The following is a 472,861-nucleotide window of genomic DNA, read 5'->3' on the forward strand; positions in this document are numbered from 1 at the left end:
TATACCTGATATAGAAACTGTATCTAGAATATATAAAGTCAAACTCATTAATAAGACAAAAAAAAACCCTCAGCCATCAAAAAAGAATGAAATCTTGCTATCTGCAACGACATGGATGGAACTAGAGTGTATTATGCTAAGAGAAATGTTAGTCAAAGAAAAAAATACCATATAATCTCACTTATATGTAGAGTTTAAGAAACAAAACAGATGAACATAGAGGAAGGGAAGGCAAAATAAGTAAGATAAAAACAGAGAGGGAGGCAACCATAAGAGACTCTTAACTATAGAGAACAAACAGGGTTGCTGGAGGGGAATTGGGTTGCAGGGACAGCTAAATGTGTGGTGGGCGTTAAGGAGGGCACTTGTGATGAGCACTGGGCGTTATATGTAAGTGATGAACCGCTAAATTCTACTTCTGAAACCAATACTACACTATATGTTAAGTAACTTTGAGTTTAAATAAAATCTTCTAAGAAAAAAAAGACAAAAACCCATTTTTTTAAGTTAATGGTCTTTTTATTGAAAAAAAGACTAGCACTTACAACTTGGAACGGACGTAAATTGCAATTTCTTGAACAGCAATGTTGATGGTTGCACTGACATCCACAGCCACAGTCTACTCTGCAGGCTCCAAGTCACAGTTCAGAAGGTTTTAAAAAGACAGAGTCCGAAGCTGCTCCCTTGGTAAAGGTTTCTTTCTAAAAATTTGTGTGAGGGGTGCCTGGGTGGCTCAGTTGGTTAAGCGTTCAACTTCGGCTCAGGTCATGATTTCCTGGTTCGTGAGTTCAAGGCCCACATCAGGTCGCTGCTGTCGGCGCAGAGCCTGCTTCGGATCCTCTGTCCCCCTCTTTGTCTGCCCCTCTCCCACTCATACTCTCTCAAAAATAAATAAAACATTAAAAAATAAAAATTAGTGTGAATGGTGACAGCCTGACACCTATTTCGCTTTAGTACAATGTGGACAAGGCTAAATCAACACATGCAGCATGCCACCAGGATGTGTGTCATCATCACCATGGATCAGGCACACGGAAGTACAAGAGGGCTATCCTGCTAAGTGGGGCTATGTCTAGACAGTTTATCCTTCACCCATTTTTCTGCACAGCATCCTGAGGTAAATCCATTTTAAATGTTTGCTTTCAATGAACCAGCTATGACAATTTATACTAGTAAAATGAACCAGAAACCATTCGAATAGGTTTTAAATTTGTTTTTTCATTTTTCAAAAAACACCAACTAAAAAAAAAGCATCTGAAAAGACATTTCTCCAAAGAAGACATAAACATACAGATAGACAATAAGCACATGAAAAAATGTTCTACATCTTAGCCATCAGGAAAATGTACATCAAAGCCACAATGAGATACCACTTCATAACCATTAGGATGACTACAATCAAAAAGACAGATAACAAGTGTTAGAGAGGATGTGAAGAATCTGGAACCCTTACACACTGCTGGTGGGAATGTAAGACGGTACAGCGCCTTTGGAAAATAATCTGGCAGCTCCTCAAAAGGTTAAACATAGAATTACCATATGACCTAGCAATTCCATTTTTATATACGTACTAAAAAAAATGAAAACCCTATGTCCATATAAAAACTTATACATGGGGGGCACCTGGCTGTTTCAGTTGGTACAGCGTGTGACTCTTGATCTTGGGGTTCTAAGTTTGAGCCCCTGTTGGGTGTAGAGATTACTTAAAAAAAACTTATACATGAATGTTAAAAGCAGCATTGTCTTAACATCGTCAGTAAGTGGGAAACAATTCAAATGTCCATCGGCTGGTGAATGAATAAAGAACATGTCATATCCATATAATGGAATATTATTGAGCAATAAAAAGGAAAGAAATGTTGATACATGCTTCAACATGGATAAACCTTGAAAATATGCTAAGTGAAAGAAGTGAGTCACAGGAAGGACACATGTTATAATGACTCATTTATATGAAATGTCTAAAACTGGCAAATCCATAGAGACAGAACGTAGATTAATGGTTGCTAGCAGCTGGGAGGATGGAGGAATGGATTTCTTTTTGAAGTGAAGATAATGTTCTAAATTTATAATAATGATGGTTACACAACTCTGTGAATGCACAAAAAAAAAAAAACCACTGAACCGTATACTTTAAAAGGGTAAATTTTATGCTATGTTAATAATATCTCAGTAAAGCTGTTATTTAAAAAAGTTAGTTTGAATGAATAAAAGTTTTACATGAGAAAAATTAAATTCACTTCTTTATGTTCTCTATAATCTCTATTATTACTTAACCATTTTTATGAATGAAGATGAATAAGAAAGAAAATAAAAGAAGTGTAATTTAAAAAGATTAAAAAAAACAACACACTTACGGTTTGTTGTCTGGTACACAGGGGTGACTCAGATTTGGGCTGGTAGCAAGAAGGGGGGAAATTGCAAGTGCAGTAACTACTGCTACAGAAACACCAGCAGTTTCTAATTTTATGCTGTCCTATATTTTGCTGTGACTTTCATAGCTTTCAATAATGCTATAGTAGAGGCCAAAACAGAAATGTCTTTTATATTTTATTATAACAGCTAAACTGGGAAATAAACTCACCAATTGCTTTTTTAAAAAGGAAATGAGCTAAAAACAACATAGATGTAAGTGGAGCTTAAATAAACCTTTACTCAGTAAAATGAATGTGTTCACAGGGGAGGGAGAGTTTGGTAGTAAAAATAGTTTAAAGTATTACATTATTTTAAAAAGCATTTTGTTTCATTTACTGTAGATGGTCAAACACTTTAAAACAGATGGTAAATCTGTTGGATAGTAAAAAGAAATGACATCTTGTTTCCATTTTCCTATTCCTTCCAGTTCATCTCTTTATTGTAAATCATTTTCCATTGTGGGAGGATATTAAATTTAAATCAAACTGAAAGGAAAAAAGCATGTGGCTATGTTCATAAATTCATGTTTCTTAGCACTTGCTGCCTCTTATAGCCATTTTATGAAGAATATTTCAAATTGATCTATTCTTTCTGGATCTGAACAAATTGAAAGTTTCTTGTCTTGAGCAAACAGCTCTTTCAAAAAAACCTATTTAAAAAATAAACAAAAGAATCAAGTAATTACCATATCAAAATTTAAAATAAATTTTAATACTTTCAGGAGAAAGATGTGGCACCGGTAAACATCTGAGGAATGGTATTAAGTTTAATTTGTAAAGACAAATAGGGGCACCCGAGTGGCTCAGTCAGTTAAGCATTCAACTCTTGATTTTCAGGTCAGGTCATGATCTCATGGTTCATAAGTTTGAGCCCTGCACTGAACTCCATGTCAGGCTCTGCACTCACAGTGTGGAGTCTGCTTGGGATATTCTCTCTCTCCCTCTTTCTCTGCCCCTCCCCCACTTACATGCGTGTGTGCGCCCCCCCCCCCCCTTTGTCAAAATAAATAAATTTAAAAAACAATTTGAAGGGGCACCTCAGTTGGTTAAGCATCCAACTTCGGCTCAGGTCATGATCTCACGGTTCACGAGTTGGAGTCCCATATCAGGCTCTCTGCTGCCAGCACAGAGCATGCTTCAGATCCTCTATACCCTTCTCTCTCTTCCCCTCCCCTGCTCATGTTCACTCTCACTCTCTCAAAAATAAATATAAAAACATTTTTTAAAAAAATTTGAAAAGATATATAATAGCAAAGATGTACAGTGCTTACTATGTTCTTAGATTGTTCTTAATGTCATACATGAGACAGTATGTATATGTTTGAACACATACATGTGTATATGTTTGTGTGTTGCTCACAATTATGTAAATAAACAAAAATTTCTCACAAAAACCACATTAAGATGAGGAAACTGAGAAAGAGCAAAGTTAAACAATTTGTCCAAGCTGAATCCAAGGAAGTTTGGCACCATAGTCCATGTTTGTTTGTTTTTTAATTATTTTTAATGCTTATTTACTTTTGAGAGAGAGAGACAGGGCATGAGTGGGGGATGGGAAGAGAGAGAGGGAGACACAGAATCCAAAGCAGGCTCCAGGCTCTGAGCTGTCAGTACAGAGCCCAGCTCGGGGCTCAAACTCATGAACTATGAGATTGTGACCTGAGCCAAAGTCAGATGCTTAACCAACTGAGCCACTCTGGCGCCCCACCATAGTCCATGTTTTTAATTACTCTGCATATATCAAGAGCACTGAGAACACATTAAAAAACATTTTTTTTAATTTTTTTTTTCAACGTTTATTTATTTTTTGGGGGGGACAGAGAGAGACAGAGCATGAATGGGGGAGGGGCAGAGAGAGAGGGAGACACAGAATCGGAAACAGGCTCCAGGCTCTGAGCCATCAGCCCAGAGCCTGACGCGGGGCTCGAACTCACAGACCGCGAGATCGTGACCTGGCTGAAGTCGGACGCTTAACCGACTGCGCCACCCAGGCGCCCCAAAAAACATTTTTTTTAATGTTTATTTTTGGGAGAAAGAGACAGAGCATGGTTGGGGGAGGGGCAGAGAGAGAGAGACAGAGAATCTGAAGCAGGCTTGGAGGCATCAGCACAGAGCCTGATGTGGGGCTTGAACCCACAATGTAACGAAGTCATGACCTGAACCTAATCTGAAGCATTATTCAGATGCTAAACTGACTGCATCACCCAGGCACCCCAAGAACACTGAGAACATTAAACAAGCCAATAGATCCTTCATACCTCCTGTACTGAACTTTCTTCTACAAAACACCAAATCCTTCTTTTAGACACAAGCCACATCTGAAACTTATTGAAAAGTTCTTCTACAAGAAAGGAGGTAACTAATTTATGTTTTTGAACCCTCTTTGACCTACAACAAAACTCTCTAGATATTTTTAAAAAAATTTTTAATGTTTATTTTTGAGAGAGAGAGACAGAGACAGAGCGTGAGTGGAGGAGGGGCAGAGAGAGAGGGAGACACAGAATCTGAAGCAGGCTCCAGGCTCTAAGCTATCAGCACAGAGCCCAAAACAGGGCTCAAACTCACTAACCGTGAGATCATGACCTGAGTCAAAGTCGGACACTTAATCAACTGGGCCACCCAGGTGCCCCAAACTCTCTAGATTTAATGAAACCAAACAATTTTTCAAGCTAAAGCACATTACTTTGGGATCAAATATAAATACATTATATTTTATTTTATTTTATTTTTACTTTGAGAGAGAGAGAGCAGGGGAGGGGCAGAGAGAGATGGGACGGAGGATCCGAAGCAGACTCCACACTGACAGCAACAGAGTCCGGCGCAGGGCTCAAACTAATGACCTGAACCATGAGATCCTGACCTGAGCTGACGTCAGATGCCTAGCCAACACAGCCACCCAGGCACCTGGAATGTAAATACATTTTAAAAAGATACACTGGAGAGGTCACTGAGGGAAGCAGGGCCAGGAAGGCATGGAGAACCAGGAAGCACAGGACCAATAGCTAGGACCTGGAGATACCCCTCTCACATGTGATACCACTCCAGTAACCTACCCGTCTCCTGAACAGGGATCTGAGAATGTGACAAGACTCCCCCTAAACTTCACCAGGTGAGCCTGAATAATGCGTCCATGTGCAATAAAGAGAGATGTCTTTTATTTTTTTGCTATCTTCTCCCTGCCCATTGTTGGGGCAAAGGGAGAAGAAATTTTCTTTTTATTTACTTATTTATCTTTTAACGTTTTTTATTCATTTTTTGATAGAGAGAGACAGAGCATGAGTGGGGGAGCGGCAGAGAGAGAGGGCGACACAGAATCCAAAGCAAGCTCAAGGCTCTGAGCTGTCAGCACAGAGCCCGACGTGGGGCTCGAACTCACAGACTGCGAGATCATGACCTGAGCTGAAGTCAGGCACTCAACCGACTGAGCCACCCAGGTGCCCCAGGAGAAGAAATTTTCAAGACAAAGCACAAGCAACACAAATAAAAGTTGTGAAGTCACAAAAAAATAAAAGGGCATTGATAATAGGCTAATATATCCATATCTTTTTTTTCATATGGTTAACCACTAAAGCACATGATACAAATAAACTTTTATATAAGAAATGTATCTACTCTGGAGCTTGCTTCCTATTCTGTGTCTCCCTCTCTCTCTGACCCTTCCCAGCTCCTGCTCTGTCTCTCTCTCAAAAATAAAAATAAAAAAATAAAAATTTAAAAAATTAAAAAAAAAGAAATGTATCTACTTTGGTAATTTGGGTGTTTAGCTAAAAAGGAAAACATATTTCCTTTTTTCAATTTATCTATATTTTTAAAAAGTTTTTTTAATGTTTATTTTGAGAGAGAGAACAGGTATGTATACATGCATGCACACAACTGGGGGGGGCGGGGGATAGAAAGAGAATCCCACGCAGGCTCTGCACTGTTAGTATAGAGCCTGACATGGGACTCAATCTCATGAACCATGAGATCATGACCTGAGCCGATATCAAGAGTTGGACACTCAACCAACTGAGCCACCCAGGCACCCTTCAATTTATCTATATTTTTTAAGTTGAAGTATAGTTGATACACAATATTGACATTAGTTTCAGGTGTGCCACATAGTGATTTGATAACTCTATACCTTATGCTATGCTCACCACAAGTATAGCTACCATCTGTCACCATACAACACTATTACAATACCACTGACTATATTTCTTATGCTATACATTTTATCCCTATGACTTATTCATTCCATGACTAAAAGCCTGAGTCTTCCACTCCCCTTCGTCCATTCTGCCCATCCACCTACCTCCCTCCCCTCTGGCAACCATTAGTTTGTTCTCTATATTTATAGGTCTGATTCTGCTTTTTGTTTTGTCTTTTAAATTTCACATGTAAGTAAAATCATGTGGTATCTGTCTTTCCCCGTCTGACTTATTTCACTTAGCATAATACCCTCTAGGTCCATTCATACTGCCAGAAATAGCAATACCTCATTCTTTTTTACAGGTGAGTAATGTTTCATTGTATATATACACCACATCTTCTTTAATCATTCATCAATCGATGAACACTTGGGTTGCTTCCAGATCTTGGCTATTTTCTTTTCTTTCATTTATTTATATTTATTTAAGTAGGCTTCATGCCCAGTGCAGAGCCCAATGTAAGGCTTGAACTCACGACCATGAGATCACCACCAGAGTTGAGATCAAGAGCCAAATGCTTAACCAACTAGAGCCATTCAGGCGCCCCAGAGATCTTGGCTATTTTAAATAATGCTGCAATAAACATAGGGGTGCATATATCTTTTTGAATTAGTGTTTTTGTTTTCTTTGGGTAAATACCCAGTAGTGGAATTTTTGGATCATATATTTCTATTTTTAATTTTTTGAGGAACCTCCATAGTTTTCCACAGTGGCTGCACCAATTTACATTCATATGCCCAACAGTGCATGAGGATTTTGTTTTCTCCACATCCTTGCCAACACTTGTTATTTCTTATCTTTTTGTTTCTAGCCATTCTCACTGGATTAAGGTAGTATATTATGGTTTTGATTTGTATTAAGGAAAACATACTTTTTAAGATTATAATCAACTTTATACAACTAATTACCTTATAACAAAGGTATTTTTATTTTGAAAGAGAGACAAAGATTACCTCCCTATATGCCAACTCTAAACCAGACTGCTCTATGACATTTTTCCTAAAAGTATTATTTAACACATGTTCACCTTGTATCGACTTCAACTGATTGATAGTGAATGGCTGGACTTACATATTACGAATGAATCTGAAGCTGAGTTCAGACTGAATAAGAATGAGTTTGGTATCACTGTCAATTATCTGCCATAGGTATAGGTAGGTAAAGTGATAACACAAGTACTATGTATTTACATCCCTGAATTAATGGATACAATTTCTATACCAAAAAACAAAAAAAGAATAAAACCCACATCATTTGTAATTTACACCAGGAGCTTAAAGTAAAACTGAGAATATATATATATATATATGTGTGTGTGTGTATATATATATATATATATATACACACACACACATATATATATACACACACACATATATATATATTCTACACTATGTATATGTATATATATATATACACCAAACCAATAAAGACCATTTAAAAAAATTTTTTTAAATATTTATTTATTTTGGGGAGACAGAGAGACGGAGTGCAAACAGGGGAGGGGCAGAGAGAGAGAGAGAGAGAGAGATACAGAATTTGAAGCAGGCTCCAGGCTCCAAGCTGTCAGCACAGAGCTAGATGCAGGGCTCAAACCCACAAAGCACAGAATCATGACCTGGGCTGAAGCTGGACGCTTAACCAACTGAGCCACCCAGGGGCCCGAATAAAGACCACTTTTAATAAAAATAATACCACCTTACTATACCTTAAAATAAAAAAACTAACACTCCTAAGTACTCTCTAAATGTTTAGCAAGTAAACTGAGGATCAGCCACATCACATAAGGGTGACAGAAGGAAGACGAAAAATTTGTGTTCAAAGGAAGCAAGATGGAGCCAAGATTTAAATAAAGTAAGAGAAATAACTGGGCACAAGGAAGGGAAAAAAAAAACATTCTGATGAAAAGGGGACCGGTGCTATAGAAAAGCAAAAGTAAAGTTTTCTTGTCAGGGTAAAGAGCCTTAAGAAAAAACATTCAAAACTTGGAAATAGGCAGAAATTACTGGGATCCTTCCACTGGAATGCAAGATATAATTTAGCAGACCCTCTGGGAATTACCTGATTGTATAGGGATGTGCATCTTGATTTGACTTTCTATTGCCTAGGCTATTTTACAACTTTACAGGGGTAGTGGTTAACTTACAGGTAAATGATAACAAAGCAATTGCAGATGAGCAATGCAAATGATTCCTGTTCTTAGTCATATAAATACAAATCTCCTGGCAGAGATTTGTTTTCCATCTAGAAAAAACATAACCTGAGATGTAACATTTTATATCTCTTGCCATGCAGAAATTTGCCTCTACTGACAAATTTATTTCAGCATTCCTTTGACTATATAAATTCTCTGTCCCTTGAATTTCTCTTTCAACCAGTCTTAATATCTTATATGTTCTCATTAATTAATGAGTTGAATAAAATATTAGAAATATCTTCCTTTTATATTTGAATGAGTAATGTGGGTTTTTTTGTTTATTTAGTTTGAGGGAGAGAATGTGAGTGGGGAAGGGACAGAGAGAAAGGGAGAGAGAGAATCGTAAGCAGGCTTTTCACTGTCAGCACAGAGCCCAACACAGGGCTCGATCACAAAACGTGGAATCATGACTTGAACCGAAATCAAGAGTCAGACACTGAACTGACTCAGCCACCCAGGCACCCCAAGAGTCATGTTTTTAAATTTTAGAAAATTATACTCTAGCAAGAATTTGTGTAGGAAATAAACTAGATAAGCAGGGGAAAAAAGAGTTATATGGGGCCTAGTAACAGAAATAAGATAGATCGCAAAGGAGGGCCACTATGCAGTTAACAAATATCTGTTTGGTTCTAAAATGATGAAATGGTGACTGAGAATTTATTAGTAAGAATTTATGTGTGCCTATATGAGCAGACTATGTAGGTGCCCCCTTTTCAAAAGTAATTTCTAAAGCTGCAAGGTTCATAAAGAAATAGCAACTTACCTACAAAGGAAGGCTAGACAAATGGGGAAACCAGTAGACTTTAATAATATGGGAGCCTAGGGAAAAAAGATTCCAGGTGAGAACAATCCATAGTGTAGAATGCTACAAAAACGTCAAGTAAGATGAGATCTGAAAAGTGTCCATTCATTCATATGTTCAATAAATATTTATTGAGTTCTTAGTTTATGCTAAGAACTGTACTAGTCATGGGGATACAGTAATAAAACCAAAATAGTCCTTATTGACATTGAGTATAGTAGAAGAGACAGATATTAAATAGCTAATTTAAGAAATAAGTATTCAGAGATTCCAGTGCCAGCCAAGGAATAGTCCACTAACACCTGTCTCCACTGCTGATTATAACTAAACACTCTGGATGAAACACAAAAGCCACTACCTGAGCATTCTGAAAAGGTAAACAAGAGCAGTATTGGGGACAAGAATCAAATTGGAAGAGGGGTCCATATTCACGTGTGTGTGTGTGTGTGTGTGTGTGTGTGTGTGTGTGTGTGTGTGTCGGGAATGGGGGTGGTTGGAGAGAATTTTACAGGCGGGTGGGTGCCCAGTGAGGCTGTGGCAGCTACAACTCCTAAAAAAAAACAACCCTGTCTTTATAGACAGAGAAACAGAAAATGGGTCCCTGGATTTTAAAGAGTTGTGGGGAAGAAATCCCCATTTTTCCCTCTTGCTGTGGCACAGGCAAGTAAAACTCCTAGAGAATAAAACCCATCATTCCAGCTGTAGGACAGAGGCAGGAGGCTGAAGAGAATCTCACAGAGGAGAGAGCTGGAGAAGGGTTCTCTTAGTTCTGTGCACAAATCAGAATATATCCAGAGCTCACTTCTGAAGTACACATACACAGAACACCCCAAAGCAGCATAGTAAACTCCTTGAGAACTGAACGGCAATATAAAGCAAAGCACAATTCCAAGACTAGCCCGAGTAGTACAAACGTAGGACAGATCCAAAAGAACACTGCATAGGCCTTGGAAACTGTCCTAACATTAGAATCCATAAGGGAAAAAAAGTCAAAATAGACTTTGCAGTCTCAATCCAACCAAGATAACTGACTGCTGAAGACAACAATAAAAATCAATATTCTTCAGAGGATTTTAATAGGATCCAGAGTATCAGGTTTTCATTGGCCATCATCCATTAGTTGGTAAAAAATGAAATACAGAGATTGTTATCATTCAGTGTTTAATTCTTCCACCACTGCTAAGAAAACAGTATACAAATCAGCCCACCTGGCTGATTTTTATCTTCCAGATCAGAGTGGTGGTTTTCCAAACAGAATGTTGTCCATTTACTTTACAACTACCATCCATGAACCAAGGAGATATTTGTTGGTCAGCTGAGAGATGTTTATTGGGCACAATCCAAGTGATGACAGAATCTGGCAGCTCCTCACACAGTTTCAAAGTCAGGCCTAGGGGAAAAGAGGCCCCCTACTTGTGAATACATCATTCTTGCATTCCACAGGTAGCCTGACCCTGAATAAACCATTTCCATTTTATTATGGAACTGTTCTGGGCACTGCCTTCCCCAGTATAGTGTTTTTCCAACATCAACCAAGACATCAAAGGCATTTTAGGTTTCAAGATTATTTTATGTCTTTAGTCACAAGGGCAGTGTTTTGGTTTTTTTTTCTTGAGAGAGTGAGAGAGCACACGTGTATGCATGAAGTGGGGTGGGGGGGGGGAGAGGGATAGAGAAAAAGGATCTCAAGCAGGCTCCACACGCAACATAGAGCCTGATACGGGGCTCGATCCCACCACTGTGAGACCATGACCTGAGCCAAAATCAAGAGCTGGATGCTTAACCATCTGAGCCACCCAGACACCCCACAATGGCCATTTTAATTAATGTCTGATAGTAACCTACTAATTGCCCTTCAAAGGGAAATTCTCCAGACCAAAGTCCCTATAGTCAGTGCTAAGAGGTGCTCCTAGGCTTTTGTGATAAGCCCCACTGAATGCTCCACATACAGTTACTGCACAAAGAATTTGTCCATATCAGCACTCCAGCTTCTACTTTATATTGTTTGGATTCATGCAAACATTAATTTTCATTTAGCATGTCCAATTAATATTGCTTGAAGGGCAGATTTATATGCCTTCTATTTTATAATAATAGGTAGCTGAAATATTCCCCAATCAGATATGATATTCATCCCCATAATGCAATCAGGTAGAGGCACAATCACTTCACATAAGGCCTGTTGAAACATCAATTCTCCTCCAAACTTTCACCTTAATCCCATCAGCCTTTACATTCTTAGCTGTAGCTTCCATTCAGATTTCATTAACAGGTTCTGGTTTTATAACATGAACTATGGAAGGTGTTCCCCAGTCATACCTAATATTCATTCCTATAAAACATTCAGATAGAGGAGACACAATTTCTTTACATAAAGGCTGCTTCAACACTCTAATTTTTATAATCCCATCAACTCTTATATATTTTCTCAATCTGACTGTAGTCCAAGTTAGGACTTCATAAACATGTTTCCATAGCACAGTGCATGGAGCTCTGTTGCAAAGGAGTACCAGAAATTTCTCTATCCCCTGATCACATTACTCACACAAGTCCATATGGCTTCAGGGGTTGGGCCAGAGGATTTGGGCCCCTAGAGTTAAATCTTCACCTTTATTAATACAGCTAACCATCACCCCAAGCAATTCTGGGTAGGGTTTTTCATTGTAATCTATACCCTCTAGCTTTTTAAGTTCCTCCAAATTGAGGTAAATGAAGCAGACTTGTTTGGGGCCTTTCAACATTGAGGGACTAATAGGGAATCCCACTGGTCCACCCAACTTTGATAGTGCTGTATCAACACCTTTGTTTCAACATCATCAGTGTCCACCACACTCCTCCCTTTTCTCAATAACCATCCATAAACTTCCACTCTGCTGAGACAAGTCCCCTGACTCTCCCCTCTGTCTTTCCCTGCTTTTCTTGTTAATTACTTTAAAGATCTTGTTTTCAGTAAAACTTACACTGGGAAGCTCATACAGCAAATCTGATAGGACTTTTTATCATGTTGTTTGATTTTTGCAACAGTAAAGTTACATGGAGTGCCCCTACAACAGAGGCCTCCCTAATCACAGCATCTACCATAACTTGAGTAATGAGCATATTCATCAAGTGAATATACCAGTCATCACAGATCCAGTCCCACATGGCTTGCATACAAAGCACATCAGCTGCTTCATTTGGGATTGGTTCCACTTGGCAATTATAGGAGGAGTTAGACAGTCCCCCGCTTTCTCAGACAAACACACTTCACAGTGGCTTTTAACCAGTCCACCAGGATGAATGTTCCCTTGGGAATAACCACCTGTGTGTCTGAATCATGTATAGCCATCTGTGATTGTTTAACAGTGAGCTTTGGGTCCTGTACCAGCCCAAACAAACTCTTCCACTCAGCAGTATTTAAAACCAAAGATACTTCTCCTAATTTAGTTACTCTTACAATCCATTTGAGTAAAGGTTCTTCAGAAAGCTGATGATACTGACCTACAAAATGAGACAAATCCTACACTATACCCACTGTTCTCAGTAGTTTCTTGGTTTTGCCTTCCCCCCATGTTGACTACCTTGTTGGCAACCAGAGGTATTAGAGGCAATTTCTTTTGTTCTGGCATATTTTTTCCCTTTGTGGGCAGCTCTGAGGCTAGTGGACGAAGCTCACACCAATCAAAATCTGAGCTTGGTCTAGCATCAAAGCCTAACTACACTTTCTTTCACTTTAGATATTACAGATAACAATAACCAAGGGATTGTACAGTTAATATGTTTCTTATTATTTTACATTTCCTTACATATCCACAGTAAGCCAACTCTACAGGGGTTGGGTCTACCATCATTTCTAAATTCCAATGGTAATTTTTACCTTTAGTAACTGATTGCAGTGCAGCTGCAGTTTCATACCATGGGTAATTAGGTAGCCATCCTGGGATCAGAGGTTCCTCATCCCCATCCTTTCATCCTTTCTCTTCATACACCACATGTTTCCTTGAGCCAAGGGCCATTTTAGCAAATCTCATTTCTCTAACACCAACTAAAGGAAAAACTGTTTCTCTGCCCAGAGAACACTTCTGACACCAAGTGTATGAAGATTTTTTTTTTTAAGCACATCACCTAATTTTCCAACTCTGGATAACAACTGGGTATCCTGTAACTTAATGTCAGACTCCACAGACTTAAAGACTCAGTCCCATAAGACTACCCTCAATTCAGATGCCAGTCACAAGTAACAAGTGAGTCCCCAAGGGGCCCAGAGTTTTGTCTGACTTGGCTACAAAGTTAAGGGGGCCTATAATCATCCCCTCAGAATTAGGAATTTGCTTGAATGGCTTACAAAACTCCAGGACAGATTTACTTATGTTTACCAGTTTTTTATAAAGGATGTTATAATGAATACAAGCAGCCAGATGAGGAGGTAAACAGGGTGAAGTCTAAAAAGGTCCCATGTGTAGGAGCATCTGCTTCCACGGGATTGGGATACACTACCTTCCTGGCAAGTGGATGTGTACAGCAACCCGGAAGCTCTCCTTGTAGTTTAGGGATTTGTATGGAGGCTCCATCATGTAGGTATGATTCAATGTTACCTCAGTCTCCATCTTCTCTTCCCTTTCCTGAGGATGGAGGGTAGGACTGAAAGGACTAAACGAATCATGGCTTGGTATTTCTGATGACCAGCCCCAATCCTGAAACTATCCAGGAGCTAACCAAGAGTCACCTCATTAGAACAAAGGATGCTCCTATCACCCAGGAAATTCCAAAGGGTTTAAACCTCTGTGTAAGATATTCCTATCACTCCCATCGGTCAGGAAATTAAAATGGTTTTAGAAGCTCTATCAGGAACCAGGGGCAGAAACCAAATATATATTTGTTATTATATCACATTGTTATTATCATTATGCTCTGTAAGATAGAAGTGAACATGCTTAAAAATGGAAAGACAGAAGTTCTCAGCAGAGAAAAAGAAATTATGGAAAAGAAACCAATAGAAATTATAAAACTGAGAAATATATCAAAATAAAAAATTTCACTGGATAAGATCAATAATAGGATAAAGGTGATAGAGGAACTGGAAGATAGACCAACAGAATCTAGTCTGAAGAATAGAGGGGGGAAGAAAGATTGAAAAGAAAATGAAGACAGCCTCTGGGTCCTGTGGGACAATATCACATGGTCTAACATTCATTCACTGGAGTTCCAGAAAGGTACATTAGTTTCTATGTAAAGGTACATTGGAGGTATATTACTTTCCCGTTGATGCTGTATCAAATTACCACAAACTATGTGCCTTAAAACAACAGAAACCATTTTCTCACTGTTCTGGAAGCCAGAAGTCTGAAATTAAGGTGTCAGAAGGGCTGCAATTCCTCTGGAGGCTCTAGGAGAGAATCCATTCTTTGTCCACTTCTGGCTTCTGGTAGCTATCAGCATTCCTTAGCTTTTGTGGTCATTTCTCCCTCTACTTCATCTTCACACTGCCCTCTCCTCTTTGTGTTACCTCCTTTGCTTCTCTCTTATAAGGACACTTGTGATGGCATTTAGGGCCCACTTAAAAAATCCAACGTAACTGCCTTATCTCAAAAATCCCTAACTTAATTACATTAGCAAAAACCCTCTTTCCAAATAAAGTAATATTTTAAGTTCTAGGATTAAGTCTTGATATCCTTTGGTAGCCATTAGTCAACCTACTGTAGGAGAGATTGGAGCACACAAAAAAAAATGTTGTTGAAGACATAATTACCAAAAACTCCACAAAATTTGGTAAAAGATGTAAATTTACAGATCCACGGAGATTCTTGAATCTGAGTGAATCTCAAACAGGATAAACTCACAAAAAACCACTCCCAAAGACATCATTATAAAATTGCTGGATATACAAATACTGAGTCATTGCGTTGTACACCTGAAACTAACAATAATCTCGTATGTCAATTATACCTCAATTAAACAACAACAAAAATTGCTAGAAACTCAAGATAAAGAAAAAAATCTTGAGACCAGCTAGAGGAAAATAAGACATAACATACAAAGGAACAAAGATTTGAATGACTATGGGTTTCTCATTAGAAACCTTGGAGAGTAAAAACAATGAGGTATCTGTAAAATGCTGAAACTATCTAACCAAAATTAGTTACCAACCAAAGTATCTTTCATTAATGAAAGTAAAGACATTATAAGAATAAGGAAAACTAAGAGAATACATTTCCGGGAGCCCTGCACTAATAGAAATAGAAGTTCTTCAAGACAAAGGGAAATGATACCCTTTTGATTCCCTAAGATTCCCTTAAGAAGAAAACTTAGAACTTTAGGAATGAAAGAAAAGCAAAATAAATCTAAATAGGTAGATAAATATAAAAGACTATTTTTTCACTAAATTTCTCTAAAATTTGTATGACTATTATAAGCAAAAATTATAACATCATTTGATGTAGTTTTCAAATGACAGAAATGCAATCAACATGATAATCAGAAGGGAGGAAAACAAAGGCACCTATATGGATATAAGATTCTGACATTTTACTTGAAGTAAACTGTGAAAGGTTAGGGATGTATAGTATAATCATTAAAAGAACCATTAAAAACAATTATCTCCAAGAACATATACAAATGGCTAACATAAGCATATGAAAAGATGCTCAACATCATTAATCGTTATGGAAATGCAAATCAAACCATAATGATTACATGTCAACTATATTTCAATAAAGCTGTATAAAAGAAAACAACAATGAGATATCACCTCACATCTAACAAAATGGCTACTATTTTAAAAAGGAAGGAGGGAAGAAATGAAGGGAAAAAATAACAGGTGTGGTGAAGATGTAGAGAAATTAAAATTCTGGTATACTGTTGGAGATAATGTAAAATAGTGTAGTTGCTAAGGAAAACAGTATGGCAGTTCCTCAAAAAATTAAAAATTGATACAATAATTCCACTTCTGGGGTATATCCAAAATAACTGAAAGCTGAATCTCAAAGAAATAGTTGTATACCCATATTTATGGCAGATTATTCAAAATAGCCTAAAGGTGGAAGGAACCAAGTGTCCATCAGCAGATGAATGAATAAACAAAATGTGGTATACAAAGTGGATTATTATTCAGCCTTAAAAAGGAAGTAAATTCTAATACCTGCTACAACATAAAGGAACTATGAGGATATTATGCCAAGTGAAATAAGCCAGTCACAAAGACAAATAATGTATAAGTCCATTTGTATGATGTATCTAGAGGAGTCAAGTTCATAGGAACAGAACGTAGAATGGTGTTTGCCAGAGCTTGGGAAGAAGGAAAATGGGGAGTTATTACTTAATGGGTTTCAGTTTCACAAGATGGATAAGTTCTGAGGAATGGTTGCACAACAGTGTGAATATACTTAACAATACTGAACTATACACCTAAAAATAGTTAATAGTTAAAAATAGTAAACTTTATGTTATGTGTATTTTACCACAACTAAAAATTAGAAAATGAAAAAGTGTTTCTAAACAGATAACCAGGGGCACCTGGGTGGCTCATTTGGTTGGGTGGCTGACTTCAGCTCAGGTCATGATGTTGTAGCTCATGAGTTTGAGTCCCATGTTGGGCTCTGTGCTGAGAGCTCAGAGCCTGGAGCCTGCTTCAGATTCTGTGTCTCCCTCTCTCTCTGCCCCTCCCCTGCTCACACTCTCTCTCTCTCTCTCTCTCTCTCAAAAATAAATAAACATTAAAAACATTTTTTTAAACAATCAAAAAACTAATAGATAAATTATAATGGAATACTAAAAGTATCCACACAATCTAAAAGAAGGCAGAAAAGGTGAAAGAGAAAAATTAAAAAGAAGACACAAACAGAAAACAATTAATAAAAGGGTAACCTAAGTCCAACAGCATCAATTATTACACTAAATGTAAATAGTCGAAACATACCAATTAAAAGAAAAAGTTGTCAGAATGAGGTTTTTTTTTTTTTTTTTTTGAAGATTCAACTAAAATAAAATAAGCAACCTATTGATAGATTAGGAGTAAAAGGATGGGAAAAACACTAGTCAAAAGAAGTGGAGTTGCTACATATCACCATGGATAAAGAGGGATATTATACAATGTTAAACAATGTTAAAAGGATCAATTTGCCAAGAAGACATAAGAATTGTAAGTGTGAAAAAAAAATTGTAATTGTGTATGGACCTAAAAATACGTCTTCAGGGGCGCCTAGGTGGCTCAGTCGGTTAAGCGTCCGACGTCGGCTCAGGTCATGATCTCACAGTCTGTGAATCTGAGCCCCATGTCAGGCTCTGTGCTGACAGCTCAGAGCCTGGAGCCTGCTTTGGATTCTGTGTCTCCCTCTTGCTCTGACCCTCCCCTATTCATGCCCTGTCTCTCTCTGTCTCAAAAATAAATAAACGTTAAAAAATTAAAAAAATATGTATCTTCAAAATACATGAAGCAAAAACTAAAGAGTTGGAAAGATAAACAGACAAATTTATTATTATACTTGGAGACTTCAATGTTTCTTTTTTTATTTTTTTTGAAAGAGACATAGGGTATGCAAGTAAGCAGAGAGAAAGAGGGAGAGAGAGGGGGAGAGAGAGAGAGAGAGAGAGAGAGAGACTCTCCCATGAGGGACAGAGAGAGAGAGAGAGAGAAGTGGGGCTCACCTGAAGCGGGGCTCATGTTTACATGAAGCGGGGTTCATGCTCACCCAAAGAAGGACCCATGCTCACGTGGGGCCCATGCTCATCTGAAGCAGGGCATGAGCTCACCTGAAGTGGGACTGGAGCTCACCCAACATGGGACTTGAACTCATGGACCGTGAGATCATGACCTGAGCCCAAGTCAGATGCTTAACTGAGCCACCCAGGTGCTGGAGACTTCTCTCAGCAATGGACAGAATAAGTAGACAGAAAGTCAGCAAAGATTGAGAAGACCTGAACAACACCATCAACCACCTTGACCTAAAACATTTGTAGAACACTCTACCTTAACAAGAGCAGAAGATATATTCTTTTCAAGTGTACCTGGAGCATTTACCAAGACATATGATATTCTAGGGGTGCCTCACTGGCTTGATTGGCACAGCATGTGACTCTTGATCTTGGGGTTCCAGCCCCGTGTTGGGTGTAGAGATTACTTAAAAATAAAATATTTTTAAAAAGACATATGATATTCTAGGTCATAATACAAAATTTAAAGAATTGAAATCATAGAAAGTACATTCACTGAATATATCAGAATTAAATGAGAAACAAATAACAGAAAGATATCTAGAAAAGTCACAAATATTTGAAAATTAACACACCTCTAGTAACCCATGGGTCAAAGATGACAACGCAGGGAAACTAGAAAATATTCTGAACGGAATTCAGATAAAAATACAACATATCAAAATTTATGAGCTTCAGCCAAAGCAGTGCTTAGAAGGAAATGCATAAAATTACATGCTCATGTCAAAAAATAAGGTCCCAAATCAATGATCTAAACTTCTACCTTTAGAGGGGTGCCTAACTGGCTAAGTCAATAGAACATGAGGCTCTTAATCTCAGTGTCATGAATTCAAGCCCCACATTGGGCAGAAAGCCTACTTAAAAACAAACAAACAAACAAACAAACAAACAAACTTCTACCTTCAGAAACCATATAAAGAGTAAATACAAAACAGATGAGAAATAATAAAGAGCAGAAATCAGTAAAGTTCAAAATAGGAAAACAACAGAGAAAAAGAAGTAATACCAAAATAAAACAAATTTTATTGAAAATACTAACAAAATCTAGAAACTTCTAGCTATACTGACCAAAAAAAAAAAAAAAAACCCAAAAAACAAAAAAAACAAGACACAAATTACCAAAATTAGGAATGAAAGGGTAACATCATCACAGACACTACAGATATTTAAGAGAATATTACACAATTCATCCATAGACACAAATTACCAAAGCTCACTTAGGAAGAAATACATAACCTGAATAATCCTGTAAGTATTAAAGCAATTAAATCTGTAATTTAAAACTTCTCTATAAAGAAAATTCTATGCCAAGTGGCTTCACCATCAATCTACCAAATCATAGTGTAAGAAATAATACTAAATCTATACAACCTTTTCTGAAAACAGGAAAAGGGGAAACATTTCCAATTCAGAAACACATCCCTGTTACCAAAGCCAGATAAACACATTATAAGAAAGGCAATACCTCCCATAAACATAGATGCAAAAATCCACCACAAAATATTAGTTTAAAAAAATGCAACATGTGAAAAAGATAATATACTACAACCTAATGTGTTTTATTCTGGAAATTCAAGGCTGAGTCAACATTTAAAAATTAACTGACATAATTCATCATATTAACAGACTAAAGAAGAAAAACTGATTTCTCAATAAAGGCAGGAAAAGCATTTGGCAGAATTCAACATCTATTCATGATAAAAACTCTTAGTAATCTAAGAAAAGAAGGGAACTTCCCTAACTTGAAAAAAATGACACCTACAAAAAAAAAACCCCAAAAAACTATAGGTAACACTTAATAGTAAAAGACTATTTTTCCTGTTTTCTCCCTAAAATCAGGAACAGGACTAGGACATCTACTCTCACCATTCCTATTCAACATGTAATGGCAGTTCAAACCAATACAATAAGAAATAAAAAGCATACAGATTAGAAAGTTAGAAGCTGTATCTGGTAATAGACAACAATGGACAACAATGTCTAAGTACAGAATATTAAGGAATCTACAAAGAAAGCTCCCAAAACTAATAAATGAGAATTGGTCAATGTCATTCAAAGCCACAGCTTTTACTCCAAAGTTATGATCTCCAGATCTTTATATCACAGTCACTGGATATCTTCACCTGTATATTCCAAGAACTCCTAAGATTCTATTTCCACAACTGAATTTATTGTTATCCCTCCCAAAACTTGTCTTTAAAAATACATATTTCTCATTATCTTTGGTAATACCACCAATTTACTTGTTCTAATATTCATAGCTTTCCAATATTGATTTATCCACCCACTCAAGCTACAAAGGACAGATTCATCTTAGATGACTTCTTATCCAATCCACATCTACGTGGTCATTTAGGGTATCAGTTAACTTTTGTTATGAAACAAACTGCTCCAAATCTGAGGGCTTAAAAGTAAATATTTATTATGTCCTGTGATTCTGTGGGTTGACTAGCTGATTCTTCTGTTCTGAACCATCTTAGTTGGGGCTGGACAGCCTAGGATGGCCTCACACATATGTTTGGGGCCTCAAATGGGAAGGTTGAGATAGCTGGGACACTTGGGGCCTCTCTCCAAGTGGTCCTTCATCTTCTAGGAAGCAAGACTGATTTGATTACATGGTGGCAGAAGGGTTGTCAACAATAAAACGGCAAGTCCCAAATGTGCAAACATCCTTCAAGTCCCTGCTAAATTACAACTGCTAATATCCCAATGGCCACAGCAAGTCACATGAGTTAGTCCGTCTGGGAGGGGACTACCCAAGAGTATGGAATAGGTGGGCATGAACAATTGGCTTGAGAAGGAAGGCATAACTGCAACAATTTACACTTAATCCTATTGATTCTATGATTCTATCTCCTTTTAACCCCTCCAACCTCATGAATCCCATTTTACTGAGGAGTTTAAGAGCTTCTCATCTCCTACTTCCAATTATTCGGAATAATCTCCTAACTGAGCTTGTATTGCTATAAATGATCAGCATGTGAATTTTTCAGAAAATGCATATCTTGTCACAAAACTCTGCTATTTCAGGGTGCCTGGGTGGCTCAGTCGGTTAAGTGTCTGTCTTCGGCTCGGGTCATGATCTTGTGGTCTGTGGGTTTGAGTCCCATGTCGGGCTCTGTGCTGGCAGCTCCAAGCCTGGAGCTTGCTTCAGATTCTGTGTCTCCCTCTGTCTCTGACCCTTCCAGACTCATGCTCTGTCTCTCTCTCTAAACACAAATAAAAACAAAAAACAAACAAAAAACATAAAAAACCTCTGCTGCTTAAAACTCAATAGTTTTCCTTTTGCCATTAGAATAAACTATGGAATGAATTCCTAAACGAGATCCACAAAATCTTACTTACTCTTACTATTAAAATGTTACTTACTCTTACTATTCCCTCATATGCACCCTGCTCTTTCAGAAACAAAAAACTAAGTCCTTCAAAGGGCCATAGTATTTCAATACCATGCCTTTCCACCTAATGTTGTTTCTATCTGGAATGTCCTGTTATTGCTTGTATCCTACCAAATTTCGACACATTCTTCAAGATTCATCTCAAACACCACAAATTTAATGAAGCAGGTCCTGCCCGACAAAGTTAAATGCTCCATTTCTTGCTTCCATTGCATCTCCTACAACCTTCAATTATAGTGTTTATTCCAGTACACTATAATTATTTGTTTAGAGTCTTGTCTACCTACTTACTTCACTGTGGGAGAGGGACTATACCTTTTAAAATATCTATCTCTCCAACATTTAGAACAATTATTGACATTTAGTAAGTATTCATTAAATGCTGTTTAATTGATTAATTCATTTCCAACATTCTAGATGCTAGTGGAAAGAAAATTTATGAGATAAGTCTTCCATTGTCAAATACTGTCATCAATTCAGTACTCTTCTTCAAACGTTACTTTTCAGTGAAGTTGTTTGAGTAGAATGTAGTTCCAAGTATACTAAACTTTCAATCTGTACTAATACATCTGTAATGTGTTATGAATATGTTAAAATGAGAATTTAACAGTGGGGTGTATAAATGTACTAAATTTAAAATGTACCTAATGTACTAAAACTATCAATGTACTAAAACAGATTAATGCCACATTGTAGCTATAGCTGGATTAAGTAAGACTGACTCTCTTTCTCTTTCCCTAAATTATCATACATTTTAAAATTTAAAGTAAAAATATCCATGTTGTATTGTCGCTGGAATGAGAGAATATATACACAAATAAGTCTCCTTGAAAAATTCACTGCAGTCCAGAGCCTGGCCCTCAGCCTTTGCTACAGTCCTAGTTTTTGTGTCCTTTGCAAAATTCATACATTGAAATCCTAACGCCCAATGTGATGGTATTAGAAGGTGAAGGTAGGTGATTACGTCATGAGGGCAGAGCTCTTATGAACGAGATTCCAAAGAGCTCCTTCTACCCTTCCACCATATGAGGACACAGCAAAAAGACTAGGAAACAGATACTGAAGGAAACAAGTACTTACCAGACACCAAATCTGCCAGAACCTTGATGCTGGACTTCGTAGGCTCCTGAACTGTGAGAAATAAATTTTTTGTTTATAGCTTTGCAGCTCAAATGGGCTAAGACAGCCATACTGACCCAGAAACCTAATTTGTCAGGAAGACTTTTGTTTAAAACACACACACACACACACACAACCCAGTATCTTAATCAACAGTAAGAAGCAGATCTAATGCCAATGGCAGGGGAGGGGGGAAGGGGGAGTAGAGAGTGCCTCTCTAACCAAGGCAAATACTTTGGTGATAGAACTAATCTGATTTATGTTACAGCCTCAAAGTGCATAATTGAGGTTAAACACTAGACTCAGTTGTATTCTGATACAGGAAAAAATAAAGTGCAAAGAAGCTCATGATTAAGGAGCCTCAGAAAGTACAAACCACTAAACTAACTTGGGCAAAGTTGTGAATGATTTTAAATCAGGTAGCGACCAATAAAAAGACAAAGTACCACTTTTTCCACTAGATGGTCAACTCATAACATATATATGTGCACATTTATTGTCTCTTGTAGTGAGGAAAGAAAAGCCCTTGCCAAGTAAGTTCAGTGCACTTGGTATGGAATATTTAATTTCGAGACTGGAGAAAGACTATTATTTACTTGACGTCAATTTCTATAAATTAAAGGTAAGAAGCTTTCGGTTCAGAATGTAAAGGCTTTTGATCGCTGTGAGGAGATGGGGGAGATTCACGGAATACATTTAATATCATTTAAGATATATTTTGGCCAGGGCTCAAGAGGTGGGCTTTTTCGTTTCTTTTGTTTTGTTTAAACTTTTTCTTAAAAAAACTTTTCATTTTAGAACTTAGAGCGAAAATAGCAGAGTTCCTATTATACCTCATACAAGACCGTTTTTAAATCTCCCACTTCCACCGCCAAATCTCTTTCCGACTTCTTTGCTTCTCTGCTCGGATTTTGGCAGAGCCTAGTTCACACAGTGCAACTTTAGGATCGTAACGAAAACCCAGTTCACTTAAAACTTCACCGCCCAGCCACAACTCTGTCAGGGCTTAAGCTCGCCAAACCCGAAAACTCTCGCTCCGCCCCGCTCTTCTAGAGACGCCCGAGCCCCTTGCAGACGTGGCTCCTCCAACTCAGGTCCCAGGAGACGAGCGCGAAGCGGACCAAGGGGGGTGGCCTGCCTCCAGAAGGGACGCGCTCAGGACCCCACGGGACTAGCTGGGGCCGGCCTAGGGCAACCATCAACGTCAGGCCTCTCCTCCGAGGGCAGGTTCCTGAAGCCAAAATATGTTTAATCTCAAAACGTCCAGATCTCTGAGGCATGTGGCGGATTACACAGAAATACGCACATAGGTGACGGCCGCTTATTGTTTAATGCAGACGCCTGCAGGAAGTCTCCAGGCAGCACCCACTCCTCTCCACAGCCACCACCCACAGGCGGCGTCGCTGGCGCAGCCAGTCCTAGGACGCGTTGCGCGGGGGGCGGGCACGCGCGCGTGAGGACGTCCGGGGAGCGCGCGCGCCGCCGCCACCAGCGAGCTCGGTTGGGTTTGCCGGTGTGGGGTTTGAAGGTGATGGCCTTGACCGAAGGCCTCGAGGAGGGGTCTCCCGCTGTTCCCGCAGTCGCTGCCGGGACTACCGTTCACTCTTCGTCATGAGAGGTAAGACCTGGGGGAAGCGGGCCGAGGAAGCGAGGGGCCAAGGCGAATGGGCTCTGGGAGAATAAGTGAGGTACTCGAAGCTCGAACGTGGGTGGTAAACTCTGTCCTGGGGATTCCGGAAGAGTTTTGTGCGTTTATTTTTCTTACTTTTTCGTCCCCTTTCTTGCTTGTGCTTGGAGGAAAGTGGGAAGGTTCTACGTTTTTATTTATGGGAAAAGATACAGAAATTGTCCCGTCCAACGTCAGTCTTCGGAGGTTTGAGGGAATAAATAGCACCTGTGGCTTCAGAGCATCGGTGAAAAGCTTTAGTGAAAATCATTTAAAAACCACACCACCATACAGTAATTGGAAAAAAAAAAAAAAAAGTTAGACTTCAGAAAGAAATAGAATGGCATAACATATCCTGACATTAATCCTAGCTTCCTCCTATAGAAACGGCAGTCTGGGATAAGGCTCAGCGTGTCGTCTGCTGTCATTACGACTCTGGCATCTTCGAAGACTGCCACACTGGTAATTTAGGGATCCTTTCCTGCCAGTGTCCTTTTTCTTTCCCGCCTCCCAACCCCCAATGATGGTGGCATTTTTATTTTTATTTTTATTTTAAAAAATTTTTTGAATGTTTATTTTTGAGAGAGACAGAGACAGAGCGTGAGTGGGGGAGGGGCAGAGAGAGAGGGAGACACAGAATCCTAAGTAGGCTCCAGGCTCTGAGCTGTCAGCACAGAGCCCGACGCGGGGCTCGAACTCACGAGCCATGAGATCATGACCTGAGCCAAAGTTGGACGCTCAACCGACTGAGCCACCCAGGCGCCCCAATGGTGGCATTTTTAATGGGCAGACTACATAATGATCTTTACACAGACTAAAGAGTTACCTACCTGGCAATTACTTAGCGACTCCCCAAGTGTCCCAAATTTAAAGGTGTTTGGGTAGCATTCTTTTCGGGGGGAAGATAATACTTTTGGTATTAATCATTAGAAATCTTTTCAGCCTTGGGAAAGCTATTTCAGCATAAACCGAAATCTGTAGGTCACTTAAGTGAAATGTTTATTATTAGTTCTCCATGATGATACTTAAAAAAAATTATTTTTTAATGTTTATTTTTGAAAGCGAGAGAGAGAGAGAGAGTGAGAGAGAGCATACGAGCAGCGGAGGGGCAGAGAGAGGAAGACACAAAATCCAAAAAAGGCTCCAGGCTCTGAGCTGTCAGCACAGAGCCCAACACAGGGCTTGAACTCACGAACCCATGAGATCATGACCTGAGCTGAAGTCCAACGCTCAACTGACTGAGCCACCCAGGCGCCCCATCCATGATGATACTTTAAAAGGCATTAAGATTTAATGTTTTTTTTCTCCTTAGCCTTTCAAAGCATTAAAAAATACTGTTTACTCTTAGGAAATGTAGAATCTCCACCAGAGATGAAACTGCTCCAGTTGGGCAGAGTAAATGTCCTGAAGTATCCAAGTATGAATGAGTATTAGTACATTATTAACATCTGCTGGGCACCCATACTTTGACTATTTTGCTGTTTCCTTCTGTCATTAGAGAAGGGGGCATCTGAAGCTCAATTTTGTTTGTAGCAGATGTTCCCTAAAAAATAGTTTGAGTACTGCAGCAGAGCCTTGACATTAAGGGAAGAGGGATGTCTAGTTAAAAGTGATAGACAACCTGAAGATAATTCATCTACTGGGACTATTGGCCTGTCCTGTAGTGAATAAAGGATTCCTACTGAACAATATATTGCCTGTATTTAATTGTTCACTTAGAATATTTTCTGATTTTTTATTTTTAGGAGACCAAGCCCTGAAGCAAAGAAATCTGGATCACAGAAAAACTATTCAAGGGTCATGCAAGCCAACTGTAGCCAACTGCACAGCCCTCCAGGAGCTGCAGGCAGTGAGGATGCCTCAGCTTCCCAATGTGTTCATACAAGATTGACAGGAGAAGGTTCTTGTCTTCATTCTGGAGATGTTCATATCCAGATAAACTCCATACCTAAAGAATGTGCTGAAAATCCAAGCTCCAGAAATATAAGGTCAAGTGTCCATAGCTGTACTCATGGATGTATACATAGTCGCTTACGGAGTCACTCCCACAATGAAGCAAGGCAGTCTGATGATACTGCCACAGAGTCTGGAGATCATGGTAGTAGCTCTTTCTCAGAATTCCGATATCTCTTCAAGTGGTTGCACAAAAGTCTTCCATATATTTTGATTCTGGGTGTCAAACTTGTTATGCAGCATATAACAGGTAGGGTGTAATAAAACATTGCATTGTTTCATTGCAAAATTCAGTTAATTTTATTTCCTTATTGGTAATCTCCTTGAACCTCTGTATTTTGTTAGCTTTGAAAATTGTATGTTTCCTGTAAATTCATGTTATTGTGTTAACTCTTGGATTTTTTTTTCTTTCAATTAACTGGAACTTATTTCCTAACAGGAATTTCTCTTGGAATTGGGCTGCTTACAACTTTTATGTATGCAAACAAAAGCATTGTAAATCAGGTTTTTCTAAGAGTAAGTATAACAAGTAACTTAAAAAAACATTAAATGTTTCTCTCTGTACATTTATTATATACTCACTTTTGAGAGAAATAGGAATTAAGATCATTTTCTTGACAAACATGTTATAGCATCCATGATATATTAAATTTTGTTATCTAAATGATCTGTCCTGATGATAAATTATTTCACCTTATTTTCTTTGTATGTTGAGTCCCTGATAGAAAAACTAGATAAGATTAAAAGGTTTAGAATGCACGATTTGATCTGATTTGTTAAGTGCCTTCATATTTTGAGTAAATTTTACCATCATTAAAAACTTCAACCTGTTGCCCTAGAAGATCTAAAATAGTTCAATAAAATGTACAGGTATCGAACTATTAGGGCTCCCTTTTTTAAAGAAAATTAAGCCCAAGAAGTTTTCTCATAATATAAATTATAAACTATTAGTCATATAAGTTACCGGAAAAAATAGGATTAGTTTATAAAATTTCACCTTCAAGCAACTTTAAAGGGCTGTATCTGTGTAAGGATCAGCATTCTGACCTGGATATTTGTAGTTAGAATCTACCAAACCATAAAAATTTAATTCGGGGTTTAAATTAAACTAGTAATTAAGACAATTTTAAAAGTGAGATTAATAGCAAATTACCTTGTTAAAATATTACTGAATTGAAAATTTTTAGTTATTTTTATAAGTCCTGACAACCTAGCATTTTTTAAAGTTCGGTTTTGTCAGGGAGGCAAAAATAGGGAGTAGAGGTAAAGTTTGTACTTGGATGGTTCTTTTATGTCATTTTGTAGATTTGGCTTCTTTGAAACCTGGGTAATGTGAGTATTGTTTTTACATAGTGAAGAAAACTGTAATTTAAAAATTTGTTTAAATATTCTGTTTTGTTCACTGAAGATTCATAGAGTGCAATGATGTACAATTTAACTATATTTTTATTAAGATTAATCTACTAAAATGTTCTAAGTTCACAAATTAGTCATTAAAGTAAAATAGTTAAATGATATTTATAACTCTGGCATAATTCATAATAACAAATTATAAAATTGTTTATTTTTCAGGAAAGGTGCTCCAAGATTCAGTGTGCTTGGTTACTGGTATTCTTAGCAGGATCTTCTGTTCTTTTATATTACACTTTTCATTCTCAGTCACTTTATTACAGGTAATTTGAGGTACAAATACACAATCATATTTTTTATGTAAAAATTTATTCCATAGCACTTTGTATATATCTTAACTTACACATACTTATTGTTAGAGTTCAATTTTTACCGGTCCCTCTCCTTCCAAGATAATAGCTCTAAGTGACTTACTCAGATTTGTATACTAAGTGCCTTGGCTCATAGCAGGTAGTCACTATTTTGGTTTTTGATACTTAAATTTTTACTTATATAATCAGTGGTTTTAAACACCGTTAGGTGTTGGTGGCGGTCTTTTTAAATTTTTATTTATTTTTGACAAAATTGTATGTATTCAGGATGTAAACATGTTTTGACATATATATGCATTGTGAAATGATTATCACAATCAAGCTAATTAACATGTCTGTCACTTCTCTTAGTTACTTGTGTGTGTGGGGGGGTGGGTAAGAACACATGATCTTTGTTTCTAGAAGCAAGAAGACTTACTAAAGGATAGTTGTTAAGTTTCCAGGTCAGATGGAAGTGTTCTTAATTTTTAGCTTTAATCCGATGATTAGAAGTCCTGGTTTTAGCAGAGTTGGGAGAGATGGGACAAATCTAGGAAATAGTGTATAGAGGGAACCAATACCACTCAAATTGGATTGGGTGTGTTGATGGGAGGTAAGAATCCAGGATGACCCCTGGGATTTAGTTTTAGCAACTGGCTGGGTGGTGGTTCATTTATGGGCTAGGAAACACTGGAAAGAGAACTGATTTTGAGGGGAAGATCAGTTTTGCTTTGAACATGTAAAGTTTGAGAGGCCATGTAGAACTCTTAAAGTGATTGTAGCTATATGTCATGAGCTCATTGTCAAAGTTAGGGCTTTAAATTTTGGTGGTATCCAGCATATGGTTGATAGACCTAAAAACCATGGAATTCACCAAGACTAATAAGGGAAAGAAAGTGTAGACAGAGGAGAGGGCCCAGGACTGGACATTAATCAGAGGAGGAGCAGCAAAGGATATTTAAGGAACCATCAGTTACATAATGAGAATAACTAGGAAAGTGTGATGTTAGAAGTCTAAGAAGAAAATAATTCAGGGAGGGAAGATGGAAAACGAGAAGTGACCTTTGAGTTTAGCAAGACAGAAGGAATTGGTGATCTTGACAAAAGCAATTCAGTGGAAAGGAGATGGAACCCTGATTGGAACTGGTTGAGAAGAGAATGGTGGACATCTAGTATTTAGTGAATTCTTTAGATTACAGGGTAGCTTTCCAGCGATGACATGCTAGAAAGACTGTTCTTTTTCTTTATTCTATGGAGGAAAGATTTGAAATTCAAACATTTGAAAAGTCCCTTTAAGCAAAATGATCTTCCATTTTATTTACATGAACTCTAACATCTTGCCAAACTCACATTTTTTACATATCAAAGTAAAATACTTGGTAGCAAATTTAAAACCCCTATCAAAACTTGACCTTTGTATATTGTTTTGGTAAGTTTTGATGTTTTTCTCTTGGTAGCTTAATTTTTTTAAATCCTACTTTGGACCATTCAAGCTTCTGGGAAGTACTTTGGATTGTTGGAATTACAGACTTCATTCTGAAATTCCTCTTCATGGGCTTAAAATGCCTTATTTTGTTGATGCCTTCTTTCATCATGCCTTTTAAATCCAAGGTAAGAAACATGTTTTATTGCAACAATATTAGCAAACCACATTAATACTATTTAATCTTTGTTGAAATGACTCTTTTATAACTTTTCGGTTTTCTAAATAACCTAATTTTAATTATCTGTATTACCTTAGACTAGAGATCATTTGTTTAAAGACCTGAATTTAAATAATCTATTCCAAATTCTGTAAAATCAGAATTACATTGCTTCAGAATAATCCTCACATCACATATAGAAAAATACTATTTAGATTTGTACTTCTATTCTCCTCCAGGGCTTTATCAATTAGTTATTTATAACTGACTACAGGCAGTTTTTCATGTGTTTTTTCTCATATTCAGTAAAAATTTTATAATTGAGTTGTGCTATATACTCATGATGATCTCAATCCAATATGAAATATTTGTGCTATGTAAGTAGCTTATATAGCCCTGTTTTCTTTTTCCTTTCTTTTTAGGGTTACTGGTATATGCTTTTCGAAGAATTATGTCAGTATTACCGAACTTTTGTTCCCATACCAGTTTGGTTTCGTTACTTTATAAGCTATGGGGAGTTTGGTAATGTGACTAGACGGAGTCTTGGGATATTGCTGGCTTTACTCTACCTCATACTAAAAGTAGGTAATGTTATAAATCTTGTCATTGTATTATTCATATGATGATGACAGATTTTACATACTACTGCTTTTCCCCTTGACTGTTTTATAGTTTATATCACTAGTTTGAAGTAATGACAGGTTCTGTATCTGTTTAGAAATGGAAAAATGGAATATATGTCTTTATCTTATCATCTAGTGGTTCTTACATTTAATTGGGACAGTGGAGCTCCAGATAGCATGGGTAGAATAGAACATATTCATCCCCAACAGTAGCATCTGTCATACACAAAAATACTATCCTCCTCCCCTCAAATTAATATGAAACTTTTAAAAAGCTACTTTAAAAGTGCCTGGTCTTTGACAGTTATATTTGTCTTAACTAAATTGTAACTCTATTCAAATGTACTTCATTTTGGTCAAGAGTTGACTGAAATCTATAAAAGGGATGGGAGGATGGGCAAATGGGTGGAGAGGAGTGGAAGATAAAAACTTGGCTGAAATCAGTAAATGGAGTAAAATATTCCATAATTGGACTTTACATATATTTACAGTGAAGTGAATACGCAATGAGCATTACGTTAATACCAGTATTTGATATGATGGGATTTGAGCTTTAATCTCTGGGTTTTTAAAAAAAAATTTTTAAATGTATATGTATAGATTAAAAAAAATTTTTTTAACATTTATTTATTTTTGAGAGACAGAACATGAGTGGGGGAGGGGCAGAGAGAGAGACACACACACAGAATCCAAAGCAGGCTCCAGGCTCAAGCTGTCAGCACAGAGCCCCGCGTGGGGCTCTGACTCAAGAACCATGAGATCATGACCTGAGCCAAAGTCAGACACTCAACCAACTGAGCCACCCAGGCGCCTTTTAATGTATATTTTTGAGAGAGAGAGAGAGAGAGAGAGAGAGCATGCGCATGAGAAGAGGGGAGAGGCAGAGAGGGAGGGAGACACAGAATCAGAAGAAGGCTCCAGGCTCTGAGGTGTCAGCACAGAGTCTGATGGGGAGCTTGAAGCCATGAACCTCCAGATCGTGGACTGAGCCAAAGTCAGGCGTTTAACTGACCAAGCCACCCTGGCACCCCTTTAGGTTTAACAGATAGGGCTCTTTGAATTCAGGAATTCTTACTTCCTCTTTCAGCTTTTGGACTTTTTTGGACATCTGAGAACTTTCCGACGGGTTTTGCAAATATTTTTTACACGACCAGTAAGTACTTTTTATCAGTTAAAAACACTTTTTACCTTTCTTCTTCTTCTTCTTTTTTTTTTTTAAGGTTTATTTATTTTTGAGTGAAAGAGTGCAAGTGGGGCAGGGGCAGAGAGAGAGGGGGAACAGAGGATCTGAACTAGGCTCTGGACTAACAAGAGCAAGCCTGATACGCACCTCGAACTCACGAACCATGAGATCATGACCTGAGCCAAAGTCGAACTGAAGTTAACTGCTCAACTGAGCCACCCAGGCGCCCCTACCTTTCTTCATTATAAAAATGTTTTAGTTCATAAATTTTACAAGTATGGATTTCATGGGGCACTTGGCGGGCTCAGTTTGTAGAGCATGTGACTCTTGATCTTAGTTCTTGAGTTCAAGCTCCACGTTGGGTGTAGAGCTTACTTTAAAAAAAAAAAAAAGGTGTGGATTTCATAATTACATGCTTTTTTAGTACTCTGGCACATGGGGCTATAATCAGTTCCTTTTTTTTTTTTTTAATGCTTATTTTGAGAGAGGGAGGGAGGGAGGGAGGGAGAGAGAGAGAGAGAGAGAGAGAGAAAACGTGTGCATATGGGGAAGGGACAGAGAGAGCATCCCAAGTAGTTCTGTGCTATCAGCATAGAGCCTGATGCCAGGCTTGATCTCCTGAACCCTGAGATCATGACCTGAGCCTAATTAAGAGCCGGATGCTTAACTGACTGAGCCATCCAGACACCCTTCTATGACTTGCATGTTGACAACTACCTTATAGTTGATGCAGTGCCTATATTTTCGAATATGCCTCTTGCCCTTCAAATGACTTGATGTAAGGATTTATATACATTCCCATAAAAATCTTGTCATGATTTTTTGTTCCTCTTCCTTTTTAAAAAATTCACAAGTGGTGGGTTTGTGTACTTCCATTAAGTTCTTATTCAGCTCCTGTAAGAGTACTCATTGTTAATTTGAGAAAAACTCATTACCAAAAATATCCCTTGAAATTTTCTTACTGAAAAAATTTCCCCACCAGTAGTCAATTCTGTATGCACAAGTTCTCAAGTAAGTTCTCATTTAACAGTAAGTTGAGACTCCAATGTCAACTATAAACTTGATTATTACGTGATTCCACTGATGTTGCAAATTGCAGAGAGAGGCTCATTTGCTATGTAGTAGTCTCAAAGATTCTCAGTACTTATATGTGGACACTCTTTGGCTAGATAGAACTAGTAATGTTTTTCATTTTTAAAGTGAGCTCACAACTCCAAGATCAAGAGTTGCATGTTCAACCAGCTAAGCCAGCGAGGTGCCCCTAGAGCTAGTAATTTAATAACAAGTTTTGCTGCATCCTATTCAGACTTCTCTCTTTAGACAAGATATAATAAAATTGAGAATTCCATTTTGATGGAGTTTATTCAATTGATTATAGGAGTACCAGCCATTTTACTATAATTTAGTAACGCTTGTGCTAAAATACTTTGATATTCTTTCTCTGTAAGGCATAAAGAGAAATCATAGTCATTGATACTCTTTGATTTATTCTTGAGTCTCTCAGGAATACACATATACACATGTTCCTTAACTTTGCCAGAGAAATGGCAATCACCATTAAGAGGAGTCTTCACCTGAAGGGAGTCTGCAAAATCCCAGACAGGAGTGCTGTTTTGTTTTTAAGTTTATTTATTTTTGAGAGAGCGAGCAGGGGAGGGGCAGAGAAAGAGGGAGAGAGAGAATATCAAGCCGGCTCTGCACTGTCAGCACAGAGCCTCATGTGGGGCTCGACCTCCATGAGATCATGACATGAGCCGAAACCGAGAGTCAGACACTCAACTGACTGAGCCACCCAGGTGCCCGAGGAGTGCTGTTTTAAAAGCTGTCAGCTTCTGTGTCTGCAGTGTACTCTGCTAAATGACATTTTAATGAAGGTAAATTGGCACCAGGAACATCACCAGACCCAAAACAGAAATCTTACTTTTAAATATTTTTATCCTTTGAGTTTTAGTTTGATTTTGTTAACTCTCAGTATTTAGTGAAAGAAGTTTAGATCCTAGCTTTAGGTTGTTGAGTCAAGTCATGCTTTGCTCTCATTACCGTAACTGAACTTGGGTGTACTTACTTCTCTTCAGCCACCCTTTCCTCATTTCTACAAAAAGGTGATCTCATTTGTAAAATCTTCTCACGTCTGGTTAATGACTACATTCTATTGAATTTGGTGAGGAAGTTATTAAGATCTTAAAGAGATCAAAAACTTTTAAGGACTGTAGTAGGAGAAAAGGAAATTTAAGAAATTGTGTTAGTCTGTTAGTTTTGACAGTACAACTCTGTGACATTTTGCAATACTGGTTCTTTTGTAAAATTTTATTTTTTCCTAGTACTAAGTGTTCTCTGACTTGTGATAATTAAGGATGACAATTCAAATTATTTTTAAATTTAGTAACAGGACATGTTCAGTGGTCCCCAAAACTTCTTTACGTTCAATTCACCTAGAGAACTTTAAAATATTAGACTCCTGGGTCTTATTAGAACAGTATGTTTGGACCTATTGAGTCAATCTCCAGTGTGGAGCACAGAAATCTATTTTTAAAGCTATCTCCACACGAGTTACATTCAGGCAGCCAAGCTCTGAATGGACTCTTTTGAACCACTGCTATAGGTAATATGTGGGTTATTTGGCAATATGGGCCACATAATACATGAATGTAGACTTTATAGTAATTATATTTCAGATTGCTTAGTCTCTTAAGTCCGTTTAATTTCTAGCACTATCATGTGGGAATCCAATAAATCTAACCATCTTCCAAGATCCTATTGTGTATCTAATGAGTTCATCTTGGTGCGTGCAGTCCAAGACACACATGGTTCTGCATACGTAGTTCAGTTTTGAAATGTTTGTATCCTTCAGCAGAGTTTTCAAATGCCTAGTTCAAGGGAGATTTGAGAAATACAGCATCACCTATGTATTTGAGGAACAGGAAAGAAAGATTTGTGGATAAACAGAACTTTTTATCTTCACAGAGTTATGGAGTGGCTGCCAGCAAGAGACAGTGTGCAGATGTGGATGATATTTGTTCAGTATGTCAGGCTGAATTTCAAAAACCAGTTCTGCTCATCTGTCAGGTAAGTAGATTTGTTAAGCATACCAAATACAGCATTTCTCTGTCATATTTATGTTAGCTACAAGGAAAAATCTGCAATGTTTAGCATAAAGTAGCATTCAGGGCACATGCTAGAAATTTCTTACCTATAATCAGGGGTTTGGTAGATTAGCTAAACCTTGTTCCTTATGTTCTAATGATTTGTATGCAGAGGAGGGTATGTGGGGGAAAAATAATTCAGAGGGCAGACTGGATACGAAAATAACTTGAAAACAGGCTACTCTTAACAACTGGTTACTAGTCTTTAAGAATACCAGCATTTGTTATTGGATTGTGTAAGTCCCTTTCCTATACTTTATGGCAGTTATTCTCAAACACTTTAAGACAGGAGGTCATAATACTTGATCTTAAAGTTATTACCCACGGATAGCTTGTATCTTATTAAAAGTAGTTGAATAGTATAGTCAAAAGAACACTAGTGGCTCTACCACTAATACCGCTTTGTGTTCTTGAATGTCGTTACTTTGTTTTCTCATTTGTAAAATGAAGGGATTAGTGCTCTCCAAAATTCCTTTCAGCTCTAAAGTATGATTCTATAATGTGATGATTTTAAAATTAAAATGTTAAGTATAAAATCTAATTCTTAATTCCTTTACAGCATATATTTTGTGAAGAATGCATTACCTTATGGTTTAATCGAGAGAAAACGTGTCCACTGTGCAGAACTGTGATCTCAGACCATATAAACAAATGGAAAGATGGAGCCACTTCATCCCACCTTCAGATATACTAAGTTGTATAAACTACAAAGGCCACAAAACACTAATTTTATTTGGTTACACTGACTATTGATAAAGACATTAGAATGGGTTTTCAGGACTAGACATTAAGGAAAATGTTTCCAAATGATTTTAGACTATTATAGTAAGACTTAAGTGTGTAATCTAATTTATCAAGAGATTAAATGAAAGGACCTTATGTTTTAAAAAATATGTAAGTAATGTTCAACCTAATGAATATGGAACATTTATCCTGTCCTAATTATTTGACAGGTGGTTGCAGTGTTAAATTGTGAATGTTTTCTCATTAATGTTACCAAAATGTCAATTGGGTAACTAAAACTAGTGATTTTAGAGGAACTCAGGTATTCTTTCCTGACATTGTTTTCAGAATAAAGAATATTTTTCATAATATTTTAAGATACACATTATCTGAAAGTAGAATTTTCTTTAGCATTGACTTTTATAATTCCCATTCTAAAAATTCTTAAATTTTCATAAAATTTGTATTTTTAAATGAAAGTTCTAAATACTATTTTTTACCTGTAAACAATCAGATTTTCTAAGTGAAGATTAAATTTACTGAGGATGATATATTTTAATATTGTATTGTTCTCTGTAAGATGATCAGCAATCGAGAATAGATTATTTGAACTCATTATTTGTGGACCTCATACATACAATCCTTCTGTCAGCTTTAATGTTCATGATCTTGCTTTTTGTATAGTGCCATGAACTATCTTGAAGTAACTATTAAAATAATTGACATGAATTACAAATAGCTGGCTCCACTGATGATTTCAATAATATGACAAATAAGACCCACTCAAACTCTTACAAAAGAATTCCCCTTATAACTAATCTTCTCCAAAGAGTTTTGGAATCTTATGCTTAAGTCACTGTTACTTGGGAGATTAAAGTTTGCACTCAGAGGCTTGCACCAAAAGCTTTCGATAGTGTGGTTTATTTGCCTCTAGGTATTTGTGCAGGGTAATGGAAAAGGGAATGAGGCATTTTCTCTCTCCCCATGAAACCTTTAAGGCAGAATCAAATCTATAACAGAAGTATGAAAGGCTAGTTACATCTAGAGTATAACTTCTGCCCATTTTTTCAATTACCATTAATCAGTTTGCACACAAGGAAAAGAGTAGAAAGGAGGAGCTGGGAGGTAGAAAACAAATCTGGCAGTATTAAGACAAAGTCTGAACCAGAATATGGATTAATATAAGGATAGTAACCAACCAGCTACAGATAAAGCCACTTTCATGCCTGTATGGCCACCCAAATTGACACAAGAACATTAGAAAGCCTGTAACTATTTTTCCTATAGGTAAATACTGCCAGGTTATAAGTACAACTGTTTCTATTCAGTGATGACATATTTAAACCTATTACCTAATTTGAGAACAGTTGCAAATATTGAAACAAGCTTATGTGGCCTTAAATCACCTTCTTGACTGTGGTGAGCCAACAGTTATTTAGGTATACAGTAGGAGATAGGTGAGAAAGACAATTTGAGATTAGAATTTGGGTGCGAAAGATAGGTGTGTTGAATTCCTATCATGAACACAAGAATAACATCTTACTACATGGGTTATTTCAACCCTATTAAAATACCTACTCTTCTTACTCTGTGGCTATATGGATAGCTTTGTTTCTTAAGATGATTTAATAAAAAGGAGGTCCATGATAGGCAGATGGATTTTTGTTCTTAATTAACAAGAAAGCAGTTCATATGAATTTAAAAGGGGGGGAAATGTAATAGGAGAGCTATGCCATCTACCAATAACACTGATGAACTGGAAGCATTTCTCTACTTAAACTCTTTCACCTCAAAAATGGGAATAGGGATTCAAAAACCCAGTTATTCTGTGAACTCAGATCACACCCTCTTAAAGATCATTTTATCAGCATTAAGAGCTGCAACTCTATGGGGCACCAGGGTGGTTCAGTCCGACTCTTGGTTTCAGTGCAGGTCATGACCTCACAGTTGGTGAATTTGAGCCCTGTGTCAAGCTCTGCACTGACTGCCTGGGATTCTCTCCCCCTTTTTTCTGTCCCTCCCCTGCTCACATTCTCTCCAAAAAAAAAAAAAAAAAAAGGAGCTGCAACTATGTTTAATAAAAAAGTCAGTTTGAGAACTTATATAGAGAAATCATCCAAGTGTGATAGAATTGCCTCAAATAAGTGGCTTATACAAAACACCCATCTTACACTAGATATGTTGAGACATTAGTTAACATGACATTATGTAGCACATACACACCCAATAATCAAATGTAGTTGACAAGTGTGGCTGAACAAACTTGTTAGGACAAGAAAGTCTTCCTAGTGTATCTGTAATGAAACTAGTTTCACATAATTTTTCACATGAGCTTTTTTTTTAAGCAACCAATTCAACTATTGGACAGAACTTGGAAATTACAAGTGTGTAACATCTAATATATATTAGTACCAAAACTTGTTATATATTTAAGTAGCTTCAATTTCTCAGCAGAAAGTTTTTACAACTGTTAGTCCTCATATATATAAGTAGTTTACTAAATATGAGAACCTGAACGTATCTGGTATATTAATGAAAATAATTATTGAAACCATTTGTGCACCTGATAGTTATTTCTTCCTATCTTAGGATTAAAAAAAAAAAATCACTTCTATTTTATGTTCATTCAAATTTGCATTTAATTTCTATTTACATTCATTCAATCCGAAATCAAATACTTAATACAGTAAACTAAATACAAGATGAAAAGCAGAAAAATGTGTTACCCTCATAGCACTCCTAATAAGGCAGCTTAATATTTACTCTGATAGATGCAAAGCCAACTTGGGACAGGAATAAAATAATTAAAGAACACAGATGAACCCATTTTTCAGATGTTACTTCAAATAATCCACTGAAATAACATTTGTGCTGTAGTGATAAATTAAGAATCACACACAAAAGTTTTATATCAATCAGTAACAGACCACAGGTCACGGTGTGACAAATACTTTTATGATTATCTTGTCCAGCTTGCTAGTGTCTACTCCTATGAAAAAGGGTAGATGTTTGGATACTGATGTTTTTGAGAAATTAACCATTTTCAAAGCCTCAAAATCCATTCTTCATAAATTCAACATTTCTCATGGGAATATTCTTAGATCTAACCCTTGTAGACTAGGAACCACATGACTGACTAACCAAAATAGGTCCTACATTAAATATAAAATCGAAGGCTCAGGGCGCCTGGGTGGCCCAGTTGGTTAAGCATCCGACTTCAGTTCAGGTCATGATCTCACAGTTTGTGAGTTTGAGCCCTGCTCAGTTTGTGAGCTCAAAGCCTGGAGCCTGCTTCAGATTCTGTGTCTCCCTCTCTCTCTGCCCCTGCCCCACTCGCACTCTCTCTCTCTCCCTCAAAAATAAACATTAAAAAAAAAATCTTTCTTTAAAATAAAATTGAAGGCTCAGTATATTGATACTATCGAAGATGCGTATTGCTTATAATCATTTATTAAAGAATGTTGAATTTATGGAGTATCATACATGCATTCTTACCTCCCACCCCCCCAATTATCTTCTATCTCAAAAAATAGTATGGAAAAAAGTCTCCTTGAAGGATTCAAATTACGTGAGACCATAAAGGGGAAAAAGAAATAATATAATTTTCCAAAATATCTGGTTCAAGTTCAATAATTCTTTACATTGTTAATCACAGCTGGTTTATAAATCCCAGTTTATTCTGTAATGCTACAAACCTTATAAAATCAAAATTAGTAGAGTTCAGTTCTCAGTGATTATATTTTAATTAAAAAACAACATGTATAAAGTAAAAAAATATCCTGTAATAGCTGGTTTTAAAGAAAATAATCGAGTGATGAAAGGAAAGCACTTAATCTCTTTTATACACTTACCTGGAATAATCATAAAGAATCCTCTTAGAAACTTAAGACTAATAATATTGACATCATACATTTTGAACTATGCTTGGATTTTTACAAATAAATATAGGGTAAGCCATATTGCATAGGTGTGTGCTTTCTGTCTGTGACACTAAAAGTGGCACTTGACATGTTTCACAGTCAGAGTAGGGATATCCATTTATGAAACAATGTTTCAGTGAACTTGCCTCAGCACAGGAAATTAATTTCACTCAATATTAAGTCTGAAAACTATTTGTATGGATGGTAAATATGTAATTAATGCATTTTATGCAGAAAATTTGCGGTGTGTGCCACTACTGCTGGCAGTGCTAATTATGAAAATAGTTTAACTATGGGGTGGTTATATAGCCAGCCAATCACAGTGCAAATGTTACTAGCAAATAGGACTGAGGAGGAATATTTTAGTGTAAAAATTTTGCTGGAATTTGGTTAGGCAGTCAACACTACAGTTAGTAAACACATTTGAAAACAAGTATCAGAGTAGCACAAGTCATTTACAGTCTGAAAGAAAGTCTATGCTTATCACCATAGTTTTTGGGTTCTGTTTTTTCAGACATCAACTGTCATAGAACAAAGCTCTGCACATTAAGTACAATTTCTGCCCTTATAATTTATTGTAGCTTCTAATTTACTAGCTACAGTTACAAAGTTCTCAGTAGGCTGCTGCAATAAGGGAGGAGGAGGTCTAGAGGAAGTGATAAAATAAAAAAAAATAATAAAAAAGTAAAAGGCTTTCTGTCCAAAGATGAACTGTTACCAATTTCTTCATTTATTGCCAAAATTGAAAAGGTATATTTCCAATCACTTTTCGTGGTTCTATTTTGCTCAGTGTCATAGGATTTCATCTCATCTCACTTGAATTGCCATTTAAATAAGCAAAGCTTTCCTCTTTTCTGACTGAATTCAACATGCATAAAGAATCTTATGGCTTGGATCCTATGGCTCAAAAAGGTTTGAAGAACATAGCAAGCAGCAACTATTTAAAAAAAGTATAGGGTTGCAAAATATTACAAATTGACTTTGCACACTCAGAAGACATTATAACAAAAGGAGGTGATAAGACTCAACTGCATGATCAACTATTATACCAGTATGCACTGAAATGTATTTTTATAAAGCTCTGCAGATATTAAACCCTTTCACCAGCTAAAGTCATGGAAATGCGCTCTTTAAGGCAGGAAGTATTTAAGAAAGGTAAAGTTACCTTTATTTTTATTCTTTGTACCTGTATATCACTTATGTAGATTTTGTTACAATTTCAAAAACATAATGTCTTGTTCACATGTTTCCTAAATTAAACCACTAAGTTTTCTTATTCACTGTGGAAGACATTCATCAAAAGGCCATCAAATGTTTTTACAATCAAAAAATGTAGCCCCAGTATAGAAGAAACTCTTTTTCCTTTTGAAACTGCTGAGGAAAAAAATGTAAGGAAGGTAGACAGCAAAAACAGTTAAAAGTAAAACTTAAAATCTTAACAATTTGCTGTAAAGAGATTAGACATAGAGAGTGGAACATGATAACACCCTCTTCCCCTGGATCTCCCTCTCTCCCTCACTTTACTGCCCTCAGTATGTATTTTATCCTCTTTTCCATTCTTCTTCAGCCATAGGCTGAAAATATTTGGCGTCTTGAACCAAATACTGGTATAAGAACAGGGGGCGATATTTTTCCAGTGCAATGCAGGCCCAGGTCAAGGATGCAATGTAGGACATACAAATTATGCCCATTCCAAAGCTTCCAGTTAAGCTTAGCACATAGCAGTACTGCAAGTAGAAATGATTAAATAGATTTTTTTTTTCCTAGTATTACAGACAGGTATTGCAGCTGGGTTACTGAAAATAAACCCCATGTCCACCCCAATCCCTCAAAATAGCCACAGCTGTGGTTAACAATGATTCATTTGCATTTTTATTGTTTCACCAAGAGAAGAAACAGAAGTTGTCTGGCTTTCTTCACACCAACCAATAATTTTGCATTTTAAAGTTGGGATGTTTTCCATAATGAGCTGAATCAAAAATCTATTTGAAAAATATATATTTATATAAAAAAAAGATTCAGGTTGTTTGCACGTAAAACATCAACTGTTAAGTTTCTTTTGTCTTTGATTCCATGTTGCTGGAAAAGTTTGAACAAGCTTGCATGCTAATTTGTCCTTAGTTGCAAGTATTACAGGCAATTTCATACTTTGCCTAATGAAAGGATAACCCTTCTTCGACACAATCAGAACTCAACAGTGATTCAGAAGCAACATCCTACCCTTAATACTGTCAGTTTTGAGCCATCAACATGAAAATCCTTGATAAGGTTGAGAAGATGTCGCTAGGAATCAATTGATGTGCCTAAGAGTTCCACAATACTATTATGCTTAAGTTTTTTTGTTTTTTTTTTTTGCACCATTGATTGATTTTTTTAAAATCCATGTTTATTTTTCCTCTGTCCAAAGTGTTCAATGTAATGACACTGACTCTTCAAGACTGTCATTTTGAGCTTTCTTGTTTCACTTTACAGGATGCTCACATATCCCTTCCTCACCTGTTTTTGCCTTAAATTCATTAAAATCATTGCTCTGTCATAGATTCATACGTAGGTGCTCTGGTCGTTTGGAGATCATGGGGAAAGCTTGTTTTTTGTATGGCCCAGAGTTCGGCTGTCGTATGGGAAGTGGTGCTGAAGCTTCCCCACTCATCGTCACATCCATCTGCTCTACTCCACTTGTTTCCATTGGATATTCCACAGGTGTCTGAGGATTTGCCGTGCTGGCTGAAGCACCTCTTCCCCAGAAATCCCCAGGAGAAAATTTGACTGGGCTTTAAGACAAGGAAGAGCTATCATTCATTTATCTCAAGGATTATCTCAACAGGAAATATTTCCCTTACATTTAAAGGGATGACACTTATTTTCATTCAATTTTATTTTTGTGTGAATTAGTACAAAGGCTAAATTTGAGCCATTGCTCCTCTAGACTAACTGCTAGAATTTCCTAACTGGTCTCTTTATCTCTGTACCTGCCTCTGTAAAATACTCAATGATACTTCTTATTTTTTTTAAAAGTCATTGTACTTCCCTACTTAAAACAGCTTCCCACTGCATTTAAGATAAATGTATTTAAGACAAACTCACATGTCAGGAATGTTGACCACCCTTTCATTATGAAGACCAAGATTTTTCCTCCCTTGGGGCTTTTGCATGGGCTGTTGCTGTACCTGTAACACCCTTGTACTTCTATTTTTTGTATGGGTGGCTTTTTCTCTTCATTCTTAGATGTTACTTCACCTGAGAGACCTTTCTCTGACGACCATGAATAGGAGCCCCCTTGTTATTATTCTCTGCTCTCTACCACCACACTCTATTTTTCTTCAAATAGTACTTGAACACTACTTGTGCTTACATATTTTTTGTATTTCCTTCTTTAGTTATTGTGACTCTCTTCTCACTCAATTGTAAGCTTCATCAGAACAAGGACAATTCCTATGTTAATCATGTGTCCCCAGCATGTAGCACAGCCCCTGGCACACAATAAATGTTGAATGAATGGGTAAAGAAGACATTTGCCAATACAGTAGCTTACTTTCTTTCACAGGAGGGAAGGTAAACTATATAGCATTCAATATACGAAGATGTAGATGCTGTTCTTATGTTAGCCAAATAGAGTATGACACCTCTTTTGTTTATGTAACTTGGCACACATTTAAGTGATGCTCTTCTAGGTTAAAAAAAAAAAAAGAAAGAAAAGAAAAGAAAGAAAGAAAGACAGTGAGAACAACAAACTCTGAATACCTGACAGGTGTTCGCGGGCTGCCAATAAATCTTCGAGGTGATCGGATTTTTGGTTCAAAGGAAAATTTTTCTTTCACACTTTCAAGTACAGATGGAGCAACATATGTAAAACCCTGAAAGACAGAAAAAGTAGACTACAGAATGGCATTTTGTTATATAAATCAAGAAAATGTAGTTTCAGTCTCTGACACACCAAAACAACAATGCACACCTAAAACCACTGCTCTGTATACACCCGTCTCCCCAGTCTCATTTCACATCTGTTAGCTTCTTTCCAACCATTTCTTGAGGCACAGACCTCAAGAAGGCAGAATTTAATTGAGCCTCGTATGCCAGCAAAGAATATTCTACTCTACTGAAAGGAGTAGAACAAAACAGGAAATTGTAGGCTCCACATTAAGATATTAAATATGATATATGCAAAGAAAATTCTAGGGTTTCTAGCCACATGCACATAAGCAACTAAGATTATCACTCCCCAGTTTCTCATTATTAGGACAAAGTAAAAATACAATTCTTTAAATTGGCATGTGTGACCTTCTGATTTTATACCAATGACTGGATAGATTTGATATTTTCATGATTAAAAAAAAAACTAAATTTTTTTAATTCGCAATTATTCAGTTTTGCTAGCTTTAGTTCTTTCTTGGACCTTGCTATTAGGCCACACCAGTTGTCCTTTCTCTTGCTGCCAATGTCCTATCAATTCCTATCAATCAGTCCTCCATCTATCTTCCCTTTTACTTATTATTCCAGTCATCTATATATAGGCATATGAATTTATAGTAAAACGACTCAACAAGGCTCTGGGTGAAGTCCTAAAGAGTGAGGTACATTCTCTAGTGCATATACTTTGTGACAGGTACATGTGGACTTCAGAAGCCATTTCCCCACATAGTCTAGTGAACTAAAGCCATAACTACCAAGAGGACCAGGCTGTACCTTGATCATCTTTGAATTTCCTTTAATTCTGTGAGAGGAATTTAAATAATTATTAAACTGAAGTTGTTATAACCACAATCCCCAAGTAAGTAGGATGTTACTGATTTTTATTAATTTCTTTTTTTTTTTTTTTTTTTTTTTTTCAACGTTTATTTATTTTTGGGACAGAGAGAGACAGAGCATGAACGGGGGAGGGGCAGACAGAGAGGGAGACACAGAATTGGAAACAGGCTCCAGGCTCTGAGCCATCAGCCCAGAGCCCGACGCGGGGCTCGAACTCACGGACCGCGAGATCGTGACCTGGCTGAAGTCGGACGCTTAACCGACTGCGCCACCCAGGCGCCCCTGATTTTTATTAATTTCTAAAGAGATTGACTTTATATACAGAAATCTGGCTACAACCTAACAAATGAATTATTCTTATGTTCATTAGTTGGCCAATTTAAGTAATTATGAAAAGTTCAACAATACTTTAACTGGCAATGAGAGCCTAGTTATGTAAATTTTGCCACCACAACTTTGGATTTCTTTGTAGTGAGATAAGACATTTCTAGACTTTTTTATGGGGGGAAAATTGTCAAACTAGTTGAAACTCTGCAATGCCCAACTGAGGAAAAGATCTCTATGTTAAATCAAAGGTATAAACTCCACATCAGTAGAAAACAAAATTCCACAGAAGAGGAAAAAAAGAAACTGATGCCAGAATTTAAATGAATCCTGTTGGGGTGCTTGGGTGGCCCAGATCATGATCTCATGGTTCATGAGTTTGAGCCCTGTATTAGGCTCTGTGCTGACAACTCAGAGCCTGGAGCCTGCTTTGGGTTCTGTGTCTCCCTCTCTCTCTGCTCCTCCCTCACTCGTGCTCTGTATCTGTCTCTCAAATATAAATGTTAAAAAAAAATTTAGAAAAGAAAAATAAAATGAATCATGTCTACTTCACTACCTGAACACAAGATATTTTACCAAGGAGTATACCATGACTTTGCATTGTGTAGATATAAACTTAACAACATTCATTCATATTTCATCTCTTATGTAATTAAAAAGACTGTAAAATTATATTTTGCATATATGCTCTATTCTTATAACACTATACAATCATACACTTATAATATTATTATTCAATGTTAGTTACTCAAAGCCATACTGTACTATGGTGATTTAAGAATAATTTTGACCATACACAATTTTTGCATTCCATGCTAACTTTAGAACTTACCCTCCACCCCAAAATATACAACACTGTGTATTACACTGTGAGCAGTATAAAAAAAACGGACAATTAAGTTGGTGGTAAATGTGGTAAACTCAGAAATAGAAAAAAAAGAAAAAAAAAACAAAAAACAAAACAAAAAAAACCTTCCAAATGCTTACTTTCTCCATATTCCACTCTCTCTAGATGTAGTCCAAAAAGAAATGACAAAGGATAATGACAAGTAACAACAACAAAAAAAGATACAAAATGAGGTTTTTGATCAAAATCTAAAAAATCTTTAAAAAAAATCTAAAAGCTGTTTTTCTACCTGGAGAGACAAGGTATAAAACAGTACAGAAACTTCTACAATGAGGATTAATTTATTTACTATTACATATGAACCAATATATTTTGATGCCAAATATTCACTATTGACAGGTTAAAAATCCCCTACAAAGTTACACTAAAAAGTACCAAAAATTTGTAGCTATTTCAGGAATAGAATAGTTACAGTGAGCTCTTCTCCTCCTACTGTTACAACTGTGTGACTTTCAATTGAGATTTGCTAAGCCAAACATCATTTTAAGTCAGTGGCCCATGTATACTCCAAAGAATCATACAGTCCTATTCTAATTGCTAAAATGGAATCTGGATTATGAGAATTTTTTAATTTAGCAAGTTAGAAAACTTAATAAAAAATAGCATCTCAGGTTATCTACATGAACTGCAAAGAAGTAAATTGAATTTTCTTATTGAAAAGGGCCCATCCTAATACTTAAATTTCTTGTGGCAATATGAAATTCTTTCACTTACCAGAAAGACCTGGTTGGCACTTTCACTGAGAGTTGAGTCATCTGGGCTGTCAACAGGTGTCTGACGTGTAAACTTTGAATCAAACTGACTCACATCCTCCTCAGATTGCTTTATGAAAAAACAAAATGATTAGAAAATGATGAATGTCTGTATTATATATATCAATCAAATGCATTACTTGCATTAGACAAGACTCTAGATAGAACTCTTTTCACAGGATTTGACTGTAATAAAATATCAGAATACTCTTAGTAGGCAAAGACTAAAGAATAAATACAGGTGGAAAGTATCAAAGGTCAAATTATATCTTCAAACTTTAGACATATATTAAAATAGATTATAGTACACCCTTACCATTCTTTATCATTCTTATTAAAAGTTTGTCAGATCACCTGGGTGGTGTCCAACTCTTTTTATTTTTTTTTTAACTTTTTTTTTTTTTAAGTTTACTTATTTTGAGAGGGGGAGGGTGGGGGGGGGGTGGAGAAAGAAAGAGAGAGAATTCCAAGCAGGCTCTGCACTGTCAGTGTGGAGCCCATCACGTGGCTCAAGTGAGATCATGACCTGAGCCAAAATCAAGAGTTAGACGCTTAACCGACTGAGCCATCCAGGCACCCCCCGCCACCCACACCCCAAGCATCTGACTCTCTATTTCCACCCAGGTCATGACCTCACAGTTGAGGGATCAAGCCTTGCTTTGGGCTCTGGGTTGGGCATGGAACATGCTTGGGATTCTCTTTCCCTCTCCCTCTGCTCCTCCCACATGTGCTCTCTCACATTCCCACCCCCTCCAAAAAAATCTGAATGTCAATCTTCCCCACTTACAAAGCTTCAGTGTGCCTAGTCCATTGGCTAAATTCCTTGTTAGATATAATTTGCTCAGTTGGCCACTGCAGGTTTATAATAAACCTGAGAAACTACTGAAGCAGAGATTTAACACAAAACACATTTGTAAATGCTCTAAAGTTTCTTTCTATAGCTTATTTCATCCCTTTAGACTGCTCAGGGAGAAATAACAACATTCTACTTTTTGAGTACATTTTCTTGTGAAAAATGTCACCCAAATCTTTTTTTTTTTTTTTTTATGAAATTTATTGTCAAATTGGTTTCCATACAACACCCACTGCTCATCCCAACAGGTGCCCTCCTCAATACCCATCACCCACCCACCCCGCCCTCCCACCCCCCATAAACCCTCAGTTTGTTCTCAGTTTTTAGGAGTCTCTTATGTTTTGGCTCCCTCCCTAACCATTTTTTTTTTCTTCCCCTCTCCCATGGTCTTCTGTTAAGTTTCTCAGGATCCACACAGGAGTGAAAACATATGGAATCTGTCCTTCTCTGTATGACTTATTTCACTTAGCATAACACTCTCCAGTTCCATCCATGTTGCTACAAAAGGCCATATTTCATTCTTTCTCATTGCCACGTAATATTCCATTGTGTATATAAACCACAATTTCTTTATCCATTCATCAGTTGATGGACATTTAGGCTCTTTCCATAATTTGGCTATTGTTGAGAGTGCTGCTATAAACATTGGGGTACAAGTGCCCCTATGCATCAGCACTCCTGTATCCCTTGGGTAAATTCCTAGCAGTGCTATTGCTGGGTCATAGGGTAGGTCTATTTTTAATTTTTTGAGGAACCTCCACACTGTTTTCCAGAGCGGCTGCACCAGTTTGCATTCCCACCAACAGTACAAGAGGGCTCCCATTTCTCCACATCCTCACCAGCATCTATAGTCTCCTGTTTTGTTCATTTTATCCACTCTGACTGGCATGAGGTGATATCTGAGTGTGGTTTTGATTTGTATTTCCCTGATGAGGAGCAACGTTGAACATCTTTTCATGTGCCTGTTGGCCATCTGGATGTCTTCTTTAGAGAAGTGTTTATTCATGGTTTCTGCCCATTTCTTCACTGGATTATTTGTTTTTCGGGTGTGAAGTTTGGTGAGCTCTTTATAGATTTTGGATACTACCCCTTGGTCCGATATGTCATTTGCAAATATCTTTTCCCATTCTGTTGGTTGCCTTTTAGTTTTGTTGGTTGTTTCCTTTACTGTGCAGAAGCTTTTTATCTTCATGAGGTCCCAATAGTTCATTTTTGCTTTTAATTCCCTTGCCTCTGGGGATGTGTCAAGTAAGAAATTGCTGCGGCTGAGGTCAGAGAGGTTTTTCCCTGCTTTCTCCTCTAGGGTTTTGATGGTTTCCTGTCTCACATTCAGGTCCTTTATCCATTTTGAGTTTGTTTTTTGTGAATGGTGTAAGAAAGTGGTCTAGTTTCATCCTTCTGCATGTTGCTTCCATCCAGTTCTCCCAGCACCATTTGTTAGAGACTGTCTTTTTTCCATTGGATATTCTTTCCTGCTTTGTCAAAGATTAGTTGGCCATACTTTTGTGGGTCTAGTTCTGGGGTTTCTATTCTATTCCATTGGTCTATGTTCTATTTTTGTGTCAATACCATGCTGTCTTGATGATTACAGCTTTGTAGTAGAGGCTAAAGTCTGGGATTGTGATGCCTCCTGCTTTGGTCTTCTTCAAAATTACTTTGGCTATTCGGGGCCTTTTGTGGTTCCATACAAATTTTAGGATTGCTTGTTATAGCTTCGAGAAGAATGCTGGTGCAATTTTGATTGGGATTGCGTTGAATGTGTAGATAGCTTCGGGTACTATTGACAAAAATGTCACCTAAATCTAACTACACTGTTTCCTTAATTCTTTCTCTCTGGTACAACAGACTTTGTGGTCATGTCAAAAGAGCTTAGGAACCAATATGAAGAAGCACCCGGTGTCCAAAGATGGTAAAAGGTGAGCATCACTAAAGATTAGTGCAATGGATTGAAACACAAATAAAAGGCATGAATTCATAATTATACTTAAAAAAAAATTATACTTAAAAAAAAATTCATTGGTCAATTGGGAAGATGTTACGGAATAATTTATTATTTTGAAAACTGGGAAAGAAACATTTATCCTTCCTTTTCTGTAGGAAATGTAAGAGTTTCTCTTTATGGATAAATTCAGTAATGAAGAATGAATAATAGTATTAAAATAAAACAATTTTGCAAACCCCTAATGAAATCTTGAAACTAGGCTAGAGTTTCTCAATCTCCGCACTACTGACATCTTGGGCTTCATAATTCTTGTTGTAGAGGCCTGTCCTGTGTAATATAGGATGTCTGGAGCATCTCTGGCCTCTATCCACTGCATTCCAGTAGTATCCCCTCCCCAAATTGTGACAACTTGTCTCCAAACCTTGGCAAATTGAACTTAGCTGAGAATTACTGATGTAGGCAATGATCAATGACCACTAACATTACTAAAAAATACAAATGACCAAAACATACAACATCAAAAGTTTAATCAGAATCAGATTAAGCATCTAAATCTAACTACTAGGTTTCAGAAATACAGGGAACAGATGAATATGGTCAATGACACTATGGGGTTAAAAATCAACAAAATCAAAATGTAAGGAACCCTACAGGACAAATAACCCAGTTTCTTCAGTAAGTCCTCAGGAGAGGAATTGAGCGGGAGTGGGTATTATCTACAGATGGAAAGAGAACTAAGAGACACAATAACCAAACTGTACATAGACCTTGATTGAATCATCACTGAAACAAACCAATGGGGAGCAAAACAAAACAAAAGAAACTGGGGAACTTGTCAGCTTTTTAGTTGTAATGATAGCATAGCAGTTATATTTACGTTTAAATAAGATGACCTGACAATCTGGACAATTGGTACATGAGGGTTAATTATCCTTACAATTGTATATGTGAAAATTTTAAAGCAAGTTAACCTGTGTTCCAGGACCACATTATCATCATCATTATCCTCCTCCTCCTCCACCTTCATTTCAAGAAATATAAACTATGTTTTCTCACATTCTGAGGTGGGAGAAAGACAAGAACACACTAACCCATTTACTCATAAACATATTGTAATGATCTGAGTTGTGTCCCCCTCAACATTCATATGTTGAAGTTCTAACCCCCAGGACCTCCGAATGGAACCTTGTTTGGACTGAGAGTCAGTGAAGATGAAATTAGTTAAGATGAGGCCATTCTGGAGCAGGGAAGATCCTAATTCAGTATGAGTGGTATCCTGATAAAAAGGGAAAATCTGGACACAGATCTGCATAAAAGGAAAATGCAAACATAAAAGCAGGGATCGGGTGATATGCCTACAAGCCAAGGATCGCCAAAGATTATTATTAGCAAACCACCAAAAGCCAGGAGGGTGGCAGAATGGAAGAGAAGTTTCTCAGAGCCTTCAGAAGAAACCAAGCCTGTCAACATCTTAACCTTGGACATCTAGTCTCCAGAGCTGGAATACAATAAACTTCTGCTTTAAGCCACCTAGTCTGTGGTACTTTGTTACAGCAACCCTAGCAAACTAATACACATATATGCTGTATTTTTAAGAAAAAATTTCCAGAAAATTCAATTCAAAATAAGGTTGAATCAGAGGGTAACCACACTTACCTTGATAACTATTTTGTTATGTATATAAATGTTAAATGATTACGCTATATACCTGAAACTTATATAATATTATACATCAACTAAACTTCAATTAGAAATAACAAATAAAATAGGGGCGCCTGGCTGGCTCAGTTGGAAGAGCATGAGACTCTTGGATCTCAGGATTGTGAGGTCAACCCCCATGTGGGATGCACAGATTACTTAAATAAATAAAACTTTTGTGGTGCCTGGGTGGCTCAGTCAGTTAAGCATCTGACTCTTGATTTCAGCTTAGGTCATGATCTCACGGTTCGTGGGATCGAGCCCTGCACTGGACTCTGCACTGACAGCAGGGAGCCTGCTCGGCCCTCTCTCTCTGCCCCTCCCCTCCTCACGTTCTTTCACTCTCTCAAAACAAATAAACATTTATAAGCAAATAAATAAATAAAACATTAAAATTTTTTTTAATTTTATTTTAAAATAAAATAGGGTAGATCTAAGCAAAAAAAATAAAAAAATAAAAAAATAAATGCAAAAAAGTTTCAACTACTAGGGGCACCTGGGTGGCTCAGTCTGTTGGGCAACCAACTTTGGCTCAGGTCATGATCTCGTGGTTTGTGGGTTCAAGCCCCGCGCTGGGCTCTGCACTGACAGCTCAGAGCCTGGAGCCTGCCTCGAATTCTAGGTCTCCCTCTCTCTCTGCCCCTCCCCCACTCATGCTCTGTCTCCCTTTCCTTCAAAAATAAATAAACATTAAAAAAAAATTAAAAAATGTTCCAACTACTTGAAATATTTAATTGTCTTTAGCAACCAACCTAAAAATAGTTAACATAGGGGTGTCTGGGTGGCTCAGGTGGTTTAACATACAACTTTGCCGCTGGTCATGACCTCAGAGTTTGTGGGTTTGAGCCCCACATCAGGCTTTGCATTGACAGCACAGAGCCTGCTTGGGACTCTCTGTCTTCCGCTTTCTCTGCCCCTCCCCCGTTTATACTTTCTCTTTCTCTCTCAAAAATAAACATTAAAAAAAAGTTAATCATCCTATACTCATCAATTGCTACTGGTAGTAAGTCCTTGAAAAGACTGCATAGAATAAAGATTCTGAAGAGAAGTCAAAGTTTTCCGAATTGTTAATATAAACAAAATGTTTCTGAATGCTCTGAGATTTTCTTATTCTAAAAAAGCACGAGGTCTTTCAAATAATATGCTTTCGTGTATACATACCAACAGAGGTTTAAAAGGGGGTTCCACCTTCCTAGCCAGCAGTTCTTCCCAATTAATATGCCTGAAGAATGGATGAGCCTAGAAAAAAGGAGCAGAAAGAAAAATCAAGGGAAACAGACTTCACTGGATTGACAAAGTAACTGCCTATTTGAAGTTACACCAATCACAAAATAAGCTGTACTTTAAACAACTACATACAAGCTTCACAAATACATAAAATTAGCACTATCTTCCACTCAAACCAAACAGATCAATCCCTACTTGAACTTCTCCAGCATCCCCAGGACCAGCTCCAAGACGAGAAGCAGCATTTCTTTTCAGCAGCTTTAGGGAGGGGGAAAAAAAATTGATGAACCTTAGTCAAATTGATTAGTTTTCATTTATAAAATTTGCTTGTCTATACTGCTAATCTATTTTGAGAAAATATGATTTATTAATTACTACTAAATACTGTTTAGGAACAAAAAGTAAAGAAAATCTTTAAACAAATTTGTACTTTACCTGCAAAAACTGTAGGCTTTCTTTTTTTAATATATGTGTATGATTCTTTATTCAAAACGTATATTCAATTATATCCATTTAAATCCCAGTAGTTGTGGCTTATTGTTTGGTGTCCTACCTTTTTAAGCAGATCTCTGGCTTCTTGTGTGAGGTAGGGAGGCAAATTGAGTTTACATTTGAGGATTTTGTCAATTGTTTTCTTTCTATTCTCCCCAGTGAACGGGGGCTAGGAGCAGAAGAGAGTGAGAAAAATCAGCATATAAAAAAAATAAAATCATCAATTTCCTGAATTAGTCAGTTATGCATAGACATCAGAAATATATGCTGTGATATGGGCTGCCTGCTAAAGATCTGTAGTTTTTAAGCAATGGGACAGAAGAAACAGCAACATCCTAGAAGAAACTGGGTTTCCACTATTAACTTTGTGTGGTAATATATGAGCCATGTGCTTATATTCTTTACTTTCTCTATTTACAAAATAAGGGCAGTACCTATTTTATACCTGTTTCACAGGACTGCCGTGGCAGATCATTTAAAAAAAATGTTTTTAAAAGTATAGGGGAAGTACTACTAATAAAGCATTATTAGCATGATTTTTTTAAATTTTTTTTTTACTCCATCAGTAACACTTTTAGAAGGCACAGAAAAGGTCTCTTCCTATAATGATTTATAACTACCCAGCACAGACCAGAATACATGCAGCTTTTAACTGTGCACCTACTGCTCCAGTCAGCATGTCATACATTAATGCTCCCAAACTCCACCAATCCACAGCACGATTGTGGCCACTTCTCATCAAGATTTCAGGGGCCCTACAATGAGAAAAATAATACTCCTAAAAAATTCACCCATTTGCATGTCATCTGAATTAGAATTTTAAAAACAATATACAGAGCCAATTGTTGCTATCGAAAATATAGCACACTATTATTACGTAGCCAGGTAAAAGTCAGCTATTACCCCCAAACCAGTTATATTTCTTTCAACATGCAGCTCACATGTATTCTATTGTTCCACAAAATGTGTGTGTGACTGTTCCATCATGAATAGATTCCTTGCATAGTCCAAAGTCTGTTAGTTTCACATGACCTACAATGAAAGATCATAGCATGGTTATTCTGAGAATTCTAAGTATGTACAGTGTTTGAATGTATCATACAAGACAATAATCTACAATAATGTAGATTATTAATTATTAACTTTTTCTGCCTTAAATATTTTTTTGAAGATACAAAGAACTAGCAAGGTGCCATCCATAAAATAAGATGCTAACTCCCTACAAGGCTAGTGTAGTCATCTTTTGCCAAAGGCTCCAGCTTTACCTATACCTAGAATTCTCTACCATCCTGAGAAAGTAAACACTGGAAAAATTCTCCGAAATCTGGCTTAAGTATACAACCCCTAATAAAAATATGCTGTACCTTTTAAACAGAGGTGTTAACCTGTACTTCAAATATGTAACTTTTACCACAGTGAACTGTGACTTGAGAGTTTTTAAAATGGTCTCAGAAAGTCACTGTAACAAGTTAGCTTATTCTGCCAACCCTGCCAGTTCAGAAAAAGAAATGAAATTGCTACATGGCATGGGACCGTCATCTCTTGCCCAGAAAGTAAAAAACTGACTACCTTACACAAAGAACATTTCAGTTCAAGTTTAGCTTTACTGAACTGTTATTAGATATCCCATGGTTCAACAATCCCAGGGACCCTACTATTCCAGGGTTGTTTCAGAAAAAAGAAAAGGCAATGGCCTACTGATTCAAATGTAAATGTGTACTTCACTATGACACAGAAGAAATATGACCTTTATTTTCACAGAACTACCTGACACTGACACACTCAAGTTTATGGATCAAAGAAGTTAACTAGTCACTTCCCTATTCTATCCTTTGCCTTAGAATTCAGAATCAGAATCCAAGTTTGGGGGGATGAGAGCAGAACTGGGAGGGAGGGAGGGAGATACATAGATTCTCATGATATACGTGGTTAAGTACAGCATTTCTCCAAAAAAAAAAAAAAAAGGAAAGAAAGAAGAAAAACACAGTTTGAAATGGATTTATACTAGTGTCAGTTGTCCACACACCATTTCCTGTCCAAGAATTTAAAACTCTTAACTACCTCGTGTATCATTTTGTAAACCTTGAAAGATCAGCTGTTGCTACCAGCACCCCAACAGCCTGGTTGGTTGATTGAACTGCAAAGTCTACATAGCCCATATTACTCTTGCATAAATCGAACGGTCTGTAGCAGCATGCAGTTGTAATCAAGACTCAGTCTACTCTACCTATAGCTGTACAGAATATTAGCCTTTCTAAATTTTTTTTTAATGTTTTTATTTATTTTTGCGACAGAGAGAGACAGAGCATGAGCAGGGGAAGGGCAGAAAGAGGGGGAGACACAGAATCGGAAGCAGGCTCCAGGCTCTGAGCTGTCAGCACAGAGCCCGATGCGGGGCTCGAACCCACAGACTGTCAGATCATGACCTGAGCTGAAGTCAGACGCTTAACCGACTGAGCCACCCAGGAGCCCCAAGCCTTTCTGATTTTTATGTTTGTTGTTACAAAGAGCAAGAATAAACCGATGCCTACAATAAACATTTTCTTTCCAAGGCTGTATCAAATATTTTTGTTCCATTCTAATCCTTTTTTTCATAGCATCAAGAAAATTTATCATAAAAAGTACTGATTCTAATATTTATGTATTTTTATCCTTAAGGAAAACCCAATTTATAGAGTTAAGATTTACTTTCCAATTTAAGGAACAAACCAAAATTAGAGTTGGACTGGCTTTTGATATATAAAGATTTCAAAAGAATTATAAGCTATACAGAGCAAGGATTAAACTGAAAGGGTTGGGTGGCCAATTATCCTTAACTCCCTTTAATCTCATCAATTACAAATACCTAAATACCTAAATTTCAGCAAGTATTATGATGCCATAAATTCTGAGGGAGGAATGTATAATAATAGATACGTGACTATGGGGCTTTGAAAAATGACCATGACCTGTGAGGGAGGATTTTAAGATGATTATTTACTATAGAATTGTTTACGGTATATCTCCACCTTGGTGATTTAGCATGATATTCTCCGGCTTCAGGTCTCTGTAGATGATCCCCTTTTGATGTAAATGCCCCAAAGCCATGGAGATTTCTGCCAAGTAAAAGCTGGAAACAAAAGTGATTTAATAAAATTAAAAAGAGTAATATACTCAAAGCAGTTTATGTATGGAGCAAAATTCCTTGAAAGAAATAGACATGCACCAAAGACCAAATTAGTGGGGATGGGGGTGGGGATGGGGGAAAGAGATGGCATAGGATGCTGCCAAAAGGCATGATGACATTTATGTTTCACTTATTTAGTGAAACTATGTTTAATTTCATCATTAGAACATACTGCTAAAATTGCAAAGAAGTCCAGAATATGCCAAACTGTCACTGGTTTTTGTTCTGTTTGTGTGGCAATTAGGCCAATAGTCATTCAGATCAAAGCAATTTTCTCCCACCCACCCCCAATTTTAAAATCCCACAGGACATAGGAACTTTGTTATTCTTAGAGATTAAGTCTTAGTTTCAAAAGATACCTTATAAATAACCTGACCCTTAGAAGCCCGCTCATCCCTTAACACAGCTGCTATTTATATACAGTTCATGCCCACAGTATCTGCCCTCCCTCTTGCCAGCCAGCCCACAACTATAAACTGTGTGACACTCAAATTTATCTACCTCAAAAGAATAAAGGGCTGAGTCAACCCTGTCTGGATTCGAAAAGCACAAGGCACTGCAATACTGGCTGCATAACAATGTTGCAATCCTGCAGATTACTCCAGGATGGAGAGGGTGTGTCCTAGAGGACTGAGGCAGTTTCACAGCCAGCAGGACCACAAACACAGCCTCCAACATGGCTCAGAGAGCCTCCTCCAAAAAAGGGCACTTCATCCCTAAGGCTCTTAAATGCAGCTTCTGTGTTAGAAAAGGCCTGAAATTAAACAATGGAATGCAGTTTGGTAATTAAGGTAGAAAAAACATTTAAGTGTTTTCTATTCAATTAATGTGTAGGATAAACTGATTTATTGTTACCCAATACTGTCCTCTCACAAAAGGATGTGTATATTTTTAATTTGAAGCAGATGCCATCTTAAGAAATATAAGGGTAGATCCCATCCTGGCCATAGAATCAATCCACAGATGATGTGTGCCGGTTTATCACCTCCCTAAGACTGCACCTTGGGAACTGGAAAGTCTAAAAAAAAAGAGGAGATGATTTCTGATACTTTCCATTGTTCCACACATAAAGTTTCACCGGAAAACCACACTCACCCACAGCCAAGGCAGGCAGCTTACCAATTCAAGGAAAGAAAGCCCCAGTGAGAATGGTTCTGTTAAGGACTGGCGTGAAGAGCGTTCCACCCAAGGCCTGGGGGCAAAGGAATGACGTGACCTCCAAAAGCTGCCCAGTCCCATAGATACTTCTCCCCCTTGAAGTTCTGAGTGACTGACTGGCTCCAGAACAATTTATTGAATCATTTGGCTGCCCACAGTGAGAACAGGGCTTTACTTTTAATTATGTGAATCATTACCTGAATCCATGCAACCACAAAAATTTCACTTACCAGGCTGTGTCTTCCATAAATATTCCTTCTCTTTCTAACTGCATAAATAATTCTCCTCCTGTAAGGAAAAGGAAAAGACATTAGAAATAGAACAATCTTCATTTCCTACGCATTTCTAATGAGGGCTGTGCTTTCCTTTTAACCACAATTAAAAGGCATCAGCTCCTTAAAAATAAAAAACAGATCCTAAAAACTATAGGTTTAAAACTAAGTCCTCAGGATTCTATTTTTAGCAGTGTTCTTATTCTTATGTGAAATATATAAGTTTTGTAATTCTAGGTTTTACATCTATAAACTTCAAAATAGTTATAGATTCCAGACCTGAGGTTAAAAGAAATCTTGGTTAAAGCTTCTCTAACAGTTTAACCTAAGCAGAAAAATGTCAGTATATAATTGAGCCACCCTTACAAATTAAAATTAGTAAATGCCCTTATTCCATATTTTCAGAATTCTTAATCTAGAGGAATCTGGCAGCAGCTTTCTTAAAAGCATGGCACTATTCTGAATATTAAAATAAATAATGATAATAAAGAATTATATCCCACTGAATAACCTTAGAATCCATGAGTCCACAATGATGTAAATCAAAGAAGAGATCAATAAATTTTTAAAATGGGAGAGAAGGGAAAGTTCTTCATTACAGTAAAATACCAAATAATAAATGAATGAGGTATGATGGAATAAGAAAAATCAGTTGGCAATCATCATAGTTAAGTGTTTCAAGCAAGAATCAATGAATGCTAAAACTGTATGTGAAAGTTTGATGAGAGACGAGATATTTAAATAATCCCGAAGTATCTCAAGATACTTATTCATTACAAAGGGAAAATTTCACCAGGGAAAAAACTGGTAGACGCCACCTCATACATGTGATCAAAGTTAACATCAACAGTAATGGGACAAAGATATAAATGTCATGTACCTCCTGATCTGACAGAGAAGGACACAGTGTCACTTCGATGGTCCTCCCAAAAATGCATGACCTGAACCTAATCTTGAGGAAACATCAGATAAGCCCAAATTGATGTGCTCTACAAAATAACTGCCCTGTACGCTTCAAAAATGCTAAGGTCAAGAAAGACAAAGAAAGAATGAAGAACTGTTACAGATTAAAGGAAACTGAGAGATATTACTGTATCAACGTTAATTTCCTATTTTTGATCCTTTTAGTAGAGTTAAGTAAGATACTGCATTGATTTCAGAAAATATACACTGAAGTATTTAGGGGCAATGGGAAATCATGTCTGCAACACTCTCTTGAGCAGTCCAGAAAAAATATATATATACAAATACATGTGTGTGTATATATGCACACACACACATATACATATATACACACACATGCATATGTATATATACACATAAAGAGAGAGAAAAAGAAGGATGAAACAAAACTGGTAAAATGTTTGGGATATCTAGGTGAAGGATGTGTGAGAAGTCTTTGTACTATTTCTGCAACTTTTCTGTGTAAATCTGAAATTATGTCAAAATACAGTTACTAAAAAATGAAAAAAATGGCAACAGTCAAATAAAAGCGAAATTCTGCAGCTTTCTCTTCCATGTTATAGACCATTGTGAAATCCGTTATTCAGAAAACTCACATGTGCTTGCTGGAAATAGATACTTGTGATCTAGAAATGATAAGGAAGCAACAAGTTTCTAGGAGGTGGTAAATCCTAGAAAGTGTGGATGTTTTCCAATGTAAACTTCATAGTCTATCAAAAAAGCTATATTAAACCAAAAAATTATTCTCTTTAGAGATCCAATTCCAAAAATATTCAATAGCTTAAACAATACTCTCAGTAAGTTTTCCACTTCAATTTAGAAAAAATGCTTTGATGATTCATGTAAATTATAGTATCTTACCCAAGTGCAGTCAATGTGATGGCTATCAATTAGGGGTTTGTTATTTATGTAATTGATTACAAAGGGATAAGGATTAAGATAAAATTTTACAGATGGGGAAAAAAACTTTAACCTTTAAAGTTTCCTTCACATTTTTCTGCAAAAAGAAACATTTGGTCATATCTGAATTCCTTATGTCAATGTATTTGTCAATTTTAAGAATATTTAATCACATTGGGGAAAGCATTTTTCCATTGGAAAATAATTTTGACCCAGTTTCTGGAGCAAATGCAAATAATTACACCAAACTGAGTGTACTGACCGCTGAGATACTCAAGGATGAGGTAGAGTTTTCCACCGGTCTGAAAGGCATAAATTAAATCCACAATGAAGGGATGCTTTACTTCCTCCAGAATATTCCGTTCTGCTTTTGTATGAGCTGTATCTTTAGCATTTCTTACTATCATTGCCTAAAGGAAAAGAGATGATCTATAAGAACATAACAGTAGACATTTTTATAGTATCTGGAAAATCTATTTTGTGCTTTTCTTGCCAATATTAAAACTATTAATCATAGTTCCCACTAAAGACAGAGCTAGGAATAATGGAAGCCATTCACTTCTTATATGCACTGTCTAGACTCTCTGCAGTGAACATGTAAATGAAAACCTAGATACCTTTTTAAAAAATGTAAACAGATCAAGTTTATTCATATATTCACTAACTATTGAATGTCTACTATGCTCGAGGCTCTGCAATAAGAAAGCAGAACTAACAGAAGTCTCCAGCCTACAGGAGTCCGAAGTCCCAGGGAAGAGAGGTAAGTCAATGCAGGTAAGCACAAGGTGCTATGGGAGAATGGAGAACTGCATCTGACCTGGCAAGAAGTGTTCCCGGAAGGGGCAATACCTAAAGTGTACAGTGAAAAATAATTAAAATGAAATGTAGAGGGTAAAAAAAGGCATTTCCAGTGCAAAAGAGGCTTGACAGGACATGTCTAAGGAATCTATAAGTAGCTCAGTATGGTAAGAAGGGCTAGAAATTAGGCTGGATATCTGGGTGGAGACCAGGAAATACAAGGCCTAGGCATCTAGACAAAAGCATTTGAATCTTAGAAGCACAGGAGAAATGTTAAGGTTAGACAAATGAAAAACCCTTGGCTTTAAGACAGACAGTTTTAGTAGCAGTGTGGAATTTTAGGGAAGAAATGAGAGCAATTAGGAGGCTAGTACAGTAAATTAAGCAAAGTAAGACCTTAGGTAGAGTCCTATTGTAACTAAGGAAATTAAGTTGAGAAAAAAATAAAAAGATAAAGATGCATCATCAGCACTTGCTGACTAACTAGGTATGAGAAGAAATGATGATACCATGGTTTCTGCATAAGTAACAGGATAGATGATGGTTATCATTCAATAACAGGGAACGGAAGTCAAGAAAAAAGTATTGGGGAAAATGATGCACTGTTTTAGACATGTTAAGTCTGTTTAGATTATAGGACTAAGTTCTGGTACATGTAACATGAAAAAGTATATACACAGGTTATCAGCTGCAAAGTAGAAGGTTGGAAATAACCGAAATGCCCATGCATAGAATATTGACTACCTAATGTGTAAAAGAATGGGGAATAGCTCTATGAAAGGAAGGTGCAAAAGAGCATAGCATAGCATAACACAGCATAGCAGTATCACAGTAGTATGTTACCTTTTGTGTAAGAAAGAGGATATAAGAATATATATCTGTATCTCCTTGTATCTTTAATAATGAACACAACTAAGATAAGCCAAAAGCTAATGACAAGTAGAAAGGTAAGAAGGGAAATCAGACTTCTCAGTATACCTTCCAAGTAAAACCTCAAAGGTTTTAGCATTAATTTTTTCTGTACCTAAATCATATATTACTATGACTATAAAATGGAGGTTTTTGAATTCTGAACCATGTTAATGTTTTATACATTCCAAAAGTAAAATTAAATCGACAAGGATGGGGGAGGGAAATAAAATTGAATAAAACAGAAATACAAAAATGTAACAGAAAATTATAGTGACAATTTTACCACAGGAGAAAAATATTTAAATAACTTTACACTGCAGTCTTAATGATGTATATGTAAGCATAACAAAAACTGCAAAGTTTAAACCACACTTAGTAGGTTTGTAGCTGCTGGTAGTATTGGTATTATATTTCTGAAACTATTATGCGTGTATTGTACAACTGAGCAAATAAGTAACTTTACTGATGTTGCTACCAAGCTTTTCACTGTGGAAAAACAGAGATACAAATATGGATTGAGAGAAGAAAAGCCCTATGGAACTGGACTGGAATTAGGGATATCAATTTGAAGCCATGATTTAAAAACAAAAACTTCCTTGCTCTATCCACTGAAAGAATGGATACCTTAGTAGTAAGAAGCATAGCTGGCACCTAGATCTTGGTTTCTCCACCAAAAGAAACCAGGGTTCCTTAGAGAAAAAGATCATTCTAAACCAGGGTCAGGGAAAGTGCAAGGTAAATCTGGAGCACTCTATTATACCAGGAAGTACTAAAAAACTGACAAGGATATGTCAAAAGGACATAGAACCCATCTTAACAGAGAGCTCTCTAGCAAAATTTGAGACAATTTGAGAACCAAAATGAATAATGAAATGGTAAAACACTGAAAATAAAAAGTCCATATTGACTCTTAAAAATTAAATTTAAAAAAGTATATAAGGGGCGCTAAGGAATCTACTCCTGAAATCACTGTTGCACTATATGCTATTTTGGATGTAAATTTAAAAAAATAAAAAATAAAATTAAAAAAAAATTTTTTAAGTATGAAAAACTCTTTATAGAAGAATGACAATATAGAAATAAAATAATAAAAATAGAAAAGTCTCCATTTTGTAATCACCCTAGTAATATTTGATTTGGATAAGAAACAAAGGATGATAAAAACCACTAGATAAAAGATTATTAGGATGGGGTGCCTGGCTGGCTTGGTTGGTGGAGCGTGCAGCTCTTGGTCATGAGTTCGAGTCCCATGTTGGGCATAGAGATTACTTAAAAAAAAAAATTATTAGAATAGACTATTCATATCGCTAAATATTAAAAACAGTATTAGAATAAACTATTCATATCCCTAAATACTATACCATAGATGCTTATTAATTTAGGGGTGCCTGGGTGGCTCAATCGATTAAGTGTCCAACTTCAGCTCAGGTCACGATCTCATGGTTTGTGGGTTTGAGCCTCGCGTCGGGCTCTGTGCTGACAGCCCAGAGCCTACAGCCTGCTTCGGATTCTGTGTGTCTCTCTCTCTCTGCCCTTCCCCTACTTGAGCTCTGTCTCTCTCTCTCTCTCTCTCTCTTTCACTTTCTCTCTCTCTCTCAAAAATAAAAAAAAATTTAAAAAAAAATTTTTTTTAGTAAATAATTTCAAAGGAAAGAGGGTACCTGTACTATGGCAAGCCTGCCAGACACTACCTTAACCAAGTGATCAAACTCAATTTCACCAAATAACAGAATAGAACATAATGTACTTCCTGAGCCCATGCACTGAGGACATAATACTCCTACAAAAAATATTTAACCTGTTTAAAATGTACAGGTTTTTATAAGTAAACAAGGAAATATATCCAAATTAAGGGATACTGTGTAAAACAACTGACCTGAGCTCTTACATATGAAACGCCCTTACTCTTAAGAGATACAGGGGCACCTGCGTGGCTTAGTCAGTAAAACATCTGACTCTTAATTTTGGCTCAGTTCCCATGGTTCATGAAATAGAGTTGACATCAGGCTGACAGCACGAAGCCTGCTTGGGATTCCCTCCCTCTCTCTCTCTCTCTCTCTCTCTCTCTCTCTCTCTGCCCCTCCCCTCACACTCCCTCTCTCTCAAAATAAACTTAAAAACCAAAGAGAGAGAGAGAGAGATTAAAGAAAATAAAGGTGAAACACCATGATGGCTAGAATTAACTTTCAAATTGTACAGCAAAAAAATAAAAATTCTGAATATACATAAATACACATATACATGGAAGGGATGAAGAAAGTGGGGGTAGACAAAATATGGCAAACTTAATTGGCGTTCACTGTACTATTCTAGCAACTCTTTGGAAAGTTTGAAAAATTTTAAAGATACATTATTTCTTAACTGCTCAGGAGGTTTGAGGTTTTTTTTTAAGTTTATTTATTTTGATAGCAAGAGAGATGGGGGGGTGGGGAGGGGAGGAGCAGTGAGGCAGAGAGAGAGAATCCTGCCAACAGGCTCTGCACTGACAGAGGCTTGAACTCATGAACCATGAGATGATGACCTGAGCCAAAACCAAGAGTCGGATGCTTAACCGACTGAGCCACCCAGGCCTCCCAGTTTGAATTTTTTAAATAAGAGATTTTGAGAAAGTCTGAGAAGCAAAAGACTAAGAGATAAGATGAAAAATTAGTAAAGTAGAATCACAGAAGTCAAGGAAAGAGAGTTTCAAAATGCTGTGGTCAATAGCTTCAATACAACAGAGCTAAATTAAAGATGAATTAAATAAAGAAAGACCACCAGATTCAGCCATTAGGAGATTAGTGGTGACTTAGGGAACAAGACTTTCATTCAAATAGTAGAGTCATTAAGTCAAAGTATGGTAAGTAAAAACAAACAAACAAACAAACAAAAAACAATAAAACATGACTTCTCAAGAAATTCAGGTATGAAAGGCGAAGAGGGTGGAAGCTATAGGGAGACTTTGTATGATCGAAGGGTTTGTTTTACTAAACATGGCAAAGACATAAATATATTTAAACAAAGAAAGAAGATAGGATAGAGGATGGAAAGAGAGAAAGAAGTGACAAAGACCCCATACAGGCAAAAAGGGATGAGATCCAAAACATAAAGAATGGGCTTAACCTTGGAAAGAAGGAAGAATACATTTCCCACTAACACTGGAAAGAAGGAAGTAAAGACAGGTGAAAATGCAGATTAATATGGTATTAGGGGTAGGGATCAGAACAGGAAGTAAAAGGAAATCACATGTGACAGCCTCAAATAAAAAGAGAGGCAGTCTATTAAAAGAGGAAAGAGGGACTGATAGCAAAGTTGTAGAGAATGGAACGAGTTGTCTAAGGACATGTAAAAAATAGTTGGTGAGTACTGGGGGTCCAAATAGGTTGGGGACTATGAATTTGTTTCAGCAGCAACCTATAAGTTTGTGTGATTTTTGCCAGCAATGTTCCAGCAGCTGACATACAGGAATAAAAGAGCATTAACAATGAAATTAATTAAGATTAGGACTTTCCTAAACATAAGGTCAATGGGGCTAGCAAGTGACTGAAATGGCAGATTATGCTGATTAGGCTGGATTCAAAACAAAGTGAAATTAGAAGGGGCTTAAGAACTTCAGGAAAAAAACAAAAACGTCAAAGGACTAAAAGGTTTAGGGTCAAAGACCATGCATTGTGGGAATAAAGAAGAAAGTTATTGTTCTATTATAACCCAATACTTCAGAGATGAAGAATACAGTCATGGAGACTGGTAAAGTGGAATGGAGGTGAAACCTGATGGAGTTAAGATCAAGGAATTAGAAGGCCAAGCTATGGATTACTTACTTAATACAAGGAGAATGAAGACATCCAGGATGACAAGGCTTAGGAGTGAAGAAAAAAATGATAAAAGGTGAGAGAGGCTCCAACCCCAAAGTAGAAAGGATTTTGACCACAGTATAGAAGAGAAATGGTAACAATAAGCTTATCAGTTTTTCCCTTGAATTATATAGTAAGCAGAGTGATAGGCAGAGACTATATCTGCCTCAAACACTAAATCCTAGTTTCTAGCATAATGCCTGGCACACTGCTGGTTTTCAATTGATTCAATAAAAGAAAGAATGGAAGAAATATGACCAGTCTGTGAACCACAAGCCTTTAACCAAAGGGTCTAAAATTTACAGTGTGGCCTGAACTAATGCCATAGGCAATAGTATTTTGCTTCCAGGATACATTTTTGTTGCAACTGGTAAGGAAGGGAAATAGTCTTTTCCTCAACATTCCACCATGAGAAAATACCCAAATGGTACCATTCCTGTAAAAAAATCCCAAGATAATTGATAAATTCAGACAGACTGTCTAAATGCACACCTCGGGGCGCCTGGGTGGCGCAGTCGGTTAAGCGTCCGACTTCAGCCAGGTCACGATCTCGCGGTCCGTGAGTTCGAGCCCCGCGTCAGGCCCTGGGCTGATGGCTCAGAGCCTGGAGCCTGTTTCCTATTCTGTGTCTCCCTCTCTCTCTACCCCTCCCCCGTTCATGCTCTGTCTCTCTCTGTCCCAAAAATAAATAAACGTTGAAAAAAAAATAAATGCACACCTCATTTAGATAAAAGACACCTGGTTCTACTTTGATTTCATCTTCAAGGAGGGAAAAAGAGATGTTCTTACCACATACTGAGTTCAAGAGCATTAGTATGCTCTGCTTCCAGGATAATAAAGTCAGAATAAAGAAACTCAAAGGCAGCATACAGTCATCTTAGCTAGTCAGGAATCAAAATTATGGACTTAATCCTAGCAACCTCTTTCATTATTTACCCTGTGAGCTTATTTTCAGGGGCAACAAGGGGGAAAAAATGAGACAATATCTGATTCTATAGCCAGGCTTAGGGAAAGAAAAAACCTTGAGAGTAGGAGGGAGTGCTAAGCAAAAGGAGAGGCAAACAAGTTAGGTTTTAGAAGCCTGGGCCCAAAAAGGAGGTCCGACATTTAGCAATAATTAAATCTATGGATTTCCCAATACATTGCACCCATCCACCATCAGTAGAAAAAAACAACATCCTCTTCTTTTCATTAAAGATACCCATGCCAGGGGCGCCTGGGTGGCGCAGTCGGTTGGGCGTCCGACTTCAGCCAGGTCACGATCTCGCGGTCCGTGAGTTCGAGCCCCGCGTCGGGCTCTGGGCTGATGGCTCAGAGCCTGGAGCCTGTTTCCGATTCTGTGTCTCCCTCTCTCTCTGCCCCTCCCCCGTTCATGCTCTGTCTCTCTCTGTCCCAAAAATAAATAAACGTTGAAAAAAAAAATTAAAAAAAAAAAAAAAGATACCCATGCCAGAAACATACTTCACTCAAGATAGAATTAGGACTAATTATGGTCAGCCCTGATTATAAAATATATCAAAAGGAATAAATTAACCTAAGAATCTTGACCAGTACTTCTTTCAACATTCCGAGAACAAGCATTACTACACCATCTCCAATTCTATACCTAACAGGTTTTACAGATCAATAATTAATCTAAAATGTTTCCAATGGGAAAGCCAGACAGTACATTAATTCTGACTTATTGATACAGAAACTGATGTTCAGAATATCTAAATTGCTGGAGCGCCTGGTTGCCTCTGTCAGTTAAGCATCCAACTCTTGATTTCAGTTCAGGTCACAATCTCACAGTTTGTGGGATCGAGCCCCAATGACAGCACAGAGCCTGCTTGGGATTCTCTTTCTCCCCAGAGAGAGAGGGATTCTCTCCTCTCTGTCCCTGCCCTGCTCACACACGTATGCACGCGCCTTCTCTCAAAATAAATAAAACATTAAAAAAAAAAAAAGAGTATCTAAATTGGTTCTTTAAGACAATCAGTGGGGAAGGGGGGTGGAGCACCTGGGTGGCCTAGTCAGTTAAGGGTCAGACGTCAGCTCAGGTCATGATCTCACTCACTGCTGGTGAGTTCGAGCCCCGAGTTGGGCTCTGTGCTGACAGCTCAGAGCCTGGAGCCTGCTTCAGATTCTGTCTCCGTCTCTCTCTGTCCCTCCCCCGATCTCTCTCTCTCTCTCTCTCTCAAATATAAACAAACATTTAAAAAAAAAAAGAAAGAAAGAAAAAAAAAAAAAGACAATCACCAGAAGCACCTGGCTGGCTCAGTTGGAAGAGTATGGTACTCTTGATCTTGGGGTCATGAATGCAAGCCCCATGTTATATAGAGATTATTTAAATAAACAAACAAACTTAAAAAAAAAAAAAAAGACAATCACCAATAAAGTTGTGGTCATAACATTTGTTCCTCACCTTGTAAAGTAAAGTCATGCATACCGCTTAAGTAAAAATCAGGAAGAAGATAAAGGTCAAAGTATTACAAACGCTGTAATTTTTGTTAAAAGTCATTTTGACTGTCTTTTAATAGTTTTCTACTAAGACTTGTTTTAAGACAGTGCGATCTTTTCAGAAATCAGTCCCAAACAAAAAGAACAAGAAACCAAACACACATAATCCTTTTTCAATAAAACTAGGAAATGCACCTAACTCCACACCTCAAAAGGTAAAAACAGAGCAGGATAAAGCAATAATGACTTGGTAGAGTAGGGTATTATCAAGCCTAAATGCCTGCACAAAGAAATAACTCAAAAGAAGTTGATTCCATCTATATAACCCTAACAGGTTCAAAAATCAGAGACAAAAATAAAAAGCAAGAAGGAAAAAAAAAAAAAAAGAATCATTAGAAACTACAGAAGATGGAGGACCAAAAACAGGTAGATTGCTACCACTTGGAAAGGTGTACTCTCCAGAAAAAGTGAAGGATCAGAGTGAAGTGCTAAAGTAAAAACTTGACTTCAGTGAAAGTTTGCATGCTGACAAGGTAAGATCTCCATCTCTTCTCTCTCATCCAGCTCCAGGATGCTTTTTCTAGGCAAAAGAATAGAGGATCTGTCTCAGTACCAACTGACCTACAGACAAATATTTAGAGGTTCTCAGTCAGTTGCCAGCCAACTACACGACTATCCTACATAGATGGAACTTCTGATCAGCTTCTCAGAGTTCTATTCTTAAATATGAACCATCAGTGAAGAACACCAGACATCTAAAGAAGGCCTTTGATATGGAAGAAAAAGACTAAATCAAACTGAAAGAAAACAGAAACTTAGAAAAGAGATACGATGCATAGAACAAAAGAACATTTCAAAGAATTATCATTAATACCTTCAGAGGAATAAGAAAAATACTCTGCTTATTAAAAAAGGATGCTATAAAAAGAAAAAACAGAGCTCTGGGGAACCACAAACATGATAGCTTAAAAAAAAATCAGTAAAAGGATTAGAAAATAAATTTCTAGAAAAATCTCAGAAAGTAAACAAAAAGACAAAGAAATGGAAAAGATAAGAAAAACAGATGACGAATTGAGGAGTTCCAACATCCAACTAACTATAAATCCAAGAAAATGGCAGAGGGGTAAATTATCGGAGACCATACAAGAAAATCCCTTAGGGCTAAAGGATTCAACTTTTAAGATTGAAAGAATAAAAATAAATAAAATAAGAAGGATCAAAAGCAAGATAATACATCACTGTAAAAAATTTAGAACAACAGAAATCAAAAGAAAATCTTAGATATCTTTAAGGAAAAATAGACCTCTACAGGAATAATGGGAATCAGTATGGCAAGGGACTCCTCAATAGAAACACTCAAGGCTAGATGGAAATAAAGCAAAATCCTGGATGAAAATGATTTTCAACTTCAAAACCACACCCAATCAAACAACTGTAAGGGTATAAAGAGGGAAATTTTCAAATATGCAATATTTCCCCAAAATTTTACCTTCATGCACCCTCTCTCAGGAAGCCACTAGTAGATGGTCACCAAAGGAGGGAACAACGGCATAAACTAAGAAAAAGGAAGATATGGGATCCAGGAAACAAAGAATCCAACACTGACAGTGCCAAGGGGATTCCAAGGATTTGATCAAAGTCCAGTAACAGCAGCTATGCCTAGAGAGCTACCAATATAGACAGGAACAGGGGAACAGAAGATTCTGATGGAATATCTACAGGAAAATAAATGGAACTGACAGACTACCTAATAAGTGGGACCATAGAACACTGGCTTGAACAGAGTTGTTGGAAGGTATAGAAGACAACAGTAGACTCAGAAAAAATGAAGCAAATAAGAGGATGGGAAGAAGTGATTGAGAGTAGAGTGGAAGTCAACACACAATTCTAAAACTGAAGTGATAGCAGAATATGCTTATTACTTAGAAATATGGAGACCAGAACAAAGAGCCAAGAGAGTTACCTCAGAGGAAAATTAAGAGCTCTCCTTTCCACCCTCACCAAGCAGAAACAAAACAGGAATAACAATAATGAAACATATCTTATATTCTACGAGGACTTATTGTGTTAGAATTACATTTTCTTGACTAAGAATTTTAGGCCAAAATGTGGGTTTTATAGCAATTAAGAATAAAGTTGGTGGGGGGAGGGGGGAACTCCTGCCTGGCTCAGTTGATGGAGCACGCAACTCTTGATCTCAGGGTCATGGAGTTCAACACCCACATTGGCTGTGGAGCATACTTTAAATTTAAAAAAAAAAAAAAAAAAAAAAAAAGAGAGAGAGACAACAAAGATGGGGGTAGGGGAGAGAGGAGGGAAGGAATCACCTTTTTAAGCACCTTCATGGCAAATATTTTCCCAGTATTTGCTCCTGTTACTTTCCGTACTTGAAAAACCTGGATAAAAAATATAAGTGTTTCTGTGTTATTAAAAGCTAAACTATGCTAGCCACACTCCCTTAATTCCTATTTATAGGAAACAAACAATACAATAGTTTATATTCTTATAAAAATTAGTAACACAAACACACAAAAATGAGCTGAAAGAACAGATTGTATTAAAGATTTAGTAGTGAAATCTCCTCCACAACATGGGGCCGTCCTATTTGGTCTGCTGACATCTGGTGGCAAAGCTGGTCAGTGACCATCCAATGATGAGCACTCTATTATATAACTTCATACATAAAATCCAAGTTTGCAGAAGCATAATACCAAAATTAAAAATTATAAAATATCTTATAAATTTCTTCCAGGAATGTCTCTGTCCTTGCTTCACATAAAACTTTAATAATAGTTGACAGGAATTACCATTTACCTATTTCTTAACTATATAGCTATATAAAACATCATCATGCAATACCTGAAATGATATGAGACTCTTAAGTGCACGTGTTGCACATTCAAGATAATTAGAACACATTAGAATGTGTCCTTAAGCTTAAGAATAAACTACAAATGTCATGCTATGAAAAAATTAACCTACCCAACAGCATAAATAGTTCTTAAACTTAATCCTAACTACTAAAATGGTATCCAAATTCTATCTTTTGATAGAGAATACCCAGGTATAAATTTTCTTGAGGAGAATATGCAAAGGTTAAGGTCATTTATTAGAAAGCCTTGAGCAGAACTATGAAACTAAGAAGTTCTCTTCATTTTTCTTCTCCCTTCTTATATTCTTCAGCTTCCCTAACTATTGCTCCAAATACTGCAAGTCAAAGAACACAAATTCAGATTTAGGTCTCAGTAACAGATAACAATTTAATGTGCCATGCCTGTTGAAAGGAGTGGTTTTTAAGAGGATACTTACAGGGGATACCATTTAACCAAAGGAAGGAAGGAATCTTCTAATAATAGACTTTGCCTGGCATAATTGCCTATTTATTTATGCAACAAATATCGACTGAATGCCTGTTATGTGTCAGTCTTTTATGTGTATGGTGGTAGGAAGAGAACTTCTTTACATCCCTCAAATAAAATCATGTGAAGTGATCATACCCTCTGCTGACAGCTAGCAAACAAAGATTGAAGAGGACTACTGAACCAGGGCGTAGCAATTAATCTACCAAAGACAGACAACAGCTCATTTCAAAAATACTTCCTACCTTTCCATAGCCCCCTTTACCAAGTACCCGAAGTAGCTCGAAACATTCTGGTCTGATTTTTTCTGGCCCTCTGTTCACACTAGTTTCCGAAATTTCAAATTTCTCACAATGTTCCATGCCACTGGGGAGAAAAGCAAAATCAAAAGTAAATTCTCAACAAGTTAAATTGTCTTTAATATACTGTAATTGTAATCCAAAGAAGTAAAAAGGAGAAGGCATATAACAGCAAATTTACTACCTGTGCTCTGTAAACTAATGATTCAGTGACATAGTAGGTCAAGATTACGATGGATTGATAACTGTATATCTATTTGTTTACAGAACGTGCTATTATTTATTTTTGTAAGCATTAAGCACCCTCAAACTAAGATAAATTAGAACAAGTTTATTATATTGACAAAGGAAAAAAGTCTTCTGGTTATTCTTATTTAGTTCATTCAAAATGTCCATAAGATTTAGGTATTATTCAACTTTATTTGGAAACTTCAGAAAATCTGGGAACTTTCTAAAAGTACCCAATTAGCTCAAGTCTCTTTGCTACAGAAAAATTCTTGCTAATAAAATGTATCCATGCATCTTTCCATATCTACTATTAGCTTGATTTAAAGACTCCAACACTGACATTTATTTTGTCACTTAAATGCTTTTTACATGAGTGATCTCAGTCTCCCCTCCAACCTATGGTTTTTACTTAAGGATGGGTACAGAGCAGATTAATCTGTTCTGTATTAACCACAGTCACCTAAAAGAACTTGCCTAAAATGACTTCTGAGATTACACAAATCACTTTATAAATGATGTATTACAAGCAAAATAAGAGCATTTGACTTTGGAAGACATTTCCAAAAATTTGATTTTTTAGTAAGAAAAAAAATCTCTATTGAACTAATAATAATTCCTAATCCACTCAGACTCATATTCAGTATACTGTAAGTCGGAATGAATACCTTTTCCTCAAAATCTATATATGATCTCAAAACACTAGATATGTTACTATATTGGTGCTAAACTCAATAAACCAAGTGCACGTGTGTGTATATATATATCTATATATATATGACTAGATAATTAAGAACAGGTTATTGCAATCACAGGATGGTTACAAACCAGAGCTGATAAAATCTACTTGTAAGAAAGGCAGCACAAGAAAATCTTTTCACATAAACTTACAGTTCATATGGTCCAACTCCCCCATGGTCCATGCTTTCATTTAACTGACCCTGAAAAATATGTTAAAGTTTTAAAAATAAATTATCTCATAAACAGAAAATCAAAATACTTAACGCTTCAGGGGTGCCTGGGTGGCTCAGTCAGTTGAGTGTCTGACTTCAGCTCAGGTCATGATCTCACAGCTTATGGGTTCGAGCCCCATGTAGGGGTCTGTGTTGACAGCTCAGAGCCTGGAGCCTGCTTCGGAGTCTGTGTCTCTGTCTCTCTGCCCCTCCCTGCTCACACTCTATCTCTCTCTCTCTCACACACAAAATATAAATAAACATTTAAAAAAATTAAAAAAAAAACTTAACGCTTCACCCTACTACTAAAGAAGAATTGATGAAATAAACCAGCTTAAAAATTCTCAGTACTTTAATAACAGGCAAATGTGATGAATAAAATACGGTTCACAAGAATATGGGGACTTCACTTTTAATTTTCTATGACAACTAAGCTACAGATGCTACTTATCAATGATCTACAAACAAAACCAGGTGATTGTTCCTTTAAAAATTACATTTATTGGGGCACCTGGGTGGCTCAGTCCATTGGGCATCCAACTTCAGTTCAGGTCATGATCTCACAGTCTATGAGTTCAAGCCCCACACTGGGCTCTGTGCTGACAGCTCAGGGCCTGAAACCTGCTTCAGATTCTGTCTCCCTCTCTCTCTGCCCTCCCCAGCTTACACTCTGTCTCTTCTCTCTCTCTCTCTCAAAAATCAATAAACATTAAAATTTTTTTTAAAAAATACATTTATTTAGAGGCGCTTGGATGGCTCATTTGGTTAAGCGTCTGACTCTTGATTTCAGCTCTGGTCGTGAGCTTACGGTTCTTGAGTTCAAGTCCCACATAAGGCTCCATGCTGACAGTGCGGAGCCTGCCTGGGATTCTCTTCCTCCCTCTCTCTCTGCCCCTCCCCAGCTCCTGCTCTCTCTCATGCACACAAGCTCGCTCACACTCTCTCTCAAAATAAATAAACTTAAAAAAGTTATTTATTCAAAAAATACATTTTGTGTATTATAAAACTAAAGCACCACATTCTGAGTTACTAGATCAAACAATTTACACCAAGTGGTACTCTAATATGCTTCTGAAGCACAAAAACTAACACAATGTTATAAGCTTTATGTAACTACAACCTAACTAAGCCTAAGGCAACCACAACCAGTCCACAATATCATAGTGTATGATGTGGCTGACCAAAGCAAAATAATTAAGCACTACCCTCAAATTGTCAGGAGTCATGTTGGCCAAATATTCATTCTAACCATAGTATAAAGGGATGCAAAATTTAACTAACCTTCTGTACACTAACAATGAACAATTCAAAAATGAAATTAAGATAACTCTGTTCAGGGGCACCTGGGTGGCTCAGTCAGATAAGTGTCCGACTTTGGCTCAGGTCATGATCTCGTGGTTCATGAGTTCAAGCCCCATGCTGGGCTCTGTGCTGACAGCTCAGAGCCTGGAGCCTGCTTTGGATTCTGTGTCTCCTTCTCTCTCTCTCTGCCCCTCCCCTGCTCACGCTCTGTCTCTCTTTCTCAAAAATGAATAAACTTAAAAAAAAATTTTTACTAAAAGATAACTCTTCAGAATAGTCAAGAATAAAATAGCATCAATTAGAAAAAATTTATCAAAAGAAGTGTAAGACTTGTACATTTGATAACTACAAAGCATTGCTGAAAAAAATTAAAGAAGGGAGCCTGGGTGGCTCAGTCAGTTAGGCGTCCAAATCTTGATCTCAGGGCCATGACTTCAAGCCCTATGTTGGGCTCCATGCTGGGCTTGGAGGCTACTTAAAAAAAAAAAAAAAAATTAAATACCTAACTAAATCAAAAGACACTCCATGTTCATGGATCTGATGACTTAATATTGTTTAAGATAGTTATACTAACCAAACTGGTCTACAGATTCAACTCAATACTATCAATATCCCAGGTTCCTTTCTTACAGAAATTAACAAGCTGATCCTAAAATTCATACAGAAATGCAAAGGACCCAAAGTAGCCAAAACAATCTTGAAAAAGGAGAACAAACTGGAGAGCTGACATTTCCTGATTTTAAAATGTACTACAAGGGTGCCTGGGTGGCTCAGCCAGTTGAGTGTCCAACTTCAGCTCAGATCATGGTCTCACAGCTCATGGGTTCGAGCTCTGAGTCAGGCTCTGTGCTGACAGCTCAAACACTGGAGCTGTTTTCAGATTCTGTGTCTCCCTCTCTCTCTGCCCCTACCCCCACGCACGTGCTCTCTTTCTCTCCCCCTCCCTCCCTTAAAAATAAATAAACATAAAACAAAATGTACTACAAAGCAACAGCACCTAAGACAATGTGGTACTGAGATAAGGACAGATATATAAATCAATAAAATAGAATTCAGAGCCCAGAAATAAACTCTTACATCTATGGTCAACCAATTTTTTACAAAGATGCCAAAAAAATTCAATAGAAAAGGGACAGTCTTCCAATAAATGGTACTGGGACATTTGGATATCCACATGAGAAAAAATTACTTTGGACCCCTACTTCACACCATACTTCCCCATACTAAAAAGTTAACTGAAAATTGATCACAGGTCTAAATGTAATAGCTAGAACTATAAAACTCTTAAAAGACACCTAGGATGGAATGAATCTTCATAATCTTGGGGTAGGAGATGATTTCTTAAGACACATCACCAAAAGCACAAAGAAAAAAATCAATAAATTGGACTTATTCAAAATTTAAAGATTTTGCACTTCAAAAGGCAAAACCCACAGAATAAGAATATATGAAGGGGCACTTGGGTGGCTCAGCCCGTTAAGTGTCTGACTTGATTTCAGCACAGATCATGATCTCACAGCTGGCCCCGTGTCAGGCCTTGAGCCGACAGTGCAGAGCCTGCTTGGGATTCTCTCTCTCCCTCCCTCTCTCTGCCCACCCCCCTGCATGCGTGTGTACATGAGTGCTTGCTCTCAAAATAAATATTTTATTATTTTTTTAATGTTTATTCCATTTTTGAGAGACAGAGAGAGAGCAGGGGAGGAGCAGAGAAAGAAAGAGAGAGAGAGAGAGAGAGAGACATAGAATCTGAAGCAGGCTCCAGGCTTCCAGCTGTCAGCACAGAGCCTGACGTGGGGCTCAAACCCATGAACTGTGAGATCATGATCAGTGAGCCAAAGTCAGACACTCAAACAATTGAGACACCCAGGTACCCCATAAATAAACATTTTTTAAAAAGAATGTATGAAAACTTCTGTAACTCAAAATTTAAAACAACCTAATTAAAAAAAAATCATTTAGAATTTGCATAGGTATTTCTCCAAAGAAGATACACAAATGGTCAATAAGCACATGAAAAGATGTTCAACATCATCTGCCATTAAAGAAATGCAAATGTAAACCAAAATTATGCTGAAATACCCCTTCATATCCACTAGGATGGCTATAATTAAAAAGACAGAAAAACAAATTTGGCAAGGAAGTAGAGAAACTGGAACACTTGTACACTGCTGGTGGGGAATGTAAAATGGTACAACCACCTAAATAGTTTGGCAGTTTAGGGGTGCCTGAGTGGCTCAGTTGGTTAAGCAACCGACTCTTGATTTTGGCTCAGGTCATGATCTCACGGTAGTGAGAATGAACCACGTGTCAGGCTCTGTGCTAACAGCGCAGAGTCTGCTTGGGATTCTCTCTCCCTCACTCTGTCCTTCCCCCAGGTGCAAGCGTGGTCTCTCTCTAAATAAATAAACTTTAAAAAAGTTTGGCAGTTTCTTCAAAAATTAAACAGACTTACCATATGACACAGCCAATCTACTCCTAGGTATCCGTCAATAAAAATAAAAATACGTGTTCCACAAAGACTTGGGCACAACTGTTCATAGCAGCACTATTCGCAACAGCCAAAAAATGGGAACAACTCCAATGAACACCAAATGGTGAAGTGATAAATAAAATGTGCTTGATACATACAATGGAATACTGTTTGGCCGTACGTATATATATATACTATGACATGGATGATTTTCAAAAACATTAAGTGAAAGAAGCCAGACACAAAACTCTACATACTGTATGATTCCATTTATACAGAATGTCCAGAAAAGGCAAATTTATAGAGATGGGAAATAGACCAGTGGTTGCCTAGGGACAGAGGTGGCAATAAGGAGTGACTAGTTTCTTTCAAGGGTGATAGAAAAAATGTTCTAAAACTAAATTGTGTGATAGTTGTACAGCTCTGTAAATATACTAAAAGTCACAGAATTGTTATAAAAATAACTTTGCAGAATTCAGTTATTAATATTATAAAACATAGATTTAAAATGAGTATTCTTGAATAGTCTGGTTATGAGTCTTTCAATATACACAAAAGGGCATAACTTAATTGGGCTCTCAAAAATGCTAACTTTTTGTAAATGTTGAATCACTAAATTGTACACCTAAAACTAGTATTACACTGTAGGTTAACTAACTGGAATTAAAATAAAAACTTTTAAAAAATGGTAAGATTTGAAGTTTTTATTTATAATTTTAGAACAATTCAAAAAATATTTAAGTGAACACATCTTTCTTCAAAGGTACCAGTCAGTGCAAACTACACATAGAAAACTGATAGTATTCTTAAACAAGGGATGTTTAAATGCCCCCTGAACCGCAAATTTCAGTGGAAATTTGCTCATGGTGTGAGCAAGTCAGAATGAAGTCTAACACTAGGGATGTATGTTTCAGTACGCAACTGAGGCAAATGGATAGGTCAGTATCAAGGGAAAAAAATTCTTGGCAGTTTCAACTTGATAGTTTCTTCTTGCGGGGGAAGGGTAGGGGTAGTTATGCTTAAAGGTTTTTTGGTTGTTGTGTTTTTTGTTTTTGTTTTTGTTTTTTTTTTTTGGTCTCTGGTACTTCACATAATCACCCACGATGGCTTCACTTTAAAGACAAAAGACTAACTTCTCTCACATGTGATAAAACTGGTAATATATAATTGTTTTTACTTTAATGTTAGTTTTACTTAATTTTAAATTAAAGACCACAGAGTAGTTAACACTAAACCATGACTTTGAAGCCACCTAGAAGGATATGCCCTGTGGCTATGTTTCATTTCCGGAGCCAGCCAGGCCTGTATTACCACCTGCATCTGTGTTTATAACTTCCTACCGTTACCTTCTGGAGAAGTATTTGAGGCACAATGCTTTTCTGCTACTCAACATTACCTTTAGAAAAGTCTTATATCAGAAGTATCAGGTTAACACTATGTAATATTTACTGACAACTCTCTTTCATAGGAAACTCTTTAGATTTTTTTAAGCTTTATGACCCATTCAATGCTTTTTTTGTGTGCCACTATGATTGACAAAGTGAATCCTGCTCATCTAAGGTACTATACATGATTCAAACCAGACCACCAGAATATTTCCACAGTTTTAAATTAGAATTGTATATAAATTCAAGTTAATATGCCTAAAATCCCAATGAAAACGAGCACATTTTATAAAAATGTAAATAAATTGTAACAATGGGTGAAATATCCTCAATCCAGTTATTCATTATACTGTTTATCCACTTGCTTGTTTGTTCACAGACATTTCCTTATAAAATAAGATTCAGTCATTAAAATGAGTTGGAAGAAAAGGAATAAACCTTGCTCAAAATCTTCAGCTACTTAAAAGTGCTCCATGGGACTCCCGGGTGGCTCAGTCGGTTAAGTGTCCAACTCTTGATCTTGGGTCAGGTCATGATCTCATGGTTCCTGAGATCGAGCCCTGTGTCAGGCTCCACGGTGTCAGTGCAGGACCTGCTTGGGTTTCTCTCTCTCCCTCTCCTTCTGCTCTTCCCAAAATCATATGCATGCAAGTGTGCACTCTCTCTCAAAATAAACATGAAAAAAATTTAGAAAAATAAAAATGCTTTATAGAACCTATTACAATGCAAGATAAGAACTGATGAGATGTTATTCTGTAATTTTTCATAGCTGCAAATATTTGCAATAGCAGTTTGTTCTCAAAGCACTAAAAATTTTTTGCTCACTAAAAATCTGATATCCCAACCTGAAACTCATGCAGTCTCTGTGACTACTTCAAATTTTGAATTAGTAGAGTAAAAGTTAAGGATTAGACTTTTCTATTACTCTTTTAACTTTGTTTCTCCACAGAAAACAGGTTTCCAACATTTTCATAACCTAATGAAAATCTCTAGAGGAAAACTTTCCCTTAGTTTCAACTCACTCTCTCCAAATTATACCATCACCAGTGAAAAACAGACAAACAAAAAAAGACCCAAATCCACCTATCCTCCTCCCAAAAAACCCTCTCACCCACTGCTTTTTAACATAGTCCTTTGAGGTATTCAGAGTCTTTTTCTAGTTAGGTAACGGATATTCAGCTTTATCCATAAATGCATTCATTTACTCGCCTCATCCTTTACACACTGAAGAAATTAACTATGCTGTGTAAATACATAGGTTTCCTAATACAAATTCACTGTAATACATCTAAAAAGGCATACATGTCTAAATAGGACCAATAATTTAAAAAAATACTACAGTTTCAAAAATGCACCTCTAGTATAACTGCATTTATTAAGTCTCTAAGCATAGATGAGGATAAACTTCAATGTTTGGTTCCTTGGCAACGAGTAACACTGACAAGCTATATATCCATGAACCACCTAACTGCTTAACATGCCAGAATATTTTAAGAGGACAGTAGTTTATATACTTTATCTCACATGATCCTCATTTTACAGAAAAAAAAGTGTCAGAGAGCTTAAGCAATTTATTCTAGGTCACACAGTCAGTGACAAGGCCTGGAGGGATGTGAATTAACTTCTGACACACTGCAAAGAGGTACATTATGAAAAAGACTAGTAAATGCAATGAAGCCATGCAATGAAGCTTGCAAGCTGAAAGGAGTCAGAAGATACTACCAGTAGTTACCAATGTGGCCTTGTGTAACCACCTCTCTAGTTTATGCCTCAGTTTCCTTACTATGAAATGAAGAAGTGAGGCTACTGTGTTACGAACCAATGTTTTAAAAGTTTGTGTACTAAAGGTAGCAAATTCACAAATGGCCAGATTTTCTAAGAATCTAAACTTCTTTCATTTTTCAGAATTTGTAAATTTGGGGGCACCTGGATGGTTCAGTCAGTTAAGTGTCCCACTTTGGCTCAGGTCACGATCTCACAGTTTGTGGATTTGAGCCCCGTGTCAGGCTCTGCACTGACAGGTCAGAGCCTGGAGCCTGCTTTGGATTGTGTCTCCCTCTTTCTCTGCCCCTCCCTGACTCATGCTCGTGTTCCCACAAGCTCTCTCTCTCTCTCAAAAAGAAACATTAAAAAAAGTGGGGGGGGGGGGGGGGCGCCTGGGTGGCTCAACTGGTTAAGCATCCAACTTCGGCTCAGGTCATGATCTCATGGTTCGTAGGTTTGAGTCCCACACTGGGCTCTGTGCTGACAGCTCAGAGCCTGGAGACTGCTTCGGATTCTGTGTCTCCCTCTCTCTCTGCCCCTTCCATGCTCATGCTCTGTCTCTGTCTCAAAAATAAATAAAACATTTTTTAAAAATTAAAAAAAAAGCTAACTTTAACTCCATAGGCAAATGTATTAAAAAGGACAACTTTCAATACCCACCTTATAAGCTGTGTGATTTTTATTTAGACTCATTTGATTATGAAAAGAACAATATATTTTAGCCCACTTAGTTTCTTAAGATGTTCAAAATTGTTTATGTATAACATCCCAATGTTTTTGGCAACCAGTAAGGTACAACTTACTTTCCAGAAGAGGAAAATCAGGTGAAAAATAGGGAAGCCACTTATATAGTTAAAGCAAACATCTGACACCAGTGGTTAACTCATGTACTGATCTAGACAGTGGGATTTAGAATTTAAATTATCATGAGGTTATCACTGATGATCATTTGCCCAGAATAAGTGATTTAGCATGACAACAGTATTTTTGAACATCAAGTGCAATTTGTGATCTTTCAATAAATTTATCTTGAAAAAAAGAATGACATTACACAAAGAATAACAAACTAATAGGGTGCCTGGGTGGCTCCATCAGTTAAGTAACCAGATTCTTGATTTCAGCTCAGGTCATGATCTAGCCATTTGAGTTTGAGCCCCCTGTCCAGCTCCAAGCTGACAGTGTGGAGCCTGCTTGGGATTCTCTCTCTCAAAATAAACTTAAAAACAAACAAACAAACAAACTATTAAGACAGCAAAAGTAAAAGCAAGCTATGCATTAGGAAAATTCTAAATTTAGTACCCTAAATTACAGCAAGGAAAGCCCTCACACCACCATTCACAAGTCTCAGTTCAAGCAATTTATTTTTGGCAAACCAAATCACAGCTGTCAACGCTGGGTTTTTTCCACCCCAAAATTACACGAAGTATTCTGAAAAAATGTAGACATCTTCAACTAGGGTAAAAGTTACAAATGCCGTGTGTCGTTAGAGATGCTTAAAAAAAAAAAAAGTCACACGGAAATGGGGATGGGGGGGTTAAAAAAAAAAAGCAAACAGACAAACCCTGGAAGATGCAGCAGAGCCCCCTTGCTCCCGAAATAAAACTCCTGGTGGCTGTAACAGCAGCGGCAGCGCTACTCCCGACAGAAGTTTTCAGCTGTCACTTCTAACAGCTGAGCGCTTCCTAGGAGAGAGCGACAGGCCGAGAAGAGAGGTGGTTGTGGGAGGTCTCAAGATTTTAATACTTGAAATTTACAGTCGAAGGAAAACCCTTCCGCACTTCACCTGCACTTACGGGACACCCAGTAAGCGAACACCCCTTCCCCCCAACATGCGCTTACACCACTCGCGCCCCGCCACATTCAAGTTCAACAGCTCAAGGAATGGACCACGCGCCCTTTTCGTTCACTCCACAAACAGACTGCTCCGGGCTGCGCTGATTAGGAGCTATGGGCGCGACCTGCACCTGCGAGTCCTGGAACGGCCTCACACCTAGGGCCAGATCCACCCCGCCCGCTCCCCTGTCTCGTACAGCGCGGCGCCTGTGCTCCTCCAAGAGACTACTCGCGCCCCCTCGGGTCTCCGCGCTCTCGGAAGCGCCAGGCTTCCAGGGCCCGCGCCGCCGCCCTGGCCCTGTCACCTCGGGCCCCCCGGGACCCCGGGCCTCACCCCCTCCTCCAGCTCATCCTCAGAGCCCGCGTCCTCTGGCTGGTCCAGGTCTATGTCAAACACTCCTGCCATGTCCTCAGCTTCCCTGTCTCGGAAGTCCGGCGCTGGGTAAAAGCCGTCCCGCCTCCGTCGTCGCCTCATGGGCCCGGACCCGCCGCAACCACCGCCGCTGCTGCCGCCATCACCGGCTGCTTGGGCTTAGTGCGTCTGCGCTTAGGCCCTAGACTGGCTCCTCAAGTTCAGCTCTAGAGCATGCGTACAGAGTTCTATGAAGCCGAACTGTGGGCAATGAACATGCGTAGAGCTTTCGCCTGGAGCCAGGTACTGGCAGAAGCATGCGCAGAACCCCAGCCGAAGCCTCTTATGGTAGGTAGCTAGGTCATGCGCATTGTGTGCTAAAGCCTTTGATGGACAAGGAGCATGCGTAGCATGTCTGTAGTTGATAAATTGAAATTGAACATGCGTAATTAACCTCTGAATACCGGGGGAGGGGGGAGGAACCTACAACAAAACTCTTGGTTTATGAACATGCGCATTCGTTCTCCGTAGCTTTTTTTGGTATTGAAAGGGAGCATGCGCATAATGACGGGATTGGCCCTCTGAAGTTTGAACAGGACCTAAACGGCTGGTTCTGGGTCTGTCAGTGAGTGGGGTTTATGGGGAACTCCTGGAGCTAGTGGGGAAAGGGAGAGCCTTGGTTTGCTATTCTAGTTCAGTGGCCTTGCGAAAATCACATAACTTTTCAAAGCCTCGGTTTCCTTATCTGTAAAATGAGAATAATGATACCTAGTTTGCAGGGTTATTTGAAAATTTACAAGTACAGTTTGGCTAGAAAGCCACTGTTCGTTCTAGTGCTGCACAGACCTGGTGTGAGGTCTTTACCAAAAATTGTCTTTTCATTGTTAAAAATAGAGAAGACTTATTCCCTTATTTCCTCTGGTTCTGTCTTTCCAAGCTTAGTATTCCTTGCTGTCTACCTGAGCTAAACTCTTCTAAGTGTTATTGTCATTACCAGGCCAGAAGGTGATTGGTAGAGAAAGAAAGTCATTATGTAGAAGAGAGAAAATTAACGTTAATTAAATGTACAATTGTTGAGCTAGCTTCTGCATTCTGTGTGTTCCTGTAGTGTGAAGTATATACTAGGAATTCCTTCAACTAGCATTCATTTTATTTTGTTTTGTTTTAAATGCATGCTTAGGGAAATAGTGAATACAAATCAGATTTCAGAAACTATTGAGCTGTCTGAATGCATTTGGGTACAGTAAATTCCAAATCCCAAAACTGTGTGTAGAAAGAGAACAACTTCCTTGAATGATTAAGCTGTTTCATCTATAACACCATATACATGGCATTTTAAAATTATACTTTTATTGATGTGTATTAATACATATGACATTCCTTATTAGTAATGTAGTGGTTCTCAAAGCCTATATTTTTCTATTACAGGTTGCTCACTTTTTTGAAGGAGGCCTAGTTTGCATCTCAGCATGTCAATAGTAACAGTGCAACTTGGTCAGTGTGGCAATCAAATTGGTTTTGAAGTATTTGATACTCTATATAGTGACTCACACTGTCCCCAGGGACTCTGCTCTAAAAGAGAGAATGAGGTGTATCAAGCATCTTGCAAAGAAAGGTTCTTCAGTGAAGAGGAAAATGGAGGTATGTGTGGTCAGTCTATCCATTGTCCTCTCCTTTTCTCTGACATAACCAACCTCTTCAAGGCCAAGTCCTCCATGTGGTATCTGAATCCCATCTCTTTTCATGACTTTGCTGTCAGCACTTTGTGTCTGTGTTAACAACCTTTGCCTCTCCAGTGGCATCTTCCCTCGGCACATGAGCATGCTCGGATCTCACCAATCTACAACCAACCAAACAACTTAGGACTATAGCTTTTTTTCTTTTTTCAAGATTTATTCCCTTTTGGGTGTGGGCACTGTGGGCTGGTACAGAAAGTACAGAGAATTTGGAATTTCATTTGGAATGAAAAAACATTTTTTTTAATAAACTCTACCCCCAACATGGGGCTGGAACTCACAACTCCAAGATCAAGCATCACATGCTCTACCGACTGAGCCAGCCAGATGCCCCAGTTTTTTTCCTTCTTATGTCTTTACCTTCTCAATCTCCTAATCACTAGATCCAGTGACTGTTTTTCTTTTCTTAATTCACTTAACTTTTCTCCTGGATTTTATTCCATTAACTATAAAATTCTCTTCTTGAAACTCCTTCTCCTTAGTCTCTGAACTTTTTTTTTCTCCAGTGGTTGCATCTCTGGCTCCCTCTCCTCTGTCCTCACTTACATAGCTCTCTCTGGGCCATTTCAGTTAATGTTGTAATTTGCTACTTCTTTGACACTAGTGACTCTCAAATCTAGCCTAGCCTCTCTTTTTTTTTCTTTAAAAATTTTTTTTAATGTTTATTTATTTTTGAGAGAGACGGAGACAGAATACGAGTGGGTTAGGGGCAGAGAGAGAGGGAGACACAGAATCTGAAGCAGACTCCAGGCTCTGAGCTGTCGGTACAGAGCCCAATGTGGGGCTCAAACCTACAAGCTATGAGATCATGACCTGAGCTGAAGTTGAACGCTCAACCAACTAAGCCACCCAGGTGCCCCATCTAGCCTCTCTTTTAAGCTGTAGACTGATTAGTGGACATCTCCACCTGCATCCCCCTGTGTACCTCAAACTGAGCATCTCCATATGCTAGGGTGTTTGTTATCTTTCCTTTAGAACTTGGGCTCTGATTGCCCACATACTATCAAACATAACCATCTGCTTAATTTACCTCCTACATATATCTCTTCTCCCCTTTCCGTCTTCACTGTCATTGGCTTAGTTCTGGCTCTTGTCCTCCCTCACCTGGACTGTCACCTGGACTGTTTCAAGACATTCCTTCTAGTTTCCCTGCCTTCACTTTTGTGTCTATCATATCTATTCTCCAGACTGCTGTATTTATTTGTTATGTTAGAGAGAGTGTGAGTGGGGGAGAGGGGCAGACCGAGAGAGAGAATCATTTTTTAAATATTTGTTTATTTTTGAGAGATAGAGAGACTGAGCACAAGCAGGGGAGGGGCAGAGAGTAAAGGAGACACAAAATCTGAAGCAGGCTCCAGGCTCTGAGCTGTCAGCACAGAGCCTGATGCAGGGCTTGAACTCGTGAACCATGAGGTCATGACCTTAGCCAAGTTCGGACGCTTAACTGACTGAGCCACCCAGATGCCCCTAGAGAGAGAGAATCTTAAGCACGCTCAGCACGGAGCCTGATACAGGACTCAATCCCATGACCCTGGGATCATGACCTGAGCTTAAATCAAGAGTTTGACACTCAATTGACTGACCCCCCCTCGGCGCCCCCCACACTACTGTATTTAAAAAGTCATCTGACAAGGGGCGCCCAGGTGGCTCAGCCTGTTAAGCATCTGACTTCAGCTCAGGTCATGATCTCACAGTTTGTGAGTTCTAGCCCCACATTGGGTTCTCTGCTGTCAGTACAGAGCCCACTTTGGATCCTCTGTCTCCCCTCTCTCTCTCCCCCTCCCCCACTCCTCTCTCTCTCTCTCTCTCTCTCTCTCTCTCTCTCTCTCTGTCTCAAAAATAAGCAAACATTTAAAAAAAGCCAATCACCTGACAGGACAACTGGCTGGCTCAGTTGGTATAGCATATGACTCTTGATCTCAGGGTTATGAGGTCAAGCTCCACATTGGGTGTAGAGATTACTTAAAAAATAAATAAAAGGGGCACCTGGTGGCTCATTCAGTTGAGCATCCGACTTCAGCTTAGGTCATGATCTCACAGTCTGAGTTCGAGCCCCGCGTCGAGCTGTGTGGTGACAGCTCAGAGCCTGGAGCCTGCTTCAGATTCTGTGTCTCCCTCTCTCTCTGCCCCTCCCCTGCTCATGCTCTGTCTTTCTCTCTGTCAAAAATAAATAAAGATTAAAAAAAATTTTTTTTAATAAATAAAAATAAAAAATAAATAAAAATAGGGACACCTGGATGGCTCAGTCGGTTGAGTGTTTGACTTCAACTCAGGTCATGATCTCACAGCTTTTGGGTTCAAGCCCTGCGTCGGGCTCTGTGCTGACAGCTCAGAGCCTGGAGCCTGTTTCGGATTCTGTGTCTCCCTGTCTCTGCCCCTCCCCTGCTTGTGCTCTGTCTCTCTCTCTCTCTCTCTCTCTCTCTATCTATCTATCTTTCTCTCTCTCATTAAACATTAAAAAAATTTTTTTAATAAATAAAAATAGAATAAAAAGTCATCTGACTATTCCTCATCTGCTTGAACATTTTCAGCAGTTTCACATTACCTTAAAAATAAATTTCAAGTTGGGGGCCTGGTTGGCTCAGTTGGTTAAGCGTCTGACTTTGGCTCAGGTCATGATCTCACAGTTCGTGAGTCTGAGCCCTGCATCAGGCTCTGTGCTGACAGCTCAGAGCATGGAGCCTGCTTGGATTCTGTGTCTCCCTCTCTCTCTGCCCCTCCCCCGCCTCTCTCTCTCTCTCTCTCTCTCTCTCTCTCTTTCTTTCTCTCTCTGTCTCAAAAATAAACGTTAAAAATTTTTTTAAAAAAAAGATAAATTTCAATGTTTTTAGCACTGCATACCAGGACTTCCAAGATCTGAGCCTGCCTACTTTCCATCTCCATCCATTACTTCCTCCACCCCTTCCTCCATCTTGTGCTTCAACAATCCTGAGCTGTTGATTGTGCCCATGGTATTTTATATCTCTGAATGTGCTACTCTTAGTGTGGATTCGTCATGAGTCATTATCATGTCATGCTGTGATTAAGTTTTATCTCTCCCACTAGTCCTTCTAGGGCTAGATTGATGTTGTCTTCATCTCTGTGTTACCAGCACAGTACATGGCACATTGTAAGCTCTCAACAGATGTTTGTAGACCTGACCCAGTGATCATTTTAGCCCACACTGATTCATCCTGCTTAGCAGAATGCTAGCATTATGAGGTACCTGGGTGGCTCAGTCGGTTACGAGACCGACTTCAGCTCAGGTCATGATCTCATGGTTGTGGATTTGAGCCCCATGTTGGGCTCTGTACTGATAGCTCAGAGCCTGAAGTCTGCTTCGGATTCTGTGTCTCCCTCTCTCTCTGCACCTTTCCCTCATGCTCTGTCTCTCTCTCTCTCTCTCCCTCTCTCTCAAAAACAAGTAAACATTAAAAAAAAATTAAAAATGGGGTGGCTGGGTGGCTCAATTGGTTAAGCATCCAACTTCGGCTCAGGTCATGATCTCACAGTTCCTGAGTTCAAGCCCTGCGTCAGGTTCTGTGCTGACAGCTCAGAGCCTTGAAGCCAGCTTCAGATTCTATGTCTCCCTCTCTCTCTCTCTCTGTCCCTCCCCCACTCATGCTCTGTCTCTGTCTCTGTCTCAAGAATAAAAAATAAACATAAAAGGATGCCTGGGTGGCTCAGTTGGTTAACCGTCCGACTTCATCCCAGGTCATGATCTTGCGGTTCATGAGTTCAAGCCCCGCACTGGGCTCTGTGCTCACAGGCCCTGGAGCCTGCTTTGGATTCTGTGTCTCCCTCTCTCTCTGCCCCTCCCCTCCTCATTCTCTGTCTTTGTCTCTCTCTCTCTCTCTCAAATATAAAACAAAACATTAAAAAAATTTTTTTAATAAAAATAAAAGAAAAAAGAATGCTGAGTACTATGATCCATCTGCATATACCTGCTGCTGCCCACTTCAGTTTCTAAGCAGTGTGACAGATCTTTCTATCCTCAACCTTTAGATTTTTTTTTTCTTTTTTTGGACCTAGAAATTTGTTCTCTGCGAGAACCCAAATAAGACTTATGAAATATTTTTCTTTTGGTTTTTCTTCTCTCTCTAGTTCCCATTGCCCGGGCTGTACTTGTTGATATGGAACCTAAAGTTATCAATCAAACACTATCAAAGGCTGCCCAGTCTGGCCGATGGAAATATGGCCAGCATTCGTGCTTCTGTCAGAAACAAGGTTCTGGAAACAACTGGGCATATGGGTAAGAGTAACTCCTCATGTTTTCCAGTTTAGATACAGCTACCTGGACAGCTTAGTTATAGCTGTACAGTTAATATACCAAGCACATAATCTTTAAATTGCTGTTTTAGGGGCACCTGGGTGGCTCAGTGGTTGAGCATCCAACTTCGGCTCAGATCATGATCTCACAGTTCATAGGTTCATAGGTTCGAGGCCCACGTTGGGCTCTGTGCTGATACCTATGAGCCTAGAGCCTGCTTCAGATTCCGTGTCTCCCTCCGTCTCTTGCCCCTCCCCTGCTCACGCTCTGCTAACATTTAATGAATAAATGTTAAAAAAATTTTTTTTAAATGGCTGTTTTAGGGGCGCCTGGGTGGCTCAGTCGGTTAAGCATCTGACTTCGGCTCAGGTCATGATCTTGCGGTCTGTAAGTTCGAGCCCCGCGTCGGGCTCTGTGCTGACAGCTCAGAACCTGGATCCTGCTTCTGATTTTGTGTGTATCTCTCTCTCTCTCTCTCTCTCTCTCTGCTCCTCTCCTGCTCGTACTCTGTCTCTCTCTCTCAAAAATAAATAAACTTAAAAAAAAATTTTTTTTAATGTAGAGTGTGACTTCATCCAGAAGAAGCTCTTTATTCTGTCTCATGTATGTCTGTGCTTCAGGTCCAGGTAATGATGAAACCAGGGATCTCTTGCCAGCAAGGTTTTCTACTTTTTCATGTTGTTCTGCCAACTAACTTCTCATTAAAAAATATTTTGGGGTGCCCAGGTCACTCAGTTAAACGTCTGACTCTTGATTTCAGCTCAGGTCATGGTCTCACGATTCGTGAGATCAAGCCCTGCATCAGGCTCTGTGCTGACAGCATGGAGCCTGCTTGGAATTGTCTCTCTACCTCTCTCTGCCCCTCCCTCACATGTGCATGCATGGACACACACGCTCTATCTCTTTCTGTCTGTTTCTTAAAATAAATAAATAAACTTAAAAAAAAAACAGTATCTTTACCTGGCAGGTATTCCAGCTAATAGGGAACCCAGCAAAGCAGTAGTATGTCCTGGGGTTCTTTGGAAAATTCCAATGCCTGGTTCTTACTTCCAGAGATTTTGATTTAATTGGTTTAGGCTAAAGCCCAGATGTTGGAACTTTTCAAAGCTTCCCTAGGTGATTCAAATGTGCAGCAAAGTTTGAGAACCACTGTTTTAGGAATATTATTATGAATGTTGGATGTTATTTTGTACCATAAACTTGCAGAACTATCTGGTAATTGAAGTCTTCAGCTAAAAGAATGACCTGTAAAAGATAAGTTTCTGTACCCAGTAAATTCACTCTCCCTGCAATCCTATTCGCCTTTAACTTGTATATTTTAAATTTTGTCGATCAGAGCCCCTGTTCCTTTCATGAAAGTTAGTTCACATCCATGGGTTTAAAAAGCCTTCTCTAGGGGCGCCTGGGTGGCGCAGTCGGTTAAGCGTCCGACTTCAGCCAGGTCACGATCTCGCGGTCCGGGAGTTCGAGCCCCGCGTCAGGCTCTGGGCTGATGGCTCAGAGCCTGGAGCCTGTTTCCGATTCTGTGTCTCCCTCTCTCTCTGCCCCTCCCCCGTTCATGCTCTGTCTCTCTCTGTCCCAAAAATAAATAAATGTTGAAAAAAAAAAAAAAATTTAAAAAGCCTTCTCTATCCTATATCTTCCTCTCTGCATTGCCTCTTTCTGATTAAACTGAAAGGTGTTTGTATTTGTTTCTTTTGTGTTGTAGTTACTCTGTTCATGGACCCAGGCATGAAGAATCTATAATGAACCTAATCCAGAAGGAAGTGGAAAAATGTGACTGTTTGAGTGGTTTTTTCATCATAATGAGTATGGCTGGGGGCACAGGATCAGGTCTAGGAGCCTTTGTTACACAGAATTTACAAGATCACTACTCAAACTCTTTGAAAATGAATCAGATTATATGGCCTTATGGAACCGGTGAGGTAGGAACATGTTAATTGAAAATTTTATATTTTGTGTTCTTTGCAGTGAAATAAGTGTAGGTTAAAGATTGATTTTACCCTTTCTTTGGAAATATTAATTTACTACAACAGGAGTCATTCATTATACAATATGGTACTTTTTGGAATTTTTAAAACAAGGACACCTCATTCATTTGGAAAGGTTTAAGCAAAGTTAAATGGATTGTTCACAAAAGTACCATCTTAGGAATCCATTCCTGGGTTAGTCCCTCTGGATATAGTATGTAAAGGAGGGACCTTGGGGCGCCTGGGTGGCGCAGTCGGTTAAGCGTCCGACTTCAGCCAGGTCACGATCTCGCGGTCCTGAGTTCGAGCCCCGCGTCGGGCTCTGGGCTGATGGCTCAGAGCCTGGAGCCTGTTTCCGATTCTGTGTCTCCCTCTCTCTCTGCCCCTCCCCCGTTCATGCTCTGTCTCTCTCTGTCCCAAAAATAAATAAACGTTGAAAAAAAAAATTTTTTTTTTAAATAAATAAATAAAATTTAAAAAAAGGAGGGACCTTGACCACATGTGGGGGTTCATCATGACATTACCAACCTTCAAAGAATTTTCCTTTCTTTCCATTGAGAGGAAATTTCTATATAGGCTAGTTTCTTGTTGATCAGCCTAGTAGGAGAAATTCTAAAATGGAGGTGAGTTAAGTCACTATAGGAAACGCTGTAGGAAGAAAGTATGATAGTAATAGTCACTGTTTATTAAGCCCTTACTATATACAGGACACTCTTTTAAGTGCTTTACTTGCATTCTGTCATTAATCCATACAACTCTAGGAGCTGATATAATTATTACACCTGTTGTACAAATGAGAAAACTGAAGCATGGAGAGATTATATAACTTGCTCAAGATCATATAGCTAAAAAGTGACAGAGCTGGGATTTGAACCCAGGCAGAATGCCCTTACAATCTACCCTCGTAATTGCTCTTTTCTTTTGCCTTTCTTATTTCTGACCTTTTTCTCTCCAGGTTATTGTTCAGAACTACAACTCCATTTTGACTCTTTCTCACTTGTACCGATCTTCAGATGCCCTCCTCGTTCATGAAAATGATGCTGTTCATAAGATCTGTGCAAAACTGATGAACATCAAGCAAATCTCCTTTAGCGATATAAACCAAGTCCTTGCACATCAGCTGGGAAGCGTGTTCCAACCTACTTATTCTATGGAAGGCTCATATCACTACAGAAGAAATCCATTAGGTATTTGTCCTCTTGTATGTAACTTGTATGAAAGTCTTACATTTTGAAAGCCTCAGTTATTCCTCCCTGGCTTGTCCCGTCTGTCTGAGGATACACTCAGATCTCCCTCATCTCAAAAACCTTCCTGAAGAACTACCTAGCTCTCCAACTAGATAGTTGGAAGTTTTGAGAAGTTACTAAATTTCTGAAGTGATAGATGCGCATTGGTTCTATTCTTCAGGATCCTTTTCTTCTTCTTCTTTTTTTTTTTTTTTTTTACAGCAACTTTGAGATATAATTCACACACCATATAATTCACTCATTTAAAATGTACAATTCAATTTTTTTTTAAGTTTATTTATTTTGGGGCACCTGAGTGGTTCAGTTGGTTGAGTGTCCAACTTCGGCTGAGGTCGTGATCTCGCGGTTCATGAGTTTGAGCCCCAGGTCGGGCACTGTGCTATCAGCTCTGAGCCTGGAGCCTGCTTCGGATTCTGTGTCTCCCCTTCTCTCATCTCCTCCCCTGCTCACGCTCTCTCTCGCTCTCTCGCTCTCTCTCAAAAAATAAATACACATTAAAAAAAATTAAAGTTTATTTATTTTGAGAGACAGAGAGAGAGCGAGTGCACAAGTGGGAGAGGAGCAGAGAGAGTGAGAAAGAGAATCTCAAGCAGGCTCCACGCCATCAGCATAGAGCCTAATGTGGGGCTTGAACTCACCAACTGTGAAATCGTGCATGACCTAAACTGAGGTTAGGAGTGGGATGCTTAACCGACTGAGCCAGGCGTCCCTACAATTCAATTTTTTAGCATATTCACAAAGTTCTACAACCATCATTTTCATCACCCCATTAAGAAACCCATCATTCTTTTTTCAGCTTATTCATCAAGTGGTGCTTTATCAATCCAAACCATCTAGATGCAAATAACTCCATAGTCTATACCCTTCTCAGTCCTAATGTCTTTCCCAAATAGTTGTCTATCCCAATTTTTTTAGTTGCCTTCTGGCTTCTTCAAGTTTAGAATGTTCTGAATAGATCCATCTTTTTTTCCCCTGTCCTCTCTCCCCTGCTCCCTCTTCCTAAGTTTCTATCACCTGGATTTCTCCCACTGTCCTCATATCCCATCAGTATGTTCAGACCTGTTGGTGCCTTCTCTACCATCTGCCTGCATTCTTCCCCCTACTTCCCTATCTCTCTGACATTCACTCAGGGTGCCAGTATCTCTCAACTAATACTGCATACTCTCCCTGAACACAAAGCAAACTAGCCTCTTTTTATTCCTTCTCTCTCTCTCTCTCTCTCTCTCTCTCTCTCTCTCTCTCTCTCTCGCATAAAAACAGAGCTTAGATCTAATCAACATTCCTATCTGAAGGTGGTCCTAACCTTGTATTCCTTCCTGTACCTGCCTCAGCCCCCTGCAGTCCATCTTGCAAGCTTACTGCAACAGAGCCTCCCCAGTGTGCAGATCTAATTCTTATACTCCCTTGTGCTCATCCTATGGCCAGGTTTGCCAGAATTCCTTCGCCTGGCCTCCACATTATGCCCTGAACCCTAACTTTCTAGCTTCATTACCTACTGTCTCCTCTGCATGGATCCCCACCTACTTTTCATCCTGTCTGCACTGTCTCTCTTCAGTCTGGTGCTTTCCAGCCCAGGTCCCTTTGTTCAGTGTTCCTTCTCCTTAGAAATCGCTTCCTCCTTCCTTTCTTCACCTCTATTAAAACCTTATACATCCTTCGGTGTCCCAATTCAAGTGATAATTTTTCTGTAAAGCTTTCATACTGAGGTCTTCACCTAAAGTAACCCTCTTTTTCTGAACTTTAAGGCATTCTCTATCTCTTTTATGTCACTTAATATTTTTTACCATTATTATTTCTTTAAGTGTGTTTGTTTATCTTTAAAAGTAACACAAACAGCACACCTATTCAACAAGTGAAAAACAATACGCAATCAAAAGTAAGTGTCCTTCCCACCCTTTCCCAGATGCTACCACTATAACTAACACCATGTGTTTCCTTAGAGAAGAATTCTATCATGTGCATATTATGTAGTCCTAATGTGCAACTTCCTTGGAGACATGTCTTGTTAATTTCTGTGCATTCTACAGTACTTACTGTATTGCACATCTGTTCATTCAACCAATATTTATTGACTTCCTACTGTGTGCCAGGCACTGTGCTAAATGTTGGGGATCCAGTGCGAGCCAATGCAGACATTGTGTTCACTGTGAAATGTGAAAGACATTAAACAAATAAATTACACCAAGAATGTATAATTAAAGAACTCACCAACTGTGAAATCGTGCATGACCTAAACTGAGGTTAGGAGTGGGATGCTTAACCGACTGAGCCAGGCATCTCTGAAGTGCTCTGCACTCTGAAGTGCTCTGAAGGAAAGAAGTCCAGTTTCAAGAGAATGTGTCACAAAGGAATCAGACTTAGACTGCAGGGACAAGGAAGACTGCCCTGAGAAAGTAACACTTGAGCCAAAAGCTGGTAAAGGACTTGGAGATGACTAAGCCAAGGGAAGGAGGAGGGAACAGCATGGGCAGAGGTCTTGCAGCAGAAGGAATCCTGGCACATCAAATAGAAATCCCATGACCCCGTAGCACAGAGAATGGTAAGGCTAAAGTGGTGAGCAGGGGTAGGCCTTGCAGATTCTCATAAGCTATTTAGAGGCCTTCCTCATTACCCTAAGAATAGGGAGAAGCCGCTGAAAGATTTTAAGCAGGTTGGTGACATAATCACTTTTCCTTTTGAAAAATCCACTAGACTTCTGTGGATAGCTGATTGGAGGTGAGTCCGTAGGCTGGTCTAGTCATTCCCTGCAGAGATTGTGGTGGTTTGAACTCATTGAACTGCACTGAGAAAATAAAGATGGTTATTAATAAAAACTCCCCCACTACGTGCAAACCTTACTGTGCACTTCACCTCACAATTTGCACTTCACCTGGTGTCACGGTGGGAGAAGTGTCCTGCTCCTGTCAAAGACAGCTCTCTCGCTTAATTTCTGGGTCCCATTCCCTCTCCCTTCTCAGGGACTTAATTCTTCACTCATCTCTCGTCCTCCCCTGTCATAAACTTATGCCTCTTTCCTGGATTATTGCCATTACAACTACTCTTGGCATCTCTTACACTGAAAAAATCCTCCCTTGACATCACCTCTAGTGATTGCACCCATTCCTCTGTTATTCTTTAAAACAACGCAAGGGTGTGTGTCCTTACTGTCATTAGCTCCTCCTCATCTCATCATCTTCACCCCCTCTGATCTAGTTTCTACCCCACCATGTCTCTGAAAATGCTTTTTATAAGTCACAAGTGTGTCCACATTGCCAAATTTAGTGGACACTTTGTTGTCCTCATTTCCATCAGTAGAATTTGGCATGGCTGATCTTTGGTCTTCCAAATCTTTTGTCTTTTGTGACAGCCCTCTCCTCATTTTCCTTTTATCTCACTGACTACACCTTTTATTCCCTTCTTTTCTCCTCCTTTGGCTCCTTTTCTTTTTCCCAAGCTCTAAATGCTGGTCTTAGACCCTCTCCCTGATAACTGGCCTAGTTCCATGGCTTTAAACACCATTTGTATTCTCCAACTTGCTGGTTTATCTCCAACTCTGGCCAATTCCCTAAGCTCCAGATTTCTATAACCAGTAAGTAGCCTTTTCCTGTATGACATTTGTATGTACGCATTTCATGGACATCCCAAACATAATGTGTCTAAAACAGAGAGCTTTTCCCCAGAAGCGCATTTCTTTCTCACTCCCTCAGTTACTCAGTTTTAAAATCTTAGATGCAGGGGCCTGGGTGGCTCAGTTGGTTAAGCATCTGACTTTGGCTCAGGTCATGATTTCACAGTTTGTGAGTTCGAGCCCCGCGTCCGGCTCTGTACTGACAACTCAGAGCCTGGAGCCTGCTTCAGATTCGGTGTCTCCCTCTCTCTCTGCCCCTCCCCCACTCATCCTCTCTCTCTCTCTCTCTCTCTCTCTCTCTCTCTCAAATAAATAAACATTAAAAAAAATTGGGGGGGGGGGGCTCCTGGGTGGCTCAGTCAGTTGAGTGTCCGACTTCGGCTCAGATCATGATCTCGCAGTTCGTGAGTTCGAGCCCCGTGTCAGGCTCTGTGCTGACAGCTCAGAGCCTGGAGACTGCTTCAGATTCTGTGTCTCCCTCTCTCTCTGCCCCTTCCCTACTCATACTCTGTCTCTCTCTGTCTCTCAAAAATGAATAAACGTTAAAAAAAATTTTTTTTTATTTATTTTTTTTTTAATCTTAGATCCAGAGGCACCTGGGTAGCTCAGTCGGTTAAGCATCTGACTTTGGCTCAGGCCATGGTTTCATGGTTCAAGAGTTTGAGCCCTGCATCGGGCTGTCAGCACAGAGCCCACTTCAGATCCTCTGTCCCCTTCTCTTGCTCCCCCTCCCCCATTCATTCTTTCTGTCTCTCTGTCTCTCTCTCTGTCTCTGTCTCTCTGTCTCTCAAAAGTAAATATTTTTAAAAAGTTTTTTAGGGGCACTTAGGTGGTTCAGTCGGTTAAGCATCCGACTCTCTGTTTCGGCTCATGTCATGATCTCACAGTTTCATGGGTTCAAGCCCGCATCGGGCTCTGTGCTGATGATGTGGAGCCTGCTTGGGATCCTCTCTCTCCCTCTATCTCTGCCCCTCCCCTGCTCACTCTGTCTCTCTCAAAATAAATAAATAAACTTAAAAAAAATTTTTTTTAATTTAAATCTTAGATCCAGTTTTCTTACAGGAAAGTCTATAATTGCCTCCATTGTATGTAGTTTATCTTCTGTCTTCCAGTTTCCCTTCTTTCCTGCCATTCTCCCCTGTTCATGAACAGAGCCTCAGGGGCCTCATTACGTATCATATAGCCCAGCTCATTCTCACCAGGGTGTCCATTCTTGCTGTCCTCATTAACTTCCTTCTCCCTCTACCAGGAGTATTCTCCTGATCATTTCCCTTTCATCTTTCAAGTCTCAGCTCACTGTTACCTTCTTAAAATGGCCTTCCATGATCCTATTTGAGGAGTGAGCACCTATAATATCATCCTGTTTGTTTCCTTCCCACCATTTATTACTTTCTGACATTGTTTTGTTCATTTATTACCTCTTTTATTCCTTCTTTCTTTCTTTCTTTCTTTCTTTCTTTCTTTCTTTCTTTCCTTCTTTCTTTCAAGAGGGAGAGAGAGCACACACCAGCATGGGACAGGGGCAGAAGAAGAGAGGGAGGATCTTAAGTAGGCTCAGCACAGAGCTTGACGCGGGGCTCTATCCCACAACCCTGGGATCATGACCTGAGTGGAAATCAAGAGTTGGACACTCAACCAACCGAGCCACTCAGATGCCCCTGTTCTTTGTTTCTAACCACTAGAATAGAAGCTCTGTGAAAGTAAGGCCTTGTCTACCTTGCTCACCACTGTGTCTGCTATCCTCAGAACAATGCCTCTCATATAACAGGTCCTTGCTAAATGGGACTAAACACATTGAGATAAAGAGGATAGATTTGAGAGAAATTGGGGGTGGAGTAAAATGCAGAGGACCAGGTGATGGATTGGGTCTGGAAAATGACAGAAAGGGAGGTGCAGAGCATAAGTCATGGGGCCCTGGGTTACAAAACAGTGTAGTCTGTAGTGATGTTTGCTGGATCTGGGAACACTAAAAAAAGATCTGGTTTGTGGGGCATAGTATGGGGCAAAGAAAGAGGTGGGTCTTAAACATGTTGAGTGTGAGGTGCCTTTGCCATATCTTAATGGAAATGTCATGTGATAAGTTAGCTGGAAGTTTACCTGGTCTTCCCGCTTCAACCTTTGCCAGCCCACAGCCTTTTCTAAAGTTTAGCAGCCAGACTGAACTCTGGCTTTACTTGTCTAAAAGGCTAAATCCCATTAGATCCTGTTACTCTCTTATTCAAAACTTTCAAGAGGTTTCCCATCTCACCCAGAGTTAAAGCCAAAGTAATTGGAATCACATGCAAGGTTTTGTTCTGTCTGGTTTCCATTGCTTTCTTGACCTTATATCCTGCTCTCTCTCTTCTAGCCACATTGGCCTCCATGCTTTTTCTCAGATATGTCTGTTGTGCCTCAGAGTCTCTGTACTAAATGACCTCAGATACCCATATGGCTCCATTCAGGTGTTTGAGGAGATGTCACCTTTACAACAAAGCATCAGCATTAGTGGGCATCTAAATTCTGAGGGGCCCCAGTCTGTGATGTGGGGTGACTTTCTACAGCAATGCTCTGACAGCAACAGAGAATGTGAGGAGTGGGGCTGGTCCAAGATTGGACTTTCACTTAGGAAGATTTGATGAAGAGACGGGGCAAATAGCTGGGTAAGAAAAGAAGTGAAGCAAGGGGAAGACTGATGGACTGAGAAGGCAGGAGGTCCATGGATTAGTTTGTCTTAGTCCATTTAGGTTGCTATAACAAAAGTGCTATTTACTAAGTAACTTATTTAGAACATAACATTGTTTCTCATGGTTCTGAAGGCTGGAAAGTCCAAGATCAAGGCACCAGTAGGTACAGTGTCTGGTGAGGTCCTTCTTCTTGGTTCTTAGATGGCCATCTTCTCACTGTGTCCTCACATGGCAGGGGGTGCTAGAGAGTTCTGTGGGGCCCCTTTTAGAAGGGCACTAATCCCATTTCTGACGGTTCCACCCTTACCATACCATCATCTTGGGGGTTAGGATTTCAAATATATGAATTTGAGGGGGGAACAAACCTTCAGTCCATAATAGGGTCTTAACAAGGTCTTGGCATGGTTAAAAATGAGAGTAGGTAAACAAGAAGGCTGGAGGGAAAAGTAGATTGTGACCGTTAATAATTCATGTGTTGGGGAGGCTGGGTGGCTCAGTTGCTTGAGCATCCAATTCTAGATTTCAGCTCAGTTCATGATCTCAGGGTCCTGAGATAGAGCTCCATGTTGGGCTCCATGCTGAGCATGGAGCCTGCTTGGGATTCTCTCCCTCCCTCTCCCTCTGCTCCTCCTTTGCTCTTTCTCTCACTCTCAAAAAAATAAAAATAAATAAATAAATTTAAAGGTAGATCATTAATTACCTTTCTAAAGAATGATCATTCATGTGTCAGTGCTCAGGCTATATTTGTTGACTATTGTTTGTGCTATGCAATAAAATTCAGCTGTAGGTATTTTGCATTAAAGGACTCTTATGCTCAGGGGTGCCTGGGTGGTGCAGTCAGTTAAGCATCCAACTCTTGATCACAGCTCAGGTCATGATCTCACGGTTTGTGAATTCGAGCCCCACATCAGGCTCTGCTGTGATGGTGCAGAGCCTGCTTGGGATTCTGTTTCCTTCTCTGTGCCCCTCCCCCACTTGTGCGCTCCCTAGTGCACATCTCAAAATGAATAAACATTAAAAAAAAAAAAAGATTCATGTTTAGAGGAAAGTCCACTAGTCATAAGATCAATTTGTGCAAAACTTTGTAGATGTTTGTGTCAAAATTTGTTCTTTTCTTTAGGATATAGGATGAGTTTGCACTCAGTGTTACAAAATTTATATTTCATGTTGTTATAATAATATATTTTTCTCTTTTCTCAAGTTTTTTCCCAAAAATATATAAAACAGCTCTGAATGCAAAACAAATTAGCTTTTTTCCATAATCCTGTTTCATTACAAATATGTTTCTAAAGATAGGTGTATTCCTGTCTTCAGGAATCACTAATCTTGTCTTTTTTCCCTAGTAGAATTTGCTTTAACATGCCCTGCTTATCCTTTAACCAGATAAAATAAATAAGAGATCTAGAAAATTTTCTAAAGGAATATTTAGTGGATATGAATGATGATAAAAGCATATTAGCTCTGATGCTCACTTAGATTCCTGGGGTGTAGCTACATATTTTGTTCATATTTCCAGTTTCTTAGCTTCTACATTCTTGTTTCCTTTTTGTCAAAGTATGTTTTCTCACTCAAGCTAAAATAGGTGCCAAAATGAAGCAAATATGTGATCTGAAATAGACATTGTCTCTGAAATTTTATTTACATTTTTAAATTTAAGCAATTCTGGCCTTGGTGGAGAAAACATATTTGGCCCCCCAAACCATCTAACCATAGTTGTGTAAGGGTCAATGGAAACATTGTGGAATTTAAAAATTCAGTCCAGGTTTTTTTCTTTACAGGAGAGTTAATGGAGAATTTAGTCCCCCATCCTGAATTCAAGATGCTGGGTATTCGTAACATTCCTCAGATGTCTGAGAACTCACTGGCTTACAGTACATTTACTTGGGCTGGCCTCCTCAAGCACCTGAGACAGATGCTCATTTCTAATTCGAAAATGGAAGAAGGTAACGGGTATTTTAAAAACATGCAAGCCACAAACTGGGAAAAGAGCCTGCACTGGAGTTCTCAGTATAAACTGGCTTGGGCGAGTTGAAATAATGGTGACTTCTGGTCAGGGAGGTTCCTGCAAAAACTTACCAGGACATCCCAGGAGGACTGCTTAATCACTGCACAGTTTCATTAATCAAAAAAGAAAAAAATTTTCAGAGGAGTTTAACATTTTTTTAAGTTTTGTTGATTGATTGATTGATTGATTGATTGATTTTTAGTAATCTCTATACCCAACAGGGAGCTTGCACTCATTACTCTGAGGTCAAGAGTCGCACACTCAATTGACTGAGCCAGCCAGGTGCCCCTATTTTATTTTATTTTTATCAAAGTAATATGTGAACATAATATTTAAAAAATCAGGGGCACATGGGTGGCTCAGTTGGTTAAGCGTCCAACTTCACTTCAGGTCATGATCTCACGGTTTGTGAGTTCGAGCACTGCGTTGGGCTCTGTGATGACAGCTCAGAGCCTGGAGACTGCTTCAGATTCTGTGTCTCTGTCTCTCTCTGCCCCTCCCCTACTTGCGCCTCTGTCTCTCTGTCTCTCTCTCTCTCTCTCTCTCAAAAATAAGTGAACATTAAAAGAAAAAAAAATTGTTTTAAAAGATCAAATAGTCTGGGGTGCCTGGGTGGCTTAGTCAGTTGAGCATCCAACTTTGGCCCAGGTCACCATCTCACAGTTGGTGAATTCGAGCCCCACGTCAGGCTCTGTTGCTGACAGCTTGGAGCCTGGAGCCTGCTTCAGATTCTGTGTCTCCCTTCCTCCCTGCCCTTCCCCCACTCATGCTCTGTCTCTTTCAAAAATAAATAAATATTAAAAAAAAATTTTTTTTAATCAAATAGTCAAGGGGCGCCTGGGTGGCTCACTTGGTTAAGCCTCCGATTCTTGATTTCAGCTCAGGTCACGATCTCACAGTTTGTGAGATGAGCCTCTCGTCGACAGCACCAAGCCTGCTTAGGTTTCTCTCTCTCTCTGTCTCTCTCTCTCTTTCTCTCTCTCTCTGCCCCTCCTCAGCTTGTGCACACACACTCTCTCTCTCTCAAAATAAATAAATAAACTTAAAAAAAATCAAATAGTCAAAACTCATCTAAGTGTATACTTATATCTTTACTTTGCATTGTATGTAAATCATATCTCAATTTTTTTAGATAAAGCCAAGTAATTGTCCAGTATGTATTTATAATGAGGAAAAGAGCAGCTCCCTGGCCTATACTTCCCCACTACCCAGATGAAAATACTGTCAATGGTTTTGGCTGTCTCTTCTGGAATTTGCCTCCATATTTCTAAGTATCTTGCTTGTATTATTACTTATTTTGTGTTCTAGGTTTAGATATTACCAATTGCCTTCCTAATGTGAAATTGAGAATTGAATCTTCTTATACCACTGCTATACACACACACACACACACACACACACACATATGCACGAGAAGTCTCACATCAATCTGATTCCTAATCCTGTTTTGTTTTCTCTTGGATCTTTTAGGATTTCCTTTTTGTCCCTGGAATTCTGTAATTCCTTAATGTGGATCTTTCATTGAGCTTAGTAGAATGTAAGCTTTATTAGGGCAGGGATTCTGTTTTGTTTACTGTTGTACCTTCAGAGCCTGGAACGTAGGGCCCAGCAGGTAGTTTTACTGAGGCCAGAGCCTGACTGGTTTAGCCTTTCTGGAGCAGAAGCCTTTTAGGATGAAGGGAGGGCACTCCCTCTGCTGCAGGGAGTGGGGAAGAGTCTAGGGTTCTCACCACTTCTCATACAGATTTTTATTTTTATTTATTTATTTTTAAGTTTATTTTATTTTTGAGAGAGAGCATGAGTAGGAGAGGGGGAGGGGAGGGGCAGAGAGAAATAGGGGACACAGGATCCGAAGTGGGCTCTGTGCTGACAGCAGCAAGCCCGATGTGGGGCTTAAACTCATGAACCGTGAGATCATGACCTGAGGTGAAATTGGGCAGATGCTCCGCCAACTGAGCCACCCAGGTGCCCCTCATACAGGTTTTTAACTAAATCCTCTTGTTTCCTCCTCTTTTAGAAGTGGCTGGCCTGCTCCCAGGACCTCTCCACTGTGGGCAGACATTCTAAGCTTCCCCTGCTTGCTAAGTCAGTCACCACTGATTCATTTGCTTTCCAGATTCCAAAGTTTTTTTGCTATTGTCTCCTCTTCTCTTCCCTTTTATCTTGTTTATGACAAGCTGATGTTCAGTCTGTCATGTCTAACTAGAAATCACCACTATGTATTATTTTAGTAGCATATATTTTACCACAAATAACAACAATTTAGGTTTCAGTAATATGAAAGTGGATTTCTTCTACATTTACTTACTAGTGAAACCTTATAGATTTTAGATTATAGTGTCTGAGGTTTGAAGATAAATAGAAAGTTCACATCTTAAAGTAATGCTTCCCTAATTTTTTGGCCTCAGTACCCGTTTTTCTAGTAATACCTGTTAATATCTCAAGGAACACACTGTTTCTCAGAGTATAGTAGAAGACATGCTGCTTTGAACTCTCTTAGGTCAGTAAAACACAGTTTGCTTAGTCATTTTCTCATGCGGGACTCTGAGTATCAACATTTCTTCATAGTTATAGGTAGAGCTTTGAACATATAAATATCTTCATATATGTGAAGATATATGAATAAGTATATTTATGTACTAACCAGGTTGAAACAAATAGCTTTAAAAATCTTTGTATATTACCAGACAACTCCATCTGAAGATTGACCCTATTAATATCACTATCAGCCATGTATCTGTTTCCATATGTCCTAGCAACAGAAGGAATGAGTGATCCCAGAGGAGGCCAGGCAGAAGTTACAGTGTCTTTTATGACTTAGCTTTGGAAGTCACATGCCATCTTTTTTGTTTTTTTATTTTTTTTAGTTTTAGTTTTACTTATTTTATTTATTTTTTAATGTTTATATATATATTTGAGAGAGAAAGACAGAAGGCAAGTGGCGGAGGGACAGAGAGAGAGGGAGACAGAATCCGAAGCAGGCTCCAGGCTCTGAGCTGTCAGCACAGAGCCCGACACGGGGCTCGAACTCATGAACCATGAGATCATGACCTGAGCTGAAGTCAGACGCTTAACTAACTGAGCGACCCAAATGTCCCTTTTTATTTTTTTAAAGTTTATTTATTTTGAGAGAGAAACTCACACACACGCGCGCGCGCGCGCACACACACACACACACACACACACACACACACACAAGCAGGGGAGGGGCAGAGAGAAAGGGAGGGAGACACTCCACACTGTCAGCATAGAACCCTCTGTGGGGCTCCATCCTACTCACTGTGAGATCATGACCTGAGCTGAAATCAAGAGTCGGACGCTTAACGGACTGAGCCCCCTAGGTGCCCCTAGTTTTATTTTTACTTAAGTAATCTCTACCCACAATGTGGAGCTTAAACTCATGATCCAGAGATTAAGAGTCACATACTCTTCTGACTGAACCAGTCAGGTGCCCCCACACAACATCATTTCTATACCATCCTTTTGGTTATTAAGGTCAGCCCTATGCATGTGGGAGGGGACCATACAAGGGCTTCAGTATCAGAGGGAAGATCAGTGGCATTCACCTTGGAGGCTGGCTACCACTCCACCCTCTGTCCCCTACTAAATCACGTCTTCCCATATGGAGAATAGACCTAACCCCTCCCAAAGGCTTCAAAAGTTATTTCCGTATAGCACATCAAGCTAAATTCCAGAATCTTATCATCTAAAAGCAGGTCCAGGTATGGTGGATTTACACTCCTCAGGTGAGATTTTTTGAGTATAGCTCTTTGAGTACAGTTCTTCCCCCTGCCTCCAATCAGTAGACCATGGTGGACCAGGCATAGCATAACTGGTAGACAGCCCCCTTAAAAAGGGGGAAACGGAAGGCACAAAGAAGTCATGGGTCCATAACAATTCAGCAGGGCACATCCTGGCAGTCTCCTGATGAAAATATAAGACATGGGAATAATTTTTCATGGTTTTGGCTTAGCTCTTTGAGTCAAGCTAAATTATAATTTTGTTTGTTTGTTTGTTTTAAGTAAACTCTACCCCCAACATGGGACTCAATATCACAAACCCAAGATCAAGAATTGCATGCTTGGGGCGCCCTGGTGGCTCAGTTGGTTAAGTGCCTGACTCTTGATTTTGGCTCAGGTCATGCATAATCTCACAGGTTTGTGAAATCAAGCCCTGTGTGGGGCTCTGCACAGACAGTGTGGAGTCTGCTTGGGATTCTCTCTCTCCCCCTCTCTTTCTACTCCTCTTCCACTTTCTCTCTATCAAATATAAATAAGTAAACTTTAAAAAAAAATAAAAATGGGGTACCTGGGTGGCTTAGTCGGTTGAACGTCTGACTTCAGCTCAGGTCATGATCTCATGGTTCATGAATTCGAGCCCTGCATCAGGCTCTGTGCTGACGGCTCAGGCTTTGAGCCATCAGCACAGAGCCTGAGCCTGCTTTGGATTCTGTGTCTCCCTCTCTTTTTGCTCCTCCCCCACTCACACTGTCTCTCAAAAATAAACGTAAAAATTTAAATAAAAGTGGCAACACATTATATGTATTTTTTGCTCTATAGCTTTTTTTCAATATAACAATATTTTGTGGACTTCTTTCCAATTCATTAAATTTGGACATGCCTTATTCTTTTTAATGGCTACATAGTTTTCTACTATATATGTGTCATAATTTATTATGTGCACATAGATTAAAGAGTCGAGTAATGGGGCGCCTGGGTGGCTCAGTCGGTTAAGCCTCCGACTTCAGCTCAGGTCACGATCTCGTGGTCCGTGAGTTCGAGCCCCGCGTCGGGCTCTGGGCTGATGGCTCAGAGCCTGGAGCCTGCTTCCGATTCTGTGTCTCCCTCTCTCTCTGCCCCTTCCCCGTTCATGCTCTGTCTCTCTCTGTCTCAAAAATAAATAAATGTTAAAAAAAAATTTTTTTTAAATAAAAATTAAAAAAAATAAAGAGTCAAGTAATTCTACAAAGCCAGTTGTTAAAACAATCATTCCATAAAATTCCTGTATTTTCTCCTTCCCAGGAGCAACCATTTTCAAAACTTTTTTGCTGGTTCTTTTACTGTGTTTATCTCTTCATTGCCATCTATTGATTTTTCAATTGTTTAGGTATTACCTATTTACTTCCAAAATGTGGAAGGTTAGGATTTAGCTTTTTCCCACAATGTAAACCCTGCAAACACCCTTCTGTCTTCCCACCCTTCCAACATAGTAGTGTCATCATTGGGTTAAAGCAGTATTCAGCTTTACATTATCATGACCAAGTAAATGCTATTCACAACTGAGCCATGTAGTACCCTGTAATTACTTTTCCTTTCCTGTATAGTTTTTTATTTTCTTTGGAGTTAATAATTGCCTTGTTTTCTTGTTTGCTTACATTTTCTGTGTACCTGTCAATTCAGTCCTAAGTTGAATAACTTATCTAATTTTTTTTCTTTTTTTAAAAGATGTTCTTTTGGGGCGCCTGGGTGGCTCAGTCGGTTGAGCGTCCGACTTCAGCTCAGGTCACGATCTTGCAGTCCGTGAGTTCGAGCCCCGCGTCAGGCTCTGGGCTAATGGCCCAGAGCCTGGAGCCTGCTTCCGATTCTGTGTCTCCCTCTCTCTCTGCCCCTCCCCCGTTCATGCTGTCTCAAAAATAAATAAATGTTAAAAAAAAAAAATTAAAAAAAAAAAAAAAAAGATGTTCTTTTACTTTTTTAAGTAATCTCTGTATCCGACATGGGGCTCAAGCTCACATCCCCATGATAGTCACATGCTCCACTCACTGAGCCAGCTAGGCATCCCTAATATTTTTTTTTAAACATGGTTTTCAAATATGGTTGTGTATTAGAAATACCCTAAGAACTTTTTTAAACAATGTTTATTTATTTTTGAGTGAGAGAGAGCATGACCATGGAAGGAGCAGAGAGAGAGAGAGAGGGAGACAGAGAATCCCAAGTAGGCTCTGCACTGTCAATACAGAGCCTGATGTGGGGCTCAAAATCACTGTGAGCCAAAACCAAGAGTTGGATGCTCAGTTGACTGAGCCACCAAGGTGCCCTGAATTTTTTTCTTGATAAGTTCAAATATTGTATCAGTTTCATCTTCTTTAAGAAATCTCTCCTAAAGCCATCTGCTCTGCTTCAATCTGGACTTTTTGCCCTCTCTAACCAGGGTACACTTGTCATCCTGGATATTGTCTTTGCCTGTCTCCTGTGTCGAATGTTCTGTTCAGAAGGTTTAGGCAAAGCCCAAGGGTTCTAGGGAGAGGGGAGGAGAGGGGTCATGGTTTTTCTGGGTTTTGCTTGATCTCTCTAGTTCCTTACCCTTAACTCTGCCTTGTGTTCTCCAGACCAGAGACCCTCAATCATATCCTCTCTAGAAAATAAACCTTTAGTTTTATGCTACAGTACAGAAGAGGCAGTTAATCATGCTGAACAGACAAGTTTAACAACATTCCTTGATCAGGAGTCAAAGGCAGTGGTGCTCTACAGGATAGGAAAGCTAATTTAGAAGCCAGTGACTTAGTGTTTTCATGGATTCCCTTACAGATATCCTGGAGGGACAGAGAATAATAATGGGTGAAAAACATTGGCATCATTAATGCTGAGTCAAAAAGTGATAAAGCCACTGAATGTGAAAACATTTTAGGAAAACTTTAACCAATTTATTTTGTTACATATATTTTTTATGGATGTTCAAGAATGATCTAATTTTTAAAAATCCAAACCTAATTTACTCTAAAAGAACTATTTCAATAAGTATAAAATTTAATAATCTAAGTGAATAATTGACATAATTTGATAATCTTTTTTCTTATAATCAGTGGTGTCTTAGATGAAAGGAAAATAATATTATGGATTTATACCCTTTTTTGTCACATGGGTTTCAAGTATTTTTGTCCATCATTTTTGTCTTTTGTGTGGTATTTTTCATCATATGGAGGTTTTACATTTTTATGTCAGCAAACCCATATATCTTCCTATGTTATAGATTCTGAGCCTTGCCCGAGACATAAAATATTCCTTAGTATTTTCCAGCATTTTTTATAGTTTTATATTTAATATTTAAATTTTTTAACCCATCTGGATTTATTTTTATTTCCGATAATGCTTTTTTTTTGGTTACTTCTCTTCTCATTTTAAATTTTATTTGCTTAACTTTTCCCTTTTCACTTTTTTTTTCCCCTTTTCACTTCTTGAACATTAATTTTTCAAGGGCCTAACTTTAGAATGGCTTCATTTCTTTTTTCTTTTTGTAACTTTTAGGTAGAGTTTATTACCTTTTATTTCTGAGTAATATAGAGTGATGAATTATCTAACAAGTACAGCTTTTATAGCATGTCATAAATTTTTTTTTAATTTTTTAAATTTTTTATTTATTTTTGAGAGCGAGAGACCGAGTGTGAGTGGGGAGGGGCAGACAGAGAGGGAGACAGAATCTGAAGCAGGCTCCAGGCTCTGAGCTGTCAGCACAGAGCCCAGTGCGGGGCTCAAACCCACAAACTGTGAGATCATGACCTGAGCCTAAGTCTGACGATCAACCAACGAGCCACCCAGGTGCCCCAGCGTGTCATAAATTTTTAAATATTTTTACTGAGATGTGATTTATATACCACATACACCTATGATAAGTGTATAATTCAGTGATTTTTTTCATAACTTTGCAGAGTTGTGCAATCATTATCACAAGCCAGCTGTAGAACGTTTCCATCACTCCAGAAAGTTCCTGGTATTCATTTTGCAGTCAGCTCCCATTTTTACCCCCTGTCCCAAATGACCACTGGTGTGCTTTCTGTCTTTACAGATCTTCCTATTTTGGACATATCATATAAATGAAATTATACAATAAATAGTCTTTTGGGCCTGATCTTTTTCACTTAATGTCTTTGAGGTTCATCCACGTTGTAGTATGTATCAGTACTTCAATCTGTTTGTTGTATTGCTGAATAGTATTCCATCAGATGGACATATGACGTTTTATTTAGATGTCCAACAGTTGAGGGGCGCCCAGGTGGCTCAGTCGGCTAAGCGTCCGACTTCAGCTCAGGTCACGATCTCGCAGTTCGTGGGTTCGAGCCCCGCGTCGGGCTCTGTGCTGACAGCTCAGAGCCTGGAGCCTGTTTCAGATTCTGTCTCCCTCTCTCTCTGACCCTCCCCCGTTCATGCTCTATCTCTCTGTCTCAAAATAAATAAACGTTAAAAAAAAAAACTTTTTTTAAAAAATTAGATGTCCAACAGTTGACTGGACGTTTGGCTTGTTTTCATTTTGTATCTGTTATGAATAATGCTGCTGTGTGCATCTGTGTACAAGTTTTTGTGTACACATATGTTTTTAATCTTTTTTTAACTTTTTAAATTTTTATTTTTGAGAGAGAATGAGAGTGGGGGAGGGGCAGACAGAGGGAGGCAGAGGATTCAAAGTGGGTTCTGTGCTGAGAGTAGCAATCCTGATGTGGGGCTCAGACCCACGAACCTGAGCCAAAGTCAGACGCTCAACCGACTGAGCCACCCAGGTACCCCATCAATCTCTTGATTATATACCTAGGAGTAGCATTGCTGGGTCAAAGGATAAGTATGTATTTAACATTTTGTAAAACTGCTAAACCCTTCCAAAGTGGCTGCACCATTTACATTCCCACCAACAGTTTAAGAGGGTTTCAGTTTTTCCACATCCTTGCCAACATCTGATATTGTTAGTCTTCTTGATTATAGCCATTCTAATAGGTATGAAGTAGTGTCTCCTTGTGGTTTCAGTTTGCATTTTTTTTTAATTTTTAATGTTTATTTGTTTTTGAGAGAGGGAGAGACAGATAGAACACAAGCAGGAGAGGGGCAGAGAGAGAGGGAGACACAGAATCCGAAGAGGCTCCAGGCTCTGAGCTGTCAGCACAGAGCCCAACACAAGGCTCGAACTCATGAACCACGAGACTGTGACCTGAGCCAAAATCAGACTCAACCTACTGAGCCACCCAGGTGCCCCTCGATTTACATTTTTTTTTTTAATTTAAAAAAAAAATTTTTTTTTCAACGTTTATTTATTTTTGGGACAGAGAGAGACAGAGCATGAACGGGGGAGGGGCAGAGAGAGAGGGAGACACAGAATCGGAAACAGGCTCCAGGCTCTGAGCCATCAGCCCAGAGCCCGACGCGGGGCTCGAACTCACGGACCGCGAGATGGTGACCTGGCTAAAGTCGGACGCTTAACCGACTGCGCCACCCAGGCGCCCCCCTCAATTTACATTTTTAATGTTTATTTATTTATTTTGGGAAAGAAAGAGAGCAGGGGAGGGGCATAGAGAGAGGGAGTGAGAGAATCCCATGCTGGCTCCACTTTGTCAGCGCAGAGCCCAATGTGGGGCTCGATATCACAAACTGTGAGATCCTGACCTAAGCCAAAATCAAGAGTCAGACACTTAACGGACTGAACCAACCACATGCCCCTCAATTTGCATTTTCCTAATGACAGTGATGTTGAGCATCTTTTAATGTGCTCGGTAGAGTTGTTTGATTATCTTTTTTGGTGAAATGTTTATTCAAACATCTTTCTAATTTTTAAATTGGCTTGTCTTCTTACTGAGTTCAGCATGCCAAAATTTTTGGTTTGTTGTATTTCTCTGTTTGCTGAAAATCAGTCTGTTATGAACACTGAATTTTATCCCTATCCTATGTATAATTTAAGAGTATTTTCTTAAGGGCACCTGGGTGGCTCGGTTGTTTGAGCTTCCAACTTCAGCTCAGGTAATGATCTCACAGTTCATGAGTTCAAGCCCTGAACTGGACTCACTGCTGTCAGCGCAGAGCCCTCTTTGGATCCTCTGTCCCCTTCTCTCTTTGCACCTCCCCTGCTCACACTCACTCTCTCAAAAATAAATATTTAAGAAAAAAAAACGTTTTAAAGTATTTTCTTAATATTTCCCTGTGACCAGTCAATTTTCAATCCTGTTTTTGTTTTGTGTTTCTACATCCCTTAACATTTTTGTATGAATTTTGTTTGTTCATACAGGCATATAGAGCAAAGTTCACCCTTTTTAGGTGTATAGTTCTATGAATTTTGACAAACTTATAGTAACCTCTATGACAACTGAGATAGAGTATTTCCATCATCCCAAAAAGTTCCTTCATGCTCCTTTGTAGGCAGTCTCTTCCCTCCACTCCAGCCTCTGGCAACTACTGATTTGAATTTTGTTCCCATGGTTTTGCCTATTTCAGAATGTCCTATAAATGGAATCATCCAGTACGTAATTTTTTTGAGTCAAACTCGTTTCACTTAGCATAATGCTCTTGAGATGTGTCCATGTTGTTTGTTATGTGTATCAGTAGTTTCTTTTTATTCCTGAGTAGAAATCCATCGTATGCACCTACCACCATCCTTGAACACCCTATGCAGAGTATTTCATCCCTTTCTCGGGACTTAATAGTTTGAATCATTTTGGTCAACCAGGTAAAAATTTTTAAACATTTAGTAGAAAAAAACGACTTTTGGGGAGCCTGGGTGGCTCAGTCGGTTAAGCGTCCAACTTGGACTCAGGTCATGATTCACGGTTGGTGGGTTTGAGCCCTGCATTGGGCTCTGTGCTGACAGCTCAGAGCCTGGAGCCTGCTTCAGATCCTGTGTCTCCCTCTCTCTCTGCCCCTCCCCTGCTCATGCTCTGTCTCTCTCTCTCAAAAATAAATAAAAACATTAAAAACATTTTTTTTTTACTTATCAAATAAAAATATATGTAAAATATACCTGCCATAATACATCTTTCTCTTGTTGCTCAAAGTGATTTATAAAATTTCTTGCTTTTTTTCCTTTGGTAGGTATTGATTGGCAGGTTCGGCCTCCTTTATCAGGACTTCCTACTCTTGGTAAAGTGTCTCTCAACAGGGAGCTTCATTTTAACACTTCCATTGCTAACTTGGTCATCCTTCGTGGGAAAGATGTGCATAGTGCAGATCTGGGTAAGCAGAAGTTAAGGTGAAAATTAAGATGTACATTTTGCTCATATACATGGTACATGTTTTTTTGTTTGTTTGTTTTTTAAAGGAAGTTCCTCCCCTGGGGTGCCTGAGTGGCTCAGTCAGTTAAGCGTTGGACTTTGGCTTAGGTCATGATCTCATGAGTTCGAGCCCAATGTTAGGCTCTGTGTGGACAGCTGGAGCCTGGAACTTTGCTTCAGATTCTGTGTCTCCCTCTCACTCTGCCCCTCCCCCTCTTGTACTCTCTCAAAAAAATAAAAAATTTTAGGAAAAAAGGAAGTCCCTGAATCTATTTTTAAATTTTTTTTAATGTTTATTTATTTTTGGCAGAGAGAGACAGAGCATGAGTGGGGGAGGGGCAGAGAGAGAGGGAGACACAGGATCCAAAGCAGGCTCCAGGCTGTGAGCTGTCATCACAGAGCCCAATGCAGGGCTCAAACCCACAGACCATGAGATCATGACCTGAGCTGAAGTTGGACGCTCAACCGACTGAGCCACCCAGCCTCCCCCCTGAATATATTTTTAAAGAAAGGAAAATAATAACTGTGTTTTAGTAGCAAAGTGTAAGCATTGTATCAGTAATATGTAACTGGACACCAAAAAATAGAAGTGGTTGAAACAAGATATAGATTAAGTTCTTTCTGTCCTCACCTTATGGCTTTCTCCTCTTGTTTTTTTTTTTTTTTTAATTTTTTAATGTTTATTTTTGAGAGGGAGAGACACAGGGTGCAAGCAGGAGAAGGGCAGAGAGAGGGAGCCAGAATCTGAAGCGGGCTCCAGGCTCTGAGCTGTCAGCACAGAGCCTGACAAGTGGCCCGAATTCATAAACCGTGAGATCATGACCGAGATAAAGTAGGACACTCAGCCAACTGAGCCACCCGGGTGTCCCATGGCTTCCTCCTCATAGTCCAAGACATCTGTTTGAGCTTCAGCCATCAAATCACGTAGGAATGAGCAAAGGCGGGTATGCTGCCTTTTCCTAGGGTCGCACACCACACTCATGTTTGAATAGCTTTGATTGGGACTGAATCTTGTGCTACAACTAGCTGCAAGGGTGTCATGAGCACAGTTAAAATTGGGGAGCTCTGTTACTAAAGAAGGGGAGAACAGGTAATGTAGCACAACTAGGATCTCTGTGACAAGCATTTTGTTACAAAATTTTCAGGAGGTTCAAAGAGGAGTACTCTTATTAGTTTGTTTCTATGGCGAATCTCCAGGTTTGTATTATCCTTATTTGATGATTTTAGCAGTATCAAATTGGCTGCTTCTAGCTATGATAGAAAGAAGACCAAATAATCTAGTCCCTGTAATGCACCTTAGATAAAAAAAGTGAAAGCTAAAGAGAGATCATTTCAGGTCCATCAGATGGTATACTTTCTCCTACCTCAGAACATTTTCTTCATAGTCTTCATTTTAGATTCTAAATCAAGAGAATTAATAAGAGCATAGATAAAGTAATCAAACTTCCAAAAATTTACCCACAACAAATGACATAGGTACAGAGAGGTGTTCTTGCAAAGATATTCACTGTAGTATCTTTCACACAAAAATGTGGAAACAACCTAAATGCCCAACAGTAGGAAATGTGTTAAATAAATTATGGTATATTCACATACTAAGGCTTTAAATATGAGTGATATTTATTGACATGAAAAAGAGGTTCACACCATACTGGTGAATGAAAACAGATTACAGAGCAGCGTGTGTGTAAAATTATATACACAAGAGGGTCAACAAAATGTTCACAATCTTCTCTGGATGGTGACATTTCACCTGTTCAGTTGACTTAAATTTTCTTCTTAATACTTCTCTGAGTGGTGTGAATTACTACTATTTTTTTTACAGTGACTATGGGTCATTTATCTAAAAGCATTATAAACTAGTTTTAAATAGGTAAAACAAAAGATTTCTGGTTAAATATTAAAATAAGAAAAATCTGTTTATTAATTTGTTTCCAAAATTAATGATTTATGGTATGAACAATGGCTTAATGTTGTTTTACTCTAGGAGGATTTAAAGATCCAGCACTCTATACTTCTTGGTTAGCACCTGTTAATGCTTTCAATGTGTGGAAAACCCAGCGAGCATTTAGCAAATATGAGAAGTCTGCAGCATTGGTCAGCAATAGCCAGTTCTTACTAAAACCACTTGATACGATTGTGGGCAAAGCATGGAATATGTTTGCTTCAAAGTAAGTAAAAAATAAATCTACAAACCTTTCTTTGTTTTATTTATTTATTTATTTACTTATTTACTTATTTATTTATAGAGAGTGTATGTGAGCAGGGGAGGGGCAGGAGAGAGAGAGAGAGAGAGAGAGAGAGAGAGAAAGAGAGAATCCCAAGCAGGCTCCGTACCCTCAGCACAAATCCTGATGGGGGGCTTAATCTCACAAACTGAAAGATCATGACCTGAACCAAAATCAAAAGTTGGATGCTTATCCGACTGAGCCACCCAGGTGCCCAGAAATCTACAAGTCTTTCTACCCTGAGGAATATAAATCTTAAAACAGAAAGCAGGATCTGGAATGTCTTAGTCTGTTTGATTTGCTCTAACAAAAATAGCACAGACTGCATATCTTATAAACAACAGAAATTTATTTCTCACAGTTCTAGAGGCTAGGAAGTCCAAATTAAATGCTGCTGGCAGATTTGATGTCTACTGAGGAGCTACTTCCTGGTTCATAGGTGACGTCTTTCCCTGTGTTCTCAAATGGCCAAAGAGGCAAAGATCTTTCATGGGCCTCTTTTAAAAGGGCACTGATTCCATTCATGAGGGCTCCACCTTCATGACCTATCACCTTCCAAAGGCCTCACCTCCTAATACTATCACCTTGGGGGTAAGATTTTAATGTATGAATTTTGGGGGAACGCAAACATTCAACCTACAACATGGAGTAAGCATGGCTTACTTTGTAGGTGTGAAATTCAGTCATGTTACTTCAGGCATCATTTTCTTTTCTGCACAATGGGTCCAAAATAAGAGGATATGTAGCGAGGATTAAGTGAGATAATCATGTAAGAATACCTACCACATTGCTGTTAACTCTTGTTGATAAAAGGAGTAGTTTCCAAATGAAATGAAATTAAAGTAGAAATTTCATTATAAGGCTGGGACAATAAAATAGTATTCCAAAGATCCTTGGAAGAATGGAAGAGATCCTGATCTTGTTCAGCAAGAAATATTGCAAGTTTAACTCCATTTGCCACTACAAAATGTCTGCTTGATCCTAAGAAATGAGTTATCAGGTCTCCTGACCTCTGCCACAATTACTTGTCAAAGCAGAATTCCTCATATTAATTGGCAAGGCCTCTACTTTGATTATCCAGGATTCCCAAGGGCTCCCCCTTTCCACACGTGGCTATTGCACAAGCCCCGTCCAAAAGGACAGCAGTGAACTCTGTCCTTTTCTGATATTGTTCACTTCCCACTCCCCTTAAATGGCAGCAGCTCTTATTACATCAATTTAATCCATGTCTGCCCCTGACATTCTTTTTAATACTTGTCCTGCCTCAGAACATTTGGAGGGTACGGGGTATTAAAAGAACCACCTGGTATAACTGCAAAGTAAATGTCTGAAAAATACTTGGGAGACTTCACTTCATTCCTAGCACTAAATTAATGCATTTCAAGCCTTAGGTAAAAATTCTCGGGCACCTTTTAGAGTTTGTATTGAACCCAGTCATCTCTGTACGGTGTTCAATATGTGCTCGGTTAGATAACCAAATCTGAATAAGCTTCTTTTTCCTATGTGCTTCTTACTGTCACTCTCTTGGATACTAAAAAGGCGGGGAGCTTGACATAAACTTTCAAAGTTTACTAATCTTTGGAATAAACGTTGAAACAAATATAAGACATTTAAGAGATTCTTCCATCTTCAATTATTCATGAACTAGGACAGTTCTATTTATGGTTTGATTTTAGGAGTTACTAATTTCTCTGAGATTTTTTTTATTTTACATTTTCTGTTTCTTTCATCAGAGCCTACATTCATCAGTACACAAAATTTGGAATTGAAGAAGAGGACTTTCTGGACAGTTTCACATTGTTGGAACAAGTTGTTGCCAGTTACTGCAATCTCTGATCGCCAACAGAGGAGAAAAAGTACCCTAGGTCATTTTGGGGCTAAACAATTTTCAATATTACTTTTTCTGTAAGGTGTTCAGATCCCTACCTGTTAAAGTAACAAAGGTGAATGCTGTTTCCTTTGGCATACCATAACCACAGAAAAGGAGGAAAACTTTTTTTTTTAATTTTTTTTTTAACGTTTATTTATTATTGAGAGATACAGAGTATGAGCATGGGAGGGGCAGAGAGAGAGGGAGACACAGAATCCGAAGCAGGTTCCAGGCTCTGAGCTGTCAGCACAGAGCCCAATGTGGGGCTCGAACTCACAAACCGCAAGATCACAACCTGAGCCGAAGTCAGATGCTTAACTGGCTGAGCCACCCAGGCGCCCCAGGAGGAAAACCTTTATTTCATTTTATTTTATTTTAATTTTTTTAAATTTACATCCAAATTAGCATATAGTGCAACAATGATTTCAGGAATAGATTCCTTAGTGCCCCTTACCTATTTAGCCCATTCCCCCTTCCACAATCCCTCCAGTAACCCTCAGTTTGTTCTCCATATTTATGAGTCTCTTATGTTTTGTACCCCTCCCTGTTTTTATATTATTTTTGTTTCCCTTCCTTTATGTTCATCTGTTTTGTCTCTTAAAGTCCTCATATGAGTGAAGTCATAGGATTTTTGTCTTTCTCTGACTAATTTCACTTAGCATAATACCCTCCAATTCCATCCACATAGTTGCAAATGGCAAGATTTCATTCTTTTTCATTGCTGAGTAATACTCCATTGTATAGATATACCACATCTTTATCCATTCATCCATCGATGGACATTTAGGCCGGTTCCATACTTTGGCTATTGTTGATAGTGCTGCTATAAACACAGGGGTGCATGTGTCCCTTCGAAACACCACACCTGTATCCCATGGATAAATGCCTAGTAGTGCAATTGCTGGGTCATAGGGTAGTTCTATTTTTAGTTTTTTGAGGAACCTCCATACTGTTTACAAGAGTGGCTGCACCAGCTTGCATTCCCAAGGAAAACCTTTATACTGTATGTTACCTTAGATTATAATAAAAGATAAAAAAAGAGGAAAACCTTTTTTTTTTAAGTTTATTTTATTTATTTTGAGAGAGAGAGTGTTGTGTGTGAGCAAGGGGGGTGGGGGCAGAGAGAGAGGGGGAAGGAGAGAAAATTCCAAGCAGGCTCAACATTGTCAGCACAGAGCCCATACAGGGCTTGAACTCACAAACTGTGAAATCATGACCTGAGCCAAAACCAAGAGTTGGACCTTAACCGACTGAGCCACCCAGGTACTCCTGGAGGGAAACCTCTTAAATGGGAATAGCATGTTTTTGAGGTGCCTGGCTGGCTCAGTCAGAAGAGCCTGTGACTCTTAATCTGGGGGTTATGAGTCCGAGTCCCATGCTGGATGTAGAGATTACTTAAATAAACAAACTTAAAAAAAATTTTTTTTAATGAAAATAAATGAAAAATAGTATCTTTTCAATGAAAACACTTGGTATTTTTATTTGTAAGAAAAATAATGGTGCTTCAGTAAAGAAATTTGGAAACACTTTGCTGAGATGTTGGAACTATGGAACTATACAAGAAAGGGGAATATTCTTTTTCTAAATCTTCCCTTTATTACAGAAAGGATTCACTAAATATGGGCTAAACTTTCACTACACACTTTTAAACTTAAGAAATTGGCAGTTCTGTATTTGTGTTCCCCTCTGAAGTGAATGCTTTGAACCATAAGAGGGAGCTATTGTCAAATGCTAGAGCATGAACATCTATTTTGAATATTTTATTCTATAACAGGGTAAGATTTTCCACATCAAGCAGCTATTTAAAAATAAATATCAGATCTTGTTAATAAATGTATATTATGCTTTTTTAAATAAATGTATACCATGCTTAAGTACAAAAGTAAGTAAATGTTTGCTTTTCTTAAATTTTCTATCCATCAGAAAACTGGGTCAGTTTTTCTTTTACATCTTGAATACAAGAAAAGAAACTGATTTTATTCAACTAGTGTTTTCAGATTACTTATAGGTATTTATCTGGTGTGGAAGATGTTGTGTTTTTCAGTAAAATGTGTAAGAACTTCACCAAAATTTCATGAAGTTGAGATACTATCCTGTTCTTGATGAAATGGACACAAACAGATGTGGGTTTCACTCAGTAGAACAAAACACACTTGGAAATTGGCAACTGAGTTTGAGGGTAATTGTGTATTTCAATAAAACACATCTCATGCGATGTATTAACACATGTAAAATGGGAAATAAATACAAACGTTGGCCCTTTCTGCCAAATCTACCAGTCGTGATTTATTTTTTATATGGAAAAATGACAGTTCACAGCTTCACTGGTTTCTTCCTTTTCTTTCCATATGGAAATGATTACCTTTTTGCTGTTTTTCTTATCAACTGTTGCTATGATTTAAAATACTGAGCCATATCTTATTTCTAAGGAATGTAAAAAGTGGTCTGTTCAGTTGCTAAAAGGCACACCCCTCTGCTGCATTTTGTTAACCCAAGTGTACTTGAAAAATAATCAGATAATTTTTACAAAATAAAGTTAAAAGTAATTATTTTACATTGAAGATATCCAGAGACTGAAACAATTTCCCTAATTGAACCAGCATTAATGAAGACCTGTAACTCACCAGGGGTTAAGCTAATTCTGAGGAACATTGCTAAAAGAGAAGCTAAAGAAAGTCATAAGTATAAATCATTTTATATTTGAGAAAGAAATTCATGTCCAATGGTGACAAGTGTATTTCTAATTTGACATCTCATGAAATCAATGGCAGGTGAATATTAGAAGAAAGCCCCAATTTGACACAGCTCTGGGTCCATTCACTTATATGAATAGAGTCTCTGTTATGATCCACAACTGCATTATTTGATGTGTGTAGACACCTAAATATTTGCAGACTTGTTTTAAACATTTACATGGAAAATATTTTTTTGTCTGTGTAGGGTAACAAAATTTTTGGTATCAGACTTGTGATTTAACTTAAAAACTAATACAAAGAAGCTGATTGAGATAAAGCGGTGTCAGTGGAAATGTACTTTGTGTAGAGAAAACAGCCAATCAGCCAGGACAAAGTAGAATCTTAACTTCCTGGGCATACAGATCCAGAACCTTTAAAATATATATATATATATATGTATATGTATGTGTGTGTGTGTGTGTTCATTTATTTGTGACAGAAAGAGTGTAAGCAGAGGAGGGACAGAGAGAGGGAGACATGGAATCCAAAGCAGGCTCCAGGCTCTGAGCTGTCAGCACAGAGCCCGATGCAGGGCTCAAACTCACGAACTGTGAGATCATGACCTGAGTCCAAGGTGGACGCTTAACCAACTGAGCCATCCAGGTGCCCTCAGATCCAGAATCTTTGAACTTGTAATATCTTAGATTACTGGGTAACTGGAGAACTATGTTGTCACATCCCACAGTGCCAGGATGCACCCCCCTATAGGCAGTAAGTACAGTGTAAATTCAAATGGCTGCTTATTTTCAAGCCTTTTCATTCTCCATTTGTGCTCTTGTCAAGAGCTCCTTAAGCTGTAGAACCTGTTTCTTCCCATTCGGTCCCTCTTGATTCTAACTTTGCCCCAACAACACTAATCTACATCTTTCTCCTTTAACCTGTCACTTAGAACTTAGCAAATGTATCCACAATTCACTGTTGTGGATTGGACAGGGCTGTTCTATTGGACAGGTGTCTATTCTAGACATCTCCGTTTGTTCATTCGTTTATTCAGGCAGTATCTATTCAGTGCCAGGCATTGAACTAGATGTTAATGATGTAGGAGTCAATACCACATAGTCTGAAGAAGCTTACAATGTAGCTAAGTTACTTTGAAGGTCTTAATGCTACAATCCTAGCTTCCTAATTATTTATTATCTTCCACATGTCCGTGTTCCACTTTTTTACAGCAAAGCCATAGTACAGGGCTAAGAGCTCTAGTCTAGGCTTTAAATTTGTCTGAAACGCCTCCTCACTGGCTCTGTGGACTCTTTTGCAGTATACATACCAATGATTCTTCTCCTGACCACCATGTTTATCACACTTGAATTCCTGTCCAAAATTTTGTTTTAAAACATGCTCCATATGTTCTTATCACAGTATTCTCTCCCCATGAGCCCAAGGTTTGGCAGTCAACCCTTTCTTGTTCTTCAACCTACGTACCAAATACGGCTTTACTAGCTTGTCATTGGCAAAAAAATCAGTTATTTAGAAGATGTTTGCTCATCTGTATCAATCACATTGTTTCCTATGGTTTTTAGGGATATGAGCTAAAAATCTGGCTTTACATATTTAACTTCTTACTCCAATACTCTGAAATGTCTCAGATGATGCAATGTCAGCCTTATTAATAAATGGAACCCCATTTCCAATAGAATGTTTGCACAAGAAGCTAAGATAATGTAAATATTCAAGTTTCAGGGGAACACAGTGTGGGGTCAGTGTTGTAGAAGATATGGCATTAAAGGGAGAAGAGCAAAAAGAAAATCCCATTTAGATTCCAGGGAGCCAGGGACACAGGAAGAGATGAAAAGGAAGGTTGATGATGCTCCCCACGACCAAAGAATTGCTTACAAGCAAAGAATGGCTTACAAGCATTTTAAGAAAAAGACTTGCTGGTTTTTGAAATATGGACTTTACCTAAAGATAAAAAAAAAAAAAAATCTAAGAATAGCTTAAAAAGAAACAGCACATGGCGTCTGGGTGGCTCGGTTGAGCATCTGACTCTTGATTTCAGCTCAGGTCATGATGTCACGGGTCATGAGATCAAGCCCCACATCCGGCTCTGCTGATAGTACAGAGCCTGCTTGGGATTCTCTCTCCCTCTCTTTCTGCCCCTCCCCTGCTCGTGATCTCTCTCTCAAAATAAATTTAAGATGAATACTTTTATGGCTTGTCTACTGATAAGTACACAAAAATTCAAAGATTCTATACTTGATGGGTGATGGGCATTATAGAGGGCACTTGTTGGGATAAGCACTAAATTCTACTCCTGAAACCAATACTGCACTACATATTAACTAACATGAATTAAAAAAAAAATTCTACACCTGTGCTGTCTAGTAAGGTAACCATTAGCCACATGTGGCCAGTGCTGTATGTGAAAAATACACCTTGGATTTTGAAGATGATATGAATAAAAAATTGTAAAATATTAATATTTTAAATTAATTGTTGGAATATTTTGGATATATTGGGTTAAATTATTCAAATTGGTGTACTTGTTTCTTTTTACATTTTATTTATATTTCTAAAAAGTATTTATTTGGAGAGTGCATGTGTGTGCACACGTGGGGGAGGGGCAGAGAGAGGGAGAAAGAATTGAAGCAGGCTCCGCCTTGTTAGCACAGAGCCCAACTTGGGGCTCAATTGCATAAACCCAAGCTGAAATGAGCCACCCAGGCACCTGCCTTTTCACATTTTAAAATGTAGCTACTAAAATTTTATTCATTTATGTATTGCTACTAAAATTTTAAATTAGGGGCACCTGGGTGGCTCAGTCAGTTAAGCCGCCGACTTTGATTCAGGTCATGATCTCGCAGTCCGTGAGTTCGAGCCCCGCGTCGGGCCCTGTGCTGACAGCTCGGAGCCTGGAACCTGCTTCGGATTCTGTGTCTCCCTCCCTCTGCCCCTCCCCAGCTCTCACTCTGTTTCTGCCTCTCAAAACTGAATAAACGTTAAAAAAAATAAAAATTTAAATTAGATATATGGCTTGAACTGTATTTCTATTGGACAAGGCTATTCTAGACATCTCAGGAGCAAAGTCCTGGGAACTATAGAAAAGGGAGTTGAACAAAGCTTGTTCTTATTAGGTGAGAGGTCATGGGAACATAGTAAGAAACATGACATAAGTCAAAAGATGGGAGTTTCCTTTCTGGGGAAAAAAAAAAAAAGCTTTTGCTTAAGCTCAGCTCATGTGAACAGCATGAGAAAGGCAGGATGTGAGCTTAATTCAACAAACATCCATTGACCACCTGCAAGGAAAGACAGTGCTAGGATAGACAGACTTTAAAAGAATGAGTTAAACCTGGCCTCTGTTCTTAAGGAGTTCACCATTTGATATGCTCTTTGCTTCAAAGCATATGCCTGGCTCGTGGTAGAAACTCCATGTTTACTGAACAGATTAATATAAATGTCTAAAACACTATGGAAAAGATGTAAAGCTGCAAAACTAGAGGCACACATGAAGCCCGTTAAGGCTCACTTATTATCAACAGATCTCATAACACATAAAACCGAGGACCTGGAAATACAAATATAATTAAAAATGTTTTGTCTTGGGGCACCTGGGTGGCTCACTCAGCTAAGTGTCCTGACTCTAGGTTTCAGCTCAGGTCATGATCTCATGGTTCATGAGTTCGAGCCCTGCATTGGGCTCTGTGCTGACAGCACAGGGCCTGCTTGGGATTCTCTCACTCCCTTTCCCACATGTGCTTCCTCTCTCTCAAAATAAGTAACTCAAAAAATATATTTTGTCTCTGAGCCATCTTATACAGTTAAGAGCCATTTAAAACAATATAAACTCAATGTTTTGATAATGAAGAGACTTTGTAAGTCCTTGCGTAAAATTTAAAACTAGTCCTGGAATTCCAAGCCTTCCAAAGTTTGGCCACGCCCACTGTTCCCTTTATGTATGCTGCAGTAGCCAAGACAAACAGAAATGACTGTTAAATGTTATGAAAAACCCACAGATTTGTCTATATGGTTATGTTTAATTTTGTTGAGGAAGGACAGGGATGGATCAATCTATCACTGACTTGAAGATACAGATGAGAGACGTGACCCAGTGATCCTGGCTGCTCCTGCTTTGCCTCCACTGTCAGGCCCCCAAGACCAAGAAGAATGGGAAGCTCAGAGCATTTTTGAGCAGGCCTGAAAGGATACACACTAAATTTCACAGTAATTTCTCTGGGGGAGTATCTTTCTCAGAAGATCTCCCTTTTATACTACGCATTTCTTTTGCTTGGTTTTTATTTTTTTAAGTCATTGCTTCACCCAGTGTGGGGCTTGAACTCACGACTCGGAGATCAAGAGTCACATGCTCTTCCAACTGAGCCAGTCAGGCGTCCTGCATATTTTTATTTTTAATTTATTTTTAATTTTTTAAAATGTTTTATTTATTTTTAAGACAGAGAGAGACAGAGCATGAGTGGGGATGGGGCAGAGAGAGAGGGAGGCACAGAATCTGAAGCAGGCTCCAGGCTCTGAGCTGTCAGCACAGAGCCCGACACGGGGCTCGAACTCACAAACTCTGAGATCATAACCTGGGCCGAAGTCAGACACTCAACCGATTGAGCCACCCAGGTGCCCCAGCATATTTTTATTTTAAACAAAGCTTTAAAAAATCCAATGTAAGGGGTGCCTGGATGGCTCAGTCAGTTAAGCGTCTGACTCGATTTTAAGCGTCTGACTCAGGTCAGGATCTCATGGTACGTGAGTTCTAGCCCTACATGGGGATCTGTGCTGACAGCATGGAGCCTGCTTGGGATTCTCTCTCTCTCTGTCTCTCTCTCTCTGTCTCTCTCTCAAAATAAACTTAAAAAAAATCCAACATAAGATAAAATAACTCAAATGATTTTCAAAAGGATGTTAACACTTGGGAGACAGTTTGAAGAATGAAGGAATAAGTCAAATGAATCAGAAGGCAGTAACAAGGGGTAGAAGTAGTAAGCAGCATCGCTGTTCTGTAAATTATCACATAAACAGGTGTAGAATTATAGAATGTTCCATGTACATTCAGGGAACAAACAGGAGGAAGAGGGAAATTAAAGACTACCTTTGGAGTCCTACTATCTCAACATGCCCTTCTAACGAACACTGCCTATCACAAGGAAGACTGAATCAATCTCTCTCTCTCTCTCTCTCTCTCTCTCTCTCTCTCTCTCACACACACACACACACACACACACAGTCTGACAGCAGCCCAAAAGGTATACTAAAAGGTAGGAAAGATTTTGAGTATGAAAGCACTTTTTAAAAAAAGATTTATTTTTAAATAATCTCTACACCCAATGTGGGGCTCAAACTCACCACCCTGAGTTCAAGGGTCGCATGCTCCACTGACTGAGCCAGCCAGGTGCTCCTGCATGAAAGAACTTTTTACTTCCTCCGTGCAGAGACCAGGGATCTTTTATGCTCCAATGGATTCTTTATGCTTGAAGAGGAAATGGAGAGCATCTGAAAACTTCTTTGATCTCTACATTTTTCTAAAAAGCACTATTTTCAGCTTCCTTTCTTCTTCTGAAATTGTGCAAAGCACTCCCACATACATGCTTTTACTAGATAGGCATCTCTTTATGTCTGATTCCATCAGAAAGCCAGTGACACCCCAATTCTCCCAGGTTTCAACAACTGTGCACCCACCTGAGAAGAGAATACTAAAGTTTTGTACCTCTCTTCTCCACCAAAGGGTTATTATACAAATAAATCTCTCCTTTTGAACTCTGCTCTTCCTGGTGAGTGGTATAATTGTGGTCATATGTCATTTATTCTGAACTCCTAGCCAGCCAACTTCAATAAGCATAACTCATTTATTGAAACATGTAAACAACCCCAGTACCAAAGCAGCCAAATGGAAAGCCGCCTTGACCACATGCTCTAGAAGGTGTAATAAAGCCGTGATTCTGCCTTTTGGCTTGGCAAAGGCAGTTGGGGGGATGCCCTCATATTTACTTCGGAAAACTTATGACATGTGGGTTCTAGGTGGCTGCCACTGCCATCTAGGCTAGCACTACTGGAATCTTGGATTCCAGGACAAATACACAGGAAATCACATTGCCAAACTTTTCTCCTTATAAAGACAATCTATCCAGGAATTACCATCCTCTCAGTTCTCATAGGGAGGAGTCATTCATTAAGCAAGCAGGATACAACAGGGGTGAGGAATTTTAAGGCAGTTTCCTGTGGCCCCAAGGTCTGGTCACAGTGCTGTCTTTAGAAGAACAGTGCTACCTAACAAGTTAAGGCTAAGATGATCACTTATGGAAAAGTGCAAAGGATGTATTACTCCAGAGAATTCTCTGGAAAAATCCAGTTTATTCTCTGACAGAAGTCACAGAGTGGTCTAATGGATAGCACATTCTCAAGCTTAGGAGTTAGAAAACCTGAGAGAGACCCATGGTAGGAGCCACTATCCTGTTGGGCAATGTGTTCAGAACAGAACACTGTTTCTCTCTCTCTCAAACTTGCTCCTCCTCCTGTATTCCTGGCCCGGTGATGGATCAGCACTGCTGTCATCTCAGATTCCTTCTTGACCTTTACTCCAACTTGCCTAGTACCCTGGCACCTCATCTTAGGGAGCCTGTCCAGCCTGCCTTTGAAGCTCCGCTGCTACCCCTCCTGGACCACTGCAACATTCACTCGGCAAACACTGCGAGCCTACCGAGTGCCAGGCCCCGGGGAAACAATGGAGAGTGCAACAGTGCCCGCCCTTACGGGGCTTACGCTGTAGTGAAGGAAACAAGCAAAAACAAGAAAACAGATAAAACTACTTTGTGAGTCACATATGTGCTTTCAAGGATACAAAACGGGGCTAAGGCAAAGAGTATCAGAGGTGGGCGGACTGACTTTAGGTGACTCATTGGTCTTGTCTCTTCTACTCGCCCTACAGAGCTCTGCTACTCGTGCTTTCCTGCTGTCTCACAGGGCTTTCTCTAGTCAGAACACCTGCCCTCTCCCCACCCTAGCTGGCTATTCAAATGCCACATCCTCATGAAACCTTTTCTGAGCCTTCCTGGTCACCCATTCCCATCCTCTTCTGGGTTCTTTTCTTAATGTTCTTTCCTTCGCTGTTCATTTCACTTTATGTTGTAGTTATCTGTATGTAAGCACAATACCCCTAAGGAGACTGTAAGTTCCTGGAAGGCAAAGATTATGGTCATTATTGTTGTCTCTTCCCCACAGTACCTTAAACCAGTGGAGATTTAAAAAGTAAATTTGGAGCACTTGCGTGTCTTGGTTAAGCGTCCGACTCTTGATTTGGGCTCAGGTCACGATCTCACAGTTCGTGGGTTTAGGCCGCCCTTGTGGGCTCTGTGCTGACAGCAAGGAGCCTGCTTGGGATCCTCTGTCTCTCTCCCTCCCTCTCTCTCCCTCTTTCTCTCTGCACACCCCCCTCCATTTGCATATCCCTCTGTCTTAGAATAAACATTAAAAAAAATAAAATAAAAAGAAAACATCACTTAAAAAAAAGTGAATTTAAAAATGTTTCCCCCTACCAATCTGGTTAATGCCACTTTTGGCTCTATTTCATAGGGTTGTTATGAAGATCAAATAAAATTTAAGATGTGAAAGTGCTTTGAAGGAGAAAAAAGATCTGTACAAATAGAAATTGCTTTGTAATCATAATTCTAGCAAACACCACTTTGGGAACCTGCCCACACAGGATGGCTAGGGATGGAGCCGGCGTTCCCACCCCTGTGATAAACCCAAGCAGAGGCTGCTCATCTATTTAAAAAAAAATTTTTTTTAACGTTTAATTATTTTTGAGACAGAGAGAGACACAGCATGAACGGGGGAGGGGCAGAGAGAGAGGGAGACACAGAATCAGAAGCAGGCTCCAGGCTCTGAGCCATCAGCCCAGAGCCCGACACGGGGCTCGAACTCGCGGACCGCGAGATCGTGACCTGAGCTGAAGTCGGACGCTTAACCGACTGAGCCACTCAGGCGCCCCAGAGGCTGCTCATCTACTTAAATAGCAAACTTTCAGGGCTGTGGGCTTGATTTTCTGTTGTCTTTCTCCATCACCTACTTGTGATCCCAAGATGAGACAAGGATGTAGATAAAAAGCCTGGACTTTTCTGTAGAACTGAATGTGTAAGAGCCAGAATGCCTAGGTTTGAATCCTTTCTCTGCTTCCCTTCTTCCCACAGCTAACCACTAAACTTCTCTACCTTAGTTTTCTCACAGGGTTGTTAAGGATTTTAATACTCAACAATACAAACCAACACTGAAAACAGTGCCTGCTTACAAAGTAATCAAACAATCATTATCACAGTTACAGTAATCCACTGTACTTCCCGGGAAAGGGCACATCAGAGGTTCCTGGGACCTAATCTTGATTGCTGGTATTAATGGGGTTTTGCACAAAAATATACCATAGAAGGGACATGGGAGTGGGAGGGGACGGATACAGTGGCCAGAATGGAGCAGAGGTATCTGAAGAGCCGCAAGAGTGTAGCCACTGTCAGGTTAAGCAGAGAAAGTTTGGCGGCTAGGAGGTTAGGCCTGTCACTCAAGTGAAAGGGCCTCCCAAGAGGCTGGGAGGTGCACTAAAAAGTGAAAGGTTGAGAAAGGCCTCCTCTCATTTTCATTTTTTTTTTTTTTTAAACTAATGAAAAGAGGTTGAGAACAACATGGCTCTTGGATGACTGGTGTGCCAGGATTCTTCACCACTGCAAAGAGGAGTGAAACTGAGCTGCCGTAGTTTCCAACACAACATGGCGGCCAAAGGAAGATAAGAGTAATCTGAACAGTCTTTTCCCACCTTCAGGGAAGGGCAGAAACATCTCTCTACGAATCTCAAACTGCCTCACTGCATGGAAACATTTTTTTTTTTTTTTCCCATCAGAAACAGGCTGGGACACAATTAAGCAATACTGTCGGGTTGGGTCAGTCAAAAGCGTCTGAAGGAAAAAGCTGCTCATGCTCTATCCCCCTTAAGGGGATACATGGCAACAAAGGGAAATGACACATTTGGGATGAAGTGGGGGGAGGAGAGAAAAGTGGCTTACAAAGGCCTCCTTCCAAGAACAAGGCCTTTCCTGAGGGCTTTAGGTGGAAGGCCATCAAATCAATCATTGTAGATACTGCCTGGAAAGTCTCAAAAGAAGGCAGTGACTGTTAATTTAGAAGGCTTGGGGTCCCTCTTAGTCAAAGATGCCCAGAATAAGCCAGAACCTTCCTCTCAAGAATTCAGGAATGTGGTTTCCAATGCAAATAAAGACTACATTGTAGAACTACCGCTGGAGTGTGTCCAAGCCCTCCTTCTGTCCTTTGAGTCATTTGGACATAGTTAACAATCGGGTTGAACACCTGGGCTGATTACCCCTGAAGGAGATTTCCAGACTCTATCCAGTAAAATCATCTCCTCCCCTCCTGAAGCAACCCCCTTCCACTCTCTCTGAAGTGTGCTCTCAAGATTCCAAATTTTCTCCGATTCTAGGCTTCCTAGGTTAGAGCACCAACTGCTGCTGACACAAAGAACCAAGGAGCCAAGCAACTTTGTGCTTTTTAAAAAAGTTTATTTTAAATTAAAAGGAACAGATGTCCAATGTTTCAAAAAGCCACACATTTGTGGATTTGGCTGACAAACCGTCTAAGCTGCATCTCATTCCTGTTCCCATAGAGTCAGCCAGCCACTTACAACTGACTCACACTGGGCCACAGTTTGGGCCAGTCTCCCAACTACAGAATTAGAATCCCAGATCTCAAATGAATCCAGGGTGTTTGGGTGGAGAGCGGGGGCCATCTAAAATAAATTTCTTTTAATTTAGTAGTATCAACATCCACACAGCAAACTGTGCAAGGCTAGTAGGTCAAATGAGCAAACAGCTGGCACCTGCCTATCCCAGCACCACGCAATTCTAAAGGCAATGAGTAAGCAGCTGTCCAGAACAGGTTTTCATTATAATCCCTTTTATGAGTACTGGTTGAATATGCAAATACATGTATGTTATTTGCTGCAATTCAAGGCCTCACCCCCAAGGCAAACGCATTACCTCAGGTGAACTCCTGGCCTTGTTGGGAAGGGCAGCAACCGAAGCCTCAACTACCAGACACAAACGACTCAATCACTTTTAGAATGTTCAAGTACTTCATGTGCTTTCTTTTCTTGTTGTCTTTGAGAATAAAGGAACAAACACTTCAGATGCAAGTTTTTTGCTTAGCATTTCATTTACCATGTTTTATGAATATCCGAGTTTTGATCATTGTCAGTTAGAAATGGAATGCTACTTGGCTTTCAAAAATGGCTATTGAACTCCTGCTTAGGGGCACCTGGCTGGCTCAGTCAGTCGGGCAAGCGACTCTTGTTCTCGGGGTTTCGAGTTCGAGCGCCACATTGGGTGTGGAGCCTACTTAAAAAAAAAAATTCCTGCTTAGGTTGATTTAACTTTTTGTGAGCACATTAATAACTATTTACGAATAAAACAAACCAATATTCTTTTGTTTTCTAACAAAAATGAGACTTTTAGGTCTATTGAGGAAGGTCCCACATGCCAACTTTTTAAACTGTTTTCACTATACCCAGCAAACCTCACTGAATATTCTATTTTTATTTATTTATTAAATATGTGAAATTTATTGCCAAATTGGTTTCCATACAACACCCAGTGCTCACCTCACTGAATATTCTAGATGGAACCTGGGCGGCTCAGTTGGTTAAGCATCCGACTTCGGCTCAGGTCATGATCTCATGGTTTGTGAGTTCAGGCCCCACATCAGGCTCTGACAGCTCGGAGTCTCGAGCCTGCTTCAGATTCTGCGTCCCCCTCTCTCCCGGCCCCTCCCCCACTCACACTCTGTCTCACTGTCTCTCAAAAATAAACATTAAAAAAATGTAAAAAAAAAAAAAAAGCAGATATTCCTTTTTTCTCTACCTTCTAGATTTCTTTTAGCATTTTATTTTTTAATGTTTATTTTTGAGAGAGCGAGCAAGCAGGGGAGGGGCAGAGAGAGAGAGAGAGACAAAGAATCTGAAGCAGACCCCAGGCTCTGCACTGTCAGCACAGAACCCGATGTGGGGCTCAAACTCATGAACTGTGAGATCATGACCTGAGCCGAAGTCGGACTCAGCCACCAACTTGACTGAGCCGCCCCTTAGTGTGTGTATGTACGTATACACACACACACACACACACACACACACACACATACATATACACATACATGTTTATTTATTTTTGAGAGAGACAGAGTGTGAGCGGGTGAGGGGCAGAGAGAGGGAGACAGAATTTGAAGCAGGCTCCAGGTTCCAAGCTGTCAGCAGAGCCGGACAAGGGCCTCAAACTCATGAACCGTGAGATTATGACCTGAGCTGAAGGCAGACGCTCAACCAACTGAACCACCCAGGCACCCCTTAGTATTTTATTTTTTTAAGTTTATTTATATTTATTTTAGGAGAGAGTCCCAAGCATGCTATGCGATGTCAGCACAGAGCCCGACATGGGGCTCCAACTCACAAACTGTGAGATCATAACCTGAGCTGACGCCAAGAGTTGAAAGCTTGATCGACTGAGCCACCCAGGCACCCCTTTAGTATTTTATAATAAAAACTAAATTAGGAAAATGTCAATATTTTAAGGATGTAAGGTTAGAAAAGTATTTTCAATTATAGTAAATTTTGTGTATCTGTGCTTTGTACTTTGTTGCCTCACTGGGGGGTTAATTTTAGATTTAACAAGGTTTTGGTTTTATCAAGTCAATTGGTTCCTTAATTTCTGCCTTTCTCTTTATTAACTTGTATTTGGGTTTAACTTCCTTAGAAGGAGCAGGTTTACATCAAAACAAGGGCATACCTGCAGACAGTATTTAAAACGCATATATTGGGGCACATGTCTGGCTCAGTCTACAGAGCATGCAACACTTGATCTCGGGGTTGTAAGTTCAAGCCCCACGTTGGGAGTGGAGCCTACCAAATAAAAACATGTTTTCCGAGTAAACACAATGTAAAATTTTTGCATGTGTATCAAATGCGGTCTTTGACAAGTTAAAAACTGAGAACACGCCAACAATTATGGTAGTACTTTACATTTTATCCAATTTAATCATTACAACAACCTATTTCCATTCCTATAGATGAAATCTAGGCTCCGAGTTTAAGACTTTCTCAAAGTCACATGTTAGAGGCAGAACGATAAGCCATCAGTAACATAGACCGTTGCCCATGGAGGCGAGTGGGTTTCAAAATCTATGGAACGGCTTTTTGACTGTAAAAGGCTGGGAACTACTCTGAGCTCTTTACACATGGGTCAGGCAAAACACAATTCACCCAGGGCACAAGAGAACAACACGTTATTCTAATTAGCTTAATGCATTAATTGTCCTCAAAGGAATCATTGCTGAGTAGTGAAAGTGAAGACCAGCCTCAAGGCAGTCCTACTACAGCTACAGCCAGCAGGGAGCACAGTGGAAACACAGGCAGAGGTTGTTCATATGGGAGCACTTCCTACTTACTGCATCTGCTGAACTAGTGTATTTCAGAAACTGCACTCCAGCCACACCTTTTTCTGATTTTTAGAAGATGAGGAGAGTGGCCATCATCCAAATCTCTCTTTCTGTCAAACACTACACGTTTCCCACATTACTGTTTTTAGGGAGGTGTTCCTCAGCACGTAAGTGTATAAACTGAGCATGTATTGCATTATATCGTACTGTATTATTTTGACAGTCATGGAGTTGAGAGACAAGATAAAGTACCACAGAAATGTAAGGCACAAAATGACAAATTAGATGGAATTAGAATTCCCAGGCACCCCGCCCCCCTGCTTTTTTTAAATTTGCAGTAATATCAAACCACCCACTCACAAATTTTCTGGTCTCCCACCAACTGGAATCAACTAGGTTTGTTTTGGGGATCATGTAGTTGTTTGTGTTCACTTTGGTGGATACAAGAAAGGGACAAACGAACCACTGGAACAGAAGGGTAACGTTCTGAGCCAGCTGGAATCCAGCAGGATCATCTGAGCATGTCCCACCTGAACGCTTTGTGGAGGAAAGGGGGACAGCTGTTTTTCGTTTGTTTTCAAGGCAAATTCATTTGAAAGAGTGAACAAACCATTATCATAATAAGTCAAATGTATTACTTAGCTCCTCAGTCTAAGGAATGTTTCTTTTTTTCTAAACACTGTACCCTGAAATAAGTTTACCAATAAACCTGGAAGATTTAGCACATATAGTATAATTCATACGGGGTTTCCTCTTTCCTTTCTTCAAACACCAAATAAAATGCAGGTGAAAGAGATGACACACAATTGGAAGCTGACTTAGAAGTTTATGCTAACCCTAAAAAATCTAAAAAATTTTGTTGGTTAATGTGAATCTATTTAACATAAAACCTGGGTACCGCTTTGCAAATAAAGGAACAATCACATTACCACAAGGTCGCTGGGCAGAAAAAAAAAAAGATTGTTAAGAATAATAACCTTTGCAAAACCCACAAGGCAGGTTGTTTGTCCTTTATTTAGCTGTGGTCATGGAGACCATCCCAATTTTCCATAAAATCTTCTCGATACTGCTGCAATATCATGGCATAAAAGATTCAAAGTGCCACTAGACTTAAGGACAAGAGTTTTTTTTGTCATAAACCATGAGGCTCGGTAATGTTTAAATGGGAATATTTGATATGGATGGTCAGATGAGAGATACCAGAATGTCAGACAGCCCATCGACTGCTGTTGCCATGAGATTCAACAGTCAACATCAGTCTGATAAGCTACCCGACAAGGTGGTACAGCCATGGAGATGTCACGACGGTAGGCAAACTAAGTAGACATTCAGGCAGGATTTGATAAAACAATCAGGCATTTCTGGCCTGTTGCGATTTAAACCCGATTCTACTTTTAACATAATGTCAGAAAAGATTTTCCTAAAGAAAAAAAGTGAAATTGTTTATTTTCCTCCCAGGCAAAACGAAACAACCAAGTTCAACTGGAAACATCCCAAAAGAACATAACATACTCACTGAAGAAAGGAAAGAAAATTAGGTTACATTCTAAAAGTAAATTTTTGTCAGAAACAGAAAACATGCTGAGCTAAAACGAACACAGACAGGAGAAAGTGTGGTTTTTTGAAAAAACGAGTTATTTCTCTCCAGTGCCCTTTAATTTATATACTTTCATTTCTCCTGTTTTCACGAACCCCTCGCTATGTCAATCCCTAGGGAGCCATTTCATCAATGTGTAGCAAGCTGCCCCAATTCCAGGTTAACAAGAAAGTGCCTCGGTGGTGGCTCCTACACGTAAATAAACAACGGTTGAAGAAATTATGGTTGTAGGTAGATCTGGCAAAGTCGACCATTAGTTGGAAGTAGCTAAAGGGAAGCAAAAAATCAAAACGCTCAAGAAAACGGACACAATTTTGGAATGATCAAAGATGTCTTTATAAAGTTTGTTCATGACTTCATTCTAAATATACAGAATAAAAAATGGTGTCAGCTCATTCGTGAGACACCAATCAGAATTTTCTTATACTGTCTCAAAATTTAAAGATCAGTTTCCCAAGAGGGTGTGCAATGCATCATAAGATGGCCTTTTTTTTAAGGTAGGAGAGGAAGAGTTGGGCAGGATTAAATAAATTTTACCATGATAGACATGCAAGACCGTTATCCAATCTAGTATAATTTATACACACTTTAATGACTTAGAAAAACAAAGGAGTCATTTCTGACAAGCCTAAAAGGCTTGACATACTCAACATACTTAGGAACTAGTTTTTGGTGTCCGGAATTCTTTAATTGTACCACGTGGGCCTTCTGAAAGTAACAAAGAAAAGCCCGGTTTCTGTTAAGTTCGCTGCTGAACATCACATTCCACCTGAATAAAACACAAGCTGGATTGAATTGAGGGTGGATACCTTACCTTAACACACAAAGGAAAAGTGTGTCAGTGCAAAATATGGACTAAACTGTTTTCAGAAAACAAAACATTTTTTTTTTTTAAATTCATATAGGGTGGAAAAGGGTATTTTCCTTCCTGGTTTGGAGTCCTCCCAATTTAAGGCAGAACTCATTTCTAATTTCTGCCATTAGAACCTTTTTCTGCTTATTTGGTTTTCTCCTCTGAGTTCAACCGCTGCTGGATTCGTTTGGCATAACTTTGTGCCATGGAGTTAATGATGGACAGGATGAAGTAACACACCATTACAACGACCAACTTCTCAAACATCCAGGACAACCAGTTTTCTCCCTGTAAGAATAAATGCAGAACAACCCACGAGAAATGCTTCATTAGTTCAGCAGTAAAAAGGGATCATTTACAATATTTAAGAAAAATGATGAGAATTTGGGGCTTATAAGCTATAAAGTCTAAACAATGAAAATGAGAAGGCCCGTGTCTCTAGATACCCTGAAGTCTATATTCAGGCCTTCTGACACCCAATTATTAAGATTTCACTTTGTCAGATGTAAAGTCAATGTTGATTGACATAGTTTAGAACGGGTCAGTGTGAGGTCGCCTTTTTTACTACATAATAAAATTTTTGATTCAATTCTGCTCTCTGAAGTTGCCATGTAGATACTTGTGGAGAGCAGTGTCCAGATAGTTACATGTCATTCCAGCACTGGGAGCAGCTTTTAAAATATGTCATCTATTTCTGAAGTCATGTTTGGTCAACTGAGGGCGGCAAAGGGCCACACAGAGTGTAAGGCAGACGGAGGGGGGGGGGGGGGGGATTCAACAACTATGCTTCCTTCAAGTTTCCCATTTCAGGTTACTGCTTACCCATCCTCTTCTAGTCATTTCCCTTTGCCACAGAACTGTTTACAGAAAAGGCAGCCTTAGTTTAAGTTAAAGTTTTTAAGTTCAGCTATGTGAAGAGCCTTTTTTAAAAAAGAAAAAAGATTATTTTCCCATCTCTTAAAAAAGTAGGGCAAAAATGAAGGAGATAGTCAAGTGACCGCCGTTAGTCACATACTTTGTTATGCTATGAAATGTTACAAATTTTAACTTTTTAATCCACTTGGGAAGTAGATTTGGTAATAAATCATTTAAGATCAAGGCAACAACTCATTCTACATAACACATCATTTGCCATTAGCCTTCCCTTTGTTTTTTTTTGGAGAAGACAGATACAAACGGAAATTACATTTCTGATTTAGTCAAAGCCAGTGTCCCAGTAGAGAGTAAACAGAGCCTCCACTTCGGTTACTGAAGACTGACAGACAAACTACTCTATTTGCCTCAAAATGCCAGTGAGTGCTGGGAGTATAATTTCAGCCTGAGACTGGGGGGAGGGGGGTGGCAGAAGAGAGGAAAACAGAGCAAAGTCTCACCTGCGGTGTGCCCATCTCACTTCTGTGGTGAAGCTTCTGCCGCTGGGCCTCCAGATATTCCTGAAATGGCTTCTGCAGAGATGGACCTATGCCGGGGACAGCACTGGAAGCAGGGTACGATAACCCAAGGAAAAAGATACATTTGGGAAGAAAAGCAAGAAAAATGTGAAAGAAAAATCCACTTACCACCTGGACTCAAAAAGCAGGGATTGGACAGAAAGAGGAAAAAAAATACAACAATCAGCACAACTGGCAAAATCCTCTGAACTCTTTTCAGTGGATACATTCATCCTTTAATAACCCCTTCTAGGAGAAAAATCTCTTCCACCAACTCAGGAGAGAAACTAGGAGCTGAGCCCCTCTGGCACAAGAGTTCATCCTCAGAGTGAGACCAGCTAGGCTGATGCCGCACGCTGTTGTGGCACAAAGAATAAAATGAATGACTTCTGAGAAGTCCCACATTTATCACCACCAGTTCCTGTAAGAACTGGTTTGAACCGATTAATAAGGAAATGACTTATGCTTGTGTCATCCCTAGTTGAAAAAGAAACTGCCCGCCCTCTCTCTGACTTGTCCCATCTTCTCAGAGGGGGGCGGTCCTTTCTCAATCTAAGTCCTTATTAGGACAATCTGTGCGTCATCCTTATCCAAAAAGAATGCATTAGCAAATTTGGGAGGCACCTCCCACTAGTCAGAAGTCAGTGATTAACAAAGGAACAAAGAAGGAACTCTGAACCTTGAATCACTTCGTGGTTTATGGTAGATGGTTTGCACAGAAACTACAGTACATTACTAAACAACTTGTTCTGAAATGACTGGGATAGGGATCTCTGATAAGTTTATGTACTCGGAGGTCCCTCTCACCCAGAATATGTGGAGGCAGTGCTGTTAAACCGGTTTGGCAACCAGCTACCAGGATCCTGTTTTAGAAATGCTTGCAGGCGTTTTTTAAAATGGTAACTTGAGGCAACTTAGAAAATCAAACATCTCTATTTTCTGTACCTTTTATTTTCTCATCTGCCATAACAGGGCTAAAAGGTAGATGAGCTCAGTCTCCTGCGGCCAGCAAAAGCTATGTCAATATGTATTTGCAACAGCACCTAATGTTCCCTCTTATAAGTACTAACTTCACCACCTCTTTTCGAGAACAATTCAGTTATTGCTTTCTGTAATACAAAGCAGAGAAGCAGAGGAAGAGAAATTTTTTGCTACTATATTTACCAGAAGTTAACACATATATAACTTCTGGCTGACACTTCTCTTTGATCCTCTTAAGTATCAACCACCAAGTACTTAATGGAGTCCTTATTTTGTGTCTGACATTGTAATTGGCACTAAGGGAAAACAAAACAACTGCAAGAAAGAGCTTGTGCCCACAAGGAACTTAGAATCATTATGGAGATTCAAAACACACGGGCACACACACGTACACACAAACTGATTTATGAACAACAAAATTTACAAATTAATACTAAAATTTTTTGGTATAGAAGATATATTCCAAAGGAACTGGAGAAAGGAGAGATCAGTGTGGGGTGAAGCTGTCAAAAAGATCCTTTAATAAATATTGAAAGACACGGGGAAGGGCTGAATAGACATAGATAGCAGAGACCATGGCTGTACTGATCAGCACATAAGACCCATATGGACAGACAGGAAAAATGGAGAAGGAAGGGCAAAGTCTCTTTCTTAACCTACAGCCTCAGTCTCTCTCTCACTGACTTTTAAGTAGCTTTACATTAAGGGGTAAACCAGAGAAGCTGGGTCTGAGCTGTGTTGCTATTTATCAGTGATGATTCTCACTACAACAGGACAACAAGAGGACAAACTTTCTCTTTATTTTTTATTTTTCTTAAGTTTTATTTAAGTTATCTCTACATGGGGCTCAAACTCATGACCCTGAAATCAAGAGTCACATGCTCCTCTGACTGAACCAGCGAGACAGAACTTAACTTCAGAAAATCAATTCTTATTCACTATTAATAACAAATGCTAGGAGCCTGGGTGGCTCTGGGGGTTTGAGCGTCTGACTCATGACTTCGGCTCAAATCATGATCCCATGGTTTGTGAGCTGGCAGCTCTGGGATTCTCCGTCTCCCTATCCTTCTACACCTCCCCTGTACTCTCTCTCTCTGTCAAAAATAAATAAATAAAAATTAAAAAAAAAAAAACCTATATCGTTGTTTTAAACTATAAGCCATAGTCAAGCCATTGTGTTTTTTTTTAAGGTTAAAACACTCCTTTTATTTACAATGGCTGATATAATTGTAAACTAATGTGAACAGCTAGATTATACAAGAAATGCCTTGAAAATTCTCTTTTTGATGTCCTCTAAGAGTTGGATTCCATTTTATGTGCCTTGTTCTTTCTTCAGACTTCTAACTTCAGACTAGAGTTTAGCAGAAATAAGACTTACAGTTTCCCTCAAATAATTCTTGGGCTCCATTCTTGGGCCATTATTGAAAGAGAAAATGAAGAACTAAGACCCACATGTTAGAAAGGTTCTACTTTTTTGTTGCTGTGGTTGAGGGGAATGAGGAAGGGACTAGCAACAGTCATTCTAGACTCTCTTCAAAATAATGTGAAGTTAAAAAATGTTGCCATTGTTAAGTCTATTAAGAGCTACACTCTAGTTGAGAGAGAATATATGTCATTACATTTAATTTAGTTTATTGCACGTTTACATTTAGTGATGTGCAATTTTCAACTATCTTGGGCTAATGCTGAGATAATTTTTTAAGGTGCTATATAGTGTTACATGCTTTGAAGAATTTTTGGTGGGGTGGGAGACGAATCTATTAGTTTCTCATAAGAGACTAGGGAAACAGTTGAAATAGAGAAGTTAAAAGTTTTTATTGCAGGGGTGCCTGGGTGGCTCAGCTAGTTAAGCTTCTGACTTTGGCTCAGGTCATGATCTTGTGGTTTGTGAGTTCAAGCCCCAAGTTAGGCTCTGTGCTGACAGCTCAGAGCCTGGAGCTTGCTTTGGATTCTGTGTCTCCCTCTCTCCGCCCACCCCCGTTTGTGCTCTGTCTCTCAAAAGTGAATAACTGTTAAAAAAATTTTTTTTTAAGTTTTCATTGCAATGTATTAACCAATACTATCATGAACAAATGTCACATGCTCTCAATAAATCCGAAAAAAAAAAGAACACATAAGTATTAACTATTATATAACTAATTGTTGGATTCTCTTAACCTTGATATACTCATCAAAATTTTAGTTTTATTTTTATTGTTCTAACTCTACAAACAATGGCTTAGGCCACAGTTGCCTCAGCTTATACAAAGCACATTACACTAGAGTTCCCTTAATTAACATCAAAGCTATTTTAGTAATGGACTACATAAAAATTGAAAGTGCAGTTGTCACTCTTTTCAAATATATATATTTCATTAATATTTCTGTACAGCTGTCAATCTTAACTTGCATTTAAAGCAAACTATAATACCAGCCCATGACCTCATCCCTCAAGTTATTTTCAAGCAGCAGACAGAAGAGTCCATTCTGACATTTAAGATTAATTTAAGGTACATATATGGGGGATGGGGGGGTGAAGAATAACTTGAATTCCAGTTCAGTGGTTTTTTACAGTTGGCTTAGGAAATAGCTTAAATGCCATTCTCTGAAAGCCATTAAATTCAAAGTACCCTGTGCACCTGGCCAAGGAGTCATCTCAACCTGTAGTGAAAGCGTGAAGTCCTCCATCTGCCATTAGGTCTGATGAAGTTCAAAGTATTATAGTTTCGTGATATAAAAGTATATAAAGTAGGAGGAGAACAAACACAAAATGATTTTTCAGTCAACTATTGGATTTAAATATGTTTAAACTACCCTTGTAAACACTTTCTCTAAGTAAGAAAGCCTTAAAAAAACCCTAAAAAACAAAAACAGAAAAAACAACAACAAAAAAGATCTCATCTGCTTTTCCTTGCTGTAGACCTTCAATATGGTGGGTAGAAAAAGCTTTGTGGATAGTAATTATCTTGATATTTATTTTCTTGGCATACACAAACATGTTTCAGATAATATCTCATTAAAAAACAAATTTCCAAAAAAGTAATGGCAATTTTTGAATTTCTGTTATTGATTTTAATAAAGAAAAAAAAACTGTCAGAAAATGCAAAATGAGAAAAACAAAGAGAAAACAAAGGAGAAAAAATAAAGAAAAAAAAAAAAACCCTACGTAAGTCCAAACCCACCCAAAGCTTGAAAAGTGGTTTCACAGGAACAGTATTTTACCAGGCTTACATACCTTGGGAGGTATGTAACAAGACAAACTTCTTTGTAAAATTCTGTTAAGGGCCCTGACCAATATGCAAACAACTATTTTTCTGCAGTTTTTAATACATTATGTGACTCTGCTTCTGAAAATCATTTTTCTGAAAATAAATCTATATTTTAAACTCTCCCCATATTGACTTATTATAAATAAAGGTCTGCATTATTCTCTGTACCCACAAAAAGCCAGAAAATCTTCCAGAGGAAGCATCACAATTGGTAGAGGCTGGAGAGAGAGTGGGTGGTATGATTATTTGTCACAGTGTTTAAATTTTCATTTTGTTGGTTATTCCTGGGCACACAACCCATCCCAAAACTTTATCGGTCATTATTATTCCTGTTTCCAAGGAATTCCTTTTAAATTGTGTAACTCTCAAACAAAATGGTTCAACAGATATAAAAAACACATCATTAAAACTTTCAATCTCTTCTCCATCATAGAGATGGTCATCAAACTAACAATTGTTATTAGAAGACCTGAAATTTTCCTGTTCACGATTCTGGTTGGATTTTTCCAGCCAGGTGTATGTTTTTGTTACTATGTGCCACCATAAAACTGGGGCACAGTGTCTAATAACAGAAATAACATGAACTTAAAAAACATTGATTTGTCTTGTTGTTTAGACCTACTTACACAGGGCTGCCTCATATAAAGGTTAAGCAGTTAAAATGCCTAGGGAAATTAAGTAGGTATGATTAAGTAAATGTTTTATTTAATATAGGCTCTGCTCCTTTCTTAATCACTTTTTTGAGGATCTTAGCACTGATGTGATCATGGAAGTTACACTGGCTTTCCTGAAAATATATTGTCTGACATCAGTTCTTAGTAAAGGCTACAGAGTAAGAAGCCTTTATCTTTCTTAGAAAAAATTATAGGCAAAATGTATTTTCTACCTTTCTTTCACTAGTTGTGCTGTACTCTGAGGCTAATTTATTTAACATCCCTCTGATGATTAATCATAACATCTAAATAACATTCTCAGGGTGTGATTAGTCAAACCTCTGAAAGCTTATAAATGGCAGAAAAATGTTTTTAGAATAAAATTCAGGTCAAGGACAATATTAAAGAAAGGAAAAGTTAGGATTTAATCAATTCTACTGCTGTTATAATTCAGAATCATAGTAGAGATTTTTCTGAAGTAAACTAATGATGCCCACTACTTTTTGAGCATAAAAAGTGACTTTTGAGGCCAAGAAGCTTAGACCAATGGTTTGTAAACATTTTGAATATATGTATATATTACTTGTGCAAACAGTAAAATACACAAATACAAATTAAAAAGGATAAAATAAAGCTAAAATTTAAAAAAATTCTTAACTTTAAGTATGATGGCATTTGTGTTATCATTAGTGAATATTTATTTCAAGGCATATTACATACTTGTCCTTTATTAAAGTAATTTCTAAATTTGTTGGCTGGCTTCTATAGACATATACTAGTAAGATGTCAATGCTGCAACTTTTTTTACTGTTTCTTGTGACTGCATTATTACTACTATCTTCCTTCTGTTTCTTTATAGGAAACTTTTAAAGCTACTTGTCTGTTTTGTGAAGGTTAATTTAATTAAAACTAGGAATTATAAATCTGATTAATGGGGCACAGAAAAACACAATATACTGCAACAGGCCCAATGTGAACCCCTTCTGTATCATGGAACTCCCACTGTTTCCTTAGCCTATTTTTGTATTCCATGAGATGTGATTTTCTGACCTGTGGACTGAGGGAGTGCCAATCAGATTATTGGTAAACTATATGCTCCATGTGTGTATAGTCATATAAAGTTTATATGTATGTGCTACCATAATGTTATATATGTAACAAAAATACACAAAAAAATAAAATAACAAAGATGAAAATAAATATAAATAGAAGTTCTGAAAAAAATGAGAAGTTCTATTATTTTAGTCCCATTCTGATGGTGGAGACCACTGGTTTAGACCATGAAGCTAAACTTCAAGCGGTATAAATATTATACCTTATTCCCAAGAAGGTATAGTTAGCAGAGCAATTCAGTGCAGGACTGTTTGGTAATATATCAGAAAGAAAAGAAGCTATTTCTGTAAAGACACAGACTGGATGTCTCTTTTTTGCTGACTTCTAATGGGTCATTTATAAAGAGTGCTATTAAGAATCTGGAGAGTCAAACCTCAAGAAACTGAAATTCTGTGCCCTTGGTTAAATTTTAATTATACTTCAAATGAGTATCAGGGGTCTTCAGACTGATTTTCTTGATTGAGTGAGGATCACTGTATGTAAATCAATAAATCGGATTTATCCTCTGACTCCAGAGAATTCCTCTATCAACTGAGAATTGGCCCAGAAGTACAGGAGTAGAGAGTCTTACTATTAAATGGAAAATGGTCTCCTGCAGACTCAAGCCAACCGGTGGTTCTGCTGAAGAGACTGAATTTTACAATGAAGGTACTAGTAGGATATATTCTCAGAGATAAAATAAAAACTCCTTCCCATTCCACTGCCCATTTACATGCTTATCTTGTCTTCTATATATAAGAGGCAATGACAGCATGGTAGAAGTTCAGTAAGAAGATGGATTAACAATTCCCTTTCTTCTTTAAAAAAAAAAAAAATTTTTTTTTCTTTAAAGTAAACTCTACTCCCAATGTGGGGCTCAAACTCACAACTCCAAGATCAAGAGTTGCATGCTCTACCCACTAAGCTAGCCAGACATGCTCCACACCCCCAGCAATTCCCTTTCTTGATAAGTTTTATAAATAATTTTCTGTTTCCAGAAGTGTGCAGATTTTAACCAAACACTATAGAGTTAAATCCCCCCTCCCCCCCACCCCCGCCCCCACCCTCCGCAGTGATCTAAACAGGCTTAACGGTTAGTATTTTAATGAGTTGTCATTTCCTGTCTGATAAAGATTCTCACAGTATTTAACCACCAGTTTCCCTGTGGCCCAACCAATACTAGAGCTCTATTCATAGTGACTCAGAATGGATCTCAGACTCCAGGCCTGATTCAACAATGACAGATTGCTCCAAATGAAATGGTCATAAGGTAGACTGCTCTGAAGAAGGAAGGAAGGGGGAGTGTAGTTTATCATGCAATCTTTCTGAAGAAGTCAAAGGCCATCATGATGACTCCCATTAATATTTATAGCTTTCCAGTCCACAGACATTAGAGAAAGGAAACAAAAAAAAAAAAAAAAAAAAAAAAAAAAAAAAAAAAAAAAAAAAAAAAAAAGAGAGAGAAACAAAATGATACCTAATTAACCCAGGAATATGACAAGTAAATGAACTGATGTTAATTGCAAATCAACTTATATTTAACCCAGTAAAAGTGGGATCCTGTAATTCTGTATGACTGGAATGAAAGGGTTATTAATTTCCCCATGTAATTGAATAGGGAACCTGAATCTTTGAAGCTAATATTACAAGAAAAAAATGTTAACTGATGTATTCTACTTGCTTTTGGATCTGAAATGTGGCAGCCCTAACCCAAACCAAATTCCTTTATATCTCAGGACCTTGGAAGAGTACCCCAACATAAAATAAAGTTGGAATGAAAACTACGCTACACTAAACAATCTAGGGTTTTCTCAGATACAAAAGTTTGGGTTGATAATCTCTGGCACTGTCTAAAATTCGTTGTGATTCAACCTCAGGATCTGGAATTAAAACATCTTGAATTTCATTCACATCTGTGTCCCTTTCAAATGATTTAAACCTCTTTTGTACTCAAGTTAATCCACTGTGTGTTCAGCAGTATTATAAACACATGACACCATCAGTTGCTTAGTGGCTGTGTAGAAGGAAGACTACTGCATTATCCAGAAACATCAGGTGTATTGTTACTACTGGCTTACAGCACATTTCCATCACAGACGTTTTCAAAAAAAAAAAATAATAATAATAATAATTTGAAATTGTCCTTGCTTTTGAACATTTGGAATTGTTTTCTATCAGTCAGAATGGAGGTAAAACCTCCTTATAATTAGTAGCTACTCTTTGGATTATGCTATCATTAAAGGGACACTTTTGAAAACAAAACCTGAGCAGTAGGACCTAAGTGGGCATTTATGTTAATGAATGAACCCAGAACTAAACGAGCAGTTTATAAGAACCAAGTAAAAATGATTGGCTGCCAAAACAAAACCCTGTAAAAAAAAATCAACTGATTTCAGTTCTAGAAAATGGTACACCGATGGCAGCTTTATACAGCGACAAATCTGTGGCTGGCTTGAAGACCCATTGAATTCTAAGGATGAAATCAGCAACAGGGACCCATAGACCCAAAGATCAAGAATAAAGGAGAGTTTGCAGAATTTTAAATTGAAGGTGGGATGGCATAAAAACTTACTGAGTTTAGTCATTCAAAGTGGCAGGAAGGTGTGTGGAGAAAAAAATGACAGTTACTGACTGGAATTCAACCTCAACTAAGAACAATCTAGTTATTCCAACATTAGTTAGGAAGAGAATCACAAAACGCAGTAGATAATGAAGAAGAAAAAAGTCATGATCTCTGTCCTTAATGAACTTAATCTAGAAGGGTGATGAGAGAGGAAAAAAATGCATTTAAACCTACAGTACAAAAGCCAGTAGGTTTCTCCCTCAAAGTAACATCTGCAGTAACTAATTACAGCTGTACAAGGTGAATGCAAGTGTGAACAAGGAGTGGAAAGAAAAAATTCACACTGACTCCCTATCAAATTCACACAGTAGCCATTTGAAACTGGCACTGTAGTCCAAACCTCCAACTTCAAATAGACTACCTCACTGCTTTCTACAGCACTCCCTCAATATTTCTCTTTCTACCTCAAAAGATCTTAGAATCTTTAGTTTTGAAGGAAGCAGTGGTTAAAGAAAATAATCCACTTAGGCTTTTGATCTTGTCTCCTGGATCCTATCTCCATCTCTTGCATTTACATGAATTTAACTTCTCTGTGTTTCAGTTTCCCTATCTACACAGTGATAGTACCTTACAGGTTTTGTTATGCATATTCAGTAAAAATGTATGTAAAGCATCTGGCAAAGCAGGTTCTTAGTAAATGCTAATTTCCAACCCACATCCTTCCCTTTTTTCATTTCTATCTTCCAACTCTAGCTTTTTTACTAGAGTCTTTCCTTCAGTCTCAAAATACTGTTCTAATAATGAATGAATGAATGCATTCATGATTAGAAATGAATGAATGGATTCATTCAGTCAACAAATATTTACACAACACTTAAAATGTGTCAGGCGTGACCCTGATCTGCTTTTTCCTTTAATCAACAATTCCATGTAATACAATTTAATTCAGTTTTAGTTTACATCATTCTACAGAAATGCTCTAATTATGGTCAACAGTAAGTTCCTAATGCAATGACAATTTCTCATACAGTCTAACTTCAGAGTTCTTGCTTTATCTTTTAGCTATGATGCCTCCCAATATCCATAACAAAAATATAGAAGATTTAAGTGTTAAAAGAGAAGATAACAAACTACAGGAAGAGGACATGAACATTTTCCACCCTAACTGCAGAAGATTATGTTAAAGTCAGTGTGTACAAAGGAGTCTCAGCAGCTGCAATGTTAAAACTTAGTGTATCCTTTTTTAGTTAATACAAATATTTGTATTTTACACTTCTGCAACCGTTTCTAATTATTTTATAGTGATCAAAGGCAAAGAGAATCAACTACATTAACCATTTTATATTTTCAAATGAAAATAGATTTTTCTTTCTGTAGAAGAAAAAGTCCAGGCCAACATAGCTCACTCTGACCACTTGTCATAGGATAAGGAACAAGAAACATCCTTAAGACTCAGGCACTTAATTACTCACTGGTTAAAATGATCCCTCTCTTGCCACAGGCAAATCCGACTCTGAGGTCAAACATCAAGTTAACTCAGAAATAGGCAGCAAAGAGCATGGAACATTCTGTGTCTGGTAAAAAGTCCCTGCTCCAGCCAACCCCCTCCCCCAAGTCCAATGATTTGAGTTATGGAAACTTTCCTGTGTGGTAAAACTAGGGACTTTGTCTTCCAATAAGACCCTGGCAACCTGACAATAAGCCAATGTTCTGCATATGGTTTGTTACGAGTCATATGCTTAATGTTATTTTCTGGGAATTCTCATCTTCTACTTGGTGAGAATACTGGAACATGTCATTTTAATAACGATTTTAATGTTAGACTTGGTCATGCTCTTATGCCCAGGTCTCTCTCATTTGGAGAAAGTCTAAAATTAAATAAAAATTAATTTTAAATCTTATTAAAAAAAAAAAAGACTGAAACAAATGTAATGCCTTTGAAGCTCTGAAGTTCCCTCTTTCTTTGGTTCCATCCCTTGACTTATTTCACACTAAGATACCAAACAGTGAAAAACTCTATTACATGCCTACTCTTTTTTTTTCAGAACCTTTCTCTGTCCTCCTGCCAAACATATCATAAACCAAAAGGCTTTCTCTCAAGGCAATTATCTGTATTCTAACATCTCTCAGAATATAAAACTGATTCATTACATATGTTAAGATTTCCATATATAACTAGACTAACCCTTTGATTTAAGAAAATATAATAGAGATACCTTTCCCTAAACTTAATGACATTAGCAATTACTTCCCAGAACTGTTTAAGAAATAAATCTACTAATTATTATTTCTAGTTGAAGGAAGGGAACTATTTACTGTTAAAATTGCAGTAAATTTTGAAGGTAGGGCTTACCTTCTCTCTGGAACCTTAGGACTGTTATACAATGACATACTGTACTAAAAAACAAGGGTATAGTTAAGGTATCATATTTAGCTGGGCCACTCCCTAGTTACATTAAGAGTACCAGCCCTTTGGAAAGGCATATATCCTTCAGTAATCAGTATAGCATTCAAATCTGTGTAAAATTAATACTAAACCACACTACCAGAGATGTAATGGTCAATAATAACTCAATGCTGGAGGTGGGGTGAAGTGAGGGGTTGGGGTGGCATTAGTGAGCAGTTTAGCCTGGTAGGCCACAGGCATACTTGTGGTAAGAATTTGCCCAAATATGGCCCTAGACAAAATTATCTTATCAAAACTAAGTTATCAAAACTGAGGGTTATCTTGCTTATGTCCAATTTCTCTCTTATTCACCTTTTCCCTCTTCTGTGTTTTCCCTTTCACCATACTCTCAGGCTCTTTACTATGTGCCCACCTTTCCTGCACTAAGAAATGCTCATAAAGCATTGTTCGAAAAAATAAAAAGCACGGAAACATTTCAAATGTTCATCAATGGTAAGTGGATAAATAATTACCCAATGGAATAACATATAGCAACCAAAATGAATTATATTCAGCAACACAGAATAACATTAGCAACATAAAAGAAATCTGAAACAATTACATATAGTATTTGTTTTGAGAGAGAGCACAAGTGGGGGAGGCACAGAAAGAGGGAGAGAGAGAATCCCAAGCAGGCTCTGCACCATCAGTGCAGAGCCTAATGCAGGGCTTGAACTCACGAACCACGAGACCATGACCTGAGCCAAAGTCAGATGCTCAACTGAGCCATATAGGCGCCCTTAGTATGATACCCTTTTTATGAAAACAAAAACAAAACAAAAAACTAAAGCACAAATTATATAAATGAGTTATTTATAACAACTCTGACCTCATTTCCTTATCAATAAGAGGAAAAAAATACCCACCATACAAGGCTACAATTAGAAGTAAACAGTAATAATAATTGTAGGTAAAGGGCTCACTATGTTCAAAAAATAGTATACTCGGGGTGCCTGGTTAGCTCAGTCAGAAAAGTATGTGCCTCTTGGTTTTGGGGTCATGAGTTCGAGCCACACGCTGGGTGTAGAGATTACTTAAATAAATAAACTTAAATAATATCTTCAAGAATTATTTGTACAATCTTTGATGAAGAACTTCATCCCGGTTAAAGGCCAAGAATTAGGCCTTCCCTCAATCCTTCCTGGGAATAAACAAAATAGTCACTTAGCATTCTACCTTTCTATCCAGTCAACAGAAACTGGAAAAAACAGAGACTGAAGACACAGGCAACAAAAAAATCTAGATGAAAGGCACTATTTATTTATTTATTGCTGGTGATTTTTTAAATTTATTATTATTATTTTTTTTCAACGTTTATTTTTGAGAGAGAGAGAGAGAGAGCAAGCAGGGGAGGGCTAGATAGAGAGGGGGACAGAGGATCCAAAGCGGGCTCTTGTGCTGACAGCAGACTGCCTGATGTGGGTCTCAAACTCATTAACCAGATCATGACCTAAGCCTAAGTCAGATGCTTAACTGACTGAGCCACCCAGGAGCCCCACTGGTGACTTTTTAAAAATTGTTTATTTATTTTTGAGAGAGAGAGAGAGCGAGCAAGAAAGTGAGGAGCAGAGAGAGAGGAAGACAGAGGATCTGAAGCTGACTCTCCTCTGACAGCAGAGAACCTGTTGAGGGCTTGAACTCATGATCCAGATCATGACCAGAGCTGAGATCGAGTCAGATGTTTAACCGACCGAGCCATCTGGGCTCCCTGAGATGGAAAGCATTTTAAAAATTCACATGCCTTGGGATGTTAAACCACGGATACAAGTATGTTTCTACTAAACTGGGCATTTCACATTTGATTGGAAGTTGGAAAGGTTGTCAGTGGCCTCCTGAACTGGAGAAGAAATGCTACCAGTTAAATAACTAGTCTGGGGCAGACTTCATATTCAAATCTCAATTTATTTTGTTCAAAGGCAGTACACTCTTTTCATGTTCCACTCCCTAGCTCTCCTTTCTCTTGGGGTTCATTTTTCATTCCTTCTTGTCTCAGTATCTCATCATTTTAAATTTGAATTGTTGCTGGCTTTTTTTTTTGTCTTGTCTTTTGATTTTTCCCTCTACCACAGCAAGTCACCACTCCCTTAATTATGGGTACTTAGTTTTAAATATCCTTCAAAAGCCCATATCCCAAACTTTACTAGTTTAGTTTGGTGATTTGCTAAACCATTTACAGTTTAACAGTGTAAAGAGGGATACCAAACAATCAAAGGATAATGTTATTAGAGGTAGTATTTTCAGATCAACTCAACAAGGGGTCTAGGGAGTCAATTTATCTGTTCTTTCCTTTTCTAAAACAAACTACCAAACTATTATATATGTAATAATAAATTTACACCTACCAAAATTCATTATCCTTGTTTAACTTCATTTTCAGTCTAGGTTTGGTGAGTCTGTTTATTATTTAGACACTTGTATTTAAAAGCACTTCCTACTTCAAACTGTAGGAAAACAGATCATGTCAAACTCAATTGGAGGATTTGATTAAAAGATGTTATTCTTGGGGCGCCTGGGTGGCGCAGTCGGTTAGGCGTCCGACTTCAGCCAGGTCACGATCTCGCGGTCCGTGAGTTCGAGCCCCGCGTCAGGCTCTGGGCTGATGGCTCAGAGCCTGGAGCCTGTTTCCGATTCTGTGTCTCCCTCTCTCTCTGCCCCTCCCCTGTTCATGCTCTGTCTCTCTCTGTCCCAAAAATAAATAAACGTTGGAAAAAAAAAAAAATTTAAAAGATGTTATTCTTGGGGCACCTGGTGGCTCAGTCAGTTGAGCGTCCTACTCTCGATTTCGGCTCAGGTCATGATCTCATGGTTTTTGAGTTTGAGCCCCATATTGGGCTCTGTGCTGACAGTGCAGAGCCTGCTTGGGTTTCTCTCTCTGTCCCTACCCCACTCATGCACTCTTTCTCTCTCTCAAAAATAAATAAACTGTAAAAAAAACTTTAGAAAGATAATGTTATTCCTGACAAATATGAGAAAAAAAAAAAAAAAAAAACCAAACACCTATTGTCAGCTGGTAATACAGAATTATTATCTGCCAAGTCTGGTTATTTATGCCGTTTAATACATTATCTAGAAAAGAAGTTAATGAGGTAATCCCTGTAGACGGCACTGGGGAAAAGAGGATACCAGGATGTTCCAGTATCCATGTCCTGAAAACAATTTTAAAAGTATGATACCACCCATTTAATTCAATTAAAACTGGATTCCAGCAGGTCTTGAATATCTTAGAATACCTTTATGCAAAACCACCTTTAAAAAAAAAAGTTTATTTTGAGACAGAAAAAGAGAACATGTGCACGTGTGTACACATTCACACACATGATTGGGAGAGGGGCAGTGAGAGAGAAAATCCCAAGCAGGCTCTGTGCTACCAGCATAGAACCCAGTGCAGGGCTTGGTCTCACAAACTGTGAAATCATGACCTGAGCTGAAATCAAGAGTTTGATGCTTAACTGACTGAGCCACCGAGGCACCCCATATGCAAAACCATCTTTAAGAAGAATCACTGAATAAAATAAAAAAAAAAGCTTATTTATTTTTGAGAGAGAGCGAGTGGGAAGGTGCAAAGAGACAGGGAACAGAGGATCCAAAGTGGGCTCTGTGCTGACGGCAGAGACTGATGAGGGGCTCAAACTCATAAACCAGGAGACCATAACCTGGGCTGAAGTTGGACACCTAACTGACTGAGTCACCCAGGCACCCCAAGAATCACTGGATTTTCTGTGAAGGGCTGTGCTAGATGAGCTAGTAAAGGGAAGAAAGTACTGATTTTGAAAACCGTAAGAATTCCAATTTTGATTTGTTGGCCTATTATTATAAAGACTCTTATTTCTATTTACTGTGTATAAGTAATACAACTTTTTAGAAACTTCAAAGGCTGGGGAAACACTCTGGGCTATGAAATGATATGCAAATTTTTATTGGCCAGATCTTTATTTGGATACCATGTGTTCATTTATCCACTAGATAGTTATCAAGCACCTGCTATGTGTCAATCAAGATGCCAGGTGCTGTAGACACAATAGTGAACGAAGGCATGCCCTCTGCCAGTAAGAAGCATACATGTTAGTGGTAGAAAGACAATAATCATATATCCTCAAACATAAATAGAAAAACACAACTGTCAGTGCATGTAGAACAGGAGTCTCTAGAAAAGAGGATATCTGATTTAGTCAGGGAAGGCATTTTGTTAATGTAATAGTTGAAATTTAAAGGACACTGTCTAGGCCACTGGTTCTCCATGGGGTTAGTGGTGGTTGTGGAGGTATACATGCATTGGGACATTCGGTAATGTCTGCAGACATTTTTAAAAAATTATTTTCAATGTTTATTTATTTTTGAGAGACAGAAAGAGAGAGAGAGAGAGGGATGACCAGAGAGAGAGGGAGACACAGAATCTGAAGCAGGCTCCAGGCTCTGAGCTGTCAACACAGAGCCCGATGAGGGGCTCAAACTCACAAACTGTGGGATCATGACCTGAGCTGAAGTCAGCCACTTAACCGACTGAGCCACCCAGGTGCCCTGACATTTTTAACATCATGACTGGGAGAGACTATTAGCATCTAGTGAGTACAGGACAGGATGCAGTCAAATAACTTACAGTGCACAGGACAGTCGCCCACAACAAAGAATTACCTGGCCTAAAATGTCAACAGTGCAAAGGTTAAGAAGCCCTGAACTAGGCAAAGGGAAAAGCAGAAGCAAGTAAAGACCATTCATGGGAGACTCAACAAGAGAAAATTATAGAGGATACACCATACAAGGTTCATGATCATGTTCCTGATCACGTTCAGGAATTTTAGCTTTATTTTAAGAATGAAGGAAAAAACAAGTAAAAGTTTTAAAAAAGATGAGGAGCTGGGGGTAAGGGCAGTGGTGGTAATGTGCTCAGATTAATATTTTTAAAAGGTTACTAACTGCAGTATAGAGAACAGATTAGAAGGGAACATAATTTGATGTGAGTAGGGAAGACAGGTAGTTAACTAAGCTTTTTATTTACTTATTTACTTTTTCTTTTTAATTTTCAACGTTCATTTATTTATTTTGAGGGAGAGAGAGAGAGAGAGCGCACAATGGGGAAGGGACAGAAAGAAGGAGACAGAATTCCAAGTAGGTTCTGTGCCATCAGTGCACAGCCCGACATGGGGCTCAAACTCATGAACCTGTGAGATCAGGACCTGAACCGAGATCAAGAGTCAGATGCTTAACTGACTGCGCCACCCAAGCACCCCACTAATCTTTTTAGAAACTCCAAAGACTGGGGAAACAGAAGGTGGTAGTGGTGGGTAAGATGTTGAAAAACTTCCTTCTATAAATGTTCAGCATGGGAACAGAAGAAGGGAAGGATGTAGAGTGCTACATGCACAGTCATTCCTATAATGTGTGGGTTTTTGTAGTAGTCAGCTGTGTGTCCTTCATAATTCTTGAGGTGGAACAATAAACTCTAAGAACAGATGAAATGCCTTCTTTGTATTTAAAAAATAAGGGACAAGAATATTTCTTCTTTCTTTTTGAATGTTATGTATGGTGACTTGTAAACCAATTCATCTGTAAGGATCCAGGCAACAAAAAACTGGAGTAATTAAATTTTAATGTATAAACTATAATCCACATTTGTGATCAGAAGCTTAGGAAGTAATAAAACCAATAATTGGCCCTACTGAGTATATTCTCAAGAATATGTTTTTCCTCAATTATTATATTAAAACCATAATAGAAAATATTAAAAACTATTTTATTACAAAATATCTATAGAAGAGAATAAATATAATATACAAGGTATGGTTTAAAGAATAATAAAACGAATATTATAAACTTACCTCCAAATGGCAATTTTTTAAATAGCAAAATTGTCATAAGTGTTTTGTTTTACAAATGGCTTTTAAGATAAAGATTCATGTTAAAACTACATAAAGGGAAAAAAACACAAAAAAAGCCAAAAAACTACATCAAGTGTACTTTCTACCACTGGGCAGTTAAACTTTTTTTTTTTTTTTAAGATTTTATTTTTAAGTAATCTCTATACCCAACATGGGGCTCAAACTCACAACCCTGAGATCAAGAGTCACGTGCTCCATGGACTGAGCCAGCCAGGAGACCTTGGGCAGTTAAAGTATTAAATGAAAACCTCATACCTGTAAACACTGAATTAAAAAAATATATATAAAAAGTTCAATTTGCTATCTGACAGTATTCCTATTCCAGTTAATAATCTGATTAACCAGATAAAATGAGTCTGTCTTTATTTTTATCAAAGTCAACTCCATAAATTTGTGACATTATCATTTAAAGCATAAGTTAAAACTTACTTCTATAAACACAAAAATAAAAGCTTTGGATAGGCTAGGCTTTTTTTTTTTAAATGGCTGGATTTTTCTCTAGTGAAGTAATAGGTTCATAACTGACCTATTTTGTAATATTAAATCATCTTATCATGTCTTCTTTAATGAAATATTAATATTTTATGTAAGATTTATATTTAAATTAAAGGCAACTGTGTATCTGGCATCCAATTTTGGCTAAAAATCACAGCACTGTACTAAAGCACCATTAAACTGTAATAATACACACATGTCTTTTATATAAAGAGAATTTCTTATTTCTTTGGAGGAGCAACGGTCTCAAACTCCAAAGCTTCTTTTATTCTTATTTTTAAACTTTATTATTTTTTTCCAAAGCTTCTTTTAAATCAAGAATTATATGACTTTAAAATTAAAATTAAATTAAAAATTTAAAATTAAATAAGGGTTATCTGAACTTCATCTTTCTCAGCTGTAGAGCAAGAAAGTCTTCAATTTAATAACAGGGCAAAAGATTTTTCCTTCTCAAAAGATAAAAAAATATGCATTAGAAAAATTATGTTTCAATAAAATCTTTTATAAATTTTCTTCTGTTCAGTGATATTAATATTAGTCCACAAAGAATTACTTACCCGATGAAAGCCACCATCTGCTCCACTATGTGTTTGCTGAATGTTATTATAACGAAGATTTTCTGTAAAGAAAATGCCAGTTAAAATATGTTACCCAAAAAAAACCCCACTATGAATTCATAATTCTGATAAGAGTTTAAAAAGATGAGGTACTGCCCCAATTGCAATTTTTAAAATTCTTTAAAAAAACAAAATATACGAAACACCACTTTACTGACAAATGCTACCTACTTTGTATTTTAAAGATGTTTTTCCTTTAGCACAGCTGTATTCTAACCAGCATACACGACCATGTCTGAGGGAAAAATATGAGTCATGAAACCCAAGGCTGGGTGGACATTCCACATGTTCTATGTATCCTAGAATGGATACATAGACAAACTGAAGTCATGGGTTCCCATACAGACCCCACTACTGAAATTAAAGCTGATCAGCCTGATGACATGCGTCTGGTCTAAATCTAATCCATAGGATCTTGAAAAGCCTGTATGCCCTTCATAGAAAGTTTATAGAAGTTATTATTAACGTTCCATTTTCAGATCCTGAATGATTTTGGACTTTTAGGCTTACTATACAAGCAAAAGTATCAACAGTTATTCAGAATCTTTATCAGATTTGGGTCATTTCAATTTGGTGTTTTTTAGTACTCTCCATTAATTAAAGATGTTGACATCCTACCTTCCAAGTAAAGATGTCTTTAGGACTAACAGGTAGCAAATGTCCTCAACTCAAATAAATGTTCAAAATAATATACAACATAAGGCATTATTATGGATTTTCAGGGAACACAAAGATGGCAAGGACACTTCCTTCTTCAATGCCCTGAAGAAATTAAAATATTTTTCTTTATTATAGTAGAAAAATGATAAATTATGTATGTGTATATATATACATATATATATATATATATATATATATATACACACACTATAGATGACATTAGTAGTAAAAATGTGTTACAGAAGTTCAGAGAAAGGAGAGGTACATAAGTACAATTAGAGATTCAAGAATGTGGTATTAAAGTTTAGCTCTAAAGGACTGATAATAATTCTCTGATTAAACATGAGTAATTCAAAGTTGTCCCTTGACTGCTTAAATCTTTGTTATTGTTTGTCAAATAATAACTTCAGACTATGCAACCACAGGGAAGGGAAGAAAAATAAAATAAATAATAGTAGACTTCTTTTTATCCACCCATTATGAATCTCAGGAAAGTGGCTAAATTACACTAAAGCATATCATTTCAGGTAGAAGACTAATAAAGCAATGATATTTTCTTAAGGAATGTCTAGTGTTAGCAGAGACATTGACAGCTGCACAGCTGGGTATGTGTAAGGAAGTAGGACTAAAAAAGAAAAAAAAGTTCATAGTCTTTTTTGGTGTTTATGTATCTATTAATTTTTTAAAATGTTTATTTATTTATTTTTGAAAGAGAAAGAAGGAGACAGAGAATCCAAAGCAGGCTCCAGGCTCCAAGCTGTCAGTGCAGAGTCCAACGTGGGGCTTGACTGTAAGATCATGACCTGAGCTGAAGTCGGACGCTTAACCGACTGAGCCACCCAGGCACTCCCATATCTATTAATTTTAAAAAGATTACTTACTACTTATCTTATGGAAAAAGCAAGCACATATAGATGTCAAAAATAGTTACAAAATGGATGGTGATTTCATAAACAATGTTATACAAATGGTATATGAAGATTACAAAACTAACAAGACAATTATACAGATCATTTTAGGAGAAAAGCATTATATACAAGGGTCCTTCTAGTTTCCATACTAAAAGCCAGTTAGGTGGAACTATAAATCTTTCACTAACAATGGCTTTTGCCTCTCAGTGATTTCACCACCATGAGTTTTCCCTTACCATCATTTCCTAACATTGAAAATAAGCCAATGCCCAGATAATTGCATAATTTCACTGCTTGAAAACAAAACAAGACTTTCTTTTTATATGTAACAGCTTGAAAATTCACAGTGCTGGGCAAGACATAAATGTGTCAGATATTTAAGAACATATGTCTCATCTCAGAGTCATTCGGGCTGGAGGTCTGAGTGGGGATTCTACCAAATAAACAAACACACGGCACAGACCACCAGACAGCCCACTCAACCATGTGTGCAGAATAGTCAAGGGAAAGGGTTGAGTAGGAAAGAAAAGAAAAAAAAAAAAAAAAAAAAAAAGAGGGTGTAGGGAACTAATGGTGCCAGAATGAACAAAGAAACTATCTATAAAAGAAGCGTCCTTCAATGGAAAAAAAGAGTCTTAAATTCATTTATTAAAAATTTATTGAGTGTCTACAACACGTCAGATGATATTATAGGCACTAGAATACCTCAGTGAGCCAAAGACAAAATTCTCTACCTTCATGGAGCTTCCATTTCCATGTATGTGTCCGTGTCGGAAAGGTAAAGAGGCAACAAACAACATACACAGTAAGTAAATTACAGGGTATATGAAATATTGAGTGTAAGTATATTGACTTTGGAAATCCCAATCTAATATTATTAGGTGGGGTAATCTGAAATTTTTAAGGGAAGTTTAACAAATAGCAAGGTATCAATAAAAATAACAATATTTTTGGCTCTTTGCTTTAGGCTGAGGAAAAAGAAGAATCAGAAGAAAAGATGGATTTGTTATTAGATTACAGAAAAATCTGTGTGTGGGGTTTCCTCCTGGTTACTTCAGAAATAGCTAAAATGCTTATATTATGCACTACTATTGTCTACCCAAGAATGAGAAATGTTTGTTGTCCTGAGCTACATCTGGATGTACACCAAGTAACATGCCTTTAGAAAGTATGTGTCTCCATGATACAATGGAACACAGCAAACACATCCCATAGTCTGTTTAGTGAAGAAACTCAGAATCTCTGCTTTCAGAAACATAGAACTTTTTTTCCCTCTACACACATACAGGGAATACCTTCAAATTTATACAGTTTGGTTTGAATTCCAGAGCCTAGGCATGGATTTTATCTTCTCTAACACTGTTCTCCTACCTCTGAAATTTGGATAATAACTACCTCACGGGATTGTTCTGAGATAACCAGTGCAAACTGCCTGGCACAGGTCTTGATAAATAGCAGGCATTACACAATTCAATTTCCTTAATCATGTAAGTAATTTATAGTTTAGAAGGCAATGCCAAAGAATGCAAAGAACACTGAACTTGAAGCCAAAAGACTTGGGTTCAAATCCTAGCTGTTACTTACATTCTTAGGCAACTACTACTTATTAATCTTCTAAGTGTGACAATTACAAAATTGGAGTAGTAATTTCTCTACCCAATGATTATAATAATAAAATCAGCTCACATACACTAAGTGCTTTAAAGTGTGAAGTACTAAAAAAATAATAATTAAAAAAAATAAAGTGTGAAGGCCTATATAAAAAAAATTAAGCATTATCATAACTTGATAAAATCTAAGAATGTTTAAAAAATATACGAATTTGCATATTCTGTTTTGAAGTCTGATAAGTTGCATGCCCTATCACTATAGAATACTCTTGGCATAATAAATTTTACTATTAATTTATAGAAAGTTACTATGCAAAGCTGGACGCATAAAGTTTATGGATTCCCAGAGAGGTTGCTATCATAAAGGGAATTAAAATAATGTTATTGTTTCTTAGGCATTAATACTTTCTTTTCTTTTTAAAAATTTTTTTAATGTTTATTTATTATTCTGACAGACAGAGAGAGAGACAGCACGAGCAGCGGGGGGCAGAGAGAGAGGGAGATACAGAATCCAAAGCAGGCTCCAGGCTCTGAGTTGTCAGTACAGAGCCCGACCTGGGGCTCGAACTCACAAACCACGAGATCATGACCTGAGCCGAAGTCAGAGGCCTAATCAACTGAGCCACCCAGGTGCCCCAGGCATTAATACTTTCAGGGGACAATTAATACTTTAATTAATTGGAAGAAAAAGCAAAATGATAGCTTCCTTCTTCCCCTAGAAATAACTAAAAAGATCAAAGAAAAATTTATCTTCTGATACACTACAAAATAATTTACTACTCACCATGGTATTTTATTATTTGTAAAAATCTAACAGGATATTGTAATATTTACCAAAGTAACTATCATTCCCATATCAAAAAATCATTTCATTGAACAATATACTTAATGTAAGTGGGAGAAAATATATTCCTTGAAGGAGGAATGTCCTTGGAATTTTGAGTGATTTTCATGGCAGGAGAGTAGAGGACAGGCTCAATAAACTCATCCCAAATGCCAAAATCTAATATTAGAAACTGGGCAGGTAGAAGTAGCTGAAGTTTTCCTGTCTCATTCTGCTCTTCTAAGAACTGAAGGTAGAGAGGTGTTAAGAAGAAATTGGAGAAAATTAAAAGATATGCTTTTAATTTTGAAGGAATTATACCAGGGCAAAGACATTACTCACTGCTCTTGCCTTTCCTTTGGTGAATGCCTCTTTCACTGATTAAGACATTCTATTCAGGTTAATTTTATTTTATTCTAGTGAGATTTGCCCTTTTAAAAGGCAACAATTCATGTCAAGGTTCGAGAAGCATATATTCATTTCCCCTCATTTTCTCTCTTCTATTCATACACACACACACACACACACACACCTCTCTGTCCTGAAGCTTTTGTTAAGACTGGCTATGAACAATAGCTGATTCTCACTTCTCTAACCACAACCCACAGCTCTTTGCCTCTTCAGAGACTCCTTTCTTCCCCATTTTTTGCCACACTGACATCTGGCTGGTTTTCTGTAAAGGACATTGGTGCCCTGAGAGGAAGTATTATTTGGGGGTATGAAAGAAAAGTGGAATTAGTGTAAGGCAATATTCTCTCAGCTAATAGTAAAAATATGGCATTTTTGGTTATGTATGTGAAAATGATGATGTGCATTTTCCTATATGAGAACACTATTTTTGTTTGCTAAAAGTCTTAGATGAAAAGTTTCACAAGGCAAGAAGTGAAATAAAGACAGAAAGGAAGGGAGGGAGGAAGAAAGAAGGAAAGAAAGAAAACAAGGGAAAAGTCATAAAGGGGCACAATTTTCCAACAGGGACAGGGAAAATATGCCCCAAATTCACTAACCCCCAGATGACTTTCCACTGTTAAATACCTAAGGAAAATACCAACCCAAAGAAGCAGAACCAAAATATTAACAATTCACACTGGAATGAGCAAAGGAATTAAGTTTCAATGCATTTCAAAGGGCTCACCACCATCAGACAGTAAATCAGAGGGTATAATTACCTGGATATGCATTTTAATTATTGCTTTTCCAATCAGAGTTGCACCAAAGAAAGTCCAAAAAGGTACAAGAAAATGTCCACATGTTATTCCAGCCAGGTCAAATAGAGGATTTGGAATCTATTAAAAAAACAAAACAAAACAAAACACACACACACACACACATTAAAGTAGGACTTTCATATAGAATCCAAGGAACAGTTTTAATTTTACCACCTACAGGTATGTGGAATTATGCTTAAGCCTTGCTTACATTACAAAGAGAGGTGTAGATTCCCTGAGCAATACTAGACTGTTCAGAAGGTTAGGCAAGTATTCTAATGTTTCTGTAAATTCGGTCTCATATTCATCTCAGGCTGCTGTTAAAGCAAACCCAACTGTCCTTTTGCTTACATTACTTATGGCTAATGCCCCATAAATATACTTTTTTCTATCACATTAGAATTGGTAAAACCAATGGACCCACAGGAATTTAATCCCATTCTGCAGATACTTAACCGTTTGGTAGCTGTGCCTAAGGTGAGGTATAAACGAAGAAAAAGTCCTGAGATTATTTCAGTAATACTGGGGTTGTAAAATCTTCAGCCTGAAATAAGAATATCATCTAGAAATCACTCATATCTATATAGCAAATATTCTTATGAAATTCACAAATATATTTATAGGTAGATGCGCTTTTATTCCTCAATGTAAAAAAAAAACCTTGTAATTTGTATTTTGCACAGACAAATCTCATAATTTGTATGACAGTACAAGGCTGTGAGGCTGTGTAATATATTTTAGGCAGAAAATCAAGTGTGGAAATACGAGCGCATAGATTCAGATGTTTTGAATACTCAGTCCGAGACAAAGAAGTGATTCACAACAAACACCTTTTCCAAACATTCCCACATTTCAAGAATGCTGAAAGACAATTTCATGTAAAAATGCAAGGAAACCGCAAGCTGTTTTTGAGCACTTCATCCATTTTTCTCCCATAGAAGCACTCTGTCCTTGTGGCAGTTGGCAGAACCATTCACAAGCCAATTAATTTATATAATTTCATTTCTGAACTTTCAAAGAAAAGACTAGTTGTTTAAAAGATATTTGTCACATATGTTCTTCTTAAAAACAATGTCATGACTAAATTAGAATTCAAATATTCTTTTGTTCATAACACTTGGATTTAATAACTTTTGTTTTTCTCATCCAAATTCAAATGTTTAATGCAATTTCATGTCTTACAATCATATAATAATATCACTTGCACAGCTTTACATCTATCATTTCTTATATTTTCTCACGTGACCCTCATAACTCCATGGATTATAATTTTAATTGTTTTCCTTTATTATCAGGCTCTATCTCAAGTTGAAATAGAAATTAAAGTATATAAGATATGTAAATCAGAATAGATTAAAAATTAGAATTTGTTAAACATGTTAAACACCTCAGTGTATGCCAGATACAGTCTGAGCATAATTAATGAGTTTATTGTTGCATGTGCATGTTATTTATTCTTTTTTTAAGTGTATTTTGAGACAGAGAGAGAGAGAGAGAGAGAGAGAGAGCAGGGGAGGGGCAGAGAGAATCCCAAGCAGGCTTTTCCCTGTCAGCAAGGAGCCCAATGTAAAGCTGGAACTTGTGAAATGTGAGATCATGACCTGAGCCAAAACCAGGAGTCAGATCAATTGAGCCACTAGGCACCCCTTCTTTTTTTCCACCATCTAACTAAATACAGAAAGGAAAACTGAGATTACAAAAGCTACTAATGGGGTGCCTGGGTGGCTTAGTTGGTTAAGCATCTGACTCTTAAATTTGGCTCAGGTCATGATCTCACATTTTGTGGGTTCGAGCCCCACACTGGGCTCTGTGCTGACGGTGCTGAGCCTGCTTGGGATTCTTTCTCTCTCCTTCTCTCTCTGCCCCTCCTGCACATGTTCTCTTTCTCTCAAAATAAATAAAGAAAACTTAAAAAAAAAAAAAAAAAAAAAAGAGCTACTAAGTAGCTTTGAAATTTTCCCTCAAGTAGGAGTTTAATTTGTTAGTTTAAACGTTACAACAAAATAACTAAAAACTTCTTTTTACCTTAAATAAAGTATATACTTTTAATACTTTAACAGAAATATCAATTTTCTGGAAAAAAGTTCCTGGAAGGCTAAACTGATCTATCAATTTCTGTTCAATACTGACTATTCCTAGTCAAATATAAAGACGACTGACTAGTATGGAAAATGGATTTGCAACAGTGAGGTCACAGAGATAGATGAGTGCCAAAGAATAAATACCATTTTTTATTTTAATAAATTGAAGGTACTCATGTTTTCCCTCGGAATAATGAAAGCTAGTTTTTATTGAATGTTCTGATTTTTAGGATACTTTTCTAAAGTTTCTGCATCACCAACTCAACTTAATCCCCAAAACAATGCAATATGATATCCTTACGCTCATTTTACAGGAAAATGAGACAGATTTGACAGTTTGTTCGGGAGAGCAGGATTTCAGCAGCAGAGCAGAATTTCAACCCAGGCAATGTGGTTCCCAGGCTTGTTTTCTTAGCCTCTAAAGTAAGGACATTATTATCCATTAGGCCTCTCAGTTTAATCCCAGTCTGCTGACTTCCACAACACTTTCTACTTATCCTTGTATTTCAATGGTCTCCCTCACTAGACTTCAGGATCCTCGAGGAAAGGGAATATATCTTTCATCTCTTTATTCTCAACACTCAGTGACTAAATCAAAGCTGAGGAATAATGATAAAAAATGGTTGAACATTTATGTTCTAAGCACTGTGTTAGTTCACACACACACACACACACACACAATTTTAATTTTTTAATGTTTATTTATTTTTGAGAGAGAGAGAGAGAGAGAGAGAGCAGGGGAGGGGCAGAAAGAGATAGACACAGAATCTGAAGCGGGCTCTAACTCATAAGCTAGGAGATCATGACCTGAGCTGAGTCAGATGTTCAACTGACTGAGCCACCCAGACACCCCTTACATATAGTTTCTTGAATCCTCAATCAGCCTTTACAATGATGAGTGACTTATTGTCCATTAAAAAAAAATTAGAAATCTAGGGCTCAAAGAGAGTAACTTGATTAGGTTACATAGCTAATAAGAGACAAGACTGGCTTAGGAATGCCAAAGCCAATTTTCTTTCTACAATATCACACTATAGTATACTTATAAACTGCTCAAATACTTGAGAGATCAAATTATGATAAAGAGCTCATACACTGAAATGAAAACTTAGATTATGAAAATTTCTAGTATTGCTGGGTCAAAGGATAGTAATTGAGGCATATGTGTATCTCACAGTATCTCTAGAATGTTGACATTACATTAGAAATTTTGGCACCAAAAGTCCTCTTTTTTTGGGCATTTGCTTTTGCTAAGGCAGGGGAGGGGCAGAGAGTACTCAAAGATATATTCATATTCTAGAACATAATGGACAAAGCAGCTGTGTGTCAGTAGATAATAATTTTGTGAATTATATTTATAGCTGCAGTTTTTATTGTATCAACTAGGTACACCTAGTTAATCCAGCCAAATCCACCACTGAACTACCAAAAATTGTGTATGGGCTACCAAAGAAAGCTTTGAGCAAAATGTTCCATTTCAAATATAACTATTTCTATCATATTAGAAAAGGACCAGGATAAACACCAACTCATCAAGGAATGTTGATTTCCCAAATCTGCAATTTAAGAAATTAAGTTTTTGACACAAGTGGCTTCTTAGTTCACTGTAGCCAAAAATGCCCTTAACTTTGCCCCAGAGGTTTCAATTACCTAACTTGGTGTAAATGCCCCTTAAGACAGGTTTCACATGACTTCTTCCTTATAACTAATGCTTGAAACTTTGGAAAAAGACTACCTATCTATAACTCTGGAAAGAATGAAGTCATTGTTACTTGGTTAAATGCACTTCATTCTATAAATTCTTCATGGAAAGGATGAATTTTTTCTCTTTTATTCTTACTGAACCAAGCCATTTAGGTCTGAAGTCATCATGGCAAGATGAAATGCTTGAAAAGTCAATAAACTAGATATGAATCCATCCAATAGAAACAGCTCATTTGATGAGTAAGATGAATGATTAATAAATTTATATACTCATTAAAAGTGATAGCATTTTTGTTCACTCAAGTATGTTACCTTATTTTTTGTTAAGTGTGTTATCTTTAAAAACAAACTGGATCAATATATAAATCTACCATTTATTGGAATTCCTCACTTTTAATACAATTCACTTACTGAAGCACAGGCCAAAATTCCAAAAAATCCAACCTTCTGTACTAGGTTTTGAACTGCCAGTTTAGCCCGGGAAGCAAAGTCCTGTATAAAAAGAGGATATCAAAACATTAATGAAATGTACAGGGAAAAAGAAAAGATGGCTCTTTATAGAATTTATAATATTAAATGCCACACAACCTGATTCACTTAATCATTGCTTTTGATGAATGATTAAAAAAAATCATAGGTTGCATTAAAAAATATGAATAAAATCTTGATAGAACATTAGTTACATCCTTAAAGACAAACTTACCACATTTCAAGAATAAGCCAAAACACTGTTACTTTATTTTTCAGATTATCTCTGGATTATCTAGGGATGAAGAAAATATTATAAACTATCTATGAACCAACTCATTATTTTGGAAATACTGACCTACCACATGTGATTCTTTTAAAAAATTTTATTTATTTATTTAATGTTTTTATTTATTTTGAGAGAAAGAGAGACAGACAGGGCATGAGCAGGAGAAGGGCAGAGAGAGAAGGAGACACAGAATCTGAAGCAAGCTCCAGCTCAAGTTGGAGCCCAAGGCAGGGCTTGAACTCACGAGCTGTGAGATCATGACCTGAGCTGAAGTTGGATGCTCAACCAACTGAGCCACCCAGGCGCCCCTACCACATGTGATTCTTGATCTTGGGGTTGTAAATTTGAGTCCCATGTTGGATACAGAGATTAACAAAAATAAAATCTTAAATAAAAATAGAAAAAAAGATTAAATTTTATGCAGATCACCTAATATACAAAATAATAAAAAATATTAAGCCTAGAGAAGTTTGTGGAATTCTGTTTTTAAACACATCCTGAAAGTAAGGAGTCATTTCATCCCTCTGAGGCAGAATCTCTTTACTCAACAGAAATTAGATAAAAACAAAGGAAAACAGACTCCTTGTTCTTTCAGATGCCTGGGTGCCCATCATCAATTATCCTTCAGGGTGCTGTAAGAATTTTTATTTGAGGGGAAAGAGCTACTTTATCCAAATAAATGAAGTAGAAACTTCCCTTTACCTTTTTGTTTTCTTAAATTTTCTAAATTAATTTTCAGGTTGCATGTCTTACAAGGAAAACAAATTAAGTGCCTTTTTTTTTTTTTTTAAATTTTTTTTTTTTTCAACGTTTTTATTTATTTTTGGGACAGAGAGAGACAGAGCATGAACGGGGGAGGGGCAGAGAGAGAGGGAGACACAGAATCGGAAACAGGCTCCAGGCTCTGAGCCATCAGCCCAGAGCCCGACGCGGGGCTCGAACTCACCGACCGCGAGATCGTGACCTGGCTGAAGTCGGACGCTTAACCGACTGCGCCACCCAGGCGCCCCTTAAGTGCCTTTTTAATGGGAAGTTTTACTTGTTAAAAAGTCTGAAAGTTATCTACTGAAAATGGATTTCACAAATCTCATTATGTGTTGAACACACACGCGCGCATGCACGTGCGCACACACACACACACACACACACACACACACACACAGTGACCATGCTACTTTCAGTTCCTGTAATTTATTTTCCAGGACTTTCACAATATTCTCGGAATTAAAATTACCTTTTTATACTAAACAATCCATAAACGTTTATTTAAATTCAACTAATATGAAGTTTACACACTTGTTTTCATTATAAGAAGCCAACAGTAGCAGAATATGCAGCTTGAGGGAGTATTTTCTTGATGTTTTTCCTTGCCAGTGTAGTGAAAAACAAACAAACAAAACAAAAACAACCAAAAAAAACCTCAGGGAAGCATTGTACTAGTGTCTGTACCGAATCTAAAATATTTTACGGTAGTAACTCATGTTTAGATTTCATAAACACAACTACATTTTGTTGTTTTTATTTTAAACTTATTTTGCTTAAAGCTACATATTTACAACTTACTGATATGGCTCTAAAGGCTTTATTGACATAATTTTATTGAAAACATCATTCTTTCATGGTCTAAAATGTTCTACATGTTAAATGTAATTGTACTTTGATGCTCTGTATTTTATTTTATTTTCAGTTTTATTTATTTAAGTAATCTCTACACCAAATGTAGGGCTCAAACCCATGCCCTGAGATCGAGTTGCACACTTTCTGACTGAGCCAGCCAGGCATCCCTGTTGCTTTATATTTTAAAATTTCTTTTTTTTTTTTAAAGCAACTCAGATACTTTTAAATTATTTGCATAGTTGACAGTTCTTTCTTATCATGTTGATTTTAAAGTAACACTGTCTATGAATATGTCTATTTATATTTCTTTTTTTTTTTTTTAATTTTTTTTTTTCAACGTTTATTTATTTTTGGGACAGAGAGAGACAGAGCATGAACGGGGGAGGGGCAGAGAGAGAGGGAGACACAGAATCGGAAACAGGCTCCAGGCTCTGAGCCATCAGCCCAGAGCCTGACGCGGGGCTCGAACTCACGGACCGCGAGATCGTGACCTGGCTGAAGTCGGACGCTTAACCGACTGCGCCACCCAGGCGCCCCTGTCTATTTATATTTCTGCTTGTTGTTAAAATAGAATTGTATCATAGGAATATTATTTGACAATAAATTCAACTTACACACACATCCTCAACACCAGCCAAAAAAACTCTTTTACTAAAGTTTAAAAGAATCATTTCAAGCATAGTCTGCTATTCTTTTTAGGCTGGCAAATAAAATAAAATAAAATAAAATAGCCACAAAAGGACATCAATAATTTTAAAATCAATATTTTAAACAAAAAGCTTAACAATTTAATATGGTAGGTAGTCAATATTCAAGTTAAATATCAAAAGAAATTAGTATCTCATTTTAATGGTTTTGGTGTATCTGTGGGAACAATGTAGCAAGTACAATTTGATTACTTCCTCAATTGTCATTCTTTATTAAAAATAAATCTGTACTACTAAAAACAAATTCCTTTTAATAGTTTCATTTCTCTGGATTCACATTTCATAAAGTTTACCTATTTCACAATTTAAATGCCTGAGAGGAACGTTTGATTCTCTAGTTCTACCTAAATAAGCAGCATGCATTTGCAATTTGTAATCATGTATCTCTTTCTACTTTTAAAAAAATAAACACAATATAAGAAAGTAAAATTATCTTTCCCACTCTCAACAACTGTGATTGTGTATTTAACTAACCACGCTTCTGAAATGAAGAACAAAAGACATTAGAAACATTTCTCCAATAACTACAATAAAACAAATGAAGCAGTGTTATAATAAATCCTTATCACGGAGACTTTAAGGATTAATAAAGAAAAAACAGATAAAGCCTTCAAGTATGAATATTCCTGCATGACTTCTACTTCACCTTTCTTTTTCCTAAGAAAAATGTGTGATTAAGGGAGAAGAGAAACTATATGGCTAGTTATAATTAGCTTGCAAAATGCTAATCTTTGAATCTAAAGATACCAGATGGATTTAAAATACATGAAATAACATTTATCTTCAAATGGCAACAGTCCACCTATTTCAATTTTCATAAGTGATCACGTGAAATTTCAAGATCTCTTTAAAAGCAACAAAAAATACCTAAACCTGTTAAACAAATGCAGTACTATGGAGATAATTAGTATTTGCTTAATAGCTTATGTTAGTTTGAGATGGTAAATGGTGAAAAATTTTATAAATTATCTGCCTTCTTAATCCATTCTATGTTAAAACTTTGGCTGACCTTGGGATGGTAATGAAGTGGCTCTACAGATAAAATTAAAAACCACAGAACAACTGTTTCAATAATAATTCCTTGTATGTATAGGGAATTTAAAATACACTGAATTTGTGAAGTTCTTTCACCATCTAAAATGACATTTTAGGGGCACCTGGATGACTCAGTAGGTTAAGCATCGACTCTGGATTTCAGCTCAGGTCATGAGCTTACAGTTTTGAGTTCGAGCCCAGTGTCTAGCTCTGTGTTAACAGTGAGGAGCCTGTTAACAGAGAGGAGGATTCTCTCTCTCTCTCTCTCTCTCTCTCTCCTTCTCTCTCTCTCTGCCCCTAGACTTCTTATACTCTGTCTCTCCCTCAAAACAAATAAATAAAAGTAAATAAATAAATAAAATAAATAAATAAAAATTTAAGATCCTAATAACCATGTAATTAAATATTTTTTACAATGAAATAATACTAAACATAATACCATAATTAAAGTATACAATTAATTCTCATCTTCATAGAAACTGCAATGAAACATAACTCATAATCTTTAAATCTTTCAGACTAAAACATGTCCTAATTGCAATTTTCTACCCTTTATCAGGGCTCCCTATGGGTTATTTTCACATAAAAATGTAGATTAATTCATTAAATTCAAGTGAACAAAATATTTTATCTTACTATTATCTTAATCAACAATATTAATAATGTAACTACTATGCCTTAACACTGCATATTTAAGTAAGTTTACTTTTAAAAGAGGTCTGTTTTAAAGAGTCATAGAACATCTATTGTTTTTGAATTATAATGGACTCAAACATGCTTATGAGATGAAGACTAATGAAATAAACTCTAGAATTATAAGCAAAAGTAGGGATATTAACTTGATTAAATGAAGTGATTGCAACAGTAGTACATTTATCAAAATAGTGATCAGAACAGACTTGTGCAACTACTATTGAAAATGAAATGTTTTAATAGCAAATTTATAGCTTTTATATTACATCAGAGATGATCACTGGAATTTCTATTTAAATTGAATATTAGGGTAAAATTCTATAATAGTACAAACTGAATACATTACATAAAGACATTTCATAAAAGCAAAGAATATTTATTTTGAAAACAACTTAAGAGATTTAGAAGTTAAAAAAAAAAAAAAAAAGTTTGTTATTTTTGAGAGGGGGAGGGCCAGAGAGAGAAGGAGACACAGAATCCAAAGCAGGCTCCAGGTTCCGAGGTGTCAGTACAGAGCCCGACGCAAGGCTTGAACTTACAAACTGTGAGATCATGACCTGAGCCAAAGTCAGATGCCTAACTCACTGAGCCACCCAAGTGCCCCTGAAAGTTTTTTTTCTAATTTAAATAATCTTTACACTCCATGTGGGGCTCAAACTCATGACCCCAAATTTAAGAGTCCCATGCTTTACCACCTGAGTCAGCCAGGCATCCCAAATGTAGAGCTTTAAAGTGTGTTTAAGGGGTGCTTGCATGGTTCAGTAGGTTAAGTATCCAACTCTTGATTTCGGCTCAGGTCATGATCTTATGTTTTGAGAGTTCAAGCTCTGCACTGGGCTCTGTACTGACAGAGTGAAGCCTGGGATTCTTTCTCCCTCTCTCTTTGCCCTCCCCGCACCACCTCGCTTGTCTTAATAAAATAAAATGTGTTTGAGCTTAAGGTGTTATCAACTTGAGACAAACTGTTATAAGATGTTTTATGTAAGCCTCATGATAACCACAAAGCAAAAATCTATAGGAGATACACAAAAAAACTGTGAGAAAAGAATATAAGCATCTTATTACAGAAAATCATGAAATCACAAAGGAGAAGTGTAAAAGAAGAAAGGAACAAAGGAATTATAAAACAGCCAGGAAACAATTTTAAAATGGCAATAAATTTATCAATGATAACTTTAAATGTCAATGGATTAAATTCTCCAATTAAAAGGCATAGACTGGTTGGATGGATTAAAAAAACAACACCCATCTATATGCTGCCTACAAGAGAGTCACTTCAGCTTTACGGACATACAGACTGAAAGTGAAAGGATAGAAAAGGATATTCCAACAAATAAAAACCAAAAGAAAGCATGAGTAGCTATACTTTTATCAGACAAGACAGACTTTAAGACAAAGACTGTAATAAGAGACAAAGAAGGCCATTATATAATGATAAACGTGTCACTCCAACAAGAGAATATAACATTTGCAAATATTTATTCACCAACATAAGAGCACCTAAATATATAAAGCAATATTAACAGATCTAAAGGAAGAAATAGACATCAATATAATAATAGTAGGAGACTTCAAAACCTTACTTTCATCAACGGATAGATCTTCTAGACAAAATCAGTAAGGAAACACTAGACTTAAACTATATAATGTAAAACCAGCCATATAACTTAAAACTATATAATGTAAAAACTATATAATGTAAAACTATATAATGTAAATACACATTTACAAAACACTCTATCCAAAAGCAGAATATACATTCTTTTCAAGAACACATGGAGCATCGTCCAGGACAGATTCTATATTAAAACACAAGACAAATATTAATAACTAAAAATCCTGAAATTGTATAAAGATCTTTTCTGACCACAACAGTATAAAACTAGGAATCAATTAAAAGAAAAAAACGGGAAATTCACAAATACATGCATGCTATCGAACAAATGGGTCAAAAGAGAACTCAAAAGTGAAATAAAAAAAACCCCAAAACCTGAAACAAATGAAAGTGGAAACACAGCATAACAACTTAAAGGATACAACAAAAGCTGTTCTAAGAGGGAAATTCACAATGATAAATGACTACATTAAGAAACAAGAAAGATCTTAAACAACCTAGCTTTATACCTCAAGGAACTAGAACACAAAGAACAAGTTAAGCCCAAAGTTAAAATTTTTTTTTTTAACGTTTATTTATTTTTGAGACAGAGAGAGACAGAGCATGAACAGGGGAGGGGCAGAGAGAGAGGGAGACACAGAATCTGAAACAGGCTCCAGGCTCTGAGCTGTCAGCACAGAGCCCGACACGGGGCTCGAACCCACGGACCGTGAGATCATGACCTGAGCCGAAGTCGGACGCTTAACCGACCAAGCCACCCAGGCGCCCCAAGCCCAAAGTTAATAGAAGGAGGGAAATAACAAAGATCATAGTGGAAGTAAATAAAATAGAGACTAAAAAGACAATAGAAAAGATCAATGGAACCAGGCTGATTTTTTGAAAAAATAAACATAACAGTTAACAAACCTTTAGCCAGATTCACTAAGAAAAAAGAAAAAAAAAAAAAAAAAAAAGACTTAAATAATACCTGAAAAACTGGACAACCTAGAAGAAATGGAAAAATTCTTAGAAATCTACAACCTACCAAGACTGAATCATGAAGAAATAAAAAATCCAAACAGACCAATTACTAGTAAGGAGATTGAATTAGTAATCAAAAACCTCCCCAAAAGCAAAAGTCAGGACCAGATGGCTTCACTGGTAAATTCTATCAAACATTTAAAGAAGAACTAATGCCAATCTGTCTCAAACTTTTCCAAAAAAATAGAAGAGGAGAGAACACTTCCAAACTCATTTTACAAGGACAGCATTATCCCAGTAACAAAACCAGACAAGGTCACTACAAGCAAAGAAAATTATAGGCCAGTATCCCTGATGAACACAGATGAAAAATTCTCAAAACATTTTAGCAAACTGAATTCCTTAATACACGAAATTTATTTCAGGGACGCAAGGATGATTCAACATACACACCAATCACTGAAATACACCACATGAACAAAATGAAGGGTAAAAATATATGACCATTTCAATAGACGCAGGAAAAACATTTGACAAAATCCAACATCCATTCATGATATAAACGTTTGCTCAAAATGTGGGTATAGAAATGTATGTACTTCAACATAATGAACGCCACATACGACAAGCCCTACAGCTAATATCATACTCAACGGTGAAAAACGGAACACTTTTCTTCTAAGATCTGGAACAAGACAAGGATGCCCACCTTTAACAGTTTTATTCAATATAGTCTTGGGAGTCCTAGCCAGAGCAATGAAGCAAGAAAAAGAAACAAAAGGCATACTATATATAGAAAATCCTAAAGACTTCACCAAATAACTGTTAGAATAAATGAATTGAGTAAAGTTGCAGGATACAAATTCAATATACAAAAATCAGTTGCATTTCTTTTTTTTTTAACTATTTATTTTTAGTAATCTCTGCACCCAAGGTGGTGATTGGACTCATGACCCCAAGACCAATTGTCACATGCTCTTTCAACTGAGCCAGTCAGGCACTCCCCAAATCAGTTGCATTTCTATACATTAATAATGAAGAATCAGAAAGAGAAATTAAGAAAACAATCCTATCTGCACTATGACACACTGATGAAAGAAATTAAAGACACAAATAAATGGAAAGATATTCTGTGCTCAAGATTGGAAGAATTAATGTTGTTAAAATGTCCACACATCCAAAGCAATCTACAGATTCAATGTACTCCCTTTTAAAACTCCAATGGCAGTTCTCACAGAAATAGAATAATCCCAAAATTTATATGGAACCACAAAAGACCTGAGTAGCTAAAACAATCATGACAAAGATGAACAAAGCTGGAGGCATCGTGCTTCTTGATTCCAAATAACATTGCAAAGCTACAATAATCAAAGAAGTATGGAAGTAACTTATAAAGAGACACATAGATCAATGGAAAAGAACAGAGAATCTAGAAAGAAACCCACACCTACACAGTCAAGTCAATTAATTTAAGACAATGGGGCCAAAATTATACAATGGGGAAAGGACAGTCTCTTCAATAAACAGTGTTAGGAACACTGGACAGCCACATGTAAAAGAATGAAACTGGACCCTATCTTACACCATACACAAAAATCAATTAAAAATGGATTAAAGACCTGAATAAAGGATCCAAAACTATAAATACCTAGAGGAAAACATAGGGAGGTAAACTCCTTGACATTGGTCCTAGCAATTTTTTTGAATAGGACACCATAGCGAAGGCAACAAAAGCAAAAATAAGGGTTTCTATCAAACTTAACAGCTTCCATATAGCAAAGGAAACCATCAATGAAAATGAAAAGGTAACCTACTCAATGGGAGAAAATATTCATGAATCCTATATCTGATAAGGGATTAACTTTTTTTTTTAATTTTTTTTTTTCAACGTTTATTTATTTTTGGGACAGAGAGAGACAGAGCATGAACGGGGGAGGGGCAGAGAGAGAGGGAGACACAGAATCGGAAACAGGCTCCAGGCTCTGAGCCATCAGCCCAGAGCCTGACGCGGGGCTCGAACTCACAGACTGCGAGATCGTGACCTGGCTGAAGTCGGACGCTTAACCGACTGCGCCACCCAGGCGCCCCCTGATAAGGGATTAATAGACAAAATATGTAAGGAATTCCTACAACTTAAGAGAAAAAAATCTGATTAAAAAATGGGCAGAGGGGCACCTGGGTGGCTCAGTAGGTTAAGGTCCGACTTCAGCTCAGGTCATGATCTCACGGTTCGTGGGTTTCAGCCCTGCATCGAACTCTGTGCTGATAGCTCAGAGCCTGGACCCTGTTTCAGAAATTTTCCAAAGATGACCTACTGATGGCCAACAGGTACATGAAAAGGTAGTCAGCATCACTAATTATCAGAAAAATGCAAATCAAAACCCCAAGGAGATATCAACCCACAAATGTTAGAAGTATATATATATTTTTTTCTTTCCTTTTTTTTTTTTTAAGTAGGCTCCACGCCAAACATGGGGCTCAAACTCATGTCATGTCCTTGAGATCAAGAGTTGCATGTTCTACGCACTGAGTCAACCAAGCACTCTGGAAAGCCTATTATCAAGACAAGAGATGGTGCAAAGGGAGTGCGTGTGCATTGTTTGGGGAAATGTAAATTTGTATAGCCAGTATGGAGGTTCCTCAAAAATTAAAAATAGAACAACTACATGATCCAGCAATTCCACTTCTAGGTACTGATCCAAAGGAAACAATCAGTATTGTGAAAAGATTTCTGTATCTCCCAGGTTTACTGAAGAATTATTTACAACAGCTAAGACATGGAAACAACCTAAGTGTCCACTGATGTATTAATAAGGAAAATGTTGGGGGGGGGCACCTGGGTGGATCAGTCAGTTGGGCATCTGACTCTCAACTTTGGCTCGGGTCATGTATGATCTTGCAGTTCGGTTCGTGGCTTTGAGGCCCCTGTGGGGCTCTGCACTTAACAGCACAGAGCCTGCTTGGGATCCTCTCTCACCTTTCTCTCTGACCCTCCCCTGCTTGTAGTTTCTCTCTCTCAAAATAAATAAATAAACAAAACAAAGCAAAGAAAATGTAGGACACACACCCACACACACCCTGAAATATTCAGCCATTAAAAAAGGAAATCCTCCCATGTGCAACATGAATGGACCTTTAGGGTGTTGTGTTAAGCAAAATAAGACAGAGAAAAACAAATACTGTATAATCTTATTTATATGTGGAATATTTTAAAAACCACAAAGTTATTGATACAGAGAAAAAAATCGGTGATTGCTAGAGGTGGGGTGTGGGGGATAGTGGTGGAGGACAGGGGGAAGGCAAGGATGGTAAAAAGACAGCAGCTTCCACTTATAAAATAAATAAGTTCTGGGGATGTAATGTATATTGCACAGTAACAGTTAACAATACTGTATTGTGTATTTGAAAGTTGCTAAGAGAGTAGATCTTGAAAGTTCTCATCACAAGGAAAAAAATTGTAACTATGTGTGGTGATGGATGTTAACTAAACTTATTGTGATAATCATTTCTCAATATATATGTATATCAAAACATTATGTCGTACATCTAAGACTAAAACAATTTTACATGTCAATTATATCCCAGTTTTTAAAAAAAGAATTCAGTGGGGCACCTGGGTGGCTCAGTCAGTTAAGTGTCTGACTTTGGCTCAGGTCATGATCTCACGCTTTGTGGGTTCGAGCACCGCATTGGGATCTCTGTCAGCACAGGGCCCAGTTGGGATCCTCTGTGCCCCTCTCTCTCTGCCCCTCCACCATGCTCTCTCTCTCTCTCAAAAATAAACATTTTTTTAAAAAGTTGATCTATTTATTTTGAGAGAGTGAGAGAGCAGAGGAGGGGTTAGAGAGGGGAGAGAGAATCCCAAGCAGACTCCCCACCGTCAGCACAGAGCCTGATGTGGATCTTGAACTCACAGACTGCAAGTTCATGACTTGAGCCACTCGAAATCCATGAATAGCTTAAGTGACTGGGCCACCCAGGTGCCCCCCCATAATCATATATTTCTATTCCTCAGGGCACTTTTATTAGATTGCATATTGTGAAAATTTAGTGTGTGTATATGGGAGGGGAATAGTAATTGGCAGAAAAAGCAAAAAGAGATGATGAATGACTCAGGAAACCTACAATGTAAGAGAGAACAATAGAAAAAAAAAGATGAAAAAAGTACTTAGAGAAATAATACAAACACCAATTCTACAGACTTCCTGTGACATCAAAATGATATAATACTGATTACATGGTCTTTAAAGTTCTCTGAGTCACAGTTTCTTCATCTTTTCTATAAAATGGTAATAATAGTATCTATTACCATGATAAATAAGAGATAAAACTGATTATGGGAAAAATTATAGACAGGTTATATTACTTAGTAACTGTCAAAAGATTAAAAAAAGAAACCCCAAGAGCCAATGAAATAAAATATTTCGTCAAAATTCTTAGCTGGACAATATGATGAGCTCAGTTATAGTGCAATCTCACAACTAAGGGAATAAGAGGTTTTTGTCTTGTTTTTAATTTCAAAAAGAGAAAAGCAACATGTTAATATCAAGGAAGGAAGAGGGCTGTAAAGCAGGAAGAAGGGAAGGAAGGAAATGCATTAAGAATTGAAAATTTATCAAACCTGCCACTAATTAGTTTGCCAAATCCTCTCCTCATAAGAGGGTAGAAATGGATAAGATTACTACTCCTGGAAGCACCTGGCTGGCTGAATCAGTAGAGCACATGACTCTTGATCTTGTGGTTGTGAGTTTAAGCACCATGCTGAGTGCAGAGATTACTTAAAAATAAAATATATATTTTTTAAAGTTTATGTATTTATATATTTTTAAAGTTTATTTTATTTTGAGAGAGAGAGAGAACAGGGGAAGGGGGGAGAGAGGAAGAGAGAGGGAGAGAGAGGGAGGGGGAGAGAGAGAGAGAGAGAGAGAGTGAATCGCAAGCAGGGATATGGGACTCGAACTCATAAGCCATGACATCATGTCCTGAGCTGAAATCAAGAGTTGGATGTTTAACTGACTAGGCCACGAGGGCACCTCAAAAATAAAATCTTAAAAAAAAAAAGATTACTCCTGAATACTAATTCTTTTTTTTTTTTTATTTACGTTTTTATTTATTTATTTAAGAGTGAGAGAGACAACAAGCAGGGGAGGGGCAGAGACAGAGGGGAACAGAGAATCTGAGCAGGCTCTGCTCTGACAGCAGAGAGCCCGATGCAGGGCTAGAATTCACGAATCATGAGATCGTGACCTGAGCCAAAGTCAGATGCTTATCCGAATGAGTCACTCAGGTGCCCCCTGAATGCTAATTCTTAATCAACATATTCTTGTTTCTAGAAAATAAAAGGAAATTCTTTAGTTATTTACACCTGTAATGGTTATCTCACTATGATCACAAATCTTAAAACTCACAAATAATCTATTACACATAAAATATCTCATGAGTAGTCTAGGAGGAAAGAAGAGACGGAAGAAGTAAGGTTTCAGGAGGCTTTCTCTGGGGCTAATCATCAGCTGTTCTTAACATTTTCAGATAAAAAGTAGAGAAGTATTTTTAGAAGTTCAGATAAGCATAGAGTGCTTTTTTTTTTTTCCTTCTCACAGTCCAGTCAAATTAAAATTGAAGTCCAAGTCACCTGAATTTAAAGTGACCAGTATCTGCAGCTTAGGTTACTGCTGAAAAGAAACCATATGGAATATTACCCTGCCATAAGAAAGAATGCAATCTTGCTATTTGCAATGACATAAATGGAGCTCTTAGAGAGTATTATGCTAAGTGAAATAAGCCAGAGAAATACAAATATGATTTCATTCATATGTAGAAATTAAGAAACAAATGAGCAAAGAGGAAAAAAAGAGAGAGAGGCAAGCCAAGAAACAGACTCTTAACTACTGAGAACAAACTCATGGTTACCAGAAGGGAGATATGTGGGGGGGGAGGGGGGGGAAGGGGGGAAGGGTTAAATAGGTGATGGGGATTAAGAAGAACATTTGTGGTGATGAGCACTGGGTGTTGTATGGAAGTGTTGAATCACTATATTATATACCCAAAACTCATATTACACTGTGTTAACTAACTGGAATTTAAATAAAAACTTTTTTAAAGTTTATTTATTTTGAGACAGACAGAGAGAGACTGGGGAAGGGTCAGAGTGAGGGACAGAGAGAATCCCAAGCAGGCTCTGTGCTATCAGTGTGAAACCCGATGTTGGGCTTGAACCCACAAAACCTGAGATCATGACTTGAGCTGAAGTCAGATGCTTAACGGACACAGCCACCCAGGTGCCCCTAAACAAAAACTTTTTAAAAAGGTGGTGCCTGGGTTGGCTCAGTCGGAAGAGTGTGAGACTCTTGATCTCATGGTAGTGGGTTCTCAAGCCCCACATCGGGGGTAGAGATTACTAAAAAATAATAAACTTTAAAAAAAAAAGAAAGAATCCATATAGTAATTCTTAGGAAGGCAGGCAGGCATCCACTCTTATTGGTGCCTGCCTAGCCTCTATTTGAAATAAAAACAGACTCTGTAGTTCAAGAAGAACAACAGTGCTCTAGATACTCAGGGAAAATATCTGAGCACACAAGATTTATTAGAAATGACACATTATACAAGTCATGCATTTTTCTTTTCTTCTTTCTTTTTCCAGTCTGAAGCCAATATCTCCTCATGTGATCTCCTCATGTCTCACCAGAAAGGGTATTTACCAACTCTTAGTTTGATGCTGGGGTGGAAAATCACCCTTCATTTTTAGCACTTTATAATTGATTGTATTTTGGTTACGAGTAATTAACAAATAACGTTTATTTCCAAATTCAAACTGGAACTGAGAAAACAAAAAGCATATGACAACCTGCTATGTATGTAAGACAATAATACTAGGCTGTGGATGGAAAACAGTAAAAGTAATTGAGATGAACTTCACTTAAACATCCAAAGCTATGAAGACTATGTCAGTATGGACTCTGTAAAACTATCAGGGACAGGAAACTTAAGACACGGAAAACAAAGAATAAAGATAAATGGGATCTCCTCTAAGAGATGTAAATAGTAGGATTCTTTCCTTAGATAGAACCAATTCTGCTTAACAAATTTACAAATGGTCCCAGTAAAAGGAGCAGAGAGTTTAAGTTCCAAATCTACAGCTGAAATTAAAATATTAAAGTAGTAAATGCCAAATTCATGACAATAAGTTGAAAGATCATGTAAACTAGAGCAAGTAAGAAATGTGGCAGTGTACACAACAGTAAAGTAACGTATTTCGGGAAAAATTATTTAAATATAAAATGATGGGTGGGGTGCGTGGGTGGCTCAATCCACTGGGCATCCGACTCTTGGTTTCGGCTTGGGTCATGAACTCATGGTTTGTGGGTTCAGGCCCCACGTTGGGCTCTGTGCTGGCACTGCAGGGCCTGTTGGGAGTCTCTCTCTCCCCCTCCCTCTGCCCCCACCTCACTTCTGCTGTCTCTGTCACTCTCAAATAAATAAACTTAAAAAAAAAAAAAAAAGATTAAATATAAAATGGTGGGTTATAAAAGTTTTGTAATATGAACAAAGAAAAGGGAACTGAGAGTAGTCTCCCATGTAAATGGTTTATTGAAAGAAACAATTATTAAAAACATCAGCAAAATGCATTGCCAAATAGGACGATAGCTGTAGAAATCTGAAAAACACAAGTATAGTAATAACTTTGGAAAATCATGTGCAGATCTGATAACTTCATGTTAGGAAAGATGTAAAAGAATTAGATAAAGAGCCATGCAAAAAAAAAAGGGATCAAAGACTTTTAGGGGGCTGTTAGATATAAAAAGTAAATGATTACTTTCTCTAGAAAGGGTGAAAAGGGAACCAACCAACTGAAATCTATAAAATTATGAAAAAAGGAAAGGGGAAGTGTTAAAAAAATCTCACAATGCTAGAATGAGGATGGCGCCCTTTACAATGTGAGAGAGGCAAATTTAAAACGAACAAATGGAAGCACTAGTTTATTTTTATTTTTTAAAGATTTTATTTTATTTATTTTTAAAATGTTCATTTATTTGGGGGGGTGGTGGGACAGAGAGAGAGGAAGACCGAGGATCTCAAGTAGGCTCTACACTGACATCAGAGAGCCCAATGTGGGGTTTGAACTCAAGAACTGCGAGATAATAACCTGAGCTGAATGAAGTCAGATGCTCAACCAACCAAGCCACCCAGGCGTTGTTAAAGATTTAATTTAATTTTTAAAAATATTTTTTTAATGTTTATTTATTTTTGAGACAGAGACAGAGTGTGAGTGGGGAAGGGGCAGAGAGAGGGGGAGACACAATCTGAAGCAGGCTCCAGACTCTGAGCTGTCAACACAGAGCCTGATGCAGGGCTTGAACTCACGGAGTGAGAGATCACAACCTGAGCCAAAGTCGGATGCTTAACCAACTGAGCCACTCAGGCGCCCCTACATTTTATTTTTAAGTAATCTTAAACCTAACCTAATGTGGGCTTGAACTCACAACCCCAAGATCAAGAGTCACATGCTCTACTGACTGAGCCAGTCAGGCACCCCAAAGCATAGCTTTAAATAACAGGTATAAACTTACTGAAGTCTTTCCCTTAAGAAGTAGTAAACACATAAATTCTATATGTTTTGATCAATCAATTGATGCAGACCCCTATCAGGGAAGGAGACAAAGAAGTCTAGAGTATATGTGTACTTTTGAGGAGAGCATTGAATTAATGATCATGCCCACTTCCTGGTATCTCTAATGCTTGAGTTTAAAGGCATTATAGTCAGATTTTTACACTTCCAAGACAAGAAAATGGGAAGAACCTTTTACCAGTATTCTACCAGGAGAAATTTCCTTGAATACTCAATAAGAGATAACTACATATTGATTATGAAAAACACTTCGGCTAATTAGAAACAAAAACACTTAAAAAAATGTTTATTCTTTTTTTTTTTTTTTTTCCGAGAGAGAGAGACAGAGACAGAGCAAGAGCGGGGAGAGGCAGAGAGGGAGACACAGACTCTGAAGCAGACTCCAGGCTCTGAGCTGTCAACACAGGGCCTGACGCGGGGCTGGAACCCACGAACCGTGAGATCATGACCTGAGCTGAAGTCAGATGCTTACCCGACTGAGCCACGCAGGCGCCCCCAAAACACTTTCTGTAATAGGAAATGAGCATAATAGTTATTCTCTCCACGTCTTGGGTTAAATTCTGATCTTGGGCCAAGAACTCTGGGAGCACTCAGAAGGTATGACAGAGGGTGGGTTTGTATTTATATGTTGCTGATTTGCAAACTCATGAGCAAAAGTACAGCATACATAGTCAGTTGGTCCACATTTCAATGAAAGGGGCCTTTACAAAGGCATGTTACAAAAGTTGTTTGAAACATAATCTGAAAAAAATCTTTAGTTTAGCAAAAGTAACCTAATGCCTATCCACTGATAACTTTTCCCCCATCTGTAAACAGGTGTGCAAATGAAAAGAACAAAGCAGACATAAAACAAAACTATATTCTACTCCAATGCCCAAAGCAAACTAAAAAGAAAAATTTTAAACATTTATAACTTACTGCACTTTGCTAGTAACTAGGCTGCATTAAACCTCTTTGCATTTTAAAATCTAGTTTGTTACAATTGCTCCTTCATCAAAAGAATTTTTTTTCTATTTTAATTTGATCATTGAGAGTTAGTGAGCATTGCTAGAATATAAACAATTTTAAACTTTTCACTATTCTGTATTCTTTCCTCTGAGGAATAACTAGCTCAAAATCTTCTACCACTTGTTTTCCCTAAATTTATTTTGTTACCAAAAAAAGTTAAGCAGAATAAAAATGATTTTTAGGAGGTTGGATTTAAATGTATTAATTAAATTTACTTTTTAAAGAAAAGTCTGGCTGAGATGAGATGGTTAAATACTGAAATGCATATTTAAAAGCAAATGGATTCAGGAATGTACAATGAGTAGTTAAGTTTCCCAGTGGCCATTCATTCAACAGCCTGCATCATGCAGCAACTCTCCTACCTGTTCAGTTAGTTACTAGTACTATAAAAATGGGTTAAAGGGGGGGCACCTGGGTGGCTCAGTCGGACGTGATCTCAGGGTTCATGAGTTCAAGCCCTGCGTCAGGCTCTGTGCTGACAGCTCAGACCCTGGAGCCTGCTTCGGATTCTGTGTCTCCCTCTCTCTCTGCCTCTCCCCTGCTCATGCTCTGTCTCTCTCTGTCTCAAAAATAATAAAACATTAAAAAAAATTAAAATAAAAAAATGGGTTAAAGAAATAGAGAAGACTCAGAAAACAAAGAAGGATTAAAAGTCTGGGAGTGGGGTGGCAAAAAAAGAGTTCAAAATAAAGTTTCCTGAGAAAGTAAATAAAATGAGGCATTTTGAGAAAGTAAATTAAAATGAGGCATAAGAATTCCACCATAATGGTGTGTGTAGCTTAGAAACTACAACTACAGAACTATTTCAAGTGCTACTTTTTGTTGTTGAGCCCAATGCAAGTGACCTTTGTGTACTAAAGCTAAATGTGCTAGTAGTCGCAATATCCTGCAACAGAATCCTTCAAAAGAGACCACTTAAAATTGCTTAATCTTGATGGTACTTTGTGGTAAAATCATGAGCCAGTGCTGAAAGAAGATCTAGCAGGCCTGTCTTTTCAAAAACTAAACGTTGTTGGGTGTGGTTGATTCTGAAAAGAGAAACTACAGTAAGCCCTGGTAGCTTTAACGGGGCCTAACGATAAAGAAATGTGTTTAACGTGTGTCTCCCATGTTCATTATGGTAAAGTTTATCAGTTTAACCCTTTGCAAACAAGGAAAAGATCTTGAGAGCAGGAAGCTTTTCTGTGGAAGTCCTGACGCAACACAAACCATAGCAGTTACTGCAAAGCTTAATGCAAACCCTCTAGAGTCCACGTTGACAAATTCTTTAACAAGCTGTGGTTACAGGGAAGCTGGTTTCACTCTGACTCACTCCTACTCAAACAGTTTACTGGAAATGAAGGGGAGGGGGAATTTTCAGAGAAGTCATGTGATGGCCAGACAAACCACAGCCAGTAAAGGTTCAACAGAGTCAAAAACAGGTCCCAGCAACAACTGACACTCAGTGTGTTCAACTGGCACTAAATTATACGAAAATAGTCCTGTTGGGTTTCAGATCATCTGCACCATGAACTCTTTCATAAATCTCCGTATGTAAAGGAACAGACGGTTCACAGGGGGAAAAACCAGCAGGCATTGACATGGTATGGGCAACTGCAAACACTTCATAGAAAAATGTGCTTAACAGAGAATAGCATCAAAGGAATGTTAAAGCACTTTAGTGAGTGAATAAATAATCATTATTAAATGCTTTCCCATAGTCTCTAAATTCAAATGTTCAAACACATATTTTATCATTACCAAAAGAATGTCAAAAGAACCTTTAATTATCATCTTGCACTTTGGGGGGTGTTCATTGGATAATCTATTCTACTGCATAAACGTACTGGCCATAAGAATGAAAACCTGATGAACTTTTTGCGTTATGTGTTTTCACTAATAAAATAATGTAAATAATCTGAAATTTCTAAATAGGAAAAGGATCTCACTAAGCTAAAAAAATAAAAGTTTTTTGAGCCTTAAATATATCAAGCACCAACTAGTAAAAGATGTTGGTATTTAAACTTAATTTGGGACTTAGCTTCAATAAATCAAATTAAATAGCAAATATTACTTTAGATATTGCAGTCCTAAACAGAAGCTAAAAACATGATCCCTTAAAATAAGATTAAATCCAGAAAGTATAAATTCACCTTTGAGGAAATACTTAATCTAAAATGGTGTACACACTCAATGACTTACACTCAACAGAAAGACAAGCTAATCAACATAAATATGGAGGAAAAACCTGCATTCTTTTACAAGATAAAGTTTTAAGAAATTTAAATTGCTTACTTCTGCCTTAATTCTCAATTTCCTATAGGAATAACAAGAAACAGTAAATTTCACACAATCAGCAACCTAGTATTGTGAAAAAGAATCCAAGTAGCTAGGTCACTTGGACAGATGGTGTTTAGGAAAGCAAACTTATTCAAACCATATTCTTCCAAGTAAATATGTACAACATTCCTACTCTATTGTGTAACCTTTAAACACAAAAATACCACAACCACCCCCATGCTCCCATTTCCCATTACTTCAATAATACTGGCTGCTCTAATCTTTTATGATACATCAAGTGAATAAGTTACTTTATTTTTCAAACTTTTTTATTCCTAATGTTTTAAATTTTCCTCTTTTCTTTGGCTATGCAGCTTACAGAATAAACAAGTTGCCTGAAAAAACTGTTCCTAAGACAGAATTTTACAAATACTGTTTTACGAAATGTGAACTTAAAATTATAAGTCATTTAACTTATTGATGTTTTCTATATTATCTTCAACACTCACTCTCAGATGACTAGTAAACTCAAAGATGTAGAACAATTCAATATTTCTTATGAAAATGATTTTTGTTCACTGCAGTTTTACACTTTATTTTGTAGTGGAATAAGACTGGATATTAAGTGAACATGTTTCATGGCATCTACACTTTCTCTCTTGGTATTTCTTAGTTTATTCAAAGTATCTACTGCATGAGTAGTATGTGCAAGACGAGGTAGGTATTGTTGAAGATAATTTTTGTGGTCTCCTCTCAAGGAGTTTACAGACTCTTGAGAAAGATAAGACAAATCCATAAATAGTTTTATTTTTTAAAAATACTTTTATTTTTTTTAAAGTAAACTCTACCCTCAATCTGGGGCTCAAATTCACCACCCTGAGATCAAGAGTCACATGCTCTACCGACTGAGCTAGCCAGGTAACCCAAAAAGTCCATACATAGTTTTACTTTTTTTCTTTATTTTAGAGAGTGAGAGCATGAGCAGGGAAGGGAGGCAGAGAGAGAGAGAGAGAGAGAGAGAGAGAGAGAGAGAGAGAGAATCTCAAGCAGGCTCTACACTCAGTGCAGAGCCTGACGTGGGGCTCAATCCCACGACCCTGGGACCATGACCTGGCTCAAAATCAAGAGTTGGACGCTCAGTGGACTGAGTCACCCAGGCGCCCCTATACATAGTTTTAAAAGTAGGAGCAGCTGGGTGGCTCAGTTGGTTAAGCTTCAGACTTCAGCTCAGGTCATGATCTCATGATTCATGAGTTTGAGCCCCACATCGGGCTCTGTGCTGACAGCTCAGAGCCTGGAACCTGCTTTGGATTCTGTGTCTCCCCCTCCTTCTGCCCCTCCCCCACTCACACTCTGTCTCTCTCAAAGATAAATAAACATTAAAAAAATTTAAGAAAGGGGGCACCTGGGTGGCTCCATTGGTTAAGCGTCCGACTTTAGCTCAGGTCATGATCCAGGTCATGATCTCGTGGTCTGTGAGTTCGAGCCCCGCATCAGGCTCTGTACTGACAGCTCAGAGCCTGAAGCCTGTTTCAGATTCTGTGCCTCCCTCTCTCTCTGACCCTCCCCCGTTCATGCTCTGTCTCTCTCTGTCTCAAAAATAAATAAACATTAAAAAAAATTAAAAAATTAAAAAAAAAGGAAAGTAAAAAGTGACACAAGAAAGTTACAACAAGAAACAATTCCTGGGGATTAGGAAGATTTTTGAGCAAGCAAAGTTTCATGATCAGAGTTATTTTTTCAGGAAATTATTTTTGTTGCTTTGTGCAGGAATAGTTTGCAGGGGAAAAAACTAGTAAAGAGGAGACCTAAGAGGAAGTCACTGGAGACATTCAAGGGAAGAAGTGGTAAAGCTCTGAACCAGAGAGGGCACATATGAAGATACTGAGGAGGTAGAGTCAACAGGCCTTGAAGAATGAATGGATATGGGAAACAAGGAGGGAGTCAGATGACTCAGATTTTGACCCCAAGTGATTATGAGGATGGTGACATCATTAACAGAAATCAGGAATAAAGAAGAAAAAGAATTATTCTCATAAAAAGAGTAAATTAAATTAATTTAAATTTAATTTCATGCAATTAAACCTTGTATGAAATAGTCCATAAAGAACATAAACAGCTATCTAGACTTAAATTTTATAAATTATGCTAGAATTGTTCAAGGTCATAGGAAGCTACATTTATTCATGTCTACCTCCCACAGACATCTAGTGAAAACATGATAGAAAGCCAAGAACAAAAGGAAATCAGTTTAGTGGAAAAATACTGTCTAATCTCAGTACTGGACTCATGAAAATAAATTAGGTACCATAAGGAATCAGAATTCAAATAAATGTATCATAATCTCTTACCCCCCTCAAAATATCTGTAGTACAAAATCCAATCATTAGTCAAAACTAGAATTTAAGCAAATACTTAGCTGTAAAATTGCTACCTAGTAATAAAGTATATACACCCTTTAACCTAGTTGGAGAGCACATGATAAAGCAATGAGAGCCAATTTTTTTTCCCACTCTTCCTGCTGATAAATTTATTCTATTAAAGGGCTTTACCTTAAAGAATAAAAAACACATTTTCTACCTCAGTCACAGGCAAGCTTAAAATTTAAATACCCACTCCATTTTACTTAATTTCCTGTTTTAGCTAGAGTTGATCCAACTTTTCTACATTTTATTGCTTTTATCAAATTGGAGATTTTATATAATACATGTATCTGTGAAGAAATTCTAGCATCAAAGTCAGATAAACTTTTGGATCCTTGTGAAGCTGATTAATGTAAAAAGTTTTAAATCACAATCAGTAAGATATAACTAAAAAGATGTTAATAAAGTTATAGCTTACTAAGATAAATAAATAAAAAACTAGTATCTGTTTTATTATATACCAATTATAACTATTTATAAAAATATAATAATTTATGACAATAAAGTGTAAGACAAAACTAACATATTAACATCACTGGGAAAACAGTATTGGAATGATGCATAAGTAGCTATTTACCTGAAGATGAGAAAGTCAGATTTTTTACATTATATGATAGGTAAAAATATTTAATAGATTAAATATTTAAAGGTGAAAGAATAAAACCATAAAAATTCTAAAAGGAAATATGGCTGAATATTCACTAAATTAATCATAAGGGTTCACTATGATAATTTTATGCATTAATCCAAAAGGAAAAGTCTAAGATATTAGAAATTAAAAAAAAGTAAACGTCTTGGGGCGCCTGGGTGGCGCAGTCGGTTAAGCGCCCGACTTCAGCCAGGTCACGATCTCGCGGTCCGTGAGTTCGAGCCCCGCGTCGGGCTCTGGGCTGATGGCTCAGAGCCTGGAGCCTGTTTCCGATTCTGTGTCTCCCTCTCTCTCTGCCCCTCCCCCATTCATGCTCTGTCTCTCTCTGTCCCAAAAATAAATAAAATGTTGAAAAAAAAAATTAAAAAAAAAAAAAAAAAAGTAAACGTCTTTAAGAAGTAAAACATAAAAAAAAACAACAAACAATATGGGAAAAAACAGTGGAAGCATATGACAAAAGAAATCTACTTAAAAATGTCAGTCAATAAGAGAGTGAGAAATACACTAAATACAAAAAAAAACAAAAACAAAAACAAAAACAAAAAAACGGGTAAATGAACCAGTTAGGTGAAGTTTTTTTCTTTCAGTTTTTTTGTTTATCTCTATTTTCAACATGTTATACAATAAACATACTTTGTAACCAGAAAGACAGTTGTTATAGAAAGCAAAGATGTGGAAAATATTTAAGGACACTGAAAAGTATTCATAGTATGTTTTTATATTCAAAACAAGTCACAAAACAGTAAGTATGATTCACTCTTATAGATGTTTATAGAAAAACAGACTGAAAGATGGAGGAATTATTTTTAAATACACAAATATTCCACAATGACCTGCTTCACTTCGTAATAAGAAGACAATTTTAAAGATCAGTATCAAATGTCATGACATACATGTGAAAAAGGAACTTAAACGTTGACTAATATTTATGATATGATTCTAGTTTTTATTTTAAAAAGCTGCATATGCAAATAAAACAGTCTAGAACATGGTGATTATTCTCCTACTCTGGGAAGTAGGTATGCGGGCTTTCACTTTTTACTTTTAATATATCTGAAATGTTCCAATTCTATTACTATAAGCACTTATGTATTTAAAAATATACAAATCGGGAAAAATAACAGAAGCAAAGAGCCTAAAACAAATTTGTTACTGACAAACATAAAAAATATTTTTAAGATTACAATTTATAAATAAAATGACAAAAAAATCCTCATAAGTTGTTATAAATTTATCTGCATAGTAAAAATCTTAAAAAAAATCAATGTGTCATAAAAGTGTATTAAAACAGCTGAGTATAAGAGATCTTACTAAACAAAACAAGAATGTGTCATTAAAGTGTATGAAAACAGCTGAGTATAAGAGATCTTACTTGGATATAGTAACAATCCACGGTGTTAGCAAAAAAAAACAAAAACAAAAACTTATTTTTGCTAAGCCACAGTAAGAACAATGAATTAAAAAATTAGCACTCTCAGATAATTTATAATGTGGAAAACTGGCAACAGTCCCTTCTCCAACTATTTTATCCCCACGCCCTCTAACCGCAAAATAAATACATAAGAGTTAAAAACCTCACACAACCCCTATTTAAACCTGGGAAAAAGTAAGTTGGGATAAATATACCCACATACACTATACAGTAAGCCACAGAACTGATGAAAACTGGTTTAAAAAAAAAAAAAAAGCATGAAAGACCATAAAGAAAGAAAAATCAAATATAGGAGAAAGAAAAAAAATTTTAAATCAGTTCTTTTCTTTTTGTTGCATTAATCTAGAGGAAAATGTTGCTATGCTATACTGTAGTAAAGTAAGCAGAATACTAATCTTAATGTCAGAAAATTGGGTTGGGTGCTGGCTCTGAGATTCACTGGCTGTGTTCTTGAGTGTGTTTCCTGTTCAAATCAGGAAAAATATCTCTAGTTCAGAGTTGTGCTATGACACTTCATTCAAGGACCTTATACATAGTTTTATCCATCTTAGAAAGAAAATAGTTGTCGGATGAATTAGTCTTTTACCATATTATTTCACTTAATTATTTTCCAGTTTGACTGTATAATTGGTTGATAGTACATATAACTGCAATTTTAGGTAAAAATTTTAAATAAGGTATAAATATAAACAATATAACAAATATAAACAAATATAAAATTAGGGAATAAGAAATAAAGAGTTTATCCTAAAATAGTGATTGTAATTATTGGCTTTATAGGATGAAAACGGGCAAACCTCATAACCATCAGAAATATTGTGTGCAGGCTGGTTTCTACAACTCAAAACAAAGCAGAATTAGAGAAAATTTACAGTCAAAAAGTAATGAAAATAATCAGAGCTATAAGAGATGAATAAAAAAGATTACTGCTTTAATGGTAGAGAAAGACTAAGTCTCTTCAAGGCTCAAAAGTCTTCAAGAGCTCAAATCATACATACAAGATGAAGCATAATTCATCAAATTCTAGAAGATCTGAGTTTTCACAAGTTGAGCTTTTAGGTGGTAACAAGTTTACAAGAATGTATTATTTATAATCAAAAACTTGCAAAGAATGAAATGAGTCATCCAGCTAATATTTTACACAGCACAGGAAGTGCTGTGCATGGATTCATGAAAGATATCACATAGAGAGAGAGATAAGGCATTCACTCTTTTGAAATAGCAATTCCATCTGTACATAATTAAAATTGATAGGAAGTTGGTTTTGTTTTTGTTAAAAAATTTTTTAATGTTTATTTATTTTTGACAGAGAGAGAGACAGAGATGCAGTGCAAGTGGGGGAGGGGCAGAGAGAGGGAGACAGAATCTGAAGCTGTCAGCACAGAGCCCATCGTGGGACTCCAACTCACGAACCATGAGATCATGACTTGAGCCAAAGTCAGACACTTAACCAAGAGTGAGTGAGCCACCCAAGTGCCGTTTTTCTTTTAATATTGAGCCACTGTAGGCATCAGAAAACTTCTATTGACTAATTCCTTTCTTTCAATTAAAAAAAAAAGTTTATTTATTTTTGAGGGCGGGGGGGAGGGACAGAGAGAGAGGGAGACATAGAATTGGAAGCAGGCTCCAGGCTCTGAGCTGTCAGCACAGAGCCTGATGTGGGGCTTGAGCCCAGGAGACCTGAGATCATGACCTGAGCTGAAGTTGGATGCTTAACTGAGTGAACCACCCAAGTACCCCTTTACCCACTAATTCTAAGACAAAGTTTATCTCTACAGTTTCTCAGCATGACTATATCTTCTTGCCAAAGGAGAGACAACTTTTTGCATATCTGACAAGTTTATCATTTCCCCCTTTCAAGGAGCTATGTCTAAATTCTTTTTTTTATTTTTAAAGTTTATTTATAGATTTTGAAAGAGAGAGAGAGAGAGAGATGCAGGAGGGGCAGAGAGAGAATTCCAAGCAGACTCCACACCATCAGTGCAGAGGCTGACGTGGGGCTCAAAGTCATGAACCATGAGATCGTGACCTGAGCTGAAACCAAGAGTCGGACGCTTAACTGACTGAGCTACCCAGGTGTGCCTGTCTAAATTCTTTTTGACAACCTCTCACATTATATAATTTCAAAATCATTTACCATCCCATTCCCCTCCTATAAGGAAATTCTGGTTTGTCAATGTTCTATCCTATTAAAAATGATATTACAGGAGGGTTCCCACTTCAAGATAACCAAATAAAACCTTTGCCCCTGTTGTAGGTTAGAGATGGCTACAAATTCTTCCTTACTCCTCTCACTGAGAGGTGGAATGTAATTCCACTCTCTGAGTTTGGGCTAACTTTAGTTTCTTAGTTGGCTCACAAAATGTGGCAAAGTGACTGGGATTTTGAGGCTACGTCATAACAAACCTTCCAGCTTCGACCTAAATTCATACAAAACACATGTTTTTGGAACTCAGATGCCATGAAGAAGTCCAAGGAGAATAACTTGAGGGGCTCCTGGGTGGCTCAGTGGGCTAAGCGTCCACCTCTTTGTTTTGGCTCAGGTCATGACCTCACAGTTTGTGGGTTTGAGCCCCACCTCGGACTCTGCACTGACAGCATGGAGCCTGCTTGGATTCTCTCCCTCCCCATCTCTCTACACCTCCATTGCTTGCTTGCTCTCTCTCTTAAAATAAATAAATAAACATTAAAAAAAAAAAAAAAAAAGAGTAACTTGAGGACCCAAAATAACACTCGAGCTGAACTCCAAGCCAATAACAGCCAGAATCAATTTATCAGTCATATAAGTAAATCATCTTGAAAGTAAATTCTCCAACTTACAGTCAAGCCATTTTGTGCAAATTTTGTATTTGTGAGCAGTATAAATGACTATTCTTGTTTTAAACTACTAAATATTTGGGTTTGTTACTCAACAATATATAGCTGGAATACCCCAAAATAAAAAATAGAAACATGAACTCAGTCTTTGATGAAACTAGCACTGATAAGTGAAGACAAGGGAAGATGAAAAAAAACAGTGAAAGATATGAAAGAGAAGCAAAGTGACATATATTACAGAACTCCAAAAAGGATTTTCAGTGGAACTGCAGAAGAGACTGGGGTAGGGCACAAACCAAAGAGACTTTATAAGAAGTAGACTCTAGGTCCCACCCCTACTTAGCACAGCCAGATAATGTTGTCCCCTAGCCCCTTAAAAGACATTAAGTATACAGTTTCTGATGAAGTGAAGCAAAAGTTCTGGGCTCAGGATATGTTTGCGTAGGTATCCACAGTCTGAACACAAAGAGAGTTAAATGAAAGCCTATATGCAATCTCTAAACCCCCTTCTCTAGCCTAGCTTTACTATATAAGCAGCGAAGTTTATATTCTCCAAGCAAGAAACTAGAGGATCCATCACTAGAGAAAATGAACTATCCCAAATTAAAGATCCACAGAATCTCATATATGGAGGCTCCAATAAATAAGGTGGTTTGACACTCTTACAACTTTCCTCCACACACACAGCTCCCATTCAGCTTTTATGTGCCTTATTCTTACATATAAACAGAAAAACAAGGATCACCAGACTTGGAGGAAAGCTTCCAACAGAAGTAGAACAAAGGAAGAAAAAAAAACCTAGAGAAACTAAGTATCTTCAGAAAGATAAGAAACCACTGCTTAGAAATATAATACAAATCACTTTTTGAAAATAAATATATGGTAGTGGAAAAATATTTTAATATTAGAGTTAGAAGATAAAGTTGAGGAAATTGCATACAAAGTAAAATGTGATAAATATTAGGAGCAAAATTATCAAAAAAATTAAAATGATGACTGTTGGGAGGCCCAACACCAAAATAATGAGAATTGAAAGAGAATAAAGAGGGTATATTGACACAGAAAAAATACAAGAACACTTCCCAAAATGAATAGACTCTTGATTGACAAGCTTCCAAGTGCTTAACAGGATAAATTTTTAAAAGACCCATACCTCAGATTATGAATGAATCTAACAGCTTCTATATAAAAAAATAAAACAACCAAAGGCGCCTACCTATGAAGAGATGTCAGGAGGGCATTAGCCTCATCAATATCAAACCAGAGGTCCTAAGATGACTGAACAATGACTTCCAAATTCTAAGTTTAAAAAATGATTTTCCACTTAGAATACTATATTCAGTTAATTGATTAACTGTGAATGAAGGACACAGCATTTTCAGCACTTCCATCTACTCATTCTTTCTCAGGAAGCTATGGTAGAATGTATTCAACCAAAACGAGGGAGTAAATCCAGAAAGAAGAAGGCAAGGAGTGCCTGGCTGGCTCAGTGACTCTTGACCTCATGAGTTTGGGGGCAGAGATGACTAAAAAAAATCAAAACAAACAAACAAAAAAAAAAAAAAAAGAAGAAGAAGGAGGAAGAAGGAGGAGGGAGGAGGAGGGAGGAAGAAGGAGAAGAAGGAGAAGGAGAAGGAGAAGGAGAAGAAGGAGAAGGAGAAGAAGGAGGAGAAAGAGAAGAAGAAGGAGGAGAAGGAGAAGGAGGAGAAGGAGAAGAAGGAGGAGAAGGAGAAGGAGAAGAAGAAGAAGGAGAAGAAGGAGAAGAAGGAGGAGAAGGAGAAGAAGAAGGAGGAGTAGAAGGAGAAGGAGAAGAAAGAGGAGGAGAAGAAGAAGGAGGAGTAGAAGGAGAAGGAGAAGAAAGAGGAGGAGGAGAAGGAGAAGAAGGAGGAGGAGGACGAGGAGGAGGAAGACGAGAGGGAGGAGGAGGAGGAGGGGGGGAAGGAGGAGGAGGGGAAGGAGGAGGAGGGGAAGGAGGAGGAGGGGGAGGAGGACGGGAAGTCAACAACAAGAGATCCAAACCAAAAAAGAAGCAATGTGCAAAGGAAATCCAAGAGAATACCACGTTCAGATTGATGGGGGGCTCCAGAGTGATGACTCCAAGAAAGAAAACAGAATTGATAATATTTTTTTGGTGTTACCAAGTGGGAAGTGACATAGAAAAGTGTTTTACAGAGCTGGCAGAAGTGAGAGAAGAGATTGAAAAAACTATGCAAATGAAAAACATGTTAATTCCAAAACAAAAAGTTAAAAAAAAAAAAAAGGAAAACAGTGACAATATATTAATTGACTTAATAGAAAACAATACTTATACCTGTTTAGCATCCAATCCACAGCATAAAAATTTAAAGCTGCAAGCCATCCTAGACTTATTCTAGCATCAACTTGCTGACTTTATATACACAAAAAAAAGGAGTTTTGGAGATGTTAAATGACATACATTAATTATTGCCACAAATTCCAGATGTATCAGTTGTTGCTACTGAACATACTCAGCCTAGTCTACACATGGACATGGTTTTAGTAGCTGGATATATCAGCGATGCTGGCATTCTGAGTTCTGGGTCTAGCTATACTTCTAAGCATGTAAAATTAGGGAGATAACAACTTCTAGATCTTAAGTTTTCTATAAAATTAGAAGAATGGTACCTTCCTATATTACTTTAGTTAACACAAGGGTCAGATTAGATACTAGATTTTAAAAAACATTAAAAATAATTAAAAAGTTGTTTATATGGTAACAATTATTAGCAAACATAAGCATTATGATGTGAGGACCAGAGACATAATATCTGGTTGATACATAAGGCAAAGCAAATACCAAGGCCAACTTGTCTCTTTCCAGGCAGAGCAGATGCTCATAGCTCTTTGATTCATTTGTTTTATATTTGGTTATTTGGCTATTCTATATTCATATTTGAAAGTCTTGTTTTTAATTAAAAACCGTAACTATCCTTAGTTGATTTCCACTTAATAATGCCTTTTTAAAAAGCCCATCTGTTATTAAAATATATGTTTTTCCCCCTCTAGGCTAATGGTTTTTTGGGGTCTCAGATTCCACTGAGAATAAAGCTATGAATACATTCCTCATAAAACGTGTGTATACTCAAAAATAAACTCAAAATGGATGAAAGACCTAAACGTAAGACCGGAAGCCATCAAAATCCTAGATGAGAAAACAGGCAACAACTTCTTTGACCTCGGCTACAGCAACTTTTTATTTGACATGTCACCAGAGGCAAGGGAAATAAAAGCAAAAATGAACTATTGGGACCTCATCAAGATAAAAAGCTTCTGCATGGCAAAGGAAACAATCAGCAAAACTAAAAGGCAATCGATGGAATGGAGAAGATATTTGCAAATGACGTATCAGATAAAAGGTTAGTATCCAAAATCTACAAAAACTTATCAAACTCAACACCCAAAAAACAAAACCATCCAGATAAGAAATGGGCAAAAGACATGAATACATGCTTTTCCAAAGAAGACATCCACATGGTTAACAGACACATGAAAAGATGCTCAACATCACTCATTATCAGGGAAATACAAATCAAAACCACAATGAAATATCACCTCACACCTGTCAGAATGGCTAAAATTAACAACTCAGGCAACAACAGATGTCAGCGAGGATGTGGAGAAAGAGGAACCCTTTTACACTGCTGGTGGGAATGCAAACTGGTGCAGTGACTCTGGAAAACAGTATGAAGGTTCCTCAAAAAATTAAAAATACAACTACCCCACAACACAGCAATTGTACAACTAGGTATTTATCCAAAGAATACAGGTGTGCTGTTTTCAAGGAGCAGAGGCACCTCAATGTTTATAGCGGTGCTATCGATAAGAGCCAAAGTATGGAAAGAGCCCAAATGTCCATTGATTGATGAATGGATAAAGAAGATATGGTGTGTATCTATATCTATATCTATCTATCTCTATATATTTCTATACATATACATATACATATACATTGGAATATTACTCGGTGATCAAAAAGAATGAAATCTTGACATCTGCAACAATGTGGATGGAACTAGAACGTATTATGCTAAGCGAAATTAGTCAGAGAAAGACAAATATCATATGACTTCACTCATATATGGAATTTAAGAAACAAAATAGATGAACACAAGGGAAGGGAAGCAAAAATAATATAAAAACAGAGAGGGAGACAAACCAGAAGAGACTCTTAAATACAAAGAACAAACTGGGGGTTGCTGGTGGGGTGCTGGGTGGGGGGAAGGGCTAACTAAAGGGGTGAGGGGCAATAAGGAAGATACTTGTTCAGATGAGTACTGGGTGTTATATGTAAGCGATGATTCGCCAAATTCTATTCCTGAAATTATTATTATACTGTATTTTAACTAACTTGGATCTAAGTTAAAAAAAAAAAGACTATGGGAAATATACTTGAAAGTCAAAGAATAGCAAAATTATGTTAGTAGGGAAAGGAATTAAAAAAGTGATTCGATATATATAATAATTTTCTTATGGGTCTTCATTCATGAGAGACATAGATTTTATTTGTATCATCTTATGAAAACCAGATCACATGAATAACCAAGAAATCCAGGAAGATGTTTATGAATCAATTTTGTTAGATTTTCTGTGTTTAAATATGTGCTTTTACTTAATCCACTCTCTAATATATAATTAACCCACAGGAAATTATAGATTCAGTATTGGTTGATTTGGGGATAACATTTACATACCTGTGTTATTTCTAATCATATTTTCAGTTTTGAGTAATGGTTTCATCATAATGTGGCTTACTTTTTATTTTTCTAAATAATTATATATACATATATATGTATTACTTTTTAATATAGATGTTTATATTCATAATTACTATTTATTCTTACTATAAAAAAGGACTGTAAAAAACAGTTTTATTTCAAAATGTTAATTAGCCTGATTTTACATATAAACACAGACTACTAAGTTAATAAAAAAAATGGGTGTGTACTTATGTGGGCACATGCACTTAACAAACACACAACAAGACAATTTTCCAAACAACTTCATTTCATAGGTTAATGAACAAATCTAGGAAGGAAGATGTATTTTATAGATAATCTTTTAAATTTTTTTTTTTTCAACGTTTATTCATTTTTGGGACAGAGAGAGACAGAGCATGAACGGGGGAGGGGCAAAGAGAGAGGGAGACACAGAATCGGAAACAGGCTCCAGGCTCTGAGCCATCAGCCCAGAGCCTGATGCGGGGCTCGAACTCACAGACCGCGAGATAGTGACCTGGCTGAAGTCGGACGCCTAACCGACTGCGCCACCCAGGCGCCCCCTAGATAATCTTTTAAAAATCTCTTTTACATCCCTTTTTTTCGGGTCTATGTTGATTAACACTGCCATTCCTAAGAAGCGACTCAGTTAACAATATTCTTAGGAATTTTCCTGCAAAGAATGAAACACCTATCTTGTAACATTAAGATATCGGTTGATATACAGCTTATGCTCAGGTGTAAAGGCCTCAGCCTTTCTTCCCTCTAGCTGTTAAAGGGTAAGTTTATTGTAATTGTTCTTTTCTATTTCCTTTCCTTTCCTTTCCTTTCCTTTCCTTTCCTTTCCTTTCCTTTCCTTCTTTCTTTTTTAACGTTTATTTTTGAGACAGATAACGTCTCAAACATTATTATAATGTTTATTATTGAGAGACAGAGCATGAGCGGGAGAGTGGCAGAAAGAGAGAGAGAATCCAGCTTAAAATATTTTTTTTAATTTACTTTTATTTTTATTTATTTATTTTTTAATATATGAAATTTATTGTCAAATTGGTTTCCATACAACACCCAGTGCTCATCCCAAAAGGTGCCCTCCTCAATACCCATCACCCACCCTCCCCTCCCTCCCACCCCCCATCAACCCTCAGTTTGTTCTCAGTTTTTAACAGTCTCTTATGCTTTGGCTAAGAGAGAGAGAATCCAAAGCAGGCTCCAGGCTCTGAGCTGTCAGCACACAGCCTGACACGGGGCTTGAACCCACAAACCATGAGATCATGACCTGAGCCGAAGTCAGATGCTTAACTGACTGAATCACCCAGGCACCCCTGTAACTGCCATTTCTTAAGAGTTCCCAAATAATTTCCTCTAAACATGGTAAAATATTTTGACGTTATTCTTAAAAACTTTGGACTCATAGCCTGACCCACCTATTTGTCCCCCTTATTCAGTTAGTGGTCTGCTTGGTAATACTTAAAAACACATAATGGACAAAGAATGTTTCGGCTCCTAAACTTCATTAGCGACATCAACTTACTCTGGTTTCTGGCAAAGTGTTTCAGCTTAGTGAGTTGTCTTGTGGACTCTTTCTGTATTTCTCTATTCTAAAATCAAGATTATAATCACTTTTATGTTTCAGCTTTTCTAAATATTCTATCCCAAATAATGTATTATTTATTTTTATGCTGGGAGTTTTCTTCTTTAAAGTAACTATTAACAATTTCACCTTAGCCATAACTTTTTTAAGGACAATTAAAGTATTCTATTGTTTTCTCTACTGTTCTTACTTGTGCAGTCTCTGCATGTTCCAGCATTTCTTCGAATTCCTGATACTCTTCATCATCTGGTTCAGCACCTGAGAGGCGAGCTGCCCTGGCCATGAAATATGGAGGCAGCTCTCCAATTGCTGTACCGATACCCTATGTGCAAAACCAAAATACTCACATGAGATTCTGTTCTCAACATAAGAATACTAAACAGATTAAATCTATATTTTTCTACATTGCCAAAACCACATTAAGATGCATGTATTAGGGAGGAAAGCATATACTACATAATCAAGAGAACATGAGTGTGACTCTTGGCCCTAATATTGACCAATACAAAGCCAGGCGAGATACATGGCAGACATTAGATTAACGTTAGTTCTCTAAGCATCTCTACTTATACTCCGTGATTTCTGTCAGTTTTTTCCCTCTTTTCAAATCATTTGGTAATGAGTATTCACTAGTACAAGTTTTAGATAAAACTTTCTAGGAAATCTTCTGGTATTTAAGATGCTGTTTCAATCTGGTATTTAAGGTATTTAATCTGGTATTTAGGGTGCTGTTTTAATTTTTTTGTGTGTGCAGAGTTAAAACTTTTAACAAATAGTGGTCAGGAAGCCCCTTGAAAACTCAACATTAGGATGGATAAATTTTCACCACAGGAAAAATGTTTATTTCCTCAGGACATTGAGTGACTCATGTTTCAGTCACTTTGTGGATTCTTGTTTTTGAAGAGAATTTTTTTTTTCTCTCAACTTAAAACATAGGATGAAAACAAAGGTAAGAGAATCAGGAACTTGGTTTGGACTTAATGGCTTAAATACTAGATGATAATGTAAAAGGTATATAGTTTCTAGGAAAATTCTCAACTTTGAGCCATCCTTCTCTGCCTTGAGTCATAGTGAATGAAAAAGTTTTGCTAATTCTCAGAAGCAATTTTAGGTCTATTTGCTCTGTACTATGACTTTGTCAACAAATGCCTTGAAAAGAATCCCCAAGGAACATTATCAAATTCAAATATTTCATGTTCACAGTGTTATATTTCAATGTGTGGGATCAATAATCTCCGAATGAGACTGCATTATCCACATATGAAACAAGAATTCTGAAAAAGAATATACTTAAGTGTCAAAAGAAGCAGGCTATATTTAAAGAATAAAAAGAGAGAGATGAGAGGGAGGAGAGACATATACATCACGGGATATATAAATAAAACACAAATCATATTTTGCTAAACAAAAAAAGTTAATGTTAGTCAACTTTGGAGAATGTTAAGAGAACCAACTTATTTAAAAAACAGGTAAATAAAGGGGAAAAATCCATTACTTATCCTCTCTTACCTATATGAAAGATATCTTGGGGTAACCAAATTGGTGATAAGGAGTTTTTCTTTATAAAAACATTCCAGTCAATAAGTAAAGTAAAAAAAAATGATGTAATTGGTTTACCCCATTTTATAACCCTTAATAATGGACTTGTATAACAATGGTGATAATACCACAAAAGGAAAGACAATCAGACATTACTGTACCTCGTGATAGAAATACACAAGACTATAACATGTATTCTCAACAAAAAAATTTTTTTCAAGCCTCTCTATCAACTCACAGGAAACATAGGGAACAGATAAACATATTTAAACTATACCAACCGGGATATAATTAGTAAAATCGAGACTGTGAGAAATTATATTTGACAAACAACCCAGTTTCAACAACAAATAAATATGAAAAGAAAAACAAAGAAACACCATCAGAAAAATCTGAACATTAACTAAGTAGCTGATCTGAAGAGACTATTCCTAATTTCTCTTAGGTGTGATAATGTTTTTTTAAGTCCTAAGACTGATATATTTACAGATGAAATGTGATATGTTATCTAGGATATGCTTCAAGATAGTGGAGAGCCTACAGAGGAGGGATCAGATAAAACAATATTAGCCAGGGATTAATATTAACTGAGTTTGGGTGATAATATATTAAATTAATTATATAAATCTCTGTACTTAAAAAAATTTTTTTCCCATTACAAAAAGTAGGAAGTTAATTGCAACATGTTATTCAAAACATGAACTTCTCTTAAAACCTGTTAACTCAAATGTTTAATAGTTCTGAAAGCAATCATATGATTCAAACTCATGACAAGTTTCCTTAAAGTTAAAAAGGAAGTAATAATGGACTGAAATGAAATCAAGAGCTACATACTATATTATACTTGGTTGACTATATTTATTGTTATAGTTGAATTCTGCTCATGTTTTCCCACATTAGCAAGAAACAAGAATGGTGATCATGAGTCAATATTCTGTTTTTTTACACAAATAGATAAAAAGAAATACAGTCATCCAGACAGGTCCCCCAAAACACATTATATTCTAGACACAAAAGTTTATTTAGTTATCTCAAATTAGGTACTGCAGTCCCATAATTTCATGATTCTTACAAAACGATTTTATAATTCTTGCAAAATCAAAACAAAAAACCAAAACAGAAGTGTGGAACACTAAAAACTGTCAGCCTAGGCTTAATTAAGGGGAAGAAATAACTGGTTCCCTTATTGCAAAAGAAAGAGACAAGTAGTTTTTAGTCAAGCAATAATTCAGAAAGCTCTTCTAAAAACCATCTGCTCCATATCAATTGATTACCTTGAAGTCCCTGCTTCTTGAATTGGAGAAGATTTTAACATGCACAAAATATGCAAAACCAAGAGGGAAATATCTTCCTGGAGTATCAATTATATTCAAAGATTTAGGGGAGGAGGAAAATCCTGAATGTTCATGCTTTTAAAAAGTTTTGTCAAGTGGATTCACAAGCAAATCAGCATTTTGCTTTTCAATGATGGGAATAATATGTTTAATAGTAAAAATATGGAGAGCAGAAAATTTTACATATGCTGATTCTCAGATATTATGGTAGTTTTGTATTATCTATGTGTTAATAATTTTTTTTAAACAAAATGATTTTTCTATTACATATTCCAATTACAAACATAAATCAGAGGTTAAAAGCAGAAGTTAGGAGGGTAAGCTTGAAACCACTGAGAAATGCAGGGTTCTTATAGAAAACAATTATACCAATTCTAGTAAAATTTTCAAGACTGTTTTGCACATAGAGAAAATTTGCTTCCAGTTTCCCTTGAGGTCAGTTTTCAAATGGCTGTAAGAAGGAATGAAGTTCTGACACATGCTACAACATGGATGAAACTTGAAAACATTATGCCAAGCAAAATAAGCCAGACATAGAAAAACAAGTATTATATGATTCCATTTAGATGGGGTATCTAGAATTGACACAATCAAAGAAGAAGAAAATAGAAAAAACTCTGGAGTTATTGTTTTAATGGGTACATATTTCTGTTTGGGATGACAAAAAGTTCTGGCAATGATGACACAACATTGTGAATATACTTAAGGCCAATAAATTGTGTACTTAAAAACGGTTAAAATGGTAAAACTTTCCTTATATATATTTTACCACAATAATCACCCCCTAACCATGAACTTAACAAATACATGACCTTAAAAGGTGATGCTCTCTATCTAAAAGTCAACACCCATGCTCTCACCCCTGCCCTGCTGTCCTACTTTACAAATCTTTATTATTCTTAGATCTCAACCAAAACACTGCTTCTTCATGGAAATCTTCCTTGAATCATAAACTAGGGAAAATGTCTGTGTTATACAGATTTCTCCTTCATATTTATACGGTTTTTCCATGATATTTATTTATGCATTTTTTCCATGATAATTATTTCCCTCACTGGAACGTAAAGTTCCAATGAGACTGTTCAGTTTTGCTCACTCTGAATCTCTGGTGCTTGGATGCATAATAACTATTATTGGAATTCATGAGTGAAATGAAAATTTGTGAAGCTTTGCACCAGTGACACAAATTATGGAAGATCAAAAGATTCAAACTGAAAAAAAGTAACTAATGATCAACAATATCAAACAATTCATGGGGCACCTGGGTGGCTCAGTTGGTTAAGTGTCCTACTTCTGCTCAGGTCATGATCTCACAGTCCATGAGTTCGAGCCCCGTGTCAGGCTCTGTGCTAACAGCTCAGAGCCTGGAGCCTGCTTCAGATTCTGTGTCTCCCTCTCTCTCTCTCTCTGCCCCTCCCCCCTTCATGCTCAGCCTCTGTCTCAAAAATAAATAAACATTAAGAAAAAAATAAAAAAAAAAACACACAAAAAAACCCAATTCACTTTAGCGTGCTCCAAAGACCTATATAAACAAGCTGGAATTAAGAGCAACCCTGGTCTTTTTTTTTTTTTTTTTTAACGTTTATTTATTATTGAGAGACAGAGAGAGACAGACAGAGAGAGAGTATGAGCGTGGGAGGGGCAGAGAGAGGAGGAGACACAGAATCCAGAATCCGAAGCAGGCTCCAGGCTCGAACTCATGAATGTGAGATCATGACCTGAACTGAAGTCGGACGCTCAACTGACTGAGCCACCCAGGCGCCCCCAACCCTGGTCTTTATCCTATAATTGGATGTACTCCACATTTTAATTATTTTACTGATTCACTACATTTGTAATGATAGCGACGTCTGTAAAGACATACTACTTTCAAAGTACAAACTGGATAAAAATGTCAAATAAGATATGAGTTTGTTTTTCAGTCTTCTTTAATGTTTATTATTTTTGAGAGAGACAGAAACGGAGAGACAGAGAATGAGAGGGAGAGGGGTAGAAAGAGAGGGAGACAGAATCCAAAGCATCAAATAAGATGTGAATTTTTAATCAAGCAAGACATTCTTTTGAACAGAACAAAACATACGGGTGTGAACACAAATGAAAGGGTAAACTCATCTATGAAAGGGTAAACTACAAATCAAGGCTGACACACTCTGTATCAAGGTTTCTCAACCTCCGCAGTATGGACATTTTATGACTGTATCCCATTTAACCATTTTAAAATATAAAAGTAAGTGGCATTAACTGCATTCACAATGTTGTGCAACCACCATCACTATCTATTTCCAGTATTTTTCATCACCCAAATGGAAACACTGCACCCATTAAGCATTAACTTTCTCACCCCACACAACGCTGGTAACTTCAAATGTACTTCTTATCTCTATGAATTTGACTCTTCTATTTTATTTTTATTTATACTTTTTTTAAAGTTTATTTATTTTGAGAGAGAGAGAAAGAGTGTGTGTGTGAGTGCAGGGGGTGGGGGGTGGGGAGGGCTGAGAGGGAAAGAGAGAATCCTAAGCAAGCCTAGATTGTCACAGTGGAGCCCAGCATGGGACTCAATCCCACAAACTGTGAGATCATGACCTGAGACAAAATCAGAGTTGAACACTTAACTGACTGAGCCGCTCAGGTGCCCCCAATTTGACTCTTCTGGACAATTCACATAAGTGCAATCATATAGTATCTGTCTTTCTATGTAATGGCTTATTTCATTTAACATAATGTTTTTGAGGTTCATACGATAGTACAATTCAGAACTTCATTCCTTTTTATGGATGAATAATATTCCATTATACGTATATACTACATTTTATCCATTTATCTGTTGCGGGACACTGGGTTGTTTCCACCTTTCTGAAAATGTGGAGGGGTGCCTGGGTGGCTCAGTTAGTTAACCGCCCAGTACTTGATTTCAGCTCAGCTCATAATCTCATGGTGAGAGTAAGCCAGTGTTGGGCTCTGCATGGACAGTGTGGAGCCTGCTTGGGATTCCCCCCCTGCCCCGCCCCTCCTGTGCTCTCTCTCTCTCAAATAAACATTTAAAAAATAAAAAAAAAATAAAAAAAAAAAAAAGAAAAGAAAATGTGGATAATACTACTGAGGAATGAAGTACAAGTATCTGTACTTACCTGAGTCCCAGTTTTCAGTTCTTGTGGGTATTAATGTAGGAGTGGAATTAGAGGAGGGTCATATGGTAATTCTACATTTAGGTTTTTGAGAATCCACCAAACTCTCTTCCCTAGCAGCTAAATTACTTTACATTCCCAACAGTCTACGAGTTCCAATTTCTCCACATCCTGATACTTGTTTTCTTTTTAAAAAAATAATAGCAAAGGGGTATTTCCTTGTGGTTTGAATTTGCACTTCCCCAATGACTAAATGATGCTGAGAATCTGTGCACTTATTGGCCATTAATGTATCTTCTTTGGAGAAAAGTCTATTCAAGTCCTTTGCCCATTTTTAAAATTGGGTTGTTAAGTTGTAGAAGTTCTTCAAACATTCTGGATATTAAACCTTTATCAGATATATGATTTGTGAACATCCCCTTGCATTCTGTGGGTTATCTTTTCACTCTCTTGATAATGTTTTTTTTTTTTTTACATAAAAGAGGTTTTTATTTTAGTGAAGTTCAACTTACCTATTACTTTTTCTTGTTGTCTATGTTTTTGGGGTGTCATATTTAAGAAACCATTGCCAAATCCAACACCATGCAGATTGTCTCTACATCTTCCTCTAAGAGTTGTACAGTTTTAGTTCGTAAGCTTAAGTCCCTGATGCATTTTGAGTTAATTTTTACAGAAGGTAAGGGTCCAAATCCATTATTCTGAACGTGTATATGGTTTTCCCAGCACCTTTTGTTGAAAGGACTATCCATATAAATATTAAGAACAATAGGAACCAATTTAAATGTAACTTGATATGCGCTCCACTTTATATGTGACAAAAGACAATTTCAAAAAAGGAAATATGAAGAGCACTCAGCCAATTAACTAGGATTAATCAACATTCTTGTACTATGTGCAAAACCTTATACTGACTGCTGTGAGGGTAATAAATTTAAGGTACAGTTTATATTTTTTAGGAGCTTAAAATTTATTTGGGAAAGTAAGCCACTACACTAGTCTAGTTAACTAATTTAAGGCATGCATGGAGCTAGGCCAAATGAACACTTCAAACAATATGAACTATGGGAGTTGGAGGAGGCAGTTATCACTGCCAGCTGCGATGGAAGTTTTTCTTTGTTGGCATTAGTGTTAATCCAGCCATGTAAATCATTTGTGAAGGAACTAAAGCAAAACAGAAAACCGAATCCATATACATGGTCTCTTTCTAGCACGTTCCAAGTATCTTCTGTTATTTTAATAATAATTTTTCATCAAAAGACTAATGTGGTCAAATTTATAAAACATATGCAACTAGTACAATGAATTTTGTTTCCAGTGCTTATAAAAGAGTAACAGGAAATACGACAATTTTTCCTGCCTTTCATATTCAACAAATTCAAAATATGGCATTTCCCTTACAATTCTTTTAAAACACAACATACTAGGCTATAGTATATATAACTGACAAATAAGTTATATTAAAAACAAAGACGATCGTATGAAACACACACACACAGACAATATAGTTGTTAACCTTTAAATAAGTGTATTTGAAAACTTTCCCTCTTCCATGGGTATGGCATTCATGTTCATTTTAGTCAAGATTTTTAACTGATCTGTTCCATATGTTTTATTTTATAAGACACTGTTAGGGGAAAAAAGTTACAGAGAACATATAACTTAATGAATCCAAATGACAAAAAATGTTCAAAGAGTAACAGAAAGTCTTTAGCAAATGAACTATTCCTCAATGATACACATTTGAATGAATATAGGCATATAGAAAAAAAAGAATACTTTGTATGGATTAAAATAATCTGTCACTGGATATATAGTACAAAAGCTTCCCAAAATACACTTAAGCAAACCATAAAAAGAATAATTGGTACAACTGAAAGCAAGATCACCATATACAACCATATAGTCTGATACCGTCACTACAGTAAAGCTTGGTCCATTAAAAAAATATCTGACCTTACTTCAATATTACTAACAACTCAGAGAATGAAATAAGCCCTCTAAGAATAAACACAGAGTATCTGAACCTAGGAGAGACACATACAACATTTACCAATCTGGGACTGAAAATATAACCACTTGCTATGTGTTTATCAAATATTTCACATTGGTAAAATTTTGCAAAGTAGTATAGTTGTATCACCTATCCTCCATTTCCCTCTTGTTGTCTACATGGCATCCACTGCTTTGTTGTACCTATGGCTTCATGCCTTACTCTGAATGTCATTCATGAATGGGGAAGCTCTAAAGAGTTTCTCTTACTTGGAAGCAGATAACTGGTGACTTCATGAATTAATTGTTTATTGACTTGCTATGTGGATATACATTTGGATTAAATTTTCAATGAGGTACAACAAAGTATCAAAATAGTGAGGTTAATTTTAGACAAATATGAAAATGGACATCTTACCCACATGCAGGCCTCAATCCTAACTTTTGAGATGATGCTCCACAAAGAAATGGTTCCTTCAATGCTCTCTTCATCTGGACAAATAATTTGATCAGGATAAGGTGGTTCAGGGAAATTAACTGAATTGCATTCATAAGCAGCTAATGTAACTGAAGCTATATGTGGACCCTATGAAACAAATATGAGAAACCTTTGATGAGAAATATTAATGAAAAAGGAATTACCAATCAATATACATGTCATTTTAACAGTACCTTAATTACTATACACAAATAGAAAAATCTTAGTTTCTAGAGAATAAGAATCTAACTACATATTTCAAGTTGCAGTTGGTAATTTGAAAAACTAATCCTTAATCTCTTCCTAGCTTGTTTTTTTAATTCAGATTTATTGAAGTATAATTTACATATAATAGTATATAGGTATATAGTTCATTGAGTTTTGACAAATATATTGAACTGTATAAGCACAACCATTCAAGATACAGAACACTTCCATCACTACAAAAAGTTCCCTGGTGTCTTTTTATAGTCAATCTCCTTCTCCAACACCATATGATTTTTGGCTTTATTTGATTTTATTCATCTATATTCTCATTTGTAAGAACGTTATACCCTTTGATAAAAAATTCCTGTGCCCTATTCCTTTAGGCATGATTCGAGAATACCACTTTTCTGTCCTTACTTAAAAACAGTTGGTGAAGTAACTACCTCACTTATCTTTCCCAAAGACAAGAGGTCCTAAAAAAAATAAAACTGTGGAACAAATATCAGTAAGTTTTTCTTTTAAAGCAGTATTTTCTATGGAAGATTTTGTGTTGCTTTGTACCTTTATTTTAAAATATTAAAAATTAGGGGCACCTGGGTGGCTCAGTCGGTTGAGCATCCAACTTCGGCTAAGGTCATGATCTTGCAGTTTGTAAGTCTGAGCCCCACATTGGGCTCACTGCTGTCCACCTGTCAGTGCAGAGCCTGCTTCAGATCCTCTGTCCCCCTTTCTCTGCCCCTCCCCTGCGTGTGCTCTCCCAAAAAATAAATATAAAAAAACAATAAACTAAAATATTACAAATTAATAATAATCACATAGGTTAAAATGGATTAATATTAGATGTGTGATAAAGGCTTAATAAACACAATGGTTCCCAAGTGCACATGCATGCCAAGGCGAGGGGTCTGTATAAGAACCAACTAGGGAGTTTGTTAAATATACAAATTCCTGGGTTCCCTAACATAGATTTATTCAATAGGTGGGGATGGGAACCTGTATGTTTTGTTTTGTTTTTTTTTCAACGTTTATTTATTTTTTTGGGACAGAGAGAGACAGAGCATGAACGGGGGAGGGGCAGAGAGAGAGGGAGACACAGAATCGGAAACAGGCTCCAGGCTCTGAGCCATCAGCCCAGAGCCTGACGCGGGGCTCGAACTCACAGACCGCGAGAATGTGACCTGGCTGAAGTCGGACGCTTAACCGACTGAGCCACCCAGGCGCCCCGGAACCTGTATGTTTTAAATGAGTTTCTTTAGAATTTCAAATAAGTTAGGTTCTCTAATAGGCTAGGTTTAGGAACCATTGGGATAACAGTAAATTAAGGGTCAGGAATGAAACTTTTTTTTTTTTAACGTTTATTTTATTTTGAGAGAGACAGAGACAGAGACAGAGAGACAGAGAATCCCAAGCAGGCTCTGTGTTAGCAGAGTGGGGCTCGAACCCACAAACCATGAGATCATGACCTGAGCCAAAACCAAGAGCCAGATGCTTAACCGACTGAGCCACTCAGGCGCCCCAGGAATTAAACAACCTTAGACAAAGTCACTTAACTTTTTTTCTGGGCCTCAGTTTACTCTCCTGCAAAGCAAAAAAATTAAGACTCATAGTTTTATTCAGCTCCAAAATAAAAAACTTCAAATATAATTAAATATGTGAATTAAAATCTAACAATAATTTCCAAAGTTCTCATGAGGTATCAGAGCTAAACACTGGACATCCTTAACACGTTTCTTTAACACACAAGCTGTAAATATTTACTTTAAAGCATACTGTAGACCTAGTGGCTATAAGCATAACTTCTAGAGCCACATGTTCTGGTTCAGGTTCTGGACTCTGTAACTTACCTTCTGAGTCTTGCTCTCCTAATCTATAAAATGGAAATAAATACCTTCAGAACCTACATTCTGGGGATACCATAAAATTTAAATCAGTCAACTTATATAAAGTACCCAGCTTAGAATAAACCCTCAAAATGTACTAGCCATTAGTTATTACAAAGAAAAATACTGTATTTGTAGAATAAAATTTTGTAGAATATCAAATAAAAATATAGTAAAAATTTTTGTTATACAATATTATGTTTTAGATAATATAATATTAAATTGTATGCATTAATATATTAACATATATATATAATCTTATCCTCTCTAGCTCTATACACATACACACATACAGTAAGTGGTCTCGGTATACAAGAGGTTTTTTTTTTTTAATTTCTTTTCTTAAAGTTTACTTGTTTTGAGAGTGAGAAAGAGAGAGAGAGAGAGAGAGAGAGAGAGAGTCAGGTGGGGGGGGGGGAGGAGCAGAGGGAGAAGGAGAAAGAGACTCCTAAGCAGGCTCCATGTTCAGTGCAGGGCCCAACGTGGGGCTTGATCTTACCACCACGAGATCACGACCTGAGCCTATATCAAAAGTCCGATGCTTAACCGATTGAGCCACCCAGAGGCCCTGAGAGCCTTTTTAAATCATAAGGTAAAAGAATTAGTGGTTCAAAGACAAAAGTGCACAAGATGCAACAATGAAAATAAAACATTAAGGAACTATTGTTATTAAGATAAAAGGTGATTTAAAACAAAACTTTTTGTTGTAAGTTAATACAAAAAATATATTCATAAATCTAAGCTACATTTCTCCCTATATGCAACTGGCATTATGTGTTCAAAGAAAATCTAAAAAATGTAGTTCTGCATGTAGCACTGAATCAATTATTAGTTTTTTTCTGGACCAAAAAAATCTATGTGAATTTTTAGCCTCTTCATCTTTCTCTTGAGTTTTAATTCACAGAAATTAATAAAGAGTAATATTTACATTAAAAGAATAATTACATAAATGCTTTTGAGTAGTCACATTTTCCTTCAAAGTTATTAACCATGAAATCCACAACTGCTTCTTTGAATACTATATGCATAAAAGATTTCACAGTTGAGAGGAAAAAGAATTATTTTGTGATTCTTAAAAAAAAAAAGTTTAAAGTTTGTGGAATTCAGAATAATTGAATAATTAGTGAAAAATTTCTTACTCTACACATATAGCTAAGTATCAGATGTAATTAAAAAAACAAACAAAAAACTAACTTCAACCTATAATGTATGAAACGCAAAAGAAAAATGTGATACCAGTAAGTAAAATAGAAGAAATTCAAGAGTTTGCCCATGATACCCCACAAACTGTCCCTATAATATACAGTAAAGTCTACTTCTCAACCCTAGAAACAAACTCTAAGTGAACAAAATTAAACTGCCCTGGATACTAAATAATAGTATTTCTGGGATGTACAGGAAAGAAAAACCTACATTTCTATTCTAGAAATATAAAATATGTACCTCAACAGATCAAACACATTATCCAACAAGATAAAAGACTTATTCATAGTTTCAATTTTAAGTAATTCTAAAAAGGGAAAATTTCAGCAATCTGATGAGAATTTTTTCCCTAAAGAAAGGACGGTTCATTCACACAACTAAACTGATATATACTTTCCATAACCACACTAATAAGTCATGATTACTCAGCCTTTGAGGCAGATGTGGTTCCCAGCAAAACGGACACAAATAACTCAGCTTCTTGTCCTTTGTTCATTCTCAAGAGCCCGTTTAGTCCGTACCTTGACATTTTAGTTTAAACTACATTAATTATAGGAAACTTCACAAATTCTTTTCAACATTATAGGCTGATGGTTCCTATATATAATTGAGTTGAATGAAATAAATTTTAGTTTACATGAAAAATCCAAACACCAAGACTAAAAAATTGTTTTGATTAAAATATTTTTAAAGGTTACACATATTCAAATTAACTTTTATTTTCTACAACCTACAAGTCCTACTGCACTGTATCATATACTAAATGTCTTAACTATGCTAAATGAAAAACCAAGGGATAAAGACAAACAGCTACAGTGTAAGCAGAAAACACTATCTGGACAGAACCACCATGAAACATATAAAACCCAACAATGTATTGAGCAGGAGGTTACAGCTGTCCTGAGAGCATTTAGATATTGATATGTATGGATTAGAGATCCTGGCCTTTGGTTGGGGGTTTTCTGTCTCAGATCATGAAGTGGTACGGACTTTTACATCTACCGTAAACTAAAAGACCGGACAAAACACATGGAACAATTCTTTTCAGGCATTGTACCATAGGCAGTCTATGATTTCTGACTGCTGATAGAAGGAATACAAATGAGGAAACCCTATGATGGCTCTGGCTCTTCATTTGTAGACACATTCCATGTCTATAGCAAAATCCAAAGAGAAAGAGCCCAAGCAAAGCATGGTGGTCTTGGGGTGCCTGGCTGGCTCAGTCTGAAGAGCGTGTAACTCAGGGTTGTGAATTTGAGCCCCACGTTGGGTGTAGAAATTACTAAAAATAATAAATTAAAAAAAATTTTTTTTTCAACGTTTATTTATTTTTGGGACAGAGAGAGACAGAGCATGAACGGGGGGGGGGAGGGGAGGGGCAGAGAGAGAGGGAGACACAGAATCGGAAACAGGCTCCAGGCTCTGAGCCATCAGCCCAGAGCCCGACGCGGGGCTCGAACTCACGGACCGCGAGATCGTGACCTGGCTGAAGTCGGACGCTTAACTGACTGCGCCACCCAGGCGCCCCAATAATAAATTTTTTAAAAAACAGCATGGTGGTCTTGCTGAGTTGAGAAGTAAATCTGAGTTCAGGGAGCCTGAGTAGTTGAAATCTGTGGGACAGAATGATAATAAAGAGAAAGAACTCTAGAAACATGCACAGGGTCCTCTTGAGACTTTGATATACAAAGCTGCATTGCAGGCTAGGGTGAGATTCCATTAGGCTAGGCAAAGAACAAGTGGTGGGAAAACAACTTACAACAGTTTTAAGATAAACAATTCCTAGAGCTCACAAGGACTAGGAAACACCTGCAGTTCAACCAGCTAGAGTGCAGAGACTCGGCATTCAGGGAAGACCCTAAAAGGAGCCTAGAGTAACAGTTACTCCAGATAGGCCATAACATGTTTTCTTTTAAAAAACCCTTAAACAGATCAAGTTGATGACAGGTAACTTGACTGCCCACCAAAACAGAAAACTGATGCTCTGCAAAGAAAGACAACAAATCCATACAATCAACAATTTTAATACTACATGTCCAGCATCTAATAAGAAACAACTAGATCTGTGAAGAACGAAAATATGACCCAGAAGAAACATTAGTCAACAGAAACAGAAATGTCAGAGATAATGGAAATATGAGACAAGAACCTAAAAACAGTAAATATAAGTAAGTTCAAGGATTTAAGCAGCAGTTGGCAAACTTCAAATTACAGACCAAATTTGGCCCACGCTAGTTTTATAAAGAAAGTTTCAAAGAATATAGCCATGTCCATTCACTTACATACCGTCTCTGGCTAATTCTGTGCTATAAGAGCAAAACTGAATAGCGCTGAAAGACTCTACAGTTCCACAAAATCTAAAATATTTATTATGTGGTCCTTTGCAAAAAAAGTTTGCTGATACCTGGAAAACATAGGGGTGGCTCAGCTAGTTAAGGTTGGTTTTGGCTCAGGTCATAATCGCACAGTTTTGTGGGTTGGAGCCCCATGTAGGACTCTGCACTGACAGCACAAAGCCTGCTTGAGATTCTCTCTCTCCCTCTGCCCCTCCCCCACATACACTGTCTCTGTCTCCCTCAAAATAATAAACTTAAAAAAAAAAAAAAGGAAAACACAAACAGGAGGAAAGAAATGGAAGGTATAAAAAATGGAACTTCTAGAGCTGAAGATAATATTTGAATGGAAAAATTCATTGGCTAGATTATCAACAGATTAGACAGACCCCACAGAAGAAAATATTAGAGAACTTGAAGTCAGGGCAATAGAAAGTATCCAAACAAAAGGATACAGAGGGTAAAGACTATGAAAGAAATAAACCACAGTGACCTGTGGAATAATACCAACTAGTCTAGTATACATGTAATTGGAATCCCAGAAAGAGAGGAGAAGGTGTGTGTTGGTGGGAAGGAGTGTGTGCAGAAAAATACTTGAAGAAATAGTAGCCAAGTATTTAAGGTTTGATGAAAAATATCAATCCATCAACTCACAGATCTAAGAAATTCAACAAACCTCAGGACAAATACAAAGAAAACACTTAAATCACTGAAAATCAGCACAATCACAATCTAATCAAATTGCTATTAACTCAATAATGATGAGAAAAATCTCAAAAGCAACTGGAGGGGTGAAGATAAATTATCTATGGGGAAATATAGATAATACTTCTTATCAGAATAATGCAATCCAAAGACAATGGAATTACTTCTCTGAAGAGCTGAAAGAAAAAAAAAAATCTAGAATCCAGGGAAAATATATTTCCAAAATAAAAATAACATAAAAATATTTTCAGATAAACAAAAGCCAAAAAAATCTGTTGCACCAGATCTGGACTGTAACAAATGTTAAGGGAAGTTCTTAGATAGAAGAAAAGTGATACCAGATGAAATCTTAATGTATACAAAGTAATAAAGAGTACTACAAATATAAAAGATCTTTCCTCCTCATTAAAAATCTTTTCAAAAATAACTAGTTGTCTGAAGTAAAAACTATAGCACATGTAGAAGTAAAATACATGACAACAACAGCATACATTATGGGAGGGAGAAAAATGGAATATACTATTGAGAGCAGTTAAATTATACATATTTTTTTAAAATGCTCCATCCAAAAAAAGATAGGAAAAGAATACAAAATAGGTGGGACAAAATAAAAAATAGGTGGGACAAACAGCTTGAGGGTACACTTAAATCCAACCATACTGATAACTACATTAATTATAAATTGACCAAACATACAAATGAAAAGACAGAGAGTGTCAGACTGGATTAAAGACATGCCATCTATAAGAATCCCATTTTATTTTTCTTTGAAGTTTATTTTTATTTATTTTTGAGACAGCATGCATGAGCAGGGGAAGAGCAGAGCGAGAGGGAGAGAGAGACTCCCAGGCAGGTACTGTGCTGTCAGTGCAGAGCCTGATGCAGGGCTCGATCCCACAAACCGTGAGATCATGACCTGAGCCAAAATCAAGAGTTAGACACTTACCCAACTGAGCCACCCAGGTGCTCCAAGAAGCCCATTTTATTTTATTTTTTTACAAAAATTAAAAAAAAATTTTTTTGGGGGGCGTCTGGGTGGCTCAGTCGGTTAAGCGGCCAACTTCAGCTCAGGTCATGATCTCGCAATCCGTGAGTTCGAGCCCCATGTCGGGCTCTGTGCTGACAGCTCAGAGCCTGGAGCCTGTTTCAGATTCTGTGTCTCCCTCTCTCTGACCCTCCCCCGTTCATACTCTGTCTCTCTCTGTCTCAAAAATAAATAAAAGTTAAAAAAAAAAAATTAAAAAAAATTTTTTTTTAACGTTCATTTATTTTTGAAAGAAAGAGAGCGTGCGAGCAGGGGAGGGACAGAGAGAGAGGGAGACACAGAATCTGAAGCAGGCTCCAGGCTCTGAGCTGTCAACAGAACCCGACGCAGGGCTCAAACCCATGAACTGTGAGATCATGACCTCAGCCGAAGTCAGACGCTTAACCAACTGAGCCACCCAGGTACCCCCTAGGAAGTCCATTTTAAACATCAAGATCCAAAAGTAAAAGTAACGGGATAAAAACATATAACCCATTTTGAAATAATCATAAAAAATATGGAGTGGCTATATTAATATCAGATAAAGTAGGATTGACTATAGGGAGTATTACTAGAGATGAAAAAGGACATTTCAAAATGATAAAAGCACTAATTCTAGAAAAGACACATCAATGCTAAATATGTAGGCACTTAACTACAGTGTAAAATACATAAAGCAAAAACTGACAGAACTGAAAGGACAAATAAATATCCACAATTACAGCTGAAAATTTCAATACCCTTCTCTTATGAGTTGACAGAACAATTAAATTGACAACCAGTACAGATACAGAAGACCTGAACAATATGGAACACTCCACCCAACAACAGCCAAATCCATATTCTTTTCAAGAACACATGGAACATTCATCAATACAGACCATATGATTTGGTATAAAACAAGTCTCAGTGTATTTAAAAGCACGTGCCATGCAGCAATGTAAAAGATCAACACAAGGAGCACTACTCAAGGAAAAGTGGCAAATGAAGGTCCTGAAGGTTAATTTCTCCAGTTAAGGTCAGTATCTTTTAACCTATGTGGTCATAATCAAAGGAAGGCCAAACAGTTATATCTAGCCCAGACTGTTATTCCCCAGCACAGGAAGCTCTATAAATTCCCTAGAGATCAAGTCACAAGTAACATTCACTAACTGTACTCATAACCCCTGAGAGTTCCTAATTACTACCAATGGAAGTTCCCGTTAATGATAAAGAAGTTAAATTTTATGACTGTGATGAAAAGTTGTACTCTCATTAAAGTGGCAGGTTTTAGGTCTTTTTCTTTTCTTTCTTTCTTTTGGATAATCTAGTATAGTTATTCTAGGTGAAGCTGTGGCAATAAGATAGTTCAGCTATTTGTAACATATCAGACATCTGGTTTTACTTCAGTTCAAAGCCTCATATATCTGGTCTCATGAGATGTATTACATTATATTTTCCAAAGTTTTGATCATGGAATAATTTTGCCTTGCCCAGGATGAACGATGTAGTGTTTAGCCAAGGACTAGTATGTCTGAGTGAGAGCAAAATTATAGTTAATTTGGGGGTAAAATTTCTTATGAGAGGAGATATACGTATTTGTGGAAGAAGTGTTTTAACTTTAAAAATATTTTTTAAGATAAATTTTAGAAGTTACATTTCCACAATTTAAATTCTTTCATGAGCAGTATAAAAGGGGAAGTTTTAGTGATTGGTTGAAAAAATTTAACAGAGACAATTCTATGAGATCAATTTGTACTCTAACTTCAGGAATTAATATACCAAAAGTTCTAAGACAAATTTAGAATTAAAAAAAATTGTCCTAAACAGATAAAATTATCATACCTGAAATTATACAACAGAAAAAAAACCCATAAAATGGTAGTGAAGATAATAATGTACCTATATAAGCTCTGAGAAAGAAGACTTGGTACCACAAACACAAAGTAGGATCTTTGTAAGGAAGGAGTGGGATATTCGTACATTAATCTCTGAAAAAAATTATATTAGCAAAATGACAGACTTATATATGCATTGCTGCTTCATTACAAAAAAAAAAAAGTTTTGGGGCACCTGGGTGGTTCAGTCGGTTGAGCATCTGACTTCAGCTCAGGTCATGATCTCAAGGTTTGAGAGTTGAGCCTCGCATCGGGCTGTGTGCTGACAGCTCAGAGCCTGAAGCCTGCTTCGGATTCTGTGTCTCCCCTCTTCCTCTGCCCCTCCCTGACTCATGCTCTGTCTCTCTCTCTCAAAAATACACATTAAAAAAAAAAAAAAAAAAACAAAAAAACTTCTGTTTAAAGTTTTCTGCTTTGGAACTTTACTGTTGGATTTATTTAGGGGCCCGTTTTTGCAAATACATTTTCTTAAAAACAAAAACCTAAAATGGTCATAAATGGTAAGTCTATTTAGCCAAATCTCTTTATCAACCCAGATGAAGAATATGATATCACATTAATTGATAGCATATAAGTATGTGTATATATGAGTTTTTACAAGGAAGATAAGCAGACAGACAGACGGACATTCATCCACCTTAGGCAGCTCCCTTAGAACTGATAAAACATTCCTAATGAATAGAATTGTTTGCACAACATCTGTAATGTCAATTCATAGCCTAATCCATCATCCGTACACAGAAGTCAAGTGAGATCCCAAAGGCAAAATTTCCAATTAGTTTTGTCTGGAAAGTTTAGGGCAAAGGTAATAAAATCAAGAATCCTGTGCTGATTCACTGGGAAAGCATTTGTTTGCCACACTCCTTCACTAAGGAACAAAAGGAGTCAGTGGTTAGGTTGGAATGTGATTCATTAGGAATATCTGGGTGATAAATAAATGAAAGGAGATGACAAATGGTTGTCTGTACAACTTGCAAAACCTTTGTTTTCTTTAAGTCTGACTTTTAAGGGACTTTAAAATGCTTTTGCAAACAGGAATTCTACTTCTCAAGTTCTTCTAATCATTGCTTTTCTCATCATAGTCAGAAAACAATTTACCTAAGGTTATGGTTTACAGCAAATTATTCTAGAAGGCTAAAGCATAAAACTATTGATTGCAAATAGGCACTGAGAAGTTTAACTAGTGTTCATATTATTGTTGTGAGAAAGGTCCCAAGTTTACAAAATAAGCCTCTGGTCACACTACATAAAATGCAGTATATATAATGTCAAAAAGCAGTAATTTGAGCATTAATGTGCATTTGTTTTCTGAATCTGTAACTTATTAGATATAATCGGACTTCCATCTCACATTTATTTGATGAAAATCCTAATAATAATAATTGTAACAATGCCTGCATGACCTAAGTAACAGGGCAAGAATGTAAGAGATTCTTTTATTTTTTATTTTTTTCATGTTTATTTATTTTGAGAGAGAAGAGAGAATGAGCAGGGGAGGGGCAGAGACAGTGAAAGAGAGAATCCCAAGCAGGCTCTGCACAGCGCAAAGCTGGACATGGAGCTCAATCTCATGAACTGTAAGATCATGACTTGAGCTGAAATCAAGAGCAAGACACTTAACCTACTGAGCCACCCAGGCATCCCTTTATGAGATTCTATAGTAAAAGTGTTATGGTAAGTATAAAACTGCTAACCAAAACAAAAATGTATAATAAATTCTATAGTGCATGCTCCCAAGTTATAAGGACATGCTATTGAAGTCATTTTTATTATATTGAATTAATCCATGTTTCCTTTTTTAAAGATTTTATTTTATTATTTAAAAAAATTTTTTTAATGTTTATTCATTTTTGAAAGACAGAGCACAACTAGGGGTGGGGAGGAGAGAAAGGGAGGACACAGAATCTGAAGCAGGCTCCAGGCTCCGAGCTGCCAGCACCAGAGCCTGACGCGGGGCTCAAACCCATGAACAGCGAGATCATGATCTGAGCCAAAGTCGGACACTCAACCGACTGAGCCACCCAGGCGCCCCTAAAGATTTTATTTTTAAGTAATCTCTATACCCAACCTGGGGCCTGAATCACCACCCTGAGATCAACAGTCTCATGCTCCACTGACTGAGCCAGCCAGGCGCCCCTAGACATGTTTTACTTATCTTCTCTAAACCTAAGCAACTTGTGATCATAAAGTCGATTTAAGTGTTCAGGAGAAGAGAATCACATATTTATAGAGAACTTTAAAAAAGGCTATTATAAATTATTGAAAATATATACCCAATAGGACAGATTTCAGCTAACCTGAATCTCCTTATCTTTCATTAAAGCACACATTTATAAACAGTGATTTAAGGGCAGGAAGTTATCCAGTCTATGCATACCCTTTTGTTTTGTGAAAACCTGGCCCTATGTCCTGGAGACCTTGGTTTCTTCTTTTGATGTGGTGATACTCACAAGAGTTAATGCATGAGTCACTCTTTGGGGAAAGGCAGGGAGAAGAGCTGATCATGCCTTCATCAAAAAAAGCGCAAACAGACCTTTTCTAAGAAGGGCCTGTTTGGTCTTCCCGCCAGAGTCCCGAATCACTGCATACTTATAGCCAGAGTCATTATACCTATATAGAGCATTATCCAGTTACACCAGAATCCTACTTTTGCCAATGCCTTCCCTCATTTTTGCCTTATACAGGGATAGACAGGTGAGCAATGAGGCATTAATCAGAGTCAAGCAGGGAAAAAAGAGGTTGGCTAACAATTTTTTAAAAGAATTCTCCTACCTCATAGCATTAAACCATTACTACAATATTTCTCTTACTGAACCTACTTCACTATTTCATTTCAATCCATATCCATGCAGTTTCCAAGTAACATTTACTTTAGGCATTAAAGAGCCAATAGTCAAAAAGTATAAGAAATGTCTACACCTAAGGAAAACACAGCTTTTTAGTAGCATACTATAAAGTACTATATACATACTATAAAGCACTTGTTCATTAAAGGAAAAGGCGGGGGGGGGGGGTTACAGAAGGGTTCTATAAACATTCAACAGCAATCAAGATGTCATATTTTTAAATATACAATCATTACCACATACTTTTGTAATGAAATAATCCTAAACTTTAAAGCAGAAACAGGCCTCTGGGGGCACCTGGGTGGCGCAGTCGGTTAAGCGTCCGACTTCAGCCAGGTCACGATCTCGCGGTCCGGGAGTTCGAGCCCCGCGTCAGGCTCTGGGCTGATGGCTCAGAGCCTGGAGCCTGTTTCCGATTCTGTGTCTCCCTCTCTCTCTGCCCCTCCCCCGTTCATGCTCTGTCTCTCTCTGTCCCAAAAATAAAATAAACGTTGAAAAAAAAAAAATTAAAAAAAAAAAAAAAGAAAAGAAACAGGCCTCTGAATTTTACACAAAGGCAAATATCTCACAACTTTCTTTATTTTATAACAGAGAGAAATTTTTTTTTCTATTACAATGGTCCTATTAAACAAATGACTCATTAATACTATTCAGATGATAATGCCTTGATGTTATAGCTTTTAATAAAACCTAATATATTCTACAGCGTAACTGAACTGTTCCAAAGCTTTTCTATATCTCAACTGCATCTAGACAGGGCAACTCTAACACTTTCAACACGTGACTATCCCTCCCATCCAGGAATTCAATGGTTAAAATGTATATGCCAAAGGGAAAAGTTATCTGTAACGTATATTCAGCCTTCTATTTATAGCTCAATATTTGGGTGCCTTTTACCATTATTGTTGATAGTTCTTGTTCTCATTAGACTTCTTTTTCTAAGAGTGGGGTTTTTTGAAAGGAATCTAGGGCTTCTTAAGGCTTTGTCCAGGAAACTGCTCCACCTAGTGTCAGAACTGTTCACATATTTGAGACTTGTAAATTCCTGTCTAAGGACTCATTCTCTTTGTTATTATTAAGAAAAATAAACTTTATAAATCATAAATGGCACATACAGTATACAAATGGCTCTTTAATCATCTGCTTGCCTTGTAACTTGGTGAATAATAATATATGTGTGTTAAGGTGCATGCCTGAGATATATTTCTCATCAAGTACCAAAGTTCCTGTTTTTGTTAGCCCGGTTGTTTACAGAATTATGAATCATATTTTTCTAGTAATGGGAAGTAATTCTAAGGTGGCTACTGAAATAACCCATCACTTCTCCCAACTGTTTTTAACACTCTAAACTTAATCCATAAATTACTTACTTCTCATAATGAATGCAATGTTGTAAAAACCAGTATTTAATAGCTGTACACATTAACAATTACTACATGAAATTAGAATTAAATCTTACTGTCATCAGGCAACTCATTTGGAGGCAATTCCCCCACTTCCCTTTTCATGCAAAATTCATTCTTTTTCCCTCGATGGTTTTCTAGACCACTCAAGCACTCACACAACTATATTCTCTTATAAGCCATCACGTTAAGTCTAATATTATGACTGGAAGAGAGAAATGATAATATTTTTGGCAAATGGATGAGTCAAATGCATATGTCTTATAAAAATCTTTAGAAGATGGCTAGCTCACTAAGGCTCCCAAACTCAATATGCTTCTTCTAATGAACTACTGTCACCTTGTGAGTTAGAGCAAGGCAAACTACAGCTTGAAGATCAACGTGTTTCTGTGAATAAAGTTCACGTTCCTTTACATATTGTCCTTTGATCATTTCTCATTGTAATAACAGATCTGAGGAGTTTCAAGAGAAACTGCATGGCCTAAGATATTTATTATATGGCTCTTTACAGAAAAAGAGTGGACCAATGAGATGTCTGGCCCTGATCAGACCATTTAAGGTGGAAATACGAGGTTATTAACATCAGCAACATTCCCTTCATTAAGTTGTTTTTACTCTGGGCATAATTTCCACTAATAGATAAGCACTCCTGGATCATTCATGTTCTAAATCTTCTGAAAGGAAATCTGCTACATGCTTAAGACTAAAAGAGATTTGTTAATGGATTTCTGGAAATTAATATCCAAGAGAAGAGTGCTTAGAAGGCGCAATCTGAGAAAAATCTGCCAGCCACAGAAGCCTTTTTACATCTGATCTACTTATTAAAAAACATGAGTAAAGTAAATGAATGAAATCAGTAACCTGCACTACTTTCCAGGCAAAATTTGCTCATGAAATAGACATTACACAAAGGAACAAAAAAATGCCTAAGAAATAAAATAGGCAGAGAGCAGTTTACAAATGCTATTTAATTTCTATTTTGTTATTTAGTTAGGATTCTTTTCTTATATAAAAAAATAACATATCTTACTATAGATATACGAGAGACCATAAGCATGCTCATAAACACTAAGTAAAAAAAAACAAAAATCACATTTTAAATCATTATGCCTGGTGTTTATCTAAATTCAATGCAAAGAGCATATTACAATGTTATTTATAAAGCAGAGAGTAGATGTAGTTTTATTTGCTGGGGAAATAAAACAGAGGCTGTAGTGGTATTCAATATAAAACTATTATGCAAAATAAGAAAAAGCTATAGACAGATTAGGTCATTTTTCATCAATAGTCATACCCTTCCTACTGTCTCTGCTTTAGATCAGGTAATTACTACCTCTCACCTGGACAATTGCCTTCTAACTAGACCCCTTATTTTTAGTTGCTTCCCCACCAAATCTATCCTCCACAATGCTTTCAGAGTTATGTTCCTAAACCACATGTTAAAACTTGTTTGGAAAACTCTTTGTGACACATAAAACATAAACTCCCTACTGACATTTAAAGCTTTCCACAATTTGGCACCAATGTATTTTCACACATGGGTCTTCTTTCCATTTCCAAGATTTCCTACTTTCATATCTGACTGCCTATCCCTCAATAAACCCATCTTCGTGAACTTTTCCTATTCTTTCTCCAAGAGAATTCCTCCCCATTTTAAGAGGTCTTATAACAATTTATGAATATCACTATGAGAGTATTTATATTTGCCATAATGTCCTGCAGTATATGTATTTATGTAATATATATCTTCTGTTCTATATAATGAATTCCTTTTTTTTTTTGTAATTCACATAGTATTTCAGAGTGTTTTTTTGCACTAATTAAATGTTCAAACTTTTTGAAGTGAACTAAAATGAATTACTACAGTGATGACTTTATGAAAAAATTCAGTTTTTTGAGAATATATAAGACAACCCGTTTGTTCTCAGTCTTAGTTCGAAAAAGCCTCACAAAAATGAATGTTATCTAAATGAACACTTTCTGATTTTAGGAAGTAGTTAGATGCCAATTTAAAATAACTATAGCAGGGGTGCCTGGCTCAGTTGGAAGAGCATGCAACATCTTGATCTTGGGGTCATGAGTTCAACCCCCATGTAGGGTGTAGAGAGTACTTAGATAAATAAAACTTTAAAATGACTATAAAATTGCAAAACAAAACAGTATATGTACTAAAACAGAACATTTAAATACAGCATATACAGGAAAGTCCATTATACATACATCTTAATGAGTTATTACAGCACAAGTATCCTCTACCTAGGTCAAGAAATAGAAACATACAACAGAGGGACCTACCCTACTGGTTGTTAAGGTTGATTACAAAGCTAGTGTAATGAAACTTTTTTCAATTGGTCTGTCAATTTCTACAAACTTTGATATTGCACTGATTCTGTGGATAAAACTGGGAGAACTCACAGCCTTGCAATACTGTATCTTCTAATCCATGAACATGATATTCCTTTTTATCTAGATTTTTCTGCTTCCAATAATATTTTACAATTTATGTAGAAGTGAACCATATCTTTTATAAGAGTTATTCCTAGATTTTTGCTTTTTTTAATAAAATGCTATTATAAATAGAACCTTCTAAAAAATTTCACTGTTTTTTACAGTATGTAAAAATACAATTGTTATATATATATTGACCTGGCATCCAACAATTATACTATACTCCCCTATTAATTCTCCAAGTTTGTGGAAGTTATGTCCTTCTCTTGGTAGTTCTGCCAAGTTTTGCTTTTTATTTGTTTTTATTTTTATTTTTCAGAGTAAGCTCTACGTCCAATGTGGAGCTTGAACTCATGACAGAGATTTAGAGTCACATGCTCCACAGACTGAGCCAGCCAGGTGCCCCAAGGTTTGCTTTTTTTTTTTTTTTAATGTTTATTTATTTTTGAGAGAGAGAGAATGCATGCAAGCAGGGAAGGGGCACAGAGAGAGGGAGACAGAAGATCTGAAGCAGGCTTTGCACTGACAGCAGCAAGCCCGATGTGGGGCTCAAACTCATGAACCATGAAATCATGACCTGAGCTGAAGTCAGACACTCAACCAACTAAGCCACCTAAGCGCCCCCCAAATTTTGCTTTTTATATGTTGAGTATATAAGATAAATACAAATATAACTGTTATAACTTTCTGGTGAATTAATCTTTTATTATTAAGAACTGATGCATTCTATTAACACTTTCTGCCTCATACTCTACTTTGACTTCAATATAGGTACATAAGCTCACTGACATTTCGCTCATCTTTTTCCATCCTTTTACCATTAATCTTTGTGTATTCATATTTTATGTATGTAGTTTGCATACAGCAAATAGCTAAATATTTTTTTACATTTATCTGGACAATAGAAAGTGATATTTATTCCACTTACATTTATACAATTATTGATATATTTGGGATTTAAGTCTACCACTGAATGCTTACTAATCATCCTATTTATGTTCGTTTTGTCCTTCCTTGCCTTCTTTTGGTTTGGCTTTTAAAAAATTACTCAATTTTTACCTGCCCTTATTAGCTTGATTTTTATATATTTTTCTAGTGCTTACCCTAAAGATTATAAAATAAATCCTTGCTTATTAAAGTGCTATATAAATGAATATCTTGCCTTTAACAGAATACAAAGGCCTTAGAATAATTATTCTTCAATAATTTCAATTATTCCACATCTGATTTGTAGATGATGTATTTTATTCTCTCTGTATTTTAATCTCTTAAGACTATCATTGGGGCACCTGGGTGGCTCAGTCGGTTGAGCATCTGACTTCAGCTCAGGTCATGATCTCACAGCTTGTGAATTCGAGCCCCGCATCAGGCTCTGTGCTGACAGCTCAGAGCCTGGAGCCTGCTTCTGCTTCTGTGTCTCCCTCTCTCCCTGCCCCTAACCCACTCACATTCTGTCTCTATCTCCCTCAAAAATAAATAAACATTAAAAAAAAAAAAAAGACATTATCATTACTGAGACATCATGACCTGAGCTGAAGTCAGACACTTAGCCGACTGAGCCACCCAGGCACCCTGATGTCAATCTTAATTTCAATTTACCCATATATTTACCCTTCTTATTTTTCATTTGTTCCTGAATCTCTGGGCTTCAATCAAGAAACACTTTCCTTCAATTCAAAGAATATCTTTTACTATTTCCTTTAGAGAATGTTTGCTGATGACAAACTTTCTGTTTTTTGGGTTTTTTTAGTATCTGTATTTCACACTGTTCACAGGATACTTTGAGTATAGAATCCTCTGTTGGTAGCTATTTTCTTTTAGCCCTTTATTTAAAGATACCATTCCACTGTCAGCTGTTAACTTCTCAACAAAATCCATGACAGCAAGAAATCAGTCTTACTGGAGTTCTTTTGAAGACATCATGGTTTTTTTCTCCATTTCTTTTTGTTCTGGACATTTTTCTCTTGCCTATTTTGCAGTTTATTAGTCCTCTCTTAGGTATATCTACTGAAAGTCCATTAATTGAGTTCTTAATTTCAGTTACTATGTTTTTTCAATTCTAGAATTTCCACTTGCCTCTCTTTTATAGACTCTAATTCTCTGCCAAAATATTCAAACTTGTTTATTACCTTGAACACACTGCTTTAAATTTTTTTTTTATGTTTATTCATTTCTGAAAGACAGAGACCGAGCACAAGCAGGGGTGGGGCGGAGAGAGAGGGGGACACAGAATCTGAAGCGGGCTCCAGGCTCTGAGCTGTCAGCACAGAGCCTGACGTGGGGCTCAAACTCATGAACCGTGAGATCATGACCTGAGCCAAAGTCAGAGGCTCAACTGACTGGGCCACCCAAGCACCCCCACATTGCTTTAGATTAATACATGTATAATAACTTCATTAAATGGATCCCCTGTGGATCTGTTTCTATTATTTCTTTGTATTGACCAAATTAACTTGTCTCGTCAGATACCTGATTACTTTTGACTGAGTGCTAGACTTATATATGAAAAAAATATGGAATTAATGTGAAGCCTAGAATGATTTTATTTTCCTCTAGACTTAAGATGTAAGCCTGAGCTTCAGTCTCTGTAAGGGCTAATTTATATCTAATTCATCCTTACCTTTAAAGTGTGGCTCCTTAGGGTTCCAATCCAAAGCCTGCAAGCTTATCAAAGCATATCATTTGCCAGTATCACCTGTCTAGGTTTCCTCTTTAACATTACGGTTGCCCTTATAATTCTTTGCTCTTTTTTTTTTCTCTATGATACCTTTAGGCAGACTTTTTTTTTTTTATTTAGAAACAGAAATCACACACACACAGGCACAAGTGAGAGAGGGAGAGCAAGGGCTGTCAGCACAGAGCCCAACATGGCACTCAATCCCAGGAACCATGAGATCATGATCTAAGCTGAAATTAAGAGTCAGATGCTCAACCCATTGAGTCACCCAGGCACAGGAGTTTTTAAATTTTATCAACCTGTTAAAGATACTTTCATGAGAGTATTGATCTAAATTGCCTAATCTATCATCACTGGAAATGAAACAATTATCAGTGGTTTTTATGCTATGACATACTGCTGTATTAAAATCAATTGTGGGAGCACTTGCAGAAATGTGGATGGAACTTGAGTGTATTATGCTAAACGAAGTAAGTTAGTCAAAGAAAGACAAATATCATACGATTTCACTCTTATGTGGAATTTGATAAATACAAAACAGATGAACATAGAAGGGAAGGAAAAATAAAATAAAAGCAGAGAGGGAGGAAAACCATAGGAGACTCTTAAATACAGAGAACAAACTGAGGGCTGCTGGAGGGATTTTGGGTGGGGGAATGGGCTAAATGGGTAATGGGCATCAAGGAGAGCACTTGTTGGGATGAGCACTGGGTGTTATATGTAAGTGATGAATCACTGGGTTCTACTCCTGAAACCAATACTACACTATATGTTAAGTAATTTGAATTTAAATGAATAAATAAAAAATACAGGGGCACCTGGGTGGCGCAGTCGGTTAAGCGTCCGACTTCAGCCAGGTCACGATCTCGCGGTCCGTGAGTTCGAGCCCCGCGTCAGGCTCTGGGCTGATGGCTCAGAGCCTGGAGCCTGTTTCCGATTCTGTGTCTCCCTCTCTCTCTGCCCCTCCCCTCCCCCCCCGTTCATGCTCTGTCTCTCTCTGTCCCAAAAATAAATAAGCGTTGAAAAAAAAAATTTTTTTTAAAAATACAAAAATAAATAAAAAATAAAAATAAATAATAAACAAAGGGTGTGAGAGTCCTATGCAAAGAAAATTTTAAGACTTAAAAAAATGTACAGCACCTGTGAGACATTTTATTAAATTCTTGGAAGAATTTAAAAAATCAATTGTGGGAAATGTTGCTTATAATTTCTTAACAGTAACAGCTAAAGTGTGTAAAATGAAATGACTGCCTTTTAAATAAAATCATAGTAAGAATAATGATAATAGTAGTAGCTATCATTTGAGAACCTTATATATGCTAGCCAGTGAGCTGAAAAGTGTACATGTGTTATTTCATGTACATGTGTTACTTCATCATTTCAATAACGTGTTATTTCAATCTTCAAAACAGCCTTATGCAACAGGCATCATTCCCATTTTCAGCTGAATAAAATAAGGTTTAAAAGTTAAGAAACTTGCCAAATATCATAGTAATATTTGACTCAGCATTCAAACCGAGCTGTTTGACTCTGCATATGCCCTATTACCTCTCATGATAGGAATGAAAGATTTCAGTCCCATAACAAAATCACCTTCAATTACTTGCATATTCTTGAATAATAAAGAAAATAATGGAATTATGGCATTATATCTGAAACTGGGCACGCCAAAGTAGTATGTCCTGCCTGCAAATATTTATATCACAATAGAAGGAAAAGCTAATAACTGTTAAACTAATTAATGAATATGGAAAACTATTAAGAAAACTTATTTTCATTCACGTGCATTATAGTTATAAATACAGATAAATAATAGAATATGCCTCTATAATCTAAGTAGAGCTACTTAAAGGTTTCATATTTATCTAGAACACAACTTGCAAATATAGCGGTTACATTGGTTGTATTAGCAATGCCACCTAGTGGCAGCCAAAGAATAGACAGACATAGGAAAAAGTTCTAGAAGAGTGGTTCTTAAGTTGCTATGCATTAGTCTTTGGAGAATCTTAGAAGTCCTTTTTGCCAGAAAGATGCATATTTTGTAGACACATAACAACATGTATAGTGTTTCAGGAAATTAACAGACAGACCTCTTGAAGCCCATTTGTTGACTATTACAATGAATGGAACAAACCAACTAACTCAGAGGCACAACTAACCTCCCTTGACCCTTGAGAAAAAAATCCATTCACTTTCCCTTCCCTTACTCTCTGGTTAGTAATCATTATTCCTACATAAATAGCATCTAACTTCTCCTTTGTGGCTAGATACATGTTCTCTGAAAACTACTAGATTTCCACTGTTTTCAAATCAGTTTACAAAATCTGATGGTAGCCCAAACTAGTCATTTTTCCCTATTGATTTTCATTAAATTTAATGTGGATCAAACAACTATTTTTACTTCTGATGTTGGAAGTAATGAGGACTTTCAGGGCATCTGAATTAAGTTATAACTTTTCAAATATATCTAAAATATAAATAAATTGTTTACTGACAAACTTAAAAATCAAGACTGTTTCTCCATTTTATTATTTTTTTAAACTTTAAGTAGGCTCCATGCTCAACGTGGGGCTCAAATTCATGATTCTGAGATCAAGAGTTGCATGTTCTACCAACTGAGCAAGCCAGACACCCCAAAACAATTTTTCAATTTTAAGGGCAGACAGACAGGTATCTAATATTCTAGGAAATATAGTAACCCTTTGAGATGATCATTTAGTTGTACAATGAATTATAATGAACTAAGTGAAACTTCCAAAAGAGGTAATTTCCATATTGAGAAGAATCTAATTGGGAAATTTTGTCTATTTAGGAAAAATTTTTCTAGTTCATTTTTAAGCCATGACTTCCAGTCAAGAGTACTGTAATGAAGAATGAATTAAATCTTTTCCTTTTGTTAAATTTGGTTTCTTTTTCATCTATTTTACTACAAATTATTATCAAAAGGATAGTTAAATTTCTGACTGCATTACTCTCCTAACATGGTCACTTGTTTTCTTGCCTGAGGAGTTACATGTTGTATATGGAAAATGTGCCAGTTTCATTGGTACAAAAATATATGACATTAGAATGTTAATATCACATCCCTAAGTGAGAATAAAGGCTCATAAATGAAGGGAGGTATAATTAGGACTTTCCAAACACAATTACATTTCACAGATACAAAGCAAAAGGAGTGGCCATCTATAAGGATAAACTCTGTTGACCATCTGTCGCCAAGAAAATGTTAAGTTTTTAAAATAGGGACACCCAGGTGGCTTAGTCAGTTGAGTATCCAACACTTGATTTCAGTTCAGGTCATGATCCTGTGGTTCATGGGTTTGGGCGCCCATAGGGCTCCACACTGACAACTGCCTGGGATTCTGTCTCCTCCCTCTCTCTCTCTGCCCCTTCCCCGCTCTCTCATTCTCTCTCTCAAAATAAATAAAAATAAACTTTAAACAGGCTTGGGATTCTCTCTCTACCTTCCCCCTCTGCCCTCCCCCACTCACTCTGTCTCTCAAAATTAACTTCAAAAAAAAAATATAGATATATATATATATATAACAAATTATTTAGAATAGCTTCTTAAATATCACATATCAAATTTTTATTTTTTATTTTATTATTATTTACTGTGTTTATTTTCGAAACAGAGCGTGAGCAGGGGAGGGGCAGAGAGACAGGGAGACACAGAATCCGAAGCAGGCTCCAGGCTCTGAGCTGTCAGCACAGAGTCGAACGCAGGGCTCAAACTCATGAACTGTGAGATCACGACCTGAGCCGAAGTTGGATGCTCAACCTACTGAGCCATCCAGACATTCCACAGATCAAATTTTAAACCTTTATTTGATTCTGCTTTGCTTCTGGTTTCCTGGCTATTTTTCTCTATTCTAGAATGCCAAAATTTACAAGTGGACAGTCTTATTGATGAATTTTTTTCTTCCACATCTGCTACCCTATTGGTTATTGACTATCAGGTGAAAAAAGACATATATAAATCCAACTACACGACGTTTTGGAAAAGCCAAAACTTATAGAGACAATAAAAGGATCAGTGTTTATTAAGGTTTCACTGGTAGAGGGGAGGTGGAAGGCAGGATAAATAGGTAGAACAGAGGCAATTTTTAGGGCAGTAAAACTATTCCATATGATACTATAATGGGGGGTACAAAACATTATGTATTTGTCAAAACCCACAGAACTGTAAAACAAAGTGAACTCTAATACTAATAATAGGTTTTAGTTTATAATGTATCGATACTGGCTCCTCAATTGTAACAAGGGTACCACCCCAAAGTAAGATGTTAATAATAGGGAAACTATCGTTATGTTATACATCTGAAACTAATATAATATTTTATATCAATTATACCTCAATAGAAAACAACAACAACAAAAAACAGGAGAACCTGTGTGTGTGTATAAAATGGTACGTGGAAACTTTTTTTTTTCCTCAATTTTTCTGCAACCCTAAAACTGGTCCAAAAATAAAGCCAGAAAGAAGGGAAAGAAAGGAAAAGGAAAAGAAAAAGGAAGAGGAAGAAGAAAAGAAGGGAAAGAAAGAAAGAATTCTTAGTCCTTTACAAATTTCCCTTCTTTCTGTCCAACCACTTGTACCAGCAACCCACCTGGATCAGGTGAAAATCTCATGTACCTTGCAAGATAATTATAACATCCTCTTAAATTTCTCTTTTCAGATACTTATAATATGTACTCAATAAACAACTGAATATAAAACTGTTTTCTATTCAGTTAGTGGTATCAACTCAAGTAAAAAACCAACAATTATCTTTGGCTCCTTTCCCCATAATTAAACCATAACATCTTTGTGATTATACTAGTAAAATTTCTCTAAGATTTGTCCCGTTCCATCCCAATGCTGTTGCCACTCCAACCACTCTTCTGAAATATTTAAAATTTATGGCATCTTTTGTTTTCATTCCACTTGATTGCTCTCTGCAAATTCTTTTTTGTAAATATCCCCTCCTCTCCATACTGCCTGCTACCTCCATGGAAGTCTGTGCCTTTCAGAAGGATTATCATAACTGCCCATCTTTTTTCTCTCCCATTTTCAATCTATCTCCCACACTACAGCCAATATTATATGTTTAAAATGCAGATCTGGTTATTTTACTTGTATTTAATTTTAGCGCATTTAAAGTAATTCTAAATGCTACTCACAAACAAAAATCAAATTTATTTAGTGCTGAAAAAAGTGGCCTGATCCACTCTGCACTCGTTTATTATCATCAGTGATAATGCCACAAAACTTTTATACAGCTCTTACCTATAATGCAACAGTTTCAGATGTTCCCTAATTAAATCTTCATACTTGCTGAACTAATATATATAGTATTTACTTTAATGAGAGAGTATAATACCTTCCCTCAAATAGCCATTGAAGAGTTTCTTCTACACTTGTGAAAAGTCTAACCACATTCCATTAAATCTGCACTCTGATCCCCCAGCAGAAGTAACTAGTTAATTTATGGAAGCAAAGACTTGATTTTTCACTCAAATGAATTTTATAATAATTATTGATTATTTGTATGTTTCTAAAACCTTTACTGGATATCAATGGAACTAAAATAATAATGTTTTCACATCACGACATTTTATAAATGTCACCTTATAAAGGTTTCTCATGGATATGAAAAGAAACAGGAAACATGTAACTTCCTTGTTTCAAATTTCTTTACCCTAACTTATTGTGCAATTTCTACATTTCATTAGAATCACTTTTAAGATTCAGCAGAATCTGCTACCTGGGTTGCTTTTTAGATACTTCTAAATTAATCCAGTGCTACAAATTAGTTCCTTAATCTGGTTTCCCAAAGAATCTCAGAAGAAAGATTTAGAAAAGAACAGACTGGTAACCTATAACCTCTAATTCCTTCTTTTCTCCTCTCCCTCAACCTCAAATATAGTATTATATGTCTAAGAATTTAGTTATTAAAGAAACACTGATATGGATTAGTTCTCTGGGATTATGTCCCTATTTGGGACTAAATCAGCGAGCAATCATGAACAGAATTCTAAAATTCCAGATTTTAAACTCCCATAAACTTGGAGAAGTTATGAATTATAGATTCTCAAATTATTCTTCAGACCATTAATTTAGCAGCCTTCTGAAAAATCACTCCTTAATACTTACCATATCTGCTTCTGAAATGAATTCATTGAAACATAAAGATTGAAAACGTTTGCTGTGTTGAACTTTATTCAGGAATCAGTACTGCTGTGACAACTTTTCACCTGTCTTTCCCCAATCAAGATCAGGCTTTTTTCAAATATGGAATTGTTTTCAATTCCTCAGCAAAAGGAATAGAGTGAAACAAGAGAAGAATCCAGGGCACAAAATCTGATGAGCACTCACTCCTCAAGTCCATACTTACATGACCGTGAGAGTGCCATTTAAATTCTGTTCCTTAGATGTCTTGCTCATCACCCCCTGGTCCTAGCTCTGCTATTACTTCAGTACATTTGTTAATGTTTAAAGGAAAACCTATCTTTTATCTCCCCATTTTCAACTAAGTAAAACAGTATTTTTGAGGAGGGGTACATTTTATACTTTGATTTAAAAGGATTTAAGAAAGCTTTAAGTTCGACATGTGTTATATATACTTCATTAACTACATTCAGTAAGAATACCAAAAATGACTATCCAGGTGTATGCATGTGGTACTTGAGAACATGAGGGAAGACACCATTTCTCATTTGCTGATTAACAGAGAAAGCAAACTGTTCAAATTAATTCTAAGCCTTACATGAAATCTTGTGCATTTAAAGAACTTCAGCTGGGGCGCCTGGGTGGCGCAGTCGGTTGGGCGTCCGACTTCAGCCAGGTCACGATCTCGCGGTCTGTGAGTTCAAGCCCCGCGTCAGGCTCTGGGCTGATGGCTCAGAGCCTGGAGCCTGTTTCCGATTCTGTGTCTCCCTCTCTCTCTGCCCCTCCCCCGTTCATGCTCTGTCTCTCTCTGTCCCAAAAATAAATAAACGTTGAAAAAAAAATAAATAAATAAAAAAATAAAGAACTTCAGCTATTAAAATGACCATTGCATAAGCAAAAGAACCATTATTCCAAAACCTGGAAGGAACATTTCCTGGCTGAATTAATGTAAGTGAACAATCTCATTTGCCCAAGGGTTTTTCCCTCTTCTCTTTTTAAATCCTCAACCCAAAAGGAAAAACAAAACAATTCTAAATCAAACTTAAAAACACTGATTTGAGGATTAGAGTGCTTCTAAAATGCAAAGGTAGATAACTAAAAATCTTAGGATTTTAATTCCTGAAGTACCAATTAAAACATCTCTTTCGGGGCGCCTGGGTGGCGCAGTCGGTTAAGCGTCCGACTTCAGCCAGGTCACGATCTCGCGGTCCGTGAGTTCGAGCCCCGCGTCGGGCTCTGGGCTGATGGCTCAGAGCCTGGAGCCTGTTTCTGATTCTGTGTCTCCCTCTCTCTCTGACCCTCCCCCGTTCATGCTCTGTCTCTCTCTGTCCCAAAAATAAATAAACGTTGAAAAAAAAAAACAAAAAAACAAAAAAAAACAAAACATCTCTTTCAATCTTGCTTATTAAAAGTTATTCTTACCAGATAAAGGAGGAAGGTGTGCAGCCCTGTTCCAAGCCCAACAGAAGACAAAATTCCTAAGCCTATCCAGTAGGCATACAAGAGAAATTGTTTCTCTATACGTTGCACATACTGAAAAACAAAATGGATGCAGTGGGGGGGAAAAAAAACTTGTTAAGCAAAAATACATTATTTATCACCTACAATCAAACTAAAACAAACCAACTAAAATGAGTTTCTAATAGGAAGAAAGCATTAAGAATAAAAATTCCTTGAAGAGGCCTAATTCCTCGTATATGTGACAGCAGAGAGACAAAAAATTCATCTAATTAGAATACAGATCTTGTTTTTAGACCTTTAAAGTCCTAGTATTGTGAATGACATTTATAGGAAAAATGCAAATTACTAACATGATTTAACTATGAGAATAAAAGTTTTAAAGGTATTTAAAAGTTACAAAAACTTTAAGAAAGCATCATAATAAACAGTGGTAAGAGTGGGACAGTTGTTCACATATTTGTGAACGGAATATATTCTTCTTAATCAAAGTACAAAAACGGAATACAATTATTTTTGTATATTTAAGACCGAGATGCTTTTCAAACAAGAGCAAACTGAAGTCCACTGAGCTATGGACTTGTTGGAAGCATTCCACATATTAGATTCTAGACTCTCACACTGGCAATTAAATTCTTCAAACCAGTTCCTTACAAACTCTTAATGGCATACATATGTTTCTTCAAAATAGCTAAAAGAAATGCATTTAAAATTATAAAAACTTCTCTGAAATTAGAGGTGAACTGTTTTAAAATATAAAACAATACTACTTTAGAACCATTTCCTATTAGAATACATTAATGTTTTGCTATTTTTAACCAAAGTTTTGACTAAACACCATCAGGAAAGTTACATTGAATCCTTGAAAATAAAAAGAAATGATATATGCCAAATATAAATGCTCAGCAGCCATGAAATGCCACAATATTTTTAATATTTGATCTTTTAAGACATTAAGATATCATTTATGATATAAATGTAAAAAACAAAACCAAATCTAAAAATGTGGAGGGCAGAAATTTTATCAAATCCACAACAGTCCCATTTTGAAACTGTTTGGGATTAGGGAGGGTACAAGAATAGAAACAGAGGGGTGTCTAGATGGCTGAGTTGGTTAAGCATCTGACGCTTGATCTGGGCTCAAGTCATGATCCCACAGTTGTGACATCGAGCCCCGTGCCAGGTTCTGTGCCGGCAGTGTGAAGCCTGCTTGGGATTCTCTTTTTCCCTCTCTCTGCCCCTCCCTGGCTGGTGCTCTCTCTCTCTCTCTCAAAACAATCATTAAAAAAACCAAATAAAATGGAATAGAAAGAGTTGCTGAACCTCTTACCTGTTGATGTGCTCCTTCAACACAATACGTAGCTATAAGTACAGCAAGCAGCAATAAAAAAGATACCACAATGCTTTGACGATGCCATAATCTTAAAAACAAAAATAAATGAAATATCTCACAGTCTCATTTTTAGGATTCAGCACTCCCAAAACAATTTCTTGTTGAAGCACTTAGGTTGTTTAGCACAGCTACAGAATGTTTTTTGGGGTTAAACTCTTGTCCTTAAACATGATGGTCTCTTAGGGTACAGAAGGAGGCCAAGAGCAGATACATTGTATAGAACACCCAATTTCTTTTTTATCATAAACCCTATGGTAACCTTTCCCTTACCCAAAAGACTGATCTAATATAATGAAATATATATATAATGAAAAGAGCGCTGGCCTTCAAGTTAGAGGACCTGGATCAGAGTCCCTAAGTATTACACTTTGAGTAAGATGTTTAACCAATCTGATTCTATGTCTTATTTTTAAAATCATAATACAGTTGGGGTGCTTGGGTGGCTCAGTTGGTTAAGTATCAGACTCTTGGTTTTCCCTCAGGTCATAATCTCACTGTTTGTGGGATCGAGCCCTGCACTGGACTCCTTGCTGTCAGTGCAAAGCCTGACTGGGATTCTCTCTCCCTGTCTCTCTGCCCTTCTCCTCTCTCTCTTCTAAAATAAATAAACAAACATTTACAACTAAATAAAAATAAAAATAAAACAAAATAAAATCATAATACAGTTTACCCTTGTACAATATGGGTCTGAACAGTGCAGGGACTACATGTGGATTTTTTACAGTACAGTACTGTAAGTGTATTTTCTCTTCCTTATGATTTTCTTAATAACATTTTCTTCTCCCTAGCTTACTATATTGTAAGAATATTGTATATAATACATATAAGGTACAAAGGCTTCTGGTCAAAAGTAGGCTATTACTGGGGTGCCTGGGTGGCTCGGCAGAGCATCCAACTTCGGCTCAGGTCATGATCTCACAGATCATGGGTTCGAGCCCTACGTCGGGCTTTGCACTAACAGTGAAGAGCCTGCTTTGGATTCTCTGTCTCCATTTCTCTCTGCCCCTCCCCCACCTCTCTCTCTCCCTCTCTCTCTCTCTCTCTCAAAAATAAACATTAAAAAAATTTTTTTTAAAAAGTAGGCTATTACTAGTTAAGTTTTCTAGGAGTCAAAATTTACACACGGATTTTCAACTGTGTGGGTATTGACACCCCTAATCCCCATGTCATTCAAGGGTCAACTGTAATCATAAACTTGTTTTACTGCTTTCACAGAGTTGCTTTAGGGATCAAATGAACTGAAAAATATTACAAAATGTTTAATAAACTGTATGTACAATAAAAATGTAAGATACTATTAAAAATAATAACTTGGGGCATTCAGCTGGCTCTGTCAGTGGAGCATGTCAGTGGAGCATGTCGTGATGTCAGGACTGTGAGTTTGAGCTTCACGTTGGGTGTACAGTTTACTTAAGTTAAAAAAAAAATACAGGCATCCAACTCGGCAAGGAGGAAGTCAAACTTGAGAAAATTCTTTGCAGATGACAGGATACTCTATATGGAAAACCCAAAAGATTCCACCAAAAACTTGCTAGAACTGATCCATGAATTCAGCAAAGTCGCAGGATATAAAATCAATGCACAGAAATCGGCTGCATTTCTAAACACCAATAATGAAGAAGCAGAAAGAGAAATCGAGGAATTGATCCCATTTACAACTGCACCAAAAACCATAAAATACCTAGGAATAAACCTAACCAAAGAGGTGAAAAAGCTATACACTGAAAGCGATAGAAAGCTTATGAGAAATTGAAGAAGACATACAAAAAAAATGGAAAAATATTCCATACTCATGGACTGGAAGAACAAATATTGTTAAAATGTTGATACTACCCAAAGCAATCTACATATTCAATGCAATCCCTATCAAAACAATACCAGCATTCTTCTCAGAGCTAGAACAAACAATCCTAAAATTTGTATGGAACCAGAAAAGACCCCGAATAGTAGGCAAAGCAACCTGAAAAAGAAAACTGAAACTGAAAGCATCACAATTCCAGACTTCAAAGTTGTAATCATCAAGACAGTATGGTACTGGCATAAAAACACTTAGATCAACGCAACAGAATAGAGAATCCAGAAATGGACCCACAAACGTATGGCCAACTAATCTTTGACAAAGCAGGAAAGAATATCCAATGGAATAAAGACAGTCTCTTCAGCAAGTGGTGCTGGGAAAACTGGACAGCAACGTGCAGAAAAATGAACCTGGACCACTATCTTACACCATACACAAACATAAACTCTAAATGGATCAAAGACCTAAATGTAAGAAAGGAAGCCATCAAAATCCTCCTGGAGAAAGCAGGCAAAAACTGTTTTGACCTCAGCCACAGCAACTTCTTACTCAACATGTCTCCGGAAGCAAGGGAAACAAAAGCAAAAATGAACTACTGGGACCTCATCAAGATAAAAAGCTTCTGCACAGCAAAGGAAACAATCAGCAAAACTAAAAGGCAACCGACAGAATGGGAGAAGATATTTGCAAATGACATATCAGATAAAGGGTTAGTATCCAAAATTTATAAAGAACTTACCAAACTCAACACCCAAAAAACAAACCATCCAGTAAAGAAATGGGCAAAAGACATGAATAGAAACTTCTCCAAAGAAGACATCCAGATGGCTAACAGACACATGAAAAAATGCTCAAATCATTATCAGGGAAATACAAATCAAAACCACAATGAGATATCACCTCATACCTGTCAGAATAGCTAAAAGCAACAACTCAGGCAACGACAGTTGTTGGCAAGGATGCGGAGAAAGAGGAAGCCTTTCGCACTGCTGGTGGGAATGTAAACTAGTGCAGCAACTCTGGAAAATTGTATGGAGGGTCCTCAAAAAATTAAAAATAGAACTACCTTACGACCCAGCAATTGCACCACTAGGTATTTATCCAAAAGATACAGGTGTGCTGTTTCCAAGGCACACATGCACCCCATGCAGCACTATCAACAACAGCCCAAGTATGGAAAGAGCCCAAATGTCCACGACAGAGGAATGGGTAAAGAAGATGTGGTATATATATACAATGGAGTATTACTCAGCGATCAAAAGCAATGAAATCTTGCCATTTGCAACATTGTGGATGGAACTAGAGTGTATAAGTCAGAGATTTTTGCTAAGCAAAATCAGTCAGAGAAAGACAAATATATGACTTTACTCATGTGGAATTTAAGATACAAAACAGAGGAACATAAGGGAAGGGAAGCAAAAATAATATAGAAACAGGGATGGGACAAAACATAAGAGACTCTTAAATATAGAGAACAAACTGAGGGTTGTTGGAGGGGTTATGGGTGGAGGGATGGGCCAAACAGGCAAGCGGCATTAAGGAAGATACTTAGTCAGTTAAGCGTCTGACTTCAGCTCAGGTCATGACCTCCCAGTCTGTGAGTTCAAGCCCCCCATCAGGCTCTGTGCTGAGAGCTCAAAGCATGGAGCCTGCTTCAGATTCTGTGTCTCCCTCACTCTGCCCCTCTCCCACTCACATTCTGTCTTGTCTCTCAAAAATGAATAAATGTATTTAAAAAAAAAAAAAAAAGGAAGATACTTGTTGAGATAAGCACTGGGTGTTATATGCAGGGGATGAATCACTGGATTCTACTCCTGAAATCATTATTGCACTATATGCTAACTCACTAGGATGCAAATTAAAAAATAGTCATAATTAAAAAACAAAAAAAGATGGGGCACCTGGGTGGCTCAGTCAGTTGAACATTTGGCTTTTGATTTTGGCTTAGGTCATGATCCCAGGCTCATGGAATCAAGCCCTGCGTTGGGCTCCACACTGAACATGGAGACTACTTGGGAATCTCTCTCTCTCCCTCTGCCCCTCTCCCCAACTTGCATCCATGCTCTCTTTCTCTTAAAAAAAAAAATAAAATTAAAAAAAAAATAATAATAATAATAATAATTTGGAAACCAAGCTCAAAATGATAAGGCATGTAAAAGTTCAACTTGTTCTTTATGATATCTGAAACAGGCCTGATAAGTACTAAATTTAAAGATACAACACATTTCCAGGGCAGAGTCCTCTTTCACTGGCTGAAACTGTCAGTAAAAATGCCATATATCCTGAACTCTGTCCTGCTAAAGATTCAGTGTGTCTGGTGTACACAGGCCTAAGTTCTCTTAAAGGTAAAGCCAGAAGAAAAAAATCTTGTTTCCTATGTTAACCTTTGTGTAAAAGATTCAACATGAGACAGAAGTCAATTGCAATAATCTAGTGAGCAAATAGCAGTATGTTCCCTATTTTTCTTGAAACTATAGAAAGGAAAATAAATATATTCCTAAAACATTCTAAATTTTGGGGCGCCTGGGTGGCTCAGTCGGTTGAGCATCCAACTTTGGCTCAGGTCATGATCTCACAGCTCATGAGTTCGAGCCCCACGTCAGGCTCTGTGCTGACAGCTCAGGGCCTGGAGCCTGCTTCTGCTTCTGTGTCTCCCTCTCTCTCTGCCCCTAACCCACTCACATTCTGTCTCTCTAAAAAGTGAATAAAAATGTTAAAAAAAATAAAAAACAAAAATAAATAAATTTAACTAATTCATATGGAAAGAGCAGGAGGTAGAGAGTAGGAGATTGTTAAAGATTTCTAAAATTAGTAAATAAAATTTATTTAAAAGGTAATGGAAGACTCTTTACTTTGAGGTCCATTCCTTCAAGATTACTAGGATTTCCAGAGAAAAATACTGCAAGGTAATGAGTGGCTGTCTCCACAGGACAATATTCTGCCTCTCTTCCCGATCCCTCCTCTTCTTTTCATTCATTGAAGAAGGGTCTGAAAAACATTAGTGCAGAAGTTAAAAGAGAATGTTCGCTTTTCCCAATCACTTTAAAAATTCACCTACTTTCCCATATCACATTTGAAGGACTGCATACAAACCTCAAAAAATAAGCAATGTGATTCACGTTATGATATGTCTGGGTTAGGTGATTCTGCTCTGCTCTGAGGACTATTTTAGCAATTATTGTCAGGACACAAGTTACTTTTCTTGTACACTACTGGGATACTAAGTTAGCCCACCTTCCATGAAAGGTGATTTAGTATCGCATCACAGAGCAAAGTGGTTTAGAGCTCAAAATGGGACGGCAAACTACTTGGTTCCAAATCTTGCCTACAAGTCATGAGACAGCAGGCAAGTTAGTTAACCCTTCTATCTCTCAGTTTTTTCTTTTCTGAAATGAAGATGAACGTAGTACTTAACTTCTTTAGGGTCATCACAAAGATTAAATGAGTTAATATATGTGAAGCTCTCAGAAGACTCTGACAGTAAGTGTACAAAGTTATTATCAAAATTACAAATGCACATACCCTATAACCCAATAATCCCATTTCTAAGAATGATTAGGTATGAGGTGATATGTCTTTTGTACAAGTTTATTCAATGCAGTGTTACTTGTCTTGGCAAAAAATTATAAACAACCTAAATGTTAACGGAAGACGGAGGAGTGGTTAAAGTATGTATACTGATACAATGGAATACTAAGCAGCCATAATGAAGACTACAGTTATAGCACAATCTCTAGGAAATACAAAGTTAAAAAATACCACAGGACAGGACAGTAAGTGTGTCATACTGACATTAATTTTAAATTCCAAGGGGTTAGGCGGCAGGGGAAGAATATATAAATGTACATGCTTATTGAGAGAAAGGAAAGAAAAAACAACATGCAAAAGCTACTATTGTGAAGTTACTTCACACTAATGTGAAGAGACTATGACATATGCATGCTTATCTCTACATCCTGAAATTTTTGGTGCAATGATATAAAATTTATCAGTAATCAGAGTAACCTGAAAGTCAGATAAGTGCTGCAAAATGTGCCCTGCAAGGCAATGTAGTGATCAAAACACAAAAACTACTATTTCAGATAGCTTGCACTTCTTCCAATGTAAGAGAATTTCTATAATAGAATATTACCATGCTGGGATATTATTTGCAGTATGTTTAAGATGTCAAACAACTACAAATCAAGAAGAAAACCATTATAATTAACAGAAGTGAAAAAGCCTTCATTTCCTTTAAACACATGAAGGAAAGTTCCTACTTTAACCACCTATATAAATAAAAGCCATAGTTTCAGGGCTTTCAGGGCCTTTTATTATTATTATTTTTTTTAATGTTTGAATAAGTGTTAAATATACTGAAATTTACTACAAATTCCAAATTTGGTTAAAGTATAAATTTATTTGTTGCAAATGAAAATTTTAAAATAAACCCACAATAGGAGTGCCTGAATGGCTCAGTCAGTTAAGTGTCCGACTTCAGCTCAGGTCATGATCTCACGGTCCGTGGGTTCAAGCCCCACATCGGGCTCTGTGCTGACAGCTCAGAGCCTGGAGCCTGCTTCAGATTCTGTGTCTCCCTCTCTCTCTGCCTCTCCCCTGCTCACGCCCTGTCTCTCGCTGTCTTCTTCCAAAAATGAATAAAAAAAAACATTTAAAATAAAATAAAATAAACTCACAATTATCACATTGACTTTTTGATAATTGTACATTTAGGATTAGTGTAATAAGTAAATTTACAATCTACTTCTAAAGTTACAAAATAGCATGATAACACTGAGCACCAAACAAAGCCAAATAAATACTGACCACAGCATAAGATTAACAAATAATAACCTTGTACCAAGAACACTGGTGATGAAACTATGGCTAGGCTGCTTCTGCTATCACTGTGAAAATTCACCATATCGGCCCGGACCCATAAATTTCATTTACTAAGAGGGGTAAAAAAAAGATAATTACTGTAGTCCCCCCCTCATCCGTAGGGGACATGTTCTAAGATGCCCAGTGGATGCCTGAAACCAGAGAGTACTGAATTCTATATATAACTATGTTTTTTCCTATATCTACATAGTTATGCTAAAGTTTATAAATTCGACACAGTAAGACTGACAGCAATAACCAATAATAAAATAATTATAAAAATATAGTTTAATAAAAGTTATATGAATGTAACTTTCTTAAAATATCTTATTGTACTGTCCTTCTTCTTGAGATTATGTGAGATGATAAAATGCTTATGTGATAAGATGAAGTGAAGTGAATGATGTAGGCATTGTGACGTGGCATTAGGCTATTACTGATGTTCTGACAATAGATCATTCTGTTTCTGGACTGCAGTTGGCCATGAGGAACTGAAACTGTGGAAAAACAAAACACAGATAAGAGGCAGGGGGGATTTCTGTAATGTTATATAAAATATATAAGAATCTCACATACTTATCATATATTAACAAAAGACAGTAAATATTAGATATATTTCTATTTTACTCCACTGAAAAGGATATCATTTAAACCTGTAGATCTTCTCTCTCCAAATCACCATACCTGTGAAGTTTCCATTATATTGTTCCTTGTTCATTGCTACACGTCTCTGGTCACAATTTTTTCCATTCTCTGCCATTTCATAGATCAGTAACTCTTGAGGAGCTAGTAAAGCAAAATAAAATCCAATGACATGTTACATACCTCTGCTTTGCATTTATGACTGAATAAAACTGAGAAACAACATGGTAGTGATATTCTGCATGCTGTTTGAATAATGTGTTTACACTTTCATCTTCTCTTTTATAATCAAGATTTGAATAATTTGTATAGAAACTCTAATAGAAGTAGTAAAAATATAAAAGCCATGTAGTTGTAAACCTTTTCCAGATTAAAACTTGGAGGCAATTTGTCCACTGCCAAACATAAAATACTAGCATCTTCAAATATTGATAAGCTAAAGGCTTTCTAACCCGTAATTTAGTATCATATACACTACCTACTCAAATTTACCAGTCTTTTAGTTCTTTTAGCATTGCTAGAAAAAAATGAATATACTATCAAACATGTCAAAAATGTTGATACAGATCAAAGACCAATTTTATTTAGGAAAAAAATTGTACTGAAAAAATAACATGAGCCTAAAAAAAGAAAAATCCTAAATGTTTAAGATATATTAAATGTACTCTTTATATCATGTTTCATATTACACATGTAGATATATATTTTTACTTTAAATCCCTGTATTACAACATATAAATTGTGCTGACATGATTATTCTACACAAAAACATCAGATTGCCTATAACTTATCATTCTTTCAGGTATTAGTATGGCAAATCTTTCTACTTAAGAAGCACAGTACGTCAATCAAGTCTGCAATACAGACTCCTTAATACCCTCTGCATGTGCCAGGAATCTTGCTAGACCTATATTCAGCTGATTAGAATGTGATATGGTCATATAGTTTGTGAGCTGTGACTATTTTATTCCTTAACTAAAATTCTTTTTTTTCTTTTAAGATTTTAAGTAATCTCTATACCAAACGTGGGGCTCGAACTCACAACCTTGAGATCAAGAGTCACATGCTCTACCCACTCCAGCCAGACGCCCCCTTGACAAAAATTCTAACTATAATTACTGCTCCCCAAATTTATGCTTCATAATGGAAAATAAATTAAATATTATGTATATATAAAAAGACTGGGAGCACCTGGGTGGCTGAGTCAGTTAAGTGTCTGACTTGATTTTCGCCCAGGTCCTGATCTCACGGTTCTTGAGTTTGAGCCCTGCATCGGGCTCTGCGCTGACAGTGCGGAGCCTGCTTGGGATTCTCTCTCTCCTCTCTCTGCCCCTTCCCTGCTCTCTCTCTCTCTCTCTCTCTCTCTCTCTCTCTCTCAATAAACAGATAGATAGATAAGACAGACTGAGCAAAGAGCATACATTCATCACTTCAAAAGAAGGTGTCTTAGACACAACCATTTGTGGATATCTTTGTTTTCTTGCCATCATTTCTCAACAAGCAAATAAACATATTAAGAAATGAAGTATAGGATTCAATTAGCACAGATGGATAGCCTGGAGTAGATGATTATAAGATTTAAAGTTTGAAAATCTTGGGGCACCTGGGCGACTCAGTCAGTTAAGCGTCCAACTTCAGCTCAGGACACAATCTCATGGTTTGTGAGTTTGAGCACTGCATCGGGCTCTGTGCTGACAGCTCAGAGCCTGGAGCCTGTTTCGGATTCTGTCTCCCTCTCTCCCTCAAAAATTAATAAACATTAAAAAATAAAAATAAAAATAAAAAAATAAAGTTTGAAGATCTGGATTTGCATCACAGATTTGCCACTAACTAGTGGTATGTTCTTAAGCAAGTCTCATTTTTTCTAGATATCGATTTTCTTGTTTAATGTGTTTTAGATTTTATTTCAAAGTCATCTCTACACCCAACATGGGCCTTGAACTCATAACATCAAGATCAAGAGTCACATGCTCTACCAACTGAGCCAGCCAGGCAACCCTAGATCTTGATTTTATGATCTACAAAATGAGAACAAAAATTCTCACTGTCACAGGATCACTAAGGATGAAAGAGTGTGTGTATGTGTATTTGGGCATGCACACCTGTGTATAACCACATCAAAAGGATAGGAGGTACATGAACCAGTAAACTGACTATACTTTAGAAACTACAGGGGCGCCTGGGTGGCTCAGTAGGTTGAGTGTCCAACTTCAGCTCAGGTCATGATCTCACGGTCTGTGGGTTCGAGTCCCATGTCGGGTTATGTGCTGATAGCTCAGAGCCTGGAGCCTGCTTCAGATTCTGTGTCTCCCTCTCTCCCTGCCCCTCTCCTGCTTATGCTCTGTCTCTCTCTCTCTCTTTCAAAAATAAATAAACATTAAAAAAAAAATTAAAAAAAAAAAAAGAAACTACATGCTTCACTGCTACCATTCAGTGATGTCAGTGTCTTTCATTAAGTGCTCATTTAAAAAATTCTGGGATCTGTACCAGGCTCTGGAGACATAAATATGAATAAAACAAGGTCTTTGTCCTCCAGAGGGTCCTTCTTCCTTTTTTTTTTTTTAACTTAAAAAAAATTTTTTATATAGTTATTTTGCAGGGGAGTGGCAGAGAGAGAGGAGGAGAGAGAATCCCAAGCAGGCTCCACACTGCCAGCATGAGATCATGACCCAAGGTGAAACCATGTGGGATGCTCAACTGACTGAGCCATCCAGGCACTCCGAGGGTCCTTCCTTCTGGTAGGGAAGCCAGATGAGCACAGGACTTCACTTAAAATGAAACAGATATATAGTATCCAACTTAGTGGGAAGAAAACAGGTTTTAGAGTCTAACAGAACTGGATTGAAACTCAAACTTCACAAGTATCTACTCCATGAATTGGACAAATTTCTAAATCTCTCTAAACATCAGTTTCTTTAACCTGTAAAATAGAGGTAACATGACACGTATCAAAGGTTTACTGTGAGAATTAAACAAGATAATATGTATAAAATAATAATATATTGTCGTACCTTTTATATGAACTCAATATATACTAGCTACAATGATAAGGAGGAAGAAAGTACAGGACAAAATATGGGAGTTCAGAGGACAGGTACATTCAGAAGAGTTCATAAAAGCTGGAAGTTTGATTCTGCGAACTTAAGTCATACTTATATGAAGGTGTTTTCAAAAGACAATATAAATATAGCCAAGCAATTAAAAGGACAAAGAAAAATGAATGAAGTTATTCTGTGGAATTCTCTAAGGCCAGAGCATCATAATAGGTTCACAAAATGTAACTCTGTTCCACAAATCATGCTTTCTGGGCTTTATTAATAAAATTAACTCAGGATGTTTGAAATGGACCATATAATAAAGGAGTTTTGGGTTTTCTATCTTCTAATCATTTAACTAGAAGCCATACTTAAGTTCTATAAATACTTAAAACCACATACGTTCATATTCAGCCAAAATCTGTAGGCAATTCATTTCATAGATGAACAGCCATTTACCTACATCACAATAAATAACATGTAATTAATTTGCGACAAAAAGATTAACAAGTCACAAAAGGGCATGTGCACTGTGAAGAAAAGATTCTAAAACTTGCCCTCCAGCCAAACAATGTGATAATTGAACTCAATTCCCCAGCTTTACTCTTTCCTGTAGTAATCATCTTTAAGAGATAAAAGTTTATCCAAAAAAATTTGAGTTCATTTGAGTACTTACTTATAATAATGGTATTATGCAATTATTTGAAGATGTTTTTAAAGGTATTGCAACAGGAATTTTCATTTGAGCAAATAATGTGTTCTTACACAATACGCTACAAAAGAAAACAGCTTACTGACATTTCCTACTCAAAAAACTCTCTAGAAAACAAAATAGTCTGGAATTTTGTTTTGTAAGAAATAACCAAGGGAACTAAGTTATTTTCTTTTCATCAGTATACTTCTTACAAACAAAATAAGTTCACAGTTTTAAAAACAACTTTTAAAAACCATTTGCCATTCCCCAAAGAACTATAAAGCAAAACATGCAAAAAACTACCTGTATTCTAAACAACTAAGCTTATAGAAGTATCAAAATTTTTGCATTTTAACCATTTTTGAAAATATTTTACACTACTGTCTTTTAAAATTCCCTTGAAATTTTTTTGTCCCCATCTTCCTCAATCATAAGTCAGTGACAAACCTAGAGGTAGGATCCAGATACAAGGTGGTCTCAATAATACCAGGGTGTACACTGACTTATGGTAAGACACCCCCAAGTCCCAAAACTAAATTCTTCTAAGAATTTTGAAAGAGACAAGCTCAATCTATGGAAGGAAATAAGATATTCTAAGAGCTGGTCCATAAATGTGACTTAAGAGTTGAAGGCTCGGGGTGCCTGGGTGGCTCAGTCAATTAAGCATCTGACTCTTGATTTCGGTTCGGGTCATTATCTCACAGTTTGTGAGTTCAAGCCCTGTGTCAGGCTCTGCACTGACAGTGTGGAGCCTGCTTGGGATTCTCTCTCTCCCTCTCTGCTCCTCCCCCACTCGCGCACACACGCATTTTCTCTCTCTCTCAAAAATAAACACATATTTTTTAAAAAGTGCACACTTGGGGCGCCTGGGTGGCGCAGTCGGTTAAGCGTCCGACTTCAGCCAGGTCACGATCTCACGGTCCGTGAGTTCGAGCCCCGCGTCAGGCTCTGGGCTGATGGCTCATGATGGCTCAGAGCCTGGAGCCTGTTTCCGATTCTGTGTCTCCCTCTCTCTCTCTCTGACCCTCCCCCGTTCATGCTCTGTCTCTCTCTGTCCCAAAAATAAATATTGAAAAAAAAAAAAAAAAAGTGCACACTTAACTGAGCCACCCAGGCATCCCAAGAATGAGACTGTTAAACTCTTTAAAGGTCTATGGCTAGGATGAGAAGACAGAAATAGGAAAGAAGCATAACTCAAACATCAAATAATAATTTTCATTGTAAAGATACAAGAAATGTATCTTCTTGTATCTTCTAGATACAAGAAATGCCTTAAAATGTTGTAACTAGCAGATTTTCAATCTGAAAATGCTGAAGCATTTAAAATAAAAGGTTGAGGGGTGCCTGGGTGGTTCAGTCAGTTAAGCATCCCACTTCAGCTCAGGTCATGATCTCATGACTCGTGGATTTGAGCCCTATGTTGGGCTCTGTGCTGACAGCTCAGAGCCTGAAGCCTGCTTCGGATTCTGTGTCTCCCTCTTTCTCTGCTCCTCCCCACCCTCTCAAAAATAAATAAAAATTTTAAAATAAAAAAATAAATCAAAGGTTGATATTAAAATATGTGGGGTCTTTTGTTTCTGTCAGAAGTGCTGAGAAAATGCTGCTAAAATCAGCTCACAAAGGTTCTTTGTAGGTTGTACATCTACTGCTAAGACTATAATACTCCATTCATTTTAAACATTAGCTGCACTTGTAATGCAAAAACAATGTGAAACTAAGTTACTCTGAGTTTCCTAAAGCAAAACAAAAAACACTTAAGGATGACATGAAAATAGCAACTCCCAGAGTAATATGAGTTAGTGTGTAGAATTTAACAAGATGAAAAGGAAAAGAAAATAAGAGTGATGAAGCCATTGACTCTAATTTTCTTGGCCACTGTATTCCAAAATAAAATGAACACACTTCCTTTTAAGAAAACCATTTATTCAGGGGCGCCTGGGTGGCGCAGTCGGTTAAGCGTCCAACTTCAGCCAGGTCACGATCTCGCGGTCCGTGAGTTCAAGCCCCGCGTCGGGCTCTGGGCTGATGGCTCAGAGCCTGGAGCCTGTTTCCGATTCTGTGTCTCCCTCTCTCTCTGCCCCTCCCCCGTTCATGCTCTGTCTCTCTCTGTCCCAAAAATAAAATAAACGTTGAAAAAAAAAATTAAAAAAAAAAAAAAAAAAGAAAACCATTTATTCAAATGATTCTACTTTCTCACAAAAATATTAAGTCGGCTTTCTCAATAATGTACACCGTTCTTCATACAAGGCATGCAAAGACAGCCAATTAAGTATTGTATTTCAACTTGAATATATTTCAGTAATCTTTCTTGCTTTGAGAAGCATGTAGGTACTTAATTGGACTATTTAGTACATTCATTCACAGACTACTTCAAAATAGCTATAGATTTCTCTAAAACTGTGAAGATAAAGCAATTGCAATTTATTATTGGAAACTTAATAAATAATCTAAGTAAAGGGTAATAAATATATCTTGATCAGTGAGGCTTTGATACAGTTTTCCACTTGTGCAAGGGTAAAAAGCCAAAGCTAATCCAAACACCATGAACAATATCAGTGACTACTGGATCATCTGACTATAAGAGCCAGAGATCATCACATGGCTGTGGCAGTGTAAAAGTGTGTTCTCTGAAAATTCATTATTTGAATAAGAATGTATAAAAAAAAAATCCTTGAATCTTTTGGAACTTTCTAAAGTTTTGAAGAATTAGACAAATTAAAAACTCAAAATATGCTAAGCAAAATAAGTCAATCAGAGAAGACAAATACCATATGATTTCACTCATACATGGAATTTAAGAAACAGAACAGATGAACATATGAAAGGAGGGGTGGAGAAAAGAAGGAAACAAATCACAAGAGACTCTTAATGATAGAGAACAAACTATGGGGTTGACAGAGGGAGGTATGTGGGAGATGGGCTAGATGGGTGATGGGTACTAAGGGGGTCACTTATTTGGTTAGCCCTGGGTGTTGTGTGTAAGTGATGAGCCACTGAATTCTGTTCCTGAAATCAATACGGCACTGTATGCTAACTAAAATTTAAATTTAAAAAAGGGGAAAAAAATAAAACAAACAAACAAACAAACATAAATAAAGCCCCAAGTCAAGATACAATTTAAATGCATTCAAAACTTCAATACATCTCCCAATAATGGGTTAGCTGTTTATGAGAGTATATATTTATGGCCTAAAAGGTCCGTCAACCTAACTTAGTGAAGTGTAAAATACATTAAACTTGTCACAGTCTTCTAATCGTTGAAAAGGTCACTGCTCCAGGTCTATTTATCTTGAGAGCGCAGGAGGGGCAGAGAGAGAGGGAGTGAGAGAGAATCCCAAGCAGGCTCCACACTATCAACACAGAACCCACAGATCTAATTTTTAATCATATAAAATTTTAAATATTAAAAAAAATTTTTTTAATGTTTATTTATTTCTGAGAGAGAGAAACACAGAGTGTGAGTGTGGGAGGGGCAGAGAGAGAGGGAGACAGACTCTGAAGCAGGCTCCAGGCTCTGAGCTGTCAGCAAAGAGCCTGATATGGGGCTTGAACTCACAAATGGTGAGATCATGATCTGAGCCGAAGTCAGAGGCTTAACTGACTGAGCCACCCAGGTACCCCCAAGAATCCATATTTTAAAAAGATACAACCTGGAGGACATTTTACGGACCCCCTTCTTCAGAGTTTGATAGGTTTGGGGGGATTGTTTATCTCTCACTTCCAATATGTAAAAAAATAATTTTATGTTTCTTTGTGTAAAAACATGATTTTATTTCAAGGCAGAAAATATATAACTTATAAAATTACAGCTTGAAAAATCCCATTTCTCATTTTCTCTCAATCTACTAAATATTCATTCAGTTTTTCTTAATCAGTGCAATTTTAGCAAAACATTTTCACCAAAAAGATGGGGGAGTAAGATCAAGAATTAAAACACTAGGGGCACCTGGATGGCTCAGTTGGTTAAGAGTTCAACTCTTGGTTTCAGCTCAAGTCATGATCTCGCAGTTTGTGGGTCAAGCCCTGCATCTGGCTCTGTGCTGACAGTGTGGAGCCTGCTTGGGATTCTTTCTCTGCTCCTGCCCTGCTTGTGTGTGCTCTCTCTCTCTCTCTCTCCCAAAGTAAATAAACTTAAAAAAAATTAAACCAGTAAAACGAGTAACATTCCAGAGCTGGGAGATTCAGCTAACTGTAAGACCTTGGGAATGTCACTCTAAATCTCTGATTCTCTTTCCTCAACCAATTATCAGGCACATAAATTACTGCCATAATTTTCTTTCTATTCTAATAGTCTAAGAATTCTACCCAACCCAAGGCCAGAGTTTGGATTTATGCAACAATACCTACTCTGTATAATGATTTATAGTTTACATATAGATTAGTTAATTTGATGCTAACAAACCTGTGTAGGGAACAGTTATTTTTATCCTTGACTTCTACAAATGAGAAACTCTGGGCTCAAAGGCTCTAAATAGCAATTCAGCAGCATATAAATGGCAAAGTGAGAGTTCAACCTCACGTTTCCAACTCCAAATTCAACATTTCTTCTACTACACAGTCTTTGTGAGAGTGCTTTCAATTCTTATCAAGAAATTCTGGAGTCATAGAAAAAAAAAAACTGATAATAAAGTAGTCCCAAAGGTTTAGCATGTTATGGTATTTACAAAACATTCCCCATTAGCAGAATTAAGAGAACACTCATCTCTGTTGGTTCTCACAAATAGACAAATAAAGGCCTGTCATCAAAATCAGAAGATTTCACCTTTGCTTCTTTTAGTAATTTCTTTGTGGGTTTTTTACTGTTTGTGTATTTCTGACAAAATTTTAAATTCAGATTGCTTAATAGACTCCTTACTTTATTGCCCCTAAATACCTGGGGTTTATAAACTAGCCTATATAAGTCATTAATATGAAAATAAGTTAGGGGTGCCTGGGTGGCTCAGTCAGCTGAGCATCCGACTTTGGCTTAGGTCATGATCTCACAGCTCGTGGATTCAAGCCCCACATCGGGCTCTGTGCTGACAGCTCAGAGCCTGGAGCCTGCTTTAGATTCTGTGTCTCCCTCTCTCTGCCCCTCTCCCTATTGTCTCTCTCTCTCTCTCAATAATATACATTAAAAAAAATTCAACGAGAGAAAGTTACATCACAGAATACTTGCAAATGACAAAAGTACACATTTCAAATCATTTGAATCAAAATGAAGGATTTGATCCAGATAATTCCAAACTTTATGATCTATGAAACAGAATTTTTTTTATTACCCATTGTTTGGAAAAATACTAGAACTTGTTATATGTTATCCATGCATCAAAATAGTAGTAATGTCCCCACTACACCTATTAAGATGGGTAAATGGAAATAACTGTTGGTATTTTTTGGTCATTCAACATTAAAGAGACAGAACTTCCTACAGCATTTTCTACATTGAATTGTCATTCTTTGCTCACTTTAAAGGCTATTTTGTGTTTCATTTTCTCTTAAATATTAAATAGCTTCCTGATAATAATCATCTAGGGACCTTCACTTCTATCTTAGGAAAATTTGAACCTACTGAGTAGGTAAATTATGGTGTCATTATATGTATCGATGAATTCTTAGCACCCACATGACTTCAAGATAGGGTTTCATAAAATAACAAAATAATATACGTGCAAAAATATAAATTAAACTTTTCAGTAACATTTACTATATGAAGTCAGGTACATGCACTAGGAATTTTGAGGGTTCCTTCTCTATAGAAACTGCACGCTAGATTGGACAAATTCTTTGAGACATCACTGGTTTCACAAAGGGAAGAGGCAGTCTCCAAGGTCCCTTCCATCCCTCCAAAAAATAAGTAAACTATACAACAGACCTACAGAGACTGAATGGTCTAAGAGCTAGGGTACTTGTGAAGCAGAGTGGGAACAGAAGAAAACCTGAGCAGTAGGAAAGAAACTGAGAAGAGCAACTGGCAATTGAGAGGGCTCAGGCTACCCTGAGAAGCTTCCTACAGCAACATCCCTGTAGAAACACTGAACTTCGGAGATGAGAAGCTATACTTGTAACTTCCTCTTTGGGCAGAAACCCATGAAGAAAAATAGAATGTCACCCCAAAATATGCCACTTAGGCATATTGATTCCTTTGAATTAAAGGTACTTTTAAGAAATGGCAGGTACAAGAAGGACACTTTGACTTTCCTTTTTCTTCCTAACAGAGGGAAATAAAACTCCCAGGTAAAAAGCACCCCCCCCCCCCATACCAGGAGGAAGGAAGACATTCTTAACACAGAGACGGGAAACTTGGGGCTGACAAATCTGTACAAACAAGCTGTATTAAATTAACCCTTATCTTTCTAGTTATTTATTCACCATTTACTACTTCTATTTTAAATTTTTTTTTTCAACGTTTATTTATTTTTGGGACAGAGAGAGACAGAGCATGAACGGGGGAGGGGCAGAGAGAGAGGGAGACACAGAATCGGAAACAGGCTCCAGGCTCTGAGCCATCAGCCCAGAGCCCGACACGGGGCTCGAACTCACGGACCGTGAGATCATGACCTAGCTGAAGTCGGACGCTTAACCGACTGCGCCACCCAGGCGCCCCCAACAAACTTCTTTGTCTTGTCAATTCTTCACAAATTTATTGTTTCTTGATCTAAAAGGTATAAAAGTTTCCTGCTCTGGTCACTTCTTTGGGTCTTCATTCTCTTGTGAAGGTTCCCATTTACATGTTAAAAAATTGGTAAAGTTTGTATGATTTTCTCCTACTGTCTTTTTTTTTTAAATATTTATTTATTTTTGAGAGAGAGAGAATGAACAGGGGAGGGGCAAACAGAGAGGGAGACAGAGAATTGGAAGCGGGCTCTGTGCTGACAGCAGAGGGCCCAATGTGGGGCTCAAACCCATGAACCGTGAGATCACGACCTGAGCTGAAGTCCCACGAACTGTGAGATCATGACCAACTGAGCCATCCAGGCGCCCCTACGAATCTATTTTATATCAGTTTAATCCCTAGGCCCAGCAAGAGACCCAAAGAGGATAGAGAATATTTCTTCTGCTACAACCCCAAGCACTACTGATGTAGTCCCAAATCAGAGGTGCCTTTCTAGCTTTAAGCAGAGGCAGAAGTAAACCCTCTTTGAAAATTTTTTTTTGTTTTTCAACGTTTATTTATTTTTGGGACAGAGAGAGACAGAGCATGAACGGGGAAGGGGCAGAGAGAGAGGGAGACACAGAATCGGAAACAGGCTCCAGGCTCTGAGCCATCAGCCCAGAGCCTGACGCGGGGCTCGAACTCACGGACCGCGAGATTGTGACCTGGCTGAAGTCGGATGCTTAACCGACTGCGCCACCCAGGCGCCCCAGTAAACCCTCTTTGTAAATTAGGTTTGCTGGACTCCAACAGAGTAAGATCAATCAATAAACTCACAGAAGTACCAGAAAACAAGCCATTATCAATACAGACACCTCCAACTGCTCTACCAATCCTCTACCCCTTCAGAACAAGAACAACAGATATTAGAGATTCAGGTGCAGAGTAAATATATTATAGAATAGTTATGTATAAAATGTTTACTGAACAAAGGATGCAATTACAAAAATGAGCACACAATACAAACTACCCCAACTAAATAGATTTGAAGGAAAGAAAAGTAAATGGAAATTCTAAAAGTAATAACTGCTGAAATTAAAAGCCAATGGATAAAATGCACGGGTCAAACACAGATTAATTGGATGAGCTATCCAGGGAATTTATTAAGAATGCAGCAAAGATGGAAAATATAAGCAAATAAGAGACATAGAAGACAGAATGAGAAGGTCTATCATTTGTTTAATTGCAAACCCAGAAGAATATAAAAAATAGGAGAAATGTAAATTCAAAAAATAAAGACCTAAAATTTCCAAAACTGAGCCCATCAATCTAGGAAGTACAATATATCCCAAGTAGAACAAATAAAAATAAGTCTTAACCAGAAACACTGCAGTCAAATTGCAGAACACTAAAGTAAGTCTTGATCTTGAAAAAAGTCAAAAAGGACAAATTGCTAAGAAATGGAAGAACGGTTAAGAATGGAAGCAGAACTCTCAACAGCAACAATAAAAGCCATAAAATAATGGAATAATATCAGAGTTTTGAGATAAAATAGCTAGTCTAGAATTGTGTGCCCAATAAAATAAAGACATTAATGGTAGGCAATAAATAAGGGTGTTTAACCAAGTATTGTATAAAATAATAATAGTGTCTGTGACAATAATTTTAAAAAGAAATTACATTTGGATAATAATATATAAATATGGAAGAGAAAGATGAGATCTAATGTGTTCTAAAGTTTGGGAGCTTCAAAATAGTGCTTGATAGAAAGAAGTCCAAATAGTCCAAATATGTTAATAATCAAAATAAACATAAACAGATTAAACTTATCATTTTAGGGGTGCCTGGGTGGCTCAGATGGTTAAGTGGCTGACTCTTCATTTCAGCTCAGGTCATGATCTCATGGTTTATGAATTCAAGCCCTGTGTGGGGCTCTGCGCTGACAGTGTGGAGCCTGCTTGGTATTCTCTCTCCACCCCTCCCCTGCGTGTGTGTGCATGTGTGAACTCTCTCTCAAAAACAAATAGTTTTTTTTTTTAAAGGGTTCTCAATTGTTTAAAAAACTATCAAATCACTTTAAAAAGATTGCAAACTGTATTTTTAAAAAATCCATGCTTTTTTATAAGGACACAGAAAGGCTGAAAATAAGATGAAAGACAAAAGTCATTATTAGGGACACAGAACATAATAATAAAAGTTTCAATTCACCAGGAAAATATAATAATTCTAAATTTGAAAGCACTAATACAATATAGCAGCAAAATTTATAACAGGGGCACATGAGTGGCTCAGTTGGTTAAGCACTGGACAAGCCCTGTATCAGGTTCCATGCTAACAGTATAGTCTGCCTGAAATTCTCTCTCTCCCTTTCTCGCTCAGTAATAAACTTAAAAAAATTTATAACATAAAAATACATGGAGAAATGGATAAATCCAACACTGTATTGGTAGATTTAAAAAGAACTGTTACTGACATTTCAAGCAAAGAAAAATATTCAGTGAAGATAAAAGATTTGAACAATACAATTAAGAAATAAAATGTTGCGGGGCACCTGGGTGGCTCAGTCAGTTAAGCATCCAACTTTGGTTCAGGTCATGATTTCACAGTTCGTGAGGTCAGGTTCTGCACTGACAGCTTGGAGCCTGGAGTCTTTGCATTCTGTCTCCCTCTCTTGCTCTGCCCCTCCCCAATTTGTGCACTCTCTCTCAAAAATAAACATTGAAAAAAAGGCAGCAGTCAGTAGAATTATGGAGAAAGAAATGTTAAAAACAATAATAAATGGTAGGAATGGATATATATAAGATTCAGCATCTAATGTCAGAGAATATGAATTTTTAAAGCCACTTAACCTTGATTAAGTCAAGAGACCAGTCTCAACATACTCCAAAGAATGGGCATCAGAGACCACATTCTCTGATAATTCAGAAATTGTGTCAAACTTTAGTAACAAAAATATAAAATTTATACACACTCAGAAGCTAATGCACAGTTTAAATAACTCATGGGTCAAAATAAGAGAAAACTGAAAAATGCTCAGAACTACTGGAACTAAAAAATGAATTTGGTAAGGTCACAGGTGTAAAAACCAACTCTCTATTATATACCTGAAATAAACAATTAGAAATTTAAATTTAAAAATTTTACAGAGCACCTGGGTGGCTCAGTTGGTTAAGCGTCTGACTTCGGCTTGGGTCATGATCTCTCAGTCTGTGAGTTTGAGCCCTGCATCAAATTCATCAAAGCCCTGCTTTGTGCTGACAGCTCAGAGCCTGGAGCCTGCTTCAGATTCTGTGTCTCCCTCTCTCTCTCTGCCCCTCCCCCCACTCACACTCTCTCTCAAAAATAAACACTAAAAAAACCTTTTTTTAAAAAATTTCATTTACAATAGCATCTGAAACGTAAAATATTTAAGAGGTAAGTTTATGTTGGGATGAGCACTGGGTGTTGTATGTAAGCAATGAACCACAGGAATCTACCCCAAAAACCAAGAGCACATTTTACGTACTGTATGTTAGCCAATTTGACAATAAACTATATTTTTAAAAAAATAGAGGGGAAAAAAAATAAAACCATTTTGGACACTTAAAAAAAAAAAAAGAGGTAAGTTTAATAACATACATGCAAGACCTATTCTAAAACAGTAAGAAAAGAAATTACAGAGGGCTTAAATACACAGGGAAACATACCATGTTGATCATTTGAAAGACTCAATATTATTATTATGACAATTTCCCTCAAACTGATGTATGGGTTTAATGCAATCTAAATCAAAACGCAAGCAGGTTTTTTAAAAACTCAAAAGTGACAAGTGGATTCAAATTTATATGGAAATGCAAAAAACTTAGAATAGCTAAAACAATTCGGATCAAGACCAGAGTTGTAAGACTTGCACTAACTGATTTCAAGATTTATTATAAAGTTACAGTAATGACAGTGTGGTTTTGGCAAAAGGACAGACATAGATCAGTGAAACAGAATAGAGAATACAGAATTAGACCCACATATATTGGGTCAATTAAGTTTCAACAAAGGTACAAGGCAATTCAATGGTGAAAGGAACATCTCTTCAACAAATGGTACTAAAATAACTGAATATTCTTATGAAAGAGTGAACATCAACCTTTATTTTTCAAATGCAATAACTGATTTGAAATGGATCATAGATCTAAATGTAAGAACTAATACCTTCTAGGAAAAAACAAGGAGAAAATATTTGCAATCTTGGAGTGGACAACTTAAAAAACAAGAACCATAAAAGAAAATTGATAAACTGTACTTTATCAAGTTTAAAAACTTGTTAGGAAAACCAAAAAGGTAAGTAAGTAAGTAAATAAATAAATAAATAAAAGAAAACCAAAAAGGTAAACCACAGAATGAGAGAAAATAGTTGCAATATACATGTATCTGACAAAATTCTTGTGTTCAGACTCTCTCTCTCTCTCTCTGTACATATATACATACATACACACGTTATAGTAACAAAAATGAAGGTGTTTTGTATACGTATGGAAAAAGAGAAACCAACCAAAAAACAGAAGTTATATAAATAATTTAAATATGAAGAAAAAGATAACTCTATAAAACTAAAATAGGCAAAAGACATAAACAGGTATTTCATGGCCAATAATGAAGATATCTATTTGATCTGACAATCAAAAAATATGAATCAAGATCACAAGATACCATTTTTATCCAGTCTATTTTACTATGTAGTAATATAATTCCAAAATTTAGTGACTTCAAAAAAATCATTCAATATTTCTCATGATTCTGTGAGTTAGGCTAAACAATTCTGGTCTGGACTAGCTTGGCTCTTGAGCTAGGCAGGTCTCAGTTGGGATGCCTCGTGTTAGGTCTCCTATGCCCCAGAAGGTTAGTCTGGCTTTTTTTTTTTTTTTTTTTTCCCACATGGTGGGCTCAGAGTTCTAAAGAGCCGTAAGAGAAGATATGCCCAATGTGCAAGTTTTTCAAGTCTCTGCTTGTATCATACTTGCTAATGTTCCTTTGGTCAAAGCAAGTCATGTGGCAAAGTACAGCGTCAAGGAGTACAGTAGCAGTAAAATCACACTACAAAGGATGAGAAGAATTTGTGACCATTTTGCAAGTCAACACTAAATTTTATAATCCACCACACCATTCTCTGCATGGATTCTTTCAGCAAAAAATAAGCAGATGACAATAGCAGAACTTGGAAAACACCTTGTAAAAAGGTGAATACTGGCATATCCTTGCTAGCAATTCTATGCCTAGACATACAGCCAAAAGAACCTCCTGCACGTGAAGAGCTGATAGGTACAGTAATATTTTTAGCTACGCTGGTCTTAATAGCAAAAGTCATAACAACTCAACTGTCCATTGTCAAAAGAACAAACAAATAAATTGGCATAAAATTATACAATGAAATTTACTCATTTAATAAATATTTACTGAGTACATACTATCAGCTAGGCATACTTTGAGGTACACTTAACAACAGTTACTAAGGTACTAATAAACTCAAATATCTGAATTTCTAAATTAGATTTTTGCAGATATAGAGATCCTAGAGATATCCTTATGATTATTTAATAAGAAATTAAAGAAAATTCTTCTGCTCCATAGAAGCAGTACTAATATCTCCTGTAAGTGGATCTTAAAAACTTTTAAGAGGCAGGAGAACCTTGTATATTCTCTTGATTAAATGCTTTTTGCAATATGGAGACTTGAAGGTTTCTGGAAGGAATTAGACTCAACAATAAGGAAGTGGCTAGTCAGATCAACAATTTCAACTTTATTGGACTTTAGGGGCGCCTGGGTGGCTCAGTTGGTTAAGTGTCCAATCTCAGTTCAGGTCATGATCTTGCAGTTTGAGTTTAAGCCCCGCACGAGGCTCTTGCACTGACAGCTCAGAGCCTGGGGCCTGCCCTGGATTCTAGGTCTCCTTCTCTGTCTGCCTCTCCTCCTCTAGTGCTCTGTCTCTTGCTCACTCTCAAAAATAAATAAACATTTGTTCTTTCTTTGCTATGGTTTGTTGGAGTTTTGGTTCTTCTCGCTTTTTCTGGGCTGTATCGTACTTTCCAGGCTACTTTGCAGCAAGTTGAGTCTTGAGAATCACTTTCCACTGGAATCCAAAGATCTAGAAGAAGATTAATCTGCAACTAGGCTTTCAATGCATTCGCCAACAAAGCTTTACCCATCTTGTAGCCCAGAACCTTCTCAGATGGCCAGTGAAGAGAATTCCCAGGAAAGCTCAGCTGCCTCTCAAACTATCTCTGAGGTATTAATAAAGAACCTTAGTAAATTGACTCTCGACCCTAGTATCAAACTCCCTTCCCCTCTACCGGAATATCCACCCCAACAGCAGGACAGCGAGAAGAAACCACAGGGGCTTGTGGATCGAATACTCAGCAACAGGAGGAGGGGTGGAATAAGGACTTTGTTAACTGCTCGGAAAGAAAGAATGGAAAGGCTGATGTGGTTTATTAAAAACCATCACTACTTCAACCAGCATTCCACGGATGAATCAAGAGTGGAAAGATTTAGATGTATATGTCACTATTGCCTTTATCATAGAGATCTTTCTGAGGATACCAGCATGGAGAATAATTATGACATGGAGTTGATGTAAACATAAACCTTATGATACTGTTTTTTTTCTTGCTAGTAATTTTAGGATCAGTATGCAGCAGCTTGGGAAAGCTGCTCTGTTAAGACAAACTGTGTAATATTTTGATAATCTATGATATAAACTCTGTTTTGTCTTTTCTACCTTGATAACAGTAATTTGTGAGGAATCCTGTAGCTTGCATTTGAACGACTTCAATATACTTTAGTTCCACTTTTTGATATGACCCATGGAAGCACTAATAGGTTTTGAGTGTTGCCTGTGTGTTTGAGAAGCCTGAAGTCATGAAGATAGGTTAACCTAACATGGGGCTCCTGCGTGGCTCAGTTGGGTTAAGCATCCAATAGAGCTCTGTAGAATAGGGCTCTGTGCTGGCAGCTGGGAGCCTGGAGCCTGCTTCAGATTCTGTGTGTGTGTGTGTGTGTGTGTGTGTGTGTGTGTGTGTGTGCCCTTCCCCCACTCACACTCTCTAAAAAATAAAAACATTAAAAAAAAAAAAAAAAAGAAAACCTAACATCAAATTGGAAGCCAAGTAACTTGTGCAGGAGGGATATATAGAGAATACTGGGTGGTTTGGCTACAGCATAATTATAATTAGGGCAGGGTGCATAGGCTAGATTTTCTGTTTTTAAAAACTTGGATTGTAACAAAAATTTTTTTATGTGGTAGTTCCAGTTTTAGTAGCAAATGTGTATGTAGAAGATCTTATTAAAATTGAGACTTATTTGGAAAAATAAGTAAATAAATAAACATTAAAAAATAATAATAAACTTTACTCGACTTGAGTCTGGTCTCATTTAGACCACAGAGTAAGAACTCACAGAGCTGATCCTTTTTTAAAAGAATTCTGAATAAGTAAAAATTTTCACATGCTTTATATATATATGTGTGTGTGTACACACACACACACACACATATACATATATATGTATACACACATACACATATATATATATAAATATGTAGGCATATGTAAAAATATAAATATGTAGGTATATGTGTGTGTGTATATGTGTGTGTGTGTGCGTGTGTGTGTGTGTATATATATATATATATATATATATATATATATAGGAAAAAAGTGAACAATCTAGTTCCCCTCTGTCCCTCATCTATCTAGTACTCTCCCTGCTAGATATACCCACTTTTATTACTTTTGTGTATTTGTTTTTTCTTCAAACACTCCTTGGCCTCCTTTGCCAGCTCTCTTTTACCTGACCTGGGCCCTCTCCTCTTCCCTGTCACCCCAAGTGACTTATTTGGTCCTGTAGTTTAAAATACTAGCCTGAATTTGTTTTAATTTTTTTAATGTTTATTTTTGAGAGAGAGAGACAGAGTGTGAGTGGAGTGCAGGCAGAGAGAGAGGGTGACATAGATCTGAAGCAGTCTCCAGGCTCTAAGCTGTCAGCACAGACCCCGATGCGGGGCTCGAACTCAGGAAGCGCGAGATCATGACCTGAGCTGAAGTCGGACATTTAACCAATGTAGCCACCCAGGCGCCCCTAAAATACTAACCTGAATTTGCATTTCTGGTCCTGATCTCTAGATCTGTGTCCCTAATACCACATTTGGATGATTGCTAAGCATCTCAAATTTAACATGTCCTGGGGCGCCTGGGTGGCGCAGTCGGTTAAGCGTCCGACTTCAGCCAGGTCACGATCTCGCGGTCCGTGAGTTCGAGCCCCGCGTCGGGCTCTGGGCTGATGGCTCAGAGCCTGGAGCCTGTTTCCGATTCTGTGTCTCCCTCTCTCTCTGCCCCTCCCCCGTTCATGCTCTGTCTCTCTCTGTCCCAAAAATAAATAAACATTGAAATTTAACATGTCCTTCCCATCCCCCTTCTTGTCACAAACCTGGTCCTTCCCAAACCTTCCCTCTCCCAGTACTTGGCACAACCCTCCACCTAGTTACTAAATCCAGAAGCACAGTCATCCTTGACTCTTCTCATTTCCTTACTCTTCACATCTAATCCAGGACCCAGTCCTATTCCAAATATATTTAGTATCCACCCATGGCTCTCCACTTGTTTGCTACCACTGTGGTCCAGGCCATTTTCGTCTCTCATTTAGACTACTGCCATGGACTCCTAACTTCTCTTTCCATTTTTATTCTTGTCCCCTTCAATTCATCCTTCACATGTGAACGAGAGTGGAGTCCTTATAAATCATACTACTCCCCTACTTGAAATTATAGGACTTCCTATTACGCTCAAAATCAAATCCAAATTCATTTCCATGGCCTACAAAGCTCTATATAATCTGGACCATGAGTATGTTCCCTACCTCATTTCATGTTGCTGTATTCCACGTATACTGTGCTAGAATCTCAAATGGGCACACATCCACATTAACTCTCATACCTTTGTTTCCTTCATAATATTTACTACACTGTTTATTCTTTCATTTCTGTGTTTACTCCTTTCTCTATCAGGGTCCCAACTAAAATACATTTGTCCTTGTTTCCCACTGTTTTCTCCAAAACCTGGTAAAGGAACTAACACAAGATTTTTAGATTTTTGTTCCCTGATTGGATGAATGAACAGATACAGCAATACATGTCATTGCAGAATAATCTTCCCATGCAAAGAAAGTAAGTGCTAGAAGATAACAATGCACGTTAAATTCCCAAATAGCAATTCTCAAATTCTGTTATGGTTTGCACAGATAACGTAAACTAATAATAACACACAAAAAAACTGAGAGAATAGCCTATTAGAATACCTCATTTGGTTAAGAATCTCACACATGTTGTAAAATATTCACAAAATGAAATATATATATATATATATACTTATTTACTGAACCTTCATTAACACTGAGCAAACAATGACAAGTAAGCAGCAACAAAAAGACATGTGTTCAAAGAAGGTTGGGAAAGAGTTTTCTCTTAGCAACTTGCTCACTAGGCTACCTGATGATAACAATAACAATCATGATTAACTATATGCCATTCCAAACACTTTACTTAAATCTATTCATTTAACCTTAACAGGTACCGACTTCATAGCCTAGGAGGAAGAGGTTAAGTAACTAGCCCAAGGGTTGCATAGTAGTAAAAGCTGGAATTTGAAAGAATGCAATCTAGCTTCATTGCCCTGGCTCTTAACACTATCTACCTAGTACTTCCAAAAAAAAATTATAAAGACCAAGGTTATTATTTTTTTAATTTTAAAAAATGTTTTATTTATTTTCAAGAGAGAGAGAGTGAGAGAGACACAGTGCAAGCCGGGGAGGGGCAGAGGGAGAGGGAGACACAGAATCTGAAGCAGGCTGCAGGCTCTGAGCTGCCAGCACAGAGCCCGATGCAGGGATCAAACCGCGAATCATGAGATCATGACCTGAGCCAAAGTCCGGCACTTAACCAACTAGCCACCCAGGCGCCCCAAGACCAAGGTTATTATTAAAGAACTTCAAGAACAAGAGAAAACATCATAATGAAATACTGAAAAGATAATGTATCTCTGAATACCAGCAAACTCTTTAGCAATTTCAGTTAGACTAGCTGGGACAGGATTACTCAATGGGTCACCCTTGCTTAATTTAAAAATGCCTTAAGCTTTAAATGCCTTAGTCTTTTATCTGACACAGAAAAGTGTCTCCGTTCAAATTTCCAAAACCTTCAAGGAGGATAATATTTTTAAATGAGCTTTACCGAAGGGTTTACATAATATATAATATCAGTTCGGCAAACCCTAAACACAGTTGCTTCCCTACATAGAGTTTCCTGAAGCAATAAACTCTAATAGTTTACCCCTCAAAATACTTGCAAGTCTGTGAAAGCAGATTATTAACTAATACAATAACAAACACATTATCACTTAATTCATTAAGTTTGTTTCTGAGGTTTAGTAAAGATTCTGTAATCTGGAGTTTATGTCTGTACCAAAGAGAGAGAGAAACGCCAACAAAAAGGACTGGGCAAAAAAACAGTGATTATTAAGTATTTGGCCGTATAATCTCCAAAAATGGGGAGAGACTAAACAGGTTTTATGAAATCAGTGGAAACAAAACAGTTCTCAATAAGAAAAGAAATGAACTATTCTACACTGGCTATTTACCCAGAATAAAATAGAAAAATGGCTCAATAAATTAACAGATAATTAATATAACAGAATATTAAAATTACAAATAGTTTGGGGAGATTTTTTAACAGGAACAAAGAAATTAAAACAGCTTCTTCCTTATTACCAACAACATTTACTCAGTAGAGAAACGTGTTACAAAGATACTCTGTCTTTTCCACTTGTCAGAAAGAAGACACCTTGATATCTGATAGTAATGCAGCATGAACTCAGAAAAACTGTTCTGAAGAACAGAACTAATTTTCTTTCTTTCTTTATTCCATTCCACTGCAAATCTTGGCAAGCACAGTGTTTTTGTTTTCCTAGAATTTATAAGAATAAATCAGCTAAGGGGTGCTTTGGTGGCTCAGTTGGTTTAAGCACCCAACTTGGGCTCAGGTCATGATCGTGTGGTTCATGAGTTTGAGCCCCACATAGGGCTCTGCGCTGACAGCTCAGAGCCTGGAGCCTGCCTCGGATGCTGTGTGTCTCTCTCTGCCCCTCCCCTGCTTGTGCTCTATCTCTCAAAAATGAATAAAAACGTTTAAAAAATTAAAAAAAGAATAAATCAGCTAAAAAGGGAAAAATGTATACACACATATAGATCCCTTTAATACATAGAAGAAACTATTTTCATGCAAACTGGAAAATAATACCAAACCATAAAAAGATGCCTGGAAACAACCTTAGAAGAACAGAGAAAAGACTTGTAATTTCATTTCCAGTTCAGGGTGTGGTACTACCTAAACCATATGACCTCGGGCAAGCTAATTACTGATTGTTTGTGGGGCTCAATTTTCTCCTCTGTTAAATGGGAAGAATATAACTATATGTTCATAGAGATTTCTTCTAATTCTACATATTGCTTTCAGTAGGCTTTGGTGAAATGATAACGTTTTTTACTTAATAGAAGTAAGTAATGTTATTTCTAACCTTTAGTTAACTATATGTAAGCACCAAAAACTTCAACTTCCTCTGCATTTGGAAATTCTTTTTTTTTTTTTTTTTTTGAGGAGAGAATCTCTCTCTCTCTTTTTTTTTTAAACATTTTATTTTATTTTTGGGGGGAGACACAGAGCTAACAGGGGAGGGGCAGAGAGAGAAGGAGACACAGAATCTGAAGCAGGCTCCAGGCTCTGCAAACCCTGAGCTCTGAGCTGTCAGCATAGAGCCTGATGCGGGGCTGGAACCCAAGAACCGTGAGATCATGACCTGAACCAAAGTCAGACACTCAACCAACTGAGCCACCCAGGCACCCTGAAAGAGAGAATCTTTTTTTTTTTCTTTAATTTTTTTTAACGTTTATTCATTCATTATTGAGAGACAGAGAGAGACTGAGCATGAGCAGGGGAGGGGCAGAGGGAGGGGAGGTGCAGAATCCAAAGCAGGCTCCAGGCTCCGAGCTGTCAGCACAGAACCCGATGAGGGGCTCGAACTCACAAACCGTGAGATCATGACCTGGGCCGAAGTCGGATGTCCAACTGACTGAGCCACCCAGGCGCCCCAGAAAGAGAGAGAATCTTAGGTAGACTCCAAATCCATCACAGAGCCCAATAGTGAGATCATGATCCAAGACAAAAGCAAGAGTCAAATGCTCAACCAACTGAGCTATGTAGGTGCCCTGCACTTGGAAAAAAAAATTTTTATGTCTATTTATTTATTTTGAGAGAGACCACCCATGGGAGGGAGTGGCAGAGAGACAGAGACAGAGAGAGAGAGATATGAGAGAGAGAGAAAATCCCAAGCAGGCTCCACACCAGCAGCACTGAGCCTGACCTGGGGCTCGAACTCAAACTGTGAGATCATGACCTGAGCTGAAATTAAGAGTCAGACATATAACCGACTGAGCCACCCAGGCAAACCCTTGCACTTGGAAATTCTTAAGTGACAATACATGATGACCAAGAAAGATCAGATTTAAACTACCAAATGCAAAACTATACTCATTTTCTAGTCACCTACTTATTAACCACGATGACTAATGCAATGGGTTACAGTATGAAACTATTCGTAGGTAGCTTTTATTGGGTCCAAAACTAGGGCAAAGTTCATCTCAGAAGTGTGTGATAATATTTTCAGATAAGTAACACTTAATATAAAACATCAAACTGTGAAATGATACAAAACAACAGTATTCTGCAATGATATATTTCCAGCTTTCAGAGTAAACTGACACCATCACCATATTTTAATTCATATAGTGATTTCCCATTTACTATCTCACTTAACCATTGTGAAAATCCTATGAAATAAAGTGAGCAGTACTTTTATCAACACAATCCAGACCAGCTCAGAAAGTTAGGTAACCTACCAACCTTTATTCTGGAATGTGAGTCACAGAAATTGAACTGTACTAATCAAGTAAGATATATCTCTCAAAGGGAAGAAAAAAGCTTTAGTGTTTTAAAATAATATAGGCAAAGAAGCAAAATATAAAAGATTTCTACTACAGAATCATTTCATACCCACACAAATTGGCCGTATTTGTCTAGGTACTACCATCCCTCTTCCAAAGATCAATAAAAACATAATCTAGAACGCATAAAATGTTCCCGGTAAATAATTTCTTACCATTATCATTTATGTTAAGAATACACAACAAAAATCACAGCTCATAATACAATTAATAGGCAGTAGCGGTCAGATCATTAAATTCTCTATCATTACATCATAGAAATCCTTGTACAAACTTCTCCAAAAGATCAGTCAGTGCAGTCTCTCTACAAAATTTCTGACAACAGCCCCAAAGGAGAATTGAAAGACACTGAAGTTAAGAAAAGGAGGTGTCTTGCCATGATAGGTAAACTGTGTCAGAGCCTATACGAGATTTTTGCATGATCTGCATAAAAACAAAGATAATACTTTAAACCTACTGGAGGTCATTAAGTAATCTTAGTGTGACACAGGGTCACATATGGCTTCTTGGAATTTTAGAGATTAAGCCGATCCCCAGGTTTTACTGCAAGTACCTCCGCTGTAATAGAACAGAGGCGAGGAGAGTGTCAGAAATTTGGAAGAGGTAGAAAATCCTGCCCCTCATAAAGTAGTAAGATATACGTGAAGGGTTTTTGCAAAAGATCAACGGAGCTAAGGCCCCATTCCCTTGGCCACCAACGCTTTAGATGGCACTTACACGCCTGAATTTTGTTTAGAAGCGAATGCATTTAGTATCATGTATTAGTGGCTGGGGAGGGCAAGAACCAAACTGACAGGTCCTGAGAAACAGCTTGGTCATCAGCAGGGAGGATCTTCTCCACTTACTCTGAGGTTCTAGATACCGGGGAAGGAAGAAGGGATGGGTACTCTACAGAAGCTTAGAAGAGCTTCCAAGTCCGCGACGATGAGAGCAAATGATAGGAAATCCAGTGTATGGGTTCACTGTACCGGGGTGAACCGTGAGGTGTCCCAGATAACCTGGTCGAAATCACGGTGCCCCACATCTATATGATCTAAGTGGGAGAGCTCCGGAAGAAGCCAAGCCCTGATGACAGTCTCAGGCTTCCGTCCCCAATTTCACGCGCTCGTTTACCTACCCGCTCTGACCCCGGCTTCTCCGGATCTCAGTATCCTGGAAGCGGCTCCTGACCGACTCTCACACCCGCCGCTGGGGTCCGGCCAACCGGAACTCGCTCTCGTCACTTCCGGTCCGTTTCCCACCCCCCATCCCTCCGGGGACCGCCTCCAAGAGACAAAAGTTCCTTTTTCTTTTCTGCAACCTCCGAAGATCTTCGCGGGATTTCAGTTCGGGTCTAGGTTCGGGACCTGTGGGCGGGACGAGAGGAAGAATGACTGTTGTCTTCGCGGTTCTTGATCCGGAACTTATCAAGGAGTCCCGGAAGAGGTAACTCGTGGGATAGAAGCGTGTTCACTACGCTAGGGGGAAAGCGGAGCGGCGCGAGTGAGGCGTTGGTGAGGTTCTCTAGGTAAGTCGGTCCTTCATTGGGAGGTAATTTTGCATTCTCTCTCCAATTGGAATGTTTCTTTCCACCTCATTACATACCTCCTCCTCCGAGCCTTTCACCTCCGTAAACTGTCTTCCGCCCAACTGGACACTGGAGCCACTACTGCTGTTCAGCTAGTAGTCCTTTGGAAGAAGGGACCAAAATCCTGAGAAGGAGAAGAACCCAGAATTTCTTGTTCCCAGGCAGAGCCTTCATTCAGGCAGCGTGGATACGCTTGCTCCGAATGTGAGAAAATACCGCGCAGGCCTGTTGAGTATTTATTGAATACCCACAGCGTATGAAATGGAGTCCTACGAGGAAAGGAAAGGTTTCCACGAATATGATCGAAAAATGTGTCTCTCTGTGTAACACAGATATAATGTTCAGAGAAGTGTTTAATCCTGTTAGCCCAGGCACTAGGCTCTGAAAATGTGATGTGCAGTCGTTATGTGTAATTGCTACAGCAGTTCTGTAGAGTAAATAATTAAGACTGATTGGGGGATGATAAACACTTGAGATTGGTGTCGTTTGAACCACGCCTTCATGGCTGAAGAGGTTGTGTGTGTTTGTGTTTGTGTATGTAAGTGAAGAAAATAGAAAATAATTCCTGGGAGAGATGGCTCTTTGAAGGGAACCTAGTAATTTGGTGTCGCTGGATAGTACAGTATGAAGCAGAAGAGATTAGGAGAAAGTAGGTAGCAACCAAACTGTGTAGTGCTTTGAATTTGTGCTAAGGGATTTGTTTTATATTTTAGGTGTTTACCTGGTAATATTTTTTTAAGTTTATTTATTTATTTTGAGAGAAAGAGCAAGCAGGAGAGGGGCAGAGAGAGAGAGAATCCCAAGCAGGCTCTGAACTGTCAGCGCAGAGCCCACTGCAGGGCTGGAGATCATGAATGGTGAGATCATGACCTGAGCCGAAATCAGAAGTAGGTTGCTAAACCGACTGAGCCACCCAGGCACCTCCATCTGGTGGTTTTTGAGCAGAAATATTACAGGATCAGATTTGTGTTTTACAAGTATAATTTTAGGGGTGCCTGGATGGCTCAGTCTCTTAAGCTTCAGACTCTTGATTACAGCTTAGGTCATGAGCTCACAGTTTGTGAGTTTGAGGTCTGCATGTGGCTCTCCCAGGAGCTTGCTTGGGTTTCTCTTTCTCCCTCTCTCCCCCCCCCCCCCACCCTCCAAATAAATAAACTTTAAAAAAAAAAAGTATAATTTTAATGGCAGATGGACTAGGATGAACTAGGATATGCATGAAGCAAATGAGGAAAGATCAGAGATAGAGAAGTAATTTGAAGGCTTTTGGCCAAGACATCGATAGGGCACTGGTAGCAAGGATAAGGAGATAGGTTGAACACAGATAAATTCAACAAGGTTTGGTGACTGGATGTGGTAGGCCAGTGGAGAAAGAGTCCAGGGTTACTAAGAAGTCAAGAGTACAGAAAAAGGTGGGCCACATGGATGGCTCAGTGGTTGAGCTTCAAACTCTTGATTTCAGCTCAGGTCATGATCTCTTCGTGGGAGCAAGCCCTGTATAGGGCTCTGCACTGACAAGTGGGGAGCATGCTTGGGATTCTCTCTCTCTCTCTCTCTCTCTCTCTCTCTCTCTCTCTCTCTTTCAATAAATAATAATGAAAAAAAAAGAATACAGAAAAAGGAAATTTTAGAGGGAAAGGAAAATACTGAGTTCAGTGTAGGATACAGATTAGAATACTCTATAGTATTCTAGTAGAAGCTGGAAATTCCAGTTTGGAGCCCAGGAGAGGTGTCAGGAGTCCTCAGCATATGACAATTTGGGAATAAATGGGATTTGCTCTCTCCTGTATTAGATGTCAGCTCCATGAAGAGTGGGACTTTGTTTAGTTCAGTGCTCTATCTCTAAGGTCCAGAACAGTGCCTGGTGCACAATAGGCCTTCCATAAATATCAACTTATTGGATGAAAAGAGAGTTTATAGACCATCACTGTCCAATAGAACTTTCATGGAAATATTCTGCAGCTCAGAGTGACCGTTAGCCACTTCTAAGTTGTTGAGCTATTGGGCACTTGAAATGTGGCTAAGTGCAACTGAAGAATTGAATTTTTACTTAGTTTTAATTAAGTTTAAATAACTGTGTTGACTAATGGATACTGTATTGGATGATGTAGGCATAGACTGAAAAGAAGGATAAACGTGTAAGCAGGTGCAATACATACATCAGGGGCAAATATCAGAGCTAGAGGAGACTGGAAAAAAAACTATCAGAAAGGTGGGATGATAATAGGGTGAAAGTTAGATTAAAGAATTAGAGGGAGGAAAGTTTAAAGAAACGTTATCATCAGTGAGTGGTGGGGAAAACTCAAGAAGAGGCCTAAAAGGAGGCAACTACATTTGGCAATTAACAAGTGTCTAATTCCTTAGCAATATCAGTTGATTGGGGAAAGGAGGCAGGTAATTAAAGAAGTTTAGAGGTAAAAGGAAAAAGAAGTCAGACAGTGGTCCCAGGGTCAAAAAGGATTGGGGAAATTTTTTTTTTTTTTTTTTTTTTTTTTTTTTTTTTTAGGTTAGAAAAGCCAAGGTATAGCCCCAGGGAGTACGATTAACGGGTGGGGAGCACGGTTCCGGAGGGAATGGGATCAAGAACATTGGTGAAAGGGGCTTAGTCTGGGAGGAATTAGAACACACCAGGAGGAGGGTTTTTACAGGACGTGTTTGTTTTGCAATGCCACCATTGCCCAGGATTATCCATGAGACTAAGAATAGTTATGTTTACCTTAGTCTCAATCACTGGGTTTTTGATATGTGTGTGGTGTATATGCAGAAAGGGAAAGAGGCTGAAACACCTTTTGGAGGAGTTAGATGATAATGTAATCAGGCTGATAGGTGATTAGAACATCCTAAAGAATAAAAATGTTAGGTATTAATGGTATTAATATGGTAGAATTAGAGACCTCATGAGGTATGGTACAGAAGCAATGAACTTTGTAATTTCTAGAACTTTTTCTTCTTTCGTTTTTTTCTCTTACTGATATGTTTGTTTTTTGGTGGTTATTTTTGGTTTGTTTAGTTTTTGTTGCTGTTGAGAGAAAGAGTGAGAGTGAGGGAGTGGCAGAGGGAGATAGAAGAGAATCTTAAGCAGGCTGCATGCTCATGAACTGTGAGATCATGACCTGAGCCGAAATCAAGAGGCAGGACACTCAACCAACTGAGCCACCCAGGAACCTGGTATATGTCTGTTTTTAGATAAAGTTCAGAAAGTGAGAAGCTTTCTGTCATGATCTCTAGATGAGTATATTTTATACTACTTTTATTAGTTATATTACTGTGGATAAGCAGGTTCTCTTTTAGATCCTTATTTTTCTCATCTTTAAAATGAGGCTCATGCCTTTTTTAATTTTCATAGCAACCATAATGGAAGTAAAGGGGTTAGCAAGTTATACAACACATAATAGGCCCTCTATATGTGGTTCCCATCTCCAGATAGTACCTGAATCTGGTATATAGGATATTTGGTTACTTTGCAACCTAGAAATGGGTGCAGAAAATCCTTCTAATTGTTGACATGGAGGTTATGGATATAATTTTTACATAATTGAGTATTTATTCAACTTTGGAATCTAGTTGTTAGATTATGAAAGAGAAATCCTGATATGTAAGCCTCATGTAGTAACTAAATGATAGATGCATTCTGAGAAAATGTGGGTTCTAATAAGAATTTAATTTTTTTTTCTGACTGTAAAAAGGCATCTAGAGCCATAAAGTACTATGTCAATACAGCCCTGTCACCATTATTAGTCATACCAGTGAAAGAGGACTGAAACTAGGTACTGACAGCTTACATGTGTGACCCTCTTGCCTCTGGCCATTCCATGTCACTCTCCTTTGATCCTTCAATGTTTGTTTCTTAAATCTGTATTTCTGTGTTAAGTGACAGAAGCTTGAAACAAAAGGCCACATATTGAATTGTTTGATTTATATGAATGTCCAGAATAGGCAAAATAGATTAGCAAATGCCAGGGACCTGGGGGTAGAGAAAATGGGAAGCAACTAGTTACACAGGTTTCTTTTTTTTTTTTTTTTTGCATGCACAAGCAGGGGAGTGGAGCAAAGGGAGAGAGAGAGAATCCCAGGCAGGCTCCCTGTTCAGCATGGAACCCAGTGCAGGGCTCAATCCCATGACCCTGAGATCATGACCTGAGCTGAAATCGAGTTGGAAGCTCAGCAAACTGAGCCACTCAGGAGCCCCAAGGGATTGCTTTTTGAGGCAGTGAAAGTGTTCTGGGATTAGATAGTACTTATGGTTGTACAAACTTCTGGATATATTAAAAAACCACTAAATTGTACACTTTAAAAAAGATGAATTTTTATAGTATGCAGTATCTCAAGAAATTTAACATCCCCTATGGTATCCTTATTTTTAAATTTTTTAAAGATTTTATTATTTTTTTTAATGTTTATTTATATTTGTTAGCAAGGGAGGGGCAGAAAGAGATGGAGACAGAATCTGAAGCAGGCTCCAGGCTCTGAGCTGTCTGCACAGAGCCTGAGGTGGCCATGAGATCAAGACCAAGCCGTAGTCAAGACACTTAACTGAGCCACCCAGGCGCTCCAAGATTTTATTTTTAAGTAACCTCCGCACCCAGTGTGGGGCTTGAACCCACAACCCTGAGATCAAGAGGCACGTGCTGTACCAACTGAGTCAGCCAGTCGCCCCATTCTCATTTAAAATATTTGTGATAAAGTATTTCCAAGACTGCCATCTATGCCATGTAGATTATCCGAGGGCACTTACTTATAAGCACTACAAATATGGTAGTCCCATGTATTTCAATATATAAATGGTTAGATGCTGTTCCACTAGAAGAAACTGATGGTTATTTGTGCCTATACATGGAAGCATTCTGAATGTAACAGCCTCAACTGTAGACTGATACGGGTGTTTTATTGGTGATTCAAATACCATGAATAACTTTGCTGAGGTAACAGGAATTTCTAAAATAAAGAATAAAGGATGATCTTCCTTTGTTTTATATGATAGTTACACTTCTGGCAAATTCAGTGTATATTAGAACTATGCAAAAAATATTTTGTGTCCATGTGTATAATGAAGTTAGCTTCTGGTCTCAGTGATTGATGGTTTTTTACCTATAATTATTTCCAGCGAGAAAATCTTTGCTTTGTAAGACTTTTAGCATTCCATGCTTAGGTCTAGTAAATGTCAGCAGCACGCCTCACTCCAGGCCCATTGCTGTGACAACTAGGAACTTCTCTGAGGGGGTTGGTACCATCCCCATTGAGAACCACTGCATTATGAAGACACAAATAAGCACTATATTCCAGAGAAGGGATGAGTTATTCTTGGTTTCTTTACGTCCTTTAGACAGCGTGATAAAATAGAATATTTCCTTTGTCTACAAGACTTAGGGGGAAGACAGAGGAACAGAGCTTTATGGTATCCCAAGAACTAGATACTCCTTGAGATTCAGAATGATTGTAACTGCTTTACCTGAATTCTTGAATCTTTTCTAGTACAAAGGGAAGAAAAAACAGTACATTAAGATCCAAAATAATATTTTGCTTTTTTTCTGGATGACTTCATAATGGTTTTTAAATGTTGCCACTTATTTACCTAAATTAAGGTGTTTTGTCTGATAAGCCTGTAATTTTTCACTGCTATAGTGATAACTTTTTTTCCTTTCCTTTCAGATGCTCTCCAAATCCTTGGTGATGGAATATTTGGCTCATCCTGGTGCACTTAGCGTGGCTGCCGGAGTTGCTTGTGGCATGTGCCTGGGTTGGGGTCTCCGTGTACGCTTTGGGATGACTCCCAAAAGCTCAGTGAGCGAGATAGACACCGAGACTGGAAGTGAAGCAAGCATCTTAGGAGAAAGTGGGGAGTACAAAATGATTCTTGTGGTTCGAAATGACTTGAAGATGGGAAAAGGGAAAGTAGCTGCCCAGTGCTCTCATGCTGCTGTTTCTGCCTACAAGCAAATTCAAAGAAGAAACCCTGAATTGCTCAAACAATGGGAATACTGTGGCCAGCCCAAAGTGGTGGTCAAAGCCCCTGATGAAGAAACTCTGGTTGAATTATTGACCCATGCAAAAATGCTAGGACTGACTGTAAGTTTGATCCAAGATGCTGGACGTACTCAAATTGCACCTGGTTCTAGAACTGTCCTGGGAATTGGGCCAGGACCAGCAGATCTAATTGACAAAGTCACTGGTCACCTAAAACTTTACTAGGTGGAATTTTGTATGATGATTGTCCCACCACAATGTGTTTTGAAACTGTCAAATTCTAACAATAAAACTGAAATTCTCCCCCTACCTTAAGTATTTTTGAGATCAAAATCCATCCGTTCCCATGTTTTTATCAGGTACTTGGCTCAGTTATCTTGGCTTAAAAAAAAAAGAAAAAAGTCAAATGGTCCTGATGTTTCAAGTGATAGCTGCTGAAACAAAAAAATGTTTGAGAAACTGGTCACAACCAAATTGGATTACAAGGGCGGGTGCGGGGGGGGGGGGGGGGGGACAGCATTTCCTGTGCATGGTTACGTCCCTGTGTAATGGCTTTTCTTCCCCAAGACAACGCTGCTATACCCCATTGAAGGATCAGGGTTCAAGGTATTCTCATTGGATGCAAACTGCAGTTTGTTTTCCTGCCATCACTTTTTGGATGACTGATAGCCAACATTAATAGATCATGGTATAGCCCCACACAGCGGATTTACAGTCTAACCTTCTGGATTAACCCACCTGTGCAGTATTTCACGTTCATTTCCCTGACCCACACTGGCCAAAGATTTCTCAGTAGTGCTTCTACATCATAGCCTATAAAAAATTCCTTTTACTTCCCCACAACTTCCCTAATAGTGCAGGCATTGAAAAACTTGCAGTGGGGCGCCTGGGTGGCGCAGTCGGTTAAGCGTCCGACTTCAGCCAGGTCACGATCTCGCGGTCCGTGAGTTCGAGCCCCGCGTCGGGCTCTGGGCTGATGGCTCAGAGCCTGGAGCCTGTTTCCGATTCTGTGTCTCCCCCTCTCTCTGCCCCTCCCCCGTTCATGCTCTGTCTCTCTCTGTCCCAAAAATAAATAAACGTTGAAAAAAAATTAAAAAAAAAAAAAGAAAAACTTGCAGAGTGACTTGTATGGACTTTGAAGGTAGTACTAGGCCCACACAAGAATCTACGGAAATGGTGAAGTGAATGTGGTGTGTCATGCAACATCCTACTGTTTCTTTACCTAGAACTTAAGGAACTAGATAGTTCAATTATTTAAGGGCATCTTTATTTCCCTTTTGATATATGGTTATCATGACATAATTCCAATAGTTACTGTTACACCACCTGCCCAGGATAGGAGGGAGGTTCCGGTTCCCAAAAGCAACATAGCTTTTTGAATGAAAGTCTTTTAGGGGGACCCTGATAGTATTTCTAAATTGAGTATATCCCAAAGAACTAATGATGCCAGAGAGAATTTTGGCAACAGGTGCATGTGAAGTAGCTCCAATTCTCCACAATTAACTTCAGTAATTAGCATTACTTAGCATTGAGCTTCAAACATCTGCAGCACGATAATACTTCAAGGTCTAAGGTCAGTGGAGTCTGGGTAAAACAATAAAGACTACTGCACTCAGTCACAGTTTGTACTATTTGGTCAGTTTTCTAGAGTTTACACTGGCATATGACAGCACAGGAGAAAGTGCATCTGTGAATGATGCCACAGTAGCAACTGCTTCTAAATAGAATGTTTACACTAGATTCAAAAGTGATGCAACAGCATGTAATTGAGGCGAAGAGAACTTAATCCTAAATGCACCATTCTGGCTCATGTAATTTCTGAGGCTTGCCTCAGAGACTGATGGCTCCAAGTTCAAAGACAGTGCATTCCCAACAGGATGGCCGGCTGACTCAAGTAACTCTAAGTCATGGTATATCTACCAGGATGAATAGTATACAAATTCTAATAATTCCAGAAATATATTATGCTTATTTCCTACTTCACCTGTACTTAGTATTTATTTTATAGGGTGCTTAATCTTACAGTTCTCAAGGTATACTCTGCAAAGCCCATAGGGTCTTTAAGATACTTTCAAGGGGTCAGATATTTTTGTAATGCTAAGACTTTTTTTTTTTTTTTTTTTTTTGCTGTGTTGACATTTGCACGGATAACACAAAAGCAAAGGTGGATAAAACCTCTGGCATCTTTCACGAATCAAGGCAGGGGCACCCTACCTATACAAGTAGTACTTCATTGCCCAATAGTGTCTCTCTCTCTCTCTCTCACACACACACACACGATTCACTTAATGTCCTTCATAAAGCAGTAAAAAAAAAAAAAATTATTAAATTTGACCCTTCACTACTTTCGTCTTAATGTTCTAACACTGAACACTTCTGGTACACACTGAAGTATGAATGTTGTCCTGAGAGAAAAAAAATGTGTGGCTGAGTTGTGAGCTGAACTAGCAGCCTTGGTCATGGAAGAGTTTTACTTGTAAAAACTGACAAATTAAGTATCCAATTAGCCAATCATTTTAAGGAAAGCAACAGACCGTATTCTGGAAAACTTCTATCTACCTCTCCTCCAAGTTTCCCAAAACCTAAGATTTTTCTGATGAGATCAGTGTTCCTCACAGATAGGATTTTTAGATATGTGTCAACATTTAGAAAACCTGTACAAATTAATGAATCTATTTTCCATATAACCAATGCATGAGGGTACAAATCATGCATAGATAAAAGATCTATTCAAACTAAAGACACTAATGGATTTTAATATGTTAAAGTTCAGTGTTACGGTTTCAGATTCCACATTTCAACTACTACAAGTATCTGAAAAGGCTATTAAAATACTTTCCTAATTATACATCTTCGTGAGGCTAGACTTTCTTCACATACTTTTTAAAAAAAGTAGTAACAGTGAATGCAAACAGAATCCAGCAGTCTTCTGTGAAGAAAAACTTTGAAGAGACTTGTAAAAAACAGTGCAATTCCATTTTTCTCATTTAAGAAATAAGGCTAATATATAATTGTTTATGTTTACATGCAATGAGTTTAATAGTTACATTTAAATAAATTTTTAAAATTTGTTTTTACAGAACATTCAAGCAGCCCTGCTTGGAGCTCATATCATTCTGTTGCTATTGTACTAATGTCTATGTTGAAATAGTTAACAAATATCAGATTTTTTTTTTTTTTTTTTGTACAATGGCTATATTTGGATACTAGGGCAAAAGATCACTGAAGGTATGTTTACCTCCTCAGAGGTTTTCCATTACTCTCTTCTCTCCTGTTTCAGTTACATTTAGACAATTATAAGAATTCTTAATACTGTTTCCTGTTTTAAGTTACGTCTCCCAGACCATCATCCTATTCAGAGTAATGTCATGGAAGATCCCTTAAAATAAAGTTTATTACCAATTTGTTCTACCGCTTATGTACAACACCCACTGCCAAGTCTTAAGGTAGGCATTTTGTGATTTAAACATACTCCTGCAAATAATTCTGGAAAGTACTCATCATGTTAATACACACAAGGGAACATATTCAGAGGTTCACAAAGTATAGGAAAGGTCCAGAAGAACACATCTCGACTGAAAAGGATTAAGCTCCCAAGGACCACTGCTATTCTCCCTGTTGATTTTGATTAACAACAAAGGCAGGGAGGCAGAGATCCACAGCAGAAGCATAAGTACAGCTCAATGTTTTCACTATGACAAACCAAAACAGGAGAAGGGATTTTCTAGTTAATACTATAATTTTAGGGGTAGGATGATTAAAAGTGGGGCAGGGCAGGGGTTCTATGTTTAAAAAACAAAAAACAAAAAAACCTGTGCTGCTTATGGTCATTTGCCTGGTCGGTGTGGAGAATTATAGGGCAATACAAGGCTAGGTTTGGTGGAGGACTGGGTTTAATCCTCTAACTCTTTTGAGGATTAAAAAGTGAAATGAACTTAAAGTAACATTCTCAGCCATGAACAAAAAGGGTTGAATTCAAACACTGGCTTAAAAAAATTCCACTTAAAAGTACTCATACTTTGGGGCCCTTTTCATGGTGAGGCACAGTATGTTAACTACATGCTTATATACTTTGATCGCAAGTTGACAGAATACCCATATCTGTTCATTTAAGTGAAATGCTTAGGTAAAAACCCTGAAGTGCCACTTGGTTAAAATGATGGGAGACAGCCAAAATGTGGCCTACTACAGTGTTCTTCAGACTGCTGCATGTACCTTGTTAACCACAGGAATGTACATGATGTAATGCTGTGTATTTCCCTATCCCAATCCTCATTCTGCTTTTGCACTCACACCTCCCTGTACCACCTCAATACCCAATATAAAACTACCACAACCACGGTTCTTTGGTTAAAATTTGAAAGGTATTTAATTAAAACTGCCATTCTACGTTATTTCCACAGTCCAGTAATTTATTTTAAATTTGAGTAATTTCAAATTCCACAAACAAAACTGAAGAACAGCAATATTTTGTTTGAATTCTCTCTTCTGTACACTCAGTGATCTAAAACACCACAATATCCAACATACACAAACCTCAGGGAAGGGTTAGTAAATACACACAGATTGGAATCATGGTGCTCTTTGTTCCTGAATGGAATGGTCCCACAGAAAAAGCACAGGATACAGCACAACATAAGGGCACCTGTTACATATGAAGTGAGCAAAAACACACTAGCATTTTCTATATGCGTAATGAGGAAACCTGCATAGGTTAGAGGGCCTTTTATGCTCATTTAAAAGTCAGGCAATTTGTCTGTAATGCATTTTTCAAATAATTTGGAGAGCACTGCAATCCAATGTAGGATATGCTGATTAGTGTTGTCTTTGTTGGCATTGACAGTCTTACATGGTCACATACCAATACTTTTGCTGTAGCTTTTGAGTAAGAGATTTAAATGCATTTTAGACAATACATATCATAAGCTGTTTACATACACTAAATTTAAGAGATTCAATATTAGAGTTTTTTTTTCTTTAAACACTACAGAGTGCAAATCAGGTTCTTCACAACAGATTGAGTATTAAGCAGTTCTTCAAAGAATGAGGGGGAAGAAAAAAAGCCCAACTGAATAAACATTGAAACTATTCCCCTTTGAAAATAAATTCTAAAATGATGCGGAATGTGAAATAAGCTTTTAACACAGGTGATCCGAGTTTATAGTTAGAAACAAAAAGTAGTCCTTCATGAAATAAAGGTTACAAGAACATGTGCCTGTTTTCCCATTATAAACTGAGAAGCGGGTAGAGACGATGTTTCAGTACGAAAATAGGCGACTACAGGATCAGCTTTCTGTCTCACATGCTGTACCCAAAGCCAGGCTGTGGCTGCCCATAGGGTGGTGCAGTATAACCATAGCCAAAAGGTGCCTGGGGAGGGACTGCAACACTGGGTCCTGCTGTCAGCATCAACTGGGGCTGACCTAAAGAAGAAAAACAAGAAAGGGTAGGGGGTGGAGGGGCAGGAGGTGGGACAAATTGTTAGCAGTGTAGACTATCATACTCTAATCTCCCCTACTCTAAGAACATAATCAAAACTTAGAATGAGTTTTGTGGTGGTACTTTTGACTGTCACAATTTTGGCATCACACCCACCCTAAGAAGGGTTCTGCCTAAAAAGCCAAACAATTCAGGGCAGAGGGCAGAACAGTGACAGTAATTATGTTACCTCATTTTATTTAAAACAATATGCACAGGCATGCTTGACATGAATGGGCAAGACATCTGCCAATACACTTATCACCACATGGTACTCACACATGTTTGGTGAAATAAGCACAGGAAAGCTTAACTTTTTAATGATGTGGTTTTAACACAAATAAACTTTTAAAATTAGATTTAAATTTCTGATTTAAACAACATAAATGGTAATGAAATGAAATGGTAATCTAATGGATATCTAGGAAAGAATCTAGTACTAGTTAAGAGAAAAACAAAAACAAGACACATTCAAATATGCTTACGTATGAATACATCAGAACATAAATCTGTTTCAAATACTGTATGAGCACTCGTACTTCATTAAAAAAAATTTTCAGGGGCGCCTGGGTAGCTCTGTCAGTTAAGTGTCCAACTTTGGCTCAGATCTTATGGTCTGTGTGTTCAAGCCCTGCAATCAGGCCTTGCGCTAACAGTGCAAAGCCTGCTTGGGATTCTGTCTCTCCCCCACTTGGAAACACACTCTCTCTCAAAATAAAGAAATAAACTTAAAAAAAATTTAAGTAAACTCCACCCACAATGGTAGGGCTCAAACTCATGACCCCGAGATCAAGAGGTGCATGCTCTACCCCGACTGAACCAGCCAGGCACCCCAACACTCAACTACAAATAGTAGTTGATCACATACAGAAAATGACCTGTAGAGAAACCTGGTTTATTTAAAAGGAAAAAAACAATGTAACACCTCTATCCACTACCTTGCAAAAGAAGTAATCTTAATCTCCCTCTAGAATGTAAACCTAGTGCAAAGTTTCTCTCAGACAGGTGACCTCAAGTCTCTCTTTTGTGAACAACCAGAATTTGTTTTGTGAGCAAATTCTTTTTGGAAACCAGCAGTTTATAAAAATCACTTTTAACTTTGATACTGAAATTTTCAACTGCCTAGAAGGACTCTCCATTTAAATACCCTGAAGGTAAGCCAAATTCAATAGGTGCTCCCAAAATATTACCCCCACCCTATTTTTGTTCCTATTGTTCCCTATCTGAAATACGCAAACATCTTGCTCCCATCTTTTAACCTACTTTAATCATCCTTAATCTACTTTTAAGTTTATCTTCTCCAACTTTATCAAAACTATGCAGTCCTCCAAATTCCCAAAGTCTTTTTTATCTACAATAAAAAGGAGATGGGGGGGGGGGGGGCGCCTGGGTGGCTCAGTCAGTTAAGTGTCTGTTGATCTTAGCTCAGGCCTTGATTGTGAGTTCAAGCCCGGTGCTGGGCTCCACACTGGGTGTAAAGCCTACTTTAAAAAGTAAGTAAGTAAGTAAGTAAGTAATTAAAAGGAGACAATGTCCTAATATGTTTGTCTATTATCATTTCCTTTAGCAGGCTGAGATATAATGGTCACAATTTTATGCCTTCCTCCAAAAAACACCTGATTACAGCGACATAATATATACCCTTCTAATTCATTGTTCAAATGTATCTGTTCACCAAGAGTACAAGTCTGAACTACTTGCACATAGAAGAAATTAAATTGCCCTATATATTCACTGAGAGTTTCAAGATCCTATCTCTCTGGAAAGTTCTCAAATGGAAACTACCTCGTTTTCTGCCCCAGTTAGAACTTAAAGAGAAGATACACTCTGTCTGTAAAGCACCATAAAGACAGCCTTGGCATGTTTTCTTAGCTTCTGCATTTCTGAAAACTGAATTCATCAATACTTCTAATTTATGAATATGTAATCAATCAGTGAGCAGGCAAGAGGAAAATTTAGGTTATGATCTTAAGTGACTATTTTTTAAGATTATCTTTGCATTTAAGACTACCTTAAGTGAATAATAACAGTGTCTGCTTTAAGACTGTTTTCAGAAAAAGATGGTAGAATTATTCCTGAACTCTGTGAGCTTTTTGCACTTTAGACACTTAACTGTATTTCTATTCTGAAGTAGGATCCTTAAAGAATGAAACACTTGTCTACTACTTTTCTGTGGGTTTAAAGAGAGAGAGAGATTACCATAAACGATAGGTTGCGTCTCTGTAGCTTGTTCTTCTTCTTTTCTCAGTGATTCCGAAGCATCTAATTTATCCACCTGGAGAAAAACAGGTAATGTTACTTAGCACCTCAAAAATATTATACACCTAGGTTTATGGCAGAAAGTGGAAAAGCCTTAGTATGTTGAATTTTGTCAAAATAAAACAGACTAGAAAGAATATTCTCAGGCCCCCTCAAATTCAATGGCAATGTTCATAGTTCAGTCAAGGTGATTTTTAGCACTGTCATTATAAACCCTCAGGAAGGAGGGATTTATAAATGCCATAAAAGCTCACGCCAGGCTAAAACTGGGCATGCTAGGATGCAGCCAGCCTGAGGGAGGGAGATAACAAGAAGGAACCACTTTTTCAAATGAAGTTTAAACTTTATCAAAGGTAATAATAATGAACTCATAACCAGACAAGACTTCCCTCCCCAAAGGAAATGATATTCAAAAAAGTGAAATGAGTTAATGACTGGACAAGTACTCATTTAGAATAAGCTATCTTTTGCCAATTGTGCACAGCTTCTGCTGATAATTGTTATAGGTGCGGACTGAAATTTAAGACACAAAGTGGCTCCATATTCCATCTTTTTAGATAAAGACAGGCTGCATGTTTTAATGCTCTATTTTCTAAGAAGTAGAAATAGTAGTAGGAATGCCTAATTTTTGCCACATCTTTGAGGAAGAATTTTTGTTTTTAATGAAGCCAAAGAAGTAAATGGCTACTACATGCTAACTACTCTAAATAAAAGTGGATAGTATCAGACAGAACTAATATAGTAGGAGTCCAAATGTTTAAAAAAAAAAAAAAAAAAAGTGAAAAAAAAGGAGCTGGAATACACAGGTCCCTCCATAAACTAGTTATGTGACCCTGGCAAACCACTGTACTGACCCTCAAACTTCCTTGTCTATATAATGATGGTTGAATAAGATATTCTGCAAAATTTGTTATAGGACTAACATGATCTGGTACTATAATTCTGTGAAGAATTGGGAAGAAAGGATGTTAGGACAATGGGCTTAGGGGATATCTGCTATACAACTTCTACCTGCCTTTTAAACTCTATCTTTTTAAACTACTTTTAAAAAGTTGGTATCTCAGTGAAAGTCTTATTATTAGTTGGTCTATCATTATACTAGAAGTAAAACTAAAACTTCAAATTCTGACATGATCTATTCCTAGTGGTTTTCAGAGCGCGCCAAAATGAGAGGCAGAATACAGGAAGATCTTTTAATGAATGTTCACGGCATGTTCCTCAAAAAGGTAAATAGTGAAAAATCACTCACAAAAAAAGACATGCAGACGTCAGTGAAAAACTATAAAGACTGGGTCCTAAAAAGGTTAAAACAGCCCTTCCTTTCTCTTTGAAAGTATTTAAAAGTATGTTTGAGTCTTCACATAGGTTATTAAGGTTAGGACAGTATTTTATACATATTTTAATTGTCCCATATTAAATATTACATATATCTAGTAGAATGTAAGTCTAATGCATTCTAGTTTATTAGGGAATAATTTGAGAAATGTAAGCTGAGGTAGACTCTAGATACCTTCAGATAAAATGTAGTTTTTCTACACTAGGAAGATGGGTTGGTTTGCTTTTGTTTACAGTTTTCCTATTTTTATAGACTAAAATAGTTCATGTGTTACAGAGTAGCTCAATATCAAAGTAAAAACTACTATGGCGAAGTTCCATGAGAGATACCCAATGTTTGGCATTCAAACTTAAATATTATTACTTAAATATTAAAAGCACAGTCTGTGCCATCAAGGGGTTTTGCGAACTAAACAGTATCCAAGAGTGAGCTAAAGAGGTTATACCAAAAAATACATGGATGAGTGTGCTTAACTTCCAAGTTATTAGAAGAAAAATGAAACAGCAAAAAACCCCACCACTGCAAAATACATTTCCAGACTTTCAAGGACAAGAATCTAAAGTGAACACATGTGTAAACCTAAATGTCAGAGGTGAACTTGAGTCAGATGTTGAAGAAAGAAGTCCTGTTACAGAAGTACACCAAAGACTTCGAAGAAGAGCTAGCAGTATCACATTGCCCATGCATGCACATAGGCAGGTTGGGCAGAGGGCAAAAAAAGAAAAAAAGACCTCTGAAGGAATAGCATCAAACTAAGCAAAAAATTTTTATTTTTCTATAATATGGGACAGCCTCTGGCACAGCAACATCCAATTTTGGTTTCCACTGACACAATTTAGACTGCTCAAAAAAGAAAAGCAGAGAAGGCTTTTATGAACACAAGCTTTTGTTAAGAGCTGTAACAAAAGTTTCTGATCCTTGGATAAAAAGAAAAATTACAGGGATAAAAAGAAAAATTACAGGTAAAGCGTGTCACTGAGATCAGTTCCATCTGTACTATTAAAAATTCACTATAATGTAAAAGGCTTTTCCACAAAGACTGCAATATGCTGCAGAGGAAAAGTTAACATGCAGTCAGTTATTCTGGTGTATGTGTGCATGAAAAAAAGGCAAAAGTACTGAAGCAAGAAGTGAGATCTGAAGATGACTGTTGCTATACAGGCTCTCAAGAAACACACACAGCCCACAGCAATGCTTTAAGAGTTTCAAAAGTAGTATGATGTAATTGCAATGACTGTTGTACATGCTTGATTTAAAACAATGCATAACACTGCAGTTCAATTACCTGTTTTTCACACACACGCTTTCTAACTGCCTTGCTTACTAGCTGCTGAAGGGCCTCACACACAATGCATTTTACTCAGGTTTGCCCTAAGTTCCAATGGTGATTCCAGTTTGGTTCAACATAATTTCAAGGCATTGTCCCCCACCCAAAATCTTTTAAATTTGTTTCAACTCTCCTTTACCTTCCCACCCTTTTACTACAACAATTTGATAACGGACGTCAGTTTGTTTCATTTATATTGGGATGGAGACAAGCCAATGAAGGAAGCAGCAACCAAGAGGTGCCTAAATTTGACCTTGGACAAGCCAACAGATGAATGAAAGCAAATTTTAGGTATCTTCAGAGGTGTCCCTTATTACAGGAAGAAGTTAATATTGCTTCATTAAATACAGAAATATTCCGTGTTGCTTAGCAACAATTACAGCAAGCTACTCTCATGATTAAAAAAGTTTTGTTTCCTCTTGAAAACGGACTAGCACCATAAGAACTGGACACCTGGAGAAACATGAGGAAAGTCTCTTCGGAAGCAGCTAGTATCTCTTGTATCTACTTTCAGCAAAAAATTAGTAAGAATCAAGAGATCAGAAACTGGATCACAGTCCTTCAATACCAAAAAAAAAAAAAAAACCCCAAAAGCCTTTTAGGGCATATATATACATATATAAATTCAACAACTGTCAGGCAAGCTCACAAAATAAAACCAGAGGCTGCTTAAATTTATTTAGAGTATTAAGAAAATCCTATTATGGTCCAGATACCCTGACAGGGAAGAGAAATTTCCTGAAACTTTGGAAATTAATATGGAAACTCACCATGCTCAGTTTTTAATAATACATTTAAGAGAGACTGTGAACCAACTACTGATTAGCCTCCTGCCCTTCCTAAAGCCTATTAGCCGATTAGTAGCAAACATCTACTAATGTCCTACAGCTCTATTATAGTTATGTTTCAAGGGACTTGCAGAGGCTTTAGTGAAAATTTATTGGGGGGAAAAAGCAGCAGCAGCGTAGAAAAGGAAGGAAAAAAATCATGCAAATTCCTTAGACTTAGTCCTCCAGACTTAAAGATGGAAAAGAATCAACTTTCACCTTTTCCTTTATTGCATCAACCTGCAAAGGAATTCAGAAGGTGCAGCTTAGAAAAAAATCAAATTCCATATTGAGCATAAAAAGGTAGAATCAGCAACAAAGGTTTAGGGGAGAAACATCTAACCACTAAAAAAGGCATGAGAAAAGTGAAAATAAAGGGCATACTGGAAGCAAAATTTAGAACTTTTTTTTAAACTTCAGAGCTTATTGCAGAAGAATTTGTGCTAGAGTCAGTGTGAAAGAAAGCAGCATAATCACTAGTAAAACTTACAGCATTTCGGTTAACAGCAGCTTAGAGCCAGGTCTTATAAGTTGGCATTATGCATATAAAAAGAAGCTATTCTCATCTATAGCTGATATAAGGCAACTGTTTTCTTACACTGGATTTCAAGCAGTTTTTATACCAAAAATGTTAATTCTTAAAAAATTATAACTGGACACAATGGTATCTACTAGATGGTAGCCTAAAGAAATATTCATACTGGGGGCCGTTAGTGGTACTTTGTTTTTCCCCCTTTACTCCGGCATGCTGAAGAGATCAGATGGGAAACTCCAAATTTAATAAGCATGTTTTTGCTTTGACAAATGGATCCTTTAGGACCATTTTTTTTTTTTAAATGTTCTACAGTAAAGAGCTAGTAACTGTTGAGTTTCTAGTGAGTAAAAAATATTATGATATCAAAAAGGGACACTAAGAGGAGTGAATTTAATAAAATGAGTATAACCACAGCTTGTTTAATGCACTTTTAGGTAATATGTTAAACTCCTATGATTTTTTTAAATTAGGGGTTAAACTATCAAAATATTGAGAAAGTTAACAGGATGTTAAGAATAAAGATTTTGCTTCCCAAAAAGAAACAGGCATACATATTAAAGTCAAGAAGCAACCAAAAAAAAGGGAATCTATACTACTAAGTTACGGACATCTAAGTCACAAGAACGGATTTGAGAAAGATGTTATTTTCGGGAAAAAAAAAATTTTTTTTATCAGATGTTAAAAAAAAACAAACATACAATATAGAAGTAATACTATTCACCCTCAGAAATACATGGAGGGTAAACATACTGACATGTTTGAGTTCCCTTTTCCATTCAATGTCACTTGTCAGACATCAAAAATTTCTGGAGAATATTTTATGACAATCAAATGACTTACTTCCACTAGACAAAAAAAATTTGAAAAAAATAGACCTGCATGTGGAATTTTATATATCCTCAAGGTAAGTAGTTCTGAATACACACAGAGGCGCCATTACCTTTGTCAAGTATTCCTTCATGACCTGGATGAAATAGGGCATGGCAAAATCCATGATATTGTGCCTCCATGCAGTTTCAAGGACAACATCTGGCCTTAAAAGATCATAACAGGTAAAAAGACAAGCTCCAAAGCACTCTCTTTTTTCTTCCTGCAAAAACCACTGTAGGAGTTCTTCAGCCAATTCAGTATCTTTAGATTCAGAGGCATACTGCATTGCATCCTATTCAAAGGAAAGGATGATGGTGAAACATTAAACTCAAATATGCTGAAATGGCAAACCAATTATATACGATGGGGGGTGGGGGATCCCAGTTATATCATTTAAATTGAAGATTTGTTGAAAGAAAAGAAAAAAATAGGATGAACAATCTTTTTTTAAACAGAGAGTGGCTTGACAGAACATAAGATGACCACTAGAATCAAGAAATTGACTTAATTACCACCTCCCTCAAATGGGGGCTTAAAGACAATTCTCACATTTGCAAGACTAATACTTATATAGACCATAATCACTTCTCTTTTAATTTCTTCTAAATTTATTTACTTTGACAGAGAGCAAGTACAAGCGAGTTTGAGAGGGGCAGGGAGAGAGAGAGACAGAATCCCAAGCAGGCTCTGCTCACAGCTGGACACAGGGCTCAAACTCAGTCAGAACATCACCTAAACTGAAACCATGAGTCGGAGACTTAACCAACTGGGCCTCCCAGGTGCCCCTGTAATCACTTCTAATACACCATTATAGGGTTACAACAGGTCATCTAGTACTTGACTTAATAGGCCGGCCCCCACCAACATTCCCACCTTGTACAGGCTGTCTTTCTTGCACAGCTCTACACTCTGTTTCCAGCGGTTGTTGCCTTTGAAGAGATAAGCAGCAATTCTTCTGAACTCAATGAGTTCATGTTTTTCCAAACGCTGAGCAAGTGAGATATTGTCAAAGTTGTCATAAGCATCTATAGATGTTCGCAGAGCCTTAAAAAAAAGAAAAAAAAAAGCCATCCAATGCCAAATCAGTTTCATTTTAGTTTAAAATTTATTCCATGATTCTTGATCAAGGAGTCATTACTGTATATGACTGACTGTATATGATGTGATCAATATGCTGTATGATGTGTATGTATAGAATACAACTTGATCAATGAGCATTGTAATATGACAGCCTAGATTCAAGCATCAAACCAGAAAGTTGTAAGCTGAACAAGTATCAAGGTTCTTCAATCTGACTGTATAACAAAAATCTTCAAAGGTACTACAAAACTTCTGTAATTTTCTCCAAGGTTTTCAGTATCAAAACTTTGAATAGTTATGAAAATGGCAGGATTTGTAATTTGGAGGATAAGATTTTATGCTTCAGAGAAACTTCTGATACAACGTGACATGGTAGTTAGTCATATAGCTAAGCATGGGATCTGAACCCATCATTTGTTGGTAATAAGAGAAAGAAAAAAGGCAACTAGCTTAACCTTAACTGTAATTTTGTTTTTGCAAAATTCTTCACAAAGGCAAGTTTATTAAAAGACAGATACTAATACGTTACAGGGCAAGAAAAGCAGTGAATATTAATACCAAATCAGTTTTACAGACTAGTTAAAAAAATCCAAAACTCTTTGAACCTTGCCTACAATCAAGATGTTTAGGGATGAAGTAACCATAACATTTTTTCTAAAGCATTAACCAACACAAGATCTAAGCAAAATTCTGCAAACTTTGCACTTAAAAGTCAGATTTATTGATCCTGAAAACACCACTAAATTAGATCCAAGGCATACAAGAACCTACTGTTTACAAACCTAAGGGATAATGGGTTTTACTCGAAAACATACCAATAACCCAATTATAACCTGAATTTTGAGAATATATGCAAGAACTAAAAGTTTTACCTGATAATCTTCTTCGGTAATAAAGAGGTTGTTCAGTGATTCATTCACAGACTTGTTGTTGTGGTTTTGAACTGAACGCAAATATGGTTTCACCAGTGGTAGCTGTTTAACCTTTAAAATAAGGAGTGTTTTACAAACATAATACATCCTTCAAGTTCCACAGACAAAAGTTACCGATGTAAGTCTTAGCTCCCTACTATGAGGTTATGAAGTTTTTAGAATTACCTTGCTGAAATAATTGACAGCACGAGTATGATCCAACCGTGGAGACAGCACCATCAGCAAATCATTTAACAACAGAGGCTTGAATTCTAGGTAGAACTGTATTGCTCTGTAGTATAGTTCCACATTGGCAACCTAAAGTGGGAAAAGTCCACATAGAAGTTGAGTTATTTACTAATGAGCTCCTTTTGAAGCTTGTATCTTCTGAAGAAGATACACACCTTGGTAATAATATCTTTGAACTGCCCTTCTTTCCATGCATCAGTTGGATGGTTCATCATAGTAATTATGGCATTATCATACTCTTCATACTTGTCATACAAAAACACCAATTCTGCCCAGAGATGAGCTTGTTCTGCAGCTCTAAGCACCTATGTAAGAGAGATTTAATTGCTTTAGATATGGGTCTGTAATTCTAGCTAAAGCTTAAAAAAGAAAAGAAAAAGAAAAAAACAGAGGAAGGAAAGTTTATTTGAGAGAAAGAGAGAGCATGCACACATGTGCACATGTTGCAAATGGGTGAGGGGTAGAGAAAGGGAGAGAGAATCCTAAGCAAGCTCCACACTGTCAGTGCAGAGCCTGAAGTGGGCCTAAACGCACAAACCATGAGATCATGACATGAGCCGAAACGAAGAGTTGGGATGCTTAATCGACTGAGCCACCCAGGCAACCCATTAAAGTTTCAGTTATAGCTACAGAGCCATCTCACAATGTTAAAAGGCTGATTACCTTAGGAATATTCACTCTGGACCAGAACAGCTCCAGATGCTCCCTCATTTTCTGTGGCTTAAATTTAGAATATAGAATAGCTAATTCGGTAAACATTCCCATATGAGCTCGCTCAAGTCCCAGTGCTGCTTCCAACATGGTTATCAGTTCTTCAAAGTATCCTCGGTCCTGAATAAGGGAAATACGCAATTAAAGTTTAAGACTATCTGTGGCAATAGATCTCAACTAATAAAAGACTCTTGTTCATTACCTGATAGTAGTTGATAAGTTCCTCCAATTCATCTGCATGTACTACAATATGAAGCCCACACATTTGAGCTAGACGGAACTCCTTGCCATCTACACAGGCGAAGCAGACCTATAACAAAAATTTCAACTACATAAACTCAAATGTAAACATGGCTGGTTAATTCAATTAATCAGTTTAAAGAGATTTCTAAACATCTGAATTCTTCATTCAAACTGGTATTGAGATTACCTCTTTCCATGTTCGAGTACTATTAGCTTTCCTAGCTCCATCAACAGCTGCCTGATATTCACCCAGGTGAACGAGGGTAGATGCCAAGCGTCCAAAATTGGAGACATTGTTGTACAGTAATTTAGCAGCATCATACATTTTTTCATCATAACAACGATCACCAACCTGAAACAAACAAACGCAAATAAACACAATCCATTTTTGGTAGGCCTAAACTCAATCCTCATTCCAAAGTCACAATTCAATTTAATACTGATAAACACTGTATTTCCTTTGGAATCATCAGTTGTGATGGGTTGATCCTACTAATAAAAAGTTGCTTAACAGTTGACTTCTACACTTTGAAAAAATCTGAACAGGAAACCCACTTGTTGGATATGAGCATTATTTGGCCCATTGATGAACTCTTCCAACTCTGCAAGGCGGTTTGTTTTAGCCAGTGCAAATATCAATTCTGTCTCCACATAGGATTCACGAGCCTTCTTACGGGCCATCTGCAAGTACTTCACTAGTTCTTCCCAGTTTCCTAGGTATAAAGAAGAAAATAAATCCAAACACTAATATCCTAACATTTTTCACTCAAGTAAATGAAAATTATTGTTAATTTCCTTTTTAAGGAACCAATATAGAAAATAACAAATCTAAACAATGAAATGCATCTAAAATGGCAAAATTCCTGTTCCGTTTCTGTATTATCACTGACCAAATGAACAGTTGAATTCCCCCTTTATTAATTATCTTTTTCCTTTAAGTTGTAAGATTAGAACTCGATCAGAATTTTATGAGAATTTTAATCTTCCCTATGGACCTTTGTAAGTTCACAAAATGCAGCCTTTCTGTATGTGGACTAAGATGGAGTGCTAAATGTCTTCACAAGTAACCGTGCAATATCTAACTCCTATATAAATTCAGAACAGACCGATGTCCTAATGCTTAGGGCTAATCATAGCTTCAGTACATTTTCTGAGGTCACAAACACATAAAAGAAGTCATACCACTGGTGTTGGCAGCCTGAACAACTTCCATGTAGGATGAAGGATCATCCGCTTTGATGTAAGAATCAATGGCTTCTTTCACCATTCCTTTCTGCAACTGGGCTTTTGCAAGCTGACTCCAGACCGCTGGTTCATTGCAGCGTTCAGCAAACTCATATGCCCGGTCCAAGTTTCCAATATGTTCAATCAAGACCTAGGCAACCAATTTCTGAATTAGGGTTACAGTAGAATGAATCTGGCCACACAGCAATTACATGTAAATGGTTAGGATTTTATTGCTTTTTCTATTGCCCAAGCCATCAATTATGCCAGGCCTAACAGGCCTGTATAGCATACAATAATTAAGAGAAGGCAGTACCTTCAGTAAATCAACTTAGGCAATCTGAAGACCTACCTGCACTGCTGAAGTATTGACATCAAATTTCCGGAAAATGGCAAATGCTTCTTCAAACAACTCATTGCAGATTGCGATATTGGCAATATCTGGGGCATCATAATTATCCAGGCGGTTAATATACTCCATAACACGTGTACGGTCAGCCTTGATTGCAGTGAGGATGAGGAGGTTTTGCAAATTCCTTTTAAGGAAAAAAAAATTTTTGGATGTATTATTTCAAAAGCTTATTAGTCATGAAGAATAAACACTACAGCTATGAATAGTTTTTTTTTTTTTTGTCTCAATGGCAGGATGAGGAGTGTATGAGAAGAGTAATAATTCAGACAACATTCTCTAGTCTTTGTCTTTTTGTTCCTTCTCAAAACTGAAAAGCCACAATTTAAGACTGAATATAAGAGGGGGGGTGCCTAGGTGGCTCAGCTGGTTAAGCAACTGACTCTTGGTTTGGGCTCAGATCATGACCTCATGATTAGCGAGTTCAAGCTCCTCCTCATGCCCCACACTGATGGTGTAGAGCCTGCTTGGGATTCTCTCTCTCCCTCTCCCCCTCCCCTGCTCGCTTTCTCTCACTCTCTCTCAAAATACATTAAAAAAAAGACTGACTATAAAGAGCCAATGGACCCTTCTTACAGCATACCTGTGTTCACTGAATACAGAGTTATCAAGGACAATTTTCTCCAGCAGTTCAATGAGTTCATTAGGAAGGTCTGCAGTCATAAAAGCCTTGACAGTTACTGACACTTCTTCAGGGTCCTGAGTTTCAGACAAGGCTGTCTGTACAACCTATAGAATACATATAGAGTTAAGTACTAAAAATCAGGGTGGTTATGAAGACATTATCTAATGAGAATAATCTGGCATAGGAAAAATACCTTTACATTTACCACACAAAGGTGTTTTCTACACAAATCCACATATACCCATATCATCCACATATACGCATTCTTCTGAAAAAAATCACCCTAATTATGTAATTTCTTTTTTTCCTGATTAAAACATTATCCACAATAACCACTCCTCATTATCACTTTAATGACTACATATGATTCGACTACATAGATGTGGCAATACAGACTAATTCCTCCATGTTTTGATAGTTATATGGCTCCCAGATTCTTTAATAGGAAGCTTTGTATCTAACATGGGAGTTTTCCTTAGAAATGCTTCCTAGGAGAGGAATGAAGAATTAACAGCTTTTGATTTATTCTCTTCCATATTTATACTTCAACCAGGAGAATTTAAGAACCATTATAACAACATTCAATTTTTACTTTTTAAAAAAATTTTTCATGGTTTTAAAAAATGTTTTCAATTTACAATGTGTGTAAATTTATATATATATATAAACATATGTATATGTATTAGTATAATTTTATTTCATTCTTTTTTATAGTCTTCTCTTATAGCAAAATATGATCCATTTAAGTACATATGGGTATACGATGACAGGAAAAGTTTTATTTGTAGTTAAAAAGATAAGACTTGGGGCGCCTGGGTGGCGCAGTCGGTTAAGCGTCCGACTTCAGCCAGGTCACGATCTCGCAGTCCGGGAGTTCGAGCCCCGCGTCAGGCTCTGGGCTGATGGCTCAGAGCCTGGAGCCTGTTTCCGATTCTGTGTCTCCCTCTCTCTCTGCCCCTACCCCGTTCATGCTCTGTCTCTCTCTGTCCCAAAAATAAATAAACATTGAAAAAAAAAAAAATTAAAAAAAAAAAAAAAAAGATAAGACTTAAGGGGTGCCTGGATGGTTCAGTTGGTTAAGTGTCCTGACTCTTGGTTTCAGCTCAAGTCATGATTTCACAGTTTGCAAGTTCCAGCCCCTCATCAGACTCTGCTGACAAGTGTTGAACACGCTTGGGATTTCTCTCTCCCTCTTCTCTCTGCCCCTTCCCTCACTTGCATGCACTCTCTCTCAAAAAATAAATAAACATTTAAAAAAAAGAACCTTAAATACATTTGCCAATTTTACCTGGTCGATAAGGGGTCTCCTGTAAGGATTACTTTCCAGCAGCACACTACCCCATAATTCTGGATCCTTTCGGCGTACCAAATAGCGGGAAAGACTTTTGAAGAGGGAATTCTCATTGCAAACCTAAGTAAGATATTAACGGGTTAGTTTCAAGGTAAAAAGTAAAGACTTCTTATAGACTACTTTAAAGGTATTTCCTTTATATAAATACACACTTTTTATTGTTTCATTGTGAAAAAATCCATTACTTTTACATATAAACCTGAATAAGTCACAACCAAGTTGTTATTAAAATTCAATATGTAATCCTATACTAAAAGGAAAAAAATGTTATAAAATGTCACCGACTGGGTCAATGACAAAACTAGACTAAAACAGGTATTAAAGTATTCTATCAGTGTCAAAATAACTAAAGTTGGTATCTACAGTGTGGTTATGAAACAGAATTCCTTACTCTTAGGATTATACACTGAAGAGGTATGCAACTTACTCTCCTATGTGCACACATATACATATGTATGGTGTGTATGTGTGTTTATGTATGAGACAATGTATGAAACACAGTGAGAAAACTACTGGATTAAAATGTTAATAAGTGAAGATAGACTTGTTATTTTGGCCACTTTAAATTCACAATTATTGTCAAGTAAAGTTTTTTAAAAAAGCACTCATCTACAAGAAATGCTCTGTATTACCTAAAGCCACTGTTAAACTCAAAATTCACTAATTTAACATTATGCAACAGGTTTTAAAAAATGCAGCCTTCTCTCTGTACACATTCAGCTATTAGTACTCACATTAATAAGTTCCAGATCACACTGGCCACGTTCATAAGCAACACAAGCCAAATGTGGATCTCTCTTCTCACAATACTTTCCAACAACACGACTGTCATAATAAGGATTTTCACGAAGAAATCTCTCTGGGTTGTTATTACTGTCTATGTAGATTTTGGCTAATGCGTTGTGAGTAGCAGGCTCCTCACAGCCCTCATGAATTCTGGCCTCTAGCCAAGGCAGAAGCAGTTTCAATCTAGTATTAAAAAAAACACACACACATACACACACACATACACACAAAACCACACATGCTGTATTATAAAAAAACAAAACAAAACACACACAACTCTTGACATGCTAAATACAGAAGTACCTTATATGGTATACAATGTTTTCCCATAAATGATTTTGAATTCTCAAAAATTCCATTACCAACTGGGAAATTAAGATTCAGAGATGATTAAATGATTTGCCCATTACACAGAAGATAGCCTTAGAGTCTCCTAGACCTATCTGCCACATTATCTAGATAGAATATAGAAAGAAGAGATTCACAGATTCATGTTGTTCTTTTTTACACTGGACAAAATATCTAGATATTTGGAAGAAGAGTATGTGGTATGAGAAAAAAGGCCAGATTACCTAAGGTTTCTTATAATTTTAACACAATTAACAGACATTACCTATAGCCACAGTGGTCAGTACCCTAAATACACAATGGGAAAAAAATCTGGTAGCATTAGAAACTCTAGGTTTAAAAAAAAAAAAAAAAAAAAAAAAAAGAAACTCTAGGTTTAATAATACTGCCAGTCATATGATCACTCCGCCAAGTATCATGGTTTCACTATACTGTAGCTTATGTTTCAATGGTCCTGATGACTAACACTCTTTTGACCATGGTTAAGTATTACAAGCACCCAGAGGAATAACAGTAGGCCATATTTTGGCTACCATATTCATGTAGTTATTTTGAATACATTCCCATTAGGGTAAAGACACAACTTTTGTATTAAGGCAAAAATTCAAGATCCTATAAACACATGTAATCCAAGCAGATATGCCATGGCAATCGAAAGAATATAGATTAGCTAAGGCACATTTAGACTAGTGACTCAGGTGTGAATCTAGTTTATCACAATATAACTTGTAACTTAAAGACCAAATTGTCTAGCTGTAACTATCTGGCTATTGGCTTAGAATACACAACAAACAAGATTGTTTTCAGGTATTAAGATTTAAGAGTCAACTGAAACCTCCTTCTAAATATTAAATTGTTATGACCTATAATCAGTTCAAATTAGGCTCAAGCTTTTAAAATCAGTATTCTAGATCTCCATTGTACTTAAGTACAGAATTTTTCTATGTTTGTAATATTCAAATACAAATTCTATGAATACCATTATTAGGACACCTATACCAACCCTGGTTAAAATTAAATCCCATAGGGTTTCTCGTTATCTTTCAAAGCCAGAGTAATTTCCCACTATTATACCAACCCGCCAATCTCATTTACTCTATCCACACTTTCTAAACATACTAGTTCATCAAAATGTCCCAGCTAAAAAAAAAAAAGACTTCATGGTACAATAAATTTTTAGAAAAAAATTTTAGAAATTTCCTCTACTAGAAATTCAGAATTCATATTATCACATTAAGGTTCAAATTAAAAATCAGTTTAACCCCAGAGTTATGCAGGGACCCTTTTCTCTCATTATACTTGAGAAAAATTAATCAGAGAAGAATCAGTTACTAAAATAGTGGTACTGTAACTAAGTAAAAAGAGGCTTTTACATAGTTTACATTAAAAACAGTCAAATCACACAGCTGTAATTAAAAACATGCAAATAATGTCTATATGACAAAGCTGTAATGTTTTAGAAAACAGATTTCTTTCAGCACCTACAGCTAACTTATCACTTCTAAATTAGATGTCTCCAGGGAATCATGATCCACATTTTATTAAACAGCTTTTAGGCAAATGACAGGTTGTATTTTTATCCATTACCAAGCTAAGAGAGACTGATTTATCCCAGTTATATAGGTCAAAATGGTACCACACCTGTTTCTTTTTTCAACCTCAGCTACAAGCTCATCAGTAGAGAATTGACCTCTTACAACAAGAATCAAATTTTTAATGACATCTTCAGAGCAATCAACATCAAGCAATCCTCCAATAACCACAGGAAGTCGACTCGGATTCACCTATGGTTAAAAAAAAAATGTTGTTATCTTTAATAAGCAAAGAAAGCATAAAGAAGTTTTAAAAAAATTAAACTCATTTCCCTTTTTTAGCTCAGTTTTAAAATTCAGTAATAAACCGAGAGTTTAAATTTGCAAGTAGACAGGAAAAGTTAGCAGGAAGTGTGGCTTGGTTAAATAATTACCTCAGCATCGCTCCACATAAATTAAGTAAGTCCAAAGAAGCTACAGTCACAGAATGTGTACAGAAGACTAATTTAAAGACCTCCATTACAGCAGAACTGCCTTTCGATTTCTGGAGTTAGAAGGTAAAGTTTCTAAGATCAGTATTTAAGATGGTTTTACTGTGCTTTCAAAGTCTACGGCTTCCACACAAACACCTCAGGGGTTAGGTCACCAAGTAAGTTGTGTGTAGGTGTCACCCAACTTTTTCATCTACAGCAGTTTGTTCTGGTTTACATACTTATACCTGAATGTAAAATTCTAATCTAAATAAGGATTCCCCTTTTTCTGAAGGGGAAAAAAAAAAGTTGAAAGCCACTGTAGCAGACCACTCCCATTATGTACAGAGTTTCAGAAAGATATGAAGATTTCCATAGTGTGAGAAGTACAATCTACAATATGGTACTTTTAAGTATTACTTACCTTCTGTACGTATATCTCTATATACTTTTGAAGATTATTTCTATATAAATAGAGCACCAAATCATGAACAAAGTCAAACCGATCACACACAATGATAAGTGGTAATTGATCTGTTAGCTTCGCTTCCTGAAAAAAGAACAACAAAAAAAAGCCGTAATTGTCTCCTTCTGTGAGCTTTCGAATCTATGTAAAATAGGGGAATCTATTCTACACTGGTGGGAGAGGCTCACATAAAGGTCTTTTCCACATATACCATTTACCAAAAAAAAGTAACAAATTAAGATTTGTGAGCCACCAGTGGCATTCAGGATAGAAAACCATCACACTGGGGACTTTAACAGTAACATTTCAACTGAATTGAGTGTTGATTTAAGAATTACAGTCACATTGTCAAAGTGGCAAAAATGGCTCATAGTTGTTTCAAACTGATGATTTTTTACCCCTCCCAAATTCCAATCTATATGGCTAGCCCCTAACACTATTACGATAAAGCCTACAAGGAGCAGCATAATGGTGACAGCCACGAATATACCACATGCTGCTGTGATAAGAAAAAGGTTAAAAAAAGAAAAAGCACATAAAGAAAAGACATCTTTAAATTACCAGTTGCTTTTACCATTACAAATACCAAGCTATAATCCTACTTACAGATTTACACAGATGTTACAGACAGGTAGATAAGACCTACACTGGGCATTTACCTGATACATGTCCTGTTACATTCCACAGACATAAGGTACAGCACAAAAAACAACAGTTTCCATCAGGAATTCATTTATACAAAGTAAAACATTCCTCAATAAATGATTCCTCTATGACAGTCTACTAAGCAAGGAGAACTAAGCAGGATAGGACTTTCCCCAATGGACAGCCACTAAGAACATTTGCAATGTTACAAAAAAATGGTTCCTAAGTTTAGCACACATCACTCATCCAATTATAAGTAACTGAAAATTAGCCTATGAAGTGATTAGAGTGTAACACCAAACTAAATCTAGGAGTCAGGAGAAATCCTGGAATAAAAAAATCAAAATGGCTGTAAATCTGAAGTGAAAGTCCAGCTGCAGATTTTTCACACTAAGGAAAGTCTAAAGCATGTGTTATTTATTTAGCACCATGGAAACTCTCTACTAATAGCTGCTAGAATCATTTCTAGACAAAATGCTGGATCTACCTATCCAAAAGATTTCAGTTGGCCAAGTTTTTCCTACTAAATGAACATCAAAAAGTGGATCAACACACTAGTCCTCTTTACTCTCTTTAATAACCACATAAAATATTATAGACTTTATTTTACCACTTAGGAAATACACTTGGAAGTATGTAAGATTACTTAGATGTTCTATTCTCATGCATGAGTGTTTAAAATTTCTGCTGGCAAAGACAATTTAAGATTGAAAAAGTAGATAAAAACCAGTATTTTTTTGATTGCCTAAATTTGCAATCTTATTTTTTATCCTTTTTATCCTTTCATCCTTTTTATCTATCCTATCCATGATAGGATATCCTTTTATCCTATCATGTATGATTTCATACATGACAGTGATGCTATTAATATTTTTAATTATTTACTAAAATAAAAGGCTACCCATTAGCAATTATGGCTAAAGATTTTAAGATCAAAACTGAAATTATATAAACACATTCAGAGGTTTTCTTAAACATTAAGTTATTCACTTAACTAATATTTACTGAGTACCTCCATACCAGACACTGTTCTTAGGCACTGCAGCATTCCCTCAAGGAACCTATGTACTAGGGGGGGAAAAACAATGTCTTATAGTGTTAAATGTTCTAAAGAAAAAAAAGCAGGATATGGGGGAGGGCAGGATGGAATAGGGATAGGTTTTATTCTAAGAAGGGTAAGCTGAGACATCATCCGTTCTCATGACATTTCATCAGAAATCTGAACGAAGGTAAAAGATCCTGGTCATGAAGATTTGAAGGGGGAAAAAAAAAGTAGAAAGGGCACAAGCAAAGGTCCTGAGGCAGGAGAGGCAGGGAGGTGCAGGAATAACAAGCAGGCAAGTATGGTTTAAGTACAACCAGAAAAGAAAAAGGATAAAAAATAAGATCAAAGGCAGCAGGAAGCACATCATGGGTCTGAAGAACAGTTCCATGCTTTCTACAGACAGCCACAGTTCCACAGGGTTAATGCGTGAGTCAGATGATGCTAATGATATCATTTCATCCTGGCTCACAAGCTACTTTAAAGAGAAGTCATAATCTACCAATCTCTGTATTCCTGGTGGCTAACATGTAAATGGCACTTCAATGTTCAAGATTACTTTTCTTACCACAGTTTACTTATACCACCAATTCTCATATAGCTAACACCTCCAAACTGAAGTTTAATAACAGTGATGATGATGAGATGCAGCACTGTAGCTACGCTATACAGGTCAATAAGTAAAGTGAGTAAAGGGCCTAGTATGTTCATTCTTACCACTGAGGTGAAAGGTTGAAAACAACAGTAGCATCTTAGTACTGAGCTTCCATCTCAGACTGAAGATAAGACACGAGGTTTACATCTAACTTAGGTTGGAATTAAAATTCCTTCACAAAGTCAGGAATAACTTAAAACCAAAAAGAAAACCTGCCTGATAGAAAGAGAGCATATGTAGGCTGATTCTACCTTATTTTCAGGCCCACCAATACAGTATATTAACAAGAGTTATCACTTGAACACCTATGGCATACAAGGTACTTGACTTGATCAACACAGCTTCTGGTTGGAGAAACCAAGACTAAGGCATACTAGTTAATTTGCCTGAGATAACAGACAGATACTGAATAATAGCCAATAACAGAAATAGAATTTGAACCAGGTCTGACTAGTTTAAAAGCCCAAAATCCATATCCATTTCCCTACTCTACCAGATCTGCACCTAATTCATAGTGTGATGTATGGAAGGGGAGTCCTCTCTCATTACATCTCAGGGGGGCTAAGCAACCTATGACTGCACCATGCTAGAATCCAGAAGATCTTTTTTTTTTTTTTTTAAGTTTAAGATAATTAAGTGAAAAAGTTAATTTAGTCTCGTTTTGCACATAAACGACTCAAAAATACAAAACACAATTCTAAAGAAATGACAACTGAAGCTTAACAGTCAAGAGCTTCCTAACAATAAAAAAGATAGTGTAAGAGTCTGGTAGTATTTTTAAAAAAAGGAAACAGTGCCTACTCAAAGGAGGAAGTGAACTATTGTCATGGATACTCTAGTCAAGCATGAAGTATCAAATACTTCTCCTTTGGAGGGCTTTTTGACACCAGAAAGACATGGATTCAAATACATCAGACTGGCCAGGCTACTCAGAATACTCATGATGGCCAAGATATTATAAAGTTATACTCTGGGGGAGTGTTTATCTTTTAATCTAAACTATGGGGCAACTTCTACATTTTAGCTACTACATTACACAAAAACCTCTAAGAGTTTAGCTATTTAATCTAGAATCCAGTAGTGATTCTTCAAAGGAGCAGTTAATAAAACTATAGATTATCCAAAATAACAGTGTAGGAATAGGAAAAGCCTATGTTTTCTACTGAATTACAAAATAAACATTTTGGTTTTAGTTTCAAGGTAAAATGCTTCCAAAAGGCACAAAATACTTAAGAATTGTATACATAGTTTCTGGAATCATTCCATATAATTCAAATACGAAATATATAAATACATATATTTTAAAGGGGTAATCTGAGTGTTCCATAGTCTACCTGATTTTTATCGACATATGCCAATTCTGAAGTTTTATTTTTTTCACAATGGAACTAGTGGGTATAAATAAAGTTAAGTAAACATTAAACAAATTCAGGTGCCCTTAAGTATGTTTTAAAGAGCTAAAGATCTTTTAACATTACTCTTCACTCCAACACAGGCAGTTCTTACTTCTCTATAACTAGTGCCACGGAGTGAGGGTTTTTTTTTGTTTGATCTTACCTTCAGTTTAATGAACTATATATAATTAACACTCAGTTTCTAGAGAAAAGCTAATTTGATAAGAGGTAAACTGATGTTTCTCAGATAACAGAATGCTTTGTATATAATAGAGGCTCCTGAAAAGGACACTGAGGGCAAGCTGATCTTAATCTTCAAAAGGAGCATACACGAAATTCTAAAATGGCATGGAGAATCTCCAACCACTTTTCAAAACTGAAATAAGAAAGGAAATTCCTTTGACATAGTGCTATTTTTTTTCTTCTTTTAAAGAGATGGTCATTCTTTTTTTCTTTTTTAAGAGCTCGTCATTCTTAGGTATTATTTACCAATTTCCCTCCCTATTTCAGAGGAAACCACAGAGTATCACATTTGGAAGAAATAATTCAGCACAAAATACAAGAATGTTAAAAATTTCCCCGTTTAGGGAAAAAAAGATATTTTCAAACTATGATGAAACCCATGTAGAACTGTTGATTGTCAATCCAACCAGAAAGTGCATTACTCAAAACCACTTACCTTGAGAAAATTCTTGACTCGCTCAGGATCATAGCAGTTGCTTTCTCTGCAGATTCTTTCTACTTCTTTGATCTGCCCAGTCTTGCAAGCTGCCTGAATATACTTAAAGTGCACATCTGGGTCCTGACTAAAGTTAACAATGGATCCCAGAAAATAAAAGAGACCTTAAAGAGACAAATAACTGAAATTAAGGATACATACACCTCTGAGAATGATAGAACTGAAAAATATTTAAGCAATTAAAAATACTATGACAATTATACCTCAGTTTAAAAAGTTATGTTGAATAAGCCCCCCCCAAAAACTGGTTGCTCAAAACGCTCAATTAAGAATAGCTCAATTAAGAATACTAATTAATCTAGTAATCAGTTCAATAAATGGACTTACACTTTAATCCCTACAGAACAATTCAATGTCTTCTAGTAGCTGAGAAATAGGGGGACAGCTACTTAGTATGAAAGCTAATAATCACACCATATTCCCTGTGAGAAATTTTAAATGTCCCCTATAGCAGGTTTTTCCTATATGTAGTTAATAGGAAAAACACAAAAGCAGTTTGAAAAGAATTTAATACAGTGCTGTCCAACAGAACATTCTGCAATGATGAAAATGTTCTAGATCTGCATTGTCCAACATGGGAGCTGCTAACCACATACAGCTATTAAGCACCTGAAATGTGGCTACTGTGACTAAAGATCTAAAATTTTAATTGTATTCAATTTTAATTACTTTATGTGGCTACACGTGGCTATTAGACACTGTACTTGAATGAACAAAATCAATTTAGTGCATAGTTAACATACAGAAAGAGAAAACTAGTAGAAATCTCTCATTCCTTCTATTGAGAACAGTTATGACAAAAAGAAGGAAAAAAAAAGGTAATAAACCCAAGAGTAACCCAACAGTGATTTAGTACTTGGTACAGCAGTGATTCTCAAATGAGGTGATTTCCTTCCCAGAAGACAGACATTTGGCAACGTGTGAAGACACTTTTAGTGGCCACAACTGGTGCAGCTGATGCTACTAGCATCTACCGGGCAGAAGCCAGGGATGCTACTGAATATCCTGCATGCACATGACAACCCACCCCCGAAATAAATTATCCAGCCTAAATTAACTATAGTGCGAAGATGGAGAAAACCCAGTATATAGTGACAAGTTACAAAATGTCCTTGGCTAGAAACATTTGCCACTGTAAGATTCAGACAACATAAGCATGAAATCTTATTATACCTCATCATTCGTATTTTTATTTTATACAATTCTGACAAAGCTACTACATATATTTGGGTCTTAAAATTCTGCCTTTAATTCACCTCTAAAATATCCAAGCAGACAGTCTCGTTCACTGCACATCCCCAGAACTTGGCACAAAAGAGTTGACATTTATTAAATAAAACTCAAAACTATCCCATAAAACTGATCTTGTAGAAAGAATTTCCAACAGCCCATGATTGTAACAAAACCCCCTCTTGGCTATCTTAATTTAAAACAATTCAGAAACTCTTAATTACCTTCAAAACTCTTGAAAGATTCAAAAAGTTCAATCAGAGATTGAGTTGACAGTTGTTCGTGATACTTGGAAGCCACTTGAACACAGATCTGCAGATTCTGACGAATATTGGCAGACAGCATGGCCCTGAGGCATTCTAGGGAGTCTTCTACTGATAAGGACCCAAAGTAATTCACTAACCACTAGAGGACAAAATAAACAGGCAGGTAGGTAGGCAGGCAGGCAGGCAGGTAGGTAGGTAGGTAGGTAGGTAGGTAGGTAGGTAGGCAGGCAAATAAATAAATAAATAAAATAACATTGAACCTAATGGTGGAATGAAATTACTATTATTCAGTGCTACAAACAAATTTTCAATAAACCAGTTAATCATAATAGCTTCTGTTAGGTAAGACTGTAATACCTCAGGGTTAAGAAGATGGGTGTGAACAACTGCACGCTTTATGTCATATAAATCAGTGAAGTGTTCTAATGCACGCTGCAGTAGACCAGCCTTTTCACACAGCTGAGCAATATGAGCCCGGTCATAATGTGTAAACATCTGATTACCTAGAATAGCATCTGCAACCTATAAAAACACAAATAGGACAAATTTATTTTATACCCCATTTATATTAATTCTATACCTAGATTACACATGAAGATTCAGTAGTCAATTAATAAAGGAGAGAGTACAAAGGCAACTCAGTAGCTTCAAATAGCTTAATCTAAGCAGCTCTAATTAACTACTAAAACAATGTTGGAAACATGCCTAAAAAAACAGGAAAAAACATACCTGAGGTGCATGCATAAGGTTCATCTCAAGCAACCGTGTCTGTAAAGGACCTTCAGATGGGCGATTATTCTTCAGGGCATCAAGCAAGAATGCAGTACACTGCTGAATTAGATTGTATTCCATAAAGACATCCACAATCTGGAAAAAAAAAGGATTTAGAGGAAATTAACACGTTTAAAGCTTGCTCTAGGATACTGTTGACAATACATAAATGAAATCTCTTACTTTACATATAAAAAATTGCCAGACCAAATCCCAGATTTAAATATTATTTATACAATATCACTTCACAATTTAAGAATAAATTTTTGTCATCTGCAGTTATTTTTAGTTCTGGTAAAAACAAAGTATTTCAAGATACTATATAATAGCACAATATAATCAAAATAATAGCTTCAAAGTTGTAATGAAATATTTAAAATACAAAATATGAAGGAATCTGTGACTCCCACCTCCTCTATGCATCTCTTCCCTCATCCAACCGTAGCAACCATCCTTTGTGTTTAATTATTCCCATGTATTTTTCATATTTTTAATACATACATCTCTAAACAAGATGGTGTTTGTTTTGCACATTTTTTAAATTTTTATTTGAGACAGAGCAAGAGCACATGTGTGTGAGCAGGGAAGAGGGACGAGAGAGGGAGAGAGAAAAAGAATCCCAAACAAGCTCTGTGTCTAGCCTGGAGCTCAATCCCAGGATTCTGGGTTAAAGACCTGAGCTGAAATCAAGAGTTGAATGCTCAACCTACTGAGCCACCCAGGTGCTCCTGTTTTGCATGTTTTAAAACTGTATATAGGTGGTATCTTCCCGTCCAGTCTTCTGCAACTTTTGTTTTTGTATTTTTTAATAAGACGCTTGAGGTTTATGCATGTAGATGAACACACTCTAGTTTCTACAAATTGAAAGGTTAATAACCCATTTTTCTCCAAAGCTGTTTAAACCCAGATCCCTCCATTCCCTATTTAAATCTTACCTTCTACAGAATGCATTTTAATGCCTTTACCTGTGTGATATCAGCAAGTGGTTCTTCATCCTGAACTAACATTTGAGCAAACTGCTGTCCCTGATCTGGACTGATACGCATGACATTTCTCAGCAAAAATATCCAGTCTGGAGTATATCCAACCTACAAATAGAAAAAAAATTTGCAACTTTGCTGCAAAGTTTCATGTTTATAGCATTTAAAGGCTTTTTCTACAACAGAATTTTGCTAATATAGAACTACTGGTGAAAGTACAAACTCAGTTTTAACTTAACATGCTAACTGACTCTGGTTTGTTTATATTAGGCAAAGAGACACCTTGGTGGTAAACGTACCTGAATGAATAGCTATAAATTTTTATAACTGACTTAGTTTCAATGAATGACCATTTCGAAGTTTGTTCTAACAGGTAACAGGCCCCTGACATGTTAAATTCTGAGAAGCCAAGCAAGAGTGCCTCCATTTTTTTTTAAATCTTTTTTTTTTTTTAAAGTAATCTCTCCACCCAACATGGGGCTTGAACTCACAACCCCTCGATCAGCCCTGCATGTCTGCTTACTACGCCAGCCAGGTGCCCCAGTGTCTCCATCTCTGAATAAGCATAATTCTGTATATGAGAACTAAAATAGAATGTTTATACTTCTTCAAGTAATTCTAAATTTAAAGAAATTCACTATTAAAGTCACTGACAGTTCCTATAGGCTAATTTCTCAATGTTTTGACAAAGTTATATTGAGAATCTGTTTCATTGAACTCACTTTTTTAGCATATAAAACAATCTTCTGGACTTGCCCTGTTTCTGCAAAGCACTGAATTACTTTATTTGGGACATTAGCCCTCAGGTACACACTAAGTGCCAAGGTAGGGTCCACAGATTTCACAAGATCACCCAGTTCTTCAGAACATTCCAGCTGTCCAAAGGAAAAAGAGATTGTTTAGTAATCCATGAGCTATTTTATAAATGAATAGTTGATATCACTGCCACTATAAATTAAAACTAATATGACAGGCACTTACTCAATTATCCCAGAATATATTATAAATATGCAAGCGTTGTGGTTAGTAAAGACTCTTGATCTTGTATTCATAAGACTGTCTCAGGAGAATTCTCCACACATCCTACTAAAGGATAAAAAGGCCACCAGGACTTCATGCATAAAGATGTTACAACTACTTTGCTAGGAAGGTAAGTATTTAAAAGCAGAATCCTGTATTTCTATTAAGAATACTGTATTCATATATCAGACCCACATGGTCCCAATTTTCCAAAAATAATGCAACTTTTAATGTAATGTAACCAAATGAAAATTTAGTATTTAAGAGCCAGATGAGGCTTATCATAAGGACCCTTCTTAAAATTATGATGTAATCTGTATGTCTAAAGGATCTAAGCTCCATTATCATTTTGACTTTTGGATTGAAGGTTGTAAAGCAGGATATACAAATTTTACAAGGTCAAAGAGATAAAAACTATAGAATTTTGGGGTGGTATACAAGCAGATACCCTCCTCTGTGCTATTCAAAGCTGAGTCAGTCAGCTGCCCAATCTGGAAAACAGTTTCCCTAAGAGTTTTGCCTTATATACCAGAGTTGATTTTCTACTTTTAATAGTAATGTTAGAGAACAGCGTTATCACTGACAAGTAAGTTCTACCAGAGCCTATACCTCTTAACTATATGTGCTAACTAATGTAGAGTTGATCAGTGTCCCTTTTACCATAAATGGATCCCATAGGACCATTCACAAAAAAGGTAATGATACACAAAAAAAGCTTTCATAAGGCTGTAGAGGTCAACTCAGTTACTTTGGTTGTTCCCATCCTCTTCCCTTATCTGAAACAACTAGGACGCATCTCAAATACTCGCTAGTGTGGCTAGTAACTATTCTTCAGCACAGACTCCTGTCCAAGCATCCCAACTCTGAAGTACTATTCTCTAGTATCCTATAAGACTGCCAGAAGCTGGGTCAAGAAACAAGGGCTAAGAATCACTAATGTAAAAATATTATCAAATACACTAAAACTGAAAGGTGTAATAACATTAAAAGTTATTCATTACTCAAGAGTACTTTAAACAGTACCACCTTAGTTCTCAACAGTGGCATAAGAGAGAACAATTCAATAATGCTACTTTGTGGAAAAGGCTTTTTATGGAGGTTATGAAAGGAATAATGCCACCAATGCAACATTTAAATTTGTTAGTTGCCTTACAAGTAAGCAATAGTTCCCATAATGTGCTTTAGGAAACAGCACTATTAGATGCTCTGTGTAAAAATAAATTAGTAAGTACTGAGTAAATATAAAAAGCATAGGGAAATCCTATAGTAAAGAAAGCTGGTCAACAACAGATTTTAAAGGTTCACATTTTTAAAAATTTCAAGAAACTAGTTAAATGTTTTCCCATATAATGCAAATTAACTTTATGTGAAATCACTTTGGGAATCTCTATCACTGCTAATTAGACAGGCCTGATGTCTTCATATCAATGATCCAACATTTTATATGTTTCCCTTGTACATCCAAACATGGTTACAAGCAGCAAATATGACAATTTTGATGATACTTGGGAAGTTTAAAAAACATATATATATATATAATATATATATGGCATTTATATGGTTAAAATTACTGTGCTTATCAAGCGTGGAATGTGAAAGACAAGAATATATTCTTATATTCAAATGAGTGTTACACATGTTGACAAATATGAATGTATACTGAAATAGGCCTTTCTCACTACACTTTTCCTAAAGCAAAAGGATAGCAATTTGTTTCCAGGTTAGTAGTTTTAAGTACCAAGCAAGAATCCTGGATTCCATTTAAAAAATTGAACAAAAATACCCTATCTCAACATGCCACAAAAAAAGTTATTTTCAAAAGGTAGTTAAGTTTATGCATCTCATGCAATGTCTGTCTTTGTTCTATTCCTGCAAGCAGTAAATAGTGGACATTTTGGTGCAGCCTAAATGTTTTTAACTGGCTACCGTGGTATTTAATGCAATCAAAGCAAAAATATGTTAACGTAAGTTAATGTACCTTATCTTCTTTTAACCATTTCTCCAAAAGCTGTTTCCGTCCTTGTTGAAGTACAGGCCTACATAGTTCTAAGGATTCATATTTGTTTAGTTGGCCCTGGTCCAAGAGAATTCCAAAGTACTGAAGTAGAGGAGAAGTTTGACCTGGCTGGGCTGGGACACTCTGGAACCGACGGATAGTGTCTGGAGTACGAAGGATTCCCTTTAAGAAAGAGAAATGTTAAAGACTCCTCTTAATAGGTGATCCAACATCACACTAATAACTCCACGGATCTCTTAGGCCAATCTTCAAAGCATGATTTCATCTACCAATAATAAATTTAAAATCTTCAATACACTGAATGGTAAAGATTCAGTAAATGTCCATCACGCCTCTGGTTCAAGGTTATGAGATTATTCAGAATCAGAAATCTATCAACCCAATTACAATGCCATTGTATGAGAGAACAGCATAATCATAAACTATTTATAGCTAGCTATTGTTCTAGGTTTAAATTAAGTGCAAATTTCATAATGCTGATTGATCAAGGTGTAAGGTTAATTCAGTCCAACATAATACAAAGCTGGTAAGAATAAACTCAACTAAACTTCAGACAAATCTTACTAACATGCTCTACTTAACTTTTCAAATCTTAGAAATAAAATCAGTAACTATCATTGATGAGGGCAATCAGTATTGTAACTAAGTAACTGAACATTATTACATCTATGTAAATCATAGCTTGCTAGATCTACATATCAGACATCTGAGTTTTAAAAAGCTAACCAAATGTAGAGGCACTGACATGTAACTCATATATGACTAAAGGAAATGCAAGCTAAAAAGGATCAGTTTTCTCTGTGGAGAACTGGTTCCACTCCTAACAGTATTAGAAACAGAGCTTATTAACATTAATCCAATCATGGCAACTTCATAGCTATTTACCTTTGGTGCATTAGCAGCTACCTTTGCTGCCTCTGAGTAATTTCCCTGGGCAAAAAGAGCATTAAATTTCCGGGCAAAGAGTTCTTCAGCACCAGCTAAGTTATTACGTACAGCCATTCTCAGAGCCAAATCAGGATTTTGTAGGACATTGGTGATATAAGGAATTATGTTTTCTTCTTCCACGCATACTGACAGAACCTGAAATTTAAAGATTAATGAATAGCTGCAATGTATTCATTTGGCTATCAAAGATACCAAATCTGTTTAGAGCTGTTTACTGCTGAGTCATAAGGTAATGAAATTGTGACAGTTGTTTTCTTATTACCATAAAAATTTTTTTTAGTTTTAAAGGGGGAAAAAAAAAAAAAAAAGCCAAGACAGAGAAGACTAAAGAGTTGCTAAACAGTTGCAGATTCCTACAATATGGCCATTCTGTAAGACAAATAACTCCCTATTTCATACTATCTTCATATTGTCCAAACAAATTGCTTTGCTACCATCCATTCATTCTTAACATGGTTAATACCAAAGGCTCCCATTTAGTTGAGCTCTGAAAGACAGCTCTCCATTTTGTTTATCAATTCTTGAGAGACACAGTCTCGACAACCCACAGGACTCTGAAAAAGCTACAAAATCTAAATGAAATCTAGGGCTCAGCTGGAAGAAGTTTAAGGTATATTCTTCTTAACTTCAGGATTTTTTTTTTTAAACAAGGATTTTCAGTAATTTTCTTTAATTACATTTACATTCCTAGAGGCCAAATTATATAACAATGAGGGGAGAGATCACTGAATCCTTAAGCACCTAATGTAATGCAAGGTATACAGCAGTTGCTTAATAAATGTAGCATCAGTAAAGAGCACTTTCCATTGCTTCTATTTGGGGAACAGTTACTCATCCTAGTCCTCCTAAAATGTCACTGCCACAGAATCCTGCCCTATTTGCCTAAAATCTAAACTACTATCAATTGACATGAGAAAGGGAACCTTTCCTTCACTATGTTCATATTCATTCCTCTCCCCAACACCAAATATGGTTATATACCTCAGCTTATAAACTACTTATATTACCCCAACAGCACTTCTAATACTACAATTTCTCATCTATTTCTTAGTCACTATTCCACATAAGGACAGGGATGTATCTTTCCTTAGCTGCATTATTAGTATCAGACAGTGTTTTGCCCAAAATAAATGCTTAATATTTGTTAAATAAATGAAAATGTGAAATTTCTGTCCCAGGACTAAGAATAAAAATACAATCTGAGAACTCAGTAACCAAACAGACAGTAACAGTGTACCTTGCCTGTTCTGTTTCCTTTTGAGAAAAATGAAGAAATTTTAACTTCCAAAATGCTTTCACTTCTATAGGTCAGATCCCCCCGCCCCACCCCCAAAGCTATGGCTATCTTGTATCTGCCCCATGTCATTCTACTACAAATTAAGACATTAAAGGAAGGAATTACTTTCTTAACAGTTTGCATTCTGGACCTGACTCTTCATGCTTAGCTCCTAGGAAAAGTAAAGATGAACAAATCTAGTTCCAACTACACTGCCTGAAGCTTCCTACTAATTGCTACACCTTTATCTTCCCCAGACACCAAATCCATTAGTTTCATTTTCATCCTATTTTTAGACTATTCTAGCAGATTTCTAGCAACCAGTACTTAAGATCTACAAGGGTCAGAAAAGGTTCCTCTCTACCTTCTAAAGTACCCACTCAGTTCTACCAAGTTCAGAATTTAAGCTAGATATTGGCAAAAATCTTCTCTTGATAGCTTTTCATTTTCAAACAAATAGAAACCATGACTTCATTCTTAGGGAATATGTCCAACTGTAGTTGGCTTTGATCAAAGAGTGGAGGAAATGTCCTAAGCTTACTATAAACACTCATCTCCCTACTCAGAGCAACTGGCACACAAAATCTGTTGGGGAAGGTGATCAATAAATTCTTAAAATCAGAGTTATGAACAGCAAATATACAAGGTGAAACTCTTCCAGATACTTTAGTTTAAGCATTATCTTAAAACCATCAGCACAGTGGCAGAAATAAAAAGATCTTTGGCTTAACAACTTCATGATTATTAAATTATCACTAATCTAGTTCACCAAAAGGCCAACGTATTCTTGATTTTTCCAAGAGAGATCCATACAACTGAATAAAATGAAAGCTACTGAATTTTTAAAGTTGTTTTAGTGCCCAGACAGTGACTGGTGTAGAAATACGCCCAGACAGTGACTGGTGTAGAAATACAATTAAACAAAGAAAAGTCCCTTCCTAATGAAGAATAGCAACTGAAGCAGTTTAACAAGTAATTGGTAATTAACTCACTGTGATATGTGCTATGAGGAGAGCTACCTAAATTCTAGGGGCATAAAGCAGGAGCACCTAACCAGGTGTGGGAAGGAGATAGGGAATGATAGGTAGAGAAAGACTCCCTTTCTCTATAATATCTGCCTCTTTACATACATAATTACCCTATCCACTTCTATCTGGGAAAAATACTAACTTGAAGGAAAACTAGCAAAAGGCAAGACCGATAACAGTATTGCTTTTGAAATTTTAACCATTTTTTAGAAAATAAGATACTTCCTGGTGGAACATTAAAATACTAAGAAAAGAGAAAAAGGATCACTTGGTTAGGTGCTGGGAAGAGGTCTGTTCAATGTGACAATTTCAGAACAACTAAGATTTTCCCTATCTAATTGGATAACTTTCCAGGTACCCCACAATAGCTACCATAACATATCACCTTCCAACATTAAATATTTAATAATAATTAGAGTTAGGAAAAGAGATGTAGAGAGAATTCTTTTCCCAATAGTTGATTATCTGTTTTAGCAATCACAGGAACAAAAAAAACCCTATTGAAAAGAAAGTATGGTGTCTGTAAAATGTGACCCAAATAATTTCTTTGTATGGAGAGTCATTTCTTTTGACAATAAAGACAGATAAACACAATCCTAAGGGGCTATATGTCAGTTTCTTTCTCTGAGACAGGATCAAAGAGAGACTTTTTATCACGTGCTTCTGTATTTTTATGTATGTATTATTTTCTGACATCCAAACCACATTTGCTTTTTAGGAAAAAGAAAAGCTAACACCAGTGTTACTTTATTGCTTAATTTAAGTTTCAAGGTTTCCTTACTTGTCCCTTTCTGTTTACTCCAATTATTCCAGCTGTGGCTTCATGAGGTGCAGTAACAAAGATTGTTTCTCCACTGATTCTATTCATGTAGATACAGGTACCAGTCTCAAGATCATAGAGGTGGATATAACCATACTTAGTAATCAAGAACACTACATCATGCTTTTCACTGATCTGTACAAAGAAAATCAACACTTCAGTAAAATCATGAATCTACAAAGAAAAAACTTAATTCCATCTCAGATATGGTAAATTCTAGAACTTTGACAAGAGGCGTATATGAAAAATTTTAAAAGTTAACGTACGTATGGTTTCTCCTTTTTATAGCACGTTAATATCCCAAGCTCTTACTGTAAACAAAGAGTATGAATAAAATGTATAAAAGAGAAAACATAATTTTGAACTTATGATAACCCAGTTTATGTATTATGTGAATGTTAAGAATATTTCTTCACAAATTTTTACTAATAAACTTTACTATTAAATAAAGGATATTCCTCTAAGCACTATTAATATTGACTGTAAGTAGCAGTTTGGGGTTAGTTTTGTAATGAGGAGAGATTTTAAAAGTCCATTTGTTTTACTTAAAATACCTGCATTGCAACAGGAAAGTCATTTTGTGCTTCTGGAGGAAAGAAAACATCCACTGCCTTCTTTGGAAAGGGCTGATTCCCTGTAGGTGGTGTGCCAACTTCAATGATATGTAACTGTTCACAAGAAAATAAAATTGATATAAATCTAGATCATTTACCAGTTGATCGCAGCAGCTTTATTTGTAGCCCCAAGCTGGAAACAACCCAAATGTCCCAAAATAGGTGAATATTAAACTATGGTACAACCATAGCATGGAATACTCCTCAGTAAAAAAAAAAAAAAAGTCTCATGGACATTATGCCAAGTGAAAAAAAAAAGTGCTAATCTCAAAAGGTCACAAGCTATACAGTTCTACTTATATAGCATTCTTGAAGTGACATATTATACAAACAGTAAATTAGTAGTTGTCAGGAGTTACAGATGTGGGGGGAAAAGGGAGCAAGTGGGTGTGACTAAAAAGGGATTGCAGGAGGGAAGATAGTATGTATCATGAATCTACTCCTATTAAATGACACAGAATAACACAATTGTACTAACATCTGTTTCTAGTTTTTCTACTGTACTATATAGCTCTGTAAGATATAACCAAAAACTAGGTAAAGAACATAGGCATCTCTCTCTGTGCTGTCCTTGTATTACTTCAAGATAAAAACTTTAAAAAGTTAAATGAATAGTTAGAGGGATCATACCTCAATCTACCTTGTATTAAGGACACAGAATGGTAATATATTACCAACAAAGGCACCTTCTCATGGTTTTCAATGATAATTTAGTACTTCCAAATAGAACTCTAACTTAAATTGTTAAATCCTTCTCTGCCTATACATCTACTCTAACACAGATGGAAAGTATACACCTAAACTGTTTCTCTAATCACATATACCTCATGGATGAGAATATTTTGGTTTAAAATATCTGATGCTGTACATCAGCCAGGCAAAAGAAAGTAAATAATCTCAGTAAAAGAGTATTATATATTTAGCTTAGTCATGTCAAGAACGGACTCAAACAAGAAAACAATATGGTTTCCAAGATATATACCATATGAAACTTGTAGGGTCTCATCCTTAATTAGGATAACTACCTATACTGAAAAGAACTGGGTCTTCCTTCAAAAGCCATGGCAGACTTTGGTACAGAATATAGCTGCCTTCCAAAAGCCATGGCAGACTATAGGCTCAGGCACAGGTTTTCAGATACTAGAAAAATGACAAAGTTTTTGGACTTTTCAAAAAAAAGTCTCAGCCTTATGTCTTAAGGATAAGATTGGATTTCTAAAACTTATGTGTCTTTTTGTTAAATTGTACCAATTGAGACATAAATACCAATGTTTTCTATCCTTGTCATATTGAAAGGATGGTTGGATCATTCCTCACTTCAGGGATTCTTACTCTGAAATTTTAGGCAGAATTTTAACTCTCTGCGCGTATGTTCCCTCTCTGCTAAGAGACTATAGATTTCAAGCAATCTCAGTCTTATGAGTTCCTACAGCCAGCAGTACTAACTGTGGCATCCAGAAGTGCAGTCATAGCAGTAGCTGAGTCCCCAAAGTTCTATGGCAGGGCTTTAGGCTGGGACCATGACTACTGCCCATTCTCCTTTATTCCTCATTTTTTCCAAGCTTGGGTTTAAACCTTCCTAGCTAAATGCAAATAATCCATTATCTTTTCACTAAACTCTTTATACTCTAACCAACCAGGCCTTCTTTCTGTTGTCTGTAACTAAGAATCCCAATATATAGTACTTCAATTTGTCTAGGTGATTCCAACATACAGCCAGGGTTGAGAAGCTGACTTAGGACGATAATACTCAAATTGTAGTCCATACCCATCTAGACACCTATGGCATTTAAATTGTAGATTATGAGCTCCACTTACTGAATGAGATTATGTTTTTATTTATTTTTTTTATTTTTTTTGAGAGCTTAAGTGGGAGAGTGTAAGCAGGGCAGGGGCAGAGAAGAGGGAGAAAAAGAGAATCCTAAGCAGGCTCCACACTATCATTACAGAGCCTGACATAGGGCTGGATCTCACAAACTGAACCATGAGATCATGACCTAAGTCAACAGTCAGACACTTAACCAACTAAGCCACACAGGTACCCCTGGACCAGACTCTCCACATGTAAGGCAAACAAATGTACATTGCAGCAACCCTAATCACTCTTACACACAGTAGAGTTTAAAAACAAAGGCCTTTGGTAAAGGCAATAAAAATAGTGTTAAAGAGCCAATATAAATTTTTTTTTAATGTTCTTATTTATTTTTGAGACAGAGAGACAGAGCATGAGCAGGGGAGGGGCAGAGAGAGAGGGAAACACAGAATCTGAAACAGGCTCCAGGCCCTGAGCTGTCAGCACAGAGCCTGACGCGGGGCTCGAACTCACCGACCGTGAGATCATGACCTGAGCTAAAGTTGGATGCTTAACTGACTGAGCCACCCAGGGGCCCCTTAAAGAGCTGATATAAAAAAGTTGTTACACAACATTACTCATTTTAGACAAGTATCACAAGAAAACACTAATTCATTTTAGATATGTATCACTAGAAGCAGAATTTAAACAAACTAAGTCACCATAAATCTGAATATTACAAACAAATTAACGGGGTGCTTGGGTGGCACACCAGATTAAGCATCTGACTCCTGATTTCAGCTCAGGTCATAATCTCACAGTATGTGAGTTCGAGCCCTGAATGGGCTCTGTGCTGACGGCGTGGAGCCTGCTTGAGATTCTCCTTCTTTCTCTGCCCTTTCCCTGCTCACACTCTCTTGGTCTCTCTCAAAGTAAGTAAACTTAAAAAACAACAACAACATCAAAACAACTTTGGGGCACCTGGTTGTCTCAGTAGGTTAAGCCTCCGAGTTCAGCTCAGGTCTAGATCTTATGGTTTGTGAATGTGAACCCTGCATCAGGCTCTCTGCTGTCAGTGCAGAGCCCTCTTGGGATCATTCGTCCCCCTTTCTCTCTGCCCCTCCCCCACTCGTTCCCTCTCTCTCTCTCTCTCTCAAATAAAACATTTTTAAAATTTTTTTTAAAAATTCATGCACAGTCCATTAAAGAAAAAAAATTAAAAATTAACAATGAAGGGTAAGACTATTTTGAAATTAGAGGACTAATTAGTAGAGAGACAAAGATCAGTGCTCACTAACAACTTCCAAAGCCAAAACTTACCTTCCCTCCAGCTTGACCCCGTACTGCAAAACAAAATAACGTTGATTCTTCTGCATTTCCTTCCATCTTAAACTGCGCAAAACTAGCCGCGTGTCCTTCAATGGGCTGAGATACTTTCCTATCTACAGAATATAACTGCATAGCTCCCACCACACGATTTTGCTACAAAGGATCAAAGAGAATAAAGTTTGGAGACCCAATGAATCAATAACTCCCAGATTCATCAAGAGGTAAAATAATTAGAATGTTTTATATCACTTTTGGCAGGATTTATAATTCTTTAAAATGTAGTCTCTCAATGTAGATTTGATACCTCTTCATTTAAAATTTGGCTCCAACATTACCTTATTAAAACAATATGAATACTTAAAATGTGCTTCATATACAACCATCTCTTTACACTATCTTAAAGAATATATACTAGAAAACTCATTCTGCAATAAATGGCCATAATAAGTTCCAAATCATTCACACAGGAACTCAATATCCACTCAAACTGCAAGTAAAACCTAAACCTAAAATCACCTGGTAAGAGTACTCTGAAAACGTATTGTCAGCATAAAGCCATTAAGCTAGCAACCTTTATTTCTTAAAAAAGAAAGTCTTTCCAAATAAGTCTCATTCACCAGGACCAAGCATAGACAACCTAATTTCAAAATAAACTGCATTCTGAGCACATTCATTCTCTATACCTTTTATCAAACATCTAGAAAAATGTTACCTGTGCAGATATGCCAGTCAGAAGTAACCACTTTTGCTTTGCGTCTGTACGATAATTGATAATCTGGCACCCTGCAAGGCTAGAATGGCGATCAAACATTTTCACTGGCTGAGACTCTCCTTCCATACTCCAATGATAAACTGCATTATCCGTAACAAGAGCAACCGTATTCAAAGAGATCCATTTCCAGAAAGTGACATCATCAGTCATGGTATGGGCCTTCATTTTACTTTTCATTTCAATGTTAAATATCTGAAGAGTTTTCCCAGCTAAAAACAAAATTAAGAATTGTGAGTCATTAAGAAAACAAAGTGCAGGATAAATTATTATATAGCTAGACTAGTGATTTGTAACTTTCAAACAAAATGGTTCTGTTAGGAGACTAATAACCAACTACACAAGTGACACTACTAGAGCAGCAACCTTTGTAGAGATAGCTAAGACTAAATCCACAATCTATATCTACAGCTGAAGCAAAAACTTTATTATCTCTAACAGACATTTTAAATAGATAGATGACTGCTATACATTTCTAAATCCCAAATGAAAATGAGTCTGAAGAATAGCTCACTTAATACTCATGGAAAACAAGATTGTAGCCTTCAGGCTTTAATTAAGAAGGTTTACTTTATGCATAAATTAAGTTAGTTGCAGGTACACAGAACAAAGCAAATCTGATACAAACACATGGGGGAAAATGTCTACTTTTTAAGAGGCAGTCATCCCCCATCCAATAAAATCTTGTGGAAACTGCTTTTTGAAGGAGGATCAACCTCAACTCAGTCTTACACTACTAGCACATAAAAGAAGTGCATGCTAAAACTGGTTTAAGATACACAGGGAAAGGTGGAGGTGCCGGAGAAAAAGGAGGAGGAAATAAAGGAGGGCAGTTTCAGATGCTGTTAATATACTGGAGATAAGAACAAAATTCAAGCTTTATCCATTTAATACAATGGTAAAAGGATGACATTTGCCTTGAGTGTTAAGAGTTCACTGAGTCAGATGCAAGGGCTTATATTTCTAATTTGAAATCTATAAGTCTGAAAAAGTGATTAGGTCTAAATTAATAGAGGTCAAAGCCCACAGCTATCACTAGGCTCTCTAACCCAGATTAGCCCTTAGAGACTAAGGAAAACTCCATTCCTGAGCCATAGAGAATCTGGCTCTTGAAGAACAAAAATTATAAGGTAGTAGCAAGGGAGGGGTGATGGGATGGGACACAAAACATATAGCTTTGTACCATGACCCTTCTTACCACATATGTAAAAACTTCTTTCATAAAACAAAGAATGCTATTCCCATCCCACACAATATGTAAACCACAACCAGACTTGAACAATTGTTAGTTATAGTCCTGTTTATAAAAAGAAGCCAAGGATTTCCCTTCAGAGGGAAGCAGTATTGGGGAATGACTTATTTTCCTCTGCTGCCTTTCCCAATCCCTAATCAGACTTTTATTGTTTTGTTTTGTTTTTTTAACACAAGAGGGGTTGGCGTAAATATATGTGGGGTGATTTGGGGGAAGAGGGTGAGGGTTAACAGCTTAACTCTGTAGTGTAGACATATAGGCACAAATCTATAATGCTATTACAATGCTCTGAAAATCTTTCCAATTTATTCTTTTTATATAACAGGACAATAACTAATACAATCTAATTTAAGATAACTCACCATCTGCACACATAAGAAAGCATTAAGAAATGTGATAAGATAACAATAACATTAAAAATAGAAAAGAACTGAGAAAATTAAAATGATGGCCTTTTAATAGAGAGGTGTGAGAGGTGCTAAGCAGTTGAATCTAAATTCTTTAAGGAGGCTGAAGGGAGCTTAATACCTTAAAGTATAATATGTGTACTGTTTAACAGAAGCAATTGTTTTATAGCTTGCTGCTATAAAACATGCGTCCCTAAGTGAAAGCTGGGACCTTTCCTTAAGATGAGATCAACAACTCCTATCTTGGATATGTTAATGGTGACGTAGTTATTTGAATATGCTTGCCCCCAACCCTGCATTTAATCCCTAACCAGTATTACTACTAAATACAAAGTTTAAATAATGTGAAGAAAATCTGTTTAAACACTTCAGCACCTTTAACAACTTACCTAACAAATTTATCAAGAAATTACTAGGAACTTAAAGCCTCCTCCTACTACCAAGAAGAAAAACAATAAAGCAAAGTATAGACAGTTAAATGCCTTTAGAGTCAGCCAGCTTGTCACTTAGCCTTCTCATAAACTACTGTTTGAAAGGGCTGGGACACCTGGGTGGCTCAGTCTGTTAGCATCCAACTTCAGCTCAGGTCATGATCTCACAGTTCGTGAGCTCGAGACCCACATCAAGCTCTATGCTGACAGCGAGGAGCCTGCTTTGGATCCTCTGTTTCCCTCTCTCTCTGCCCCACTTTCTCTTTCTTTCTCTTTCTCTCTCTCTCAAAAATAAACACACATTTGGGGCACCTACGTGGTTCAGTCAGTTAAGCGTCTGACTCTGGATCTCAGCTCAGGTCACAATCTCCTAGTTCATGAGTTTGAGCCCAACACGGGACTCAAACTCACGAACTTGCTGTCAGTGCACAGCCTGCTTGGGATTATCTTTCTCCCTTGCTTTCTGCCCATCCCTGCCCTCTCATGTTCTCTCTCAAATATTAAAATAAAATAATAAGCATTTTTTAATTAAAAAAGGGGGGGTCAATTACATTCTCATTCTATAGTTCAAAGGAAAAAAATTAAGATAGTCTCTCAGACAGTATGAGGTTCTTTGAACTGCTTGGACTGATAGGTTGTACAGTTCTGTACTGTGTGACACTAAAAAGTTACTTTGAATAAACTCTAATACCCTTGATTCCAAAGCTTTAATACCCATCTACATATACATATACTTCTAAAAATCAGTGTAAATGTAAAACATTTTTCTTAAAAAGTAGGCTTCACACTCAATGTGAGGCTTACACTTATGACCCTGAGATCAACAGTTGACATGTTCTACTGACTGAGCCAGCCAGGCACCCAATTCAAGACATTTTTAGAACTTGACAATCTAAATGAAACACACACCTGAAGTATAAAAAAAGGCACAACATAAATGTTAAGTTTATCTTCGTAACAAAATCTTGCAATGTTTAAGTGCTAATATTAAAGCATATTTTATTTCAGGATATGAATCACTAATTTGTCTTCTGTAGATGGATTTATGTACTTAGCACAGTCTTATCACACTGGAGGTACAAAATTTAAATTCATTAAATCTAAAATTCAAAATTTTTCCAAATAGATCTATGCTGAATAGAAAGACATTTCACAGAAACATACCAAGTCATGAAAGTAGTTAAAATCAAATTTAGTAATAGCTTCAAGTTTGCAGATTTAACCAAATTTAGTATACAAAAAAAGGTAGATCCTTTTATTGTATTTGAATAAATTATACATAGGGAAGGAAAAAAAGGAAAGAAAACCACCCCACAATCTTTTATACCTTTCAATGCAATTACTTTGCTCGCTGGATTCATGATGGCGCTGTCTGCTGAAATTGGTCTTCGAATTGGATTACTTGGGTCATTCATATCAATGATTACCACCTGGGCCTGCTCTCCTACTTTCTCTCTAATGCAGATGAATTTGTCTGACTCCATAGTTAGGGTACTGAAGCCAATATTTGCTGGGTTTATACCCAGATTCTGGAGCTGGGGAAAAAAACCAAAAACATAATAAGTCATGTTACAAAGTGAATCAGAAAGACTTGATATTCACGTATTGTCATTACCTCATTTAACCATTAATGCTTCAAGGTCAACAGTAACAACTCCGTTATTCATTCAAACGAGGCTATTGATGGACGACCTTCAGTTCTTCCAACAAATACAGCATTCAACTATTTTATTATAACCTTGTAGTTATAACTAGAGATATGTTAACTTTGTGGTTATAACTAAGAGGCAGAACAAATACATAAAAAGGTAAAGGAAACAGCTACCTTTTGTGGTTCAGGGGATTTGAGGTCATTGACCTTTTTTGGTTTAAGGTCTGTCCTCCCTTACCCCCTTCAATATTCAGCAGTCATTTGCTCACAAGTACTGGACTTTAGGAATCTGAAAATTAACTTCAGCATAAAAAGAGATTTAAAACTTCAGAGTTCTTATGTAAAGGAACTAACAAAAGCAGACACGTAAACAATTGGCAATGCTTTGCCAAAAGCGCCAAAACAAAGATATGTAAGAGGGACCTGGTTAAAGGCGGCCCACAGCTAAGGGAATGTGTCCAAGGAAGGTAGAAAAGAGAATGCTCAACAGAAGAACAAATACTAAGGTCCAGATATATGACTATGAAAGGCTTGCGGAGCAAAGAATTAAAACTGATAAGCTGAATGTATCCCAGTAAGAATCCTGAATGTCTCCAAAGGCAAAGGAAGCTACTTAAGGGTTTTTACAAGGAAAATAATGGAATCAGATTTGCTTTGTATATTAAGAAGATATTAAAGTATTTGCTAAATAAATATAGAGAATCTAAAGATGGTAGGTTTTTGAAAACCACGTAAGTGTGTGAGAAAAAGGCACTTGCTAGAAGGTCTCTACCAGAGTGGGTCATTAATATTCTGGTGCCTAAATGTAGTCTAACAGATTAAGTACCGCTAAAAAGTTACTGAAGGTTTCATTAGCCTTGGCCATTTTTTTTTCCTTTTTTCCAACGGATAATAAATTCACATGGAACAAAATCCAAAGCAAAATTAAAAAGCCCGCACACACACACACACACGTCTTCCTTCTGCCCGTGACCGCCCAGATATCCAATTTTCCTCCCCAGAGACCACCATTGTCACTACTCTCTTATGGACTGGCCTGAGCCAAGTTAACTGTATTTTATCTAAATTCTTTTGTCAAATTCTGCTAATCACACTTAATAATAACTAGGCCGGCTTCTGAATAAAATAAAACATAAGATTAAGAGACTACATTTTATTTTCACTTCAACGACTGCAAGCACAACCAGTTACAAAGTGTAGTTATAATAACTCAGTTACTGAATACCAGGGCAAAGAGTCAAGCAATAGTCTAACTATTAATACAAACATGATAATAAAGTAGAAGATTAACTACCTTTACAAATTCAAGTATATGCTGCAATGCAAGGCAAGTATACAAGCTGATAAATAATTTGTAACAAATTTGGTTAAAATAAAATCTTAGGAATTATTAACTCATTTCTTCAAGACTTTAACTTTTGTAGTAACTTTTAGGTACAGAACTAATGAAGGAAGATAAATGAGGACCCCAACCACATACGAAGGGATTGTTGGTGGGCTTCAGAAGGCCTTATACAAAACAAGTTGTCCACTAGTTTCAAAGATATATACATCTATTTTTCTGAGTGGATGGGTCCTCAGACTTATGTAATTTTCTTTTTATTTATTTATTTTTGAGAGAGAGAGAGAGAGAGAGAGAGAGAGAGAGGGAGGGAGGGAGGGAGGGACAGAAAGCGAGAGCAGAGTAGGGGCAGAGAGAGAGGAAGAAAGAAAATCCCAAGCAGGCTCCACACTGTCATGTGGGGGTCCATCTTATGAGCCATGAGATCACGACCTGAGCTGAAATCAAGAGTCAAATGCTTAACTGACTGAGCCACCCAGGCGGCCCTGTAGGGGAATTTTAACCTGTTAATAGTGAATATTTGACATCAAAACATACTGGCTCATATGTAATAGTAAATAAATTAATCTTCATTGTAGAAGTATCCACGAAGTTGGACACTTAACCAACTGAGCTACCCAGGCGCCCCTCCATTGTAACCTTTCTAGTAATTGTGGAGAAAAAATTCTAATGGCTTACAGACCACCCAGAACTATATGTAAGAGCAACATGTTATCTTCTAAACTATTCTGTAAAAGAAGCATTCTAGGTTTCTAAGTCACTATAGCAAGCATTCACATAAGACAATTTTGAGCTTCAATTGTCACAGCTTAAGTCCTCGAATGTTGAGAAAGAGTAAAAACTAATAGTGTGGGTCAAATAGTAACTAACTGAATCTCAAATTACTCTTCAGAGGCAGGTGCAAGACAACTATAAGAAAAGAAAACTATTAGGAAAGAGAGTAGAGGAAGAAAAAAAGAAAGTCAAGAAATCTGTGTTTCTTACTTCCCAGCTAGGTCCCCAAATAAATGTAGTCAGAAAAGCATGGTGTCAACAGTAAGCACTGACCTCCAACCTCAGGGTTGTTTTATTTGAAGAAAAAGCAGATTTGGTTACAAATGGATGGGGTTCTTGCACTCCTTGCAATCTATGTAATCCTCATATATTTTTTTCTCATTCTTCATTTACACATTCTACCAAGAAAGCTATGCATATATATTTTTTATCTTTTCTACCAAGAATGTCCTAGTGCTATTCAAAATACTCCATATGAAATAGCCATGCTTTATTTAAAAAACAAAGTTAAACAAAAGGCAAGTGTCAAGCTCTCACCAATTCCACATGTTTAAACATTTTAAAAAGCATACATAATCAATGCCCATTTATACAACTACATAGGAAACTGCTCCTTCCTACAAAGTCTCTCCCAGTTGTTAAGTGACAGAACTTCAAGTGGCATATTCCTATCAGTTCAGAGAAAGTTACATTTGACTCTACTTCTTCAAATAAGATCAGTAAGATTTTTTTCCTTACTAGTGATCCTTTTTCAGTGAGAGTGCTCAGAATACTCACCAATTCTTCCCATATTTTCCCATGACATATTCAAAAGGGAAAGATCCCAAAACACACAGTAATAGGGCAAGTCACCATCATTAACAGTGAATCACTGGGTTCTACTGAAATCAGTATTGCACTACATGCTAACTTGGATGTAAATTAAAAAAATATATATAAGTAAATAAAAAAATAAAAGGGTTATACTAGACAACTATGTCTACTAATATCTATATAAACTTTTAAAATGCAACAGTGGGGGTGCACCTGGGTGGCTCAGTTCTTCTAAGCATCCAATCCTTGGTTTTGGCTCAGGCCATGATCTCACGGTTCTTGAGTTTGAGCCCTGCATGGGGCTCTGTGCTGGCAGTGCAGAGCCTGCTTGGGATTTTCTGTGTCTCCTCTCTCTCAGCCCCTCCCCTCCACTTGTGTGCTCGGTCTCTCTCTCTCTCAAAAATAAATAAACTTAGGGGCGCCTGGGTGGCGCAGTCGGTTAAGCGTCCGACTTCGGCCAGGTCACGATCTCGCGGTCCGTGAGTTCGAGCCCCGCGTCGGGCTCTGGGCTGATGGCTCAGAGCCTGGAGCCTGTTTCCGATTCTGTGTCTCCCTCTCTCTCTGCCCCTCCCCCGTTCATGCTCTGTCTCTCTCTGTCCCAAAAATAAAAATAAACTTAAAAATAAATAAATAAATAAATAAATAAACTTAAAAAAAAAAGCAACAATGTTTTTTAAAAAGTTATTTATTTTTTTGAGAGAGAGAGAGAGAGAGAGAGAGAGAGAAAGAGCACCTGCAAGCAAGTGGGGGAGAGGGAGAGAAAGAGAATCCCAAGCAGGCTCCACACCCCTCAAAAAAGGTTTTATTTTCAAAACACCACAAGCCATACAAAATTCTTAGTCAATTATAAAGGTCTCATGGTATCTGAGCAATCTACCACAGAAACTGTGCAACAAACCACTAATAAACTCAGAGGGCATATGAGTCTCCAAACTTGCAGCAATTTTCAGAGAATACATAATAATATCCAAATTCTGGCTACATTTTTTTATATTCTCAATTGACAAAATGTTGCTACTATTGAAAATGGGGATATTGTTTTGACATATGCTTGGAAATTTCTAGTAAGAATTTTTTTAACTTCAAAAAACTTATACTTTTTATTATAAATTAAAAAGAATATGGAGTTGGGGCAGTAGCTCAATCGGTTAAGGGTCTGACTCTTCATTTCTGCTCAGGTTGGTGAGATGGAGCCCCCTGTCGGGCTCCACACTGACAGCACAGAACCTGCTTGGGATTCTCTCTCTCCCCTTCCCCCACTCTCACTCGCTCTCTCTAAATAAACTTAAAAAAATTTTTTAATTAAAAATATGGAATCAATAAACTTAGGTCCAAGAAAAGGGGTTACTTATTTTTTTTTAATAGTTATATGCATATGGCAAAGTATTCAAACAGTACAAAAGGGTATACTGAGAAGTGACCCACCTATGCTTCCAGTAATACCTCTCTCCCCCCAGCAATTAGAGATGCTTTTCCATCTTAGAGACAACCTATGTATATGAAAGTATAGATTTCCATCCTTCCTTTAAACAAAGAAAAACAAAAGACTAATTGCACATGCACAAAACCATACAAATTATCAACTTCTCTGAAAACCAACTCAAATGTTGCAATTCGTTTGGTTTCCACACTACATTCTGGGCACTGGTCCATAAGTGCATATTGTAGGGCCTGACACTTAAGCCTAGATTAGTTTCCAAAAAGTTAAGTCAATGTATTGTTAATCAGCCAAACCAAAACTCTGGAGAGTCCTGGAGTTACATTTTAGAAATGATACAAAAATGTTTCTTCTTCCCTCTCCTCTCCCTCTCACCCCAATTTAGATTAACATGCCTGGGGGCGGTGGGGGGTGTGGGGGGTGGGGGGCTGGGGACACTACATTTCTAGTTTTTGTAGTGAGGCATACAGATAGTATTTCAGACCCCCTATTATCTAGAGAACACAGAAGGTTCTTCACTCAACTAGACAATTACTATAAAAATATATAACATTGATTATAAAGTACAAGTGCCATTCAAAATTAGTTCGTTCTGTAGATTCTTCATAAGGACAAAACGTCTGGATTTTAGTGCCAGTTTTGTCACTTCGATGATCATGGGCTAATCAGTTATCTGTGTACCTGTTTCCTCCTCTGGAACATCTGAGATAACAGTACCTCCCAGAATTGTGTTTAATGCAGAGCACTTAGAACAATGTCTGACACACAGTAAAGGCTCAATAGATACTTTTAGAACACACAACTCAAGAGTACTTAGGCTCAAGATTAGCTTTTCTTGTATTTGCATTTATCTACTTAATTCAGCTGTCCTACAGGTTGGATGTAACTCTGGGTGTGAATATCTTTTGACTACTGATAATAGATTAGTGGTCTCTGGGTGCTAAACTTACTCAGACACTGTGAAATGCCATTTTTTTCCTTTTTAAAGAATAGGAAATTACACTCAACAAACTTTCAATTCTGTTCTTTAATTTGCCTAAAGTTAGGTAGAAACCAAAATCTTCAAAACCATGTAACATGGAACCATGTAACATTTTCAAAGTAAGTAATCCTATTTTATTTTAATTCCTTTTTTTAGGTGCACCATGGAACACTGCTAAAGCTTTCTAACAAACTTGGCAAATATGCTCTACCACCTTTGCTGAGGGAGCATGTTGGGAAAGCTAACGCAAACAGATGGCATAAGGTCAGTACCATCAAAAATTCTCTTTAGCCTAAAGAGCTCAATACTAAAAAAAAAAAAAAAAAAAAAAACAACAACCAGAAGTTAAAATGTAAAGCAACCATAGAATTTCACTCTTCAATGTGCAGAAAAGCTTAGGCCACCTGGTTAAAAGACACACACGCACCTCTATACTACACCTTTCCAAAACCAGAGTTTCCCAATGTTTCCTAATCAGCCCATGCCACATTATTCCAAGTCAATTCATCCAACTAAATTTAAGTTCTTCAAATAAAAGAACTTTCTTAAAGAGTGAAAGCCTCTTCCATCTTTGCTCTTCAATATGTCTAACTAATGTTATAGAGGCAAGAATGATCTTACAGAAAGATAGCATTTCTTTTATAATATGTATACTATTAATTACTTTTCAGGACAATTATAAATTAAAAGAGGTTCATGAAATCAGGAGTCCACACTAGTATAAATAAAAAAATAATAATTAACAAAAAATGAAAAACTGTTCCTTATAGGGGCACCTGTGTGGCTCAGTTGGTTAAGTGTCCGACTTCGGCTCAGGTCATGATCTCGTGGTTTGTGTGTTCAAGCCCCACGTTGGGCTCTGTGCTGACAGCTCAGAGCCTGGAGCCTGCTTCAGATTCTGTGTCTCTTGGTCTCTCGGCCCCTCCCCTGCTCATGCTCTGTCTCTCTCAGTCTCTCAATAATAAACATAAAAAAAACAAAAAAACAAAAAAAAACTGTTCCTTATAAAGAAAGCAAACTTAAAAACGGTGAAAGACCAGGGCGCCTGGGTGGCTCAGTCCGTTAAGCATCTGGCTTCAGCTCAGGCGATGATCTCGCAGTTTGTGAGTTTGAGCCCCACAGTGGGCTCTGTGCTAACAGCTCAGAGCCTGGAGCCTGCTTGAGATTCGGTGTCTCCTCCTCTCTCTGTCCCTCCCATGCTCATGCTCTGTCTCTATCTCTCAATAATAAATAAAAGTTAAAAAAAAAATTCTCAAAAAGTGGTGAAAGACCGATCAATAGAATTTTTAAACAGCCACTCTTGGGGCGCCTGGGTGGCGCAGTCAGTTAAGCGTCCGACTTCAGCCAGGTCACGATCTCGCGGTCCGTGAGTTCGAGCCCCGTGTCGGGCTCTGGGCTGATGGCTCAGAGCCTGGAGCCTGTTTCCGATTCTGTGTCTCCCTCTCTCTGCCCCTCCCCCGTTCATGCTCTGTCTCTCTCTGTCCCAAAAATAAATAAACGTTGAAAAAAAAAAAAAATCTAAAAAAAAAAACAAAAAAAAACAGTCACTCTTTTGCAAGTACCACAATAATTGATTCAGAGAAGAATCATCAATGGATACTAAAATTAATGGATGAAATTTTGAGGAATGACATATTTACATAGTTTCACGGTATTTCCTAAGACACTTGGGGAAAAGAGATTCAGAGTGAAGAAACCTGTCAGACACAACCTTCATCAAACAAAGTTAATACCACCAGCAATGGGTCAAATCAACAGTATGTTTCCTGATATGATGAAGTACAAAGAAGACATTACTTCTGTGGTATTCTTGCTGAAAGTACATAACATGGACTAATCACGAGGACCCATTTTTGAGGAATCAAAATTGAGGAACACTAACAAAACAAGTGATGTATACTTTTTCAGAAATATCTATGTTTTAAAATACAGAGTTCCAGTCTGGCTCTGGGCTGACAACACAGAGCCTGCTTGGGATTCTCTCTTTCCTTCTCTGCCTACCACCTCCCACTAGTGTTCTCCCCCTTCCCCTCTCTCTTTCTCTCAAAAAAATGAACTTAAAAAAAATAAATAAGGGCTCCTGGATGGCTCAATTTGTTGAGTGTGCAACTCATGATTTTCACTCAGGTCATGATCTCAAGGTTTGAGGAATACAGCCCTGTGTCAGGCTCTACACTGACAGCACAAAACCTGCTCGGGATTCTCTCTCTCCCTTGCACTTTCTCTCAAAATAAATTAAAAAATTTTTTTCTTATTTTCTAAAGACGTATACTGAAGTATTTAGGAAAGGTCATGATGGCTTGAATCTCTTTAAAATGTTTAAAACCAAAGAAACAGGGGCGCCTGGGTGGCGCAGTCGGTTAAGCGTCCGACTTCAGCCAGGTCACGATCTCACGGTCCGTGAGTTCGAGCCCCGCGTCGGGCTCTGGGCTGATGGCTCAGAGCCTGGAGCCTGTTTCCGATTCTGTGTCTCCCTCTCTCTCTGCCCCTCCCCCGTTCATGCTCTGTCTCTCTCTGTCCCAAAAATAAATAAAAAAACGTTGAAAAAAAAAATTAAAAAAAAATAAAAATAAAAAAAATAAAACCAAAGAAACACATATAGCAAAATATTAAAAATCTAGATGACTGGGTATATGCCTCTCCCCAGTTCTTATATGAAAGCTTCCTATTTTTTTCAAGTTTTTAAAAAGGGATTAATTTCTATTCTCTTACAAGGTTACAGAAATTGAAAACTAAATGTATAAGGATCAGATTTTTATTAGGCAATTTATCTGTAGGGCAGGAAGGAACAATACAACTTTCAAAAGGTAAAGATGAAAATCAAACCAAAGAATGATGTAATTCAAGTTAGTTATACTCTAAAGGAGTTGTCCAATCAGAACGAAGATTTGTCGCACTGTCCAAGACCGAAACGACTGGTCACGTGCAACTATTCAATTTTAAGTATATAGAATTTAATATTCAGTTCTCCAGTCACACTACGCACATTTCGAGTACTCAACAGCCACATGTGACTACTATTGGAAGGCACAAAATATACATTTCCATCGTTGCACAGTCTAATGAAGGGCAATGTTTTCAGACGTTTTTCCTGAAAGTCCAACAAGGAGAAAAAGGTAACTTAAAATTAAACTCTGGCAAAATAGGAAGGACAATTGGTAAAGTTATACAAGAATTTCAAACAAGACAAAAAGACGGAGGAAAAAGTAGAACCTTCAAGTTTTAAAGTCCAGATAGCTTGCAGGAGGCTTGAGAGAAAAAAATCTGCAAAGTTCAATACTAGCAGAAGTGAGAACCCAAGGGAAGAACTCCTCAATCTAGGTGCTCTTTCCCCTCCAGAAATCACTACACTTTCAAACAGCAAAGGCCCAGGGTTACAAAGGATTAAGAATGTGCAGATATAATAAGATGTAATTTCTTCGAAAAACAGGAGAAAAGAGAGGCCTGTCTCTATGCTTGATAAACTGCCACTGCCTCAATTTCTAAGATATTCATCAATATCATAAAGCTTTTGGAGAAAGATACACAACTGTATGATGAATCTCTAATTTAAAAAATAAGTGTGGAAAAGATTGTATTAAAATCAGAGATATGATAAAAAAACATTTTATTTTTATTTATTTTGAGAAAGAGACAACATGGGCAGACACAGAGAGTGAGGGAGAGCCAGAATCCCAGGCAGGCTCCCTGTAATCAGCACAAAGCCCAACACAGGGCTCGATCTCAAGAACCTTGAGATCATGACCTGAACCAAGAGCAAGAGTTGGGATGCTTAACCAACTGAGCCACCCAGGCACCCCTAAAAAAAAAAATTTTTTTTTTTGAACTTCAGCAGAATTAGATTCAGAAATCTATGTTGAACGCTCATCAGTTTTTAATGACTTAAAAGCTTTGTTTTTCCTGTCTTGATTCTGGAACTATACTTGATTTGACTGTAAACATGGCAACAGAAAAGAGAAAGTGTTCATTCATGCTTGAGCAAAGCATGCCTAGGTGCTACGTGGAGGGTTAAAGTGATTTAGCACACATCAAGCACTTAAAACAGTGCAAGGCCACATAAACACTCCCTATTTCATGGATTTATTTTATGGATTTGTCATTTTACAGTACCTACTCCGGGACTGTGACATCATGATATATACTTTTTCAAAACAGAATGGCTCTGATGTCATCCTACTAACATTACATAGTCAAACCTATGGTAGGCCAATTTGCTTTACTCAAAACACATTACTAAACACAGCTTAGAAAACCCTTTATATATATGGCAGGAATCAGGAACCCAGTGATGGTTAGTACCTCATTAGAATACATTAGTGATTAAACTATGAAAATAGTGTTAAAGGGACTGAATGGACTATGGCTGTATGCAATCCAATAATATGCATTTATTATAAAAAGCAGAAAATGCTAGAAGACAATACAACCAGGTAAAACCATGCACTTTCTTTTCTTACGTTTATTTTTGAGAGAAAGAGAGAAGGAGAGAGTGCACATGGGAGCAAGCAAGGAGAGGCAGAGGGGGAAAGAATCCCAAGGAGGCTCTGCACTGACAGCAGAGTGCCTGATGTGGGGCTCAATCCCACAAACTGCAAGACCGTGACCTGAGCCAAAATCAAGAGTCAGATGCTTAACCAACCGAGCCACCCAGGCACCCCCATGCTATTCTTCAATGCCCAATTCTTGGACTAAAGAGGAAGACTCTGTTAGCACAGTCTCTATCACACAGCAACCAATCACAATTGTTTGTGCCTACAAACATCATATAATTAAAGGAATATTCGTCTTGCTTTGAGCCTACTAATTTCAACCAACAGTTGTTACATTTGATCAATAGGAACATTCACTGCAAACAGCCTTCTTTATAAGCATACTCAGGGAGTTTGCTTCCTAATGAATGACTGGTAAACTCAGAAGAGAACTCATTTACCAGCTGTATCAGCTGAAAATCAAAATACATTAAAACTTGTGTTTATGACAGCATTACTAAAAACATGTCTCATAATTAGTGCTTAGCTTTACACTTTCCAGATCCTTCCTCCTGGTTTCATCTGAAGAGTTACAATGGAAAGGAAGTACGTACAAGCTAGTATATTTCAGATGAGTCTATTTTGTAGGTACTCCATGTATTGTCCTATTTCAGTTACCTTTTCTGTAAATGAATCCTGTATCTTGATAAAGACTTACTAGTAAGTGTTACCACTACAGAGTTAAGAAGTCAGCAATTTGAGAGAGACCTGCTGATACCTGGATATCACTCAACGCTGTTATTTTTTTCAATGTAGTTACTTTGAAGTTAAGTGCCTGAAGATTTGGTTAACTTCCTATCCCAAGTATTCCACTCAGCATAATTTCCTTTAAAAACCCCTAAACATCCTCTACCTTCATTAATATCAATCACAGTGGAAGAAAAAAAAATGCTGACACCAGTCACTTCACTGAGCCCTTGAAACTAGCCACGAAACTAGCAGAATGTCAAGTAAAAACTGCAGTTTGTCTTCTACAGGAAATGAAGACAAATGCTGAGAATGCAGCATTCCTTTAGTTCTTCCATCAACAGGATACTGGCCATTGTTTTGTGTACTCCACACATTTCAAGCAAGAAGTAAAAATGCTTTTAACTCTTGCTGACCCTTTGTTTCCACTCCATGTTAGCCTTTCAGGCAATCACGGTCTCTTAGGAGAATTTGACTCTGCTCACTCACTCCAAAATTAAGTACTATATTCAAGAAGGAACCACAGTTGGACTGTAAGACTATTAGTTTTGGTAAATTATCAGGAAACTCAAAAAGAATTTTTCCTACTTGTAGCCAACTACTGACTGGAAAATTTTAAAACCTTAAATTTGACTCACTCTTAAAAAACAGTCCAATAATTAGATGAAATATTACACCTCGATTCTGATCAAACTACAGGGGAATATTGGGAAGTTTTTAAGTCTCAAATCTTGCAGATTCTCCAAGGTCATGTCCTTTTCTGCATAAATGTCATTCAGCTGGCACAGAACAAGTGAATGCTACCAAAATCATAACTGATTATAGGTATGTATGTTATGTGTGTTAGGGGAAGGGAGGGGGGGGGTCGTAGACTTTATCCAAACACTCTTTTCGAAGTACTAGAAATGAGGCTTACTTTGAGGGTCCAAGATTATAAAACTTAGAGCTGACCTAACCTAAAATTCTTCGAAGGATGATATGAATGTCCCTAGGCAGACACCACAGGCTTGGTTTCCTGGTGTAAGTAACTAAAACATCTGGTCAGTTTCCTTACTATTAAAACTGTAAAGGTCCCAAAGAAATTTCATTCTATGACACAACTTCTCAACAACTTCCCAAAATGTATTTTTAAGTGGGAACCCAGTGATTCAGCCCAACCCCGTTACTGCTGCACATATTCATGTCTTTTTCTAACTTATACCAACATATCTGCTAGGAAATTAGACATTATGTAGTTAGTGCTCATTTTCCTAGTCGGAGCAATCATTTAAAGCATGATCAGCACAGAGGTGCTACAAGTTACAAGGCCAGAATCAATTTTTTACATGTGAACCACTGGAATATTTCCTTGTGAACCTAAATGCCAAAAATTCCAAGTTCAACAGAATGAATGAATTAACACTCAGCATGGAGAGTTACAAGCTTTCTCAAAATCATTTAACATTAACAAATTCAGGGAGTCTGAAACATTAAAATAACTAACTGACCAGGATTTATTTTCCAATACCTATTGAGCATCTATTATTTGGCAACTTAACATCAATTGAATATTTTATAGCCTGCTATTTATGTGTGAAACTGCTTTTCTTTACTTTCTGTTAAGCTATAAATTTGTCATCACTACAAAGGTAACAACCTACAAGGAAAATAACAGGTTTTAGGCTCAGAGAGTTTAGAGTATACAATTTGTATGTAGCTCATATCTTCTAAAAAATGGAAAAAACCTTCCATCCCAAACCCTATAGATACTGCTTCACTGTGGTCAGGGAAAGGGTATGCTATGGATGCTTATAGATTTTTTTTTTTTTTTTTTTTAATTCATGGTACTAAAACTTCCCCAGGCCTGTCTCAAATGCTGAACGCTTTAAGTCTTGTTTCCTCTTTCATAGCAGTTAAGTTTTCTTACATTGTCTAAAAAGAGCTTCCATTCCAATTATTTTGGTTTCTATAACTCTTAGATTTGTAATCTACTCTGTCACACCTCCTGTTCTTTTAATTCTGGGATTTTCTCTAAATTTAAAATCTTCAAGTTAATCTTCCACATTGCTGATGTCCACAGGGGCAATTCTGCTCCTAACTGCTCCAGGATCAACTGTTTCTGTATATATTCTATTACTGCAGCTTTCTATTTGTATTGTATCAAGTTTCTTTACATGCCACAGATAATGCCAACAGTTCTCTGAAGTTTTCTTCCAGTTCCAATAGAAAAAAACTTTTAAAGATTTCCTCAGGTCTCTTCCTAGTTCTAAAGTATTTTTTCCATAATCATACATTTTAATTAAAAGCTACTGTATGCCAGACACCACACTAATACAGACAATTCTACAGTAAATGAGCTATGGCCTCCTCTATTCAGTGCATAACAAGCACACAGTAATTACAACGGTGCAATTACAAGGGATGCATGCCTAGCCCAAATACATGTAGGGGAATACATGGTGTCTCAGAAGAAATTGAAATACCATCTAAAGAAGGACACACAGTTAAAGAGAGGACAGGGGCGCCTGGGTGGCACGGTCGGTTGGGTGTCCGACTTCGGCTCAGGTCACGATCTCGCGGTCCGTGAGTTCGAGCCCCGCGTCAGGCTCTGGGCTGATGGCTCAGAGCCTGGAGCCTGCTTCCAATTCTGTGTCTCCCTCTCTCTCTGCCCCTCCCCCGTTCATGCTCTGTCTCTCTGTCTCAAAAATAAATAAATGTTAAAAAAAAATAATAAAAAATAAAATAAAGAGAGGACAGAGCTACAAAACTTGGGACAGAACAGATAGAACTAAAAATACCATTATGTACCCAAGTGCGGTATTTATTTTAGCAAGCAGACCAGTCCCTAGACACTCAAAAAAGCTTTTGACTAGTATTAGAATGCAGAAAAACTAGAACTCTCATACACTGCTGGTGACGATGTAAAATGGTACACCTGCTATGAAAAAACAGTTGGGCAATCCCTCAAAAAATTAAAACACAGTTCTAAACCATATGACCTGGCAATTTCACTCCTCAGTATATATCCAAAAGGACTGAAAATAGGTATTCAAACAAAAACTTTAATGTTCACAGCAGCACCATTCATAATAGCCAACAGGTGGAAAGAATCCAAAGGGGAAAGTGGGTGATGGGCATTGAGGAGGGCACCTGTCAGGATGAGCACTGGGTGTTGTATGGAAACCAATTAGACAATAAATTTCATATTAAAAAAAAAAAAAAAAAAAGAAAAAAATATTTAGTCATCTGAAAAAAACAGAATCCAAATGTCCATCAACTACTGAAAGGACAAATAAAATGCAGTATATCTTCTACTCAATGGAGTACTGAGTAAAGGAATGAAGTATGGGATACATACTACAACATGGATGAACCTCAAACATTATGCTTAGTAAAAGTTAGACAAAAAAGGTCACATATTGTATGAGTCCACTGATAGGTAAATCTGTAGGGAGAGAAAGCACATTAGTGGTTGCAGGGGATGGGAGGGGGGTGGGAATGAGATACTTCTTAATGAATTTGGGGTTTCCTTTTGGGAGATGAAAAGGTTTTGGAAGTAGATACAGGTGTTGGTTGCACAATGTTGTCAATGTACCATTAAATTGTTCACTTTAAAATGATTAATTTTAAATAAATTTCATATATTGAACAAAAAAATAAAAATAAATAAATAAAATGATTAATTTTAGGTTGTATGAATTTTATCTCAATTTTAAAAGATCTTTGGCCCTATTAATATAAATTCTTAGGAATTAGATATGCTTAATACACACTTCAAGTAGTCATTTGACTTAGTTTATAAAGACATTTAAAATTATAAGATAATTTACAGGGGTGCCTGCCTGGCTCAGTCAATAGAGCATGACAGTCTTGATCTCAGCGTTGTGAATTCAAGCCCCATGATGGGGGCCTGGAGCCTACTTAACAATAAATAAATAAAATTATAAAATAATTTACTTGAAAATGTTTTTCTACTCTTCACATTTCAGAAACCATGTTAACTCTTCATATGCACTTTTTTACACCAGTGTTTCCATAAACACTGGAAAATCCTCTCCATTCCATTAAAGTGCTTTAAAAAAAAAAAAAAAAAATCCAGGGGCCCTGGGTAGCTCAGTTGGTTAAGCATCTGACTTCAGCTCAGATCATGATCTCGCAGTTTGTGGGTTCAAGCCCCATCCCATGTTGGGCTCTGTGCTGACAGCTCAGAGCCTGGAGGCTGTTTTGGATTCTGTGTCTCCCTCTCAAAATAAATAAGCATTAAAAAGAAAACAAAATTTAAATCCATTATGGTACAATCATGGGAATTTTAGAACATACCTAAAATTCCATCTGCATATTAGGAGAGTTGTTTTTTTCACTTGTTTCTGGATTATGATCTCCAGAAATATACCCCTAATAGATTGAGTTTTTGAGGGATACTTAAAATGTTTCTTACCCCATCCAACAGTTATAACTGTGAGGCCAGAGAACAATAATTATTAGATATGTTACATTTACCTCTTACCAATCCAGATGGATTTCAAGCCTATGATAGCCTTCAATGAACATGTTGCAGTATTCGAAATAGAAGTTAGCTGTGAGAGGACTCAATAAATGTGGAGACTTGGTAAGGCTTTTAATATAAGGGAACTCCTTCTTGAAGAATATTTTATAGTAAAAAAGAAAATCACCTTAGATTTACCTAGTTCAAAAGGGAGAAATATACAGTACCAAAGAGAGTGGAGAAAGACAAGAATTTTGTAAACCATGTTCTCCCTATGGGTTTTTTCCCTAATTATTCACCCTCAATGAATTATCCAAAGTCACCTGTTTGCCAAGTTGAGTATACATGGTTAATCTTTGGCTTCACTGTGTCCACTATGGTGGTTTTTAAGTCCTTTTTGTCAGCTAGTCAGAAACAGATGAAAGCAACTCTCCCAAATCCCATTTTCATCTACTCTGATTCTCAGTCAATAGATGGGAGTCATCAAATGGATTCTCCTCTAGAGCCTGGAGGAAGGATACAATCCTGCCAAAACCCTATCATCTCCTATGGGATTCATGTCAGCCTGTCCTCTAAAACTGTAAAATGAATTTGTTTAAAGCATTACATATGTGTGTGTGTGTGTGTATACACACACACACACACACACACACACACACACACACACACACACCTCAAGGTCATCAGAAACTGCAATCCCTAGGATCCCCAGAGTGCATCACTATTAGAGTTCTTCCCTTCCCTACTCCAGAAATGGACTGGATGTGGAAAATAAAAGGAAAGGGCCACCTGGGTGGCTCAGTCAGTTAAGTGTCAAACTCCTGACTTCAGCTCAGGTCATAATCTTGCAGTTCCTGAGATAGAGCCCTATGCCGGGATTCTCTTGGGATTCTCTCTCCCCTGCCTCTCCCCAACTTGTGTTCTTTCTCTCTTTCTCAAAATAAACAAACACTAAAAAAAGAAAAAGAAAATAAAAGGAAAGAATCTGGTGTAACTCCAAGATCTTGGCTTCAATAACTGGGTACATGGTAGTTTTTTTCCCCTTTTGCATGGCATATATATTCTATTCTACTGGATAAAGGGAGACTCCGCTCTAGCACAGGGCTAAGAAAGAATACTTGAGTGTCTGTATAAGCTAAGTATTATGATATAAACACAAAAACACACCCCAGTATAACTTTCCAATTGACAAAAAGTATTATTTTAACTTAAAGAGGAAGTTCAGAAAAGATAAAAAGATCTCAAACATCTGAGACATTTTCCACAATAGAACACAGGAGAATTTAAATTTTTTAATGTGGCAAAATGATTTCAATGCACTCAATTCCTATTATTTCAGAAATAAGCTTTAAAATCTGCTTTACTTCAGAACTTAAAAGTCCTATTTACCCAATGAGTCAGAACAGGAAGTACGAATATAACTTACTGGTAGTTCTACCTCCAAAGCAAAACCCTACAAGCCTGTAACCATTTCTCCCCTCTATGGTTATGCTATTCACACTGAGCAAGCATGTTCAACTCCCACTTTCCTCCTCACCCCCACCTCAAGTGCCACTTTTCCTAGAGTTCTATTCAAGTTTTACATTACAAAACATTTACATTTACAGAAACATAAATAATACAGTAAAATAGAAGTTTCCTGCTTTCATAAGTGGCTTTAAACTAAAACATATTCACACTCTTGTCATTAAGAAAAACTCTCTTATAGAGATGTTTGAGAAGTTCAGCTTTGAGAGGGATAAAGATAATCCTCGTTACCAGTTAACCTGATCCCAATCATTCTGCACAATTTTCTAGTGGGAAGTTGAATAAAGCCCTTTAAAAACATCATCTAAATAGCCACTTAAAGCATAGAAAGTCAAATGTTAGCTCACTGGCCCCTACTTTTCTTATAATATAAAAACTATTGGGGTGCCTGGATGGTTCAGTCAGTTGGGCATCCAACTCTTGATTTCAGCTCAGGTCATGGTCTCACAACTCGTGGGTTCAGGCCTGCATCAGGCTCTGCACTGATAGTTCGGAGCCTGCTTAGGATTCTCTCTCTCTCCCTCTCTGCCCCTCTCCTGCTATTGAGCATGCAAGCATGTGCTCTCACACTCTCTCAAAATAAAATAAAACTTAAAAAAAAGAACTACTGACCTAAAAACAAACCACTGGCAGAATGTGTACATGAAAGGACACCACAACATATATGCAAACAAACTGCTATATTTTGCAGTTCAAATTATATAGACCATTCATCAATGTGCCACACTGCAAAAAGACCAAGTATTAAAGTCTGGCCATCCACTCATTAGCTGTCTGACTCTACAGATTAACTGCCATGAACTTCAGTTTCCTCAAGTGCAAAATAAGGCTAACCCTACCTATCTGATGGGATTTTCTTGCTAATTAAATAAGATCATGAACATACAATATTTAGCAGTGTCCTCAGTACACAGGTATTCAAATAACTCTAATGGTCAATTAATTTTGATCTTGTAGATGTCAGGACAATTAAGTTTGTTTTGTTTGTTTTATTTTAGAGAGAAAGTACAAATGGGGGAGAGGAACAGAAGAAGAGAATCCCAAGTAGGCTCCACGCTCAGGGTGAAGCCCAACATGGGGCTTGATACCACAACCCCAGAATCATGACTTGAGTGGAAATCAAGAGTTGAACGCCCAACCGAGCCACCCAGGTGCCCCAAGATTTGGTGAATAGTTAGGGCAAATTTAAGTTAGGGCAAAATAGAGGCATATGGGTGCCTAAGTCAGTAAGAGTCCAACTTCAGCTCAGGTCATGATCTCAGGGTATGTGAGTTCGAGCTCCACATCAGGCTGTACGTTGTCAGTGCGGAGCCTGCCCCTACCCCTACCCCACGTTGTGTGTGTGTGCGTGCTTGCTCTCTAAAAATAAACACTTTTTTTTTTTTTTAAGTTAGGGCAAAATAAATTATATCTTTCATAACACACAAAAAAAAGGAAACACAAAATCCAACTCTGACAGCTGGGTTTTGCATAATGCATTTAGATCCAAGCCTCCTGCCATCCCTTTGGGTTAAGAGCATTAGCCACAGGCACTTGGCCAAGAAGGGGGAAAAAACATCTAGAGCTGACTTTGTGAAGTAGCTTCATCACGACATATACGCAAATAAATTTAGAGAAATAACCTCATTCTAATATAAAGGATTGAAATATCAGTTATGAACTCATTTCCCATGTAAGTGAGAACATTCATTTCAACATAGGACATATATAACACCAGGGAAGGTCTGATTGGCATTCCAGGCGGGTATTTTATCAGATATGATGATCAGGTTTGTCAAATGTATCTGACCAAGGAACACTAATTAAAAATGTACCAATGGCATACAGTGAGAGCTCATGGAATATAATAAAAAAATTAAAAATTTTCTTTCTTTTGGGCATATGTCAGAGAGGGATCACTTTTGTATCATACAAATATTTCTATTAAGTCTTGCACAGCATCAGACATTATATAACGTGTTGCAATTATGTGTGGACAGCCTTTGCCAGTTAACCAACGCAAGCTATAGTCAGTATTGTTCATCACTTTGTCCCTAGTCTAACACAGTTGCTGATAAGTACTCAAATCTTAGGTAATTATCAAACACTTATAAACCATAAAAATCTAGGTGTGCAAATAAAATGTTGTATCACTGGTGGTGAGCATGAATAAAATGTACTGGACAAAAATTTTATACCCCACAATTCATGTTCCTAAACTGCTACATCAAGTACTTTCACATACATGACCTCAGATCTTTACAGTAACTTTGTGAAGCAGCAGGCCTATTTTACTGAGAAACAGAAAAGGTTAGTTTTGGTTTTTTTTAATGTTTGTTTATTTTTGAGAGAGAGAGTGAGACAGAGCACGAGCAGGGGAGGGGCAGAGAGAGAGGGAGACACAGAATCTGAAGCAGGCTCCAGGCTCTGAGCTGTCAGCACAGAGCCCGACGCGGGGCTCAAATCCACAGACTACAAGATCATGACCTGAGCCAAAGTCAGACGCTTAGCCTACTGAGCCACCCAGGCACCCCCCGAAGAGGTTAGTCTTAACCCATGTTCTCCAATACTATAGCCACATTTCACAAGCCACATGTGATCTGAGCACCTGGAATGTGGTTGCTGTGACTGAATTTATTTTAAAATTTAATTAAAACTAAATAGTAACTGATAATTGATTCAATTATGGAAAACTTATGTTTGGAATAGATAAGCAAATCTGCTTTTTCAACTGTAAATATCATGAAATCTAAATACAGAATATTTCCAATGAAAAGAGGGTCTGAAAGGAGATGTGCTTAACTGTAAAATACAAATCAGATTTTGAAAAATCACTACCCCAAGAAAGGAATGTAAAATATCTCATTTGAAAATTTTATACTCCTTACGTGTTGAAATTTTAACATTCTGGATCAAATTAGAACATCCTCAGAGCAAAGTCCAACAGGAAAAAAGCGAAGTAGGATACTGTATAACTTCTCTTAAGGCCAATCATTCTATTTCTTTGAAATATTTTGTGTCCAAAGATCCAGGTTCAAATCCCATTCTGATACTGTGTTCCCTTGGACAGAGTCTCACTTTTTTTAAGTGTTTAAGGATGTCTGGGGGGATTAAGTGAAGATTGAAAGCACCCAGCCACATATATTCATAGGGCAAAACAGGCTCTCACAAGAAGTCTACTGTTCCCTTCATTCACTAGTCACTGTTCATCACCACCACTTCCCAAAAGAGACAGTATTCAACTAACACTTTTTTTTTTCCAACAACTTTCAAATAATGAATGTTTTAATTTTGGTTAATAAAATGTTCTAAACATACAAATATGGTGATCAGATAAACCTTCACTCTTACCAAGCCTATAAATGTACAGTCCAATGTAGTAGACAATAGGCTGATGTGGTCATCTACATTTAAACTAATTAAAAAGAAATAAAAGTAAAAACTTAGTTCCTCAGTGACACAAACCATATTTCAGTATCCTTATGTAGCTAGTATATATTCTTTTTTTTCTTTTTTTTAAATATTTATTTATTTGGGGGAGAGTGCAAGCAGGGAAGGGGCAGAGAGAGCGAGACAGAGGACCTGAAGCAGGCTCGGCGCTGACAGGCTGACAGCAGTGAGCCTGATGTGGGGCTCAAACTAACAGTGAGATCATGACCTGAGCCGAAGTCAGATGCTCAACCGACTGAGCCACTCAAGTGTCCCACTAGTATATATTTTCATCATGGAAGAAAGTTCTTTTGGACAGTAGCTCTCAAAAAGAAAAATCACATCAGTAACAGTGACAGGAAAAAACATACTGTTAAATATAATTCAAATATCACAGGTTAAGGTTTCTAAAATCACATATTTCACTATACACTAGCACGAAAACGACCATTGTTCTATATACACACAGTTCCACGTCTTACATTATCTCCTAAACAGAATGCAAGCATATTCACCACAATTAGCCACACCCCTTTAAGTAAATAGACCATTAGGAAAATTCTGAAAAACATGATAGATCTTAAACTTGAAAGCTATTCCCAAGGTAAACTGCGGCAGAATTCCAGGCAGTATGCCTCTTCCAAGCAGTATAGTTAAGCATATACAATATCACAATAATAGTGGGCACTGCTCTCTCTTTGCAAATCAAAACAGCCATAGCAAGAACTTCTACCATTCAATTCACAACACATTCCAGGCCTGCATTTATGGATCAAAGAGGAAAAAAAAAATGGGTGAGGAGATTTTTAATTGCAGAACTCAAGAACCTGGGTATACAGTAAAATGTGCCAATCAGCATAAAGATACTTAATGTGCCAAGAACTGAGAATTGCAGGCAATATTTTACGTATAGTCTAGGATGTTTTTTACAATCTGCAACTCTAGCAATATCTTGCCCAAATAGGCACTCATCTGTTGACTATCAGCCTAGCAATCCTGCACACACACACACACACACACACACACACACACACACACAACCTTCATAACTTAAAATACTTAACATTCATTTCATATAATTCCAAGCCTTGATGACAGATCTTTCAGTTGGCCAGAATAGTTAAAAATAAATTCATTTACAGTTCACCTTTGGAAATTTTCACAAAAACTAACTCTACACTCAAGTTCCTCAATTCTTGTTCCCAATTTTTATCCTAAGTGTTTCAGAACATTTTCTGCTACTTAGCAAACTGGCAGAACTCAGGCCAAAGACCTGAGGTGCCTATTAAAATAATATTCATTAATTTTTTTAAAAAGAGAAGGGATAAAAATGAGAAGTTAGGAGATACTCTGTAAGAAGTTGGTGACTGGGGCCCTTTGCACCATTAACCATTATTAACTGGAAGTTCACAGACCCACTAGCAAGCTTAACTTTAGGCATGGCATATTACTACAAAAAAATGACTGAATTCTCCAAATACATTTGCAAAGCTGCTTTATACTCAAATCTTCAAATTATTTCAAAAGGAAATGGTTTCACTTGAATATATGGAGAAACTCAGAAATCAGACCCATATTAAATCTGTCTTCAATTAGTGACAAGGTTAGATTCCAATCTCTGGGATTATTTAACAATTCTCATCTCGTCTTTAATAGAAATGAAAAGCTACTGCTCAAATCACCACTAGTTAAGAAATAGGGTTTACTAATGGGACATACCTCTGCCTTGTAAACACCAACAGTACCTGTTTCTGTCTATAATTTACAAACATTTATCTACAGAAAGATTACATTTCAACAACACTCTAGTGTGAGAATGAGCCTGTGTTTTCCCCTCACACCTAAAAATATTATTTTCCCAACTCTTTACATTCATTTACACCCCACTTTAACAGAAAGAACACAGCAATTAAAACTTGGAGCAAAAACAAGAACTTCTCTGTGTCCACTGTCACTTAATATTTTTTAACCTTTTGTAAAAGTGTTCCATTACTTCAAATGAGTTATCTGAAAAGCACAGATGACTAAAGGTGTGTTACTTATTTTTTAGATTTATTCATTACAATTCAAAACTTAAAGGAAAAAAATTTCTTGCTGATGCAAAGATGATTAATACCTGTACAGAAATAATGAAGTTATGTTACTGATAGCCTAAATAGTCATCCTTTTTATTAACCTTTTTATTAACAAGAATCCTTTATGTATACCAACTGGAGAAAGTAAATAAAATAGCTTTCAACGGTAAGGTGTCCAAAAGGCCACTAACATTAATATCATGTCAAACCACGGCATCTTTTATCATTATGAATTCAGGCCTTCAGAAGATGAGCTGAGGCAGGCCTCTTTAAGGGGGTATTTGGGAAGAAAACAAAATACATGAATAAATTACTGCAGCCGGAATAAAACCAGGATTGGTGAACTAAGAAAATCAGAAGCTCAAAAACGGCTTAATTCAGTCAAGCCCTCCAATGATCATCTATCTGCCTGGGCCCGCCACGGGCAAACTGCCAGATAAGACAGTATGTTGCATAGGAAAATGCACCACGGGGAAGAACTCTAGAACCTACTAAAAGTAAGCCAATTGCAGACCAAACAACCTTGCATATCTCAGAACAGGTATGCTCTATCTCCAGGACTCTATTTCATTCCATGCAATCCTGAAGGAAGTACTTACGCCAAGCCCACAACTACCTGCTATACTCCAGCAGACCCCAAGATAACCTATGGATAACTCTTTCCCACCTCTTAAAACGAAAGAGGGGATAAAAGCTGCATCACCCCCAGAGAAATCAAGAAAGGAAAAAAAGACGAGTACCCCTAGGGACCTTGACCCCACGCACTGAGACTGACACCGCCCTGAGAAATACGTTCCCCCATTTACCCTCCTCCTGGTTCCTTCAGTGACCTTCTGTTCCTACTGCCTCAGGGAAGGCTTGAGGCAAGTCACTGCCGTTCCACCCACCCCCAGGGGAAGGTGCCTTTCCCAGTTGAGAGCCGCAGAGGGAGGAAGAAAAAAGGTTGCTCCTCCCCAGCCCACCCGCCCCACAACTGCCGAATACAGACACGATGGGGAAAGGGAAGAGAAGAGCAATCGGAGATGACAGCTCTGCACTGGCCTAGGGATTGAAAATCCTTGCTGTGGAAGAAACGCGGGAGATTCCTTCCCACCCCCCACCCCCACCCCACCCCCCGCCAAGCAACCCAAATGAATGAACTGAATAAAACGGCGAGGGGGGGAGGGGGTTAGAATGCGCAGTTTTTACCACCCAGGAAGCGAAAATAGAGGCCCTCGAACCCAGGCCTGGCCTCGCTGCCTTTTGCACCCCGACTCTCGTCCTTTCTATCCAAGTCCCACACCATTAACCCTTAGGCTTTCCAAGATAGCGCCCCTATCCTCCATCTACCCCAATACCCCAAGCACCGATACCCACCCCGCTCCGATCCTGCTTTTTGCTTGGGCCCAGACTCCAGCCTCTTCCTTCCTACTACCCTTTCCACAGCCCTCATAGGCCCGAACCCAGCCGCACCTGGAGATGCTCCTGAAAACGAATTGGCAGAATCTGGGCCATGGCGCTGTCGGGGTGTATGGTCTCCTCCTGTCACTGGGGCTGCGGGGCAGTGGCTGCCCAGGCTCTCCAAGGGAGAGGAGGAGAAGGGGGAGGGGGAAGGCTGGACTCAGCAGGATACTCTCCGGGGACGCAGGAAACTGGCAGGCAGACGAAAGAGCTCGGGTCGGGGGCGGAGGCTCCAGGGTCCGGGAGAGCCGCAATGGCGGAACCGGGCGCAGCGCAGACTCCGGAAACGGCTGAGCCCTGCGGAGGGATCCCGACGACAGAACTCCGCCCAAGTCACCTCACCCCCTCCGCCTTATGTACCCCTCCACGGAGTGCCGCGGTGCAGTGAGGCGCAGGAATTCGGGGCGCAGTACGCCGAGGATCTCTCGCTTACTGCTACGCCACGAGGGTAAATTAGAGGAATCGGAGGGACTACTTTTTTAGACTCATCACTTTCCCCAGCCTCCTTCTTTTCCTCCCCCCCCTTTTTTTTGCATTTTGCCACATCATGCGACTAGCAGTGACCGACGTCATTTCCGTGGGCGCTTAGGTCCCACCCACGTACTTCCGGGTGCACGTGATGCTGGTCAGGAAGGGTCGGCTGATAGCTGCCAGAGTGCGGGGCGAGTTCTATGGAAGTGTAGTGTCTCCTGAGAATAGAGTGGCTGTTGGGCTGCTGTGAGGAATGGCGGTGTTACTCACTTTCCTTCTGGGCCCTGCCTATTTAAATTGATTCCCATACGAAGAGGACGTGGCGTGGGTAGATGGGCTCAGCCTCCCGCCCTCTCCGTGACTCAGGGAAACGGCCTCCTTGCAAGAGCGCTCTCTTGGCAGCCTCCTGCAGCACTCCTCCCCCGCCTACTTTCAAACCGTGGGTGGTTTCTTACATCTCAGGGAGTGGGAATGAAATGGGGTTTAAGATACTGCCTGCCCTTATGCACACCGTCCTGACGCTTGGAGAAGCTGACGCTTGGATTCTAACTAGAATTAGCAATCTCTTTGTACGTTACCTAACTAATTGGCCCAAAGGACAGTGAAGGCCATTTATGAGGTGTCTGAAGCTGGCCTGATAGCTTTTATTTCTGCGGACATTTTGGCGGACACGTATGTGACATGAGTGAAGCTTGGTATAAAGAATTAGAGTATCATATATGTGCTACAGAATTGGACCAAAATTGTGATAGGATTTTTTAGCCACATCAAATGAGTCTGAAAGATTTCGATAATTAGTTTAAGGGAGAAGTTTGACACCTTTAAGGGTCTATGGTGTGATTAACACACGTTCTTCGAAAAAGGGTTTAGCTATTAATTGGTGTATTTCAGTGGGACCACCTTAACATTGCCCATTAATGAGCAGCGTTTGGGAATGTAAGCGCTTCAAAGCTGGCTGGCACATCTTGTCTTCTAAAAGCATTAATAGAACTATGGTATTCATTATCAATTAATAACCTTCCCAGTAGTTTATTGCTAAGGTATAAGCTGTAATATTTCATTAATGGCACAAATGCAATAAAGGATACAAGAATTTAGTTCTGTACCTTTCATCTTTATAGGAGATGTGATTATTTTTCCAGAAAGATCTTGAGGAAAAATAAGCACATAGTAATTCTTTTTACTGGCCTTTTCAGTTAAACATAAAACCCTATTAGGTATACAATAATTCTGTGTGTTAAGCAGTTTTGCTTAGAGAAGTTTGCTTAATCATTTAAATTGCTTTTAGTGTTTTTCCCAAAATACATCTCACCTACTTAGGATGAGAGAAGAATCTTTGGCAGTTTAGGAGACAGAGACTGTTTTGCATTGCAAAGAAAAGCCTTGCCACCATAAGAGTGAATATTTATGCTAGGCAAAATGTTTGAGTATGTTCTGTATTCTGCAACCTTTCTAATTCCGGTTTAATAGTAGTTGCTTTCAATCCTTTTTGGAAGTAGACAAATTCTAAATTAAAAATCTAAAGGAGTTATTGTTTTATTACAGTAAAAGCAATAGCTTAATCGGGTTACATTTCTAATCTCAGAATCTGAGGTACAAGAGCTATATCATGAATGGGCCACCAAAATTTTCTTTAAGTTGTTAATAACTGTCTTGTATTTTCATGCAGACCTGTAATTTTAAGCACTGTACATTTAGAATTCCCAAAGCAATTGATTTTAGCTTGTATATTTGAATGTATGCAATATCTTAACCAAAAGTGCACTGACGTTATATTAATGACTGCTGTGTCATCAGACATAGAAATGTAAAAATGCATTGTTTTCAGAAGTCATTTAGGGAGAAGAAAAACAGATTATAATTTACCAGTTCGTTTTAAACACTGCATCCTTCAAATCAATAAGTCCAAAATGTTTCAAGAGGAAAAAAGGGTCCAGATGATAAACATTAAAACCCAAACCTGTACATTTTAAAGAGCAATAATTTTGGTTGAGGTAATAAAGAGAGCTTTTTACAGTAGTAAGTTGTTCCTGCTAATGGTATAAAGGCGGAAAGAAAGGTTATCCTTGGTTAGAAGTCCCAAAGGCAGAGTCACTGTTAGCAGTTACCTGAGCAGTAACCAAATGGCTTTGTTTTCAGATGCTACCTTAAGTTAGAGAAGATACATAACCTAATAAATCAGAAAACAAATGCTAAGTTTGGGAGGAGTTTTTTCTAACTATGACAAAGTCTTAACACGTATACTGTATTAATGTGTTATCATCCTGGCTTTTAGTTTCATAAAATGTTTTAGTAAGTAGCCATATTAATAAAAATAAATGGTCAAGTTCTTCCAATTTGAAGCTATTTTTATCAGTGTATTCAATAGTAGGTCCTCACTCTGAGTCACAGCAAGCACCATTAGCAAAAACTGCATTGTTCATATGCTATTTTGAGGAGTGTCCATTTCTCAAAACCTATACAAGAAACCTTTATTGTACCCCTAATTTTATATTTTGTGCCAGGAAATATATTTTGTGTGTGTGTGTGTGTGTGTGTGTGTGTGTGTGTGTGTGTGTGTAAAACATCTAGTGAGTATGATACCTCAGAAAAAAATTCATTTGATTGCTCTATAGGTGCTTATCTTCAAGCAGCCCCCAAATTAAGGCCACTACCTTTTAACTTGACCTTTTAAAAATAGCATGAGCTAACTGCATTGCAAAAGCCACAAAGTAAAGACATTTCTCAAACATTAAGAGATTTTTTTTGCTTTTTATTTTTTGCTTTTTACAGAGAGAGCATGAGCAGGGAAGAGAGGCAGAGGGAGAGAAAGCGAGAAAGAGAAGCCCAAGCAGGCTCCATACTCAGCACAGAGCCCAAGGTGAGGCTTAATCCTACAGTGGACCCTGGGATCATAAGCCAAGCCTAAATCAAATCCAGAGTTGGACACTCAACCAAGCTACCCAGGTGCCCCTAAGAGATTAAATTTAAAGCAAAACTTAAAATTTTTTTTAATGTTTATTTTTTAACATTTTTTTAAATGTTTATTTATTTTTGAGACAGAGACAGACAGAGCATGAACAGGGGAGGGTCAGAGAGAGAGGGAGACACAGAATCTGAAGCAGGCTCCAGGGGTTCTGAGTTGTCAGCACAGAGCCCGATGCGGGGCTCAAACTCACGGACCACGAGATCATGACCTGAGCCGAAGTCAGACACTTAACCGACAGAGCCACCCAGGTGCCCCAATGTTTATTTATTTTTGAGAGAGACAGAGCATGAGTGGGGGAGGAGCAGAGAGAGAGGGAGACACAGAATCTGAAGCAGGCTCCAGGCCAGATCTGAACTGTCAGTGGGGCTCAAACCCACAACCCGTGAGATCGTGACCTGAGCCAAAGTCGGATACTTAACCAACTGAGCCACACAGGTGCCCCTTAAAGCAAAACTTTAAACCTAACCCACTGTAGCAATTATTTAAAATTCAGATTTTAATGAAACCAAAGGGATATACTTTACCATTACTCAATAAGTGGTTTTGCCATTTAAACAGCTTTGAAACATCTCAGCCCCATAACTTCCTGGATGTGAATTCCACAGGATTAGGTAAAGAGCATCATATCAAATGCACTGACTCCGGTATCAGTCAACCTATAGTGCCCACTTTATTTTGGCCCTGTACAAGGCACTGGTTATAGGTGAAGCTCACCTGAAAGGAACATTTACAAAACCAGAAAAAAAATGTCATGGCCTTTTTAGTATGAGATGGACCTGAATTTATACTCAGTATCATTCACTACTCAGGCTTGTCCTAAATCTGTGTAGACAAGTTTTATAATGTATCATGGATGGCAAATAAGATCTATACTGAATCTTTATTCTGTGTCAGGATTGAGCATGTCCCAAGTGAATAGCCAAGACTAGCCCTGTGGGACTACAATCTGGAATCTAGTCATATTATTTAGGCCCCTCCCATGTTGTCTAAAGGTTAAATCAGTTTCCAACAGAGGAATGAAGTAGCTCATAACATTACCTTAAAAAGTCCTCTCAGGGGGGCCTGGGTGGCGCAGTCGTTTAAACGTCCGACTTCAGCCAGGTCACGATCTCGCGGTCCGTGAGTTCGAGCCCCGCGTCAGGCTCTGGGCGGATGGCTCAGAGCCTGGAGCCTGTTTCTGATTCTGTGTCTCCCTCTCTCTCTGCCCCTCCCCCGTTCATGCTCTGTCTCTCTCTGTCCCCAAAATAAATAAACGTTGAAAAAAAAAAAAAAAAGTCCTCTCAGGAAAGTTGGTTCAAATATAGTGATACACACAGAACACTATGGACAGAAAAACCTAGAAAAGTTATAACCATGCTGATCAATAGAGAGTTAGATGCATGTCAGTGTCCCTTTCATATCCAAAATTTGAAGTCATAAGAAGCTTGAGGGGGATTTATACAGGAAGGGATAATGAGGATCAAGGTGTTGGAATGATTGTTATGGGCTTTTTATTTCCTTTCTAAATATGTAGAACTGTCTCTTCACCTCCTAGAGTTATTACTGTCTCCAAAGCAAGGCATGACCCACAAACATGTTCCCTCAGCAATTGTAAAATTCTGTTACACTCCAGGGATAGTTCCACTAGTAGCAATGCACATATGCAGCCTTCTGATAGTAGTAAACTCTTTCTCAGAACAGAATGGTTAAAAACTAAGATCTGAGGGCAGCTGGGTGGCTCAGTCAGTTAAGCATCCAACTCTTGATTTCGGCCCAGGTCATGACCTCACAGTTCATGAGATCGAGCCCCACGTCAGGCTCTGTACTGACAGCATGGAGCCTGCTTGAGATATTCTCTCTCTCTCTCTCTCTCTCTCTCTCTCTCTCTCTCTCAAAAATAAATAAATAACCATTAAAAAAAATCTGGTAAGCAAAGTTTTGCTTAACTCAATAATAAAGGTTCAAGAAAGTATAATTTGCGGGGCGCCTGGGTGGCGCAGTCGGTTAAGCGTCTGACTTCAGCCAGGTCACGATCTCGCGGTCCGTGGGTTCGGGCCCCGCGTCGGGCTCTGGGCTGATGGCTCAGAGCCTGGAGCCTGTTTCCGATTCTGTGTCTCCCTCTCTCTCTGCCCCTCCCCCGTTCATGCTCTGTCTCTCTCTGTCCCAAAAATAAATAAACGTTGAAAAAAAAAAAAAAATTTAAAAAAAAAAAGAAAGTATAATTTGCTTGATCAACAAACACCTTTCAGTACATACAATGAAAAGTTAAACAACGTTAAAAACTCTTGATTAATTAAGACAATATTTTATATGGAGAAAGCAATTCTGACTTTTAAGGTCCTCAGGTTCATCATTGTGAAGTTTTTGTAAGTACACCTACATATGTAGCCTGATCTGAATATATACCAAATTTAGGACACACTACAAATTACTTTTTTAAAAATGACTTACCTGAATAGGTCATGACTGATAAGGGTAGATTATGTAAAATGAACCAAAAACCTGCTTATTTACTTTTCCTGGTTGCTTATATTCCAAATAACTGTGAGTTTAATGTTGTATAGTACACAACCATACAACTAGTCATTCCATAACATCCCAGTAATGAAAAATACATAGCATTCATATAAGCTTACCTCATATTCATTGATTTAAATTTCTTTTTCTGAGCCAGCCCTGTTAGCATTAAGAGGCATGAAAGTTTCTTTAGGGTGAAAATAAAAACTAACCTGATAAAGACAGTCCTTTACCATCTCTATACTTTTGGGTTGTCTAGCTAAGCCATCAAATCAGACATAGATATTATACTCCTCATTACTGAAGAGGGCTTAAAAATTCCAGTTCTTGAAAGAGAACTAAATGGAATAGCAGACTGGCACACAATGGCAGTCTCCAAGTACTACATGCTATAAACAGATAACCTGAGTCCAAGAGGACTTTCAGATTTTTCTGTCTCCCAAGAATGAGTGGCACCCAAATTATTCATTTTATCTACTTAGTGTTAGCCCAAGTTACAGACTGGAAACTGAAAAACCCTTCAAAAAAGCCCCTCTCAAGGCGACATGATCTTTCCATTGTTGTGATGGATCTTTCCGTTGTTTAACTTTGATTCCTCTCCCAACCACAAAAATTCTGTCTTTTTTATTCTAGTCCTAGTCTTACTCCTACTCTGCCTTAAAAACTGAGCTTAAAATCTATTTATCCTACTTGTTAAGCTATTATAACATTTACTGACTGTACCCCCTGTTTAATTCAAAACCTAACTTACGTTGTCAATAATCATACCTGGAGCTAGCACAACAATCATTTATAAATATCTGACATATATACAAGGCACCAAACTGGGTGCTAGGCTATTATTTTGGATTAACCCATCGCATTTCCTATGTATTAGCTGAACACCAAGTAATATTAGATTAAGAAACATGTAGCTTTTATCTGGACAAGTAATGTGATCTTTTCTTCAAAAATCTTTAATAGTTTCACAAGAGTTTTGTATTATTCATATTTTAAGGTAAAGGAACAGCTAACAAGTAATATGGATTACTTTGAAATTTGGGGGGGAGAATAAAGACTATAATGTAAATTTATTGATACCTAACATTATGCTCATTCCCGTCAACTCTGCTATAAAGAAAAATAAAAGGGGCACCTGAGTGGCTCAGTCAGCTAAATCCACCTTCAGCTCAGGTCATGATCTCACAGTTGGTGAGTTTGAGCCCCGTGTTAGGCTCTGTGCTGACATCTCAGAACTGGGAGCCTGCTTCGAATTCTGTTGTCTCCCTCTCTCTCTGCCCCTCCCCTGCTCATGCTCTCTCTCTCTCTCAAGAATAAATAAACATTATAAAATACTTTTTAATAATAAAGAAAAATAAAAGCCAGAAAAATCTCAGATACTTCATGAAATTAAGATCTCTTCTTACAAATGAAATAATCTCAATTAGAATTGGTATGTGAAAAGTACTTTCCTGGATTAAAGTGTAAGTGGTAAAAAGTGAAATCAAAAGAACGATATTTCCTGATGTGAAAATTATATGAAATCTAAATTTCATTGTCCATAAATTAAGTTTTATTGGAACACAGCCATATCCATTTGTCTATGTATGGCTGCTTTTATACTACAACAGCAGAGTAGTTTCAAGAGAGACTATGTGGCCGGAAAGCCTACAATATTTACTATCTGCCCTTATCATTCAAATCAGTTATTTCCTATAGACAGTTTCAACATAAGGAAAAAGATGAGTATCTAAATATGTAAATTAAGATAATAATGAGGCGGGGCGCCTGGGTGGCGCAGTCGGTTGAGCGTCCGACTTCAGCCAGGTCACGATCTCACGGTCCGCGAGTTCGAGCCCCGCGTCAGGCTCTGGGCTGATGGCTCAGAGCCTGGAGCCTGTTTCCGATTCTGTGTCTCCCTCTCTCTCTGCACCTCCCCCGTTCATGCTCTGTCTCTCTCTGTCCCAAAAATAAATAAACGTTGGAAATTAAAAAAAAAAAAAAAAAAAAGATAATAATGAGGCACCTTTTTTGTTCTATAATTAGAAGAATATTTTTGAGTGACAACAGGCTGCAGTAAGGCAGGCACTTTACTACGTTGCTGTTGGGAACATAAACTGGTTCACCTGTTTTGCAAAGCAAACCATCAGGAGTCTCAAAAAATCACTTTCAATGCTATAAAGAATTTGACCATAAGAACATATCACAATTTATTCAACTATTTTCCTATTGATAGATACATATGTATTTTTCAACTGTTTTGCTATTAGAAACACTGGAGGATATATAACATTTTTATGAATGCTGTACTTAACATTTCCATGTATTTAACATCAATCATCAACTGATGCTAAATCTGTGTGAGTCAAACTTTATGAGGAACAGCATATTTTCTATAATCTCAGAGTTCCTAGAATCTATATCTAAAGGTGGGTGTGCTGGGTCATAGGTTATGCACATCTTCAACTTTACTACACACTTGCCAAAATGTTCTCTAAAATAAAATCAATTTATTCTATGCCAATGCTTTTCAGGCATATTGACTGTTGCCAATCTAATGGAAAAGAATGGCATTTCACTGTTTTCAACTGGATTTCCCTAATTACTAGTAAGATTTAGTATCTTACTGACCATGTTTCTTCTTTTGTGAGGAAATATGTCCCTTGGATATTTTTCTATGGTAACATTTATCTTCATTGTCTCTTTTTGTTTTGTTTCATTTAGTAATTTGAAAAAGTGAATCCTCATTCTTTTAAGAACAAACTTGTCCATTATCACCACTGTTGCTCCAAGGCTCCTTCCACCTTCTTAACTAGATCTAGTATTCCTCTCATACTATTTCTCTCACAGTGGAAATCAAATTCTTTTGTTTTTTTAAGAGAGAGAGTGAGTATGAGCTGGGGAGAGGGGCAGAGGGAGAGAGAAAGAGAATCTTAAGCAGGTTCCATGCTCAGTGTGCAGCCTTAAGTGGGGCTCAATCCCATGACCCTGGGATCATGACCTGAGCCGAAATCAAGAGTCAGACGCTCAACTGACTAAGCCACCCAGGTGCCCTGGAAATCAATTCTTTTTACAGGAACTCTTGTCACAATTACCTTAAAGCTTTAATAAATTCATATAGTACAAAATGAGTCAAAATGCCATAACTTGGTTTCCAAAGCCTTCCATAATCTGTTCTCAACCAACATTTTCAGCCTGTTACTTTCCTACATATAATCCATGCACCAAATAAAGAGACTGTTTGCTACCCTTCTCAAATAGCCCCTGGGCTTTTTAAATTCTCTGTCTTGATCTATATACCAACTCCCATCTGTTTATTAGAAATTCTTCAAAGAAAGCTCTTTCTCATAATATAATGCGAACAAATAAATATAGGAAAGAATTTGGGGGCACTTGCGTGGCTCTGTCAGTTGAACGTCCAACTCTTGATTTTTGGCTCAGGTCATGATCCCCACCTCAGGCTCTGTCCTGAGTGTGGAGCCTACTTGAGATTCTCTCTCTCCCTCTCTCTCTCTCTCTCTCCCCCCGCCTCCTTCTGCCTCTCTCCCCAACTTGTGCACACTCTCTAAAATAAAATAAAATAAAATAATTTTAAATATATTTAAAAAAAGAATTAGGAAAAATAAATCACCATTTTGCAACCATAAAAATAAAACTGATTCAGCAAGAATCATCAGTTGATGATAAATCCTGAGGATGATAATTTATAAGAAACAGGGTATTTAACATAATTTCAACATATCCCTCCTGAAATTACTTTTTTTTTTTTTTTAACGTTTATTTATTTTTGAGACAGAGACAGAGCATGAACAGGGGAGGAGCAGAGAGAGAGGGAGACACAGAATCCGAAACAGGCTCCAGGCTCTGAGCGGTCAGCACAGAGCCCGACGCGGGGCTCGAACTCACGGACCGCGAGATCGTGACCCGAGCCGAAGTCGGAAGCTCAACCGACTGAGCCACCCAGGCGCCCCGTGAAATTACTTATTAATTATAAGAGTAACTACATTGAAGAAATCAATATACTCTAACCAAGTAATCAAAATTAGTATCACCAGGGCACCTGGGTGGCTCAGTAGACTGAATGTCCGACTTTGGCTCAGGTTTGTGAGTTTGAGCCCCGTGTCAGGCTCTGTACTAACAGCTAGGAGCCTGGATCCTGCTTTGGATTCTGTGTCTCCCTCTCTCTCTGCTCCTTCCCTACTCATTCTGTCTTTCTCTCTCTCAAGATTAAATAAACATTAAAAAAAATTAAAAAACATTCATATCACTAATAAGGGGCATATACCATACCTCCAGATTTGATGCTTGAGGAAAGACATTATGCAGTATTCTAATAAAAAATGCATAACCATGAGGAAACATTAGAGAAATCCAAATTGAGGACATTCTATAAAATAACAGCCTGTGAGTGCCTGGGTGGCTCAGGCAGTTGAGTGTCTGGTTCTTGATTTCGGTTCAAGTCATGATCCTGGGGTCATGGGATCGAGCCCCACATCAGGCTCTACACTGACCATGGAGCCTGCTTAAGATTCTCTCCCTCTTTATTTCTGCCCCTCTCCCTCACTTGTGCTCTCTCTAAAATAAAATTTAAAAAGAATTTTAAAAATATATAACTTAGCCTGTATTACTAAAAAGTGTCACAAATGTTATTCAAAATGTTAAATGTGAAAGAACAAGAAAGACTGAGGACATTTTGCAGACTAAAAGAGATTAAATACAATACACAATTTGTGATGGGATCCTGAACTGGGGGAAAATTTATAAAGGACATTATTGGGACAACTGATGAAATTTGAGTATGGACTATAGATTTAGAATGTGTGCGTAACATTTATTAAAATGAAAGAGCTTTCATGCTAAGAATCCACATATACCCCCACATTTAAGAAAATATACTGAGGGGTGCTAGGGTGGCTCAGTTGATAGAGCATCCGACTTCGGCTCAGGTCATGATCTCATGGCTCATGGGTTTGAGTCCTGCGTCGGGCTCTGAGCTGACAGCTCAGAGCCTGGAGCCTGCTTTGGATTCTTTGTCTCCCTCTCTCTCTGTGCCTCCCTGGCTCACACACACTCTCTCTCTGTCTCTCTGTCTCTTTCTCTAATAAAGAAATAAATATTTTTTTAAATATTAAAAAAAAAGAAAAAAGAAAATACATTGATAAATATACCTGAGAAGAGAAACTGGTAAGACTAATGTACTGACAGTGTCAACAGCACTGGAGATTACAATGAACGAATTAACCACACAGGGAATGTTAGAGGAACCATCATCGCTAACCTTACTTTAAGAACAAATACAGAGAGGGGTGCCTGAGTGGCTCAGTCAGTTAAGCATCCGACTTCAGCTCAGTCATGATCTCACGGTTCATGAGTTTGAGCCCCACATCAGGCTCTGTGCTGACAGCTTGCAGCCTGGAGCCTGCTTGGGATTCTTTGTCTCTCCCTCTCTCTGCCTCTCCCTGCTGTGCTCTGTCTCTGACCCTGTCTCTGTCTCTCTCTCAAAAGTAAATAAACATTAAAAAAAAAAAAAAAAACACAGATTTGGGTCCTTATGTGATTTTTCAATAAAGGCTCAAGTTTCTAGAATTGAACAGAAAACTGTTTAGACACCAAAGGAAATAACTGCAAAATAGTTACCTATAAAAAATTTAGATTCTTAATTTTTACAAAAAATATCTAAAAACACACATTATACTGCCTTTTGAATTTTAATGACACTAATAGCTTTATTTAACAAACATTGAGAGACTACTATGTGCAAAGCACTGTGCTAGGTGCCATGAAAGATACAGATATGAAAAAGACATAGTCCCTGCCCACAAGGAGCGTATAATCTAGTGGGGGAGACAGACAAAATACACAAATAACTAGAATACAAGGCAGTAAACAACAGAGGGGCAGTGCTGACTGTGGCCTGAGTGTGACATAACTAGCCTCAAGGTTCCAATTTGAAACACTGGTGATCTGGTGTTGGCTGCTTTGAAAAAAATCCCATCTCAAGATCAGCATAACAGATGTTTAAATGGTCATACCCAAGCAGCTGGAGGCAAGAGACTAGGCCAGGTGGAGGGGCTGTTTGCAACTGTCATGCCTACATACGTGGTGCTGATACAAGTATGTAGGGACAGCTAAAAAACAAAAACAAAAACAAAACAAAAAAAAATACATATATCATCTGTCCTTTGGTTAATGGCTATAGCTACTGTTTTAAACAATATATTTTTATATAAAAAGGAATTTGTATAATCCCAGAAAAATCAATTTAAGGATTAATAATAATTCAACAAAGAATCTTGCCATAGGCAATTTTCTTATTTACTAGTTGATTAAGTCTTTTCTCTAAATATCTATAAAGCTCTGTAGCAATTAAACAGTTAGACATCTAAGTATTGCTGAGTAAAAACCTCTTATGTTTAGCCTTCTGAAGGAAATGGTCACATACCTGATAACCTGATATAATACTATTCTAATAGCAACAAGAAGGCTTTAAAGAGATTTAAGGAAAATAATTTTTAATGCTTCAAATGCAAATGGAATACACGCTGATTAAATACAATTCAATGTTCTTTGAAAATACCTCAGTGACAGCATTTGATACCAGTTAAGGCCAGCAAAATTGAAGTGAGGAAAATATCACATGTATTGTCTTTCATTGGTTTCGTATATCATTGCCTAGGGCCATGGCAACTCAATCTTTTCTTTGAAAATTCCATTTATTGGTATTGGTGAACTTTGATTTGCTTTTAGCTCATATGCTAATAACAGCTGCTGACCCCTTCCTCTTGGTAGTGCTATTTAATATAAATGTCAAAGTAGAAGCACATTTCCTGGCTGCTTTTCCTACTTCCTGAATTGGAGGATTCACTGCTTAGCCTGTTTCCTTCCGTGTGTCACTGTGATCCTGGGACCTCTGCTGCTTTCGCTCAAGGAAACGAGCACGTGCATCTGATATGGACTTATCATCATTTCTTCTTTGCATTTTCTTTAGGACTTCTTTTGAGATTCCATCTGAAAACATTATAAATTAATCCAGTTAAACTTTGGTTGTGAAACTCAGTACTAGAAATGTTAAGAGAAGGAGATGCCCTGATTTTTCAATGCTAAGGAGGAAAAAAAGAAAACTAAAATTTGCCCTTTCAAAAGAAACAATGTAGCCTATGGTTAAAAAATAAAGAGCATGCCTGCGCCTGGGTGGCTCAATGGGTTGAATTTCCAAATTCAGCTCAGGTCATGATCTCACATTTTGTGAGTTAGAGCCCTGGACTGGGCTCTGAGCTGGTGGTGTGGGGCCTGCTTGGGATTCTCTCCCTTTTCTTTCTACCCCTCCCCTGCTCTCGTTCTCTCTTTCAAAATAAATAAAATTAGAAAAAAAAAAAAAAACAAAAAAAAACGAGCATGGAGGAGTGCCTGGGTGGTTCAGTTGGTTAAGCATCCAACTCTTGATCCCGTCGGTTCAGGTCACAAGACCAAGTTTGTGAGATCGAGCCCCACAATGTCAGCATGGAGTCTGCTTGGGATTCTCTCTCCTTCTCTCTCTGTCCCTCCCCTGCTTATATTCTCTCTCTCAAAAATAAATAAACCAAAAAAAAAAAAAGAGCATGGAAAAAATAAATAAGTCAATTAAAATAAATAAATGAATGAATGCATGGAGGCCTAAAGAGCCAGAACTGACCCTAATTTAATCATGTACTACAGTTATATACTGCAATAGAACACTACATTTCTAAAGACTCTTCCAGATCTATTTTTCATGACATTAAAAAAGGATCATAAAATTTGCTCCATAAATCAGCCTCAGAAAGCTTTACTGAAAAGCTTTTTGTATATGTGAGCTGAGAATTAAACTTTCTGTCCTACTTCATTCAGTACAACTGTTTACACCTCCCAACTAGGGATCTCACATTTCACAGAAAAATCCCCTGGGTGAGGTGGGGGGGAGGGGAAGATGTTCTGAAGTAATAGTCACAAAATTTTATAAACAAAATAAAAACAGCAATGGACTACTGGGAAACTGTATGGCATTATGGTTAAGAGTTTAGGTCATCACGTCAGTTTCCTTGGATTCAAAATACAGACTCACAAATTATTAGCTATGGGATTTTTCAGCAAATTATTATACACTGCTAAGTATTTCCTCATCTATAAAGGGGGGATGTGTACTTCCCTCATAGATAGGGTTATTGTGAAAACTCAATGAGGTAATTAATGCAAGTTGTTAGCACATGGTAAAAGCTCAACAGATATTGTTTTTATTAATAATGTTGTTGGACAGAGGGATTAAGGAAAACATGATTAACTGGAAGAAAAGAAGGAAGTCAAAGTATCAAAGTCTGAGACTCATGACAACTCTTTGCTTTCTGAGGAGACAGAGCCAGAATCTAAGCTCTATACAATATTTCCATAATTATATGAGAATTTGGATATTTATGCTCCCTGGACTTAAGTTACTAGAACAAATGACTGACTCACCCTTTAGATGCTTTACATTTTCCTTATTTGTCCATCTCCTTCTTGCATCTTCTCTCACTTCACGTCGGGCCACACTGCTCAAATCATGTGCATTAAATTCATGCAACTTGGGTAACAAGTCTCTCACCCATTCATAACGGATTGGACACACAATTCTTGCGTAGACTTTGGTGGTAACTAATACCTCATGAAAAATGATCCATTCGAGTTTGGTTTCTTGTTCATGAAGCTATACAAAAGAATTTATTTAAGGATGGTTAACTCAGTAACCTGCCTTATTCCACATTAGACCAGCCAAACACTAATAGCCCCAAATCTTCTGAATTAATTCCTATATTTTTCAATCAAACAGAAGGCATGGGCCAAGCAGTGCCTTTACAGCTTTATGTAATAAAGATATATGCTAGGGGTGCCTGGGTGGCTTTATCAGTTAAGCAGCTGACTCTTGATTTCGGCTCAGGTCGTGGTCTCAATGTTGTGAGGTGGGGCTCCACACCGGGCATGGAGCCTGCCTGGGATTCTCTCTCCACCCCCACCCCCCAAATAAATAAATGGACTTAAAAAAAAATGGACTAAACATAACCACAAAGTGAAAAGTAGAAAACATTTGTGTATTACTTATTCCCATACCTTTACAAATGTCTTCCCTTTATTAAAAAATAAGACACTTAAAAAATAATAATAGGCACTTACTGCTGAGGAAGGATGAATGTGGACTGGGCTTCCACGCCCATCCATTGTGCAAAATGTTCTCCCAACAGATCTAAAAACCAAAAAACCAAATGATAAAGATAAGAACACTAAAATAATTAAATAAGTAGAGCACTAAGTCTAACAATGTACAATTATAATAATGTGTTCTACCACAAAGAGTTTTATAAACAGAAGTTTAAACTTACTTGTCACTATAACTTCTCTACCAAGCCATCTTAAATAATGATACATCTTAAACAGTCATTTCAGTTAAGTACATTTCTTGTTAATAAGTATTAATGTTAACAATATTGATAATATTTATGCTTTAACATTTCTAAAATGATTTTGTAATAAATCCTCAAAACAACCTATGAGTTTTGAGAGTAAGTTACTTTTATTAAGAGGTCAAAACAGATTCAAACAAATCAACTAGCCTTCCAAAGGTCACAGAGTTAATGTATGGTGAAATCAAGTTCCAAACATAGGTCTTCTGACTTAAATCTTTATATGATGATCTCTTTTTAAAGGGATAATTTTCACTATTCTAAAATCTGATAATTAGAATTTTGCACCTATCGTTTCTGTAATTCATGTTCTTAACTTCAAATTCGTATCCTCTTCTACAGTTCCTTACATAAATGTTATTCCAAACACTTGTCAAAATATTAGCCCTAGTTCAACCATGACCACAGATGATTTCCTATAATACTTTATATACATTCCCATTATAACCCAGATCAGATTGCATTATAATTATTTATATACTATGCAATATATATATATACGTATACGTATATATATATATACACATACATACACACATATATATGTGTGTATGTCTGTATATATATATATATATATATATATATATACACATATACGTATATATATTTACATATACGTGTGTGTGTGTATATATATATATATATACAGACATACACACATATATATGTGTGTATGTCTGTATATATATATATATACACGTATACGTATATATATATTTACATATACGTGTGTGTATATATATATATATACACAGACACACATATATATGTGTGTATGTCTGTATATATATATATACGTATACGTATATATATTTACATATACGTGTGTGTATATATATATATATATATATACAGACATACACACATATATATGTGTGTATGTCTGTATGTATATATATATATATACGTATACGTATATATATATTTACATACACGTGTGTGTATATATATATATATTTGTACAGTACAAAGAAACATTTTTTTTTTGAGAGAGAGAGTACCCATGACCAGGGGAGGACCAAGGGGGGGAAGAGGGAGAGGGAGAGGAAGAGGTAGGGAGAGGGGGAGGGGGAGGGGGAGGGGGGAGGGGGAGAGAGAGAGAGAGAGAGAGAGTGAGAGAGTGAGAGAGAGAGAGAGAGAGAGAGAGAGAGAGAGAGAGAGAGAATTCCAAGCAGGCTCCACACCTAGCTCAATCCTATGTACTATGAGATCATGACCTAAGCCAAAATCAACAGTGGGATGCTTAATTGACTGAGCTACCCAGGTGCCCCCAAAAAATCTTTTTTACTTGAACCATTTGAATTAGTTACCAACCTTATGCCCCATCATCCCCAAATATCTGAGTGTGCATTTCCCATAATCAAGGACATTCTCTTACATAACCATAATACAACCATCAAAACCAGGGAATTAACACCAATACATCACTAACATCTAATCCTCAGACCCCACTGAAGTTTTAACCAGATGTCCTAATAAAATCTTTTATAGCAAAAGAATCCAATTCAGAATCAAGTATTAACTTTACGTTTCATGTCCCCTTAGTCTACCTCATTATGGCAATCTTTCTTTGACCTTCATGATCTTGACAGTCGTTTTGTTATTTATTTATTTATTTATTTAAGTTTATTTATTTTGAGAGAGAGAGAGAGAGAGAGAGAAAGCAAGCATGTGCGTGGCCAAGGGACAAATAGAAAATCCCAAACAGGCTCTGTGCTGTCAGTGCAGAACCCAACTTGGGGTTTGTTCCCACAACTGTGAGATTATGACCTGAGCCGAAATCAACAGTCAGGCACTCAATCAACTGAGCCCCTATTTATTTTTCTTGAAAGAGAGAGAGAGCTCATGAGCGGGGAGAGGGGCAGAAGGAGAGAGAGAAAAAGTCCCAAGCAGGCTCCATGCTCAGCATGAAGCCCAACTCGGTGCTCAATCCAATGACCCTGGGATCATGACCTGAGCTAAAATCAAGAGTTGGATGCTTTACGACCCTAGCCACCCAGCCGCCCTTTGACACCTTTTTGAATAGTAATTTTTTGTACACCCCTCAATTTGAATTTGTCTGTTTCAGGATGATTAGATTTAGGTAATGCATCTTTGCCAGAAACATCACAGAAGTTAAGCTGTGTTTTTCATTATATTCTATCAGGAAGAACATGGTTTCAATCTGTTTTGTTACTAATGGTGTTCACTTTGATGGCTTGATTTGGGTAGCATCTGCCAGGCTTCTCCATGAAAAGTTACTTTTTTCCTTTTTCCCTTAGTAATTAAGAATTTTGTGGAGGGGCGCCTGGGTGACTCAGTCCGTTAAGTGTCCAACTTTGGCTCAGGTTGTGATCTCACCGTCCGTGAATGAGCCCCATGTTGGGCTCTGTGCTGACAGCTCAGAGCCTGGAGCCTGCTTCAGATTCTGTGTCTCCCTCTCTCTCTCTGCCTCTCCCTTGCTCTCTCTCTCTCTCAAAAATAAACAAACATTAAAAAATTAAAAAAAAAAAAAAAGAATTTTATGGAGAGGTGCTCAACTAATTCCATTTGTCATTAAACTTCTAATTTATTCATTTAGTAATTTATATGACTATAGACCCATGATTTCAGATTTTATTTAGTGGGCTATATAATCCATTACTATCATTATTTATTCTGATGCTTAATATGTCCTATATTTGTTCAACTGGAGCCTATTCAAGCTAGCTCCAGTGTACTTCTAACATGGCCTCAACCTTCATTGATCCCTTCTTGCTTGCTGGCAAAGTAAGATGTTCTCAGCTCATCTTGTACTTTCCCACCCCTATTTCTCCAAACAGTTCTGAGTCTTTATGTGGCAGATGGCTGTTTCAAGTCAAGATCAAGGGCACTGAGTATATTTATTGCTATTATGGTGTTACTGCTCCCAGTGCATCTGAGAGCTAGGGTATTTTTGTATGTATGTATTTACACATATACAAACACATATAACATATATATACACCATAACATATATTTTCATTCCCACATGTATATATCCATCCATCTAACTATATTGAAAACCATATTCACAATAAAACCCTGAAATTTCAATCCAACACCACAGGGTTTATTCTCATTTTCTCCCGTTCAGTATTTATAACTCCCTTCACCATTCCTTAATATACTGAATTATGTGATTAATTCCTTTCTATATAATGAATCTCCCATCACCACCATTGTTACCCCTTTCCCTAAGAAGATGCCCTCCTTCTCTAACACTCAGACTCTAACACTCAACACCAAACATATCCCATATGAGTGCCTTCTCCATCCTGCTCAATTACTAACATTCCACACCATCCTATCTTTCCTCAGGGATGCCATGCTCAACATGTTTGTCTTTCAACTCCACACAGAGCCTCACTCCTCTGCAAGAAAACCCTTGTCATTCAACTTAGGTGCCGATATCCCATGCTAGACAGCTGTCCTACAAATTCCCTCTTACCAAACTTGAGTTCCAATATCCCACTCTGTGCCACTGCAGTTCCCCTGGCACAAGTGAAAATCATCAAGAGTCATTGTAATTGATGTCATCATAATCACAGAGCTTAAATAAACCACCAATCTTTAATATTAAATAGTTCAACATTGTAGCCAAATACAGTAGTATTCTTTATCCATTTCTCAAGCTCATTATTGCTTACCTTCGAGCTACATTTTTGAAATAGCCTGCACAAAGACATCTCCGTAGTACTTCATGTTTAGGGCCTTCAAAGGTCTCTCTTGGGAAATCACTTTGCTATAGAAAGAATATATATACAGTGGTAATCTCACAGAATAATATGAAATGATCTTTTATTTTGAAAACTACATGTTTCTAAAGACTTCTGTTTCTGGCCATATGAAGTAAGAGGGATTAGATTTACCCTTCTGCTTGAAACAATCAAAAAATGTTTTATATGAAATAATGATTTCCAAAACACTGTATATCAAGTAATAAAGGACAGCGCTCTCTGAGAAGTAAATGAAGTATGGGAAATAAGTGAAGTAAGTCCAACAACTGCCCCAGGTTACGGTCAACCTTGAGAGAGATTCTAGATGAAGGGTCAGGGAAGGAAAAACCCAGCAGAACCTGAAGAACACCCTGAGCTACAGAGGCAGAGCTGAGAGTCCAGGAAGACCAAGATGGCTAGAGTTCACAGGCCAAGAGTTCAGGAGAGAAGAGAACTCGGATAGAAACAGAACTCCAGAGATCTGCAGGAGGGCCTCTGCCAGTGTTCAACTGAGCACTAAATTAGCATATAAATGTGAGGAAACTACCCAAGGCCAGGGAAAGAACTTCCCCAAAGGATAACAGTGAACAGTGCTTGGTACTCACGCACACAGTTAGGAATGGGGTCTATTCCTACAAACCGGAGATCAGAATACCTCATAATTTGTATAGTTTGGGGTACAGTACTCAGAGAATCTTGCCAAAATTTGACTTAAGAAAAGATCACTATAGCAATCACCTGTTTAAGCTTCCTGATTAGTTCTCGAAGTTGAGCTTCAACACGAAATGCTGAAAATAAGCATCTCCAATGAATCCAGTGTTTTTGGCACCACGAAGCTGGAGCTCCACTGCAGAACAAAAATACTGGTATCTTTAAAATACCCTCTCGAAAACGGGAACCCTCCTGCACTGTTGGTGGGAATGCAAATTGGTGCAGCCGCTCTGGAAAGCAGTGTGGAGGTTCCTCAGAAAATTAAAAATAGACCTACCCTATGACCCAGCAATAGCACTGCTAGGAATTTATCCAAGGGATACAGGAGTACTGATGCACAGGGGCACTTGTACCCCAATGTTCATAGCAGCACTCTCAACAATAGCCAAATTATGGAAAGAGCCTAAATGTCCATCAACTGATGAATGGATAAAGAAATTGTGGTTTATATACACAATGGAATACTACGTGGCAATGAGAAAAAATGAAATATGGCCTTTTGTAGCAACGTGGATGGAACTGGAGAGTGTGATGCTAAGTGAAATAAGCCATACAGAGAAAGACAGATACCATATGGTTTCACTCTTATGTGGATCCTGAGAAACTTAACAGAAACCCATGGGGGAGGGGAAGGAAAAAAAAAGAGGTTAGAGTGGGAGAGAGCCAAAGCATAAGAGACTGTTAAAAACTGAGAACAAACTGAGGGTTGATGGGGGGTGGGAGGGAGGGTAGGGTGGGTGATGGGTATTGAGGAGGGCACCTGTTGGGATGAGCACTGGGTGTTGTATGGAAACCAATTTGACAATAAATTTCATATATTAAAAAAAAAAAAGAAAAAAAAAAGAAAAAAAATAAAATACCCTCTCAAAGTGAAAGTCTAACAGGTGCACCTGGCGGGTTCAGTCAGTAGAGCATGTGACTCTTAATCTCAGGGTCATGAGTTGGAACCCCATACTGGACATAGAGTTCACTTAAAAAAAAAAAAGGCAGTCTAACATTCTCATTTCTATTACAAAACTAAAAACAAATAAGCATCAGTTAGCCCTTTTATGAGACCTGTCCCATTACTGAGAAAGCCACTTAAGGAATTTGAAAAAACAAATTAATGTAGATGCCTCTGAGTGAATTAAAAATAATTTGTAAATTAATTTCTTTTTATACATATATGGTTTAACAAATATCCAATCATTTTCTCATCTAAGGTACTTCTAGCGAATCAAAATTCTATAAGGTCATTTTCAAGAAAGAATTAGGAAGAGAAGAAAGAAGAGAACTAATATTATAAAATAAATGCCTACTTAGTAATAGTCACCCAACATAGATAAATCTCACTAATGTTCACAAAAATGCCTTAAGGTCAACAGTATCCCCACTGAACCTTACTGTCTAAAGTCACATAGTAAATACATATTGGAGCTATATTTTCAACTGACACTTTCTAGGGGCATCAGGGTGGCTCAGTCGGTTAAGCTTCCGACTCTTGGTTTCGACCCAGGTCATGATCTCAGGGTTCATGAGTTCCAGCCCCACACTGGGCTCTACCCTGACACCACAGACAGAGCCTGCTTGCAATTCTCTCTCTCCCTGTCCCTCCCCTGCTTGCTCTCTCTCTCTCAAAAAAAAAAAATAAATAAATAAACTTAAAAAAAAAAGTTTAGGGACACCTTGGGCGGCTCAGTCAGTCGAGCATCCGACTTTGTGTCAGGTCATGATACCGCTGTTAATAGGTTTGAGCCCCAGGTCGGGTTCAGTGCTGACAGCTCGGAGCCCAGAGTCAGCTTCAGACACGGTGTTTCCCTCTCTCTCTCTCTGTCCCTCCCCCGCTTGTGCTCTGTCTCTCTCAAAAATAAGCATTTAAAAAAAATTTAACCTGACAATTTCTAGTACACAGAACTATTTCACATACCTTGATTTGCACTGTTCAAAGATGACAGCTAAAGTAGCAAAGTCATTAAATCCTCCAGCTTTAGCTGCCAATTCTCGATGTCTTTGTTCTGCTTCCTTCTGGTACTCTGGATCAACTAAAATGACAAGTTGAGAGGCAATTTAGTTATACTTTACATCAAATGCCTACATTCATTTTGTTTATTCAAGGTCAGTAGAATCTGCCTCACCATCTGCAGTGGAATAAGACAGAACTATATTAACTCTTGGGGAAGGGCTCTATTTACTTCCATAACTTCTTTTCTTCTTTTTTTTAAAAATTTTTAAAAATGTTTATTTATTTTTGCAAAAGAGAGAGTGTGAGTGGGGGAGGGGCAGAGAGAGATGGAGACCAAACTCCAAAGCAGGTTCCAGTCTGAGCTGTCAGCACAGAGCCTAATGCAAGGCTCAAACCCACAAGCCATGAGATCATGACCTGAGTTGAAGTCAGATGCTTAACCGACTGAGCCACCCACTCTTCTTAAGGTTTGTTTATTTATTTTGAGAAAGAGCATGAACGTGCACACACAAATTTGTGCGCACACGAGTGGGGGAGGGGCAGAGAGAGAGGGAGAGGATCTTTTTTTTTTTTTATTTATTTTTTTTTTCAACGTTTATTTATTTTTGGGACAGAGAGAGACAGAGCATGAACGGGGGAGGGGCAGAGAGAGAGGGAGACACAGAATCGGAAACAGGCTCCAGGCTCTGAGCCATCAGCCCAGAGCCCGACGCGGGGCTCGAACTCACGGACCGAGAGATCGTGACCTGGCTGAAGTCGGACGCTTAACCGACTGCGCCACCCAGGCGCCCCGAGAGGGAGAGGATCTTAAGCAGGCTCTGCATTGTCAGCATGGAGCCCAACTTGGGGCTGGAACTTAAGAACCATGAGATCATGACTTGAGCTGAAACCAAAGGTCAGACGCTTAACTGACTGAGCCACCCAGGCACCCCACTCCTTTCCTTCTTTTAACCATACTTCAGAGATTTAACCAGAACAGTAACATTAATTCTCTCAATACTTTTGCCTTTAAAATAGTATTTAGAATTTATTTTTTAAGTTCAGTTTGATCATAAGAGTAACCCATGTTCATGGTAAAAAAATTATGTAAAAGTTCAACATTCCCCACTCTTGTCACATTACCTACCCATAAACCAATCCTCATGGCTAACCACTGTTACGAATGTGTGTCCTTCAAGATATTTTCTTTTTCTTTTTCTTTTTTTTTTAATATTTATTGATTTTGGGGAGAGTGCAAGTGGGAGACGGGCAGAGAAAAGGGGACAGAGGATCCAAAGCCAGCTCTGCACTGACAGGCTGACAGCAGAGAGCCTGATGTGGGGCTCGAACTCATGAACCCTGAGATCATGACCTGAGCTGAAGTTAGACGCTCAACCGACTGAGCCACCCAGGTGTCCTGTTCAAGTTATTTTCTATGTGTATACCAGCCAATGAATACAGTGGTTTATTTTTACATAAATCCATTATATGTTTTGAAACTTCATTTAATAATGGGCTTCATGTCAGTACAAGTAGAATTATTCATTCTCAAAATAGCTTCATTGTACTCCCCAGGGATATAAGGAACATTTGAGGAACACAATTTAACCAGTCCCTATTTATCCAGTTCCTATTTATGGGCAATTAGACCATCATATAAGCAGAACTGAACTACTACTAGCCTTTTGTTTTTTTTAACTTTATATTGAAGTAAAACATGCATGCAGAAAACTACCAGATCACAACTGTACAGCTCAATGTTAATAAACATAATATACCAATGTACCCTATACCCAAATCAATAAACAGAATATTACTAACATCCAGAAGCCCTCTTTTTGCTCTCCTTCCAATAACTACCTATTCTCTTCCACAAACCATGTTCTGACTTCTGACCCCACAGAAGGCTTTTGTATAAATTTTGTATAAATGTACTTCATGTGTCTGATTTCTTTTGCTCAACATTTGTTTTTGAGATTTATCTCTTACTGACATTGACCCTATCCCACTCAGGATTGATATGCTCTCTGATTGCCCAAGTTCCCTACATACCACTTTGCCCAAGCTAAATTTCTTTCAGAGTACCACTTTTTTTTTTTTTTTTTTTTTTCAAAATTTCCTAGGGCTCCTTCATTCATTGTACCACATCATACTGCGGTTTGTTCTCCTTCAGTAAACCCATCACAACTAGATTTAGAATAGGCACCATGTTCCCTGGTATTAGAGAGAAGTACTTATATAGACTATGAAGTGAATCTGCAAAGCAGCAGACCCTGGTCTTAGGAGGAAAGGAATCTGATTAAAGAAAACACCCATGAAGATAAAAAGTCTTTCATCCCAGGCTTTAAGTAGCTTCAACCTTTGTTACCTAGGTGACAACTAAAGGAAGCAGTTAGAAACAAGAGGAGAGAGAATATGATTACGGGCCATACAAACAGCCCTGTCAAGGTGAAAATACAGCTCCCATCTCCTGAACCACTCAGGGAAATTGACTTTTAAGCCAAAACATTTAATTTCAAGCACTGAATCACCATTGCCCTAAAGATATTATGACAAAAGTCAAATTGCACTAGACTCAAGCATCACCCTGACCTGGCTCCCAACACTAGGAGACAAGCCTATCTATCAGACAGGAGCTCCTGGATCAATGAATTGTGTTTCCTGCTATAGAATTGTAGAGTGCCAGTTGCCTTGGACCCCTGGGGTATGAACCTTCAGAGACACTTCCTACCTGGGCTCAGTTCTTCCTTTCTCTGCCTCTAGCTGACCATTCAATTTGGCTGTAATACCTACTAGCACAATTTACACAGGTGGCTTACTATCTCTTATTAAAATGTCAGAATAACTGCAACAAATTTTAGTGTAGATTAAAATTTTAAGCTCAGCTCATATTCTGTGAAGATTAACTCTGTGTAGTTAATGTTGGATCCCTGCTGTTTAGAGCGGTGGCTTGCTCACTCACGTTTTTAAAAATGTAGAGAGCATATCACTTCCCTGGTTGTCCATCCCACATTGCTACCTTCTCTATGTCTCTGTCTCTTTCCTTCATTATTCTCAAAGTCAAGAGAATAGAAACATTTTTTTGTTCCTTTTCCCTGACTCTCCCCCCAAAATAGACTAATTAAAATTAAAACACGCAGAAGTCCCATAGTAAATTCCGGATATGTACAGGAAAGTCACAATCCATATCATACACAGTTCCTACAATCTCAGCAAGTTTATCCTCTAACTAAACAAAAGTTTGACTAGCCATCTTTAATTACTTTCCAGTAGGCTTGTCATTGTCTTTAATTTATTATCTTTCCCCAGATGAAATTCTATTATCAGTTTTATCTCATGCAAATAGGCAAATATTACTGAGGCAAGAACTGTAAGAAGGTGAAGCAGCAAAACAAGGTTATATCAGCTGAACCTTTCCATTTGGGAAAATAATTTAATACTTTTCTATATAGCAATCAACCAGAAAGCAAAACTATTTCACAGAGGATATCAATAATAATAACAGTCCTCAGAGCTGAAGCAGAAGAATAAAACAATGAGTGTCCCATACACAGAAAATACCCTTTATTTCTAAAAATATCACAGTTAAAATGAAAGATTTAGAACCTACCCAGTGTTGTTATTTTAAATTTGTTCCATTTTAAGGCAATGCCTTTAGGTGGTTTAAAAAAAAAAAAAAAACCTAGAAAATATTTAACAGCCCTCACTCCATTGTCTGACTTCTAAAGTAGTCCCTATACTAGGAGACATTGTATACAGTTCACTACAGCAAAAGAGAGATTACTAAAAATGTTGACAGTATGATGATTTTGATGTTTATAATCTTTGTTTAATGTTAGATCTGAGAATACTACCCAGTTTTACCAGTAAGGATACAGTAAACCAAATTAGATGATCTATAAAGACCCAAGCCAGAAAGTACTGCTTAACTTATAAAGACTACAAATGCAGGTGGAAAGCCAATACACGTTTTGGGTATAACAAGATCTCACCAAGTCACAATCTCAAAACCTGAAGCTACATTTTGCAGCAGCTAAAGTTCTTCATGATCCAGGTTTAAAAATTAGGTGTATATTTATATATAAGCCATAGTATCTAAGTATGAAAAAAAACTGGTAGCAATTGTTGCCTCTAGGAATCAGACCTAAGGACATGTTTAAGAGAGAAGAACTTACTTTTCATTTAATACTTTGTGTAGTGTTTGAATTTTTAACTATATACATGTATGGGGAATAGTATGAGGAGTTAGGTGAAACCTCTCTTCCAGATAGACATTTGTTAAACTAGTCAAAATTACCAAAGACAATCATTCAAGGTCTCTGGAGATTGACTGAATCTATGGAATTTAGTAAGAACAGTAGGCAGCATCACATCTGAGTAGGAACTACACTCAACCCCCCATAGTTTTGTGTGTGGAAGAGGGCTTAGCAGCCTGAAAGCGGCACCCTTTTCCTCACCTCCAGCTCCTACTCTGTAAGGAGGATCAGGTGCAAATAGCTAATAAATGGGGGAACAGCTAATGACAGTGCATCACAGCTTTCCATGCCCTTACAGCTCTGTAACGCAGAAAAGCTGTCCTAGTGAGCACGACAGCTGAGTGGTAGCTCCCACTACTCCCAGTTTTCTAGAGCTATTCCAGGTTTCTGGGTTGTTGGGGTTTTTTGGCAGCTGGTAAATATCTGCAGAGGCCATCTCACCAAGCTTTGTGCTGAAGAAGATGTATACTGGGCAGTGGTGGTAAGTGAAGCAACAATTCCCACCACCTCTCACTTCAAGCTTCTGCTCTATAGAGAGGATCCTGGTGGGGCAGCCAGTGAATAGTAGATTCCCAATCTACTCCCAGCTCCTGCTCCATAGCACAGAGTTTCTTTCCAGGAGAGGATGGAGATAAGCACTGTTAAAAACCAGCAATAATTTGTCCCTGCCAAGGTGGATGGGTAACTTTATCTGGACTAGACTTTGGAGCAATTTATGCCCCAAGAACACTGTCAAAAACAACAGAGCAATCAGCAAGCAATCAGTGGAGACTAATAGCTTAATCTGTTACCATTTGAGGCAGACTAACAAAAAATTAGGCAGATAGGCCAAATCTTAACAGAAAAATCAGAGAACCTACTAAACCCATAGTTGTCCTGATATTCTAAAAGACTATGTAGATACCCAAGGTTTTACCTTCTGAGAAGCAAAAGGAAAGGCAACATCTGCGCCTCTGGTCTATGGCTGAACACAGGAGAAACTCATTAACTCTCTGAACTATGAAAACAGTCTCCAGACCACACAACACAGATCCAAAAGTAGAAGGTGAAAACATCACTAGCTTAAGTCTTAAGGACAACCTCCAACCAACTAGTAGCTGAGTAGCTGACTCTCAATAGCAGCGAGGGCTGGCAGAAGAATCAGCAAAATATACATCAAGAGAGAGTATGCAATCCAAAGAACAGAGAAAAAAAGAATGATGAAAGATGCGCAGTCTCAGAGAAATGATGTATAAGGACTGTCAGAAGGAAAGAGGAGAAAGAGGCAGAAAAAAAGTTAATGAAATGATGGTAGAAAAATTCCAAAATCTGATGAAAAACATTAATCTACACACTGAGGAACAGTAACGAACTCCAAGTAGGATAAAAGAAAAAAGATCCACCAACACATAATAGCCAAAATACTGAGAATAGCTAAAGAAAAATGACTTATTATACACAAGAGAAAGCCAATAAAATTAACAAAGGACTTCTCATTAGAAGTGATAGATGCTGGAAGACTGTGGGTTGATATATTCGTAGTGTTGAAAGAAACTGTCAACTAAGAATCCTACATCCAGTAAAACAATCTTTCAAAATGAAGGCAAAATAAAAACATTCCCAGATAACAAAACCTGAAAGAATACATTGTGGTAATACCTGACTTACTGGAAATAATAAAGGAAGGTAATCAGACTGAAAGGAAGTGACACTAGACAATAATTTGAATGACACTGAAAAAGAGCATTGATTAAGTATGTAGGTATGTAAAAAAGAGAATATAATTATTTCTTCTATCATATCCCCTTATGTGATTTAAAAAGAAATTGCATGAAACATTATCTATAAAATTGTGTTGTTTGGGGGCACCTGGGTAGCTCCATTGGTTAAGCACCAGACTTTTGGTTTCAGTGCAGGTCAGGATCTTACGATTTCATATGTTTGAGCCCTGTGTAAATAAACTTAAAAAAAATTGTGTTGTTGGGCCTATAACATAGAAATATATTTGACAATAACAACTCATGTATATGTATTATCTATTTTTTAAATTTATCTATTTTGAGAGAGAGAGAGTGCATGTGCGGGGAGTAGGGGCAGAGATAGAGGGCTCTGTGCTGCCAGCATGGAGCCCAATGTAGGGCTCGAACCCACAAACTGCAAGATCATGACCCAAGTGAAAACCAAGAGCTGGATGCTCAACTGACTGAGCCACCCAGGCGCCCCTATTTTTGAAAAAAGAGGCCTAGGTCAGTATTTATGGGGAAAAAATCTCAATCCTGTGTCTGACATAACAATAGAAAAGGTCACTGCTTTATAACTACATTTTCATTCCGTGGAATTTAGAAACACTGATAAATCTCTGAGATACCTTAGTACTTTCAGGGTCATTCATGTTTCATATCCGTTTACATGACCAACATCAAGCGCTTCACAAAGGCAAGACTTAATCAAAAATATCGTACCAAATCAAAGCACAGACTCTAAGACATATTCTTATTGGTTATAATCTCTGAATAGTCTAAAGAGTTAGATTTATGTCTACAGATATCTAAGACCGAGTATTAGGATCACAAAGGGAAGTCTCTCATTTCCTTGAGTGCCTACAAATATAATTCACTTTCAAATAATGTTTTGCTAAAGTGTAGGTCCCAAATAAAGGCCTTTGAGATACCAAAAATGAACTTAAGGACTTGATTAAAAACAAAACAAAACAAAAACCACACACAAACGTAGTTAAAATTTAAGACCTGAAAAACCTAAAAAGCTAAGAACTTGAGTCAACAATCTTCTGAGACAGATTAGAAATAAAAATTTTAAAACCAATACCTGGACTTCTACATCCAGTTCTGGAATAGACTTAATTTTTCATCCTTTCTTGTTTATGTACATTACAAACCCCAAATACAGTATTACAATATTTCCTTTAAAACTTCCTATGTTTTAATATATATGACAACAATTGCACACACCATGGAGGAGTAAATGGAACTAAATTGTTGCAAGGTTTCCTATATTCACATGAAGCAATATTCATTGAGTAAACTGTGATTAAAGATGTATATTATAATCCCCACAGGAAGGACATGTTAAGCAGAAGAATAAAGAGCTCAACATAATCCATATCAAAATTCTAGCACGCTTTTCTTGAAAAAGCTGATACGTTGATTCTAAAGTTTATACAGAAATACAAGGAATATAGAATAACCACAGTGGTATCAAAAAAGAAACACAGTGTCGAAAGACTTATAATACCTGATTTCAAAATGTATCGTAAAGCTATGTAGTCAATACAAGGTGGCACTGACATAAGGACAGACAAATGAATGGAATAAAATAAAGTCCAGAAATAGGCTCACATATATACAGTCCATAGATTTTCCACAAAGGTGCCAACGCAGTTCAATGGGGGAAAGAAATCTTCTCAGTAAACGTGCTAGAATAAGTGGATATTCACAGAGAAAAAAAGTAACCTAGACCTCTAACTCATGCCATATATAAAACTTAATTTCAGATGGATCACTGTACTAAAGTTAAAAGCTAGAAACTGTAAAGCTTTTCCAGTTTTTTTCCAGATCTCTTAGCATTCAGAAAGCAATAACTACAAAAATACAGTAATTGATGTATTAAACTTTAACAAAATTCAAAAGCTCCCTCATCAAAACATACTGTTCAGAAAGCAAACAGAAAACCCACCGAGTGGGAAAAACTATGTGCAATTCATACATACCAAATAACTTGTATCCAGAATAAGTTAAAAACTCTCAGATTCCAATATTTATTTTGAGGAGATAGGGAGCACAGAAGAAGCAGCGAGAGAGGGAGAGAGAAAGCATCCCAAGCAGACTCCACACCATCAGCACAGAGACCAATGGTGAACTCACAAACTGTGATATCATGACCCGAGCTGAAGTCAGATGCTTAACCGACTGAGCCACCCAGGCGATCCCAAAATCTTTTCATAAATTTAAAATACGGATAAAAGATGTTAACAGATAATTCACAGAGGAAGACAGATAAATGGCCAACAATCATGATTAAGTGCTCAAAAATATTAGTTACCAAGAAAATGCAAATTAAACCATAAGGAAGGATCACCAATACATAATAGAACGTAAAAAAATAAAGTGGCAACATCAAACATTGAGGAAGACATGTGGTGCAAACTGCACTATCATTGCTGATGGAATTTTAAAATGGTATAGCCATTTTGGGAAAAGGGTTGGCAATTTTGTTTGTTTTTGTTTCCATGGAGCAAACCTAGAGCTCACAACCCTGAGATCAGGACCTGAACTGAGATTAAGAGTCAGATGCCTAGGGGCACCTGGGTGGCTCAGTCCGTTAAACATCGAACATCGACTTAGGTCATGATCTCATGGTTCATGAGTTTGAGCCCCGCATCAGGCTCTGTGCTCACAGCTCAGAGCCCAGAGCCTGCTTCAGATTCTGTGTCTCCCTCTCTCTCTGCTCCTCCCCTACTCGCACTATGTCCCTATCTCAAAAATAAGTAAACATTAAAAAAAAAAAAAAAAAAAAAGAGACACTTAAACCAACTGAGCCACCCAGGTGCCCCAGCAATTTCTTTTTTCTTTTTTTATAATTTTTTTAAATGTTTTATTTATTTTTGAGAGAAAGAGAAAGAGAGAACAAGTGTGCAGGGGAGGAACAGAGAGAGAGGGAAACACAGAACCCGAAGCAGGCTCCAGGCTCCGAGCTGTCAGCACAGAGCCGGATGCAGGGCTCAAACCCACAAACTGTGAGATCATGACCTGAGCCAAAGTCGGATGCTTAACCAACTGAGCCACCCAGGCGCCCCTCCAGTAATTCTTAAAGTTAAACACACACCTACTCAATAATGCAGCAATTTGTTCCTAGGTAGTTACCTAAGAGAAATAAAAATATACATCTACAAAAGACCTGCAGAGGAATGTTCAAAACAGTTCTATTTATAAACAGCACCAAATAAGAAACAATTCAAATGTCTATCAATAGGGTAATAGATAAAAACTAATTTTAATACGTTCATACAGTGGAATTACTACTCAATAAAAAGAACAAAGCACTGATTAAATACATGGATGAATCTCACATACATGATGCTGACCAAAAGAAGCCAAACACAGAAAAGTACATATTGTATAATTCTATTTATACAAAGTTTTACAAAAGCCAAATCTTAAAAAAAAAAAAAAAAAAAAAAAAAAAAAAAGATAGAGGAATGACTCACTGAGGGAAGGTAGGGTAGCATCTGACTGGGAAGGGGCATTGAGGAAGTTTTCTGGAGTGATACAACTGTTCCATATCTTGACAGGGGTGTGGGTTATATGGTATGTGCACTTTGAAAAATTAATTGAATTATACACGTAAGATTTATGTTTCACTACATATAAACTTTACCTTAAAAAAAAAACAAAAACTGTAGGGGCACCTGGGTAGCTTAGTCGGTTAAGCATCTGACTCTTGGTTTCAATTCAGGTCATGATCTCACAACTCGAGAGTTCGAACCCCACTGTAGAGCCTGCTTGGGATTCTCTGTCTCCCTCTCTCTCTGTCCCTGCCCCACTCATGCTGTCTCTCTCTCTCTCTCTCAAAATAAACAAACATTAAAAAAAAAACAACACAAAAACTGTAAGCAAAGAATGGTATACCTAAAGAATTTTAAAACTACTTTTGTATATTCTAGGGAAAATGGACAATTTGAATATGGACTTTGGACTAGATAATAGTATTATATCACTGTTAAATTTCCTATTTTTGATAAATGTTCTATGGTTAAATAAGAGATTGCCTTTATTCTTAGTAAATATATACATATATATAAATATTTTGTGGTAAGAGAGAGCAATGTTCCCAAATGATTCAAACAAGAAAGAAAGAAAATGCATATATGTATATCAAGAGAGAAAGAGAAAAAGAATAATAAAGCAAATGCAGCAAAATGTTAAAAACTGCTAAAACTAGGTAAAAGGTATAAAGGAATTCCTTTACTATTCTTTCAACATCTCTGTAAATTTGAAATTGTATTACAATAAAAAAGGTAATAAAAAAGAGCTAACACGGGGGGCGCCTGGGTGGCGCAGTCGGTTAAGCGTCCGACTTCAGCCAGGTCACGATCTCGCAGTCCGGGAGTTCGAGCCCCGCGTCAGGCTCTGGGCTGACGGCTCAGAGCCTGGAGCCTGTTTCCGATTCTGTGTCTCCCTTTCTCTCTGCCCCTCCCCGTTCATGCTCTGTCTCTCTCTGTCCCAAAAATAAAGAAACGTTGAAAAAAAAAAAAATTAAAAAAAAAAAAAAAAAGAGCTAACACGAGACTGGTATTATCTATTTAAATATTCCAATGAGGAAAACCAATTCCTTTTTCTGGCCTTAGACTGGATCACCCTAATCTAATCTAATTCCCCGGTTTCACAAATGAAAAATGAAGTCCAAAAAAACTAGGCCAATAGATAATTAGACTGCAGTGGAGTCAAGTTAGAACTCTGATCTCTTGACTCCTACTTCAATACTCCTGCAATAGTTTTTAGGAGTATTTTTAGCTTTGAAAAATAGCCAAACTTATTTATTTATTTACTTATTTTTTAAGTTTATTATTAAAGGATAGTTGACATACAATGTTATATTAGGTTCAGGTGTACAATATAGCGATTCGACAATTTTATATAATACTCAATGTAAGTGTAGTTACTACAAAACATTATTACAGTATTATTGACTATTTTCCCTATGCTGTACTTTTGATCTCCATGACTTATTTATTTGGTAACTACAAGTTCATTTCCCTTAATTCCCTTTACTTATTTCACCCATCCACCGACCCACAACCCAACCTTATTTATTGCATATGGTATTTACCAGAAAAAAACTACTGTAGCTAGAGGTATTACTAGAACCAAAATTCTGACACTTAAGACTACAATCTATTTGGGAGAGGCAGCACACTGATTAAACCAGAGTATTTTTATAGAAAAATATATCCTCCATTACAATCTTGGCAATAACAAACCAATCTGGACCAAACGCTCACAGTCTATAAAGGGATAACACCAGGATGATAGTACACACTATTGTTAGTCTAGGCTGTAGGCAAGATATACTGTCTACTCAGAAATTCCTTTGAGGGGCGCCTGGGTGGCTCAGTTGGTTAAGTGTCTGACTTCGGCTCAGGTCATGAACTCATGGCTCATGGGTTCGAGCCCTGCATCCGACTCTGTGCTGACAGCTCAGAGCTGAAGTCTGCTTCAGATTCTGGGTCTCCCTCTCTCTCTCTCTCTGCCCCTCCCCAGCTCATGCTCTGTCTCTCAAAAATAAACATTAATAAAAAAATTGGGGGTGCCTGGGTGGCTTAGTGGGTTGAGCGTCCGACTTCAGCTCAGGTCATGATCTCTCGTGGTTTGTGGGTTCGAGCCCCACGTCGGGTTCAGAGCCTGGAGCCTGCTTCGGATTCTGTGTCTCCCCCTCTCTCTGCCCCTGCCATGCTCATGTTCTGTCTCTGTCTCTTAATAATAAATAAACGTTTAAATTTGAAAATAAATTGTGATTTCCCCCCATTAGAAGAAAGTAAAGCTGACATGGGATGAAGTAAGTTGTGTCCCACACCAAGAAAGGAAATAAGCAGAAGTTTAAAGGCATGGAAACTTCAAAACAATTCTTAGAGTACAAGGGCTGAACTTCGATTTCTTTTGTTTCTAGAGGGAAAAAAAGTTAATGTATTACTAATGTACTATAACAGGGCAAAGGTCCACCATACTATCTTTCTTTACCAGTGAAAGGACTCTCAGCCAAGAACATTATAACTCTCTATTTCAAACAACTAAGTTAAAGGATAACAAAATGTAAAATTCGTTTATCCTCAGTTTCATGTCTCACAGGGCTAAATATATGGTAATAAAAAACGCCCAGTGAATTACTGGAGAATATAAATAAATGGAGAGATACTTCATGTACATGGATAAGCAGGCTCAATACTGTCAAGATGTCGGTTCTTTCCAACCTGATGTATAGATTCAACATAATTCCAAATAAAGTCCCAGCAACTTATGTTATGGATATCAACAAACTGGTTGTAAAGTTTATGTAGGAAGGGAAAAGACCCAGTGTTGAAGGGAAGGAGCAAAGGCCAAGAACTGACCCTATCCAACTTTAAGAGTTACTATAAAGCTCTAATAATCAAGACAGTGTGGTATTGACAGAATAGAAAAAGAGATGAATGGAACAGAATACGGGGGCCCAGAAATATACCCACACAAGTACAGTTAAATGATCTTTGACGAGGGGGAAAAGCTTTTCAATGGAAAAAGGATAGCCTTTTGAAAAATGGGGCTGGAACAAATGGATATCCAATTCCTAGAAGATAACACAGGAGAAAATCTAAAGGACATTGAGTATAGTGATGACTTTTCAAATGTAACAGCAAAGGCATGACCCATGAAAGAAGTAACTGAAAACTGAACTTCATTAAAATTAAAAGCTTCTGCTCTGTGAAAGACCATGTCAAAAGAATGAGAGGACAAACCACAGAATGGGAGAAAATAGTTGCAAAAGATATACCTGATAAAGGACTGTTTTCCAAAATATACCAAGAACTCTTAAAACTCAACAATAAGAAAATAAACAACCTGATTTAAAAAGACCTGAGGGGGTTGGTGGCGCCTGCGTGGCTCAGTTGGTTAAGCATCCCACTTTGGCTCAGGTCAAATTACTGAGCCAAAGTGAATTACTTAAAAATAAAATTTAAAAATCTAAATGGATACCTCACCAAAAAGATACAAAATGGCAAATAAGCATGTAAAAAGATGGTTAACATCATATGTTATCAGGGATCTCCAAGTTAAAATAACAAGATACAGGGGCGCCTGGGTAGCTCAGTCAGTTGAGCGTCTGGCTTTGGCTCAGGTCATGATCTCAGTTTGTGAGTTCAAGCCCCGCATCGGGCTCTGTGCTGATAGCTCAGAGCCTGGAGCCTGTTTCAGATTCTGTGTCTCCCTCTCTCTCTGCTCCTCCCCTGCTCATGCTCTGTCTCCCTCTCTCTCAAAAATAAATAAACATTAAAAAAAAAATTTTTTTTAATTAAAAAAAAATTTTTAAAATAACAAGATATCACTACACACCTATTAGAATGGCCAAAATCCAAAACACTGACAACACCATATGCTGGTGAGGATGTGAAGAAAGAGCAATTCTCAGACTCATGGCTGGTCAGAATACAAAACGGTACAGACACTTTGGAAGAGAGTTTAGCAGTTTCTTACAGATATAAACATATTATACTATAACTCAGCAGTGAATTGAAATCCAATGTCAACACAAAAACCTGCGCATGGACATTTACAGCAGCTTTGTTCATAACTCCCAAAACTTAAAAGCCACCAAGATGTCCTTCAACACGTGAAAAGATAAACAAATTTCATAAAATGGAACATTGTTCAGCAACAAAGAAATGAGCTATTCTGCCACAAAAAGACAAGGAACCTTAAATGCACATTGCTAAGCTACAGAAGACAGTCTGAAAAGGCTACGTACTGTATGATTCCAACTACCTGGCATTCTGGGAAAGGCAAAACTATGGAGATATAAAAAGATCAGTGATTGCGAGAGTTTGGGGTAAGTTATGTAGGGATGAACAGGTGGAACACAAGAGATATTTAGGGCAGTAAAATCAGTTAGTATATTATTGTAATGGTGGAAATGTGTCATTACAGATTTGTCAAAACTCAAAGAATATACAATACAGTGATCCTTTTAGTTAATGATAATGTATCAATACTGGTTCATCAATAACAAATGTACCACACTAATGAAAGATGTTAATAATGAGGAAAATGTCTCTACTTACCCTTAATTTTTCTGTAAACCTAAAACTGGTCTAAAAAATAAAACCTATTAATTTTTTAAAAACTCACCAATAAACTTCTTACCAGGTCTAATGAAGACATTTTCCACAGACAACATTGCTGCTATTGGAAGTAGTAGATCTTCACAATCTAGAGAAGCAGCCTTGATTACTGCACATGTCAGATGTGGAGGGAGAGGAAATTCAACCATAGACAAACCCAATCTGGTCACATGGCCACTCCTTAATAGAAAGAAAAGGTTCTTAAGTCTTTCTACCTTGGGAGAGTACAAATGAAATTCATTCAGAATTCAGAATAAATCAGATATATTTATATTACCTTAAATCAACTCCAGAAATTCAATTCATTACAAGAAATATGATACACTGGTCATTGATAAAATAAACATAAAGATGATAAATTCCCTGCTTTGGAAGGCCAATACATCCAAAAAACTAAACAATGAGACAGAATAAAGTAGTATGATAAAAGACCATACAAATCGGCATAGAGGCATAGACGATGATGTCCTTAAAGAAATGAGAGAATGATAATTTCCAAAAATTTCCCCATTACACAATCATGAGAACAAGGACTCTGGCTCTGTTATTATTTTGATATACCCAGATTAATGCCTGGCACTGAAATGATACTCAAAAATTACCTGTTAAATAATACTAAATATAAACATAATTTTATAATAAATTTTTTATTTATTTGTTTATTTTTTTTTTAATTTTTTTTTTCAACGTTTATTTATTTTTGGGACAGAGAGAGACAGAGAATGAACGGGGGAGGGGCAGAGAGAGAGGGAGACACAGAATCGGAAGCAGGCTCCAGGCTCCGAGCCGTCAGCCCAGAGCCTGACGCGGGGCTCGAACTCCCGGACCGCGAGATCGTGACCTGGCTGAAGTCGGACGCTTAACCGACTGCGCCACCCAGGCGCCCCTATTTATTTGTTTATTTAAGTAGGCTTCACACCCTGCATACAGCCCAGCATGGGACTTGAACTCACAACCCTGAGATCAAGACCTGAGCTGAGATCAAGAATCAGATGCTTAACAGACTTAACCACCCAGAGACCTTTATCATATAATTTTTAAATTCAGAATTGTGGCAAAGAAAAAATGAGGGCAAATTCTAATTTCAGGTAAAACAATCCATTCAATTCAAACAAATCATTTTCCGCTGATAAAAGAAACTATTAGGAACCCTATTTTAAAAGATTGCAGTGCCTGGCTGGCTCAGTCAATAGAGCATATGACTCTTAATCATGGGGTTGTTTGACCTCCATATGTGGCACAGAGTTTACTTAAAATAAAAATTAAAGGGGCGCCTGGGTGGCTCAGTCGGTTGAGCGGCCGACTTCGGCTCAGGTCACGATCTCGCGGTCCGTGAGTTCGAGCCCCATGTCGGGCTCTGTGCTGACAGCTCAGAGCCTGGAGCCTGTTTCAGATTCTGTGTCTCCCTCTCTCTGACCCTCCCCCGTTCATGCTCTGTCTCTCTCTGTCTCAAAAATAAATAAACATTAAAAAAAATTAAAAAAAAAAAAATTAAAAATTAAGATAAAATAAAATAAAATAAAACAAAACAGAAAGAGATTAACATCTGTTGTGGTTTAATTTTTGTTGTTGTTGTTTTACCTGTCAATAGCATCACACTGGTAAAGTTGTTTAAGAGCTTCCAAAATAAGCCTCTCATTAGGTGGATCCAAATAGGGAAACCTGTGTGTTTAAATGAGATATGAAATAAGATTCCATTCCCTGACCATGATTAAGATTTCATACAGACTCGAAAATTTCTTTAAAAGGTTTTACTTCTCCTATTTTTCAAGCTCTCTTTCTTTTTCCTAAGCATTTTATGATCATAACCATCATTCAGCAGAGGAAATTATTTTTTCTGAATCACACTCTTCCTTTAAATTCAAGAAGCACTTCTTTTTGATTCCCCCTTAGTTGGAACACTCACCATTCTTCTCTGTTTATCTTAACCCTGCCCCCTTCTTCATTAGTCAATGTCAAATCTACACTGTTCTGTAGCCCACAATTTTTATTACAGTTTTATAAACCAGTGGAGAAAATTAATTGAAAGTGGCCAAACACTACAAGTTGTTTAAGAGCACTTAAACATGTTTTTTAATAAAATGGTAAATATATTTGATTAATTTTACTATATTTGCTGTATGTATATTCTTATTTTCTCCTGAACTATCTGAAAACAAGTTGCAAATACAATGCCAATTCACTCCCAAAATACTTCAGCATGCATCCTCTGAAAATAAAAGACGATCTCTTACATAACCACAATACCATTAATGAACATAAGACAATCACATTCACAAGGGTGGCATATAACCAAACATGAATATATGTATTACATATATATATTTTTTTGTTTTAATTAGAACAATAATTGCTTAATGCTATCTGCACTAGATTACTTTTTCCACTATAAGTCTTGAGATGGTAAATCATCTACTCCAATTTCTCACCTTGAAAAAGGTCCAACAAAGGACTAAAGGTCCAATACCTTACACAAAAGTCCATTCCAGGATTCACAGCTCTATTTAAAAACAAATAAACAAAAATCTTGTAGACTGTTCTACAGTCAGTTTTCCTACAACTTGTACCAACAAGTCCTGGCATCTTCTAGAGCAAGAGTCGGCAAACACTTTCTGTAAAAGGCCAGATAGTAAATATTTTAGGTTCTGCAGGCCATATGGTCTCTGTCACAATTATTCAATTCTCCTATTGTAGTGAAAGCAGCCATACATGAATGAACAGACATGGCTGTGTTCCAATAAAACTTTCTTTACAAAAACAGCCAGTGAGCCTGGACCATAGTTTTCGACCCCTGTCCTAGAGCAGTACCAAACCAGTCATCTGTTTCTTCTGTAGAAGAGCCCTTTCAGATTTGTAAAAACTACCATTATTTCTCTCCCTTGATTATACCAATTACCAATTCTGTCAAGCACTCCTTGTATTATTTGCTTTCCAAGAGACCCACTATACCTAATTACTATCTTTTAGAAACACTCTAGTTTGTCAAACTCCTCATAAAATGTGGTAATATCCAAAACTGAACTCCAAAGGTAGAGCGACCAACACAGAACAGGAATGCTATAATTCCAGTCATTTGAACTTTGCAGTCTATTAACATAACCAAAGTCTATGCCAGCAGAAATTTTTTCTTGTTTTCTAAACAGAATTAATAATTGCAAGCTCATATTGAGTTGTGGTGATCTGATCATTTTAGATCTTTTCCACATGAATTTCCTTAATGTACAACCAAAACACAGGATATAAGATGTAACCTTTCAGACTTTTGCCTTGTTGATTTGACCTGTGAGATCATTCTAAACCTTCCAGTTTTAATCATTGATTAGATATTAAGACATTTTCCAGAAATCTGATAATCATGACTTCAATATCTTTACTTAATACTGGCATTTAAAATGCTTATGAAGAAAGAGCAAAATTGAGTTTACTATCAGCACATCCTCCATCTAGGATATACTACACAATTAATCAATACTTTCTGAATTTGGCTCTTTGGCAACTACTCTATTCAGCAGTTCTATCACCTTATTCACAAAGATGTCAAATGTAATCTTATTAAATACTGCGTAGAAAACAAGAGACATTAGGTTATCATTCAATAAATACTTATAGTGCACCCATTATGTGGACAGTCCTGTATTCAAACTGAAAAGGAAATGGTTTATTATGACATATTCTTTGTGAAACATTTTGATTCATACTGATTACTATAAATCACCATTAAATTCTCTAAAAGAATTTTCTAATAAAAATATGCTAGAATTTGCTAGACCAATTTCAAGCACACTGGGCAGTTGTTTACAGAATCTGCCCTTTTCCTAAATGAAAAAATCAAGACATTTGTATTTCTCACAATTTTCTGGCAACCTGTTCTGCATAATTTCTCATAGATAACCCAAAACCTACAAGTTATTTTAGTGCCATGGAAATAATTCCTAAAGCCTCAAGACACTCATTTATAGTCATTAGGTTTTATCTCATTTCTTAATCCATCTTGGTCATCAATTCCTTTTTATTTAGACTTGCGTTCATCTTTCATGTTTTAGAAACATTCTTGATAATGGAGAAAAAAGAAGCAATAAATGAAAAGCTCCATTTTCTTTCTGTCATCTATGAGTACTATAACATCTATCCCAAATACTGGTTCTATTTCTATACACATTAAAAAGAGAGAGGAGAGGGGTGCCTGGCTGGCTCAGTCAGTGTAGCATGTGACTCTTGATCTCAGGGTTGTGAGTTTAAACACCAGGTTAGGTGTAGAGATTACTTAAAAACAAAACCTTTTTTTTTAAAAAAAGGGAGAGAGGAAAGAGAATTTTTTTTTTTTTTTTTTTTTTTGTCTCTTGCATTTTGGGGACTTTTAGTACATTCTAGTCTTAAAACTTAAGATGGAAAAATAACTCAGTGCAGAAGTTATTAGGTAATTATTATTCCTATTTTTCTAACATACATTTATTCTTGATTACATGCCACTCTTGATATTATTCCTATCTTTCTAATACATATTTATTCTTGATTGTATGCTGTTTTGTGATTATATATTATTCACAAAAATAATACTATGAATATTGTTTTTAAATTGGGCTCATCTGAAAGCTTTTTGTTTAGCCATATGGAACTCTTTAGAGGATTCTTCTTTCTCGCTGGTATCATTCATGATTACAGTTAGAATTTCATATATTATATACTTTCCTCTTTTTAATTATCTACATTCTCATTTAGAACATCTCTAGTCTTAACACTATCCAAAAAAAATTTTAATTGGTTTTCCAAGAGTATATAACACATATTTGGATATATCTAGTAATTATTTCCCTTCTTATGAACTTACAGAATGCATGGTCACCTCCCAGGGTTCCTGACACTTTCACATTCATAGACAAATAAAACTAAAATTAAGAGCAAGACAGTACTTTCCTTCAGTATTTCCTCTATCACATATAATATGAAATTTCAAGCCCCTACAACAATATTTCATCCTATACCAATTGATTATATAGTTTAACATTTGAGTAATTTAACAGTTGTTCTACTGTTTGCTTCATGTGTCTGAATCTTGCTTCCTTAATATAACTTAAGTTTAGTGAAAGCAAAATGCTACTACCAAGTATTATTCTGTCTCTCACAATACTTGGTACAATGCTAGTCATACAAAAGATGCTATGAGAAAACCACTTTCTGATTGGAATAAGGGTCATTATATACCTTTCATTACAGATAAACAGTGGTCACTAAATATCCAAATAAACTTCAGCATGAAGCACCCCATTAAGCCAAGGTTAAAATATGAGCAAGGGATCAAATCACAGGAAAGCAATGCAAAGAAGCTTTTTTTAAAAATTTTTTTTAATGTTTATTTATTTTTGAGAGAGACAAAGACAGAATGAAAGTGGGTTGGGGCAGAGAGAGAGGGAGGCACAGAATCTGAAGTAGGCTCCAGGCTCCAAGCTGTCAGCACAAAGCCTAACGCAGGGCTTGAACTCACAAGCTGTGAGATCATGACCTGAGCGAAGTCGGACGCTCAACCGACTGAGCCACCCAGGCGCCCCAAAGAAGCCTTTTATTTGGGCTTAGGTAAACCGTGAAAAGCTGTGATATAGGAATCAAATACTTCAAAAGAATTCTGGCTCCACCCTAACAAATTTTTCTTTTTTCAAATTGTCTACATACCTTATAACATCGTGTATGGCAAGGCACTTTAAGGTCAGAACTACAGATGTCAAACTAGTTCTCTTGATCTCAGGGATCACATGGTCAGGCATACACTGGTTCCAAAAATCTTTACTATAGATCCGAAAGCATTTTCCTGAGGAAGTCCTGCCAGCTCGGCCACTTCGCTGTAACGCCTCACTCCTTTAAAAGGAAAAAACAAAACACAAAGTCCCCAAAACATACTGCAGGTTTCCTAAGTAGTTAACATCATACCCCCAAGCCAGCTAGAAATGATCTAGTAAACTGTTCTCTGAATAAAAAAGCTTTAGAGACTTACTTTGAAATTGGAACCACCTCCAGGATATCCAACCCTAATCTGGGATTGTGATTTAACTGCTTCACAAAGCCACCATCTACCACATATCTAAGAGGAATGAAAAACAGTTATGTTTTTAGAAAATAAGGAAAGACTTGTTGCATTTTGGTCACTTTGTATTCTCCTTTTCTACCAAACTAACAACTACATAATGACTTTTATGTTAAACGTAAAACTTGAAAGTCAAGAAACTGCAACCCTGTACATCACTAATGGGAATATGGTTAAGCCAATGTGCAAAACAGTTTAAAGTTTCCTCTAAAGGTTTAACAGAATTACCACGTTATTGAGAAACTGCATTCTTAAGCGTATACCCAAAAGAACTGAAACAAGTACTCAACCAATGTTCGTAGACATATTTTCATAGAAGCACTATTCGTAAGAGCCCAAAGGCAGAAATAACCTAAATGTCCATTAGCCATTAAGGGATAAATGGATGAACAAATTATGGTATATACATGTAATGGCATATTATTCAGCCATAAAAATGAATGAAGTGCTGATACATGCTACAATGTGAATGAACCTCTCAAAAGCATATGAGTGAAAGCAAGACATTATTTTATGACTCCTTATAGATAAAATATCCAGAATAGGATTTCATAAAAATAGAAAATACACTGGTGGTTGCCAAAGGCTAGAATGGAGGAGGGCATGGGGAGTAATTTGCTTAAAGGGCACAGGGTTTTATTTGGGGGTAATAAAAATGTTTTAGAAGAGAAAGAGTTAGTATTAGTTGTAGTACAACATCATAGAAGTACTAAATACTATTCACTTTTAACTGTTAATTTTATATTATGTGAATTTCTCCTCTAAAAAACAAACCTGAAAGTCACCTCTAGACCAACAATACCATTTAAGTCAATTAAACAGAGAACAAGTCGAGTAAAAAACTAAGTTAGGAGTAATAGCAGGTTTACCATTCACTAATGGAACATTCCAAAACACACTATTTAATGACTTTTGCCATTGCTGGAAACAGAAAATTGCAGAGGTTAACTTACTTCAGACAACTGCTCTCTTAAGCCCTTAGTGAAATCATTATTTTTAAAGTAAAGAAGAAAAGCAAAGAAAATTAAACTGCCTCTCAGATCTGATCATTTTACCCAAAAGAAATATATACAATCTTTGAGATTCACATCCAGCCTTCCTATGGCAAACAGGACATAAAATATTAGTCAAGGACATAAAATATACTGGATTAAAGATAAATACCCAAAAGGGCTGTGGGTTAACAGTCTAAAAGAACTTCACATTTACCATCAGTCTAGATTTAAATTTTCCAAGTGTTTCTCCACTAAATTACTCAAAAATTTGATGTATTATTGATTACATAAAAAAATAAGAGACTCGCAGGGCACCTGGGTGGCTCAGTTGGTTAAGCGTCCAACTTCGGCTCAGGTCATGATCTTGCGGTTCAGGGGTTCAAGCCCCACGCTGGGCTCTGTGCTGACAGCTCAGAGCCTGGAGCCTGTTTCAGATTCTGTGTCTCCCTCTCTCTCTGCCCCTCCCCTGTTCATGCTCTCTCTCTCTCTCTCAAAAATAAAAATAAGAAACATTTTAAAAAAAGATAAGAGACTCGCATTATAGTTCATTTCACAAAAAGGTGAAAAGTGAGAAATAGTACCTTCAGATAAACACTTGGATATACAACACTTACTCCACCAAGTGAAAGTGTCAGATGAGAAAGGAATATCAGATCATCTTAGGTATAGGCTGATAATGAGCAGAGACAAATAAAAATAGCTTTGGTTTTCTAGCTAATGAATAATGAAACCTGTGAAACATTACGTATAATCTTAAATTTTGGAAGAGAAAGCTACAAATTGCCAAATAAAAGTAGTTAAAAAGTATACTAAAAGTATACTGTGTACCTCCTACTCCATTTTCTAACCATGGCAATCAATAATTACAAAAAAGTGATAGGTGATTACAAGTATGTGAGAAGGAAATTAGTGTATGACACAGAGGAGGAAACACAAAATTAAGTGGCTTCCTTAGCTTTAAAAGAAAACTTAGGGGCACCTGGGTGGCCCAGTCAGTTGGGCACCCAAATTTGGCTCAGGTCATGATCTCGTGGTTCATGAGTTTGAGCCCCACATTGGGCTCTGTGTTGACAGCTCAGAGCCTGGAGCCTCCTTCAGACTCTGTGTCTCCCTCTCTCTCTGCCCCTCCCCTGCTCGCACTCTATCTCTCAAAGATGAATAAAGACTAAAAAAAAATTTTTTTAAAGAAACCTTAAAAGTTGTACCTAATTCCATCTATTGTCAAAGATGTTGCAGAAATATTGGTGGATATGACACATTTTCTAATTCCAGGTGGAGGTGGCAAAAATATTCTCCTCTGCTGATCTAAAATACACATAAAGAGAAAATGTAAATTTACAATATGCATTTGTCAAACTCCACTTTTGAGAAATTTACTTCTTTTCATTAAAAGTTACGTTTCCTTCACCTCTTTAATTATCTTGAATTCAAAATAGCAAAACTTATCTTTGCCTCCTCACCTCTTGCTGCATAGATTTCTAGATCCATTAAATCACAGATTATTATTGCTAAAATAAACTCTACAGCAGGGTCCTTTTATGTAGGTCATAGTTCCCTTTGAGAATATTTTAAAAACTGTGGCCCTCTTCTCCATTAAAAGACACATATATACACACATACAAAAATTTCAAATAATTTCAGCGTGTTCAGGGATTCTCTGAAGCCCATCCATGGATGACACATTAAGGACCTCTCTCTCAGCCTTAAAGACTGATTAGCTAGGTGGTTTTTACTTTTTAGGGAGTCTTTCTGATTACTCATGGCTACCTCTCTAAGCAAGTAACACCATACTCCTTCCCCTTAGCCATACATTCTAAAGGATGAACCCAAGCAGTAATGCTTGTAGTATTGTACCTTGTTCCTCCAGCCATAGTTTATGGCACCAAAGATAAACATCTCCCCCCAAGCTGGGGCAATCTGAATCTCCTGGAATTTGGAATAAGGTCCAAAAGATGCCAATTTGATTAGGCTACTCTCTGGCAAAGATGAAAAATAAACTTGTGAACCATAGAGAACTGGTTAATATACATGGAGGAAAGTCTAAAAGGAGAAAAAAATGAATTAGCCACAAGAGTTGACAAGAGAGTACTTCTGGGCTCCTGGCACTTCCCAGGCCTTAAAAGGACTGGGTGTAAAATAAGTAGCAGACAGATTTGGCCAGACTTGCTCTCTTGCAAGGTTAAGCACAAAATAAGACAAGAGAGTTATGTTTGCAAGGGAATGATTATAGTATGGGTGAAAGAAGATAAGTGACAGTTGATAAAGGACAGGTGTCAAAGCATTCTGAAACCTGTTGAATTAGAAACAGTGGAGTGTCTGGCAAAAATATAGGAAGTAGTCATCAGAAAGATGTTTAAAACTGAGATCAGAAATGATGGTAATGATAAAGTCTAGGATAGAAGCTTCTGAATGGGTGGCTGAGGTGGGGTAAAGAAAAAGATCACTTAAGCTATAGAGATCAAGGAACTCTGAAGCAAGGAATCTGAGTGGATCACTGTATTTCAATAATTTCCAAAAATTAGGAGTGATTATGCCAGTGAGTACACAAGTCAATCCACTGGGGTATGAAAAGAAATTATTAGCATTTCTATCTATAGTTTCTATAACATCTTTTTAAACTGTTATATGTATTTACTATTGTACATTATATATTAGAACAATAAGTACATATACATACACCTTAAGGAAAAAAAATTAAACACCTGGCTGTATTAGTTTTACATGAGATATGCCCATGTGTTTAGAAAAGTCACCTTTTCTACCTGAGCAATCTCAAATTGTTTTCCTTTCCGTAGCCAAGAAAATCTTACAAAACCTGCTTTGAAATAATAAAGTACAAAACCTGTTCTCAAATAAAATCTTTCAAAGATCCATGTATTCCCAGTATATGTAACAGACCAAAGCTAAACTACTATTATAAGGGAGAAAAGGAGTGCACACACACACAAAAAGGAGTGGCACAGATGAACAGTTTTAAAATCATGGAACTAGGCCAGCCATTTCATTTTACAGATGAGAAAACTAAATCCCAGAGAGGTCAAGTGACTTGCCAAGATTTACATACAGACAAACAAATTTGAAACAAGTAATGTTGCTTTTCTTCCACATTATTCAGAATTTAATTTCACAAGTAAAAAAAGTGCTAGAAAGGCAGCTTATAAATCTGTGGGTAAGTTTTGAGGTGAATACAAAAATAATTCCAAAAAGATCTACTTCTTTTAGATTTATAGTTTTTTGGTAAAAAACTTAAGTGTTAAGAATAATTTTTTAGGTATTAGATTTAGGTAGCTCATTTCTTCCAGATGGTTCAAATGAGTTGTATACTACTTTGTAGTTCAAGTTATATGTTTATACATTATTTATGGTCTATTTATTCTGCTACAATGTAGCTCCATGAAAGCAAGGACTTTTTTTTGTTCAAGACATATATCCCCCACTACACAGAACAATGCCTGGACCATAGAAAGTGCTCAAAAAAGTCCAATAAACTGATAAATTAAAAATGCATTATATAAATAATAAATTAAGATCCTTCTACCTTTAAAATTCCTCACTACCCTAAAACTTTACATAAATGTTCACATTTTTTTACATGTTTATTTATTTTTGAGAGAAAGAGAGACAAAGCACGAGTAGGGGAGGGGGAGAGAGAAGGAGACACAGAATCTGAAGCAGGCTCCAGGTTCTGGGCTGTCAGCACAGAGCCTGAGACAGGGCTTGAACTCATGAACCATGAAATCATGACCTGAGCCCAAGTGGATGCTTAACTGACTGAGCCACCCAGGTGCCCCAAAACTTTACATAAATTAAAAACATCCTTTCTGAACATATTTATCTCTAATCAAATCTGTTTTTCAATCAACCCATTTCTAAAAATATCTAATTTTTAAGTCTTCAGTTCAAGCAAAATATCAGTTTCATTTACCATTTTGTTCACTATAATCAATTAAAGTCTTGAAACTGCTGTTTTGACAAGACTCACATTTATTTCATTTATATTTCATCCACTTTATTTTCTTTAATTTTTATTAAGATTATGTATTTATTTTGAGAGAGCATGTGTGTGTACGTGGAACTGGGGGAGGGACACAGAGAGAGAGGGAGGGAGGGAGAGAGAGAAATCCCAAGCAGGGTCTACACTGTCAGCGCAGAGCCCCATGCAGGGCTCGGTCTCACAAACTGTTGAGATCATGACCTGAGCCAAAGTCAGACACTCAACCGAGCCCCCCAGGTATGCCTAACCCACACACTTTAATACCATATTCCACAAGGATAAACACATACTAGGTTTTTTTTAAGTTTATTTTTTTTAGTAATCTCTACACCCAATGTGAGGTTTGAACTCATGACCCCAAGATCAAAAGTCACATCCCCTTCCGACTAAGCCAGCCAGGCACCCCAACACATACCACTTTTATGTTGGTTTATAAAGATTTGGAAAAAAGTTAAATACATATATCTTAAAGCACATTCTCACTCTCCAGGAAGGAAAGGGGAAATGGAATACTTTCATTAGGATGTAATAAAGTACTAGGATGTTATTAAGGGGGGAGGGGGGCACTGGCAAAGAGGCAAAAAAGATACTCCAAAGTCTACCAAGAAATGAAGATACCGAGAGATCACTCAATACTCATAATGGAGTAACATTCCTAGAATATGTGCATATGACATATTATACGTCAAGGCCAACTGAAACTTCCTCATAGAATTTCTTGTCCCAACTTCCCCCAAAAAGATTCCAAACCAGAACTATTTCTGAGAGTGAGACAGAGAGAGAAGGAGAGAAAGAGAAGGAAAAGAACATAACCTAAAGTAATAAACATAAACCATCAATCAATGGGGGAAAAGATGATGATTCTGGAGAAGAAAGAGGCATAACACTGCTCAGTTCTAACTCTACCCCTCCCCCAAGAAGTCATTTTTGGGTGAGTCAGAAATATGGAGAATTCTCACTAACAGCTGAAAATCAAACTCTCGACACCAAAAAAAGGCCTGAGATAATCAGTAAATGCAACTGAAAAAGTAACTAGGAGGAAGTTAAAAAATATGGATGACAGGCAATCCAACATAAGAATAATTGATATCCCTGAAATGCAGAAACCAATAGATAGATAAAAATTATACTCACAGATACAACACTATAGAGTCTCCATGAAATAAAGGTTTGAATTTGCAGATTAAAACAACACATCATAAAAGTTCAACTTGTTTATGGTTGGTCGTCATTACGTGGGTACATACGTTTGTCAAAATTCATTGAACTGTCTATTTAAAACCAGCAGTTTATTCTATGTAAATTATACCTCAATAAAGTTGATTTTTTTTAAGAAAGCACATCAAATTCCAGGAAATTTTAATATAAAACACTCAACACCAAAAAATATCCTAATTAAAACCACTGAACTTTAAAAATAAAGAGAAATTTCCAGGCAATCAGACAGAAAAAGCAAATGACTTACAAGGAAGGGAAAAAAAATCAGGCTTGGCCTCAGACTTCTCTGCAGCAACATTCAATGCCAGAAGACAACTGGACAACGTCTACCAAGTTCTAAGGAAAAGAAAGTGTGACCCAAGAACATAAAACCCAGCCATGATGTAGTTCAAGTATAAAGGCAAAAGCCGGACATTCTCAAACATAAAAAAATAACAACAAAAAATAACACGTAAGAGCCCTTTTATCTATTAACAAAAAAAAGTTTAAAAAATCCAGGCAATCTAAAATTAACCAAAAGTAACTTGAGAATAGAAAAACCAGGGGCATCTAGGTGGCTCAGTCAGTTAAGCATTTGACTTTGGCTCAGGTCATGATCTTGTGATTCGTGAGTGCAAGCCCCATGTTGGGCTCCTCGCTGCCACCTCAGAGCCTGGAGTCTGCTTTGGAGTCTGTGTCTCCCACTGTCTCTGCCCCTCCCCCGCCTCTCTCTCTCAAAAGTAGATAAACATGAAAAAAAAATGGAAAAACCATAGTGAAAGGATTGATGATAAATATTGATACATCTAAACAGTGTAAAAATAACTAACAATCAGAAGGGAAGGATACAGAAGAATAAAAGTACTTAAGTCCTTATCTTTCAAATCAGACAATCAACAGGTAAGATCTAAAACGAAGATATTAACTTCAGCTTCTTAATACTTTTCGTCTTTTTAAACTTTAAAGCAATCTTTTATAAAATATTCTCATGTGGTAAAGATTTACTCAAAGTTTAACAATTCCTTCAAGTAAATTCAAGTAAAATTAAATACTTTTTTAAAAAGCAACTAAGAGTATAAGTATTTCTATCAACCTGCCTATATATTTACTTATCCTTCTGTATGGACACACACACATACACACACAGATCTAAATTTTTTCCTAATGTTAAAGATGTTTATTTTTGTATGGACAAACTTGAGATGATTTCTTTACTTTCACCTTTGTAATTTTGTACACTGCTTGAATTCTTTATAATGAAAATAGTATCATTTTTCCTTAATTGACTAATATTTCTTAAGTGAATATTGGAGCAAAAATGCTGAGACATTAAGAGTGTGTTAATTCTGCATAGTGGGAAATAGATTGCTTTTGCACTTTTCTATATTTTAAAAATTTCTACAAAGGGCTGAAGAGAAAAACAAAAGAAAACATAATATAATGCCATTTTTTGTTAGAAAAAACTAAACAATAAAAATATATTTAAATATATAAAGAAAAAGTTCATATACCTCAAAATATTAATAGTGATTATTACTTAATCATGTTGGTGAGATCTAATCTTAATTACTTTTCTTACTTTTCTGATTCTATTTTACAACTATGCACTCTTTACAAGACAAAAGAAAAATTTTCACACTGAGCATGAAGCCTGCTTAAGATTCTCTCTCTTTTCCTCTGTCCCTCTCCATTTGTGCTCTTTCTCTCTCTAAAAAAAGAAGAGAAAATATTGCACACCAATCCAAGGCAAATCTCCTTTCCTTTTCTTCATGTATTCTGGAAACATGTACTCATTTTTTCAGTCCCTACTGAATAACCAGTTATGAAATGCAGTTTTACCCTGTGACCTCAGGAACATCACTTAGTCTCTATCTGTAAAATAAAGAAGTCTGATTATGCAAAAAATAAATACATGGGTACATTTGCATTTTTCTAGAGAAAGAAACCATGGCTTTATCTTTTAAAAAGAATCTGAGACTCCATCCTCAAAAAAGATTAAGAACACTGAATTAGATAACTGCCAAATTCCATGCAAATATTTGTCACTTATGAAATAACAGGTATATTTCAGTATACCTGAAAAACTGCAAAACTTTGAACAGGTTTTGCAAGAGGGAAGTCAGAAGAGCAAAAAGGTTTGAGGGAAACAAGAATAAGGTTCTAGACATAGCTAGCATTTGATGCAAAACATCAACAGAATGTCTAGCAGAAAGTGAAAACTCTGGAACTCAATTTAACAAACATCTGATCAGGACTTTTTCAACATATAATACTCAAGTAGTTCATAATCTCATAAAGGAGATGAGGCGACCATAACACAAGGTAAGATGTGTGAAGTGCCACAAGAGGAACAGGAAAGCACAGTGAGGATTAAACGAAGACGAGATCAAAGCCAGTTGTGAGGTGGGAAATCGGGAGGTTTTTATGGAGGTGGTTGCACCCATGAAACAAAATAGCAGGATTTCATCCAATAAGAGGGGAGAATAAAAGGCAAAGGAGGAGTTCAAGTCAAGGAAACAGCAGATGCAACCACAAAAAAGATGTGGAAAGAAAAGGAGTAAAAAATACTGCCTACACTTTGAGCTTGAGAGAACATCACAAAGGGTGGGGGGGTTAGTTCAGCCCAGGGAGCAGGATCATATAATCTTGCCAGTAGAAGGGATACCACAGCATCTCTTCATATTTGACATTTGAGAATTTTTTGTCAATTAGAGAGATACCTTAAGATGTCCCTTTAAAACAGTAAGCCACCCTCATAGCTAGCCCAGAAATAAAAGCAAATAACATATCCACCTCAAAATCTTCACTTACTCACTAAACCTAGGTATGAGTCATTTTTGAACCCCCTCACAACAGGCCACAGGCAGGAAACCCTTCTTTGCTCTCCTCACTCCCAAGTCCAAGTTTTCTATTCCTAAAGCATAATGGGAAATAAAAGAAATAACATATAGTGTTTCTCTCCATCACCCAAAGTAGCAATAATAAAGAAAATATTATAAGTATTATAATAACCAGGCTTTTAAAAAAAGAGCCTATGATCCCAGGAATCTGCCACTCTCTCCCAACTTCACGTTACCCATTACTCAGTACCTCATTAGCTCAATTTGAATGCCTCTCTGCATTGTTATAAATTGCTCCAATAAATATTACTATGCTCATAATGGATCACCGGTAGCTCAACTTTATCGTGCCCTTAGAACCAGAAGGGAAACTAAAATAAACAAAGCCCTTCAGTAATGGTTCTCCTGACACCCAGTTCTATATCTTTACCATTCACACATACACACCAACACAGAAAATCTCATACACTGGGAATTAAGGCTGAAAGTAGGTTGAAATCACACTGGAAGGATAATAAATGCCAAGTTATTAAGTTAGTATTTTAATTCAGTTGGTAATAAGGAATGGCTGAAGATACCCAACAAGAAAGTGACACAATCAGAGCTGTGCTTCTGAAAGATTAAAACAGATTAGCAGATTATATTAACAATTTAGGAAAGCAAATTGAAGATTCCAACTCTAATGATGACAATGAAAAATGAGAAAGAATGAATGAATGATCTGGACAAGAGACCAACCCCCCCCCACACACACACACACACAAAACACCTATAGGTGTGGTCACATTTGGATTGAATGATCTAGGATGATATGATGCAGACCAGTAAGCCCCGTTAGGAAAACCAGGAGGTCCAGAGTTCAGGAGTGAGACTGAACTAGAGACAGTCATCCATAGAGACAGGTGAGTCCTAGGATTCAACCTCTCCAAAACAAAGAATTCTAAGAAAACAGAAAACTAAGGATAAAACTTTAAGCAATAGTCACATTTAAAGAGAAACAAAGGCTGGGAAGGGTGGGAGGGCAGCACACCTAGAAAAAGAGTGGTCAGAACTAGGTAATTAAATATTATCCCAGATGACAGCATTTCAGGGAGACTTATTATCACAAAACCAAAATACAAACTAATGGAAAAAAAAATAGTCATGAGATTTGAGAAATAGGTCATTAGCAACCTTTAAAAGTATAAAAACTGGATTTCAGGACATTAAACAAGATGCACTAGCAGACTCAGCATGTTATTTTCAATATGACAAAGAATGAAACTATTTATACAGAAAAATGCATTTATATTATTAATAGTTAATAACAAAGCAACCGTGGGGCACCTGGGTAGCTCAGTCAGTTAAGCATCTGACTTCAGCTCAGGTCATGACCTCCCGGTTCATGGTTTGAGCCCCGTGTCCAGCTCTGTGCTGACAGTTCAGATTCTGTGTCACCCTCTCTTTCTGTCCCTCTCCCATTCTCTCTCTTTTTCTCTCTCTCTTAAAAATAAGCATTAAAAAAATAATTTTAAAAAAATAACAAAGCAACCATAATTAGTTTTGAATTACTTTAGCAGTTAACAAAGTAAATTATAAAGGAGCCAGAGGATCAAATCTCCAGAAAACAATGAAAACCTTAAAATATCAAATAATGACCCTAAGAATTCCCTTAAAGATATAAAAACCTAAAAGAAGATTTCAATATTGAGGGCAAGGGCCTAATATCATCACAAAAGAGATTTCCAAACCAGCATGTGGTCTACAGTTATTTATAAAAATATATATTCCTAAACTTTTTTTGTTAATATAAGAGTAAGAACTGGGGCGCCTGGGTGGCTCAGTCGGTTAAGCAGCCGACTTCGGCTCAGGTCATGATCTCGTGCTCTGTGAGTTCGAGCCCTGCATCGGGCTCTGTGCTGACAGCTCAGAGCCTGGAGCCTGCTTCCGATTCTGTGTCTCCTTCACTCTCTGCCCCTTCCCTGCTTTCTGTCTCTGTCTCTCTCAGAAATAATAAACATTAAAAAAAAAAATTTTTAAAAAAAAGAGTAAGAACCACGTCCTCAACAAAACAAAAATACACATAAAATATAAAAACACTCATATTATTTTTACATTAAATGCTAATCACAATCAAATTATAAATAACTTCTCTTTAGTTTTACATATCAAATTCTGTAATAAAGTAGTTTTACTAAACAAATCCTAAACCTAATTCATCACTATTTATTATGAACAAATATCAGGGTAAGAGTTTGCATTTGCTCTTTGAAATTATAAAAGAACATCATCATTCTTGAAAATCAGATTAATATGTGCTATTTCAAAAGAAAACCATCTACTGTGTTTATGTCTCAGATGTACCTAGATGTATGTTTTTAGAAATTCTTTGGCACTGGCAAATTAGGTTTGACTTATGGTACTCTTATCAAGAAATTATAGCCCTGGGGCGCCTTGGTGGCTCAGTCAGTTGAGCATCCAACTCTTGTTTTCATCTCGGGTCATGATCTTGCAGTTTGTGGGATGGAGCCCTGCATCAGGCTCTACACTGTCAGTACAGAGCATGCTTGGCATCCTCTCTCTTCCCCTCCCCGACTTGCACATGTGCACAGGGAAAAAAAGAAAAAGAAAAAAAGAAATAATAGTCCTCATTTCAAAAAAATTACCGGGGCGCCTGGGTGGCGCAGTCGGTTAAGCGTCCAACTTCAGCCAGGTCACGATCTTGCGGTCCGTGAGTTCAAGCCCCACGTCGGGCTCTGGGCTGATGGCTCAGAGCCTGGAGCCTGTTTCCGATTCTGTGTCTCCCTCTCTCTCTGCCCCTCCCCCATTCATGCTCTGTCTCTCTCTGTCCCAAAAATAAATAAACGTTGAAAAAAAAAAAAAAAAATTACCAACAATATTTTTGTTCTGTTGGGAGAGACACAGTCCACTCTTAAACAACACCAAGGGTTGTCCAAGGCTCTTGAAAAAATGAATATGAAAAGACTTCAAGGGAAAATCCCTTCCCTAAGGAAGGCTGGTTCCCTTAACGTTCTGTTTTATGATCTAGATGCTGGTTACAAAAATGAGTTGTTTGTAAAATTAATTGACCTAAATACTCGGGATCTGTGCACTATTCTGTACATATGTGATTTTTCAATAAAGTTTTTTAAAAAATTAGTCAAATTATCTATTCTAGTGAGGAATTACCTGTTGTCATAGATCCATAACATGGCAATATTAACAAACCATCCAGAGTTGTATCTTGAACATCATAATCATAGTCAACAGACTCCGCCATCTGAAAAAGTAACTCACAACTTTTTTCAATTTCAAACTGACCTGAAATGAGGGAGGAAAATAATGTCAGCAAATGAACAGCAAATATTATTTAAGAATGGAGGGGAAAAAAGCCTTCTAGATTAAAATTAGTTTTGCATTATAGTTATTTTAAATCTCATTTGATCTAAAGGAGATGAACACATAAACTGTACCAAATCTCAACAATAAAATTAAAAACTGAACACCAGTTCCCAAAAAATTTAAACCTCTTCAGGAATAAAAATGTTTATAATCTTCCAGACTTTCATCTTGTTAACACAGTATTTGAGAAAGACTCAGTAAAGTTAATCATTAATATAGGAGTATCTAGTCCAAGAGATACTGCATTTAGGTGTATTTCAAAATACTTAAAGTAATCTGAAAAAGGCAGCAATTGTTACAATGTCTCACTTCTGACAGTACAAGGCAGAGTAGGAGGAGAGCGATGAAATGACTCATTTCTGTTAGTAGGATGCTGCTAATTGAAGAATCACACTAGTTTAGGATTTAACTAATCTATTTTTGACTTCCAAAAAAGGCCTGTCTATGAGACATGGATTTAACACCTCATGTACTGCTATCACACAGTACCATCCCACCACTCAAAGAAGAAAGGAGCTGGTAGGATGTCTTTTGAAATAATGGAATTAATCATTCAGATCCAGGACTGTTTAGTGTGGTCACACCTCTATATAAGGCAGACTAAGAAAAATATTAATACTTTACCATTTAATGTCTTTTTACTAAAAGGTCAGTGTATTTTATGTATGTTTACTAATGAGACTGGCAGTTTTTATGGCAGTATAGAATTCTGTTATATTTCTTATATAAGGCATGACATCTACAACTATTCAGATAAATCATAAAAAGGCAATATGAGTTAAATATGAGCCCAGATTTCCCAACAAAAGTAACACTCTATTGTGCCACATTTGCTTCTCATAAATAGTTAAATTTTTAAACCTGATACTGAATGCTCACCAGTCAGGAAAACCAATATGTCTCCAGCCATTTCATTCAAATGGATATCCATGGTCACTTTCACAATCTAAAGCAAGAAACACAAGCATAATATCCTATAATATAATATAGTGGAAATAGAGTACCCCACTCCCAATCATTTCCCCTTGTTCCACAGAAAAATTAAATTTGGTTCTCAAAAGTGCAAGGAACTATGAGGGCTGCCATTAAAATAAAAGGGAACAAATGAATTACTAAACTACTTAATCAACTAGAATCAGAATATAAAAAAAAGACATAAAAAGGATGTCAAGTACTACCGCTTGGATATATGCAGTATTTTCTCTGTCTCGTGGGCCAATCAAATTGCAGAATTTTTCTCTGACTGGATAAAGCCTTCCAGGTATATCAAATATTGGACAATTTCCAAAGAATGCAGAGAGCTTGGCTAATTCCATAGTTGCTGACATCACCACAACCTTCAAATGCTCTTTCCTGTTAGGAGACTTCTCCTGAAATAATTTCTTTAATAAGCCAAATAAGATGTCCTGAAAAAAAGTAAATTTCTAATAAGTCACAAGTATACCTAAAAACCAACTTATTTTAAATATTTTGCTTTCCTAACCAAAGAACTCCTATTTCAACAGATTAAAATGTAAGTAAGACCAGACAATTCTCTACAAGGTAAAAGTTACCCCAAAGAAATAAACTAATAAATAACCATTATATTAAAATACTCACTGTAGTTAGAGTTCTCTCATGGGCTTCATCTAAAATGATGACGCTGAACTTGGTAAGATTTGGATCTCCCAGAATATGTTTCAGTAAACATCCATCAGTCATATATTTGATTGCAGTTTCCTAATGTTCAAACAGCAGAGTATATCAACTTACATATACAGTGTTACAGAAATTCACCCCTACTTTACAGACTAAAATTTCCCCCAAATGTACAGACATTAGGTATTCTAACTAATCTGACTAAATAAAAAAGTACATAAAATAGCCTAACAACAAGGATGGTAAGTTATAAAACATGTGACCTACACAGGGACAGAGATAAGGAACTAAGGTGGATATTCTAGGATAAAGCAACAAAAGTGACCAATACGGAGACATAAAGTAGTCAGGGGAAAGTGGTAAGATAATGCAATGCCTTCACATGAGCAAGCTGTAGGAAGCAGCAATGAAATGCGATCCATCTCCGTCTCAGCCACTGTTTTAGAGGACTCAGGAGAAAAAGTAGACGAAATAGGTGCACAATTTCTTCTCACTCTCTTCTTCCCTCACTACTCTCTTATTTTAAAAACTATGTAAGCCGACTAGCATTAAAAACAAGGTGAGAATAAGAACCAAAGGCTACGAGTTAACAGCAATATAAACATAAAACAAGGGAAGACAAAAGAAAGAAAATTCCCCACTTCCCACTAGGAAGGCAAAGGCAGTATTTTGGGGAGCCATTGTGTGCCATAAATGATGGCCATTCCTATTAAGAACCATATTCGAATAGGGATTGTTTTGTATCTGATACAAGATTTAAAAAATCCTGAGGGAATATAAATTGTGACCATTAACTACTAAAAATAAAACAATTTTAAACTTGTTGGTACCATGAATACAGAAGATACTCGATAAATACTTGCTTACTGACTTTTCTAAGTTGTCCATTTTCCATTGACTTTAGCAATACAAATATACAACATGGATGAACCTTGAAAATATTATGATAAATGAAACAATCCAGACACAAAGGACCAAATATTATACGATTCAACTTATAATTGGTACTTAGTAAAGGCAAATTCATAGAGATGGAAAGTAGAATAGAAGTTACCACAAGCTGGAGGGAGGGGGGATGGAGGGGCTAATGCTTAGTAGATATAGTGTCTGTTTGAGATGATAAAAAAGTTCTGAAAATAAAGAGTGGTGATGGATACATAAGATTGTGAATGTATTTCATGCCAATGAACTGTACACCTAAAAATTATTAAAATGATAAATTTTACATTATATATATTTTAATACTATAAAAATTGTTTTAGAGAATGCAAATGTAAATTATATATCAAGGATTCTTACAGCTAAAAAATAAGAGAATCCTTAAAAAAATAAACATGTCACTTATAAACTAACTGAGAAGAGAGAAAATAGGAAAGCTATTTCATTCACAATGGGCAACAAATCATTAACAATGGGCAAAAAAAATTAATTCTTTTTTTTTAAGTTTATTTTTGAGAGAGAGTGAGACTGTGAGCAGGGCAGAGGCAGACAGAGAGAGAGGGAGAAAGAGAATCCCAAGCAGGCTCTAAGCTATCACTACGGAGCCCAAAATGGGGCTCAAAACCCACAAACCATGAGATCACGACCTGAGCCAAATTTGAGAGTCGGATGCTTAACTGACTGGGCTCAGGTGCACAAACAAGATTAATTCTAATCTGAGGCTTTGTTTCTTAAAATTATAAATGCAGGGGCTGGCTCAATCAGAAGAGAATGCAATTCTTGGATCTCAGGGTTGTGAGATCCAAGGGGAAAAGTGGTAAGATAATGCAAGCCCCATATTGGGTGTAGAGATTACTTAAAAATAAAAACTTTAAAAAATAAATAAAATAAAATACAAGTGCAAATTTGAAGTTAAAATCTTTCATAACTTTCTCCAATCTGTCTATAAGTTTACAGGACTTATAGCAATAAAACTTTTGTACCTTAGAGCTGCAATCATCAAAACGAACTTGGTACCCTACTTTGGATCCCAAAGTGCATTTCATTTCTTCAGCAACCCTCTGAGCAACTGATATAGCAGCTACTTTTCGTGGCTGAGTCACCCCAATCATACCATGTTGTGAAAACCCTATCAAAAACAGAGGTAAAAAACACAAAACTGTTAACAACTGCTTCCAATTAGAGCTAAATTGTTTCTGACCAATCAACACAAACTGTTCAAATGTTTCCAAAAGAAAACCCTGCAAATTAACAACATACCGTTTTACCCAATGTACCATGGAGATTTTAGTAATAAAAAAATAAAAATACATATTCAAAATATACATATTTTAATTAGCTTTTTCCAATTTCAGTCTAATGATTTACACTAAAGAATAAGTCTAAAATTTTTAATCCCTAGGAATCCCATAAATTCCACAGAATTCCTACATTTACTTTTGCCACAGAAGTTTAAACATACCACCTTTCATATTTTTACCATTTTAGTATTTCTGAAAGATGCATCTTACAATTGATGCTTTTTTCTTTATTAATAGGATGCAAAACTATACTATTGCAAAAATAGTATGCAAAAACAAGACATTCCATGTCTTAAAAAATGGCACATCAGATTTAATGGATTAGAATAAGTTAGTATCAGAGAAGAAATTTTCATCTTTTATATGAATAACATCCAATATAATTTTGCTCTATACCAACCTTATGATAGGAAGTTTTACCATATTGAAGTTAAAGACACTTTAAGGGTAGGAAATTTGTTAGTTGGCTTGGTGTTATGGAATCAGGGAATAAATATTTACTTGATAACCCTCTGGAGAAGGAACCAAGAAATACTAATGTCAGCAACAAATATCACTATATCCCTTCCTCCTGAAAATTATTTCAATGCCCAGTGGTTAACTGCAAGACAACCTCATTCTATAGCAGAGAATCATTATCTACCTATAATTTTATTTGAGATTATTATGACAATTAAAAATGGAAAAAACGTCATCTGAATTACCTCCTGAAGGTGAAATAACACCATAAAAAAGCAGGAAAGATGTAGGGAGGGTGTGTCAATAGAAGAATCGGGACTGTAAAACAAATGGTGGGTATTTGTGCAATACAGAGTCCTATTAGCTTTTAAGAGGATTTTTTTTAAGTTTATTTATTTATTTAGAGAGAGAGCACACACTCGCACATGAGAGGGGAAGGGGCAGAGAGAGGGGGAGAGAGAGAATCCCAAGCAGGCTCCACGATCTCAGCAGACCTGGACTAGGGGCTCAATCCCACAACTGTGAGATCATGACTTCAGGCAAAATCAAGAGTCAGAGGCTTAACCAACTGAGCCACCCAGGTGTCCCAAGAGGTTATTTTTTAAATACTCCCAATATTATCCCAGAATAAAATTACCTGCTTCATATAGATATTTTGGGAGTTGAGTGGTTTTACCACTTCCTGTATTTCCAGTAACAATAAGGAATGAATTGTCCCTCACAGCTTGAATAAGCTTTTTTCTTTGTTTTTGAATAGGAAAAGTTGGAGTAGTTCCTCCCTCCTGTGATGTGCATCCTTTCTCTTCTGTAATAACAGAAAAACAATTGTGCAATTAAAAGGCCTGTAAAGATATCTCTAACTCAATTTCCCAGAACTGAATAGAGAAAGACAACAGAATTTTGGGGCTGGAATGGATCGATCCATGACTTCTCAGGTAAGTCACCTTTGTCAAATTGGTATGTAAGGGTTTACAAGCCCAGAACAACTTTTTAGTAAAATCTAACAACGTGAGCATTTGCTAATGCACGACTCAGAGTACTTGACAAAGTAGGCCTAGCACAAGGCAATGTACATGCGAGCATACCCATACAGAAGCACAAAGCCCAATTTTATTAAACAATAGACCAAAAGCTAGAACACTGCAGGAAACTCTCGGCTGAATTTTAAAAAGCCACCTGTGTTTGCTTCTGATTCATGGTTCAAGTTAGGTCCCTGTTCAGAGTGACTGATATCCCAGAAGGCCAAGTGGTGGGTAACCATGGAAACTGGCTCCTGGAAACTGGCTCCCTTCATACCATACCCAAAGGCAGGCTGGCGGCCCGACGAGCGGGGCGGGGGGTGGGGGTGGGGGGGTGGGCGCTGGATGGGTAGAGAACAAAGGCTTTAAGAGCCTGTTTAAGAGCAGAACGCGTCTAGGCGTTGGGGTTCACTTTTTTGTCCCCCAGCAGGGTTTTCACCCAACTTGGATCTGGGACCGCCCCCCTCAAAACCAAAGTGCTCACTGGAGGCAAAGTTCGCCTCCGGCTTGGACGGCGAGAAGAACGCTGCAGCCTCCTCTCCACTTTTCTCTGCTCGCCAAAGGCGTACTTTTATCCCCCCAAAAGCCCCCATGCCGAAACTCCCGCTGGCCTCCGCAGCGTCCCGCGGACCGCACCTCTATCAGCGATGGAAACAGCCGAAGGCCGCTCTTCCTGAAGGTCTATTGACCGCTCACCCTCCTCCTGCCGCCTTGGCGCCCTGCCCGCGACGGCGGGAAACCGGGACATAGACCTGGCCCGGAGCGGAGGTGAGCACGTCCACCGATCTGGGGAGATGGGAGGGGAAAGGCGAAGACGCGCCCTGATGACGTCGAGGTGTTTACTTCCGCGCGTGCGACTTGGAGCGAGGGGAGGGGGAGCTGTTAGGTGACGTGGCGCCCTGCGGCCGGAAAGCTTCCCCACACCCGCGACCTAGCCGGGCCCCCAACCGGGAGCCCACCCCCGAGGGTTTCCTTCCATCTTCGGGTGTGTGCTTCGCCTTGGGCCTTGATGCCGCCCCAAGGTCCAGAAGGGCCCTCTCCCACTTGTGCGCAGAAGAGCCAGGTGATATCCCTTTACTAAGCTACTGTGGTCAGTGTAACCCTGTTCTGCCTGCACACACCTATTGTGATGTGACCCTTTGCCAGAACTGGAACCTTTCTAGAGTGCAGCGTTTCCAGGACACATTCTCACCTTGCTCAGTCTGTAATCACCTGTTCATTTCAGAACTACTGCGTTGCAGAGCTGAACTTCAAGTTCTGTAGTGTCCAAAACCTACGGCCCACACGCTATGCATTTCCTTCATAGGACCCTGCATTTCAATGTATTTTCTTCCTCTTTCTCACAACTAGACACAAAAGCAGGAACTTTAGAAAACCACAGTACATTTCGGCCCAGCAAAGTAATTCAAAATAAGCCATCAATATTTGTTTAATTTTCTGGATGGATTAATGAATTATTGATTTTCAGAGGATTTAAGCTCACTTAATGGATATGGATTTCTTGCAAACCACAATAGTTGAAAGGATAAACAAATACACAACAGAGGTGGGGTGACTTTTTCAGAAAAGGTACTTTGTGTGTGTAGGGGGGGGGATCTTATAGAACCTTCCAATTTTGTAAGTAGTATCAATTGTAACAAAATCAATGCTGGAAGAAGATTGTTTCCTGGGCTTTTCAACTATTCTTACTGTTAAAATTAACCAACACTTCCTGCCAAACAAGACAACTCAAAGTTGTCCCTTCACCATTAATTAAAGGCCACTATGCTCCTATCTGATCAGGCTTCAAAAGATATCATTGGACCCCAAGATTTTTCTGTGCTCATAAAAATGTACCAACTGCTTTTAGGTGGGACTGATTAACATCTCCTAAAATGCAAGCTTATTGGATTTTGAATGGTACCAAATGAAATCCAGCTAACAGCTCTATAGCTCTAAAACCTGGGTGCTACAGGAATAAACCTAGCAATAGGAGAATATGTCAGATTTCTCTCATCCATTAAAGGAATCTCCCAACCTTCTAGATTCTCTTAGAAATTCAAAATATTTACAAGTCAGAAAACAAAGCAAAAAATACATTTGTAGTACAAAGTATTGGTGAATAACAGGGCATGGTATTTTAGTATATGGCACTATACTATCAAAGTCACTTCATAAGAAAGTGAACAGAATCATTTCAGACCAATGATAGTTACCACTTATTGGGCACTTAATAGTCAAGCATTTAATATAAATTTTTTCATTTATTCCCCACAAAAACTCAGAGAAGTAGGTTATTGTTATACCTAATTTTCACATGAGAGAATCAAGGCTCACACACTTGCTCAAGACAATAAAACAAAGAGGTAATAGGACCAAGATTTGCCACATTAATAACCACTATACAGTGATGGGAGATGGAATTCTCTAAATTATCTAAATCTTGGTGCCTAATATGTTTTCTTTCAATGTTTTCAAGTTAACTATTATAGAATGACTCCATTCTTGATTGAGAATCACCTAATGAGAGTATCCAGGAAAAACCCCTGCAAACCGAGAATAAGGAAAAGTAAAAGTGAAAAACTCAAATGTTGTTTAACGTTGTTGATTTTAAAATCAAGGACATTTAAAACATGTTACCATTAATAGCCATATGCTCCAGGCTACTCCAAATTAAAAGAACAATTATTTCCCGTCGAGTTAGTTTACAAATTTCAATGGCAAACAAGATACAAATAGACAATAAAAATAGAAAATGCATGGGTTGAATCTAAGAAGAAAGGTTAGTATTGCAAACAACATTGAATCTATTTCCTGTTATCTTTGGGTCACAAGAAAAACCTGAAATAAGTTATATTTAAAGAAATGTGAGGAGTATAAATTGCACCCTGCTGCTATTATCTCATAGGCAGTCTTTCAAAATGTTCTTGAATCCAAGAAAGTGTGTTTCGAGAGCTGAAACTGATGAAGAGAAGTACTGATGAAGGAGAAAATGCAAGTTCACATTTTGAGAAAAGATGCAGGATTGGAAGAGAGAGAACAAACTTTTAGTCAGGGTAAGTGTTATAAATCTGCATTTGTAGCAGATTTGTATGCCAAGATATGAATCTGATTGTTTCTCTGTATTTTCCTTCTCTATTTTTATCTTACTTGTAAACCAAGGGCCTTTCTTCCTTTTCAGCCCTCACCCGAGTAGAAACAAAGATTCAAGGACATTGCTGACCTGAGGGCCAAGACTAGAGCCTCCTGTACATGAAGAACTGGTTATTTTCTCTCTCAGGACTGATAGGACTGGGCCTAGAAATAGGGAAGAAAGAAGGAAGAATGTAATGAAAAATAAGGAGCACTAGAAGGCATAGAGCCCTCAAAGTGGGCAAGAGAAATAGGCTTGAAAGTTCTAATAGAAGGAATTCAAGAAGATGAACTGTCCTCACATGTGGACCCCACCTCCTTTAAAAAACCAAAACCTATGACGTTTGTCATTTAGCAGTCTTGGATATGTAGCCCTGAAAGAGAGGGAGGGGAGCTTGTACATTCTGGAGGGAGTGGAAGTATGAAGAAGAACCTCACTCCTAAACCAGGTAGAACTAGATAGAAACAGTTGGGAATTTTTCTATGAGTGATGTGATCGACATCATATCAGTTTCTTTGTGTGTGTGTTGGGGTGGGGGGGGGTGGGGTTTTTTTTTTTAATGTTTTTACATTTATTTTTGAGAGAGAGAGAGACAGAGTACAAGCAGGGGAGGGGCAGAGAGAGGGAGACACAAAATCCCAAGCAGGCTCCATCCGGGGTCTGAGCTGTCAGCAGGGTCTGAGCTGTCAGCGCAAAGCCCAATGCGGGTCTTGAACCCACCATGAGATCATGACCTGAGCCAAAATCAGACACTTAACCTAATAAGCCACCCAAGCACCACCATGCCACTGTTATGTATTCTATTAACATGTCTGTAAGATATTAGCAACTTGGAGATTTGGAGGAAAAATAGACGGACATATCCTAGAACTTAGCGAAGTACCCATCTTTCAGTTCAAAGGTAAAAGAAACCATCACACTTTCTTCTCTTTTTAATCTTATGTTTCTGTTGTCCAGATATTAAGATGTGAGTTAGTATCATAAAGATCCTCACCATGCAGTCATTAATTCACTCATGAATGTTATAATTTAATCAAAAGATTAATAAAGATTGAGACACTTCTAATCATTGTCAATGAAAATTGATGCTTTATACATACGCATATAATCTTGAATAAATGTGTAGAATTCCATTATTCTATTAGTAAAATAGACCCTCTTTCAAATGAAGGCTCAGTGATGACTCTGACTTCCTATTCATTCATTCATTCATTCATCCATTCATTCATGTATTCATTCAATAAATATTAGAATACACAACTCTCATATGTACACTTTTTTTTTTTGTTTTGTTTGGCAGGATACAGTATACTTTATTGATGGTACATGATAAGGTAGGGCTCCCCAAACCCCTCCCCTTCTTCAGGGGGTCTGGGATGGAAACTGGAGGTCAGGAGATTCTCAGGTGTGTTGGGGGATAAGTTGGGGCAAGGACTACCCAGCAGCTGAGAGCCTCTCTCTTCTTCCTCTTGCTGGGGCTGGTGGTCCAGGGGCCTCTTACTCTTGGAGGCCATGTGGACCGTAAGGTCCACCAACTGGTTGCTGTGGCCAAATTCATTGTCATTCTAGGAAATGAGCTTGATAAAGTGATCATTGAGAGCAATACCAGCCCCAGCGTAGAAGGTGGAAGAGTGGGTGTCACTGTTAAAGTCGCAGGAGACGACTTGGTCCTCGGTGTAGCCCAGGATGTCCTTGAGGGGGCCCTCTGGTGCCCACTTCACCACCTTCTTGATGTCACCGTATTTGGCAGCTTTCTCCAGGTGGCAAGTCAGATCCACGGCAGACACGTTGGGGGTGGGGACACAGAAGGCCATGCCAGTAAGCTTCCCATTCAGCTCAGGGATGACCTTGCCCATGGCCTTGGCAGTGCCAGTAGAAGCAGGGATGATGTTCTGGGCAGCCTGTAAGCCATCATGCCACAGCTTCCCAGAGGGGCCATCCACGATCTTCTGAGTGGCAGTGATGGCATGGACTGTGGTCATGAGTCCCTCCATGATGCTGAAGTTGTCATGGATGACCTTGGCTAGAGGGTCCAGGCAGTTGGTGGTGCAGGAGGCATTGCTGACAACCTTGAGGGAGTTGTCATACTTCTCATTGTTCATGCACATCACTAACATGGGGGCATCAGCAGAAGGGACAGAGAGGATGACCCTCTTGGCCCCACCCTTCAAGTGAGCCTTCTCCATGGTGTTGAATACCCCAATGTACTCCACACAACATACTCAGCACCAGCATCACCCCATTTGATGTTGGCGAGATCTCACTTCTGGAAGATGGTGATGGGCTTTCCATTGATGACAAGTTTCCCGTTCTCAGCCTTGACTGTGCCATGGAATTTGCCATGGGTGGAATCATACTGGAACATGTAGACCATGTAGTTGAGGTCAATGAAGGGGTCATCGATGGCGACAATGTCCACTTTGCCAGAGTTAAAAGCAGCCCTGGTGACCAGGTGCCCAATATGGTCAAATTCGTTGACTCCGACCTTCACCATGGTGTCTTGGGATTCAGCTGGCACTGCACCAGAAGATGCGGCTGTCTGTTGAACAGGGAGGAGCAGAGAACCTTATATGTACCCTTTTTAATAGCCATACAAAGGCATAAAAATATGTGTAAGACATGGTCACTACCTTCAATGACATTACATGTATTTAAGGAGATAAAATATTTAGAGGAAAAACTAGCTAGAGTGATCAGGGAAGGCTTCTTGGAGTTAGTGGCATTTGAACTGAGCTTTGAAAGTTGGGAATATTCCAGTAAATGTCAGGGAAATGTCCTGGATAGAGAAAATTTCACAAAGGCAGTAATAATAGAGTGATCAAAATATGATTGATTATGGATTATTGAGAAATCTACAAAATTTAATGTTCTATCTCTGGCCATGGTCTCTGTAAATCTTTCACTTGCCTGAAGGTGGCAAGCTGGGTTTATTCGAGAAATTTCATCATCAATATTATTTGAAAGAAAAATGAAACGGTAGTATTTCTTTGAAAAACAATTTTTTTCATTTCATAAAATCAAAAAATTTTGAAAAAGATTAAAAATTACAAACAATCTTTTAAATACTGTATATATTTACTATTACTTTATTATTTTTTTTTTTAGATTTTATTTTTTTTTTAATTTTTTTTTTCAACGTTTATTTATTTTTGGGACAGAGAGAGACAGAGTATGAACAGGGGAGGGGCAGAGAGAGAGGGAGACACAGAATCGGAAACAGGCTCCAGGCTCTGAGCCATCAGCCCAGAGCCCGACGCGGGGCTCGAACTCACGGACCGCGAGATCGTGACCTGGCTGAAGTCGGACGCTTAACCGACTGCGCCACCCAGGCGCCTAGATTTTATTTTTAAGTACTCTCTACACCCAGCGTGGGGCTCGAACTCATAACCCCGAGATCAAGAGTTGTATGCTCCTCTGACTGAGGTAGCCAGCCACCCCTAGTATACTTATTTTAAAGCATATACATTTTATATTGCAGATATTTTTAATTTTGATATTTTAATTTTATGTTCCTTATTGATTCCCTGTTATGATACAATTTTTCCATTGGAAAAAAAGGAGACTATATTTGTTATTTTAAGTTAATTTATTTATTTTAAGTAATCTCTCACCCAAAGTTCAAACTCATGACCCTGAGATCAAGTCACACACTCCAACTGAACCAGTGGGGTACCCCTCAAAGGAGCTTATACTTTTAAGTATTACCATTAAAATCTGTGATAAGCATTGTTTATAAGTCTTTTGAGAGTAGTCATGTTTGTTGGAGGATAATTTCCAAATGACAAAACTCATCTTTTTTTTTTTTTAGCGTATAGTTGTGAGTTTTATGAATTTTGACAAGTGCATATGGTTTGTAACCACCGCTATAATAAAGTTATAAAACACTTCATTATTTTAACAAATTCTCTTGAGCTCTTTTGTGATCAACCCCTTTCTTCACCTCTAGGCCCTGGCAACCACTGATTTGTTTTCTATCTCTGTATTTTGCCTCTTCCAAAATGTCATATGAATGGAATCATATAGGTCTTTCATTCAGCATAATTACCTTGAGTTTCATCTAGAGTTGAATATAGTTATAATGCATATCAGTAACTCAATTCTTTGGGTTATTGAGTCATATTCCATTGTATAAATATACCACAATTTGTTTATTAGTTCATTAGTTGAGGGATATTTATATGGTTTCCACTTTTTGGTGATCATGTATAAAGTCACTATAAACATTGACATACAGGTTTTTTGGTTTTTTTTTTAATGACCATTTTCATTTCTCTTGGGTATATGCCCAGAAGTGGAATTTCTGGTCAAATGATAAATGTATGTTTATAAGAACTGCAAAACTGTTTTTCCAAGGAGACTGGAGCATTTTGCACTTCTACCAGCCATCTAGAGAATTCCAGTTGCCTTCATCCTTGCTAGGACTTGGTATTAACAGTATTTTTGTTTTGTTTTGTTTTACCCATTCAAATAACGAGTAGTGGTATGTCCTTTATGGTTTTAATCTACATATCCCTATGGCAATGATGTTGAACATCTTTTTACATATTTAGTTATAGTCCATATATCTTGGATTCAAATCTTTTCTCAACTTGTGTGAGAGAGGGAAGGGTTGCTTATTTTCTCATTATTAAGTTTTGAGAGTTACCTATAGATTCTGGATTCAAGTCCTGTATCAGATATATACTTTGCAAATATTTTGGCCTAATCTATGGCTTGTCTTTTAATTTCTTAATTATGTCATCCAAAGAGAAGTTCTTGATTTTGATTAAGTCCAGTTTATCAATATTTTCTCTTTTGATTGTGCTTTTGGTGGTATCTAAGAAATCTTTGCCTAATCAAAGGTCACAAAGATTTTCTCATGTGTTTCCTTCTAGAGTTTTGATAGTTTTGAGTTTGACATTTAGGGTTTAAGCCATTTTGAGTTGACTTTTGGGTATGGGTCAAGGTTCTATTTTTTCACACAGTTGTGCAATTGTTCAAGCACCATCACTTCATAGAAAAATTTAGCAAAGGGACTTGCATTTTTAAATTAGACAGTTAAAATCTGTGATAATCTTGTTTGAGAGTTTTCTCAACTTTTGTTTTTAGGTTTTTTTTTTTAGCTTTATTTTCCAAATATTACATCCTATCTTTAAAAGAGCAATTTGTGTCTTGGTTCTTCTACCTCTCATTTTATTTCATTTGGCAGTGTTAGGATTTCAACGTATTTTCAAATGACACTATGTATCTCTACACTCTCTAGAATTGTGGAATTTAAAACTGCTAACCCCCTTTCTTAGAGATGAGAAAATTGAGACTTAAAGATCTTCAATGAGTTGCCCACAGTCATACAACTAGACAGAAGCAGAGAAAAGCCCATGGTAGTTTTCCAAATCTCCAGGCCAACTGTGTATGTCACGTAACTTTATTTCTACTTATTAAATATGGATATTTGCTATAAAGTAGGCTTTTATCTACAATTGCATTTTCAGTGCTTTTCCATCTAATACACAAAATTTGACTAAGCAAAATTAAACCCAGTTGTTAAAAAATACCACCAGCCTTTATCCAATGCCACTGTGTTTACAAATATCATGACAAGGTAAATAGACACACACCAAGGAAACATAATCTAGGCAAAGGAAGCAAATCTAATTTAGTAATCTAAGGATTACTAAAATGCTGACATTCAGTTGATAATTCCAAGACTTTACACTTAGGCATAATTTTTACATTAAATTAGCTGTGTCTCTTTATCCAATTGCAAGTTAGACAGAAAATTTATCTTTTTCACTACATGGGACTTTCAACAAGCTGATTAATTAAATCTGAGTGGTCTATTCTTGCCTTATGCAACAAAAACATACATATGCTTGTAAAACCTAAGGGAATAAAATCCCTAGATACCAGAAACCGGTAGGAAATGCAAATCTATAGAAAAATTAAAAACTGTTATGTGGGGACAGTCTCCTGTGAGGATGCTTTCAGAGTGCAATATAATTTCCATAGAGTAAACATATCCAACTAAAGATGAGCTCACAACGACAAAAAAATTACACGTCAGATGAAGAAATAAACCATCATGAGAGAGATCAGGAAAACAAGCAAATAGGAAAACTGTACCCCAAGAACTAGAAATAATAGGAAAGTCTTGAAGAGACTACAAAATAAGTGTTTTAAAGTATTAAAAAGACAAAAGAATAGAAACCATAATTAAACAAGAGAACATTATAAAAATAAACACGCAGGTGTCCCTGGGTGGCTCAGTTGGTTAAGCGTCTGACTTCGGCTCAGGTCACGATCTTGTAGTCTGTAGGTTCGAGCCCCGTGTCAGGCTCTGCGCTGACAGCTCAGAGCCTGGAGCTTGCTTTGGATTCTGTGTCTCCCTCTCTCTCTCTGCCCCTCCCCTGCTCACACTCTGCCTCTCTCTCTCTCTTTCTTAAAAATAAATAAACATTTAAATAAATAAATAAATAAATAAATAATAAACAGGCAGATTCGAAAAATAATAAAACAGTCAAAAATAAAAATTCATTGAAATTAAAAATTCAGTGGAGGGGGACCTGGTGTTTCAGTCAGTTGAGCATCCAAATCTTGATTTCAGCTCAGGTCATGATCTCGTGATCAAGGTCTCATTCCTGAGATGGAGCCTACATTGGGCTCTTGCTGACAACATGGAGTCTGCTTGGGATCCTCTTTCTCCCTCTCTCTCTGCCCTGACCCCAGCTCACTCATGCATGTGTGTGTGCGTGCTCTCTGTCTCAAAATAAATAAATAAACTTAAAAAAAATAAAAATAAAAACTCAATGACATTTAAATAAATCAAGAGAAAGTAATCAAGTAGAAGACAAAGCTAAGGAAATCATCTAGAATGTAGCACTTAACCATTAAGAGATGGAAAATACGAAAAGGAAATTAACAGATATGGAGAAGGTAATGAAAAGGCCACCTATATGTTCAAATGTTCCAGAGTGATAGAATGGACAGAGTAGGAAAAAACCAATATTTGAGCAGAGAATCTCTGAGCCCTATTAAAGGAAAAATGAAAATCATGTACACCTAAACAAAGTGAAACACAGCAACAATAGAAAGAAAATCTTAAAAGCAACAAGATAAAAAAAAAAATTCCTGCAAAGGAACAATAATACATTATCAGCAGATTTCTCATCAACAAAAATTGAGGAGAAAAGATAATAGAATAATAGGCATGACCACACTGTTAATGGAAAACAATCAAGAAGTCTATACTCAAACTGTCATGCAAGAGTGTGACTGAAATCATGGGGTGCCTGGGTAGCTCAGTCGGTTAAGTGTCTGACTCTTGGTTTCAGCTCAGGTCACAATCCCATGGTTCATGGGTTTGAGCCCCACACTGGACTCTACACTAATGGTGCAGAGTCTGCTTGGTATTCTCTCTCTCCCTCTCTCTGCCCTTCCCCTGCTCACGCTCTCTCTCACACAAAAATAAATAAATAAACTTAAAACAAAGAAGAAAGTGAGACTGAAATCAAGATTTTTTAGGACAAATGCTAAAATCGTTTACCAATAATCAATTGTTGCTTAAAATATACTCAAGTATTTTCTTTAAGTTGAAAGAAATTGGATACAGGAAACAGGATTTTCAGCAAGCACTAACTGAACAGAAAAAATAGTAAAAATATGGTAAATCTAATGTTGAGTATTAAAAAGCAGTAATGATAAATACTTCAAATATAAAAGGATTTTTTAAAAGGTGAAACCAAAATATTAAGTAACATAAATAATGGGAGGGTGAATCTTCTAATATCGTGTATTGTTCAAAAAAGGCTGACAATATCTTCGACCTAGTTGAGTGTGCATGCTATAAATTTAAGAGTAAACATTGCATAAAAAGAAAGTGTATATTTTCATAAATCTAAAAGAGAAGCAAATTCTTAATTTTACCACTATGAAGAAAATATACTTGACAACCATGAACTTCTCAACAAAGGAAAATTCAGAAAGCAAAAAAAAAAAAAAAAAAAGTTTAAAGTCTAATTACGTTTATTTATTTATTTATGTTATATGTGTGGTTTTTTTTAATCTTTAATTATTTTTGAGAGAGAGACAGAGTGTGAGCCCAGGAGGAGCAGAGAGAGAGGGAGACACAGAATCTGAAGCAGGCTCCAGGCACTGGGCTGTAAGCACAGGGCCTGACGCGGGGCTCGAACTGATGAACCGTGAGATCACGACCTGAGCCGAAGTTGGAAGGTCAACCAACTGAGCCACCCAGGCACCCCAATGTTATATATATTTTTTAATGTCTACTTATTTTTGAAAGAGAAACAGAGACAGAGTGTGAACATGGGAGGGTCAGAGAGAGAAAGACACAGAATCTGAAGCAGGCTCCAGGCCCTGAGCTGTCAGCACAAAGCCCGATGTGGGTCTCAAACTCATGAGCTGTGAGCTGTGAGATCATGACCTGAGCCGAAGTCAGACACTTAACAAACTGAGCCACCCAGGTGTCCCATAATGTTTAAATGTTTAATGGCTAATTACAATGAAGAAAAGACCAACTTTATTTTATTTATTTTTTAAGCTAATTTATTCTGAAGGTGGGAGAGAGGGCATGCATGTGCATGAGCAGGGAAGGGGTAGAGAGAGAGAGAGAATCCCAAGCAGGCTCTGTGCTGTCAGCACACAGTCCCACGTGGGGCTCGAACTTACTAACGGTGAGATCATGGCCTGAGCAGAAATCAAGAGTTGGATGCTTAACCAACTGAGTCAACCAGGCTCCCTGAAAAGACCAATTTTAAAATTGTATAAGCCTATACGAAAATAGCAAGTTTTGGGGCACCTGGGTGGCTCAGTCTGTTGAGCATCCGACTTTGGCTCAGGTCATGATTTCACGGTTCACTGGCTTAGGTCATGATCTCACGGTTCATGAGGTCAAGTCGCACGTCAGGCTCCATGCTGACAACTCGAAGCCTGGAGCCTGCTTCAGATTCTGTGTCTCCCTCTCTCTCTGCCCCTCCCCCACTCTCTCTCTCTCTCTCTCTCTCTCTCTCAAAAATAATGTTATAAGCATTAAAAAAAAGAAAAAAGAAAATAGCAAGTTTTGTTTTCTGATACTTTTTCTATATCACATAAAGCTTTATGTAAATACACTTGAAGCTGCAACTGTTTACCAGAGAAACTCTTTTTAATCCCATAATAAATAAAGGTTAATATTTTAAAAATATTAATATATATTAATATAACATCCAAGGCAGTAAAGATGATAGAAAAACAATTCAATAACTCAGTAGAAGTCAGGAAAGTATAGAAAACTAAGTAAAGAAAAACTATGGTGGGGCACCTGGTGGCTCAGTCGGTTAAGCGTTGGACTTTGACTCAGGTCATGATCTTACGGCATGTGAGTTCAAACCCCACATCAGGGGTTTTGCTGACAGCTCAGAGCCTGGAGCTTGCTTTGGATTCTTTGTCTGCCTCTCTCTCTCTACCCTCCCCAACTTGCTCTGTCTCTCTCTCTCTCTCTCTCTCAGAAATAAATAAAAACATTAAAACATTAAAAAGAAAAAAGAAAAACATTAAACAAACATTAAAACATTAAAAAGAAAAAAAGTAAAAACCATGGTAAATGGAAAACACAAAATAAAATAGTAGAAATAAATTCTACTATATTAGCAAAGTTGGAAAAGTGTACTTATAGCATGATATCGTTTAAATAAAAATTTAAACACAAAAAAATAATAGCATGGACCATACCTACATAGTAAAATTATAGAAACATGGGATACATACTAACTTCTGGGTACCTATAGTAAGTAGGAAGGGAATGAGGAAAGGTTGTTTCAAATACATTTGTAATTTGTATTTCTTTTGAAAGAGTATGAAACAAATATGGCAACATGTTAAGATTTGTTGTCAGATACATAGACAGTTAGCATCATGTTATTTTCTATACTTTTCCGTGTATCTGAAATATTGACTCTACATTAGAGAATCCCAAAACAGTGGAAAGCCACTGTATTATACCACAGGTCTTCCTAGTTATCTCTATGACCCTCTAGCGGCTGGCAGAAAAGTTGAAGATAGAAGACCCTTGAGATCCAAGACTGTATTCCTGTCCATATGATGCATCCAAAACACTCTCTTTACCAATGCTTGGTATTTTTTAAAGGAAGGAAAGAAATCAAGCCATATAAAAGGTACATACCTCTTATGGGAGCTTTGTTGCTTCCATGTTTTGTTTTTTCTGACTGTATGTTCAAGGTAATGTGTGTCTTTTGTCATTGGGAGAATTCTCAATGCTGGAGAAGACAGAGAAGAAAGGACAAGGCCAAATAAAAAAGAAATGGGATCGAAGTCCTCCAAGTTATAATTGGAATGTAATTTTCGTCACTGTAACCCATCTCAAGCTTCAGACACGAATTTTTTTTGAAACTCATTTTGAAATTTTGTCTTCATATAAGGCCTTAAATAAGGAGCAGCCTAAAATATGAAATCACAAATTTATTTTTTTCTCTCCCTGACGGTCATAATTTTTTTCCATTTTTATTTTATTTTTTTTCTTCCAAGATTTTATTTAAATTCAAGTTAGTTCGTGGGGTGCCTGGGTGGCTCAGTAGGTTAAGTGTCTGACTTCACCTAAGGTCATGATCTCATGGTTTGTGAGTTTGAGTCCCACATCAGGCTCTGCGCACTGACTGCGTGGAGCCTGCTTGCAATTCTCTCTCTCTCTCTCCCTCTCTCTTTGCCTCTCCCCTGCTTGTGCTTTCTGATGTTCTCAAAATAAATAAACTTTAAAAAGTTATTTAAAAAAATAATAATAACTTCAAGTCAGTTAACTTGATGGTCATAATTTTTGAGCACCATGGCAAAAAGAGCATTTATTGCGCCCTCAAAAAGAAGCTAGAACACTGTTTTTTAAACCCCTGTTCCCAGTTGTCCTGCAGGGGAAGACAGGATGCCCTGTCTGCCATCAAGATGGAGCCATACAGTGCCCACCTCCTAGTGAAGTAGAGGATATGGAGAAAGCCTATTCAGAAGGAAAGAAGAAGTAGACGGTGAAGGGCGACCTTGGAAGGGGAAAGAGGTCCCTGTGACTTAAGGATCCTTCCCCAGGGCAACTTTCTAGAGAAGGGAGGTAAGTGAGCATGAGGAGAAAACTGAAGTTGGAAAGTGGCTTGCTCTGCTTCCATTTGACTTGGTACAACATCCAATACAGTGATTGTTCAGCAGTGACAAAGAGAAGCGTGTGGATGGATTGGCCTTAAGCAGTGGTCCTGGCTCCTGTGTGGCCTGCAGGGCATCCTGGTAAGAAAGGACAGAAATAGAGAAGAGTCTCATAGAAACTAAGAGGCTGCAGTATTTAGAGAGGTTGGCCTAAATCATAGACCCAGCGATTATACCAGCACACTGCCTGAAGGGCAAGTAAGACCTGTCACATCCCAAAGGGGCCCTCAATGGCTACCAGTCCACAGAGATGCCATTCTGCCACAAGGCCAAATTTGCATCCTGAGACCCCACAGGCCTCTTCTCTCCTTGACACTATGAGATCACAAATCCTTCAATACAGCCAGACACTATCTTGAAGAGAAACAAGGGTAAGGAGGAATCAATGTGGAAGATTTTTGCACCTACCCAGAAGAAAATGTGTTATTCAACAGTGACTACTGAAACTGAAAAAGGTTGTTGCCTTGAATCGACAAGCTTAAAATTTAGGGTTTTTTTCCTCCCACTGTGGAAGCTTACAAGGAAAATTATGTTCATCGAAGAAAATAAAGAGGAATATATTCTTTGCATATTGGAATCATAATGTGGATAAAATTTTTGACCCCACTATATGAATGTTTATAGGGGTATTTTTCCAGGTTGTTTTTTCTCCTGATGTTGTTACCCTTTCTCAGTTCCTTCTGAACTGTATTACTCCTTCTGAAATGAACTGCAGTCCCCATTGTATTGACCAAGGAGGCTCCAAATGCAAATACCAGCTTTGTCTATTCTGGAATTGGCAGGAGTAAAGCATGAAGCAAGAGGCGGTAAGGTTAAGAATAGGTTCAGTTCTTTGTAACCACAAGAAAATGCCCACCCAGCCATTCTGCCCTTTTTAATTTGTTCCTTTCCTCTAAATGCAGTTACTATGATCAGAACCATAGAAAGCCATGTGCACTGAGACCGCCATTATTCACCACTGTGACCATTCCCCTGGGTAACACAGAACATTTAATAGGCTTGTCCCAGCATCTAATAACAGAGGGAAAACACATCGCAGATCACGATAATGATTTTATGTCTCTCTGTAATGATGAAAGAAAAACCTGATCCCGCATAATAATCTCTTTGTTATTCATGAAACTTAAATGGCATTTCCTCATGAATTTTAAAGTGCCATTCTTTCTGTCACTACTTATCCCGCAATTCTATGTGAGCCTTTTCAGAACATCATTCTCTTATCTCTTTCTTTCCTCCAATGATATAATTATTCTATCTAAACCAAAAGGCTTTAGGATGTTGTTTTTTTACTATATTGGCAACAAAGCTGGTCTAAGTTGACATTAAATAACCTGGAAAGATCAAACTGTGCACTTAAGATTTCTGTACTTTTTTTTCTTGTATGTACGTTACTTAATTTTAAAAGTAGTTCACTTTTTTTTTTTAGGGGCGCCTGGGTGGCCCAGTCGGTTAAGCGTCTGACTTCAACTCAGGTCGTGATCTCACAGTTTCTGAGTTTGAGCCCCGCATAGGGCTCTGTGCTGACGGCTCAGACCCTGGAGCCTGCTTTGGATTCTGTGTCTCATTCTCTCTCTGCCCCTACCCCACTTGTGCTCTGTCTCTCAAAAATAAATAAATGTAAAAAAAATTTTTTTTAAGTAGTTCACTTTTTGATATTTATCTGGAACATCATGCAATCATAAATTTGTGCCATTTTAAAGAAATCGTAATTAGTAGCATTCATGATGTTACATCATTTTGTTTGGTGTTCTAAAAGTTAGGGAATAGTTTGCAATGCTTTTTCTTTTTATTCCTTGTTAGTAGGCATAATTCACTTTGAAATTTAGTCCCATATTATTTGTAGACAAATAATCTCAAAATTATATAAAACTAGGCTAGATTTTAAGCTATTTAAGGACACAAACTGTCTTACTTATCTTTGCATTCTATGAAGTATCTAATGCAAGGACTTCCAAATAGAAGACCTTCATAAATATTTGCTTAATAAATAAAAAATATCTTGTGCAGAAAACAAATCAGTGTTCTCTAGGTCTGGGGTGGAAGGATGGAATTATCTGCAAAGGGAGTGTAAGGGAATTTTTACAGTGATGTTAATATTCTACATATTGATTGTGGTGGTGATTACACAACCATATGCATTCGTCAAAGATTGCACAATGATAGTCGATTAATTTTGTTGCATGTAAATTATCTCAGTAATGCTGATTAAAAAAAGAATCTTGTGATAATATCACAGTTTCTTTATAGGAAATAACTAATGGGGTGCCTGGGTGGCTCAGTTAAGCATTCAACTCTGGAGTTTGACTTAGGTCATGATCTCACAGTTCGCGAGTTCAAGCCCTGGGTCAGGCTCCACGCTGAAAGCATGGAGCCTGCTTGGGATTCATTGTCTCCCTCTCTCTCTGCCCCTCCCCTTGTTATACTTGCACATGTGTTTACTCTTTCTCTCCAAATACATAAATAAACTAAAAAAATTTTTTTAAGAAATATCTAATGACACATGCTGTTAACAAATAACTAGCACATTCTTTACATGATCAAATAACCTGGTTTTAGATCAACCTTGAAAATTCCTAATTTCTTGATTGAATGACCAATAATTTACTAAATACTACTATATGTCTGGCCCTATACTATGTCATTTTAATTTTAGTCATTTTTTAAATTATTGCACAAACAAGTACTGCCAAATAAGAATTGTTATTTCTATACTATACTAAGTATAGTATATTTTTATACTATACTAAGGCTCAGAAAGTTTAGGTAAACTTATCCAAAACCAGATATTTTAGTTTTTAAAAAAATCAGTGCATGCATAAATATAGTTTCAAAGTAGCTAAGCTAAACACTTATTTGTAATTTAGGAATTCTGAGGAGTTAGATGATTTTGTCCAAAAATTAACTATAGTATGGGATGCCTGGGTGGTTCAGTCAGCTGAGTGTCCAACTTCAGCTCAGGTCATGATCTCACAGTCACGAGTTCAAGCCCTGCATCGGGGTCCACACTGACAATATGGAGCCTACTTAGACTTCTTTTTCTCCCTCTTTCTGTCTACTCCTTTCCCACTCATGCTCGCTCGCTCTCTCTCTCTCTCCCTTGCTCTCGCTCTCTCGCTCTCTCTCACAAATCAATAAGCATTAAAAAAATTAACTATAAAAATAAAAATGTTAATTCATCAAATAATACTTTGCTTACTCTGACAGACACTGTGCCAGATATTTCAGGGAATGTAATGCTGAGCATATATAGACTTTGCTTTCAAAGTACATACCATATTACATGGATATGAGATGCATGAATAAATGGCAATAATACCAGGCAAAGTGCAGAGCTAATGTAAGATAGAAATAACCTTGCACTGAAGAAGGAAGAAATACCTTCAGTTTATGCTAAGTTGATTAATTTTAAAATGTTTTAATGTGTATTTTTTGAGAGAGAGAGAGAGAGAGAGAGAGACCTGGAGAGGGCCAGAGGGAAAGGAAGACACAGAATCTGAGCTGTCAGCACAGAGCCTGACACAGGGCTTGAACCCACAAATAGTAAGATCATGACCTGAGCAGACGTCATCACCCAGATGCCCCTAAGTTGATTAATTTTAAAAATGCAACCAGCCACCAAGGGGAATTTAGGAGAGGTTCAGGCTTAGATGGTTTTGAGATGAAAAAGAAATGCAAAAATTTTTCTTCTTCCCTTGCCCTATTTATTCTCAGTTCAAAGCTAATCTGACAAACAACTTATGTGTGTGCATTGTAGGGTGCTAGTCCTTAGACTTTTACTTGAATACCTCTCTGACTTCACGTCTCTGCTTAAGTTTCCTTCACAGGGACACAGAGAGGCCTTTACTGACCATGTTACCTAAAAAAGCATTTTATCAATCTCTATCTATCCCCTCCTTTGTTTTTCTTCATCATTTATTGCCATCTGGCATTATGTTAAATATTTCTTTCTTTCTTTCTTTCTTTCTTTTTTTTTTTTTTTTTTTTTTTTTTGAGAGCTAGAGAGAGAGAGAGAGAGAGAGAGAGAGAGAGAGAGAATCTTAAGCAGGCTCCACAGAGCCCAACGCAGGGCTCCATCCCACAACCCTGGGATCATGACCCGAGCAGAAATAAAGATATAGACTCTTAACTGACTGAGCCACCCAGGCAGGCCTGTTAAATATTTCTTATTTGGTTATCATTTGTCTCCTCCAGTAGTATTTAAGCTCCTCGGGGAGAGTCCGTTCGTCTTGCTCACTGTTGTGTCTCCAGCACCTAGATTAGTGCTTCACATTCTTTGTTGAATGAATGAATGAATGAATGAATTTTAGACAGGTCTTTCTGACTGCAATATCTCCTCTCCATGTCTTTTAGTCTTCACTCGAAATTCTACCAATTTTTCACTTTATGGTTACTTGACTTTTGCTAGATAATAATATTTTAACTTATTTGAAGTAGAAACATACTTTTTTGGCAGTAAGGCACACAAGAGAAGAGTTTGAACTCAAAAGTATGTCTATGTTTTATGCAATTTTTCTGAAACTGAATTGTGAGAACTCTTCTTCTTCTCTATGTGTTAGCCTGGGTTTTCTAGAAAACAAAACCTAAGACAAAGTTTAGAGAGCTAATTTTTATTGCGTATTGGAGGTGTGTGGAGAGGGCAGATGAGTGTAATTTCAGAGAAGGAAGAATAAGGAGGAAAGGGCCACAGCTTCCTGGAGAGACACAACTGGTTGCTCAGTCATATGAGATATCTCTGTATGGATCTTAGAACAATCTGTTGGAAGGTAGGGAATAAGGGCAAAAATTCCTCTCCCGTGCATTTCTGAGTTATGCTAACTGGTTTCTACAAAAAGCCCCTGGGAAAGCCAGAGACTGCATGGGTCCAGTCAGGTGGACCAGGTTCCTGAAACTGCTGTGGAGTCCCCTACTCCTCACTGCCAGCAATTTGCCCCACCCCATTCCCATGGCTCTAAAGCCCTTGACTCTGCTATCATCTCTTAATGTGTGTTTGGCAAGGAAGTAAGCCAAGTAGCCAAGACCTGGGGGCAAGCGGAACCAAGCAGAGCCAGTGATGGCATAAACTCCCAGAAATTATTCAGGGCAATTATTTCTAGCAGCCAAGGCTCCAGCCACATGTGTGATACGTAGCTATATCTAGCCTGTCTCCAAGTGCTCACTCCTTGGTGTTATTTCCAGTCTAAATTCCCTAATTCTGCACCTCATTGGTTCCACATGTCTACATCCTCGTCCAAAGTAGTGGGTTGTTGTTTTTTTTTTTTTAACTTTGAGAATTTTGTTCAGCAATTTGAAATGAAGAATTGCTTTAAGCCCTATGCGTGATATAGTTAATCTTGAATGTCCCTTGTTTTTTAGATTGGGAATCATTAATTCTATCAGCAGATATTTATTAAGCACCTACTATGCGTTAAGCACTGTTCTAAGCACTAGGACAATCAATAGTGAATAAAACAGTCAAAAATGACTGCATCATGCAGCATACATTTTAGTGAGGGGAAGGAAACAGACAACAAATCATAGGAACAAATAAAGTATTACGTTGGGTGATGATAAATGTTATGGAAAAATAAAGAAGGGAGGTTTTCTTTTTAATTCAGTGATCTTTTGCATAGACAACTATGAACCTTCAGGGAAAAAGAGAAAGAAGAAGTGAATGAAGCAGTTAGGGAACAAAGAGTTCTCTGGGTTTGGAACTCTGGGTTAGGCCTATAGACAGAGAGTAAGGAAATAGCCTAGGGGTTGTAGAGCATCATGGCTTCTCTGTGCAAGACACAGATTTTTTTTTCTTTAACTTTTTGATGCATCATTTTAACTTTTTTAAGTTTATTTATTTTTTTGAGAGAGATAGAGAACAAGTGGGGGGAGGGGCAGAGAAAGAGGGAGACAGAGAATCCCAAGCAGACTTCATGCTCAGTGCAGGGCTTGATCCCATAAACTGTGAGACCATGACCTGAGCCAAAATCAAGAGTCGAGACTTAACCAACCGAGCCACTCAGGCACTTCTAATTTAATTTTTTTAATGTTTATTTAGTTTTGAGAGAGAGACAGAATGCAAGCAGGGGAGGGGCAGAGAGATAGGGAGACACAGAACCTGAAGCAAGCTCCAGGCTCTGAGCTGTCAGCACAGAGCCCCACATGGGGCTCAAACTCATGAACCGCAAGATCATGACCTGAGCCAAAGTTGGATGTTTAGCCAACTGAGCCACCCAGGTGCCCCTAATTTTATAATTGAAGTGTAGTTGATATTATGTTAGTTTCTGGTGTATAACATAGTGATTTGACAAATTCTATATATTACACAATACTCTACCATGGTAAGTGTAGTTACATCTATCACCATACACAGCTACTACAATATTATTGATTATATTCCATATGCTGTAATTTTCATCCCTATGACTTATTTATTTCATACCTGGAAGTTTGTACCTCATAATCCCCTTCACCTATTACATCCACCACTCTCCCCTCTAGCAACCACAAGACACAACTTCTTAAAATAAATTTCTCCACACAAATTAGAGACAGGACCCGTTGCACAGAGCATTGTATCCATGCATGGGAGATGCAATTGCTGTTAACTCAGTTTTGCTTCACAAACATATTACATGAAGTACACACAACATAGAGCTGACAGTTCCATCTATAGAACTGAGATACAGTTACCCATAACTCCCAATTATTCTTCACTCCTGTAAGAAGTACATGAGCTACAAAACTGAATAAGATACAGAGAAGCAACACTTTATTCTCCGAGAATATTTCAGTGCATGCTGCACAGTTTTATGTTCCTTCTTTGTGCCAGATACAAATACTGGAAAGTAAGCCCTCATCTCCAAGTAGAGTACCTGAAGTGTCCTTAACCAGGGGAGGAACTTGGAAAAACTACAAAAGGACTCGACCAAGAGAGCTTGGGGAAGAATTCTCATGTGGTAAATATTATATTGAAATTAAGTGGAGATGGAAGACTTCAGAGAATCAGACAGCAGATGTCAGTTATTGATGAGTGGTTTGATATTAAAAATGAGGATCTCCAGGGCACCTGGGTGGCTCAGTCGGTTAAGCATGCAACTCTAGATTTCAGCTCAGCTCATCATCTTATGGTTGGTGAGTTCAAACCCACATCAGGCTTTGCGCTGACAGTGTGGAGCCTGCTTGGATTTCTCTCTCTCTCTCTCTCTGTCTCTCTCTCTCTCTCTCTTTCCTTCTCCCTCTGCCCCTCCCCTCCTCAAAAATAAATAAATAAATAAATAAATAAATAACAAGCTTTTTTAAATGTTAAAAAAAATAAATGAGGATCTCCAAGTAAAACTTCAATTAAGTTGGACATGTGTTTGATCTCAGAGCTGTAGAGCTCAATGGTCTTAACCAAGTTAGATGGTCAAGTCTCATGATGTCAGGACTCAAAGTAATGTTTGGGTGCCCAGAAACCGAAAAGTACAAATACTAAAGGTTACCCCATTAGACCACTAGGTAGATAATTCACCCTTGCTGAAAGGACTGCTTCATTTTTTTCAACTAATTACAGGTGCTTAGAAATTACTTAAGCCAGGGACTTTGCTAGCTGTTGGAGATACAAAAGTGAGCAAAAATTGAGCTGGGCCTCATGGAGTTTGTAATTACAATTATAACTTTAACACAGGCCATTAAGAAAAACTCAGCTGAGTGCTGAAAGTATGTACCTGGAGGATAGACATAGGAAGTGAGGCTTAGGCTGAGATGTGTAGGCTGGGGTGGGGGGTGGGGGGGGGGGGGGAAGAGTAAGCAGAAGAGTGAACACTCAAGGATTTATTGGTTGTTAAGGATTTTGGTCTTTTTTCTAAGATCAGTTGGAAAATCATTGCAAGTGTGTTTGTTCGTTTGTTAAGTAAACTCTACTCCCAACTTGGAGCTCAAAGTCACAACTCTGAGATCTAGAGTTGCATGCTCTAATGGCTAAGCCAGCCAGGTGCCCCCCTATTGTAATTTTGTAAGTAGGAGACTTGAATTTTGAAAAAAAAAATCACTCGATGTTGATGGAGAGCAGATTGTAGATGGATAAGAGAGCGTTCAGAAACACCATTTAGGAAGCTATGGTAGCAATTCCAGGCAAGAAACAATAGCTTTGACTAGGGATGTACTTCACTTCCTCCCCTGAATGGCTTTAAAAAAACATTTTTTTTTTAGTGTTTATTTACTTTTGAGAGAGAGAGAGGCAGAGTGAGCAGGGGAGGGGCAGAGAGAGAGGGAGACACAGAATCCAAAGCAAATTCCAGGCTCTGAGCTGTCAGCACAGAGCCCGATGTGGGGCCCAAACTCATGAACCCTGAGATCATGACCTGAGCCTAAGTCGCATGCTTATCGGACTGAGCCACCCAGGCGCCCCAATGAATGGCTTTTTAAAGTGAACTTTATGGGGGCGCCTGAGTGGCTCAGTCAGTTGAGCAGCTAACTTCAGCTCAGGTCATGATCGCACAGCTCATGAGTTCAAACCCTGTGTCCAGCCCTGTGCTGACAGCTTAGACACTGAAGCCTGCTTCAGATTTTGTGTCTCACTTTCTCCATGCCCCTACCCCACTTGTGCTGTCTCTCTCTCTCTCTCACACAAATAAACACTAAAAAAAAATTATGAAGTGAATTTTATAAGCCTTTCTCCTTCTGTCTCCATCTCCTTTCTTTCCCCTGATCTCTTTTTAAAAGCCTTGTTTATAAGGACATCCAGCCCTTACAACTGTGAGGTCACAACCCCTAAAATGCACATATCTAAATGTTTTTCAATGTCTTCGCCTCCATTTTTACTGATTCCAACAGATGATCTCCACAAGCCTCCAGGCACTCACTGAGGTCATTTCAGGCTAATATGTGTCCTTTGAATGTTATTTTGTTCTAAATAAAATAATTGAGAAAATGTACCATAAGAGTTTTTGTAAATTAAATGGAAGGTGATCTCTCCTTTTTGACAGATGCTTTTTAAAAATTTTGCCTTATATGCCATCACATACACCACCTGCTTATTATGGGTACTGTAATAACTAGGGATGCAATGGTGAAAAGTACGTAGTCCCTGCTGTCACAGAGCTTATATACTAGAAGGGGAGGCAACTAGAATAAAACATAAGAAGTACAGGGGAGTAAAGAGACATGATTAAATGCAGTGTATTATCCTAGACTGGATCCTGAAACAGAAAAAGGACATTAGTGGAAAAATTAGTGAAATCCAAATAAAGAGTATAGTATAGGTAATAGTAGCATATCTATGTTCAGTTTTAGTTTTGACAAATGTGCCACAGTTATGAACATGTTAATATTAGGGGAAGCTGGGTAAAGGATATATGGGAATTCTGTACTATCTTTGCAACTCTTCTGAAAATATAAAATTATCCCAAAATAAAAATTTTACTAAAAATAAGGAGGAGGAGAAAAAGAAGAGCAGAGTGATTTGGGAGCACCCAACCTAATTTGATGGTCAAGGAAACTCTCAAAGAAAGGAATGTTTAAGCTGAGAGCTGAAGGACAAGTAGAAGTTAACCAAACAGGGATATAGGCATATATCCACAATAGTATGTATGTAGAATGCTTAAAGGTCCAGAAGCAAGAGAAAGCATGACAACTTCTAGAAACTGAATACAATTCAGAATGGCTGGAAATTAGAATAGAATGGGGTGGGTGAGAAGGAAGGGAATAGATAAGATAAAACTAGACTGGTGGACACAAAGGGCGTTAAAAACCATGTGTAGGGGGCGCCTGGGTGTCTCAATCGGTTAAGCGGCTGGCTTTGGCTCAGGTCATGATCTCAGGGTTCATGAGTTTGAGCCCCACATTGGGCTCTGTGCTGACAACTCAGAGCCTGGAACCTGCTTTGGATTCTGTGTCTCCCTCTCTCTCTGCCCCTCCCCCACTTGTGCTCTCTCTCCAAAATAAATAAACATTAAAAAAAATTTTTTTAAAACATGTTGAGAAGTTTGCACCTTAGGCAATTCCAAGAAGAAATAAAAACTACTAGTAAATATATATATATTAAAAGCTTCCTTTATTGGTAGTCAAAGAAATGCAAATTAACTGGACAATATTTTAATGTATTCAATTACCAAATACTTTTTAATTAGAATACTCTCTGCTGCTAAGGGTATGAAGAAGGAGTTTCTTATACTCTGCTGGTAATAGTAATCTTTCTGGAAAGCTTTTTGGCAATTTAAATACAAGGTTCCAGCAGTATTCAAATACCTTTATCCCTTCAGTTTTATTTCTGGGATGTTATGTTAAGGAAATAATTAGAAATAGATCTTTAAAATAATATAAAAAGACATCCTCATCATAACAGTATAAAACTTTATACAATCTAGGTGCCAAAATAGAAACATAGGGGCACCTAGGTGGCTCAGTCGGTTAAGTGTCCGAGTTCAGCTCAGGACATGATCTCACAGCTTGTGAGTTCAAGCCCCATGACAGCTCAGAACCTGGAGCCTGCCTCAGATTCTGTGTCTTCATCTCTCTCTGCCCCTCCCCTGCTCGTGCTCTGTCTCTCTGGCTCTCAAAAATAAATAAATATAAAAAAAATAGAAACATAATTAAATACATGATTGTTTCCATATGATGAAATATTATGCGAGTATTTAAAATAACATTTAAGAAGAATTTTGGAGCTTTAATGACATAGATTATAAACATATATGCATATAATTCATAGATGTGTATATAAGAATGTCTGTAAACAGAACTGGCTACACAATTTGCAGGGCCCAGTGCAAAATGAAAATGCAGGACCTCTTGTTCAAAAATTGTTAATAATTCCAGGGTGCCTGGGTGGCTCAGTCAGTTGAGTGTCTGACTCTTGATTTTGGCTTGGGACCTTGTTCTGTTTGTGTGGCTTGTCATGCATTTCTGCCAGAGTTGCACATACACACTCGTGGAAGGCTTAGTTGGCTTCTGCTCCATATCCGGCCTCAGGATCAGAATTGGCTCTTCTGTTCCTGACACCAAGAGGAATTAACTTGCCTCCTTAAACCAGACCAGGCTGGCCTGCTGGAATGGATCAGGGAGGGAAGAGAAATATGCAGACACCCAGGATCCTAAGATTGTGAGATGTGATAAGAGAAACAGAGAAAAACACCCAGATTCTCAGGATGGCACTTAGGCAAACTTAATGACTAACCACAGATCACACACAGGGTAATGTTGCCCTGTCAGGAATAGTTAGTTAGAAGCCTCACCTGAGGGGAGGATGCTCTGCCCAGGACCCTCAATCGGGACTCCAACTGGGCTGTTATCTGCAGGGCTTCCCCAGCCAGAAGGTTGGATGTTGTGAGTCCCTGATTTAATGTCTATTTATTTTTGAGAGAGAGAGAGAGAGAGAGAGAGAGACAGAGTACGAGCAGGGGAGGGACAGAGAGAGAGGAAGACACAGAATCTGAAGCAGGCTCCAGGCTCTGGACTGTCAACACAGAGCCTGATGTGGGGCTTGAACCCACGAACTGTGAGATCATGACCTGAGCCGAAGTTGGACACCCAGCCGACTGAGCCACCCAGGCGCCCCTGAGTTCCTGATTTAATGTACTAACGCTTTTTTGTTCTTCTCTGTACTTCTCCTCTTTATGTTTACTATAATTGTTTAGTTCCATATATTCCCTTTCCCTTATCATTAATAAAACTTTCCTCCACGAAACAGAAAGTGCAGCTATGGTGAATTACTCTTATTTAGAAAAGACCTGATCTCACATTCCTGAAATCGAGCCCCACGTGGGGTTCTGCACTGACAGCATGGCGTCCTCTTGGGGTTCTCTTTGTCCCTCTTTTTCTCTGCCCCTCCCCCTTCTTGAAATAAATAAACACTAAAAAAATTATTAATAATTCCAAGATAGCAGTAGTAAAGCCTTAAACCAAAAGTAAGGCGCTTCTGAATGAGTCCTGCACAGGTCCCATGCCCTTGAAACTGGCCATCCTTATAGAAAAAATATTGAAAGAAAATATCCCAAAACGTTAGTAGTGATTACCTTCAGGTTTTGGCATTATTGATGATATTTTTTTTACTGATGATTTTTATTTCATTTCTTTTAAAAATTTCCACAGCAAACATATATTGCTTTCTTTAAATCTTCAAATGGATGTATTTCATGAAGAAGAAAAAATATTCTATAAGAAAGAACTAGGATACAGGCTTTTAAAGGTGAGCAAATGAATTAGTATAAATGAAAACGCACTTAAACAACTATTTTCTTATAAAACAATTATATTGCTGATTCAGTTATCTGTTGCTGCATAAGATTACCCCAAGACATAAAGACTTAAGCAAAATAACAAATTTTTGTTCTGACTTATTCTGCAATTAGAGCTGGGCACAGATGGCTGTTCTGTTCCCTGTGGTGTCTGATAGGGCTGCAATGTTCAAAATGGCTTCTTCCTTCATGTGTGGAGCCTCACCTGAGATGGCTGAGACATCTGGGGGCTAATTGAGCATCCTTGTTTTTCCCCGTGGATGCTGCAACAGAGTTGCTGGACTTCTATACATAGTGGTTCAGAGCTCCAATCTTCTGTTTGTACCACGTTGGTCAATCTAAACCACATGGCCAAGCTGAGCTGATGTGACAGTAGATGACACAAGATGACACAAGACTATACCAAAATATACAGTTTATGAGGGCCACTAATGTAATAGTCTGCCACAATTGCCTAGCTGTGGAGTTAAAGTTGGATTTATGGTAACAATAATGTATATTAATGATAGTATACAAAAATAGTCATAAATTGAGTTTTATTTCATATATGTATACTTTCAAGAGTTTCCAACATTTTATATAGTGCTTCACTTGAGATATACAATGTATTTTGAATGTATTGACTTGTTCCTTATTCATCCATTCATATTTTCTAGGCGAAGGGGATTCAGAGTACACTTATTGTGATGAGCACTCAGTAATGTATAGAATTGTTGAATCACCATATTGTACACCTGAAATGAATATAGCATTGTGTGTTAATTATGCTAGAATTAAAATTGTTTTAAATTATGCAGTTGTCTAATAGTAACTTAAAAAAAGTTTTTTAAACTGAGTATAACTGACATGCAATATTACATTAATTTCAGGTGTACAACATGGTGATTCAACTTCTTTCTACATTATGCTATAGTCACCACAAACATATATTGCTTTTATAACCAGTGAGAAAGCAGTATGATTCTTTAACATGCTCGCCCCGCCCCCCTCCAAAAGACCTGAAAGCAGATGGATCTACAGTGAATTGCATTCTATTTTGCTTTTAGGCTCTTTTAAAGATCCATTTGGGGCCACTGAGAATAACAGATACTTTTTTTTTAAGTTTCTACACTACATTTTTAAGTCACTGTAGAGAACAGAGCAGGATATAAAAATGTAATCAGTTGCTAAGTCAAAACCGCAAGCCAAGCTGAATCACAAATAACACATTTCCATCTATTTTTGTCCCATATAGAATGAGCCATTTGGTTGGACATTGAACATTTGCTTATATGGTGCAATGCTGAAAATTTCTTCAGTGTCCTTAGACCCACATTCATATAACAGCCCCCAGTGGCAAAGGAAGGAAGACCTGCCGGAAGCCTATTGTATCTTGAGCACTTACTCATTCAAAGCAAGATTAAGCAGTACATTTTTTTTTTTTAATCAAAAGGGGCTGCATATGGAAGAGAATAAAAGACACCTTAAGTGAGAGAGCATGAGTGGGTTAAAAGTCACACAGAGAGCATTCACGATGCAGTCTTTTAGAACTTATACAGAGAAGGCTTAACAAGTTGAGCTGTTAGTGACAAAACTACCATTCTGGCACTAATGAAGTACACAAGCCAAGGCAAATCACTTCATTATTTTAGTGCCCCAACAGACACTCTGTCTAGGCACAAAGGATCGTCCTTGCAGCCTTCAAATTTTGGTATATTCTGTGCTGTACCATACACTCAAATAATTTCCCCCCTTGTGCAATTTCAAACAGAAGGAATATGAAGAAAAGAAAATGATTGTATCCCTTTTTCTCTCTCATCTTCTATTAATGGTGTATCATGAGAAAAGCCTTTCTTCAGAGTACCAGCTAAGGAGGTGGGGATCTGAACTGAAGAAGCTGGAAGAAGACCACGTGTTCCACTTTAGGAAGGGAACGAGACCTAAAGAGGAAGATCTTGGGAGAGAAAGAGGAAGAGGAGAAGTGAGAGTATCAAAGACAGGGAGGGAAGTTGAATAGATTTGAGACAGAGAAAAGAGAAACATGTAATGCTAATGTTTGAGTATCTTCAGTGAGAGAAAAATGTTCAAGAAAATATTTATAAGATGCTGCTGGGGCACCTGAGTGGCTCACTTGGTTAAGTGTGCAACTTTGGCTCAGGTCATGATCTCACACTCCGTGAGTTCAAAACCCGTTTTGGGCTCTGTGCTAACAGCTCAGAGCCTGGAGCCTACTTTGGATTCTGTGTCTCCCTCTCTCTCTGCCCCTCCCCTGCTGGTGCTCTGTCTCTGTCTCTCTCTTTAAAAAATAAACATTAAAAAATTTTTTTTAAAGATGCTGCTAGTGGTGTATTATGACCACTTCTCTGTTTCCCTTGAAAGCTTCAGTAAAAAATATTCACCAATATTTTTGCGGTAAGATTTCTGTTGATTGGGTGAGATGACACTTGACAATGGCCTCTGTGGGAAGTCAAAGAGGGCCAAGGAATGTCAGGTATGTTCATGTTACAGGCTAAAGAGAGCAAAGGGGAATCCTTTCTTTCATGTTTATTTTATACAAGTGTAGGGGACGAAAAAGTTTTCCTTGACCCTCTTAGGGTCCCCGGCTGCATCTGCAATTTAAACTGGCAAAGAGACAGAGGAATAGGAGAAAAGCATACAAAATCACTTAATGTAAGTTTTGCGTGATATGGGAGCCTTCATATAAAAATGAAGACCCAAAGAAATAGTTAGACCTGAGTACATTTATGCTAGGCTTGATGAAGAGTGGTTATTCCTTTTTGTTGTGAAAAAAGGGGCTGAGATGGAGATCACAGTGCCAATCCTAGTTTAAATAGAACTGCCAGGGAAGACTTCTCTGAGGAGTTAATATTTAAGTTGAGGAAGTTACATTTGAGGTCTAAGGAAGACAAAATGCTAGTCAAGTGAGATGACAGGGAAAAGCATTCCATCGAGGGGAAGAGCTTATATGATGGGCTTGAGAAAGGAAAGTGGCTTTTTTGAAGATGGCATTACAATAATACCTACTTGTCTGTGGGGATACATTCCAAGACTCCCAATGGATGCCTGAAACCACAGACAGTACTGAACCCTACATATACTGTATTTTTTTCTTGTATATACATACATATGATAAAGTTTAATTTATAAATGAGGCACAGGAAATGATTAACAACAATAACTAATAATAAAATAGAACAATTATAACAATGTACTGTAATAGAAGTTATGTGAATGTGCTCTCTCCCAAAGTATCTTTTTTTTTTTTTTAGAGTGAGAGAGGTGCGAGCCAGGGAGGACAGAGGGAGAGAGAGCAAGAATCTTAAGCAGGCTTGAGCCCAATGCAGGGCTCAATCCCACGACCCTAGGATCATGACCTGAGCCGAAACCAAGAGTCAGCCACTCAACTGACTGAAGTATCAGGTGCCCCTCAAAATATCTTATTGTACTATACTCACCCTTCTTCTCATGATAATGTGAGATGATAGCATGCTTACATGATGAGATCAAGTGAAGTGAATGATGTAGGCACTGTGATGTAATGTTACACTACTATGGACCTTCTGGTTTTCTGTCAGAAGGAGGATCATCTGTTTCTGAGCCTCAAGTTAACCGTGGGTAACTGGAACTGTGGAAAGCAAACCTGTGGATAAGAGGGGACTATTGCACCTGAGAAGTGGGCCATAAGAGGTTGGAATTCAATTCAGAAAGTTGACAGATGGGCTCTGATTGGTCCATTCTAAGCCATAAACCAACCTCTGTCAGTAAGGTACTGTGAATAATATGGGAAAAACTAGGGTGAGGTGCTAAGAAGACAGGAAGGGAGATAAGAACCCAGGAAGCAGGGTGACTCTCCTTCACATCCCATAGAAGAAGGACTTGTAGAAATTGATTTCCTGAGGGTTCTGTGAGGGTACCATCTTTTTCTATACCATCAAGTAAGAGTGACTTGTGATTAGTGACATCAGGACAAACCATTTGAAACAGGAGCAGTGGACTGAAAAAAGGGGTCTAGAGTCTTATACCATCAACTATGGGTGATATGCTCTGCTGACGACAGGGTTTATGAGACAGGCCATGACCCTGTGCACTGCTGACTGAGGAAGTATCCTTCGTGCAGATCCCCACCGTCTCTAGAATGGAGTTGGAAGACCTACATAAGAGGAGACCTGGGAAAGAGACCTTAATTTAGCCTCAGGCTAAAGCCACTTTACCTCCACACAGTTTACAAGGAAATCCTCCCTAAATCTGTTTTCAAATGGATTGGAACTTGAAGGGGAAGATAGGGGAGAGATCAGCCCCCAGATCTCCAGCAGGTGGATCTTGGTTAGATATGTAAATATCTTGAAATAGAGTTCTATTAGTTCAGACTATTAATTATAAAGACAAAATTCAACTCAAACCAGCTTGAGGAAAAAAAAAAAAGGTTTATTGGCTCACATACTGGAAAGAACAGAAGTATGTGTGAAATCAAAAGTTTCTGCCTCGTACATCTCATCTCTATTTGGCTTGGCTTCATTCTCTCACTTCATATCCTCACTCTTGGTGCTTTTCACCCTTCTCCATGTGGTAGGGAATAGCCCAGTAGCTCAAGCCTATGTCACAGCATATCTACCCCACTTTTCTCTCCAAACTTGTACACATCAAATTCTAAGGAAGATCTCTGGTTGGCCATCCTTGGTCAGTCCTAAACTCTGAAACAATCACTCTGGAGGGACTCTAATTGACCAGATCCTAGTCATAGGACCACCCATGAGGCCAAGGCTATCAGAGTATTGTGACTCAAAGTCCTATGAACTAGCAAGGGTTACTTCTCCAACACCAAGAAAGACAAAAATGACAAAATTCAGAACAGTAAGGAAAGTTAAGGATGAAGTATTTTTATGCGAGCAGCAACAAAAGAAGTGTAAAAATTACTCCAATCCGGAATGGCCTTCCTCTACCAGCATTCAGTTAAATTGCTCTTCTCAAACAGTAACTTTCTCATGAAAAAAAACTCAGGGTATTGAGAAAATGCAGCAGGACAGGAAATAATCTTATTCTCCTCAGAAGTGTAAAGAAGGGAAAGAACTGGATGTAGGTTCCCACCTACAAAGGACAGATAAAGCCCTGGATCTTGGGACTAAGTTTACCTCCAGAAGGTAGAGTAAAAGACCGCAAGCTACAATCCAAGAAAGCATGGGCCCAACACAAAGAAGTTGGAAGGTCTCAGATGGTAGATGTTGAATGTTTCTCCAGGTAGATTTCCAAATAGTGAGAGTCACCTATGTGTGAGGTATTTAGGCTGAGATTATAATGCCTACCTTCAGTCCTTGGTCTGATAAGAACAGGGACTGATAAGAACAAGGCAGTGCCTTCAGGTCTAGAGAGAGTATGGTTCTCAGCAAATTTCTAAGTCAGAGATTCAGGCACAGGGAACAGATAAAGGTGTAATTACAAGAATTGATTACCAGAAAGTCTGGTCTTGGAGACAATTCAGAAACCCGTTGTTGGAGCATGAGGTTAGAGCTGGTCTAAATAGTGTTTGTAACTTCTTGTGCCAAGTTCCTGGGTGATAAGCAGGAGTGCATTTCAGAAGCTGAGATTTATTTTAGGGGCCAGGTTTATTTAGGGAGAGGGAAGATTAGAAGTGGGAAGTCAGGCAGGTTCTGACAGGTACAAGGAAAGATTATTTACTATGCAAGTTTAATTGAACGTGTTTTGATCAGATCAAGCTCCAGAGCTGTATCAAAATATTACAAGGAAGATATCTTTTAAAAGAGGTATGGTCCACATCTGATTTGAAGCACCCAGAGCTATGAGAATATCATGATCAATAAATATTAGGTACAATGTTGGGGCACATTTGGATAAGAATAATTTGAGATCTTATATTCATCTCTAAGATGTGCCTCTCTGTGTGAAGCTGTATGAATAAAAATGTGTCTTCAGTTTTACTCACAAATTAAAAATACAAACATACCTCCAGTAATGTAGATAATGCTGTGGGTTGAATTTTTTTCCTTATTAAATTCTAGTTAAGCCATCCATCACTTCAAGAGACAATTTTCTCAAGTGTGCTTCTCTTAAAACCACTGAATTTTACTTATTCTCCTAGATCATGAAGAGTTTTGACTCCTAGGGGAAAATCTCATGCACGTGCCCATCTGTTCCTTTTTTTGGTGGGGGGAAGAGTTTTCTTCCATCCTTTCTATTTGAAAATTATTGCTTTCCCATTCCATGGGATTCTGGTGGGTCTGTCGGTTACATGGGCTTATGACCTAGGCTGCCCAATCAGAGTACTTAATTCCCCTAGACACGCAATTGGTCCAGGATGGAGCAAGTGACATAATCTAAGTTCTTTCCAAAGATTGATGTAAATCTGGAGGCAGCAAGAGTCCCCCTCTTTTCTTTGGAATTGCTCCCTGTGAAAATACAGTAAACCTGGGCTATTTGGTGGATTATCTTTGCTCCTATATGAAGAAAGCCTGCCTGAAAATGAAGCCACACAGAGAAAAACAGAGAGACAGAGAGAAAAATGTAGGAGAGATCTAATGACATAATTTGCACTCTAGAACCAGTTATGCTGGTCTTATTCATTGGTCTTCCCATTTCTGGGAACCTATACAATTCTCTTTGTTGCTTAAATTAGACTGTGGAGTTTCTGTCACTTCCCATTGAAAGACTCCAGACATTTAAAAATCAACGATCCAACCACACAGAGTCTCATGGTACTGTTGCTAGCCCTGGTCACCACATGAATACTGACCAGAGGTAAGTTTTACTCATTTTTACTCTATTGGAGGAATATTTGAGAACCAATTTTGTGTTGCGTAATTTTCACTTTTTGCCTCCATTGTCTACTTATTGGAATTGCATGCAATGAGGGCATATAAAATAGATTGAAAAATTAATGGGCTTAGTTTTAATTTAGCACAAGGGAATTCATATCAAGCCACAAAACTTTAGACATGAACTTGCTTTTCTGATCATCTTTTAAGTTTATTTATTTTGAGAGAGAGAGAGAGAGAGAAAGAGAGAGAGAGAGCACATACAGTAGGGGCAGAGAGAGAAGGAGTGAGAGAGAATCCCAAGCAGGTTCCACACTATCATCACAGAGCCTGATGCAGGGCTCAAACTCACGAACTGCAAGATCATGACCTGAGCTGAAACCAAGAGTCAGATGCTTAACTGACTGAGCCACTCAGGTGCCCCATTTTCTGATCATCTTGATGACAATGTTTTGACAGAATTTAGTTCATGTACATGCTTGCAAGTAAGGACTAATCTTGCATGATGTTAGAGTAGATTACTTTGGGAATCAGTGAAGTTTCTTTGTATCATCAGGCATTTGAAAGAATGTATAAAAATCACATGACAAGGGGTGCCTGGGTGGCTCAGTCAAATGTTTAAGCGTCCCACCTTAGCTCAGGTTATGATCTTGCAGTTTGCGAGTTTGAGCCCCACATTGGGCTCTGTGCTGACAGCCCAGAGACTGGAGTCTGCTTCAGATTTGTCTCCCTCTCTGTCTGCCCCTCCCCTACTCACGCTTTGTCTGTCTCTGAAAAGTGAATAAACCTTAAAAAATTTTTTTAAAAAAATAAAACTTCATTAATTACACAAAATAAAATGAAGCAGTTTTATCTATACAGATTTCAAGATTATCTTTTCAGCGTGAATGAAGACTTATTACAAGGTTTCCTTCTAGAAACTAACCTATTAATATATTCATAGCATTGTCTCTCAAAAAGTAGTTAAAATAAGAAGAGCTATTTCACTAGATAGAATATATATTAAAATGAGGGGCTGTTGCAGAACCCAAAGTGCATATTTTCATAAATATAGATTTATTCAGGAACTTTCTCTCTGGAGATTTTTAAATTAAATGAACATCTTACTTAATATGTGGAGAATTAAATTTTGATGGTGGAGTAAAATTATTACTGTATATTGCATTTATAGTTGGAATAATTTTAATAGACTAGAAATCTAGATGATGATAATAAAAGAAGGTAAGTTTCACTGGGTGCTTTGTATATGGCAGATACCTTCTAAACACTTTGTTTCTCTCATTTAATCTTCACAGCAACCCTATGAGGTAGGTACTATTATTATCCCCATTGGTTTTTTTTTTTTCCTTTTCATTACCATTTATCTATTTACTTTTGAGAGAAAAAGTGTGTACAACCTGAGGAGGGGCAGAGGGAGAGGGAGAGGATCCTAAGCAAGCTCTGTGCCCAGCACGGAGTCCACCACAGGGCTCCGTCTCACCACCTTGAGATCATGGCCTGACCTGAAATCCAGAGTTGGATGCTTAACCGACTGAGCCACCCAGGCACCCTGTCCCCATTATTAAGATAGGAAACTAGTAATTGGTGGAGATAGGATCAAATTCAGGCAGCTGAGCTCCAGAGTCAGCTCTCTCAATGACTAAGCACCTCCTCTAGGTACAGCCCTAGCACAACAGAGAGAATTTAAAGAAATAACAGACATTTCCCTAACTTCCAATGGTATCTATTTGCATTCTTTGGTTCAAGAAACAGAAACTAACTCTGGCAACTCAAGCAGAAGAGTGTTTATTGGAAGTTAACGTGACGAACTTACAGAACCCATAGAAAGGCTGGAAAAGCAGGCTTGGGTTCAAACTGGAAACAAGGCAGATCTAGAGGGTCAGAGGCACGAACTGCAGGGAAAGCTTGTGGCACAGGTGGTATGGTCAGGATCCCTCTCAACTGGGATACACAGACTCCAAATATTTGCAGTCATTTCGCATGGTTTAGGACAGGAAATTACAGGAAGGGAGTGTTCAATTGGTTTAGGTTGGAACCGCTTGAATCAGGGAAGAGGGTGAGAGCATACTCACTGAGGAGATTATGTTCTGTAGAGGAGAGGTTATTGCTATGAGAGCCAGATTTCTGGAGTTTAATATTAGCTTTACCACTTAGTAACATTGGTAATTTATTAATCTGTCTGTGGCTCAGTTTGCATATTTTCTAAAAATAGGGATAAGGGGGGCACCTGGGTAGCTCAGTCAGTTAAGCATCTGACTTTTAATTTCAGCTCAAGACATGATCTCAGGGTCATGAGATGGAGCCCTGAGTCGAGATTTTCTCCCTCCATCTCCTGCTGTCTTTTCCCAGCTTGCATGCACATGTGCGTATAGTCTCTCAAAAAAAAATTTTTTTTTAATTAAAATAGGGATAAGGATAGTATTAATCTCTTAGCATTGTTTACTGAATTAACAAGTTAATACTCATGAAGCTCTTTAAAAAAATTTTTTTTTAATGTTTATTCATATTTGAGAGAGACAGAGCGTGAGTAGGGGAGGAGCAAGAGAGAGACACCGAATCCGAAGCAGCCTCCAGGCTCTGAGCTGTCAGCACAGAGCCCCACACAGTGCTGGAACTCACAAACCACGAGATCATGACCTGAACTGAAGTCAGATACTTAACCGACTGAGCCACCCCAGGCGTCCCACTCATGAAACTCTTAAAAGAGAACATGGCACATAGAAAACCTATGATAAATGTTTACTTTGATTATATACAAAATTAAGTATAAATGGATATATTAATGATCAATTAATTAATAAGAAAAGGCAAAACTGGTTTGTTTCTCTTCCTGTAGCTTTCAGAAACTTTTAGACTTTTTGATCAGAATAAAGATATGCCTCAGAAATGCAACAATACAGAGGACACATTGATCTTATTAATATTTTCCACTTGTGTGCACAGGTTTTTATTTATGATAATTTCACTTTCTTTAAAAAATTTTTTTTTAATGTTTGTTTATTTGAGAGCGAGAGAGTGTGTGAGCAGGCGAGGGGTAGAGAGAGAGGGAGACACAGAATCAGAAGCAGTCTCCAAGCTGTCAGCACAGAACCCAATGTGGGACTCAAACTCAAGAACGCTGAGATCATGACATGAGCCGAAGCCGGACACTTAACCAACTGAGCCACCCAGGCGCCCCGATAATTTCACTTTCTTTGAACTTGCAAAGATTTTCATATGGGTCCCAACACTGAGAGAAGTGGTAAGCTTCTTGGTATTAAAAAAATCTAATGCTAGTAGGAACATGAAGATATGAAAAACTGAACTGTCTCTGGGGGTCATATTGTATGGGGTTCTGTGCTAAAAACTAAACTGGTTCCTATGCATTCCTTTGAGCTAGTCTGGGAAATGTATTTTCTAGAACTAAAGCTCTGATAAGCTACAAGAGCTTCAACTTCGATTTATTTAGGGAGATATAAAAAAGGATACGCATGACTCTGAAATATTAAATGTAGCTGTAGGAGCTCTCAAAAATCTCATTGGTTGAAATTAATTGAGTTCTCAATAAGTAAAATTTATTTATTAAACATTTAGGAATTAATATATTTAGTAAAGGAAAACAGTTTATTATTATATAAAGGTCTCATTATATTGGATAAGATAGATCTTTTCATAATTAGCAGCATTTCTTACATGCTAATGATAATGAGTAATTTAGAGATCAAGAAAAATGAACACATTTGTTCCTCTAATCTATTTAAAGTATTTTAAAAATTTATTTTCTTTTATTTATGTTTTTTAAACATAATGTTTAAACATTATGTTTTTTTTTAATGTTTATTTATTTTTGAAGGAGAGAAAGAGAGAGAGAGAGAGAGAGACAGAACATGAGTGGGGGAGGGGCAGAGAGAGGGAGATACGGAATCCAAAGCAGGCTCCAGGCTCTGAGCTGTTAGCACAGAGCCCGACATACCTGACAAGGAGCTGGAACCCACAAGCCGCAAGATCATGACCTGAGCCAAAACCAAGAGTCAGCTGTTCAGCCGACTGAGCCAGAGCCAACTCTGTCAGCACAGAGCCTGCTTTTGGTATTCTCTCTCTCCCTCTCTGCCCCTTCCCTTCTCTCTCTGTCTCTCACAAAATAAATACACATTTAAAAAAATAGGGAAGAATGGAATAAAAGAAGTGAAAATATGTGTGCGAACCAAGAAAAGAAGTATATAAAGAGCAAAAAGTGAAGAGAAATGAAGAGATAGAAAACTGACAGAAAGATAAAGGGTATAGTACTTCATTTTGATGTGTAAGCCAAGGAGAAAATTATAGGGGTTTTGAAAGTTTCCCTACCAGTGGAGAAGTGGGCAAAAGAGTTCTATTACTTTAAAGGTACAGTTCTTTCCTTTATTATACAAGTATTCCATGTTGGGGCACCTGGGTGGCTCAGTCAGTTAAGCGTCCGACTTCATCTCAGGTCATGATGTCACGGTTCACAAGTTCGAGTCCTGCATCAGGCTCTGTGCTGACAGCTTAGAGCCTGGAACCCACTTCAGATTCTGTGTCTCCCTCTCTCTCTGCCCCTCCCCTGCTCACTCTCTGTCTCTCAAAAATAAATGTTAAAAAAAATTTGTTTTAAAATATTCCGTATTCATTGCAAATTTTCAGAAAATACAGAAAACAAAATTTTTTCAGGTAAAACCCAGCCATTTCACAGGCATCAATTTGCATAGGAATGTTTTTAAGATTCAGGAGGATGTAGGCAATGAGAGCAGAGTGATCAAGACGGTCTGCCAGGCAAAAGCCACTGATAATACAACTATTGTCAAATAAACTTGGGTTTGTAAGCTTGCTACAGCAAGGGAGAATGCACACTTGAACACCTGGGGGTGTCTAGGTTAAGAACCAGTGGGGAGGGTCTTGTTAGGGTTTGGACTTACACTGATTGATTTGGGGAGAAGTGAGGGTTTGTCTTAGATTGTGTTCTGTCAAGACGCGGGGACAATTCCATGATTGGATATCTAAATTTTACCTAGAGGGCTGGAGTCACTCACATAGCTAGAACAGGGGAGTATTTGCTTATTTTCCTGGCTGCTTAACGTCCTCATTCTGCCCGTGTTCAGATATGATTATTACTGTCTTTTTCCTACCATAGTCACAGAAGTGACCTTGTCTAATTATTGTTACTCTATTTATCTTCAGTGGGGGAACACCATAGCCAGCTATGTGCTGCCAGCTAAAAACTGCCAGGGACTTTTTTTTCACTTTCTCAATCAGTTATTAATCTTGGATTCAGACTTGTGCTCAAGTTTCTGCATGGGACTCTATGAAACCCAGGTGACAAAGCGTGACCAAAAGTATGGAAGAGGAATACCCCTGCTTCTGTATAGTTGCCATGCAGCACTTGGAGAGTTTTCCATTTTAGAAATGCTATGGGCCTGATGACTGCATCCTCTCCAGGGCTAGGGTCAAAGGTAGATGGAACTGCTGCCCTCCAGTGGCTTCCCAAGTAATTACACCAGTGACTGTACCCAAGCTCACAGGGAGACTTCCTGAGAACTTGTAAGAAGGAATACCTCAAGTGGGCCAGAGGAGAAGGAGGATAGAAATGCCTAGAAACAAGAGGCAGGAAAATTTCAGATATTACTGGTTTTCAAAAAAAATTTTTAATGTTTATTTATTTTTGAGAGAGAGAGAGAGAGAGACGGAGCATGAGCGGGAGAGGGGCAGAGAGAGGGAGACACAGAAATGGAAGCAGGCTCCAGGCTCTGAGCTGTCAGCATAGAGCCCAACAAGGGGCTCAAACTCACGAGCCACCTGAGCCGAAGTCGGATACTTAACCGATTGAGCCACCCAGGAGTCCCCAGATATTACTGTTAACGTGACCCTGTCAGTACTCTCAGCTTGGCGAAACCTGGAGAAATATCGGCGACATGGATTGTAGGTTTTCAATGAGAACATATTTTAATGTTTATTTATTTTGAGACAGGGAGAGAGAGAGAGAGAGAGAGAGAGAGAGAGAGCAGCGGCTGGGCAGAGAGAAAGGGAGACAGAATCCCAAGCAGGCTCCACACTGCCAGCGCAGAGCCCAATGTGGGGCTTAAACTCGTGAACGGTGAGATCACGCACGACCTGAGCCAAGATGAAGAGGCAGACGGTTAACCAACTGAGCCACCCAGGCACCCCAGAACATATTTTATAAACACAGAAGGTATATGTTTAAGATTAAGAATTTAAACATTTATGTTGGACTGAGAAAGGACCATGCAACCTAGAAATGCAGAATAATTAAAGGTGAGGGGTTAAAAAACATTTTAATATCAAGAATTATATAATAAAGTTTATATAAATAAGGTTAAAATTTTACTAAAGGTGGGAAGGATATTGAGAAATTGGAATCCTTGCACATTGCTGGCAGGAATGTAAGATGGTACAGCTCTATGGGAAATAGTATGGCAATTCCTCAAAACGTTAAACATAGAATTACCATATGATACAGCAACTTCACATAGGTATATACACAAAAGAATCAAAAGTAGGGCCAGGAACAGATATTTGTACATCCACATTCATAGCAGCATTTTTGCATAGTAGCCAAAAGGTAGAAACAACAATCAACAAGTAAGTGGATATGGTATGTCCATACAGTGGAATATTATTCAGCCTTAAAAAGGAAGGAAATTCTGACACATGCTACACAACATGGATGAAACTTGATGGCATTATGCTAATGCAATAAGCCAGACAGAAAGAAAATAGTGTACGGTTCTATTTATAGGAGGTACCTAGAATAGGCAAATTCATAGACAGAAAGTATAAAATGGGTTACCAGGGACTAAGGAGGAGTGGTGAATGGAGAGTTATAATTTAATGGGTACAGAGTTTTGGTTTGGGATGATGAAAAAGCTCTGTAAATAGATAGTGGTAATGGTTACACAACACTGTGATGTATGTACTGCCACTGAATTATACACTTAAAAATGGTTAAAATGGTAAATTTTATGTCACATATATTTTATCAGTATATAAAATTTATGTAAATAAAATGAATTCATTATTTTATCTTTAAATAAATATGAAATGTTCCATTTGTGTACTTTAAAAAAAATTGTTGGACTTTATTGACTGATTTTTATTACACAAAGGATATATTTTAAGAGTATTGGTATTATATACTTTAAAATAAGGTTATAATTTCATGGCCTTAAGCATAAATTCTTTGGATATGTCCCATGACCAGATGACATTAAATTGAAAGCTCCAGGTTTCCCACCCATCTTTTAGAGAAATAGCATTTTAAGGATTTTCTGCTATGTTTTTATTTACCAGGTACTTCTTGGTATAGAGGGTAAACTTAAAGATACTGTAAATTAGCTGTTCCCAACTAAATTAATAGTTTGGCTTGATTCATGATTACTATATTTAACTTTGATTACAATTAGAGAAAATAAAAGTGATTCTAAATAGAAGTCTACATAAAAGTATATTAAAAATTGGTTCCCCAAGTAGCCCCAGAGAAAATAATATATCTTGCTGCTATTGGGATTTGCAGTTTTTTAAACATAAGGAAAAGAGTGTATTACAGCAAGAGGAACTGTGAAGCTGCCCAAAGACTTCAGATCAGGAGATCTGAGTTCAAATTTACTTGGCCTTGTGTGAGTCTAACTGTACCCAGCACGGTGCCTGAAAACACAGTAAGTGGGCAGTAAATATGTAATGAATAAGTGGATGATAGATAAATGAATGTCACTTCCTCTCTCTGAATCTCAGTTTCCTCATCTGAAAAAGGAGGGAGTTGGACAAGTTGAGTAGGTCTCAGCTCTGGTTGTACATTAGAATCACCTGCAGAGCTTTTAAAACTCCGGATACTGGCAGCCTTAAAGAGGAATGAATTCTAACAGGTGCTACAACACAGATGCACCTTGAAGGCAATTACGCTACGTGAGCTAAGCCAGTCACAAAAACAAAACAAAACAAAACAAAACAAAAATTGTATGATTCCATTTACATGAAGTACCTAACAGAGTCAAATTGATCAAGACAGAGAGTAGGATGGTGGTTAAAGAGGAGAAAGAGGGAACAGGAAGTTATTTTTTAATAGGTATAGTTTCTGTTTGAGAAGATGAAAAATTTCGGGAGGTCGATTGTGATAATGGCTGCATGACGTTGTGAGTGTACTTAATACTACTGAACTATACACTTTCAAATGGTTAAGAGGGCGAATTTTATGTTTTGTATATTTTAATACACATACACACAAATACTGATGTTGGGCCCCTTGCCAGATGAATTGAGTCAGACTGGGTGGGGTCTGGGGGCAAAGGAATGGGGCCTGAGTAAGGGCTTTTTATTAAAAAGCTTCTCAGGTAATTCTAGTGCAAGTCAAGAACTCCTCACCCAGATGATGTTTGAGATTGTGTTTTACTTCAACCACCCATAATTCTAAGATGACCCAACAAGAGAAAATGAAGACTTCTAGCTAACATTCTTCTCCAATTTCACAAACATAAATAACTGCTTCCTTGGATAAATTGCCTGAATCCAAATTGCTAATGGAGTTACACTAAATCTTTTCTAAATTATTTTTTCTCTGTTTAATAGTTTTACTTCTTTTCCTTCTTTTCATAAAACTTCACTGGGCAGATGTACAATTCTCCACTCAATGAAAATTCGTATAAATAACAATAGATTCTAATATAAATTGTTCTTATAAAGAACACATATGTCCACATTGAGCAAGATATTGCTTTTTCAAAGCCAATTTTTTTCTAAAACTTTTTCTGTTTTAGCTGTCACAAATATCCAAATAAGTTTTTAATCCAAGGCTTTATTTTAAAGTAATTATTGTAGAATACCTTTTTAGATAAAATCATTTTAAAATAATAGATTTGTGGGGCGCCTGGGTGGCTCAGTCGGTTAAGCATCCGACTTCGGCTCAGGTCATGATCTCACGGTCCGTGAGTTCAAGCCCCGAGTCGGGCCCTGTGCTGACAGCTCAGAGCCTGGAGCCTGTTTCAGATTCTGTGTCTCCCTCTCTCTCTGCCCCTCCCCTGTTCATGCTCTGTCTCTCTCTGTCTCAAAAATAAACGTTAAAAAAAAATTAAAAAAAAATAATAGATTTGTAAACATTAAAAGCAATTAGAAAGTTTTCAACAATGAAAACTTAAAGTGACAGAGGAAAAGGAAAACATGGGTTACTTTTCTAAAAACCTAATTGTTTTGTAAAAGAAGGATTGTTTTACAATATTTCATTGTCTTGATGCAATAATCACAGGATATTGGGCCAGACTACAATATCAGAGCTAAGGCAAATTAAAGATGAAGTGGAAAATATTTTTAAATGCTTCCCATCTAAAATGAGAGAATTGATGCATGGGAAATAAAAAGTAATTGCTTTTGATTCTAGATTTTTATGTATTTTTACATATAAATCTTCTAATGAGTTTCGAGTGAAAATTGTTCTTAACAAAACAACAACCTTAAGTGAGTTAAACTTCTAAATTTTTTGTTTTTGTTTTTTATTTATTTTTTTTTAACTTTTTTTTTTTTTTTTTTTTTTTGAGACAGGGAGAGACAGAGCATGAACAGGGGAGGGTCAGAGAGAGGGAGACACAGAATCCGAAACAGGCTCCAGGCTCCGAGCGGTCAGCACAGAGCCCGACGCGGGGCTCGAACTCACGGACTGAGAGATCATGACCTGAGCCGAAGTCGGCCGCTTAACCGACTGAGCCACCCAGGCGCCCCTGTTTTTGTTTTTTAAATAGACTGCACACCTAGCATGGAGCCCAACGTGGAGCTTAAAGTCACAACCCTGAGATCAAGACCTGAGCTGAGATCAAGAGTTAGATGATCGAGTCGCCCCAAGTGAGTTAAACTTCTAGAATTCAGTTATTTTTTTTTACCTTTCTTTCCTTTAGAACTTCTGAAATGTCCTCTTTAAAACATATATGGTAACATTATATATTCTCACTGAGCCATGTAGCTTAAATGTGCTGTATACGAACTGTAGCTATTTAATTACTGAACTAACTTCACACTAACAGAGCAGGATATTTTTTATGCTTTTAAACCACATCAGATACTGGCTTCTGAGTTGTTGAGACAAGGCATTTATTCTTTAATTCAATTCAGAGTAGTCAAAAGTCCTGATAATAATATGTATGTTTTTAAAAGAGTGAACATAGTATTCTCTCCCTCTCTCTCTTTCTTCCATTCAAAAAATACTAAGCATGGGGCACCTGGGTGCCTCAGTTGGTTAAGTCTCTGACTACGGCTCAGGTTATGATCTCACAGTTCATGAGCTCAAGCCCTGTCTGGCTCTGTGCTGACGGCTCAGAGCCTAGAGCCTGCTTTGGTTCTGTGTCTCCCTCTCTCTCTGCCCCTCCTCCACTCATGCTCTGTGTCTCTCTCTTGCTCTCAAAAATAAATAGACATGGGGCGCCTGGGTGGCTCAGTCGGTTAAGCGTCCGACTTCAACTCAGGTCACGATCTCGCGGTCCGTGAGTTTGAGCCCCGCGTTGGGCTCTGGACTGATGGCTCGGAGCCTGGAGCCTGTTTCAGATTCTGTGTCTCCCTCTGTCTCTGCCCTTCCCCCGCTCATGCTCTGTCTCTCTCTGTTTCAAAAATAAATAAACGTTAAAAAATAAATAAATAAATAAATAAATAGACATTAAAAACAAACAAACAAAAAAACCACTAAGGACTTATTATGTGCCTTGCTCATTCCTGTGGATACAAAAACAATAAATCACATTCCTTGCTTTCAGAGAATAATTCACAATGACGTGGAGGAGGCAGACAAATAAGCATATAATATGGAATAATAAACATAAAATATACACATGCGATATGTTAGACACACACAGTATATAAAGGAAGGCCATAGGGGAGGGGCCATGAACTAAGGAGAGAGGAAGGAAAGAAGGCGGTGGTTTCCCTGGAGCAAGGGACATCTGAGCATGTGATATTCCTTTGAATTAATTTATATGGAGAGAGCTCCTTATATTTTGTAAGTAAATACACATTTTTTAAAGTATTTAAATGTCCTGAATTCTTCACATGGCATTCCAGAATCTTCATAATCTGACCACCAACTTTCTCCCCAGCCTAACATTTGCTATTTCCTTTTGCATCTTTTGTGCTCCAGTGGTGTCTAATTGCTATTCTAAATAGGTCAGTGTTGGCTCACACTTTCACACTTTGGAGCACGAGGGTCCCCTTGCTGGAGAATGAAATGGCTCCTGTCCCTACACTCTTATTTAGCTATCACGTCCTCTGTGAAGCCACCCTTAACTCTCCAGCCTGGGTAGACACCTGACCTTTGATCACTAGAAACATTTGGGCACACACCTAAAGTTTCCTGAATAGAAGACTCATCTACAGTGTTTATTAAAAAGCATATTCCAGGACCTCGGAACTTCCATGGAAAAAGCTTGGTGATCTGTTTATTTAACAAGTCACCCAGGGAATTCTCTTTGCAGAAAAGTTTTGGAAACATTACTCTGTATTATAGCGCTTCTCATATTACCATTATTTGAATGATTCGTCTTTCAATAGCCTGCAAACTGCATTTCTTCATTATATTCCCAGTCCCAATACAGTGCACAACTCATGGAAGGGAGCAAATCATGAATAAATGAGAAAATCTAATTAAAAATGTTTAATCTACTCTATTTCTTGTAAGAGTCCTAAAAACATTAAGAAAGCAGTTTTCTGACTTCCGCATTCTCTTGTTCCTGATAACTATGCTTTAGTCTTGGTTAAGTTGCTCTAAAAGGTGTTTGTGCTTCTCAGTGCCTCAGCTAGCCACTTATTTCCCATTATCCAGGTGCTACTTACCAAGGTTTTACTATGCTGGGATTAAGCCTCAGTTTTCTGTGAATGAAGTGAGAATGTTAATAGTGCCTATCTCATAGGTATTTTCATGAGAAGTAAATGGAATAATACAGGTAACACTTAGCACAATGTCTAATATTAAGAAAGTGCTAAATAAATGAGGTAATAATAACAAAGACCAGTTAGGTTTTTTTTAAAGCTTATTTATTTGGGGTGCCTGGGTGGCTTAGTTGGTTAAGCGTCAGACTTTGGTCCAGGTCATGATCTCATGGTCCATGAGTCCAAGCCCCTCATCGGGCTCTGTGCTGACAGCTCAGAGTCTGGAGCCTGCTTCAGATTCTGTATGTGTGCCCCCTCTCAAAAATAAATAAACACTGGGGCACCTGGGTGTTTCAGTCGGTTGAGCATCTGACTTCAGTTCAGGTCATGATCTCATGGTTCATGGGTTCAAACCCCACATCGGGCTCTGTGTGGACAACTCAGAGCCTGGATCCTACTTCAGATTATTCTGTATCTCCCTCTCTCTCTGCCCTCCCCTGCTCATGCTCTCTCTCTCTCAAAGATAAATAAACATTAAAATTTTTTTCTTAAATAAATACATAAACATTAAGAAAAATTTTTTAAAGGGGTGCCTGGGTGGCTCTGTGGGTAAGTGTCTGACTCTTGCTTTCAGTTCAGGTCATAATCTCACAGCTTGTGAGTTCGAGCCCATGTAGGGCTCTGTGCTGACAGCACAGAGCCTCCTTGGGATTCTCTGTCTCCTCTCTCCCTGCCTTTCCCCTGCTTGCTCTCTCTCTCTCTCAAAAAATAAATAAACCTTAAATTTTTTTTTTTTTAATTTTGAGAGAGAGAGAGAATCCCAAGCAGACTCTGCTCTGTCAGCACAAAGTCTGATATGGGGCTGGAACTCACAAACTATGAGATCATGACCCAAGTGTAAATCAAGAGTCCAACGCTCAACAGACTGAGCCACTCGGCACCCCCAAGACCAGTTAGATGTAGTGATTATGCCTCTGTGAAGTCCAAGTACAAGTAAGGAATCTACAATGTGATGCTTTGAGCCATTTCCATGAGGGGTACACTTTAAGACTTTAAAATCCCTTTTCCTGTTTTCTCATTTCAAAATCCTTTCTGATTCAGCCTCTCTTCCCCTATTGTTGTAATAACCCACATGTCACGGCAAAAGATAATTTTATGAAGAGAGCTATAAGAGTGGCATACTAATATGAACTTTGTCCCTTTTTGGAAGTCTGTCCTTGGAGGTTTTCCCTAAATATTTGTCTTTCAAATTCTTAGGATCTTATAATGTCTAGTACCTGGCCATGAGACCTGATTTCCAAAGGATCAGAACTTTAATTGCCATCTTGCCATCCCCCTCCCCCAAGATGTCCAGTTTTAATACATCAATACCAACGTGTTATTGATTATGGTTATCTATTAAGGGTATGATGATAGCCAAATATTCTGGGTCCAAAGAGACAGCAGGTTATCACCTGTTGACTGTTTAATAGATAAAGAAATGCAAAATGACAGAAGGCTATGCTGTTGCCTAATCCTGGAAAACAAAAGAAAAGAAATATTAACCCAAGAGATTTGGCTACATGCCCAGGGTGCTTAAGTGATAATCCAGAATAATTCTCAACTCCAAGTAATTATCCCATCCCCTTTTAAACCTCCTCACTCAGCACATTTTTCCCCTGCTAAAGGCCAATCTCCTTTAAAATATAATCTTTACCTACTTTAAACCTACCAGATCCTTGAGGAGCTTCCTAGTTAACCTTTTGAGGTTAACACTTTGATCTCGACAAATTTGTAGTTTTTCCAAGCCTTGATATATGCTCCACTGAACTCTGATGCTTTCTGTAAGGTTCAGATCAGGGTAATCTACGGGAAGGTGTAGGTGTAAGGAAAGTGGTCTCACCAAAGTCTACCCATCCTAGACCTAGAGGGTATTATGCTAAATGAAATAAATCAGACTGGAAAAGACAAATATCATATGATTTCATTTATATGTGGAATCTAAAACACAAAACAGGGACACCTGGGTGGTTCAGTCAGTTAAGCCTCCAACTTCAGCTCAGGTCAAGATCTCGCAGTTTGTGAGTTTGAACCCCACGTCAGGCTCTGTGCTGGCAGCTCGGAGCCAGGAACCTGCTTCAGATTCTGTGTCTCCCTCTCTCTCTGACCCTCTCCTGCTCTCTCTTGCTCTCTCTCTCTCAACAATAAATAAATATTAAAAAAATTTTTTAACAAAACAAATGAATAAACAACCAAACAAAAAGCAGAACCAGACCTATAAATAAACTGATGGTTTATTTATAACAAACTGATGGTTGCCAGAGGGGAGGGAGGTGGGAGAATGGGTAAAATGGGTGAAAGGGAGTGGAAGATCTAGGCTTCAGTTACGTAATGAATAAGTCACAGGAATAGAAGGTACATCATAGGAAATACAGTCAGTGGTATTGTAAGATGACAGATACCTACACTTGTGGTGAGCATAGCATAATGTATAGAGTTGTGGTTTTAAAAAATTTTTAATTCCAGTATCGTTAACATACAGTGTTCTATTAGTTTGGGGCATACAATATAGTGATTTAACAATCCCATACATCACCCAGTGCTCATCATAACAAGTGCGCTCCTTAATGCCCATCCGCATCCACCTTCCTCGGGTAACCATCAGTTTGTTCTCCATAGTTATGAGTCTGTTTCTTGGTTTGTCTCTCTCCCATTTGTTTTGTTGATTAAATCCCACATATGAGTGAAATCATGTAGTATTTGTCTTTCTCTGATTTATTTCTCTTAGCATTATACTCTCTCTAGCTTCATCCATGTCATTACAAATGGTAAGATTTCTTTTTTTTTTTTTTTTTTTTTGTGGCTGAATGATATTCCATTGTGTCTGTATATACCACATCTTCTTTATGCATTCATCTATGAAAGGGCACTTGGGCAGCTTCCATAATTTGGCTATTGTCAATAATGTATAGTCTTGTTGAATCACTATGTTGCACACCTGAAACTAATGTAACATTGTGTGTCAGCTACATTCAAATTAAAAACAAACTTAAAAAAAAAATCTATCCATCCTAGATCTATAACGTAATGAGACTTGAACTACAGAATGAACAATAAGACACAATGTACTAAAAAAGGGGGAAAAAAAGCCCTTTGCACAGTGAAGGAAAGCATCAACAAAACAAAAAGGCAACCTATTAAATTGGAGAAGATATTCGCAAATGATACATCTAATAATGGGTTAATATCCAAAATACATAAAGAACCTATATAACTAAATACAAAAATAACAAATAATCCAATTAAAAATGGGCAAAGAAACTGAATAGATACTTTTACAAAGAAGACATATAGATAGCCAACAGACACATAAAAAATGTTTAATATCGCTAATCATCAGGGAAATGCAAATCAAAACCACAGTAAGATATCACCTTACATCTGTCAGAATAGCTAAAATAAGAAACACAAGAAATAACAAGTTTTGGCGAGGATGTAGAGAAAAAGGAACTCTTGTGCACTGTTGGTGGGAATGCAACTGGTACAGCCACTGTGGAAAACAGTATGAAGTTTCCTCGAAAAAGTTAATAATAGAACTACCATATAATCCAGTAATTCCACTACTGGGTATTTACCCAAAGAAAATGAAAACACTAATTCGAAAAGATAAGTGTACGCTTTATGTATTGAAGCATTATTTAGAATAGCCAAGATATGGAAGCAACCCCGTTGTCCATGGATAGATGAATGGATAAAGAAGATGTGGTATTAAGAAGGAAAAGGAGAAGAGAAAGGACGAGGAGGAGGGGGTGGGGGGAGATGGAGGGAAAGGAGAAGTAGAAGTATACATATACAATGGAATATTACTTAACCATAAAAAAGAATGACATCTTGGCATTAGGAACAACATTATTGGACCTAAGTGAGATAAGTCAGTCAGAGAAAGGCAACATGATTTCGGTCATATGTGGAATTTAAGAAACAAAACAAATGAATTAACAAAGAAAAAGACACAAACAGTTCCTAAATACAGAGAACAAAACTGGTTGCCAGAGGGGAAGTGGGAGGGGGGATGGGTGAGAAATAGATACAGAGGATTAAAAGCACATGTGCGCTTACACACACACACACACACACCCCACACACCTCAAAGCTAATGTATTTTAATGTGAAACAACCATAATAGCGACATGAATCTGAATGTGTTTTGGCCCTTATTTCACTTTGAGATGCACTCAAGTACCTTTAGTTGGAAATGCAACTTACTTTTCTTTTTCCGACTCACTTCTCAAATCAATGACACCATGTCAAATGATTTATTTATCTGGAATACATTTGCATGCCACTGTGTGGTCTGGCCATCTTTTCCAGATTTATAAAGCATTTATTGAGTACCTACTACGTTCTGGGTACATTCTCAAACATGCTTTTTTTTTGTTCAGCTTATTTTATGGATAAGGAAACAAAACCTTGGTGAGGTTGAATCTCTTGCCAAATTTTCAACATAATTCAAAATCTAGTGCTACACAATCACTTCCTCTACCAAAATATAAAATGCAAGATATTTTTTGTAAAAGAGATTGAGAAATATTTTTTTCTTATTTTTCACATTTTTTTCATTCAGGAAATATTTATTGAACACTTACCATATACCAGACACTTTTCTAGATACTAGGAATGCATTCATGAACAAAACAAAGATGCAAAGCTTATATCTAAATGGGAGGAGAGTGAAAATGATCATGTCAGTTGTCAGTATGTAAGACGGCAGTAAGTGCTAAAATAGCTCCACATTGCCCAGTAATAAAATTCCTGCCTCGTTTTTCTTGTCCTAGAAATCAACACCTTTTGTAATTTTTACATGGCCAATCACTTCCTCCTTAAAGAATTTTTTTCACTATATACAAAATCAACTACCTCAATGGTTGTTCCTTCTCATTGTTCTTTACTGGTTCCTCTTCATTTCTCTGACCTCTAAATACGGAAGTGTTGCAGGATTCAGCCCTCATATCTCTTCTTGGTCTATATTCATGTTTTATTCTGTCTCACAGCTTTAAATACCATCTATGCACTGATGACTCCCCAACATATATCTCTATTCTAGACCTCTCCCCTAAATGTGTGAGTGTCAGATCTTGGATATCTGATAGAGATCTCAGGCTTAACAGAAAATGACTGCAATTTTATCACAAACTTCCAATCGCTCAGGCCACAGACCTTGGAGTCATCCTTGACTCCTTTCTTTCTCCTATCCCCACATCCAGTTAGTGAGCAAATCCTGTCTGGTCTACCCCATATCAGTCCATTTCTCTCTGATTTCACTGGACACCCTGCCCTGGCCACCATCAACTCTCATCTATATTATTGCAGTTTCCTAACTGGATTCCTTGCTCCTACCTTTGCCCCTTCCATTCAATGATCCAATTAATTCTTTTAAAATAAAAGTTAGCTTGTGTCATTATTTTTCTTAAAACCCGCCAATGGATTCACATGCCACGTTAAGTAAAACTACAAAGCTCAAATGGCTGTCAAGGGCCTCGATGGTTTCAACCTGCTATTTCTCTGACATCATATTCTATTCTCACCTCCTTCCTTGTCATATTGCCAACACTTTGGCCTCATTGCTCTGCAAACATACGTCCACCTCAGAGCCTTTGAACTTGCTGCTCCTTCTTCCTGGAAACTTCCTACTGATTATCTCATGGCTCATTCCCCTAACATACCTTAAGTCTCTACTCAAAGTCACCGTAGCAGTGAGTCCTTCCCTGAGTATCCTACAACGTATCCTTCCTCTTACCCAGCTTTATTTTTTTCCCCACAAAACTAGTCACCAACTGATATACAATGTTTGCATATTTGCTTTTTTCCCTTCTTCTTTTCTTTACCCTAGAATGTAAGTTCTGAATATAAGTTGTAGGCCGACAAGGAGATGCCTATTTTGTTCACTGCTATATTTCTACACTGGAACAATGTCTGACACACAGCCAATACTGATTAGATGAATGACTATCAGGAGGCAGTTATTTTCAAGTGATGAAAATCCAAGCCTAAATTATCTAAAAAGACATAAAAGAAGGTGAGGCGCCTGGGTGGCTCAGTCAGTTAAGCGTCCAACTCTTGATTTCGGCTCAGGTCATAATCTCACCATTCATGAGTTGGAGCCCCTCATCGGGGCTGGCAGTGCAGAACCTGATTGGGATTCTCTCCCTCTGCCCTTCCCCTCTCTCTCAACATATAAATAAATAAATAAATAAATAAATACCAAAAAAGAAGGTATTGGCTTAAGTAGCTAAAAAGTCTGGGAATATACTGGTTTTAGGCACATCTGGAGTCAGGGGGTTAAACGATGGTATCAGGACCACAGCTCTCTGGATGTCTCTGATCTTCCTATCTCTCTGCTGGCTTTATTTCCAGGCATACATTCCTTTCATGGTAGGAAGATGGTGACCAGCAGTGGCAGGTTAATGTCCTTATAGCTCCAAGGACAAAAAGAAACTTCCCATTCCCAACAATCTAAAGTCCTGACATGCACTGGCCTGGATTGCTCACATGTTCCCCACAAAAGAATCACTGTGGCTGAGAATGCAACACTTCGGTTAACCGGGTGCCAGTCATATGACCCCTCCTAGAGCTGAGGGTGGAGCCAACAGTACAAACTCCAGATTTAATAATTTGTATTGCAGAGCTTCAAACATGTTTGAGTGCTCAGCTGAGTCCATCCCTGGTGTGTGAAACTTGGGACTATGACACATGGGATGGGCCATCTGTCACATGCCCCTATTTTGATGCACTGGGCTCCTCTGAACCCTGAGAGACTGCAGAGGTGCCCCCTCTCTATTAAAGCTAGCAGTCAGGTGTGAAAAGACACCAGACAAGGCTCAACCTCACAAGACAACAGGGATCCCCATCAGCATCTGCCTCAGCTCCTCTCCTGGATTCTAGATCAATAACTACATTAAGTGGCAGCATAATTGAGCTGGGTCTGAAAAAGGAGGAAAGGGACTATTCCCAAATGGAGCTGTAAAAATGAGCCAGCATGTTCCAGTAGGAGCCTGAGAGTACTCATGGGATGAAATTTTGAGGGTGCTTGATCAAGGGAGCCAGACCCTAACACTGGAAAAAGTACAGTTTATTGAAATCTCATATCTCTACCCTCCCAGGATATGGGATTTAATATTGAGCAAGAACCCCAGGGGATGGTGCAAATTCACTGCTAGGGCCGCTCTTAGAGACATGGAGAAAGTGATGGTCCACTCTGAATGAAGTCAAAACATCTGAATTGCTCTGACAGATGGTAGAGGAAAGAATCAAGAAAGCGAGAGAAGTAAACACATTAGAATAGATATTTTGTGAGGCCGGATGACCTACCAAAGGATACTACATGTATGTATATTACATATACCCAGACAATGCTACATTTGTCAAAGCTATCAGGAATATGCTAGTGAGAGAGGCACCAGCATCAGTTAAAGTTTCAATGGTGGCTAGGGTTACCAGTAGGAGAGACTGTCATAGGGCTTGGCCCACTGACAAAAATGGGCCTGATGGGGCCCTGAAGCAGTAGAGACTAGGGGGCAGCACCTAACTACCATAAGCCAAGGCGGGGGTGGGCGGGGATCCCACAATTATTGCCATGACCAGCAAAGTGGAATGGCAGCCAAGGGGGCTTGACTCAAAGAAAGCTGTGGAGATGGTTAATAGAATCCTAAGGGGCAAAATAGATAGGCACCTAATGTGGGTATTGCTTAACATACATCATCCAAAGAAAGCAGGGATGGAGAGCACAAGGCTGAGAGCAGTTGCCCAATAAAAAGCCATGATTGGGGCATCTGGGTGGGTCAGTCGATTGAGTAGGCGACTCTTGATTTTGGCTCAGGTCATGATCTTGCCGTTCGTGAGATCATGCCCCACATGGGGCTCTGTACTGACAGAAATGATCCTGCTTGGGATTATCTCTCTTCTCTCTCTCTCTCTCTCTCGTCTCTCAAAATAAATAAATAAACTTAAAAAAAAAAAGTCATGATTGGGGAACCAGCAAGAACTCCACTTGAACTACAAGTTATGGCTCCTGCCTGGACATTTTTAATCCCTGTGTCCACGGATGAGCAAGCAAGACTCACCATCTTGGCAAAAGTAATTGGCTGTTGTTACAAAATGGCGGGAAGGAGGAATATGTATGGGACTCAGGTGATCCACTGAGTGTTTTATATAGTATCTCCTTGCCCAACTAAGAATGTATAGGGACAAGTACAGCAACCAAAGCCTGAGAAAGGTATGGTCACCAGTGGCTCAGACCCATCAGAAATGAAGGTTGTGTTTCACCACCAGGTAAGTCACTGAGACCAATAGAGATAATAGATAAGGGCAAATAAATTTAGAATAGATAGTGGAGAAGGGAGAGAATTAGTACCACTTGTGGCCCCAAGGCCACTGCAGTGACAAGGACTATAGTTCATCCTACTAACCTCCCTCTTCTAAGTTTCTCTGCAAGAAGAAAGACCCACCACAGTCCTGGAGGAGCTGATCCCCAAATGTGAAGTGGTGGATCTGGATGGTGAAAGGGTGGACTGTGACGGTCAGGAAGATGTACTACTTGGATCCCCCTTCAAGAAAGAACTTCCATCCAGCTGCAAGGGGAGCAATTAGCAGATGATCTCCAGCTGCAGTGTCTCAGACTATACTCAATTTTTGAGCTGAGGCCATGCTTTTCCCTGGAAAATAATTGAACACGATGGAAATATGAGAGCCTGACTAGTTCTGCCCAACAGAGATACCCTCTGATTGTCAATCTTTACTCCAGAGCTTGCAAGTGAGTTGGCCAAAACTTTGTTCTAAGCATCTCCTTATTCAATCTTTTTTCCTCCCTACTTTTCTTTCACAAGTGGCAGATCCACACCAGGGTCCAGAGGCTTTACCTGTCCTATCCTGCCTCCTCCCCCTTGTTTTCTATTACAGGCATTTCACCAAAATCAACTCCTTACACTCTAAACTCCATCTCAGTGTCTGCTTCCTGGAAGATGCAACTGATACAGAGGATTACAAAAGATGGCTTCCTGCCTGTATGACTTTGGACAAGCCACTCAGTCTCTCTATGCTTCAGTTTTCTCAGTATAAATGAGGATATTAGTACCTCTCTCATAGGGTTGTTGGGGGCTTAAATGTGATATTTAAGAGATTTATGAGAATTAAATGAGAGAATGCATGTAAAATGTCCAGCAGTCTTGCACATGTGATAAATGTTAGCTGTTATGCTGATAGAAGAGATAAGGCAGACTATTGGAATTTTTTAGGTTTCTCCCATCCAGGCAGATATGTTCATTTGCCTAGCACTGGAGAATAGTTATTAGTTTTTTCCCCCAGTATGATTAACATCTTCACCTGTAGTGAGAAGTATTGGTTATGCCAAATCAAGACAGTAACAATAGACCCGAAAGTAATTATAATTGTTTCTAGAAATGTGATTTTTTATTAATATAATAATGACAATCAAAATTTGAGATAGAAATTGAATTGTGATTTTGTAACTGAATGTAAATTTACATGTTAAAACAGGAAGAACAATATGCATTTTCCATATCTAAAAACAAGGATGATTTATCCTCCTGCAATGAATTTTGATGTAACATGCATGGGGTCACTGCTGTGATACATTTTGGTTTTCAATAATATGTGGTGTCCTTTTTATTCATTTTTATTTTTTTTATTTTTTTTTTTCAACGTTTATTTATTTTTGGGACAGAGAGAGACAGAGCATGAACGGGGGAGGGGCAGAGAGAGAGGGAGACACAGAATCGGAAACAGGCTCCAGGCTCCGAGCCATCAGCCCAGAGCCTGACGCGGGGCTCGAACTCACGGAGCGCGAGATCGTGACCTGGCTGAAGTTGGACGCTTAACCGACTGCGCCACCCAGGCGCCCCTGTGGTGTCCTTTTTAAATCAAACTTTTCATTTAATCTCATTCTCGTGTATAAACATGTACACATCTATTTTGGTTACAGTTTTCACAAAGGTAGGAAGAGAAATACCAATAGGAGCTTTATCCAAAAGGTTAGAAGAGTCTAATTCAGCAAAAAAAAAAAAAAAAATGTTTATTAGTCCAGTGGCTAAAAGTGCCTATTATGTTATTTGAGCTGACTTTAAGTCTCATCTGAACTACATTTATGGTGAAAGGCATTCATTAAAGTACTTATTGGGGCGCCTGGGTGGCTCAGTCGGTTAAGCATCCAACTTCGGCTCAGGTCATGATCTTACAGTCCGTCAGTTTGAGCCCCACGTCAGGCTCTGTGCTGACAGCTCAGAGCCTAGAGCCTGTTTCAGATTCTGTGTCTCCCTCTCTCTCTGACCCTCCCCCGTTCATGCTGTCTCTCCCTGTCTCAAAAATAAATAAACGTTGGGGCGCCTGGGTGGCGCAGTCGGTTAAGCGTCCGACTTCAGCCAGGTCATGATCTCGCGGTCCGTGAGTTCGAGCCCCGCGTCAGGCTCTGGGCTGATGGCTCAGAGCCTGGAGCCTGTTTCCGATTCTGTGTCTCCCTCTCTCTCTGCCCCTCCCCCGTTCATGCTCTGTCTCTCTCTGTCCCAAAAATAAATAAACGTTGAAAAATAAATAAATAAACATTAAAAAAATTATTAAAAAAATAAAATAAAATAAAGTACTTATTACTTCCTCTGGTGAGTCCCTCGGCTAGTGGAATTTTATTTTATTTCATTTTTTGAGCCAATTTTTTAAAAATTTAAATACAATGTAACATTGGTTTCAGGAGTAGAATTCAGTGATTCATCACTTACATACAACACCCAGTGCTCATCACCAGTTCCTTCCTTAGTACCCACCACACTAGCAGAATTTTTTTTTAATGTTTATTTATTTACTTTGAGAGAGAAGAGTGCAAGTGGGGGAGGGCAGAGAGACAGGGAGAGAGATGAATTCCAAGCAGGCTCTTCCAGGAGAGCCCAACAGGGGGCTCAAACTCATGAACTGTGAGATGATGACCTGAGCCAAAATCAAGAGTTAGACATTTAACCAACTAAGCCACCCAGGCACCCCATGCTAGTGGAATTTTAAAAGACATGTAAGCTGAAGGATTTACTTAATTATATTCTGCATTTGATTTTAATGGGGAAACCAATCATTACAATGCACTAAGCCATGAGGTAGAATTACCATCCTTTAGGAGAGAAGTTGACACTCTTTTATGTTTAATTTGGTAATTTTTTTTTTTTATCACCATGCCATTTTCTGCATCTGTTGCTGTTCAAATTAATTTTGAAGCAATTTTCTTACTGTAGATGGACACTGTGAGGATGAAAAATTCTCACCCTGGAAGCATCCTGATACTTTATTTAGCCTTTCCACCAAGAACTCACCCTGAAAATCAGATTAATAAATTCACAAATGTACACATCATTTCTGAAAAAAAAACTTTTTTAACTCTGCGGGTCTAGTCAATTAAAACAAGAATGATTGCCTTTTCTGTTTCTTAAAATATTATCCTAAATTTCTGTTTCAACCACTGTCCTAACAATCTCCTTGAAGATCAGTTGAATATAAAATCATAAAGATACACCTGGTCCAAAACAACAATTAAATACATCGTCTCTCCTTCTACTTTAAAGACACCGAAGCATAACAGTATATAGTCTACATGTGCCATACCTAGTCATTAGTTGCTGTTTCGCAAAAATAAAGCCACTGGCATATCATGTAATGTTTCTTCCTGATTCACTGCTCCTCCCTGTGACTGTTTAGAAGCTCTTTCTATCCCTATATTTGCTTCCAACATTGCACACATTTTCTTCTCGTGCTTAAAAAGAAATGTCAAGTTCCTGATCTTTTGTTAAAGATTCATTGCCAGAAATGGTTTCACAGCAGGAGCCTTCGTAGGGAGAGAGTTGGCTCACATTCCTGCTAAGAACTTAACCTAGGAATGATGGAAAAATAATTATAATCAATGTCAGAGAGCATATGGGTTTCTACCGAGAAGCCTGCCAAATAAGACCCACACTAATCCTTCCCATCTACTATCAGTCAGTTGACTCTAGCGGACAAATTCCTCATATTTGAATAAACGAAAGCCCAAATCTCACACATATTTCTCCCACATCTTAGAGGTTTCTGAAAGAAACCAGTAAGTGCCTTGCATATTTCTTAAGCTTAGTTTCCATAAACCTACAGTTACTGTGTTTTCATGTCTATAAATGTGGTAGTGCCTTATTTCTACTTCATCCTTTAACCTGGGTGATCCATTATGATCAGTCTATAGATAGTGGAAGAAATGAGGCCATTTAAAAATATACACTGAAAAAAACCCCACATTTGAATAGCATTGCACTTTGTGTTGATGTGTCTTTCAGCTGGATACACCTCAACAGTATGTATCATTTCTGAAAGGGGAATAATGCTGAGCTGATTAAATGCAGGCAGAGACACCTGGTGCATATCATTATGGAATAAGGTCCTAGATGATTTAATTAAGATATTTATTGGTAAAGAGTGGCTTTCCAAACATTTTTCCACTGCGTTTATGTTTCACTTTGCCATCTACCCTGCTTCGCTTTTCTTGGGTTATGTGCCAGGTAGTTTATAAATATATATATATACATATATATTTATATAAATGTATATGTATATATGTGTTTGTGTATATATATATATATATACATATATATATTTATATATATATGTATATATATAAATATACACACATATATTTTAGGAGAGGATTTTCTGTTTGCAGAATCCCAGAACAGAGGGAAATCAAAGGCAGATTTGAATTTTCCTCACAAGCCTCTGTATTTCAAACATTTAAAGCCCTAGAATAATTTGCCTCTTTTCTACACAGTGGAAAGATAAAATCAAGCCTGTCTTAAACCAGCATTCTATTATTTTTGTAAGTGTAAATAAATCAATAAACACAATAAACATATTGCATTCTTTCTGGCTACACAATGCAGAGAGTAGACAAGGGGGGGGGGACATTCTTATTAAATATTGGTGGTTCTTATTTCCGATATTTACAGAATTTTAAGCAAAGAGAGAAATGAATTGGAAATGAGGTTGCTGTTTGCTATTATGGAGCCCCATTTACAAATCTAGCATTTAATTAAAGATACAATATATTTGGCAGCTGCCTCTTTATCCTAATGCCCTTCTACTCCTATTGAGATATTCAATATAGCTGTCTGAGCATTCAAGTCATATTGTAAAACAAAGATTTTTAGAGAGGAATTGTATATTGACATGGTTATTCCCCTAGCCATGCAACTCAGCCGCAACTCCCAGTGCTAAATTTACAAAGATGAAATGGCATTTTCCCCAAAGCTGCATTGTCAGCTGTTAGGAAGACTTGCATTTCACTTCTTATTTCCTCCAGCATAGTTTGTAAAACCTTGTGAAAACTCCAAGATGACCAATATCCCTGAAATAAACAGGGTGCAATTCTGTATTTACAGACTAAAATGAACCAGAAACGGACATTCTCACATAGCAACTATTGAGAGCAGGATGAAAACCGGAACTCAAAGACTTTAAGGTTTTTGACTCACAAAAAAATTCTAGCTATATTTTCTCTGTAACTGGTTCGACAGGACCTAGAAATCTAATTTGCCAGATACTGGTCCCATGTATTTTGTGAGGATACTATGTATGTTACCAAAATGCCTCATAATTCAATTTATGAGGTAGCCAAATAAGATTATGGGAGCTTTCTTTCTTTCTTTCTTTGAGCAGGCTGTGCTATGCTTATTAATAATAAAAACACCTCACCCACCCGTTCACTATAAAGGCACTATAAATGCCCTAGTGAATTATGTTCCCAAGTTTATTAGTAAGTTCGTTGCTTAAAAAATCCAAATGGTTTTTCCTTAGGCACAATGGTATAAATGGTAGTTATATTCCAAGCATAAACCCCAAATTTGATTGACCTCTAAATCATAGGAGTAAGACCAGTCTGAGTTATGGTTGCTAGGAGTCACATCTCTGCTGATCATTCTCCATTTATCACCTGCTCTGTGCTTTGAAAGGCTGGGCTACAAATGGATTCATTCACCTGCATTTCCTTGCAGGCTGGTTTTTACTTGGTTTTAGAAAGAAAGGGCATGGATCATCGATGAGAGAGTAAGAGGAGAGTCAGGATGGGGTATTTCTTTGGCTATTCCTATCCTGCTTAGCTGTTGCCAATCTGGCAGTGGCTATGTTTCTCCGGACTACATCTCTAGCTGGGTGGCCCTTCCTCCAAAGCTCCAGCTCTTACTGGGCCATAGGGACACCATTCATTTGCTTCCTTTGTCCTCACCTTTTGGGGGGTATAATCGCTCCATGCTCATGCCAGTCTTTGGTGTCTCAACATCCTGTGTTGGTTCTCATAACCCTGCCCATGTCTCAGTTAGCAATTCCTTCATTAGGGGCACCTGGGTGGCTCAGTCGGTTAAGCATCTGACTCTTGATTTTGGCTTAGGGCATGATCTCACGGTTTGTGAGTTTGAGTCCCACATCAGGTTCTGGGCTGACAGTGCAGAGCCTGCTTGAAATCCTCTCTCTTTCTCTCTCTGCCCCTCCCACACTCATGCTCTCTCTCTCACTCAAAACTAAATAAATAAACATTTTTTTTAAAAAAAAGAAATAATTCCTTTGGGTGCCTGGATGGCTCAGTTGGTTAAGTGTCCAACTTCCGCTTAGGCTATGATCTCGCTGTTCATGGGCTCGAGCCCCTCATCGGGCTCTGTACTGACAGCTCAGAGCCTGGAACCTGCTTCAGATTCTGTGTCTCTCTGTCTCTCTCTCTCACAAAAATAAATAAACATAAAAAAAAATTTTTAAAGAAATAATTCCTTCATTAAAATATCTTCATTTGTATGATCCATCAAGATCCTGACTAGGACAGTGAAGGATGAATGGGAAAAAGAATTTCTTATTTCTTTCCTGGGTGCAGATGTTGCTGCCAGAATTTCAAGCAGGATCATTCATGTATCTAAGAGATACTAATTATGCTCTTCTTATGTGCCATTCAGTGTGAATGAAACAGATCTAGTCCCTGCCTTCAAGGAATTGACATTCCTACTTGGGAAGACAAACTTAGTAAATACACAAACAAGTAAACAAAATGGTTATATATTCTGGGAAGTATAGTTTAGGAAATACACAGGATGCACTGATAGAGGATCATTGAGGAGGCAGGGCCATTTTGGATAGGGTGGTCAGGGAAGGGCTTGTTGAGAAGGTGACATTTCACTGAGACCTCAAGGTTGAAGAGGAGACAGCCACTAGGAAAAGAGCTGGCAAAGGGTGGAGAAGACGTGTTCCAGGCAGAAGTTGTTGAAAGTGTAAAGGCATGGGTGGGAGGAACGAACGTGGTCCACAAACCAGGACCTGTGGCAGCTATTTGACTTCGAAGGAAATTGATGACAGATATTTGCAAGCCACATGGGGGGTTGAGGAAAGAAAAGTATGACTGGAGTAGAGGCCAGGTGGAGAATGGTACAAGATGAGGCTTGAAAGTTTGCTCAGAGAGCTCAGGGCAGAGCCCTGTAGGCCAGCATGAAGAATATGGATTTTATTCCAAGTATAATGGGAAGCCATGAAGAGTTTCAAAGTACAAAGTGATACAATCTTGTTGGGATGAGCACTGGGTGTTGTACCTAAGCCAATGTGACAATAAATTACATTAAAACAAAACAAAACAAAACAAAACAAAACAAAACAAAACAAAAAAAGTGTTACAATCTAGCTGCTCTACGGAGAAGGGCTTCAGGGGAAAACAAGTGGAACTGGGGAGAAGAGTCAGAATTCTATTACAATCCAGGACGAAGATGACTATGTTTTGCTGTAAAGAGGTGGGAGTGGAGATGTAGAGAAGCAGACCTCTTCGAGTTTCATGTTGGAGATAGAGCTGACAGGACTTGATAGGGAAGGGTTAGGAATGGGGTGAGGCCGGGGAAAGGGAAGACTCAAGGTGACTCCCAGGTTTCTGGCTTGGGCCACTGGCTGAATGGTGGAGATGTTAACTGAGAGGAGAAAGACTAGGGGAAGAATAGGGATGGAAAGATTGGTACGGTGAACATGTCTAAGAGTCACCCAAAGGTAAATGTCAAGCAGGCAGATGGCTCTCAGAGCCTGGGGCTCTGAGGACAGATTTGAGTTGCTTCTTAGTCAAGTATATTCCTCAGGCCAACCTGGCTTAGGCCAAAAGTGATCTCCACCAGGCCTGGATATAGTCACTAGAAAGCCATATGGGGTTTAGGTGTAAAGCCCCATTTAGTAAAAAGCATGCCTAGATCTTGCTTTGTCATTAGTGTACATATTTTCTTTGAAAACCTCAAAGAAGGAAATGGCTGGTTGAAAACAAGATTTGAGAATTCCTAGGTCCCTGATTAAACACCATCATAATCTTGCCTCTAGAGTTCCTATTTTAACATGACTTAATGGTATATTTAAAGAAGAGCCTCCAGAGTCCAGTTTGGCAGACGTACAATAATGTCCTTATGGGGAGGCACCCATAATAAAATATAAGGTTCCAAGGCTTTTCATTCCGGTTGTCATGGCAACAGCAGCAAGGGCTCTGGAGGTAGGAAGAAGGAAGAGGGAGGCAAGTGGAGAAACCAGGAGCTGTGGTGTGGTGGCTGTTAGTCTTGGGAAGATAATTAAAGACAGATATTTGTAAGCTGAATGGAGAACATACCCTATAAATTCAGGCAGTTATAAGTATATAGTTTGTAATTGGACAATTTGTTCATTCTAAGGACCGGAAATACACTTAAAAGCTTTTTCAGACCTGGGGCCTGGGAGTACATCATGCAACTGTTCTATCCCCTGTGCCCATTGCACTGCCTGGAGCTCCATGTACTTGAATGAATGAGCACATGAGTTCCCAAAAGAAGAAACACTACTTATTTTATTTGGGTTTTAAATTGCTAGGTGGACAGATCCTTTGGGTAAAGATTCTATTTTACATCAAAACCATATACATCTTAACTACAAGTGTTGGTGAGGATACGGAGAAAAAGGAACCCTCATGCGCTGTTGGTGGGAATGCAAACTGGTGCAGCCACTGTGGAAAACAGTATGGAGGTTCCTTAAAAAAGTAAAAATAGAGGGGCGCCTGGGTGGCGCAGTCGGTTAAGCGTCCGACTTCAGCCAAGTCACGATCTCGCAGTCCGTGAGTTCGAGCCCCGTGTCGGGCTCTGGGCTGATGGCTCAGAGCCTGGAGCCTGTTTCCGATTCTGTGTCTCCCTCTCTCTCTGCCCCTCCCCCGTTCATGCTCTGTCTCTCTCTGTCCCAAAAATAAATAAACGTTGAAAAAAGAAATAAATAAAAATAAATTAAAATAAATTAAAAAAAAAAAAAGTAAAAATAAAATGACCATATGATCCAGCAATTCCACTACTGGGTATTTACCCAAAGAGCACAAAAACACTAATTCAAAAAGATATATGCATCCTTATGTTTATTGCAGCATTATTTACAGAAGCCAAATTATGGAAACAAGTGTCCAGCGATAGGTGAATGCATAAAGAAGAATATATATATATATATGATGGAATATTACTCAAACATAAGAAAGAATGAAATCTTGCCATTTGCAACAACATGGATGGAACTAGAAAGTATAAAGCTAAGTGAAATAAGTCTGTTAGAAAACAACAAATAAACACAATATGATTTCACTCATATGTGGAATTTAAAAAACAATAAAAACAAAAAAGGAAACAAAGAGACAAACCAAAAAACAGACTCTTAACTCTAGAGAACAGTTACCAGAGTGGAGGTGGGTGGGGGATGGATGAAATAGGTGAAGGAGATTAAGAATACACTTATCATGATGAACACCAAGTACTGTATAGAATTGTTGAATCATTATATTTTACACCTGAAACTATTATAACACTGTGTGTTAACTATACTGGAATTAAAATTAAAAAAAAAATTTTTAACGTTTATTTATTTTTGAGACAGAGAGAGACAAAGCATGAACGGGGGAGGGTCAGAGAGAGGGAGACACAGAATCTGAAACAGGCTCCAGGCTCTGAGCTGTCAGCACAGAGCCCGACGCAGGGCTCGAACTCACGGACCGCGAGATCATGACCTGAGCCGAAGTCGGCTGCTTAACCGACTGAGCCACCCAGGCGCCCCTAAAAAAATTTTTTTAAAGCATATTCATATTATGGTCAGTAATTATAGGTGCCAAGCCTAAAAGGAAGACTCACCCCCAAACCAAAAGACCAAGTCTGGAAGTCTCACTCTCTAGGACTGATTCTAACAATCATTCACTAACTGTGGATGGGATATTATATAACTACATACTTCTGATGAAGGTCCATTATATAATAGGCTTTGGATTAGATTCCTGAGGTGATTAAATATTATTTATAAACTGAGGATCCAGGCACTTGGGTGGCTCAGTTGGTTGAGTATTTGACTCTTGGTCTCAGCTCAGGTCTTGATCTCAAGGTCATTGAGTTCAAGCCCTGCGTTGGGCTCCATGCTGAGCGTGGAGACTACAAAACAAACAAACAAACAAACAAACAAACAAAATGTTTTAAAAATAAATAAATAAATTGAGGATCCTCAATGTATTGAAAGTTGTGAAAGTGAAGAAAGGTGACAGTGTGGACAAGAGATTCCTGTCAACCCTAAAAATCAAGGCTACATGGAGAATGAAAATTCGTTCAAGGGTATATAGTACATCAGGTGCTCACAAATATCCAGACATTCAAAAGGGCAAATCCCCAATGGTGTGGACCCGTCCATAGCCTATGCAAAATACCTCTCAAAGCCTTTCGTTTATTTTTGCTCTAATTCTGTGCTCACGAAGCAGCCAATATTGTAATTACTAATTCTGTTTCCTTCAGATGCTGAAGAGAGTACCCTGGATGAGAAACACATATACCCCAATAACTGGAAAAGTATATCCTACTTCTTCAAGTTGCGCTGAGGATAAAATTCAAACCCCACCAAGATCGCACAGACCTTGTGATCTGGCCACTACTGATTTCTCCAAGCTCAACTCCCAATACTGCCCCCCTTCACTGTAAGTTGTAGTCACACTGGTTCCTTTCCATTTCTGAAACACTCCAAAATTTTCCCTGCCTACAGCCTTTGCCCTTCTAGTTTACCTGAGAGCAATGCTTTTCCTCAGATCCCCCTATGGCTGGTTACTTCTTACCAATCTTGTCTCAGCTAAATGCCACCTCCCCACACAGGCTTTCTGTGATTTCTGTGCCTACCATTGCAACCCTTCCCCTTTTATGCCCCCCCACCACCACCACGGTCCCTAGCTGTCCCTTAGCCTGTCTTATCACTATATAATCTCTTGTTTACTTTTTTATTATCTGATTCCCAAACTGGAATAAAAGTCCAACATAGCTGCAGCCCCAGCAATGACCACAGAGTTAATACTCAATAAATACTTGTGAAATCAAGTGAATGGGATGGGGCGAGAAATGACATATGAGCTGCTCTGCACTAGAGAGAAGAGATACAAATAGGGAGTGCGATCTGAGATAAATGGAACCTTCCCTTGTGCCCACAATGTAACTTCTACAAAGCACCATTAAAGTACCAGTCATTGCATATATTTTTGGTTTTGTGTGTCCCTTTACCCCAACTCCAGTGTAGACCATGAACAACTTGAAAACAAGAACCATCTTGTTCTTGTTGGCATCCCCAATGTCCCAATAAATGTTCACCGGATCCCTCAATTCCCTGCTGAGGGAAATCGACAGTTCAGAGAAAAAAATAGAGATTTCCTGTTAGATGAGCTTTACTTAATTGGCTGGGTAAGCGCCTGCCAGAATGAGCAGTTTCTATAAGAATACAAAAAGATACACCGTATGGTAGTGGCAGCACCAAAAGATAGCCTTAGGTGAATCCTTTAGCCCTCCATCTGTAGTCTCCATCAGCACCCTCCAAGTAACCTCCAAAAAGATTTCAGGCAACCCCCCAGCCAGATGGCGGGCGTGAGCTCTTCCTGCCTAGAAATGCTACCACCATGTCTGTCCATGGAAATCAGACAGAAACAGCGACTACTTGACAAAAGTCCAGAAACAGACTTATAAAAACAGCCTAGCTGAAAGTAAGGGTGCACAAAGGAAGCACCAGTAAAGACCAGCATTCAACAAGGAGTGACTGGAAAGAACTGTTTAATGTTTTAAACACTGCCAAGCTGAGTAACATGAGACCGAACTTGTTATTTTGCTCGACTATATATAGTTTGCATCCTGGAATTCACTCATACTATATATAGTAGAGTTTTATTCATGCACTCCAACTGATTATGTGTGCTGGGCTGAAGTGTTACAGTGGTGCCAGAAATGAAGAGAAAATGGAAATCTTCCACAGACCTATGGGCATGTTCTTTACGCCCACTGCCATTTTCACTAATGCGTGGCGGCGGCAGAAAGCTAATTGAGACCAGCCATGGAATAACAGGCTAGAACCTCTGCTGCAAAGAATGCCTCTTTTCAGTCTTTTCCTTGTGGAGTATTTATTTATTTAAGAACTGGCTATGGTCATCATTCAGAAATACAAAGAGGGTTTAAAGGCCCAAATAATTACCCAGCTTTTATAACAAAAGAATAACACAAAAATAGTTTCTTGTCCTGTCTCACTCAAGAAAGCCAGTTCTATTAAACTGCTCATCATTAGCTGTTTCATAAATCTCAGTCTTTGGGATTTAAGTAATTTTTACTTAACTGCTGCTCTTTCTTGATTAAAATAGCAATTGTTCTGACCTGCTTCCTAAAGTAAAATGTTCTCTGAATAGCCTGTTTTAGGCTGAGAAACTCATTTTAATTTTGAGTCTCAGGTCTCTTTTAAAAAGCTACTTTTGGTCATCTCCTTAAAACTGGAGATGTCTGGTAAAGTTCCTAAAGGGTCTTTACTGAGAGAGTAGTGTGGTAGACATATTTAGTGTTTTTACTGCCCAGCATCTATCATCCCTTATTGACAATATACCCCAGTTTCCCTTTGGGGTATTATTTCTCTCCTTTCTACCAACACACTTCCCATGAAGCACACTTCACTCCTGTGCCCACAGCACAGCCAATGGTAGCATGCTATCTCTTTGAATACAGGGATGGATTGGGAGTTGAGCACATGGTTCAAAATAGGCCAATCAAAACCCATAAGACTCGGGCAGCTGGGTGGCTCAGTCAGTTAAACATCTGACTCTTGATTTCAGCTCAGGTCATGATCTCATGGTTCATGAGTTCAAGCCCCACATCAGGCTCCATGCTGACAGTATGGAGTCTGCTTGGGATTCCCTCTCTCTCTCTCTCTCTCTATCTCTCTCTCGGCCCCTCCCCCACTCTCTCACTCCTCAAAATAAATAAATAAACTTAAAACCCATAAGACTCAATTCTGGGACTTTTACTGGAGCTCTTTGAGGAAAAGGTAGTCTTTTTTCTGTAATTGGTTGTGGTGGTCTTGATTGCCCATAGCTGCCAGAGACCACTGGCAACTATAGAACAGAACTAACTCAGGAAGTAGAGCTGAGGATCCCGATCCCGATCTTCCAAGTATTTTTTATTTCAACTTAATTTTGTTTTTCATGATTCCAAACTAAAAGGTATACACAAATAGATTCTACTCTTTCTCTTGCCCCACTCCAGCTCTTTTCCTTAATGGGTAGTAATTTTTATTGTTTTTGGTTTATTCTTCCAGTGTTTCTTCATGCAAATAAAATAAAATATGAATATATTTTTTACTTCCCCCTTTTTGTTCTGCATGCATTTTATTTCTTCAATATATGTTCATTCAAGGAATACCCTTCTTTGAAATTCTATGGTGCCTTTGATTATTCCTGGTTGCTTTCCACATAATATTTGAAATGGCTCAGAGCCTTATTTAGCATATCCTACCACTTCTCTGCTTTGTTACCCTGGAGACATCATGATTTAATACTGGAGAATCCTATTTCACCAGAATTAGAGAATTCAAATTGAGGAGCTAAAATGAGGGTCCAATGCCAAACTAAAAAAAAAGACTTTCTAGAAAGTCTAATCTGAATACTACCAAACAGAGACTATTTCAGGCAGTGGAGGAAAAGTAGAGGGGGATGCCAAGAAGCCTAATTTTTTAGACCAAAAACAGAGATTGGCAGTGACAGGTACCTGAGCAGATAACCCAGAAAGAAGTGTATACATTGCTACCAAATGATCCATTATTTTGAATAGATGTCAAATTCAGTTCTTTTGGTTGGTCAGAAATCTCTGATCAAAGTAATACACTGACCCACATGATCTCTTTTTTTTTTTTAATTTTTAAATGTTTTTATTTTATTTTTGAGAGAGAGAGAGAGAGAGAGAGAGAGAAAGAGACAGAGTATGAGTGGGGGAGGGGCAGAGAGGGAGGGAGACAATCTGAAGCAGGCTCCAGGCTCTGAGCTGTCAGCATAGAGCCTGAGGTGGGGCTCGAGCCCATGAACAGTGAGATCATAATCTGAGCCGAAGTCGGATGCTTAATCAACTGAAGCCAGGTGCCCCCATGCACATCTTAATAGAAGTAAATGAGCTAGGCATTCTGTTCTTTTATCCTTTAAGCATTAAATAAATAAATAAATAAATAAATAGCATTTATCGCTTACTTTCTTTGTGATCTAAAATTCTAATCGGGGAGTTAGAAGAGTCATGAGAAATTTTTTTTTAGGTAAATATATTTGCCAATTGTGTTTTACCAAGCTACAAACCCCAAGGAATGAATGAAATACTAAGCAGATGTTCACAAAAAAAATAGACCTTATAACAATATACTGCAGTAGTCCTCTCTCCCCCACCTTATCCACAGGGATATATTCCAAGACCTCCAGTGAATGCCTGAAACTACCTTGGAGATATTGTAGGTTTGGTTCCAGACGACCGCAATAAAGCAAATATCACAATAAAGCAAGTCAAATGAATTTTTTGGTTTCCCAGTGTATATAAAAGTTATATTTACACTATACTGTAGTCTATTAACTGTGAAATAGCATTAAGTCTAAAAAAAAACACCAATGTATATACTTTAATTTTAAAATATTGCTAAAAAAAATGCTAGTCATTGTCTGAGATTTCAGTGAGTGGTTAATCACTGATCACAGATCACCATAACAAATATAATAATAATGAAAAAGTGTGAAATATTGGAAGAATTACTAAAATGTGACACAGAGCAGAAAGTGAGCAAATGCTATTGGAAAAATGGAACCAATAGATTTGTTCCCTGCAGGGTTGCCACAAACCTTCAATTTATAAAAACACACTATTTATGGAGCGCAATAAAGTGAAGCACAATAAAATGAGCTATGGCCATACATACATACCTATGACACAGTTTAATTTACAAACGAGGCCCAGGGGCACCTGGGGGGCTCAGTTAGTTAGGCGTCTGACTCCTGGTTTGGGCTCAGATCATGATTTCAAGGTTTGTGAGTTGGAGCCCTGAGCCCTGCATCAGGCTTCGTGCTGATGGTGCCGAGCCTGCTTAGGATTCTCTCTCTCTCCCTCTCTCTCTGCCCCTCCTCTGCTTGTGCTCTCTCTCTCTCTCTCAAAAATTAATAAATAAACTTAAAACAGCAACAGATGAGGCACAGTAAGAGATTAACAACAAAAACTAATAATAAAATAAAGTAATGATATATTGTAATAAAACTTACGTGAATGTGGTCCTTCTCTCTCAAAATATTGTACTATATTCACCCTCCTCCTGATGATGTGAGATAACATGCCTATGTGATGAGATGAAGTGCGGTAAATGACCTAGCCTTAGGCTGCTATGGACCTTCTGAGAGTCAGAAGGAACATTTGCTTCCTGACCACAGATGACTGTGGGGGTGGAGGTGGGGGGTGGGGAACTGAAGTGGCAGAAAACAAAATCCCAGATAAGGGAGGGGGCAGGGGATTAATGAATAGTTTTGGTAAAACGTAGCCTTTGTAACTATGGGATAAAGCTTCATCTTTTCTGTCCTAAAAATGAAATATTTGTTTGCTGGTCAGGTGATGTTGTGAATGCATTTCCAGATGCTGGATCTTAGGAAACAATTATTGAACATACTTTATTCTCAAATATGTGCTACTATTAATTAAGATAAATGTTTTATGCTATTGTCAAATTTCAGTAATTTTGTTTTGGGTGCAAGAAAGCCACCAAAAACATTTATTTTGGAGCTAATGCTATTTTTCTAAGAAAGCACATTTTATAAAAGCTAATTCAGCATAAACTTATTCTAGTCTTAAATCCATAGACTCAAAATGTGATTTGGCTTCCAGATTTACACTTGTTTCAATTAAAAAAGGTTTCAATTAAAAATCACTAAGTTATGCCTAAACATCAATTAATTTTTGCCTCAGGGCATGAACCATTTCTATATTAAGTAGCCTAATAGAAAACACTTTACTTTAAAGGTTTTATTTCTTCACTAACACACCATGTGTGAAAATACATTCTTGGCACAATATATTATACAATAGAGTTTGATTACTTACGCATGTTTCTGACATTTAAAATACCTGTATTGTCTTCAGGAGGTAATACAGAGTATGTGAGGCTATAGACTACAAACAATAGAAAAACAAGTTGGTTCACAATTTGAATAGACTGGAATGTGTAACCAAAGAACAATGGAGACACTCCTTGTTTGTGGCTTTCTTAGAATGTAGTAAACAACCGTCCTTCAAGGACCGGGTCAGCAACCAAAAATTGTAACAAAACAAAATCTTAAGGAAGCCTTGCAGAAGAGAAACTAGTACATTAGATGAGTAATCCGGGGGGGGGGGGGGGGGGGGGGGGGGAGGGGGTGCGGGGGGAGAAGGAGACAATGAAATCCACAAGAAGATTTGGCCATCTAGAAACCTGGATTTATAGCGGCACCTGGGTGGCTCATTCGGTTAAGTATCCAACTTCAGCTCAGGTCATGATTTCATGGTTTGTGAGTTTGAGCCCCACACCTGGCTCTGTGCTGACAGCTTAGAGACTGGAGCCTGCTTCAGATTCTGTGTCTCCCTCTCTCTCTGCCCCTCCTGCACTCACCCTCTGTCTCTGTCTCTCTCTCTCTCTTGCAAAAATAAATAAACATTTAAAAAAGTTAAAAAAAAAGAAACCTGGATTTATATACATTTATATAATACTAAGGGCATTTGATTCTGCTATGATGCCGACCTAAAAGATAGTGGAATTAAAAACAAAAAACTGCAATAATTAGTACAATCGCTCCTTTGTTTTTCTTCCCTCCTAACTGCTAACCACCCCATCACAGAGCTTCCACTTCCTCTTTCTTTGCTCACCAAGGACCTTTGATTCACTTTTACTTTGTACAAAATTTAATTGACAATGATGCTGTTATAAATATCAAATTATTCTTCATGAAATTATCTGCTTTATAATGACTAAATGTCACCATTATATTCTAAATCCACTTCCCTTATAAAATTGCCTTTATGGAATGAGTCATTTTTCTTTCAAGGCTTCTCAAGCTGAGAATGTCTTATCAGTCATAATTTTTTAAAATAGTATCAGGGCACAGATCTTCTAGGTCTCAAACCATTTTATAGGGCATTTAGGTCTAATACATTTGTGCCTCTGCTGCATTTGTGTGAGGGCTATTGTTAGCATTGGACCTGAGGTTTTACAAAGTAGTTAGTGAGGGATTAAATTAATTTAGATCAGACCTTTAGCCGCTGGCTATCATAATAATACATTTTCTACTATTTGCATGTTTCCATACGTTTCCAGAACATCATGGTTTTGCTATTTACTTTGTAGAATTTGCAACTCCTTCAATTACCTCAGTTATTTTTAATTCTTAAAACAAGATTAAATTGCTTACATTTAAAAAATGTAATACATACTATTTAAAATATATTTATATATTTTATATATGATTCCATATATAATGTGTATATGTATACACACACACACACACACACACACACACACATATAATGGTGCCTTTGGAGAAAGAAGGAAAACTCCAAACTAAATGCAAGCGATATGGAAATTTCTTTGCCCTAGATTAATTTACTTAGAACAGAGGACTCTTTGTCCATGTCTGGTGGCAAAAGAGAAGTTCTAATGATCAATATTCTACAGGATTCTATCAAACAAGCCTGAATTGAGTTGCTTTTTTGAATGTTGTTTGCATAATTTAGTTAAAAAAGGAAATGTCTAGAAAGGACGGATGGGGAAAAAATAAATTTCTGTGATGTTAAATTCCTATATGTGCACTCTGACGATTTAAACATTACTCAACACACGTGCTAGTCAGCTTAAGTTGCTAACTGAATATAGGTCCCAAGAGATTAATAAATGTACCTACCACCTTTGGAGAACTCTAGTTACAGATCAGCCATTTCCTCTTCCTGTCCCTGCTTCTCAATAAGTGACTGCTGTTTCACATTATCCAGAGTGGCATAGTCCAACTTAAGTAAAACATCGTGGTTCTTAATGAGAAGTTTCAAATGCATCTTGCCCTCATAGTTAGCTTTTAGTGAACAGCCAGGGCTAAAGAGCTGCTATTAAAAGAACGGTATTTTCTTTATAGCCGGTTCTTGCCCTGAGACTAAAGTATGTTTGGTTAAGGATACTAAGTTGAGACAGGCTCCTTCATAAAAAAGAAGAAGAAGATGAAGAAGAAGGAGAAGAAAAGAAATATTAAGAACAAGTTCTGCGATGTTTTTATAATAATTCAAACTGAAAGCAAACGAATGCTCCACTTTTTAGCATACAGAAAAGAATGAGTGTATATTTCATTCTATTTATTTTTTGAGTTATTGCCAAGAAAAGACAGTTCTTTATACAATCCCATGTGGAATGAGTCTTAGGGGTAAAAAAAAAAAAATGGATTATGTGCCTTAAGAAGGACGATGCTACAGATTCAAGAAGAGAGGATCCAGAGGGACTGACAAAACTCTCAATTGCTCAGACTTGAGGGGACTGTCCCTGAGTTGAGATAAGTGATTTTTAGGATATGCAGTTTTTAAAAAATGGCTGCTTTGGTGGTGTTTACCTTTCATACTTTTCTTCTCTGCAACCACGCATGACCAAATTCAATTATTATTTTTATTCTCACACTTGAACAGGTATAAGTGCCCCTCTCACCACCTTCCACTTCCCCTAATACATGACTTCTCTCTTTTGTCTCCTTATTTTACCCTGTCTTTGCTCTCTCTTACCCTTCCTCCTGAGGATTTCCTAAGCAGTGTTTGCAGGTTGCCTGCCACGCACCAAAAACATCTCTCACCATAATCTCAGGCTTTTTCCTTCTATATACTTCTTGTGGGCAGCCCGTGTAAGAACTGCTCAGTCCTGTTATTCTGGAATCGCTCTTCCCTGTTCATTCTTTCTCTAAAGATAAAGCAAGGAACTCTAATGTTGAGAACATGTCTAACCAGAATGAACATGAAAACCAGCCAAAGAAAATGTCCCCATTTCCCCTTCTCAAGTTTATGAGGAAATATATAATGTGGGTCTACATCTGTGTTATCGCACTTAGTTTATACAGTTTATGAGAGAAAGATTTGATTCCTGGCTCTGCTACTTATTGTCTGGGTGATCTTGGACAAGTTACTTAACCAGATGCCTGAAATCCTTTCTGGAACAAGGCAATGGTATAAACAAATAAATGATCTTGCTCAAACTTAATTTCCTAATTTAGAGGAAAGATAGCTTAGAGGTTAAAAGCACAGCCTCTGAACTTAAATATCCTTGGGTGGGAGTCCGGGACTTTCCATTGACTTGAAATAAGGCCTTAGTTTCCTCATTTGTGAAGTAGAGACAATAATAATATCAACCTCATAAGGTTGTGGTAAACACTGAGTGAGATGATGCATAGAAAGCTTTTAACACATGGGAATGCAAGCTGGTGCAGCCACTCTGGAAAACAGTATGGAGGTTCCTCAAAAAAACTAAAAATAGAACTACCCTACGACCCAGCAATTGCACTACTAGGCATTTATCCAGGGATACAGATGTGCTGTTGTGAAGGGACACATGCACCCCAATGTTTACAGCAGCACTATCAACAATAGCCAAAGTATGGAAAGAGCCCAAATTGTCCATCGATGGATGAATGAATAAAGAACATGTGGTATACATATATACATTGGAGTATTACTTGTCAATCAAAACGAATGAAATCTTGCCATTTGCAACTATGTGGATGGAACTGGAGGGTATTATGCTAAGTGAAATTAGTCAGAGAAAGACAAAAATCACATGACTTCACTCATATAAGGACTTTAAGAGACAAAACAGATGAACATAAGTGAAGGGAAACAAAAATAATACAAAAACAAGGAGGGGGACAAAACAGAAGAGACTCATAAATATGGAGAACAAACTGAGGGTTACTGGAGGGGTTGTGGGAGGGGGGATGGGCTAAATGGGTAAGGGGCACTAAGGAATCTACTCCTGAAATCATTGTTGCCACTATATGCTAACTACTTTGGATGTAAATTTTAAAAAATAAAAAATAAAATTAAAAAAAAAAGAAAGCTTTTTTTTTAATGTTTATTCATTTTTGAAAGACAGAGAGAGACAGAGCACAAGCAGGGGTGGGGTGGAGAGAGAGGGGGACACAGAATCTGAAGCAGGCTCCAGGCTCTGAGCTGTCAGCACAGAGCCTGACGCGGGGCTTGAACCCATGAACTGCGAGATCATGACCCGAGCTGAAGTCAGATGCTCAACTGACTGAGCCACCCAGGTGCCCCAGAAAAGAAAGCTTTTAACACAGTGCCTGGAACTCCATATGATCACTGATGCTGTTGTTTGTTTGTTTTTTTAAAATTTTTTAATGTTTATTTATTTTTGAGAGGGGAGGACAGAGAGAGACACACACACAGAATCTGAAGCAGGCTCCGGGCTCTGAGCTGTCAGCACAGGGCCTGATGCAGGGCTCAAACCCACGAACCACAAGATCATGACCTGGGTGGAAGTTGGACACTTAACTGACTGAGTCACCCAGATGCCCCTATACTGTTATTTTTAATAAGGTATCATCATGACAAAATCTTGGAGGCTGTATCACAATGTTAAAAGTGAAATACCATTTTATGGAAATAATCTGTGAAATAATAGTCATATATATATATGGCTCTGCCCTTGGTTCTTGGCTCAGAACTCCTAATACTCTTGTAAATAGGGGATGGTAGAAGAATTTTTTGTTCTAACGTGTAGTCTTTGACTCTGGTTCCTGACGTAGAGCTCCAAAGATCTTTGTAATTTCCTCCATGATAGGACTGTCTTTTGTTTTTTTTGTTTTTTTTTTTTTTCAACGTTTATTTATTTTTTTTGGGACAGAGAGAGACAAAGCATGAACGGGGGAGGGGCAGAGAGAGAGGGAGACACAGAATCGGAAACAGTCTCCAGGCTCCGAGCCTGACGCAGGGCTGGAACTCACGGACCGCGAGATCGTGACCTGGCTGAAGTCGGACGCTTAACCGACTGCGCCACCCAGGTGCCCCAGGACTGTCTTTTGTTCTAATGAGGTGACTCTTGGTGGGTTCCTAGATGGGAGCTGGTCACTAGAGAGACCAAGCCATGATTCAAAGCTTGGAATTTTCAGCACGCCCTCCCAATTCTCTACTCCAGACTTCTCTGCATCATGCCTATGTGATGAAGCCTCCACAAAAGTCCCAAAAATGCAGAGTTCAGAGCTTCTAGGTAATTATTTTCACATGCAAGTCAAAAAGATAAGACTTTTTAAACAATCTGTTCAACCCAAATTAACAACAATCTCTTAATATAATCAAATATTTAGCATTTAAATTTCCAGTGTCTCAATCTCATAGTTCATAGGCTCAGGCCCCACATCAGGCTCTGTGCTAACAGCCCAGAGCCTGGAACCTGCTTTGGATTCTGCATCTCCCTCTCTCTTTACCCCTCCCCCAGTTGCACTCTATCTTTCTCTCTCTTTCAAAAATAAGTAAATATTAAAAACAATTAAACTTCCAATGTCTCATAAATGTCATAATTTTATTTAATGTGTGTGAATCAGGATCAAAATAATGACCACATATTGCAACATGCCATTATGTCTTTTAAGTTAAAAAAATTTTTTTTGAATGCTTATTTATTTTTGAGAGAGAGAGAGAGAGAGAGACAGAGCATGAGTGGGAATGGGGCAGAGAGAGAGACGGAGACATAGAATCTGAAGCAGGCTCCAGGCTCTGAGCTGTCAGCACAGAGTCCAACGCAGGGCTCAGACTCATGGACTGCAAGATCATGACCTGAGCCAAAGTCGTCGACACTCCACCAACTAAGCCATCCAGGCGCCCCTATGTCTTCTAAGTTTAAATTCCCTTGCCATCCCATTTTCCTATTTCTTGCAATTTATTAGTTGAATAAATTGGGTTATTTGTCCTAAAATTTCCTATAATCTGGATTTTGCTGCCTGCACCCCTGTGGTGCAATTTTACTTACTTTTTTGTTTTCTTTTGTTTGTTTTTCATCTGCATTTCCTGTATATTGGTAATTGGATATCTGAATCAGATTCAAGTTTGATTTTTTTTACCAACACTCCTTGATGGGTGGTATTGAGTTCTTTCATTGGGAGGCACATAATATCTAGTTGTCTTTTGGGGACATTGACAGTCATTGATGCTCAATGACTAGATCCATTAATTTGTAAAGAATTACAAAATGCGGGGGGTGGGGGTGGGCGCCTGGGTGGCTCAGTCGGTTAAGCGGCCGACTTCTGCTCAGGTCATGATCTCTCCGTCCGTGAGTTCGAGCCCCGCATCGGGCTATGTGCTGACAGCCTGGAGCCTGCTTCAGATTCTGTGTCTCCCCCTCCCTCTGACCCTCCCCTGTTCATGCTCTGTCTCTCACTGTCTCAAAAATAAATAAAACGGGGGCGCCTGGGTGGCGCAGTCGGTTAATCATCCGACTTCAGCCAGGTCACGATCTCGCGGTCCGTGAGTTCGAGCCCCGCGTCAGGCTCTGGGCTGATGGCTCAGAGCCTGGAGCCTGTTTCCGATTCTGTGTCTCCCTCTCTCTCTGCCCCTCCCCCGTTCATGCTCTGTCTCTCTCTGTCCCAAAAATAAATAAATGTTGAAAAAAAAAAATTAAAAATAAATAAATAAATAAATAAATAAAACGTTAAAAAAAATTAAAAAAAAAAAAGAATTACAAAATGGGGGAAAAGAGAATTATAACATGGGGATATTTTGTTTCAAAGATGCATTTATCATTTGTTATCTGGAAGTTCCATAAAGAGAAATTTTCCTCTACCTACCATGTGGTTACCCAAGGATACAATTAGAATAGAAAAAGCAGAACGGCATAATAAATACTTCAGTCATTTCCTTTACTTTTCAGTTTTCAAAACAGTGAGTTATTAGATTACTATTTAAAATTCAAGTAGGGACTTATTATGGAAAAAAAAAAAAGAACTTTAGAATGTATAGTGTATAAGCATCAGAGTTTTTGTTTTATTTCTTAAAATTTTAATGACACATAAAAATAAAAGGCTAAGAATGTCAAGGTTGGCAACTGTGTACAGACCCAGAGAACATTCTATCTATACAGGAGCACAAAGGAAGATTCTGGAGAGCTCTGGGAAAACTGTGGAAGTGGCATGTGCTAACTTTTGGGATACATTGTTAATAGGTACACGACTGGGTACTGAAATGCTTGGGAAAAATTGGATGGGTTCATGAACAAATAGGCAAATAAAAACACATGGCAATTTTTAACATAGGAAAAATAAAGATTGTTGAAGATAGGCGGTGTGGTTAAGAATGCAACTTAGCTTGTCTGTTAACAGTATTTGTTTGGCCATAATAATGTAAACACAGCCTTTGGTATAACAAAAGTGTTGATATGCTTATGCAGAGAACACAGGAAAAAGGGAAATGGGAAATGTGGTGTGGAGATAGAAAACCCTCCTCTCTACAGCATGGTGGGGAGTCAGTAGATTTTATCTAAATCATTCAGTCAAGAAGCTACATAAAAGAATATTATTTAGAAAGAGTAATAAATGTTAGGAAAAAAACAGTTAAAAGAGTTGAAGTGATTGCCTCTGGGGAGTAGAACTGGGTGGTATGTAGGGATGTTGCAGGGGACTGATTTTTTATTAGAAATCTTAGGGCAACATTCATGCTATTAAATACGTGTATTACATGTATAAAAATAGAAATTAACATAAAAATAAAGGG

General features: G+C 37.6%; 8 protein-coding genes, 3 long non-coding RNA genes and 1 pseudogene across 34 annotated transcripts; 6 read left to right on the forward strand and 6 right to left on the reverse strand.

Annotated features, from left to right (window-relative positions):
• Nucleotides 1-844: 844 nt before the first annotated feature.
• On the reverse strand, nt 845-80,916 carry RPS6KB1 (ribosomal protein S6 kinase B1). 11 transcript variants are annotated; one of them, XM_045490635.1, is made up of 16 exons: nt 80,669-80,909; nt 71,519-71,568; nt 70,349-70,469; nt 69,072-69,140; nt 59,025-59,172; nt 56,858-56,915; nt 55,312-55,412; nt 53,245-53,335; nt 52,968-53,058; nt 52,365-52,472; nt 52,007-52,069; nt 51,746-51,823; nt 46,054-46,161; nt 43,104-43,216; nt 22,770-22,820; nt 845-880 (listed from the first exon to the last, which is right to left on the reverse strand). In XM_045490635.1, coding segments are annotated over exons 1-16 (1,392 nt in total). In that variant the 5' UTR covers nt 80,810-80,909; the 3' UTR covers nt 845-879. The 11 variants fall into 11 exon arrangements, with proteins under 11 accessions (XP_045346591.1, XP_045346589.1, XP_045346588.1 ...); XM_045490633.1 differs by lacking the exon at nt 845-880 and adding an exon at nt 9,323-9,620; XM_045490632.1 differs by lacking the exon at nt 845-880 and adding an exon at nt 10,661-10,993.
• Nucleotides 24,267-36,178, forward strand: RNFT1 (ring finger protein, transmembrane 1). Of its 4 annotated transcripts, none has more exons than XM_045490649.1 (9): nt 24,270-24,426; nt 26,220-26,572; nt 26,867-26,943; nt 28,000-28,100; nt 29,585-29,738; nt 30,193-30,351; nt 31,481-31,546; nt 34,541-34,642; nt 35,279-36,178. In XM_045490649.1, the coding sequence occupies exons 2-9, from the start codon at nt 26,275-26,277 to the stop codon at nt 35,411-35,413; spliced, it is 1,092 nt and encodes a 363-aa protein (XP_045346605.1). In that variant the 5' UTR covers nt 24,270-24,426; nt 26,220-26,274; the 3' UTR covers nt 35,414-36,178. The 4 variants fall into 4 exon arrangements, with proteins under 4 accessions (XP_045346606.1, XP_045346605.1, XP_045346602.1 ...); XM_045490646.1 differs by having other exon boundaries at nt 24,271-24,426; nt 26,220-26,677; XM_045490648.1 differs by lacking the exon at nt 24,270-24,426 and adding an exon at nt 25,644-25,754 and having other exon boundaries at nt 26,220-26,677.
• Nucleotides 80,917-81,019: 103 nt separating the features above from the next.
• TUBD1 (tubulin delta 1) lies at nt 81,020-113,423 on the forward strand. Of its 5 annotated transcripts, none has more exons than XM_045490643.1 (9): nt 81,020-81,131; nt 82,115-82,327; nt 86,506-86,653; nt 88,380-88,596; nt 89,597-89,828; nt 97,937-98,101; nt 108,945-109,085; nt 111,111-111,294; nt 113,085-113,423. In XM_045490643.1, exons 2-9 carry the CDS (start codon nt 82,156-82,158, stop codon nt 113,185-113,187), a joined length of 1,362 nt encoding a protein of 453 aa, XP_045346599.1. In that variant the 5' UTR covers nt 81,020-81,131; nt 82,115-82,155; the 3' UTR covers nt 113,188-113,423. The 5 variants fall into 5 exon arrangements, with proteins under 5 accessions (XP_045346599.1, XP_045346598.1, XP_045346597.1 ...); XM_045490642.1 differs by lacking the exon at nt 81,020-81,131 and adding an exon at nt 81,140-81,311; XM_045490641.1 differs by lacking the exon at nt 81,020-81,131 and adding an exon at nt 81,140-81,303.
• Nucleotides 113,424-127,946: 14,523 nt separating this feature from the next.
• On the reverse strand, nt 127,947-260,174 carry VMP1 (vacuole membrane protein 1). Of its 3 annotated transcripts, none has more exons than XM_045490656.1 (12): nt 260,019-260,171; nt 235,568-235,669; nt 232,876-233,011; nt 228,163-228,253; nt 226,797-226,907; nt 200,561-200,728; nt 192,343-192,474; nt 159,639-159,719; nt 155,404-155,520; nt 150,171-150,232; nt 132,203-132,305; nt 127,947-131,117 (listed from the first exon to the last, which is right to left on the reverse strand). In XM_045490656.1, exons 2-12 carry the CDS (start codon nt 235,641-235,643, stop codon nt 130,974-130,976), a joined length of 1,221 nt encoding a protein of 406 aa, XP_045346612.1. In that variant the 5' UTR covers nt 235,644-235,669; nt 260,019-260,171; the 3' UTR covers nt 127,947-130,973. The 3 variants fall into 3 exon arrangements, with proteins under 3 accessions (XP_045346612.1, XP_045346611.1, XP_045346613.1); XM_045490655.1 differs by having other exon boundaries at nt 260,023-260,163; XM_045490657.1 differs by lacking the exon at nt 192,343-192,474 and having other exon boundaries at nt 260,023-260,174.
• On the reverse strand, nt 145,281-146,054 carry LOC123604492. The gene is made up of 2 exons (XR_006715346.1): nt 145,988-146,054; nt 145,281-145,751 (listed from the first exon to the last, which is right to left on the reverse strand). It is a non-coding gene; the product is annotated as an uncharacterized LOC123604492 (long non-coding RNA).
• PTRH2 (peptidyl-tRNA hydrolase 2) lies at nt 208,865-266,742 on the forward strand. Of its 2 annotated transcripts, XM_045490658.1 has the most exons (3): nt 208,974-208,990; nt 260,214-260,412; nt 266,119-266,742. In XM_045490658.1, the coding sequence occupies exon 3, from the start codon at nt 266,119-266,121 to the stop codon at nt 266,656-266,658; it is 540 nt and encodes a 179-aa protein (XP_045346614.1). In that variant the 5' UTR covers nt 208,974-208,990; nt 260,214-260,412; the 3' UTR covers nt 266,659-266,742. The 2 variants fall into 2 exon arrangements, with proteins under 2 accessions (XP_045346615.1, XP_045346614.1); XM_045490659.1 differs by lacking the exon at nt 260,214-260,412 and having other exon boundaries at nt 208,865-208,990.
• Nucleotides 251,977-252,435, forward strand: LOC123602908 (developmental pluripotency-associated protein 3-like). Its single transcript, XM_045487230.1, has one exon. The coding sequence runs from the start codon at nt 251,977-251,979 to the stop codon at nt 252,433-252,435; it is 459 nt and encodes a 152-aa protein (XP_045343186.1).
• A 4,036-nt stretch (nt 266,743-270,778) lies between the features above and the next one.
• Nucleotides 270,779-336,598, reverse strand: CLTC (clathrin heavy chain). Of its 4 annotated transcripts, XM_045490651.1 has the most exons (34): nt 336,039-336,510; nt 312,223-312,430; nt 310,420-310,422; nt 308,749-309,017; nt 308,028-308,189; nt 304,856-304,969; nt 304,263-304,436; nt 301,115-301,312; nt 300,191-300,391; nt 297,915-298,067; nt 297,178-297,300; nt 296,171-296,308; nt 295,799-295,963; nt 295,400-295,580; nt 293,886-294,049; nt 289,429-289,554; nt 288,644-288,786; nt 286,603-286,837; nt 285,806-285,928; nt 284,476-284,621; nt 283,836-284,019; nt 283,442-283,634; nt 282,815-282,972; nt 282,447-282,611; nt 282,219-282,326; nt 281,969-282,136; nt 281,461-281,610; nt 281,243-281,374; nt 281,018-281,128; nt 279,939-280,109; nt 279,136-279,357; nt 277,880-277,900; nt 274,111-274,186; nt 270,779-271,856 (listed from the first exon to the last, which is right to left on the reverse strand). In XM_045490651.1, exons 1-34 carry the CDS (start codon nt 336,078-336,080, stop codon nt 271,732-271,734), a joined length of 5,052 nt encoding a protein of 1,683 aa, XP_045346607.1. In that variant the 5' UTR covers nt 336,081-336,510; the 3' UTR covers nt 270,779-271,731. The 4 variants fall into 4 exon arrangements, with proteins under 4 accessions (XP_045346607.1, XP_045346608.1, XP_045346609.1 ...); XM_045490652.1 differs by lacking the exon at nt 310,420-310,422 and having other exon boundaries at nt 336,039-336,563; XM_045490653.1 differs by lacking the exon at nt 277,880-277,900 and having other exon boundaries at nt 336,039-336,508.
• Nucleotides 336,599-347,635: 11,037 nt separating this feature from the next.
• Nucleotides 347,636-396,541, reverse strand: DHX40 (DEAH-box helicase 40). The gene is made up of 18 exons (XM_045490661.1): nt 396,334-396,541; nt 395,316-395,483; nt 393,902-394,047; nt 391,941-392,060; nt 391,520-391,747; nt 391,221-391,287; nt 390,129-390,260; nt 380,135-380,234; nt 377,845-377,931; nt 377,526-377,708; nt 373,440-373,520; nt 371,881-372,038; nt 357,723-357,837; nt 355,844-355,952; nt 355,037-355,131; nt 351,103-351,172; nt 350,410-350,638; nt 347,636-348,948 (listed from the first exon to the last, which is right to left on the reverse strand). The coding sequence occupies exons 1-18, from the start codon at nt 396,443-396,445 to the stop codon at nt 348,809-348,811; spliced, it is 2,340 nt and encodes a 779-aa protein (XP_045346617.1). The 5' UTR covers nt 396,446-396,541; the 3' UTR covers nt 347,636-348,808.
• Nucleotides 396,542-396,549: 8 nt separating this feature from the next.
• On the forward strand, nt 396,550-399,149 carry LOC123604494. The gene is made up of 2 exons (XR_006715347.1): nt 396,550-396,760; nt 398,858-399,149. It is a non-coding gene; the product is annotated as an uncharacterized LOC123604494 (long non-coding RNA).
• Nucleotides 399,150-400,108: 959 nt separating this feature from the next.
• On the reverse strand, nt 400,109-409,049 carry LOC123604495 (annotated as a pseudogene).
• A 29,655-nt stretch (nt 409,050-438,704) lies between these two features.
• LOC123604498 lies at nt 438,705-460,304 on the forward strand. The gene is made up of 2 exons (XR_006715348.1): nt 438,705-438,752; nt 459,584-460,304. It is a non-coding gene; the product is annotated as an uncharacterized LOC123604498 (long non-coding RNA).
• Nucleotides 460,305-472,861: the final 12,557 nt, after the last annotated feature.

This window comes from Leopardus geoffroyi, chromosome E1 (assembly GCF_018350155.1).
Source record: "Leopardus geoffroyi isolate Oge1 chromosome E1, O.geoffroyi_Oge1_pat1.0, whole genome shotgun sequence".
In the NCBI taxonomy this organism is placed as follows: Eukaryota; Metazoa; Chordata; class Mammalia; order Carnivora; family Felidae; genus Leopardus; species Leopardus geoffroyi.

What these genes read in the sequence shown, in the direction of transcription:
- TUBD1 (XM_045490643.1), top strand. Translation starts at nt 82,156, where the DNA reads ATGTCAATAGTAACAGTGCAACTTGGTCAGTGTGGCAATCAAATTGGT. An exon ending in CAGTGAAGAGGAAAATGGAG is followed by an intron (nt 82,328 to 86,505) that starts GTATGTGTGGTC and finishes TTCTCTCTCTAG; the next exon opens with TTCCCATTGCCCGGGCTGTA. An exon ending in TAATTCGAAAATGGAAGAAG is followed by an intron (nt 98,102 to 108,944) that starts GTAACGGGTATT and finishes TTCCTTTGGTAG; the next exon opens with GTATTGATTGGCAGGTTCGG.
- RNFT1 (XM_045490646.1), top strand. Translation starts at nt 26,275, where the DNA reads ATGCAAGCCAACTGTAGCCAACTGCACAGCCCTCCAGGAGCTGCAGGC. An exon ending in TAAATCAGGTTTTTCTAAGA is followed by an intron (nt 26,944 to 27,999) that starts GTAAGTATAACA and finishes TTTATTTTTCAG; the next exon opens with GAAAGGTGCTCCAAGATTCA. An exon ending in AAATATTTTTTACACGACCA is followed by an intron (nt 31,547 to 34,540) that starts GTAAGTACTTTT and finishes TTATCTTCACAG; the next exon opens with AGTTATGGAGTGGCTGCCAG.
- DHX40 (XM_045490661.1), bottom strand. Translation starts at nt 396,445, where the DNA reads ATGTCCCGGTTTCCCGCCGTCGCGGGCAGGGCGCCAAGGCGGCAGGAG. An exon ending in CATATTGGTTTTCCTGACTG is followed by an intron (nt 390,261 to 391,220) that starts GTGAGCATTCAG and finishes CCCTCATTTCAG; the next exon opens with GTCAGTTTGAAATTGAAAAA. An exon ending in ACATTCATCCTTCCTCAGCA is followed by an intron (nt 350,639 to 351,102) that starts GTAAGTGCCTAT and finishes TCTTTTGTATAG; the next exon opens with CTTCATGAACAAGAAACCAA.
- VMP1 (XM_045490656.1), bottom strand. Translation starts at nt 235,643, where the DNA reads ATGGCAGAGAATGGAAAAAATTGTGACCAGAGACGTGTAGCAATGAAC. An exon ending in TTGAAGGAATGGACCTCAAA is followed by an intron (nt 228,254 to 232,875) that starts GTAAAGAGTCTT and finishes TTTGTTTTTAAG; the next exon opens with ATTATGGCATCGTCAAAGCA. An exon ending in GGATTGAGGCCTGCATGTGG is followed by an intron (nt 192,475 to 200,560) that starts GTAAGATGTCCA and finishes TTTTGCACATAG; the next exon opens with GGTATCGGTACAGCAATTGG.
- LOC123602908 (XM_045487230.1), top strand. Translation starts at nt 251,977, where the DNA reads ATGCATTCGCCAACAAAGCTTTACCCATCTTGTAGCCCAGAACCTTCT.
- RPS6KB1 (XM_045490629.1), bottom strand. Translation starts at nt 80,809, where the DNA reads ATGAGGCGACGACGGAGGCGGGACGGCTTTTACCCAGCGCCGGACTTC. An exon ending in TTTATGGAAGACACAGCCTG is followed by an intron (nt 55,413 to 56,857) that starts GTAAGTGAAATT and finishes TTTTGTTTCCAG; the next exon opens with CTTTTACTTGGCAGAAATCT. An exon ending in CCCCTTTTAAACCTCTGTTG is followed by an intron (nt 46,162 to 51,745) that starts GTATGTATACAC and finishes TTTTTCATAAAG; the next exon opens with CAATCTGAGGAGGATGTGAG.
- PTRH2 (XM_045490659.1), top strand. Translation starts at nt 266,119, where the DNA reads ATGCTCTCCAAATCCTTGGTGATGGAATATTTGGCTCATCCTGGTGCA.
- CLTC (XM_045490651.1), bottom strand. Translation starts at nt 336,080, where the DNA reads ATGGCCCAGATTCTGCCAATTCGTTTTCAGGAGCATCTCCAG. An exon ending in GGAGACCCCTTATCGACCAG is followed by an intron (nt 284,622 to 285,805) that starts GTAAAATTGGCA and finishes TGTATTCTATAG; the next exon opens with GTTGTACAGACAGCCTTGTC. An exon ending in GACGCAACCTATCGTTTATG is followed by an intron (nt 271,857 to 274,110) that starts GTAATCTCTCTC and finishes TTTCTTCTTTAG; the next exon opens with GTCAGCCCCAGTTGATGCTG.